A 574,041-nucleotide genomic window follows, 5' to 3' on the forward strand; every position below is an offset into this window, starting at 1 on the left:
CACACATAATCGGCATCAGAAACTGGCCAAACAGTGGAAGAAAAGCTCACCCTCTGTGTTCCCTGAACTGTAAAAAACGTGTCAGCGTTATAAGTTAATTAGCGGTTTGCGCTAAAACTGGTCCCATTCAATTACTATGAAAACAAATCCCAGAGAACGGTCAACTCTGTACATGTTGTATTAACCCCTAGGTTCATTTTGCGTCAGAATATTCCTTTAACAGTGTACATTTTTTCTCAATGAAGTACAAATTACTTGAATTGACCTGGTAATGCATTGAGTTAGTCAGTAATGTTCATCAACATAAATCCTCACTTTTAAAATATTGCAGCCGGCTGTTATAGCCTTCAAACACAAATTATTCATAAGTTACAGTAACCTGGTATATTCATAGAAAGTGTACGTAAAATTCAATTATTCTCATGCAAATAATTGTCAAATTCAGTCTCTCAGTTATCATTTTTCAAAACACTTACACACAGGGGTGACACTGAGTTTGACACACAGGAGGTACACCAGGTGTGTGTATACATGTTTGGTGTTACTGACTATTTCACGCTACTTCTAGGACAACAGTTCCAGTATAGAGGAGTTCAGCTGTGAGCTGGAGAATCCAGTCAGTCAGATGAGCAGCGACCCTATCGCCAACCCGTTCTTCGAAAGCGATGGTAAGTTAATTATGCTGAAAACATTTGAATTGTGAGGAACTGTCTCATCCAATTTCAATGCTAAATGTCCTCTGTGTGACCTACGCTGAAAAAGACCACTTATTGCTGCTTTTGTCACTGGACAGAACCTAAAAGAGAACCGAACATCCCCAAAGGGCTCGTAGTCTTCATGGTTCTGCTGTTTGTCGTGCTGCTGGTGGTTGGCATTCACAGATGTAAAGCAGGTGAAAACTCATGACACTGGATCTACTCGTTTTATTAAAATGCTTATCAATATTAGTAACACCAATACTAGCATCAAATTAATTAAATGTGTATGATTTGTCTGCGTTTGTGTATTTTATTCTGTCTAATAATTAGCAAAGTATGAAGTTTAAACGTGTGTGTGTGTGTGTGTGTGTGTGTGTGTGTGTGTGTGTGTGTGTGTGTGTGTGTGTGTGTGTGTGTGTGGTGTGTGTGGTGTGTGTGTGTGTGTGTGTGTGGGGTGTGTGTGTGTGTGTGTGTTGGTGTGTGTGGTGTGTGTGTGTGTGTGTGTGTGTGTGGTGTGTGGTGTGTGTGTGTGTGTGTGTGTGTGTGTGTGTGTGTGTGCCTCTAGGAATGTGGTTCTTCCAAAAAGGTAAGACATCTTTAAATTAATGAAAAGGTTAAAAAACAGTGTGTGTTTTAAGAAAGAGCAGTGCAAGTGTGGGAATTATTCTAATTGTTATTGTCTAAAAAAGGCCTTCTGGGAAATGTAGGACCTCGAAGCATGATGTTGAGTAGAATTTAGTGTATATCCTTCATGTCCAATCGGATTTTCTCTTGCCGACTATTTTTGCAGTGGCTCTGTGCAGTTTAGCACCGCCCATGACAATTCTGATTGGTTTAAAGAAATGCCTTTTAAGCACAACACGTTTTCCTCCCATCCCCAAGTGCTGTGCTCCACAGCCCGGTGAAGGAGGGTCTGGCAAAGTTAGACCAAGTAGACCTTGACATGGCTGTTTTGGAGAGAACTTATTGATTTCTTTTTTTAATCAAAAATGTGAATTGCAACATTTCATCAGAAGCAGACAGGGCAAACATTTACCTGATTGGATGAATATTTACTCCAAATGAGATTACTGGTAGTGAAGTTCTTTCCTGTTCATTTTGAGTAAAAAGAGGATAAATGCTGACTTTCTTGACATATTATCTGCTGTAATTCCCTGCAGCATCCATGCCATGGCAAGCAGGTCAGTAACTTCTGTTATTTATACCTAGTTATGCCTTAAAATTCAAACAGCCAGGACCTTTACATATATAACAACAGACTTCTTCTGTGCTGTATTTTCTGTTAATGCCGCCCTGTTGTCCTCCACTACAGACTTCTGGCAGAATCCCGGTAGAACATGTAAGTTTCAGCCACAGCCTGTCTTATGTATTTTCTTTCTTTTTATCATGATGAAAATGTTGACATCCATACGTCTGTATCGTTAAAACAGCGAGAGATGCCGTATCTAATGGCAGCGCTGCCCAAGAGAAGGGACAAAAAGACGGTAAGATACTGGAAAATAAAAGTAATAATTTACTCTATATGCACTTACATATGCACATATGCCAATCTCAAGCTGAAACCTTGTATCTCCATATTTTGTCATTTTGATTTTTTTTTTTCATAATTAAATGGAATTGGTCTCCGTTTAAGTCTGGGTTTAAAGGGAAATAGCTCAATCAAAAGTTTTCTAATTAGCCTCAACAACGGTTTTGGACATACAAGGTTTACAGCGGACAGCAACGATATATAACTAATACTGTGTAACCATTTTAGCAGTGGGTGACTCTTCTTCTTTTCTTTTTGTCACTTGGCAGAGGAAACACCAATGACGTAGGCGGCCAGACGTCAGTCCGAACATGTCAGGTGTGAAACGAGACGATCCACAGTCAAGTGCGCATGGGATTGGTCTATTCTCTGTTACCAACACTAGTGTTGTCAGCTCCAATGCCTCAAACCTAGAACTAATAATACAGCAAAGAAAAGAGTGAAAGTATCTTGAGGCTAATTTTCAAAAATATATTTTAGACACAAAACTGACCAAAAGTGGGTATGAAGGCACTGTTAAAGATGTATTATTTTTTTTTATTTTAGACTGGCGTTCTGCTGCTTGTTTTAAACAAAATATGTGAATTTAGCCCAGTAGCTGTTACCTGCTGGGATCTACATTAAGTCCCAACTGGGTGATTACTGGGACTTGGTTTATTATAAGACACTAAGAAGGGAAATATTTAAGTTATTAATCATGATATAAAAACGACTACAGTTGCAGTGCAGAACTTAATAGCCCAGAATGTAATAAATAAAAAATAAAAACTTTTAGACTTGATGCAGATCTTCCTGACAGTTCTAGATTTTCCAAAGAGGCAACGAGGGGCCTCACAGCTTAACACAGGAAATTGCTCTTTCCTGTGACAGGCGGGTCAGCATACCTGATATAACGACCTCTAGCTCATTAAAACAAGCAGGTTTGGTGTCTCACAGTGTTAAACAAGAGCTAGGGCAGCGTGGGGAGGAACTGGACTGAAAGCAAAGGGGGGGGAAAAGACGTCATTGTTAGGTCAACCAACAGGCAAGGCATTGTCGTTCTAGTCGTTTGCCACTGACTCCTCAGCGACAGCAATGTGTGTTGTAAAGAAAATACTGGAAGGTTTCAACTTTCAAACTTTGTGTCATGTTTATTATTCACTGCCAGATCTTATTTACTCCTCTACATATTTGATTGTTGGTATTTGAATGTTTATTCTACTTTAAATTGTGTGTGGTGTGTGTGTGTGTGTGTGTGTGTGTGTGTGTGTGTGTGTGTGTGTGTGTGTGTGTGTGTGTGTGTGTGTGTGTGTGTGTGTGTGTGTGTGTGTGTGTGTGTGTGTGTGTGTGTGTGTGTGTGTGTGTGTGTGTGTGTGTGTGTGTGTGTGTGTGTGTGTTGTTTTGCACTTCACTCTTTTTTTTGTAGTTTTAAATATGTTGCACTTCAATACAGCTAAAATCTTAGGCGTTTGTTTACAAAAAGCCCCACTTTTAATGGTCAAATTAGCCTTTGCAACATACTGACTGAGGACGCTCAGATGATTACAGTGATTTGGGAAACTCGTCTTTACTGTACACACAAAGCAGCACTGCGTAAGGGTGAGTTGTGACTCTGACATTTTTAAGTTGTAAAAAGTTCTAAACGCTCCACAGTTTCCACAGAAGGCACTCTGTTATTCATACCCTGTTGGCTTTTGTTTTAGGATAGAAATGATGTATGAACAAAGTGTTTTATATGGGCTGTACTCAATAAAAGCAACAAAACCCCAACGTCTTTTAACCTGTTTTTTTCTAATTTAGTCTTCTTTCCAAGAGGAAAATACAGCAGTAAATTAGATATTTATGTTGTAGCTAAAATTAATGTATAAATTAATACATTCATAATAATAAATTAATACAGATAGTCCAGAAGTTGAACCACTTGAGGGCAGCAAGTGGACCAATTTTCTTAATTATTGATAAAATAACCCATGTGTACTGTGGGTTAGATCACCATTTTAAAACTGCATGCAGGAAGAAGCAGCTGCGACCTTTCAGAGGAACAGTGACCCTGTCTTGCATATGATTATATAAATATATAACTGCAACAGGCAGGTGGAAGACATATACAGAGACCTAGCAACCATGTGTATGAACTAGTTGCATTGTGTCTGCACACATGAACCTGCTGTATAGTCCCATTCCCTTCAGTTTATGGCCCAGGTTTCCCTTTGCAAGCTTAGAGTACAGGCTGCTTAAATGTTCTTTTAAATAACGGAGCAGCATTTAGGGCTCAATTTCAAATTCAGTTGTGTTACTTCTTTAAATTAAGATTAAACAGGTTTTAAGGTGTATAGTGGAGCAGTTCTTTTCCTAAGTGGATTTACAATGTTTCCGCCCTCGGTGAAAGCATTCTAATGTAATAATGGCAGCCAATGGAATCACAGCCATACAAGAGGTCCACACCTATACAATGTACACTAAACATATTCAGCTTCAACACAAATACATAACGTGGTGCAAATGCAACACTGGATGAGGGATTATCTGGGTGTGCGGCTGAGTCACTGTGTACTCAAAAGGACGTCAGGGCTATAGGGCGACAGCAAATTTAGCAAACAGCCCGAAACAATTCTGACTCAGATTACTCTGCTCATCAGTCTGGTGCGTCGTTTCTTGATTTGGAGATATACAGTTAAAAACATAACTTCCAGAAGAAGAATCCAGGTTTTGTACATGTTGTCAGACTAGAACTAGATTTATTCCAGAGGGGTTCATCAAATCAGTGTCAAGATATATAAAAATAAATAATACTGACCTACTAAGAAACGCAGAAAAAACAAACAATCAGAGGGCGCTTGGTCTTCATGCTGTGAGCAGCAACTGCAGCTGATCAAACAACTCACTGTTAAATCTAATACTTCATAAAACTGGACACTGAACAGTAGGTTTTAACTGATAAAATCTATCTGGTTAGAAGGATTTCAGCTGCAAAAATCCCTGGAATCAATTTATCAACAGTTTAATACCAGGGAAAAGATTTATGTTAACCTATAATATACAAAATGTTTAAAAAAAAAAAGATCAAGGAGCTTTTAAATCCACCAAATACTATTTATTTGTGAATAAAAAAGTTAACATCTGATTGAAGTCAGTTTTTCTCTTTTTACAGCATTCAGACAGATTCAGTTACATTATTTTCGCAGCAATGATTACACTCAAGTTTAAAGATTATCTTCTTAATGTAAGTTCAATCCAACTCAAACCTCAGTCACTACTAGTGTCTATTGTAAGAAAGATCCCCTGCTTAAAGCAGATGGACATTTTATGTTTGCACTGGATCTTGTAACGCTGCATTTCTGTTCTCCACAGGACCATGACTAGTGCTTTCTGCTGTTTTTGATGATTGTAAATAAAAAATAAAAAAAAGTCATTCTTGGACTTAAAATACACAGTGAAAAATTAGAGGCATAGGCAGCAATACTGTTCACAGGTGCTTTGGCATCCTATCACCTGACTGATACGGCTTAAAATCAACACTAAAGAATATCACATTGGATAACCAACATCAGTGATGTGCATTTAAAACAATAGTCAATTAAGCATACATCTGTGTAAACTACTTCCACGTGTGATTTCTCCAAAGCAACACATTCTGCAGCATGTTTCAATGAATCATACAGGGATAACTCGAAAATATTCTGATGCTACTAAACCACAAAGAGCAACTTTAGCAGCATAAATTACATTACATAAAACACTGCATGACATCTGCAGTTCTCAGCTTCAAATAAACCAATATAATCTGATTGCCTTCCACGTCTGATTGACAATGAGATGTGAAATGTGATTATAATCAAAGCAGAAGGGAAAACCCTGTATCTAGCAATTTACACTAATTTGGTCTTGTTCTTTCTCAAAATGGCACAAACACATACTCATCAAACTGTAATATTAAAACAGGAGTGATGATTAAAAAAAAAAACTAAAATGTGTGATATCTGTAGTATTTAGTATGTAGAGTATCATAAAGTAATACTTAGAGGTCACACAGTATTCATGGATCACTGAAACAGGACAGTTCAGGATGGTATTACACTGAACTGTAATTTGACTACTATGTGAAGTCCTTGTTTGTTTTCTGTGCATAACACCAAGAAAAGGCAACGTTCTGGCCATTACATGAATGGTCCCTCTCTGTTTTAGTGGATTTGTCTCACTGTAAAAACCTAGTACTACTTAGAGTAGTGTGTTAAATACAAAAATAAAAAAGTATTTACTCTTCTCAGTTAGAGCGTCTGATCATCAACAACTAAAAACAACAACAACTCTTCCAAGACGTCGGACACAAGACGCCTTCCTGTTGCACAGGAGCTTCAGGTGTCCGAGGAGGCACTTCTGTAATTAAGGCTCAGCGGCTAACACTAAAACCACTCCATCACCATTAGAGCGTTAAAGGGATTGATCCCGTTGAGTCGGAAGAGCTTAGTGGCAAAACCTGGGATCTAGACAAGATACTGACAGAAACCGCTTTAAGGCGAGACACGTTTCTCGTCACTGTGCTTTGGCACTTCTGCCGTTGGATAAAGGTTCGGCCCCGGAATTCGCGGCCATGGGGCTGAGCTCCGTGGGCGCCGCCTGTTCCCTGGCCCCGCCTCCTCCCCAGGGCTGATTTCTGTAATGACGGATGATGACCACAGCAGCACAGACAAAGTAGACAACAGTGAGAATGATGAAGTAAACAAAGTAGACCAGGAACTGTAAGAAAAAGACAAAAAGAGACATCTTAAAAATTGGACTCAAGACAATTTCCAAAAACAATAATGGAGGATGACCAAAGCTCAGCCCCCAACACATAAAGTATATTCTTTAAATAACAGGTACCAAAACAGGTGTAAATAACAGAGCCAATTGCATTAAATAATATTAAAAAAACGTTTCATTTCACTTGTCTCGCAGTATCTGTTAAAGCAAATATTGTAGAAAAATTCCAGTTAAATGTTGAACAAGTTTTTACAAACACATGTGAAACTAATTACATCAACTCCATTCCAGCAATTACTGTTATTTGTTACACCTGTTTGACAAGTCAGAAAGTCCCCTGTGAGAAAAGAGCTATTCAACTTTCATTTTACTCCGCATTTTCCCCCCCTGATCATATGCCCTCTCTAAAAAGTCACTTCTGTATGTAAAGCACTCAGAGATATGAATAACTTGCCTTTCCCTAGAGCGTACGGCCATAATCAGGGCAGGTACCACGGCACACTATCTTCCCATTGGTTGTTCTGCATGGCTTCCTAATGCTGGGATTCCACTGTCGCAGACAAATTTCTCAATATTGGATTGAAATCCTGAGAGTCTTGCTAGAGTTGGGGGCGTGTAAGGTGGTCATAAAACGCAGTCCGAGTCAGTCTTCATCTTATCTGGATGTTCCGAAAAATTCAAACTTGTTTGATATTACCTTGAGGTTTAAGGTTAAATCATGTGAACATTGTCAACAACCAGTGGATGTGCTGCCTCCAGCCCCAGAGCCAGTGCTGGTTATGGTTTCTACAAGGCTAACCTAATGCTAAATAGGGAAAGTAGGCCTGGGCAATAATTCAGTTGATCAATATCAATATAAAACATTATTATATTTATATTATTATAGTTATAATATACACCAATAAGAGACGGGAGCACCAAATTTAGCAACTGGGTTTGTAAGACAGACGCGGGCCCGTTACTTATTTACAGTATTTGTGGGTTTTTCATTTTCATTGTGTTGACATTTGGGTTGATAGGTGAACAACAGTTGAATGTTATATTAAGTGTTTAACAGAAATCTTTAAATTCAGCATGCTTTTTCTTAGTATTTAAATTAGAAATTTAATCAATATCGATCAACATGATCAAGCAATATAGTGATCCATCTCTCATCCTAAGGGAATGTTGCCGATATCCATCCCTTCTGAAGTGTGTCATCCAACGGGAGTTTTACCGGCGGATAAATGCAGACCTCTGGGTACTGCTGCCATTCAGCTGCATGTTACCATCAGTTACCAGCTAACTAGCTAGCTTCCATTTTTCCAAAATGTCTAGTTGTAAAAACAATAATAAAAACAACAACAAATTTATAATAGCGCCTTTCATGAAACCCAAGGACACTTCCCAGAATTACTGTGGCTAAGCTATGGGAGGTTAAAGGCCGTGGTAAACAGGTGGTGTTTCAGTTGTTTTTTTTTTTAAAAGGGCCCGTACTTCCCCAATTAGTTGGGAAGGGAACACAGCCAATGCTTTAGGAGACAAGCTGCCAGGCGCGCTGGGTATTGTTCAAAAATATTATTATGGCACAAATGTCATTTATTTTTCAGCACCTACTATTAAGTCTCTGTGCCTAATGTAGAATTTTTCCTGTCTGCCTCTGCAACGTGTATGGTTAGACAGCCAATCACAAACATTAGATCTTGGTGGAAGCATGCGGCATGCTTATTGGCGCACTGACTGATGAGATTTACTCTTACAGTATTGAAATTGGATATTGAATGGCGAGGCATTTCCGATACTTTACAGGCAATTCAGTAGGTGCCTAAAAAGTATTGACTGCGGTACCCAAGACTGCTAAAATAACAGTGTGAGTGTTTTACCTGAGATTGCACGTCCAACGCCAGGCCTCTCTTGTCAGAAAATATCAGGTTGAGGATGCTCTTCAGTATGGTCCCCAAAAAGGTGTTGATTCCAAACACTAAGGCACAGAGCTCCTTGGTGAGTGACGAGGCTATCTGGAAACTATGGAGAGACGATACAATGATCACCACAGGCCAGACGGGTGAGAAACACGCTCCAGTTTAGGAAAATTAGAAATGTATCTGTTGCATTCACAGTCCCTGAGATGCATAGATGTAACTTCCTGCTGTACCCCAGTTTCAACTGAGGATTAAGAAGACGGTTTTGTATTTTCATTCCGAGATTAAATAAAACACATGTTATTTGACACTCACGTGGCAATAGGCACCAGAAACTGGTAGAAGCCTCTGAAGAGGACGTAGGCCCCGTAGCAGACCCAGATGTTGCCTGTGGTGCCCATGAGGAGCAGCAGGCCTGCCTGCAGTGCTGTGATGACACCGATGACCAGCTCGGACCAGACGTTCCACCGGATTTTCACATAGCCAGCCGTGAAGGAAGTCAACGCACCTGCAGAGAGATACAAAGCGATCAAAACTCTGTTCATCTGGGCCTGTATTTATCGAGCTTCTCAAAAGTGCCATTTAAGTCTGAGTGCTGGGGATTCATGAAATTTACTCCTACTTTCAAACTTAAGAAGAAACGCAAATCTACAAATGTCTTAAAGCTATTTAAGACAGCTCAAAAGGTCTCTCAAGTGGTCAGGAGACACCAAGTACGTTTACATGCACAGCAATATTTGTATTTACAATAATACCAATATTCCACTAATATTTGTATTTACAATAATACCAATATTCCACTAATACTTGGATTTACAATTTGATACGTGTCATGTAAACAGCATATTCCAGTTGGACATTATTTGGGTATTAGAGACATTCTTTGGACACGTATACAGCCATGTGGAATATGCGGGGGTTTTACCACAGTTTGCGGCCTCTTGCTTGTTTACGGTCCTCTGTGTGTTGCTATGGTTACTGTACACAAAACCAACGATTTGTAAGGCTGCAGACCAGATAAGGCGAAACACCGCTACTTTTAAACATTATCAACAACTTGGATATCATACAGCTGTATATACACGCAGGTCTATTAACAGCAGACCTGTTCAAATTAAATCATAGTAGAAAATGTGTTTCTTTTATTTCCAATGTGTATTTTATAATATATTCTCTTGAAAATTCTTTGTCAAATGTGTGTTAAATGTAAAGTTCTCTTAGGAATTTCACCATTCAATATGAATTGAACTGAAAATATTCTTCTATCCGTTGGATAGTCAAAACTTTTACTACTCGCACATTATGTCCAGCTTTTTTTTTTTTTTTCTACACAAACTGCCACCTTTGTGCTTAACTGCTGTTTAAAGGCCACTGAGTGATGACTGAACCTGATGTCCTGGTAATCATTAACAGAATAAGAGGTGGGCAATCAAAAAAAAAAAAGGACTCCGCCTCTTTAACAAACACAACAACTGACAGGAGTGTACAGTCAGGTTACATTCTTCACATTTTTTTATGTGCAAATGGGATGTTTTTTGGGGATTTTTGTGTCTGCCCCAATTTGGATATTTTGGTGCTCAATGTTAATACCATAAACTGGAAAGACAAAAAAGGTACATCTGCACTCAGTTTCAGTTAGGTGAATATGTCAATAGAGCTCCAACAGATCACAGAAACAATGTAATCGTGAAAAACTATTTTGCTCATTACGTTTAGCAAGTAAACTCTTATTTTGTATTAAGGGAAATTTCACAATTTGTGCTTTCACTGTTAGTTTGTGTGACGGTTACACTATTTTTGAGGTCAATGATTGCAACATCTTTACAAAAAGTCAATGAGTAATCGTGTTAATAACCTTGATTTCAATGTTGACCAAAAGAATCGTGATTATGATTTTTTGTGGAGCAGCCCTACTAACTGTATAATGCGCTCTACTTTTCCATCCATGTTTTAACATTTCAAAACACGTTTCTTTTCTTGAAAATTCTTTACAAAGATCCCTGGATTAGGAAATATTTGAGTTTTCAGATTAACTTTTTCTAGGAAAACTTTTGAGCTATTAACATTTTGTTGCTGTTAAGCAGAGGAGTTGTCCCCAATATTTGCATCTAAATGCCGATGGCAAGTTGGACTTGCATGCCAATGTGAATAAGAAGCATCCAGGACTGTGAAACTGAAACCTAAGTGCTGTATGAGGACTGAGCATTAGATGTTAAAAACTAAGTATTGTAGCTGCAGAAATGTCTCACTCAGCAGTGTAGAAGCTGCCTCCACTCCCCCGTTGTAAATGTTCTTGTTTTCTGCGTCCAGGGAGACTTTGTTCCACAGGATGTGAACGTAGAACAGCACCAGATAGTACCCTGTGGAGTTGAACACCCACCACAGGGACCAGAGCCTCAGGCTGGGCCTCGTAATCACGTTTCTCAACTCCAGCAGCATCTGAACAAAGACAGAGTCCCTCCAGCATGATGCGGGGCACAGGGGGGGCGCCGAGGACGAGACACTCTCTTGCTGGTTCATTCTGTCCAGTTCTGATTTGGTGGCTACTGCGGCCACGTCCTTTTGCTCCGGATTCCATGTTCGGTGGAAAAACAAGGAGCGTTTAGGCCAGGGCAGGAACAGCGTGAGAATCAGACCAAAGCTGACAAAACCCAAAGATATGGCGCTGAGGGTGTAGAAGCTGACATTTCCCAGGGATATGCACAGCTGACCCAGCACTGAGCTGGTGAACACCCCTAAGAGGACTGCGGAGCGAGAATATCCAGCCACACGCTGGTAGAGGGCCGGGCTGACCAGGGAGAAGATGTAGGAGGAGTAGGCTACGCGGCAGGCCATGGTGACGCCGTAGAAGACCTCCATCAACTGCATTTCAATGAGGGTGGAGCCCAGGAGCAGAAGGAGCCAGATGACCACCTGGCTGACGCCCTGGATAATGAGGATGGGCTTGTAGCGCATGAGATCTGTCAGCAGGAAGGCTGGCACCAGCACCATCATGTAGGAGTACGTCAGCACAGGAGTGATCTCATTGGTCACCTGGAAATTACAGTAAAGTCAATTAAAATATCAGAGAGGCAGAGGAATGCTCCAGTCTTAGTTCACAGTATGCGTCTCTGAAGGGAGGATACTTAGAGCGCACACACACACACACACACACCACACACACACACACACACACACACACACACACACAACACACACACACACACACACACACACACACACCACACACACACACACACACACACACACACACACACACACACACACACACACACACACACACACACACACACACACACACACACACACACACACACACACACACACACACACACACACATGAAGTATTACAGCTGAACATCTTAAATTTGCCAGTAAGAAACTGTGTCCTCTGGTGGCTATGTGCTACACAGGTTTCCTTGTTCATGGAGAGTTACCTGATTCTATGCTCTCTGTTGTGCTGGTACCACTTATTAAAGATAAAGTGGGGAAGCTGAATTGCTCAGATAATTACAGGCCAATAGCTCTGGCCAGTGTTATGTCCAAAGTACTGGAGACAGTTATATTGTGTAGACTTGAGAGGTATGTCCTGTCTATTGATAACCAATTTGGTTTTAAACGGAAGCATGGTACTGATCTTTGTATTTTTGCATTAAAAGAAATTTTAGATAAATATAATAGACAAAATTCCACAATGTTCTTATGCTTCATTGATGCTTCTAAAGCATTTGATCGTGTTAATCATGAGAAATTATTTTTAAAATTGTGTAAAAGTGGGGTCCCTGGTTTTATAACTAGAATCTTGGTGTATTGGTACTCGCATCAGACTATGAGAGTAAGATGGGGGAATGTAATGTCTGTTCCCTTCCAAGTGACCAATGGTGTTCGCCAGGGAGGAATTCTGTCTCCTTTTCTGTTTAATATGTATATGAATGAGTTGTCTTTGATTTTAAATGAATGTGGTACAGGCTGTAGGGTTGGTGACTTACTAATTAATCACCTTATGTATGCAGATGATTTGGTCATCTTCAGCCCATATAGTGCTGGTCTCCAACAGCTTCTAAGGGTATGCACACAGTATGGTGTGGATTTTGATATAAAATATAATGCTAAAAAGAGTAAGATTATGATTATCAGAAGTAGAGAAGACAGACAGGCAACCTTCCCTGACTTCTATCTGTCTGGCACTGTACTTATGGTGTGCACTGAGATTACATATTTGGGCCATGTTATTGCAAATGACCTGTCTGATGATAAGGACATCTATAGGCAGCGTCGGAAGCTGTATGCTCAAGCGAACATGCTGGGTCGTAAGTTTAGCATGTGCTCTGTACCTGTGAAAATCTCACTTTTTAGAGCGTATTGTACACCTTTGTATACGGCCTACTTGTGGTGTCGTTATAAGCAAGGCAGCATCAGAAAACTCACAGTGGCTTATAATGACAGCATGAGGCTGCTGCTTAATGCTCCAAGAAACTCCAGCGCAAGCCATATGTTTGTCAGCGTTGGGGTGCCTGCCTGCTCTGCTGTTTTACGTAACCTGATGTATAGATTTATGTGTAGGGTTCTGAGTCCGAAAATGACATAATCTCTGTTTTGGCAAACCCTGTACGTAGTTCTGTCAGATTCTCCTCCAGATTGTGGAACCATTGGCGAACATGTCTATATACTAGACACTGAACATTGTGGAAGGCTTTATTTTAATTTTATTATTTGTGTATTTTGTATTGTTGTGTTTGTATATGTTCTTATTTTGATATGGATCCCCCTGGGTCTGAAATAAGTTTACCACACACACACACACACACACACACAACACACACACCACACACACACACACACACACACACACACACACACACACACACACACACACACACACACACACACACACACACACACACACACACACACACACACACACACACACACACACACACACACACACACACACCACACACCTCAAAATACTGGAAAAGATAAACAGCAGGCTGGGATTTCCTCCACGCGGCTCCCACAGACAGTTCCCCAATACTTACGTTTGTTTTCACGGCAACGCGCACAACATGCACGCCAGGCCGGCTATCAAAAGCTCCAATTACATTTAACAGATGGAGTGCAACTTCATTGTCTGCTCAGCCCGCCATTACTCCACTATCTTTTTACTTATTAATGTTGTCATTGTTGAGTACAGCAATTTCCTCAAAAAATGGCTTGACAAATACTGTACAATTAATATTTAGGGCTTCTTAAGTGTTAGTCAAACAAAAAGACATTTGAAGATGTATCTGGATTATTTTCTGACCTTTTATTTATGACTCCGAGGAACATCAGAACAAACTCTTCACTTTTTTATTTTATTTTTAATCACATGCTTGCTTGGTAACATTATTTTGGACGTGTTTAGAGAAAGAAAACCATATGATAAGAACCATTGTTGCCCAGCACAACAATAATAACATTTAAATTCATTAAAATAAACTAGCTCAAATGGAACAAATCTCTCAGGCAGACACAGACAGTGCTTACTTTGTGTAACCAGGACTAGCTTCGGATTGATACGACTGCTGGGATAAACGTGATTATTACAGTTGATTAATAACTTAAGTCAGGGGGAGCTTATTCCTTGGAATCTGTTAAAGTCTTGATAGGATATGGAAGTGACATTGCTTTAGATGCAAACAGATATTAAGGTGAAATGTTTGTTCAACACAACAAATCTGTATGCAAGACATGAGGTCATGTTTTTTCCACAATTGTCCGATCTAGTTTAAGAGACAAATGCTGGAAATATTTAGCAGTTACTCCTCTCTGAAAGCCTTACTTTGACAAGGTATCAACTCTTAGGGTGAGATCATTGTCACACAAAAAGAAAAGCTAACAAAATCTACATCATTAGTCCAGCAATGATTTGGTAGATTTAATAAACCATTCACAAACTTATTACACTGACCCACTTGGAGGAATGTGAACTTTGACCACTTCGTTGGATCAGCAGACTCCCCACAGGACACGCATTCATTCTACTGTGTAATCAGTGCTAGACTGAATGAGTCTCACAGGTTAACTTTTGTGGACAGTCTCCTGTATATGAGCCCAGGGTGCAACTCCCCAAAACAATGACTTGAATGTCTATCTATCTTTCATTTTGGACTTTATACAGTATTTACCCTGTAATAATACATTCAAAATGATTTTTGCACTGGTGTCCACACAAAGACAAATATACCTGTAAGAAAACCCCCAGCACAGACAACACATTTCATCCTGAGGACACCACTAACCTGCTCTCTGGTGAAGTTCTTCTCAGGGCTGAGTAGATTCGGTGTAATGAAGGGCTCCCCGGGCTTTATCGATGCCATAAACCCAAAGAGGCACAAGAAAAATACGGCCCATTTCCACTTTCTGGGTTCTTCTGCTTCCTCTATGGGACCCGTGGAAGGAGACAGCCCCTCCGAAGCAATCATCTCTACGTCTCCATCTTCATGTCCTCCCCTGTCATAGGATGCAAGCGCCTTCAGGTCCATCTTTTTCTCCCCGTCTGATCCGTCCCCACTTTCTGCTGTGTAATCTGCTACCATTGTGTCAGCTGGAAGACTGATGCAGTGTGTAAGATTTTTTCTTATGGGTCAAATCACCATGTGAGGACTTTTTGGGACGTGAAATTATGCCAACTTCCTACTTGAAACGAGGAAATAAAAGTAAAAACCCAACTGTTTGGGTTTCAATCCACCTGCCTTTCCATGCTAGAGAATATGGAAATGGTTTAAAATTCACATTTTAACAAGGTGATAACAAGGTAGTTAAAATGCTACATGCCGTTGTCGGCATGTAAGAGAAAATGTTGACCTTTGCTCCATTCGACACTGACATTTTCTGACTGCAAGCTATCCAGCAGCTACGTCTGGTGTCATTGTTAACCTGAAAAGATAAAAAATGTTGTCAGTTTGACTATTTTGACACTGTGCAGAAAGCTGACATTTGAGCAGTGTGTTTTCTACAGTGACAGACTATAACTCCCTGCTTGAAATCAAAATAGGGCCACTATTAACTCTGCATTTTATTTCCCCCAATAAATTCAATTGTTTGGTGTATTACATATCAGAAATAGTGAAAGTGCCCATCACAAGTTTACATTTAGCTTGTTAGTTTGGCAGTCCAAAACCTAAAACTAGTCATAAAAAGACTATAAAGACAAGCAAATATTTACAGTTAATAAACTGGAACCAGTTAGGGTAATTATTCCCTATACCTCAAAACAAGTGAAATCATCTGCTGCATAAATCAGGGACATGCTCCAAATAATGCATTATCTGGCTCAGCAGTGGTACTTTCTAATTAATCATATACAAGTGAAAAACAGTGTGCTCCTGAGGAATGGAATGGAATATTAGCCCGAGTCACCGTTACGTGGCACAATTTTTATGGGCAATGCAAACAAGTTACCTAAGTCACTAGCTAATTGGCTAACAGCGTGTTAGCATTCCACTGCTTCACCGCCTGCGTTAGCTGCTAATGTGCTAGCTAAACCTGGCTGCGGTTCGGTCGTTTGGGTCACAACAATAAACAACAACAACAACGAAAATACAACAAATAAATACCTTTTAGCACAATGTTACACAGGTATGAAGTTATATTTAGCTAGCATGCTGGATAACGGTGTAAAAACAATACACTTATGTAACTTTTGTTGGCACAAAATTGAAATACACAATTTTTTAAAGCAAGTAACTGTCAGGCCGCGTACACAACAACAAGCTTGTTATGTGTACGTTCAGGGTGCACGAGAAGGTTACGTTACTTACCTCGTGAGCTCCATCGGGTTCTGAAGCTGCAGCGCTTGTCGCTCGCGCACTGCTCTTCTCTCATCGCATTGACAACTGGGAAATGTAGTTCTGCAGTTTCACTGCCAGCACAAGTTGATTGCACAATAAAGGCACAAACAAGTTACTAAACACTTAGCACATGTTTTGTTACTCTGCATTTTGCAAGTACTTGGCTCGCCATCTGTTGGACAGATAATAGTGTAATAGTATAATAGTTTGTAATACAAAAATCACAAATAATAATAATTCTAACGAGCCATAAAGGCAACATGCAAACATGTTGCAATACAGGCCTAATATTACATTTTTACTATAACATAAATGCAGCTATTATTAGCCTACCAGTAGATGTGATCTGAAAAAGTAGTTAGGCCAAGTAAATATTTGTTTTTGCTAAGAGTGCTGTTAAAATAATAATTGGACCATTTCTTGGGGAACACTGAAGGTTGCAGTGAAAATAGGACATTTCAATTATGTTCAACTAAAAAGTAAATGTTGATATTATTTTCTATTCGTAGAGGGGCTTTGGGCCTACTTGCTACTAGTACTGCTAGTTTGTTCCTCATGTGGTTTTTTCCAATTTTTCTGAGCACGTCTTTCTCGTCCATATTGGATCAGACATTGAGACGGAAATTCCCTTGGATTTTCACGTTCAGGTCACCCATTTCCAGGATCATTTATTGAGTTATCCCATGCAGGTTTGTTCCAAATGTCAGTACTTCATTAATTCATAAGCTCAATTGATTATTTCCACATCAGACAGATGAGTTGTTCATTATTTTATTCATCAGAAATTACCCCGTGTGGATATTAACTAACCACAAGTCTACAAGATTAAATCAGTCAATGGAAAGCTTGCACAGCCTTTTATTTGTAATGACGAGCTTGTCGGAACCTGAATACATTGAACCATGAAACCAGCAGGATTTACAGTTTATAAAACATTTTCAACATATACAGTATGGGCTATAAAAAAAAGGAAACATCAGATGGATTATAATAGCAGTGTCAGAGTGAAGGGTTGAATCGGGGGTACCTACTGTATAGACCTATTTAAAATACATGCACTCCAAGATTAATAAACACTCAAAAGCATTTACAGAATTATAATGCTGGCCTACTCCTGAGCATGGAAAATGGAAATAGTGAGAAAAAACGCATATAAATGTGATCAAATCAGAGGCTTTAACAGTGGATGTAGAGAACAGTAGATGGCAGCAGTGTACCATAAATCAAAATTCGAAACTGCATGAACGTGCTTAATATAAAATCTTCTAATCAAAGATTTTCCAAATTTCAGATGGAAATAACTTTTTTTCTGGTTTAAAGACAAAAAAGAGAAAATACACGATCATGAACATAATTTCTTTTTTTTGAATGTGAGTGAACACTGATCGATTTCAAAGAACAGTTCCGATGTTTTCTGAGGTCTGAGATGTTGACCTGCTGAACTTTGACCCCGACATCCTCTCCTGTCTGGCTCTCCACGGAAGAAGTCGAGTCATTTTGTTCCTGAACTTCACTCCCACGAAGGCGTAGAGGACGGGGTTGATGCAGCTGTGGGACAGAGCCAGGTTTTGAGTCATAGCCAAAGCCCTGTCCACTGATTTCCTCAAAGCACAGTTATAATTTATCAGTTTAGCCCTCAGGAGTGTTTCCACTATCAGGACAACGTGGTATGGCGTCCAGCACAGGAGAAACGCAATCACCACGGCTATGATCACCTTCATGGCCCTGTGCTTCTGGAAACCTCGGGTGCGCAGCAGCCTGGCGATGGTGACGCTGTAGCAGGCTAGCATGGCACCCAGAGGGAGCAAGAACCCAAAAACGTGGCGAAACCGGCGGGTGAAATTCCTCCACAAGGAGGCGTTGCCGATGTGAAAGGTTTCTTGGCACATCATCCCATCTGAGTTAGGTAGCTCGGAGGCTTCGTTGAAAAGCGCAGGCAGAGCGAGGGCCCCACCAAGGGCCCAAACGGCTGCACAGAGGATCCGGCTGCACATCTTCTGACGACTCCAGAGACTCTCCCTGGCGTGCACTATCACAAGATAACGGTCGACGCTGATGCAGGCCAGAAAGAGGATGCTGGTGTAGAAGTTTGCTTCTCTGACGAGGCTGAGGAGCTTGCACAGGAAGTCTCCAAAGACCCATCCTTCGATGGTTGCAGCGGCCCAGAACGGGAGGGTCAGGGCCATCAGACCATCTGCTATTGTCAAGTGAAACAGGTACACATCCGATGGAGTCAGCGTCTGTGTGCTGGTGCCGATCACCCATCCCACCAACAGGTTCCCAGGTATTGCCAGGAAAAAGATGGCAATGAGGATGACGCACAGGGTCACAGCTGCTGTGGGAGACAGAGCTTCTGTCCCGCATGCTAGATTCTCTAGATCCGGAATGTAGGTTGTGTTATTGTTGTAGATGGTTTCATTCAGTTCATAATCCTCAAAGGTATAGGAGAGCGACATGACTATGGATGGAAAACAGATAGATATTAGTACAATATCATAACAATACACAGACACTGACTCAGCTTCTGCCTTGTTTAAATGTTTGCAGAAAGAAAGTACAATTTGAAACCCTGCAGAGATGGGAAGCAACGAAGTACAAATACTTCGTTACTGTAGGCCTACTCAAGATATCAGTAAAATTCTGTTTATAATAATATTCATTTCCATATTTATTAACTTATGCACTTATGGAATCATTGTATATTCAAGATTCAAGATAACTTTATTGTCCCCTGAGGGAAATTTGTCTTGGGCATCAGTACTACATTATGCTGCTGTAAACATCATTAAACACAGAGACTTTACACACACATACAACATACAATCCACCCTACATTGCAGACAATGCACAAGTGTCACTGACCCTCCCCTGTCAATTGATTACCAAATCAATAAAACCTGAGTAATAAAAACAGATATTTTGTATAAATTGCACTAGAGCAGATCTGAAAGAAAACAATATGACAGAAACAAAATACAACCGCCACAATACTATAACAAAATCACATAAGATCAGATAGTAAAAATGGAACTAAACTAATTAGACCATGATTAAAAATAACTAAATAAAGTGCCGTAAGTGCTTCAAGCTATTTTGTTCCGAGCCGATTGTTTATTTAGGAGCGCTATGGAAGTTGGAACGAAGGACGGCCCATAGCGATTACTTTTCCATCTGCTAGCTCTAAGGCGTTTCCCCGAAGGTAAAACATTATATTCTGAGTGCAAAATATGTGAAGGGTCATTCAGGATCTTCTGAGCCTGGGTGACAACTGTTTTTTCAAAGATGGTCTGAAGGGAAGCATGCTCTTTCTTTCCCATAACCTTCATTGCTGTTTTTATTAGTTTCTCAATTTTTGATTTGCACTGGATAGTAAGGGTGCCAAACCAGGATGCCATACCATATCTGATCAGACTTTCCAGTACAGAATTGTAAAATAAAGTCATGATCTTGGTGCTGGTCCCGACCAGTCTCAATCCGCGAAGAAAATGCAGTCTTTGCGCCAATTTGGCACACAGATGGTCAACATGAATATTTCCTTTTAGTAGGTTATCTAATTGTATACCTAAGTACTTATAAGAAGTTACTTGCTCGATTTCTCTATCCCCGATGATTACATTGTCATGGACACGCACTGCTCTGGGATCAAATATCATCTCTTTTGTTTATCAAATATCATCTCTTTTGTTATATCCTGCACTTACTGCTATTGCACTTCATGTCAGACCCAAACTGCATTTCGGTGCCTTGTACCTGTTCATGTGTAATGACAATAAAGTTGAATCTAACCTAACCTAATATTTCAGATATTTTTACTTGACTTTACTAGTTATTTTTTTGGCGACTTTTGACTTTTACTCTTTACATTTTAACACGAAAATCTGTACTTTCTACTCCTTACATTTTACAAAATTGGCTCGTTCCTTTAGTGTTGTACATAAGCTCGTCTACCAGATGTGATTGTCCACTGTAGTTTCTCAGCGTCCTCTCTAGTAACATCTGTCTGGTCCAGGGAGCTTTGTCATTCGCAAGGCTACTTTTACTTTTATACCTTAAGTAAACTTCCAAGCCTCTATTTTTTTCCTTTTACTAGAGTAAAGAAGCTAAATCAGTACTTCTACTTTTACCAGAGTATTTTCGACACAATTATCTGTACTTCTTCTTGAGTACGGGAAGTGAGTACTTTTGCCATCTCTGAAACCCTGTATATTCTGCCTCGCCTGTTCACCTGCCTATTTGTAAATAACTATTGGACATGGACAATAGCCTATTATCCTTAAAAAGAGGGGTTAACAGCAAAAACAGGAACATGTTACTTTTTCAAACTTTAGTAGTAGTTCTCAACTACTACAATTATTATTATCATTATTTTACATTTCACCATTGCAATTCCTTAATTATGTTAAGTGTGTGAATAATGTATAATAACATTCCTTTATGTAAATACCGTACATAGCCACACTCCTTATATTTCTTTATTTCTTTATTTGTATCTCTACTCTGATATTTATAATATTTGTGCAACTGCAACACAGAGTTTCCCTTCGGGGATCAATAAAGTATTTCTGATTCGGATTCTGATTCTGATACAGCTATTTCCCACAATTTAGGGCTGCCAAATTTGAGTTTTGCCGCTTTAAATCAAGCCTAACAATTGAGAGTTTGGGGATAATCGTGAATAATAAAATGTTAACACAGCACAAGTAGAGAACGTTTATTAATTTGACATTTAATTTCTACCAAAATTGGTTTTTTTTATGCTATGTATAGTTACACAGTCTCCCTTTAATACGCACATATTTTCCATAGTTTCCACCCATAAGAATAATTTATATAAATAAATTTGGAGGCTCACCTTCTGGCTTGGGTGTAGCTTTCAAAGATGACAACAACTCTAAGACCAAATGTGTGCAACTATGATACAATGGGTTTTTTTTATGGGTAGTTGACCCAATGTCCTGTTTCCTTCCTCGATATGTTACTGCACATGACTGCGTCATGAAATCAGACGATCTCTATGAGATTCAGCTGCTCTGATGTTTCTACATTCAATGATACTTTCACATCTGAATTATTGCATCACTAGCTGGTCTATGTCAGGTACTACTACCAACCAGTTGAGCTTCTGTACAAGAAGGCTTAAGAAACCTCTCTCTTATCATCATTGCAATATCTTAGAGAAATATAACTTCTTGAGTTTTGATAATTATTGTAATTTTTCCTCATTGTGCTTAATTTATAAAGTACTACAAGGCCTGGCACCACCTCCACTGCTGGGGTTTATTAAATATAGACCCACTCGGATCACCAGAGCTGTGGTAAACAGGGACTGTGAGGTTCCTTTCACAAAAACCTCCTTCAGCCATAATGCCCTATCTATTAAAGGCAGTGCATTATGGGACATACTACCCCCGACTATAAGGGAGCGTCCCACTTTGGCCTCCTTTGAGAGCCAGGTAAAGCTGGGGCTTAGAGCTCACCGAACGTGTAACCACCGCTAACTTGTAGTTCCATTTTAATTTCTATTTTTTTTGTCCGTTTTTTTTTTCTTCTTTTCTTTGTATTTCTTCTTATTTTTACACACTAAACATTACTATCCTATGTCTTTTTTTTACTGTAACTCCAACCTGCCTATTGGACTGCAGATGGAAATTAGCCCTTGTGCTACAATCTGGCCCATTTACGTGTAGGCTACTGTTGTGCTTGTTCATTAATGTGCATTGTCCTGAATGAATAAAATACAATTTGAAAAAAATGAACTGTTTTTGTTGCAATCTAACTTTCCAATATAGGTCGGGCATCGATTTGAACGATTCTGATTCCAAATGCGAGTCTTCCTTCGGATTCTCGATTCTTTGAGGGGGGGGAGTTGAAATGGGTCACATGCTTATTTCACAAATAAGAGGAAAATGTTATTTTGACTCAGTGGTGGTTGCAGTTTTCCAGGGCTTTTTCAATGTAAAATAAATAAAGGCTATAGGAATCGGTTCTCGATGCCCAGCCCTACTTTCTAACAAATATTTTCTTACAGTAGGAAAAACACAGGTGTAAATAATTAAATTAAGAAGCTAGGTCGTTAGACTCATAGGAATACATGATTAGCCTATGTGCTCCTATCCAACCAATGTCAATTACAAATACCCATGGAATAAAACCAGAGACGAAACACTTCAGTATCAGGATCCTAAAGATTCAAATTGAACAAATAAAAAAATCTGCAGTTGAACTGGTCACATCTGCAGGTAGGGTCGCAAGTACACATTGCTTTGTTTTTAAGGGCCACGAGCCAAAAAGATTGGGAAGCCCTGCTTTACAGAGTCATAAATGATGATTTCAGCAACAAAAATATTGCCTTTTTTCAAAAGATCAAAATCTCTCAAGTCTCCCCAAATCCACCAATCAGCTAAAATAAACCCTTTGAAAAAAGAGACATCAGAATAAACAGTACAAAATAATGTACCCTGTTGCAACTTGCAGGTCATTGGGTAACGGGGTGTGTGTGGTAAGGTGTTTCCCAAATCAGCAGGACAGGATGTCAGCTGTGACACTTTCCGGAAATTCAATATTTTGTGGTCACTTTTGCTGTTGTAAATCCGGCATGATTCCCCTGTTTGGTTCCTGCCCCGGGAAAAGACAAAGCTGCTTTTAAAGACTGTTTTGGGGCATTTTTAGGCGATTATTGACAGGACAGCTGAAGAAATGTAAGAGGTGAGAAAGAGGTAATAACATGCAGCAAAGGGCGGCAGGTCGGAGTCGAACCCGTGCCCGCTGCGTTGAGGAAGTTGGGGTTTTTATTGCGTCAATATTGTTATTTCTGTGATTTTGTAGAACCGTCAGGCATCAGTGAAAAGAAGATAGCCATACATCAGTGATGACAGGGGGAGCATGCTGACAGAAGGACGTCATTGACACGCTCCTCCTCTCAAGCTTGAAGTGAAGCTAATAATGCATCTCCTCCACCTCCATCATTCAGGTTCTGAAAGCAACAATGCTCAAATATCCACATAGCAGCGTTTTTGCATCACTGTCGTCTTCCCCACAGCTGAGCTGTCACATGACTGAGACATAAAGGCTCCGCACCAAATGGTAGTAATGGTGTTGCCATGTTTCCAGGAATCAGGAATGACAGTGCCCCGACGAGATTGGCCCGTTTTAAGTCACTTTTGTAAACAGTACTAAGACAAGAACCTCAAGTCAGAATAAAGCATGAAAAAATAAAGTTGTTTTCATAGTTTTATGTCTCCTCATAGTTTTGTTCAGAGTTCAGGGTGAAAAAGCCATATATAATTTCTGATCAATTTAACAAAGCATTCAGGATTTATTGCTTAAAGGAAACAATTCCTCTAAATATACTACACATATATGCGTAGCCTGTATGCAACTATAAATACTGTTCTGATCTCACATCATGCTTACAAAAATATCAAAAAATCCTAAAACTAGGCTGCATGTGAAAGTTTAAAAAAATCTGATTAATGACAAAACTGTATCAGAAGTCAAAGTAAAAAAAACATCTATTTGGTACTTCCGATCTTGTTAATGTTGTTCACAAGCATCCAACTAAACTGTGATTAACCCAAACTGTTGGGACGTTGGCATATTGTGCCAACTGCATGACACCTGTACAATGATGGCAGACTGGACTTTGCGTTTCTTTTGTCAAAACGTGAACAATGGAGTGAAACTTGGCACTGACACGAGTCTTCTCGGCAAGACGAGATGCAATCGTCCCAACCGCTTCTCTACAAATGCCTGTTAAACATCAAGATCCTTTTTCACCCTGTTCCAGCGAAGTGGAAATCTCTTTTTTTTTCTCTTTGTCATCTGTAAACATTGCATGCAAATGTATCATCTCATCCACAAAAATTCCAAACCACGCTTGGTATTAAGTTGATGTTGCGAGCGTGGACTATCGGTGAGTCATTCTATAAGATAACAGTTTTTTACGAGGTTCCTTTATTTGACAAAGGACTGCCTTTTAGACATTACTTTGCTATCACCACCCTGATGTCCCGTCAGCTGTTTGTTTTCTGTAACAATTTGAGATATGTGTAATATTTTTTTCCATTTTTAGATTATATCATCCCCCAATAAGACTTTAGTTTGGAGTAACAACATGTGATCCTGTTATCCTTGGGGTCAATTTGAACCCAATCAATGCCTCTAGAAAAAAATGCTTGTCATCATTTTTTTGCTTCATATTGAATTACTTTTCCTCATTTAATCGGGACAACTAGGTAAACATGAATTACAACATGATGATATATTTTCAACGTCCTGTATGGATTTTTTTACGCATTGGTATTCCCTGGGATCAATTTGACCCGTGGCAGTTTTAGCTGTATAAAACCTTTGTTCAGGTTGTTTTGGTTAATATTGAGGTCGCTATCACATGCAATCTTATAATCTTTAGGGCCTCTCTCCGCTGAAAATGACCTCTTGTTTTGCCAATGAGGTTTTTATCACAGCTCTTTGTCAGGGACAGAGACACAGAGGACAGTGTGCCTGAGAGTGAGGAGAATGTTTGAGCAGGACCCTGATTATGAGGCGTCCTCCTCTGATGATCGGGTTTGACCCTCCTGTTGTCTCTCAGCCACCTGCAGATTCTGATCTCTCTTATTAGATTAGATTAGATTAGATTCAACTTTATTGTCATTACACATGTACAGGTACAAGGCAACGAAATGCAGTTTGGGTCTAACCAGAAGTGCAATAGCAGTAAGTGCAGGATATACAATGGTTCCCTAAGTGTAGGACATGGATATGTAATGAATAAATATAGAAAAGAATACTATTATAAACAGAGTTTTACAGATGGGTTTGTCCTATGAATACAAAATATAGATAACAGGTATTGTGAGCAAGATTTACAGCTATAGGAATTTGGTGGATATTACTATAATTGCAAATTTTTTACAGATATGTGCAAACAGCATAATATACTAATGAAATAAGGTAAAGTTTGGGCAGAAACTATCCGAATTAAAGTGCGGTGGAAAGTAATTGCATATTACAGTTAAAGTACGGTAGTGCGGATGTAAATGTAAACAATTGGTACTGTAAATAAATAAACAGTCAGCAGTGCAAATGAAATGTAAGTAGTGCAAAAAGGTAAGTAGTGCAAAAGATGCAGATGTAAACAGTCGTTACTATAGTAACAGTCAGCAGTGCAGATGAACATTATAATATTGCAGATAACAAAATGGAGGCAGGTGGAGGAGGGAGAGGAGAGTCTGTCAGTATATGAGGGGAGTGGGATCAATGAGGATTAGAGTTCAATAAAGAGACAGCTCTGGGGAAAAAAAAATGTTCTTTAGTCTGCTGGTCCTGGTCGGAGGACCCTGAAACGCCTGCCGGAGGGCAGGAGAGAAAACAGTCTGTGGGCTGGGTGAGAGGAGTCCTTCAGGATGCTGCGAGCTCGATGCAGACAGCGTTTCCTCTGGATGTGCTCTTATGCTCCAGTGGACATGTTACCCTCTCCCTACTTCAACTATGGGACAGTTGGATGGGACCCACTTACACATTGGATTGCTAATTTTGGCAGGAGCGTACAAGTCAAACATTGAGGCAACAGCCAGGGGGCGTCGGACTGGGGGGGAAAAAGGGGACTGAGTACCCAGGGCCCTCATGTGAGGAGGGCCCAAAAAGATAAGAGAATGAATGGCTGTGGATGTGGAGAGGCGCCCACAATGAAAAAAGCCTTTCTACATGGCCCACAATTTCGAGCTATGCCTCTTGCAACAGCAAAGGCAATATCAGACATTCCTTGTTTCCAACTGTGCCGTGACAAACTCTCAGCGAAACAGGATGTATGGGACAAACGGCTCCAGCAATTACCCTCTCTTTACATTCCAGGCCCCCATGTGACTGTAGATGAATGTCTGGTAGCATTTCGTTGGAACTGTCCCTTCAGACAATACATACCAAACAACCCTGACACATACGTTATCAAAACATGGGCAGCAGAAACATGTCAGCTATATGCTTAGAATATGCAGGTGTAAGCACCTGAAGAGAGAACCAGGGCATGTGCCATAGCAGAAGGACTGAATGATAGATAGATAGATATTTATTGATCCCCAAAAAATGGGAAATTATGGTATTGGTATTATGGTCATAGAATTACCAGTTTATTATCTTGATGTTCCTGTTTCCTCTGTGAGGAACTGCTAAAAAAGAAAGCTTACAATGGTGAGGACAGTAGATAAAACAAGCCAAAGCTTCTGTAAGAAAATATGAATTCACCATAAAAGAGCTTTTTTTAATAATGTTAGGTCAATCAGGGATTTTTATGGTAATTTGCATATTTGTTTGTAGTAAAGGGTATTCTGGATGTATAAGGAGGGTGTTGGTGGTTATGTTTTATCTAAAGGAGGATTTAGGAAGTCAACAAAGGGACATGAAGTATCTGACACACAAATTTGGATAATCATTTTGATTTCAATTACAATTTTCTGGAGTGTTAGTAAATTTGACGTTAACAGAAGGGGGGTTAAAATACAATTTTTTAAGTTAATTTAGTGAACGCTAGTTGTGTTTCTCGTTTATTTTAATACAGTAGTTCCTTTATTATGTTCTTGGACTTCTTCTTTTCTTCAGCTCAACTGAAGCGCTCAGAATGAACGATTGATGTGCTGTCATGCACGTCAGCATGTACAGCCATCACTGTCAATAATTGGACATAACTTGTAATTAGACTGGCGCCTGTTTAGTTATGTGTTTACAATGTTTTTATTTCCGGGTTTCACAACAAGAGAAGACTGAATTGTAAAATTAATTGTCAGCCCACATAAATACATTTTCAGATTTTTCCCCCTCTTTTGATATCGTAACAATTGCTGCATAGTTACTCTTAGAAAAAAGCAATAATATGACTTATTTGTCATCCTTTTAACCTTAAAACATAAAACATATATCTATGCATAAATCTTCTCTCTCTTCTCTTCTCTCTCTCTCTCTCTCTCTCTCTCTCTCTCTCTCTCTCTCATTATATATATATAATATATATATATATTATATATATAATATATATATGCATATATACATATATATATAGTTGTATTTTGTTAAGAAGCAACATATCTTCAACTCATAAGGTGGCAAGTTATGGGTATTGATTAATGGTGATTAATTATGTTTTTTAATGTTAATGATGTTTTTAATTAGAAGCAAGTATTCTTTTGTCTTTGTATATTTGGACATTGGTTTGTGTTTACCTTGTTCAGCTTTGTTGACCTTGTTTTTATCCGTATATCTATTTCTGTGTATGTAGAATATGTATGTACTGAGTTTGCAATGACTTATTTGGCCATTAAAGCTGTTTTCCGATATGTTGCTGCCATAGACCGTTAATATTAATATATACAGTAAATCGTGGCTGCGAATTCAGTACAGGCAACATTGCAGGTCTACTGATAATGGGTCCTGAGTGTAAAATACGCGGAAGCGACAGGCGGAAGAGCCTCGACGGAAGCGGTCAGGACTGTCAAAGGAGGAAAAAATTGCAGAATTTGACACAAAGAGGCTAATCCCACCAAATAGCACCGATCTTTCCCCCCTTTTCCTCGACACCGGCATCCGCTGCGATGATCCTGTTAGAAATCAATAACCGCATCATAGAAGAGACGCTGTCTTTGAAGTTTGACGGCGCATCCAACGGGTGAGAAATCATTGTTACACCTGGCTAGCATGGCTAACGTCAGCTAGCTTCCCCTTTTTTACTGAAGATGATAGCTTCATTTAACGAAGCAAGGGGGGTGGGGTATTTCGAATGCAGCTGATAAACATGTGTAGCTTTGCACAAGTCAGCTAAATAGTCGTATTTGTTGTCAAAGAAAAAGACTCTGAACGTCCTTGGTAATCGGCCGTGACTGTTTTGCCCAAAGCCGGGGTGTGTCTGCACGGTCAGTGTTGTGCCACAGTTTGTACCCCTAATGATTTCGAGCTTTCTTGGCGGTTTCCCCACAGTCCGTGGAGGTAAACTAACAACACATTTAAAATTACATTGCTGTATTTTGAAACGTTAAACGAGGCTGCATAGCCTTAATGGTTTCTCGCATTAACAAGGGGATTCAACCAGGATTTACGGCTAGTGGAACACATCTTCTAAGGGGTACAGTTTTTTTTGACACGTCAGGTCGGTCGGGAGAAGAAAAACTAACATCCGGTTAACCACAGACATGATATTATACTTTAGGTTGGTGTTTTCACTTAATGCAAGCCACTTATTTGCTTTCCACAGCACCCTAGAACCAGTATAGCGGCTACTTGTTAGCTCACCCTCGCCCATATACATCCAGCTTCCGCATTCCTTTAGTCAAGCTGCGTCAAGTCTGTGCAGCAGCTCCTGCACAGGATACAGGACTAACTGCAACATCCACCTCAGATGCATTCAGTTACTACTAACCCCGGTGTGGTCTTCATATTCTTGTTACACAGCCAATGTTCCCGGGTCTGGTGGACCCACCACATTATTAGGCTTTTAAATCAATACAGCCATAACGATTCATGAAAAAAAAAAATACTTCCTAGATGTTTACATTAGCCCAGTTACCAATGATTAATACATCATTTATGGTTCATAGTTGCCATTTACCCCTGTGAGGTCACATTTATGATCATACGATCATTTTCGGGTTTTGTGAGAAAACGAGGACATTAGAATAAAAGGTAAAAGAAAAAGAAGATTTTTGATAATTATTGGTGTTTATTTCTCAGAACTTAATCAGAACAAATGAAAGTGCTTGAAATGGAACAATTTTGTAAGTTAGTGTGGGAATAGCAGGTGCAGAAATACAACATAGTTTCATAGCACCTACATTAAAATAGACTCGGACACCTCATATGTATTAGTGTGTGTGTGTGTGGTGTTGTGGGGGGGGGGGGGTGTACCGTATGCAGTCACTGAAAATCTGAAAATAAGTTATTTTTTATCTTCTTCACAGAAAATGGGCCAATGAGTTTGAGTTAGAAGAAACAATAAATAGCATAATTTCATTTAGCAAAAATTGAAAATGGGTCCCACAGACACAAACACAACACAAGGGTAATTAGTTATTATTATTATTATTATTAATTAGTTGTCGTTGTTTGTTTACTCCCATACATTTTTGTTGCCGATGTTGCATCTAGGGCTGCAAACAACCATTTTCATAATCGACTAATTTGCAGATTATTTACTTGATTGACTGACTGACTAATTATATATCTTTATATTATGTTACATTTTCTTAACTTGCACTATTTTGTTTAGATTTGCATTTTGTTGTTAACTGCGTGATCTTCCATTTCTTTCTCATACACATTTTATCAGCATTGTTGAAGGAAGAGGATTTAACGATAACAATTATTGTGCCCTCGATAAATAAAGACCTTGACCTAGGCCTGCACGTTAAAAAATCGCGATCTTGATTCACCCATTTGGTTTGATTTCTTTTTTAAGGACTTTGATTCTCATTTAATTTTTACGAGCCGACTGCATTACAAGCACTACTACTTCCTTCTGTGAGTTTTAAACATAGACTGTATAAAATAGGTTTTAAAGCGCTCCCATATCTTCATGGGAGCCTCTATGGTTACAGGCAAAAAAAATCTATCAATTTGTTTTGTTTTGCCATAGTTCATGTGCGGAATAAACATTACACTTTGTGAGGAAAAAAAAAATCGTGGCAGAGAATCGTGATATCATTTAAATGTTTCTCTGCCATGATTTTTTTTCACAAATACTGCAAAACCCAATATATATTACATTATGTATTACTGGAACTGTTGGTATTTTTGCCCAAAAATGACTTTGGCTGCTCATAGGAAGAGGAGATTTGGTCAAATTTACCACAGGCTGAATATTATGTCATTTATATGTGGCTTAACAACTCAGGACTATTTTCTTAATGCATCTCTCTCATTTTCTTTTCTCCTTGCAGAACCAAGCCCGAGGCCGTCGATGTGACGTTTGCTGGTGAGTTTATTTGTCGTGCTATCTAACAGCTGGCTTTATACTGGACGCCGTTTCTTTGAATGTCTGTGTGTAAATCTTACCACACAATTGATTTAACCGCATGGTTATGGTTGGCTGTAATGACATTATCTCAAGTAAAACCAAACCATTACTACTAGCCTACGTTGGTAGAGTCAACCACTGTCCGTCTACCGAGTAATCACTTACTGTTTTTAGAACTATGAATATTATAAAGTTTCAACGCTACTGCTGGATGTGCTACAGATTTGTAGCTGTGCTTTTGCTGTTGTCGTCACACCAGTTATCTTCCTGTTGTGTAGTCAACCTGTTGCATATGCGTCAGCCCTGCCAGTAATTGCTGCTAGATGACACAAAGGCCGCATTTCCACCTGGTATTACCATTGGATCCGATATCCGATTACAAGTGGACAGCTCCAGAAACGTCCCACCTGGCAGTAGAATGTGACTCCAGATGCGTCCTAAGTGATCTCTTCTGATTAGATCTTAATAACAATCTTAAATTTTAGATTTATATTTGGTGCTGTGTGACTAATATTTTGCTGCTGTAACACTATAATTTCCCATTTTTTGGATCAAGAAATATCTATCTTACTTCTTTGCTCTATATGTAAAAAGAGAAGGAGTTTTTTAAAAAAAAATTCTTTTTTTCCCGCTTCACAATTAAAGCTTTTGAGTAACTAAATAACGGGACTTTTATTGTGAAGAATTCATACGAAATGAAATGACCACTCGGATGTGCCGGCTTCTAAATAGCGAAAGGAGAAGTTGCGACGTAAGACCTGGAATGAAGTCAGTAATGTCCCACATATTCATTATTTTTGGTGACAGTTATGAAACCAAAAATCAGGACGTCGTCTTCTGGCGGCTGCCTTTTCTAGGCAACCGCGGGATAGACAGCTCCAGACAGGAGGGGATATAAGAGCAGGCAGCATCGGAACAAAAACACCGACATAGATCCAATCCGCATAACAGTTGAGTAGGTGGTCCTTAAAGTAGCCAAGGACACATACACACTGCTAAAAGAATGTGATCATATGTTCCTAAACCACCTCCAAATGTAGTCTGAGTGAATGTATCTCAATGCATCCTCCGAGTACTTTGTGTACAAGTGTACAACTGTACTTGAAGCTTACATAGGATCACTTAGATGGGATTTTAATACCAGGTGGAAACGCAGCCATATTTAATTGATTGAAATAATCTAATATATCGGCGTGAATTGCGGTTAATATTTAAGATGGCACAATTGTCCCAATTAGAAAATGTGTCCGTGTGTCAAGTTGCCAGAAAGAAAGGGTTAGGAGGTTGCTTTATGGCCTGCAGGCTTTAATGTTTCATGTCCATCTCTGGTGCAGATTTCGATGGCGTCTTGTACCACATCTCCAACCCCAATGGGGACAAGACCAAAGTGATGGTCAGCATCTCCCTCAAGTTCTACAAGGAGCTGCAGGAGCACGGGGCTGACGAGGTAAGACAAGGGAGCAATGTAAATAAAGAACATGGACAATCAGTTCACAAACTGTCAACAAACCGGGGTGTCTGCAAGACCTGGGAAGTTTAATATTATTTATTGGGGCATTTTTAGGCCTTTATTGACAGGACAGCTGAAGAAATCAAATGGGAGATATATATATATATATGGGCATCCTAAAAGTCATTTTATAAGTGGGTTTTCCCACAAACTGTTCCTCTGGTGGGAAAATAAACCGATCATGCAGAGGCCAATTGCTTTCATGATATATCTCGATTTCATTGAGGATTTTTTGGTGAGCTGTTTAAACCTACAGTCACTGTGCAAACACGCACTGCTGCAACAATAAAACCATTGTCACTCACGCAAGAATGCTGATAAGTTTGATTTGTGTGGCATCAATCTTGAGCTGAGAGTGTGAAAATATATATATATATATATATATTATATATATATATATATATATTGTTTTTTTTTTAAAGCAGAGTGAGGTCATGATTGCTATCTACACACACACACCCACACACACACTCCCCCCTACCTGCCTCTACCACAAGAGCCCTGTTGCCATGTAAGGAAGAAAGCAGCTGCTGAGGCTTCTGGTAGAAACAGGAAGTGAGTTAGTGTGACTCACCCCAGGCGAGGAAGTGCTGACTGCGAGCAGCAGCAGCAGCAGCCACTGTGCATGAATGTCTTGGCTGCAGTCCAGCGACGTCCCTCCTTGTTCCCTAAAACTTGAGAGCAGAGGGATAAGTGAATGGTTCAGCAGTGTCCCATTCAGTTATTCAGCTGGTGAAAAGTCTATTTTAGAAAGCAGTCAGGGTGGAGGGAGGTCTTAAATAGTCTCATTCTTATCAAAGCCTTTTCTTTGACAGCTTTGCTCCTCAGACTAAATTTAGTAAGAATGTAGTATACTACACTCGGTCTTTTGTTGACCTTTGGTGGTACGTTTTCGGCATTTCTTTCTCAGCTTTTTATTGGTGTTGACATTTCAGCTAGTTTCTTGTCGTCTTTCGAACCACCTGCTTTGTCTCGGAGGATTCCGAGAGGATTCCCAAAGCTATAAAAAAATCATTGAAATGATAAGAACTTTATAGATAAAAGGCAATTGCTTTGAAAGTACCAGTTGTATTACAAGAGAGCAACTAATGGTCAATCTCCCTAACTCTAGGGACCCGTTCTCTATTCTATCATCCAAGTAGAAGCACCATTTTGCTTTTAAATTATAATAAATGAGGTAGTTTTGCTTTTTTTACATATTCTACTATTTCTGTATTTGGAAGTAAGATGCAAATTAAGGTCATATTTTTAATTGCAGCTGCTCAAGAGGGTCTATGGGAATTTCCTCGTTTCATCAGAGGCTGGTAAGTGCTAACACATTTACTGATTGCTTGTTAGACTGCTCACATCAGTTTTAGGATCGCTGCACCACATACCTTTTTGTTCCTCAATTCTACACATTTGTCTATATCTGTTAGTTTGTGGTAGCTCACTTCTTCCTTTTAATTGAAAACGGTGAAATCAAAAAGAAGTGTTTGACAGAGAGCCACTACTCGATACTTGATACTCGTAGATGTTGTACAACCGGTCGTTTGTGATCGTTTTTCCTCCCAGGCTACAACGTGTCCCTCCTCTACGACCTGGAGGCGCTACCAGCCAATAAAGACGAGGTTGTCCACCAGGCGGGGATGCTCAAGAGGAACTGCTTCGCCTCAGTGTTCGAAAAGTACTTCAAGTTCCAGGAAGAGGGAAAAGAGGGCGAGAAGAGGGCCGTGGTCCACTACAGAGACGACGAGTCCATGTACGTGGGGTGGGGGGTGGGGGGAACAGAAGGGAGGAGCTCGGTCTAATGTCTTTGTGTGGCTGGTGTCTGTAGAGTAACCTTTTAGAAATGCAAATTTCGGATATTTAACTGAGATCTGACTCATTTAGTGGGGGTTGTGGCTGTTTAAATAATTCACGGTCCTTGTTGGCTAATAAAATGGAAACAGGCTAATTATAGCCGCTACCTATGATGTTATACAGCTAAAACAAATATTTGCAGTCCTGTGAAGTGACACATTCTGTAGTTTCTGTTGTAGCTCTCATATGGGAAATACGTTGTAGTCCTCACAGAATTAAGCTCTAATTTCTTTTAACCTTTTCATCCATCTGACATCCTTCTCAGGTATCTGGAGGCCAAGAAGGACCGAGTGACCGTGGTGTTCAGCACAGTGTTCAAAGACGACGACGACGTCATCATCGGCAAAGTTTTCATGCAGGTGTGTGAGGCCACGCATGTACACAATATCCGCCATTGAGGAAATTCGGTGAGGTCATACTAGAACTACTCGCAGGTCATACTAGACTGAAGCAGGCCAGCCAACAAGCCAGAGGCAATATGGCTGCCAGTTACATTGAATTAAACCCCAGTATTAACTTGATTCACTTAAGTAAAAAGAAAATGTATATGTAGTTTTTCTTTTTAACAAAGTCTATGTGACCAAAAGGCTAACAAAGGGGGTAACCACCTTGAATAATGCGTGAACATTCCCAAGTTTTTCCGTTCTTTTGTTTGGCTGACATTGCATGAACGTGGCAATACTATGTTGTATGTAATGGAGAGCAAGAAGGTAGCTAATACGATGTAGCGTAGCGCTCTCACCGTTAGTTGAAAGCCTATTTATTTATGTACTAAATTATTTGTTAGCTACTTAGCCTAGCTAACCTTCTAAGATCATATTAGCTCTACCAGCCTGCCGCTAACTAAATAAGCTAGCTAGCTAGCTAACAAGCTAATCTTCATAGCTGACCAGACTTCCTTCTTTGCTGTTAAGCTAACATTTTTTTTACCCTTTTTTTAAAAAATTGTGTGTAATTGTATGACTAGTAGTTAAGTATTTGAGTATACTGTACCTGTTATGTTGTGTTTTACTATATAACTTAAAATTAATAACGCATACTGTACACTTGTTGTGTGTAGGAGTTCAAAGAGGGTCGGCGGGCCAGCCACACAGCCCCCCAGGTGCTGTTCAGCCACAGGGAGCCCCCGCTAGAGCTGAAGGACACAGACGCCGCCGTCGGGGACAACATTGGATACATCACTTTCGGTCAGTATCTGTTAAGCACTGGCTGAAGCTATACTACTGTAATTATCTAACCAACTTACCAAGTCGATACTCATGTGTAGCCGCCGTTTTGATGTTTTCAGTTTTGTTCCCACGTCACACCAATGCCAATGCCAGAGACAACACCATCAACCTCATCCACACCTTCAGGGACTACCTGCACTACCACATAAAGTGCTCCAAGGTCAGTTCCACCACAAATCTGAGACATGCTCCAGACGTTCTTGGAGTTTCCTTTTTAAGCATTTAAAAATGTACATTCTGTAAGGGCAGATCAATTTACTCTTGGAGACTCTTTGGAAAAATGTGCACAAAGATGTAGACGGATCAATATAGTTTTAGGTATCGCTCCTAATGAAGCTCTAAAGTAACAGCCCACTCTCTGATATTTCTATTAGGCCTTATAGATAATGAATGTAGTATTTTCTTGGCTTTATAATTGTGACGCAATTTCCCCCCAAAGTTTCAATGTGTTCTGGAGTTAAGTAAGAAATGCTTGTTATAGGAATATTTTTTTTAGTATTATCATTATTATTATTATTATTATTTTTGGACAGATAGTCAATTGTTGTGATATTTTAAGGCGTAAGGCTTTAAGAGTTTGAGACTCAACCGCAGCCAAATGAATATTCAGGATTAACATGGCTGAACATGTACATGACATGGATTTCTTTTCATTAAAACATTCTCTGGTGGTGTTTAAAAATACCTTTTTTCATACTTCCGTCATACGGTATGTAACATTCGTTAGTATTACTTTAAATCCATTTACTATTCTTTATAGTGCCATTGAAAAAGAGGTGACAATTGTGGTCCAAAATAACATTCATTACAGTTTGTCAGGAAATACTGTATGTACAAAAGAAATTCAGGACAAATAGGAAAAAAACCTGCTGCTAATTTCAGTGTCAGGATGGCACTGATTTAGAGCTTAAGTAACATTTCTTTATTATTTAACTGAGGAACATTGGAGGAGTGGACAAATGACTGACGCATGTCAACTCAACACAATAACACGTTCCATCAGCCATAGGTGAGATCAAACCAAGGCCTCAGCTGACGCCGTCTTGCAGTGAACATACAGGTTTTTAGGGGATGTGTGTGGGCGTTTGTGTACGCTTTACACTTTTTGGATGGCATTCATTGGTGGGGGGGGGGGGTTTCAGCTTGAGAAACAGGAGATCACACACTGTCAAAACAGCTGTTACGCCCTTGTCTCTGCCGCACGCTGTGTTAAGGATACCGACACAGAATGCGGACATCTTATTTCTCACAAAATAAACCTCTGCCCGTGTGTCTTTGTGTTTTGTTAAAGAAGCTTTTTTCGACACTTTGTTGTGCGATGACAATCTCCTCATACATAAGGTACTGTCTTCCGCAGGCCTACATTCACACACGCATGAGGGCCAAGACGTCAGAATTCCTCAAGGTGCTGAACCGCGCTCGACCCGACGCCGAGAAGAAAGAGATGAAGACCATCTCGTGAGTAGCCTCTGCTCTGTCGACACCCACCTCTCGTTTCTGCACCACAATGCTCCGATTTAGGGGTTCGCTCATCTAGTTGTCAAGACAAAATGCTGTGTGTGGGTGTGGCGTGTTTTCTGGATGCCATCAATCAATCAGATTTTAGGGTTTTCATCCGACTGTTTCACATACAAGCTTAATTTAACAGATTCATTTCATGGATCCTTAATCACAATGTTTTAAGCCTCCTCTATGGGGAGCTGCAGTGATGTTTTTGAATAATTTTTTCCTGAATGATTCTTGCAGTTGAAAGCAAAACACAACCAGATTCCGCTTTGAGATACACTATCTCTGCATTTTTGTCCTCTGTATCTTTGTGTGTTTTTGAGGTGCGGCTGTGTTTGCCCCCACTGTTTTTGCAGTGTTGAGTCAGAAATAAAAAATTTTTTTTACAGCTTTCTACTTAGCTAAAACCTCCAAAACGTTGCACAGACACTGTTTTTTTTAGCCTTGTATCTCTGAAATAATTGGTAAATATATACTGTGGAAGCACAGAGAGCCTTTGTTCTGTGGTTAACATGGAACTGCAATAAGGAGGGAACGGCCTCCTCAAGTCTCAAAGAGGGAGAAACGGTTCAAATGCAAAAAAAATACAAATAAAAGCTATGCAATAAGTAAGCTATGCAAGTCGCACAAATCTAGAACTGCGTCGATCACATATTGTTTCATTTGTTTGCATATTAAATCATACCACAAATATGCTGCAATTATCAGAATCACTATCAAGTGATTCTGATAATTCTCACTCTCATATCTCACTTATTATTTACTATTTACTCATCATTCCCATTCTCACATCTCACTCATTTATTCATCAATCTCATTTCCTATTTCAGAACTGTTCATACTGTTCATATTGTAATATAATACTATTTATCCCAGTATCCTTTGCACTATGCTCCACATTTAAATAATAATTATTTAAATCATTGCACTCATGCCTCTATGTTGTTTCTGTTTAGAGTATGTATATATTAGTGTCTATTTTTTGTTCTAGTTTGTTTTGAATGCGTAAGCGCATTGTGAGCAACGATGCTCCAAAGAAAAATTCCTCGTGTGTGTCCTCATACCTGGCAAATAAAGCAGATTCTGACCACAGATGACCTCTGGTACAATATGTTGCAACATCCAGTCTCTTAGCTGTTCAGCAACAACGGGACAGATGCATTGCTAGTTTCAAGCTTTTTAAAGGGATAGTGTATTCAAATGTGCTTATTTGATAAAATAAAGCAAATCAACCTTTTCCCCAAAGTGTATAATTATTCGTAGACGTAGTTTAAGAAGCTAACAAAGTGGACTGTCTGTTCTCATCAGGATTTAAAGTGTGTGGGTACTAGAGAAGAGGAGAACTTGTCGGGTGTCATGTTCTTTGTGTGGCGTCTAATGTTTCTATTGTCTATTGTTTGATTTTTCAGTGGAAAGACCTTCTCCCGCTGAGGCCCCCCCCCCCCCACAGAGAAATTGAAACCCCCGTGGATATGCCCAAACGCGCTTCTCGACGCCACGTTGGACAGGACTCCAGGGCGCCTCTAAATGCCCCCGCCCAGCCCCAAATACCAGTCCAGTCTTTTTCCTTTCCGTTTTTTTTTTTTTTTTTTTTTTTTTTTTCAAATTAATAATAATGTTGGCTACTTAGGGAAAGCCCAGGCTCAAGAAAAATGGAAAAAAGGGCATTCCTTGCTTTGCATAGTTAAAGAGAATTATTAGTCCTATACAAATATATATATATGAGAAAAGAAATTGAAATTTTTTGATACGATATCTTTTACTCCATTTGGTACTCTTGCTTGCCTCTCAACCCTCCCCATGTAAAATCCATTTATTGGATGATTTCAATCCCCCCCCCCCCCCCCCCCCCCCCTTCCTCCCTCTCTGTGCTTTCATGTCATCTGTACCATTGTCATTTAAAAATAAAAATAAAAATGAATCACTCTTACAAAAAAAAAGCATCTCTGGTTGCAATGTGTGCTGTTATGTGCTTTTGTGACTTTCTTACATTTGCTTATGTGTCCCAGAGTTTTGTCCAGAGAATATTTTAGTCCAAATTGATTCACTTCATGCTTATTTCCTTTGAACATTACAAGTTCTCCATCATTTTTGTCTTTATTGTAATTCATGCAAATGTTTCCCTGGTTAAGAATAACAGTAATTTGTGATTATTAGAGTAAGTTGTGTAAAGGCAAATTAGTAATTTTTTTTTTTTAATGGACACAAAATGTATGTATCAAAAGAGCGAGTAAATGAAACACAGCTGAGTGACTTTCTTTGAAAATCCAACATTTATTTGCTGAGAACCTCTTAGTAATTCAACAAGTTTGGCAGTGACAGTGGGAAACAGTTTGACATGAATCTTGGCTAAGTGATAGAAAAAAAAGCTATTTTAAGAACAGGATTTGGCCACTTCACCCTCTTTCTTGGGCTTTTCATCTTCATTCTTGGAAGAAGACGAGGAAGAAGAAGACCCTTCTTATTTTTGCACTTGGATCTTGGGGGGTTATCAGGTTTTCGACAGGTCAGCAACTTTCTCATCCTTCATGGCGTTTCCTGCATGCAGTTACAGGTTGCACCGTTATGGCAAGAGTTAAGTACAGTTTAGTGACATGATCGGCTTTAAAAAAAAGAGAAAAAAAAGGAATTTTTCTGACAGTTTGGGAAATGTGCTTATTTGCTCTCTGGCACAGGGTCAGATGAGAAGATATTAGAGGGTGGTATCGATCTTCTCATCCCACTTTTGGGCAAATAAGCATACTTCCTTTGAGAAAGCGATGTGAGGAATAGATTTCACGTTTAAAGGTGCACTCTGGGTTCCTGCATGGTTTCAGCGCAATTTCCTTTGGGTCTCAAATCGTAGGAATCTCTCCTTGATCCGCTAGCTGCCGGCCCCCTGAACACACCGTGAAAAAGCCCGGTCTGGAGAGACAACACAGGGGTCAGAAACGGCACGCAAACACTACAGGCACAGCCTGTGCACCAAAAATACAACAAACCACTCTAGCCAATCACCGACAAGATGGTTGGGGGACGGGGGTGGGGGTTAGTGACAGTTAGTTAGCCATGACAGTTACGGAAACATGGGGGGAGACTGCCCTGTTTCGTTTGAAATTTACATGGAATGTGACCAAGCAGGAACTCAAAGTGCAGCTTTAACTCTGATTTTTAAAGAATACAACTTTGGAATCAAGTCACAGCACAAACACGCTTTGACATTTTATTTTGTAAAGCTTGATCCAGAACTCACCGCTGCGCCACACGTCTTTTATAGAAAACTACAAGCTGTCGGGGAAGAGGAGGATACTGTAAGTAGGCCAAGAAGTACGAAACAGGTACACCATGCTTTTGTGTGTGTTTTTGCTTTTTCATTTCTTGTCATCTAACTTGCTTGAAAGCCAATAGGTTTCTGTTTCCCAAAATGCAAAACTATTTCTGTAAAAGGCTTTATGAACTAGATAAGAGCAGTCCATCCATACTAAATGACAGAAATGCTAGCTGAAGATGTGAGAAACTACATTTGAACTTTATTACCCTTGTTTTCTATCCCAAGTATTATTTGAGCTGTGTCTCCACCCGACAACATAAGTTCCTTTTAACCAATAGGATGCAACTTAAGCTCTCTGACATCACACAAAGATTATGAAGTATTTCTGAGCCGTCTCCGTCCTCACCTTTCGGGATCAGCGGTCATGTCTTGCATCAGTCGCTGGTAGTTATTGATTTCCGCCTCCAGCTTCATCTTCACACACAGCAGATCCTTGTTGTTTTCCACGTGGCGCTCCACCCGCGCCCTCACTTCCTTCAGCTCCGCCTGCAGGTTCAGTATCAGCTGGTTGAGGGGGGACAGACGCTGACCGTACTCCACTTTGGTGCTCCTCAGGGCCTCCTCCATACTGTGGATCTGAAAGAAAGACACACACAGGGATGTTTGACGTCTTGATTGAGTCTTACGCTCAAATGTCTTTTGTCTTTATGTATTTGACCAAAGAGATGAGACCTTAGAAGAACACATCGTGACCTTTTCATGTTCACTGTTTGTTTGGTTATGCAAGAGCAGATCCAGGTGGCAGTGAGACACTTTGTCTGTCCTAAAGTAGCAGACTCACAGTGTAATGACAGGGCAGTCAGGAATGCTTTTGAAAAAGACAAGTAAATGCATGCATTTGTTTTGAAAAATAATTCCTCCTGACCAGTGGTGAAATGTAACTATGTACACTTTTACTCAATTACTGTACTTAAGTAAAAATGTGAGGTACTTTACTGAAGTCTTTTCATGCCAGTTTCTCCTTCTACTACGCTTAATTTTACATCATCTACTGCATTAACTTGACAGATATGGTTTCAAGTAAACTTTAGTTAGAAAATACGATGTTTTATGATGAATCAAACTACCCGACAACATAACAGCCTACAAGTAGATAAGTAAGTAACTAGCACCGTTCACAGACAAGAGTTAAACAGTTAAACAAATAAAAACATAAAATACTAAGCCAAAGGGCTAATTAAATGCTTGTCTAAAAAGATGTGTCTTTAGGTGTTTCCACAGAATCCAAGGCTCTCAAGGCTAAACGGTGAGAGTTCCAGAGCCTTGGAGCCACCACAGAAAAGGCACTATCACCCCTGGTTTTAATACGTGTTCTGGGAACAGTTAAAAGGTCTTGGTCTGAAGACCTCAGAGAGCGACCAGAAGAGTGTGTGTGCAATAGATCCTGGATGTTAGATGGAGCTTGACCACGCAAGGCTCTGTAAGTAATGATTCAAATTTTTAAGTGCACTCTAAAACCAATCGGTAGCCGGTGAAGCACAGGAGTAAGTCCAGCTGAAAGGATTAGACCATCAAAACCAGAACTGTTTGAGGACTTTTTGCATTGAGTACTTTAAGTACCATTTTCCTGATGATGCATTATTTACTCAAGAAACATTTTCAATGCAGGACATTTACTTGTAACAAAGTATTTTTACAGTGTGGTATTTGTACTATCACTGTTCCTGACATGAAGAACGAAACATTTTAGTATTTTGCTGTATACTTGTATTGTATGGCAGTGGGACATAGGTGTGTGTGTGTGTGTGTTGTTACCTTGCTGTGGTAACTCTGGATCTTAATATCCAGGGACTGGGCCTGTTTCTGCAGATCCTTGAGCTCTGACTTTCCAGTGTGCAGGTCTTCATTGTTTTGGGCCTGCACCACCTTGATGTCTCTAAACTGGAGAGGGGGGGGGAATGGGATGGAGTTGGTGTGATGGACTGGAGAGAGAAAGAAAAGAAGAAAACAATGTTCCTGACTTTAGGAGCCAGCAGGTCACGCACCTTGCCCTGGTACCACTCCTCGGTGTCCTTCAGGTTCTTCATGGCGATGGTATCGTACTGGAAGCGGATCTTGTCGAGAACCTCAGCCAGGTTAGAGTCCTGAGACTCAATCTCCACGTTCACCTCAGAGTTCTTGATCTTCTCACGCAGGACATCCACCTCCTAAAAGAGTGTGGTTACAAAGTTGGCCTCCAATTTCACACAGTGCCATTGTATTAATTGATCTTGAAGTGTGCGTTTGTGTCTCCAGTCTCACCTTTTTGTGCTCCTGCTCGAGGCGAGCGAGCTCCTCCTTCACCAGATCCATCTCTTTCTGTGTCTGCATGCGGTTCAGCTTGGAATCCTTAGCGGTCTTCTTCAGATCCTCCAGGTCTTTTTCTACTTCCTTCCGTGCCTTTTTCTCATCGTCCAGTCTGAGCACAGGGGGAGGAACACCAGACTCTTAGTTTCATTTTGCTCTAAATTGTGATCTAATGATTCACCTTTGATTTCCTGAGCCCCCTCCCCTTTTCTTTTCTTTCTCATTTTGTTTAAAAAAGAAAAGAAAAAAAGATTGCACAAAACTTAGGCCTACTTGTTCTTAAAGTCATCATTAGCTAGTTTGGTGTTGTCAATCTGGAGCAGCAGCTTGGCGTTGTCCTTGGTGATGTCTTTGATCTTTGGAAATGAATGCATGATTTTACCAGTAATTTCGTCATTTGGAAACACAATATAATACAAAAAACAAGTTATTTAATTTCATATTTTTCTTCTCAAAAATAAAAGTAAGAAATAAAGGTAATGACTAACCTTCTGCTTGAGGTTCTGCAGGGGTTTTTCCACCTCATCCCAGGCGCGCCCCTCGGGTGTTCTCCTCTTGGCCAAAATGTCATCAATCTGTTTCTCCATGTCGTCGTTTTCCTTTTGCAGCTGTTTCACCCGGCCCACGTAGCCCGACAGCCGGCCGTTCAGACCCCGAAGTGCCTGCTTGTCGTCCGCTGGGGCAGCAGGCGCGGCCGTAGCGGTAGCCGCAGGTGTCGCTGGAGCGGTGGGAGCGGCATCTCTGTCCGTCTCGTTGCGCAGCACGTTACGCAGCCCCTCCAGGCTCGCCACGGACACCCTAGAACCCCTTCCCCCTGCTCCACCAAACATGCTGGCAGCGGTGTTTGACGGCATGATTGAATGAGAGAGAGTTGACAGCGACAGAGAGCGTTTTAGGCTAAAGAGTCACTTAGATTTAAAGGATTCAGGTAGGTTTTATACCTGTTTTTACGCACGATGAATCCGCCCCCCAGCGGTGCCATTGGCTCCAGGTGCCCAGCACCACTCCTGGACAAACAGGTTCATACTCAAATTCAAGTATTTAAAGTACATACTTTTGTATTTTTCCCTGTAATTGTGTACTTGTCCTCTCTTGATTGGACGCATGCACTTTTGGGGAGGTGATGCGTGGTCCTTGTCCACCTTAAAAGCTGGTGATCTGCAGGGGTGCAGGTACCTTCGTTGCTCATCTGTTCAGTCCTTGGGTTTCCCCCTTGCTGTTCCAAACTGCACCATGTCTAAACCGAGAGACTACAGCAGCCAGTCGTACTCCCCGGGCAGCACGGCACCGCTCAAAAGCCACCCGGGCCAGAACGGGATGGACCCGTCGGGTAAATCCAGGGAGAGGGACGACATGGTTGGACTCAATGACAAGTTTGTCAGGTTGATTGACAAGGTGTGTACATTTGCACTTTACGCATTCGTTTTTGAGTTTATAATAGCCTAAATAATTACTAATTTATGTATTTATCTGTAAATTAATAAACAGCGTGCTTAAAACGTAAAAAAGAAAAAAAAATCATAATAACAGTGTTGTATTTTATATATTGTAATTTATTTATATTGTATTTTGCCTATTAGCGGAATATTATTCTAAAAATATATATATTACAAATTATTTATTTAATTCAATAGGCCTATATTTCAGTTATTTTCATTGTTTTTAAAGTATTTGTAATTTATTTATTCGTATTTGTATCGGCTATTAATTTACTCCTTTTTTTTGCAAAGTTTAGTAGGCTATGGTAACAAATTATTCAAAGTAAAAACAAGAACATAGTGTAGTGAAGGATATCCTAATTGTAAAAGCCTTTTTGGTTACCCTGGAGCATTGCAAATTCCAATTTCTGCTGTAATTAATTCTTTGGCATGAGGCCATGAAAGGTGTCTCCTTCTGCCAGCTTCACTTCATGTAGACAATGTTGGAGGTACAAAGGACGCCACCTTGTGGATAAGTCTGGTCCGTCAACATGACCTAGAGTAGGAAACGTATGGACCATAGACTGTGTGTATATAACGGTCTATATGGACTCAATGGACCCTTTTCACAGTAGATATTTTAGAATTGTCATAGCTGGATAAGCACAGCTGAAATCGATAACCTTAACGAAGGCTCAATTCCATTAAGTGTCCCAGAAAGCTATTTCAGTGAGTCGGCATGCACAATACCATGGTCTCTCCTAAATGGAACGCAGCCATTATTAATGGTTTTGAATACGCCTGTGCTTTCGCTAATATGTCTGCCGTGAAAAAGGTCTATGTAGGCCTACGGTGTTGTTTTTGGGGTAAATTGGATGAAACTAATACACAGCGTTTTTAAGTGGAAGATAAAGGGTGGGGCAACATCTACTGTGCACAGATATAAAACCAGAAAACACTATTTAACATAATATGCGCTATTTACCCCGGTGATAATTGGACTGCGCACACAGCCTACCTGTTCTCCTCAATTAGCTAATTTGGTTAGCTAGTATCTGCACCACTGCTTTCATGTCGGGTAATCCTCTCAGAAAAATGCTTGACATCCTGAAAGTCTGTTCTTGACCAGGTAGGCTACCGTCCCTTCGAATTTAAACAAACACGGGAAGTTCAAACCAAGCAGGAGTGTGTGCAATATAAATACTACAGAAAAGGTGTCTTCTCCGACAAGCTAACACTAGCAGTTTGCTCCCCCGCCCCGAAGAACCACTCCACGTCAAATGGGATTATTTTAACATAGGTTTGGGTTTATAAAAAATATCTCGCAGCTGGTGGGTATTACATGTTTCTTCTCAAGTTTTTTTTATTTTTTATAAAATGTGTATAAAATGTGTTCTGTAGAAGATAACCCACATCGTTCACGGTGACCGCATTTACGCTCTTGAAATGCTAACGGCTGCCGCCTTCCAAATGGAAGCTAATGACAACAGTATTTGGCAAACAGCCAATCAAATTGCAGCAGGGCAGTTAGCTTTGGGCATGCGCATTGTAATTCTCCCAAACTAGGAGCACTTTACAGGGCATCTGGAGCCAAGTACACAGTAAAACAGTAAGATATTTTAAGATTGGAATGTAAAACTAATATATTCTGCGACATTAAACTGTATAAAAAAAAAAGAAAAATAACTTGTTTTTTTAATGTCATAAATGAATCCAGAATTATATTCATTTATAAATTACTCAGTAGCCTACCACTTAAACCACGTTTTATTCTGTTGCCAGCAGGTGGGGCTACACATACATATTTGGATTGTGCAAAACCTGGTAAATAGCTAAAGTATATATTTAGACATGGCATTCCTCACATTTATTCTACACCATCACGTAACATCGTGGGACTTTATTTTTCATATTATTATTTTATTTTAGCATGCCTCATTGTTTTGCAGTTACTTTACTGCAAAATGTAGCATATGTTTTGTTGCTGCTGTTTATGTTTTTTTCCCTCTGGAATTTCTGTTCTGTCTCGGACTTAGATGAAACACCTGGAGGATGAGAACAAAAAGCTCGACACAAAGCTGAAGATCCTCAGGGAGCATGAGGACTACGAGGGGAAAATCGCCGACATCGTCAAGCAGCTGGAGAACGAGATGGAGCAGCAGATCGAGACCTTGCTCCACGACCGAGAAAAACTGCACGCTGCACTGCTCAAGAACCAGGAGGAGGTGGAGGACACCAAGAAGAGGTCAGTGGGTCCATGTTTAGAGACAGAAACCTCCATCAACTATCAATACGTCCATTGGTCCGGCCTGCACTCTAGTCTTGTATAAAGTACAGTACTTGAAATCAAAACTTGAGTAAAAGTACAAGTAGCTTACCAGAAAAAGACTTTGGTAGAAGTTAGTCACCTTCCCCATTACTTGAGAAAAAGTCTTTAAAGTATCTGATATTTATTGTAGCCTACTTAAGTATCACAAGTCATTTTCTGATGTTAAATGTAATTCCATTATTAGAAGTAAAAGTAAATACAAACTCTTCAGCTTCCTCATAGTAAAGCATAAAATTCATTGTTTCCATGTTCTTCTTGAATATCAAATTCAAACAACAGAATTTTAATTTTAAAATGTTTTTCCGCCAAAATGCAAAAACATTCTTTGCAAGTAACAAAGAGGCTTAGGGGAAATGTAGTGGAGTAAAAATTTCCACAAATATAAATAACAAAGTAAAGTACAGATAAGTGAAACTTAAGTACAGTAACAAAGTATTTGCACTTTGTTACAGTACGACACGGCTGCACTGTGTCTTTAAATGAGGGGAAAAGGACACATTCAATTTCCTGATTTGGGTAATATTATGTTACATGAAGGGAAGACATTTCTAATCCCTGATCCCAAATTTGGAAATTTCATATATAATATCAATGTGAACCCAGAGGACTCAGAACCATGTCATTATCGGCACAGATCCATTTCTCACTCTTTATTTTCTGTATTCTTCAGGTATGAGGAGGAATTTCAGAAAAAATCTGAACTGGAGAATGAGTTTATTGTCAAGAAAAAGGTAGTTTCTGCTTCTTGTGCTGCTTATAAATACACACATTTAAAAAACATAGTAAACACTCTGATTTACTAATTCCCGACATTTTAAATACATGAGGGTAACAGTATTTTGTGTTATATTGCATACTATTTTAACTGTGCATTGAAGCTGTGGCAATATGATATTTTGGGAGCCATTTCAGCATTGTATGTCACATGAGCGTCCTTATACCTATGCATGTGTTTAATATGCATATGTTTGTGACAGGAGGTAGATGTAGGTCACTTGGAGGCAGTAGATCTGGTTCTGGACCTGGAGGACCTGATTGGAAAACTGGACTTCCTCAGGGCTGGCTATGATGAGGTATTGATGGGGTTTCTTTTACTTTTTATTGTTCTCGACCTCTGCTCTGTGAAAGCTACAATCTGTTTGGCCTGAAGGAGAAGAAGTCATTTACACTAGCTCGGGTGTGCCCGTGTCTCTGCCCCCGGCAGGAGATCAAGGAGCTGGAGTCGCACGTCCAGAATGTGACGGTGGTCTTACGGGACAACAGCAAACGGTCTCTGGACATGGACGAAATCATCGAGGGGGTCAAGAATCAGTATGCCCACATGGCTCCGCCCGCACCAGGAACGAAGCCGAGCAGTGGAACCAGAAAAAGGTGGGGGGGGATTATACCCAAAGAAGAAGACATAGTACTCAGTAGTACATTTTACTAGTACTTAGCAGTACATTTTACTGTTGTTACATTTTACAGCTTTTCTTAAACCAGCTCTCTAGTGTCCAAGAGATCTGATGAAATGTGCCATCTTTTCCCCTCAGATGGATGACATGGTCTTAAATGCAGGACAGCGTGATCAGGAAGTGCGTGAATTAAGGAGGGAGATCTCAGACCTGGTGCGCCACATCCAGAGGCTCAACGGGGAACTGGAAGCTCTCACAAGGAAGGTGTGTGCTTCACAGTCAAACACTCCCAGAGTTCAGGTGTATAAGTACACACCTTTGTCCATCCAACCAGCCTCTGATTTTCTCTTTTGACTGGGTTTTTATATGTTAGGAAGAGTCCCTGAGGAAGGACATCAGTGACATAAGGACAGAAGGCGAAGACAACCTGCTGAAGGCTCGGGACGACGTTTCCCAGCTGGAGGAGGCCTTGAGGCGGGCCAAGCAGGACTTGGCTGGACAGGTCCGTGAACACCAAGAGCTGATGAACCTCAAGTTGGCGCTGGACATCGAGATCGCCACCTACCGCAAGCTGCTGGAGGGCGAGGAGCAGAGGTATGGGAGATGATGTTGCTGTTTGTTGTAGAATACATCCTAACGCATTAAGGCTTGCGCTAACAACTGTGTCTTTCTCTCTGTCTCTGATCCATCTCTAATCCATCTCTGTGAAGAATGAACTACCATATGCGCCCCGCAGGTGAGAACCACGTTGTTACATTGTCCGATTTGGTTGCTCTGTGTAGATTTTTAACTTTTTTCTACTGATACTGGAGCATTGAGAAACTGTGGCTTGATAGCAGACATTTTTTTGAAAGAGCTAAAAACTGTGGCTCCAAATTTGTTTTGGCTTGTACCCTCTCATTATTCAAATGTCTAGAGTTGAAATTGTCCCGTAATTTTCAAGAAAAAAAGCAAAGTTCGGAAGGAAGTCTGGTTTTCTGTCCTGCTAATTATTTGGCGACCCCCTTGGACTTCTCTTGGGACCCCTTGTGGGGATCCGGACGTCCAGGTTGGAAAACCACAAATAAAACATTGATACGTGTCTTTCAATTTGTACATCAGTGAAGCCCTCAATACATACCTGAGTGCAATGCCGCAAATATAACCAAGTAGCATCTTGGTACTTTTGAAGTAAAGCAACTGGCTCAAATCTTCCATCAGGATGTTGCTCAAAAGAGTTCCGGTAAAGGTAAAGGTTGAGAGGAACACAAAACTAAACGTTATATAAATTAATTGGACATGGTAAAAAAAAAAAAACCTGCATCTATTTCATACATATCAACCTTTTCATGATTGATTTCATGTTTTGTGTCCCACTAAAATTAAACCTCCTCTTTTGCTCAGATTTCTAAAAACCAATCAACCAATCCAAGTCCTTACTTGCACGCAGACGTTGACCTGCCAGAGAAACACCACCTGCCAGAGAAGCACCACTTGCCCGAGAAGCACCACCCACCAGTGAAGCCACAAGCCCCAGCACCCCCCGCTGTCCCGGCAGATACAGCTGTCCCAGCAGTGTACCCCGCCTTCAAGAAACGGCTGCTGATCCGGGTGGAGGTGGAGGCGGGCAGAGTCGTGTCCGAACGCTCCCTGTATACTGAAGATTGACCGGCACTGTCCATTATCACACCTCTGCCTCCAGCATTAAAGTATGTCCGCAAAATGTGAATTACATTTTTTTGAATTAAGTTAACTTTCAAGGATCATCATGAAAATGTCTTTAACTGCAATAGTCATGTTCGTAATGAATTTTGTTTGTGTGCTTTCTGCAGTCTAACAGTAGCTTCTTGGCAAGTAGAACGTCTTTCCTATGACTCGTGCTTGAAATTGGGGACTTTTTGTTTATGTCAAGCAGTGATTTTAAAAAGGTTTTCTTATCTTTCTTTGCCTTGGCAAATACTTGTGTTCCTGGAACCGTCAGTGTATTTCTTTCATATTTCTTGTAGTTGTTTGGCTCATACCTTTTTGAGCTTAATAAGATTTGTAGAAACAGAAAACCCACCCAGCTAATGAAGTGAAAAATAAAACAAGGAACTTGTGGCATCGAGCAGGTGGTTAAAAGGAGTGTTCCCGTTCTGTTGCTCAGCATCTTAATACACAAGGTCACATTAACGGGAGGTAAACCTTTATTTGGGGTAGAAATGTATGCTTGAAATGGTTTTTCATACTGCTTTGGATTTGTTCTATTTCTCTCACATGTATCTGCACCTAATTACCTCAATAGGCTGTATCAAACGTAATCACAATGAAGACATTACATTTTACTGTTAGGATAAGTGTATGTTTTTGTTAACCTTTTGTGCAGTCAAAAGCAATAAATTAATAAAAGCATCATGAACAATATGTCTGCTCTCTTTTTCTTTCTCATGAACGCACAAGAGTATAGTCACTTAAAGAATGCCATTTTGGGAAATACATTTTCTATCTTACCTAAGAGTTAGATGATAGGAAGATTTTAATCCAATGTCTAGTAAATACACACATGACTGGAGCCAGTAGATATTTACTTAGCTTAGCATAAAGCCTGGAAAGAGGGAGGGAGACAGCTTTCTTGAGATACTCTATAACAGGGGTCTTCAACAGGAGGTCGGGGGCCCCTAGGGATTTTTTAATTCTGAGATTAAAGTCAGAATTCTGAGAATAAGTCAGAATTCTGAGAAAAAAGTCAGAACTCACATATATTTTTCACCAGTGGCCCTAATCCTCTTCCTTACATTTGGACCCCGCTAGTTGCCCTCCGTCTTCAGGCTACGCCAAGGTGACGTAGAGACATGAGAGTGATACCAATCTTGTCATTTCACCCTCAAAAAGAAAGCGAATGTAAATGTAAAGAATGCAGACCCGGTTTAGACACAGTGTGTTTGTTTGTCAGACGCTTTCCACATGACAAAGGTAGCAGTCGGTCATTAGGAGCTGGAGTTCGACAGTCTCATCCTGTCTTCATTTTTTCTTTCCTCCTCCTCCTCCTCCTCCTCTCCTGATTCTCCTCGGTCTTATGGACACACACGTATGCAATGTTCCAATGTGGGACACATGCTGGAACATGACTCAGCAAAGCAACAATTACAAAGGACTACAGACGCACCCAGTGTACCCTGACCCCATGGTGATATCTCATCGCTCCTAATGCCCCACAACAGTTCAAACCTTGTTTGCTCTTTAATTTAATTGACTGCTTCTCCAGACAAATAGTATTTCTGACATTATTACAGCCTCACTGCTGCTACTTCTGTTCCCACTGTACCACTCCCATAGCATTTGTTGTAGTAACATCTTCTTAACCTACTTTTACTTTACTTCTTCTCTTATTTCTTGCATGTTAGCTATGTTACTTCATACACTTTTTTTTTTTACCTTAAATCTGACTGTGATCAACTGCGAACTTCCCAATTTCCCTGAGGGGGGGATCAATCAAATATTCTGTTTTCTGATAACACATATACTGTGTTTAATCAAGTCTCAAATGAAAATCTCATTTCCCTTGAGTGGAAGTTTACAACAAATATAACTTTGAGTCTCCAAATCCAATTATTTGGAAGCAGCAGATGTTTCTCTGAAGCCTGCTTTTATAGTATTTAACCTTCCGGTAACAGAGTATCTAAATATGGAAGAAACTAACATGCACGCATGGTTTTCACGTCACGGTTCTTTCCTGCATGTTGCTGCACGGTGAGGGAAGTGGGAGTAACCATTTGAGGGGGGGGGGGGTGACAGATGGGAGGCAATCTAAGACATCCAGAGCAGCCAGCGCAAAGAGAAGTGAGGATATACTGTAAGTCTTTGAATCAGAATCAGAATCAGCTATATTTGAGCTGAATTGAGCTATATTTACAGTGATGTACAGTGATGTTCTCAAAATGACAATTACCATTATAGGTATTGTTATACAAGTGAAAAATCAGCATGTCAGCATTGTGATCAAGTTAGCACACTGACATTAGGACAAAAGATGCTTGTTTGAGACAATGGTTGGTTTTAATGTTGTCCTGACCAAAACACTTACTGACTTTCATTAATTTTTCAATTACATCTCCTTATCTCCTGATACAGTAATATTGTTAAATGGGAAGCTACATACAGAGAGGATCGTTGCAAACCCAGTGTAAAACAATACGTGAATGTTTTTAAGTAACATTGATAAATAAATTGTGAAAGCATCAATGCAATGGCCTTGATCAATATAATGTGGGCATCAAACTCAGCAAGTCGATTTCTTCCAGATTAACCTTCATATACATTCGTCAGTGTTTTTCTCAGACTGCCACCTCCTCTGATCCCTGCGTCCTTCGCCTCCATCTGTCTCTGAGTTTCTGGAGAAGTTTGAACGCCGGTTCCGTGTACTGCCTGTTAGCCAGGCCGAGCACCAGCGGCACCACCGCCATGCTTCCGATACCGGTGCACGACAGCACAATGTGAGTAGTGGAGCTCCTCTTGGTGTCGCTGATCAAGAAGGCTATGCAGGCGTGCATGTAAATGAGGTAGGGTACCCAGCACGCGAGAAAGGTTAGCGACACCGCCACCAGGCAGCGAGTGTACCGCATGTTGAGCCTCTGCTCTCGTTCCGAGGCCTGACTTCCCCGCTCCACTGAACGATGAAGGCGACAAATGTCTTTCAGCTGGCCACGGGTAATCCACAAAACGTGGCCCACCATGCCGGCGATGGTGAGAATAGCAGGTAAGACGAGCCCGTACACCTCCAAGTAGATGAAAGCGTTGGGGAACACTCGCCTGTACGAGCAGCACATGGTTTTGTTTGTCGAACAGTTTGGAAGAAGCGTTATGTCCGGGCTACTTGCACAACATCCGTTCCAATCGGGCCCCGTCCAGTTATTCCAACCAAAAGCAGGTAGGGATGCGTACAGGAGTGGTGGAGCCCAAACCACGAGCAACGCCAGAGGAAAGCTGCGATGCATCCACAGGTTGTTGTAACACAGGGGGTCGACGATGCAAATGTAGCGCTCATAGTGGACCATCACCAGGTTGAAAAGGAACGCCAGGAAGAGGAAGTTTGGGAAAACGTGAGCCACCAGGCAGGAACTGGAACTCAACGCCCGGTTCAGGCCCATTAATGGTATGAAAGGCAGCGCCACGCCGGTGCACATGTCTGCCACCAACAGGCTGAGGAAGAAGTAGTTGGTTGTGTTGTGGAGCTGGCGGTTCCAGGCGATGCCCAAGATGATGACCAGGTTGGCCAAGATGATGGAGGTCGACAGCGGTATGGTGATGGCAAAGATGAGCTGCTCCCCAGAGAGCAGAGCATGTGAGTCGTTCCAGTCCATCATATGTGTAGTCTGCAGACCTCCTCCCCTCTGCAGCCCGGCTCCACTCCCATCAAGGTACAGCCACCCTACAGGGAAGGAGAAGCCTTGTTAAAGTGGCGGCCGTGGCCACAAAAGCTGAACTGTGTGTGAGTAATGGTTAGGGTTAGATTCATGAGCTTGAGCTTTTTGTTAACCTTTCGTGTAAACATCTAGTTTGTTGTCATTACTCAACAAGCATAAACAGGCTTGGAGAAGCTTGCAGAGGGAATGCAATTTGAGCGGAGATGAAAAATTGGATTTATTAGAAAATGCAGCAGGCGGTTAAGCAAAGTGGATTTTCAGAGATGGATTGTAGCACCAAACCAGAAAGAGAGGAGAACGATAACACTGGGAGGCTTTGACCGGGTATACTCTGGATATCAGGAAGATACAGTTATAGAAACCTCTCTTACAGCTTAACATCATTGTTTTACTTAACTTTCATTAGGAATTAAAAAGCAGGAACCCTCCTTATTGAAATAAAGGGAGGATGTTTGTATTTTTACCCACTTCTACCACACATCACCTTACTTAACCCTTTGTTAGAGGGCATACAAATGGACGTAAGGGTGCTGAAATTCAATTATTCATCAACGAGGATTCTGGAGTTACACTCTGCTTTGTACTGCAATGTACTACTCATTCATGGTTTTACATGTCTATATGCGTTTATGATCACACTTTATGTCCATTAGTAGTGTTTGCAATGTGCAATAATCCTTTATGTGCAAAAGCCAACACTGTATGTGATGTTGATCTTACATATACACATTGCAACATGCCAGTAATTCCAATGACAATTTACTCAACATAGGGAATTTCATAGTAGCAAAGTCCTGTTGCAGTTTTAACAAATACTGCCTTTAAAGGGTTTTTACAAGATGAATACTCAGGCACAAATTGTTTTTTTCAACATTACTGCTTTAATGCAGGTCGGTTGCATTGTATGTCCTGCAACCCATGTATTGTAGATGTAATTTAGTAGAAATTATGCGACTTTTAAACAGACAAACACACATCAACTTTTTAAAACATTAAAACAACAATGCATTTACCTTTTAGGGACAATCCATCCAATCATGGATGCTTTAGATTCGATAACTTGGAGCCTGTTCCCCTGCATGTCACATCCATAGGCACCATAAATAACAGGATTGTCTTCTCTATCCTTTAAAATCCTTTCAGTCCAGTCAGCCACAGCAGCCTCACCACACACGGCAAGGGAGACAGAGCGAGCAGCCAGGACTGTTCATACTTTAAAGGGGAAATGCACACTGAAGGAGGAGAAGGGAGGAGGCGGTGGCAGTTGTCTGTGTACATCTGTGTTTTCCTGATGGGGGTCGCAGGTCACGCTGAAGATGAAACGGTAGTGTCCACTTACACTTCACCTACTGACTTGTTTTTTGGACCCTCTTTCATCCACCAGCTTTTGTCCACCACAGCCCAGGTCTGCCCATGAATGGAGGGTGGAGAGCTGTTATCACTGCAGCCTCAAAATGATAAGAACATGCCCGGGTAACATCAGCAGGCTTTGGTTTGGTTTCACACCCTCCATTAAGGCCCCCTACAGACACGCCTGTAACAGATACTTAGGATCTTTAACTAAACCTTAGTTAGAGAATCAAGGGATGGACATATGAAGTGGAAATACATCCAACTGTTTATATTTTCTCCTTTGTTACACATTTACAAGCCAGGAGAATGATTGAAAGTCTCTCCATCCTCCAAGAAGTTTACTTTTTAGCCTTTTTTTTTTTTTTTTTTTTAGCTGTCTCGGGAACATTTAGAAGCTGTACAAACACTACTTTCTTCAGACATGTGGACCGGAATCAGAGTTTTTAGAAAGTGGGAGGATCTAATTTTTTAATTTGTGTTTATTTCAGCATCAGTGAAATGATTTTGGGCCCAAAAGTGACACGGGAAACAGATTATAACAAACCATAAATAAATAAATAAATAAAAGGTCACGATATATGAATGTATACCAGTAGAAATAAATGAGAAATTACTGCAATACAATACCATTTAATCACATACAGTACATACACACATGCCCTTGAATATATATGTATATTTGGCAATTTGTTTAAAGGTCCCATGACATGGTGCTCTTTGGATGCTTTTATATAAATCTTAGTAGTCCCCTAATACTGTATCTGAAGTCTCCTTTATATAGATCTTAGTAGTCCCCTAATACTATATCTGAAGTCTCTTTTATATAGACCTTAATGGTCCCCTAATACTGTATCTGAAGTCCTTTTATATAGACCTTAGTAGTCCCCTAATACTATATCTGAAGTTTCTTTTATATAGACCTTAGTGGTCCCCTAATACTGTATCTGAAGTCTCTTTTATATAGACCTTAGTGGTCCCCTAATACTGTATCTGAAGTCTCTTTTATATAGACCTTAGTGGTCCCCTAATACTGTATCTGAAGTCTCTTTTATATAGACCTTAGTGGTCCCCTAATACTGTATCTGAAGTCTCTTTTATATAGACCTTAGTGGTCCCCTAATACTGGATCTGAAGTCTCTTTTATATAGACCTTAGTGGTCCCCTAATACTGTATCTGAAGTCTCTTTTATATAGACCTTAGTGGTCCCCTAATACTGTATCTGAAGTATCTTTTATATAGACCTTAGTGGTCCCCTAATACTGGATCTGAAGTCTCTTTTATATAGACCTTAGTGGTCCCCTAATACTGTATCTGAAGTATCTTTTATATAGACCTTAGTGGTCCCCTAATACTGTATCTGAAGTATCTTTTATATAGACCTTAGTGGTCCCCTAATAATGGATCTGAAGTCTCTTATATTTAGACCTTAGTGGTCCCCTAATACTGGATCTGAAGTCTCTTTTATATAGACCTTAGTGGTCCTCTAATACTGTATCTGAAGTCTCTTTCCCAAAATTCAGCCTCGGTGCAGAATTACAGGGGGGGGGGCAAGGTGGAGGCTGGGGGTGTGGCCTTGACCAACTGCCACTTTGCTCGTTTGAAAGCCATGATGTCTCTCTCTCATGGGTGGGCCCAATTCTCTGGGCGGGCAAAGCAGAGAAAGGGGAGGTAACCTTCCCCTTATGACCTCATAAGGGGCAATAGCAATAGTGATAATAGTAGCACAGTAAAATGTATGCTAGCTAGCTAATTGGAGCCCGGCGGCAGTTGGCTTAGCTAAGACTGGACGCACAAAGAAACAGCTAGCCTGTTTGTCCACAGCTAAATATAGCCGCTAATGCTCATTAATTAACACGTTTGATCTTATTTGTTTAATTCATATACAAACAGAAATGTAGAACCAACAAAGTGGGTTTTTTGAGTTGTTGTTGTTAGACTAGCAGTAAGCTAACATTAACTCTCTCAGAAAGAAAAAGAATAAGCATACCCATTTCTCCAAACTATTTGATTAATAATACCTGGTGGTTTTAGATATACCATAAGCGCATTAATGCATTTTTTATTTCACACAATTGTTCTTCCTTCTTCCGTTTTAGAAGCACTCATTCTGTCGAGGTAGCCGACGTGTTGTGTAAAGCTGTCAGTTACAGCCATAACATGAGTAGGTTCAAACAAATGCTCGGATGTATTTGCTTCATTTCTTTTTTTGGGGGGGGCCCTGGACTGACCCAAACATTTACACACAACAGTGTGTATGTCTGACATTAAAACAGATGTCACGCAAATCTCATATTTAAACACAGCGTTGGACGGAAAGCCAAAACAGGGCGGACTCCTTCCCAGATATCTGGAGCAGACCCGGTGTTGGTCGAGATGGACGATAATGATTTTAAACAGAAATGTTCCAGAGCCTGGGAGCGTCTGGGAGGACACTACGCAGGGAGGACAAGGTGGACATGAAACCACAACATCCTCCTGTTGCAAAGGAGAAGATGGAGCATCTCGGCTTTCCAAGAACACCAGGTTCTTTTTCACAGTATGTTAGCGATCTAATCTTTATTTATTCATACACAGTTGGAAAATGGAATGTGATGTGATTAGTTTAAGGTCCCCAGTCGGCAGAGGAGATCAAAGTCGCGCTTGCTCATTTTAGCCAAATGGCACCACTTCCTTGCTCCAGAAGACACAGGAGGTGTCCTGGAACTCAAAAAAGGTGGCATTTCTTTTCTTTTTTCTTTTTCTTTTTAGGAATTTGCTTAAAATGATACACAAATCTGCTTTCAATGCTTACACTGTCTTATTCCTAACTTCGTCCAGGTTTTCCATTTCAACAGACATTTCAGTTTTACTGGTTACTCCTAAATTGACACTTCAATGTTATTCTTTTTTTTTTTCAGAAAATGTAGCGTTTTGCAGCTTTATGTGAGCTAAAAGACACAATACAAACATACATTAACAATATGTCACTTATAGGACCACCTGAATCTCTTATTGACCTGGGGAGTAGTGTTAGGAATCGGAAGGTCGCCGGTTCTAGTCCCCACACAGACCAAAGTATGGTGGTGGACTGGTAGCTGGAGAGGTTCCTGGGCGCTGCCAAGGTGCTCTTGAGCCAGGCCGAACCCCCAAACTACTTGCGGTGCCTTTCCATGGGCAGCCCCCCCTCACTCTGACATCACTCCATTTAGTGCATGTATAGGTATTGAGTACTGTATGTGTGTGTATTTCAGGTTTTCAGAGTGAAAACACTGTAATTATTATTAACAATATGTCACTTATAGGACCACCTGAATCCCTCATTAACAATGTTTTTTAATCAGTTATTGTCCTGATCTCAGCAAATGCTACAACGTTTTTTTTTTCCTGAGTCAGTTTTTGGGAAACAGATTAGTTTTTAATGGCTTCGTCATGTTTACTTTGTTTATCTCTCTCTGCGTACTAGATTTGTTTGGCATCGGCACAGAAGCCCTCGGAGAACATGAGCTGCGATTTAGTGGATGAAGCTTCGGCCAAGTCGAGGTCCACAGGTGATAGTCCTTTGTCTTTACGCGGGCTGACCTTTGAGGCCAAACACACGGCTGTGACAGATGAGAAAAATATCCTGCTGCCAGTGAATGCCACACTTGACAGGTGTGATTTCCCCCTGATTGCTGGTTGAGCTCCATCCCAGCTGTATATACAGTACAATACTGCAAAAACACAGCTGGGTGAGATTTGTACAACACATTTATATATAAAGCAGAATGACATGACAAAAAAACAGTGTTATTAATTAGGAAATAAACACGCCGCTCGTTTATTTTGTGCTTCAACGACTGACAACAGCACAGATTTAAATGAAGCACACAAACATGCTTGTGCGTGCCAGCGTTTTACCGCCTGCCTGTCCGGGTGACTTATGCACGGACACACGTGCACATGGGGACACACATACGATGACGGCTGAAGATCCAGGTACAAGGAAGAAGCACTTGTGCACAGGATACCGACTGCCGGTTGTTTTTCCTCATTGTGACCGACAGCCGAGAGAGGAGGGGAGAAAAATAACAAGAGAACAATAGAGTTAGAGGAACGGAGCAGGTTTTGGCCTTGGAACAAGACTTTTGCGAGTGTAGGAGTGAAGCATTGGTGTTCGGAAGCTATTAGAAGGTTCCTTTCTGTTCAGTCTGGTCTTTATCAGGGTGTGGGTAACCAGTCAAAGCCCTGACTACTCCTGAAGTATACAGCGTATCCATTCATTCAAGGGAGTGCAAAATAGGTCGCAGCGACCACTGCTGAGATGTTTTGCGTGGAACTAAAGTGCAATAATGTTGTGACCTTTTCATTTAACTGGCTCATATACTGATGCGAGAAGCGGCTCGGCCTTTGTTATAGTATTGACATAGCAACAAGTGGGGCGGTAGCTGGGTAGCTAATGTCTTTCCTGATTGTGGGACATTCAGATCGGGGCAATAAAGTGTCAGGATTGCTCTGTTTTGCATTCACATCTACATCTTGTCTCATAAAAAGCGCAATTGCTTTTTTGTCTTGGCGCATATTTAATCATTTAATCAATCAATGTTTTACTGATGGTTTTTCGGAGCTCCATATATTCATACACATACATGACATCTTGTTTTTTTTATGTTTAATACCATGACGGAAGTAAATCGCATGTACCATGGAGTCTGACTGCACACCACAGATCAAATTGTTTTCTTAACATGACCTTCTAAAAGTATGTTCCCGTTTTTTTTAATTTTTTTTTAATATATTTTCTGGTTTTTCCTTTCCATTTTTATTAGATAGTTTAGATAGAGAGAAAGGGGATGATGTGCAGCAAATGGGCACACCTTGGATTGGAACCCCGGCCGCTGCCAAAGATTCAGCCTACATGGGGGGGGGGTGCACGCCCTACTGTGTGAGCGTGAGGGTCGCCCCCATGTTTCTGGTTGGTTGAGTCCCAAGGGTCTATTTGGTGACAGTCAGACCTTCTTTTGTTTCAAGAATCGGTCTATTTTAAAAGCTCATCATGTGGAGTACAGACCACTGCAGTGGGAAGACAGGAGAATACACTCTATGTGGTACTGACTTAGTAAAACTCTTGATAGGACCTGCGTGGTACTTCAATTCAATTTTCAATTCAGTTATATTTATATAGCGCTAAATCACAACAACACTGATCTCATTGCGCTTTCCATAAAGAGCAGGTCTCTGTGATGTTATTTACAGAAACCCAACAGTTCCCACCAAGAGCAAGCACCAGGCCACAGAGGCAAGGAAAAATGTCCTTTAAGAGGCAAAAACCTTGAACAGAACCATGGCTCAGGGTGGGGGGGGGAGGGGGGCATCTGCCTCGACCGGTTGGGGGTGAGAGAGAGAGAGACAGACATAGACATGGAGAATTGTAGCAGAGGGTGTGGAGCAGGAACATGGAGGCAGCAGGTGACTCCAACCACAGATCCAGAGCCAGAACCACCTGCAGGAAGCGGTGGGAGGAGAGAGGGGAGGGGCGAGAGAGCACAAGAACTGGCCCTAATGGGCTTTACTATGACCCCATCTATTAAATGATACAAATCTAAATTTGGTATCAAAGGCAAGATTTTAAGCCTTTGAGCTTTTTTAATTTAAAGTCAGCCATTAGGACTGTACTCTCCACCTTAACATACACGATGTGCTATCTCTCATATCTCGGCTGTGGTTTTTTGGGAAAATTCCTTAAAGGTCAGAGTACCACAACTCCTTTCACTCACATCTCGTAAAAAACTTTATTAAACCATCGTCTAAACAAGGACCGAGTCCACTTGAATTCAGATTTTTTTTCTCAGCCCTCTACGTCACTGACCACAAAAAGACCACAGTCGTCCTCCAGTATGAACTCACTGCCTCTTCATCTTATCCAAAGGGACACATAAAAAAAATCAGATGTAGTATAAATAAGTATAAACTTATTTTCTCAGATGCTTTAAGAGATGATGTATTAGTCACAAATGACAAAGTCCTAAGTCAAAAACAAACTTTAATGGTTACCCGGAAGAAAGTATATTATTTATTATTTTGTATTTACACTTGAGTTCACATCAAAAACATGCAAGATGATTCCTGACTAAACAATGTGTGAGAGCTGAAGACCACCCACCCCCACCCCCACCCACCCACACAAGGGGGGGGGGGCGGTAAACTAGGACCTTCAGCAAATGAAAGAAACTCCAATTATGGAACGAAATTGTAATTTAGTCTCAAAGAAATGAATCTATGTTGTCTTGTGTTTGTATCTCTAAATACATTTCTGACAGAATGTTAAAAAGGGATGTCGAAGGCAAAGGACACTGTAATTCATCACACTTTGACTCTTTTCCTAACTGTTTAGTCTCGGATTCTGGAACAAGCAAGAGAGTGATGACCAGATGTTTTTTTAAAGCATCAGATTTAAAACTCCTGTGTGGACGAGACCAAAACTCATGTTCGCGCTCAGTGGTTGAATTATCTTCTGAAACATCTGCCAATTAAGCACAACTGAAGTGCTGATGGTAAGAGAAAGAAGTCATCATTTGGATGCTACATTTCTACTAACGCGGGTCAGACACGATGGCGAGACCACACGTTCTAAAGTCCTGAAGAGAAGGGACACATGTTCCCGGGTATTAGAGATCAAAATGTCTGAGCATGAAACGTCGCCGCTATTTCTCCTGAATTATTTCCTCCACTCTTCTTCCCATCTCCTTTCGTCCTGCTCTCTTTACCGATCGGGTCTTTGGAGGCAGAAGACTTTGGCCTGGTTGTCTCCTGAAGCGGTCACCGCGAGAGACGCTTCCCTGGAGGACGGATGGACAAAGACGAGAGAGAAACATCATTTAGTGATTGAGGAAACAGGCTAAAAACGATCACAATAATGCACCAAATACCTCAATGTACAGTATACAGCGGCTTGAAAAAGTTCACACACCCACGCTAAAGTTGATTAAAAAGAGGAATAAAAAAAACATCTTTTGGAAATTTATCTTAATGCCTTAATTTAAAAAAAGTTAAGAAAATCCAACCTTTTAAGGACACCAATTTTCTTTGTGAATGAGTAATGTATTGTAAATAAATAAATGTTCTTATTTAAAATACAGGGGGCAAAAGTATACACCCCCCTATGTTAAATTCCCATAGAGGCAGGCACATTTTTACTATTAAAGGCCAGTTACTTCATTTCATATTTATACTATGCATCCTGATAAAGTCCCCTGGTCTTTAGAATTAAAATAGCCCCCCCCCCATACATACATACATACATACATAGAGATATAGGCATGGGAAACTTTCCATAAGATCAACTCTCAGTGCAAATCAAACCAGCTATTAAGCTAACTGAAATAACACCATGCCAATCTCTGGGTATGGTGAAGGGTATGTGATGATATCGGGGGGGACTTTATCAGGATGCATAGTATCCTGATCCATGTAATAACTGGCCTTTAATAATAAAAATGTGCCTGCCTCTATTAGAATTTAACATAGTGGTGTGTATACTTATGCCCCCTGTATTTTAAGGAAGAACATTTATTTATTTACAATACATTATTCATTCACAGAGTAAATTGGTGTCCTTAAAAGGATGGATTTTCATTTTTTTTTTTTCATTAAAGCTGCAGTAGGGAGTTCTGAGAAAACGTGGACTTAGCCTAAAAATTTGAACAAGCACACCTTACAGGTCCCTCCCCCTTGCTCTCTGCTGCGCCACAGCTCCTCCCCCACAGCGGGGCCTGCCGTGAACGCGCAGGCTAGTAAGCAGTGCCACCGATGCTTTCCACATCCTCATGGACAATACAGGGGATTTAATCTGAGGAGGGTATAGCTTATGTAAACAATTTGCTTATATAAATTATTTATATTTTGTAAATTTTTTCAATAAAAGGGTTTAAAATGATTTTTCATGTAATCGCTCATTTGTGAGAACAAAAGTAGCACGTTACACAGTACATTACTGAATTACCTTTTGGATCAATTTAAAACCGTAAACTTCAGTAGGAATGATGAATGACTGAGGAAGCTCAATGAGCCAAGGAATAATAACATCTTAGAAATATGTAGGTTTTATTAGAATATGGGTAAATAAATCAGCTTTTTTTGCAAAGTACTCCTGCACAAGGAAATACTGAACATTTTGATTTGGACTGAAAGACGATTCCTTCACGTGCCTGTGTCCGGGGCCATGTCTGACCTGTTGAAGGAGCACAAAGAATTTGTGTCAGACATTTGATTTACAAATTACACCCTGAGGGAAAGAAAACATGTTTAAAATAATCAAAAGTGAAGTCTGCCTTGCCAAACGTTGACAGGGACAGCGCACAATTAAAGTAGTTTAACCATAGCTACATTTATTGTGATCGACAAAAACACCTTTTGGCTTGCTAAATGTAGGCATCGAAATAATATTACTTATACTGAGGGTGGAGGAGTTAGCAGGTAAAGTTAATCTTCACCTGCTACAACATTTCTGCCGTGCCACAAGCTACGGAGTAAACTGAGATTTGCGCTATCACCAGTGTACTGAAAGTGTACTGTAACCATCGATATCTTAGTTGTGTAGTTCTTAAAAAATGAAACAAATCCAGCAGGGATACTTACATGTCAAGCAGAAATGTGGCTAACGCTAGCTCAGAATCCGTGTTGAATCCTTCCAGTAGGCGTAGCTCCCTCCACCTCTGAAAAGCCGCTTCGATGTTGACCCTCGTTTTATTTCGGGCTCGGTTTAATTCTTTCTTTTTAGCTCGCTTTTCGTCATCGGTCTTCTTCTGTTAGCCCGTCTTTGTTTTCCGAGCAGGTGTCACTCGAGAAATTGGCAGTTTTCCTGAAAAGTTGTTTCTCCGCGATTAGCACAGCTGCAGTGCACTAGCAATCTTGAGCTCGAACGGCGGTACGCGCTGTGCGGGGGAGGGGTATGAGCAGCGCGTACACGAGAGTGATTGACACTGCTAAGACAGTCCTCCTCGCTCTGATTGGCTGTTTCTGACCGGGAGCGGTGTATTTCTGCAAGTGGCAGCAGGAGCACAGGGAGGAGCAGCAGGAGCTTGATTTTTTCACAGATTATCTGTCTCATGTTCTGCTGTCAGGACATAGTGACAGTTTTAACAAATATGTAAAAAAATACATTTTTACAAAAGTTACCTACTGAAGCTTTAAGGCATTTGCGTTAAGATCAATTTCCAAAAGATGTTTTTTTTTTTTTTTAATTCCTCTTTTTAATCAACTTTAGCCTGGGTGAGTAAACTTAACCAAGCCACTGTGTTTACACCCAGCGCCAATATCTCCCGTGGAGATAATGACCCAGCAAAGCGCTACCTGTTGATGGTGAAGTTGAGGATCTCTGCGGTGTGGCCTCGGTACTCGCACACCAGGCCGCCGGAGCGAGCGTCCCATAACCGCAGCGCTCCGTCTAAGCAGCAGGTGGACACCACCGAAGAAGACTCCTCCCATTGCAGGTGAACGAGGCCAGCCTGGTGGGGCACAGAGAGGAACTTCAGGTGACGACAGTGGCTGTTAAAAGTTGTCATTTCTGACTTTAAAACCCCTTTAACACTGGTTAGGCAGCTCCTTTTTCACTCTAGGCGTCTCTGGATGTATATGTGGAGACATTATCCGCACACGAGAAGTCAAATTTCCACGACGTTACACTTCGGGGATTGCTCCGGACATTCCGCCGGATGTCACCGTCACGGCTATTTTGTGCGCTGGAATTTTAAACTCGGGTCGGTTTCCGGACAGCTAGCTAGACTATCTGTCCAATCGGAGCTTCCTGCTGCACGATAAAAACTACTTTTGAACGTACCCACGTTCCTTCCCGAGGCTCCCGTTTGGCTCGGACGTCCCGCCTTAGAGACCGCTTTTACACTCAGGCAATGAGACTAATGCACAGCGGCACTTAGCGATGTAAATGGGCTGTATTTATATAGCGCTTAACAACAACTCAAAGTGCTTTTACATAGTACAGGAACCATTCACATTTACATAGTACAGGAACCATTCACATTTACATAGTACAGGAACCATTCACATTTACATAGTACAGGAACCATTCACATTTACATAGTACAGGAACCATTCACATTTACATAGTACAGGAACCATTCACACACACATTCATACACTGAGCCACCTGCTCAGTCACACACACAGTTCACACACATTCACACTCCGATGGCGCAGCATCGGGGGGGGCAACTCGGAGTTCAGTGTTCAGTTTCCTGCCCATGGACACTTCGACATGAGCCTGCAGGGTCAGGGATCAAACCACCAACCTTCCGATTAGCAGGCAACCGCTCTACCACTGAGCCACAGCCGCCCCTGATTTAGTGGCTGTGGATTTATCCAATTTTATTTTATAACGTTTTCTCTATTTTCTGTGGTGGCAGAAATAGTTTTTAGGCTGCTACAACAGATTAGAGATTGAAATACTTATTTATGAAATGTTCTATTTTATTTAAAAAATATTTAGAGATTTTGTGAGAACGGAGGGCCATGTCATTGCTTTCTCTCTGTACTTTGTACATGACAATACACTTGAAACATGGGATCGGTTTAAAGAAATGCCGATAAACCAGAGCACGTTTTTTCCCCATCCCAGAATGCTGTTTGGACCAGCCGGACCCTCCTCGGCAGCGCTGTGGAGGAGGGTCCGGTAAAGCGAGACAAGCAGACAAGAGACCTAGGGAGGAGTTAGAGTAAACAGAGACATGGCGTCATGGGGACGGCATGGGGAATGGCTTGTTACCTCATGTTGGCACCTGTGCCTCAGGACCTGTGTGGAGAGGTCGTATACGGCCAGAGTCCCGTCCAGATACGCCAGAGCTACGAGCGGCAGGCTGGAAAGGACAAGAAAGATTAAAACTCTTTCAGAAACTGCAGGAGAGCTATAAAAAAACAACACCCAAAAAGCTGCCGGTGTGGACACTTGGGGGATTTTCTGCAGTTGAATGTCAACTTTATCTCCAGTCATGGACATGGGCGGTCTCATTATGTATTTAAGTTCTAAACATTTGAGCTTTTTTAATTTAAAGTCAGCCACTAGGACTGTACTCTCCTCCTTAACATACACGATGTGCTATCTCTCATATCTCGGCTGTGGTTTTTGGAAAAAATTCCTTAAAGGTCGAGTCGTCTCCAGAGTGCCTCGACTCCTTTTACTTACATCTCGAAGAAAAACAAAAAAACTGTATTAAACGATCGTCTAAACAAGGAAAGGGTCCACTTGAATTCAGATTTTCGTTCTCAGCCCTTCACGTCACTGTGGCCCATAAAAGGACCACGGTCGTCCTCGAGTGTGAACCCACTGCTTCTTCATCTTATCCAAACTCACAGACACAAAAATGAGATGCAAGTATAAACTTTTTTTTTCCAGACGCAGATGCTTAAATGCTTTACAACTCACATGTTGCAGAATCCCACAGACTCCACAGAGTTGGACTCTTCCTTGTCCGGTGACCCTTTGGCTTTGCCGTCCTCCACGGAGAACACTCCGACCACCTGCACACACGGACAGAAACCCCAACGCAGAGATTGGGAGCGGATGAAGAACACAACAGGATCAGGTTTCTGAGTTGTCATTGTGCTGTATTAGCAATGGAAACGTTCTTCTCCATCTTAACTCGGTGTCGTTAACCCTAACCCTAATCCTGACACCCACCTTGCCTGTGGCCGTGTTGATGAGCTTGGCACAGCCGTCCACCGAGCCGGTCAGCACCAGGGAGCCGTCCTTGTTACAGGCGAGGCAGGTCAGCGCCCCCTTGTGTCCGTCCTGACCTGTTGAATGAGACGAGACCCAGCTTTTTGATTATTATTTTAACATCAGTGCTCATGACTGTGATTCCCCCAACAAAGGACAGACGGAGTCTTATACACCTAGTTTGCACGGAGTTTGTGTTTACTGCTCGTGTCTGTTTGATTAGGCTATAACTCCATTTGATTATTAATGCCTGATCCTTTTATAGTTTCTCTTACTTATTAAAACTTTTATATCATATACTTATAATTATGATGTTCTACAATCCCATTTGGCCGGAGCAGCAGAGTCACATTAATTGTTCCTCTTATACACTTGAAAATAAACATCTCCTGAATGTCTCTCCTCAATTCTTCTACACGTCTTGTGTGATCTTTCACCAAGCTCCTATTGATACGGTTGTTAATGTATGCGCATTATAAGCCGCCAAAATATGAACGTTAACAGCATGATGGAGCTACATCTGAGAGCTGCTGGACTCACCTTTAATGACGTGGATGGCGTTTCCCTGCTTCAAATCCCACACGCGTACCGTGCCGTCCTCATAACCCACCACGGCCCGTTTCCCTGGACAAAAATGAAGGAAAAAAAAAAACACGATTCGGGTTTTTTTTTTTTTCACTTAGACTTTTAAGGACTCAGTCTCCAAACTTTTTTTTGTGTGCGTGACATTGTGTCTCGTTTCCCCGTCACTCACCATCGGGGAGGACTTTGCCGCTGGTGGCCTGGCATGCCGAACTCTGGAAGGTTTTACAGTCTCCTGAAGGGATCTTCCACATCCACACGTTGCCGTCGTCTGTTCCCGCCAGCAGCACCGGAGCGCAGGGATGCCACTCCAACCACTGAGGGAGGAAGCGGGGCAGACGACCACAGGTTAACGGCTGCTTCACCACGCAGATTATTTCCCTCTAATTCCCACTGCCGTTTTTCGACTGGCGGCCAATGAGCAGATCTTGTGATTATCATGGGCTGCGTGCCTTGTAAAAGAGCAACTCAGCAGTCGCGGTCGAGGGAGGGGGGAGAATGTCTTGATCCTTCACTTCCTCCGCAAGACCACAAATTCTCAGCCTGAGCGGTCATCCCGTCTTACTTCCTCGTAAATTCCTCCAGCCCCAGTAAAGACGTTGCACAAGTGCTTACAGATGCACACGCTAAACAGACGCACGTCCAGGCGGATGCAGTATTTCTGGAGGACACTCGGAAGCCCTTTAGTCTAGTAGCCAGCCCATAGAGCCCCATTGTGAACCCGGAAATGTTGAGTACACCAAAGTTTTATTGCATAAGTGTGAAGTATGGGTTCCCAGTATACGGAAAATGTTGGATGCTAATTTGCATATGTTGAGCAATTTGCATAATTAGCATTATTAGCTTAATCGTCCAGTTTGACCACATCTTTTGCACTGTATGGCCAATTTCTACAATATGTGAGTGGTTTTAGAGGTTTTAGAGGATGCTGATTTCTTTTCTGGCATTTTCAGATTTCAAAGAGGTAATTTTAGTACTTATTGTGATTTATTTTGGTAAGTTCCAATTACTTTCAGGCATAATTATAGGTTATTTTATGGTAAACCCAATCTTACCGAATCATGAGTGCTCTTGTGAATGTTGATGCATTGTTTTCAGGGTGTAGTTAAGATAAATCCCCTCCTGACACTTTTGAATATCCAATGCTTTAGGATAAATGATGGATCTTTGTTAATTAGTAAAATTAGCATAATTAGCAGAATCGGCCAGATTGACAATAGATTTTGCACAGTGCAATCAGTTTCTACAATATTGGAGTAGTTTAATAGGTTTTAGAGGATGCTGAATTCTATTCTGGCACTTTCAGACTTCAAAATGGTAATTCTACAACAAATTTGGATTAATTTAAACACATTTTTTATTAACTTGGGACAAACGTTTAGGTTATTTTCATGTTAAACACTATAATCTCACATTTCAACTCTTGCTCTTTGATGTGAATGTTGATAACCTAAGTTTGTTGACATTTTTTGAGGTCCGGTCATGTTTTCATGCAAATAAAATGTGGCAGCTAGCTGTTGAAGTTGTAATAAGTATGTTGTAAAGCAAGGGAGCATAGTCTAGTTTTAAAGTAGTTGAAACATTTAAAAATGTATGGAAAACTTAATCATTAAAAGGAAGTAGTTTCACCAAATAGCATGTCTTTTTAAACAGAACGCCGGCGTTATTAACTCATAGCCAAATCGAACAAGCTAATCACAAACCACCAAAACTTAAGGAACGATAATTTTGGTACAACATAATTTAAGTTGCGTGTTCTGCAATAGAGCTTGTCGGTACATGATCTGCCCTGCGCATGTGCAAGTTTGTTAACGCACGCGCAGATGATATCATGAGGGAAACGCATATTTATGACCTTTACGATATGAACAATCTGTCCGTAGATAGTTAAAGAAAGTCTTCACCGAATGGAAAAAGCTAACTTTATTTTAGTGACAGCTAATTCAGCTAACAACCAGCTGAGACAGCATGTAAAAGACCCTCAAAACCCTAACTGTTGAAATATATAACAGCGTTAGTCAGTTAACTTTACTTGTGCATTTAAAATCCAATCACTCAATATTTGTCTTTTTTATTACTGTAAAGTCTTAATTAGCGGAGCTGTTTTTCCCAAATGTTTATTTTGGAATAAGTTTTTTAGGCTGAATCAAACTGCGGTTAGCAATAAAAGCTGTTAGCAAATTGCATAATTTTACCGGTGGGGGGCTAACCGGTTCTTAGCTAATTCATGGTTCAGTCGCCATCCCAGCCACCAGATGCTGTCTTTGCGTCCGCTCATTATGTGGTTTGGCCATCGTCTAGGACAGTGGCAGATCTTGCCCAGCATGGGAGTGGCTTAATTGTTACGACCCCCCAAACTTTTGTCATTTTTGACATATATTGCAGGTGTCTGCAAAGGCCCATGAGGAACATAGAAGAGAGGAAAGAGCTCCACAGAGTAAAGCTCTCATTGATAACCTCTACCTAGCGAGACAAAGTTTTAAAAAAAAGCACAAAAAACAAAGGTGAGAAAAACTCCTGTGTATTTTCAATGTGGGAAGTAATATCATGATGGTCAGTGAAGCTGCAGCATTGCCACTTATGATGGGCGGATATATCACTATAACTTACATGTTGTCAGACAGGGGGCTTAAAACTGTTCACATTTCAGTGAGGACACAGATGTCTTGTGTTTTATGGTTTAATGGTGTTGAAGGCTGGATCAAAATAACCTACAGATGGAATGGCACAGTTCCAGCATAAATGCAATTCAGAGATCTGAGTGATCAATGTGGTTCCACTCGGGCCCATGCATGCTATTTGGGATGTGATTCCACCTATATCCTGTTGGGAAGGGGAAGGTGTCTGCACTCAAGGCCATAAGAGTTGTTCCCGGTAAGCTTCTCCCCTGCATTGGGAGGCAGAAACCCAAACGTTTCAGATCACAAAAGCAACAAGGGCTTTCTTTTTGGCTCTGTACAATCAGAGGAAAATTTGTAACCTGAATGCAACCAGGTATGGAATTACCCAAAAGCGCCAAAGGCCCCCAGCACCGAAGTCACTCGCTTGCCTTCATGGAAGACGTTTTCCCCCTTCAGGCACTGCTATGGAAAGCAGCAGACCAGCCCGATCCACCAGTGGTGGATATCACCTTTTTTTGGGGTGGGACAATAATATGGGTCTAAATGAAGGAGAGGAAATGATTGTGGCCCCCCCAGGATTAAAACCCCTTGGTTAGCCTTAAGTCTGGTGGGGTGACTCGGGTTTGGGGCCAGACCGGCGGAGTTTAACTGGGTCCTGTTGGATTTGCGACGTGGGGACCAACATGGGCAGCCATTGGACGTTGCCCTAGCAAATTACAGGGTCTGTTGGTATGGCTATAAAGTGTATATTTTTACATAGTTTGTTTATCACACAGAGGAGGGGCTTAGGTGATGTCATGTCATTGGGTGTTTAAATAGCTCCCCCCTAATATGGATGTACAGTTGCAAGATAGAAGAAGTTTTTTCAAATACTGCGCTTTTTTCCCAGAAATGATAACATTCAGCCAAACAAAGACCCCTCTCATCAAAGCATTGGATATCAAAGTGTCAGGGGGGGATTTATCTTAACACACCTGAAAACAATGCACACATTCACAAGAACACTCATGGTTTACTGTAATGTAAGTTGTGTTTACCATAAAATAAATATAATTATGCCTGAAGTAATCGGAAACTTACCAAAAAACCCCCAAAAAGACTAAAATAGGCTCTTTGAAATCTGAAAATGCCAGAAAAAACGAATCCTCTAAAACCCCCCTCTTAAAACCACTCCCATATTGTAGAATTGGCCAACGGCAAAGATGTGGTCAAACTGGCGATTAAGTAAAAGCTAATTATTTTAATTTTGCAAATGGGTTTTAACATATGCAAATTAGACCGCAGTTCTGTATATAGGGAACCATACTTCACACTTATGCAATAAAATTTGGTTGTACTCAACATTTCGGGTCACCTAGTTGGCACTAGACTACTTTCCTCCAGATCTCCCACTCGAAGGAAGATTTCTTTGGGTTTTACTTCCAACTTTAATCATGCACGCCCCATGTGCCCGTTAGCTACCATGGAGGAGTCATGGCTGAACAAAGCGCACGTCACGGAGTCTTTGTGACCTGTGGAAACAGAAGGGAATTAATTGCTTTTGTAGATGCAGTTCAGATGTAGTCTTCTGTCATCTGTCACCACTACAGAGGTGCAACCACCAAACATGGAAAAAACAAAAGGATTCAAACATGCTCGGTGTGAACGCAGCCCTTTTTTAAAAAGTTGTTAAACACACGTATACTCTCTTTAAAGCCACCAGACTCCTTTGACAAAAACAGTATTTCTACCTCACGGAACACGGGAGTTGCTGGTGTACCGGTGCCTCGATCGGTTCATTTGTTTGTGTAATTTTATGACTTTCATGAATCCGAACTAACCCTCTAAAACACAAAAGTAACACAACGACACAAACAAACTAACCGATCGACCAGCAACTCCTGTGTTCTGTGACGTAGAAATACTGTTTTTGTCAAAAGGATCTGGTGGCTTCGAAGAGAGCATAGATGTATTTTCAGTGCCCCCGTCAAAAAAGGACTGAAAATATTCATACACAGAAATATTGATTCATTTAATGAGTCATTTAATTTGTTTTTTGCCCGTTTATAGCAGTACATCGCTTAGCTTCGGCCTGCTTCTCTAAACTGGGGACGTGCTGACTGACATCTACTATACCGTAATACACTGACTATGGTTGAGTCGTTCATGCAACCCAAAGACCATTAAAAAATCTGAACTATCCCTTCAACTCTCACCTGTGCACTCCAACAGAACTTCTCCATCGCTCACCCTCCAAACGTAGGCCTTGTCATCCTCTCCTCCTGTTACAGCCATGCTGTTTGTTGCAGGATCCAGATTCACGCAAAACACCGAGCCTGGACAGGAGAAGGGATTAGAGACTGAATTAGAGACTGAATCGGCCTGATAACGAGAGCATGAACCCGAGGCGAGGTGTAACCTGTGTGTTTGGAGAAGGTGAGCTCGCTGTCGTCTTGCTCCGCTTCCATCTCGTCCTCGGTCTCCCAGCCCTCGTCATCATCTGCGTTTCCAGCGTCTTCAAAGTCAACGTCCTCCATGTCATCGGCCAAATCATCTTAGAGAGAGAAAGAAAGTTAAGACGGGAGGTGATGACTAGAGGAGGGGGGCCATCAGCTGGAAAACGCCACATCATCTCCGGAGCTGGGCCTCTAAACATCTGTCAGAAAGTGTCATTTGCTGTTCAATTTGGTTGATCTTTTAGAAGAAGGAAAGAAATCTAGCGCTGTACAGCAAATGTATAATTCATGTACTGAAAGTATGTTAGTCATTAAGTTAAGAATTGGTTATGTCTAAAACACAATTTTAGATTTGTGAAAGCTTTATTGTCTTTATGAGAATGCAATAAAGTGAGATTTTTACAGATTCTTTTCCACATGATGACAACTCTTAACATGGTCCACTGTACCTAGACTTATCAAATCTGGACTAAATGATCCCAAAGAGGCAGAAGAGTCTTAAAAACACAGTTTCAGATTTGTGAAAGCTTTATTCTACTCATGAAAATGCAATAAAAGGGAGATTTCACTATTTTTCTCTTCAAATTTAGACCACAATTGGACCAGGTCCAGATCCAAAACCATAGACCTAGAATTGTGAAATCTGGACTAAATGATCCCAGAGAGGCTAACGATTCTTAAAAACCCACTTGAAGTTTTCCTTAAATGTCCCAAAATTGGAAGCCAACTTCAGCGTTGTAATGTGCATGAAGTTCTTAATATGTATTATTTCTCATTTTTAATGGTGTGTTTGTTGTGGTATGTACTGCCGGCTTTAAACCGAATTGCCGTCCGGGGATAATAAAGATAACTGGAACCTAGGGCTGGGCGATATGGAGAAAATCAAATATCACAATATGTTTGACTATTGGTGCTTTGACAAAATATTTACAGAATGAGATTTTTGATAAATAATCATCGATAATGTGGACATAATGACTAAGTGGGTAGAGGCAAACAATAGAACAGTTACAACAGTCTGGTAAGTTCAGAAAATGACATCACTTTACGGTAATGCAGCCTTTAAAACCAGGAAAAGCATCTCTCCATTAGTGCATGTATAGGACCTGAGCATGTGTGTGTAAATCAGGCCTGTGTGTAATGTGTGTAATAACAACAGAGTGTACAAATTGTAATTTCCCCTTGTAGCAGGTAGTTAAAAAAAGACACCACTTATGCCATGTAACGATCTCCAAATCTAAGACGATATCTAGTCTCACGATATCACGATATCGATATATTGCCCAGCTTTACTGGAACATTGAACCACATAGCAGCAGCATCCGGAGAGCAACTTGAGGTTCAGTGTTTTGGTCAGAAACACTTTGACATGCACCTTCTTTAAGACTAATTACAGTGACCAAACAAATACCGAGTCTGACACATGGATGTCAAAAGAAAACGTTGCCAAATGTGACTAGTTGAAGAAGCACAGTTGTAGACAGTTATCAACCAACCGGGACCAGGCTCCATCTCGTTGAGGTCGATGACTTCAACAATTTCCTCATCTTCGTGGAGCTCAATCGCATTTCCCTGCGTGTTGTCCATGCTGTTAGTGTTAGCGGGCTAAAGGCTAGTAAAACAACCGAAAAGCATGGGTGCGAGTTAAGCTCGCTAAGCTCTGACTTTAGGCTAACGTTACCTCACTTCGAGCCCTAACCCAGTTAAAACCCCCATTTTCGCTCGCTCCCAAACGTCGCCTCGCGCTGGGGAACTGAAAAAAAACCTATTTAGATTCAACAAACGCGTTTCCCATGTTTTTAATGCACGGTAACGGGGAACGCAAAATATGACTCGACGTCTTTACCTTTTGGGGCCCCATCCGGTGCTGCCAAAAAAAATAAAGGCACTATCCCATAGACTTATATTTTGGGTTACTGTCATGACTCTTATCTATGGTTACTGCAAGATTTAACTAGGTTACTGTCTAGACTTTTTTTTTATCTATGGTTCGTCATAGACGTTTCTGGTTTACGTCATAGACTTTTTATCTATTTTTCCTTTTATAATTTAAATTTTTGGTTACTGCATGACTTATATCATGGTTAGTCATAGACTGAATTCTAGGGTTACTGTCTAGACTCTTTATTAGGTTACGGGCCAGCTGTAAATTATGTTCGTTAGTTTTATCTAGGGTTCTGTCATGACGTTATCTAGGGTTTTACTGTAAAGGGCTTTTATTATGGTTACTGTCATAGACGTATTTTTGGGTTATGTCATAGATTTTTTTTCTATGGTTACTGTTTAGGACTGTAATATGGTTACTGTCATAGACTGTTTTCATGGTTACTGTCATAGACTGTAATCTAGGCCTTCTAGATGTATATTATGGTTACTGTCAAGACTGTATATCTAGGTCCTGTCATAGACTTATCTATTTTTACTGCCATAACGTATTCTATTTTTATGCCAAGACTGTATTTTTGGGTTACTTCATGACTGTATTCTGGGGTTACTCCCAAGACGATTCAGGGCCCCTGTCATGACTGTTATCGTTACGTCATGACTGTATTTATGGTTACGTCAAAAAGGGTATATTTTGGTTATGCCTAGTGTATGCAGGGTCTGTATAGACTGTATACGGTTTACCCCATAGACTGTAGTTTATGGTTGCTGTCATAGACTTTTCTTGGTCACTTCATAGACGTATCCAAGGTCATGCCATAGATCTTTTCATGGTAACTGTATTTATGTTCCTGTATGACTGTAATCTGGTTATGTCATAGATTATATTTGGGTTAGGGCCATAACTTATATCTAGGGGTTCCAAAACTGTTATCTGGTTCGTCTCTGTATTTTTGGTTATGCCATGACTGTTATCTTGGTCCTGTCAAGACTGTATTTTTGGGTTACTGTCATGACTGATATCATGGTCACTGTCAAAACTGTTTTCTAGGTTTACTGCCTGACGTATATCTATGGTCATCCATGACTGTATGTCTATTTTCGTCATAGACGATTATGGTCGGCCATAGATGTATGTCTAGGTTTCGTCATAGACTGTTTCTAGGGTCCTGTTAACTTAACTATGGTCCCCCAAAACTCTTTACTATGTAGTGTTATTGGTACTGCCAAAACGTATGTCTTGGTCATGTCAAGCTGATATCTATGGTTACTGTTATAGACTGGTATCTAGGGTTTTATGCCATAGCTGATTTTATGGTTCTGCCTAGACTGTATTCTATGGTTACTGCATAGACTGTATATTTGGTTATCCCATAGTGTATATCTATGGCCCTTTATAGACTTATATTAGGTTACTGTCTAGATGAAACAGGGTTACTGCCATAGACTGAAATTCTAGGGTTCTGTCTTGACTTTTTCTAGGGTTACTCCATGACTGAATGTCTATGGTTTGTCAAAATGAAAATTTATGGTTCCCAAACGTAGTCTAGGTTGCTGTCATAGACTGTATATCTATGGTCACTGTAAGACTGATATCTAGGTTACGTCATAGACCTCTTTATCAGGGTAATGTATCTATGGTTATGCCTAGACGTATGTCTATGGTCACTGTCACGACTGTATATCTATGGTTCTGTTATAGACTGTGATCTATGGTTACTGTCTAGACTGTATTCTTGGTCCGGTCTAGACTGATTCTATTGGGTACGTTATAGACTGTAATCTAGGTTAGGCTACTGTCATAGACTGTGTATCTATGGTTACTGTCATAGACTGTATATCTATGGTCACTGTCATAGACTGTATATCTATGGTTACTGCCATAGACTGTATATCTATGGTTACTGCCATAGACTGTATATCTATGGTTACTGTCATAGACTGTATATCTATGGTTACTGTCATAGACTGTATATCTATGGTTACTGTCATAGACTGTATATCTATGGTTACTGCCATAGACTGTATATCTATGGTTACTGCCATAGACTGTATATCTATGGTTACTGCCATAGACTGTATGTCTATGGTTACTGCCATAGACTGTATATCTATGGTTACTGCCATAGATTGTATATCTGGTTACTGCTCAGAAAATATTGCATAACCTGTTTAGATGATGTTTCAATGGCTGAAGTTGATTTATAAAAATCCTTCGACCCCTTAGTATGTTATTTCTATTCATAAACATTGTCATTAACACAAAATCTTTTTCTTTTGCATTATGTATCACACAGCATATTTATAGGCTACTAGAATGACGGCTACTGCTTAAACAGATTTAATTGTTTTTATAATTTATTTAGTTTTTAATGATACAATAAGCCAATTCCATTAAAGAGATATTAACCTGACAGGATATCAAGAGAGAGCGACAAATGTATTAAATCGTAGTTCATAGTCAAAGTACTGTTAAATTAGAAAAAAAATATTCTATTAAAAATACTAATACTCAAATTTCCTAAAAGTGAAAAAAAAAATCTGTTTTATTTATTCATTTGCTTGTCATTTTCTTCATTGATGCCCCTGCTGATTTCAATCAACTACTTTATTTAGTTTTTTTATTGGTATTTTTGTCTTTGTAACTGTCCATCCACATTCTCATGGTGCTATTGTGAAATAAAGGTAAACGTTTAATACATTTTCTTTTCTTTTTTTTTTTTACATAGTTCCTATTTTTGTGCTGAGCATTTTCTCCAGAAGCAGCCCAGGAAGCAATATTCCTTGCATGTGCAATTATTCACTCTTAAAATATCAGTGCGAAGTGTTCCTCATTGTGTGGCTGTAATGTGTCCTATTCAGGCTGACGGTCTGATCGCAATTCCCTTCTCTTACAATGTGTGAATGTTGTGTGAGAAAAGAAACGATTCCCTCTCAATCCCTCAGTGATTAACACTCAGTGGCCTTTGAGTACTACACCGAACGTTCAGACAAGTATGAATCATCCCGCTTCACCACGGGCAGTTGTAGTGTCACAAAACTGTAATTTACATGTCTGGTGTTACCAGAGCAAAGGTGAAGCATTTAGCATAGCATTGTGGGATTTTTTTCAACTCAAAATCCCACAACGCGATGATGAAGTTGGCTCTTGTGCTTTGGATATCAAAATATTAGAAAGACCGTGTAGATTGCTGCGTTAATAATGCAATAACGTCAGCTTTAGCTTTCTTAATAGGGACTTTATGGTAAATGATGTGACAGTATCAAGCGTAACCTTTGCAGCTAGATAGTCAGATGGCACTGGTCAGAGAGACTTTAGGGAGTAAATCTATTTGGAACTGTTGGGGGACGAAAGGAGGCCTCGGGAAGACCCAGGACTAACCTCCAACCTGGGCTGGGAAGGCCTCGGGATCCCCCCAGTCGGAGCTGGTTAATGTGGTTCGGGAAAGGGAAGTTTGGGGTCCCCTGCTGGAGCTGCTGCCCCCGCGACCTGATACTGGATAAGATGGACGGATGGATGGATGCATAGGGGACGAAAGTCCAATTTTGAAAAGTGTGAGTGACGTGTCCCCAAGATCGCCTCTGTCCAATCAATCCAGTAGAGAGCCAATTTTCAATTTCTCAGGTTTTAGTTTCCCAGCAGCTTGAATCCTGACCTCCATGCTCGAATAATGAGGTGACAAACTTTTGTTTCTAAGTTGACATTCAGACATTTCTGCAGTAAACCACAGGAATGACAGTAGAAGCAAACTGCATTTTAAAAGGGCCCCTTCTCTCCAATCAAAGGTTCCCTGGCCTGAGATATTTCATGAACACTTAACACCGTTTGTCTACTTCAGGTTTTTGGGGTTTTTATGTCTCTTGCTATACGCTGCTGGAAAAGCTTGCGCACTGCATGCCCAAAGCCGTTTTACTGGCTGCAAAGGCCCTCTATTGCGAGCCTTCCCTGGAAAAATGCAACCATCTCACAATGTGGTGAGATGTGGAAACATCAGGGTGTACATTATTCAGACGTTTTAAATCTGCAGGGAGCTGTGAGAGATTTATAAACTCCCCGTTCAGTTATGAGAAAGAGGCCGTTGAACTTTCCCTTCTGGAAAGTTAGATGACATAAGTGACGACACTGGTTAAAGCTGCTTCATTTTGTCAATCTGTGTGGGCAGTTGTTCAGCTCTTGTTCACATTGAGCCTTTAACATTGTCGGATTCATTTGGGAATATTAAACACGTTTTTGGACATTTGTACCACACTGTGCATAGCAGCTGATGTTGAAGGATCATCCAAATGCTGATCCAGGAACTGATGTTTTCCCATATAATAACATTGAACTCATTTTCATGCCAAAACATGGCAAGTAGTCACTCTTTTACCAAGAAAAAGCATTCGAAACAGACCATTATGAGACACTAAAGTCTCCAATAAAACCCAGACCAATCAAATTGTTTTAGGCTCAGCAGCTCTTTGAGGCACGAATAACATTCTGAAAATATCCACACACAAAAAACTTGGATTGGTCACATTTAAGATTGACGACATGACTGTATAACGGATGGGAAGGTGAATATTAATCCTAGTCAGGAATAAAGACTGTGTAGACAGTCTCTAGTCAGGAGGAACAAGAAATTCCACTTATGCAACAGAGATGTTTTTGCTTTGTTAGGATCTCTTGTGAGGTCATGGTACATATTGCCCATTATTTTACCCACAGGTTGTAATTTTTCTGATTATACTTGTATACTGTACACTCACCTACGACTGTAGTATTTTTTACATTGTTGTATCGGTAGGCTACTTTAGTAAAAGATCAGAGTACTTCTCCCGATTCTGAACGTCAGCCACATTTAGATGGATTAAAAATTCTGACAACATAGACTTGATTCGTCTGTGATAGACATGATGCCTTCGGGTGTAAGAGCAAATTGTTCAGCGGTTGTGGATTTTTTTTGTTTTTTGTTGTTGCTCTGAGTGTTTTCCACTTTGTCTTTTGAATTGACCTATTTTTACCCCAGACACTATGGAACAGCACATTGGGTGGGCTTCTCTCTGCCGTCATCGGGACAGCAGAGACCAGGAGCGACCGGTCATAAAAACATTTCTCGGTTTATCACTCAGGCAAGCTGGTTTATGTCTGAAAAACAGGACACTCTGGGGTGCTGTTACTTCACAGGCACACACACATGGAAACACACTGCCTGACCAGGACGTGGAGGCATATTCATCTACTTTGTGTGTGTATACGTGTGCGTGCGTGCTTGTGGGTGTGCGTGCACATTCACGCACACGCATATGCACACATGCACGCACACACACACAGTACAGTAATAAGGCCTTGGAGCTGGAGCTGTGTGAGAGGTAATTACTCCATGCAGCGCAGCAAGGCTTTGATGGAAAGTTTTAGACTAACTGGCTCGACTGTAAGAAGCCTTGACTCCGCTTCTTTTTAACAAGAACTCTTTATGGCTCCTTTTTGCTCTTTTCTCTCTTAAACGCTCCAGTTTCATGGCATCCTGGAAAGGTTTCATGTCTCAGTTTTTAAATATAACATACAAGAAAAGGGTTTTTGATTCACCCAGTACAATGGATGGATTGCAAGGGCAGTGATGGGACTGTTGTTGTAACGTCCCATCACATGCTGTCAAAAGCAAAAGCAACATTTAGAAGTGTTTTCTCTCTCGCTGGCAAAGCAAAGCGTCTTTATGACACTGAGGTCAGCCCGCTTTGTCTGCACGCTGCGTCTGAGTCATGTGGGACCGCGTTGGGTGAGACGACGGCTTCCCTTCTCAAACCACTAAAAGCCAGTTGTGTGTGTCGCAAGTGGTCTGGTCCGCAGCCTGTGTGTGATGTGTCTGCTGTGGTAGCAGAGCGGTGGGGTGCGCAGGCCGTGCGCGCTCGCCTGTTGACTTTCCAGTCTGATTGCTGCTCCTTTTTCAGCCACTGGCCAAAAACATAAAGTATTTTTGGAACATCATTACTCAGGATCTGTGTTTTATGCCAGAGCCATGTAAGGTACTTTGGTACACATGCTTTTTTAAGGCATCATGCTCCAAACAAGAGAACTCATCACCGTCACCTCCTTCCATTTTAGTTTTGAATCTACTATTGGTACCAACACCTTTCCATTTCAGGTTTGTGTCTAGTATGGGTAGCTCTACAGATACCACATACAAACCTACAAACCTGGATGTAAAACCTGTTAAACTAACACAATCAGTGATTTGGTAACCCGAGTTTGATGTTCACTGAATTACAAATGTGCTGCTGTGGGCAATATAAACCAATCTAATCCCTGCTTTGACATCACTGCTCTGGACACACTCACACATACACACACGCGCAAATATACACACACACACACACACACGACAGATGTCCAAGACAGATTTGTGTGCTCTCCTGACAGAAAAGTATAAACATGTCTTTCAGAATATGGTGAGAGGATTGTGTAAGTTTGCAACTTATCTGAATAGAATCACATGACACAAGTCTTCACATTAATACCTATTTTTAAGCATTTTATTATTGGTTTTACGGGTGGTTTAACATGTGTGTGTGTGTGTGTGTGTGTGTGTGTGTGTGTGTGTGTGTGTGTAATGGATGGATTATCCAATTATATGTATTGAATTGATTATAATTTCATCACTGATTGATTTTGATTAGATTTTGATGGTAAATCCCCCCAGAAGCTGTTAAATCTCAGCAGGTTAGCATTGTTATAGTGAGCATGTTAGCATGTCATTAGCATGCATCTAAATTCAACCTCACAAAGCTACTAGCGTGGTTGGAGACTCATGGTATTTATCAGCTTATGTATGACTAATTTCATTCCACATCTGATCTTTTCAGTGCAGCTTTGGTCATTTTCATGAAGTTACCATTTGGTTGCAGCTATTGTTTTAAGTATTTTAGAGAAAGGCAGGGTTTTTAAAGGCAGAAATTCATTATACGTTTTCTTTTTGCATTAATTAAACTATATTCAACACTGGTAATAAGTGGCTGAAAGTGAATGTGAAAGTGAATGTGATGCCCAGCATATAAACGGAAGGATTATCATGCTCTCTCATATGTATATATATATATATATATATATATATATATATATATATATATATATATATATATATAATTATGCAGAGAGGGGTCTGCATCCATACAGGGTGTGTTCCTAATGAGCTTACTCAAGCACAAAAACATCAGAGATGCCTCCAAGACCGACCGCCTTACATAACCGATGCTCCGTAGCTCTTATCCACAGAAAACCTAATCCTCTGTTGCCATAGATACGGCTGTCCCAACGGGCCTCCCCTGTACTCCAAAAAAGGAGCGACCTCGATTAATAAATGCTAATACCAAGCTGGGACCATGCTTAAAATAACAATCTTTTTTTCAGAAAGGTCTTTTCACGGTAATAAAAGGAGTGAAGTAGCCTAGGGAAGTCCAGCGCTCATGTAAGTATGCACCTGGCCCGCTGAAGTCCTGGAACTGCTGGTGGACCCTGGACTCTGATCTCCCTAGAGGAGGAGGTTAAGTGAAAATATGACCCTATTCCCACCAATGTTAGCATGCATATGCAGGTTTTAAATACATCTAAAAACACTAGATATGACATGTCTATCTGGACATTTCACTTCAGCGCAAATCTTGGCAGTGATTAAGTTAAATCATGTTTCAACCAATTCTACTCTTTGGTGGGTTGACCTGGTCCAGTCAGGCCCAGAATCTAATCCACATTGTCCCTGTGAACTTTACTGAGTCAAAGGAGCCTGGAGGTATGAGAGCTGTGTAGTCTACACCTTTCCTGCATGCAGATGTAACCTATATAGAGACTGGTTAGCATATGATGGTAATCAAGTCAGCTAAACCAGGCAGTGGTGTTGCAGTTTGGCTTGTGGGTGGCTGCTGAGATGCAAAATCAAATATAGAGTAATGAAAATAAAAGCGTATTGGATTAGAGAAGGCAGTGGGGAAGGCGTTTCCTGTTGCAATGAGCAAGAATTGGATAAAAATGTTCATTTTGCCAGTCCTGGTTATGGAAAGTGTTGAATAATAGAAGGGAGTTTAGTAATGTTGCAATACATCTCAGGCAGCTAAATGCTTTCTATAACTGGCAATTGCAACACAAATGTTGCAATAACACAATATGAAACGGGTTTTCAAAAAATCCACAATCCTTTATGAACAGTTACTGCATAGCAAACAGTGGTAGCCTACATTTTGCAGGGATATTACTACAGACAAATCACAGCAGAACTACAACAGAATCACATAAGCACATCGTAAGAGCATTGCTCATAACGCAGAAGATAAAAACATATATGCATTTATGTTGAAATTGCTTCAAAGATGTGATGTTCAAGGAATATTCAAGCAATCAGGTTAAGGTATAGAAACACACCACTGAGCTAGACAACTGTAAGAGACAGCCTATTATGATTTTGATAAAGCATATTAAAGTTATAATGATCACAATGCTATTTTAATGTTACTGTAAATTAACCTCTGTGTAGCATAGACACACTAAGTATTAGTGTAAGTATAGTTTATGGATGTTATTATTGATTTAAAAAAGGCTTTAAGTTGGTATGAAGTAGGGCACCACAATACTTAATTCAAAAGGGTTTGACAGATACTTTGCCTTCAGCAAATAGTGCACCCCCTCTGATTTGGATATTGCACTAGTTCATATTGCGATTTCGTAAAAATTGCAATGAATTATGCTGCCCTAGGATGTTGTTATGATGAATAATGAATAATGAATGAGTATTTTTATACTTTTTACAGATAAAATACAACAAATTCTGCTGAAGGTGTCACAAAGTCACTATAGAGTGGCACAGAATCACTAAGAGACTTTAACAATATTCGGGATTGTAATAATAATGCCATGGTCAATAAAAAGGCCACAGAGCAGGAACATGTCATTCATTCCTACATGTAGGCTATGTTATAGAGCCGTTCCATGCGATGTAAAGCATAACAAAGTAGGATAAAGTTATTCAAAACAAAGTAATGACTACTTTAGTACTGCATTTTTGGAACATAACAGTGCCAGTTCTTATAGTAGGCCTATAGGACACGCCCAGACTTTTCCCTTATTAATGAGCATAACATCACGCTGTAGCCTACTAGAGCCCGCCCCTGGTGAAAGCAGGGGCGCTCCATGTGACACTGGGGCTGTTACAAAAAATCCAGTATGGCGGAATCTGTCAGGAGATGAATTTTCTTGTCCCCCCCCCACACACCTCCCCCCCACCACCCCCCGCCCCTCCGCTCCTCTCGCTCCTCCGCCCCCTTCAACCCAACCTGCGCTGAGAAAGCCCCCAGAGTCTAACATGGGAGAGACATAAAAGCCCTGCGGGACACATGTTGGGACGACTGGCTTCCTCCTGGCCCGTGTAGGTGAGCTTGTTGGTGTGTTTTTGCCCCCCCCCCCCCGCTCTCCTCTCCCCTGCCCGCCTCCCCCCTACGGGGTGAGTGTGTAGAGCTGAGCTGCGCCGCTTTGATGTTGATATTCAGGCAGGATGCGATGCACAGACAGCGTTCATCAAAACAATGTCCGGCTGAAGTTTCCACTCGGCTCCGCTTCGCTGTCGGCTTCCCGGTTAAATTTCTACGACTGCTCGCGAGCCCGAATAGTATCTGTTTCTGGTAGGAATGGTTTCATATCTTTAAACCGTTTAGCTAAAACATTCCAGACGGTTTGTTGCAATGTAGCGGGCGGGAAGTGTGAAGGCAGTAAGGGGGGGGCAGGGGGGGGGGAGGACAGGCGATGTTTATTATGCTGATTGTTGCTGAGCTATTTTTAGTACACGGCCGAGCCCTAGGTATTAATGCAACATACATATTTGCCGACGCCTCTATCGCTCTATACTTGTGTTATTGTCGAGAAGAAATTCGTAAAAAATGAAGGTACGGGCCTGCGTAAGTGTGTGTTCGAGTGTGTGTGAATGGTTCGGGATGGGCGGTGGTAATTCTCTGCATGCGTCAATCTTTTTTTTTTTTTGTGAATGGGGGCTTACGGGTTTGTTGGAGCTGTTAAAGCGACGTGAAAGCAACACATTACGGCTAGTTTACAGGCTCGTTAAGCTAACTAAACGGTTTGTTGCACGAACTATTAGTCAGACATGGTGAATTCTGTCGTTAGAAAGGTGACGGAGTTTGAGTTTGGACTGGAGTGCAGCGTTAGTAGCCCACCCACCTTTTTGTGACATGCATTTAAAACAGCTAGTGTCTTAATTAAGTTACATGCTTAATGAATGTTTTTTTGTTTTTTGGAGAAACAAGCAATTTACTTGCTATTATTTGTATCATTTTCCATCATAACTGTGGTTTTAACCCATCTTCCAGATCTGTGTTTTTATCATTTCATCATTTTGGGCTTCAGGGCTTGTCTCCCCAGATATGTCACCCTGCATCAAGCAAGCTCTTTCAGGGACAATGGCCTAGGATGCACACACACGAATACCCCTCTCGAGACAGATGAGATGCCCTGGGAGAATGGTGTTACATGAAGCCCCCCCCCCCCCCCCATGGGGTGTCAGCTCCTCCCTGAGACACACAAGTTGCCCCCCTCCTCGCTCCACCCCTCCTTGCTTTTCCATCACAAAGCGCAAGTGTGTGCACTGACCGACTTTTTTGGGGGCAATTTGTCCTGCGGCTGCACTGTCTGGCCCTCTTGTCTTGAGACCCACCCCCCTCTAAATGGACGCACACACACACACACGCACATGCATCCATCCATCCTGCTTTAGAGGACCTCTGAGACCTCTGCCAACACACACACACACACAAGGACAGGAACATGCACGCTAACCCCATGCCATCACCCTTCACCCACCTCGCCCTGGGGCAGTTTTACCCCGTGATTCAGGCTACTCTCTGAAAACAAAGAAAAGAATGATTATTTATTTCCAGAAACGGCAAAAAAATGTAATCTAGTTACATCCAAAAACCAACAAAAGATCACCCAAAACAAATACAAAAATCAAAGGTTTCTGCGCTGTAAAATTCAAATGTTCATAAGACTAAAAGGGCTGTTCTATTCATTTCTACTGTACACCGAAAGTAATACATCATACTTCCATTTTGGTTTTTTTTGATTTTGGAGCACCATAATCAAAAAGAAAGTATTTCTGTAACAAGCAATTTATTGCTTGGTTGGTTTACAGCTTCTTGCAGCATAAGCACGAGACCCAACTTGAGATTGGAATGAGTTTTTGATGGCGGTCTTGGATCTGCAATGCAACAGTATTTTACCTTAAAAAAACTTTCAAGGAGCAGGATTTAAGAATTGGCTTAATAAACAAGAAATAAAGATGTTGTAATAAGTTGTAAGTGATACTTTTTTACATTCACGGCGGACAACTTTTGAAGTCTTGTTGCTTATTCAGCATTTCAACCCTTATAATCCTTAGATGCAGGCCTACAGTAGTTATATAATTGCGTTGATGGACATAAAACTGTCAGAGTTCTTTTAACAATTATAGATGTCCAAGCCATCAGGGATATACTATAAGTGGACAACAGTTGCCATTTCCAATTAGTGTCACTGAAAGATCGATAGTGATATTAGAAAGGAGCTGTGTGTGTGAGACATTAATAGAGCTATGCAGCTTTTTTATCTCTTGATACCTGTTCTCTCAACTCATATCAGTGCTCTACGTTTTCCAAATTTAAAATCTGTATCCCTCATGGTCCTTTTTATCCTCTCTCATAGGTTGGTACCGGGTCTAGACAGCAAGCTGCCTCTGTGGTTGGAGTAGCCAAATCAAAAGCTTCATGGGGATTGGCTGTTGCTGCTGGAAGTTTACTTCCTGTTTCCAGCCTTGAAGGAATTATTGACGGACTGTCCTGAGTGTTAAATCAGCCTGAACACACACACACACACACACACACACACACACACACACACACACACACACACACACACACACACACACACACACACACACAGTTTTGGCAGGATAATAGCCTCCTGATTGCCACCCTGTAATCACATCTGCACTCGGGCACACACACATCTGTTCTGCAATACACACACCAAGCCGGGCACTCATCTGCCGTATCGCGTGGACACGCACCGGACCCACCTGTCAGTGATGACATCACACAGCCACCAAGGTAAGATCTATGTCAATAAATTATACTTGTAGTTTCCTTGTCAGTCAGTTGGAAAATACTCACGTTTCTTGTGCTTATAACACATGTAGGTTAAAGTCTCAACATCACAATTTGACTCAACCATATTTTTTTCTCCTGTGGTAATTTCAAGTCTTATGTCACCACAGATAGCAAAAGTAAATCCATGCATCCAAATTATAATCCCCCGTTAAAATACATTTTGCTGGACATTTTTTGACTCTCTGCATCTGTTCATTCATGTTTTTGGAAATTCCTAATTTAAAAGCGTAATGCATCGGCTGGATGGGGGGAGTCGGTCACCCTGGTTGAAGGATCAGCTAACGCTCCTTAAATGTAATCAGTCTGACATAAAGTGAAGCTTTTTTTTGCATCCTAGGGCTTTTTTAAGTGTGGGCGGAACTTTAAATGCTTATATGTTGACACAAAAGGTGCACAAATACCAGTGTGGGATAGTGATAAAATATGCAAGATTAAGATAAAATAAAATAAAATAATTAACTCTCGTTTTGTAAGTGAGAGAAGTGAATGCAGATGCCATTTTTGGAGCATCTTCTCTTCCTATGCACTGTCTGTCATGTGTGCAGTAATGAGAATTAAGCTCCTCGATGCAGTCCCATTAAGGGGGCAATCTCTCCGCAGCTACATCTGTCATATGGGCATTTTGATTTTGAGCACAGACAGATCGCAGCTCGCTGAAAAGCAATAAAACATTTTAATCTGGTTTTATGACTGTTAATTGGCTTGATTCAATATGAATGAGCTCCAGCGGGTGAGAGAAAAAGTCCATAACAAGGGCTCATTAGGAGAGTCTACTTTCCTCTTTGACACCCAATCAAGCTCAGTTTAGAAGCTTGTGTTTTAGCGAGCTGATAAATTATTCGGTATGCAGCTGGCAGATGAAGCTCCCTGCCCTGGTTGGAGTGGTACCTGACAGTGTTGACTGTGTTTACTTTGTACACCTAGGAGTGTGTGCAATATAAATACCACAGCCGAGGTAACCACCGGGGCCACGAGGGATACGAACGAGCTGCAGCCTCATCCCTCCAACGTCTCCATCTCACCACACACGGGAGTGGGGATATTCAGCACTCTGGGGCACATGTGTATGCTATTGAAGTTGCATGCGTGCCTTCCAGAGAAGACACTTTGTCCGCGGACATCTCGCCATGGTGTTGGTTGTCCAGTCGTTTTGGTTCCATTTCTGATTCTTCCTTATCGTCTCTCAGTTCTACTGAGAGGTGGAGTTGAAACGGGTCACATGCTTATTTCACAGATGAGAGGACAGCTTTTTATTTTGATTCATTGGTGATTTACAGTTGTACCGGGCTTTTTCAACATAAAATAGAGCCACACTTTACTGTGCCTGAAAGAATTGTGAAATCCAAACTTGCGTGTGTTCAATTTGTAACGGAAACGACTCCATTGGAATTGGAATTTTTGAAATGATTCCAAGCTGGAACAGGTTCTTGATGCCCTATCCTAGAGTTGACTCACTTTCCCTGTCCCCAAGTAAGGGCAAATCACATTTTATTGTCAGATTAACCTCAGATTAATGAACCTCAACAGTTGTCATTAGACAGCCCATTCCTATTCCTTCACACGTCCACTCATCTCCTCTTCAATCAGGCTAAGCCTAAGAAATGATTTTGACACTGATATCGGCTGACATATGCATGTAATGTGATGATAACTGCCATATAAAATGGTCTGAGTTGTGTTCATCACCTTAAAATAAATTCTAATATACATTTAAGTAGGAGGACATATTCAAATGATAATCAGTCATTTTTTTCCAGGTGCGTTTTAACTATCATATTTTGTGTTTTCATGATGAAGTCAGAGGCAACATTTTGTATACCGCTATGATTGTTTCTGAGTTGGCTTTATTACCGTAATATAAATAAAGAAGCTTTTTTTGCATCCCAGGGCTAAAACAAAATTGTGTTTTATACCATTAAGTTTTAGAAATGTCTTAAAGGGGTAGTACCCCACTAATTGCACTTCCGTAAAGGGGACAAGAGATATAGATCTAAAAGAAATTCATAATGAAAGCAGCAGGGACTGAGACATTCTAGCAGTTTGTACCTATGGTATGGGTCAAGCTCCAAAAACACTATCCTACATTTCCCATAATGCAACGCAATAGCGTCTAGAACTGGGCGATGTGGAGAAAATCACACATCACAATATTTTTGACCTAATACCTCGATATCGGTACCGGAACAATATTGTAGTGTTGACTATTGGTGCTTTCACAAAATATTTACATAATTACATTTTAGATACATATTCATCAATAATGTGGATATAATGACTAAGTGGGTAAAGGCAAATAATAGAACAGTTATACAACAGTCTGGTAAGTTCAGAAAATGACATCACTTTACTGTAATGCAGCCTTTAAAACCAGGAAAACACACCACATATGCCATATTACGATGTTAGGATATCCAAAATCTAAGACGATATCTAGTCTCATATCATGATATTGATATAATATTGATATATTGCCCAGCTCTAATAGCATCTAAGTCTCGAAATCCTCGATGAGTACATTGAACTTCATTGGTGAAATCTTCAAAAAGCCACTTTAACTATGAAATCAGTCAAATAGACTCCAGACTCTTGCAGATCAAAAATTGCTTTTATCCTCGAAACATTTTGTTTGAAATGATACCTTTTTAATATTATTTGATCACAATTACAATTCTGTTGGAAGGAGGCAAATGGTTAAATATGAATCGATGCCCAGATCTGAATCCAGCCAAGGCAGGGAACTTCACTCTGGCCAGGGGCTGCAGGAGCTGATAGAGCAGATAAACTAACCAGCTCCTGTCAAAATCTAATAAGATGGAGCTGTTTTTAATTTCCCACGCTGCCCTCCTCTGACTCCCATCATCTCCACAGTTTGCTTCCCACTAGAGGGCCGAACGGGGCCACCCAGAATACGCCTGTCACCCGGGTTAACTCACCTCTCACCTCCCACCACAACACCAAAATAGCTGGGATCTTTTGTGTGTCCCGGAGAGACAATTCATACCAGCAGCTGCTGCTTCTCACTGTCTTGTTTGCCTTCTGACAAGCCGCCAGAGGAGACGATCTCGGCCCTCAGAGTGCTGCCAAGTGTGGGCGTCAATTCAAGGTGTTGCTTCTCTTGTTTGAATGACAGTTTAGAGACACTTGTTGGATGTCAGTGCACAGAGAGAGAGACGGAAAGAGGCAGCCGAGAGACATTAAAAAATATGAAATGTGAAAAAAAGTGCAACGCTATGGCCTTGTGGCGCTTGTCAGACTTTTGTTTTTTTTCACTGAAATATTTATGTCAGTGATATTTACAGAAATGAGAATGTTGCATGATAAGGAATCGGTTTTAAGAGGTGCATGATTCCCATTTCTCTGTTTGTTCTTTTTGAGAAGTAGATGCAAGGAAATTGATCCTGTGGCTTCAGGTTGCATCCGGGCTGTCTGCAGCTGTTAAGTTGAATTTGTTTGACAGTTTTTTTTTTTTACAATCACTTTGGCACTAATTTGACAACTTTGGTGTCATTTTTCAAAACTCTAGACCCAGAACTCACAACCAATGATCAAAATGCACATTTTTTTCCCAAAACTCTGACTTGTTTCAATTGCTTGGATACAACACACATAAACATAAGATCATTTGTTCATTTAACAAAAATCACCAGTTTAGTATGACAACTTAACATCAAAGTACTTTAAAATTCACACATTACATTTTAAATGATTGTCTATACATTTCATTAAAGCGATCTAACTCAAAATGAGAAGTAACTGTTGCATTACTCTTAATGCCAGATCCACATGACAGAGTAGATGAAGAGTTGATACATTCCAGATTTTGTTCCATGATGCCACTGTGTCTGTAGTGTTCTCTCTACTACTGCAGTGCTTTTACAGGGATGTATTTTCATCTATTACCATGATGAAACATGTATCACCTATTTTGTACTACAATATTTAATGACTGTACAAACAATAACACAGTCAAACTATGTGTGGGTGATCTAAAGTAACGTTTCAATGGTATTTCACAATAAATTAGTTTTTTGAACCAACGATTGTGCAAGTGCAAGATGTCTTTAAAGATATGAATGCGCAATGCAATGTTTTGAGCATTGGACAGCGTGTGTTAACAAGTGATCACCGTTTGGTGTCTAGAGTTTTGAAAAATGACATCAATGTTCTGAAATTAGTAGCAAAGGAACTGTAAAAAACTGTATGTCGAGGGCAATTGAACAACATTGGCTTTGTTGTCATGGTGAACAATGAGACTTCCAGATCCACGCCTTTTGTTGTACTCATGTATTTGTATTGCGATCCAAAGCTGTCAACCTTTTCCCGAGCTCGCTGTGCACTTATTTCCAATCATGTACCAGCCCTCTAAGTAAAGCCACGTGTGTGTCTGTGTGTTTATGTATGTATGTGTGTGTGTGTGTTTGCACGTGCACGCAGTCCATGCAGCAGCTCTGGCGGGTATTTGTGAGCGTGCGTGCCTGCCTGCCCGCTTGCGTTCCATTTTTGTAATCTGTAAATGAGCTTACTAGCACACACGTTTTGGATCCAGGACTTACTCATTTTCTTTATTACAGCAGCAGCGGGATTTTTAGATTAAATATAATTTACCATAAATCTCTTCCTAGAAAAGTGAAGCGCTTTGTTGGGTTTATATTTCCCGGAACAAAAAGGGGTCAGGCCAACGCGCCCCTTGACATCCGTCTTTTTTGCGGCCATATCAGCAAACGGGCTGGAGTGTTTTTTCGCTGGAGGGATCACTCCGTGTGCCCGGAGCTTGAGCACATTAGCCGGCGACATTTGTTTTACACTTGTGCTTAGCAATGAGCTAACATGTTGGCCATGTTTGGTTGAATGGAGCGGTCTCTGTGAATGTCACGCTCAGGATGTATTGTTAATAGCAGTGAGGCTGAATTAAATTCAATTTGCCCACTGAGCGAACCGAGAAACAATTTTTCAAATATCTTCGCATAACATATGCGCAACAAATGCCTTTTTTTTATTTTTAGAGCTCAAATGTTAGCAAGTAAGTTTCTGAATAGCTGATCTTTTCTACGCTCAGGGTTACCGCCCTGACAAACTTCCAGCGAAAATTATTTAAAGTATGTTTAGTCTCTTTTGTGATTCAGTGACCCCTCAAATGGGTATTTTTGCTGAATATGATCCTTTACTCAAAAATGTCCAATCTCAGGGTTTGCCATGATTCTCTGGGGCCCCTCTGGGGTTGTGGTCACTTGCCATTAGCACCCCGTATCAGCTCCTGGTGACGGTCTGGCTTTGCCCCATGTCCAGATAAAGAGGGAGACCACAAAAAACAAATTCTGGGGCCAAAGGAAAGACAAACAAGGGTAGTATTTTCTTTGAAATCAACATACAATGTACAGATGGGTGAAAAAGTCATCATTAATAACATAGGACAGCTGCAACATGCAGTACACACCCAGAACAATAAATATTAGAGATGCACCATTATGGAATTATAGGGCAGATAACACAGACATTAACCAATAGGATTAAACTTACATATGCAATAAAGGCTATATTTTATCAATGGAATAAAGAATTTGTTTGATATTGTAGAGAAACCTTTTAAATCCAGATGATAGTATTTAAATCATTTTATCTTTACTGCCATTACCTCCTCATTTTTCATGGAAGGACTGGATGCATCACTCATGTCGGTCTTTTACCACCATTACAAGGCAAGCTGCTAGATATCGGGTGCCTCATGGTGAAATTGATGCAGGCAGAATGAAATGTAAGTGGAAATGAAGACAGAAGTTTAAAAAAAAAAAGAGGCAGGCAGCCTCCTCAAGTTGTTACAGGGTCTTATTAAAGAGAGAAAGGTGATGCCACGAGCTGGCAACAATTTGTTTTTGCCTTAGTCAGAAGTGCAGCGGCTTTCCAGGAAAGTCTGCAGTTTACCACTGGAGCAATAGCTGGGACTGCACTGATCACACACATCACACCACACACACACACACACCACACACACCACACACACACCACAACACACACACACACACACACCACACACCACACCACACACACACTGAGGCCAGTACGTGGTTGGTAAGTAAGTACCAGGCACTGCAAGTGATTATTTGTGAATGAGAGGTTTGAACTTTACATTGTTTCATGCAAAGAATGTCAAATTAACACATTCCACAAACCACGTCTGCAGCAGGATCCAAACTGTTCAGATTTGATTTTTGTTTACAGCTTTATTTTGCAGAGTCTGTGTGGGCGTGAGTGCCTTTTATGGTTGTGAACCGGTGAACTTGATACAGTGCTCCTTTCCTCGAAGGCTCGGTGGTATCTAGGTTACAAGCCCAACCGATTCGAGCTCTGTAAAACCTTGAAACACGACAAAAACAGCAAGGAAAATAAAGTTCAGTACAGTCAGGTTTTGGATTAGTCTCTTCAGGCCTCAGGCGCTGGTAGATCTGCAGCTTGCCATACACAGATTTATGTCGTGTACGGACTAGTCAACTTGTGTTGACGTTAGTCAAGATTGATTTATGGATACTGGTTAGAGGGAAAGGCTTTGTTATTGAAACTGTCTGCTGACAGTAAAGCTTGTTGGGCCACATGTGTAATTCCTGGTTGTGACTTTTCATTTCTTTCTGAGGGTGTCAGACGATTGACAGTAATGTGACGTAACACACTCAACACTCAACTCCTGCCAAGTGTTTGAAAAGCAGGGAGCAACAAAGAAAGTTGATCATCTCAGTTTAAAAAAGCAAATAAGCCTATTTCTCAAAATGTGGAACTGCCCCTTTAAGTATCGTCATCTGATTTCTTTTTTCTTTTTCTGAATCCCAATATGAAACTAGATCTGCAGCAGATTTACTATCTGGTCTTTAGTTTAGGCAGAAGGGCCGAGGGACTGCTGCTGACGTAAAATAGTACTACAGACAAGGTAGTACACGCGTATGTACCCTGATGTAGGGTATACAGTATACAGGGAAACATTGACACATGGGACACAGAACGCTATAACACGCTGTACAGTAAATGCACATGTTCTCACAAATGCGTTTTTCACTGACGCCACCTTCAAAGAATGAGATTAGAGACGTTTGATACCCATAGCAGTATTGGTATTGCTATGATACTGCCTAAAACTCTGGTATCAGTATCGGGAAGTACTGGAGTTTATGCACCGATACCACGTAATAAAGCCCTAAAGAAAATCTATGTTAAAGTAGCTTATTTATGTTCTTTTTCAGTTATGACTGGATGATAAATGAAAGTTCTCTGGCGTTCATTGTTTGAGAGTTTAACCTGAGCCAGGCCGACAACAAAGATAGGAATCATATCACATCCATACAGGGATAGTAGTGTACAGCTGTTGTAAAATATATGACCCACTGGTATGGGATCTCTCAATGGGATGGAAGCAGTTAAACACACACACACACCCTCTTGGATCGACTAGCCCTGCCTCCTGGTTCCTCATACTATAATAACTGTTGTCAAGGCCAAAAAACTAATCTGGTAGGTTGATTAGGGAAGGCTCTAACACATCTCCCGCACATTCACCTTCACCTTCACCCTGCTGCTCACAGCCTTGTATTTTGTGTTATCGTACACAGCAGGGACAGAAAGAAGGTTTTACACTACCATTCATTTTTTTTCTTAGAAGTTCATGTTTTTTGCCTTGTCAGTTTTGACAACCAGCACCTTTTGGGGGGAAGGGGGGGGGGGGCGATTTCTTCAGAGTGATTTGACTACCCATCTTTGGGTCTCACCCCTGTCTTTGATAAACACTGCACTACAGTACGCTCACAGATCTCTGGGTGACTCTTTCTATCAGGAGAGACTTCGTTGCAGACACGCAAAGATTTATTGTACATAAGCATAGTATGAAATGTACAGAGTCTTTGGGGATTAGACTCCATTGTCAAAAATATTTTAAAGGGGTAGAGAAGCCAGACATGTCCCCCCTGATGGAGCCGTCAGGGACTCAGGTCGCCGTGGTTGATGGCGACCAGAGGTGGAAGAGGGAGGAGGAGGGTTGCAAGTTTGCCTAAAAAGACAGCTGATAGCAACAGAGGTGATTTGATCATTAATTTCGTGGCCAATTTTGGTTGGTTTACTGAAAAGAGAACGCCTCTTAACAGCTGAATAGTTTTAGGAAGCAATAGTGGTGATTGAAGTGATGTAGAAGTCTTCCTGAAAGAATTTCTGCTGAGCTCCATAAGTCTATATGTGAGGGATTTGCTTTCTATCACAACTGTCAGATACTATGAAGGGGGCATCAGTGGCATAGAGATTTCAGGAACAAAGATTTGGGACAGGGAGGTTCCTCGCTTGTACTGGTAAATGGGGAAAAAGTGAGTGAGAAACACTTCCCCACGTGAGAGAAAGTGAGGGAACCTGAGGCGCCCTTGAGAAAGACACATCATTCCTAACTGGTCCAGTAGAGCCCAGATTTCCCTGGGCATATGTCAGATAAAAACAAAATAAGTGTGAAAAAATAAAATCCTTTAAAATAAAGTAAAAGTAAAAGCTCTACTGCAGTGGTGGACTACAGATCTATGAATACGAGGCCAAAGTGTATGATGGTTTATGCATTTAATTTACATTTATCTCATCCTTCACTCCATTCAGCGACCCCCTTACATCCTCTTATCCAAACGCACGCAATCACACATCCACGCTTAAATCCTGGGGTGAAGGGGTTAACATTTTTTTTCCGCTGCAATAAAGAGGGCCCGGCTTATCCCTGAGTCTATTTTTAGAAGCACACACACAAGATATGCGCACGGCGAACAAACAATCATTATATGTGCTCTCCCGTGTTGATTCTACTCTCCACGATTGAGCGGTTTGTTGCCGTGTGTCGTGCTGCTACAAAAGGGGAGCGGGACGAGTGCATGCGTCACACAACCTGCCTCTTTTGTGAGGCGGTCAGCGTGATACAAGCATGAGCCTCATCGAGGGTAATTTCAAGCCCTGATGTCATGTTTGTCTGCCATCCACTTGCGCTGACATGTCGTCTCTCTCTCTCCGACAAAACCAAAGTTACGAAATTGTAGATGAGGGCAAAGAAAACCGTTCCCACCCTTGGTGAACAGAGCTCAGGTCCCTGCCAGCCAGCCAGTTCGTTAGTTCTGTCCTCCAATGGGCCATCAACTTGGCTGAACATGACAAACAGTCCATCCCAGAACAAACCCAGAGAGGGTCAAGTGAACCGCCTGTAAGAACAAGCTCTGCTTTGTCCTCCCCGTGCAAATGGAGCGCGGCACCCAGTCCTGTCCTGCCACACCCACCCCCCTCAAAAAACAAACACCTAGAGTATTCATGGCCTTCATATGTGTCCGGGTACGTTAGAAAAGCTCAGTTTTTAATTGGTATTAGGACAGAGACAGCGGAGAGGGAACATGAGTTAATGAGAGGAACGGGACACATCTTTTGTCCCCGTGTCTTTTGTCTCGTCCCAGCCGAGAAACAGGATACACTGTGTTCTGCCAACGAGCTGTCAGCGGCAATTACGGTTTACACTGCCTCCCCTGAGCCCTATCCTTGTGCCTTTTGACATGATGCTCCACAGGGCTTGATACAGAGCATGGATGTCTGGCCTCGGCATCAAGGAAGGACGACCGTCGGGCAAGTGGATCAGATTATGATTATTGCTGGGACTTGAAAAAGTCAAGACAAATATAGCAAATACTAAATGGTGCCCATGTTGCTCTGTATGCATAGTAGCTGCAGAGCATCTCACATTTTGTGGGTGTTTGTTGTTATGTTGTTATTAGGCCCAGCTACCCATGCTTTACGAATCTCCTAGCAACCATGTGTGGCACTATCATGCGCGCCCGTCGAGATTCAACTGTGTGCAAATAATCACTAAATGTATGAAAACTATTCTGAGCAGTGTATGTGACCATGTGTGTCTACAGGTCAGTTCAATAATTTATCTATTTCTTATACCAATAATGATTGCTGCGCTGGGTCACTGCAGGGGGCTGCAGTCTATCCCAGAATGCACAGGGCAAAAAATCAGAGAAACCCCTTTTTTTCAAGGATATCCAGGAGCGTCGGACCTCCAATATGGGGATTTGTTACGACACCCTCTATGTAGTGTCGTGGCATTGTTTAATCATGTCGCATAGTCACTGCCGGCATGCATGTTATTGAACCACAGCATCTTCAAATCTTGTGAAAAAAAATCACACATAAAAAGCCATTTCTTCATCAGTCTTAGATGCAGGAAACACGCCGGTCAGATATCCGATTGTCAACGTTGTATTCCAGTTTAGCGAATTTGGTTTCACATGGATGAAATACCGAATACTCAATCAGGAAGAAAATAAATCAAACCAGAGTTGTCAGCTTCTCTGCAAGTTTTCTCCACCACCAGCTTACTTTGACCATTCATTCTTAATCAAGATGTACCTTATTCCCCAACATGTGCTGCCTTTTGAATAGTAGTTCAAAACTCCCACTCCTTAAATTATAAATGAGCTAATAAATCTAATACCAATCCTTATCCAACAGCCGCTGTTACATTACATTCATAAATCGAACCTGTAGACACTGAAAATCCAACTCTGAGTCTGAGGATTACTCCTATGCATATTTTTGTGTCTCATTGGTGTGTTTCTAGCTCCCACATCTCTGCAGCTTTAGTTTTGGATCTTTTCATTGGCCTTAGTGTGTTTTGGACAGTCAAATTACCGATTCCCAACTAATATGTGATTTTGTATCAATTGACGCCATTCACAGAAAAGCACAAAGAAGCACTTAGACATCTTGCCAAATTGCATTACCGCTGTGTTTTTTCAGACTCTCCTAGCATGAAATGAGGGTCACATGGTTGTCTCCGACTGTTCACGGGACGCAAGACTGTTGGCGGCTCACACAGGGGTCACCCATTCTCTTTTATCAGTCGCCATGACGTCAGCCGGTGCCCTCGGGAAGCAAATGTGCGACCCAGAGGAAAAGGCTCTTCAAGGAGAGGCGTGTTTGATTAATCGTATTGTTCCTGTCTGGTTCACCTTGCTCACTGGAGTCACCCTGGACGAAGCAGCCAGAACGGAAGTGCACTGAATGTAATGAGGCTGGAGCGTCCTTCCTCTCTTTCTCTCTGTCACCGTCTCTCTTTGTAAACGCCACAGTGGCACAGACAGACATCTCATTTCTCCCACGTAACAAAGGCCTCTGTCAACATACAGCATGCAGTCTGGGGTCAACCTCGCCTCTCTCTCTCTCTCTCTTTCTCTCTGCGCTGTCACATAACTACATCGAGCAATGCAGCAGACGGAGCTCTCCACCATTTACCTCATTACTCCCTCGTCCCTCCCCATTCACAGCGCAGATCATAACATGCATGTTTTTAGCGAGCGGTAGCTGCATTAGCTCGAGCTGACTGACTCTCTGCCTGAGGCTAGCCGAGGCTATTTATAGCTCCCTGTCTCCCGATGCTTGCCCATTGGGACCGAGAAGAGAGGAGGATAGAGAGCAAGAAAGAGAAGGAGGGAGGGAGGAAGCTGAAGGGAGGAGGGGGCTCCTGGGTAACTAGGCTACATTCAAGATTGATGGACCCTTTTGCCAAGGTATAGGGCTCTTCTCCGCAGGTGTGTGGCGGTGTACGTGGTTTGCTTCTCGTTGTTGGTCTCCGGCCTCTTACGGATGTGTGTGTTTGTACACACCTGTGCTCCCTCCACGTGCGTCTCAGGTATCCACTGTGCGGTTTGGTCTGAAAGTGTATACGCTTTGTCTAACTAACCGCAGCCAAAGACGTCTGTCCCCCTAATTCCCCACACTGAAGTCGGAGATGTAAAGCCACTAACAGCAATTTGCGCAGAAGCCGGCGTAGAATTACTCCAAGCCACAGGTGTCATCACACACCTCATTTCCATTGCAAAATCCGTGTGTGTCATTTGAATAGGCTTGTCTAGAGCTCTCACCTATCATTCATGTGGTTCTGTTTGTTTTGGAAAAGGCAGGAGAAGTGCGAGGCGGCAGGACCATCTGTCCTCACAATATTTCCTCACCTTTTACATAAAGTCTGACAGTGTGCATGTATATGAGACCACAGATTTGTCCTGCGCAACGTGTCAAGCTAAAGTCTGAATTTGAATACCACCTGTTTCGAGGTTGTTGCCTTTGTTATCATGGTACATCAGGCAGCCATATCCGTCAGCTACTGGTGAGAGGATTTAGTAAATTACATTAACACGTGTGTTGAGGTCGATTTGAACAGGACCAGGCGCGAGGAAGTCCACACCCAAGTCCTCACAGGGATTGGTGTATCATGGGTGCAGCAATTCATGCATGGTGGTGTATGCAAGGTGGTGTGAGATGAATACACACATGTAATCAGCACCCCCTAGCTTCATGGATAATTGTGTGTGTGTGTGTGGTGTGTGTGTGTGTGTGTGTGTGTGTGCGTGCGCACGCCAGTCTGGTCCAGAGAGAATTCCAGAAATAGATCATGCACAGTGAGACGCTCGCCTGTTTTCCTCTCTTTTATTCCTCCAAAGGGAATTAACATGGCTTTTCATCTACCATCCAAAGGAATAATTGCATGTCTGTGTGCCTCAGATGTCTTTGCGCTTTGTGCTCAGAGTATATATATATGGATCAGGTGCTTATGATTGCTAAAAATACATGCATACATATTGAAAATGTGTGTGTCAGTATTCACAGATCTGTGCTGTTGCAATGCACGTCAGTTCCATCCTCTACTCTCTCTCCTCCCTTTTTGCGCCTTTTTGTTGTTTTTCTTCCATCGCCTCATCCTCCTCGCCTCCCTCTCCTCACTACCCTCGATACCTCTATTCACCCCCCCCCCCCCCCAATGCGTCCTCCTCCTCCTTCTCCATCTCCTCCTCCTCCTCCTCCTCCTCCACCACCCCACTCTGTCGCTCTGCTTTTTATAGCCATGTCTTCCCAGGGCTCGGCAGCTACAAAAGCCTTTTCATGTTGCCACTATAATTACAGCCTATACACTTGAACACACACACCCACGGACACAGATTTATACACACACACACACACACACACACACACACACAAACGCCCGAGACGAGCGCAGCAACAGTGCTGTGTCTTTGTGTCTGCATGTGAATGTGTGTGTGTATATGTGTGTTGTGTGTGCATTCTCCACATGTGCTGTTATACACAAAAGGGTGAGCTATTTTTACCTCTCTCCCTCCCTCTCCTCCTCTCCAACCCACCCCCCCACCCACCCCCCTCATCCCTCTCTGCTGCTGCTGCCAGCCACATTTGCTATGCTGAGCACAGGCAGTATCAGTCGAGCCCCAACATCCCTCCTCTCGCACACTGAACTCGCACACAAGCACACAGGAGCGGATGAAAGCTGCTCCCTCGGTATCCCTCAGATTCCAAGCTTATTTTAGAGCACCCCTGCAGCCAAGCATCTCTGCAAATTAAAAGCTCGCTCCCTTTCGCTGGCCATGGATCGGGCAGTTGCTCAGGTTGCGGTAGCCGTGCCGCGGCATGTGCTCGCATCTTCGCAGATGACCTGAAGCCCGCTCGCTTGGACTGTGGTCTTAACTGCCTAATTAGCAGGTTTGCTGCTGGAATCTTGTCTCAATGTTGCGGACCATATTTGAAGCGGAGTGTGCTCTCTCTCCCACAGAGGGGATCCTGGGAAAGGAGCAGCCGCTGGAGCTTCTGAAGACATCAGCCCTCAACCACATCCCAACAGGTTGGACACTGTGTGTGTGTGTGTGTGTGTGTGTGTGTGTGTGTGTGTGTGTGTGGTGTGTGTGTGTGTGAGCTTCTGTAAACCAAAGCCTGTGTGTGTGTGTGTGTGCACCTACGTGATTTCACTATTAACTACATCCTGTGCGACTTTGCATGTATAGGTGTCGTTCCCAGGATGTGTCCGGTTGTTGTGACTGTTTCAGTCAGTTTTATAAGTCCTAAGAAGACTCCATGCTTACTCCTGTATGTTGAAATTTATGCGGTGCCATTTTGTTGAATGGAAATACAGCCGCCCGAATGTAGGCGCTCTGTTTGTGAGCTTTTGTGAAATTGTTGTTGGGTGTCTCGAGAGGAATGGCTGCCAAAAAAATACATAGCAAAACAAGCAGTTGTGCATATATTGGTGATGGGTTTGCTGCAAGCTGCTGAGGCAGGAGCTGAGATAGTCCCAAAACAAATCAGAGCTACCCTTTTGGAGCAACCTCTTGCGGACTGAAAATATGAAATAAATTGGTTTCTCTCACCAAATGCCTATCTGCTACAAGCATTCTGTCTCCTTTGCTGGGACAAAATATCACTTAGTGTTGTGCTGTATTTAATTTCCTCTACTTCCAGTCCATTCAAATCACAGTAGTGAGGAAGAGGAAGGAGCAGGGATGAAGCAGTGTAGGGGGAGGCGAGAGTACAGAAACGAATGGGGTACAGATGGAGATGAGGTAATCTGAAGGAGAAATGAGTCTGAGGTAATATATGCATAATGCATTATGTAATTCCATAATGAGGAAGCTTAAACTATTTTGTGCATTTCATATTTCACCACAGAAAACAAATTTTGGATCCCCCCCCCCCTCCTAAAAAATTATGGAAATAGTAAGAGAGTGATTCATAATTCACTCTCCATGCTGCTGTCTGTTTCTATGATGCCACAGAGAAGCAGGAAGCAGCAAGGTGCTGTTAAACTCTCTGCCAGCCTGTTGCTTTGGAAGAAGAAAATAAAGAACTTCTTCCTTTACTTTGACCCAATGTATCTTTTCTCTTGTCCCAAACCCTACTGAAGCCTCACATGTGCACTCATGTTGTTGTTGGGGTTATGTTTTGCGTGCCTCCGGCTAGGCTGATAAAATATTGAAATTCACTGGAGTGACTTCATCAGATATTCTCAAAATCTGTTGTCTTGGATACAGAGCTGCCGGGGCGTCCACCTTAGTAGCGTGTGTGTTGTGTGTGGTGTGTGTGTGTGTGTGTGTGTGTGTGTGTGTGTGTGTGTGTGTGTGTGTGGGTGTGTGTGTGTGACTGGGACTGTTTGGATGTGCACCTTGCAGGAGAGTGCACCTGTCTAAGAGCATTCACACTTCACACTGTAGCATCCCTGGCACTAAAGCCTGGAGCAGCCCCCTCCATAGAAAATGCAAAATGCAATTGTATCATTAATCAGAGCCTGGTGGATGCATTTGAGCACAGAACATTCAGTGCTCTCTTTTGGGATGCAAAGCGGTGGTAGCTGCACCTGCAGGGAGCTTCATGACTCAAAGGCAACACTTAAGTTTGATTTCGCAATCAAGAGAAAATTGGGTCAGCTATCAAGAAATGCAAAACTTTCACTGGATCTAGCTTCTTGGATCTTAAGATTCTTCTCTGATGAAAATGCGATATTTTGGGTTTGGCTGTTGGTTGGACAAAACAACCAATTAGAAGGTGTCGCCACTGGGATTGCTTTCCGACATTTCATTGACTCAGAAGTGTAGAGCTACAGTAGATTAATTTATCAGTTGGTCGGCAGAGGATGATCTTGACTCATCCATTGATCTTTTGGGCTATATCTATCTTTCTTGAGCATGTGAGCTTTGTAGTAAATCAATAAAATGTCCGTCCCTCTCTACGGCTCACGTGTTACGTCTCTGCCTCGCATGCACCCCCGTCTCCTTCCTCTTACGGTGTGGCAGTCCGTTGCATGATGTCATAGAGACAGCGACAAGCCGGAGCATGCTTTTGGCAAAACAAGACTTGCTGCACCTCTACACCGCCCTCCGTCACACCCTCACTGTTCTTTTCTCTATCCTTACAGAGTTTTTTTTAAAGAGGTCACAGTGATGACAATCGGACTCTGCTGTGAGCTTATAACCATGATCATGTCTGAGAGTTGGCTTTGAGGAAACGCTCTAATTCGCAGCAGCTGAGAGAGTCGGCGGGAGAAAGTAACGTAGGTGGATGTTCACGCAACCCACCCTCAGAGACCAATCAGTAAGCCGACCACAGCTTTTTTCCACCATCAACAGATGTGCTACTTGTTGCCTCTCATCTCAGCCTGCTGCTAAATGCACACCGAAACCCTGTGCAAATCATCTCCTCTACTTTGTCATCTCTTTGCATGCTGTAAAAACAAAAAAAAGGGGTCTCAGCCACATTTTACTGAGGCCGCTCTAAACAGCTCGTCTCAGCTAATCTATTAAGTCTAAGGAGTGTGGAGCTCCGGCAGTCGGACCGTGCGATATACACTCAGCAAGCCGAGTTTCAAATCAGAGACGCCAGCCCTTTGCGTTTTATGGTATAAATAGATCTGCAATTGGAGCCAAAAGAGTTGAGGAGCGCGCCCGAGGGGCTGTAAACAGATTGTGATTTGTTGCGGGGAGATGGAGGGAAGAAAGGTGGGAGGAAGCCACCGAACGGAGAAGGATGCAGAGCAGGGCCGGAGGATAGGGCAAGAAGAAGGAGGAGGGTAGAGGGTAGTGGGTAGTGAGAAGAGGAACCTGCTGAGAGGGACGGTGAGGAAGGAGTAAAAATTCAGCTTGATGGATGAAAAAGCATCCAAAAAGCAAAATAACCTGTAGTAATGTCCTAAATACACAGAGATGGAGAGATGTTCATGTTGTGACTTATGTGAAAACTTAACAAAGATGGTTCACTGCTGGCTACAAGTTAGCTTCAAACACAACAAAGGCTGTCAGTTGGATGGTGTTTTGAGCTACCGTTAGCACTCAAACAACCATATATAGCTAAAACCTTTTTGAAATGACTGCTAGCTTAGCTACAAGCTAGCAATCAAACACAACAAAAGCTGTCAGTTGGATGGCGTTTTGAGCTAACGTTAGCAATCAAACAACCATAGATAGCTACAACGTTTTTGAAATGATTCCCGTCTTCTGTTTTTGTTTGTAACCATAAAAGTTTATTATTTCATGGATTTCACAAATTTCAGTCTGACATGTTATGCCGTAAACCTTTTACATCTGAGCATGCGTGACTCAAATCTGCACTTGACTCCCATTGGGCAGTGACACCGCTGTTTGCCAGCAGCAGCCATCTTTTACAGCCCACCGACTCTACACACGATGCGATTGGCCAGACCAGAATTGATTTTTTTCCAGCTCACAAGCCAACAGAGAGTTGCTAGACAGACCCTGGCAGCTGCCGCTAGAGTGCGTCTAGATTTCTAGGCTAAGAGAACATACTTTCAGGTTGAGAAATTGGAATTGGACTGAGGTCCCTGCTGTTGTTAACTCGTGTTGACCCAGGTGAGGTTGTCCGTTGTGTAAGACTCCGGGTAGCTCCTTCACGCTCCCTCGAGACGTTTGTTTTGGTTTTCTCTGAGTGCCCCTATATTGTCTTCTATCTGGCACACATCAGTACACTAAGGTACGTGTTGGATGTCACTGCCCCGTACACAGACGTGCTGATATCAGAGGTTATCTATGTTTGTGTTGTGTGTGTGTTTTTACCTCTGAGGGAATCTATACAGCAGCTGTAGTGCATTTCAATCACATTGGCCTCTTGGTAGGTTTGCAGTCAATAAAGATATCCTATGACTGATCAATTGATTAATATCGTCATTATCTTCTCGATTAATTGATTAATTGTTTGGTCCAAAAATGGTGAAAAAAGCATATTCAAATTTTGAATGTGTCTAGCTAACAATGCAAACCCCAAATACACTTGTGTATAATCCAGGCAAGAAAAATCAGCAAACTCTTACACATTTTTTGCATTCATGTCTGAATGTGATGTGACAAGAGAGAGGTCAATGATAATTAAGTTGCATGTTAAGTAATAAATAAAATATGATTTAGCACAGAAAAGACATAAGAAGAAACACACAATTTTACCAAATAAGCACACAGCAATCAGACACACACACACACACACACACACACACACACACAATCAAACAAAACCTTTATGAGTTACAAAATGTCAAAATAAGAGCCCTATACAATAATGGCATACAAGACTACAGTAGCAAAGGCCGAGATGGCAATGAATCATTCATCAACCAATCATAATTAGGTTTAAAAAGAAACAACGAAAAACAATTATCTAATATTTGTTAGTATTTAAATATCTGAGGAGTCTCAGTGCGGGGAAAGTCCTTACTCATCTTTACCTGAAACCATCTTGTGGTTTTATTTGTTTGGGAAATGCAGGCAAATTCCAGTCTAGGAATTTGAGCACACGGTATTTAACCACATGAGAGAGAAAGACAGAGAGGGGGGGGCAAAGGAGACACAGAGCTAAAGGGGGGTGCCTGCATTTGAGTGGAAGAAGTAGCCAGAGATATTCAATGCACTACAACCGGCGTGGAGGGTTTTCCTTGGCCTTAGAAACGAGGAAAGCAGGTCGAGTGGGGAAAAGAGCCGAGAGGTAGAGGAGAGAGAGAGACAGTGTGTATGTGTGTGTGTGTGTGTGTGTGGGTGTGGGTGTTTGTGTGTGTGTGTGTGTGACGTTGGTTCCTGGAAAAGCAGAGGGCTGCAGAATAAACAGGCTGCATGCCTGAGACTGCCCTGTGATATCACCACTGGGCAAACGAGGGGGGAGAGAGAGACAGAGAGAGGAGAGAGAGAGGAGAGAGACGCCCACCATGTTAAACAGGAGAGGGGCTGAGCGAAGAGCAAGAAGTGACGGAGGTGATGAGCAAGAGAAGAAGTCAGATGAAGGGAGCGTACTGTCATTCCCCGTAAGAGACTGAAGGGAAAGGGAGGAGGAGGTGCAGTGATAAGGAGAAGAGGAGGCTGCTGAAAGGAGGAGGAGGAGGAGGAGGAGGAGGAGAGCACTGATGGGTACGTTTAACGACACCACCAATTCCCACCTCTCTCTGTCTTTCTCTCTGCATCTCCCTGCATTTGTGTGGCGAGCAATTAGCGCTGCCGGGGTGATGGAGATGCCATATGAGGTTTGTTTGTGCATATGCGTCACTATCAATAGGTAGAGGCTGTTTGTGTTGTGGCAGGGACTCAATATCTGTAGAAGAACACTCTGTACGGGTGGAGTGTTGGTGCACGCGTTTGTTTGTATGAGTTATGGATTTGCATTAGCCGCAACGCTTTGACAAGTGCAGTTTCCTTTCACATCTCCCCTGTGCTGTCTTTCTTCCCTTTTCTAAAACCTCTGACGTAAAATTATTGGCTTGTGCTTAAACTAATATTAGATAAGAAAAAAGGACAAATAAGTGAAAATGTCGGTGTTTTTTTTCAGCCAGAGGTGACATTGACTCAGGGTCTCAAACTGTAAAGTGACTCATACTGTACAGATCCAGGTAGCAGTAGAAGTTAGTGAGTAAAGCAACTTAAAACAAATAAATGTCACTGTAAACGAGAAGTTTTCTATAATTTAGAACATTTTCAGAAACTCCCTTTTTCGTGTTTTTTTGGATGCAAATGCAAACTTTCTCCACAGAATGATTCACCGTTGTAGGACTCGGTCTTTACTAACAAGCACCCTCTCTCCCTTTCCTTCTCGCCTCTTCAACTGCCAATCTGTAACCGTCGCTGCCCGGCCGCTACACTGGCCAAGGGCCGGAGAACAGCCAAAAAACTCACTGCATTGACTTAAATATTGGGTACCTTGTTAGTCCGATTCACAAATGGCAATACGCTTCTGGCTCTTTTTCATAGAAGGAAATTAATAGAAGGAAAGGAAATAAAAAGGAGATTGAAGGGAAAGGGAATGAAAGAAGGCCTCTTATGACGGGTGTCAAACCTCATGTCCTCCGGGTTGAAACAAATAGACTAATTTTCACTTTGTGCGCATTGTAAACAGATAAGACTGGGCCTGACAAGTGACTCACCAGTTGTTGTCATCCCCCACATGACGGCAGCCCTCAGGGACCTATTGCATGTTGTTGCTCTGTTTTTTCCGATGGCACGGATGATAATAGGCACGGGGCTGCGTTTCACCTGCCGCAGTGGAGTTTTTAAAGGCGACACGCACAGTTCCAGTTCATCATGATGTTCAGAAGTAAGTAGTGAAAAGGCTGTTTACGTTTCAAAGATCTTTTATGTACGCCTTTATCTTTCAAATGTAGCGCGTCACAGTGAATTATGTGTCATAGATCAATTTGACGGCCCAACAGATGCAGGTTATTTGGTCCCGTCTCTAGACTTGAAGTGGAAAAGGTATCAGCGCTTTTCTAATACAAATGCTTCTGGCAAGAGAGATGTGTTTTTTTTTTTGTGTGTGTGTTTTTTTTTTTAGAATTCTCTCAAATTAGTTTGTCACAGCGGGCCTGAGTGGTTATTTGACAAGTGTATTTATGATCATTGAAGCTTTCTTAAAGGCACTTTCACACTTCAAATTGTGTGATTTTGTCCAAAGGATTGAGTGCAAGTGTGACATCCTAAAAATAATTTTGAGAAATCTCTCCAAGTTTTAGGCATACATGCTTCAAAGTGTGAATGTGCCACTGGATAATCGCTGTGTATTTATTAAGTGACTGTATAAGTGTGTGTGTGTGTGTGTGTGTGTGTGTGTGTGTGTGTGGTGTGTGTGTGTGTGTGTGTGTGTGTGTGTGTGTGTCTGTGGGCATGCTTGTGGCTCTGGACCATGCCATTAAGTGTGCCATTGATGGCGTGTTTGCCTCTTTATTAACACAATGTTCCAGGCAAGTATCTCTGGCTCTCGCCGCTCTCTCTGTAAACATGTAGGTAAATAATCAGCCAATCGACTCCTATTTATTCAGATTTAATGGGGAGGAAGCCGGGTGATTGGAAGGCTTCCTGTGCAGTGATTTGTGGGTGGCCGGCCCCGGCTCTAGGTCTGCACCTCGCTTCAGGTCAATGCAATCTTTGTCAGATGTCGCCAGGCTTCATGTGTAACTGTAGCATCAGTCCCGGGTGGTGTGTATGTATAGAAAAAGGCCTTAATGTCACTTTTTCATTGCTAGATGGGAAGCTATATTGACTCCCGTAAGAAGTTTCTGTCATCACCTCTTTCAAAAATAAAGGTCAGGGGTAGCTATTGAAAAACACTATGATTTCAAACATGGAAGATGGTCACCACCATGGGGACTTGAAGCTGCTGTGAGCACCACACCACCAGCTCGCACTGTATGTGTATATCGGTGCCGGGCTGATACATTGTACAGATCGATTACTTTTGACAGATGCTAAATATTTAGACCTTTTACTTGGGATCGCTGGTACAAATCACAGTCGATTCTTCTCAATTACAGACATCTGTTATGTTGCCCATGACTATAAAGGTGTTTTATTAGGGGGTGAAACTCTGCTAATTTGATTTATCACTCTAATGTCACTGTTTGTGTGTCTAAGTGAGCGGATTGGCTACAGTTTGAGAGCAATTTTTTTACCCCTTATACAGCCAATTGAAGCTTATTTTAATATCCAATCACACACCATAGTGTTTGTACAGCTCTGTATTTCTTTCACCGAAGTTGCAGAAAAGCTGGTCAAAGTTAGAGAACGTGTTAATTAACCCTTTTGATCAGAATTGATGCTAAAACCGGTGCCCGATTGGTGCCAACAGGTCTCTTTTTAACTCTTCAACACTTTACAGCGGCACAATGTCTCCCCTTGCAGTTTTACCAACTACCTACGTAAATACCAAGGTGCCTTGTAGAATCATGTTACAGGGATTTTTAGCTTTACAGTATGTTTTGGTCCTGTCCCCTCTGCAGTTTTCTGAATCAAAACACTAAGGTTGGGGAAGAAAATCAAATATTGTGTGTATCGTGATTTTTGTTGTTAAATTAATTTTTACCAATGATTCACCTATATATATATATATTTTCTGTTTATACAGTAACGCTGACATATCCGTTTCCAACAAAAAAGAGAAAAAGCAGAAGATGCAGAAAATACATTTACTTTTTTTTGTTTAACAAATGATGTGCATTCTTCTTAGAAAACCAGAAGTAGTAGTAGTTTTATGAAATTTTGCATGATGTATTGCCTCTAGAAGTGTATTATTCGTCATCTGCTCGTGTTAAAGAAGGAAAAGTAAATTGCAATGCTCAAAACTGTTGAATCGCAATACCTATATTATAAAATTAACTTGGAAAAAATGGGCAATACAAATCGAATCGGCACCCTTGTATCGTGAAAGAATCGAATCGGGACAAAAGCATAACGTCCCGGCACTACTTAACAACCCAGCATTTAATATGCAGTCAGAGGGTTGACCCAACATGCAAGAACCTACAGGTTGCACTGTGTGTTTGGACCTCTGTTCCAACTTCTCTATGTCTCCCTTCGTCCCTTCAGTGGACATCAACTCGGCGCTGCCCCTGCGTCTCCCTCCAGCCGCCATTCCCATGGACCTGCGCGTGGACCATCACCAGCACCAGCAACAGCAGCAGCAGGTGTCCTCGCTCTCCCCGTCCGGCCAGCAGTCGTCCGGCCTGGCCGGCGGCGTGGTGGGGGCCTCGGTGCGCGAGCAGCAGCTGCAGCAGGAGCTGCTGACCCTGAAGCAGAAGCAGCAGATCCAGAGACAGATCCTCATCGCGGAGTTCCAGCGGCAGCACGAGCAGCTGTCCCGCCAGCACGAGGCCCAGCTCCAGGAACACATTAAGGTACACTGTTTACATTTCTGAAGGGTTAGTTTATATGAACAGGGGTGGAATGGAATTTAAGTGCATTTACTCAGGCCCTGTATCATTTTGGAAGTATTTGTACATGTACTTTCCATTTGAATTTCTTTTTGTACAGTACATTTACAAGGCAAATACTGTACTTTACATACTGTTAGCCACTGTATTTATTTGACAGCTTTTGTTACTTTACAGATTTAAGAATCAACCAATAAAACGTGATGTATTATTGTAGATTTAGCTGCCCAACCCAAATTAGCCTTAGATGCATCATTAGTGATGTTTACAAATGAATGCATCCACGATTATAATTACATAATATATGTCATTTTTAAATGACATAAGTGTGCCATTCTACACATTGAGTACTTTAAGTATATTTTTGCATGTTACCACTGTTACATAAGTTAAAAAAAATTCTTTAACTTTGTCTTAGGCAGGTGTGAAATGCTTTAAACTAAGAATGCTTTCAAAAATATAAAATAATGATTGTTTATTTTTATTAATTTACAAAATGCAAAGTAAGCGAACAAAAAAACCCAACTAAATCACATCAATATTTCGGGTTACTACGATTTGCCTTCAAACCAGCATTGATCCTTATAGGCACGCTTGCAAATAGTCGGGCAACCTTGGGGGTCGTAGACACAGTGGTCGGCCATGGAAACTCAGCGCAGCAGATGAAAACACATCGAGCTTATTTCCCTTTGAAATGTCCAGCAACAACATCAGCTCAGAACTGGCAGAAACCAGTAGGACCCAGGTACACCATCTACAGTCTGGAGAAGTATGGCCAGAAGAAAGGGTTGCAGCCAAAAAGCCATACCTCCGACATGGAAACAAGGCCAAGTGACTCAACAATGCACGGAAACATAAGAACCGGGGGTGTGGAAAAATGGCAGCAGGTGCTCTGGACTGATGGGTCAATATTTGAAGTACTTGGCTGTAGTAGAAGGCAATTTGTTCACCAAAGGGTTGGAGAGCGCTACAATAATGAGTGTGTGCAGGCAACAGTGAAGCATGGTGGAGGTTCCTTGCGAGTTTGGGGCTGCATTTCTGCACATGGAGTTGGAGATTTGGTCAGGATTAATGGTGTCCTCAATGCTGAGAAATACAGGCAGATACTTATCCATCATGCAATTCCATCAGGGAGGCCCCAAATTTAAGTTTAAAGCCATTAAGAACTATCTTCAGTGTAAAGAAGAACAAGAAGCTTGGAAGTGATGGCGTGGCCCCCACAGAGCCCTGATCCCAACATCACGGAGGGTGTCTGGGATTAGAGACAGAAGGATTTGAGAAATCCTACACCCACAGAAGATCTGGGGTTAGTTCTCCAAGATGTCTGGAGCAACCTACCAGCCGAGTTCCTTCAGAAACTGGGTGCAAGTGTACCAAGAAGAAGTGATGCTGTGTTGAAGGCAAAGGGTGGTCACACCAAATATTGATTTGATTTAGATTCCCCTTCTATTCATTCGCTGCATTTTGTTAATTGATGACAATAAACTTCCATTTTTGAAATCTTTTTTTTTAGTTTACAGCATTTTTTCATACCTGCCTAAAACTTGTGCACAGTACTGTATTTCCTTCATTTTGACTGAAATGATTACTATGGACATGTAACAGCCTTCTCAAAGATGGAGTACACTGAGTAAATGTGGCCTTGTTCTTCAAAGAAAAACAACATCATTAATCATTAAAGCTGTAGACCAACAACAACCAACGATGTACATAAAGCAATGCGATTAAAGTAGCACAAAAGATCAAGAGTGCGATTTTATTTAACTCCAAGAGGCAGCAATCCAAAATAACAGCAACAGGCTTGCAGCCCAATCCTATTTGGAACTTTACTAAACAAAGCAGAGGCAGCTCTTGATTTAGTCTGCCACAAGGTTCTTCATTAACACACTCAGCGCAGGCAGAGAGCATGTCAGCTGTAAATCCTTTTGCTCTGCGTACAGAGGGAGCCGAGAACAAGGAGAAACTCCAGCGATAGATAACAGCAATATAAGGGTGTGTTTAGATCCACATGATATGTGAAAGACAGACTTTGTTTTAGCGCTGACGGTGTGTTACATTACTAAACCCTTATGCACCAGTCCTGTTGCAGCCTTACGTTTACCCTCCTGTGGCCTTCGGGTCAAATTTGACCCCTTTCCAAAAAGTTTCTACATCAGAAATTTGGGTTTCTTTCGAACAAATTGTCCAAAAAAGTAACGTGGATGCTTCCCAACAACGCTCCTCACGAGTTAAATAAATAATCAGTTGACTACTTTCATTGAATTTGTCAATTTTTTAGCATTTGGAGAAAAAACAATTGGTAAAAGAGCTTTAAAAAAAAAGTGTAAAAAAAGAGAGAAGAAGGTGACAAAAATGGGAAAAGATGTGGAAAAAAGTGACAAATGTTAAAAAAAAAAAAAAAAAAGTTTTAAAAATGTGCGGAAAACCCCACAAAAATGTCAAAAGGCTCAAAAAAGGTCGACACAAAAGAGCCGAAAAAGACAACCGAGACCTTGGTAAAAAAGGCTGGCGTGAGGACAACACGAGGGTTAAATATCCAGTAACATACTCTATGTTCAGAAGGAGTGCATGCTAACATGAAAGGCAAGTGTTTGCCTCTTCCAATGCGCTTTGAGTCAGACGTGCCATACAGCAGATGAAGCTGGGATCTCACGCCCATATCGTAGTGACCTGGAAATACAAAGTGAATCTAGATCAGCACGCCCACACTCTGAAGCTCTAATCCGTCAGGGCCCCCGAGAGCACCACAGAGCTCCTGTGGGGCCCAAGTGTCATATTAAAATATTCTAGTGTTTGTTCTTTTTTAGAACATTACCGCTGCAATGTGAATTGTAACACACGCAGATTTAGCTGAACTACTTTTTCAGGACTTGGAAGAAATTGTCTAAAAATGGATTGCGGGGGCAGGAGAAGAAGAAATTGAGCGTAATGATTTCACTTCCTCCTGTGCAAACTTGATTCATACTGGACTGGTCGTACTTTTCTTCTTTTTATTCTATGTACTCTCTTTCTTTTCCTCCAGTCTTTCTTCTTTCCTCTCTTCCTTCCATGCTGTCTTTCTGTCTGTCTTCTTCTCCTTTCCTTCCTGTGTTCCTTCTTTCTTCACTTACTTCTTTGGTTCCTTCCTCTCCTGCTCTTTTCTCTCTTCCTGTCTTCTTTCTTCTCCTCCACCCCCATTTTTTTGCGCTTCTTCGTTACTTCCTGTCTTCTTTCTTGCCTTGTTTTTTTTCTTACTGGCTTTCTGTCTTTCTTCTCTCCTCCCTTCCTTTCTTTTTCCCTGTCTCCTTTCTAGAACTGCAACTAACGATTCATTTCAATGCCGATTTATCTGGCAAATATTTTCTCAGTTGATTGATTACTTGTTTGGTCTATAAAATGTCCAAAAATGTCAATCAGTGTTTCCCCAAGACCAAGATGACGTCCTCAAAAGTCTTGTTTCATCCACAACTCAAAATATTCTGTTTACTGTCATGAAGAAGTGAAGAAAATAGAAAAATTCACATTTAATAGTTGACAACTGATCGATTATGTGATAAATCTTTGCAACTCTACTCCTTTCTCTCGTATCTTCCATTCCATCCTATTCCCTCATTTTTCTGTCCCCGTCTTTCTTTCTGTCATCTTGTCTCCTTTCTTTTCTCTCTTCCTTCCTTGCTTTGCTTTCCTGTTTCTTTCCTCTATTTCTTCTTTCCCTACTATCCTCTTGTCCTTGCCACACTTTCTACTTTCCGCTCACCCTTCCTTTCGGTCTCTTTAGTTGCTCTCTTCTTGTCCTTTCCTTTTCTCTCCTCAATATTTTGTAATGTCCTTCCTCTCTTCCTTCTTTTCTTCTACTCTCTTTTTCCACTACTTGTCTCCATTCATTTTTCCCTTTCTTTTCTTCTTCTGCTTTTTGCAGATGCTTCGTGCACATTTCATTAGTATTTGTGGACTGTATTATCTGCTGTGCTTTTCCTCTTGTGGGACAGTCTTGTCCCCTCTGCCGGGTTGTCTTGGGCTGCTGATGGATGAGTGATGCTGAATGGGGGCCGTCTGGCCTGTGGTGGGGCTGCAGGACCACTCAGGTGTAGGCCAGTGACGCACAGCCAGAGCAGGGAGGCCCGGCCTCAATCAGCCCCATTCACAGCCCCTGTGGACACACACACACACACACACACTCACAGGCATACAGGCATACAGGCATTAAAACATCCTCTCAAATGTCAGCAAACACACAGTCACACGCATGCCCAGTTTGCTTCCACATTAGGGGCAGCCACACACACTTGCACAGACACACACTCACTCAAATGTGAGAGCTATCATGAAGCTCCCCACAGTATTAGTCAAAAGGGAAATTCTGTGTGTACATCTCTGGTTTATTGAGCCACAAGGGTTTGGGTGTGTGTGTTCGTGTGTGTATGTGGGTGGGGAGGTTACTTTGAGCCTTCCCACCTACTCAACCGCCTATCCCCAACGTTGATTGAAAGGCAAAAAAAAATAAAAAATAAAAAGGATGACTTGCGCTACCTCACCTTCCTCTCACGTTCAGATGCTAATGTATTCACAGACTTGTCGCAAACATTTGATTTGCCCTCACGGTAAACAGAGGAGCACGTCCCGGCCACTGAGCCTCTATTTACTGTGTGATGAGAAGTTGATTACATGCAGTTACAGTAAACGGATCAAATATTGCCGTTTGGTGTGTGGTGATAATAGGAAGACGAGGGCAGAGTGTCATTTCCTTGGCACGTCAGAAATAGGTGATTATTGAGCTGGCTGAGTGCAAGCACAGGCAGCTTGCCTATTTATTGTATATTATAGAGACATTAAAGAAAAATTAGGACTTGCTTTGGTACCTTATGTCACAGGAATGTATTAGGGCTCTGAAGAAAGCAGCTTTCAGTGTGCATTTGTAGCATTTAATTGCTCTTATCCACTGTGACTCACTGTGAGTTCTGAGTCCCTTTAAAGGACGGCTGGAGTAGAGCGGTTGCCTGCCAATTGGAAGGTTGGTGGTTCGATCCCTAACCCTGCAGTCTCATGTCAAAGTGTCCTTGGGCAAGACTTGACAAGTGGCCCCAGATGCGGTGTAATTGTGTGTAAATGTGTATCTGATGAGCAGGTGGCACCTTGTACGACATCCTTGGTGAAATGTTCCTGTACAATGGAAAAGTGATAGAGTCGTTAAGACTAGCAATGCACTATATAAAATCCCATTTACATTCAATGAGATAAATAGGTATTTTGTGAGCATATTTTGGCTTGTATGCCAATTTTACTTTTGACCTTTTTGGTCGTGGGACAAACTGTCAAGCCACAGTCGGTTTTGCCCCTTTTTGGTACAAAGGCCTGAGGAAGTCAGGTTTTCGCATTGAGAGCATTGAACAGATGCTCTTGTTGCTCCGTTCTGGCATGATAAGACAGTGAGCAGATTGGTTGATGTGTCTTGCTATAGCCTAATCCTCAGTTATACTGTTTATATGCATTCAAAGGCTCACGCTTGTGGCCTGAGGTTTTCTTTTCTTTTTTTGAATTGCAAAGGTTTTAATTGTATTGCTTCAAACAGCTGTCAGACTTGATGATGTCCGATGGCAACTTAAGCAGACGCGGAATGTAAATCGATGTTTTAAGACCAGAAAGTAATGAACGAATGACATTTAGATCAGAAAACGAGTTAACTTGATGGAAGTGGTTTTACATTGCAGCTAAGACAGCATAAGAAGTGTCTCCTGATATACAGGGTTTGCAAAATAAATAAATAAATACATGGCTGGGTGTTGGAGTTTTTTTGCTGACATGATTCGGATGTTTCCTCCTACAGCAGCAGCAGGAGCTTCTGGCGTTGAAGCACCAGCAGGAGCTGCTGGAGCACCAGAGGAAGATGGAGAACCACCGTCTGGAGCAGGAGCTGGAGAAACAGCAGAGGGAGCAGAAACTGCTGCTGCTGAAGAACAAGGAGAGGGGACAGGAGAGTAAGTTACATCACTGAAACAAGATGGTATATTACAGAAGCACTGAATCCAAAAGCTAAGTTTCTCCACCAGACACGCTTTGGTACAGAAACACACTTAAACCTGTTTTTTAGTTAGATAGCAAGGTTTTTTTGTTGTTGTCTTCGCCCCTGTGAGAGAAACGAGAGAATAGCAGAAAAATACTGTTAAAATGTTCACTCCTCTTGTTGGGAAAGACATCTGTAAAACAGTCTAAATTACAAACCACTCCAATGTCACCGTTAAACATGACATTTTAAACCTGAAACTGCCTGCTGTTTGACTATATTAGTAAATAATTTTGGCCCCCTCAGACCAAGGGTGTAACTTTTCCTGCATTTCTCCATACATTAGGGACCAAGATGATCCAAAATCCAGGACATAATTAGGTGGATCATAATTATAAATTCTTTCAAATAGAATATCTCTAAACTATGTATAAGGAAAAGATGTCTTTCTTCCTTTATTGTTTGAAATAGGAGCCTATCACAGAGACTTGTAAATAAAATAATATCAAAGTTTGTGGTGTGTGTGTGTGTGTGTGTGTGTGTGTGTGTGTGTGTGTGTGTGTGTGTGTGTGTGTGTGTGTGTGTGGGCGGGTGAGCTCAAACGGGATTTTGAAAAGTGGGGGGGATATGTCCCCCTGCCCCAGACACTGCTGATTATAGACAAATGGTTGTGTTCCTCACCTGTTTGGTGGCATCAGATAGGCAAAAAACCTCTTTAATTCTAAAATGCTTGAAAGGACCATTGAGATCAGTATTTACAGTGTGTGTGTTTGCATGTCTGTGTAGTTCCATTTTACTTGGAGAACCTGTGTATTTACTGTGGTAAATGAGCTGTATTAGCCAGTGGCCTTGGTGCAGGCTAAGCCAAGTTATTACCGCTGCCTGCTGGATGTCTCTCAACAGTTCATTGAAAGCGAGTGGACATGAGTCCTTGAGAGCAGTTTACACATGTGGAAAGTGGTTACAGATCGAGGCTGCATCCATGCGAGTCGAGTGTGTGTGTGTGTGTGTGGGGGGTAAGCTCTATGTGTTTGTTGTGTTTGTGCTAGACACCAAAGAATTAATATATAATTATATTAAAGAGTACGAATTATTTTTACACTGGAGTAGCTGAATCCCAGATAATGTTTTGTGTATTTGATTAGTTGACTAATCAACTATTCGTGTACACACAACTGATACTGTAGTGTAGTGTCCACCATGTAATAAAGGCAAAAGTGCCCCCCTCCCCCTCAAAATTTAAAAACTGTCCACACTGCTGTCATTAAAAAACCTTAAAGCTTACAAAGTCTTTTTGTAAGCCAACTTTTCCTTTTTTGGTTTTTATGTATTTCAACCTGAAGGGAAATAAAAAGGATGTTGAGTTAAAAAAAACAAAAACTTGTCGATTAGTGAGTAATAGTATGGTGAGACATTTGAATCCTAGCTGCAGACTACAAGACAGCATGTGCGAACTGCCCATGATAACATGTCAATCAGTCAGCTCTGAGGATTTACGTGTCCTAGAACATTTGTGGGGTTTTATTTTTCTGCCAGTTGGCGTGTATCTCAATTCTTTCTCCACCCTCACTCCTTAGGTGCCGTGGCGAGTACTGAGGTGAAGATGCGGCTCCAGGAGTTTGTCCTGAACAAGAAGAAGGCCCTGGCCCAGCGGAGCCTCAACCAAGGGGGCCTCCACAATGACGCTCCCTTCTGGTACCGGTGAGGGACAGTTATTGCTTGATAGAAAAGAAAAGCAGAGATTTATAGCTGCATTTAGATTTAACTCCAGCTATCACCTGTCTCACACTGAGAAGTCACTATAAATCCTGTCAGTTGGAATGTCATGGCATTCTGTCACAATTCTTTGTAATGATTTAAAGCAGATATGCAGTTAAAAGCTTGCATCCCCCAACATTGCAACAATAATAATAGAAAATAGAAAAGAAACTATGTAAAAAAAGACAAATAAAACAACTTTTAAAAATATAAATTAGTTAACCAAAGTCCAATGGTAGCTATGAAGCTATGTAGTGGCAGTGTGCATAAAAATAAAAATAATAATTATAAGTTTAGATGGTATCTGCAGCTGAATTATGTATTGATTGTGTCGTAATGTATCAGTGAGCTTTCTCTCTACCTCATCTGCCACACTGTGTGAGCCTGACTGAGAGATGGGTTGAGCAAGGTTATAAAACAGAGATGGGAATACACATGCACACACACACACACATACACATAGACATACACCTACACACACACACGCACATACACACACACACACACACACACACACACACACACACACACACACACATACACATACACATACACATACACATACACATACACACAAGAGCAGGATATTGAAACCTGATGATAGAGGCGCCTACACTTAAGGCTCGGCCTTGAATGTTTTTGTAGCCTCTCTGGAACCCTTTGCAGGTGTGTACACTTGCCATTTCCCCCTTTGTTTGCTCTTGTAGTCGCCTGTCATGTGCTTTCATTGTCTGAATTACATGGAAACCAGGTTATAAAAGCCAACTGATAGTGGTCATGTCCTACATTTTGCAGTAGAATGTGACAAATACTCCATTACAATTTAGCATTATGTTTTAGAAGTTGATCATCACGTATTGCATGAAAAATAATTTCTAATAGCTGTCAGATCAGTGTAGTGGAGTAAAAAAGTACAATTTTGGATATGTATTAAAAATTTTAATCTAAAATGTAAGCATCGCCTGACACAACCTCATAGTAGAGCAGCGGGCATCATTTACAAAGGATGTTCTCCATGATTATTTATATTTCATTTAGCACAATAAAAGCACTAAAATCGTAACACGCAAATAGATAACCAAAGAAATCAAATAACGTTGCATAATCTTGGTGTGTGACCCAGTGAAACACCCACACGTGTTGACTTTTAACAACTCAAAGTGATGCAAACTTTTTCTTTCTATATCTGCCTGTCTCTTCTTTTCTATGCCTTTCTCTCATTGGACTCATCTACCCCCTCAGTTTTGGAAGAGATAAGTGTGTACATCCGCTGCTCTGGAACATGCATTTGGTCCGAATCCAACTCGGCTTAACTTTGCCTACAAACACCACCCTATTCTGTAGGCAGTGAACAGATGGCAGCACATGTCTATAGCTTTGCCAAAGGATTTGCATGATGCATTAATCAGACAGATCTTTGACAGCCATAAAGTTAGTTACGTTGTTTGGATTTGGTCACGTGTCCACTAAGTTATGAGTGGCCACATCATTTTGTGATCTTGGCCGCATCTTTAATACTGTGTTTTTGTTCTATAGAAAAACCCAGCACAGCTCCCTGGACCAGAGCTCGCCTCCACAGACTGGTGTGTCCACCTACAACCACCCTGTGCTGGGTGTATACAACCCCCGGGATGACTTCCCGCTGCGAAAGACTGGTACATAACACACACACACACACACACACACACACACACACACACACACACACACACACACACACACCACACACACACACACTTACACATTTAGTTATTTAGTTTTTGGCAGTGCAGAGCTGTCTATTTTCTCCTGTGCAGGCTCACATTCAGAAAGGATCACACACAAACTCTTGCAACTGAAACATCCAGTAGCTGCTATGCAGGCTCACGTCTAGCATAATTTAGATGGCATCAGAGCTCTGCACCATTAATCACATGCACATTAGGCTGTCAGGGTCTCCCAGCATACCCCACATGAGAGTGGTAGAGAGCATCGAAGCGTAGGTGGTTCAAGAGTTAATTTGACTGAGACAGTTTTTTTAAACATTTTAGCACCTGACGTTCTGTTAGGTTTTAATAGTTCCTGATCCTCAGGGGCTCTTTTGAACTCAACTCTTGTTCAGCAACATCCTAAGAAACTTACTTTTACCACTGACAGTGTTATTATTAGATATCTATATCAAAAGAATTTAGAGAGAGCAGTGTATAAATTGAACTCAGATCCTATCCGATTTGAGGCATTCAGCAGCACTCTGTTGCTTGCTGTTGTACTCTTTTGTGTTGCTGGATATTTCTGCTGCCTTTAATTTGTTTGATGATTGCATATTAAAACTAAATGCCTCTGACTATCCTATTTGAGGGCTGTGTCAGTTGGAGACATCTCCTTTTGCAGTGCAACAATTACTTTCAGGGGTCCCCCAGGGCTCTATTATTGGCCCTTCATTGTTTTCAATCTGCATGATACCTCTGGGTCAGGGAATTCACAAAGCAATATTTCTTTTCACTATTATGCTGATGATACACACACAGTAAAGCCATCTGACTTCTCCTCGGTTTTCTTACTGTCTTAGAGATGTCAAATCTTGCACGTGCAATATTTATTTTTTATAGTAAATGCTGATAAAACCTTATAGGCCGAAAACAACTATATAAAATGTTAGTTTGGATCTGCTATTAATGTGTTAGTGCTACAAGAAGGACATATGTTGGTGGTTTTTCGTGACACAACTCTAATAGCTTGTTAAAAACGCAGCCAACATATTTCAACCAACAGGATGCCATAAATCCTTGGATGGTTTTTGAGTCCGATTTAAATTTAATTTGCTGTTTTTTCCAAGAAATTAATTGTCCACCACCAATGTCCGCTTCAAAAAAACAGCAGGCGGCTAATTACAACATCTGATTTTAAACTGGCTTTTAATTTGTTTCTCTTTCAATATTACTGTTATCTTATTGTCCTTTATCTGTTACGAACTTATCTGTTCCACTTTATTTATTCTTAGAAAAGGAAATCTAGTGTGCAGCAGGATATCTAAAAAAAACACGTACACAGAAAAAAGCACCACCAGATGCCAACAACATTGTGAACACAACACAGGACACACCAACAACACATGAATGGAGACACTCCTTCCCTCTCCTTGTAATGTTGTGCTATATATACAGTAAATAAAGGTAATAAACAGAGTGCACTTGAACCCCAAAACACAGCTGCTTGAAGCAGTAACTGTATCACCTCACAGAGCACCATGGCTTCCTTTTAAATTGGTAACAGATCTTGTCAAAAGTTATTAGAGCTGCTCCATCACTACAAAATGCACCACACTGGCATCAAGTTTTTTCTGGCCTACAATGCGTGCGTAAAGTGCGAGTGGTGTGTGTGGTGGTGTGGCTGTGAAGCAGCGGTCGTCTTACAGTGCAATAATTCACTTAACGCGGCGGCAGGCGGCTACAGCCAGCGCTCGAGTCCTGTTGACTCTGAGCACTACAACAGCAGAAAGACCACAGTCGACATTGGCCCACACAGTTACATTCCACCCTGGGAGAGGAGAAGAAGACGGAGAGGGGGAGGAAGAAAGGAGAAAGTGAGGAGTGAAAAGTACAGATGATAGAGAATAAGGCCGATGGAGAGAGGAAGATGAAAAGTGGAAAAAGCTTTTGGCGGCTTCATTGACCATTAAAAAGACCTTGAGACACATGAAAACCTCAAAACATTTGAAGCGGTGGACGAAAGGATTTCAATTTAAGCCAGCAAGTGGCACAATGATGCCACACTCCCGAAAACTAGCTTCATGTATAGAAAAAACAAAAAAGAATGTCTCTGGGGTGTGAGTTTGTCCCTTGATTTCTATAAGGCTGGGGATTGTGTTCGTCTGCCTGAGAGAGGAGAGGACCTGTGCCACCCTGATATTTGCCCTCAGCGATGACGTGCCTTGCGGGGTTTACTTATGGTAATGCCAGCTTGGGAGAGGTTAGAGGCTCTTTCATATCACCACCTGGCCACAAAGTAGCTCCCAGCAACGGTCAAAGGAAGCAACAGCGCTGTTTTGTGCATCTCCCATCTCGTCTTTTACATTTTAGAAATGTTGTGTAGCCAATACTCTATACCCACAGCACAATGAGAACAGTGGGAAAAAGAGTTGCGTGACAAGTGGACTTTTTGGAGTCTAATGGACGCCTTCAACACCATGAACTCTTCGTGCACAGTGGGTGAGGGGTTAGGGGTGAGTGCATCACATGAACATACAATGCGCTTTGTCTGGTGCATGTTTTCACACACACATGATTGCCTCCGAAAGATGTAGACAGGCTGGGAAAGTTGGATGCGCTTTGACTTGCTGTCCTTTTTGATAGAGGCAGAGCAAGACTTACTGTTCCGGTCTTTTCACTGATTATGTGTTTTTTTGTAGTCTAACTGGGGCAGCCAGTCCTGTACATGGACACAATAGCACATAGGCAGACTGGTACTGGATAGTACATGGCGTCGGTTAATAACCAGACTGAGCTGTTCAACCGTGAATACAAAGCAAGATGTGGCTGTCAGAATACAGGATGTCACTTACATTAGCATGCCCACAATGCACCATCTGTGCATTGATATCATGTGATTGTATGTGCTCATGCATCCATAATAGCTTTTGTGTTGCAGTATAAAGGTTATGACATTTTCATGTTCAGCAATGACCATGGCCAGAGATGTTTAACAAAGTATCTTCTTTAGAAAGTTAGATGCTTTATGAAAATTGAGATAAACTAACATCTTCTTGGACGTAGCTTCAGCTTTGATTCTCTGTGCAGAGTGAACTTTAATTTTAGATTTTACTAAATCAGACAGCAGTAATTATGGAAACAATGAAGTTTAGAAAGAGGGTTTGAAGTTTATATGCTGCTTAGCTCAAAGTGTGTGACATAAGTTATAAAACTTTAATTCTATACTCTTTAGGATGAATATCCCCCAAAAGGAAAAATGAGTGTATGTCAGATAACAGCAGATACTGTACTCGATGTTGTAAAACTAAAAGTAGCAGGACTTGTTTATAACTGTTACTTTTTCTCTATTATAGTAACATTTAGCTACTGCCTTATTAATGTGGTATCAAAAAATAGAATTAGATGTCAGCACGTCAAAATTGATATTTTTCAATCGCAGAAAATGGGTTGAAAAAATTTGGGAAGTTATCTTTATGGAAGTCTAGCTGTGGAGTGCTTCTTTTGTAGTGCCCATAAATTGTACATGTTGTTTTTATGGAAAATGGCACATTTTATGGCATGTTAATTTTAATATGGTAAAACAGATGTTAAAAAGCAAACAGATTCTGGTCTTAACTGAATTTGGGCAAGATATTGAGTTATTAAGTGTTATTACGCTTTGTTGGGGGTGACTGTCCTAGATTTTAAAGGCCCTTATAATTTTCTTTTGCACAATATTTCCATCTTGTTTTCATAGACTTGAAAATCTGACTCAGGGACAGGGGGCCTCAGAAATACTCATTTGTGGCGAGTCTCGCCACCAACATTAATTGGTTTGACTCCATCTGGACTGATCGCTCCCTCCCACTTTGTGTTACTGTACTGTACATTCACACTTCCTAGTTCACACTTCACTCTTTTCCACACATTTATTTTTATGTGACACTGTGAAAGTGCACAAGTGTTTCATTTTTTCAGAGTTTGGTCTAGGTAGCGCTTCAGTATTTGTACCCTTGGCTTAAAATGTAGTGGCGCATTAATCTGGCTTATGTCATAATCAGGGTTAGTGATGTATGACATTTGAATTTAGCCCTCCTTTGATGATTAAAAATTGGATAATGAATAATTGCAATTAGCCAAGGCTGCTGATTGGCAGGGCAGAGTAAACAGAGCATTAGCCTCCATAGCTGGAGCCAAGGTGACATGCCGTTCCCTTCTCCCTGTCTCCATTCACAACTCTGTGACAGCGTTCACAAAAGACCGACAGGCCTTTAGGCAGTTACACATGGCTCCCAAATTGGAGGTAATTGCTTTTTAGCCGCAATGCTGTAAGGGAAGAATCAGAATTTGGCATTTTTCAGAAAAGAGGGAGGAATCGAACGATAAGTGAGTGGCGGCATGTAACAGTTTGTCCACCAAACAGGTTTCATAACAGAGCGGCTCTGTGGAACGCGCTCCACCAGCCTGGGAGACGGTAGCTCAGGTGACTCTAGCACCCTCTTGATTGATTCGTCCTGAGCTGCACTCATCTGCTAAACCTCAAGGAGGCTCGACAGGAGTGCTGGCGTCTGAGTTGGAGTTGGCGGGAATAAAATAAATAAATACATAAATAAAATAAAACGTCACCTAGTTATCAGAGGCGATAGAAGTAGATGACAATGTTGTAATTTCATAGTCGAAATGGCACACTTCAGTTCGAAGTGCTGTGCATGAGAGGGTTGTCTAAAACTACCAAATTAAGTTTCTACAGAGAGACATTTATGTATTAATGACTCACTGTCAGGCTGCAACAAGAACGAGTCACACCGTTATAAGTATAATCAGACACAGGTGTGGCTCTTAATTAACAATCATTAGTTGAGACTACATTTAGCCTGGTTGGAGGCACTTCAAACTCATCCTTTCCATTTAGGAAATCCCACGAACGAGAACAAATATTAAAAATGGTGCTCTGTTGACATGGTTAAAAGTTGCTGCATCCATGGAAGTTGTGTAATAAGTTATGATGAATAAAAAAATGAATGAATTTATTGGTTGTAACCAAAGGCCAGGGTCAGAAGCTTCAGCTTATATCAACCCCCCGCTTCTAACAATTACCAAGTACTCACAAGTAACAAACACATTGTCAAGGAAAAAAATTAACAAGACAAGAAAGATAAAATAAATTATACAAAAAAACTAAAGAACATATGCACAGATAACGTTCTACATACATGCATACATACAGTGTTTTTGCATATGCATGCATACACTTGCCTACTGATATACATACAGTACATACATACATGCCTAGGTATACCCATTTGGGGTCAGTACTTGTATACATCCAGTACATTACATTGGCAGGTATCTGAAATGACAGGATGTTCCAAAGAATGTGCACAAATAAGAAGTAGGAGTTGTTGCTTAGCTACATTCCTCAGCTGTATCTCCATGATGACATAACTCAAAAATGCCACCCCCCACCCCCCTTTTCCAGTGGTGGAATGTAACCAAGTGCATTTGTACTGTACTTAAGTTCAAATTTCAAGGTACTTGTGCTTCCTGAGTCTTTTCTTTTCATGCCACTTTCTACTTCTACTCCACTACATCTGAGAGAGAAATGTTCATCTGACAGCTTTAGTTACTACCATAGTTACTTTAAAAAATGAAGAATTTTGCACACGAAACACATAGTACGATGTTTTATTATAAATTACTAGTACAGATGACATGATAAGCGGATTAAACACAGAACTGTTTTGATCATTTCCAGTTTCTAAAATGTGAGGATTTTTCTGCATTTAGTACTTTTTCTTTCAATACTTTAAGTACATTTTCCTGTTGATACTTGCTTACTTCTACTAAAGTAACATTTTCAATGCAGGACTTTCATTTGTAATGTTTACAGCGGGGTATTAGCACTTTTACTTAAGTAAAGGATCTGAATACTTCTTCCTCTGAATACTTCTGCCTCTTTTCTGTTGAATCCACCATGAACTGTAGCAGTTTCTTTGACAAACTAATGAATGAATCAGTGAAAATGTTTTCGGGTCGTCTCTCTCCGTTATTCCCTCAGCCTCGGAGCCCAACCTGAAGCTGCGCTCCAGGCTGAAGCAGAAAGTAAGCGAGCGGAGGAGCAGTCCGCTGCTGCGTCGTCGAGACAGCCCCATCGCCACGGCCAAGAAACGCTCGCTCGACATGGCAGGTTAGGGACACACAGGCACAGCTGGTGTTCAAAAAGTTTTTTTTATTTTTTTTTATTTTGGCTGCTGTATTTTCTTGTCACTGTATTTGATTTGCTTTGTGTGTGTGTGTGTGTGTGTGTGTGTGTGTGTGTGTGTGTGTGTGTGTGTGTGTGTGTTTCAGACTCTGCATGTAGCAGCGCCCCCGGCTCAGGCCCAAGCTCCCCAAATAACAGCTCCAACAACATCCCCAATGAGAACGGCATCACTGTGTCAGTCTCCAACAATATGGAGGTAATGCACTCACACACACACACACACACACACACACACACACTCAACAAGTAACTTGTTGTAACCAGAAACCCTAGGTTTAGATTGATATGTACATTTGCTGATTTATGAAGCTGTTTTTCATAGTCACGCAAACATTATGCGAACCCAGCAGTTTTTGTATAAATGATACAGTTTATTCTTACAATCTTGGTTTGATTCTGTATTTAAAGTCCCTTCTATTACCCTCTAATCCCGAGTAGCATCCTGGGAGCTGCTGCTAATTAAGACTTGCAATTTCAAGCTTTTGTGAAGGCCAAGATGCTGATTAATTTCTCCCCTGCTGCAAATAAATTAGTTGGGAAACACAACACAGCTTTTAAAGGTTATGTATCATGGCACAAAACATGAGCTACAGTATAGACAGGCTCGGTTTTTGAGTCTTTGAGTGGCTTTGCTCTTTTGTGTGGGCGCTGGGCTACAGGTGCTTGTCATTAGCCTGTAGACCTAGCAGCAGTGAGGGATGCTCTGAGGATGTGTCTGCAGAGGAGGAAGACAGCCGAGGAGCTGGCTAGATGCTATTTGTGGTAGCCATTAGGGGCACTCAGGCAGTGTGGAGGAGGCTGATGTCAGTGGCAATTTCATATCGCCAGTAGGGCACAAACATAGCTCTTTCCCCACGTGTGGGAATCTACTGCTGCGATGTTTGCCCCCATGTGCTGTTCTTTTTTCATGATTCAAACCCAGATAAATCATTTAAATGTGCTTCCCAGACGTCTCTGGCCCAGAGGCTGTGCGGTGGTGCTGAGCGTGGCTCCATTAACCAGCTGTCCCTCTACACTTCACCATCTTTACCCAACATCACCCTGGGGCTGCCCGCCACTGCCACGTCCACTGCTGCTTCCAATGTAAGCAGGGAACTACTGCCAAGCTGGCGAAATTACTTGCAGACTGTTTATCTGTGAATTTGTTTATCTGGAGTGTACTGTCTGTGACCATTTATTGAAAGTCAGCCCTCACCCTCCCTGCTCCCTCCCTGCTCTCTCTCTCTCTCTCTTTTCAAGGTGACATCGGCCCAGCAGGATGGAGGTCTGCAGCCGGCCCTCTCCCTCAGCCCTCCCTTCCTCTCCGGCGGCCACTTGACCCCCTACCTGGCTGAGGCCGGAGCGGGAACAGGCGGGCACGGCGCGCACAGTCCACTGCTTCAACACATGGTGCTCATGGACCAGAGCCCGGCACAGAGCCCCCTGGTGACAGGTCCGTGTAGTATATGGATGTTTTAGTAAAGCCAGTGACTTAAAGTCATAAAAGTGACAATGGAAGCTCTATTAGTGGTGGTAGCTTTGGTAAAATTGATGGTAATGAGATCAAATCACAAAACACAACACTGACTAAAAGTTATAGTAATCAGTTTGGAGATGTGTGCCCGTGGTGCAATGTGTGCCCCCTCACACTGACAGACGTCCATTCACTAGCTCAAACTAATGAGCTCCTTTCATATGTCAGCGTATGTTATGAGAGTGTGACATAGTTGCATTGTGCACCCTTTTCCCATCAGCTCATTCATTACTACCACTTTGCTGCAGTGAATGGGAAATGACGCACACACATGGACGCATGCATGTGTGTAATCCACGCACAATGACGTACAGACAAGGTTGTGTGCACACCCACACATAGGCCAGAACCAGTTGCCGAGTTCTCAGCTCAGACGAGAAGTCATGTTTTCAGCCACCAAAGAAGCCTCTCTGTATTCAAGCGCCACTCTTCATATCAGCTCCTGCCTGCTTTTAACTCTTCCTAGCTCTTTGCCAATGCGGAAGCGATGCATCAGCAAGCTTTTGCAGAAATGATTTGAAAACGTGATTGATATTCGCACAGTAATCAAGCCTCTCAGATCATGTCCCAGACTCTGTTTTTCTCGCTCTCTTCACCCAGATGATGGACTGTAAATTGACTAATCAGTTCACTTTTCCCTGCTAGTATCATCACAATAGAAGTATTGCAGTATGGCAGCACAGATGGCAGTTTTTATGTGGTTCACAAATACATCTGCTGACTAATCTTAAATCCAACACCCATAAGAGGGAAATTAGAAAGCCATTTATTGATGTCAACAACGTCATCTATTTATCTTGCATTTTAGGAATTCAGCTGGCATCAATGCAGCTTACATGAAAAGGTCAGAGGTTTTCCTCCTTGTCCTCTGACCACTCAAGACTCGAAAAGACAATGTAAACCTCTCCTGACTGGAAAAGCATGCGAAACATCCACCTTTGTTTCCAATTTTCAACTGGAGAAAGGTGGCAGCTGTTCTAAAAATGTCACTTCTTCAAAGTAGTCGCCAAAATAAACCTTGCAGACAGAGGCCCATGCATCATTCTGACACCTAGTCTAAATACTTCATAATGTTCTGGGTTTTTTGGAGCGGCGGCAAGTCAGGTCATCATCAAAACACTGAGCACTGTAGCTCTCCTACATGGCTTGGGCTCAAGGTTTAGCAAGATCTAGCTTCTCCAAACTGAAACACTTCATTCAGACAACATCTTAAAGTTCAAATGAAGCTGAATTATTGGGGTCACTGAAATGGCGTGAGTCAAATGAGATTGACCTTGACTTCTTTGTAGCCACGTATTTAAAGTGTGAGTAGATATTTTTTTATTATTTTTTTGCAGGTTTACAGTCAAAAGCAGTCCTTGTTGTTGTGTCCTTTATGATGCAACAGTCAAAGTACAATGTCATAACAAAAGTCCAAAGAATGGAAAATTGAATGAAATATCCTGTAAGTATACTTGCTAACGAAGGCACTGAAAACGTATAAAGAAGGATGGAGGATATCAGACAAAGTGCAGAAATTGAAAGCACAGAGCCCATGTTAGATGGAAACAATGCAGTCTCTGTTCTTGTTTTCTTGAGAAATGAGCTGTCTCCCAGACAACTCTCCTAATGGATACGAGTTTACACTCTGTGGTCTTGGCTTTCACCTCGTCTCGTAACTAAAGTCCACCTGCTTTGTGTCCCAAGGTGTGAGCGGCCTGTCCATGTCGCCAGCAGCATCCATGGCCAAGCTGCAGCGGCAGCACCGGCCACTGGGGCGGACCCAGTCGGCCCCTCTGCCCCAAGGGAGCGCCGCGCAGGCTCACGCCCAAGCCCTGGCCCTGCAGCAGCTGGTGGTGCAACAGCAGCACCAGCAGTTCCTGGAGAAGCACAAGCAGCAGTTTCAGCAGCAGCAGCTCCACCTCAACAAGGTGGGTGCTGGAGAATCTATCTTTGATTTCCCTTCTCCTCTACTTTCTGCTGCCACGTTCAAGGTTCTTTATTTGTCATGTGGACAACGATAACAAGTACAGAAGTGTTTGTTGGCAATATAAATCTTCGGCCTCAGGCCTCTCCAACAATGCTCATTAAATAACAAAAAAAGACACAAAACAAACAAGTAAAAGCAAAATCTGTACTAAGAAGAAAAAATATGCTAGTTAAGATATAGGGATAAAATACAGGCAAAAGATCTATGAAGTAATACAATTATATAATGCATTAGTGTACTTTGAAGAAGTGAAAAATCACCCAAAACAAGTTCAGGGCTATTTTAATGTGCACAGTGCCATGGACACGCATTGCTAAGCCTCTATCCTGATTGACAAGTCGGCGTGTAGCCCCGCCCCTAAGCCTCCCCTGCTTTATAGTCAAGTTTAACATAAATAGGACCATAATTTACAAAATGAACATCATGCTGTAGCTGAAGCTGCAGCTGAAGAAGACTTGAATGTACCGATTGAGACCGTAAACTCATTACGAAAATGTGCTTTGAGGTAATAAATCAAGTGAGAAGTAGGGTCATTTTCCCAAAGACTTCTATAGAAACTGACTTCTTTTTGCAACCAGTGGAGTCGCCCCCTGCTGGAATTGTAATAGAAAATCAAACATTGTATGGCCTGTTAGATGAAGCTGGAGAGTGGGGGGAATGCGTCTCTGATAATCTGTCTTGCTTTCTTCATGCACCGTTGGGTGTAAAGGTCCCCCATGCATGGCAGCTCCGTCCTGGTGACCTGCTGAGCAGTTTTTACCCCCCTATGTAGAGCCTTACTAGGTGAGGATGCAGCATCCTGGAGTCCAGCCATGTTGCTGTTGTTAATACATCAAAATGTCAGAAAACAGGAAGGTTTTTCTGTATCTGGGCATCATGAAACTGTCCGGGTACAAATAACAAATCCTAAACTAGAACATGAAGCCTCCAGTGTACATTTTCTCTACTCCCATATGTATAATAGTTCAGTTAAAATGCAAATGATGCTGACGATACTAATGGGGGCCGGTGATGGAAGGGCCCGCAGATCTGACATCACATTTGAAAAGGTTGATAATTAATTAGGGCTATAAGCCACCGTGGGCCAGCACAGCAGCTGTAGTGTAGTTGTTTGTGTAGGCGGCAGCCAGTACCACAGCCAATAACGTGTTGGCTGTGGACGTCCGTGAAGTCCTTTATTTTATTCTACTGTTCCCCTCTGTAGTATTTTTGTTTTGCGAGTAGGCGGAGGCAGGTATGGGTTAACATGTAAAGCAGTGTGTGTGTGTGTGTGTGTGCGCGCGCGTGCGTGCGTGCGTGCGTGCGAATATTTGCATCCAAGTCTCTGTGACTGTGGCCGAGACTGTTGCCACGGGCTGCGATGGTAACCGTCCGTTGCCATGGCAACAGAGTGGAAGCCTCTGCCTTATATGGTCAGGGAGGAAGCGAGCAGCCACTGCTCTGTGGACTGGCTTTACCAATTCGAGCAGAGTACTCGCTGGAGGAGAGGTGGGTGAATGAAACAAGGGATTTCCTCTCCTCCGCCTCCGCCTCCCCTGCTCTGCTCTGCCCTTCTCTTCTCTTCTCTCACTCCCTCCATATGTCTCAGAGCTCTCCAGTGGCTGTCTTTCACACAAACATCTCTATAACAGCCTCTGGCACGCCAAGCATGGATTCGGCAAGAGTTTTTTAAGGATAAAAAGGAAAATCTCCACTTCAAACATTCTTTTATTCTGATAAATTAATCAGAATACAAGGTTTTTGAATATAATGTAAGTTGTGGTTTTAGCCCTTTATATATGAAAGTCATTGTAATTTAAATTGAATTGAATATTTGCCACTCTTTTTTAAGATTATTTTTTAGGCCTTTGTTTGACAGGACTGATGAAGATGTGAAAGGGGAGAGAGAGGGCAAATGACACGCAGCAAAGAGCCCCAGGCCAGAGTCAAACCCCGGACCGTATCTGGGCACCCAAATATTTGACTTTCTTGAATCAGATTCTTTTGAACGAGAGCTGGTGAACGCTCGGACGTCAATGCTGCACTAGTCTACATCCATGACTAATGCTGCACTAGTCTACATCCATGACTAATGCTGCACTAGTCTACATCCATGACTAATGCTGCACTAGTCTACATCCATGACTAATGCTGCACTAGTCTATATCCATGACTAATGCTGCACTAGCTCTGTGCCAGGGGACCCAGAAGCTTACAGCTCTGGGAAACACACACCTGTGTCTGAAACCCACTCCCAAAACTACTACTACTACTAAAATACTCTTTGTCTTCACATCATAAACACTCACACACTATGGTGACAAGTACTCCTCAGCCCTAAATGGCTCGTGTCAGTGAAAGTGAATGAATAACTGAATCACTACTGGGTTTAACAGCAACCCCCAGAATAAGTGGATGCAAGACAACATAACAGGGAGTGTGGAACGTCTCTGAGTAGTACTGACGGCAGAGGGACCACTCACATTCAATTAGAACAGACAGGTTTGAAATGACGAAATCTGACTGAGCAATCCAAAAAACAAGAATGCTCCAGAGAAAGGAGTGAATTGCCGGGAATTGAATTCAGAAAAAAAGAGTGTGTCTGTTGTTTCTAAATGCAGCCTCGTACGTCGGAGGGGGTTTGTCAGATCCTGCTGCTGGATTGTGAAATAAACTTGGCATCATCTTTCCTTTCTCACCCCCCCCCCCCCCCCCCGTGTCTTGCAGATGATGACCAAGCCCAGCGAGTCACCCGTGGGCCGTCAGCACCAGAGCCACCCGGAGGAGACAGAGGAGGAGCTGAGGGAGCACCAGGACGGCGGAACTCTGCCGCCGGGGGTCACCATCAAGCAGGAGCCCCCCGACCCGCAGGAGCTGCAGGAGGAGGCGCTGCAGCAGCACATGGAGCGGGATAGGCAGGTGGAGCAGGAGCTGCTCTTCAGACAGGTAGAGGATGGGGGAGATGGGAAAGAGAGACGTCTGCTCTGGTACATGTTGTCTTGTGTTCTGAATAAATAGGAGAAAAAAGGGACATTCTACAGTTTTAGGTATTTTCACTGTAGATTAGTTTTTCATTTTCAATAATTGCAACATCTTTTCAAAAGTCAATGAGTAATCGCGTTAAGTAATCGTTATTTCAACAATGACTAAAACCATGGTGCTTATTATTTTTTCCATAATCGAGCAGCCCTAGTTGTAGGTGTTCCTGGGTAAGTCCTGGAGAGGTAGGAAGAAGAAGAAAAAAAAGAAACATAAATGCATTAAGGGCTGTGGAAATGTTACCCTTTGTCCAATGCCATGTCTGTGATTAAATGCTGAGGGGGAAATCCAAGCTGTATCATTTGTTATGGCTGCCATCTTTTGGCCATAAGTTGTACTTGCAGTTTAGAATAGATTGAAGTAATTCTTCTTCCCCCGTAGTCCCCTGATGCATTTACATTTTAGGCGTTTCACTCAACAGCTCACCGTGACTAACTGTAGAATTCATCTCATGTGTCTGTGTTCTCTCGGTGTGTATGAGCAGCAGGCCCTGCTGTTGGAGCAGCAGCGGATTCATCAGCTGAGAAACTATCAGGCCTCCATGGAGGCTGCCGGCCTGCCCATCTCCTTCCCAGGACACCGGCCCCTGTCCAGGGCCCAGTCGTCTCCAGCCTCAGCCTCCTCCTTCCCAATCAGCGTCCCGGCCCCCGATCCTCCCGTCAAACCCCGCTTCACCACAGGTCGGCGTCAACCACCCTCTTTCTTTGAACTCGTTCAACTTTCCCTTTCAAACAAACCGTTTAACTGCTGTCAATTTGTTAAAGTAGCCTCCCCCTGGTCTGCATAAAACATTCATTAAAGACACTTTGGGATTTGAATTTCACTGCCTTTCTTAACGCACTGGGAACGGAAAAGAAACATTTCCTTCCATAAAAAAACAGATGAATTGGCCAAAAAGTGGTATAATGGCTCCCGCCTCCATCTGGTAGCAGTAATAATAGAGCAAGAGGGGCTTATCTTGCCAAAACCGTTTCTCTCATTACTTTTTCTTCCTCTCAGAGATTTGACTCTTTAAACCAGGGATCTTCAACAGGAAGGGGGTCCTCAGGGACAGTGTAGTGTATTATTCATTTTTAACATGAATCCAACATATTATTATTAGCAAACATAAATCCCCACCGCTAACTGTCCCGTAGGTGAGGTAGTCACTATGGCGCTATTTGTATTATACTAATGTTATGGCAATGATGATGCCACATACTGTGGCAGTTTGTGTGTTCATGCTGATACTTTTTATAACAGTTTGGCCTACTTTTGCTCCCACTAAGTTTCAAACTGCATAGAAAATTTAGGAGTTTCAGTAGCTGTGTCATATTAATGTGTATTCACACAATATGAGAGCACACACTAAGATTAGACAGGAAGGAAAGCTGACTATCAGATGTCTGTAGCCTGGGAAGTGAAATAGAAAATAAACCTGTATTTTCACAAATAGCGCTAAGAATGGGCATCCCATGTTTTCTGAAAATATTAGGAAAATAAAAATAATTACATTATGTAATAACATGGTATGCCACACATATACATAAACATTACGTTTTAAACACTACTAAAGTATATTAAATAATCTCACAAGACAAACCTAAAAACAATTGTCAGTGATGTAAATCATTAAAAGAATACAGGGTACTTCTTTTTCTTGACAAATATCCTTTTTTTGTCTCTAAAATTTCAGAAAATAGCGAAAATTTCAAAAGGTTATGGTAGATAGTTTACTAAAACCGGCAATTTAAAGAGCGCCCTAAACCACCCAAATACACTCAATTTACACGGACATAAAACAAAAGAAAGTGCTTTATTCCCAGTCTAGGAGCTGGAACTTGGTAACATTGTTTATGTTTGCTCGTGAAAAGTAATACAAAAAATAGTAAGTGATTCATTTTAGTGTCGATGACTTATTGATGAATCACTTATGAAATGAGTGTATGTTTCTCTCTGTGTGCTGCCTCAGGCCTGGTGTACGACTCTCTGATGCAGAAGCACCAGTGTATGTGTGGAAACACCAACAGTCACCCGGAGCACGCAGGCCGGATTCAAAGCATTTGGTCTCGGCTGCAGGAGACCGGACTCCGAGCGCAGTGTGAGGTGTGCAAGAGCAAAACACACTACAGCTACCATCACACTGAGTGTAGAAAACTGCATATGAGAATTATCCTTCTTTATCTGTGTGTTTGTGTGTATGTGTAGTGTATTCGTGGGAGGAAGGCCACTCTGGAAGAGCTGCAGACGGTTCACTCTGAAGCCCACGTCCTGCTGTACGGAACCAACCCTCTCCGACAGAAACTTGATTGTAAGCGCACACACGCACACACACACACACACACACACAACTCAACTCAACTACTATTATCCAGTCCCTATTTTAATTTTTATTTTCTGGTTCACCAGGTTCAGTCACTCCCATGTTCGTACGACTACCGTGCGGAGGGTTGGGGGTAAGTAACACTCACATTCAGAAAGTGAAATAAAACTCTCAGGTGATGCCGTCTACATAATATTAATTGCATTTTTTGTAATACAGTCATATTTCAAATGATGAAACGTACAGAAGTAATTGAAAGGGACAGTATAGAGAGACAGGGTATTGCACCTTTTACACATAAGGTAGTCTCACATTGCCAGACCTTCCTCCACAGCGCTGCGGAGGAGGGTCTGGCTAGTCCACACAGCATTAATTAACTAAAAAATACTGTTCCAGTACACTAATAAGTTGCTTTAAATTTAATGTAGGAAATAAAAGTTAATTAGAAAAGAAATGACTAGAAATCTTCTAGCCTTAGGAGGACGGAAAAATGTGTGTGTGTGTTGATTGGTTCTGGTCATTGAGGACTTAGCACGTGTGTGAGAGTAACACAGGTCTCGTGGTTCTAGGTGGACAGTGACACCATTTGGAACGAGGTCCACTCCTCCAGTGCGGCTCGACTCGCTGTGGGCTCTGTGGTGGAGCTGGTTTTCAAAGTGGCTACTGGAGAGCTGAAGGTAACCGGGACGACACTCGTGTTGTTGCTCTCTTTCTCACATCGTCACATCCTCTTTATCATCTTAAAGACATTATGGGGTTCCCTCAAGCTTTGGAAATGTGTTATGTAATAGTCGTGCTCTTAGTGCTAAAAGTGCTTTTTTTATTAGATTGTAAGAATTCCATTATAGCCAGCCCCCTTTTATGTATTTTGTCTAAATTACAGTGTTAATACTGAGTTAAATGAAGAGGCATTGAGTGGTGATCAGTGCCACTGTGGCTAACAGACTCCTGTCACTCCTGTCTGTCTTTGCAGAATGGTTTTGCTGTGGTCCGCCCTCCTGGACACCACGCAGAGGAAAGCACTCCCATGTAAGGCCACAGCCGTCACCACACTCAGTTGGAGACGCTTAATCAATGCATCTATTTCCACATAAAGAGCATAATGCCTTTATTCTGCCAGCTCATTCGAGACTTTATTAATTCATCACATCCTTCTCAGAACATGTTTAAAATGCTCCATAAAAAAACACGATAATGGAGCAGGAAAGTGCTTTGGCACAGCTTCATTTCATTCTAAGATGGATGACTCAGCCCCTCCCTCTCTTTGCTGCTGTTTCAGGGGTTTCTGCTACTTCAACTCCGTGGCCATCGCAGCCAAACTGCTGCAGCAGAGACTCAACGTCAGCAAGATCCTCATCGTGGACTGGGTCAGTCCCTTAGTGGGAACGGGATGTAGTTAGTTAGCATTAAAGAGGACACTCCTCTATACACTATATACCTTTAAAAGGCACACTGCATGGCAAAGTTTGTGATCGTATCATGTGTGTACCATCCAACCGCAGGACGTTCACCATGGCAACGGCACCCAGCAAGCGTTCTATGATGACCCCAATGTCCTTTACCTGTCTATTCATCGCTATGACGACGGCAACTTCTTCCCTGGAAGTGGAGCACCCGAGGAGGTGTGTGTGTGTGTGTGTGAGAGACCATAACCTTAGTAACTGTCGTCAGACCTGTGTTTTCCGGTGCATTGTGGGAAACATGTTGCACAGGATCCAGTTTCCACCACTGATTGAATCATTGTATTATTGATTGAAATAGATTTATTCTGCTAAGTAGAGGATTTGATAAACAAATAACAATGAAATGAAAACAATGAAACTGTGATAAGGGGCCAGTTAATTTGCTGTTCTCCTAAAGCTCCTTCATTTAAAAAAATTTTTTTTTAGCAATCTAGGGATGTTCCATGGCTTGACGTTAATATGGAGTGGTATTGAAAAACAAAGGCAATTTGCAGTTTGCGTGTGCTTCTCTCTGCAGGTGGGCAGTGGGCCCGGGGTCGGGTTCAACGTTAACGTCGCTTTCACTGGAGGCCTGGATCCACCCATGGGAGATGTCGAGTACCTGGCTGCCTTCAGGTATCACATAACAATATCATCCAATCACACAAAAAGAAACCAGATGGTGGTTAAGCCAGTTTGTCTTTACAGCTCTGGTCCTAATTCTGCTTCCAATGCTTTTTAATACCAACACCACAGGCATCACGCAAGTGTGGACGGTGTGTTAAATTAGCTAGATACATTAAATAACATTGGTGCAAAAAGATAAGAAAATTCAAGAGTAAATGTTCAGAAATAGAAGCTACTTCATGTACAGTAACTGTAGAAACACTGTGCAGAGGAGGCAATTGTTGCTGTACTGTGAAAACTGTTTCCCTCCACAATATCCACTTTCCACGACCTAAATAAAAACAGGTCTGCGTTTTCAGACGATCCAATGGATGGTTTATTTAACTTAAGGAACTTATTAAGAAACACTTAATTCTTCAGTATAAAATATTCAAAGTTACCAAATTTGGAGATAGATGGGTTTAATTGGACAGCGATGTTAGTTTGATCTCTGCTAGTAGATGATAGTTTTATTATTAGGACTGTAAAACTAATGGTTATATTATTGTTTTGCATTGACTGATGAATCAGATGGTCTGTAAAATGTCAGACAATTGTGAAAAATGCCAACCTACATTTCCTAAAGCCGTATATTCACGTTAGTATATTATACAAATAAAAGCGGCAAGTGTATTTTTGCTTGAAAAATGAGATGTCATCAAAATACTTGCTTGGCGAACAACTTGAGGAAATGTTTTTATGGCGATAAAATGAATAATTTGTGCTTGTGTGAGTACTGTGTCTTCTACATTCACAGTGAAGTGTTGGCTGTTAATCTTTGCACCCCACCCTGTCCACTCTCAGGTCAGTGGTGATGCCCATAGCCAATGAGTTTGCCCCGGACATCGTGCTGGTCTCCTCTGGCTTCGACGCCGTGGAGGGACACCCCCCACCCCTGGGCGGCTACACTCTGACGTCCAAATGTGAGTACGAGCTTATCTCAAGTGTGTTTTTCTTATCCCGCGCTGCAGCAGTCAACAGCACCAGAAACACAGAGTCGGATGCTGATAAAGGATGTCAAACTGTGCTCCTGGAGCTGACACACTGAAAATGTGAAATTAAATTCAACTGCTGTCGCACACCGTACATTCATTTGCATCCATTCACATGCTGTCTGTAACCTTTTCCTCAGGTTTTGGTTATCTGACCAGGCAGCTGATGACCCTGGCTGGAGGCCGGGTGGTCCTGGCTCTGGAGGGGGGTCACGACCTCACCGCCATCTGCGACGCCTCGGAGGCCTGCGTGGCCGCCCTGCTAGGCCAAGAGGTAAGGAGGCCACTCTGACTACACTCAGGATCTGAATCCTAATTAATGGCCCTTGTGTTTGTCTGGACGTCAGCCAGCCGCTTTCCTTTTCCAGTATTGAATCCGGCTCACACATCCTGTACTTTTGCTTCTACCTGTGAATGTGAAGTCATTTTAATCCTGTATTTTTGTCTTTTTTTTACAATTTTTTAGAGGGGCTTTAATTGCTTTTAATGATAGGACCGTTATAGGGCCCTGTTTTAACGATCTAAGCGCACGGCGAGAAGCGCAGGTGCGTCTGGGGCGTGTCCAAATCCACTTTTGCTAGTTTAACAGCGGGAAAAAGGGTCCATGCCATGGTTATGTCCATGGTTAATTTAATTTAATTTTTAATTTGTTTATTAATCCCTAGTGGGGAAATTACAATTTACACTCTGTGTCCACACTTTGTTACTAATCACACACAGGCCTGAAATAAACACACATGCTCAGGACCTATACATGCACTAATGGAGAGATGTCAGAGTGAGTGGGCTGCCAGCTGAACCAGAGCCCTGAGCGGTTGGGGGGGGTACGGTGCCTTGCTCAACAGCACCTGGCAGTGCCCAGGAGGTGAAGTAGCATCTCTCCAGCCACCAATCCACACTCCACACCTTTTGGTCCATGTGGGGACTTGAACCAGTGACCCTCCGGTTCCCAACCCAACTGGATCCTTTTTTGGACATATCATGCAATTAACCAATCAGAGCGTCATCTCCCATTTCTTTTAAAAGCCAGCCGTGTTTGTTCCTTGGCGGATTTGCGCCGTCCTATTTTTTTTCTGTAATCTTTTGCATGTTTGTGTGCTGCTGTGCTTCCCTGTGTGTGTAACAAGCTTAGTGTGTGCACGCTGTGCACGAGCCACGGCGCATTTTACTAATTAGTTAAAATAATAATGAAATGCTGCGTTATCAACTTTAGACCAGGTTTTTTTTGGTCAATGCCACGATCACTTCTCGCTGCCTCAACAACGTAATATGCCAAGAATTCACCTGAACACACCTCCCTGTAAGACCAGCACGCCCATGGGTGCACAGATGGGCGCAGGTGCATTTGCTATGTAAAGGACATGGGCACTGGACAGGAAATTGACAACTGTGTCGGTTTTTAACTAGCAAAGACATGTTAGGCTTTGCGCTGTGCCAATTTATTAGGCATTAATAAGGTTTTATGTTGCCATGTCACCCATTTTGTGTTGGAATGTGGAATGGGAGTGGGATGAACTGATGTTACGTGGTGCATTATTTCCAGGTCAACTGGAAAGTAGTGTAAACGCAGCCTGTTCCAAACTTGTGTTAACATTTGTTCTGTGTGTTGGTTTTGGTCCCGTGCAGCTGGATCCGCTGCCAAAGGCCATCCTGGAGCAGAGGCCCAACGCCAACGCTGTTCGCTCTCTGGAGAAAGTCTTGGAGACTCATAGTGAGGCCACCCTCTAACACAAACTCACAACACTGAGACACACAGACAGACACATTTAGGGAATAAGAAGTCTGTAGAAAGAGAGTCATTGTGTCATTTTCTTGAAATTTGGTAACACTTATCTAATAATGCACTTTAAATACCAATTAGGCAAGTACTGGTGCTCGGTGCATCGCTACTCACCGCTGCTGGGACTTTCCCTGCTGGAGGCCAAGCGAGGAGACTCGGAGGAGGCTGAAGCTGTCAGTGCCATGGCCTCGCTGTCCGTGGCCAACACCAACGCCATGGATCAGAGGTAAAGGATCCAAAACTCACTGCTTAGCTCACTGCTGGGAGGATGATCTTTCTCAGTTGGGAGACTGAGAAAGAGACTGTTAGCATCTATATATTTATAAGCTCTACCTTTTAATTCTCTCAAACCTGTGCTCCTCAATAGTCACCTACTGCTCACTATTAATGTGTGAGGACGTCAGATAAATGAATATTCATCATCAGTTTGGGATTAGTTAATTTATTACAAAGCAACGACATTGGGGCATGACAGAATTAACCTTGGCCTGTGAGTTTTATTTTAACTAAAATCAATTGGCCAATCATTTTACAAATATGTCTTATACTTCTGTACTTACACCCACATTTAGCGAGGCTCTTCTCAAAATCCCAAATAAATGATCTCCCCAAAAATGTTTGAAAGGTGAAGAAGAGGAGAATATGTACTGTAGTTGCTCTCCAAACAGTGGCATGCTGCGTCCCAAGTCCACGAACCTACAAATGTAAATAGCTGCAGTGCAAGATGTCAGTTTGCAGGGGGTTTAGAGGTAACATGACGGGCCGCGTGGGGTGTAATATCTGTTCTTGTGTGTCTCTGTGTCTCACCAGGACCGAGGAGGAACCCATGGAAGAGGAGGAACCACTGTAACGGAGGCAAACGTGAGGGCGTCACGCTGTTGATCATTGACCTCTCCGGAGAAGAGTCTCGACTGATCCCTTCTTTTAGCCCCCCTAACCCCACTCACCGCGTCAGTCACCTTGATTGGCAGCCCCTTGGTCAAAACGAGGGAGAGGGGGTGGGCTCAGCCTCAGTGTAGGGAGCCAATCAGGAGACAGAGGACTGAAATGGGGGAAAAAAAATTAAACATAACAGCGCTGCTTGGCGGCACTCGCTCAGAGACACTCATTTTTTTTTCTTTCAGTCTTCACGCACCCCGACTTTAGCCCACAGCGGCTAACCAAGTGACCACGGCAGCGGGGAGTGGGCGAGTGGATGTGGAGATGGGTGGGGGTGGGGGGGGGGGCGTGATCAGGTCTCGTCATAGAAAGGTGTGATGAACTGGGGAAACATACGGTGCTTTACACAGCTGACCACAAGAATACCAGGGACAGCAGACCTTCCTGGCTGTTTAAACACAGCTCAGGAGTTTTCCTCTCCTCTTTTTCTCATCTATTTTTCCCGACAAAAACAAAAGGGCATCGTGGCAACTGAGATAATGTTTCACAAGATGCGTTCACTGTGGACTTTGGTTGGCCGAAGTTTGAGTAGGCTCTTACAAAGATTTGATAACAAGACTGTGGCCTCGCCGGACCAGCCTGTCGTTGAAGGTTGACGAGTGAGAGGAGTGCCTTGGTGAGGGTCCGCTGGATTTCAGGATTGTTCAGGAAAAGATTGCCTTAAGATTTCTTTTCTCGCCAAGGAATCGGTGCGAGGGAAGGAGACGGGAGAGTTTCCGGTCCTATTTCAATGGGGCGAGAATGACAAAAATAAAGCAAACAATCTTTCAGCATGTTTACTCGGAACGTGATGAAGACACCATTTACGTCTCTCACAGCCTCTCTTAAAGAGTTACTTTACTTTTGGATGGATCTATTTTTGTGTAAAAAAGGAAAAAGCGCTTTGTAAAGGTAGTTGCCAGCTTCAGTAGAAAACCATGCAAACATGGAGACCTTCAAACAAGTAAATTAGATTGAAAACTGTCAAAAAATTAAAAAAAAAAAAAAAAGAAGGTTTTAGCCTTTGATGTAGCTTCCCTTTAACTGAAGTCAGTGCTTTGGAAACACAATAAAGCATGCATTTGAGCAGAGAGATCAGACATTTTTGCAAGATTTTTGAATGTTATCCAAAAGAGAAAGCCAAGCAAGAAAAGCCAAAGCATGAGTTTGCATATACAGTAGTACTTTCACTCCACTTAGCTGGCAAGTCGACAAACATTTCTCGCATTGGTCTTTTCGGAACAGGCTCCCAGGACACAGTTCAATGTTTACTAGTTTATTCTTCACACATCAAGTGAGCATTTCTTTCCACGTGCCGATCGGCCTCCCATGTTCTGCCGGTTGGCAACTACCTTGGTTGCTAGTGTGAGCTGAACATTAGTCTTGTACATTGAATTGAATACATTTTGAGAGGCAGTCATCGAGGATTGCCCGTTTGTATCTACATGTTTGATTTCCACATCGAGTTGTCAATTTATAATATCAAATATGTGTTTGGTAAACGTGTCTACTTTTTTTTTTTTCTTTTTTTATTGTGTAAGTTTATTTTTCTAACTTTTTTCATCCATAGATTTGGTTCCGTGTTTTTATCCGTTTTCTGGATAGTTATAGGGCTGCCAATCACATATACAGTGTCACTTCTTCAACACTTTATTTCTCGTATTTATCAAGCATAAGGAGCAACACTTGCTTTCTTTCTTTCTTTCTTTCTTCTTTCTTTCTTTCTTTCTTTCTTTCTTTCTTTCTTTCTTTCTTTCTTTCTTTCTTTCTTTCTACGGCGCTCTTGGCCTTTCTGCATTTTCATCAATTGTGTATTTTTAACATGTACTGTTTATAGGAGATTTGTATATGGAAAATGTATAAATGTACTCTAACTAATGACAGCTATGATATTGTGAGCGAAAAATCAGTACGGCGTATGATATCACTGCGTCCACTTTTAGAAAAAGCAGCATATTTAACTCATCATCGACTGCACTGTTTTCAAGTTGCCCCTTAAGTGAAACGTGCTACACACCGCAGCACCGCAACGGACACCTTCAGAGTAAAACGTTTAATCACTTTGTTGCCTAATTGATACATTTCCCTCCTGTGCGTGGGCGATAATGCACTTCCCCTTCGACTGTGACAACACCACGCATCCAGAAAGACGTTGAGAGGCCGTTTTATGTAGCTAGCTGAGTTCTGCTTGGCGGGTAAAGGAAAGGAGGGGACACGGAAAAGGGGAAGAAGTGACTAGTTTTCGAACATCAGCCGATAATTAAAAAATGTCTTTCTGAGCATGTATTACCCTATCACGTTTGACTGTCCATAACATCAGTGTCTCCTTCTTCCCGTCACCTGATCTGAAACCAGTAGCTGATCACACTACGTTCAAATTATCCTCCATCTGTCAACTGCTCTGTTCCACCGGATTCAAGCCAACTGCCATGTTTCTTTTAAGTTAATATCATTTGATAAACTTGTAAAAATGGAGATTAAGTTGATATTATTACATGTCTAACAAACATTCCACTTGTTACTCGTTGAATTCGGCTTAATTTTTTTTTAAAGTTTTTTTGTGGAAACTTTAAGACTGCTCTTTTTTTGCCATCTGCTCGCGCCAACTTAAACTCTTTGCATGGTTTGTGAGTCCGCATGCCTGCTTGTCTATGTTACAAAAATGTATTTGCACAATAGAAGAAGAACACTGGAGGACTTTAAATTATAACAAAAAAAAAAAAAAAACTCCCCTGGCACCTCCCAAGAGCACCAGGCAGGACGTTTTCTTCCTCTCTGGTGTGCAAACAATTCAAAAGACTTTGTCCGAATAACTCCACTGCGGAACATTTGATATTGTTCTTATTGAATATGATTTCCAATAAGTGATTTTAACATGACTCAGCACTTACAACATGTATGGACTTTGTTAAAGAGAAACATGCTCTGCCAAACCTCTGCTACATCCACACCTTAAAAAGACTCCCAAAGAATGTTCTTCTTTCAAAGATTTTGGAGCGGGCACTAATATGGTAGAGAAAAGGCAGATATCAGTTATGAAAGGTTTGTGGGAAAAAAAAAAAAGGGCATCGTCGTTTTGATTGTCACACCCACCTCGGCCAGTTCTATAACCACTGTGGCTCAAGAGCAATTCTTCGTTTACATGTATAAATGGATAAAAAAAAAACGTTATTTTTTTGTTGTTTGTCTCTATTGATGAAAAATGTTACCTTTCTTTGGGACCTACGCTTTAGACATTTCATCTCTGACATCTATAAAATATATTTCTGAAAAATACATCAACGTGTAGTTGTGTTTTTTTTCTTTTTTCATGTAAAAAAAAAAAAGGTCAGATTTTGTTGTGCTTTTTCAGGAACGGTTCACATCAATAACAAAATCAACTCAACAGATATACTCACAATTAACAGATTCTCTTATCACTTGTAAAGACTTTTAAAGTGGTATCTCTCCTTAATTCCTGACAGATTATCCAACTGATGTTGCAAAATCTGATTATCAGACCGACACATACCTAAGCAGTTTTGACATATTTGGCTTCTGTCACTTCAGTGAAATGATTACTCAAAGTCCATGTTAGCACAATGCAAGCATAAATCAGTAGTGCTGGTTGTGGTTGAATTCTTTTTAGAAAGACAGGGCAGCTGCTTAACCCTTATCTCATCTGGAAAAAAAAACCCTCCTTGTTTTCACAGGATATCTCCAATACAATTCCTCCTCTTTCTGACCCGAGCTGGATCTGAAGAACAGTAAATTTGCTTCCTAGCGGCACATGACAGCGATGATGGTAGAAAGTATGTCCCCACTGAAAGGAAAAAGACATGCTGCATGTAAGAGGGCCATCAAGTATCAGCTGACTTTTGGAAAATCTAATAAACTCCAAACCAGACCCAATATCACAAATGTCCAACGCATCAGCTGTCAGGTGACCTCCTCACTAAAATGCCACTGATTAAAAAAAAAAAAGAAATCACGTTATTATTTCCAAAAGCACAAGCTGAAACATTCAAACAACTTTTTTTTTTTTCTACCAGCTGTCCAAAAACCAATAAAACTAAGAAAAACTTAATAATAATAATAATAATAAAATGCATAAAAGAAAATACAAACAAATTAGTTTTGGACTACATACAAGCACTGCTTTTGTTCTCCAACAAAATAATAATTACAAGCACATCCTGGACATCTTTAAAATAAGGTTCCAAATTGCTTTAGAAAAACAGGATGTTAAAAACATCTACCATAAAATAAGATAAGTTAGTGATAAAAAAAAACGCATAGAACAACGCATAAAAACATGTTTTAAGAACGAGGGTTTTAAATAGTTAAGTAGCATTTGTTAATCTTACAAATATGCATTTGTATGTCTTATTAATAATACAGCAGCGTCATAAGTGTACGTGTGTCTGAAGGCAGCATCCTCCACTGACCAATGGGAGGAGGGCACTTCCTTTTACTATGCAAATACTGGCATGAAGTTCCCTCTCTGCCGAGTCTACTCACTACCCCAGTGCAATGCTAAGACTGCAACGTTAGCACGCTATTTTTTCTATTTCCATAACCCTTGAGTGGGTCTACCTGTCGTATTTTTTTTACTTTCCTTTCTTTTCCTTTCTTAAGCAAACTGCAGCGGCTTTACGGACATGCCTAACATCGTGCTTTTTAGCGGGAGCTCCCACCACGACCTGTCCCAAAAAGTGGCTGATCGGCTGGGACTAGAGCTGGGGAAAGTGATACGAAAAAATTCAGCAATCAGGAGACGTGGTGAGTCACATTTTAATTTGTAGGCGACGGATATTATTCTCTTGACTTTTGACCTTAGCACGAGAAGCATGTTTTGTGTTGCTATAGCAAATGGCTTCTCATGTTGCTCCAGCCTTGGTACCACATGTGGGTAGGTTAGCCTGAAGCTAACAATAGTTTACTATTCAGGTGGAAAAGCTGTAACGTCTACTCTAGCCGCGTGTAAACCATGATGTAAACACACCAGGCTAGCAAGTGAGCGTATGTGCGTCCTTTATCGGACAGCTTTAGAGTTAACTTTAACATTTAATAATAGTTGTTGAGTTTTTAATCACCAGATCTGCCTTTTCATTTGTTCAAATACAGCAGACTGACAGAACCAGAGAAGTTTGAAAATTACGTAATACATCACGCAAATGTTACGTAGCTATGTTTCCCGTGTTATGGGTGATGATTACCGTTATGGAGAAGGGAAAAAGTATCAGGCCACAGTGTGTATGTATTGTAAAGTCGTCCCCCAAGCACCTAATTTATGTCTTGCTAAACGTTGTGGAAAAGCCCCTTTTTATATGAGGGCAGATAGCTTTCTGCTTGTTTAATTACCCCGTTAAAATGTTAAGTCTAGCTTGCTAGCATAGCTAGCTAGCTAAGCATTTAAAGCACAGACGAGACACCTGGAAAGTCTTCTCCTAGCTAGCTAACGTTAACCTAGATGAATACTGTTAGCTAACGTTAGCTAGCTGTAGCCCCGAAACGTGTTGATGTGGTTAAAAATGGACACAGGCGATGAGACACCTATTTAAACGCGGTGGTTAAAGGTTAGGCACCAATGTTGCCCAATGTATGCCGAAAAGAAGCATAGTAAGCGGGCTCGCTTTCTGTCATTTAACATGGATTTATTTTACATGGCTTACTACAGACAACAACGTGGCTCACTGCAGTTATAAGCATATGTTATAAGCAACGTTATTAATGGTAACTTACACCAAGGTATTACATTTAAAATATTTGCTCTAAACTAAGAGGACAACTTGCAGTTAATTAAGAATAAAGATACAGGTAGTTCTCATTACTGCCTGTTTTCACAAGGGGAGTTTAGTCACATGCAGTTCTGGCTCATTTTCAAAGCAGCCAAGCTAACTATTAGCTACAGTAGCTAGTTGAATTACAGACTTCACGCAAGCAGTTAGCCTCGTTTAATATCAACTAGCATAGCATATTAGTACACGTATTAATTGTACTGCCTGGCCGTGAGCATAGTAATTTATAACCTCATGTAGCTTGTTTTTAACCTCTGTAGGATGACCTTTTTTAGCAAATGGCGTGTTTGCTGAACTTTCTTGACCTGAACTCATCACAACGCAGTTTGTTCGAAGCTGCAGCTAATTTAATGTATTTTTGTTGCTCTAACCATCTCCTAAGTAAATGTTGATGCTCTTTGATTCAGTAATAAGAAACCAAGCACTGCAGTAGTTTTTGTTGTTGTTTTTAACCAGTTACTTTTCTGCCGTGGCCACTCACTTACTGTATTGCAATGCACTCTGGATTTTTGTTTTGTAATCTTTTATTTGCATGGAACTAAAGAGTGCTAAACACTGCTTTTCTGTTATAGAGGTCTTGTATAGGTTTCTTGACTTTTGTTTTTTTTATCCCCTCCCTGCTGGTTATGTTTCCACCCACAACTTCAAAAATCCAGGGAAAACTCTGATTATCCGAGCTCAGGGTTCTCTCTAGGGAACGCAGCTGTTTGGGCGACATGCAAAACAAAGATTATTTTCTCATCCTCACAGAGTAACAGAGAGAGAGAGGTGAGAACGATACGCTAACAACATCTCTTCTCACAGCTCCAATATGTTTCGCCAGGTGATTCTCAGAGGTCAAGGACCCAGCCGGAGGGGGTGGATTCCCTGGAAGGACGTGCTGCTTGTTTGCACAGGGAGACATGTCCAAAGAAAGATTGTATTGTTGTTTTGCTCTGGTGCTCTTTGTATATAAACTGATAAATGCAGTACATCCAGGAAGATTTAGAATATCAAAAAGAGAGAGCCCACATTGGTAATGTTTCCCACATGTGGCTATTCTTTTTTTTGGCTTTCTATGTAATGAAGGCATCACTTATTGTTTTCTGTTTTGTTCCCACGTTGTGCCACCTTGACTGCTGTTAATTTTAGCGTCTATACGGCAGAAAATGTGTTTCTCAAGGTGGCCGTTCGTCCTGAATGCTTCACACACAGTTTGAACATTTAAATGATTAATTTTTCCCCGTTCACGTCTAGAATAGAATATTAGCTTTGCTTAGGGCTAGGTATTGAACCATAATACTTTGCACTGACCAAAATGTGTTCCTAGCACAGAGATTACGTTTTTTTTTAACAGATACTCTGATTTAGAGAATCATTTTAAAGGATTTTAATGTCTTGTGCAGCAACTTAAACATTTGACTAAATGGAAAAAGGGCTTTTTGCAAAATAAAATGTGTTGTTGTTACCAAAACTTAAGATGGCCCTATAGCTGATGGTTTAGATGGAGCTTAAACAGCAGATGGTCAGTTAGTTTATTGACTGGAAAGAAATTGGCCAAAATGTGCAACGCTGCTTATCAGATCTTAGGAGGATTTGCTCCCTTTGTTGCTTATGTGATCAATATGGGCTTTGGACTGGTGGTCGGAGATGTCCCCTTGGACTCTGTCATTGGAACTGTCATTGACATTTTTCACTTTTATTAATGGACTTATTGAATAATTCCTTTAATAAAAAAAGATTCATAGATAAGGAAAATTGTGAATCGTTAAATCAGTGCATTCCCGGTGGCGTCCAAATGGTTTCCTAATTGTCCAAATTGTTACTGTTGGTTGCGTGTATGGCTTTGGTAGTCAGTGAGTTTGAACAATGCGAGTGGCAGGTTTATCTGCAGAGGTTTACTACCTTCTGTAAGGGCTGACCTCTCTTTAAAAAGAAAAACTGACCCTTGTGACTACAAAGACTCTTCACAACAGTACACATCAAGTGATTACATGACCAGGGTCTGGTCATCCCCCCACAGAGGAATGCTTCACACACGTGCTGTGGGTTGCAGCGCAGTTTTAAGTTTGAAGTTTTTTCTTCAAACCTACTCAGATGAGCAGAGGGACTCGGCCCAAACTTGTTTCTTAACCTTTAAGGCAGATGTGTCATACATAACTTCACCGTGGGTGAACACTTATCACTCAGATGTCTCATTGGCTCTTACACTAAACTGAATGATAATTTGGAAAGGCTTAATCCTGCTGTCTAGAGATGGTTTAATGTTTAAATGGCCAACGGCTTGTCATTACTTGTTCATAAAGATGTGCTGAAGTCGTAGACTCTGTTTTCATTTAAACGCAACGCTTCCTCTCACATCAGCCTGAGATCTTTGCTCTTTCATACGAAACTAAAGCTGGCGCGTTTCCCTATTTGTCGTTCAAACAGTGTGGAGATCGGGGAAAGCGTGCGCGGCGAGGACGTGTACATCGTGCAGAGCGGTTGTGGCGAAATCAACGACAACCTGATGGAGCTGCTCATTATGATTAACGCCTGCAAGATTGCCTCCTCGTCCCGCGTGACCGCAGTCATCCCCTGCTTCCCCTACGCCCGGCAGGACAAAAAGGACAAGGTAGACACGCACACACACATTTCATAACTCCAAAACAAATCATTTCCCTTTTGACCAGCCTTTCAAATTGACTTCATGACCATTGAAGTCAGTGCCAGTGGTCTGAGGTCATTTAGCACCTCAGGGTGCTGCTCCAGAGACATCCTAAATATATTACTGAACACCTCACAAAGTTGTTCTAAACCGTGCTTAAGTAATCTTCCTGTAATAGAAGACTAGGGCTGCACAATTAATCAAATTTTAATCCTGATCACGATTTTGGCTCCCCGCGATCAAATTTGCGTAATCGTGGGATATTTTAAATGCGTCATTCCGTTCATAGAAGGCTCCGAGTTTTTTGCAAAGCCAGTCTACCGCTCCGTGAACCCCTGTCTGATCGTGTGCCAGTCAGCTGTTCCCTGCACCTACATGTGTTGCAGCTGTATGTATGCATGTGCAACATACAACTTCAACATGAGAGGAATGTAGCACAATGTGGATGTGAAAGCAGTTATGATGTGTTCTGTGACTATAAAATTTGTTTTTGTTAAAATCAACCAATAATCGTGATAATTAATCGGGATCACAGTATTGATCAGAATAATCGTGATGATCATTTTGGCCATGATCGTGCAGCCCTAAGGAAGACTCTGCATATTTCTCTAAGTTGCTCTGTGAAGTCACGAGCATCAAATCTTTAAAAAAAAGGAGTTGAGAGCTTCAGCTCGGTCTTTGTTGCTATCATAGCTTGCTGATTTGTTTTCAGTATTATCACCGTCTGCTGGCCCGTTATTTTCCTCATTCCGTGCCATGCCGCCTTCAAACTGTTGCTGCTTAAAGTTTCCTCTAGCTTATATTATATTGTAACTTGGCCCTCTTAATTTGCAGTGTGACCTCTCTCCTTGCTCCATGGATGGGTAACACCTTACTTAAACCTCATCTATCTTAGCGCCTAATACATTATTCATAACACTATACTTTACTCCTAGAGTAAAACATAGTTGGAGTAATATCAAATGTCTTCACTGAAGGTTTAATTGCTGACATGTGCTGTACTTAAAAACAGCAATTCAATTAAAATTGTATGAATAGTGTCAAATCATACCATCTTAGGACACTTTAGAGTAGGTCTAGACCACACTCTATAATTTACAGCAACCCAACAATTCCCTAGAACTAAGACTAGTAATGATGGTAGCAACTTTGAAAAACGTCCTTACATCTGCATCCACAGTTTGTTATGAAAATGTTTATATGATGTGTATAAATGCTAAATGATAGTTTGTATTTCCTCTGTAGCGCCACAGATTGAAATATTACTTAATGTTGCGGTGGTGTATTCATGGGAAAACTTGCATGTACACAATGTACAGTGAACGCGGTTTTGTTCCAGCGCCCAGATTTGGAATTGTAGCCGCGCTCTGCTCGGAACGTCTGAAATTGACACATCAGGCATCCCAGCGGATCTGAGAAACTGGTTCACACAACCTGCTTCTCTTGTGAATTATTATCATAAGATGCCTCGGTTGTTTATGTAACTACAAAAGCAAATCAGGTCCGTATGAAGCAACAAGAGAGAGCTCCACTAGTTGGCACCTCTGCCTGCAGACAAGCTTACCCACATGAGGGTGGACCGCGCGAGGGTCAAAGCCCTGCAAGCACGTTGGTGTACTCCATCCACGTGGTGCCTTGGGGGTACCGGAAAGATCTACAGGCTTCCTGCAGGACTGTTTTTATTCCCTGTTTGTTCACATGGCATTATCCAATCGTTGTTTAGTCAATTAAAAAAATGGAATTTCTTATCACTGATGCTTCAGGTTCAGTTTAGTTCACCTAGTCAGCCCGACTCTCCAAACTGCTGGACCGATTACAAGCTCGGCCACCATGACCGCGTAGTCGAGTGTTTTGTCAACAAGCCCTGAAGCCTGGCGCCTGACGTGTACATGTATTTGTTGGCTTGCTTTCTTTCTCTTTTTTTTAAAATTTTTGGCTGTAATGGAAAGGTCATAGGTAAAGTCCTGACAAAGCATCTTCCAGTAAGACAGAGCTCTCTGAGAAAGCTCACAGCAGGGTGCTTTAAAAAAAACAAAAAAAACTTTAAGCAGCAAGCAGAGGCTGTCCCGTAAGACTTAGATAGATAAGTCTTAGATAGATAATTGGGAGTTGAAAAAAGTAGTAGGAAACTACTAGAACTGTTGGGTCCTTGTAAATTCTGGAGTGTGGTCTAGACCTACTCTATCTGTAAAGTATCTTGAGATAACTCTTGTTATGAATTGATACTATAAATAAAATTGAATGGAAATTGAATTGAAAATCAATTTTGAAGTCCACATAAAATTTTATTTTGACCATGATTTGCATAGAAAAGGAAACCCTTCCAGTATTTTTTGAAGTTCCGATTATTTTTTTCCTACTTACTTACCTCAAGCGAATGTGTCTTGATGCTTGTCCCAGAGCCGAGCACCCATATCAGCCAAGCTGGTGGCAAACATGCTGTCCGTGGCCGGCGCCGACCACATCATCACCATGGACCTCCACGCCTCACAGATCCAGGTTAGTGCACGGCTTCCCTGTGTGTTTCATGTCGGTTGTGTATTGAAAGCTTGTGCAACAAACTACTGCTAGGTGTTATTTTTAACAATGGCACCAAAGAACTTGGGACGTTTTCACACATGAAAGCTCGAACCAAGGTCCTGACCACATTTGATCCGGTTTCACACTGCAATTATGCAAGCGCACTATAGATCTAAATGTGACCACACTACATCCTGCTGTCATTCCATACGTGAGCTGCATCTCCCGATACTTTTAATTGAATTGGTTTGTAGCCGGGCTTCCCCGTCCTCTCGTATCCTCTCTCTATGTCTGAGTTTTTCCCAGTGACTGCTGCTCTCCCCTACTGCCACGGCTCTTTTTGGTTTGTTGAGAAGCGAGACACAGGGAACTTTCCTTCTGGAGCATTCATTCAGAGACAAACCGGAACCCACACTGTACATTTACTAACCACCTGACAAATGAACGGCTGACGTATTCTCTGCTGTGATAGCAGACCGCTGTCCGCTCTGGGCACATTCACCGTCCCTCACTCTCTCACGCAGCCTAGACACTAAGCACCACCGGGCTATTCCTTAAAGGAGCTTTCCAGCTGCCAGAGCTTCTTGTATTTGATTGGACCCGTCCAAAAAAACGCGTTCACACTATAAACGAACCGGACCACCTCTTTTTATCGGGCCATGGTTTGGTCTTTTGATCCGGACCCTGGTCCGGGGAAAGTTTCACACCTGTAATTTTGGTTCGGGTCGAATTGAAAAGTCCGAACCAAATGAGGTATGTGTGAAAATGGCAAAAGTTTGTATGAATTATTTTGTGTTATCCCACCTTCACTGGTGGCCTAAATGGAGGTTAAGAGCCATTGGAAGTGCTAGCTTAGCTTAGCTTAGCTTAGCGAGGCTTCAGCAGAGGCAGTGAAGACAGAGTAGTGGGTATGAATGAGTGGAAAGGAGGAGAATGTAAATTTGAATGTAAACCCCAACTACTAGCACTTAGTAATTGTTGTAATAGAATTAGTATTTCTACTACTACTCTCATTCTCAGGCTCTCCACACTGATGTTCGAAATGTCTGTATTTTATGACGTGGCCTCGTGGTTCAGGGGCAGAGAATCCCAGGAAACGGCATAGATATTTAACAATTTTTGGGGTCTAGAGGAAGAAAGGTAGCCTCTGTTGTAATGGCCAGTACAGACGGGGACCAGGTAACGCAATAAAGAGACCGTACACATGATTTTGAAGTGCTCTTTAAATTGCTGCTGTGTTTGCTTTTAAAACAGGGGATGGTGGTCTAATGTTTTCATTTTATTAAAAGTGGATTTGTGCCACAGGCACTGCATATTCCTGGACGGACTGTTTAACCCTAAAATGTTTTTAGAAGGAACTTCACGCTGTTGTCTTTCTTTACAGGGCTTTTTCGACATCGCTGTAGACAACCTTTACGCAGAGCCCGCTGTCCTGCAGTGGATCAGAGAAAATATCCCAGAGTGGAAAAATTGTATCATAGTGTCCCCGGATGCCGGCGGAGCCAAACGGTAAGATACAGCGAGATTTCAGGGACACTATGATGTCATTCATAATAGTGGTGTTGTTATTCGGAGATGCCTGCAAAACCTTGTTACTGTGCAGACGCTTCTTTAGATCACTGCTTGGTTTCACCATTTTGAAGGCGAGCTCCAGTTTGTTGCCGCCACAAGGTCAAATCGAGAGTCAGCAAGTCCCCTTGTTGGACGAGCGGTTCCAGGCATCTAATGATCCTCTCTTCCTGTTCCCGTGTCCAGTGTGACGTCCATCGCAGACCGTCTGAACGTGGACTTTGCTCTCATCCACAAAGAGAGGAAGAAGGCCAACGAAGTGGACCGCATGGTGCTGGTGGGTGACGTCAAGGACCGCGTGGCCATCATGGTGGACGACATGGCCGACACCTGTGGCACCATCTGCCACGCCGCCGACAAGTCAGTATCATTTCAACCCTTGTTTCATTTTTGTCCGTGAAGTGTGCTGGACACGGCTGAGCTTTATTATGAATTAGAGCCCGACCAATATTAGGCATTTCCTGACGGTCGGGCTCCAATCTGAATTTCAATTGGATCACAGTCTTGAGTGTTGAACACAGTGTGCAGACCTGACTCTTGGCTAGGCTGTGGCGGCTGATACGGTGCTCTTTATCAATTGAGGTGTTGCGCCTTTGGTCCATTAACCCTTTGAACTCTGCAATAGAAACGGTCCGCCAGTGCCTACATTGGTATGCTTGCCTATTGTGATTCCATTTCTTGGAGTATCTCAAAATGCTTCATATCCCTAAAAGGTTATGTAAGTCGATAAACTGTAATAATTAAAAGTATTTAAATTGTCATGAATAAATGATGGAAAGAAAATCCGCCATGTGGTTTCATCCCTTCGTAGAAAGCTTTAACATAAAAGAAGAAAAGATGGTTTTAGAATGGCATGTACATCAAGTAGAATAAACAGCATTTTCTCTTTTCTTTTTTTGCCCACCGCCACCCCCCTCTTCGCAAGACAACTTTATTTTTAAAAAAGCAATATATTTTTAAGACACAAAATTACATTCAGGTTTAGATTTACATTTTTCAGTGCATTTACTGTTGTCATACTGTAACCATTCACCATGTTCTAGTGAGACCCTGGATCTATAAAAGGGTAGGGGGGGATTAAAACAGCACGTACAGAGTGTAACACATAACATAAAATGTAACAGAGGGACAACAGAGGGACGTGAGACAGCACAATATGAGCAATTACGAGACTGGACAATTGACAAACACAAGTACGTATTATTAGTGACTAGGTAGACTGATCTGTAATTCACATTGAGATAGTTGGCAAACGTGTAATGCACAGGTGTGGAGAGTGTGCGCCTAATGTGTATGAATAAAGTGACAACTGGAAGGGCAAAAAAGGGGGAGGGTGGGGTGTTGCAGAAGGAAGGAGGGAGGTATGTGCCTGGTAATGTAGTCATGTTTTTATTGAATTTAGAAACTTTAGCAATAGGGAGCAGGTGTCTCCGAAAGATGACATTTGCTTCCCTCTGAGCATTTTTCCTTAATACGCTGTAACTGCTTTAATTTCTCCTTTAGGCTGATTGATGCTGGCGCAGTAAAGGTTTACGCCATCCTCACACACGGCATCTTCTCCGGTCCCGCCATCTCTCGCATTAACAGCGCCCCGTTCGAGGCTGTAGTGGTGACCAACACCATCCCGCAGGAAGAGAAGATGAAGGCGTGCCCCAAAATACAGGTACACATCCACTCAAAGTTCCTGAATATGGGCCACGTGGTGCTTTTCATGGCTGCACCAACACCTGACCAACTGCCTTGTTATGTGTTACAAGAATGACTTGATGGTTGGACTGTTGTGCAATTTAATTTCACACTCCTAGACACTTAAATACTTCAAAATGTACTCCACGGAAAGTTTTAGTGGAGGGGCAGGGACAGAGGATGGAACGGTTAGGCATTCAATAATAATGGGATGTGCAGAAAGACAGAAAGAAAAACTGTAAAATATTTAGGAACAAGGTGTGGCCAGGTTGACTTTGGTGGTACGTTTATGCCTCGACGCAGAGGGCCAGGGTTCAAGTCCGACCTGTGACACTGTCCTGCATATTAAAGGCAGAAAAGCCCCCCCCCCCCCCCCAAAAAAAAATGTTTACAATATAAACCGTTTTATTTTCCTCATGTTTTGACTTGTTTCGCCCAGGTCATCGACATCTCCATGATCCTGGCGGAGGCGATCAGGAGAACCCACAACGGCGAGTCAGTGTCCTACCTTTTCAGCCACGTTCCCTTGTAAAGAAGAAGAGAAGGTGGCCCCCGGCCTTCCTCCCCCCCCCCCCCCATGGTTTTTGGCCAACCTCAATATGACTGTTTAAATGTCACGGTCACACATTGGTTGACATTTTCACCCAGGAGACAGAGCGACATATCATTTCCTTCTCTGAAGACCATGTTTGTATTTATGGATATGTATCTTTTTTTTTTTCTTTTCCAGTTTAGTCTTGCCGACCTTGATCACCCAAGGCCTGGCCCCTTCATTTCAACCAAAGGCTCCATTATGTAACGATGATTTATTTGTACCTCATATTGAACTCTGATTAAACGAAGCATTCCACTGTCATGTGATGAGAAATATTTTGGCCCATTCTGCTTCATAAAGTCATAAAAAATAGTAAAGTATGTGGTATAATGTTTGCTTTACAGCTGCTACTAACCCCTAATGCTATTTTGATTGTAAAAGTTTATGCTCAGTGCTATCATCAGGCCACGGTGTAAAGCTGCACCGCAAGTGGAAATGTGTTGATCTGACCACAGACGCAAACAGGAGTAGAATTAAAGAACACGCTTAACTTAATCACTTTTATTTTTTTATTGTTTTTTTTTATTTTTTAGTGAGTAACATGAAGGTACTGATGCTCCTTCCCTCTGCACTGTCATTTCTCCCACAATAAGCTGCTGTCACCCATTGGTGGCTCATCTGTATGACAACCTTTTTCTTTAGAAATTGCTTAAAATAACTAAATGTATTGACAAGGTCTGTTGTTGATTAAAGGTGTATTATACAAGGCGTAGTTTTTTTTTTTACCCGTGTTCCAAAAGGTCATGAAATCGAGTTGAGCCCTAAGCTTGTTCTAGTGTTATGATTTCTACCGTAATATGTCTTAAGATGGTGATAAGTGACCGTCACAGCTGTAATGGGTCACTTCTGTTTGAATGAGACAGGGTTTACTGTTTGCCTGTAAGTTTTTGGTGGGAAAGCGGAATTCCATTTTTTTTTTTTTTTTTTTTTATGTTAACCCTTGAGACCGGTTTCTTGGATAATAAAGCTTTGACAATGGCTTACACATGCTTCTCTGTGCTTTCCTTTTTTTAAATCATTAAATTGAATGGAACATTACAGCAATTTAGTTGGGGACAGATTTAATTGAAAGTGTTAGATCGCAGCAGTAGAAACTTAGACACCCTGACTAAAATGATGCATACTACACTTCCCAGAATGCAACTCGATAATGTCCCTCTTTAGCAAATGCCCAAAACGTTTTATTAGAAATATGACGAATAAGATGATACCATTTGAACTCCTTTTGATTGCTTTAAGGCTTTGAGTTATCGCATGGGGATGAGTTAGATCCTGAGGGCTAACCAAAGAAAATACCAGAACATTGGTTGACCATGTAAAATATAAAATATATGATTTTTTTAAGTCATTTGAAATTCTACTAACTGTTGGAATTATTTGTTTGGATCAATTGCAGTGTACCTTTTAATCAAGTACTGTGCTTAAATAACATGTTCAGGTATTGTACTTAAGTATTCCCATTTTCTGCTGCTTTACGCGTTTCCCACTATATTTATCTGACAGGATTTTACATCATATGGCTCAAAAAGGGTCAAACTAGAGTTTGAATGCAGGATTCTCGCTGGCAATAGAGTATACATTAATTGCCATCTGAATACTTATTCCGCTAATGAATTTTCAGTAATTATTTTGATCAACAGCTCAATATTGATACACAAAGACCTTTTGACTTGTCATTTGATGCCCGTTAGGGCAGATTCTTTTACATTTACAATTCTTTACACAGAAAGATCAAATGTATTTGTTTCTATTAACACACACTGGGCTGCCTTCACGTGCTGAGGCATGTTCTGATGAGGACGAGCGTCCCATCGCCACCAGGGGGCGCGCGCGCTGTGTAGGAATGTGCAGCCAGGGCAGCTGCAGACAGATCCCTGAAATGAGGAGAAATAAGGTGCCATGGAAGTCAACTAGAGACATTTTCACATCATGTGCAGTTTAACTCATAGTACATTTGAAGTAAAACAGCTCTAAAGATGGTAATCTGAAGTGTAAGGCTGCCATGTATGATATAAAACAGTGAAACCATTAAAGGTGGACTGGGTCATTTTTGGCCACTGCAGAGCAAAGAAACGCAATTTTATTCCATTTCTTACCTATGGGAGATAATATGAGGCTCTTTTCTTTAGTGTATGGTTACAGCATGAGGATGGAGGGTTCGTTTCTCTCCAGCAGGGGGACACGGAGGATGGGAACTGGTGATGTCAGATGTCATTAGCATATTTCTGACTATATCTAACGCTTGCGCAAAGACGCGCCACTACTGCTGCAACGCACTGACCAGAGACCATCCAGCCATCAGCCAACACTTCGGTAAGCTCCATTCAACGCATCATCGCTATTGTTTGAGCTTTTTTTCTTTGATTGCCTGCAGCTAGAAGGGATCCGGATTCATGTGGTGAATGGGATCCAGGTGCTGGGGAAACGATAATGCGCCAATTGGCTGAACCAGGGACAGAATAGAAGACAATGCGAGTTTTAAGCGAAAGCAGCTTGTTGTTTTTGGGCGTTGATTAGCTAATAAGAGTGAAATGTGACAGCAGGGCAGGCACGTGTTGGCATGTCTTTGTCTCACGCACGCACACATTTCCTTTGTTGCAGTTTGTGGTCGCGCAATATGGTTCCAGATTATTAACCCGATGTGATGTTACGCGTTTTATTTGACCATAAACGCGTCCGGTGGGTATTTTTTTTGAGGCTATATTGGAAGCTGATGAGTTAAACTTTGGATTTCCAGACTAACGTGACTGTGCAAAAAAAAAACGCCAATCTGGGCGGTGGTTCCATCAGATTGCACCCAAAGGAGCGATTTACGTGACAAGTGGATTGCGGATGGTGCACAGTTTCCATGTGAAAAGCCCCGAGTAGACACTCATAAATCAATATTTTACCTTCTAGATTAGGTCAGTTTTATTAAATATATATATATATTTTAAATTTATTTAAGATATTTGCACATGAGCATGCGGTCTCTTGTTTTTTTTTTTTTTTTGTCTCCTCTCCGTCAGCCCAGCATTAGAACTCCTGTTATGTAAATGTCGGCTTCGGACTGGCTGCATTGTCTAGGGCAGCCTGTCTGTCCTCTGTGTGTCCGTTGGATAACGGGGACGGATGGCAGGCAAATCACGCTGGGTAGACCCGCAGGGAACAAGGGAGGCGGACGCACATTAGAAGAGAAAGTATCTGCGGTTACGCATGTAGTTTAACTACACAAATGGGTTTTTTTTTTGGGGGGGGGGGGGGGGGCAGTGAGAGTTTAGGCAACGCCCTAAGACTGATCAAGAGTCAGATCAAACCACGTTCTCTTGATTTTTGCTTGTACATTGTACAACCTCATCAACATACATCATATAAATATATGTTGAAGTAACCGGTTGGCCTGGCTGACCTGCAGTTTCAGCATTGGTACCGGTCCGTGCTCTCTGTTAAAGGGCTTTTTTTTTTTTTCTTTCCCCCCCCCCCCCCCCCCCCCCCCCCCCCGACCTTATAGACTACCTGCAAACATGTGACAGCCTGACATCTCAGGTGACCAACTTCGACAAGACCAAGCTGAAGAAGACGGAGACGCAGGAGAAGAATCCCCTGCCTACAAAAGAAAGTAAGGCTCAAATGGTTAAAGGGGGATTGCATCACTTTTTAGATTCAATTCTCTTGACTTGGTGTTTGCTGACATAAGCGTTGAATATGGAGCTGGGTGCAGTATGGTCTTTAATATTAAGAATCTCACGTCTCCTTCCCTTCCACAGCCATCGAACAGGAGAAGGCGGAGACGTCGTGAAGACCCTTCGTCCCGTCATGCACTGTACACACTCCCCATCCCCTCCCCCCCCACTCCACTGCCCCCCCACCCCTCTTCCCGCATTGCCTTGTTTTCAGTCACTTCTTCTTAGCTGTATAACTTTGTAACCGAAATTTATGAAACGACGACGATAACCAAGCTGCGCAGCTTGTGGAGGGATGATGCTTTCGTCAGGACGGTCGGCCCCGTCCCTTCAAACGCCACCTTGACCAGTCCTCATCTTTCTGATGAGGATTTGGAAGAAGAGGGGGAGGGGGGAACAACAGGTGCACATCTCTTAAACACCACCTCGGCATGCAGCGGAAAGGCCCAAGGGACGGGGCGTGGCCTGCATCCCAGCAAGCCAATCACTGTCTCTCACACGTCACCTAACTTCCTGTGTGGCTTCATATTGCGCCCAAGCTAAGGCGTCAAGCTTTTTTTTTTTTTTCTTTCTAATTTTCGGGAAATGCACAACTTTGTTTGTACGCTGGCCAAAATGTAAATGCCCCAAAAGTTGAAACTGTTTGTCACAATGCTTTTTTTTTTTTTCTTTTTTTTTCTTTTATATGTGCACAAGGATTAAAAAAAAATGTAATGGATTCCATCTAGATCTGGGAGAAGCCCAAATGGACCTTATTTATGGTAAAAATGTAACACCCTTTTGTCAGTGATTGGGGATAGCTTTTGTGTTGCAACCTGTCTCAAACGAGGAAAAAAAAAAATATACCGGCGATTGATTCCATTTGTTTGCAACAGTAGGAGTTCCAGTAGTCGTGCAACGCTGCCACAAATCATTACCAGAAATGGGAAACCGTGAAATGTTGTAATAAAAAAGAATTTGTTACTAAAGATATTGGAGGCTGAGTGCTTTTTACACACAATCAATCCTCACTTTTTTTGTTGTTTAAAACACATTGCTGTATATCTCACCCCAGTCGTCCTACTCTCTTTAGCTCACAGTACAGTTTTAGTTTTGCAAACCTGATATAGTAGCTTCCAGTTCTGCTGCTCATCTTGGTCTAACACACCTTTCACACTGACGCTGCAGATGCTTAACAACCCTTCGGCATTGCTGTAGGGCTGAGGCTGTGCACTATTAAAAGGCCTCAGTGGCTCAAGCCCTGCAGAGATTTACCAGCACGGGAGATTCGCTTTGAGTGTGAAGGTAGAGAGGAGGCACTAAAATGAAAGCAACTTGTGTTTTTTTTCCTTCAGCGGTTGTGGTCTGCACACCGCTTGTCTTAAAGTGACTATTGCAGAGAAACACTTCCTACAATCCAGGAAGTAGACTCCTCCTGTGAACCTTTAACCCCAGAATTGGTAAAGAGAATTTACTAGCTATATTTTTTATAAACTTATCAAAAGCATTAAGGGGAATAAAGGTGACTCATTAACATTGCGCATGCATCTGTTATCTGGTGGGATTCATTGGTGAGTGGCTTATGGGACAGCGTGCCTTAAACGCCAGTACAGCATTAGCAGGATAGGATTTACTCAACCCTTTGTCCTAAATTAGCCACCACCTACAAAGCCTTAATGTCATTAGCATGACATATCCTGCAAATGGCATGCATTGATACCAATATGTAATGGTAAACCTACTTTCTTGTTCCCCCCCAGGTTTAGTCTGCATGATTGTAGCATTTTGAATACTGAACCTGTCAGCAGGGATCGTGATCACGTGGGGCATGAATTGACATTTTTGAGCACGTCAGGTGCATCTTCGTTGCAGTGTTTAACTCTTGTAGGTGTGTTTCCTAATCATCATCGAGGTTCCTCAGCTATGTCGTCCAAGGCCAATGTTAAGATCCATCTCAGGCCTCGTTATAGTCTGCTTGTAAGTGGATTGGTGTTAAATCAGTTGCTCTTAATAAGGCGTTAATCTGCGTCGATGAGGAGGAGGGGGGGAGATGTGGAGGTTAGTGGGCTAGTGCATGGAGCCGAGGCCAGAGCCTTCGCAGGTCCTCCCTCAGATGGGATTAACACGTCCCTCGGCGTCCCTCTGCATGCTGCATGGCTCCACGCAGGCCTGCATGGCAGCTTCCAGAGAATAAGGGACAGAGGATTTAAGGTGGAGCGGCAGATTGGGTGGAGTCACCGTGCACTGCCTGGTAACCCGTGGCAACAGCTGCTGCTGAGTCACTTTCTGGGGTGGGGCGGTTGGATGCTTGTTATCCACATGGAGGCTGTTTCTCCTCTGGGAAAGCACTCATCATTAAACCTTTCCTGCTGGCATTTGTTGAATAGTTGAGAGAATATGAACGCAGCCCATTCGGCTCTGTTGTCTCTCTTTAGACATATTTGACCAGCTGTCTCCTGCAGCCTGTTGTCTTTGCAACTGTCCTGATTAACCAAAGGGATTAATTGATTAATGTGTAGAGAATGCACGTGTCCCAGTGAAAGCTCCATTAGCCGGCAGAATGGGCTCACATCAAATAAACGAACAGCCACATAACAGCGAAGTTCATTGGCCAAGTGTGCTCCTGTTATCCGAGCTAAATATTATCTGCAGGTTGCTTTTCCTCAGAGCCGGCCCACTGAGTCAATTATCTTCCTATCCCTTGCTGGCAGAGACAAACACCGGGTCTGCTGTCGATTTCCATGGCAACTACACACCCAGGAGCTACATTTGGCATTGCTAGTGAAGAGGGATGTGTCACATGTTAACACCTGAACATTAGCTCTAAAACGCCGCAGTGGCTTTGGCTGCAGAGATACAAACAGAGAGTAGGGACTGAACAGCAAAACCATGTTTAACCCTCCTGTTGTCCTCCTGTTGTCCTCCTGTTGTCCTCCTGTTGTCCTTTCAAAATGTCCATATCTGAAATATGGGTGTCTTTTTAACCAAATTACCACAAAAAATGATAAGATTCCATTTAACGCTCTTTGCAAATTGAGAATTTTCATTCCTGACAAAACTCATCTGTATGTTCGTCTGATCTTAACTTTTAGTCAAAATAATTCATAATTTCTGCTTTTTTAACTCAAATATTAGGTATAATTCTATGCAAATGAGGCTTAGTGGCCATGAATTCCAAAACGTACTGTAAAACTAGTGGTAGTAAGGTCTGAAAAAGTCTGAAAAGTCACGAAAATGTCAAGTTTTTGTCCGTTTTTGACTCGGGAAGACAACATAAGAGTTAAAGAAGCATCTTTGTGTCATTATTGTGGTTTCCTGTCCGAACCAGAGTGGTGTCATTGTTGAGCTCCGGCTAGCTCAGCTGTCAGCAGACGACATAAAATCAGCTGCACCCTGCAAACATGCAACATTTGTTCCTTCTCTGCAGCCGTGTCAAAGGTTATCGAGTACAATCACATGGCAACGACAAGCATGCATGGCACGAGCAGCCTTGTGTTAGGGGTCCGAGGGCCGAGTGTATTTTAAGCCCATAGGATGTGACTTCAGAGTGTAATTAAATACAGCTATCAAAGCGCTCGGGGACCCCCACGTCGGCTTAACCCTAAACCAAGCAAAGGACTGAGTTCTAGGGGGATTTTCTGATCAAGCTCATAACACAATAGCATACCATGATGTATTCATACATACAAGGCAATGCTGTTTTCTTAAATGGTAGTAGGTGTCAGTCCTATGAAAACCATCTGTCTCCAGGTCAGACCTGTCTTTAGTTGGGCGATAATGCATTTTGTTCCTCAATATATTGTTTTCCCCCCCCTACATGGTTTTCTATACCCATAAAGGAACACCTAATTCTCTAGTTTATCTAGAAAATTCATTAGTATTTCTGAATTCATGTATTTCACTGGACAGCGTCAATGATCTACATTAACTTAAAATATTAATATTATCTATTAGTCTCGGAGGACGGTTTCCTGTTTTCTTTATACTTGTCTAATGTAGACCTGTCAGTTATGATTAAGGGCAAAGTATCAGTGATATTAGAAAACAGAACAGAGGAGTAGTCAACAAAGTTCACTGGTTCAATTCATTGGAACGTTGTTCATGTTCTCACTACTTTTTAAATACTGGATCGGTTAATGTTGATGGCACATGCTAAGTAGACACATTGATATGTTTTTTTTTTATGCAACTGAGACCTCAACATTTTTCATCATTCACGTCCTCTTTGCACAATGTGTTTACAGATAAGTGCTGTTCTGCATCCGGAGTTAGCCGGGAAGCAGGAACTAACTTTTAATAGCACTTTTCTGAAACAAAGACACAGTCCTGTGAAATAGAGGAGAGCAAAACACACACACACACACGAGCCAACGCTTTGTGTAAGACAGAGCAGACGTGCACTGTTAGCTACAGGAAGCACAGAAACCGCTCAAAACCACCTACATGTCAGGGCTGGCTCTCTTGTTGCATAAATGATCATTACGGCACAACAGGAGGATTGGTTAAAGTCGGTTAAACAGTTGTACGACCGCTAATTGCACCATCAAACCGGTGCATAAAAAGTACAGCTGGCTTGTTAAGAATCAGTGGGGCAGAGCGTGGGGGGTGTGGTCCTACATTACAGCGGCAGGCTGAGCTGGCTGCCTATAGCTTGTGTTGATTATCCCAGACGTGGTCTATTAGTCTGGCCCCAGATGAGCCCCGATCAATGCTCTCTAAATGGTGTTTCACATTGCTTATAAATGCATCAGTCAAAGCATTGCACAGAATCGATCCATGTGTACAGCAGAGCATGAGCACATCACTGTGTGTCCAATCGACTCATTGTGACTTGATGAGGTGGGCCTGAAAGCATCCGCCCTGAGTTGGGCGAGAGTGTGAACAAAGGAGACTTGAGTGGGACTTCTGCAGCTCGCAGCTGCGCATGCATGACCACACATGATCCCATGAACAGATGCATGTGCGAGTCGGCCTTCACGCGTGTGTGAGTCACCCCGGTGCGTCCATGAGGGGCGAACACAGAGAAGCTCTCAGCGGCTGCTGTCCCGTGGGTTTACACAGAGCGACAGCCTTGACATTTTCTACTGAGTGGAGACGAGGCGCTCCCTCCCTCGCCTCAGGCACTCTCTCTGCATCTCCTCTTCCTCCTCCTCACAGGCGATATCGCTGCTGCAGATAAGGGCCTAGCACAAAATCCTGGGCCCTGTAGGAAGACATGTTCTATGGGCCCCTCCCCGCATCCACTGCTATTCATTCTAGCATCTTTTTGGGCCCTCCTCACATGAGGGCCCTGGGTACTCAGTCCCCTTTCCCCCCCTAGTCGGACGTCCCTGGCTGCAGACACCTGGCACTAATGGTTTCTCTTTTACAAAATAAGAGTTCCATTGATGGCAACAAATGTGGTGCTTTCCATGTTGTAGTTTGATTTTTTTAATAAACTGGGAGATTTGCAGTCCATTTAGAAATACATTTTAAAATTGCAAGTAATGCATATAAAATCCAAACGACTCATTTCCTGAACCGTAAAACATCATTTTTTATCTGTACTTTGCTGTGCAATCACAAAAAAAATGCAAACTTCCTTTTTCACATCTCTCAAAATATAAGCTTGAGACACACACGGCTTTGGACGGACTAAAAGGACCAGACATTTATTTTTTGGTGAGTTTAAAAAAGAAGCTCAGCAAAAGTAAATCAAGTTTTTCTGCTTCATGAAATTTGAACCTGAGAAGAGTGTGCGGCGCCCAAAAAGTCTCCAAGGCCCAGTAGCTCGCTGGGAGAATGCTGATCATGAGCCTTAATTACCCTGGTAGTCCCAGTAGGGAGCTGCTTAATTACTGCCCCCCTGCTAATAACAGGCTTAGTCGTATCATGTCCTTATCTGAGTGTTCTTCATCACCATCAGGGCAAAGGTTGGAAAACCACCTTCCACAATTAATCCACCAATCCGTCAATTTTATTTCAAAATGTGTCACATGAAATCATATAACCAGTGATATGTAATCCCATCAGCTCCTTCAACTGTGTGTATGAATGTGTATGTGGTGTGTTGCCATACCTGGATAAGTGGTGAAAAACTGATGGATGGATGGATGGATGGATGGATGGATTTCAACACATGCTTCAACCTATGAACCTCAGCTTGCAGTATCTATAGATCCAACTGATTCATTATTATGTTCTTCTCTATGATGTTCTTGACACTCCAGCCCTGCACATGCAGGTGAAATACCCAAGGACGCCTTTAAAAACCCACAGTGTTGGTGTTCCCACACAAACGTTGATTGATGGTTCTGTTTTGGACATTGTCCTGACTTGTAGGCGATTGCAAGTGCATGATAAAGTTACTCTTTAATCATGCTGTAATTTAGAGAAGTCGCTGGCTGTTTGCCTCATGCTGATGCTTGCAAAATAAAACCAGGAATGAATGGTGTCTCTCAGTGGACGTTCGCGGCTGTATCATAATGCAGAGTTGCACTGTGTCACAACTTCTCTGTTTTTCTCTTCACATGGCCTTAAGGATGTGAAGCGCATGTCATATGTGCTTGTTGCCCATCTATCTGCTCATTGTCTTTGTTTTGAGCGCCCTGCGGTTAATGACATGCTCAGATAGCATTCGAGACCGCCTAGCATGCTGCTCCATTTTCTCTCTTCAGGGCTTCAGCGAAGCATCCTCATGGTGTAACATCATATGGCTTATGTGACATGAGTCTTGCTCAAACAATGTTGCTCTAAGGCTTTATTGTGCAACACGTCGCTGGGGTCTGAAATGTGCACAATCACCGTTAGCTTTGGCGAGTTATGTGGTGCGAGTTGCACATGCACACACTCAGAGAGTTGCATTTCTGTAAATATTGCTTTTATCTCACACGCCGTTTAGTCGACACCCCACCCATGATCCACTTAAACTCACGTCTCATAGTTGTTTGACACAGTGTTTATTTTCTATTTCCCGTTGGCGAGATAGCGCCCGCCGGCATGGCAGTGAGTCACAGTGGGCCGATGTCTGCTCCAAGCTGTGTCAACAACAGCAAAGCAGCACACTTGCACACACAGGGCAAGGTAAGACTACAAGGAAGGATGGACATGGACTCCTGGAACCCATTAGAGAAAATATAAAGATGGGGAAACAATTGCAAAACATATGTGACACACTAAGCTAATGATAAGTGATATAGTGAAAATATTGTGAAAACAACATTGGCTGTGCTAATCTGTGGTATACAAGATAACATCTACCACTTAAATCCTTGTTTAAGTGGGAGATATTATCTTAAATGGCATTTGTTTAATCATATAAAAAAATGGCAAGAGCCATGCTAGCTGTTTCTCCTTTTCAAATCTTTATGTAAGGCTAAGCTAACTGTCTCCGGGGTCAACCCGATGGTCCCCCAGCCCAATGGTCCCACAGCCCCATGGTCCCACAGACCTATGGTCCCACAGCCTAATAGTCCCACAGCCTAATCGTCCCACAGCCCTATGGTCCTACAACCCTATGGTCCCACAGCCTAATAGTCCCCCAGCTCAATGGTCCTCCAGTCCGATGGTCCCCCAGCCCGATGGTCCCACAGCCCTATGGTCCCACAGCCTAATAGTCCCCCAGCTCAATGGTCCTCCAGTCCGATGGTCCCCCAGCCCGATGGTCCCACAGCCCTATGGTCCCACAGACCAATGCTCCCACAGCCCAATGGTCCTACAGCCTAATGGTCCCACAGCCCTATGGTCCCACAGCCCAATGGTCCCAGATTTCTAGGACATTTTCAAAATTAGGTCTTGTGTTCCTACATTTCCCTTGCATTTAAGCCCTATCCTCCAACAAGATTTTTTGGGGCTAGGGTTAGGAGGGACAGATATTACAGTTATTTGGGTTCAAAGATGGACTGAAATGTGGCCTATGTGAGCTGAATGCCCAATGAACCCTTAACCATGTACAGTATGTCGGGAAAAAGAAAGGCAACCCTGTGGTGTGCTGTGCTGAGAATAATTATACAACATAAAGCATCCCACACACATACATACACCTGCATTCTGGTCCCATACGCTCATGAATGCCAAGAGATTTTAAAACACCAGAGAGCAGATTTTCCCCTTGTTAGCGGAATGTTTCGTCTCATCCTGAGATTCATTAACAATCTGAGAACAGGACGCTGGGGGTGTGCGCAAGGAAATATAACGAACAAATTGATCTGGTGGCTTATATTGCCACTGCAACGTCTGCAGGTTGGATGTCCATGAGGGCAATGTTTTTGGAAGCAAAACCCCCCCCAAAAAAGTGGCACTTTTTGTCTTGTCAAACAATAGCCGAGCTGGAATTCCTGGTCTGTATTTTGATGAGCTCGAGGTCAGCTGCAGCCTTTTGCTGTCAACAATCCAGCCCACAGTCAAGGGCATTAACACAGACGTACCCAACACAAAACCTCAACCTACCCGTCTCTGCAGACATCCCAGGAATTCTGGACCGCATGTTGTTTTGTCTGAAGGAAGTGACTACTCTCATTGAGAACTTTTATTTTGGAAAAACACAAATGTTATTGCAATGACAAGGGATGTTGGATGACCCATTGCCCACCCCCACCCCCCAACAACAACATAACTGTATTTTTGAAAGAGATGTCCATTCCTTCAGCCCTCTGTGAGGAAGCTGCAGGTTGGATTGCTGAGCCTGACCTTTGACCTTACTGAGGTTGGCAGTAATTGAATCCAATTTCCCAACAGGGATCAGCTGACTGAGAGTTGTTATCATCGCAGTGTTTTGCTAAATTGATTTGGAGTCTCAGTGCACGGTCTGTCAGATTTGTTTTTTATCCAGTTTGATGCTGCCAAAGGTCGCGAGTTGAATCCAAACCCGCAACACTGCAAGTAAATTCTTCCACCCCACGTAGAGGAATGAGCCTCCGTCGCCGCCAAAATCTGCTTGGCTTAGTCGGCCTCCTGAATGTCCCAGCATGCCTTTCCAGCTTTTTAGAAAGACTAAAAATGAATAAGGCCTTTTGTGTGCTTGCTCTATCCAAAAAAAGGGAAGTCTGGCTGCATTTTACTTCCTCTCACTGTATCAGTAATTACTGTAGTTGCTGCTTTTGTTGGAAACGTTTCAGAATTAGTTTGTATGATATAAAAAAAAAGAGTTTCACCTCCATTTTATTTAAAAATGCCAACAGTACAATCTTTCACAGTACATTCCGCTAAGGATGCTTGTTTTCCAGTCACTTAATACAATTATTAAGTGTTCCATAATGAGTGGCTCAAGTCTGAATGGTCCATACAGTGTCTCCATGGCAACAGACATGCAACCTCACCATGCATACACGGCTGAAAATGGTGGCTGTTTGATATTCGCTGCTAAACAATAGAAATATCCAGAAGAAAAAAAGGGATGGCTGTGGAAACTTTCAGTTTGTATTTAAACTGTTAAGTCTAAATTAGCAGTGGGAAAGTGTTGTTGTGCCATGGTGCATGTTGTAGTGCTATTTATTAATTTATCACATTGCAATAGAGATGACTTGACTGTCACCAATGATTGAAAAGCAAACAAACTTCCCAGACTGTGACTCACCGATTGTTTGAGCAATTGAGGTCAACACCCAGTCGATAAAGACATCAAGACCTAAATAACAGTCAGTGACTATTGTCAAGGGGCATTGTGTACGTGAGTCAGCAGATTGATATGTCTCAATAAGAAATCAACTTTAGTTTCTAATGTTGGAAGACAGTTGTGTAAAGATACCAGCTCTAAAGGCCTCTGTCCTCAAAAATGGGACCCGCTGGAGTCATTATTCTGTTGGGGATGCCCAAGGAAGCCAGGGAGCTGATTGCTCTTCCTGTTTTTGGGTGCAAGACTTTGGCTCAGCTGCGCTCCGTTCTGCCAAGTTTCCTCCATCTGAGTATCAAAGGTGAAGCCAAGTTGTTATGAGGTCTGGATTAATGAATTATGGAGGTTTGTGGGCAGCATATTTGTTTATAACAGTAGATAGTTCCCATGAAAACAAGCCAAAAGGACAAAATGTGAAGAGGTTACACACGAAGAGAGGAGCCATGCGTTTGCACACAGACGCTGATGTGTGAAGAACACGCGCTAACGCTGCATGTACTGCAAATCAGCAAATAGGACTTCCAGGAAGCTGCTATAATTCCCCCCAAAACGCTCAGTTTCAGGATTTGAGCCGTTGCTGGGTGAATAGAATCCCAGATGCCTGCGTGCCGCTCAGTCTTTGCAGGGGAAAACAGCCGGTCCCTGTGTCTTTTTTGTCCTGTGAGGCCCCCTTCTCTACATAAAGGCTTTAGTCAGACGTGTGCCTACATTCCCTCGCCCCCCCCCCCCCCCCACCTCCACAATCCCAATCCAAGTTGGACTGGACTCCTGCCCAGATGAGCACCGACTCACCCTCTTTGTCTGCAGATCTGGCACATGACCTGCTCTCACAACTGGCACCGTGGGCCGAGCTCCAAACGCCACCCACGCCCCCATTGTTCCCCGTGCCCCATTTTGGCCCCTAAAAAACTCACTGCACCCCAGCGTAGGCACGCCGCCAAGACGGACACAACAATAATGGCGTCATGTGTTTTGGGTGTCCAGCAACTGCTTTTTGGAGCAGGCCTCGGTGGGCACGCTTTGGCTTTGTTGTTGTTTGGATTATCTCCCAATTTTTGTTGTTGAAATAATTAGAATATCTTGACAGCAGCAAGGCCCACAATCAAATACTCACCATGTCTTTATTACTTTTCTTTTTATGTGCTAAAGTACGGCATGTGTACTGTATATCTACATGAAAGCATGTTTTTAAGAGCAGAGATCTGCAGTTTGGTAAATACAAAACGGGGCACCACATAACCAAAACCAAAACCTCTTGATCCAAAAAAAAACCTAAATCTCCCACCATCCATCCACCTACCAACCACATTTTACTGTAAAACAAACAACACAACCTGTATCCTCAGGCTGAAATGTCTTAAATGGTGCAACAGCATGACAGAAGCTTGTTTTGTCTCACCAGCAACAGCTGATTTGGGTCAATATAGGCAGTAAGTGTTCAGTAAAACTGCTAGACCACATCAGAGAAGAAGTGAAAACCCCACACACAGGCCTCATCTTCAGACGTTGCTCTCTCATGAGAATGTAAATGTTTAGATTGGCACGGGGAGAGGTTTTATCCCATCTGTTACACAATAGGTATGCATTCCGACGTAGTTTGGACCACGCTGGATGTGGGTGGGAATAAATGATGCAAGAGAGGAGGGAATGTCAGCCAACCCGGAAAACTAAATCTATGAACAAGATGGTTCAGTGATATTTCCCTAAGGCCTCCGGAAAAAAAAAAGAAATTCTCCAGTTTATAAAACATTTCTTTAATAAAAAGTTCACTCTTATGAAAGCAGCTGAATGAAGCCTAAAGTGCTGTGAGTATGAGGACGTGTAAAATGAAACTCCTGCAGCCAAAATATTCACCAGCGAGGGCAAACAGAGTAAATCCCTCCTCAATCTCGCTGTGGTTTTTATTTGATTAAGGAGTACTTGTCCACGCTGCGGCTTGTTATGGACATTATCTGGCCCTCAGCTCCTATGAGAAACTTGAGACTACAGAAGGACATCAGGAGGAACGTAACCCTTCTCTCCTGCTTCATCCACCCTCCCCCAGCTTCTAAGTCTCAGAGAGGGGCTACTTCCCAGAAACAGGCCCACCCTCGATCTCTCTCTCTTTCCATAACAAATATTCCCAAACATAAGAGCACTCAAAGCCCAAGGAGCCATGAAACTCCTGCAGCTACAGACTGGGGCGTCGGCCTGGGGGGAAAAGGGGACTAAGTATAAAGGGGGGGAGGGCCCAAAAAGATGCTGGAATGACTAGCTGTGGATGCAGGGCGGGGGCCATAGAGAATGCCTTTGTAAAAGGGTCCCGAATTTTGTGCTACACCCCTAGCCGCAGACTGTTGACAGTGTATTTGAGGAGTGATATGTGTCATCTCACGGCTGTTTTAAATCTGCGTCTCGCTAAGTGCGTTGGCATTGGTATGGTAACTGAAGACAAACACTAGAGTTCATCTCAAAAGGTAAAACAGCGTCTTTAAGCAGTGGAATACAACCATTTTAACATCACCCCATCATCTACATTCCACCGAGCTAACTTGGGTGATGAGATCAGATAGTGGTCAAGTCAAACCTCATGTTCCCCCGCAATGTGGTGTCTATCAGCTCTTTAGCATCTGATATGGAAACAATAGGCTAACGTTAGCGACTGGCAGCCTCTCACATTCCTGCAGCCACCAGACAGATCAGCTTGTGCACAACCTGAAGCCATTAGAAGCTAATCAATTAGCACAGTGACGGTAAGAGCGCTGCTAAATTGATTCTGTCTTTTGCACATCTATGTCATGTCAGGGCTCGGCACAGGGAGCGCCCGGCTGCCAGAGGGGTGAAATGTTTTAGGCGGATGGTAAGGCCAGGCTCGGTGCCATAAATAGGACAACTGGTGCTTCTAGCTACAGTAAGACTGCATGTCGGGAAGCACTCTGCAAAGCGATGGCTTACTTTTTTTTCTCATTGCTTTCAATAGAAAGGACATGCTGATGTGAGTTCCAGACAGCAGCAAGAGCTTAGGATGCTTTTATGGCTAAGGAGATTTTAACGGTTAGCTTAAGAGCATAATGTTCAAATGATTTTATGTAAACTGACTCATTGGCAGCTGAACACTACTTTAAAGCTACGTATTGCGTCTCATTGCAATCCAGAATGTGTTTTTAATAGTATTGCCGACTGCTTGGCCTCTGGTACTGCTGATTGCAGCTTTCTCCAGAACCGCTCATCCAAACAACACATACACTCCAAGTACTGTACTTTAAGTACACATTAGAGGTACTTTTTACTCCACTACATTGATCTGACATCTTTAGTTACCAGTTACTTTACAAATTAAGATTTTTGCACACAAAACACATGTAGTTTATAAAATACAACATTTTATTATAAATGAAACTACCCAACAAGATATAGGCCTAGAAGTCTGAAGGCTGAACTATTTTGATTGTTTGTAATCTGAGGATTTTTCTGCATTGAGTATTTTTACTTTTAATACCTTAAGTACATTTTCCTGATGATACTTACATACTTTTGCTTAAGTAACATTAAGGACTTTTACTTGTAAGAGAGTATTTTTACAGTGTGGTATTAGTACTTTTACTTAAGTAAAGGATCTGAATGCTTCTTCCAACACTGCACTCGAGGGTCCTGAGCCACACACCTACCATGGTTGGGTTCCCTACCAATGCAACAGTATACGCGTAATTTGCTAACAGCTTTTGGGACCAGGCTATATCTGGGAACAAAAGTGTTCATTTCAAAAATGACATGGCTGATGCTTGAAATGTTTTCTACAATGTAACTTCCCCCGCTCTCTCTTTCATCATGTGTTCTTTGAATGTACTGTAGCAAGCGAGACTCCTTCCATTTTAGTAAGACAAACCCAGTGTTTTTGTGTTGGTTGTGCTGAGTTTTGTCAGGTGATACCTGGCGTACGTTACCTGCCACCTGAACCTTAACAAGAATAGCCATGTGTCTTGATTGGCAGTGATATCAGCACCCACACGACTGTCAAAGAAAATACACAGACGCACTAACCCACCCTGACGGTGAAGATTCTGATCAGATAGAGGAGAGTGTTGCCAGATACTTCAGATTAGTCTACTGTATATCCCTGGCATTCCACTTCTGGGATTGCTCCGTTGCCGTCGGAGGAGGGCCTGGCAAAGCGAGACTACTTCCAATAGACGTCACATGGTCCTGTCTAACTCATTTAGTGTGTATGTGTGTGTGAGTCTTTGGGTTGGATCTCTTATAACGTCTGAGAGACAGAGACAAACAGTCACAAAGATGCTGTTTGAGATACGTCGGGGCTGTACCGAATCTACGTTCCTGTTCTTGTCACAGCTGTCCCCCCCACTGAAATGCATGCTGAGTTAGCAGGCCACATTTTTTAGTTTTGACTCAAGCGGAGCTGCTGTGAGCTTGCTGCGATTTTGCAAAAGTAGAAGTAAAATTATTGAAGTTAAGATTTACTTAACATTAAATTCATTTTGGGAAATACGCCAATGAGACGGTTAATACCACGCACGTTTTTACACTACGTATGAAGCTACAGCCAGGGGACGTTATCTTAGCTTAGCATATAGTGACTGGAAGCAGGGGGAAACGGCTAGCCTGGTTGTGCTAAGCTAATGAAATAAGTTTACCAGCAACTCTAAAGCTACAGTTCGTTTAATCATACAAAAACAAAGTGTTAAAAAACAAGGCCCGGGCTAGCAAGTTCCACCTGTTCCCCCGGTTTCCACCAACCTTTATGCTAAGCTAACATGTCAAACCCACTCTAAACTACAAGTAGACTAGTAACTGTCACTTCATCTGTGGAGCCGAAGTCTTTGCATGTCCCTATTCCTGTTTTAAATGCACAGTATGCAATTAACAACAATAAAAAAAGTGTATTGACTCTGATATCTTACAGCTTAACATACCATTTAAAAACCTGTCACAAAGCAAATTTTCCATCTTAACACAAACGGGTCAGATGATAGGGATTCAACACCTTACAAATACAGGACCTTCACTGTGATACTTTCATAAGATCTCATTTAGCAGGGGCAGCACTATTAAATGTGACTGAAGGTTGCAATCTGTACTTGAAGCAGCCACACATGAGTGGGAGTGGACGAAGCCCCGAGGAATTGAAAACGTGTGGTTAAAGTGTAAGAAATAAAGGTCACATGAAAGAGGATCTCATCGCAGACAAAAAGAGAGCAACCTGTTTTCATGGGAACTGAAGCACCGGTGGGGATGTTGTGTTTTCTTTGCTGGGCCTAGGTGGGGGGGGGGGGGGGGGGGGCATTGTCTAAACCACTATGTAAACTTCCTCTAAATCTTAAAAGGCAATGTGATCTGGTTGTATTCCTCAAAGCTCCTTTCAAACCTGGCAAAAATATCATTTCTAAAAGAAAACAACATCTATGCTGTCCAGTGACAAGTTTTTTTTTTTTTTTTTCATGCCTAAAAGAAATATGTGTTTATGTTCCCAACAACAGCGAGATCCCCTCTGTTATGAAAATGTTGATCCAGGATTACAGCTCATCTCTGTCAGGCCGTATCAGCGGCCAGCGGCCGTCATTTTTAATAATCATGCAAAGGAAGCAGCGGAGAATTAACTTCACCACATGAACAGATTGCAGACTTAAATAAGACTCTCCTCCATTTATCAACACCGTGTTGTCATGGAAATGCTCGCCGGGCCCAAAAAGGGAGCAGATGGCTTGAAAATTGATGGTGATGGAGATGGCGACTCAAACATGCTGATTCGCTTCAGACCCAGGGGAGAGTGCTAGGACTCGCTATGTCAGGTTGTGTTTCACTGGTCTTGTGTGTGTGTGTGTGTGTGTGTGTGTGTGTGTGTGTGTGTGTGTGTGTGTGTGTGTGTGTGTGTGTGTGTGTGTGTGTGGGGTGTGTGAGATGGGGAAAAACCCGCGCTGACCTGCCACCATCACCCACGTACCCAGTGCAAAGGGCGTAACGTCTTTTGGCTCCAACAAGTCAGAAATTCTGACAAGTCCAAAATTCCTATTAATTAAAGAGGGTCTGTTCCAGGTGAAACTTTCTGAGCAGTTTTAAGATGAAATTTGAACAAAAAATTAAAGATCACATTAGGAATCAGTACATGTATTTTGAAAACTCACTACTAAATAAGCTTACTAAATAGACATTTCAATTGTATTTGTAATATTGCTTTAATTCCAAAGGCAGTTAACCAAGCTTAGACACTGTTTCTGAAAATATGAGCAAATGTTGTTTTATTCTTTTTTGAAAATATGAAAATTATGCACAATAGCTGCAATAGCGTTGTTTAATATATTTAATTCCAGTTTGACTTTAATGTTAAAGATTCAATAAGAATATCTGAACTTCTGGTGACCTGGAAATGGAAATCAAGCAAGCAAATCAACTATCTTCTTCTGAAATTTTTTATTTTTTTAATAGAATTTTTACATCTGTGGTTTTATACAATCTTATATAATCTCTCAACTTGATCACTAATACTGTCATCATCAATCACTCATATTTTCCTCAAAAATCTACTGCACAAATAAAGATGAATTTTTTTTCTTTGTTTATTGTATTAATATCAATAGTGCTGACTGACAGCAGTCTGCCCTATAATCCAACTTTCCAATATTACCCATAATCCACCAGGATCCAGTCCGTTGTCTTGCATAGAAGCAGCCAAGCAGAACTCGCCTTATGTAATCCCTGCATTCGTCTAGCAGCACAGGGAAGGCAGATAAATAGTGGAGGAGTGGTTTGCATGTAGGCACACACACACACGCACACACACACACACACACACACACACACACACACACACCACACACGCACACACACACACACACACACACACACACACACACACAAAGAGACAAACAACCATCAATTTATTTTTGAAGCGATCTTGAACTAGATTGCCATTGTCCCTTTTTCTCTTTCTTTGTCCGTTGGCCTTTCAGTACTTTTACTCTCTCTCTCTCTCTCATCTCCTCTCTCTCTCTCTCTCTCTCTCTCTCACACACACACACACACGCACACACACACAGTCCACTAAGACCATCCATAATTGCAAACATTCCTCCTCCCCAAGCCAACATCTCATGTTGTGCATTCCTCAGACATTAGACCGAGCCGTAGCAGCAGATAGGGATTACTGTTACCATTCCTGTTTCCATCACAAAAATAGTATGTGAATAAAAAGTGACGTATAAACATCTGGATGTTTGGGATGATGTGTTGTTTTATGTTACCTCTGTGAGGCACTAGGCACGTGCACTATGATGTCCACAACACATAGGTGGAAAGTAACACCTTTATTCATCAGGCAGCAGGGGGCTTATGGCAGTAAAATAGTTTAATAGTTTTTCAGAATGCTACTAATCTCTGAATATGTTTAAATGCTATTAGCAGAGGGGCTTTTTTTTCCTACCTCTAAATGCCATTTGACAGCAGAAAATAAAGTTGTGTGTGTCCATTCTTTCACATTCAACTTAACTCTGGAACTGAACCAAGTCCTGATGAAACCACAGCAGGAAGTAGCCTTTAAAGCTACGATGCGCAACATTTTATCTTGAGCTAGGAAGGGGAATTCTATTGACAATGCTCCCCAACAGTCTTATACATATTCTGGGTAACGCTAGTAACAGTAACTGGAGAGGTGATGGGGCAGCTGAAGTGACTCACCCCTCCCCAAACCATCACCCACTTCCCCTCCTACTCCCCCCTCAGCTCCTTTCTGCCCGTTGTGCTTTTCTCTCTCTCTGTACAGTATTAACAGGCCTGTGGCGGGAAAAGCCAGCCGTGCCATTGTTAGATTGGTGGGCGCCGTTGGCTGCGGACAACAGCCGACCAATGAGAGGGACCCCCTACTGCGACAGCTGTCGTGCTGTTTCACTGATCTGTGGGCATTCCTTCTCATTAGCAGCCTTTGTTGTTCACCATGTGTGTGTGTGTGTGTGCGTGCGTGTGCACATACATGGGTGATGAATTGACTGTGGCAGGTAAAGAGGAAGAGAATGAATATGCATGAGACTGCAAGAAAATATGTGTGAGTGCATCTTTGTGAGCAAAAACAAGACGGCTGTTTGTGCACAGCAGGTACAGCGAGCTTAAAGTTATCAACGCTTTTCCCTGTTTAAAGTGTCCCGGCTTTGAGACGCAAGCGTCTCTCCTCTCTTGTTTTCATGGCACGGGCATCCAAAAATGAGCTTTTTTTCCTTCTGGGATGTCCACACGGAACACACACGCAGGCTCAAATCTGTCATTCTTACCTCATTTTCAGCTCCTTGCCAAGTGCCAGCATGCAACCATATTTGGACACAAGTTAGCATGCTCCTATTTTCTGTGCTGGAATTTCCCAATCGGACCCCTTATCTCTGGTAAATTGAAGCTATGGTAACAGTAAAAGTATTTTTTTAAGAGAAAGAGGAAAAGAAAGTGAGAAATACATGTTTCTGTTTCAAATAGCTCCCAGAAACTCCAAGCAGTGTTAAATATGTAGTTATCTTCCCCACTGTTTGCAAAAAACGCGGAACTCTCATTGTCATCCGTCACACACTTTTAATGGGAAATTGTGGGCAAGGAAAAGAAACAACGGGCAAATATTAGAGATACTATGTCATATTCAACATCAATCTCAGCTGTTTTTTTGTTTTTTAGGTCAGTTATAACGGCGTTTAAGCATGATGTCAGCTCTGAGGAATGTGGGCCGTCCCTTCCTCCGTTACACTGAAACCAGTCAGAAAACCTACCCATTACAAGGACAACATGTTACCATATCTAGAGGTTTTACTCCACCGCACGTCCCTGAGCTGCAGAATCAGTGTTTTTGGTACAGAGAGCATCCATTGTTTCAGGAATGTGGGAGGGAAGTTGGGTCCATTAAGGCGAGGACAGCAGTCACTCAGCACCATCTCAATTTGTGTTTTTATAAAGGTGGCATACCAAAACAGGGATTTCTTTTCTCCATATATATGTATGCAGGCCTCAATCACTAGATACATCCATTATATCACTGTGCATATACCCACTTTATATCACATATCATAAAAAGAAAGAAAAGGGGAAAGATATACCTTCAAATGTGTGCTGTTTTTACACTAACAACACTATTTGTTGTGACTGTTTCGGCGCATTAACATTCCAGGTAGTTTCAATGCTTCTGGGTTTTTGCAGGGAATCTTAAAAAGCTAAACCTGCTTGATACCAAGACCAGTTGGTATACTGTACACTACTGTATAACTGATGCAAGTGCAAGAGTTGTGCAATAAGTGTAGCAGGTGGCTATTTAAAGCCACTAAGAACTATTTGTATTCCACATTTGATGCTGGTCAGGCAAAGACTTCAAGTCCAATCATACATCATATGAGGGATGAAGACTCAAGTAGTTAATAACTAATAAGTAGTTTGCACGACGTGTGTGAATGCAAAAACTAGAGTCGGGCGCGTCATGGGAGTTGCATGTGTTGTAGTCTTTCTGTGCACCCTGCTTCCTTCAACCTGCCTCATCTTTCTTCTACTGTACTTGGTGACTTCCTGCTCTTCTTTGCTCAGAAGGCACCGTTCCTTTTATCGTATCTGCACCGCATTCTGAATTATTGACTGCAGAAAGAAGTTGTTCTGCCGGCACCGAAACCCAAATGCTACAGCAGATGTTTTGTGCATGTTACATTTTGCTATAAAACATTGCGGCAGCCTTGCAAAGGTTATAATTGATGCTTTGCCGTTCCTCTGTGTGACCCACATAGTAAACTATATCTTTGGTTCACGATAGAACAAACTGGATGTATTCTGCTTAAGAGGATCGGAGTAATATTATTTTTGTATGTAAAAATGGATGTATAAGTGCAGCCTTGTATGTGTGAACGCTGATAAAAGGGAGGAAGAGGACGACGAAGAGGTTCAGACAGAGAACTGAGAGCGACTTTTTCTCCGACCTAAACCATCTCCACTTCTGCATTCTTCTGCGCCAAGGAGGAAGTGGGAGCGCTGACTTCCTGCTGCCTGCAGAGGTGAACATAGAAAAGGGGGGGGGCGGGTGCTCGTGTACCTCCAGTCCTTTCCCAGAATCCCTTGCGTGAATTCAAGCAGCAGAAAGACAGGAAGTGTGAGCCAGGCTTGATAACAGCGGGGGCGGCTATTTCTGACACCAGCGAGCAGAGAGCAGACAAGAAAGTGTCTGTTCTGCTTCCTGTTGGTTGTGCTGTCAGATGTGAGCGGCTGAATGTGGCTCTATGTGTCAAAATGAACTGTTTGTGCTCTGAGGTCGCCACGCCGAATCAGCGACAGACAAGGGAACTCTACAATCTACATGAGCGCCGACATTAGATTGGATGTGTGTTTGTCATCACACAGGAGAGCTCCAAATCATTACTTATGCAACATCAAGCTATTAAAGACCAGCAATGTGCTATTGTATCCTTGAAAGACAGACTTCAAGCCTCAAAATGGCTGAACCGATAGCCCCCTGTTATTTTAATTCAGCACTACAGTAGACAAGCATGCTTTAAAGGGCTGCTGTTGCTGACTTCACATCAGTCTCGGTTTAATGCAAACCTGATGTTGAATTTTGGTCCTCGTCTCCTTCCTTCTGTTTTTCTTCCTTTGGAGGCCAAATAAGGCCAGATTGCCACATGTGCGGAAATTTGAGGTCATCGCCGTCGCTCAGCTTCTCGGCTTCTGACTAAAAAAAAAAAAAAATAGAGAAAAAAAGTGTGATGTTTGTCTGTGAATTTACTATGAAATGACATCATCTAGTTTATCCCCCTCCTCCCCCTTTTCTCTCTCTCTCTCTCCTCTACCTTTACCCTCTTTTATGCTTTCACATGTGCACTGTTACGTAACCGTGTGGAGGCAGTCAGGGAGAGATTGTGAACTTTTGCACCGGCGTTGAGAAAACGTTTCCCCTTTTCCAACCCTGGCAACAGCTGCTGTGTTTCACTGACTGTCGGTATCCCAGTACAGTTAACCCCAGAGTCTCTGCACATCTCTCAGTATGTTCAGATAAAGAAACATAAGGGCCTAAAATGATGATTTGATCATTCTAAACTGCTGATGTAGCTGCTGCTTCAATATGTCTTTGCTTTGAAGCTTGGTAGGAAGATGTGTGCACAAGAAGTAACTGACGCTCACAGGGAGGCTCAATGTTTGTAAAATTAACAACGTTTTGTTGCTTTTATAGATTAATGTGAAAAATTGGTGAACTTATTCTTATGACTGACTCTTATTTCAAGGTAAAAATCAAAATCAGTGTATCCAAACATACATTTTTAGTATGCACCATTGCAGTCACTTTCTCTTTAAGGCCCTGACACACCAACTCGACGGCCGACAGTCAGCAGAAATCAGTCAGCCTCCCTGAGTTGGTCAAAAAAGGGCCTCAGAACACACCGAAACAACGCCGACTTGCGCGTACTTTTAGTCCAACTTCCTGCCTTCCATTTCAACATGTCAAATCGGCAGAAATTAAAGCCGACGGCTCCTTCAACTGATGACGGCACAGAACACACCACACAGGCTCGAGTCACCGACCTCGCCAGACTGTCAGTAACATCAACATTACATTTATTACATATAACATATTTAACATTTAAACACTGATGTTAGACAACACCATGGCTCAACAACTTCCTGTTAAGTGTTACTTCCTCTGTGAAGCAGCACAGCACGTGTGTGTGTGTGTGTGTGTGTGTGTGTGTGTGTGTGTGTGTGTGTGTGTGTGGTGTGTGTGTGTGTGTGTGTGTGTGTGTGTGTGTGTTTTTAACTCAAAGTTCCCCCTTTTGGACTGAGACAAATGCTCCACGCTGGCTGAAAGCGAGGACGTGGTTTACCTTCAGATCAGCCGAGTCACAAAGGCTTTCAGTTCAAAGCCAAGGGCAATGAAAAGAGCATGGCCTGCACTCTGTCTTCAGATGTCCCCACTTTTGGGTGGGTTCATGTGTTTCATCATACCCACCTCAGCTTTAGTCCTCTCAATAGAGTTTTGGCTGCAAAAAGGACAGAAGATCAGTGACAAGCACCTCCGTCTGTTACAGATTCCACACGTTCAGCAGTTCATTCAGAGGTTAACTTTTAGCAGAAGTACCAGGACTGGAGGAGAACAACGGCTTTCAGACAGCCTGTCATCAAATGTGCGTGATGTCCAGAGCTGGAGGAGTCCTGATTTTAGGGTGTGTGTTCATACCGAGCATGTTTGGAGAGGTTGAGGCTTGACCTTTGCACTGCAGCCGTTTCGCTCCTTTAATTAAAATGAATGATGCACTGGATCAGCTAGAGTATTTATTGATATATTCTGTACTCTTAGAAGATAAAGTTACAGAAAATCAAGCTGAAGGATCTTTCTTAAGTTAAATGGATTGTTTTGCCTCTTTTAAAGAGTACTGAGAATTGAAGAGCCATTCTAGCAGACATCTGTAAAGCTGTAGACCTCCTAGGCACAGTTTGCTATGAGCTAAATGCTAACATCAACATGCTAAAATGCGCACAATGACAATGCTAACATGCGATGTTTAGCAGGTATATGTTTACCATAGTCACCATCTTAGTTAAGCATGCTAACACCCCCAGCATAGCTAAAAATATGCTACTTTTCAGTCCTTAAGGCGAACTGCATGAAATCCACTAAACAGCAACCACCGTGGCTACAAGTGCTAATTGCAAAGCTAACAATACATTTAATGTGCCTTCATTTCCCAAGATTTATTTAAGATGTAATGATTTATCTTTGACATGCTAAAATACTTCTTCTTTTTTAAAATTAGTCATTAAGTCAGCAAATTAACCTATTATGGTCAGTTCCACAGCATCTATTTTAAGTATGCTAACATTAGCTGACATAAGCTACTGGTTATACCAGACCAAGTTAGGCTGTTGCGGCAAAAAGCATGAGCGAGGGTGTGTTTTATTACTTATAAGTTTAACTTTTCATCTGTGAGAGGGAGATTGAGTTATTTTTAAAAGTAATAATCTCACTTTGAACCCTGCTTTGCTTATGTGTTGCCAGTAAAAAGCGGATGGAATGTAATGCAAAAATGCAAAGACCGAGGGACCGTAGGTGTGATTGCACCCTTTGTAACACCTAATCTGTTCACAGTTCTCATCTCATGGCTCAAACTAAACGGTGTGTTTGTGTAAAACGTGTGTGTGGGTGTGTGTGTGTCTTTATTGATTACTTAGGAGTGAAAGAGAGAGAGGTGCTGACTCCTTCTCTCAGTTGGCTGTTAATATCTTTGCCACATGACACAAGCAGGAATTTGTGGAAGCGTGCACATGGACGCATGCATACAGTTGAATGCGTGTGTGTGTGTGTGTGTGTGCATTTCCATGGCTTGTGTCTGGAAACACACCTCTTCCCACACCTTTTTGCCTACTTTTTCATACCTTCAACTCTCTCTTTTCATGCAGTTTATCAGCCCTACTCGGAGCTCCTATAACTGTGCATCCATCAGACGGCCGAAAGTAGAAGACAGGCGCCGAGAGGAGAAATGGAGGATGTCGGAGGGTGGGGAGGAATGTAGGAGGAGGAGAAAGAGACGAGTGGAAGGTGAAGAGCAGGAAATGAAGGAGAAAGAAAAGATGGAAAAGAGAAGAGGTTAAGTAGAATGAAAGGTGGAAGATGTAAAGAAGTGTCCTGTCCTCAAACACTCCAGGCCCATGAATCTTAACTGTGGGCTATCAGGAATTCAGACCCGATCCCCCAACGGAAATTACCAGAGAAGTGAGGGGGCGAGAAGGGGGGAGATTGCAGGCTAAAAATGTAATGCACTTCCTCTGTCTTTTCTTTTTTTGGAAAAAGCCACAAGTTTGGTCGGTGTATCGTACAGTAACAAATCCTCTTAGTCCTGATTCTCACACCTCAAAATTAAAAATGCAAAAAAAGAGATGAATCTTTAACCCATGCAGGGAGACATTCTCATTCTGAAGAGCAACACAATCATCTCAGACATCATGTTTCAGAGGACGTTCATCCAAAAGGTGTGGTATCTCAGAGAGAGAGAATGATGTTGATAAGAGGACACAGTGGACAAAAGCCTTCTACTACGGCGGCCATTTTCACACAAGGCGCCGCCCCTCAAGACAAAAGCACTTTCAGTTCTTATCTTCAATGCGCTTGAACACACCTGTTTGAACCTCGCCATACAGGTAGATGTTTATCTGTGTGTGTGTGATAGCACTTTATGAGGTAGGAGCGAAGTTGTGGTGGAATTTATACGAGCTGCACACATGATGATTTACTTTCTGTGCATATGTGGATTGTATCAGAGTCATAGGTAGAAGAAATGCAGTGATTGGTCCAACAAGGTTGGGGTTTTAGGCTTCAGATTCAAAATTTTTGGTTAACTTTAGAAACAAAGGTTAGGTTATAATGCCTGGGCATTCTTTTTTATTTGTATGCAACATTTTTCATCATCACCATATGTTATCGTGAATCAATTGGAAAAAACATTACAGAACATTACAAAAAACAAACACATTGTTAATATTGTCAATACCTTCACAACTGAAGGAACAGCAACCAATCCACGTTGTTTGTAGAAGTAAGGTGGAATAAAAGGCAATAAATCATAAATACGGGCAAATGGTAACATTTACAGGGTAAAAAAGGACATTAAACTCAAAACCAGTGAAAACTGATGTAAAATAACATAACTGGTCTCAAAAGACGACCAAAGTATAGGACTCAGTAAACAAATAAAAATAAAAGTATGACATATTTGAACATGTTAACTGTCTTTTTTAAGCTTGACAATTTAAGAAAAAAGAGATAACACAATTGTTCTCTTAAAATGTAAAATTCATAAGCAGTAAAATGCCCATTTGCTCAATTTGGTACACTTATTTGGAATTGCTATACCCATTAGCTTATTGGGGCTAATGTTAGCACATGTTATGGATTAATTCATTAATTTGTGTAATGCATTTGCTTGACTTGACTTTTTCCAAACATAACTATCTATTTTTACCCATAAATCCTTGGATCATGGGATCAGAAATGGTCACTTTGAAGGACTCTCGGAGTTATTTGGTGCCTCTTGATTGCCCCACACACCTGTGCACAGTTTGCACTCGGGGCCTCGCCCCTCCACTGTGATCACATTACAAATGTTTGTCCAGTAGATGCTGCACAACTGCGAGCAGCGTGGGAGGATGTAACCCGGGTGGCGGATTTCCCATAAGGCCAAAGTGTGTGTGTGTGTGTGTGTGTGTGTGTGCGTGGATGAGGGGGTTTCATGGGAAAAACAAATGTGGTGAATCAATGCGGATAAAAGTGTATTTATGGGAGGGAACACATGGCTGTAACCACAGAGGATTGGTACGTCACATCCTTCAGAGCAAAGTCATTAAAGTGGGTGTTAAAAAAAAATCAATACTCTATTTTCTTTTTAGTTCGTTTCAGGTCACTGCTTTTGGTATCGTGGGTTAACAGAGATTAAGTTGAGAATGGACTCACAGCCGGAGGATGCAACTATCCTTTAAACTATTGCAAAGAAAAGTGTTGCATCACATTATAAGAAGTGTTATGAAACGCCAGATGCAACATAAATGTGTGACTTGTCATTCTGTTTTGACTCATTCTCCCCCTGTGGAGCAGATCACTGACAGGCTGGTATCAGTTGGACTTCCTTGTTGTTTCTGGCTTTGACGATAGTTTGAGCAGAAAAGGACAATATTATGATGAACCAGAGAAGACATAACAGTCAGAGAGGGTTTTTTTATTGGTTGCATGTTGGGGGAGTCTCATTTCCTGCCTGAGGCGGTGCACGGCTGTTAATAAGAACAAGCTAAACGCAGTGGCACTTGGTCTGGTTTGGAACCCCCGAAATAGAAACAGAAACCTTTCAGTGGCAGTCACAACAGAATGGACCCTGTGTTAGAACCAGCGAGCAAGGGAGCACAAAGATGAGAGAAAAACATCCACCCCAGTCATGTGTTATCATCCTCAAGGTCATGATGGGTGGGTGTGAAAGGTAAGGGGCAGCCCCCCACCCCCGGTCACACATTAACTCACTCGAGCACACACACCCTGTCAAGAGCATTAGGCACAGATTCAAATCAAGAGGTCAATTTTGCTCTCTAAAAGACAGCCTTCAATAGTCTCACGCATGTGATTTTTGCAACGACATATACAGAAACCTCAGTATCATCATGTCTAATAGCATCCAACCGGAAACTACTGGGGTGGGCAGGGGGCGTTACATTTTTGTTTATTCATATTTAATTCGGACCCACCCTTGATTTTGTTAAATACAACCCCCTCCACCCAGTAAGTCAAAATAATACAACAGTAATGTTTAATTAGTACAACTTGGTAAAAAAAACGTACAATACAATTTCATCTGTGCAACTTGTTCCACCACTAATAAGGGCAACACATGAAGAACTTACTATGGTTGAATCTAATTAAAATCTTACTATATTTATGCATTGACATGCAACAACAAAAGGCCAACTTTTACTTTTTGTTCTCCAAAATAAGTGAAGGAGGAAATAGAGAAATAACATTTTGTGCAACGACAAAATGTTCTATTCTACCCTTCCCTCAGCAAAAAGAAAAAATACCCAACACAACACTCCCCCTTTTCAAGACTCAAACCCCCCCCCCCCCCACCCTGATAAGTTGTCCCTCAGTAGGTTGAATTTTGCACTGAGAATGAGACGATGTCATGAATGTCTGACCATGAAGAAAATGATCACTTTAACAAGAAAGGCCCTCCTCCTCCTCCTCCTCAGGATTTATCAAGCTTGTGTGTGTGTGTGTGTGAGTGTGCGTGTGCGTGTGCGTGTGCGGCCTGTGTGCTCAAGCGTACCGAGAGGCGGAGACAACAAGAGCAGGATGTGATACAGCAGGACTCCACTTCTTCTCCAAATCAGCACAAGAGCGGAGAGCGCCGCCTGTTGACGGACGGCCGTCGCAGTGGCGGCGTGCTGGTAAAATTCCATTCCCACAGATGAGGAGCACACAAGTGCAGCAAAGGCTGCTGCTGTGACATTACTTGATAAGATCCGAGGCTGTGTGTGTGTTTTTATGTCCGGTAATTTCAGTCATGTGTGGCTGGAGAAACAAAAAGCCAGGGAGCCGGCAGCGTGTCCACCACTGAAGGGGGGATTCTTCTTTCTTTTCTGTCTCTTTCCTGAAGGCCCTGCCGGACCGCACCCATCTCAAAACACACACACACACAACACACACACACACACCACACACACACACACACACACACACACACACACACACACACACCACACACACACACACACACACACAAACACACTCGGTTGGGGGGCCCCTAAACCCAGAAAATCCACTTCCCAACAACCAGAAAAGACAACAACACAAACAAAAACTTGAATGTCCGACATTGCACATCGCAGGGTTCACAGAAAGAAAACTCCTTAAACCAGCACACTTGCCTTAAGAAAAGTCAAAAGTTAAACATTAACGCTGCTAAAAGCCTCCTGGAAACATCCACTTCCATTTGGGGGTTTTAAAAGCTGCAGTTTGAAGACTTGAGAGCCAGAAGCTATTATGCGGAGAGACACCGTATCCATTTTCCCTCCGGGCCTCCATCCGCTACGGGCCCCAGCTGCATCAATCTTGAAAGCAAATGTTTAATATGAGATTAAAAGGGTGATGTCATACCTCAGGTTACTAATGGCACCCTGCTCATCTATTTATATGCCATGGAGCTATTTGTGTGCAAATAATATAATTTGACAGGGCAGTACTTTGAATCATATGATGCTAATAAATGTGAATAATAAAGGTCATTTTAGTCCAGTTTATGTGTGATGCTAATGCATCTTATAAAGGCAGAAGAATTCCATTAAAGTATCTTTTAGAGTCCACTCCTTCCTAAGGGACTGTGCAACAGTGTTTGGGGCAGGTGGAGGGGTCAGAAAAAGAGGAGAGGGTATATTTTCTGTTTGCTCAAGGGAGGAGAGAAGAGGTAAAACAATTAGTGGATTAATCTATCACTCAACTACAGTAAATAAATTGGCAGCCATTTTTGTAGCTGATTAATCACTCTATTGCTTCTTTTTTTTCAAGTAGAGATGAAGTGATTCCAACTTCCCGATGGGAATATTTGTACTTTTATTTTGTTATTTTGTATAAGATAAGAAATTCAACATATTTGGGTTTTAAACTGTTGGTCAGACAAAACATGACATTGGAAGACGCCAAGTTGCATGTTGGGAAAACGTTGTGGACATTGCTATTTTCTGATATTTGTACAGACCAGACAAATGAACAACTAACTGAGAAAACAGACTCATCAATCATGATATGAATTAGCAGGAGATGGTCTTATGTTTTCTGACCCTAGATTCAAATTTAATTTCAGCCTTCCCTTGCCAGATGTACTATAAAAAAAAAAAAAAAAAAATAGCATCAAGCATTTAATCATTACAAACGATTACGGAGGAGGGTCTCACATTTTTGAAAAGTCAAACATTAACCCCTCATTTCAACTTCCCCCCCCCCCCCCCACTCCAATACTTTTCAAACAGTCCCTATATTGCACTCAGTTTTGCTGCCACATTCAATAACATAATGTTAAATCAATATATGTGTAACTTTTCAACCAGCCAGAGTTTCTGTATTTCCATTCACTTATGTCATTCTTAAGTGTGTCTCATTGGCTCTGAATAGTAACATACTAACAACTACCTGCTCACTAAGTCTGTGTAAGTGTGTGGTTTTGATGCACTGAAGCAATTCTTGTCTTAGCTCCACAACCATGAATTATCCTATACAACTCATTCATCTTCTTCCTTCATTACCTATAATTGCACAACAGCTTCTTGTCTTGTGGCTGTTTTGTATGTAAGGACTGCGTGTTTCTGCACGCTATATCCGAGCTCGTGCAAATCCTCCATCAGCATCCGTCGTTAACTGAGTATCTGACATAGGCGTTAACCCAGCTTTGTTGTTATTGTCAGTGTGTGTAGAAAAGAGTTGTGATAAATGCACAGAAATCTGACGTGGTTTCTGATTGGAGGAAAATGACCCCGGAAAGCCAAATGCACACACCTAAATCCTAAAGATTTAATCCATTTCAGACAAACCACAGCAATACTGCAAGGCCTGATAAAAGCCATTATTGTGCTACAATAACAAATTCAACTTGTCACAAAGTAGTGCAAGGAGCGTCAAAGAATTCAAAAATCCTTTCGCTGAAAAATTGCAATAACCTCCATTCTGGAGGAAAGTGATGTCTAGACCAAAACATCTTTAAAATTGAAGGTGCCATACATGCTCAGCTTACAGTACACATTAGAAATGTAAAACTAACCCTGACCCTTCTTGAGTTTCTAATTCCGTGAGGCTACGGCACCATCTAGAGGTGAATTCAGGCAACTTCCTGTTTGAAAGACATTTCCAACATGGCTGCTCCCTTGTAGACGTTTTCAGGCGAACTGCTCGTGTGAAGTGGCTGCAAACCATGAGGAAGATCAGGTAAACCAACTCAAACACACAGCAAGTCATATTTCAACATGTTGAATGGTCATACTGCAAAGGCCTGTGTATGAAGTTATGTATCGTTATTGGCACTTTTAGCTGTTATTTCACTACTCCTCCCTCTCTGTGCAGCCACCATGGATGCAAAAGAAGTAGTCCACTGTGCTGTGCAGATAGAGAGATCCCTTGCAGACAGAAGCTACAGGGACATCTTGACCCTCCTTGGTGACGTTGATAAGTTGCGCGTCACAGCAGAGCAGCTGGAAACAACCGACATTGTTAGAGTACTCTACAGGCTCCTGAAGAGCTGCTCTGATGTCAGCGTGAAGAAGACAGCGAAGAGCTTGTTGTCTAAGTGGAAGAGGCAGTACAGCAAAGATACACAAGGTGTGAAATGCACGGGAGATCCCGAGCTGTCTCGCAGGGTTCCTCTTCCAGATGAGGCAGGCGATGGAGGAGTTTCCAAGCATGGGGATTTCCACATTGGTTCTGCACACACCCGTGGCAGTAAGGTGGAGTGTGCGGAGCAGGAAGCCTCATCCTCCAAGACAAACGATGGCCTTTCTTTCACTGCAGAGAGTACACCCGCATGCTGTAGTTTCTCATCCGTACGATCTAAATGTGTCCAGCTCCTTCTTGCTGCCCTCTGCCCTGAACTTCCTGATCAAGACAAGGCTGCAGAGCTGGCTACAGATATTGAGCAGCACGTCCACGAGCTCCACAAATCCTACCAGGGCAAATACAAAGCATGCGTGAGGAGCAAGGTGGCCAACTTGAGAAATTCTAAAAACAGGCATCTACGCCAGGGCCTCCTGAGCGGCTCGCTGTCGCCTGAGGCCTTCGCCCGGATGTCTCCGGAGGAGATGGCCAGCGCAGAGCTCCGGAAGCTTAGAGAGGAGTACTCGTCCCGGGGTGTGAGCGAAAGGCAGCTTCCTCAAGGGATAGAAGGCACGCAGACACAGAAGATAAGGTGCAAACGATGCGGCGGGTCGGACTGTCGGGTGACGCAGGTGTCCAGGGGTGCCCTCTTCCTGCCTGCGTGGGTGAGGCAGAGCGGCCTGGATGAAGACGCGATGACCTTTGTGACCTGCAGCGTGTGTGGGCAGCAGTGGTACCACAGCAGCTGGGTCTGCCTCTGATAACAAGGATCAGATTAATCATTCAGTCTGAAAACAACAATGACGATGAATGAAAGAATAACAAGAATGTACTTGTTTGTATATGAATATATGAATGTATTTTTTTTGTTTTATGATTGTTAACAAAGTACCTTTGGGTTGTGGAGTGTAAGATAGATAGATAGATAGATAGATAGATAGATAGATAGATAGATAGATAGATAGAGAGAGAGATAAATAATTTATTTCCCAATAAAATGGGAAATGACAGTGCAGCAGCAAAAGCGGTCACACAGCACAGAATATAAATAAATGAAATCAGATTCAGAATCAGCTTTATTTGCCAGGTATGAGGACACATATGAGGAATTTTACTACTACGAATACTAGGAATAGTATTGCTAATACTAGGATACAATATACATACATACAATATACATGAAATAATAGAAATAAAATACAGAACAAATATTTCAATATATATATGTTGAGCATACAAAAATGTGCAACTGCTTAAATAGTATGATAAAATGTTAATAGACCAATCTTAGTACTAGAGTTGGACAAAACAAGATGATGTTGGACATTGTGTTTTCAGTACTACCTGAGATTTTTTTTGGTGCAAACATAGGTGCATGATTAATTAAGAAAATGATCAGCAGATGACTTGGTCATTAAAATACTTGTTAGTTAAGCCCTAGATGGTCTCGCATTGCCAGACCATTTCTTAGAGCCCAAGTTTACAAAGTTCTGTTGGCCAATCCACACCGAATCTTTGAGGAGCTGAAATGTTATTACTTGATAAAATGTCCAACTGCTATTGATTTTATCCCATCAGCTCTACTGTCATTGCGTGAAGCCGCCCTCATGTTGGTTTTCCTGTTTTCACCTCATTTGATCATGATTCTGTATGGATTGAGAAACTTTGATAACTTTTCATACCAAGTTGGAACGAGTTGAAAACGCCGTGTTTGAGGCGTTTTGGTTCCTTTTTGTCTTGTCTCTTGAAAAGCTGAAAGATTTACCAAATGCGAAAACACCAAAATGTGACGTAACATTATCCCTGCATTCGTTAAATGCCTCAAGATTTTTGAAATGGAAGGAATGGTCAGAGGAATGCAGAGTTGAAACAATGGATGGAGAGCATTCTTGCGAGATAGAGCGCATACTCGTGGTTTGAACAAGATATTTTGTGAACTGTGAAATTATACCTTTCTACTACAGGCTAAGAAAGCGGAGCCTGTTACAGACTGAAACCACAACTTTTAAAGAAGTAGCTGTCGTCATCTTCTTTCCGCTGAATCCGTTCATGTCTCCTCCAGTTAATCTGTGCTTCCAGTAACTCATTTAACTAGTTTTCCTGGCTCCTGTTTACCTTTGACCTCATTAATGTCATTTTCTTTGATAAAAAGTGTGTTCTGTTGCACATATTGTAAGTCACACTTGGTTTGAATGCTCAAAAGGAGAAGAGGAACACGTGTCCCCATAGCTTCCTGCAATTTCCCATTCAGCTAGATTGTGCATGAGACATGTGAGCATGGTGAGCATGTGAGTCCGTAATCTGCCCTCCCGATCAGCCTCAGGCGTGGATATCCCATGGTCCTTCACTCAGTCAAAGTGGCACAATGACTCATTTACACATTATCGTGACATCACATCCACAGGCCTTTACTGTACCGGCTGAAGGCTTCCGAAAACTATAATCCTCTTTTGTTTTTATTAAAACCCTTTAAACGTGTGACCCAAAAGTGAGTGAGATGTACATTTCCTGTCTCAACACGACCTGTCTGTTCTTTGCCGCAGGCTCACTTGGTTTCAAAAGGAACAAATTGGGGATGTCCAAAGATAAAAATGCCTCTTTTTTATGGTTCTCGTTAGATATCATATACTATATGGTGCTGCAATATCTTGTCAGGCAGATACAGAAGGAGTGTGGCTGTTTCTCTGTGCTGTGTCTCCTTTCAGAGGCTCCCTATCTTTTGAGTTTTATTGGGTGACCGATTGTCATCACCCAATAGTCGTGGGTGGGCCAGTAGCCATTTATAAGTTCTCCTTGTCACACACACATGCAGATGCAAACTGACACTGCAGACAGGGGGGAGACCTGTTTGGCTTTCTTTTGGAAATCGCAACCAACTGTAAAACGGCTTGCAAACCAGCAGAAATGCATAAATCCTGATATTTGCTCATTTAAGTGGGCAGTGGGTGTGACAGTATGCAGCAGGTTATATGTCCTAGGTTGCAGCAGGCTGTCAGCTCCAACATTTTTGTCCCAGTTGTTACTCCTTAAACACATTTGTGTGTCTAAAGTGGGGAAAGTAGGTCATCCTGTGCTTTTAGAAAAAATATAAATCACCATAATGCAGTAATATGTCTTTCTTAAAACTTTAATCATCTTGGGACCCTTCATATTTATTTATGGACACTTAGGAGGGTTATAATGGGTAGGAATCCAAGGAACTTCCTCATGTAGGTTTAAGTATTTTTCATGTTATGTTACAGAACAACAGAAGTCACAAATGAGATAAAGGACAGACAAAAGGTTAGAAAGAAAGGCCTACAATGAAAAGTGGATACATTGACACCCAGAGGGAGCGCATGACGCGGAGGCGTGACGCTCCCGGGTCATGTGAGCGTCATCTGCGGCTCCAGCCAGGGCCAGGGCCAGGGAGCAGCGGGGACATTCAGCGCCATGTCACCGGCTGACAGCAGCACCCTGCCGGGATGGAGGAGGGTGGCTTGAACGCAGAGGAAGCCGGGCTGTGACCTACACACCGACAGGTAGCCCACAGATACTGGAATGTCAAAACTTGAAATTGTAGTTTGAAAAAAATAAAGTCGGTAAAGTCGTGAGTGTGAAACTGCGGACCGCTAGCTAACGTTGCGGTTTCTGGTAAAGCTTCCATTATCGGACAGATATTTGCTTCTCCCTTCTATGAGTTTCTCGAAATATTGACGACGGACAAACACAAGTAATGACTGCGAGATGAAGTTTCGTGAAGCATTGGAGCTTTCCAAGCTAATTTATTTGCAAAATGGTTAATATTTCTAAGCTGCTTGTGTACACAAACCAACTATAGTTGCCTGAAACCTGTTGGCCAAAGAGTGTTAAATTCTACCTGTTTTAGTAGCTGTAGCTATAGCTACTAAAAAAAGGCAGATATTAGCCTACTGATTTGACCCATATATTATTTAGGCATACTGTATTGTATAAAGGGGGGTGGGGATTAATTAGCCTTAGTGTCTTTTTTCTGATATGGCCTATGGTTGTGTAACACAACATAACATAAATTGTGTGAGTAATAGCCTACATGGAATGTGTTTAATCAGTCCTTTAGGTAAATGATGGTTGCAGGCTAATGGCAGGAGGGGCTATGTCTAAAACCGGAAAGTGGCAGCGTTTAGCAGTTGGAGGACAGTGAATGTGCATCTAACTAGCGAGGGAAATGATGTAGAAACTATCATTTCTCAACTGTGTTAGGGCTCATCAGTGACGTCATGTCTTAAACAATACAAAACGGCTCGACAACATAAAAAGCTCGATACACGCTTCATCACGGAAACACACACTCCGAAGCCTCGGCACAGCCACGTAGCTAGCATCCCTGGAAGTAACCAGTTTCCAATACTCTATAGTCGTTCAACTGTATGTTTTGGACTGGAATCGGCGAGGCGAATCTTCCGGTTTTGTAAGTCCATCAATTATTATTTAATCATTTATTGTTTAGTGTGTTTACATGTTCTCATCAGTGTAAGTTTGCAGAGTTCACTGTGGACTGTAAAATGCTGTTTTCGACTACGATGGTGCTGTAAATCTTCTTTATTGATAGTAAATATGGAATTGGCTCACACCCAGCTGCTCTCCTGGCAGGTCTCCGAATGAATGGGCAAAGTATGGTTGAGCATATTGGCTCTGGAAATGAAATGAAAACAAAAAAGAATTTGAATTTGAAGTTTGAATTAAATCATGTGGCGGGTTGCCTGGAGGAAATATCAGTACTCGGAAATAATCGTGACTTTATTGGAAATAATCCAAAGAGCAGCCTTCATTTTGAATAGTAACATTCTGCTGAATGAAGCACATGACTCGTGTGTGTGTGTGTGTGTGTGACTGTGTTTGACTGTGTCCATTCATTCCTGCTCTATAGCATTGCTGCTTTTAAAAGAAAGGGAAAAAAACATCTTTTTATAAAATAATAATGTTTCTCCAATAGAAATAACAGGAGCAGCACTGCAGTCTGTGTTAAACGTCCCAAGAGAAATACATTATTTACCCAGTTATGGCTACTGGGCTGAACGTGCTTATTGCTGCCAGTTCATGTGCAATGCAGCCCATAACGTTTATCTCCTGGCTTTATTCATGTCTTTAAACTCTGCAAAGTAGGCTAACTTTCCCCAACTAGCAGGGGATCTGTTGTAATTGGCTGCAGGCTGCATGTCCACTCCTGTTGGATGTTGCAACAGTAGTATTGGTAATACTGTAGATATTGTATTATAGACTTGTATTACATTATATTAGCAAATTAATTGCCTACTATTTTGATTGTCCAATGATTGTTAGGTTCATTGATGAGTTAGTTCTTAAGCTAACGTGCAAAATGTCTGGTTTCAACATCTCAAATGGGACAATTTTGTGAATTTCTTTGTCAATAAATGGGATATCTTAGGTTTGGAACTGTTTTCGAAAAGAAAAGTAATTTACTTGAGCTGCGGGAAATTGTAATGGGAAGGTTTCTGGACAAATTATTTAAGTCCAACCACATCTAAGGGATTTTACACTCACTAGATAGATATTTGGTATTGAAGTATTCATTTTAAAGGCTTTGTCTTTGCTGTAAAGTTGACAGAACATAAATACTATTGTGATGAAAGTGATTTGTCATGCTGATACTAACAAGTACTCAAACCCACTTGTTGATAGTGTGACAGCCAGCCAGCGGTGGATCAGTGCTCAGTCTTAACTGTGATGGAGAGACAAAAGCTCCTTCTCGCTCCCATTTCAACCTGCTCCTGCTGAGATTTCCCACTTTAATCTCACAGATTTGTCCTGGTATGTGGGTGGAATGATTGCAATTTAGCTTAAACTGTGTGTATGTTGAGCATGCCAGTGTGTGGTAGGCGATTTAGATGTGTGCTTAAACCCTTTTTAAGTCACTTCTCTCTACAGTCAAGCCTGTGAAAACGCCTTTGGCCACTTGGGGATCTGTTAAGTAGTAGTACTCTTTCTTACCGATTGTTGAATAACATGCATTTGTGCTGATGTAAAAGTGAATTTTAAACTTGTATTCCGGTTGTTGATTCCCATGTTGATGACTCAGTGGTCCTTTGATCAGTGTCCATGTGATTAACAGCTTGGATCATTTAATGCATAACATGTTACAGTGCAGGAAGTTTATTACTCTCGTAGTGTGATGAGTGGACCTTTTTTAATAGGATTAGCTAGTCGATTGGCTTTAATCAGTTCTCCTCTGTGAGGGAGCGTGTACTTCCTCACAGGGTTTGTGTGTGTGATTAAGTGAAAGCTGATTAAGGAGCAGTTTGTTCTTATCTCAAGCACAACTTTATCTGTGGCCAAAGGTAGAAATCAAGGAAGTTTTTCCTGAAGGAATACCAACACTGAATGATTTAAGCCTGTCATGGCAGGCAGTCAGATTGTTTATTAAAATGATCTAGGTTTGTGTGGTGTGACAATGGTGGGGCTGCAACTAACTGTTATTTTCATAATCAATTATTTTTTCCATTCTTCGACTCAACATTTGGTCTATAACGGGTCAGAAAATAGTTGTTGTATATTGTTCACAGCTTACTGCAGCCCTACTACAGTACTGGGCCTCAGTATTATGGGCTAGATGTGTAAGTCTGCAGAACGTGATAGCGGTGTGGACACAGCTACTCTAAGGTGTGACTGTTGTTATGCGCTCTGCTTTCTAAGTTAAGATAATGTTTTTGTGCTACTCAGGTGGAACTGCTTTTTCTATCGTTGGGTGTCTCCAAACCTCCCGTGCGGTCGCTCGCCGAGGACTTGTGAGACCAAGATTGTCCTGAGCCGTCTCTCTGCAGCCATGACATCCAAGACAGCCCTGCTGAAGGTGATCCTTCTGGGTGACGGCGGTGTCGGCAAATCATCCCTCATGAACCGCTACGTCACCAACAAGTTTGACTCTCACCTATTCCACACTATAGGCGTGGAGTTCCTCAACAAAGAGCTGGATGTGGACGGCCACCACGCCACTCTGCAGATCTGGGACACGGCGGGTCAGGAGCGTTTCCGCAGCCTCCGCACGCCTTTCTACCGCGGCTCCGACTGCTGCCTGCTCACCTTCAGCGTGGACGACGGGCAGAGCTTCCGAAACCTGGCCAACTGGAAGAAGGAGTTCACTTATTACGCTGACGTAAAGGACCCTGACAACTTCCCGTTTGTGGTGCTGGGCAATAAACTGGATGTGCCCGAGCGGCAGGTGTCTGGTGAGGATGCGCGGAAGTGGTGCCGCGAGAACGGCGGCCACCCGTACTTTGAGACAAGCGCTAAGGATGCTACAAACGTAGCATCGGCCTTTGAGGAGGCGGTACGTCGCATCCTGGCGTTGGACGACAGAGCTGATCACCTGATTCACACCAACACAGTGGACCTGCAGAGGAAGAGTCACCCTGACCCCAGCTGTTGCTGAGCGGAGGGTGCTGAATGTGACTCCCAGCAGGACGCCGTGTGACTCTGCACAAAGAGGAACTGGTGGTTTGCTCAGTAGCTGTTGTATTACATACCCTCAGATAAACCCGGGACCAGGATCTGCATTTGTAAGCAAATACTGAGACTCTTTTGGACCAAAAACTGAACATTTTGTGCCAATATTCAGCATTTCCACCTACACAAGAGACAAAAACTCTCCACCCAACTCTGACAATAACATATCATTTCTGATACATGTTTTATAGATTTATTTGTGGTCAGTGATGAACCTCAATTGTGTCAGAGGTGGACATAACTGGCTCATACCTGAATTTTAAGGGGCCTTTATGGAGTGATTGTAACTTGAGCTGGGTTTCTGTGATAAAAGCTGAACTACATCACCTCTAAAGTACAAGCAGTTCTCTAAACTTAAAAAAAAAAAAAATGTTTTCACGTGACTGTTGGAGCTGTGGCTACAAGTTTTAGCCCACAAAAAGAGAAGTCCAGAGATTAGCGTCTGCCTCTAGAAGCAGATACAACCACATTTACAGCTAAAATATAATGCAACATAATCCTGATTGTTCTGAAACGGCTCAGTAACCTATACTCCCAAAATGATTTTCAGGTCTTTTGATAAACAAGCTACCACTAGAAAACATAACACATGACTAAAACATGTCATATCTGCAGTTATAAACCAACATTCAAATTTTCCATCTCCAACTCAAACTCTTGATCTACAGCATGGAAAGTAATTAATGTGGTTAATCAAATTACAGACAGAAACTGCTGTCTTTAACAGATTGTTATAGAGGAAATCACATGTTGAGATTAAATAGTTGATTTAATCATCTTTTCCAGATCAGATGTTTGCTGTTCTGTTGGGATGATATTACCAGTGATGCTATGATGGAGTGTAGTGTTCCCCTGAGGAAGAGCTAATGGTAGTTGTTGCTGGAGTTATAATAATCTGTATTTAAGTATGTATTGATGACACTATCTCTCCTCTCACTATGAAAAGTCGAGCACACTGTTGAAACTTAAAATGTTAGATAAGATTAAAATGACTCTCTGTAACACTGCGGCCTATGTAATCTTTATCAGCAATGCCTTCTTCAGGGCCAATGACTCCCATCATTATTATTTTTTTACACTGGAAATAAAACAACAGCCAGCAATTAAACTGGAGAAAAATCTGTCTTTTGTGTGCATCATTTGTGTCTTTTCTTTTAATTTTAAGAACAGTACCTCCTTTGCCCACAAGGTGGTGCCCATGGATCAGAAGTATGTGGTGTCACAGTAACATTGGTGAGCTGTTATCTCCATCTTAAAAGTGCAGCAGAGACACCAGCATGGCAATAGTGGCAGAGGTGTTTTCACCTATTGTTCAGGTTCAAGTTGGGCAGAGCTTTCTTTAATTTTTTTTTTTCTCAAATAATTTGGGCATACTAAATCATATTTTTAACAAAACATGTTTGTTTGTTTTTCAGTACAATTGATAGGTTAATGAGGGGGATATGAAGGGGATTTCAATCAAATAAACACGTCTTAGCAGAGGTCCAATCAGGCCACATAAGTGAAATCACCTGTGTAGGTCTTGCGTTGTGTTGAGGCAGTTAAGTTAATTATCTTCACCTGGTGCAGGAGTTCCTTCTTGATTACAGCACACAGATGCTTCCAGCCTTACAAAGGTAAGATTGCTCTTGCTTTTTTTATTACGTTGTTGTTACAATAAAAACATTTAACAACTAGTTTATCTTGTAGTATAATTACAAATAAGGTTTAAATACATTCACGCATTTGGCAAAATATTTAACCCTTGTGTTGTCCTCAACAAATCAACGCTTTTATCGATGGTTTTTTTTTTCAATGTTTGTAACTTTTTCTTATGTTTTTGTCCCTTTTTCAACACTTTTTTCAATGTTTAACTTTTTTTTAAGTCAATAACTTTATTTTACAGTTATTTTTTGGAATTTATGGTCAATAAACCTCATTTATAGGAAATTATACCTAATGTTTGAGTTAGAAAAGCAGAAATTCGGAATTATTTAGACAAAAATTAAAGGAATGTATATTGATGGATAATCACAGACTAGAATATGTCAACTTTTACTCAATACTATTTCAAAACCACTTCAATAAAACACCCCAAAATTAATGAAAGTAGAGACGTGTTCTTGCCAAAGAGCATTGTGTGGAATTAATCATGTTATTTTGGGTAATTGTAAAGAACATTGACATAGGAAAATGGGTCATTTTGACCCAAGGACAACATGAGCGTTAATTTGCAAATATTTTGAGAATTGATCAAGAGTTTGTCAGTTTTGTAAAAAGTCCCCTCTTTCATTGGTATTTATCACTATTTTTAAGATGTTTTTATAGACCGAACAATGCACCAAATATGGGTTTGTTACCATAAACAGGAAGTACAAAAATTAGACCAAAAACAGAAGAACGAGACGGGAGACAACGGTGTCACGATAATAAAAAATATCGGTTTTACTAGAGAAGGTTACAAAAATCATCACTATATAGGAGCCATAGAACTATTTCCAACTTAAAAAATAAAACCATAATGAAACACCTACGGGGACTACAATGCCATCAAAGTACAATGGAGTTTTCTTTAGAAAAGAGTGGGTGGAAGTAGGGGGAGTTGTGGAAAAGGGGGGGCAAACACCGCCTACCATAGTTGTCAGTACAATTGAATACACATCACCTGAAAAACTGCGAAGACACAGTCATGTCTCCTTCATGCAAATAACGAGGAAACAACAACACCCTGACACGCATCGTCTTATAGGAAATTGAAGTTTGCCTTTACATCAACCTGGTGGCAAAGCACGTATATTTATCAAACATAACACACATGGCAATATAGTCCTTTTTTATACAGAATAGACAGCTGCACACATGGACAATACTGACATGCTTCATCTCATCAAAGTTCAATTATTTGTCTTCTTCAGTGTTTTTTTTTTTTTTTATAGGATAAACTAACCAGTGATGACTGATGTAGAATATAGTTTATGATTAGTTAAACATTTTCCGATTTATAAAATGAATGTATGAAAATTCCTGACTTGTTCTAATTCAGTGTAAACATCCAAAACAGTCTTTGTGGCTCATCTGAGAGGCATGACGTTAAAAAAGAAAAAGAAAAGAACGAGTGACTTTGTTTTTTGAATCAACTCACATGTTGATGAGTCACTCATTTGGCTGGCCATCAGGGGAAGGGGGAAAAAAAATAAATAAGCACAAACAAGTTCCATAAAATCATTATTACTGAATCACAAGTAGAACTCAGCTGCCTTAAACTGATAAAACATTTAAAAAAAATCAATTTCCATATTTTTTTTCTTCACATTTTAAAATGTATACGTCACGAGCACCTCAATCCATCATATCATAACTGCACTGTATCCCTCTCACGACATATCATTTAAGATGTTAAATTACAATTATTATTATATCAAATGCAGAACTAGTATTTGAGTGCTAAACACGGATCTCAAAGGGTACATTTACATATATGTGTGGAAAACATTAATAAAAGAGCATGGCAAAACGCTGATTGTGTTCTCCCTGTTTCCAGAGAGGTGTAAATCGAGCTCTTTTAGGGTGGTCCGGCTATTTACAGGTGAACTTCATTCACAAAAGGAGGAATTTTAGAAAATGAATGACCAGTTTTTCCCTGTATAATTCACACAGGAGAGCGTACCAATCGGGTTAGGGTTAGGTTTTAAATGGTGAAGCTTTGGAAAAGAACACGACTGGCCAAAATCGATTTGGTATGATACCTGAGGTGTGTGTCTTTTTTTGTGTTAAAAGACCCAGATGGATTTATCTGTGATTTCAGCTGCCGCTAGTGAGTGTAGCAAACCCGTGAAGGTCTGAAAACGCTTATTTGCTTTGTTGCCGAGAGTTAGATAGGAACTTTCAGGTTCGTATGGTAAGTATCAAGCTAACGCTAGCAGCCGGGTTAGCTTCCAGTCGTTTAGCTTAAACAGCTAGAAACAGCTCTGGCTTTGTCGTGAGAGAAACACAATCAGCTTACCAAGCTCATTAATTAACACGGTGTATCTTGTTTGTTTAATTCACACAAAAACCAAAGTGTAAAAACGACAAGTTGTGGTTTTACGTGGTGGTTATGGAGCCTCTACGAAGTCGCTGCACCAGCCAAAGAGGGATTAGTCTGGCGTCGTAAAACCACAACTTGTTGTTTTAACACTTTTTTTGTGAGAATGAACACAACCCTGAGATAGACCATGTTAATTTGTGAGCTTTAGAAGTGCTGGGAGGCAGATTTAGTTGCCTCTGAACGGAGCAAGGCTACAGTCTCTATGCTAGCTTGAGCTAGCCGGCTGTTAGCTAGCCTCAATCTTCTCATCTAACCCTTGTCAAGAAATAAGCGTTTTCCCCGAAACTATTCCTTCAGTAAAACTTTGCTACACCTCTGGTCTTAAATACCTTGGCAGCTAAATAAGCGATGCTCATGTAAATGCAAAACAATCCTTGAGATACCTTATAATTCGACTCTTTCAGGTGTTTCTATGAAAGAGGGGGGCTGGGATGCTTTGTGTGTTTTTACGGGATTCTCATTCCCCCTTATTTTCTTTTTTGTTTCGTAATAGTGCAACAACGTATCGAGCATTAGCAATAAAAAGTCTAAAATGGAGAAGAAAGTAAAGGAGAAAAAACCTAATGAGCGCAAAAAACATAAAGAAGAAGAAAGATCGTAATAGTACCTGGCATACTGTTCAGAGAGTATTAAAAAAAACACCAACATTCGTACACATTCGCACAATATATTCATATTCATATATATTTATATATATGCATATAAAACACCAAAAAACAGAGGAAGTTGGTCGCTGCCTGGCTTCCCTGTGGCTGAAGCAGACAGTGAGCAATGTTTTTTTTAGGCTGTTAGGAACTGTGTTGAGAGGCTGTGGTGGCTCAGGGCGCGAGGCCATCACAGCCGGGCCACGTTCACGAGCTGCCGCCCACAAGCAGGGGGGAGGAGACGCTTCTGAACTGATGTAACGTAGCCTACCTGAGCTCGAACCCGGCGGGCGAGCTCTCCCGTTCTGAAGCATCTGCCTCCATCCGGGCCTGCCGCTCCTCCTGATCCTCTATTCTCTTCCCTCCCGGTGGGAGCTCACGACTCTTAATAAACGTCACGGACAGGAAGAGGATGGAGAATCAGGAGGTTGGGGGGCTATCAAACATGATCGAGGTGGTTTGTTTTAACGGACGGAGGGATGGGTGGGCGCTGGGTGTTACAGGGTCGGGGGTGGAGAGGAGATGGTTGGCGGCGGAAGAGGATCACTTGTCCTTATGAGTAGGAGGAGTTCTGGCCCTCCTTGGAGCGCGCCTCGGCCTCCACATCCTGGTCGTCCTTGGTCTTGATGTCCTGGTACTCGTGCGTGGAGACGGCGCTCCTCAGGTAGGCCCAGTTGGCTCCCAGAATCATCAGGTAATGGATCTAAAGAGAAGCAGACATGTTTTCTTCATTTACTTAAAGGACATGAAATGATTGGTACCCTGTCCCTAGTCCAGTATGTGTAGTATACGGTTTAGCTCCTCAGTACATCTGACCTGCCCACTGATCACAACCCTATCAGGCCTCTAAGGTCATCAGGTTTGAGATCTTCTAGTACGCAAAATGAAGTGTGACCTATGGTTCTGAGAGCAAAGAGCAAAATACACTACAGTTAACATCGCACTGTGATCGCAGTGTAGGAAACTGCATACGAAAATGATCCTTCTTTATCTGTCTGTGTGTGTGGTCGCATTTGTATGTTGTATGTTCAGTTTTTTTGTTGATTATCCTGTTGTGTTTATAGCATTCTTATTTCTATTCTTGCTTTGTTTTAATGTGTAAGGTGTTTTTAATGTAAAGTACTTTGGGTTTAATTGAAATGGAAGGTGCTAAATAAATCAAATTGACACTGACATACTCATATTAGGCATGTTTCGAGTATGCATTCTCAAAAACAGTATTTATACTTGGAAAAATACTTGACTCTTTTGTTTATGCTGTTGCTGGATCTGTTCTCCCACAATGCAATGCACATAGAAAACGGTAAGGCTGTCTGTGGATGGTAGTGTAACAGCAACAGTAACAGAAACAAAAAATATCTGCAGCTGTGGGAATTGTGGGTCAACATAATGTTGAGACTTTTTCCAATGAGAAGAAAAAGGTTGAAATAAATGTTTAATGGTACAACATTGTCTGACTGACTGAGCGTCCAGATTTTATGTACAGTTAAAAGACAACAGGTGATTTCAGTAAGTGGTAGTTGAAAATACGACTTTAGCAAAATAGTAATCAAACACAAAGAAAATAATCTTAAAAAGTTTAAATAGCCTACACATTTAATGGTACTCCTGGCACTTTTTTGCACACATGCTTTTTTCTTGTCTTTTTTTAATATTTTGTATCCCTTCCATACCTCCACAAAAAGGTTGGCTGGAAAACAATGCAGAGAGGGCTTTCAGAGGAACATTTTTTTTTTTTAGTATCTCCATTTCCCTGGACGTGAAACAAAGCAGCCTGCCTCCGCAGCCGAGTGAAACACTGACCCCCCCGTCTACACACACTCACGCAGCAGAGGCAGGCAGAGGGGTTGGATTCCAACCGACAGGATGACACACTGACAAAACGTGTGAGAGGGAGGGTTGCTATGGCAACAGCTAGGCACGCCATGGCAACGTGCATATTCTGAGAGGCACATTATCAATGGGATTGTGGACGGCTTACCAACGCGATGACGGTGGCACCGGCCCCGGCGAACGCAACAATGTAGAGGTGGTAGGACAGGTAGAACTGTGGATGGAGAGAGAGAGAGAGTTAGAGTAGAGGAAAGATAAAATAGAAAAGAAAGGCCGGGTCAGTGTCCGCTCACCTCGCTGGTGTTACAGATGTCTCCCAGTGTGGCTCCACAAGCTTTTCCAGGGGTGGCGTTCCAGGGAATGATACCTGCAGGATCAGAGAGATAAAACATCACAGGACTGCCGCTTTCTCATCTGAGACAAGAAGCTTTCTCTCCCCCCCCCACCCCCACCCCGTGATTCAAGGCATTATAAATCAGGCTCGGATAAAGATTAAAGGAAACACGGCTGATGCTGTCCGGAAGCCTCTCCTCCAGGAATAACATGGGTCATTTATTCCACTTACTTCTTTAGTTCTGAATACTGGGTTTTATATTTTATATTCTTCCTTTACTTTGAGTTGTTTTCATTAACACTATCATTATGAATAAGACAAAACACGAGCTTCATCAAAAACCTGTAACTCCGATGATAATTTGATGACTGACAGTAATTGGGTTAAATATTTCATACGTTGTAAAGTACGACCAGCATGTGTGATCCTCATCCTACTCTGCAAGCGGGCCAGCTGTCCTTCAAATGTGGGTCACATGCTGTACGTTGGGCCATTACACAGATATGCAATCATAAGAGAGCGCTACTGGGCTGTAATTCTGCAGGAGGGTGGATTTTCATAGAGATGCAATCAGGCTCTCAATAATCTAAATGTATTTTTGACGTCTTCTTATATAGAAAAATGACCTTTTAAAGCGAAGCGGACCAGGAGATAAATATGTGGTGTGTATAGTGTCGCGGCAGACAGCAGAGTAAAGCCTTTTGGATTAGTTTGAGACCTGTTTCTATATTTTGCTATCCAGGAGGTAAAGCCTGGGCTGCGTGTGTGTGATATTCTCTCATGTGCAAAGTTAAAAGCTCTTCCTGCCGAGGCTAGCCGGCACGTTCTGAGCTCACTTGCTTTGAACGGGGGAATTTCTCTTGAAGTTTGAAGACATGTTATACAGCATGCAATCTGATCTGTTTTACTTTTTTTTTCTAAATCAAAATACCTAGGGTGATTGCTTCTATGATTAGGTTTTGGCAGACAATTTCAAAAATAATTAGCTAGTGTGAAAGGTGTTTGTGTCCCACTTTAGGACTCAAACAATGATTTAAATTACACAGTTTGAGACAGGAAATTCTCTTTAGTTGACCTGCTAATGATTCATAAACATTTAATTGATCTAAATAGGCTAAAAATCTTCTCAACTGACCAATGACATTTAAAACATTGTGCGGATACGTGTAGCACATTTAGCTTCTTATAAAACACACCACGTTTCCCATAAACCCTGTTGCTGGCATATACTTGGTACCATCTTAGTTCTAAGAATAATATATAATATAATATGTACTGTATTTAAACTGACGATATCGAGATTAAAACTGGTTTCATAAACCCAGTTATCCATGCCCACCTGTCCTGCAAGCTCCTCTCCTGCACACCTGATCCAATTAAACTGTAATGCCAATGTGCCATCCCTAATTAGATCAGGTGTGCAGAAACCGAGCATGAGCAGAAATATAAAGGGCAGGCTGGCCCGGATGACTCGAGGATGAGCTGAGAAGCGCAGCTTAGAGGCTGTTTTATTCATTTTGTTTGGTTTTGTTAATTTCACACGTCATCGTTGGACCGTTAAACCCAATTTCAGAGCTACAATGATCACATGTAGGCCACGTGAAATGGGAAATCCCAAATGAGCTTATGAAAGCTTTTCGAAGGGGGCACGATAACAACAAACATACAACAGATAATGTACAAACCAAAAACTCAATTTACCATAGACACAAAATAGACAAATCCAGAAAAATCCAGGAAAAAAAATAAATCGTCCCTATCTTGTGGTATTTATTAGAATAAAATGGCACTGAGGGGAAAATCCACCCTCTAATACTTCATCATTGTTTCAGAAACGAGCTCCTGAACCTGACAATGATAATTGTCAACTTTTTGTATCAGGAAGCAGATAGATTAAATCCACCTGCTGACATAAGCCACAACTGATGTTTTTTGTCAAGCGTTACCCTGGAAGTCACTAACTAAATTCAATGAGACAGGGTGAGGAAACAAGTCATGGAAGCATGCCCTAAAAGCCACAAACCACATCAGGTACTGTAGTGGGATGAAGGTGGGACAGCTCACCGTACTGCCTCACGTCCACACAGATGGAGTCAGGTGAGGTGATGTTGGCGTCAGGAGCCTTCATGGCAGCGCAGGTATTCCACATATTAAAAAAGAGGAAAACGGGTATCGCCGTGAAGCCGAAGATGGCGAGGAAGGCCAGAGCGAGGATGTAGGTCAGGAACATGAACTAAGGAGAGGAGAAAAGAAAGGAGAGATTGTTTTTTTTTTTTTTTTCCAGTATGTTTGCATTAGGAGAACTGGGTTAATATTATTCCCTGGACACCTCCACCCACCCACACACACATTCATAGTGTCAGTGTTTAAGCTAATGTTACTGGACATCTGCAGAGTAATCAGGCTAGAGAGGACAAACTGTGCCAGAGTTACCCTCAAGTGAGAGAGAGAGTGTATGTGTGTGTGTGTGTGTGTGTGTGTGTGTGTGTGTGTGTGTGTGTGTGTGTGTGTGTGTGTGTGTGTGTGTGTGTGTTGTGGGTGTGTGTCACACAAAATTAATGATCGTTTTGTGTTCCTTTTTATAAGCCTGCTACACTATTTATTAATATATAAGAACACAAGATACACATCAGAGGAATTCAATCTTATTTAGAGGCTTTTTTGAGTGTATCTGGGTCAGTGGGGTGTGATGATTTGCAGCACCTGGTGTGTGTGTGTGTGTGTGTGTGTGTGTGTGTGTGTGTGTGTGTGTGTGTGTGTACTATGTTTAACTACATTTGTGGGGACCAAAAACTGGGAATACAGTATACTTATGGGGTCCTGACAGCTTTGTGGGGACAAAATGCTGGTCTGTTTGAGGACTAAGACTTGGTTTTAGGATCAGGGTTAGAATTAGGTTAGGGTTGGGGTGAGGGTTAAGGTTAGGCATTTAGGTTTGATGGTTAAGGTTAGGGTAAGGGGCTAGGGAATGCGTTATGTCAATGACTGGTCCCCACAAAGATAGTGAGACACACGTGTGTGTGTGTGTGTGTGTGTGTGTGTGTTGACGTACAAAGGCAGTGATGCAGCGTCCACAGACGGTGGTCTTGAAGTCGCTCTGCAGCTCCTTCTTCACGGCGCTGGTGGTGTAAAAGCCCTCAGCCAGCAGGACGATGGCGTAGACGAAGAAGAAGGAGGCGATGCCGTAGATGATGTACTGAAAGATCTGGATCCTGAACACACACAAACAGGAATTGCGTGTTTAGGTCGATATAATAGGTGTAATTTGAAATGAATCAAAGCAAGACTTGTTCTGGTATGGTCAGTACTGTGTTCTATGTTAGCCATGTTTATAGATATGATACATTGCTTATGGTAGGGTATGCAGTAGAATGGCACAATCATTTTTGAGATTGGTGCTGGAAACATCGCCAGAGAGAAGAAGCTGTTTAGCCTTTCACTAAAAAGGTAGAAAATCGAAAACTACCAGAAGGCAATGCGCCGCACCAGACCAATAAATGCTCCCACTGATGGGTGATGTAACAGAAGCTTGTTGGGCTTGTTTGTATTAGTCTGGATCACAGACAGTTCATTTCCTGGATAATCGCCGGAACAGAAGAAAATGTGGACCATGCAATAAGGCGGGCCTGCTTGGCTCTTTGGGTGAATGACTGTAAAGATTTACGGCGTTTAGTATCTGACTGGGACATTTTGGGCAACCTGATCTTACAGAATTCCGTGAAATGAACCTGTGGCAGTTTCCCGGAATCGCAAAAAATTCTGTGATGGGCCCACGGACGACTTCCGTGAAATGAACACGACCCTTAAGTAAAGGAAAAGGTTGTGGGTGGGCTTACGTTCCGTGACACGCAGGAAGAATGGAACCATTAGGTTTAGGAAAAAACTCGCTATCCAATCCCCTCTCCCGTTAATTTTGCACCAATTTCTTAAATACTGCTATCACCTTGCACATTGTTTCCGTGTGGCACACTTGATTTCCACACCGATTCCCACGCCACCACCACGTAATGCGGCGTTAACAGTTTGTGATCATTTCACGGAATTCTGTGAGACCAGGCTGTTTCGGGACCAGTTGGCGGGATTTGTTATGGACAAAATACACACAGCATTACACTGGTAAGAGCACATGACCAATTATGATTATCCAGCTAATTTATATAGCTGACGTTACTGTAATGTGTGAACATTTAATTTAATATTGTATATGCCGTTTTCTCTCCGGTGGATTTCTACGGACTCTGGTTAACTGCTCCTCAGATCTGTGAGGGTAAATCCGGACAGCTAGCTAGACTAATCTAATCTAAAGACTAATGTCCAATCTGAGTTTTCTGTTGCACGACTAAGACAACCTTTGAACGTACACAAAACAAGATCCTTCCTGTGGCTATTTTGCAGAAACACCGTCATTGTGTCCGGGTCTTAGCACCGCCCGTAACGACTGTGATTGGTTTAAGGAAATGCCAATAAACCCCGAATGCTGTGTGGACCAGACCCTCCTTTGCAGCGCTGTGGAGGAAGGTCTGAAAATGCGAGACTAGTTTGTATTGACACACACTAGTACCAGTAGCCTATAGTCACTGTTGTTTCAAGGCTTTCTACTGAAACCATTAATGGTGCCAAGAGCTCATCAATGATTTATCATGCTCATTTAGTCTTCATGAGAACTGAGTGTGAAGCCTGTTAGCAGAACACCGTATTCCAGTATGTGTATAGTGCTATAGTGCTTGATTTCACGGCTGATGAGGGATTACGGATAGCGTAGTGGCAGCTGTTGTGCGCCAACTGAACCACACTGAGGACTTACACCAACGCGAGGGTGGCGTGGTCCGTGGTGACCCTGGAGAAGTGGTTCTCCAGCATGGTCAGGGTGCCGGTCAGAGCCACGTGGCCACAGCCGCAGAACAGAGCCACGCCCGAGAAGCAGAGGATGGTGGCCACTAGGGAGGCGTAGGGCACCCCGCCCAGACACTTGATGCAGCACTCGAAACATCCTGCAGAGGGACAAAGCGAGAGCAGGGTTAATGCATTGATACAAAGCTTTCTTGTTGAAGTTAGCTGTTAGAAAATTGCCTCGGAGGCTTGAAAAATGCTTTTTTTGCCCTCCCCTGACGGATTTAAAAGTGCAAAACTAAACCAGTGCTTCAACAGAGTAAGCTGCTGCAACACAACACTTCATCCAGTGGCTCGATCGGCTCAGGTGATGACACTCACTGCAACACTCGACGCACTATTGCCCACTGGTTTTTAGACATTACTCATGTGCAGGGACCTACGTGGACGTTCATACTGTTGAAGAGCAAACCCCACCACCTGTAAGGCACGTAGCGCGGCTAATCATAGCATCTTTCACAGCTAGTCCACTTAGAGCTCGGCTGGGAGAGCTGAATGTTACATGCAAGCTGTGCTGCATGCTCACATCCTACACTGCTCAAAAAACGACTTCATCTCCCTTGTCTTTAAAGAAACATTTCAAACTACTTTTTATCCTTCTTTCTTAGGCATGAATAACTCATGAAGTGGCACGTTTCATACAGTGGCTTGCATAAGTTTACACACCCCTGCTAAAGTTGTTTTAAAAAGAGGAATTAAAAAAAACATCTTTTAGAAATTGGTTTTAATGCCTTAATTCAAATCATTTAGGATAATCCAACCTTTCGAGGACACATATTTTCTTTGTGAATGAATATTGTATTGTAAATAAATAAATGCTCTTTCTTAAAATACAGGGGGCATAAGTATACACATGCCTATGTTAAATTTCCAAAAAGGCAGGCAGATTTTTGTCATTTTTAAAGGCCAGCTATTTCATGGATCTCTGCACTATGCATTCTGATGCCTGCATTCATCCTGATCCATACTGGTCTTTAAAAATAAAAAATCTGCCTGTCTCTATGGGAATTTAACATAGGGGTTTGTATACTTATGCCCCCTCTATTTTTTTTTTTTTTTAATCAAGACATTAAGATCAATTTCCAAAAAGTGTTTTTTATTCCACTTTTTAATCAACTTTAGCATGGGTGTGTAAAGTTATCCAAGCCACTGTACCTCAAAAATACTAAAAGTGTCTTTGCTTTCAGATGGTGTTACTCTTGCAGAGGAAAGTGAGAATAAGGCGGATGTTTTGCTTCCATTTACTTTTGGTTTAAATGCAGTTACAAATCCAATGCAAACCACGACTATGACATAAAAAACCTGAAAGACGCTGAAACTGGCCCGCACACCTTGCATATATTTAGATTTTTCTTCAGCATTTTTCTCATTTTTCACAACTCCAAAATGATGATGAATGATGGACAATTATCCCTTGTGCTCAAGCACTTTCTACAGAATGATGATGATGATGATGATGATAAATTAGTACACTTGTTCTTCATTAACCGTAGCGGCGCGGGAAGCTCATAACTCACTCGGGAGATACAGGTACGGGGAATGCGGTGCTTTCTGCTCCCATCACAGTCGAGAAGATGAAGAGGAATAAGAAGAAGGGAAAATAACACATCGCATTGAGCACAAGAGTTCCATCTTATATAACACCCGTTTAAAAATAGCTCTTCCAGCAAAGCAGGAAGTTACTCTGAGGGAAAAAAGAGAGACAAAATGAACTGTCTTGTGTGTGCCACTTTGCTGTTTCCATGACAACCTGCTCCAATTGACAATTCTGAAGCATGATTATTTTATGTTCAGGAGTTTGTTGAATCCAAACATTTCTGTTTGTAAAGCCTTAAATCTAGGATTGCATATCAGTGAAACTGCACTAAACACACAGTACTTCATTCAGGCCAGCTAGTGTTACGAGTCGTTATTGATTAGCTTAAAGGGACAGATTGATTTCAGCCCCACTGAGACAAAGGGTCAGCGACAGCATCACTGCTGGGAAAAGTTGGTTGACTCTCCATTCCAGAATGCAACGTCTCAAAAACTATTAAATGGATTATCCTAAATATTGGTAAAGATCATGGTTTCCAGAGGATGAATCCTAATGACTGTGGTGATTTCCTAACCCTAAGCCTAGTGCTATCATCCAATCCAAATTCACTTTGTGCAATACTTTGGCGGTAGCGGCATTCCTATCAGACTTAGCTGTGCATTGGGTTCAGTGCCAATTGGCAAATGTTAGCATGGTAACTATTACACCTGCTGATCAGCATCATGTAAGCATGGTGCCTGAAGTCCAGTCTCACAGAGCTGTAGTTTCTTGGTTCTTGTGCTACAAAGGAAACTGTAAGTGGATTTGGGAAAACCTTTCTGCTAAATTGGACAATTTTGCAAAATTTCATAAAATGGAAAAAATAAGATCAAATATAATGACACTACTCTGTAATTTCTGAATTTGTTTTCACAAGATTAGATTGTTTTAGCAACTTCACAAACTAGCGTTTGTAATTTAACACGTAGAACCAGTCACCAGATTAACCGTTTTATGATTACCAAACGGCTGGTAATTTACATCAACTTCAATACATTATTTGTGAAGCTAATCTGTTTCCATTTGGTACTATGATACTTTTGCATCAGTCTTAATACAGAAAGTTTCTCTCTGATAATTTACTCGAGGCTCCGCCCTCTGCTGAGGCTCGTTTCCGACCTTAGTGTGCAGGGTTGTGTGCCGTCACATATTGAAAACCCCTCCACTCCATGTCTTAATGAATGAAAAAACCCAAGCCATGAATCTAAGATGCAACGGCTCCCCTCCAAAGTGTGCTGCTGCCGCTGAAGACTGTGTGTTACGTAACGAAGCGGAGCCTCGTTGCATAATAGATCCAAATCCTATTAATGTTAATGAAGGAAGCGGAGAGGGGTGGAGAGGTGGAGCTGATAAGGCTGGATGGCTCTAAAATCCTGAGCCAACAAACAGGCCAGGCCTCGGGGGGGGGGGGGGGGGGGGACTGGGGGGCCTGCAATGGACTCACTGGTCGATTCAATGAGGACCCGGAGGCTGTTTAAAATGTTAGTCCTGTCTTTTTTTATTTTGAGAAGCAAATAAAACCTGCCAGTGAGACGTGATAATCCTGCATTTTTCAAGTGCAAATGAACAATTTCCATGTGTTGTTATCTTGATATTCAGGGACTATACCTCCATTCAAGGTTGGGAAAGGATCCAATTTGCAGATTTTTGTCTTTCTTTACATTTGAGAGTACGTGACCGGTATTTCAGGCTCATGTAATTCCTGCTGTTAACTCTATCTTCTCCCTGCCTTCATACAACTTCATGGGTGGATTCACAGGTTTCTTTTAAACACTGAGCGGGCTCCTCATCCGGTCCGCCTGTGGCTACGACTGTTTGTCAGCCTCAGTTTTAAAGTGCGCTAATGGGAAACAGACAGGCGAGAGTGGTCAGCTCCAGCCACCCCTAATGGAAATCAATGGGCTATTCATTAGAGCAGAATTTAGGTGACACACCGAGGCCGGCTCATTGCTCTCATTTTCTACCTCGCTGCATCTCGCTACCTCTCGTCTCTGCCCTGCTTGTCTTCTTCTCTGCTCTCTGTCTCTGAAATATGGCCGCATGCCCACGCTGTACTTACAGTGAGCCAGCTGGAGTTAATCGCTTAGACAATACGTTACACTCCTGCATACGAGGCTGTATCATATATCACCTCAACAATCTGAGACCGAGGGCGATGCATCAGTTTGCGGGAACATTTTACAGGGTGCCAGTGAAGGCGCCTGGCTCGCCATTATGAAAGAACGTGAGATTTGGAAATCACTGTTCATTTTGTCGAGCGACAGAACAGCAAATAATTTAACAGATTAGAGCGGCAATAAGGGATAACACCCCCCTGCTGTTGAATCTTGTTCCTCCTCTGCTGCAGCCTGCAGGACAAAACTAGAAACTGTTCCCGTACTTAAAGTACAACTTTACATTTGAAGCCTAGATGGATGGATGGATGGATGGATGGATGGATGGATGGATGGATGGATGGATGGATGCTCACTCTTTCTTTGTATTTTCCAAACACAAAGGGAAGCAATAAGAGGAGATACAGAAAAAAATGAGAAGCAATGATGGTATATGCAAGGAGTATGCAAGGGAGAAAAGGAAAGCAGAGGTGAATGGAGAAGAAGAGCGAGTGAGAGATCGATAGAGAGCGAGCAGAGTAACAAAGGGAAGAGGAAAAAGACGAGGTGAAGAAAGAGGCAGAGCGAGCAAAGAAGAACCGAGAAAGAAACAGAGAGAGAGAAAGTGTAAGCGAAAAAAAAAAAAGCAGTTCTAGGCCCTTGGGCTGGCAAATAGCAGTTGCCATAGCAACGTGTTACCCACGACCCAGTTCAGCGGTAGCGTAGTCCTTCGCAGCCGCTCCACACATGCACCGATGTAGAGTGATGTAACCTCAATAAAAAAATGAAAATTCAAATCGGTGCTAAATAGCGACAACAGTGTAGACAACAAACAGCAAGGGATGTTAAAGCAACTGAACAAGATAAATGGAAGGAGGGAAATGCAAAATATCTTCTTCAGTGATTTGCTGGTTAGATTTTGGGAAATAGGTCAACTTATTGTAGTGTTTGACATGAAAGAGAGAGATGGGGAGAGAAAAGACAGCTCTGCATGTACTTAAAGAATGACTACAATACAACAAACCATCGATACGCAATAATAGAATTTCATCATGCTTGAATGCTGTGTGAAAGGTAAAACTAATTTGCTGTGTCAATTTCAATTTTATTTATGTATAGTATCAATTCATAGCAAGAGCTATCACGAGACATTTTACAGATAGAGTAGGTCTAGACCACATTCTAGAATTTCCAAGGACCCAACAGTTCTAGTAGTTCCCTCCAGAGCAAGCAACAGTGCCACAGTGGAGAGGAAAAACTCCCTTTTAGGAAGAAACCCGGGACAGACCCAGGCTCCTGGTAGGCGGTGTCTGACGGTTGGGGGTGTGATGAAGAGCGGCAATAAGAGTCACAGTAAAAGAAGACCTGCATTCATTGATTGTCTTTGTCCACTTGGGGGTGTCAGAAACAAGCTACAACACCGACATCCTTAACATAGCAAAATTAGCATTTGAGTTGTGTTTATGTGCACCCAGTGAATGCAAATCACTCTGTTTTTAGCTTTGTTTTGGTCTCTACCAACTCCCGAGTGAAAATGCTGGTTCTTGATCTTTAAATGGTCTACTGTGTGAGGTGAGAGTGAACCAGAGTCTATGATCTCTTTCACATTAGTCATTTCATCCCTTGTTAATATAAAAATAGTATTTATAGCAGCTTTAAGTTTAGGATAAAATCCCCAAGACACACTTGCTTCTTTCGGTTTCAATCTTTTTTTACTCGATGCATTTTTTATGTGATTATGCAACTGCAGTGAAATTATGCCACATTACACAACTGCAGGCAGTTAACAAATGGTCCAGTCTTTATTCCTGGTTTCTGTACAAATTAATTAGTGTCATCTACAAAAAAACGTCTTATGCAGCAGTCGATAATCTACACAGTCAGCACAAAACCTTCATCTGGTTTTGCCCTTCTTCACATTCCTATTCCGAGTCTTCTCAGTAGACGAGAAGGTTTCAGGCTCTTTGGTTGGATGGACGAGGCGTGGCACAGAGTGGACGTGGTTGGAGACGCAACTTGTCACCGACTGCTGATGTTCTTTGTTATTATGCTCCACTAACTGTCAATCACCTGACACCCACGACCTGAAAAGTGAAATAATCCCTCAAGTACATTATCACTGGGTCTGAATTCCCCCTTAGAAGCTGCTTTCATCTGCCCTCTGCAGATAATATCGCCTGAACTGATGTGCTGTATTTCTCTGGCAACATTGTGTTTTGCTGCCATGACAATGAAGCAGATTTAAATATAAACTCAGAGCAGATTATGTCCACAGTCCTAATAATTTGCCATAAACTGGACAAACCAGTGGCGCTGCACGATTATCGCCAACTGTTAGTACGCGCAGTGCATCTGCCACGAATAACAGCGTTAATAAAGCTTTGTGAATATTTCAGCGGCCGGTCTGGTCCCTGCCCGAGGCTGTACTCCAATTTAAAAGTGCTGTATTCATTATGGGGCATTATTCTCTCACAGTGCTTTATGGGTAAATTCCCACAAGATAGGAGAAGGACCTCAGAGAGAGAGAGAGAGAGAGAGAGAAAGAGAGAAAGGGCAGAGAGAGCGAGAGAGAGCTATGTGGGAAAGTAAAGCTGTCTCCTCTGGTTGAGATGAAAAAGATCCCCATCTGTTTGATGACAGCAGACTTCAGCCACAACACACACACACACACACACACACACACACACACCACAAACTTATACCTCATATATTCTGTCTTTCCACTCGAGTTGAAGACTTAAACCATGAGAAAACATCAAAACTGCATCATCATGGAGGCAAAAAACCACGCTAAGCTCCTAATTACACTTGATTACCTTATTCCTCTTGTTTTTGTCATTGATTCGATCGGTTGAGACACCAAAGTAATCGCTTAAACATCTCAAGACGTTGAGATAACGTAAGAAGTTAATATAAGGTACTCTTTTCATGATCATGTCATGTTAATTGGTTAACTGTTTTGTCTACAAAAGTTCAGAAAATAGCGAACAAATTGGCATTTTGAAATTGCTTGTTTTATCAGAATTATAACTTGGCTGCAGGAAGTGTAGCACATAAGCAGGGCAGCAGCATCAGTGTGTACGCAGAAAATCCCCCAAATTTAGATTCTGAAAAAAATCTGACCACTAATCTATGATCAAAACAGTGGCAGATTAATTTTCTGTCAATCGATTGGTCAACTAGTTGTTAGCAATCCACTTAGTGATTACCAATAGGATCAAAACTAAGTTGAGATCAAATTTAAAATGCCATTTAAAAAGAATTATCTTCCAAAAGCTAGCAGTCGTTGCATGTGAATATTCACCTTTTGCAGGCTGTAATGTATGTTCAGAAAGTCCAAAAAAAACAACAGAATATGCAAATTGTTTGATTCGCTGTTTAAAAGAAAAAAATCATCTCCTATTCATCTGATTACCAACACAATGTCAATGCCAATGTTTTCAGTAATGTGCTTGTGCTGTGAGCCAGGTAGAGTGAGAGGAGGATGCCAGCTGCCATCACCATTCCCAACCTTAACTAACTGACCCTAATATTCTGTCCTTCTTCTGCCAGCATTATGAATGCCATGAGGTCAACATCTGGCCGGGTGTAATTGAGCATGATGGACTCTCAAATCCTGTTGTCGGCGCTCTTACTGCGTGTGATCAATACCTGTACCCCGCTGATCTGCTGGGTGTTAGGGCCCTTGTACTTCTCTCTTTCTGGGGCCAATCTGGGCTACATGACTGCTGGGCGAAGGACTCAACTCCCATGACACACAACACATCTCCCTTGTTGAATATACAAAACACAATATATATCCTGTGTGTGTATATATACTGTACACAAAGTCATACACAGATGGGGGCACACAAACTCTTCATCTGGTCCAGCAGCTTGTTTGAACTAGCATGTTTAGCACTGACACTGACACCATGCATGTCAAAACCAAAATGCACAGGTAGGTAAATATAAGAAAAACACAGGGATTAATCACACGTTAAAGCCCACCAGAAGAGAGTTAACCTCACATGTACTACATCATGCTTGCACGCTCTGAAACATCCAATATTCATCGGCTCTCTGGGTCAGTTAAGGTGCTTAAGAAGTCTGCCCCTTGCGTGTGAACTGCCTGCCTTCCCACTCATGTTTCCTCCCGATACGTACTGTGAAAGTGTTTTTTTTTTAATGTATAATCCAGTTGCTTCCACCACTAAGACCTGGGTCAAATATCTTTTAGTGGGGTAGTATTTTTTTTTTAACTGTTTTTCTGTGGCAATTTTAAGGCAAGAAGAGAAAAACGAGGGACAAAATCGGAACAAACAGAGGCTCAGAAAGCACCGGGGTGACCAAAATGAAGTGAAAAGCCTGCTATGTTTAGTGAGATATGAAAAAATAGGACAAAAATCTAGCCACGATAAAATAAAAATCATCATGCTAGGTCAAGATATCGACTACATGCCAGTTAAAACGATGGAGCAGTGAGTCAAACTTTTGACTTTCTTTTCTTTAATAATGAGACAATCAAAATGATTATGTAATAAACCCAAAATTGACTTACTAGATCAAAATAATGAGAAAGTGATTACAAATTAATAATTCACATTTATTATGATCATTATTATATATTATGTTTGTCTTTTTTTTGGTGCAAATCAGTTTTCCATAGGCCTATATGAGGAAGTTATGAAGAAAGTTCAGGAATCCTGCTTTATCTTCAGGCGAGCTCATAATTTGGAATGTATTATCACACAATATGCAAGAAAGCTGGACTTGTTTCCTTGGGGGCTATTTTGTAAAATGAGGCAAGTACAATTAAAAGCAGATCATTATGAGGGTTTATTAAAAGTGCCTGGCTGCAGGGTGCAGTGGCAGTAGGACCTGAACAGAGATGGCAGATAGACCACTGACCGCCTACACTATGCGAAAACTCTCCCAACAGCTCTCTCTCTCTCTCTCTCTCTCTCTCTCTCTCTCTCTCTCCCTCTCTCTCTCTCTTGTCTCTAATCTTCTGAATAACAGAAGCAGGATTACCTGTCCCGAGCTGCCGTGAAGGCTCAGCCGAGCGCTGAGCTCTATTATTTTATGTCTTGTTCCACTAAAATGTAAAATGGCCCCTCTGGCCAGAAGTGCCGTGCCATCGCACTGAATGGCTAAGCGGTTATGCAACCAACTTGGCTAATGTCACTTTCCCTGAGATGTCAAAGAAATCAGTGGCCCTCCCCTGGCCCCTTTGCCTCAACTTTGCAGAAGGGCCTAATTTAGCATGTACTCTCAAATATAAATTACTGAATCTCATTAACTGGATTCTTGCATTGCCAGACCTTCCTCCACAGCTCTGCGAAGGAGGGTCTGGCTAGTCCACACAGCATTCCGGCATGGGAGAAAAACATGCTCTGGTTTATTGGCATTTCTTTAAACCAATCACAAAGGTCTTGGGTGGTGCAAAGCTCCAGACACAATGACACTGCCTCTGCAAAATAGCTTTGGGAAGGATCTTGTTTTGGTGGTACGTGTGTACGTTCAGAGTTTGTTTTGGTCGTGCAAGAGAAAACTCCGATTGGACAGATAGTCTAGCTAGCTGTCTGGATTTACCCTGCAGAGATCTGAGGAGCAGGTAACCATAGTCCTCAGAAATCCACCGGAGTTTAACATGCCAACACAAAGAAAGTGGACATCCAGCCTAAAAAAAAAGGGACATCCAACAGAATTTCCCAGAACACTATCTGTGAATGCAGATGACACATAGTTATCATGAAAATTAAGACAAAAGAGACCAGCGTCTAAGTGAAAGTGCCTGGTGCTGAAAGTACATCATTCGGCACTTAAAGCAGGGCCACAGACAACAGGCCACAGACCATGTCCTGAAACTGAGACCCAGAAGGCCCTGCACATCATACAGGCCCTGTCACTCATCAATGTCGGTCATGGCGAACCATGACGGGTGCTTAAGCGGCATCAGGCATGAGAGGAGCAGATTGGGCTTCAGTGGGTGATGGAGGAAAGCCAGAGGAGGTTGGCATCACTCAGGAACAAGGCATGCTGTGCCAACCTGCCACTCGCTGCTATTCATATCCCCACTACAGACCGGGGTTCAAACATAGATGTAGTGGGTTAGAGAGCGATCGGGTTTTAGCTTGTGCATTTTTTTTCAAATTCTTGTAATCTTTTGCTCCTTTCTAAAAAAAAAAAAAATGTGCTGTATTTATATAGCGCTTTTCCAGTCTTAACAACTGCTCAAAGCGCTTTTACATCTACAGGGAACATTCACCATTCACACACATTCATACACTGTGGCCAGGGCTGCCGTACAAGGTGCCACCTGCTCATCAGATAAACATTCATACACATTCACACTCCGAAGGCAGGCAACCGCTCTACCACTGAGCCACAGCCCGGCACTTTCACTTCTAGGGCTCCACACTTATGTTCAGTATATTTTTTTTAAAACTTTTTAATCATTTAGTCTATAAATCATCAGATACTAGAGCAACATGCATATTGTAATAATTCCCAGAAGCCCAAGGTGACGTCTTCAAATGTCTTGTTTTTTTATTCCTACCAACAGAAGAATACCCAAAGTTATTAAATTTACAATCATGTGTAACACAGAAAAGCAGCAAATCCTCACATTTGAGAAGCCGAAACTAGTTCATGTTGAGGCATTTTTGCTTTAGTGACTTTAAGTGAAACTATATGAATTGGCACATTCATCTTTTGACATATGAACACATTGCATTCATAAGCAATAAAACAATCCCCTCGCTCAATTGCCCACACTCAGGGGTTTTGCTGCTACAGCCTTAATTGGTATTAATTAGCAACCTTTAGATATGGTATATGTTGGCTAATGTTAGCCAAGGTTAGATAACTAAATATTGTGTATTACCGACATTACTGAGCCAATTTATGGGCTTTACAGCTCTTCTTTATGGTTGTATTTGCTAACGTTCTGGCATTTATGATTTTTCTGTAAATGTGACGCTGGCCAGCAAAAGGCACAAAGACTCACTCTAAATGATAAACTGTCTGTCAACCAGTCAACTTCTTTCAGCTCTGATTTTTCATAGTTATCAAAATGTTATTCCTTATTGCTTGATATACAATAGGCAGCAGCTTTTTTAGATACAAAAAAACACAAAAGAGTACTTTTAAGGTATTTCCCTCAACTCTACAGGCATTCGTATTCAGAAAATAAATACACATCCATACTAAATATTGTATGTTTTATGAACATGCAAGTAAGAAAGTACACTTACATATAAATGGGACCACAGTGTGGGGATTGAGGCTTACCGCACATCTTGCCAACATATGTGCACACTAAAATAGAGCTTTTCCTTTAGCTGCACTAACACCGACACAGACATTCCCCTGAACCACTCATGGTCATTGACACGTAAACAAATACAAGCACACACACTGACACACACACACACACGCACACTGACACACATATACACACACACACACGCACATATCCAGATGGAGGCTGACAGCATGCTTTGGGCAAATGGCTTCAAATGAGGAACACATGAGCCTCTTCCTGTGTGACGGCTCTCACATGCTTCACAAGCTCACACACCTACAGGGCAAGAGGGAATAGGTGAACTGTGTGTGTGTGTGTGTGTGTGTGTGTGTGTGTGTCTTGTTGAACTATATTCGTAGGGTGCAAAACCCAGGAATACAGTATACTTGTGGGGTCCCGACCGCTTTGTGGGGCCAAAATGCTGGACCCCACAACTTTAAAGGGCTGTTTGAGGGTTAGGATCAGGGTTAGAATTAGGTTATGGTTAGGGTGAGGGTAAGGGTTAAGGTTGGGCATTTAGTTGTGATGGTTAAAGGGGTACTTCACCGATTAGCATTAGGCTTTGTATCAGTAGAAACCCGGTAGTATGGTAGTAGCTGGACTGGTGCAGAAATGGGGGGGGGCATTCATCCAAGTACTGCTAACCACTGGTGGAGTTTGTGACTCTTAAATGCCGACCATTCTACATTCCACGCAAATTCACGGCTGTGTTTACATCACTCCAGCTAATGCTACCATTGCATTAGCTTAACTTTATGGAGCCTATATGTGTGCACTAAATGTAGCTTGTTTTGTATGTCGTTTTTATATAATGTTAATTTTACATATTTTAAATGCGTAACACCACTTGAGCCACAGTGAAACTTTGTTTTGTGTTTATTGTTGAAATGACAATGAAACGCACTAGAGTTGAATGCCTCACTGCTCTCTATGTACGCGTGGCTTGGGAGTAGCTTCTGAGCAGCCAAGCAAGTGCATTCTGGGATTTAGTGTCTTTCATCCACATGAGCCAAAAACACATTTTATGGCTTTTCTCAGCCTTGAAGGCACCAATTTTGAATTTTTTTTTTTTTCACATTTCTACAACATAAGAGACCAAATTTAAAGATACAGTCATCTTTCCAACTGGGAAATATCCCTTTAAGGTTAAGGTAAGGGGCTAGGGAATGCATGATGTCAATGACGGGTCCCCACAAGGATAGTTCCATGCAGTGTGTGTGTGTGGGAGAGAGAGATAAGCTGGAGAATCAGGACATAACAGGGAGGAGAAGAGGGCGAGATAAGAGAACAGAGGAGACTAAAAGGAGCATTGTGGTGGTTTATTTGTAACAAATCTATCTGTCTGCAGGCAGAGGAAGATGTGTGATTGATTTGAGAGCAAGCAAGGATCATGAGTGTAATCATTGTTTAAAGAGGTGTATGTCTCACCAAACATTTCCACTTTAGCAGTTTGGATACCTTGCATGCAAACCCAAGCTGAAAGCACAGCAAAACCCTTGGTTTTGACCTGGAGTTGTCATTCTCTTAGACCCAGACAGCTCAAAATGTGTCCCCTTTTCTGTTAGTCTGGGACTAAAGATGTGACCATAAGAGCAAGAAAAAGTGCTGCTGAAACCTGTGAGCCACAATTCTTATAATAACATTTGTCCTTAAAGTGTTCAGAATCAGAATAATAATAAAGTATGTTTCTCTGTGTGGTTACATTTGAAATTGCTCCTACTTGTTTTGTCCTCACTTAATATGGGTTTCAATGCAAAACTAATTCAGGCACTTGATTCCACCTGGGATTCACACCTGAGTTTAATCAGGTGAAGTCTATTCATGGACCTTCTTGATGAAGACACAATGTTGAAATGTCGTAGTTGTACAAGCATCAATGGAGTGTGTGGAAGCTTTTTCTCTTCTTGATATTGTCATTGAAAAACTGCCATAAAGAGATTTTAAAAAACAACAACTGGAGAGCTTAAGTGAGAGGTGGTTGTGTGTAACAAGGACAAGTAGGAGACGGATGCCGATAACAGCAAAAGCACACATTAGAGTGTATGTGGGTGTGTGTGTGTGTGTGTGAGAGATGCAGCAGCAAAATGATAGTTGTGGATAGTAGTCAAACGTGCATTGGCATGCAGAATGGCAAATAGTGACCAGGTAAACCACCTGGTGGCTGATACTAGGGCTGCACGATATGAGGAAAATATGCGCTATGCAATAAGGTTGTTGAATATCGCGATAATGATATTACTCGCGATAAATAAACAGATATTGAAGTGTACTCAGTTCTGATGCTTTTAGTATTCTGCTAAAATACAACAAATTGCTTGTTGAATTAAAAACAAATACTATTTTCCAGCATTATTTTATTGAACAAACTTACTGTAACGTTCTACTGATAGTTTCTTTCAACTAACACAAAAAAAATCTCTGTCTATCGCGATATGTCGCAGCCTTTCGCGATGTGTATATTGCAGCATTTTATATTGCGATAATGATAAAATAAATAATAATATTGTACAGCCCTATAGCTGACACTTTACTTAGTTGAACTTTTTTTTTTTACATTTTACATTTTAGGCATCAAGTCAAGTTGTCAACTATATCCCAAATGATGCTCGTGCGTGGCCCAAACAAGCCATGTGGTTATAAAAGACACAGAAGATCATGTAAGTATCAATATATCGACTTTTATCATGAGTCAAATCTACTTCTCACATCACATCAGCATCAGCCATACCAAATGTGTGTAGGCTCACTATTATTTTTACCTATTTTATGCCCTAAAATTATCACACCAACTTGCTGCACACTCTCTCTCCTTAGAAAATGTGTGAAGAAGAAGAAGCTTCTTAGGATTTGTGTGTGTGTGTGGTGTGTGGTGTGTGTGTGTGTGTGTGTGTGTGTGTGTGTGTGTGTGTGTGTGTGTGTGTGGTGTGTGCAGCAGTGATTTGCCTCGGCCAGTTAAATAGATTACAAGGCATAATAACGCAGGCAACAACCTAATATTTAATGTACACTTTCATCAAATTTAAACATCTGACAATTTGTCACAACAGCGGCAATGATCCATGAAGGATTCAAATGTTTTGCGTCACATAAAACAAGTGTTTGGTCTAGTGTGAGGTCAAGAACGCAGGGTTGGGAACCTGTTTAATATTTACCGGCAACACAAAACTAAATGTCAGCAGCAGCAGGAAGGGCAGTCCAGCTCCTTCCAGACTCCCCATCAACAAACAGGGGTTGGCCTTTAGATTCAGGATTCAGACCCAACCTGGGCTCAGCTGGCGGGGAGGTTTTTTTTTCCTCAAATGGCCGTATCAGAAAGCTCCCCTGGTTTATTTTTTTTATCTTTTAACATCATTGTCACTCATCGAAAATGTCAGAAAAAAAAACAAAAAAAAAACACGGTTTCACCTTAGGTTTTTTTTTATTTTATCTGACAGCAGATATATAGAAGGCTAAGTAATATGCACATTTTCACATTTGACGCGCTGGCTCCAGAGAATTATTCAGGCATTTTTGCTGAGAAAAATCTTGCTCCTGTCAATGTCAATGGTTCCCAACATTTTTAGCTTGGCTTATTTTGTTATGGATCATTTCATTTGAAGGATTGTTAGAGACCTTAAGAAGTAAATGTATCCAGTATTTCATTAAAAAAAAGAGCAACAATTTGAAAAAAATGGCTGTGTGATATCAGTTTTTATTTCATTTCTTACACATTTCACCATCTTGACCCTCCAGATTTGGAGCTTGGGTGTTATTGGATTAATCCATTAATCAACTAATTGTTTCAGCTCTATGTTAGTTATGGCAATAAAACCAATCAAATAACTAAGAAACCCAGTCATTACGCCGTCTCGATCTACCAATCACTGCTGTGATGTGAACATGATATTAAGTAATGCAATCTAGCGCCATTTTAGTCATATGGCATTTTTTCATTAATAGTACCTGCTTGACTCTATTATTAGTATAGACTCCATTATTATATATATTAGTACCGCCTCATGTGTGAGGCATGCGTGGCTGGTCGTCATAGCAGCAAACTGCCATGACCTAACACACATGTAGAACGTCGTAGGTGTGTTGCCTTTGATTCTTGGCAGCCAGAAGACAAATTAGTTCCCCCCCGTCTGTTGCTAGCAATGACTCAGTGAATAGTGTCAATACTCTCTGACCAATCAGCAGTCTGCAGGTTTTCACGCCACCTTTTGGCATCGCCTCAGCTCACTTGGAATCTCGACTGAGGTGGTACTAAAAACAGTACCTGTTAGCAGGTACCAGGGACTTTTTTTCATAATGTAAAACCAATCAAGACGAGTGGAGTCGAGGAGAGTTGACGAGGTACCATACAGTGGAAAAAAACGCCAATACGCTTGTTTAAATGGTAAGCGGTAGGTGACCAGTTTGGCAGAGTTAGATAAGATAGAAGATTGATATCACATATCACATGTCTGTATGTTAAAGATGACAACCAGCAGCCGGTTAGCTTAGCTTAGCATAAAGGCTGGAAACAGGGGGAAACAGTTAGCCTGGCTCAGTCCAAATGTAACAAAATCCACCTACCAGCTAGGGGTGGGGGGGAAAAATCGATACAGCATAGTAACACAATATTTTCAGTGGTAATACTGTATTGACACACAGGCGCCAAGTAACGATCTTTTATTATATTATTTATGTATATTATGTGTTGATCAGTTTGTCGGCTTGACGATCAGACATTGCAGCAATGAAATTGAAGTGGTAGGAACAAACAGAGAAATGTGTCTTTTTAATGAAATCAGATGTTGACTAAGTTTCCTTTTGGGGACGTCTGTTAAAATTGGGAAAAATTAGAAGTTGGAAAAAAAGATTGTAAATTGCCATATATCGCAGAATATTGCAATACGTTTAAAATCGCAACAACATCGTATCGTGGCGTAAGTATCGTGATGATGTCGTATCGGGAGGCGTGTGGTGATTCCCACCCCTACCACCAGCACCTCCAAAGTTAATTAACACCTTATTTCTTGTCTGTTTAATCCGTACAAAAGCTGAAGCGTAAAAAAGGACAATTTGTTATTTCATGGTTGGGTTTCTTGCTTGGTAACCGGGGCCAACCTTCTCATCTCACTCCTGGCAAGAAAGAAAAAATGTGTATCCCTAATGACGTCTAACTATTCCTTCAAACATTTCAATATCCTCTACCGGACTTTAAACCAGTCTGAAAACATCTTGCATTAGCTCTCCAACTCAGAATCTTAATGTCCTCCCCTGTTCGGGTCAAACATCCCAGATTTGTGAACTTGAAAGGCTGATTAAAAGGAGCTGTCTTTGTGCTTTCAGATGCTGCATCAAAGCTCTGCCCTTCCATGCAGAAAATTTAACAAAACCTGCACCCCTCCAGACGATGATGTAATCTCTTTTGGTTCTGATCTGAACATCATAACCAAAGGCGGTGAGCCAGTGTCGCGTTACGCAAGAGCAGACACACACACACACACACACACACACGCACACACACACACACACACACACACACACACACACACACACACACACACACACACACACACACACAAAACACACACACACAAACACACAGGAAGGAAGCAAGGTGTGTGAACAGGCCAATCATTTGCAACAAAGGGGAGGACGGACATACGAGGAGGATCTTGAATCGCACTCAGAACCCCTTTGGAAGCCGCTATAGGAGCCACATTAAATACAAATACGGGAGCTGCTTTCTCTAATCCACCTGTCTCATACTAATGAAATCTGACATAATAGTACCTCAGAGAGCATGGTTGATGTCTCATTATCCGAGTCCTGAGCACAGTGTATGCGCACAGACATACAGATTAGAGATTATAGGGCGCAATCAAGTAAAAAGATCAATGCATGAGCACAAACACCGCCACGGATTATAAACCTTGCCTGGGTTCTGTGTTTATTTGCAATTACTCTCAGCTCAATATCGTGTATCGACACAATGGTTGTGCGATCCGGAACATGGACTGTCACAGCTAATAAACATGCTCTTTGCAACTGTGTTCATAGCACCTGTGAAGACAGTTACTCTAAAATTAGTCATATGTGGTTTAAATTTGACTTAGGTTTCCATTTTTTATACTATCCAATACATTTTAGACAAATTATTGTGCTACTAATTGTGGCTTGCACGGTAATGTAACGTGAAAGCTAGCTGTTTCAAGTCTTTGTGCTAAGCTAAGCTTCATAGAAACTAAAATAGTGTAATAACTCTACCTTTAATGTAGCATTATTACAATATTGCCTGACGCATACAAGGATTTTAACACCTAAAATAATAATAACTTATCAGTGCTCTTTGGTGGACATATTGTGGAATGAAGCCAGTGTTTCTACATAAACTCAAATATCTTTTAGCCACTTTTTTTCCTGAATCGTCTAGTTATTTATTGGCCTAAACCTTTGTTGATTGTGGAGATTTATCCGATTTGCTAACAATGGACAATGTATTGGGACGGACCATTGATTAGTTAACGATAGCTTACATAAGTGGTTTGAGGAGGGGGCTTAAGTCCCAGTTTTTTTTTACCAACATTTGAAACTGAAATGAACAAGATATTATTTTTTGGTTAGATGTGAAACCAATACACTGATTGCTTGATTGGTTTTGGACCTTTATATACTCAGGAGGTTCAGATGTCGCAGGACATCCGAGATGATTCTCCAGTGGATCTTTTCACACGAAACGTTTGATTGTCGCGCCATGCATCTGGGAGTTTTGTAAAATATAAGTATTACAACTTCCTACATCTGCTGTCCACATTATCAACGTGTTGCGCCGAAACGGAAGAGGCAGCGCTGGCGCACACGAACACAAGCTCCTTACATGGCGGCTCTCGCCTTCTTGCCCCAAACTGTAAATCTTCAGCTTCTTAACGGATGCTTTAAGCTTATGGTAACATTCCAGATGTCAAAGGCAAATGATTACACCAACAAATAGGCCATCCTCCAATCCAGTCTATTTTTGGTTAGATGGTGTGGGTGGACTCAATTGCGCAACACAACCACACCTGGAGCACAACGGTCCAGGCTGGTGAACTGGGCGCTTGTTCCCCCCCGCCCCCCGCTTCCACTGACAATGGTGATTAAGGAATTCAGAGGGTTAATTGCAATCCATAAATATGGCCACCCCTTCTGCTCAACTCTCCTCAGGGTCTTTTAACAGACTCGCCCACTCTGTCAACTGAAGTGGCACGGCTCTCATTGGACACTGGCTTGTGCGTAGTAGCATGCCTCGGGAGAGGATGATGTGATGTCTATTTTTTTTTTTTTTTTTTTTTTTAAACATCACTGTTGAGGGACATCTCACTCTTCTGCACCTTATGTCATTGAGAGGGACTGTGACCCAGCAATATTTCTGTGACAGGGTCCCAGAAGTGCTGCAGGCAGGAACTACAGATATTGTATTTTCAAGTGACAAAAAAAGTCATTTCCAGAACTCTAAATCACGATAGTAAGTAGATCTGGTATGGTAAAGTTAAAAATCTGAATATGTGCTTTCAAATTAGCAACACTTGATGCTATTTTGTAATGCTAGGGCAAGTGATTTTAATATTTAACTACAAAATAGTAACGTGTAATACTGACATTTTGACTCCAAGAAAGGAACCTTTTAACGCGGATGCTAAAATCTGAATATTGGCTTAGATAATAGTGAAAATTGGTTCCATTTTAAAGTGAAATCACTTCAAAAATGTTTTTAAAACACAAGCCCTTCCTTTTGCATCTGCACACATGAAAGCGGAGATAACCTGCAGCACAAGAGGGAATAAAACAGGGGAAGCACTGAACGTTGCTGTGTGGCGAGTGTGTGTAAAACCCCCTCAGGCCGACGCGATCTGACTTGGTATCGGCTAACCTGCTCCCTAACAGCCAACAGGGCAGAGTGGCATCATGCTGCAGCACTGACTGCACTGATTTGTAAATAAAAAGCTCATCATTAATGTTTCCATCCTCCTTATTTACATGTCAGACAAACCTGTGGGTAATCTGTATAGTCCTATTCAAGATGGCCTGTTGTGTCATCACAAACAACAACGGCTGTCTCCAAACTGAAGGACGTGATTTTTCCACCAAGCCACAATGAAAACAAATCAGTCACTCGCTCTGTAGGGCATTGAGTCCTCCAGTGCCCAAAGATAAGCCTACACTATTACTACAACACTATAAAATAGTAATAGCATCAGTTTGGTTGGACAAAATCCCCTAATTTATGGCTGAACTTTGGTGTACATGTAATACACAATATATTAGCCTAAGATTTACATCTGGATTTCTTTTGCATGCAAATTGCAAAGAATCTCAGCATTATGGGTTTAAAGATCTTATTTGTTGTTGTTGCTAATGATCTAGTAAGGTGCTTGTTGCAGAGTCACATAGAGCATCTTTTATAGAGCCAGAACTGAAGGTCTGCACTTGAATTCAATTCAATCAATGGTGCGCCAAGTGCACCGCTGTTTCTTGTGCATCCTCCAGCTCTGCCTCTACCCAAAGAACCGAGTACTGCGGACTACACACAACACACTCCTCATCCGTTGCAGCGCCGTCGACTAATCACACTGCTGCTGACAGATCAGACACCGACCCTCTGTGGGGGAAATCGCAGATAATGATCGAGGCTGCTGCTCCACACCTGACGGGAGACAATGCAGCCGTGCACGGAGCGCAGCGCACCGCCTCCACAGCCTCTTCATCAGCCGCTCATTGGGCACAAATAAGAGCATAATAGTGCAGCAATGTAAAAGCAAATTGGCATTAATACATGCATCATAAAACCCGACTGTGCGCCTTTCACAACCCATCAACTCGCCCATCCCTCTTATTCTCCTCCATCTGCCACCAAATCTCTTCGAAAGGCGCCAAATGACACAGAATAACGTCAAATTGCGTCGGGGTTGTGGGAATAATCTCGGTCATCGGCAGCAGAGAGACCGTTATTGCTTTCCAAATCTCGCTCAAATAAATAGGTGAGAGGCCAAAGAAGAAGAAAAAAAAGCATCGCTATTGTCTCGCGCACAAACGAGAAGCCATTGCAAGTAGGTTAAACCGCTCTGGCTGGCGCAGACGCAAATGTCTCCAGAGAAAATACACAAAAAACGCGCAAATGTCAGCGGCTGATTGGGCGTACCTTTGCTCTCTTGTCCCTCGTCCTGAGTCTCCTCCGCGTTGGACTCCATGGCCGGCTTTGTCCCATCCATTATTTTAGAGGAATAGAGTCTCCTTGTGACACTTGTGCCTAACAGTCTGTGGCTGGTGGAGCCTATCCGGGTGACTTGATGCTCTCTCTCTCTCTCTCTCTCTCTCTCTCTCTTCGTACACCCCTACTCCTCTCTCCCTCTCTCTCCTCTCTCTCTCTCCTTCCTCTCTCCTCTCTCTCTCTCTCTCTCTCTCTTCTCTCCTCCTCTCCCCTGTTAAAGCATAGCACTGTCTCTATGTAGGCTATATTAACAATCCAGTCTCAAGATGCAAAGGCGCTGTCAGATTGGATTCATCTCACACATGCGGATTAGCAGCCCCCAAAATGATGCCAGATAACGCGTTTGGCCCATAAACCCCCTCTCCACTGTGGATAAAATCATCTTCATTCACTTTATTTTTTTCAATAAATGTCATTTTGTTTCATCAATGGTTTCCTCAATCTTATGGTCTGCAGGTGAAACTGACTGAGATATATATATATATATATATATATATATATATATATATATATATATATATATATATATATATATATATACATACATATATATATGCTTTGCTTCAGTGAAGCAGAGGAGGATTTACGGACAACATGTACAGGAGATATAAATATGCAAACTCATGAGTAACCATGCATGCATGAGTACACACACACACACACACACACACACACCAACACACACACACACACACACACACACACACACACACACACTAACCACCCCCTCTCCATCTGGTAAGTTGAGAAAGAAACCGAGTCAGGCGGTAGGAAGGAGAGGAAGAGAAGATGGGAGGGAAACAAGAAGATCTAGTGTACTATCAAAGTGAGAGGCGGGGAAAGGACTGATTGTGGTTTTAGGTTTCTCTCACACATCCAAATGGCCTTTGCAACACCCATCATAGATCATTTAACACTTTTGGGGTGTTTCTTAAGCATGCAATAAGCACAGAGGACAAATGTGGTTGTGTGTGATGACGTTTAAGTCCCAACAAGCCAGCAAGACCCAACGCTGTCATGATGTCATTCCCACAAAACACAGTCAGAGAAGGATCAGTTTCCTACTTTAACATTATGTGTGTGACTTCAGTACACTTTCCTTGGTCTCCCAGTGAAAAACAGCTAGATTAGAAACGGATTCAACTTTGATTGGATCACCTTTGACCAATCAGAGCTTTTTGACTGCTAAACAGCCAGTGTATGGCTTCATTAGAGGGGGCCCTTTGTTTGCCTCCGAGGATTCTGATTGGCTAAGTGTAAGAAGCCACAATCCAATAAAAAAAACTAGCAAGGTGAGTCCCCAAATCCCTGCGTACATGTGGGTGGGCTGTATTTATTCAGAAAAGGTGTGTGTGTGTGTGTGTGTGTGTGTGTGTGTGTGTGTGTGTGTGGAGGGGGCTGTTTCCATCATTTACCCCATTTTCTTATAATATCCTGAAACAATAGGACGCCATCTGTCCTGAATCCTCTTAAACAGGATTTTAATTCTGGCCCACGTGGCCCTGTTTTAGACAAAGCTCAGTCCAAACAAAAGTCCGGGAACCACCCCCACCCTCACACACACACACACACTGCAGTCAAAGGTGACCCCCACCAACCCTAATGTTGTCATCCAACAAAACACGGAGACACCAGAACAGCTAACATGACACATGTGACATTTAGTGAATCCATGTACCCTGAGGGCTGAAATTAACACCCAGTCTGCACCGTATGCTTGGTCATCCATCACACTGAATTTTTGACATATGAATAGTTTTGTGATATTGAGACATGAGGAACCCTGATCAGCTGCATAACGTAATGTTTAAAGTCTGCTTCTATGAAACAGGTGTGAACCCGACAGCAAATTCACAGAAAGGACATATAAAGAGTTTAAAAAGGACAGCAAACAGGGCTATAAGGTTAGCGTTAGCTGCTTCCATGTACAACAAACTGGTGTTTTATCATGTTATCGTAGGCATTAGGACGGCAACTAATTATTACTTTAATTATCGGTTAAACTGCCAGTTTTTTCTCATTAGACTGATTAATTGTATGGTCCATAAAATGTAAAAAGAAAATGTGAAAGATGGCCGTGGTCATGATATCAGTTTGCATGTTTTGTTCGACCAACACGTTGAGACTAAAGGTATTAAATTTGATATCACATAAGACAGAAAATGTAAGCTTAATTAATCAATTATCAAATTAGCTGCATGAGTGGTGCCACTGCAATGAAAGCCCACACAATGAGAACATTTCCTTGTAGAGGAAGAGGAATAAGGCAGGTGTGAATGGCTTAATTCTGGATCTGCAGGAAGAAATATAAGAAGGAATTACACACGCACATAAACACACACAAACACTCTTGGGCTTGAAGGGTGAGTGTCAAGTACTGTTTTTTCTCCTAGAACCCCCATAATCCCTTGCTGGGTCACACAGATTAAGGACTTGTCCAGAAGATGAGATACAGTGCTCCCTGGCACTCTTTTCCATCACCCTGTCACACACACACACACACACACACACACAACCACACACACACCTACTCATCCAATAGTTGCGAAATCTCAATCAAAACCATTCAAACCAAATGTTGACCCCATGTAGGCGCTAGAGGAACAATCTGTGAGTCATATGGAAACATCGTCTGGACCGTCTCCAAACATTTGCGGCAATCCATCCAACCGTTGTTGAGATATTTCGGTCTGGACAAAGGCGGTGGCCTAACCGCGCCCCGTTGTAAATCATTACACACACACTGTTATTGTGGCTAAACAATTCTGCATCGTTTCATAATTAAATGGATGGATGGAGCAATTGGTGGGAGAGAATGATTTAGTTTTGTGCAGCTCCTCAAATCAATTATGAGTGTGTTTAAGGGTCGGGAGTCAGGATTCATGAATAATCCCATGTAGGAAAAAATAAAGCAAGATCTAAAGGGCAGTTCCCCAAAGATACATCCACGTTATCATCATGCAGTTTCAGTCTAAACAGTTTGTGTGAGCGTGTGTGTGTGTGTGTTTGTAAATGTCAGATTTGAAGCCTTATGTTCAGCGTTGACCCATGCGTCCTCTGACTTTGCTGAATCATGTATCGTCTTGAGCTGTTTTATCCGCCTGCTGGACTTCAGAGAGCGCTCCAGACTTTCTTATCTGCCCCCACAACTCTTGGCGTCCATTAAAAGGAAGGCTGGCCATGAGTGCCTGTCACAAGCCTGTCTTCCCTCATTACAACGAAACACACAAGATGAAAAGTGGAGCGCCAAATTGTAATGAGGACCACGCAGCTCCTTCATGTTATCAGATGTGGAGCCAATGGGAGAGAAGAAAAAGAAGAAGAAGAAGAAGAAGAAGAAGAAGAAGAAGAAGAAGAAGAAGAAGAAAAGGAGGACACGCTAGTCTCGGGACACCTCTGCCAAGATTGATTTTCAAAAAAAGTTTGAAAGATTTCCACAACAAGCACTCGTGGTGGTCACATCCTCAACATTAGAGATCGTCAGAGTGATACTGGCTCTGCTGTTGCCATGGAGACGTCCGACACCATCCGTAGGCTGCACTATCTCAGATCTTTTAGCGATGCTATCAGTTCCTGAACTTCTCATGTGGCCTCGTAACAGCTCGAGGCAGAAACCAAAAAAAACCACATTTATGAGATAGCAGAGAGAGGAGCGAGTGAAAGAAACGTGTTATCAGTAAAATGATTTCTACTCCTACGACCAGCTCAGCTGAGGGCTAGAGTTGACACACAGCCAATGTGTTTAAAGCTTTCTTTTTTTTCCCCCTGCCTGAGAGCATCAGAGGGAGAATCATCTTGTGGACAGTTTAAGTCGGGTGTGAATAAAAAGTTGTACCCTGTGAAAAGGAGCAGTCAGCAACAAGATCCATCCTGTCTGCTGATCAGCCAGCGTCAAGCAGCATAATTTCTTTCTGAAATACCATAACTGTTGGATGGGTTGCCATGACATTTTCTGCACATATTCACAGTTCCCAGAGGATGAATCCTACAGAGTTGAAGCAGATGTTAGCATGCTACCATGCTGAGCTGAGACGGGGAACACGATAAATATCATACTGTACACCAGAGGTCCCTAATAGGCGGACCGCGGTCCGGATCCGGACCCAGCCACAGTACTGTCCGGACCCGGATCAAAACCAATACATTATTGAGAATTATTGACTTTTGACGGAGCGTTTCTATTTTAACCTGCGCAGCCTTTCTTGCATTTATGGTACTGGTCTAGCACTCTGGCACGGCCCAGGAAACTCACAGACCAATAGCATGCGTTGCAAATCATGTCATGTGGTGCTAATAAGCCTATCAAATCTGTGCATTTCAATAACCACTGCAACTCGAGCGAGAGTGAGACACACACATTTTTTGAAATGTAGCACTTTATTTTGAGATGCACATTTTCTCTGTGGTGTTTTATGTATTTGTAATACATTTTTAAAAGCAGCCTTTATTTTATTTAAATTGATAATTTATTAATAGAGTACGTATTATTTATGATCCCTAAAGTTCAATGTATAAACTAACAATTAATATTGTTGAAATATTATTGAATTGTACTTTTATTTTGTTTGTATTAATGTTTGTTGACTAGGATACTTGCATATTTTCATGCAACTATTAGGCTGTGGTACTGAATGATAACGCAAGTCAGTCATTGTGATGTTGCGGACCATTGCTTGACGAAATCTTCTTTAACTGGACCTCTGGAATTTTAATTGAATACCCCTGCTGTACACCATTAGCATGTTAGCACTGTCAATGTACAGTAAGCTTGTTAGCCCTCGATGTTAGCATTTAGCTCAAAGCACAGAGACGCTAAATGGAAGATCCCAACATGCCTCTACAGTTTACATAGTGGTGTCTTAGATTACCTCTGGTTTGACCATCGTATCTTAAAATTATAGCAAATAATCATCAAATCTCAAGTCTATATTGACAACGTTTCATTTACGGTATTGTTCTGGTGCTGCCAGATGTTAAGCCAGATGTTCTTTGTTTTTTAGCCGGATGTCCATCACCTTCTGCATTCTTTGTGTTGGCATTCTAAACTCCGGTGGATCACGATTGTGATTGGTTTAAAGAAATGCCATGTAAACCAGAGCATGTGTCTCTTCCATGCATGGTCTCCAAAAGGTGAAACGCTCACAAAGTACAAATACTTCTATAGATACACGTCTGCTTCGTGTCCTGTGTGATGCCCAGCCTCGCTGCAGGCCTCGCATTAACCATTAAACCGTCCTACTGACACACTGCCCGAGACTGCCATGCATCTTATTTGTCGGGCGCGGACACTGACTGTCAGGCGTTGAGCTCTGATTCCAGAGGTTGACCTCGCCATGAACTACAGTATCTGTTTGTCCCAAGCCTCGGGAAATCACCGCTGCCCGCCCGGAGCTACGTCCGTCTGATACAAGGTTGTAGGTTGAGAAGGCGATGAAAGTGCTTCAGAGTCATGGGACTTGGAGTGTTGCAGCCATTAAATTATGACATGAAGCCTAGAATATGTAGCCTTGAAATACAAAAGTAGCCAAAAGCTCTTGTCTGTGTAATTTGTACCTTTTATTATTATCACTGGAGTCACTGAACGATTAGAACGGTCTCTTCATGCAACCGTTTATCTGATCATGCTTGTCTCACCCGGTCTGTTTGCTTCACCTCTTATCAGTAAAGCTGGAAACAGGGCACCACTTAAACAAAGATGCAAAGATGCCAGTACACACACACACACACACACACACACACACACACACCACACTCACACACACACACTCACACACAGAAACAGGCAGAGTCTTAACGACAGCTTTGTGAGCCTCCCGCTGTCGTTTAATGGGCTTTCGGTCTCCCTTTAAAAGGGAAACCTTTGGCAGTGAGCCAGAACCAAGCGTTGCACCTTGCATTGTCTTGTCCCTCACCTTGGACGTTGTTCTAATGTCTCTGCAGAGACACTGTTTTTGTATTAAGTGTCTATGTGTGTGTTTCTTTGGTGTATATGTGTGCGCTCAGATCCGGGCCCTTAATCTGTGGTGGTGATGATGACCCACTTTCGCCCCCCTTCTACCCCACCCTCAGCCGTCGGTCGCCAAGGAGACGCTTCCCTCTCATCCCCGAACGGAACCGTGAGATGCTGACAGAGGTTAGTCCATCTCGGACGCACACCTACGCTCACTCACTCACACTTGTGTTGAACATGTGGTACTTCCCATTGGGATTTGGAGTTTTAAAGGAATGTTCCTAACTAAATGCACCATTTGATTCCGTCATGCTTCTTCGTCGTCCTGCGCTGCCTCCAACACCTGCACTTCTGTGTGCACTGATTTTCTATGCGGTTGCAAAGTTTTGCTTTAATGTGTAACGATTTTGGCCATCCCTTTGCACCCACACACACACACACACGTACGCACGCGCACACACACACAAACACACACTAACGTCTCATCGAAAGCCCACTCTCTACTGGAACCACCCACATAAATAAAAAGTAAGAGAGGATCTCTCATATATCTCACCTTATTTACAATATCTGACTCCTGTCACTACGGATAGCTTAACCTCCACTCACCTCCACACACACTCACACACGCCCACACACCCATCCCCCCACCGCCCCCTCCGCCCAGCAATTTATCCGACGAGCCGCTAATCCCGCTGGCCCAGATTTGGTCCACAGTCTGCTCCACATGATGTTGCGTTGTTGTCATCATCCCAGCAACTGCAACCCCCACCCCCCACCCCCCACTCCATATGAATGTATCTCACCCCACCCCACTCCTCCACCTGTAACCTACTGTACTGAACTGCAGCAAATGCCAGCAGTAATGTGGGATAAGAGCAGCTTCCATCTACAGTACGCAAGCACACCGTGAGTCACTGTGTGGAGGAAATGCAAAGCAGGGTGGGTTCATCATCTTCATCATCGTCATCATCACTCCAGGGGGTGGCAGCGCGGCAGGGGGGAGGCGAGGGAGAAGGGCATTCCTCTTCTGTCTGTCTGTGTATATGTTCGCATTGGATCTATTTTGTTGCCCGTGTGGGCCTCGTGTGATCAGATGTGTGCCTGTTCACATGTGCCGGAATTTGAAACAACGCCCGTCTCCGAGCTTTGTGCATTGCCATGGCAACAGACCCTCTCAACGACGACTGATTGTGACACATCAGAGTAGCCGTTGGGCTGAGCTTAAAATGCTCACATGCCTGACAAGGGAAAGACAAGCGGACTAAACGTGATTAGGGTTGGGAGCTGGATGCACTGTATTCAAGACAAGAAGACATGTATGAAATATTAAAACAGAATTATGTGTTGGCTCTTCCACAGCTTCTAGTCAGGGCTAAGTCAAAGTATGTGGTACTAAAACTAAAGAACGTCTTTTAAAAAAAACTGCACACAAAGAGCAAAAGACAAAAAATCAATACCAAAATCAATAAGACATATAGAAGAAAGGCAACTAAGACAAAAACAAATCGTTTTAGAGTAATAGTAAACTCTATGGCCATCAGGTTGTAGGTTTCTGTTGACCAATAGCCGTTATATACGTATATACTGTAGTATTGCTGTAGTACCGCTTCTCCCTGTGTCTTTGGTGCTCAGTCAGAATCATAAAACACTTAGCAGCCAATTCTAATTTTTCCAAATGTCGGTCTTAATTTGACTCTCAGGGTGTAGATCGACAGTTCTGCCAGTGCTGATGTAGGGACACAGCTATCAGAGTTACTGTAACACTTTAAGATAGTTGTGAAAGTCAAATGCACTGTGTGAGTGAACAAACAACTCGTCAACTCCTAATAATCAACACTGAAAAATCAACACCTGTTAATGGTAGAAAACTAGCTTTTGACTTTGATACATCATTTCCCCTGGGTTGGTTCCTCCATTTTCATGTATTTGGTATTTAGGCTTGAGGCCTAGTAATGCCACCATCTAGCACCTCTCCCTCAGGGAGGCTCCCCCCTCTGCCTCTCCATTGACAGACCCACACCTGGAGACCATTGCCTCATTAAGAGGTTATATATAGGAGCACTCAGGCTCTCTGTAAGCATTAGTGGTCCAGTGTGGGGAGCAGGGTTTTCTCCTGGAAAGACTGCGTCAAGGCCGACTCTGTTTGAACACTTTTTAAATACTGTTGAATGATCTGGCGATGTTTGTGTCTGACCTGTCCTAACATTGATTTAGTTCGCAGTTTGTTAAACGTCCTGCGGTTGCATGAGGCGAAGCCAGATCTGGGTTGACCACATATGGCATTGTTTTTGTTGATCACTCACATTTGTTATTGCCTCTTACAGAAACCGAGACAAGAACAGTGCTCTCGCTACGCAAAAACAGGAGATGACAAATGAGCAGGAAAAACTAAAAAAAACTAAAAAATAAGGTAAATATTGGTCTAACTCCTCTCCATATCTTTCACATATCATCACACCAGTTGCACAAATGATTATTCTACTAATATGGATAAACTTTTAAACTGAGCGATTTGGGGTTTTGCTTTTATGTGGAAGTACTAGACATGGCTTCAGTTGGATGGGTGTTGTAAATATTTGTGTCAACTGCTATTGGGTATTGTGAGCTGATTTTTTTTTTTAATTTTTGGGGTGATATGTTTTACCTCAGCCTTCTGAGCCTTTTCCCTTTTTTGTCTTTGACAGGGTTGTGGACTGTGGGCATCCCTCTCCCTTTCACTGCATGTTGGGGTGTGGGTGGATGTGGGGTTCATTAAAGGCTGAGATGTTTTAACAATTTTCGCCTTTGTCCTTTCCTCAAAGTCTTGCAAAAGTCTCTATTTTATCATTTGTGGTGACATATGGTAATATTTTGACTAGTAATTGATGGATTTGAGCCTCCACCATTTTCCTCGGTTACATAACTTTAGACACCCTTGTATGTTCATTCATACTGCTCTATCCATTAGAAAATAGAATGTATATGAAATATAAGATTTAACAAAGTACTGCTAGTTCAAAATGTGGTCTCAGTCTAAAAATGTCAGCTTTCAGAAACTTGCAACTCAATATGTAGATGAAAACCACAGTGTGGTTTGTTTTCGGCTATCCCCAGACCATTTAATATGACACCATTGCTGCAGTTGAAAATATACTGTGTTTTTTTTTTTTTATTCCAATCAAGGTCAGCGGATCGTTCCACTTCCAGCTGAGTGATCATTTATTCCTTCAGAATAAAACGATCCTTTAAAATCTGCGGTCTCGGATGTCGGTCTGCCTTTGACGGCTGTTCCGTTCAGCATCCCTCCTGCACATCAGCGCGTAGCGAATCCACAGGAGAGGATGCAAGAGGATGTGAGTTTGCACATATCCAGAGACGAAAAAACTGCAGCGAGCACAAAGAGCGAATTCACGGAGGAGGACGAGAGGGGAGGGGGAGGAAAGGAAAGAAGATGAGGGGAATGGAAAGGATAATAACGAAGACAATGAGAGCAGGCAGAGACAGATGAAAGAGCCGGGATGATGATGATGCTGATGATGATGAGACCAAAGCAGCAGTTTGGGGAAATAAAAAGAAAACGGGGGGGGAGCCGAAAGAAGAGAAGTTTACGATGGCTTCCTGCTGAAAAACTTGCTCTGGTTCTCCATCGCAGTAAATTTATATCACTTGGCTACATCCTGTCTGTTCTCAACTTCTCACTGGCCTGGAGGTGATAAACAGCCCGGCTGCCTCATTGGAAACAGATGTGATGAATGGGAGAGACACACAAGGAGAGAGAGAGAGAGAGAGAGAGAGAGAGAGAGAGAGAAGAGTGGAGGGAGAGACTTGCTTGGAAACGTTGGCTTGTGTTGGATCAGCGGCCTAATGAGATCAAGCTGAATGCTACTGGTTTCAATGCTGGAATGTCTGCCATGACACTGTGGTCTCATCTGCTCTTCCAAAACAAATTGAAAGCAGCGATCTGTTTTTCTGTGATCTCAACTCCTGTTTTGCAGAGATTCCCCTCGCGCTGCTATTTTGGTATGTTCCGCTTGGCTTTTCATGCACACAGAGCTGGTGTTATAATCAAAATCTACCTGTGCTTAACACTGTCTGACTCAAACCTTGAGGTTTGGCTTCCTTTCCCGCCCTGGATCAAGCGTTTTTTGGAAGACAACCTTCTACATGTTATCCGGTGCGATCCAGGTTCAAACTGCGTTGCTCCGAAGTGAAATTAAAGGTCACTCTGTTTTAGAAAAGGCCTCAACAATTTTGGATTTAAATCATTTAACCCTTGTGTTGTCTTCTTGTTAACCATGAACTTGTCCTTCCAGATCAAAATTGAAATTTTTTTTTTTTTTTTTTGTGCTTTTCCAATGTTTTTGTCGCTTATTCTGATTTATGTGTCACTTTTTTGTCAGCTTTTGGTGTTTTTTTTTTTTTTTTTTAAACCTGAGCAGGTTTACTAATTTTACACTTATTCTTGGAATTCATGGTCAACAAACCTCATTTATATCAAACTATACATACGTTTTTAGTTAAAAAGGCAGAAATGATGAATTATTTTGACTAATAGTTAAGATCAGAGGATGTTGAGTGGATCTCAGAGGGGTAGATGGCAAAGTTTAGTCCGGATTCAGATTTGAAACCATTAAAAAAATAATTCAAATGCTGTAGGATTAAATAAAAACACCCAAAAATTCAATAAACGTGATCATTCATTTTACCTGAAGAACATTGTATGGAATCATCTATGTTATTTTTGGGGAATTTGGTTGAAAGAAATCCATATTTCTGACATAAAAAACACTTTGAAACGGGTCAATATGACCCAAGGACAACACAAGAGTTAATACATGCACACAGTTAAGAGGTGATATTGTGTGTACTTTGCTTCTACTATGTGTATTTGAGTGCAGGGAGTTTTAATGATCTGTGTGTTAAAGCACTTTTGCTCCAGTAACGATGCACTCTGAAGATATCCTGTACTCTCATGGTGCTCATTCCACCTTAAAACATCACTAATTCTGCACTGGAGACGCCCAGTCTGTCATAAATGGACATTAAAAGTTAAAAGAAACTCCTAAGTTTTAGATGTATGATTCCGATGCTGTTTGTAAAGTATATATGTGCTTGGGTCTGATCTCGAAGTCAGTGAGAACTAATTAAAGAAAGCTTATTTTAAAGAAATGTGCTCAACCCTGCACTTCCTGCAGCACGCATCCAAGTCCTCTGTGTTTCCACCTTGCCTGTTTAATCCACAGTAAGAGAGCGGATCAATTCCTCTTAATCCAATCAACCTCAACTCTCAGGAGGAGTTGTGGGAAGGACACAGTCAGGCCAGCTCCCATAGAACTGGCAAGAGAAGTACTTTGTCTGAGAATGTCCGAAAAAAAAAAAACACTAAGACTGAATTTCTGTAAATTTACAGTTAAACCTCCTATAAAAATGTATAACACCTTAGGAAAAGTCTGGGAAATGTATGCAGTATTGGAATAATCTAGATAGAAATGACTGAATATTGAAATTTTCGCACACACATATCACACACGCACACACACAACGGATGGGGTGCACGAGAGCATAATGGCGCAAAAGTAAGCCCCGTGTAAAACTTCAAACTGGTTAGCACACGTACAAATATCAAACACGGTGCGCCATGCGTAAAAGTTTGCGTAAAAGAAAGAAGCGAAGACCCAGATCTATAAGTGACCCAATGTTTGGCACTGCTGTCGCAACGAAAGGAAGCAACAATGTAGAGAATAGTTCACCTACCCATTTTTCCGCTTCCCCGGAGACTGGCCTGAGACACACAATAAGAAAAAACGGGCCAAAGCTCCCAGATGATGTCCACAGGTTGGTTAGGAGGGAGGGGGGGGGACGTCCCGTTTGGAAAGAGGGGATGGAGGGGGAGCTCGTGTGACGTCACGGCTGGAGCTAGAAATGGATCAGGCTCATCAGTCCACTCCGAGTGTCCTTGCTGGTTTCCCAAGTGTTATTTCATAAAACGCAGTATTATAATGCTAAAAAAACTATTTAATTTTCAAGGCATTCCTTTGTGACAATGTATTTTCCTGCACTGTGTGCATTGGAATACCAGCAATAGGCCACACTGAATTAATACCTAATTAGTATTAACTATTGTTTTACTATAACTAACTTTATTAAACTTGTTCTATAAAAAAAAATAACCTAACAGAACTAAGTCCTTACATGCAGTTGTGGAAAGTAACTAAGTACAATTGAGGTACTGTAACTTTTTTAAATTACATTTATATTTATTGGCGGCCATTTACTGATCAGTATTTATATATAATTTTTTTTTTAGAAATAGTAGTTAAAGAGGACTTTTACTGAAGTAAAGGATTTAAGTACTGCTTCCTTCACACTTCCTTTCTCAAGTGCAACATTGCAGTGATACAATTAAGAGCCCTACGCCCATTACGAAGAAGTGAATAAGAATCACCACAGACAGCAGGTCTAATCCACACAGGGAACACTTTATTAAACAATCATTAAAATACACATCCTTCAGTCTAAAAAAGGGGGGTGCTGGGTGGTGCAAGCACAAGATAAAAGAATAGTCAACGTCCCTCCTGAGAAAGCACATGAACCCGATGACACGTCCTAACCAGAGAGGCACAGTTTAGAAACAAAAACAAAATCACTCTTTGTGTATGTTGAAATGTGCAATTTCAGACGCAGAGGAAAGGCGGTTGAAAATGGTTTTGCGGTTCGACCAAGTTGATAAGCGTAAGAGGAGCTCCTGCAGCATGCATCATCACCAAGCTGGAGGGTACACACAAACAGATTAGGAGGTAACACGCAGACACACATGTCTGAATACATTTACCTACAGGAGCAGTTTTACTGTACCTCTGAACATCAGCCAACACATTTTTTTATTCTTGGTGCTTTTCAGTTTCTGTCCAAAACAACATTGGAAGGACCATGAGCATGGTTATGCAGTCTCTTGGAAAAATGCTAGTGTTGCTTGCTTGATCCGGAGTTAAAACTAACCTCTGTAAACATGTAAAGCAACAAAGAAATCCAACGTTGTGTGTAGCATTAAAAATCATACCTTTTCTTATGGAGCAGCCGCTGACAGGTCAGTAACATTCCCGTCTGTCTAAGCAGAAGCTCAGCTAACTTATGCAACTTTTGTGCTTAAAGTTGTTACCCTCAGCTAAGCAAACACCATTAGTTCTCCATCAGCAGCCACAATCCATTAGACGACAAAGCTGCCGTGTCACCAAGAGATCAGAGAAGGGATTTCCCCCGAATCGAAGCATTCACAGCCCACGGCCGTCACAGTTTCAGTGGAATAACAGGCCAGTACTTTGGCTGTTTGAGGTCACAGTTTCTGTCGAAACTGAGCTGCATTGCCGCCTCCATGGCCAGGATCTTGGCGGCGTCCCTGCCGTACAGCTTCTTCATCTCGGCCCCGCGTCTTTCGCCGGGTCGCTCCAAGGGAGGGGCCTTGCTACTTCGCCAGGAGACGCCGCGCATGTCCTGGTCGGCCGGCACGTAGCTGTCGTGCTCCTCGGCCTCCAACTGCTGCTGCTTCTCTGCGAGGACAAGAAAACAGACACTGATATATGATGGGAAATGTGCATCCCTAAGAAAAGCTGATGTACTGATAAGGCCACGGAGTCCTCTTACTCAGGTCCTCTCTGTGTTTCTCTGTCTGGGCGAAGTACTGCCGAAGCTCCTCGCTGATCTCCATGTTGCTGACGTCGCACTCGATCTCGCTGTCCGAGCCGCTCTCCTCGTCCTCTCCGTCTTCTTCCTCTCCCGCGTTCCAGTCCGCGTAGCGCCGCTGGTGGCTGCTGGGATACCGCTCCTGGCTGTAGCCGTAGGCAGCCTCCAAGGCCTTTCGGTAGGCTCGCCTGTGTCTCTGGTGCCAGGCCATAGCCTGCTGGTAGTGCTGCCAGTAGCGGCTGTACACTGGGCTGGAAAACCAGGACATCACGGAGCTTACGTCCTCCTGCTAATGAGAAAGATCACACCAGTTTTAGTACTTTGTTTTTAATGGTACTCAGTCTTTGACAAAAATAAGCAAGGTATACTTGGCCCTTTGATGCACACTGATGTCTCAGTAAAAAGAAATCATTTAATGTGATGTCACTAAATTGCACATGGCGTACTCGTGTGGAACGTGTCACTTCCTGTGGACATAACACCTGAGTTTCCTGCGGGCAGCTGGTCCTTAAAGGGCTCAGTAAACGGGGATGTGCTGCTCTCTCTGTCCCGGACTATTGTTGCAGTCATTTCGGATAATAATAGGAGTGTGTTACTAGAGCACCATGCCCGGTACACCTTTAAGGGGCAATAGGCAAGCTAAAAACGGTAAGATATCGTCTTCTCGACCTTACCATGATGGAAGATGCATGCAGGTGAGGGAGTCTTCCTGGTACCTTTATTCCGCCCGCCAACCTGCTAATTCTGGAAGATAAAGAAAAACTAATAATAATAACTCTCGTTAGTCAATAAGGAGTAAGTTAAACCTTGTCTGTAGCTAGTTAAAAAGCGACTGTGATACAACAGTTAGCGTTAAGCTAACGGCAAGCTAACGTTAACTTAAAGAGTTCAGGAGTGAAAGCAACACGCTGTTGGAAACAAAAATGGACGCCAAACCACCAAAAACGCCTATCGACTAAATATACAGCTAATACCTGTAACATATAACGTGTTTTTACATGCTGAATGCCTCTCACGAGGCGACATTTACCTGTGTGATGGAAACTTATTTAGTAGCTCATGCTGCTTCCTGAAAGACAAATTTCCCAGCAGCCTTTGAGCCAGTGCAAAATAAGTTGTGGCTACGTGGCGCCACCTAGTGGACACGGGCCACACGTGCAAGACCTTCAACTACATCTGGACATGGGAACTGAAATTAAATGGGAGCAGGAGATTTATACCCTGGCTTTCAGTAATTGTCTTTTTCTTTTTTAATCAAGGTTCATTTTATTTATTTTCTGTTATGAACAACAGAGTTTGTGCAACAATCAACGCTGGCTTCCCCCCCGAGCAGCAGGCGGTTTAAAGTAATATGAATTACCAAGGGTTACACACATCAGCAACAAAAAGAGAATAAGAATAGGAAAAATAAATAAAAAACAGAATAAATAGGCCTTTTAAATAGTCATTGTTTTAATTTTAGTTTTATGGTGTTTTATTATTGCTTGTAAATTGTTATTGTACTCTGGAAATTGTTTTTAACTCCCTATTAATTGTAGCCCTTTGAGATTTCCTTTTGAAATGTAAAGGGCATTATAAATAAAATGTATTATTATTATTAAATAAAAAGGATAAAAATATATATTGCTTATAAAGATAATGGTTAGAGAGGAAAAAATAACAGGATGTAGGAGGGTCACCTGAAGTCAGATTGAATGTTGATCCCTTTTATAGTTAGAATAACTGGGCATCTTACTCCTCTAAAAAGTGTTAGAAGGGCCCCCAAATCAAGTTAAATGTTGAGGTAGATTCTCTCATGGTGTAACAGATCTTTTCCACTCTCAGTGACTGTAAAACCTCCCAAACCCAGTGTGCAAAGACAGGTGGGGAAGCCTCCTTCCACTTGAACAGTATTAGTCTCCTGTCTACAGAGTGGAGTAGGCCACTAGATTTGCCTGGGAGGCCTTTAAAGGGGCGCTATGCAGTTTGAAATTGCCGATTTATTGTTGCTGTTTCCTCGCTTTTTGCTCGCAGGTTTCTCTATAGAGCTCTGTAGAGCTCCCGTATTTGTGTCTGACTCCTCCACGGTTAATCTGCTGTTTCCTCTTTCTCTCCATCGCTGCCTTGTTATCCGGTTCCTGAATGGGCGCATGTGTGCAGTGCCGTGAAGCAATTTAAAAAGCAAGTAAAAAGTTACGTCGCGAGACCTGATATCACGCGACACTTCCTGATGCTGGGTCCGGCATCACGCCGGCCCAAAGGTTGCGCGGGTGGTTTTTAGCGAGACGACCGCCATTCAACTCAAAAAAGTCATATAACCATTCCAATGAGTCCAAAGTGGTTCAGTTAAGGTAAATTGAGTAACAAAAAACCCTGGCATAGTTCCCCTTTAAGTGTGCAGTAATTGTCTTTTTCAATGTAAGTTAATTTTAATTGTGCAGCTGTGGTTCAGTGGTAGAGCGGTTGCCTGCCAATCGGAAGGTTGAGGGTTCGATCCCTGGCCCTGCAGTTCCATGTTGAAGTGTCCTTGGGCAAGACACTGAACCCTGAGTTTCCCCCGGTGCTGCGTCATTGGAGTGTGAATGTGTGTGAGTGTTTACCTGATGAGCGGGTGGCACCTTGTAGGGCAGCCTCGGCCACAGTGTGTGAAATGTTCCTGTACGATGTAAAAGCGCTTTGAGTAGTTGTTAAGACTAGAAAAGCGCTATATAAATACAGCCCATTTAAATTTAATTGTGAGGTTTAAATATCTTGCATTCGATCATTTTAAGACTTTTGTAAAGTCATGGTGTCTAATAAGGATAGGCCGTGCTTTCTTCCTTCATATTTTTAGCTTACAGTAGCCTACTGTTCGTAATAAGTGCCTACCGCTGATGCACAAAATGAACTGAGTCTTATTTTTTCTGTATATTTAGGGTGAAGCTGCTAAGGACGTGGACATGGATGTGTGTGACATGCCACAAGGGTCAAAGGTCAAGTTCAATCTTTTCATCTCAATCTCTAAATGTGTCTAAATTTAGTTCAGTTTCCTATGCAGTTTGACTTAACAGTACCTCTTGTTTTCAGAGTAAAGTTGAGATGTGAAAAGGGTTTCTAACAATCTCATTTTTAGTGCCTTGCGTGTTGTTCAAAATTCCAGTAGACAAAAGTTCTTGATTGCTGTGGCTGAACATTTGCAAAACCCATAACCACCAGTTCAGGATGTGGGGGGGGGGGGGGGGGGGTGTAGGAAGATTAGTTCGGCAGAGTGTTTGAGTGCTGTGAGACGTGTTTGACTGTATATCTGGGTCATGCTTTGGCTTGAGGCTGCAAAGCTTTCAGAGGAAATGCAAAAAGACAGATGTGCCTTTTCAATTAACATTTCCTCCTTTTTGATGTTTGAATGGATGAGATAACACAATAAGTATTTTTTTTCTCTTTTCCAGAACATGCATTTTCTGAAATATATATAATGTATTACTTCCTTGATTAAGGAATTGCTCAAATTGCTGTGTGAGTAGTAGTCCATGTCCAAATGTTACCCAGTGAGTGGATAATGCATGCTATATTTTAATATTTCATTACGCATTTTACGACTTTCCAGGTATACAATAATACATTCAAATCAGTTTTATTTACAGTATCAAATCATAACAAGTTATCTCGAGACACTTTACAGATAGAGTAGGTCTAGACCACACTCTATGTGTAATTCTAGTAATTTCCCCAAGAGCAAGCATAGTGCAACAGTGGCGAGGAAAATCTCTCTTTTAGGAAGAAACCTGGGACAGACCAGGCTCTTGGTAGGCGGTGTCGGGGGTGGGGGGGGGGGGGCGGTTGGGGGTGTGATGCACAGTGGCAATAACGGTCACAATAAAGATAATGGTCCTGTGACTAGAAATGGTAGTCGTAGTAGCTCATGTCATAGCAGGGCGCTGCTATACATTTGATTTTGTCCCACATCTGTATTACATTTGATTTGACTCTTTGCTTTCTAATAGTTTAGCTCAAAAAGTAAAATCCTTTTTTAAAATATTTGACACTGTTGTCACAAGCATTACAAGCAAGCAAGTGTAAAAGCCACTGAACCCAGGCCAGATATCAAAATAAGAGTTGTTATTTACACTTTGGTTTCTGTTATGTCCTTTCCTTTCCTTCCTTTTTCTTGCCAGAATAGTTAAGTTTTACATAGGTCCAACTTCTCACCTCCCCATTTTTACTTCTCTGTGCCAGGTGGTGAGGACAAAGTTGGTGGACAGTGTCTTCCAGCTGCACACTTTAGAATGAATAAGTGGTTAAAGGTGTTCGTCAGTCGGAGCTGACCACAAAGGTAAAACTATCACCTGTACCGTCAATGATTCTGCTTCACACACACACGTTCGTGCTTTGTGTCGTGGCTGGGGCGTAGGAACGCTTGACCTTTCACCCTTCACTCACTTCAATGTGTTGCAGCATTTAAAACCGCTGTCCGGAAACTCTCCCCATCTCCTACAGAGAGAACAAGTCAGTGTTGGTCTGCATCTTTGACAACCTCTTTCACCTGGTTCCATATTACTGTAAACCTACATCACTTTAAATCTGTCTGTCTGCCTGTGTGTCTCTGTTTGTGTACGCGGCTCTATCTCAGTCTGTGTCCAGTCCACCTATAACACACTTGCAGTTAACGTTTTTAGTGTTCCGGTAGACATTTATTAGTATATGCAACAAAAAGCACCCATTTGTATTACTTACGGGCCCAAATGTGGGAGACTCAAAACACATTATGAGTTTGCACGCTTTATTGGTGAAGCATTCATATCCAGAAATAACACATTAAGGTAAGCACAACAAGGTGTGTGTGTGTGTGTGTGTGTGTGTGTGTGTGTGTGTGTGTGTGTGTGTGTGTGTGTGGTGTGGTGTGTGTGTGTGTTTTGTGTGTGTGTGTGTGTGTGGGGTGGTGTGTGTGTGTGTGTGTGTGTGTGTGTGTGGTGGTGTGTGTGGTGTGTGTGTGTGTGTTTTGTGTGTTGTTGTGTGTGTGTGTGTGTGTGTTGTGTTGTGTGTGTGTGTGTGTGTGTGGTGTGTGTGTGGTGTGTGTGTGTGTGTGTGTGTGTGTGTGTGTGTGTGTGGTGTGTGTGTGGTGTGTTGTGTGGGGCCGTATAAGACATTATCATTCTTGTACTCTCACATACATACATTCTCCTTTTACATACATATATGTTCACTCTCACACATACGTATATTCTCCTTCACATACATATATTTTCACTCTCAACATACATCCATTCTACTTTCACATACATGTATTTTCACTCTCACATACATATATTTTCTTTTCACATCCATATATTTTACTCTCATATTTCTATTTTAACTCACCACTAAAAAAAAATTCCTCTCATTTTTATTATTTACTACATATTCAACTTTTTTTTCCATGCATATGCAGTCAATTTTTAAAAATAATACAGGGATTAAAAAAAAATTATGCATGTGTGAAAAAATTTATGTGAGAGAAGATGTGTGATGTGTGAAAGTATGTGGAAAACGGAAGGGATATAGGGGAAACGGAGGGCAAAAATTTTTATCGCGCTGTGTTGGCTGCAACCTCACCTGGTTGGGAAAACTCCAGCGGGTCATCTTAGTCCGATAAAGGGGAGGGAGAACAAACGCTTTGCGAAGCCTTGGGTTTTTTAAGGCTTTTTAACACCCTGTACTTTTATCCATGGAGGGGCAAATGACCCCCATCTGCACCGAACGGTCCCCCCCAAAAAAAGTGTGAACCTTTTTCCGCCGGTGAAAACTCAAAAAGACCCGCACGGCTGCCCTCAAGCAACCCAAGGAAAAACCCGGGAGGATCACGGCAGCCCTTTACGTTTTCAACCCGAAACATTTGGAAATTGGGGCCTTGCCCGAGGAACCGGAAAAAATAACTCTTTTTTGCGGGTGCTTTTATTTAACCGATTTGATTGTTATGGTAAGCACCCGCCCCGTCTAGATCCCCGGGGAAATTATTGTGTCCGACCCCAGCCCCACTGCCGACTTTTTAAAAGGTTAAAAACCCAATTTTTGTCCGGTTTTTCCTCACCTTAAGTTGTAAATTATTTACGTAAATAGACGGACAAAACTACAGCCTTGCGACCGTGTCAAATTTTTATGTTGGAATTCAACATAAACACCGTCCTCCGGGGACCTTCTGCTTCTGCCGAAAAAACCTAGGTTTAAAACTAAACAAGACGTCGATAAAGAATATTTTTTAAATTTCCCAATTTTAAAAACCTCTTCCCGCGGTCCCCAGTGCTGTTTTTCCCTTTCCTTTCATGAAAGAACCGTCCGCCATATTGCGTAAATAAGGAGTTTTTTGTTTTTCACAAAACTTATTTTTTCCTGTTTTATTGAACTGGCATAGAACATGATAAAATTTAAAAAATAAAGGCAAAAATTTTTAAAAAATAATTATGGATTTTTTCCACACCCCCTTTACCGGCAATTTTATGTTTTTTAAAAAACCTTTTTCCTGAAAAGACTCTATAGACCTTGGAAAGATTAAATTCCTAAACCCTTTTAAGAGGTTTAGAATTAAACTCCTTGTGATTCAAAAAACAAACTACAAAAATCTCACTTTTTTCAGCAAAGTGTTATAGCTTTCGAACCAAATTTTTTACGGGGGCCAGTTTTTAATAAAAGGGGCAAATATTTGGGGAAAACCTTTTTTGTTGGGGTTTTGCTGTTTCATTAGCTTAATTTTAAGCGAAAAAATGGTTAATGTGGGTAGTTACACTGTCCCATTTTAGTAAAGTTAAAGGTTTAAATCATTAAATGAAGCGAACTTTAAGTTTTTGAAATACCCTATTATGTCCCAGTTTTTAAAAAAGGTAATGAAACAAATGTCGTTTTGTTTTAGGGCCAAAATTAAAAATCACAAAAGGGGTTTTATCCTTTTTCGAAGCCATCAAGCATTTGGTCAACAGCACACAAACATTACTAAACCATGACAATATTAAATGGTTAATTCCAAATTTTTGGGACCAAAGCTGTCACTGAAAAATAGGGAAACCTTTAGAAAAAAACTGGGCTAAGTGGGGAAAGCCTTTTAGTTTTTTGGCTATCATGTCCAACATCACTTAATGTGTGTTGTAAATTTTGCCTTTGATAAAAAAAGAAGTTGCCCCGCAGCTTTTTCTTTTTTTTTTAAAAAAACCTTTTTTTACTTTTTTTTTTCACCCTTTGTTTTTCAAAAGGGCTGTGGAAAAGGTTTGATTTCCCCCCAACTGGTGGGGACGGAAGGGAAAGCAAATCTCATCCACAAAGTTATAATCGAAAGAAAATTACCCAGACCATAAAACCCAAATTTGGTAAGCTTATCTTTTAATTAAACTCAGATACTCTTGAAAATAACCAAAATTTGGGTGCTACACATGCTAAAAGGGGAAAATTTTGTATTTAGCTGACCCTGAATGTTCTTTTTAAAAACTTTTTTCGTTTAGTAACTAAAAACATTTGTAAAACTGTACAAGTAATTTTGAATGTTTAGTTAAATCTAGACCCAAAAATTGACTTAATTTGGACCTTTTTGTTGAGTAAATAAGCCTCTTCCGACCAATTATTTACGGGAAACATTATAGGAACATAGAAACAATTTTTGGGCCCACTCAAACATTTACTACTCCCTTTTCCCCCCAAAACGGTTTTGCCATTTGCATGGCCAAGTGGCAATGGGAGTTTACATTTTGTTATTAAACACGCCATCTAATTCCCACATGCAGAAAAGGAAGGCCCCCCCTAAGACGGCTGAAGTTACGAACTCGTTCAAGGAATTTAAATGTCCCCAAATTGGCCCTTTTCGGAACCCGAAAAAGGGGTTTGGGGAACTGAAAAAAAAACCCCCGGTCGGAAAGGGGGGCTTTTGTTTTAAATTAGGGGGGGAAAAGGGGTACTCTTTGGGAGATGTTTTTTTAAAGAGGGTTTTTTTTAAAGTAACCCCAGAAAAAAAAGGCAATTTTGATGTTTCCAGGTAGGATGATGATCCTTTTAAGGTATAGCACGATGAGAAAATTGAGTTCAACCCCAAATGCGGCCTCATTTCTAACAAAGCGACCCCCCAAAACGCCCCCCCCACCCAACTGTCTCTGCAGTTCACTTTGGGTCCCCCTTTGGACGGGTTTTATCCAGTCAACTCCAAAAGCCTAAAAAGAAAAATATTCACCAACCCACCATTTCAGCAGCGGTTCTTCAAACCTCTCCAATTTCCTTCCCCGCCCTTTTCCCCCTACCATTTGGAGGAAAAACTTCATTTGTCCAACATGGTCCTGACTAACCAACAGTTAAAAGTTTCCCAAAAGGTTTTTTTGGTGCAAAATAACTTTGTTTATTTTTCTTTAAAGAAGGTTTGTTGTCAGATTCAAAGAAGTTAAAAAAATATTTGCGAAACTATGTGGAGAACTTAAAAATTTTGGGAATAGGGTGGTTTTGTGGCCCGGATTATCTTTCCGTAAATTTTTAAAATGCTTTTTTTTCAGGGGAATTAGCTGCATCAATTTAATTTAAGTTTTTATAAATGTTGCTCTAAACATCTGGCTTGATTGCATTTCTGCCCTAGATTTATTTCATGGCCTTAAAACAAAAATTTTTTGCTATTTTTTCCCTTTAAAAGTTCAAAAACTTTTGTTGGGGTGCGGGGGAAAAGTTACAAACTCCAAGGGGCACCTGCTGACCTGACTATGGGCTAAACATTAAAAATTGATAGATTTACCCGGGAAGGATTGTTTTTCCAAACTGATTACACCTGGGATTACTTTGACAATTGTAATTTGGCTTTTTATTTCAAAAAAAATTAGTTTTGCTTTACTTTTTTTACTCTTTTTTTAGTCGTTTTTACTATAAAATTTTTTTCCTTTATTTCCTTTTTTTGCAATTTTTTATTATTGGAGATTTGGTTTTTCCTGTTCAAAAAAGGGGGTATTTAAAACACTTTTTATTTTCCTTTTTGGTGTAAGATCCAAAAACATGAAAAAAATTTTGGGTTTCACAGTGTTTCAGTTTCACCTTTTTCAGTAACATTATGAACATAAACTGAACAATTATACCTGACCTTAAACTAAAAGTACTTTAAATAAAATTTCGCACATACCTGAAGGATTTTGCTTTGATTTCCAAAAATAGTAAGAAAAATTTGTTTTTTCCATTGTGTAAACATAATCTTTTTCAAGTTTGCTGTAGCTTCTGGGTGGTTGGTTTTTCCCTTTTAAAACGCACTGTTCTTTTCTGGAGGAACACAAGAAATGTTGGGGCCTTAATTTTGGAGTGGGGGGTAGACCTCTTTTTCTGTAAGGTTTTTGAGAATCTTGTTATGAATTGTACTTAAAAAAATGAATTGAATTCGTCCATATTGAAGCCCCCCACAAAAAACCAAGTTGCAATATAAATCATAAAATGACTTTCCCTCATTTCAAATGGCTCAAAAGGTCTGTGAAATATTTCCCTTGTTGGTTTTCGAAGTAAGTTCAGATGGAAAAACAAATGTAACGTGAGTGGTCTGTCTCAATAGCAAAATCAGGGTCTTGTCTAAACACCATTCTTTTTGGTTATGATTCCAAAATTTTCACTAGTCTTTTCCCAGTGAAGTGGAGTTTTTCCCCCCTTGGTTGAGAGACCATGGGTTTTGAAAATTTAGCGCGCCCTTTTAATTTGTGCAAATAAAAAAATAAGACAAAATAAAGGGTTTTATTAAGGAAACTAATACTTATTGTTCCATAAAATTGAAAAGTTAACAAATGAAAGACATACTCAAATTTTGCTTTTTCCCATTCTCTTTTTTTTTTGATATGGGTGATCTGCAGTGATAAAACTGTCGGGTTTTTAAACCTTCTCTTGTTAAGCATGAAAGGGGGAAAAACCCCCGTTTTGCCCTTCCATGGGCACATCTCACCCCGATGGGATCCAAATTCTGAAAACCAGAAAAAAAAGGACAAAACACTAAAGCCCCTTTTTTTTTAGACAAGCAATAAATGATATTCCCAAAACCTCACCAGCCGGAACCCCATCCTCCATTCCAAATTTGTGTTTTCCTCAATTTGGCCCAGGAATTAGGAAAAGGGGGGGAAAAATATTTTAAACAGCATAAAAATTTTTAAAAAAAGTTAAAATTTTTTTTTTCTTTGGGATACTCAATTTTGCAGTAGTATTCCCCGAATTCAAATTTGATTACAAATTTAAGGACCCCCCAAAGTCCTATCCAAATTTTAGTTTTTTTCTGGTCTACCATTGGGAACTTTAATCAATTTCTTGCTTTTCGGGGTAGGGTTTAAATTTTTTATAAATCCCAAGAAATTCCCCGTTTTTTTTTTGCCTAAAATCATCACTGAGATTTGACAAAAGACTCACCCAATAGAATTAAAAGAATTTTATAAATTAGTTTTACTTTTGTTTGAGAGTGACTTCCTGTTTAGGGAAGTAATGAATACCAAAAAGATGAGCGTCAAGAACATACACATGCTAAAGTGACATTATAATTATGTGGCTGAGATACTAAGTATATGTATGTGAGAAAAGGTATATGTAATAAATAGAATGTATGTACGTAAGAGTAAAGAGTATATGTGCATGAAGGTGCAAATGTATGTATGTGAGAGTGAAAATGCATGTATGTGTTGAAAGTAAAATGTATAAATGTGAGAGTGAAAATTATGTATGTGAAAATAGAATGTATGTGAGAGTGAAATGTATGTATGTATGTGAAAGGAGATGTATGTCTGTGAGAGTGAAAATATATGTATGTGAAAGGAGAATGTATGTATGTGAGAGGAGAATGTATGTAATGAGAGTGAAAATATATGTATGTGAAAGCAGAATGTATGTATGGTGAGAGTGAAAATATATGTTATCAAAGGAGAATGTATATATGTGAAAGGAGAATGTATGTATGTGAGAGTACAAGAATGAATAATGTCTTAAACGGCCCTCTATGTGTGTGTGGTGTGTGTGTGTGTGTGTGGTGTTGTGGTGTGTGTGTGTGTGTGTGTGTGTGTGTGTGTGTGTGTGTGTGGTGTGTGTGTGTGTGTGTGTGGTGTGTGTGTGGTAATAATATTGAAATTATTAAAAAAATGCTAAATGCAAAAAGACAATGCATAAATAAAGGAAAAGCAACAATATTTACCTTAATTGAAAGATTAAAAACATAATACTCAAACAAAGTTTTAAAGATGTGTGAATGGAAGAATGACTTTAAATGAAATAGTGATTGCACTCATGCCTCTATATTGTTTCTGTTTAGACTATGTATATATTGTGTATATATTAGTGTGTGTGTGTGTATATTTAGTTTTGGTTGTTTTGTATGTGTAAGCACAGCGTGAGTAACGATGCTCCAAAGACAAATTTCTCGTATGTGTCCTCATACTTGGCGAATAAAGCTGATTCTGATTCTGATAATGATATTGGACATGTAGTAGATTAGATGATGGTTTACACAGGCATGAGAAAAAAAACGTGTTGTGGGTGGGGTACTGCTTGATTAAATTATTTAACACAATGATGTAGGAGAGAGACTTCAGAGGAAATCTAATCTGATTCCTCTGTTTTCCTGTAACAAAGTCCGTTTGTGTGTTTGTGTGTGTGTGTGTGTGGTGGGGGGGGGGGGGGGGGGTCCTCAGGTGAGAGCCTCAGCTTCAGAGTCATACGAAGTGCTGGCAACAGCAGCTGGGAGCTCCGTGGAAACCACTGTGTCCCTGTGTGAAGGTAGGTCTGGACCATGCTCTCACTCAGTCGTGCCCAGCAACATTCACCTAGAATTTGTTGATACTCCTTTCATTTTGAGTGCTCATAATTAATATGTGCGTTGTTAATTAAAAGCCGTTAAGTCGTCTGCTGAAATGGAGCCCAGGACCACTGATGGCAGCCAGGACCTGGCCCTGTTCTGGGAGGAGGTCACCCCAGTGCAAAGGTCAGACTCATGATAAAATGTTTAACACAGCCCAATATTAGCTTGTGTTTATAATATCCATTGTGCATGTGTTCTGTGTGTGAAAATGTGTTTAGTCCTGCCTAACAAAGACACAATCTTGAAAATACCAGTAATGTTTATAAGCATTTTTGTTTTTGTGAACAATGAATCTCCTAAACTGTGGAACGATCTGCCTCTGCCCATTAGTCAGACCTCTGTTTTTAAATCTCTTCTTAAAACCCACCTCTTCTTCTCTGGCTCTGACACCAGATGTTGACATTTGGATTTTATTGTTGTTGTTGTATAACTGTCTTCTTTTTGCTCTTAATTTAGTTTTAGTTTTTAATTGTATGCCTTTGTGAGTTATGTATTCTATGTCTTAATTTATTCTTCTGTGCAGCATTTTGGTTGTTTTTAAAGTGCTCTGTGAGTAAAGATGATTGATCTTCTTTCTTTTTTTCTTTTCAGACTCGAGTGTCAGGTCCTGCAGGATGTGAAGCCCGTCCTCAGACCGCCGGCCAGCAGCTACCACACCCCAGCAGCCAGCAGCTACCACACCCCAGCAGCCAGCAGCTACCACACCCCAGCAGCCAGCAGCTACCACACCCCAGCAGCCAACAGCTACCACACCCCAGCAGCCAACAGCTACCACACCCCAGCAGCCAACAGCTACCCCACCCCAGCAGCCAACAGCTACCACACCCCAGCAGCCAGCAGCTACCACACCCCAGCAGCCAACAGCTACCCCACCCCAGCAGCCAACAGCTACACCCACCCCAGCAGCCAGCAGCTACCACACCCCAGCAGCCAACAGCTACCCCACCCCAGCAGCCAACAGCTACCACCCCAGCAGCCAGCAGCTACCACACCCCAGCAGCCAACAGCTACCCCACCCCAGCAGCCAACAGCTACCACACCCCAGCAGCCAGCAGCTACCACACCCCAGCAGCCAACAGCTACCACACCCCAGCAGCCAGCAGCTACCACACCCCAGCAGCCAGCAGCGATCATCAAAGGATTCACGCAACGGTTAGTGCTCGGCACCGACTTTATTTATCTGGGTGTACATAGCAACAGCCCAATTCCGGCCAACTCTCATGTTAAGCTTGATCGCTATGAATATGGGAGCACTTTCAATTGTAAAAACCCCCACCTGAATCTGTGCAGGCAACACTGAGTAGCTGCAACTACGTTTACAAGCTTCCACTGAGCTAAAACGGCATGTAACGTGGCGAGTTTTAGAGTGCCTGTGTGCCTCATAACAAACACAGAATGCAATTAATATGTCTGTACAACATGAACAGGGCCCTTACGCAATATCAAAATGCGTTTTCAAGTCAGACAATGTTTTAATTCACCTACCCTGTCTTGTTCTTGCTGGTGGTTAGCTCGCTGGCCTGGTTAGCTGCTAGCTAGCTGTTAGCTGCCAGTTCTGATCATATTTTGCTTTTCCCACCTTTACTTTATTGTATAATATATATCTTTTTGTGCACGTTTTAAAAGGTGAAAAAGCCAGAACACCCCCCCCCCCCACCCAAATGGGACTTCCCATCTCCAACAGAAAACACTGTTCTCAAACTGCTCCAAACAGCTCTGCTGTAGTCCGGCCTTTACATCCGTGACAAACGTGCGTCACCTTGTAACACGCCTAGCTGCTAGCATAGCACGCCCTCATACTCTGCTTCTGACTGGCTAGTAGTCCTTACCTAGGTACTGTGCATGTGCGACTCCCGACAAAGAGGGAACAGAAGTGAGATGTCTCACTCTGTAGCTAAAACAGAGAGCTCAACACACAGGGTGAAAAAAGGAGCTGCTGCAATGTGCAGTACAATAAATATTTTCTTCTTTTAAATTAAACCATGGAAACCTATTCTGATTAATCCTCTAATGACCTTCAATACATTTTGAACTTGAAAATGAGCATAATGCGAGCACTTTAAATAACTTCTCTATGACTGTACCCCTAAAGCTTTATTTAACTTCTCTATGACTGTACCCCTAAAGCTTTAAATAACTTCTCTATGACTGTACCCCTAAAGCTTTATAGAACTTCTCTATGACTGTACCCCTAAAGCTTTATAGAACTTCTCTATGACTGTACCCCTAAAGCTTTAAATAACTTCTCTATGACTGTACCCCTAAAGCTTTAAATATCTTCTCTCTGACTGTACCCCTAAAGCTTTATAGAACTTCTCTATGACTGTACCCCTAAAGCTTTATAGAACTTCTCTATGACTGTCCCCCTAAAGCTTTATAGAACTTCTCTATGACTGTACCCCTAAAGCTTTAAAGAACTTCTCTATGACTGTCCCCCTAAAGCTTTATAGAACTTCTCTATGACTGTACCCCTAAAGCTTTAAAGAACTTCTCTATGACTGTACCCCTAAAGCTTTATAGAACTTCTCTATGACTGTACCCCTAAAGCTTTATAGAACTTCTCTATGACTGTACCCCTAAAGCTTTAAATAACTTCTCTATGACTGTACCCCTAAAGCTTTAAATAACTTCTCTATGACTGTACCCCTAAAGCTTTATAGAACTTCTCTATGACTGTACCCCTAAAGCTTTATAGAACTTCTCTATGACTGTACCCTAAAGCTTTATAGAACTTCTCTATGACTGTACCCCTAAAGCTTTAAAGAACTTCTCTATGACTGTACCCCTAAAGCTTTATAGAACTTCTCTATGACTGTACCCTTAAAGCTTTATAAACTTCTCTATGACTGTACCCCTAAAGCTTTATAGAACTTCTCTATGACTGTACCCCTAAAGCTTTATAGAACTTCTCTATGACTGTACCCCTAAAGCTTTATAGAACTCTCTATGACTGTACCCCTAAAGCTTTATAGAACTTCTCTATGACTGTACCCCTAAAGCTTTATAGAACTCTCTATGACTGTACCCCTAAAGCTTTATAGAACTTCTCTATGACTGTACCCCTAAAGCTTTATAGAACTTCTCTATGACTGTACCCCTAAAGCTTTATAGAACTTCTCTATGACTGTACCCCTAAAGCTTTAAATAACTTCTCTATGACTGTACCCCTAAAGCTTTAAATAACTTCTCTATGACTGTACCCCTAAAGTTTTAAATAACTTCTCTATGACTGTACCCCTAAAGCTTTAAATAACTTCTCTATGACTGTACCCCTAAAGCTTCTGTTGACTTAAATCCAGGTGTTGTCTGCCGCCCTCAGCTCCTGCAGGTGATGGCCAGCAGCAGTCGCCTGGAGCAGAAGTTGGAGCGCTGCCTTTGGACCCTGAAGGTGGTTATGGTCCTGGTCCTGCTCATGGTCTTGACAGCTTTGTGGGGCTTCACACTGTACATCCACTATTCAGCTGGCAATTTGAACCGTTGGACCACGGCTAAAAACTGAGTGTGTGTGTGTGTGTGTGTGTGTGTGTGTGTGTGTGTGTGTGTGTGTGTGGTGTGTGTGTGTGTGTGTGTGTGGGTGTGTGGGTGGGTGGGTGGGTGGGGGTGGCTAGCTAGCTAGCTATACTCCGGAGGCATGGATAATGCATTCACTCTGTGGAAACTAATGTCCCTCCTGGGGACAATAAAGCCTTTCTCATCTATCCATCTCGTTCATAAATTCCATAACCCGGGAAGATGACTTCTGGACATTGCATCGCTGTCTGGTCGCATATCGCATGTAATATTTATGTGTTGAAGTCTTCCTTCAAACCAATTTGAATTCATTGGTCGTCCTCAAACGAGTTCTGGAAAGACATTGAAGTGCTTAAATTTCACTTTGGACCCCTGCGCCAAGGGGTTGTCTTCCCGTCAAAATTAAAAATCAAGACTTTTGTTGACGCTTTTTATTGATGTTTTTTTTTAAACTTTTTATGTTTTTGTCCCATTTTTCACCACATTTTTTTTCAACGTTTGTTACTTTTTTTTGACGTTTTCAACACTAACTTATTAACTAGTTTTACAGTTATTTTTGGAATTTATGGTCAAAAGGAAATTATACCTAATGTTTGAGTTAGAAAAGCAGAAATTAGGAATTATTTAGACTAAAATTAAAGGAAAGTATGTTGATGGATAATCACGTTGAATAAGACACCCCAAAATGAATGAAAGTAGAGATTTGTACTTGCCAAAGAGCGTTGTGTGGAATCGATCGTGTTATTTTGGGTAGTTTAAAAGAACATTGATATAGGAAAACGGGTTAATTTGACCCGAGGACAACCTGAGGGTTAAGGACACGTCACCATCACCTCGTATAATTGCAGTGACTTGCGTGTCTTGTGAAAAAATAAATAATAAATCGGGCGAGAAAACCAGATGGCACTCCGATAACACTGAGTCCCATCATGCTTCTAGTGTGTAAGATGAGAACAGAGATGAGCGGGGGAGGGGAGTGCCGTCCGCTGTATCTTATGGAGAGGACCTGGTGCATGAATGAATGTGAATGTGACTCCAGATTCCCACTTATGTATTTCTCCACCTGTCCAAATCAAGCCCTGATTTACCCAAACATTAGTACAAACTTAAAAAGCCAATGGCATCACATTTAAAATGTACCGATGGTTTTTCTTCAGACTGGAGGACATTCCTCCAACAACAGGTCTTCCTTCTGAACAGCCACTGTTGACAAATGAGTCATATACATATTGTTGAGCTTAAATGTGTGCTCAATTCAACTTGAAGCCCCTGCTTTTAAAGAAAAGCTGAGAATTGAAAACATCAGCCTGGGGGTTGTCTCTCCACATAATAAATATATATAATATATAGCGGCTTTCAGTGAAAAGAAAGAAATTAATGATTCACCCACAGAGAGTCTTAATGTGAAAGTAGAGAAAGTGTTGGTAACTTCCTTTTAGAGACATGTCATTATTAACCCATGAGCTTATGAGGCATTTCTAAAGGTCTAAAGGGAGGCTTGCTGTGTCTTCCTGTCTTCAGTATAGATTTCTGACAGCGTTCTGGGATAATGGATCAATGGAAACTCTTAGCTTGTTCCTCTTCTCCCACTGTGTTTGTCTTTTGACATCGAAGGTACAGTACAGGAGCTTTTCATTACATGTCAGTTTGTGTTTGTCTATATCTTTCTATTCTATTATATTCTAATCCATATATTCCAGTGCAGTCAAAGAAAACAAAAACTAAGTCGTTTTAAATCGCTCCCCTATTGTTGGCAGTGACTTTTGTGACAACCACAGGGACAGATCCACATGTGGCTCCGCTATGCACCATCGACTCCTGGCGTAGCAGCACACTTATTCTTTGGAAGATCAGCAGAGAACGGAGAAGGGGAGAAGCCACCGGGTGGAGAGGACTTTCTGCTTACAACATGTGACTCTAGGTTCCCTTTAATGATGGTCAATCAGACTGTATTTCTCCACCTGACCAGTTTAACACCAGTGGATAGTGGGAACTTCACCTGTGGGTGTCCAAATCCTATAGAAAAAGGTATTCTCCGTCTCAATATCTCTTATTTTCTTGCTTTTCTTTCAAACTGAATGCGTTTCTGTCCTGATCAGAGTGGAGTGAAGGAGTTCAGTAAGGCATTATCAACTTCAAAGTTTTAAATTTTGGTAAAAAATCTAAAAAATGGGCCTTTTTTTTGGGGGAAATTAAACAAAAAATTTGGTCCAGTTTTCCTGTGGAAGGTAAACGTGTTTCTTTTGTTTTTTAAAGGACAATACTTTTTTTTTTTTTTTTTTTGTTTTTCAATCTTTTTTGAAGGGGAAAGCCCGGGATACTTCCCGCCACTGGGTTTGGGTTTAAGGGGGGGGGGGGGGGGGGGGGGGGGGGGGGGCGCACGTTAAAAAACCCTTGCAGGTGTTTTTTTTTTTTTTTTTTTTTTTTCTGTTGAAGTTTTAAATCTTGTAAAGTAATGTATTTTTTTAATTAATAAAGATTTTTTAATTTGGACTTTTTTCACAGCAAAAATGTGTTTGGTGTTGGGTTGTTTTTTTTTCACTTCAAATTGACGTTTTTTCCCAATTTGAAAGATACAAACAAGGTCAGGGCCCCTTGTCGGGAAAACCCCCCTCATTTTTGGGGGACCCAAATATACACGTACTTTAAATAGCTTTTTTTATGTTTTATTCATATACATGTACCTTAACATTTGGGTGTTTTGCGGGGGATTTTTTAATTTTATAGAAAAAAAAAAAGGTTTCACGCAAAACAGAAATGAAAATGAAAAAAATGCCCAAATGTTGTCTCACACTTTGGGGTTTGCGGGTGGGTTAACCCACAAGGCCACCAAAAATCCAGGGGTGATGTAAAGTTAAGGGAAAGGTGTGGGTTTTGGTTTTAAACCAAAATTGGGGAAACATCGAATAAAAATTCCCCAACATGCTTTTGGGAAAAATTCTCTTTTTAAAAAGATATATATTGCTGCAAAAAAACATTCAAACATGCTTTTAAGAAATCAAAAAATTTTGTTAAATGATTTTTGGGGGAAAGGCCCAAATAAAAAAGGCTGTAGGGAATGCCAAGTCACATGGTGTTTTTTTTCCTCTTGTGGGACTCTGAAATGAGTAAGATTAACACGCTTTTGTTCCAAAAATAAATTTACAAAACCCTCAACGAAAATTTGGGGACCTTTTTTTAATTCTCAAAATTTTTTCCCTATAGTACCCTTTTTGGGATTAAAAGATAAGGGTTTCCCAAATTGGAAGGTTTTTTAAAAGGGTCAGGGTTAAAACTGGTTTACTTTAAGGGAAAAAAATCTTATTGTAAATTTTCATTTTTTAAATCTTTTAAAAAAAAACCCCCAAAAAAATCTTTTGCTCAAAACCTTTCCTAATTAATAGGGTAAAATGTCAACCCCTGTGTTTTTTATGAATGTGATCTTTTTGGGGTAAATGCTATTGTGGAAGTTAATTACACATGGTATATTTTTTTAGAAAAAGGGGTCCAAAGCTAAATACAGGGCTTAACTTAAAAGTTGAAGTTCTTTTTTCCCTTCACAGCTTTTTACTTTCGTAAAGGGATTTTGGTATTTGGGCGTGTTGTCTCGCCCCCCCCCCCCTCCCCCCTTCGTATTTCCCCAAACTGCAACACTCTCAACCTCTCTCATCAGGGGTCGTCGCCTGTGTTTTATGTTCTGCTCCTAACTTAGATTTTAGATTTGATTCTCTTTTTGTCCTTTGGGAGACTCCCCCCAAGGGAAATTGAAATTCCACACCTTTTAGCAAAAAAAAACAATTAAAAATGTTAAAAAAGAAAAAAAAACGTAAAAACAAAAATAACATAATGATAATAATAACAACATAAACTTTTTCAAAAAAAAACCAAAAAAAAGACCAAAAATTTTTTTTAAAGTGTCGGGTTTTTTCCAGTTTTGGGTTTAAAAGTGAAAAGTATAGTGTGGTTATGTTTATGTTTTTACTTTGTTTTTTAGATTACGTTTTCGTTTATGCATTTATTATAATTATTTTAAATTTATATATTAGTAGTATGTTTTTTAGTCCTATGCCCCTTTCCTCCCCCCCAGGGGATTTTTTAGGCTGTCATTGGGGACAAAGTTCCTGATTTTTGGTCCCATTTGGGAAGGCGCCTTCCCCTTTAAACCGGCTCCTCGGGTGCTAACGGTGTGCGGGGGGGGCGCATTTTCAAAAGCCCAGTTTGCCCAATTCCTCCCTCTGCCACCGTCCCCAGGAGTCCAGTTATGCGACCCCAACCGGCCCCCTGATCATTGTCCACCCGTGGGGGGGCCTTCTTTGATATGCTGCCCCCCCCACACCCACAGTGTAAAAGGGCCTGGACCACAATGGTAAAACCCCAACGTTTGCTGCAGATTTTAAAGGGGGGCGCGCCCCTCAGGAAGTAAGCCCGGGTCTGTTCTTCCTTACAGGGGGCTGCTGTTTGTTGCCGTCCGTTTTTTTGTCCGCCACAGCCCCCGGGGATTGTTTTTGGACGCCTCCACCTAATCCTCCACAGGGGGGGTTGCGGGTTTTTGGGCTGGACCTCCCAAAATCAACGCCCGTCCTTTGTTTAGAGTGTTTTGCTTAGCGTTATGCGCACCAGAGAGAAAGTCCCCCCCCCAACTCCCATACTCCTCCCCTGTCCCCCCCCGATCACCCACCCGGGGTTGCATCGGACTTCTGAGGACACAGCTCCCATTTTTACAAAGTCCGGGGTGTAAGGGGGAAAAAAGGGGGCCCACTGGCCCTGGGGGTCCCGTGCTGCTGACACGTGTCACATTTCCTTCACCTGACTTTCTGTTCCTGGAGGTATTCTTGACCGTTAACCCCTAGGGGGCCACTCCCCCTGTCATTTTGTCCTGGAGAAGGGGGCCGGGTGGTATTAAAGGGGGAGGGCCAAAAAAGGACCCTCATTGCCCCCCCCCCTTTTCCGATGGATGGCCCGGGGTAACAGGGAAGGATGGGTCCTCCACCCCAACATCTCTGGTACGCAAACTGCAGGAGGGCCCTGGGGTCGTACCTTGGGTCTGAATGAGGAAAGCCGCTCCAACCTTCATAGGGGTGAAGTGAGCCACCGGGCGGAAATCTTTAGCTCGCTGGGGCCTTTTTTTTGGGAAATGAACGATCAGGATGTCTTCCAAAAGGGTGGGCACCTCCCCGCTGCAGGGGTAAGGTTGAAGATCCTTGGGCGGCTCCCCCCGTTCTGCTGCGCAGGTCTTAGCGTCTCGGACACCTTTTTCCGGCCTCTGCTTTTCCCGGGCCGGGTTCCTCAGCGCTCCGACCTGGTCCTGGTGATGTGGGGGGGATTTTATTTAGGAGGAGGGGGGGGTATTGTGCTGGGGGGGGGTTGTGATGGATTGGGGTGTAGGGGGGGGTTGTTTGGGGGAAGGGAAAATTTCTGGGGTGGGGTGGGGGGAGGGGGGGCAAGGGTGGTAAACCCGTTTTTAAAAAATTATTTAGCTCCTTCCCCCCCCATTTTCCCCCTGTTGTTTTTGGGCTTTTTGTTGTGACCTTGGGTCCCACACCTTCCCCCAAACCCCCCTATGTTTTTCCTCGCTTCTGCTCCACCTTCCCCTGTACGTCCCTTTCTTCCCCACCAATGTTTTTACCTCCCCCTGGCGCCTTCTGGGTTCCCCGTCCCGCCCTAAAAGGAGCCTTCTTCCCGTTTAGGGCAGCCTTGACCCCGTTACCCTGGCTTGTTGTTGGGAAAACAAACCATGTGGCCCTCCCTGGTCGGGTTTTTACCTGAAGAGTCAGGAGATTTAATACAAGCACCATACATCCTTTTTACAGTTTTTAGAATTGTTACCCGTAAAAAAGTTTTTTAACTTTTTTTTTTTTTGCAGTGAATCGGTAATCCATCGGGGGAGAACCCGTTTTCCCCGATATCCCCCACACAAAAACCCGCGTCCCTCACACTCGGTGTAAATCGATCAAGGGAAAGGGGGGGAAAATTCGTTTCTGTATCATATGGGCGAACTTTTACAAAAAATAGCCCAATTTAAGTGGGGGAACCCCTGTGTTTCTCCACCTGACCATCAAACCCAGGGATAGTGGGACCCCCCCTGGAGTTACACACCTGGGGCAACTACATTCTCCATTGAAAACACGTGGAAAGGTAAACAGATTATTTTTCATCATACTTTGGCTACATTTAATAAAAGCATACATTACTATCCATATTAAGGGCAAATCAGTGTCATTTTTTCTGACAAAGACCTTTTTCTTTACCATGTTTTAGAGGATGGAGATGCCGACAGTTCAACACAAATGCTGATTCTGAGCTCCATGATGGGTGTAACTGTAGTCATCACTATAACTGCAGTTATCTTCAGCTGTATCTACAGACGTGTACGACATGGGTGAGAGACTACTGCAATGTTCATCAATGTTTTTAGGACTGCTTTATAACCTCATGGCGTTGGACGCTCTAAAACAATATACTAATATCAATTGTGATGAACATATGTTAGTTGATTTCCACGCAGCATCAAGCTTTCTTGGCTTTCCGTTTCATGTGAAGTAACAGAGGGAGATACTGCCTTTCATTTCCTGTCTTATCTATGAAAATACTCCAAAACTTTATGTTTAATCACTAACGGATTGTTGTTCGACCCGACAGAAGACAACCACAACCAGTGAGCAGTCATCTGAACACGGTAATGAAACATCTTACATCTTAAAGCTAGATTGAGCCACATGTGTATTGTATTTGGATATACAGTTTGTTTAAAATGAAAACAATACCCAAAAACTCAGGAAGATGTATTATTTTAAGATTAAATTTGCAATTTGATTTCCCATGTTCCCATGAGGAGACAATGCCTTGAACCACTTCATGAAGAGCTTTCAGTAAATGTAATGACACTCAGGAGTGAAATAATGAAGCCAGACTGTAAAAACAAAATGCATCAAGATTTATTTCTTTATTTAATATAGGATGAAGATGACCCGGACGACCCTTACACAAGCCTCCAGCAACCAGCGAGTGATCTCTACCAAACTATCTCACACTGCAGGCAAGGCAAGATAGCGACGGTCCGCTTGGATAACCAGGAATTAGACGGGGAAGAGACTGATTCATGTTGCGAAATCTATGAAAACATTGAAATCAAAGAGTCCTTATAGAGAAACTTGTAATTAATGGATGGTCACGACTTACTGAGTAACAGAATACCGTGCATAGTTGGCCTTCAGTTCTTTGAAATATTCAATATAATATATTATACTTTTTTTTTTATTGCCTTTTAATACACAATTACAAGCAATTAACATCACAAAAAGAAAATAATATTACAGCACTATCTGCAAACCATATTACAGATTACAGGTACTTACTAATACCAATTCATCTTGAGAAAATAAAGGAAATAGTGGGAATTACACTGCAGCCAGTATATTACTGTAAAGTCAAATAATACAGTAAGAAACTGTCTATTTACAGTAAAGTACCTTCAAATCTAAAACCTGTATGCTTACTGTAAATAAACAGGAGTTTAACCCTTGTGTTGTCTTCCTGTTAACATTGAAAAATCAACACTTTTGATGCTTTTTATCGATGTTTTTAACTTTTTCTTAACTTTTTGTCCATTTTGTTCAACACTTTTGACGCTTTTTTTTTCAACGTTTGTCACTTTTTTTGACGTTTTCAACACTACTACTAACTTCTTAACTTTAGTTTTACAGTTATCTTTGGAATTTATGGTCAATAAACGTCATTTATAGGAAATTATTCCAAATGTTTGAGTTACAAAAGCAGAAATTAGCAATCATTTAGACTAAAATTAAAGGAATGGATGTTGATGGATAATCACAGACTGGAATATGTCAACTTTTACTCAACATTATGTCAATAACACTTCAGTTTTTTTGTCAAATAAATATTAAATGGAATAAGACGCCCCAAAAATTAATGAAAGTAGAGATTTGTACTTGCCAAAGAGCGTTGTGTGGAATCAATCATGTTATTTTGGGGAGTTAAAAAGAACATGGATATAGGAAAACGGGTCAGTTTGACCCGAGGACAACATGAGGGTTAATAGTGAGCTGCTGCCAGCATATTACTGTAAATTTACAATGAAAAGTTTTACACTGCACACCTACCGTTAAATACAGTTATATATTGGTGTCACTGTAAGGTTTTTGTGAAGGGTTGGTAATGAATAGATAGAATAATGTTGATACTGGTAAATGAAAAACATATGAGGTTTTACAGGTACTGGCATCACAACCAAGACTATGAGGACCTGGTGCCCACCTTCTGGTAAAGATAGGTCGTTTTAGGCCCTGGTTACACGACAACGCTCGCAGGTGAAAACGCCAAAATATTTGATCAGATGTGCCTTTTGTTCAGATAGCGACAGCATTTTTGGGGATTAAAAATGCAAAAAAAAGTGAAACCCCCCTCCAGAGTGGAAACGCTCCACCGTCACGGTCCCGTCTAAAGGGTAAAAACACAAAAGTCTGTGTGTCGGTCACTTCTGGCGTTTCAACACCAGCCTCTATGGTTGTGGTGGCTGGCGCCCCACCCCATAATTCGTTACATAAATCAAAATATAGAGTTATTTCTCGCCACGGCCACTTTGCTGTTGTGTATCCACAGCCTGCCTATACTTGGATACTACAGGATACTGCTGAAGAAATCCAGTCCATATGTCCATATATTGTGACTGGCAGGACTCCAGTTAGGCATCGTCTAGTTAATAGTGATCCTTTTTCTTGCAACCATCAATAAAACCTGATCTGTGGTCGACAGGTGGTTAGGAAGCACATCTAATAAAAAAGGTCCTTTGCCATTAATACCTTGTTATGTGAAGATGTTATGCTATAGTTTGACGGTGTCTTGTTTACTAAAAGAGAATCATTTTCTCGTCACATTCTTTAAGATGCTGGATCATTAACGCATGCATCACCCATCAAAAGAATAGGTTTTTTTTCTGAAATTTTTAATCCTCAACACCCCTAGTTATTTTAAGTTGTTGCTGGTCGCTTGAAAAGTGTTTATAAATGTTCTGTGTAAAACTAGTGCAGTGGTCATCAAGTCAATGCAATCAAGTTTTCTAAATATAACTCCTCTTGTAGGACTATTTTATTGCTTTGAGTTGAGGACTTTCACATTATCACAATTACGTCAAAACCACATCCTTAAAACTACAGAGAAAGGTGTGAGACCCTTTAACCCTACTTAAATAATGTTTATACTGTAATTAAAAAAAAAAAACAGTCATAACTGCATAAGTAGATGAAATATCCTCATACATTATAATACTTACAGTCACATAAACTAGATAACAGGTTGTCGTTTCTTGATTTCACTCGCATGAAGTAAGTTTCTGTCACTTCCAGTTGTGCTGTATGACGACGACGCGTGAGAGAGGCCAGAAACAAACGAGCTGCTGAGACCCTGCAGCTTTCTATTCTCAGCTCAAGCTCAGGGATCTATAAATGTGATAACCACAACAAGTAAGTTTTTGCACGTTGTGTGACGTACAACTCTCACTAACCGTACAAATTGTAAGACCAATGTTCAAGTTCAAGACCTTTCTTTGTCCCCGAGGGGCGGTTAGTTAGCAAAGAAGTTGACACACAGTACATGACAACAAAGGCAACAACATCAATTAAAAATACAGCATCAGACCAAATGGGGAAATGAATACACCAACATTAAAAGTTGAAGTTCAAGTGTGCCTTATGTGCAGACGTTACCTATTCTTTACAGAGTCAAGCAGAGAGATAGCAGAGGGTACGAAGGAGTGTTTAAATCCAATTTGTTTTGGCAATGTACGGGATACTTCTAATTTAAAATTGGTTGGGTCCAGCTCAAACTGGCTGAGGCTTGATCATGTTACATCTTATTATGGACAGGCACATTACAGTTTTTTTAAGAGTCTCTAAAACTGAATGCAGGAGCTCCTGCAGCACTTCCTTTGTAAGAGAGTTCACACCAGCTCGTACCTGTGTGAGAGTCTGAGGTTTAGGTAGCAGGAGTGTGTCCTCCTCCCTTCAGTACAGGACGCTATCCACTGCCAGCAGCAGGTACTTCTTGACCAGAATGGCAAAATGGAGACCATGCTTTTTCCTGCTTTTGCCACTGACTGTGTGTATTGACAGCGAAGGTAATGTACGATAGTTAGTTTACATAATGTAAAGTGTATGCAAGTTGCTGTTCCCTATTTTTTAACCGGCTTTGGTTTAAAAAAAAAAAAAGAGAACTAAAAATGTTCTGTAGTTCTGTGATTTAATATTCACAAAATGCAAAACTTTCACTAACTCAGGCAGTTGTTTGCAGTGACTCTGGTGAAATCCATCGGGAGAGAACCAGATGTTACTCCGATATGCACCAATACAACACTGAGTCCCGTCACACTCGTAGTGTGTAAGATCAGAACAGAGGTGAGCGGGGGGGAAGAGTGTCGTCTGCTGTATCGATATGGACGAGACTTTGAGAACAACTGCAGCTCCAGATTCACACTGATGAGGGGGAACCAGACTGTGTTTCTCCACCTGACCTGTTTAACAGCAGGGGATAGTGGGACCCACACCTGTGAGTGTACACTTCCTGGTGCAACATACATTCTCCATCTGAATATCACGGTGGAAGGTAAGCAGACATATTTTTCCCTCATACTTTGGTTAAATTTGACAAAAGCATACAATTACTAGTCATATTAAGGGCAAATATCAGTGTCATTTTTCTGACAAAGACTTTTTTTCTTTACAATGTTTTAGAGGATGGAGATGCCGACAGTTCAACACAAATGCTGATTCTGAGCTCCATGATGGGTGTAACTGTAGTCATCTCTATAACTGCAGTTATCTTCAGCTGTATCTACAGACGTGTACGACATGGGTGAGAGACTACTGCAATGTTCATCAAGGACTGCTTTATAACCTCATGGCGTTAAAACAATAGAACTACATCAATTGTGATGTGATAGAGACAACAAATGTTAGTTGATTCACATGCAGCATCGAGCTTTCTTGGCTTTCCGTTTCATGTGAAGTAACAAAGGAAGAGACTGCCTTTCATTTCCTGTCCCATCTATAAAAATACTCCAAAACTTTATGATTACTCACTAACGGATTGTTGTTCGACCCGACAGAAGACAACCACAACCAGTGAGCAGTCATCTGAACACGGTAATGAAACATCTTGCATCTTCATTTACGTGGTTCATTTAACTTTAATACGTGTGTCTTCCTGCAGGAGCCAGGAGACATCGAGCCATACAGCACCTTCATGCAGAGAGAGAGTGGACTTTACTCAACAGTCAGATTAAATGTCTGTTAATGCCACTGATAATACAGACATGTCAACCACAAAGGACACATGCAGGGGATTTTTGATTCAACTACACTGTCTTAAGTGAAAGAAGACCTCTTGCCCACCAGGTGGCACTCTTGTGCAGGTTAAAAGCTTTATATTGGTATTTTATTGTTAAGTAATAATTATAAGAATCAACAAATGATCTTATGAACAAACTGTTAAAACCAAGTTGTTGTTCTCTTCTTTATTCTTCTCTTAGATGCAACAAAGTGCACTTTTCATATTAAGGCTTTGTCGTCAATGTGGCTACTTTTTCAGTTAGAATAATCCAGATCACTCCTTCTAATGCAGGGTTAGTCAGTTAGTTAGTTTTAGTTAGTCCTTGTAGCATGGGAGGGATGCTTTTATTGTAAACCTTTGTCAATAACCATACACCTGTTTTTTTTTGTGTTCTGCATTTTTTTTTGCCAATGCAGGCAAGATGGTTATGATTGTTACGGTTAAGTAATTATTGTAGTGAAATCGAAATGTTTTCTTTAAAAAAACTCCACACAGCTACAGTACATGAAATAAAGAAATGATATCAAGGATTCTGACCGTTACCATCTGTTATTTATACCATTGTTAAGATATTGTTTAAATCATAGGAAATCGTGTCCGTAAATATGTTTCATAAATCAAAGATGGACCTTATTAACTCTATTCAAGCAATTCTATTTATACACAATTAAATCCTAAAACTCTGGTGATCCCCTGTCATTTTGTTTTAATTTTGTTTTTTACAGAGGAAGTGTGACTAGTTTTCAGCCTTTTTTCTTTGGTTGTTGGCTCGAATCCCAGTTTGAGACAGGCTTAAGGGTCAAGATTATAGATTTCCTCAGCACTATTAAGGGAAATGAATCAGCTGTCCTGATTGGAAAAGCAAATTCATCATCCATGCTCTGAGTGAAATGAACTGAAGAAGACAGAGCAATAATGACTCAGCTTAAATTAAGGGAATTTAGCATTTTCTCAGGCACAGAGCTTGACTTTTGCATCAAGGATTCAATCAGCAAAAAAGCGGACTGTTCTCATGAAACGGCATATGTAGGACACACCCATATGCCATTATTGGCGTGTCATCAAGAAGCATTTCTCGCTTTTCAGCGCGTTTATCAACGCCATTTGGCCTCCATTGACTTTCATTACCTTGCTAACCCTAACCCTTAAGGCCGTAGCGAGGGTTAGTTCTTCATTTCCTAAGCCCAACCAGTGTGTCACGTTTCCTAAACTTAACCCTCGCTTTCTTCTTGCGATAACACACGTGGTGATAACACGGCACGTGGCGTGTATGTTTAAGTCCGCTGTATTACAGGACAGCTCAAGGTGTGTGCAGGTAACACGCCACTTGGCTTAAGAAAGTTGCCGTGTATGTTTACGCAAAGTCATGATGTCATGTTGAAAAAAAGACGGTCACTTTGTAATTTGCTGTACATGTCTGATAAACCACATGATGCAGATTTAAAAGCATAGTTTTGTAGTTTGAACTGTGTTTAATTATCTCTCAGAAAGATGGAACAAAGTAACTGAGTACATTTAATTAAGTACAGTATTCTGGTAAATTGTTGTGCTTGTACTACTTTATACTTCTATTGCAACATCTTCTATTGTACTTTTTGCTCCATTACATTTATCTGACAGCTTCAGATACTACTTCTTTTGCAGACTAAGGCACAAACGTGAGTTTTTAACACTGTCAAGGATTACACAAGCCTACAGTATAGGAATTCCCCTGCTTACATGTTATCAGTAATAATATTCAGATAATATGATGCATGATACTGCAACATGACGCTGACAGGGCCAGGGCCTTTTGATACTTGATACTACATTTCGTTCCTATTACTTTTGTACTTTGTAACTAAAGATTTGAATCCAAGAACTTGACTTGTAACTAAGTGCGTCTGTGTCTGTGTCAGTGTGGGTCTGTTACTTTCACTCGATCTGAATACTTCTTTAACCACTGCTGCTCAGAAGGAATACAGCAGGGTGCTTTTAGACGATCACTTAATAATTTATAATCTTTTATCAATGTTTATGTCTGTGCTTTGCAATGCACCACAGTTCTCTGGAGAGCACAATTTGAATGCGCTCAACTAGTTACTCTGGCATTGAGTAATGCTGCTTGTTATCTATACCCTTGTAGCCGAGCTGCACCAATCACATCGCTGTATCTGAAATAGGCGGGCCAGAGGTGAGCTGCACCAATCACATCGCTGTATCTGATATAGGCGGGCCAGAGGTGAGCTAAAGTTACAGTTTAATCTACCAGTTAGCTCTGCTGGTAGCTAAGCATATTGGGCTCTGGATACGTCACCACATGTGCTGTTGTGATTGGTTGTAGTGTTATCCAATTGCATGCAGTAAGATTTTCCAATGCACGCTTGGTACCGCCCCTCGAGATGGGCAACTTTCATCACTTGATGCCAGACCCTTAATCTTTTGGATTTGGGTCTGGATTTCCAGGCTAGCAGGATGTGGCAACAGGCTAGTATGTTATTCGTTGGCTGACAGGAGTTTCTCAGTTGCTGTTGGCAACCTCGGCTTCTCTTCTAAAAAAATCTACTTTGTGGTGTTCCCCAAGGTTAAGCCCTTCTAATTCTGTTTGCCTTGTACAGGCTTCCTTTCATTGCCACGCTGACGATAATCAACAAGACTTTAATTTTTGCCTCAAAGTGTGTCAGTTTTACTCATTCTATGGGTTTTTAATCTTAGTTGCTTTATTTATTTTGTGACTCACTTTATGACTGTACCAACATGCTTTAAATGTACTTCCATTGTGCCAGTTCCAAAACACTCCAGCCCGAAGTGCCTTAACGACTACCGCCCTGTAGCACTCACACCCATCGTAATGAAGTGCTTTGAGCGGCTGGTCCTGGCACACCTAAAAGACTCGCTACCATTTACATTGGACTCACACCAGTTTGCCTACCATAACAATAGGAGCACAGAGGATGCAGTTTCCATAGCACTGCACTCTGTGCTCACACATCTGGACAATAAGAACACTTATGCACGCTTGCTGTTTGTTGACTTCAGCTCAGCATTTAACACTGTCATCCCGGCTAAATTAATAGCCTAACTTGGAGACCTGGGCATCAACACCTCCATGTGCAACTGAATTTTGGACTTTTTGACCATTGAACCATTGTTTATCCTGCACTTACTGCTATTGCACTTCTGGTTAGACCCAAACTGCATTTCGTTGCCTTGTACCTGTACCTGTGTAATGACAAGAAAGTTGAATCTAATCTAATGACGTTCTGCTCTTGACAGGTGCTTCACAAATATTTGCTTACTTCTTGGTAGATTAGCTCGCAAGACAAAGGTACACACCCCCCCCCCCCTCCCTGTTTGTTAATCGTCCTTGGGTTTGTGAAAGGCGCTATATGAGTCAAAGTTAATATTATTATTATTACATATAGCTTTGCATGGAAGGTTGTTTTATTGCGAGTTATTGGGAAGGGGGCCCACCGGATGACTGTAGTCTTGTGTAGACTCACACTGATATCCTGTAAAGGGATATGACTCGTGAAAGGAAACCTTTTGGGAGAAATTAGATAAACCGTGACTGGACTACTCAGGCATTCAGATGCCTATCAAACCAGGAAACCTTGAAGGTACTCGTGAGGCCGGGTCATCTGCTGAGATTCTGCTCTCTGATTGGGTGAGAGATTAAATGCAGTTCAACTTGACATCATATTTTATCATCAAACATGAATACTTGGCTTCCATAGCAATGCTCTCCTAACTTTAGGTGCATTTTATTGTGTATTAAGTGAGAAATCCAGGGGCAAGGCTAGAAGGGAGAGCATGGCGTGGCGCCGGGCCCTCTTGAAATATGAAATATGATTCCCCCTTCCGTTTTCCAAGAAAGCTGAAGTTATTCTGCTGGCTCGCAGGGTGTGACAATCTGACTGCTGCACACAATATGTTTCAAAATCAGAGAAGTGGAACTTGTGACAATAATAATGGACAATTTCAGGTCAAATCTAGATCATAGGGCTGGGGCTTTTAATATTGGCACATGGTAATGTTGATGTGGTAAATCACAAGCCGCTGTCAATGCTTTGGCGTCGCATCCTTGTTTCATATTACAGGTGTCGGCTTCCAGGTAGCGCAGGTACTTCCCAGGTGTCATTAATAATTTGGAATCTACGTACGCCTATGTGTTAAATTTCCAAAGTACAATCGCTTGCCACACGGGAAACTTTTGATTGCAATTGCTGAATCACATCATGTATTACATAATACAGTCCATTATTAACACACCTTTATAGGTGAAAAATGAACATCATGAACAATCAAACAGAAACTTTGCATAGGAAATGTGGGGTTGTGTAATCTCAATGACTTTACAGGCACAGCATGGCATAAATAAATGTAAAAATGAAAATGATTGATGATTGAGGAGAATTCATTGGACAGTTAATTGCTGATTAAATGCAGATTTTTTTTTCTTTCTACCCCGGCTGTGGGTTCACACTGTGGCATACTGTACATGTACACAGAGCTGTTAGGTTCTTTCCAGGAACGTGTAAACACTTCAAACGAATTGCGCAGTAACTTCCTCTCTGTGTTTTCTTGTAAACAAGATTTTTCAAGAGATTAATTGTGGCAAAATCAACAACAGATGCGTCATAAGAGTTGGTGCATACAACAACTTCAAAGGTTCACTCACACACTCCTTCAGGCCTCACTGTGGCTATTGTCAGGAATGTTATAGCAATTTATGAGGATGACTGAACATGCCATCATAAAATGATATGGAATAAGATTCTGTCATTTACCAAAAAAAATGAAATAAAACATGTTGACAAAGAACTGAATCCACACTATACATAGAACATGATTGTATTTGTTGTAATCCCACAATAAAATACGCTGGACAAAATAGATGTTTTTCACATAGGGAACATTTGCAATTATAGGCCGTAAAGTACTCTCTCAACCCAATGTGGTATAACTGAGGATGGGCAAAGTGGTTGGTTTAGCATTGGAAATGGTAATAGAGCCATTATGGGAAATGAACTTAATCATTTCAAGATCTGTTATGAATTTGAAAGAATGATGCAGTAAAGTACTTCTTCTTAATCTATTTTAGAGAGATTTTATAAGTGTTGTCCTCTCGTTACACAGAAGTACAGTGCTGCTTTTGGCTTGATGGGGGGGGGGGGTTCCCTTAATGTAATTAAGATTCCCCTTAATGTAATTAAGGGAAATCTTAAAAGTCTTAAATGTCAAGCATCACATGTTTGTCATCATGCATACTAGTATGACAACTTGAACATGATTACATACAGTACTTCAAAGGGAAATGGCGTTAACAATTTGTGGGGGGGAACTTCTACTTCTGCTCTGGGATTTTTTTGACCACTTGGGGTTAGTGGAGTTGTTGTAAAGCTGTTCAGTAAGTACACAATTTACTGGACTTAACAATGAGAGAAAAGCAATGTGAGTTTCATAATGAGATTGAAACGAGTCCAACTTTTATTTGACCTCGCCCTTTAATAACACTTATAAAACCTGAAGTGTTATTGATTTTATTAATAGAATATTTGCTATCTTGTGAATATTCAAAGTGTTTTACCTTCTTAGTCCAGCATCATGAATGTAGTTTTTATATAAATGTTAGGATCTGCAGTACTTTGTCTAGTACCCCTTGTTCTACTGTTTGTTTTCCCCTTGTGTGTGTGTGTGTGTGTGTGTGTGTCTGTTTGTGTGCTACCTGTTTTAAGCCGGTCCTTTCTCTCCAACCTTCGCCAATTTGTTATGTAACCTCCCGTGGCAACAACTTGGTCTCTAGTCAAAAAGTCCTGTCCAGCCACGTCCAGCCTCACCAGTCATGTCTGTTGGATCACCTGCACTTAAGTCCTTGAATCTGGTCATTCAACCTCCTCGTGTTCACGTGTCTGCATTGTGGGTCCAGTTAAAAGCTAATGCTCAACCTAACAATATAGTAATTAACCCCAACCACGTGCACTGTAATTAGATCTGGTTTTGTTGATAATTACTTCAAAGCATTTTTAAATTAATTCCCCTAATCCCCTGATTATTAAAAAAAGCCCCTGCTTTCTCTCTTTCAGTTTCATTTCAAGGGCTTTAAAAGCCAACTCATTGGCTAAACTGAAAGTGTTCTCTGTACAGCTGTAGATAAACATGTTGCATCTCCTCTTACTGGCTGGTTTACTATTTAAAGGTAAGTGACACTAACAGGACAAGGACAAGCTCTTCTATACTGTATATACTGTAGTAGTTTTGTCATATTACAAAATACAATCCAGCCTTTCTTGTAGTCGGATATTATCATGTGCCCATGTATTGAGTCTACAGTGTATTTATATTCTGTACATGCATAGTCAAATTTTATTCAACAAGGTATTTTTTCATCACAACAAATGGATATTTTACCATAGGTCTGCTGTTGTTTTTTTTTCAGCCTGCACGTCGCAGATTACCGGTTATGGAAATACAACAGCTGTCTATGGCAGTAATGCACAATACAGGTGTGCAGTAGCCAACCCTACAGGTACAATCTTTTTATTATTTTATATAATTTTTTTAAATGCCACTTTTATAGTGAAGATGTGACCATTGGTGGAGGGTGAAGTTTTCCAAACCTCTTAAAAGTCACCACATAAAAGTCCTGCAATGAAAATGTTACTTAAATGAAAATAGGCTATATGAAATATTCAGAAAAATGTAGCCTACTTAAAGTATTAAAAGTAAATTGTTCAAGGCAGAAAAATTCCACCCTATTACTAATGGTATATATATATATATATATATATATATATATATGTGTGTGTATGCTTTTAAAGATTTGCCAATTATCTGCCAATTGACTAATCAATTAACTAATAATTTCAGATGTGCTTGTATGTATTAAGACGTAGCTAAATACATATAACAAGTCAAATCTTAATTTGTAAATTAAAGCTTTCCAATTATTGTGTTGTAAAAAGTGCAATATTTTACCTTTTGAAATTTAGCTGCATATTTCATATAAGTACACGTATCTTAAATGTTGTACTTTGGCACTTGAGTAAATGTACTGGTTGGACCTTTCCCAACAGGTGTGCTCCAGGTTACATGGCAGAGGCTTTTCAAAGACGAGTCCATTGAGAATTTGGCGACCTACAGCAAGCGCTTTGGACAGCAAGTAAATGAGCCTTACAGAAAGAAAGTGATCTTCACAGAGGCGTCGCTCAGCTCGACATCAATCACGCTGGCCAATGTCACGTGGGGGGATGAAAGCTGTTATATTTGCTCTTTCAACGTGTATCCCGATGGGTCCCAAAGAAAGCAGACTTGCCTCACTGTGCAAGGTAAATTGATGCAAATTCACGCAAGAATTCTGTGGAAAAAGTCCTGAAACTAAATTGTAATTCTGGGAATACATTAAAATCAAAAAAAATAAGTAATACCAGCATTGTTTTTTTCTGGTTGAAGCCCAAAACTTAGACTTTTTCTGAAGAGTTCTGTTCATTTTCTAACTTGTCCTAATTCTGTAATTCTTTGTCAGCTCTCAAAATGACCTTTTAATTATCTATTTGTAGGGATATCCATGTTTAAAACAGAAGTGCAAGATCCCAGCCGTGAAGAGGACAAAGAATACTTGAAGGTTGTGTTCAGGTGCTCTGCCACAGGTAAACCAGCTCCAACCATTCAGTGGGACTTCTCACCTAGTGCCGCCCCTGCAGACCAACCACAGACCACTACAGTAACAAACAGTGACCACACCTTTACCAGCAGCAGCAACATCACCCTGCAAGTACCCCCCAACTGGAAAGGAAATGTGTTTTGTCTCCTAAACACTGGGTTGACGGGACAGAGGCGGGAGAGGATTCCCTTTTCTTTACCTGAGAAGAATGAGAAAGAAGGTAGGCATGTTGAATAGACCTTGTATATAGCAACATAGTATGTTGCCCTTAGAAAGGGAACTGTATTTCTATTTTATTTACAGTATTAAATCATAAGAGTTATCTCAAGACACTTTACAGATAGAGGAAGTCTAAACCACACTGTGATTTACAAAGACAATTTCCCACGAGCAAGCATTTGGTGCGACAGTGGCGGGAAAACTTCCGTTTAAGCAGAAGCCTTGAGGGGTGAGGAAAAACTTCCTTTTAGGGAGAAACCTTGAGAGGAAAAACTTCCTTTTAGGGAGAAACCGTGGACAGACTCAGGGCGCCATCCGTCGCATGTGTCACCGGTTTGGACACAGACACTGATACAGATGTAGAGAAATAGGATTAATAAGAATAATAGCAGTTGGAATGATGAGCAGTATGAGTTATAGTAATAAAGATAGTGGAACTATGACTAGAAATAGAAGTTTTAGCAGTTCAGGGCATAGCAGGGCGATGCATAGCGGGGTAAGGCAAGGCAAGGCAGCTTTATTTGTAGAGCACATTTCAGCAACAGGGCAATTCAAAGTGCTTTACTCAAAATCAATCAACAAAAAAACAGATAAAAACACAAGCATAAACAGTTAAAAATAAAAATATTAAGCAACAAAATTCATTCTATAAGCTTGAGACTACCTTCACACTAAGTAGTCTATTTTAGTGCTGCCTTTCGTGATCACCCTCAGCGTCACTACCCTTCACGACTCTATTTTTAGAGACGTTACCTCTCGTCTCCTTGGACTCTTCTTCACACTAATTAAGCCGATCCAGCGTTGCCTTTCACGTCTACTTAACGACCTTCTTTGCGCAATTTTCAGATCTTTCGACACCACACATTCACACTTTTTCTTTAAAGTGCTGCCGTCCGAGTCTGTCTTTCTCTGTCTTTCTCTGTATTACACAACCTTTATACGTACAGGGCGATGCTTAGCGGGGCGATGCTTGGCAGGGCGATGCGTAGCGAGGCATAGCGGGGCGATATGTGGCGGGGGCTACCCCAATCCAAGTAAACCCGCAAAGCGAGAAAACACATGAACTCCTGGGGATAAGCTCCCTGAAGATAAGTTAGTAACAAGCATTCCTGGAACGTGAATGCACCCGGATGGAAAGAGAGAGAGGACACCAGTGTGTCAAAAGAAGACCTGCCAAGAAAGACAAACCTGCTCTAGTTTACTAGAAGGAAAGCTTACACTTCCCAGCCGTCTGCTTGATCATTCTGAATGACTGGAAGATAACCACACCGTCCTCTCACTCTGTGACATATCAGGATCATACATTTGGTTTTGTTGTGCCAGTAAGCCACTAATTATGCAACAGCATTTTCATTACAGTTCACTTTGTAGTCTCCCGGGAAATATACTGTTGTGACATCATTATTACGATGTGCCTAGTTGTGTCCCAGTTCTATGACGCTTCCGTGTCCAATTTCTCGCTTGAACCAGGAACTCAATAGTCAGTGAGGAAGTGCATCAAATGCATTTCCTTGCGTAGTCTTTTGCTGTGTATGACACCATTGACTGTAACACAGTCAGCTGTGCAGTGACTCATTGAATTACCAACATATTAGTTTCACTTCCTAAGCTTTCATTTTGAAGGAAACCCTGCCTGCCCCGGTAAATGAGTCATGACATTGGCTTTGCCATGCGGATGTCATCTGACAGATCAGGGAAGTTCATTCTTGGCAGCAAAAGTACAAGTGTTGCCCTGAGAATTCCCCACCTTCTTCCTCATGGGAGATGGAGTTTACCTTAGTACTGTGCAGACTAACCCTGTGCTGTTTGTTCCCAGGGAAAGGACCATCTTCACTATGGATTGCCCTTGCAATTACTGCTGTCATGTGTATTTTTGCAATTGCTGTTGCTGTTGCAATTAAGCGAAAAAGGTGACATATTTGACACAATGCAAGACAATGTACTGTATTTGTAAATGTAGTATACGTCTCCTCGTGGGCAAAGTATAAATAACGTTTCTCTTTTCCTGGCAGGTTAAAGAGCAGCAGAAGAGATGAAAATGTTTAATCAGCACTTTCACACAGCTGTCATTTAAGCACACAATCCTGAAAAGCATCTGCATTTTACTGTGAGTTAAGTTAAAAAGCTGCTTTTGCACAATCCATTTTCCACTGATGGTTTTCAAAAATACCATTTCTCTTGAATTTCCTAACTTAGCACTTTAACATAGTTAATGGAGCGACAAGCCAAGCAGTTGTTCTGACTTTGTAGAATGTAAAAAAGGACCAATGTTTTGGTCTGGAGTATTACAGTGTATGACAAATGTGAGCTGATAGTGAGCAGACAAGGAGTCTACAGTTGAGCTTAATTTAGTATATGCAGAACTTTCTTATCAGGGTTACAATGATTGCAACTTAGTGCACTGGTGCAGTCAAGGTTTGCTTCAAGGCATTGGTCTTCAACAGGGGCTTTGGGACTGCAAGGGGGGGCACAAAAGGATTGTTCATTTTTGAAAGTTTTTTCAAAAATGAAAAGGGTTTAACATGAATCCAACATATTATGTGCAAATATAAATCAAGTTATTGGTAGAAAAAAACAACCCATTATGCATATGCTTACTGGCCTGTAGGTAAGGTAGTCACTAAGGTAGCCATCCCCAGATAAAGTTCATCCTAAAGGTTTCACCATTCTACATGTACATGATTCATAATATTACTATTTTAATAGCTTAGTATTCTATTAACTAAAAAGGTATGTATAAAGGCTTTAGGCCGCTTTATTGTAGGCCCGGTTTAATACGCAACTCAATTTTCTACTAATACATGTTGAGGGGGAACCTGCTCCGTCTCGATTTGAGTAAAGTGGTCCATGACTTCAAAAAAACGTTAAAGAGCCCTGGTTCAAGGTAATCCAACAGGCACGTCACAGCATTACCAACCAGTGTTTTGGTAAAAACAAGAAAAATGTCCTCTGGCTCTACAGTGACATCTAGTGTGGCAAAAAGAGAAAGGAGGAAGAAGAAGCCGATCACAACAAGAATGTAAAGATTTCAATAGCCTAGATTCATTTTTTGCACAGCTAATTTATTTATTTGTTGGAATTCTCTATAAAGTTTACGTATATGTGTATCAAATTTAAATGAGAGATAATATATTGAATAATAGACATAATATATACGTTTCCTGGTCATTTTGCACTTTTATCCATTGTGTACTAATGTTATTTATTTCTCATATGCACACTCTGTATAGTTGTTATTGTGATGGAGATCTAGATAAAGACAAATTTCTAACAATCTAACCTTCAAGTTGACGTGTTTTGTCATTCCATATATTCTTTTGTATTTTGTCTGGTCGATGAAACCATTATGTTTTATGATTTCACTTGTGTGTATTCTGTTTTGTTAAATTAAAAAATGAGAGTCCTCACAACAATAGAATCGGACTAGATTTATTGAAATTTATTCCATTCATATTTGGAAGTGAGGTGTTGTTTGTCCAGTGATGTATGTCTCTGGATATTTGAAAATGAGAGAGTAGGCTACAAAACCTTTTTATCTTCCTCTTTACACTGCTCCAACCTGTCAGAAAAGACTTAGGTGATATAATTGAATTACATTGTAACGTTGTATAATCCCTTCACTAGATTAATTATATAAAGGTATACGTGAATAAACAGTAGTTGTACGAGTCATTCTATTTTTGACTTATCTTGGCGTTATTTACTTCACTGATGTTTTAAAGTGTTGTTGTTGGTCTCCCTGTGATTCACTTGGGTTGTAGTCATTTTTACACTTGTTATTTATGTATTTGACATCGACCCTGTTCAGCACTTTGGTCAACTGTTGTTTTTAAATGTGCTATACAAATAAAAATTGACGTTGACATTCACTTTTAATTGTAGTGCTATTATGTATGATGATGTGTGGTACCAGCACCCTGAGGCAGCAGAAATAGCAGATTTCTTGATCACAGAACTAGTGGTTGCAAATGTGGGCAACCGGCCCCCTCTAAACTGTGGTCCCCTTGTTGTCCGGGGCAACCGTTACTGTCAAGATTGTGAGTGAAGTCATTTTTCTATATTTTCATTTTATACACTTAACACATGTCAACAAAACGTTCAATTCTTGGTCTTTATGTTCTGTTTTGCCGCAATGAATAATGCAGTCATTGCCAGTCGGTAAATGGGGACAAATGCATGCAGAATTCTGTAGAATTTCTTTTTTTATTTCCAGTGTTCCTTCAGTAAGACAGCAGCGGGTTTAGGTGATTCTGAACGGGGTGGGCCAGGTGGACTCAACCAAGGGTGAAGCTAAGCATGGTGACCTACGCTTTTAGCTGAATGCTAATGACAGCATGCTAAACGTGCAGCAGAGTTGGCCTTTTGTTAGTGTAATGTGGCTAAGGTGACATGGTTTTCTTGATGAAATGTACTTGCTTGTTTGCCTGCATCTAATATAACTTTGTATTTTGGAAGTAGCCAATGAGATTTTAGGGTAGGCCTTGGAGAGAAGAAGAAGGAGAATTTGAAGTCAGTCACACACCAACAACAATTGAATTGAATTGAAGTTGAATTTTTTTTAGTCTTTTTCTGCAGCAGGTCCAGGATTGGTTTTTTGGTCTAATTAATTGGATGAGGGGACAACTCTTGAGGCGATCCAGCCTTCCCCGACATCATGAAGATGGCTCTCCTACATCATCACCTGATAAAGAATTTAAAAAATATAAATTGTAGTATAAGTTAAGAAATGTAAAACGTGACTGAATCTACTGACAAACCACTACAATTAAGAGACAATTCCAGAGAACTTGCTAAATGGCTGATTATATTTTTTACCATTTTGGTCAGCTGGTTGATTATTTGTCGTCCCCACACCCAGCTTCTGTCGGAGAGAATCCAGTGTCTGACACGGGATCTGGCTTGCGTTGGACTCCAGGTACTTCAGCACATAGTGGTCAGCATCGGTCAACACAAAGCGGCGGCTGAAAACTACAAAACAGACACGAGAGAGAGAGGAGAAAGAGCTGAGATTTTAGGTTATCTATTGAACACCTATTGGAAATTGAATTCTAACTTAATTACAATTCGGCTTAATGTATCTAGTAGGACATGCATACAGCAGCAACTTGAGTCATATATTGCTGATTTTTCCATGGAGAAAAGATTACCTTTCTAAATAACAGAAATTCCTTTTGAAAACTGAGACATAATAACAGAAGAAATACAGGCTGTATAACTGAGAATGTTACCCTCCACAGTGGCTCCAATAGCAAAGTCTGCAGGTGAGTAGAAATCGGGATCGTCCAGTGTAGAGCCCGGCTTGGGGACGCGGGTCTTTTCCAGGAACAGGCCACCAATGATACCGGAATTGCGACTGGGCTTTTCATAAATACTGATCATGTCATTGGACAGGAAGTAGGACAGTATGAAACGTCGGCCCTCATCTACGGGATTCGGGGAGTCCTGAAATGTCAGTAACACACGGCAGCTGAAGTACGGAGAGAAAATATCTGGTTTGTTATTAATGGCTCTGAATTTCGCTGAATGCAGTTTGGTAACTTGTAACTCTGTACATATATTCATATATTAAGAAGGTTTAGTCAATGAAGCAGCACAGACACATTCTCACACACGTTGGACTCACCAGCCTGGCACAGTAGCGCAACACTTTGTGGTCGTTTTCCTGCATCTTCAGCACATTTTTTTTGGGGGGCTCAGGAATTAAATACAAACAATTCTGGAGGGAGTCTTCAAGTGAACCAAAACCATTATAGGGAGGAACCTCCTGGAAACATGGACAGGAGAGGGTAATGAATCTATAACAACATTAAGTCACATACCCTCAGGCGATACTGATGATATAGTTTTGTAAACGACAACAAAAGAGATGAGTATCAGTTTCTCACCTTCTTCTTCTTCTTCTGAAGCAGGTCAATCTTTTTTGGTATCTTTGAGGGATTCATCTTCATGTCAGGGTGGTTCTTCTGGTAATACTCTTTAGTGAAGCCATCACAGTCATAAAGCAGGATATGACGGCCCAGCAGGGTAATCCTCTGACCCACCTGGAAGTCTTTGGGGGAGTAGTACTCATCTACTTCTGCTGTTGAAACCTCCAGCACACAGCCGGGAAAGGTCTCTGGATAAGAATAAGAGTATTTTTATGAGTGTAAATTTGTCTTTGAATCTATTTCATGTTGTTTAAAACAATTCAGATTGTTATGTAGTACAGAAATAGTACAATATAAACAATGGTCAATTACAGTGGGATATTCTATACATTGTGTTGTTGATGTCATGATGTAAAATTGGACACACTTTCACATTTGACTGTACATGACTGGATGCAAAGAGACACCTGACCAAAGCACTTTATTAGATATAATGCAGTTATAGGAACAGGTAAAAGTGACACAGCATTGCATCTCACCCAAATCTGGTTTGATTTTCTTGGGCAGCTTCTGTCTGCGCATCAGCACAGGGAAGGGATCGCGGCCACTGTTGGGTTTGTGGATTTCTCTGATCTCCACCGTGTCGTCCACTAGGTAATACTGGATGGTTACAAGCCGGGTCTCCCCGAACGGCGAGTCGGCATCGTCCCACAGGGCAAAGAAACGCAGCACCTGACCAAGAAGAGGTTAAAAGCGTTAAACTAGAATGGGTATGCCAAATGCAAATCTCAAATTTAAAACACGCAATTACCTTTGCAGGGTCACTTATTTGAAATATTTCAGTGGTTTGGAACGTCACTTTGTTTTAGCTTCCATAAAGGTGTCAATTAATCTATGAAATTGGCTTCACGTGTAACTGTTGCTATAGGCTCAACATTAAAATTGAAAACACAGGAGATTCACCGAAAATTCAATAAGAAGGTTTTAGTTAGACTAGGTGACCTATACTGAATAGGAGAAGTTACTGTGGTCCTTCTTCTTTGTTAATAGCTGTGGATTAGGGTTCGTAAAAATGATCCAGTGAGTTTTTGAATGGTTGGAATTTCCTTTTACCTTACAATCCATGGTGAGAAACTGCTGCTTGTTGTCAAATTTGGACGGTGTTGTGTAGGAAGGCCGCGTTTTTTTGTCGCGATTTACGCAAGGCATTGGCTCTGGGTCGTTAAGAACAATGCCCTCACTCTCCAGGAATTCCTGTATGTGGTGAATGAGAGACGGACACAGACACAGAGTGTATTTACAACAACAGATCTATACCTTTTGTCAGACACCAACAGAACATAATACTGCGAGAGCGTTCATACAGCCAGGTAAGTGCTGTACCTTTGTAAAAGCATCGCACTGTGTGATGTGGTACTTGACCCCGTACACCTCCAGGTCCATGCCAATATTCAGGTCTTTCCACTGGTAATGATCTCCACGTTCGTTCTTGGGCAGACACTGGCGTTTGATCCGTTTCCCCTGCGGCATCCCAGAATTCTCTACCACGGGCTCAATGATGGACATGCTGTCATCCTCAAGGTAGTAGTAAATGACCACAGGGCGTGTGTGGCACTCCTCTTCAGGAGAAAACAGGACATTTTCCTGAAAATATGCATAGTAGCGTAGCACCTACTAGACAAGAGGGGGGTGAAGAAAAGATAAAGAAAAGGAATTTATCAGGCAGTTAATTGGACAGAAACAACAATCTTCAAATGCTGGTCTTCTACACCTTAATCTACCTTCTTGTCGAGGGCCACATAAGCTGGGATGAAGTCTTCTACTACACTCTGGTCAAAGGAGCCATAAGTAATGTCTGGTGTCTCAGAAGACAGTTTACTGATCTCCTGCTGGATTAACTGCTCTGAGAAAAGAGGATCCTGTCCAATGCCCACAGTGGGGCGACGGGGCAGAGCATAGCCATTCTTGTAGTTCATTGTCTGGGGACGATGGAAGGCTGACTTCTGCAGGGACAGATCATTCAGGGGGATACATTAGCTCTGGTAGATACACAATACAAACCACAATGGTGCCAAGCCAGCTGTCACAATAAAATGTAGGCTATATAGCTTGAACATATAAGATACAGTGACTACAGGCTTAATAGTGTGTTTACAATGAGAAACTATAAAACAGAGGCTCTATGGAAGCTAACACTAGAGCCACTCTATTGCTCAAGGGGCTAAGTGGAGAAGAGCAAGAACTTACTAAAAAAGAGATGATTGTACACAAACCCGTATTAATATGAGACTTAAAGTAGGCTAATTAAGTTCAATGGACGCATACAACAGTCCTAGGCGGTTACAATCATTTTGGGCTTAATTGGACTACTAGCCTATTGGAGATCTTGAATTGCCCTGGGCAAACGGATCATACCACTTAAAGAGAGGGGTGGCCGGTAAACAACAACCCTAGAAGAAACACTTTGTATCGCTAATGTTAATATTAAATTTTAGAAACTCTGAATGCATTTGCATGACATATAGAACAGAACAGCAATTTGCTTGCGAATAAATTAAGTGACTAACGTAAAACGTTAGAGCCTGTGAGCTAACCAACGTTCTTACCGTAACATCAGAAAAAGAGTATCCTGGTAAAAATGGTAGTCCGTTATTCCAGTTTCCAGACATTGTCGCTCTTGAGGTATTTTTTTTTATTTCCTCACCTGCACAAGATGTTTAACCGAGTACTTTTCGTAATTGGTGGAATAAGTTAGCCTAGCTAGCTACGTTTCGTTAAACTACACAGCTCCGTCGTGGTAAGTTTGTGGTATCCATGGAAACGGTAAGACAGCAACCACTTCTAGAACATTTCAAAAAAGTACAACAATTATTTATGAAAACTAGGCAACTAAAATGCATTCAGAGTTTAAACCAAGGGCAATAAATCAATGTCCAGAATGATAAGAAATTGAAATGAACAAACTTTTAATAATAGTAAATATCAACTTGTTTTTATTTAGAAATGTTCAGTGGCGAATATCTTACAGTAGCCTAGCATTACGTGGTAGGCCTATAGCCTAATAATTGAAAAAGAAATAACTTTTATTTAGAAAAAACCTTTAGCTAAAATGTCATGACTTCATAACTTCATAAATGGGAGACTTTATGTAGTTAAACTGAAGAGCTCTAACTCCACCACCAGGGGGCGAGCAATACCAAATCTCACTGATAGAAATGGACAGAAGAACAGGTCATCCACCATACTGTATGTAGCCTGCCCATTTCCATCCACCAAAGGGACCCACTGTGGCTTTTTACACATGGACAGCCCCCCCCCTGAAATCCATATAGAGGGCCTTTTGCAGTTCAACCCATAGGGGGAAATGACTTTATTATAACCTTTGTTTATCCCCGTGAGATCATTGGGAGCCAACCCTTATTTTCAGTGTCATTGAGTCAGAACAACAACACAGAAAGTACAATCATAAGAAATATAGAAATAGGCCTACAATAAAACATTCAGAATAGGAAAATATTTGATTAATACTTCTGGATAATAGGAATGCCAAAGTAGGCCTAAATACAATTGTGTAAAGCAGTTACATATATAGCCTATATCTATGATCAGTAGCCTATCTCTTAATGAAGAATTGTAATGGCTAGAAAAGGCAATGCAGGCGACTGTGAATTACTGTATAAAAAATAACACATCAAAAATTAATAAAAACCAAACCTCCTTAATGCGCTTTATATCATTTTTGTATACTTTTCTTTAAATGCTGAGTTGTGGTCCCCTTCTTGGGAAGCAAATACATTCAGACGTGTTTGTGCGCCCACGTGCATGTACTTTGTGCACTGTATGGCCTCACGTGGGCCCTTAATATTTACAGTCAATATGCTTGGGCCACAGCCAAGAAGGTGGAGTCGCCTCAGACCCACTAACTTTCACTTTGACATATTTGAGCGGTAGATTCAAATGAGACATGATGGCGCTCCGTGCAGTCTTACAGTCCCTTTGGGTGTTGGGAGTCTTTTATAAAGGTGAGAAAGAGATGATAGGAGCCATAATTGTATATATAATGTTGCCTATTGTTCTAGCCAACCGCCCACGGGCGCCTGCTCTACCTACTGGGCTTTCCGGGCGTCCCGTTCGCATGGTTTAATGCTAAAAATCACATTTGTTATCATGTTTTGCAAAGAAACAAATGCCTACACAAATGAGACTTCACCTGGACGCCAAGTAACCACAACATGCGCACGGGGGCTGACCTGGATACACGGGTTGCACATTTCATTTATACTGTTTTATTCATCGTGTTATTAAAGCTGCGTAATGTTCCAGATGGATGACTGTCCTGGCACACACAGCACCTGTCAGTAGGCTACTTTCTCTGCGCAGACCGTGTGTTTTTATCTCCTTACTGCGCAGGTTGAGAAAGGGTCAGTTGCTGCTCTGAGCGCACCAGAGGTCACAGGCATTCCAAATGTGAAAACACTGGATTTACGCAGCGTAATACAAGTGTAAATTCAGCACATAGGATCAGTCTCACGACTTTTTTCATATATCCTAGTGTAGTTGCTTTTGGATTATTTGAAGAAATATGCCTCTAATACTGTCATCTCCTGCAGGTCTAACCTCTGTGATAGAAAGCCAGCAGACTGTGATGGCAGCAGTGGGAGAAGAGGCTCTGTTAAACTGTCAGCTGGTGCAATCTAAAGATGTGCTGCAGGTCACGTGGCAGAGACTGTTACCTGAGGGGGAAGAGAATCTAGCTACTTACAACAAATACTTTGGTCAAAGACTGAATGCTGGTTTTGAAGAGAAAGTGGAGTTTCAATGTGCTGGACTGCAGAACAGCTCCATAGTGATCAGGCAGGTGACGGAGCAGGATGAAGGATGCTACCGCTGTTTGTTTAACACCTACCCCGATGGTGCTCTCACTGCTACAACCTGCCTCCAACTCTACGGTAAGAACCTAATCGCATTAATAGAGACATTTACGTGATCATTCATATTTTTCAACCCTTGTGTTGTCTTCCCTTTCTTTTTTTACTTATGTTTTTGTCCCTTTGTTCAACACTTTTGACGCTTTTTTTAAAAATGTTTGCCACTTTTTTTGACATTTTCAACACTATGTAACACTAACTCATCAACTTTAGTTTTACAGTTATTTTTGGGATTTATGGTCAATAAATACCTGATGTGTGAGTTATAAAAGCAGAAATTAGGACAATGGGAGATGGGGCATTTTGTGCTGTAGCACTTTACCTGTAGCACTTTGAGATTTATTGATGAAAAGTGCATTATAAATAAAATGTATTCTTATTAGGAAGTATTCAGACTAAAATTAAAGGAATGGATGTTGATGGATAAACACAGACTGGAATATGTCAACTTTTACCCAATACTATTTCAAAACCACTTCAATCTTTTGTTTTCAAATGCTATAAAATTGAATAAGACGCCCCAAAATGAATGAAAGTAGAGATTTATACTTGCCAAAGAGCGTGGTGTGGAATCAATCATGTTATTTTGGGTTATTAAAACAATGATATAGGAAAACGGGTCAATTTGAGCCGAGGACAACATGAGGGTTAATATATATAGGCATTTATTTAATATATATAATTTATTCACTGTGTCTTCTATTGTATCTGTTTCATTTCATTTTATTTTTTGTGCTTTTTACTGTAAAGTACTTTGGTATATAAATAAATATGACGTTGACATTGACATATATGGTGTTTGCAGAGCTGCATGGAGCCGTCCTCCATGTTGGAGACTCAAACTCTCCTGGAGAGGCGGTGGTGTCCTGCTCGGCCACAGGTCGGCCTGCTCCCACGGTTACGCTGACCGTCCCTCGCCGCAACTCCTCCAGTGTCCCCAACCCCAACGGCACGGTCACTGTCACCACCACGGCTGTGCTGCCTCGTCTCCGTGACGACCGCACGCAGGTTGGATGTGCGGTGCGAGTGCTCTCTGGTCCTCAGTTCGAGGTGTTTGCCACGATTCCTGCGCTCAGACAGCCGTCCGCTGATGGTGAGAAACTCTTCTAAAGATACAGGTTTATGGATTGATACATACTTTATTGCTCATGTCTTTTTCTTTTGGGCTTTTTAGGTTTTTAGTTTTCAGGTTTTGATGAGAAATCTAGGTTTGATAACAATAATTTACTCATCATTCCCATTCTCATTTTTCACTTATTATTTGTTATTTATTCATCAATCTCATTTCCTATTTCAGAACTGTTCATACTGTTCATATTGTAATATAATAACATAATACTATTTATCCCAGTATCCTTTGCACTATGCTCCACATTTAAATATTTTTTTATTGAACTCTTCATTGCACTCATGCCTCTATATTGTTTCTGTTTAGAGTATGTATATGTTGTGTATACAGTATATTAGTGTGTATATATTGTTTTGGTTGTTTTGTCTGTGTGAGCGCATTGTGAGCAACGATGCTCCAAAGAAAAATTCCTTGTATGTGTCCTCATACCTGGCAAATAAATCTGATTCTCAACGTTAACCTTAGGTAGCCTCAAGTCATTTGATATGAAGTTGCTTTATGAATGTTGAGTCTTAATATTTTAATTCTCTTCTCTCACAGATTTCACTTTGATCGTTGTGTTGTCCGTGGTGATGGCCGGTGTTTGTGTTGCTGCAATCATCACCGTCTGGCTCATAAGAAAATATCACTACTGGTAATTTCAAACATGTAACTCAACATCTGTCTAGTGGTAATACATGTGTTTTAGAGTTAATTTGGTAACAATTGTTTGAGATATTTTCAGATGAAAGCCATAAATGAATATTTGTTGCTTCAGTCTGTCACACAGGGACTCTGAGGAGAACAAGACACCACAGAAAACAACTAAAGATGCTCATGAGTAAGTCTATGATTTGAATTTTCCACTTGTATTGGCATCTTTACCTCCATAACTAATGTGTTATTAATTCATGAAACCAAAAGTGATGCCCTCGACTCATGGACTAGTGTGTATTCATTGTAAGCATATTTGTCCGCATCACTGTTGTTCAGACTAATTTGGCAGCTGACTAATGTCTTGTTTTTATCTGAAGGCCCCAAACCCCTTTAATGAGTAAAGTGAATGAGTTATGGCAACGGACGTCTACTGGGAGAAAAAAACATCGCATCCACCCTGAAGTATCACCTCCAGCAGTAAGGGTCAAGCTATTTAGTGACACAGAACACCCCCCAAGGCCGGAGTCCTGAAAGGAAGACAGTTGGACTGGAACAAACCTGCCTTGAAGCATGAAAACATGTTTAAGATCAATTTCCCAATACGCCACAGAGGATCTGTCCCAGTTCATAATGATGATTCCAGCAGATCAAAGAGAGTCATATACATATATATATATATATATATATATATATATATATATATATATACATAGATTTGTTGTTCATGTTTTTATACTTAATTTTTTTTACCACTATCTTTAAAGCATTCTGACCTACGTTTTTATGTAAGCAATTTGTAACATCTGTACTGTAAGTGATTTGATAGTTTTACACTAATTTACTTCTGTGTAAATATACATTCACTACTGCTTCTTTTGGTTTTGGTTTTCATGTCAACTGAAATATGGCTAATATGCGGAATATGAAGATAGAATGTGTATGAATCTTGTGTCAAAGAGCATTCAACAAAATAAAAAATGTGTCAAATCAAAATGAATGTTTGTGTCATTTAATACGCACAAATGTGTCTCGTAGATGCTTTTGTGGGCACTTACATATGTACATGTACATAATTACTTTCTTAAAGGGACATTTCACAAAATTAGGGTTTCATGGCAAGGCAAGTCTTACTTTTTGGAAGCTCCACAAGATGATCAAAAGAATATACTGCACCTCCAATAAAGCATAAACACCAAATAGAATAATAATCCCTAGACAACAATAGAATATTAACATCTAGACAACATGGACTTGCAGAAGGAAACTTTTAATTTTTGGGGAAAAAAAATTGTATTTAATAAAATGTTTTTTTCAGGTTCAGATTGGTAGCAGTAGGTGCACAACATGGCCACTAGAGGTCCTGTTTTCCCATTAAACGTAGCCGAAGAAGAGTCGACGCTTTTAAGAGATCATGGAGCAGGAAACCCAACGCGGTCCAGCCAGTCCTGGTCTGATCTCTGGAGCGTGGATTCTTCTGCTCCTGTTCCCCATTACCTGTAGGACAGGGACACCTCAAGTACTGCTGGGAGCTCCCTTTGTCTTCTGTGGACTCTCATCTGTCAGCTGGTAAGTTTCATTGTCTTTTATTACGAAAGCAGTTGCAGCCAAATGGATGTCAATGAATCCCTTGAAATGTCCCCATTGTAGTTTTTGAAGAATGTCAACTCACCTAAATGAGTTCTTCTATCGTCATGGTGATGTTTTTAAATCGATAAAGATGACTTAAAACGAATATTGTTATTTTATTATTATTATTGCAAATACCTTTTCTTTAGAAGTTGTTTTGGTGCCTTTTTATAATGAGCTCCCTTCAATCATTGATATATACATATACACTAGAACATAACCAAATTACTTAACTGTCATTAAATCAATACAGGTTGCCCTTTTTTTGATTTCTAAATCAGTTGATAGTTTTTCTAAGTAATCCTGGCTGTAGAAATCCATTTTCATGTAATGTGTGACTTGTCTGTATTGCATCAATCTATGATGATTATCATGTGGTACACCTGTCAAGTCACGAGACCGATTTACATCCACAAAATTGGTTTGATTATGTCAAGAATTTTTTTTTCTAATGTGGTTTCCAGGTTTTTTCTTAGCAGCCAGTTCAATAAATCTCACATAACAATTGTCCTCTGGGACTGACACAGCTGTGCAATAATGCCAAGTGCACATCTGGATGTAGGGCAAGTTTTGCAGTTGGCCAGCCTGTCTCAGCCCCCATCTTGGTGGGCATTAAGTATTCAGCTGTCCTGAATAGGAAACTTCCTACTTTCCTTGGGCTTTATCTGCTAGTTTCACATTAAAAGCCTAGATGTCAATCTGATATGTTACCAAAGCCCACAGGGGCCATCATGGTTTTTCTTTCTGAGTTTGAAAAGTATTTAAATGTTTCCCAACGAGCAGGGTGCAGTTAACCAGATGGGTTTTGGGCCCGTAAAAGACACACCCCCGCCCTAAACTCTGAGGCGCCCCGTGGGTTTTTTTTTTTTTTTCTTTTTTTTTTTTTAAAGCGGTTGGTTTTTAGCGTCAAAGGCCATTTATGCACCCCTCTTCCCACCTTTCTATCCAGGGGGTGGAAAGTTCTGAGAGAGACTTCTCCATCACGAAGTCCATTTTCTTTTTAAAAAAGTGTATGTTCTTTTTTACAGCCCCAATGGCGGCTTGCTGGGGTTGCACCCCCAAAACCCCTTTTTTCGTACCCCCTCATGTTTGCACCTTACTGCAAAACCCCGCCCCATCATGCTTCATCATCGTCCGACCGCTGTAATTTCCGGTGAGGATTTCAGGTTTTGATTTTGAAATCTGGAGGTGGCCTATGTCTAGACATCCGCGTGTGGCAGCTTTTTTTTTGCTGCCGGTGTTTGGGGGTTTACGGGACGGGGTTGCATCTTCAGGATACATGAAAAAACCCCCCCTTTACACCCCAGTTTTTCATGGTCAGCATCGTTGTTGTTTACGTTTTACACGTGGTTCCCTGGGGCAACAAATTGCCAAAAGCGAAAAAAAAAAAGTTGTTCACCCTCTTATTAAATTGTTTTTAAGTAGGGCTGGGTTAAAATAATCAGTTAAAATCTTTTAATGTCTTTCCGATGACTACAATGTTAAATTAAAAAGTACCTTAAACCAACTTTTGTTAGGTTCTTAATGCAAACATTATTCTGGTGCATTAGAAAACATATTTGAGGGTTGCTTCTTGTTGCAGAAGTTCTGTGAGAATCTCTTTTCTAGCCAAGCTAAACTGGTTTTGTGCCTGAAATGTCCCTAACCTAAAGCTACTTTCACACTCTGCATAACTACTTGGTATCCTGGCAGCACCGTGGATAACAGGAAGGCCCTACAACGCATAACACAATTATCATAGACAGCTCCCATCACTGGAGGAAAGTCACAGAACCCGCTGTAGCAAGAAGGCCCTAAGCATTTGCAAGGACCCAACCCATCCCTGCAGCTGCCTTTTTACCCTACAGAGCACTCTGCGCCCGCACCCGTAGGCTAAAGAACCGTTTTTATCCACATGCAGTTCCCCTGATGAACACACTCTACCTCCTCTTCCCCCAACCACCCCAACCTGTGTGCTAGCGTTAACACATTAGTCACTGCAATCTATTTTTATGGGTACAAGTGCAATTTGCATATCATATGTGACTATCTATTTAACTTATTATTTGTATTTCAGTCTTTTCTAGTTCTGGGCATCTCAGGTTTGTTCCAATGTTTCGGTGTATCTGTGGACAATGACCAAGTGGGTGGCAGTAGCTCAGTCCGTAGGGGGTCGGGCTGGGAACCGGAGGGGGTTCAAGTCCCTGTACGGACCAAAGTATGGTGGTGGACTGGTAGCTGGAGATGTTCCAGTTCACCTCCTGGGCACTGCCAAGGTGCTCTTGAGCAAGGCACCAAACCCCCAACTGCTCTGGGCGCCTTTCCATGGGCAGCCCCCCCCCCACTCTGACATCTCTCCATTTTAGTGCATGTACAGGTCTTGAGCATGTGTGTGTGTGTGTGTATAACGACAGAGTGTAAAGTGTAGTTTCCCCTTGTGGGATTAATAAAGTAGGCTATAATAAAAAAAAAAAAAAAAAGAAGGAAATATCTTATCTAATTGATATTGAATCAGAAATGTTATTGAATTGAAATAATTCGGGAAATCATTGACAATACCCAGCCCTGTGTTTTCAGTAAGTAAAGGGTGTGATCTCTCATGATGCTGAGACGATGCTGTCACTGCTAATGTCATCCTCTGGCTTCATGTTTCCCATTACAGCAGACCGTGTGTCAGTAGGATGCAGCTACAACCGTCCTGACCAACAGCAGCTCAACAAGTCCCAACAGTGAACAGCTGACTGGGGTACATCTGCATCACAGCCTCTTCCTTCACACCACTCGTTTCTGTTAATAATGTTGTAATTGTGTGTAGCCTCCAAACTAGTTGTCGGTTAAGGTTGTGGTTTTCAGCTCTCTGACGGTGTTTGTGTATGCAGCTGCAGCCTGGATGTGTTACTGGCTCAGCGTGAGATGACAACCCAGCCTCGGTGTGCAATGTGTGGATCCGCCTCGCCCCTGTGTCTGCTGCTCTGGATCGTAGCAACGGCTGTCTCCAGGACGCGAGGTACGTTCTGCATTCAGTTACTGCTTTTTGATACTGAGTGCATTTTGGCAGTGAAATGAACTTGGTTCAAATCTATTAAGTAAAGAACAATGGCTGCATTTTACACTTAATTCTACTGTGTACCTCTACTTAACTATATTGTCCTTTTTTACCCTTACACATTTTTCATTTGACAAGAATTTTACATAAACAAAACACATGGCAAGTAAAGTAAAAAATATATATTTAGATGTTTGAGGCTCAAAGAGATAAAATTATTGAATAAAGCATAGAGATTAGAAAAATGAACACACAGTTGTGTATCAGATTGTTTTGGTTCTTATTTCCTTTCTCATTAATCATCTCACATCCTCTCAAATGTATCTTTAACCTATAGAGGGTGGAGAGTATTAATTATACAATATAGCAATAAATCAATCCTGGGTAATACTTGTAATGAACACATTGTTTTATTGGCACCTTTTACATACTTTAGGCTGCATGAAAGTGAAATGTAACATGGTCTCTGACCTCAGGTCAGGTTCTAACTCCTGCCAGTCTGAGCGCGGAGGTCGGCCACTCCCTGTTGCTTAGCTGCAACGTCACCACGGAAGCGGGCGACACCGTCCGGCAAGTGCGCTGGCTCAACCGGCACAGGAAGGTCCTCCTGGCGTACGAGCAGAGTGTTCCGATCCGCGTCAGCCACCAAGAGCCCAACGTGCAGCTCACCGCCTCGCACAACGACGCCAGCTACGTCACCCTCCAGAGGGTGGGGCCCGAGGACGAGGGCTGCTACCGCTGCGTCTTTGATGTTTACCCCCGGGGCCCGCTAGAAGGCACCACGTGCATCAGCGTTACCGGTCAGTTTTTCCCTCCCTAGCTCCTGTTATCTTAAAGAACAAGTTATCTTCAATAAGTTATGGAAATTCTTTTATCAGGAATAATCCCTTGAGATGTGACATCTCGTTTTCGAGGGGGTCCTTTTAAAGGCAAAAAAAATACATACAGGGCATTCACATTTAGACAAAACAATTAACAAAACAGCTTGAGGGGACTTAATAATAAAAAGAAAAACATAAACCCCGAACATACACACATACTGACAAACAAAAACAAAAGCTCTCCATCACACCAAAATCACCCATATCCTTCCCATTCCAACCAATAAATATTAAACAATAAAACGGTTAGAATTATTGATATAGACAGTTTAAGAAAGATTAATTAATAAAATAATATACATATAGTATATACATATACATACATACATACATGCGCACTTACATATACACAGTTACTTACACAGATAAGTATTTTCCAGTGCTGTGGCTCACACCTAACATCTGAACTTTTGTTCTGTTTTCAGACAAATGAGGGTCACACATAGTGTTTGTTGTCACTAGACCCCTTACAGTATAAGACAGGAAGTAGTAGGCTGTGGTTTGAACTCGCAGACCTGCAGGGAAGACAGCCCACCCACACAGCAAGCCTTGGCACTTCCTGTTGTTACTATTACTCGTGCACATACATTTTTTTATTACACCCAGACTCCTCTTTACCCTCGTTACCCTGGCTCCTGCACCCAAGCAGCAGTCCTGTACATTTTTCATTGCACATTTTGATGCCAGGAGAAATAAATTCACACAGAGCCGACGTCCAAATCACTGTCTTGATATTAATAACTAGAGCGTTTCCTACTGTCCCAGGTAAAGTGCGCCTGGAGGGCAACAAGACGGCGGTGAGCGGGAAGCCGGCCACCCTGTCCTGCTGGTACAGCCTCCCCGAGAGGGTGCACCAGGTGCTGTGGAGGAAGACGGCCGAGCAGGGCGACACCACCACCGTGGCCTCCTACGCCAAGCGTGGGCACCGGATGGTGGAGGAGCAGTACAAGGATCGGTTTAGCTTGAGCCGAACTCTGGGCGACACCCGACTTACCATCGAGGCGGTCAGGACGGAGGACGAGGCCTGCTACACCTGTGAGTTCCACACGTACCCGGACGGAACCAGACGGGACACGGCCTGCCTCTCTGTTCATGGTGAGTACCCGTGTACCATCTCTGTCAATTCAATAACCTTTCATTTATAGTATCAATTCATAACAAGAGTTATCTCAATACACTTTACAGATAGGTAGGTCTAGAACACACTCAATATAATTTACAAGGACCCAACAGTTCTAGTACTTCCCCCAAGAAACTAGTGCAACAGTAACAAGGAAAAACCCCTATTTAGGAAGAAACCTGGGACAGACCCAGGCTCTTGAAAGTCAAAGTCTGCTTTATTGTCAATTTCTTCACATGTCAAAACATACAAAGAGATCGAAATTACGTTGCCCTCTATCCCACGGTGTAGACAAGACATTTTTAACCAATTAGGTCCACAGACAAACATAACATTACACAAAAATAAGAAGATGTATACAATGAGGAAAATAAGAGCAGCAACATTTGAGTTAAAAAATGTGCAATTATGCATACAGTCGACAGTCAATGTAATAGTGCAAAAGTCAGGCGGTAGCATAGTAGTGCCAGTTATGTGGAGCAGCAGAAATGTGTTCCGAAGTGTTTTCAGGACAACAACAACAAGTGTGCAAGTGTGTCTGAAGTGCCGGTTGGGGGTGTGATGAATAGTGGCAATAACAGTCACAGTAAAAGATAATGGAACAGTGACTAGAAATAGCAGATTTGTAGTAGTTCATGGCCTAGCAGGGCACTGAAGGGCGTAGTATGATGTAACAGGGCGTTCCAGGACGTGTAGCAGGACCACAGAAACAGCTGCAACTGTGATTTTGTAGCTTACCTGATCCAAGGAAACATCGGGGGGGGGGGGGGGGGGGAGGAACATAAGGACTCTGGGGTATAAATCCCCAGAGCATTTCTGGGACATGGATGCACACAAATGGAAAGACAGAGGAGCTCATGACTCCCTGTCCTCATGGGAAATCACACTGCATATGAGCCTTCCTCCTGTTGTTCTCGGGTCAAATCTGACCCATTTTCAAAAAGTTTCTATATCATATATGCGGGTTTCTTTCAAGCTAATTTTAAAGCAAAATGACGTGGATGGTTCCATTCAACGCTCTGCACAAGTTAAATGAACGATCGGTTCACTACTTTCGTTGAATTTGGGTGTTTTTGTTCAATTTTATAGCATGAAAAGAAAAATTGATAAAAGAACATTGAAAAACTTTCGGGCAAAAATTACAAAAACATCAAAAAAGTGACAAAAACCTGGAAAAAAAACATCAAGCGCAGAAATATTATGACAGAAAAAAAGTGTCAAGAAGACCAAAACGTTGGATTTCTTTTTTGGTTGAAGACAGCACAAGGGTTAAATCTGAACATGATGGTGTGTGCAGGGTAAGTGCTTAGAGAAGTATTTAAAGGAGATCTGGATCCTTAATGTAGATCCTGGAGTTGGTGCCCCATTTATCTTTGTTGTGTGATGCCATCGCAAATGGATTATCACGTTTTTAATAAAGCTATTTTGGAACTTATGACTAATGTTTCCCGACATCGTTCCAAAAAAGTCGATAAAGCAACACCGAGACGTTTTTTTCCGTTCGTTCAACAGCTCCTTTCTGTCGTTTTTTTTTTTTGGGGGGGGGGGGGGGGGGGCTTGACAACAGTCAGCCAGAAAATACATTCAGACCTGCACAAAAATCAATATTACATTGTATGAGATTAATACATTTGTATTTATTTATAGGGAGCTTTTAAAGCACACACTGCACAGTCCTGGCTCAATACAAAGACCGTACACCTTAGGGATTATTTTCCAAATGTTCTTGACACTTATTGTACTGGAGATGCACTGTAGGCCAAGAGGAAGTGTGTGTGTGTGTGTGTGTGGATGTGTGTGTGTGTCCCAGTCCCAGTCATAGCTCAGGAAAGGGAAGAGAAGCGCTGTGTGTAAACAAACCTGAGGTGAGAGTTTCTCAAGTGGGTCATGAAACTACTGTTTTGGTGACAGCGCGTTGAGTCCCTCGCCACCATTTAACCCCGTTTTCTCTCCGTGTGCACACGCAGAGGGAGGGGGTGATTTAATTTGGGAGAAAGCCCAGGGGAGATGAGTGGCTTACTGTTTCCCTAGATACAAGGCCTGTTTGTGTGTGTGTGTGTGGGGGGTGTGTGTGTTGGTGTGTGGGTGTGTGTACGTCCTTCTTCTTGCTCTGCTAAACAAGCTTTGTCTCAACTGACAGAAGACCCAGACACACAACCACCCAGAGTTAGTAAAAGCTGCTTTGCCTCTGTTTTCTGGCGGCCCTTCGGAGGACAACTTGTGTCATTGTGTCCTCTGGGGGGGGGGGAAAGAGATTGACAGGTGATGTGGTCTGTCTCTCCATTATAAGGGCAGAGGACCAAATCTCTGCATTGTCACAAAGGAAAAAAAACTATAAATGCTAATTTTACCCCAACAAGTAATATAAGAATACTGTCAGGTTCATAACACTTTAACTTACTAAATAATGACGGTCAAGCAAGAAACGAGACTCAGACGGCAAATGAGCAGTTAATTGACAGTTGCAAAAGGGAAGCTACCACGAGAGCAGCCTTTCCGCAGCGCAGCTCTAGTGGGAACTTCAACCATTCCTCTGCAGCTCTGTCCCTTTATTCAAACACACACACAGAAGATTCACAGGTGTTGATGTAAGGAGGGGTCTAATGCCTACGCCAGAAACCCTGGCTGGCATGTACTCTAACTGACCTCGGATCTAAGGCTCTTGTTATCTCTGTGATATGCAACGTGGGACATTTATTGCCTTTGTTTAGGCAGCAGCGACTGAAGAAACACAGACACGGCTTGAAAGAAACATAGTATTGTAAATGTGCATATAATAATAATAAGCATGAAAGTTATACTAATTAGGAAAGTTATACTAATTAAGAAACAGCTACAAAGAATAAGCAAAAAGACTTTATAAAAATGAATTCTCTATCATTTCCCTCGTGTTACATTTAACAAACATCAGTAATTATCTCTCCAGTTGGCTTTCATTAATCACATCATCACATGTACTCACAGGAAGGTTGTATACCCATCATGGAGAAGGCGAAAACCTTCTTTGAAAGGAAAAATTCCTTCTCGACCTCTCTTAGGAGCGGCCGCCTTTTGGCCAAGATAAGTTCAAAAGTATTGTTTACAGGTGGTTTAATACATCATCGTGTGGGCTTGGGACACATTTGTTATGATTGATCAGATTTAGCAGAGAGCTGCTGGTATTGAACATGTGCATAGTTGGTCAATGCTTGAGACATTAGTACGTTGTATCAGAGTATGAACACAAGGCATACACATCCTAGCACTATAAAAATTATTACCAGTACTGTTACAAGGGGAGTAACAATTTTAAGCAATAATCCATACCATGGTCCTGAAGTCAACCAGGAGAGGAAATCTCCTTTAACACCTTATCTGCCTCAGCAGCATCTCTAAGAGCAGTCAAATTGAGGATGGCTTGCTGAATGATTCCAGATCTTTGTCCTTATCTGGGATAAAAGTGCAACACGGTTAGTACCAATATCGTGCACACACCGCCTTGTGACGCCGTCAACTGGTCCAGCACTAGCCTATCATATCTGTTTAAAAATGCACCCCACAACCACAGACAGGAAACAGAAAACAAGAATTACATTGTCTCATACACCATGTCTTTCCCTTCCTGTTGTTCTTCAATCGTCACAGCGAGTGCTGTGCCTGCAGGAAAGTGCTGTGTGCGGTGTGGGGCTGGGCGATGCAGTACGGGCTGTGGTTACAGGCGTCTTGCCTATGGTGTTGTGGATTTCTTCTGGTGTAGAGGTTCGTCCACTAGCACGTCACACAACCGTCGGAGTCAGTCTTTACCACTGCCTCATTTGAGGTTTTGGTTGTGTTGCAACGTTGGTGACCAGAACGTCCATGTCGATTTCCGGGGCTTTCTGGCGGGCCTGGCTTGCCCTATGGTCTTGAAACCTCTTGCAGTGTGATGCGTAGACCCACGTTGCCCTCTCAGCACCTTCACTGTTTGTGGGTGACAGAAAAACTGGAAGGGACCTTGCCAGTGTTCGATGTCAGTTTCCTCTCCTGAAGGTTTCTTACGATCACAAAATCCCCTGGCTGCCAGCGTGTGGAGCGGTCCTTTGCTGGGTGGGGCAGGGCAGCAGAAAACCTGGATTCTATGTCAGAAAGACAGTTGTACACCCTACTCTAACACTTCATGCTCACACAGAGCGGGGAGGGAAGGAGGCTCTAGAAGCTTCAAACCCCCCACACTGGGTGGTCTGCCAAAAAGGATCTCACACGGAGGTTTCTGTGCGTCCTTTCCCTCATTCGCACGTACGTAGTTTTGTTCTTAACATGCTGTCATCGCTTGGGCAAACCGACTTGATTCCCCTTGGATTGCTTTCTGCATTAGATTATTGATAACACTGAAGAAGTTTTTTGAGTGGAACACCCCAACAACGCTTTTTTCCCTTGCCGTGTGAGATCAAACCAATTTCATAATGTTCAAAAAGTTTGAAGACCATTTGTCGTTAACAATATAGCACTGCCCCTTATTATTACCATTTAGACACACATTCCCCCGTGGAATGTCGCAACGATAATGAACCCCAAAAAATGTGGTAATAATAATTAAACCTTTTAAAAGGGGTGAAACACACAACGCGACATATTCCCCCCATGGCATGGCTCCTTTATGGCCAAACACAGCCCATATGATACATTTCTGTTAAGCGGTTGCAGCTCTCTGATGGATTGGATCTGTGTTTTCCTGAACCGCTAAGGTTTGAACTTACAGCCTCTCGAACCCCTGCAAAAGTGGGAAAAATGGCGGAAGGCAAGGTTTTTAACTGGCCCTGCAGACACCTTATTAAGGTGCACCCTGCAACTGTCCCTGAACTTGCAGCTACTGAAGCTGGAAGTGAAAAAATCGTCGATGCACTGGGTGTGTGATAAGATCTCTCCTGTTTTTAGTAAAGGCAACTAATAGCATATGTGGATAAAACAACAATAGGAAACCTTCTAAATGCATATTTGTGCGGTTTTGGGAGGAAGTATCTCCAATTGAGATGAGGACATTTTCCCTGAGTGAATGTCACACCAAAAAATGCATTCTTTTTCACAATTGGTGTTAACTGCTTTGTGCCCCTGCTGCCAGGTGACACCAAATGCATAGTAATAGTTAGACTCTCAGCTTTCTCAGATCGTTGTACGGTTGGGCTGTCACAATCTTTTCTAAACTTTTGAAAGTGTATGCCTTACCACCAACAGGTATTCCCAAACCCCCAATGTTTCTGTCTTTGTCCAGGAACGCTAAACAAACAAAAGTTAGACCAACAACAACAGAAAAATGGCCCCCTGGATTCTTGAGAACAAGACGGTTTGGTACGGTGGTGCCGGTGCGTGGAGCTTTCATACTGCTTGAGGTCCTGAACAAAACACCATTTGCGGTTTTCCCCCATCTATAATTTTCCTTCTTCTAAACCCGTTTTAGCCTTAAATTTCCTAACTTTAAAAAACCATTTATAGGGGAAACCTGTTTGGGTTACATAAACCAAACTTTAAAAAAAACCCGCGGACCATGGTTTGTCTTCATTCCATCCAATACCGGCGCTGAAGAACATGTGATTTTGTGTGCTCTTGTTATCCATTTCCAAAAAATAGTCAACAAGCAGCCGAAGTACTTATTTTACGTATAATCGTCACTATACGGCCTAGTTTAGTTCTCGGTAAACTTTGCGTGAAAACCTGCAAACAGCTGTAACTTCATTTAAGCAACAATGACTGTTTATCTGTGATAGATTTATTTTTGATGAAAATCCTGATAAGCAGCCCTGATGACTGTTTATCTGTATGATTTTGGAAATCTATTCGTCACCCCGTTCTAGTCCGTACTGGATGAAATGATGTTAATTTAGCTCTTTTTATCTGTCATACCAAAATTTCCCAAAACAAAGGATAGACTTTCACCGAATACCCTCAGTGGAACCACGGTCAGCATCTGTCTCACAGTGTCTCAATATCCAATTCAAATTATGTGAAACTTCAACTGAAATGAAACTTCAACTTTGTTTGAAATTGCTCCCTTTTTGTTTGGATTTCAGAGTGGGATCAGCAAGCCCTCCGTGGTTCCTGAGCCTTTTTTAATTCAAGACCTTCTGTTCTCTTACCCCCTTCTCTCCCACGGTCTCTGCCAAATGGTTTAGATCAAAAGACAATTAACATATAGACACCGTTTGCTCCAAAAGAAAGAAGAAACTTCCTGTCTCCCACTACCTGGTGTCTCAGACTGAGATAAGACACTGGAATGCTGATTCACTGTATTCTGTTAGACTTTCTCACTAACATGATAATTACCTTTTGATCTGTGTGTGAAAACAACCCCAAATGGGAGAGAGCATATTCCCAATTTGGACCCAAACTTAACACAAACAAATAGCAAATGGTCACAAACAACACAACAACCCGCTATGAATCAACGCACATAGCGTAATAACAAAAACACAAAACAGTAACCCGCTATGAATCAACGCACATAGCGTACACAAGACAGTAACTTCAACAAGACAAAAGATAGCGCTATCAATAAAGCATGTGATCACCCCTGCCGAACTTCTGAATATTCAGAATGGCTTCACGACATTTAACCAGTTTCCCCGCTCGGGGAAAAATGTCGCTTTGGAAATATCAACTGATATTTCCCTGTTATCACCTCAGCTGTGTCCCAGACCGAAAATAAACACCAACGTTACACCTACTTCAAGCTTTATATCTGGCCCCAGGCAACAGAATATATTACTCAATATAGTCCCAGACAGTAAGAATAAACATCAATGATACTTTCACCTAGCGAGCAATAACGGGACCCCAGGCCCCCTGTGCACCTTTCCTGCAGCGGAACGTGTGTCCACTCAGAAGCATAAAACTGCATCACTCACCCCTGTCTGTTCGCTGCTTGACCGTGGGACTCGTCACCGAGAGGTGCCAGGGCAGCACCGGATCAACCTATGGCCCCGTCCCGCAAGGGTGGACGGCTGTATACAGATTTTTCGGCCTTGATCTGGAGCGGTCCTGGACCTTCTCAGCTGTTGAGTCCCGGGTTTCGGCACCAGAAAATGTCAGGTTCATAACACTTTAACTTACTAAATAATGACGGTCAAGCAAGAAAACGAGACTCAGACGGCAAATGAGCAGTTAATTGACAGTTGCAAAAGGGAAGCTACCACGAGAGCAGCCTTTCCGCAGCGCAGCTCTAGTGGGAACTTCAACCATTCCTCTGCAGCTCTGTCCCTTTATTCAAACACACACACAGAAGATTCACAGGTGTTGATGTAAGGAGGGGTCTAATGCCTACGCCAGAAACCCTGGGCTGGCATGTACTCTAACTGACCTCGGATCTAAGGCTCTTGTTATCTTCTGTGATATGCAACAGTGGGACATTTATTGCCTTTTGTTTAGGCAGCAGCGACTGAAGAAACACAGACACGGCTTGAAAGAAACATAGTATTGTTAAATGTGCATATAATAATAATAAGCATGAAAGTTATACTAATTAGGAAAGTTATACTAATTAAGAAACAGCTACAAAGAAATAAGCAATAAAAGACTTTATAAAAATGAATTCTCTATCAAATACTATTTCCAAGCAGCCACTGAACACAATCTTTCTTTCACCAGTTTTACCCAAACCAGAGGTGAGTTATGTGACCTCGTCGTCGGGACTCACTGAGGCCAACTGCACGGCCCAGTCCCGCCCCGCAGCAGAGATCACTTGGAACGTCAGCGGGGACAACCGAACGCTCGGACCGCCCGTTTCATCCGCCTCCGACCAGGGCGACGGCACGACGGTAGTCACGAGCACGCTGCTCTTCCAGTCGGCGCTACTCAGTGACCTGTCCGTCAAGTGCATCGTGCACCACCCGGGTTTGGACAAACCCCTGACGGTGTCCCTCAACACAAACGGTGAGGAGCTCGTAAACCCTGTTCCAGTGGGGTTTTATCACATTACATTTCAGGGTTTCATGATTGACCAATTATTCTATTCTGGGATGTTTCACATCTCCTCATATTACTGCAGTTAGAAGTCTGATCCAATAATCTGATTTACAATTAAGATGAACTCGCAACAACCTTATTGTAAAGGGCCGGTACACAATTGTGTTCACCCTGAACAACCATGTGAAAAGACTTCCCAGATGGGTCAATTTCAACACATATAAAAAGTAAGGGCTCTGTTAAACGCATGTGCAATGCTCAAATAAATGCGCTAAGTGGGACATATTTGTGAGTACTTGCACTCAAGTACTTCTTTTACCACTGCAAGTAGCCTGCTGAATAATATATACATGTACATTTTTTTTAAACATATCAAAGAACCAACAATCCAGAGGAGCTGCTAGTGCCAGCGTTTTTGTTCTTTATGCCATTAAGTGCATGTATTTTTCGCACATATTTAACATAACTAAATGCTCTCACTTTGCATTCCACCGCTCCCCTAATTTTCTCTTTCACAGAGTTATTACGCACGGTCCGGCGAAACGTGGAAACGCCTGTGCACCACGGCGGTGTAGGGCCGTTAGATTTGATATTACTTACAGTACAACAAATTTTAAAACAGTAAATGGGTTCAAATGTAGAGATATTGGCTTCTGACAAAAGCAAGCAAAATAGATTTTGATTGATCCCAAAATGGGGAATTACAGTGGTACAGCAGCAAAATATCAGACACACGTACAGAATATACGTGAAATAGTAAATTGAAATTGAACAAATATTCAAAAAAATAGGATTAAAAAAATTAAAGTGGAGAATGTACATACATACATACTTACAAGTTGGGAATAAAAATGAACTACTTAAATAGTAGATTATAAAGAAGTAAGCAAAACCTATGTTTGTGCAACTTTCACTTAGTGCAGTATTGTGATGTATATGAGTCTTCATGTAAAACACTCAGGGATGAAGTGTTGAAAAGTATTTTAGGATGTTTAAACTTTGTAGTGATTTGGTTGTGATTTAGATGTTACAGCAGCACAAGAAAGAAGCCAGAATTCAAATATATATCTGTACTGTTTCAAAACTATGTAGAAACCAGTTATATTTCCCATTCTTGGGTGCTGAGGTGAAGCAGAAAGCGGCTCTTTTGTTTTCAACATGTGTGTATTCTCAACTATTCTAGTCCTGGGTAATTATGGCTACTTTGATGGGCTCCTGGATCCTGTAATGTTGCAGCATATGTGACGGATTATTTTTCTCCTAAGGAAGTCGTTATTTTGGTACCGCATAACCTAACATGTTTAGTCCAGATGTCATCAAACATAAACACTGCTTGCTTCAAACTTAAGTGTGTGGTGTGTGTGTGTGTGTGTGTTGCAGTGGGTCCTGCCATGGTCATCCTCCTCTCAGTGTGCGGTGTGGCAGCGGTCCTCCTCCTGTGTCTCTGTGTGTGTCTCTGCAAGTGCTTCATCTGTACTGACGGTGAGTCCCGACTCTTAAATGACTTGGCAAAATGTATTTATATATTCTGTCTACATTTAGTTTACGATTTCATTGAATCCACCTAAAACGGGAAAAAAACACTGGTGAGGAACCAGTGTTTGCAGCAGTTGTGTGCAACAGGGTTCTCTAGTGGTTTTCCAAAGGCATTCTGGGAAGTGTAACCAACCTACCGTTACTCCTGTAATGAGACTATGTGAAGGTAGATGTTTTCTTTTGAAGCTGCCAGCAGTTCAGGAAAGTGTGGGTGGAGAAAGTGAAAAGAGCCTTGAGTCAGCAGAAGCTGCGTAACTGTAAAAATTAAAAACAGCAGAGATCTGGATAGTCTTTCTGTGGATTCAACTTAACGGATCTAGAGAGAAAAACACGCCATATGCAGCTGTTTGTTGTGACTACTGGCATGCCAAGTTTTGAGACCTTTGTCTTGTGCGATTTGTAATCTGTACTGGATTCTCGTACATAATTGGAAAAAATCAAACCTCAGGATAGAGCCATTGACTTAACAGTTAAATGAAACACAGTTTGAGTGCCATAGGATGCACATTTTCATGTCAGATAATTGTAATTTAAGGTTGTTCCAGATGGTTACATAATAATCATTTGGTCTATACTGACACATGCTGCAATACCCTTTCACCACGTGGTTGGTCTAACTGTTTAGTAAAGTGAGAAAATCTCACTGGTTTGAGCCACAAAGGAGACATCTCACGGTTTCGCATAGAGACATTCATGGTTTTCCCAGAGTAGGACATTATCATTTGTTTAGCCACAGCGCGAGACATCCCTGGTTTAGCCTACGAGTTTGGAATCTCTGTTTTAGCTACAGAGTGAGACATCTCACTGGTTTTAGCACAGAGTGAGACATCTCACTGGTTTTAGCACAGAGGAGACATCTCACTGGTTTTAGCCAAAGAGTGAGACATCTCATTGTTTTAGCACAGAGCGAGACATCTCACTGGTTTTAGCTACAGAGCGAGACATCTCACTGGTTTTAGCTACAGAGTGAGACATCTCACTGGTTTTAGCCAAGAGCGAGACATCTCACTGGTTTTAGCCACAAAGTGAGACATCTCACTGGTTTTAGCCACAGAGGAGACATCTCACTGGTTTTAGCCAAAGAGTGAGACATCTCACTTGTTTTAGCCACAGAGCGAGACATCTCACTGGTTTTAGCTACAGAGTGAGACATCTCACTGGTTTTAGCTACAGAGTGAGACATCTCACTGGTTTTAGCTACAGAGTGAGACATCTCACTGGTTTTAGCTACAGAGTGAGACATCTCACTGGTTTTAGCCAAGAGCGAGACATCTCACTTGTTTTAGCTACAGAGCGAGACATCTCACTGGTTTTAGCTACAGAGCGAGACATCTCACTGGTTTTAGCTACAGAGTGAGACATCTCACTGGTTTTAGCCAAAGAGCGAGACATCTCACTGGTTTTAGCTACAGAGTGAGACATCTCACTGGTTTTAGCCACAGAGCGAGACATCTCACTGGTTTTAGCCACAGAGTGAGACATCTCACTTGTTTTAGCCACAGAGCGAGACATCTCACTGGTTTTAGCTACAGAGTGAGACATCTCACTGGTTTTAGCTACAGAGTGAGACATCTCACTGGTTTTAGCTACAGAGCGAGACATCTCACTGGTTTTAGCTACAGAGCGAGACATCTCACTGGTTTTAGCTACAGAGTGAGACATCTCACTGGTTTTAGCCACAGAGTGAGACATCTCATGTGTTTTAAGACGAGAACCACAGGTTTTAGACAGAGGAGACATCTCACTGGTTTTAGCTACAGAGGAGACATCTCACTGGTTTTAGCTACAGAGGAGACATCTCACTGGTTTTAGCCACAGAGTGAGACATCTCACTGGTTTTAGCTACAGAGCGAGACATCTCACTGGTTTTAGCTACAGAGCGAGACATCTCACTGGTTTTAGCTACAGAGCGAGACATCTCACTGGTTTTAGCCACAGAGCAAGACATCTCACTTCTATACTATCTTTGTTGGGAGTCACACATGCTGGTAAACATGGAGCAGTAAGTAGCTGAAGATGCAGATATTTCCCTCAGGAGTTGGTAGAGACCAAAGAAAGAGCAAAAATAGAATGAATATTGGATTAACGTTCATTAATTGGACACAGACACAACTCCAAATGAGTGCTAAAATCTGCTGGATGTAAACGTGTGCAGTTGGTCAATGCTTCAATAAGGCCTTTCAAAAAACAAACCAAAAAAAAGAATATTCTGTTATAACTAATTTTTATTCTGGAGAAATATGGAAAATTCAGCTGTTTGAACTGTTTGTAATGTGTGAAAGAAATCTCAGGAGGTTAATATAGAGCAGTTGCATGTTGGTCAAGTGACCGAGAGCGTCATCAAACCATGAAATACTTGTCATTTTTCTGATAACGCACAGTCAGAAGGTCAGTTTGCAGGGCTCACAGTGACTTTCCACACAGAGGTGACACGCCTACTGAAGTGTCATCAACACTCCCTTGACTCCTGTTAACACCTCTCCAACAATCCTCGCGGGGTGTCACGGAAACGGTGTGGCGCCAACGTAATGTGGCGTGTGGACCGCTGCCCATTTCCTCCTTTCTTGTTTTTCTTTTTTTTTTTCTGCACACCAAGGAGAGGCAGGAAAACCAAAGTTATCGCATCAATGACAGAAGCTTTGGCTGACGTCGGTGCTTCTGCCGGCCAACAAAAGTCGTAAAGGAAGAAAAACATAAGTCGCCGCTGACGGGTCAGGACGGTCTCACGGCCACTCTCGATTTGGCAATGCACAATTTAGCTTTGTAACGCATGAGCCAACCAGAGTCGCACGCTAATAAATACAGATTATATTTGATATCTTTGTCATAGCTGCATGGACCCTTACAAAGTTTCTAAATTCTTCCAGCTCTGTGCAAAGCATTTCCTCAATAGCATTTGAGTTTCCCTTCAGCTTCTCCTTGTCTTTGTTTTCTCGTGCGATAAGAAAGCAGACGCCACATACGTGCATTTTCCTTTTTTAAAGATTGAAACCCAATGACACATCTTTTTAATTCCTACTTTAATAGTCACCAGCGCCAAAACCAACATTCGCCCACATGGGTTGCACACAACAATGCCTCAATCACGCTGTTAATTTAAGAGTGTTTGTGTTTTTCTTAAACTCAGGACAGTCGGGGACGCTCTTAAACACTGTAATTGCACGTGATTGATGGCGTGGTGTCGGAACCAGAACTTCTGTGGGATATCTTGAATACATGGCAGCTGGGTCACTGCAAAAATAGATTTTCCTCTGGAGAGATAGGGGGGGGAAAAAGCTCCCGTTAGCTTGAGACATTCCACATTGCTTGAAGGTCTTTCTTGATGTGCATCCTGAGCAGAATAACAAGTGGTTGGGCTTATTGTTGCGAGGTAGCAGCCTGAAGAAAAGACCCCCCCCCCCCCCTTTTCTCTGTCTAATCCTTCACTGTTAGTAAGACATTGGAGGCCTGGAGGAGGGAGCAGTGACAGGGAGGAACAGAGGCCAAAGTTGAGAGCCTGCCCAGCTGACAACAACACTCGACTGTACGGACACACACACACACAGACATACTGTATTTCCCAGTCTTGGCTGAGATGTGCCAGGAATACAGGCTTTTACTGTGATGTGATTCAGATTGCAGTTTAAGGGAAGAGAGCTGTGATGCATTTGTCCTTATTTGGAGCTGGCCTCGTTCATTTTGTCATATCTTTTTAAAGCTTTTTTTAATTCCATCATGCACAGAGAGCATTTTGTGAATGTTAGCCACACACTCTACTACAATGGGGTTTCACACCTCCGATCCCACAGGATTTGACAGATCTAGTTTGTATCTACATTACATGTCATTTAGCTGACACTTCTAGGGGTCCACTTCTATACATTGGTTGATATATCGCAGTGGGAATCAAACCCTGATCTCCAACACCAAAGGCATGTGTCATATCCGCTGCACCAGCACCACCTCAACATCAATGTTGGCATCAAATTTAACACTAATGCAAGGACCACACACAATTAATAAAGGGTAGATCCAATTAATGGATCGGTTTACCTGAGCTACAAAAATACACATTCTCTCACTTCCTCCGTTTAGTTGATAGTAATGCAGATCGTTTTGGTTTCATTTGCCTTTCTTCAAAATAACCGTCTCCAAGAATTGATTGGAAAAAGTACACGTGAAACAATGTATTCTATTATCTATACCTACCAAGAATAGTGCAACTATTTCATATATGTATATAGTTTCTCTCAGGGCTGCACCAGGTTCCCCCCCACCTTTTTTTCTGCAATACCTATATTTTAATATTTTGTGAAGGGGTTGCTTCAATCTCATTGCACAGGTACTGCACTTGTGTATAATGACAATAAAGGTGTTTTATTCTATTTTTGGGAAATATTTATGAGCTTTTCTTTACCAAAGAATTATTCCTATTAAACTCTTTTATAGCCCCTGAAAACTAAACACTGAAATTATTTTTCTATTGTGTTTTTATAACAATCAAGAGTCAAAAATGTTTTTACGTGTCTGACCTGTAAGACGAGCAGAGGAAAAACTCAAATGCATACATTTCTCATGCGAAATACCTAAACTAATCTACAAATTTTAGACACCACAATACTGCACTAAGGGCATCCTGCACAATTGGTTCATTTACATTTTAGCATACATTTAGGATATTATTTAAGCAGTGCACATTTAAATATTTGTTCTTACATTTTATTCCTAGTATCTCATTTATATTTTATTCTGTGTGTGTGCTAATGTAACACCGTAATTTCCCATTTTTTGGGATCAATAAATATCTATCTATCTATCTGAATACCACAGCTAAATATCTCAAAACTGGCGCAAATACTGTAAAACTACGTGCATTGCTTGCAGTGGATACCACTAGAGGTAAGAGGGAACATGTTTTTATTTTTTTTGTTAGTAAGTAAGTAATGAACTGTCCCATTTCTGGAGGGATGCAGAGCATTTAAAGTGTCCGAGAAAGCCACTGTGGACGGCATGAAAAGTTGTGATGTCTGCGGCTGAAGTTGTACCGCGAGCCGGCCACAAATGGTCTTTTGTGGTTCCCTCCGGATCAGTGGGCGTTACCCGGCCTTCAATCACAGCTGGGAAGCAGGGCCAACGACTGAGGTTCTTCCCGTAAAAGGCTGTTGGCTATTTGTGTCTGTATTTCCATGTTGTTGTGTTTTTTTTGGTGTGAGCGGCTGGAAATGTACAGACTATACGGTGCAGTGGTGGCACAGCTACGAGGACAGGGAGTTCACCTCAGATAAGAGCCATTTATTCACTAAAGCCAATGTTTTCAGTGGCAGCTTTTAATCTGTACTACAACAGGAAGTACAGGGGAGCGACCACATCCGGTCATGAGGGCACGACTGAGGGTAGCGGATTGTTCCTTGGAGATTAGAGGTAGCAAAATATGATATAGCAGCACTCCAGACATGCTTCTCATTGCCTCCTTGACTCCTCCACTTGCCTCCCTTCCCTCGCGTCTTAGTCCCTCCCACTGAGGGGGCACGGGGGGGGACATCATCGGCGCAGAGAGGAAACGAGGAAATGTGTTATTGTTTTTTTTTAGAGGGATGAGACGTCCTTTCCTCTGAAACGTCGCATGAATCCGTCAGCTGTTCGGGAGGAGTTAGCAACTCCTTCAGCCTCGAGGCTTCTGGGAAGGCTGCTCTCATCTATCCTCGACTGTAGCTCCTCAACGCTCGCTCCTCGGGGCAGAAATAAGAGCTTTGAGACGGTCTCTTAATGGGCTGGCACCATCATATGTATCTGAGATGCTGATTTTGCACACTCCAGTCAGAGCACTTAGATCTGCTGACCAGTTGCTTTTAGACTGTCCCAGAGCCAGACTGAAAACCAGAGGGGACCGAGCTTTCTCAGTAGCAGGTCCTAAGCTCTGGAACTCTCTCCCTCTCAACATTAGAGCAGCTTCCTCTATTAATAGTTTTAAATCACTTTTAAAAACTCATCTTTTTGCACTGGCTTTTTATCACAAGCTGAGCTGTGACATTTTATTCTTATTGATTTGAGCAAAGTTTTTAGCTGTTAACCGTCTTTTTTTGTTGTTTTTGGCTTATTCTGTTTTAGATGTGTTTTTCCGGTTATTTATTATGCTTTTATTTTGTTATCTATATTTGTACAGCACTTTGGGGCAGTAGCGACTGTTTGTAAAATGTGCTATAGAAATAAACTTTGACCTTGGCCTTCTCCGAGAAGCAACAACTTCCGGGTCAGCCGAGTTCTTCAGATGATAAAAGTGACACCAGCTGCCATCTTTTTCAGAAACATCTGGCCTCTTCTCTGTTTGATTTTCCAAGCTCTATGCCACACACTAAACTTGTCACTCTCTCTCTACTGGGTTTTTAGGCTACATGTGTATATTCAGCTTTAGCGCTATCAAGCTAACCCTAAATAACTCCCGTTGCTGCCACATGCACATTGAGGCGTGGCAGTCACTTGCTCACGGCGAAGGAATTCCTGCAATGTTTCATTATTTTTGTGCATGCGGTCTTTTTGGATGTGAGTGGGTGTTTTGGGGTTACACGCGTGTGTGTGCTTGCTGTGTTTACTTTTGCATTCCTGGGTTGGGATTTATATCAAGTAAATGATACCTCTGCCTGTGATGTTATGGTGTTTTTTTAACTTGGGGAAACTCATCAACACTGGAGAAACAGTTGCCTTATTGCCATCCTTTTTTTTTTTTTTTTTTATTATTATTATTAATCCCACAAGGGGAAATTACACTTTACACTCTGTTATTACACACAGGCCTGAATCAATCAATCAAGTTTATTTGTATAGCCCTTTACAATAGCCGAAAGGTACCCAAAGTGCTTTACAACAAAGCCATAAAACAATACACAACACATACAAAACATACAGATACAATTAAAAGTGCTGTAGTGGTGCAGCGCTGCAGGACATTAAAAGCCTTCCAGAAATGCATAGAAAGGCGCAGACAGAAGGAGGACACCTAAGAGACAGTATTGCCCTAGTCAGAATTAAATGCTAATTTAAAAAAGTGGGTCTTAAGCTTCGTTTTAAAAAGGCTGAGGTCAGTAGTGGTGCGGATGTCAGGGGGTAGATTGTTCCAGTCTCAGTATGCTCAGTGTATACACTAATGGAGAGATGTCAGAGTGAAGGGGCTGCATCCCGAGCAGTTGGGGGTTCGGGCCTTGCTGAGTGCCCATACTTTGGTCCGTCTGGGGACTTGAACCAGCGACCCTCCTACGGACTGAGCTACTGCCACCATTAAGATCTTGTTGGGGCTGTAGTCTTCATAGAAAATGATTTGATGTCAACATGTGGAGAGCCAGTCCTGTTAGCATTTAGCTCCAGTTTAAAATAAAGAGCATGATTGTAGACTCAAGTTTCATTATAAAGAATTGGACAGTATCATGTACTTTCTTTTTCCTATTTTATAATAAATGAAACTTTGTGCTTTTCAACCACATAGTTTGACTTTAGTTTTAGCGGTGGCGTATTTTCTAAAACTCACGTTGCTTGTCTTTAAGGATAAATCCCTGATGTCCCCCTAAAAACTCCTAGTGCGCAACCTTTTCACAGATGAAATCAGGCGCCCTGTGGGAAAATGGTGGACAGGATTTGGTTTGAGCAATGAGAAATAAAATGTTGTGGAAAGTTTCTTGGGACAAAGCTGACCCAACTAACTCTCCCTCTCTCTCTCCCTCTCTTTCTCTCCCTCTCTCTCTGTCCAGACTGATTTGGATGCCGCCTGCTTTGATGCGGGTCCAGTGGAGCTCTGAGCCTGACCTAGCTGCTCAGCACCGTGCCCTCCAGCTCGGCGTGCGGAAGAAGGGAACAGAGCTTTTACAGAACTGAACCCACGCTGCTGGTTCTGCTCCCACGGGTCGGGAAGATCCCGCTCGTGCACACACACATTTCTCATGTCCTTTACTTCAACGTAAACCGCACTAAAACCACATTATTCAATGCTAGATATTTACACTTACACTAGAATTGTTGCTTTGATGATTGATGAGATCCTTGTAATATGAATGAGAGGGTTTTGGATCAGCTCATCTCATGGCTTCATGGGGGTCCGGTGGTGTTGCAGTGTATGAGGTTGTAATAATGTGTGTATGTATATATTTTTTTTTAAGTTATGGTTGATGTGTCAAGCTTGAGTATAGTTCTCTCAATTGGTTTGAAATGTTTTTTGACTTTGTTGCTTAGCTTATCCAAATAATCAACTAATGTAATCTAAATTGAAATACATTAATACATCATTTATCACCGGGAAATTGATTAGGTTCCATTCGTCACCTGGAAACCATGTATTTGTGGTTGTCAATGACACAATCCATTTTTGTCAACTAGAAAAGAAAGACGCAGGGGGATGGAGGTTAAAATGGGACTTCTAGTGCAGGGGTTCCCAAAACTTTCAGCCCATGACCCCCAAAGTAACGGTGCAAGTGAGTTGCGACCCCCCCCCCACTTTGGAAATCACTGCTCTAGTGAACCGGCCCTGGTGTGACTCAGACTGAACGGATGGGTCTGAGTTGGAAAGAATGAAAGGTGTGTTATTTATAGCTGCTGCGTTGTGCGGGGCGGAGAAGGGTGGTCGACCTGTGACCTTCATGCGCTGGGTGGTTAACGCCGCCCAAACCATTCCTGTGTGGATCAACCCCGCAGCTGTGAATCACTGCGTGTGTGTGAGATGTGACGGTGTGTGTACGTGTGTGTGAAAAGCCATTTAGCGCGTGTCCTCCATATACAGTATGTGTGTGTTGCATTGTTGTTCAATATTTCAGCCCACCAGTGTTAGAATATAACTTTTTTTTTTTATTTGGGAATATATGAATATAGGCCCATGGGCTGAGCACAGTGTAGCTAATTGTAGAAAATGTCATTTATACCTCCATTTATCAGGAAATATACATATTTTTTTCTATTAACAAATAAACCCAGCTACTAAATTGTCTGTATATAAGGTTTAAATGTTAATAAATGCCTTTTATTGAAGTTTTAAAAAGCGTAGCTATGTTGACAACCTTTTGTTTTTGTTTTTATTTCAGCTGAATAATGTCTTATTTTTACCTTTTTAGTATCCGTATGAGTTGATAATTAGTTTCTTGTACAGGTGCCGCGAGGAATCGGAAGTTAAAAGTGGAAATAAAACCGGAGACTTTAGCTGCTTTTGTTTAGATTTTTTTTTATTATCTGTGTTTCAAGATATTGAGTAAGAATATCACATCGATAGATAGACACACACACCCCACACACACACACACACACACACACACACACACACCTCACATTTGTCACTGAACCCTCCGAACCGACTTGACTTGTTCAGAGGTTGTTGGGTGAGCGTGTGACGCTGTGGGTGGTGCAGAAACCTCACCCTAACGTTACAATAGGAAACTGATTTCCTCCGCAGCCCACTCCGGTGACTTCACTATTTCTCTCTCAGACCTCGTGAGTGACATACTGTGTTTCATGCCTTTTTTTTTTTTTTTTTTTTTTTTAAATCTATGATGCACAATGCAAATATTTAAGCTTAAAATAGCCTCAAATTAACACACATCCCACACAGCAGTTGTTTTAGGTGTTACTTGAGTGAGTCATGGACACGTTTTAGTTTCATGGCAAAATAACTATTTGAAAAAAAAAAGAAATAATTGTTGCCATGAAATTAAAAAAAAGGCCGTGAGTTCAACAAAGTCCACAGGATGCAATTGCTTTTATTGTTCCTCAAAATGATATTAGAAAGCCGTTAGTCTCAGGGTGGGATTCCCAACCTACTACGTACAGTACTTCTGCTGTAGCCAAGTGGAAAGATTAAGTAATTACAAAAAAGAATAGCCACATAATTGTTTAGCTGCATGAAAATCTTAGAACATTTAGCTAAAGTATGGGCAAAACAATTAAAATATCTAGCTGAAAGCAATAGGAAAACCTTTTAATAGAATAAATTGGGAAAACACTTGGAAATGGTAAAAGGTAATGGGGAAAATACTTAGTTTGAAGTAATGGGAATACACTTGTAATAAGTTAAAAGTAACACTTAAACACTTAAAATAGTTATAATTACATAGGCCTATACTTTTAGAATGGTAGCAACACAAGTAATGGACAAATGGTTGAATTAACAGTTTTAGGTAAAGGGTAAAATAAGGCTTGGGTAAATCGGTTTATCTGGGCGAAAACGTTGGCTAGTCTTGAGTATAGAATGTAAAAAATAAGTCTTGAGTAGACTTTAATTGTTTATGAACTTAATTACCGAGCACGGCAGCTGGATATTTGCGATGTCACGATGTCTCGCGAGAATTGCGAAATCACGTATCACACGAGGCGCGTCGGGTAGTCACGCTCGGTGCCCGGTCCTCGACGCAGCGGTCAGGGTTCGAGGGTTTCCCAAACATCTTTCAAAAAAATACATTTGTTTTTATTCCAGTTTCCACCATCCCTCACAAAGACAGGAAAGGGTAAGTAGCTCCTTTGTGACTTGAGGCATTTGACATATTTTCTTTTTGATCGTTAACAGTGATGTTATTAAAGCAAAAATTAATGAAAACATGGAGGCTTATCTGGAGGAAACTGTGCTGAGCTCGAGTGGACTTAACAATAAAAAAATCCCTTTGTTTTGGTGAGTACCTTTAATATTTATGGAGTCACACTGTTAGGAAATTCAACATTTGGCCAGCTCCCTTTAAGTTCAGAATGCAGAATTTTGCTTTGACACCACTAGATGGTAGCCATCACACACACACACACACACACACACCTTCTAAAGTTGTTGGCATGTACTGTAAATAACACCTGGAAACAGCCACATGCACAAAGGTTGTGTACTTCCTCGTTTGTAACTCGAAAGCATAGGGGCATGAAGCATAGTTTATGTTCCACATGGGTGTTAGGTGGGGTCTTTTTTTTTTTTTAAAGATTATATTTTGGGGCTTTTTTGGGGGGGCTTTTCCCTTTGTTATGAAGTGACAGTGGATAGATATGAAAGGGGGGGGGGGAGAGAGAGAGATTCAAACCCGGGCCACTGCAGGACTCAGCCGACATGGGGGCGAACGCTCTTACTGGGGGAGTTAGAGCCCGCCCCGTTAGGTGGGGTCTTTGACAAAAGTGTGTGTGTGTGTAACAGCTTTTAGCACTTTCAAAACCACAGAGGTCGCACATCCCACAGGCCACGCTGCTTGCGGCGCGTCGTGCAGCCCTGAGCTGTGAGACCCACTCCCTGCCACTCACTTTTGAATGGGGACTGTTGCTGTGGCCGTTTCACCTGCTGCAAACTGCTCTCCTCCACAGAACGTCTGTTAATTAGAAAAGGCTACAAACCGTTACCAGACAGTCGATGTGGTCACAGCTTTGCATCACGAAATCACAACTTTACACTCTAAAATGAAGTTGCTGCTAAGGCAGTGTTATTCACGAATACGAATGTTATGCCAATGCATGCTAAATGTCAAGTTTTTTACATATGGAAGATAAAACATTAAATCCACTCTTTTATAAATGTCTTATGTTTTGAGATACTCACCAATCCCCATTATTGCCAGCTTTGTTCTTTTAAAATTACATTTTAGTTACCACTCCACCATCTTTAGATATACAACAATTGATGTTTTCTCTTTTTTTTTTTTTTTTTTGTCGTAGAAATGACCTTTCCAATGGAACACATGGGCAGGCCTGTGGAGACTTTTGGTTCAGTTTTTTTACGAACGCTGTAACTGGTTTCAGTCTGAAGTGAAATGTTTCATTTCCTGGATTCAGGGTGGAGAGAGTTAATCTGGTGACGAGCTGAAGAAGAACAAGGTTTTCCCCTTCTCTGTAGGCCTGCCCGCTCCAAACACGTTGCTTTAAAAGTGACTTCTGCTGAAATGAGCACGTCGGATGGTAGCTTCGGTGTAAAAATCAAAGGAAATGTTCAGGTGACGCAACACCATCAGCATTAAACAAATATGTTAACTTCCCAGCTGTGATTAAAGAATGTAGTGATTGCACTAGCCTCCCCTTGTTATGCATTTTCATTTTTTAAACTGCTAATTCTGGGCTTTGGCTTTTGTGCTTTGGCTAAAAAGCTCTAATACCACCATTTTTTTGTTATTTTTTCTGCTGATACGCAACACATCCCTAAATCAATATTAAAGATGATTTAAAGACTTATTTTAAAAACTTAACTCCAAATGTAGGCCAACATTCTAGAATAAAGTTTTTTAGCCATGCTAGTGTGGCAGTTAAGGTTGGTCGGTCCACCACTTTGGTACAGACTAAAATATCCTCTATTTTTATATTTCATTCATTCATATTTATAATTTTGTATCTTTCGGACGTTAGTGATCCTCTGGGATTTCCTCTACTCCTGTAGCAGTTCAAATTTCACTTCCATTTCTTTATTTTATGACCAAATACCTGCAGACCTAATGCCATTTCCATCATCCTCATCCCTTTAATTAGCATATGTTAGCAACATCCAGCCTTTTATTGGTTTTACATATTCATGTGATGTGTGATGTAATTCTGCTTCCTATTTGCCAGTTAACAGTCTGTCGGCTCACCAAAAGCACAACAGGTAGTGTACCAAAGAAGTACTTTGATTGATCAAAAGAGAGCGTAAAGAACAGAGGTACTCTCACACACACACACACACACACACACACACACGAGTACACAATCACATTTAAAAAGTGTATCTGCACAGGACGTGTGAACACAAGAGTGTTGCCTGTACAGGAAACAAAACTATTTACCCTTGAATGTGTTCCATTCTGCACACACACATTGGTATATCTCAACAATAGCGGTTTCTCATGTGAGAAATTTCACTTCTGTGTGATCACAGCTTGATTTACAGGAATACAAAAGCACAACATCAATTTTCAACGTTATTCACAACCTATTAAACACATTTCTATGAGAGAATGTACCCTAAAAGAGCATTCGTTTTATTTGAAGGCCATTAAAACCAAATTAATAATTCACAAAGCAGACGTGAAAATACAAGAAAGTAACAACAAAGCCGAGCGGTGACAAACACAAATTGATAAAGAATTGAATAAGTCAAATACAAGTTGCAGGTTACCAAATCTTAAACTGAATACTATGACATGTTTTGTTATGTAACTGAGCAGATTGACATCAAGGCACGGACATGGGGACTACTTAACATTTTCATAGATAGTGATGGTAGTCAGTGCATCATGGGAGGGCTGGCGGCTCAGATCCGGTGTGTCCCTGGCTTCTCCTGCATGGTTGGCTTGAGAACAGGAGAGATTAGTTCTCAGAATGATTTTAACCAGTAGGTCCTGTATAACATATTTAATCATATTGTTTTGTGGCATTTTTCACGTTTTCTTATTCTGTTTTTCAGATTGCACCCTCATTGGGACGTCTGCGGAGTGCCTCTGCTGCAAAACCATCGCTGTATGTATAAATAAGAAATTCTCACCTTTACACACACATTTTGAAGCAACCCATGCAGATAGCACGATGACGACAACCCCCATGATTCCAACAACGCAGTACACACTTGGCCAGGAAGTCTCTTCTTTGTCTCTTTTTTCTTCTACCAGATAAAAGAGTGGATTCAGCATCAAAGGAGCATGTATGAAAAGTTGATTCATGAAAAGATCTTGATTGTTGGGGCTTTTTGACCCGTACAGTGCATGTGCCACAGCAATATCAGTGTAAGAGAGGAGTTATGTTTCTTACCTGGTTCCAAAGTCGTCCATGTAACAGTGGTGAGCCGGACCTCACCTGAGAAGCATTCAGATTGTTTATTTACCACAGAAATATCAAGTTCAATGTGATTATTTGGGAAATAATACAGGTTTTTGCATCTGTACAGTTCAGTTTAGGTGTAATGCTGCTGTGTAGAAAGCCTCACTCACCATGGACAGAAATGTTTGAAAGAACAGGATTCAGATTAATATTAAGATTCGGAAAGAATGACCTTCTGTGTAACATTACGCTCACCGTCAACACACTACAGGTCGGCTAGCTTACGTCTTAATAATGATACAAAGATGAACATTTTAGTCACTTTTTATTCAGCAGCAGTTAGAAATGGGAGCTGTGCAATGTGTGCACAGGTTTCTTGGGTCAGTTAAGTCCAGTATAGATGTATTAAACTACTGAAAAGGTCACACTCACCATGGACAGAGATGTTGACGTTATGACTCACACTGCCTCCAGCTCGACACTGATACTCACCCGAGTCGTTTCTCAGTATTTTTTGGAAGATCAAATACGATATCCCTTCTAACGGCTTTGAAAGAGTCCACTCCGTTTTAATATGACTGCTACTGCTGACATCGACAGGGACAGGGACATATTTAGTTGTCTCATATTTAAACCAGGAGACTGTCGGTGGGGAATTGTTGCAGAAGTAACTGGGCAGTCAATCCGAAGGTCTTCCCCAAGGGAGCTTCATAAACTTGGCCGTGGTGTACTCTAATTTGTGATTCACAAGTTGAATCCTTACCTGCAAAAGGAAAATGACAAAAAACACGCAGATTAGGAAGATTGGACCATTTATCCATGCTTGATGGAAAGTCTAAAACCAGCTGATGATGACATAATCAAAAATCAGCTAAATGTTATCTACATTTTCAAAAGGATTGCGACAGAAAGTAACGAGATCACGGATGAAGTTTTTAATGCTGCAGCTGCTGCCGTCAAACAGAAGTTTAGGTCAGAAGTCATTCGTGGTATCTTTGTGGTGAAAGCACTTTTCTCGATCAGAGCGACCTCGTCCAAATTAAAAAAGTTTGTCAATAAATGATGTAATTATGAATGCATTTATGTGAGAAACTATTTTTCATCAACCATCTATGCATGCTTTATAAAGATCCTGTCAAGGTGCACACAGGGAACTACAATCCGCATTATAGCAGAAGACACATTTTACAACTTCTATTTTACAAAGACAGTTATGTCGTTTTTTTCTTATTTTTTTACACAATTAAGCATTTATGACGACATGGTTGCTCGTGTCTTTTACTTTTTCCTACATAGGAATTAAATTCTACTTCCGTGTCGAGTTCTAATGCTGCGCCATTGAGTCTTCGGGTGTGTCCGTACGCCTGCTCTGGATTTTTTGAAAGGTATAATAAGTGTATTTGAAACCTTTTCACTCTCTATAACCTTTAACATGCAAAACAATATATATAATTTCTATTTGGAAATGCGTCACTTAACAAAAGAGAAAAAAGACCTGCTCAGATGGAGAGTGAGCGATGTACAATAGATAGAATAACAAAAACTTACTATCAGCATCCAAAGTGAGGAGGAGCGCCGCTAAGACGGACACATGAAGGATGGTCGGGTAGTAGTCAGGTCTCATGGTGGAAACACCCAAAAACCAGCTTGTGTGTCCACTTGTGTAGAACAGCTATCACTGTCTGCTCTAGAAACTGCACTGGTGTACTTTACTTCCTGCTTTCAGTGGTCTTTGGTGCATGCATACCCCCGTTACACTTAATAGTCTTCACAACACATTTTCAAAAAATGTATCAATTAAGAATTTAATCTGGTCAATGCAAAAATGGATGTGTCCATTTTAAGGCCGTGAGAACCAAGTTGATCATTCACAAAGCATGTTACATAAAAACACAAAGCACAACAGCAAACCCAAGCATTGATAAACAAGTGTCAGTAATAATGTGAATAAATGAGAAAGGAGCAGGTTACACAATCTTGAAACGAACACTAGGAAATGTTTTGATATGAAGCATTTTAGCAGAGCATATTGATTTCAAGGCACAGAAATGGAGACTACAGCTTGTTTTCATAGATATGCATGGGAGGCGATGCATCGTTTTCATAGATGTGCATGGGAGGCGTTGCATCATGGGAGGGCTGGCGGCTCAGATCTGGTGTGTCCCTGGATTTTTCTGCTATGATTGGATTGAGAACAGGAGAGATTAGTTACTGTTCTCAGAATGATTATAGATAGTAATCTTTATAGCATATGTCCTGTATTTTATGTTGGTTCTTGTTCTTTTGTGGCTTTTTTTCCAGTTTTTTTTTTTAGGTTAGACCTTCATGAGGACGTCTGCAGAGGGCCTCTGCTGCTGAACCATCACTGTATGTAAAGATCAAAACTCCTTACCTTTGCACCTGCATCTTGATGCAACACATAAACATAGCATTATGAGGACAAACACCGTGAGTCCGACAGCACGGTACACAAATGGCCAGAAAGTGTCTTCTGGGCTCTCTGCGAGATAGAAGGACATTTGACTCAGCATCAATAGAATCAAGAATGTAAGCCATATAATGCGTGTGAAAGTGGCGATATCACTGAGGGAGTGAATTCAGCATCTGTACAGTTCGGTGTAGTCATGATGTTCAGAAGGATCACTTACCATGGACAGAGACGCTGCTCTCATTACTCATTCTGCCTCCCATTTTACACTGACACACACCTGAGTCACTTGTGTGTATTTGTTCAAAAACCAAAAACAATATCCATTCTGAATGCTTTACAGGTTTACACTCGGTTTCAAGTTGACAGCAGACTGTGACTTTCAGTGGTGAATTGTTGCATAAAGCAACTGTGCAGTTAATCCGAAGGTCTTCTCCAAGGAAAGCTTCAAAATCTGTGCTGCGTACTTTAATTTCAACTTTACAATTTGAAACTTCCCCTGCATGAGAAAAATGACAAAAGATTAGAAATGACTGGGGCAACGGGGTACCAGCTGATATAAAAGCAGTGAAAAGTTATGTAACATTTTCAAAGAGTAGAAAAGAAAAGAATTAGAGCATAGAAAAAAGTTTGAAATGTTGCAGCTGTAGCCATCAAACTTCAAATTCAGGTCAGCAAATCATGGGTGGTATTTCTGTGGTTAAAGCACTTTTTTTTACATTGGTTTTCTGTGCGACCACAAATCTTCTAAATTAAATATGTTTACGTTTACACTACTTAATGTTAGAGTTTGGGCTGTTGAAGCCATGGTTGGGATCAGGGTCTGCCAATCTTAATGGCGGAGAGGAACCTTGTGAGAAAGGCATGCCAAGTATGAAGCTACAAAAGTGACCAAGAGACTTAATTTCAAAGCAAAAGACCTGCCTCCAATGTCTTTGATGGGGATTCTACCTGATTACAATGCAATATCTAGCCTGCTTTTTACTTGTAATCGTTATTCTCAGATTAAAAAGGACGCAGGTGCTCCAAGAAAAAGCTAAATCTTTGTCATTTTTACTTGCTGGAATGGTTGTATGATAAGAATGGCTAATATTTCCCATCAACATCTAAAGATACCCCATGAAGATCCTCCTTAGGGGCAAACAATCAGCTAAAGTTGCTTACATCAAAGACCCAATTTCTTCGGATTTTGACGTTTTAAATAGGAATTCATTTGTTTTCTTTAGTTTTTTTCACATAGTAAAATCTTGTCTTTAACCGGTTTTCTTTTATAGGAATCAAAACCAAAAACATCCATATTCGATCTTGCTTTTAGGTTCTAAGTTTTTAAAGCTGTGCCGTTGAGTCTTTGAGTGTCTGTACGTCTGCGCTGGATTTTACGTGTGAGGTATAATACATGTATATAAAACCTTTGCAGTCTTGATAATCTTTAACATGCAAAACATTGTTTAACTCGTTCCTATTCTTGAATATGTTAATCAATCAAAGAGAAACAAAGACAGGGAGCGGTGTTCAATAGATAAAATAACGAAAACTTACTCTCAGCATCCGAAGTGAGGAGGAGCGCCGCTAAGACGGACACATGAAGGATGGTCGGGTAGTATTTAAGTCTCATGGTGGAAACCAGCTACTGTACCCACTTGTGTTGAGCAGCTGTCACTGTAGGACTGCTCTAATGATCACAGTGGTGTACTTTACTTCCTGCTTTTGATTACCCTGGTCTTCGGCATGTGCATGCCCCCATTACACTCAACATACATATCAAAGCCCAAAAAGGGCATTTTAGACACACACACACACACACAAAACTTTTTTTTAACCTCATTACATCTGAAACTCGGGGGGGTTTCTTCTCAACATTTTTGCTACCTTCGTATTAGGTTGTTTTATAGGAAAAACAGTACAAAAGCAATTCAGCAGTGATGGCGTCATATAATCTTAATTCAAATCAAACAGTTGTGGTTACATACTCTGTGATTACACATTATGTTATTTCATTGCACATAAGTTAAATGTAACCATTATAAAAAGGCTTTGAAAAGTAAAACTACAGAAGCATCATTCGTCATTCACATAGTCAGAAAGTGGGTCAATAGTTGATGTGGTATATACAGTCTGTGATCTCATAAAACCAATACTGTTATCAGATGTGATGTCAAGTCTCGGAGGTGCAGCGGCACCAGGCCACGGTTTGAACCGTCAGTGAGTGCATGCCACAAAACATTCAAACCAAGGTCACAAACAAATTCTCCTTATAAAACGCATTCGGTGAGAGATGGTGAGGCGTTTAGCCTCTACTGTTGGAGAATTCCAGATAGAGGACTTCTCAGCCTGGTGACAGCCCTATTCCAGTTGCGTGTTAGAGGATAAGGCTGGTGTAATTCTATGGCTTTCTTATAGTCAACAGATCCAATGAAATACCAAAATCCAACACATTAGTTTATACTTTAATACTGTCTGACTCCCCATCCTGTCTGTGGCACTTGACCCCAAGCTCATTGGTTCTTAAGGAGACAAAACATTAAGAATGAAGCACAAATATGTAGTTTAAATTTTGAAAAGTAATTTCCTAAAACAGCTGGGCACTGCAGGTTTTAACAGACATTACACAGGAGTAAAAAGGGTGATTTGTTTATTTTTTTAGACTATTTTCAATTGCGGATTAATACACACTTGGTGTTCTGGTGAGTATATGTGGGAGTCAAAATAAAATAGTGTATGGTAAAAAGTCACCTAGTGCAACAGTGAGGTTCATCAATGTGTTTTTAGAAGTTCACATAAGTTATATACACAAGTTCTACCAGGTTTTGGATACTGAGACAGTATGTGTTTGTTTGTTTTTTAAATTATGGGATTCATTGTAAAATAATAAAAACCCAGAGTATCCCCAGCCTTAACTTGTCTGTTTATGATCAGCGCGAGTGTTGGATCAGCTTGTCACTCCCCAATGTGAGTCGAGTGCAGATTTGAGTCACGCATGCTCAGATTTAAACGCTTTACGGCATAACATGTCATACGGAAATTTGTGAAATGACATCATAAACTTTTCTCATTACAAACAATAACAGAAGATGGGAATTATTTCAAAAACGTTGCAGCTATCTATGATTGTTTAATTGCTAACGTTAGCTCAAAACGCCGTTCAACTGACAGCCTTTGTTGTGTTTGATTGCTAGCTTGTAGCTAAGCTAGCAGTCATTATAAAAACATTTTAGCTATCTATAGTTGTTTGATTGATAACATTAGCTCAAAACGCCATTCAAGTGACAGCCTTTGTTGTGTTTGAATGCTAGCTTGTAGCTAAGCTAGCAGTCATTATAAAAACATTTTAGCTATCTATAGTTGTTTGATGCTAAAGTTAGCTCAAAACGCCATTCAACTGACAGCCTTTGTGTTTGATGCTAACTTGTAGCCAGCAGTGAACCAACTTCGTTAAGTAGGTCCATTTTTACTGTATTGACATTACAGAAGTCTCTCGTTAGCATCTTGTATGCTACTTGTTGTACTTAGATTGGGGAGTGACACAGCTCATCTGCAGTCACAGACTTGTATCTTTATAGAAATCCTGCAACATGTCTCCAGCGGGATAATGTCCGTAACATTTCCACGAAACAAAAAATGAAAAGGTTTTATCGTTTGATGATGCAAACAAGGCAACGTTATAGCAAAACAGCATGGGTACCTTGTTTGGTCCTCTGGCTGAATTGAAATGGAGTGGAGACCACTTGGTTACATTCCATTTTAATTTGGCATGTCGAGGGCGTACCCATTCGTATTGGTACATGATGACCTCACAAATTCCCAGCACAGATCTGCTCAGAGGTCTAGGTCTATTTGGAGAATATATTAGCAAAGGGTGGATGTCTAGAGTCTCAGGTAGATGTTTGTGCTGTATTTCCTGCATGTTCGTAATAAGAGAGCAGTTTTTGTTACAAAAACGCAAATGGAAAAAAAACTGTCCAGGGCGAGTTTTCTGTATCTCCTTTAATCACTCTGCTGAGCTCCTCTGGGATGCACCAGTATCAAACATGGTCCTGGCCCCATTTACTCTCTCCAACATCACATTACTCCGGCTAATGCGAACTGTCGTCCACTCAGAAGTAATTTATACTGGGTGATGGGTCTTGAACACGGATAGCCGCGTACTCTGAAGTCTCCTGCTGTCGTCTCCGTGGCGGCCGAGCAGCAGCCCCCGCTGGAAGCTGGTGGTTGAGAGCAGCATACACAACAGAACTCCCCTCTTCCTCGTTGTCTCTTGGTGTTGGCAGCTCATGGGGTTGTGAGGGCGGTGTAGTCTTCCGGGTGGACCTCCGAGATGGCGGCGCAGAGGGGGTTCCTCTTGGCGAGGGCTGGGGGCTGGCGTGTGGGAAGGGTTGCTCCACCATGGGTATCGCCATGTACTGAAAACATCCCAAATAAGCATTTTGCATTAAAGTGTTGAAGATGGGGCAAATGGGATGGACAGGAAGTTTGAAATATATCCTCATCTTACCTGATTTTCAGTTTGCAACTCTTTCTTTGGCTTCCCTGCATGATGGCATTTTGATGAAATTAGTTCATGTTTTTGAAGTCACAGTCATGTGGCATATGGCATATTTATACATGATCTCACCTTTACACCCTCGCATTGACAAAACGGATAAAATGATCACTATGATGACAAATGGCACAATCCCAGCTGCAAAGTACATGTACACCCATAGATTTTCTCCGTGTCCAGGATATAAAGTCTTTGTTTCTGTAATAAAAAGAAGTTGGACTCAATTAAAATCAAGGATCACAATCAAATTAAGACCTGGGAAGCATGTGGACTAGCAACACAGCACTATGTATAAGATTTTCTTACTTGGGTCATTCCGTGTACCATTACTCTCACCATCACCTATAAAATATTACAGAATTAGGTTTTAATGATACAAAGATAGAAATTTTGTTATTGGCAGTTAGAAATATGAGCTGTACAGTGTGAACACAGGTTTCTCAGGTCACTTTAGTATAGACTAGAATTTAGATGTTGTTATCTTCCCGTCGACCATGCAATTTTTGTTTTTCTTGGTCAAAATTAAAAATGTAAACCGTTTTTTCAACGTTTGGTCATCTTTTTCGATACTCTTGTTACGTGTTTGTCACTTTTTCCAATGTTTATCTGTGTTTTCTTGACCTTTTCTTTAACGTTCTTCTATTCATTTTTTTCTCAAATGCTGTAAAATTGAATAAAACACCAAAATTCAATTAAAGTAGTGAACTGTTTATGTATTTTACTTGTGAGGAATGTTGTGGGGAACCATCCACGTTATTTTTTGGACAATTTATTTGAAAGAATCCCAAATATATTTGAAATAGAACTTTTTGAAAATGTGTCAAATTTGAGCCGAGGACAACAGGAGGGTTAAATTAGTGAAAAAGGTCACACTCACCATGGACAGAGATGTTGACGTTATGACTCACACTGCCTCCAGCTCGACACTGATACTCACCTGAGTCGTTTCTGAGTATTTTTTGGAAGATCAAATACGACATCCCTTCTAACGGCTTTGAAAGAGTCCACTCCGTTTTAATATGACTGCTACTGCTGACATCGAAAGGGACAGGGACAATTTAGTTGTCTCATATTTAAACCAGGAGACTGTCGGTGGGGAATTGTTGCAGAAAGTAACTGGGCAGTCAATCCGAAGGTCTTCCCCAAGGAGAGCTTCATAAACCTTGCCGTGGTGTACTCTAATTTCTAATTCACAAGTTGAATCCTTACCTGCAAAAGGAAAATGACAAAAAACGCGCAGATTAGGAAAGATTGGACCATTTATCCATGCTTGCCGGAAAGTCTAAAACCAGTTGGCGATGACATAATCAGAAAGCAGCTAAATGATGTCCACCATTTTCAAAATCAGTCTAGGATCTAGACAGAAAGTAACGAGATCACGGATGAAGTTTTTAATGCTGCAGCTGCTGTTGAATTCTTACCTGCAAACGGAAAATGACACAAAGCACATACAGCATGGGTCAATTCATCTTTAGTTTACAGTTTATTATAATGGAGCAATTAAATCTGATACCAGCTAATGATGAAAGAATATGACATTAGACACCGAAAACAGTGTAGCACTATATATTGTACAATAAAATGTTTTTTTTTTAATCATGGTTTCTGCAGATTACCAAGTTAAAGGCCTTTTCAATACCACATAAGATACAATTTCATACCTGTTTGGGACAAACCGGCCAAAATAACTCATTTATATCCCATTTCTTTTAGTACTTTTCAGCAGCGAATGACAATAATTCCCAATGATATAATCAATTATATTCACACAACCTGGACCCAGATAAGCAGAGGAAAATGGATGGGTTATCCAATGAAAAATTAATGAATTAAGTTAAATCATTTTTTGCCAGGAATCATCATTTGCGACTAATGGGTGGATGAGTGGATGTAGCTGTAGCTAACAGCATCACCAACTAGCATTACTGTCCACTGCAGGCAAGAGAAAAAATGTAAGACTTTTGAATAAATTTGATATATAGACATATATATGTATATGTAAATATAGATATATAGATAGTTAAGACTTTGCAAGACCTGAAGCGAACAGTCTAGGGGAGTTGTTACACTGGCTAAAGGACACCAAACATTTAAAATACCTATAATTAGCCTTTAAGATGGTGAAAAGAAGGAAAAAAGTACCATCATACGTGATAATACGAAATAAGTCAATGTGATGCAAAAATTGAAACTTGAAGTGGAAACACAATTTGCATGAGAAGGAACTGAGAGTGACCCCCACCTAAAGCACAGCGTCTCGAGGGAAACTTTAAACCCACATGTCGGAATTTCACCCTGATAACCCCCAATTTATTTTGCATAAATCCCTGAAAACTGCAACACAACATGTTCCACTGCTCACGGACGTTGAGCTCGAGTTCAATCTTAACTTTTGAAACAGCAGTCGACAAAACAGTCAATCAGTTCAGTTCAACCTCTGTTCTGGACCTTTCACACATCCCAGTATTAAAACGCTCAGAAATATCTCAACATCTATACCTCCATGACAACTGGGTTTGTCGCTAGGAAAAATATGCATCTGCAAAACAGAAACAGCCCTGTTCTTGACTTTGTTTTGTAAAGAAATGGAGTTTTTCAAGGCTTTTTGGGGCGTTTTTAAGAAGTTAACCATACTGTTGCATGGTGGTAACACTATGTGGATCACTAGGATTTTTCCATAAAGAAAGTCCATTTTTAAATGTTGGTTGCTCACTGCCACTAACATGAGTCACTATTAAATAATATTGTACGTCCTCTGGCCCCAAACCACATAGAAACATTAAAGGCAGGAAACCACACCATACCCTTGTAGACAAATATGTGAATGACACTGTGGTCGGTGGCAGTAAATGAAGTAATTCACACAGCCATATAGCTTTTTACAATAAGAAATCACGCCACTCCTATTGCCAGCTGAAATGGATCAAAACAAGGAAAATGAAGTGGGTAGACGACTGATGAAGCTAATGAGTAAGCTCTAGAAAAATAGTTTTTTTTTGTCGTTCCATGTTTTTGAAAAACACATTTTTGTGTGAAAACTCTTAAATGTTTCCATCAAGCTCCCACACGCGCAAAAAACATCCTCCTTTTAACCGAAAGTGTTTTAACACCTGAAACCGACATTTTGAAATGCGTTTTACATGTCAGTTGAACAAGGTATATATGACATACTTTCAAAGAAAATTATATAATAAGATCATTATGTGGCTTGTTCAAAGAAGAATAGCCTAATATTGGTTACAACTTTCACAACAAACTGAGTCACTTGTTGGCTCTGGGAGATGACTGTATACATCGACTTTGTCCTTTTAAAACTAAGCTGCCTGCATACTTAGCAGTTGTATTTTAAATCTAAATCCTGAGTAGACATGTACACAGCACTTTAGAATTCATGACCTATACAGAAATCAGGCCTCCAACCTTTACCAGCGTGTTTGGATAATGGTCACCAAGCTGGTTTTTTTTAAAGTCCAAAGTCCTGATTTAACACATAACAGACCTGCAGAGGAAGGAAAGGTAACGCTAACGCAAACACTGAGACAGGACAACATGCAAACACAATAATAACCTACTGTCAGCGTTTAAGGTGAGAAGCAGCCCTGCCAAGATGGACGCATGCAGGACGGTCCAGCAGGGGTAAGGCCTCATGATGGGAACACTCAGAAAACCTCCAGTCATCTCGCAGTCACAGCCAATCCAAGTGAGAAATGTCCCTCCGAGCACATCGTTTTATGGCTAAACAAAACCGAGAAGTGCTGAAGCCAAGGCAGGATTTAGTTAGCAACATGCTGCTTCCTCTTTCTACTCTCTGCTCGCTCCCTTCTACCTCTTTTCCTTTTACAGGAGGGGCTGTGAGCGCACTGGAGGGGAGTGAAGGTCGTGGGTGGTCTTGCTTCTCCAAATGTTTCAGGTCCAATGCAGTAAAACATCTCAGCTCAGGGGTCCCCCCCCCCCAGTTTTAGGCGCTGAACCCGGCTACAACCCTGCAATAGCAAAGATCTAATGCTCCACTGCAATCTTTCTCTCTCCCGTCACCTCTCTTTTCATTTCTGAGTCTTGTTTCAGTCTGTGCACCTTGACAGTGACATCATCATTTCTTGGCAGTGTCTGTGGTTCACCCTCTTCAAGCTGACTTCCTCTCCTCTCTCCCTTTCTTTCAACTTCACCGTCTGCCAGTCTTGCAAACGTGTGCGGCCTTCTGCACAGCAGTGCGGTTTCAGAGGATGCACAGTGCGCTGAAGGGGAGATGGGGATGATGTGGCCTCTTTAATGTCCACTCTGTTTGCATGTGTGTGTGTGTGCCTGTGTGCGTGTGTGCGTGTGTGCGTGTGTGTGCGGTTGCTAACATGGCAACATAATCAGCGTAGGGATTGCTTATCTGTCAATGAGTCAGCCTCATTCATGTTTTAAATAGATAAGATTGATTTGCATGATGGGAAAAGCAGGATCCACTGTGTTGGGGGCTTAAATGATAACTATTCTTTTTATCTATTTTGTGTAAGTCCCTCAACTTGTGTCCCTTTAAAACTCTGGGAAAAATAATATGCATAGTGAAGGTTATGTATGTAAGTATCCAAATCTGAAGTCCTGTTTCTACACAGATAGAAGTGGGCTAAAGAAGCAGTTGTAAAATGATGGTCCACCTTTACCAAGTTGTCATATGATAGGTGGCTTATCAATCAACCAAAATGTATTTATATAGCACTTTACAGCAACCAGCAGGTATTCAAACATCAGAAACCAAGAGTAAAAAACACATATCATACAATAGAAAGAGTGAACATAGAAAACAGTAAAATCATAAAAGGTTACAAAGAAACAGAAGAATGAAGTTGTCACACCAACTTAGTCTATATACACGACGTTCCACTCCGGGATTGCTCCGGTGACGCTGGAAAAGCTGTTGAATGTCTCTCATTTAGGCAGAATGTCCATCACCTTGGAATCCGTTGGATTTATGAGGACTATGGTTTTCTATTGCACTACTTAAACAACCTTGGAGCGTTCACGTTGCACAAAAACAAGCTTCCTCCCGAGGCTCTTTTGCAGAGGCGCCGTTGCTCCCTATGATTGTGAGTGGTTTAAAGAAATGCCAATAAACCAGAGCGTGTTTTTCTCCCATCCCATAATGCTGTGTGGACTAGCCAGACCCTCCTCCACAGCGCTGTGGAGCTAGTTCTGGCAATGCGAGAGGTGACCTAACCCTAACAATGGATTTTATGAGCACTTTATTTCCATATAAAAACATATTCCAGCTGTCAGATAACCCCAGTGGAATGAAAGTACAAGATGTGTTCAGATACTTAAGTAAAAGTAACAATACCTCACATAAATATACTCCCTTACAAAAATATGCCACATTCAAAATGTTGACGCAGAAGTATAGAATTTCTATCAGCAATATGTACCCAATCAAAAGTAAAAGTAGGCTACTCAGTGGGTGATTTCATGGTGTTGTGGTATTCTGCATAGGCCTTCATAACGTGGGATTATTATCACTGATGCATTGAGCTAATCTTAACAAGCCTTTATACACAGGGTAGTTTCATAACACAATAACACTGAATCATATTTTATAAGCAGAAGAAGAATACAAAAAATACCAGTACTACGACAAGTTAAACAAGTAGTAGTACATAGGCCTATGTCACATATGTAGGCTATTTTACTGTCCTGCTTAATGTAATGTTAATTTTCCATTAGTCCTTCTGGAATAGGCTTCTCAGTTGTTGTTGTGCACAACTCAGGGAAGAAAATGTAAAATTACAAGTAAAACTGAATAACTTAAGGACGAGCAATGAGACAAGTAGGTTTGTTTGAGCTAATGAAATCATCATTGTTGACAACTAAATATTTATTTTCTAGGACAGCAGCGCAGATGTGTGGCGTTCAGGGTCATTGCAAGTCGGGATTCCACAATCACCGTCCCTTTACGTAATGACGTCAGTCCCTACGTCTCCGACGAGCCGAAAATGGCGGAGTACCTGGCATCCATTTTCGGTACAGAGAAAGACAAGTAAGTTTTATTCAATATCTATTGTACTAGTCGCCCAAACGATAAGTGTTATGCAAAGTATGTTCGCAGCGGCTCTTTTTCATCTTCCCCGGGGCTCGCTATGTTTCCGCAGCCCTGTTGAATGGCCTAGTCAATCTTACATTAGCAACAGGAAGCTAACGCTCGGCTAACACATTGAATGAAACTCAGGAAGGCACCTCAGCTAACCTGCAGCTGCTGTGTGCTGTTGGTTTGCGCCAAAATATGTCATTTTACAAAGTGTTCACTAGTTTATTGCTAACGTTACACACGTCAATATTGAAGCATACTCTACAGGTCATTAGAAAGCTGGGTAACGTGTAGCTTGCTTAATTATTGAGCTTGTTAGCAGAGTTGCTGACTTTCTCAGGCGGATTGTTTTGTTCCGTTCGCCAGTGGAGTGCAGCAAACTGCATCCTACACACCGTACACTGTTTGCATTCAGCAGAGCTGAATATCGCGATATGTTCGTTCTAAATGTACGTGACGATTGATGCCGTTCGTACAAGGCAACGCGACTTTAATGATTTAGCCGTTTCAGCAACACATCATTTTAACCTGCTTTGACGTTACAACTATGAAATATAAGCATACAAGTTACAGTGCTGTGTAAAAAATGAACAATTACTTGATTTAATGAAAATCAGCGTCAAACAGTCGTCCAAAGCCTTGTTTTAAACGAGTAATTCCTAAACAATATCTAGTTATAATACGGATTAGGTAGGTAGTACAGAGAAGTACCATGAAAAGAACAGAATCAACATTGATCTGACGCGATATATATATATATATACATACATACATACATTAATACATTTTAATACATACATTACAGGCCAAAGTTTGGACTCTCTTTCTCATTCAATGCATTTCCTTCATTTTCATGACTATTTACATTGTAGATTATCACTGAAGGCATCAAAACTATGAACGAACACGTGGAATTATGTACAAAAAAGTGCAAAATAAGTGAAAACATGTCTTATATTCTAGTTTCTTCATATATTAAGTTGCCTTGGTGCCCCATATACTCATTTATGTCAACATCTGTTTTTATCTAAAAAGATAAATTTCTCTGTTTGTTCATCTCACTTCAATGTCATTGCTGGAAAAATGGGATCCAACACGTATATGATAATAGATCAATACTTGCCGTCTGTGTATTGATACAGTATTGCCGCGGAAAATATTGTGATACTATGCTAAATCAGTTAGTGCACAAACTCTGCGGCTTAACCCTTGTGTTGTCTTCCCTTCCACCATCAAAAAAAAGTCATTTTTGTCACTTTTTCAGTGTTGTGGGTGCTTTTTTGGATGTTTTTTCCAAAGTTATTTGATATTTCTAATGTTGACATTTTCAGCTTATTTTGAAGGCCCATTTTTTTGTGATGAAAAAACTGAAAATGGGACAAATTTGACCCGAGGACAACACAAGGGTTAAAGTAGTCCCCAATAAATACACGGCTAATTTCTGTTTTAGCACTGCTTTGCGCAGCTTTTTTTTTTTTCTTAATTACTGAAACTTTTCAAGAAATTTGTATATATTTTTTTACAGCTAGAAAGTCTTGAGAAACGCATTGTTTTTTTGGATTTTGGTGACAGTAACAAAGGTTTTTTGAGGCCCATGTCCTTACTGATTCAATTGGAACAAAGTGAACTAAAGGTTTAACGCCCTTCCTTCTTTTCCAGGGTCAATTGTTCCTTTTATTTTAAAATTGGCGCTTGCAGACATGGAGACCGCTGCTCGAGATTGCACAACAAACCAACGTTCAGCCAGGTGAGGATCACACCAAAGTGTTTCTTCTACAACAATGGCTTCATTGTGAGATTCCCATGTCACTGTTAATAGTAAATCGCCTGCTATAGCGCTGTTCTAACAGGCAGGGTGCTTTCTAATTTGCCTCTCATTCAGCCATTCACACACATACTCATACGCTGGTGTCGGCAGGGCTGCCATGCAAAGTGCTGGCCATCTGAAGCAACTTGAGGCTCAGTGTCTTGCTCAAGGACACATCGACATGTGGACAGCAGCCAGGGATTAAACCTCTAACCCTGCGTGCGATGAATGGACGAACGACCTGCTGTACCTCCTGAGCCACAGCCGTTGAAATGTTTAGTCCTTTGACTCCTCAAGGCCCAGGGCCATATCACAAGCCGTGTAGCCGATTCCACAGTGGATATTTTGTGAACACTTTATAACTCCTGAAGCTGATCTGTCTGGAAAAATATATTGAAATTCATCTAATAGGTGAAAATGGGCCAAGTCATTTTTTGAGTATCTATTTAATCTCAGACGAGGCCTGTTTGTTTGGCATTAGACCTGAGAGTCAAAAGTCTTCAAATGCAGTGAGGGTCAGCTCCTTTTGACAAAGTTTGTATTGCTTTTAAATGTTAAGTATTTCCATGTGTTTTTGTTGTTGTTATTGTTTTTTTTGGATAATGTGTCTGCAATTACTTACAGAAAGAACCTGTACTGTCAGTCATTTCCTATTCCCAGCAGTTGTATTTCAGAGCTCATTTTTGGAACAAAAGTTCATAATTGCAAGTTTGTTCTTTTACTATGAAGTTCATACGTTTTAACCAGTCTTTGTAGGTGTGGCAGAGGTGATTTACAGATGTTATTTTGAAAAAGAATAAAATGTGTACAAGTGGGGGGGGGGGGAAAGAGGCACACAAATGCAGACTTTCTTTCCAGTTTCAAAGGAACCGCCTGCATGAGTATCATAAAGATGTAAGGCGGTTTCAGTAGAGGTTGATGGCGTCAGAAATAGATCAAAACTAGACATTTATCAATGAGTCCCATCTGATCACATGCTTTTTGTTCTTTCCCCTGCAGACCATCTTGATTCAGAACATCTACCGTAATCCCCAGAACAGCGCACAGACGGCCGACGCTTCTCGCTGTAAGTTAAACATTTGTAAGCAACTTTCCTTTGTGTTTCCTAAAAGTGGCGCTCCCATATAACCGATGTGAGGTACTGCTTTGGCCCTGTTAGTTGGCGACCCGGTTGCTGTGACCCCATTATCTCCCAAGTACGCCAAACCAGATATTTAGTCATTTGTTGGCCATAACCTATGGCCAACAAAAAGCAACTATCTGTTACTCAACCTTGTGTAGCTGAGGCTTCACAAAAACACAAACAGCCCCGCTGATTATGTAAGTACAGTTTATTTACATAGCTCTTATCACAGGCGGAGTCACAAAATGCTTCCTAGGCCAAATCATAAAAAGCCCAATAAATTACAGTAAGTCATAGTGCAACACAAAAGAATAAAACACACACACTCAACAATATTGTTAAACGAACGCCTGACTGAAAAGATGCGTTTTTTTCTGCGTTTTACAAATGTCAGCAGAGGTAGCCATTCTTAAAGCAAGAGGCAATATGGTTGAATACCTAAAACTGTGTAGTGGGTGTGTGCAGTTAATATGTTGAACCCATACATTACCCATACGTGCTATTTAGGGTGAATTTCTTAGAACGGTATGGTTGTAGGTGGGTGCAGTAAGACCAGACTAGTAGAGCTGAAGCAGTATCTCTCATACAGGTAAGTGTGTAATGGGCAGGAAAGCCTTAGAAATGACTTGTGTGTTGTTCCTTTGGGCCTCGTATTTTGCATTATGCATCCAATATATTTAAAAGCATCGCATTCACTCTGCCATCGATACATAGACATTATTTACTTCAGCATCACGTGTGACTGTGGATCATTTGAAATGTCCTTTATCGACCCCCCTGTTTAGACAACAGGCTTGATCAAAATGACCTCCTTTTTAGGTTTGATTGTGAAATATAATCTGTATCTGTGGGGTTGACTGTTGGACAAGTTTTATTGGTGTTATTTTAACTCATTTGTTGCAAATGGGGCCGCATGCATGTGCTACAATTCAGGATCATCTGGAATCTTGAAAGTTTTTGGAGACCGCTTCAGGTCATTCTCATTGTTTCAGCTCAAGCAAATCTAATTTACCAACCATCAAAGTGATCCATAATTGTGAATAAGTAGCTAGCGCTTGCATCAGTGCAGTAAAGTCTGGGTACAACATGTCAGCATTAATACAAGCATGACATGTCGTTGTAAGCATGCCATACAAACAATGACCTGGATCATTATGTGTTGTGTTATGTTTTACACCTCCCCAAAGTAAAACTTTCAATCAACTAAAATTCTTTGTGGACTACTTTCTGTAGATCCCAACCTTTTTAATGTATACCAAACCAATATATAGTCTGTACAATAAATGTGAAGTTAAATCTAGTATACATACTTAAATCTTAAAATTGTAACCCATTTTCTGACAGTTACCCATAATATATATAAATATACAGTATGTATATAAACACCCCCCCACGCCCAATAAAGAAAATAAGTGAATATCTCAAACCATAAACTCTTTTGAAATACTCTACAGAAGTCTAAATCAGTGAGGGGTGCGGGCAGTGTGCTTCACTTCTCATTTCTGAGATTTTGAAGGCGTCCTATAATGAGCGGGAACTTGCGAGATGTAATAACCAAGGACCACAATTTACTGATAGAAAATTTTCTAATCACATTTTTTTTCTTCCTCAGCTCTTTATTTTTGGTTGATTTATGTCACAGACGTTTACGTTTTGTATTTCAGACCATTTCCCTCTTGAACATTTCCCTTCATAACCTTCCAAACTCTGCCCAGTCGGCTGATGGTTTACACTGTAAGTTCTCCCTTCCTCTGCAGGACCCTCCAGCACTGACCGCACTTAATTTACTGTATCACACCTCCCCACGTAAATTTGGCTTAGTGTAGGAACATGTCCTCCAGAGACGTCTTAACGCATCGCATCCCTTCCCGGGGTTAGAGGAACCGGCCACATGCCGTTCTGCATGTGTTCCCGGCCTCTCTCAAACTACCCGAGTCTGTCGTGCAATAACGCTCACACATTTGCCGAGGAACTGATGTGTTAGACTTAAAAGCGATAAATAGCTTTCTGTGTTCTTTGCTTTACACCTAACACTGTCACACTTTTTCTTGTTTTGTTGCTTCTGATTCATTAAAGCAGGTTTCTACTAGGGCCGTCCTCAACTTAGAAAATCCCCTTTTTATATGCTGTCATAGCCAGGGGTCGCAGGAAGTAGTTGAATAGTTAACGAATACGTTGTGTGGTATTACATCCTGGCCCGTCTGCACATGATGTACACAAACAGTCTTGTAAAGGAGGGAAAGCATTGGCAAATCCTTTCAAAGTAAAACCCCCGCTAACCAAGAGGATGGTCAGCTGTAGTTTTTTTTTTTTTTACCCTGCTCCGGTGTAATAGGTTGGGAGAGAGTAGACTGTTTTTCTGGCAACAAATACACACTCTTTACCCTTAAAAGCTACACGGCCCATTTTGAAGACAACAGACAAACTCTTTTGCCAACAGCGTGCGTCTAGCATTGGCTTGACTGTCCCTTGTTGACATTCCCTAGGTGCCGTCAGCGATGTGGAAATGCAGGAGCACTACGACGAGTTCTTTGAGGTGAGTGACCTGTTGTGCCGCCATCTCGTCTTCACTCCACACGTAGCACACTGCGTGACGTCTCGGCCGTGCTATCTGTTGTTGGGTCGCACATTGTAACCAAAAGGAGCAACATGGCATGGCAGCAACAATCCTTACATAACACAGAATCATATTTACACAGCAGGAACATGCAACATGATGCTTTTACTTATGGAAAATGTGTAATTACCTATTTGTGACCTGAATACGTGGCTTAAATCATTCATGATAATCTTTGGATTCAAATCGGAAACTCTACACATTCATGTTAAAATACGATATGGCACAGGGTTGTCATGTCTAACCCAGCATCTAATAACACTCAATGTTTTAACAAGACGTTGTTAAATGATCTTGACACAGAATTATTTGTTAGCTTCTATACCCAACGTCTAAACCAGGGGTGCATAAAATGCTAAGATATTGAAATAATTGTTGGAATGGTTTTATAAATAATATTTTAGTGTATCCTTTGGGATTAACTGGATGTGTGGGTGGCTGCCCTCTCATCTATAAGCCTATGCCTATTTTTCATTTTTATTTTGTCATAAATTAGATGATTTGCATTTGCTAAATATATGTTGGATTCATGGTAATACATTAGAGCCCAACTGATATATACTGGCAGGCCAATATTATAGTTATACAATCATTTATCACTTTAATATATTAGTGTCCTATATTATCATATTATTTTAGCAAGAACTCATAATAACTACAAATAACTAATGTAGGAAATCTGTTAATATTTTGTGATGCGTTTCTGGAATATATAGTTTTGTGTGTGATGTGTTTGTGTTGGTGTGGTGTGTTGTTTTAGTGTGTGTGTGTGTGTGTGTGTGTGGTTGTATATATATTATATTATAAAATGGCATATGGATTTAAATAACATTTTGATCTGTATCGCTATAAATCCTTATGTCGCTTATAACTATATAAATATTGAAAATATTTATTGCAGAGAACTACTGACGTCATTTTGATGACGTGGTTCTAACATACCAATCATTGTGTGCAATCTGTAATGCCGCTAAAATATTCTATCAATTTATTCGGATGGGCTCTTATCAGCAACAGAGCAATTGGATCACACCTATTAATTTGCTGACATATTTTATTATTTGCAGTAAATTTGTTCAATTTCTGTATAGGCGACAAGACTTTTGTCTTGCCAAAATTTGACCTTTCTGTCTTGTTTAAATGATAAATCTTGTTTCAGTGGAACTAATGTATTTCAGTGCATTGAACATCATTGGTAGGGTTTTAGCTTTTCATACGAGCTATTTCTTACACCAATTGATTAATTAAAAGTCAGGTCAATAGCAGGTGTTTCTACAAAATAGACAAGCGACAAGACTTTTGTCAGGGACTGTAGTACCCAAATGTCGTCTACTATAAAATGAATTTTTCTCTGCAGAGTTAGACAGTGTGCAGGAGTTTTTGACACTCTGTCTTATCCCCCTCCGACGCACCTGTCTCACATTGTAGGTATAACAATAGCTCCTGTCTAAACATCTACAGGGTGTCTCCCCCCTCCCCCCTCGGAAATTGGTTGGCCGAGGTGTTAAACTTGTAAACAGGTGCACATTTCAACATAAAGTAACAGCTAAGAGATAAGACCGCTGACAGCTGTTCCCTAACTCACCCTCGGCAGCCGCCCCCCCCCCCCCCCCCCCCCCCCATACAAAATAGATTGGTTCAGTTTTTTTCCCGTTCGGTTTGACTTTGAGAAATGAACCTTGACAAAAGCTGTTGAAGAGGTTCATTGTTTTCTCACTCTTATTTCCGATACAGGAGGTGTTCACGGAGATGGAGGAGAAGTATGGAGAGGTGGAGGAGATGAATGTGTGCGACAACTTGGGCGACCACCTGGTCGGCAATGTTTATGTTAAGGTTGGTGAAAAATCCAAATGTGTTCATGAGAGAGGCAGAGCTGATATGCAAATGAGATTCATATGAATAGTAAAGATCAAAAAGACTGAATTGTTCTGAGTTGACTGAATGTCATAAAGACTTTGAATTTTATGGCAAGTCATTCACTTCCAGTGCAAATTCAGTGTCATTGAGTCAAATGTATTTATTTTGCTCACACTAGTTGCCGCTGGATGTCGGCTATCCTTAGTCACTCTAAGTGTGTGTGTCTCTGTGTGCAGTTTCGTCGTGAGGAGGACGCAGAGAAGGCCGTCATGGACCTGAACAATCGGTGGTTCAACGCCCAACCCATCCACGCAGAGCTCTCCCCCGTCACTGACTTCAGGGAAGCCTGCTGCCGCCAGTATGAAATGGGGTGAGTGTAGTAAATCCTTTGAAAGACAACGAATTCTTTGAAAATGCATGACAATGTTGTCTGACCAGCAAAATAGCAAACAAGAAAAGCAGCATATCTTCTTGTCTCTGTGACCTGCAAATGGACTTAGAACCTAGACTTAGACCACAAATCATTGCTGCTGCCACTGCTGCACGGGTCCAGCTAAAGGTACAACATTTTTATTTATTTTATTGGATAAGCTACTATACATAGGGACATCAAGTAAAGTCACAAAAAGACATGTGGTGTTGGCAGCAGGTTGGTGAAGCGGGGAGAAATCCTCCAGCCCCCACCCCCAGAGCTAGATGATCGAAGATAAAGCTCCACCGTTGCCCCTGCAGCTCAAGCTGGATTACTACCTGGGTTAAAAGGACTAGTATTTGAGGGGCTAGGAAATCCCCAGGTTTAATTAACTGGAAGCTTCTTTGGTTGTAGGTGCCATTGGAGCAGAATATCATCAGACCTGATAACAGCCTACAGATGTGTAGGGCGGTTGCTTCATTGCCTAATCTTAACAGAGTTGCGCTCCTCAAGCTTTGTGGTTTAATGTTGGCTATTCCTGAATTACTGCGTTTAATCATATTAACACTCGGCAAACCTAAGGCCAGCGTTCCTGCCTGTGGCCATTCAAACTTTATAACTCCTCCCTCTAAGTGTCTGACACACACACTTAGAGAGGTTAAAACTGGACAATATTGATATATTTATAATAATATATTGGTTTTGTGCAATAACACTGGCTTGAAATGTGTGCAATACTCAACTGCTACTATTATTATTATTATTATTATTAGTAGTAGTAGTAGTAGTAGTAGTAGTAGTAGTAGTAGTAGTAGTAGTAGTAGTAGTAGTTGTATTATTATTACTTTTCACCATTACAACTCCTTAATTATGTAAACACTGTATCATAATATTCCTTTAACTATATAAATACCATACATATCCACACTCCTTATATCTCTTTATTTATATTTCTACTCTGGTATTTATACTATTTGTGCAACTGCAACACAGAGTTTCCCTTCGGGGATCAATAAAGTATTTCTGATTCAGATTCATTAAAAAAACTCTACACCCCGTCCACAGAGTGAACTGAACATGGGCTAAATAGGGGTCCCAGAAGCTTATTTCTATCCCAGAGACCCCCCCAGCAGGGGAATCAGGCCCTGGCAGCAGCTAGTACGCACGTACCCTTTAGTACTGAAAACATTGCATGAGCACTGTGTGAGATATTACATTTTCTTAAAGGCGAAGATAAACTTTGTCCTTGCACAGTGGGAGGAAACTCCTCTCCTTTGAGTCATTCAGGGTTTTTCCATTGGCTTGGGTGTTGTTTGCTTTTAGTTTGGGGGGGGGGGGAGAGATAAAGATCAGATTCTACTGGCATGCTCTTCAGCATGTAGAACTAAGAGCCAACTTTTCTCTCCTATCCCTGCTCCACCAAATGCAAGCCAGGAAAGTTTTAACCCCTCGTGTGCTGTTTTCCTCCAGAGAGTGTACCCGAGGTGGCTTCTGCAACTTCATGCACTTGAAACCCATATCGCGGGAACTTCGGAGGGAGCTGTACGGCCGCCGCAGGAAAGGGGGAAGGTATAGAAATCTTGGAAGATGAAACATTTATACATAAGGATCAATCAGAATTTGCTAAATCTTTTTTTTTTTTTTGTTCTCTCCGATCAGGCCGCGCTCTCAGTCGCGTTCGCGTGAGCGCCGCTCCCGCTCCAGGGACCGACGGCGGGACCGCGAGAGGCCGAGAAGGTCGAGGGACCGAGAGCGCTCCGGAAGATTCTGAAAGAAGCCAAGACCGACCCAATGTCCTACCAAATCTTTCCCTCTTTACCCCAGCAGTGATGACAAAGTTATTTTCTTTTTTTTTTTTTTGGTGAATTGTTGGAAGTGTTTTTCTTTTATTCCCTTTTTTTAAGACAAGCTTGTGTCGCTTTCTCAATAAAACAGATTTGTAATTCTGCACTGGCACCACTTGCTTACGTGAACATCCAACTTATATCTCACGTAGAGACCTTTTTCTACAAGGAAGGGGCTGATTATTAGTAGACTGCATTCGTGTGACGTGATAAAAAAATGGGGTTACTTTGGTGAGGCCTTAGAAGCTGCAAGAGCAAGAAGTTGCACAGAACTAATATAGGTTTAACCGATTAACCGTAGGTCTCCAAACCTAAGGATTTAAGGGCATCTCATTATTTGAGTGTGAAGTAGGTTGATATCCAATGTCTAATGCCAAACTTTAGATCGGTCAGGATGAATATCAATTTGTCTGATCCTGTTCTTGAAATGTATGCTACTTTATTACACTGATGATGGCCATTTGAGTTATTTTTTGGATAGTCAATAACCCAACTTTTTTTTCATTCTTGTCCCATTTCTCCTTCTTGCTACTCCAACTTAGTATAATAGTTAAACCGGAACAGGGAAAATGTGAAACATTGCTAACTATCATGCTTACTCATTTGGATTTTTTTTCATTGCATTGTGAATGATGCAATATTAACTAAAGCTTGATCAGCCAATCGTCAGTGCCCTTCCCCTTCTACCAGTTCTCTGTTTAGAAGGGGGGGAGGGGAGGGGGGGGGGGGATATTAATAAATTGTTCCATGACAATATAATCACATACTCTGAAATAGAAAATAGAAAAAAAAGTATTTGGCTACAAGAGCCATTCAAACCAAAACCCAACACATGGCAACCTTTGCCAAAAATTGCATCAAACATAGCATTTATATTACATTTATATAATTCATGTTTTGGGAGTCCAGCCCCCCCCAGCGCGAGGCGTTGAGTCGTACGTGCAGTGTGTGTTGGTCAATAAAAGGTAAACACACGGCTTCAACTCAGCGTTTTCCCGAACCCTTATGGAGAAATACTGACTCTGATTGGTCGAGCAGAGAATGCAAACGCCCTCGCAGCAGCCAATCGGAGGGCAGACTAAAACTTAGCCCACGTCCTCGGACTCGGTCTACATCCATTTGTCCTACTGGTCGGGTCCACGTGTTTCGTCACGGAAAAAACGCAGTCTTTGTCGGAAGTTGCTCACTCCGCATCGTAGTCGTGATTGCGGGTGTACATCGGGGCTGTCTGGGATTTTTTTCTTCTTCTTCTTCTTTTGCGGGTTTCTGTGGACATTTACATCATAAGGTGAGTGAAAATTAACCTCTACGGTTGATGTAAAAAAAAAAATAAAAAAAATGGATGCATTAAAACACGTGGTAATTGTTTTGTGACTGAGCCTGTTCTGATGCATCTGATGCAACATCGTAACTGCGCAATTCACTTTTTTTTGTTGCGTCATTTGTCACCTAATTTGATGGATTTCAGGTTTCTGCCTATTTGCCGCTCACATTCGATAACGCATCACAAGTAATGTCATTCTTCCGGTTACGTTTACATTTTGACAATTTACTCAATCAGTGCTGAATGGTGTCACTGTTCCCTTCATTTAATCTCTCAAGTTGTTTAATTTTTTGAATTGGCTGCCTTTTAGTTCTAGATTTTTCTGTTAGGTTTCCAGCGGATGTTATGTGTAGTTGTGTGTAGTACAGGTCTGCACCGTGGAGATTGGGCTGCAACTAACTAAATGTGAAGAAATAAGGGGCTTTATCATAGACCGTTAATATGAATCAATGATATACAGTCAATGGGCTTTATCGATTAGCTGTAAGCGGGACAGCCAACAGTGACACGTTCTAATTCCTTGCCTGCTTGGTATATCCAATATATAGTTTGCTGTTAAAACAAGACAAATTAATGAAAACCAGCAATAGACTTTAAAGCACTTGGCTGACTTATTCTTTGTAATGATCAGTTAGGTTTAGGCAACAAAACCTGGTGCAAATAGCATTGACTCCTGTCACATGGGGCTGATGATAGCAGCTACAATAATCAACTTTCTATACTGACTCCTGACATCTGTGGCACCGCAGAGTGGCTCTAGACACCGTGGCTCTCCTGTGGCAGCCCGGCGAAATCAACGAAGCATCGGTGGAAGTAATCCACTAAAAGGAATAAGAAAACTCAAAAGTAGAGCTCTACAGAAATCATAAAACCGACTTTCGACCGCTGACCTGTCGTGGACAATTCCCAGGGAATTTGCCAGCAGATTGCCACTGTGATGCCGCTCATCTCGGCAGATCCTTCGCTGGTGCCACTGCCAAAAGACGCTCTCCTGCCACAGACCTGAAACTTGCCACTGTCCTGAAACCTGCCACGCCAGAAACTGCACGCCTGAACCTGCACAGACCACTGCCACAGACCAGAAACCTGCCAGATCGCACTGTCCCTGAACCTGCCCTGTCCTGAAACCTGCCACTGTCCTGAAACCTGCCACAGACCAGAAACCTGCCAGACTCTGAACCACTGTCCTGTAACCTGCCCTGTCCTGAAACCTGCCACTGTCCTGAAACTGCCACAGACTTACCACTGTCCTGAAACCTGCCACGTACCTGCCCACGTCCTGAAACTTGCCCAGACTTACCACTGTCCTGAAACCTGGCCACAAACCTGCCACGCCTGAAACTTGGCCCGCTTACGCACTGTCCTGAAACCTGCCGACCCGACCTGCCACTGCCCTCCTGTAACTTGCCCCAGTCCTAAGCCACTGTCTGAAACCTGCCACGACTGCGACTGCCTGACCTTCCATTCCTACTGCATGCCATGTCCTGAACTGCCAGCCTGAACTGCCGACTTGCCACGTCCTGAAACTGCCACTGCTAATGCCAACCTACTGCCAGACCCTTGTCCCTACTGCACGTCCTGAACCTGCCACATGACCTAACTTGCCAGATCTGTTAAGTCCTGTTACACTTGCCACTTCCTGTGCACAGACTACCACTGTCCTGAACTGCACAGACTGAACCTTGCTCACAGACTAACTCGACTGTTACATGTCGTAATCCAATGTCCTACTTGCACAGACTTACCACGTGAAACATCCTCAGACTTGCACTGTTCTGAAATTGTACAGACTTACATGTCCTAAACTGCCACAGACTGCATGCAGTGTCATTCTTTGCATGCTGACACCAGTGATGTGACACTCCGTGCACTATAGCCTAGCATGTCTGTGACATTAGTGCGATCTATCAACTGTGTCACTATGCGCCTGTTCACTATCCACCTATGCACCTGTTCACTATGCCAGCCCTGTGTCACATGCCACTGTATATGCAGCTTATGCAGTGTTGTCACTATGCCAGCTGGTCTCTATCCAGTGTGTACTATGCAGCTGTCCTATGCAGCCTATGCTCCTACTGGTCACATTCCAGCCCTGTGTCACATTGCCAACCTGTGCCAGTGCCATCAGGGAGTGCTTATCATAGTTAGTCTTTGGTTGACATGGTGACATCAAATCATTCTGTCTAACAAATAGTACAAATTGCAGTATATGTAGTTGATTATTGTACAAACGCAATTTTTAAAAGCGATACAAAGAGACATACTTTGGCACTGGAACCAGGGAATGAACAACTCTAAATTAGGATTATGTTCTGTGAATGTAGGGCGGTCTCTAAAAATTCGACTAATGATTTCAGCTTCATCAGTGGTCACTCTTCTTCTGACAGCTACACATTTAACCACAGTAAAAATAGCTTTGATTGCATGTTGGCTCCTGACCATGTGGTGGGGGGTTTTAATGTGTACTACATGCTGTTTTACATTGTTTTTCTACTGCCAGCATTCCTGCTGTTCACATTTGGCCTAGCGTTTGTTATGGCTGAGTGATTATCTATAGTCTGCTCTTCTTGTGCTGGTGACCAGCTGTTGCTGGCAGAGCAGTTTTCAGGTGAATTTAATCTAACACTTGCGCCATTTTTAAATAGCCTAAATGCACTATGCATGCACAGTGGACATGATACATAATTAGGAATCATTTAGGGAGCACTGAACATACCAAGGGAGATTAAAAAGTTAAGCAGATAAACAAGTGTGATAAGGTAAGAATATTACAGGGATTGATGATCAGTGATACGTGCATAGGATTTCTTCAGCCTGGTAGGTAATTGAGGATTTGATTCTTGGCTCAAGTGGCTTATTAAAAAAAAAAAAATTAAGTTTCCACTTGTGAATCATGAGTCTTTTTTGCCAAGCAGCCTGGGCTCAGTGTGTTCTCACGGAGGATCACATTGCCCCCGTTAAACCCGGCAATGCCACCAGACACCATCTACCCCTTTTTAGGTACTCACCACAGCAGTTGTGGGACCTTAATTAGCAGCGGAGCTTCTAGTGGCTGCTGGGATCTGATATCAAGTGTTGACGTGAGATGTGGGGAGGAAAGGACAGCTAACACCTAGGATTGGTTTCTGTATATTTTTCATTTTGTGGATAGATAGTAATTAGGGCGGTTGCCACTAAAAATCTGTACCTAATGAAAGGTAAGCAAGGGAAAGGGTTTGCGGTCCCATGCACAGCTGTTTGCATAAGAAGATGTTGTTGTTGGACATCGTTTGAAGTCTTGGTGCAGCCAAAGAGGGGTTTTAAGAGCTGGCCTCAGTGTGTGCACTGCTTATTAGTGAAGGTTCATCTGCTGCCATTTCTGCCAGACAGTGTTGAAAACCCTAATGCATGCATGGATGAGCTGAGAAAACATCTGTGTCTATATCGAATGTATAGGGGCTTGATGATTGGGAGGCATGTGATACTTTGTGTTTTCTACTTTAAGATGTTGTAAAGTAGTCTCTTTCATTATATTGTCATCTCTATTGCTGCAACTAACAACCATTTTAATTAGCGAATTAAACGTGGTCCTTAAAGCTTCAGTGCGGAACTTTTTTATAATAATGAACGTCCGTTGCACTCAAGCAATCACCGAAGGAGTTGCTGCAAGGCTAATTAAGATTACCAGCTCCGCACAACTCTCTCTCTGTGTTTGTCTGTACGGCTTTGTTCATAAGATTGTGGTGTCCGGTGACTTTCCCTCGCAGAAGCTTGAGTAAAGATAATTGCCTCTTCTGAAGAGTCCATCATGTTTTTTTAATCCTCCTTGGCTACTAGCAACTGCATGGAGGGACGTGCTGACAGCGTTGTTGTTGTTGTTGTTATTACTCAGAATTCTGCATGGAGGCGGCGCACAAATACAAATATGCACAATAGCTTTAAAATGCCAGAATCTGGTGAAAAGTGTCCATCACTATTTACCAAAGTTCAGGGCGATTTCAGCAAAAATTCACATTTGTGAAGCATTAAAAACAGGCCCTCGTTGCCTGCCAAACCTGGTCTACTCAGACATGTAATACGTATCACCCTGTAGTACTTACAATAATGTTAAAATTCAAATATATATGAGTGACTTTTACAACACACATAAATTCACAAAGATAATCTGAGGTGGATGCATGCAAGTACATGTCTGCACATTTCTCATAAGCGGTAATAAGCATCTAATTAACTTGGCATTGGGTTTTTTTTTTCTACAGTGAATGAATGATGCGATATTAGCACTATCAGCCACAGCAAACGATATAAAGCAGTGAATCGTTACACAACTGTACCAGTGTTGGGAAAGCAAAGGGTGGGGAGGAGGCTGCCAAAGTTCCTGTTCAAGCATGACAAAGCTTTATTTGCCAGTGCTGGTGCGACTCAGCAATAGTGGAAGTAAGGAGTGGTATGGTGTTTGTTTTCCACTTGCCGCTGCTTACATGTGGGGACCTGTCAATGTAGGGAGAAATACATCGAATGTACACTTTGAGCTGGCTAGTGACAAATTCACCGGTTTTAAGACTTGTTCAGCAAGCAAACCAGATTCTAACATAAAGCTATTTCCTCGGTTTTGCCCAGGGTGAGCCATGCCGTCAGTTCCTTCAACCAAGGAGGCCACCGCCAAGGGCCCCGTGTGCCCCCACGCTGCCAAGCTGCTCAGCCACGCCAACGGGGACGGCAAACTGCGGGAGGGTTCGCTACCACTGAACGGTGTTGACAAGCTGCCGGCGGTGGACACTGAAGACGTAAACAGAACCATTCAGATCAACACAAAGACCGTTGCCGCGGAGAGGAAATGGATCCGGCCCGACCTTCCCAGCCGCTGCACATGGAGCCTGGGGGCCTCGAAAGACAACTCTCCTCATACGCAAGTTCCAAGGTTGGTGTGATGCTCCGAATGTCCCCCGCTCTTGCCCGTGAAACAATTGAATATGCAGTTAAGTCACCTAAGGACACTTAAAGCTTTAGTGCGTGAGTTTTTAAAATGAAAGGACAATTCTGAACCTAGGGGTTAATAAAGCATGGGCACAGAGTCGAGCGTTTTCTAGGATATGTTTTCATGCTAATCGAATGTGACCAGTTTTAGCACAAACCCCCACTTAGCTTATAATGCTAGTCGCTATTTCTATACCGCTAACAAGGCTCAAAATAGCACCACACTTCCACGGTAGCATAATGAGGGTCCATACATGTAAACTGAAGCATTGAGAACTTTGTAGGTGTACAGACTGTTTATTAAAAAGATAGTTTATAAAGACTGTACCGTTCATGTATACAGGCAGGCGCCATCTTTGGAAAACAGTCATGACCAGTCAAACAACGAGCTATGTTACTGGTTATAGTAGCCAGTTAAATCTTTTCAATAAACTGTCCGTACAAAGTTCTCAATGCTTCAGTTGACATGTATGGACCCTCATTATGCTACTGAGGAAGTGTGGTGTTATTTTGAGCCTCGTTAGTGGTATAGAAATAGGGATTTCTTTTAACTTTCGCGTGCCCCAACGACTAGCGTTATAAGCTAATTAGCGGTTTGCGCTAAATCTAGTCACGTTCAATTAGCATGAAAACATGTCCCAGAGAGCGGTCGCCTCGCTACCCGTGTGTTATTAACCCCTAGGCTCATTTTGGCTGAAATGATCCTTTAATGAACGTCTGTTACATTCAAGCCGTTGCCAAATGAGTTGATGCAAAGCTAATTAAGACTCTTAGCTCCACAAAACACTCCTGTCATGTGGATGCAACAACAGTGGTGTTGTCATTAGATTATATTACTTTGTTTGTGTAAACCGTTGAAAACTAGTTTCACCAAACTCGTGGGACGTGCCACTTTTCAAACAAACACGTCAAACCAGAAACGCGTGTTGATCTTACCCTTGTAGTACCAGGAAAAAACAGCTTGTGTTAGATGTTGAGCTCTATTGTCTTTGCAGTGAATCTCTACACACAGACGCAGTGTCACTAACTGTATTTCTCGTCACTGAAACATCGTTTTCTCCTCCCCAGGACACTTGCTCCAACCATTCTCCCAAACATCCTGCACAGGATCGGTGACACCCCCTTGGTTCGCATCAACAAGATCCCCAAAATGTTTGGACTCAAATGTGAAATGTGTGAGTCGCCCACATCAGACAGATCGGACAGAACGTGTGACTAGTGATCACTCATTGAGTAAACACACCAGAGGTGTGGCGAGACGTTTTATTTTGAGATAATGAGATTAGATTAGATTCAACTTTATTGTCATTACAGTTTGGGTCTAACCAGAAGTGCAATAGCAGTAAGTGCAGGATATACAATGGTTCCCTAAGTGTAGGACATGGATATGTACTGAATAAATACAGAAATGAATACTATTATAAACAGAATTTTACAGATGGGTTTGTCCTATGAATATAAAATATAGATATAGAGTAAATAATATAGAGTATTGTGAGCAAGATTTACAGCTGGATATATACTGAATATAATATACAGGTGGATATTACTATGAATGTAACAACGATTCAGGGTCGATTGCATTATTTCGGCCGAATCATCTCTTACCAGAAATGGCTATTAATGGAACAAATCTTTCCGTTGTGTGTTCGTAGTGGGCAAGTGTGAGTACTTCAATGCTGGCGGGAGTGTCAAGGACAGGATCAGCCTGCGGATGGTGGAGGACGCTGAGAGAGCTGGGCTGCTCAAGCCTGGAGACACTATCATAGAGCCCACCTCTGGAAACACTGGTAATTAACTGCATGTGTTACCATTGGGGCGGGGTGCTGATGAGTTGAAAGCAGCAATGTTGTAAAGTGTGTGTGTGTGTGTGTGTGTGTGTGTGTGTGTAGGTGTGTGTATGTGGGTTGGTTGGCTGCAGCTGTGAAAGGCTACCGCTGCATCATCGTCATGCCTGAGAAGATGAGCATGGAGAAGGTGAGTTGTGTTATATTGAAACTGTCACTCTGTCCCACTTAAGTCCTCACTACTTCTGCAGACTTGAGATGCCCCGGGTCAGCACAATGTCATTGATTACTAGACTAAGACTTCGACTTCTCTTTATTGATCCTTTTGGGATGACTTACCCGCAAGGAAATTGAAAAGTTCCAAGATACAGCTTTTTAAGCAAGTAAAAAAAAGAAGACAATAAATTAGATAAATAAAGTGAGCAGTTACAAAAAATACAGAAATTAAGTAACACAATGCTACTTAACAATGCAGACATGTCTGTCATAAACCAAAGAAAAGACGCTAATTAGTCATGTCGTCTCGTGTTTGAGTCCAGTGTTAAGTGTAAAGTGCCAGGAGGGAATTTCTAGTCCAGTGTGCTGCTGCATGTCATTCGCCTGTCTGCCTGTCTGCCTGTCTCCTGTCTGCTGTCTGTCCTGTCTGTCTGTCTGTTCTGCCTGCTGTCTGTCTGTCTGTCTGTGCTGGTCTGCTGCCTGCTGTCTTGTCTGCTGTTCTGTCATTCTGCCTGTCTGTCACGTCTGCTGTTTTGTCGTCTGCGTCTGTCGTCTGTCTGTCTGGGTCTGTCTGTCTGTCTGCTGTCTGTCTTGTCCTCTACTATTGGCTATAATAAGATAATTGATGGTTAGCAACCTCTTACCCCAAATTATGGCAAAGGCTGGTATTTGAGTGGTAAAATCTTTTAAAAGTCACTCGAGTCTGAGTCATTTTGTGACATTTTGTACTTTCGTTTAATGAAGGGACAAAGCTGCTAAGACTCTTTCAAATCTGTATGTCCTGATGAAAGATCCATAGTGAAACATGTCAGTTTTTCTACGCAATTTTATAGCAAACCATAAAAGAAATGGATGTAGATGATATTAAACCATTCTTATCTTAATTGAATTAGCTTAATTAAAATGGGGTGCTACTATACTTATCATGCTACTGCAGTACTCATAACATATCCTTATTCAACCGTGTTTTGCATTCGCATGCAGAGCAAAATATACACATCATCCATTTTCTCTAAAATGTATATTATACAGTATTAGTAAGCACTTGATCCGCTATATCTTCTTATTTTTTCCTGAACAGGTGGATGTTTTGAGAGCTCTTGGAGCCGAGATCGTCCGCACGCCCACCAGCGCTCGCTTCGATTCGCCAGAGTCTCACGTGGGCGTAGCCTGGCGCCTTAAAAACGAGATCCCCAACTCTCACATCCTGGACCAGTACCGCAACCCGAGCAACCCTCTGGCTCACTACGACACCACAGCTGAGGAGATCCTGGAGCAGTGTGACGGTACAAAGATCTTTTACGCACAGCCCTGTCATAATCATGAAATGAAAAAAAGAAAATCCTCAGATGTTAGATTTCTGCTATTGTACATAAAAGTAAGTCAAAAAATACAGGACATAAACAACCATGTATATTTACCTCAAGAATGCCAATTTTTACAGTTTGGGTTTTGTTGTCTCTGTCCTGGTACATTTCTGTGAGTGGAGTAAACGTGAACTCGTCCCCTCCTGACAGGTAAAGTGGACATGCTGGTGGCCGGAGCCGGCACCGGGGGGACAATCACAGGCATCGCCCGCAAACTCAAAGAACGATGCCCCAACATCAAGGTAAGCTGTCTCGGCCCAGAAGTCATTCTTTTCTGAGATCAGAGCTCATAAACATACAACATACAACTCGCAACATGAAGAAAAGGTGACACACTCGCTACAATATTCAAGACAATTCAGCAAAATAGTAACAAAATAGACAATAAACCCAATGACATCACCACAAGCCCATCGTACACGTCTCTCCCCAGCATAAAGCTTCTAAGAGCCCTTGAGAAAGTTCAGGTATATTCCCCATTTTCTAGTACAAACATCCAATCTGGCCGTTTTTTTTTTGTTTTTTTTTATAAAAACACCGCCACCCTAGCCCTCACACAAGCCCACTCCCAGATTGACGGCACCCCTTCATTCGTCCATCCTTTGGCTATCATTAAGCTAGCATGGACCCGGCTTCTTACGTGCCCATCTATCCCGCTGAGGGTTGACCCATCTCCCAGAACAAATAGTCTCGGGCTGATGATTAATCGTCCTTTCATTTCCAAAAATTCAGTGTGTCTGAAATTCTAAATTTCAATTCTAAACAATCTGGAGGGAACCCAATAGAAGCGATGCATGATCTTGAACTGAATGAGGCGCAAAAATTCCCAGTAACAGATGGCAAAATTGCAAATATCTAAAAGATTGAGCATAGGGATTCCAAATTGCTATACCACATTCTCAAAGGATTTCAATATGCCACCGAGATACAGATCCCCCCACCCCCCCCCCCCCCCCCAGTGTGACAATTCCCTTTTCTAACCAATCTCTCCAAAAAAGGGAAGATCCGAATTAATACCTAATTTTGGATTTTGCATTTAGATATGGATCCAGTTCAAACAACCGGGCCACTTTGGTCCAAACACGTTCAAGTGAGGAATTATCGGATGTGTTTTTGCCTCTCCATACAGTTAAACAAGCAATTGCCAGGGCGATAATGGGTGGGGGGGGGGAAACTTTTGCTCAAGGTGGGGGTTTGAGATCCTATTTCCTATGTGTGCAGATTGTCGGTGTTGACCCAGAAGGATCGATCCTGGCTGAGCCCGAGGAGCTTAACAAGACGGATAAGACCCAGTACGAGGTGGAGGGCATCGGCTACGACTTCATCCCCACCGTGCTCGACAGATCAGTGAGTTCCACGTGCCTGTTTTTTTTCTTCTCCATACATTCTTTTTTTCCTCATGCGTACCTGACTCACAACCACTTGATGTAGTAATACGTCTTTTTTTTCTTCTCCAGGTAATTGATACCTGGTACAAGTCAGACGACGAGGAGTCCTTCAACATGTCTCGCATGCTGATCCGAGAGGAGGGCCTGCTGTGCGGTAAGTGCCCGACCGCCAGACGTCCCGGCGAGGTTATGCAGTCGGCTCACGTTTAGCTCTGTTCTGTAACAGGAGGCAGCTCCGGGACGGCCATGGCGGCGGCAGTACATGTCGCCAAAGAGCTGAAGGAGGGTCAACGCTGTGTGGTGATCCTGCCGGACTCCATCCGCAACTACATGTGAGAATCCCCACCTGTCCAACAACCACACCGTCCATTTCTGTACTGTCAAAGACTGCAGCACCAATTAGTTTCTTTGGACAATTAGGGGACAGAATGACCTAAACAAACTCAAAACTGGTCTTGATGTACTATTTCAGCATATTATATCCTTTTGGCTTACACATTATAACATAATTATTTACCTAAAGTACACATCTAGTAGAAGCAGAGCAACATGGGCGTCCTGTGGTTGCCTCCTTCTTCAGAGAAAATACTTTTCTGTAAGTTTTCTTTTCCAATTGATGTCAGTGTGTTGGAAAAATAATTGTGCGAAAAACCCCTATCAGAATTTAAATTGTGGAAAATGTTTAAGACTTCCAAAATCTAGTGCTGTTTCTTTTTATAAAGAATAGATGTCGGGGCATTGTTTCTTGTTTGTTAGTTTTAAGTTTATTTTTAGCCATGCCCAGCATCCCCATGTGGAAAATCAAGGTAATTTAATTGGCATAATATAGTAAAAGTGTGGTGTGTGTGTGTGTGTGTGTGTGTGTGGGTGTGGGGTGTGTGTGTGGGTGTGTGTGGTGTGGGTGTGTGTGTGTGTGTGTGTGTGTGTGTGGGTGGGGTGTGTTTTGTGTGTGTGGTGTGTGTGTGTGTGTGGTGTGTGTGTGTGTGTGTGTGTGTGTGTGTGGGGTGTGTGGTGTGTGTGTGTGTGGGGGTGTGTGTGTGTTGGTGTGTGTGTGTGGGGTGGGGGGTGTGTGTGTGTAGGGTGTCCGCGGGGTTTTTTAAAAAGTATTAAAAAAGTGAAAAAATCAAAAATTGTCAAATTAAGGCCATTAAAGTGTTAAATTTTAGTCTCAGAGGTATTATTTTTTTAAATTTGGTATATTTTTTCGACTATCAGGTGTCTATTCTGATGGGAAATTCTATTTCCCGGTTAGTCCGTTTAAATATGGGCTTTGGGTGTTGGGACATAATCAAAGATCTTTCGTCTCCGTCTAGTTTGATGCTGAGTCATATTCAGTGGTCGTTCGACAATCTCAGAAAAACTGCGCGCTCAGCAGAAGTGGCCTGCTTACGTTTTATTTAGACTTGCTTCAAGCCATATCTTACACGACTGGAACAACCATGGGTGCTTTTAATGGGCAAATGCAAGTTTTCAAGAGCGCTCCCTGTCTGCGGAATTTCAAATTGTCGCAAACTGAGAATTTTTTTTACGAGCTGTATGAGCTCTGAGTATCACAGACCGTCCGTCGCTTCGTGTCCACTCTCTGTAAAAATAGAGGTGAGCAGCGCGGCTGGGGACCCGCTCTGCTGGGGGCAGTGCCGCGTTGCATCCGTGCGTAGGACCTCGATAATGAGCAGCGTACACCCTCCTCGTAACTGTGTTTGTCAAATGGGCCTCTGTGTCTGTCAACGGTCTGAGTGAGATCCACCCTATAAAACGGAGCAATGACATGCACAGCAGACTATATTACAACTCTCCAAATCTCGGACAACAGAGATGGGAGGAGTTGATTTTGAATGTGCACAAAGTTGTAAACATGAGCAAAAATCTGATGATCTCTAAATATCTAAATGTAACTGTAAATAATTCATTCAATGTTTCATAAAATGAACAAAAAGTATTTATTTTCCCAAAAAAGTAAATACAGTAAGTGCTGCACAGAGGATGAGGGCCAAACATTTCTGGCCTTGGCACAAAGGCTAAAGGATTAGAAATTATGTAAATCAGTGGTTCTCATTCTTTAGAAATTCAGTGGTCTTAGTTGATCCCTCAACATTAATTTAACTTTGGGTCCCTGGTCCCTACACCAGGGACCCCTGGACCTGTTCACCACAGACCCAAATTTCTAGCTGTTGCTGACATATATACTGTCTCTTCAGTGGTTCATTATGTTGGGCACATTGTCTGGGTCAGTCTTATATCATGAAAAGTTAATAATGTAAATGCTGAATGCCCTAATACCTGTTGATATCTACAACAATGCAAAGGCCTTAACCCTACAGTTTTGCACATATTATGCAAGACTTAAATTCTAAATTTTTTTGCACAAAACTCCCCCAGAAAGGGGCCTTTAAAGGGTTTAATTTTAAAAAAAAAAAAAAAAAACGGGGGGGCATCCCCCCCGGGCCCCTCCCTTTTTGGTTTCCGGGGTTTAAAAAACACCCATTCTCTTCTTTGCCCCCTTTATGTAGTTTTTTTTTACTTTTATTTACTAAGGAAATAAAAATGGTCCCAAGATTTTTGTTAATGTTAGGGTTGTCTCTAAATCTTTTCTTTCGGGTTGTTAAAAAGGTAAAAAATCTTTTGTAAAAAATTGAAAGGTCGTGTTTAAAAAATTGAAATTCATTGTCGGAGGGTTTTAAAAAAAATTCTGAAGGTAGAAAAAAAGGTAAAAAAAGTAGTTTTTTAAACAAAAGGGTTTGCTGTCCCCCCTGGTGTGTGTGTGGGGTGTGTTGTGTGTTTTGTGTGTGTGGGGGGTTAGTAAAATCAACACACACGGGTTCTCAAAAAAAAGAAAGAAATGAGAAAACAGAAATACTATTTTGGGAGGCCACGGGAGTTTTAGGGGGCCCTTCAGTTTGGGGTTTTGTTTAAAGGAAAAATCTTGATTTTTTTTTTCCTAAAGGGCCCAAGTTCGAGGGCAGGTGGAGGTCCAAAAGGGGCTTTAAAGTGGGGAGGCCCTTTGGTGAAAAACCCATGGAATGGTAATATAGGGGCATTCTCCTTTTCTGAAAGGTTCTCCCCATTTTTGGGTTTGAAAGGGGCTCTCTTTTCCTCTCTTTTTTTTTTCCCAGGTGGTGGAACCGGAGGGGGAGGGGTTAAATGTCCCCCCCCCTTTAACCCGCCCTCCCAAAAACCGCCTTTGTCAGGGGGACCATCAAAACCTCAAAAAAAAGGGCTTTGACCAGGCGCCGGGGTTTGGACGGGGGCCGGGGAGTGTTTTGTCGGCTGAAATATTTGAACCCCTGGACCCTTTTTTGGGTGCATTGTGTTTGATTGCAATGTCACTTGGTGTCGAAACGGGTTTAACCCGGGCATGGTGCCCTTGGGGAAATATTTTGGGCCCGGTATTTTGGCGGGGAAGATAAAGGGTGCGGCCCCGGGTCAGCAAAGTGCTTACAAGCATTTCAAACAGGTCAGCCGCAATTTCAAACCCTTTTGGGGGCTTTTTTTTTAAAGGAAATCTAAAAATTTGTGGGAAAAGTGATGAAAAGGGAAAGGGTTTTTTTTAATAACTTAGGCTGTAATTGAAGACTAAATTGTTAATTCTGATTGGCTGACAGCAGCAGCCAATCAAACAAACCAGTTCAGGAAGGGTCTCCAGGTGAAAAGGCTTTAAACCTGCTCGTCTCAACGGATTTCAGCAAATCGAGTCCAGTTGTGTGTTTTGGATTTGGTCCAAAATGGATTGTAAAACCAGGTGGTGATAGTTAAATTCAGCCAAACAACTGTAATTACAAATTAGGCAGTGAGAGGAAACAGTTTTAAGTCTTTGAACTTAAAAAAATCCACAATAGTGATCTGATACATTGATTGCTCTGTCACTTGTGCATTGGTTGCTTTCATTTTCATTCTTTATTCTTAAGTCATTGTCTTTTTTGCCCTTCTTAGGTCCGTCTGACTGATAACTTGGGAAAGTTATCTCGCATTCTCGAGACGGACCACTTTGCCCTGGTGGTGCATGAACAGATCCAATGTAAGTACATTTTTCACACTTCCTTCATTCATGTGCTCTCATTCGCCTGAGCTACTAGAGCATCTTTGCACAAGTGCAACAAAATGTGATGAACTAAACTAACTTTGGCTCCTCCCGGTGGTAGTGTGGAAAAACACACCATGGCAAAAAAGCAATGCACAGCGTGCAATAGTGCTGCTAATTCATGAATAAAATCTGTATCATTAAATATCTGTATCATTCGAAATGCTCAAATTCATGGCATTTGGTCATTTTTTTGGGGGGGGGGGGGGGGGGGGGGTTGGCTCACGTTCATCAGGGTCTGTATCCCAACCAACGTAGACTGAGTTTGTACGTGAAGAGTCATTGGGCCTTATTCAGCGAACAAATTTGTTCTTAAACCCCACTTTTAAGATTCTGGCATTCACCAATGTTTTCTAGTTTGGGATTTGTTCTTTGGTAAGAACAGAATCCATGCACACTCAAGAGTACTCTTACGCACAACTGAGAACCGACATATATGCCCAGAATAAGCAGTTATACCGTTTGTGTCCGTTCTAATTTAACATTTCTGTCCTCACTAATTTTGTTACTTATTATTTTCATTATTTTACACGTAATTATACGTTTGTTTGTTTGAACAAATACACACTGCACTTACACTTCTGCTCCTTTTGCAAAGACCTTTGAATTGCCGTTGTGTATGAATTGTGCTAGGCCTATGTACTTCATCAGTTCGGCAACCTTATCCAGATACAGCGTTCCCTGCATGAGTAATTGCATTCCATGCTTTGGTTTTATTAAATATGGTGTCTCGTTTTTCGCTAACTTCTCGCAGCAGTAGCTCCACTTCGGAATTACTAAAGTTTTTTTCTTCCTTTTGGAGTCGAGGCCTCCACCGTCTTTACCACGTCTCTTTGACATTTATCTCCGGGTGCACGCGGCCCTGCCGTCCCATGCCCTTTTTATGGGAATTAACGGGGCGTTTACCTATGCGGACACGAGCTGTCAATTTACCAAGACACTGGGATTCATCATTCTAAGAACGCACCTGCGAACAATTTGGCTGTTTAAGAGCACGTCAGAAATCAGACGTAGACTTTTCTTAGGAACTTTCTTAAGACAAATTGAAGAAAAAACTTGAATGAAAACGTGAATAAGGGTCTTTCTCAAGGTAACAGTATTGACTGCAGGCCCTGCAGCTCAAATGTGCACCCAGGACACTTCCACACCTACATACTTTTTTTTAAATATATATTTTTTTTTTTTTGTGTGTGGGCATTTTAGGCCTTTATTTTGAAAGGACAGCTGAAGACATGGAATGGGAGAGGGGGGAATGACAGGCATCTAATAAATAATAAATAATAAAGGGTCCCAGGGTGGGTGTCGCCCGCTGCGATAGGAGTAAACCTCTATATATGGGCGCCTAATCTACCAACTGAGCCATCCGGGCGCCCCGCACCTACATTTTTATGATAACGTTGATCTCTCAGTGGGTCGACTTGTCACTGATCATTCCTCTCTGATACATGGGTGTCAAAGTTTAGCTGCAGAGCCAGCATCCCAAGGGTTTTGGACAAGCATGCCCTTTTTAAAGTGGTCTGGATGCGGTGAGAATTTGGCAACAAAAAGGCACACTACTGAATTTTTGTGAATTTTGTCTAGTGTCATACCCCCATTCAAGGTCCTGTGTACATGAGTATAAAGAGAGAAACATATTTACAATAGGTTGTTGCGTTTGGTTTTCATTGATTGTAGGTGTCCAGTAGGAAGTAAGCAAACGTATTCTTTGGATCTGAACATGCAGTACAACCTGACTTCACCACGCTGAGTTTACGGTATTCATCCTCAATCTGCAAGACTGATAAGCATTTCCTCCTCTCTTCAGCAGTTCTGTTCTAATAACCCCTGTTGTGGTGTACCTGAATTTGTGGTTTCACTTTTTAAAAAAGCTGCAGAAAGCTTTTTGGAAATGGAAACAGTCATGTAGGGTCACAACTCCTGAAGCAAGGTAATCATTCTCAGTCCTTCTCACCCCATTAATCTCTCTCTTCCCTTCGGTTCTTCCACCAGACTTGACGGACGGCTCCCCTAGCCTGAAGCAGATGGTCTTTGGCGTGGTGACGGCCGTTGACCTGCTCAACTTTGTCACGAGCCGGGAAAGGAGAGAGCGGTCCCTGTCGGAGTCCACCGACGAGATGAACTAAACTGAACTGATACGCTTGTACATTTCTTCCACTGGAGCAACAAACGCAACGACGGGTTGGGTAGACGTGTCTCAGAGATGGCAACAAAAATATACTTTGTGAAGTTTTTGATTTAGGGTTTGCTCTTTAATTCATTTTTGTATTTTTTTGAACTTGAGTCTTAAGGTATAATAAGCCAAATATGTCAGGCTAGTGTCAACTTGTGATAGAGTTGCATATAATTTAAAGCAGATGATTATTTCTTATTATATTTGCTTGTAGTTCTCAAAGCAAATCTTTTCTAAGTTTGTAACTTTTAGAAAGCTTTTTATTTTGTGTCAGTCTTGAATAGACCCCCTCTGTGTTGCTGTTGTTTTTGTCTGAAAAGTATAAGATTGTTGAAGACATAGTAAAGTAGAAAAGCCCCATCTCTTTTGTCAAGATTGCTGTATATAAGCACCTTATGTGCTGCCTTTTAATAATAAAAAGACATACATGCGGAGTATAATCAACTTTCTTGATTTCTTGAAATAATATGTCAGTGTTTTTTTTCCCCTTTCCTTTTTCAACACCGTGCTTGGGATCGAACTGTAAAGTTGTCTTGACTTTTTAATCTGCTGTGTCTTAGAGAAAGCTTTTATATTGCATTAATTAATTTTGCCTTAATGAATGTGTATGATTAAATAAAGTTTTTTTAAAGAAAGTCTGTGACTGCTTGTATACAGTCAATTAGGTTTAGAGTGCATTTATTGTTGTGTATTTACATTAAATCGGCTCCAGAGTACTTTTTTATGTGTTAGTATGTTGGGAATACAAAATTAATAAATGCAAATATATATAGGGATATAGCTTTAAACGTAATTTCCACGTTACACATTTAAAAACATCTCAACAATACTTGTTGTTTTAAACCTGGTCAAATCTAAGGATTTTATATATGTATGTAGACTGTATAGCTTTTGTTAGTTTTTGTTTTTATCCAAATGAAACTATATAATATAGATATCTACACGATGTACTCGTTTACATAGTGTTTCTATTATGTAAATATATTTGATAATTCTATTTGTGTATGTAAATGTATAAACATGATTCAAACACGAGTAGAAGTCCTAATATGTATGTGTTGTAAGGTTTTTATCAGCAGAATGACAATCCTTGATAGAATTTCTCAAGTTTATACAATGGGACGTGAAAGCAAATATGAAGTCATTAACGAGCTGTGTTTGTGTCTGCCATGTGGTTTATGGCGCATAATATTTTACTTTTGGTGGCGGCGGTTCTTTATCGGAGGGCGATCTGATTTAATTGTGGAGCTTGGACTCCGCTGAACTCTTCTGGTGTGCATGCTGGATTAATAACCAAGCCCCTTAACGCTGCCAGTATCCAATCAGCGCTGTCAATGCAAGTGGTTGACCGTGGCGATGCTGCTACGAGCAAGGCTAGACAGGCAGTATGGCGGAGGAGGGCAGTGTGTACGAGTTAGAGGGGTTCGAAAAACAATTACAGAGTTTGTCGACCCGCTACTCAAGTGATGAATTGCGAGCCAATAGTAAACTGTTCTGCTCTGACTTTTGTAAGGTAAGGAGCCGTAGCTGACGCGGGTGACGAGCTTGTTGTCGAAGATACTAGCTTATAACGTTATGTTAGCCGACTCCCCTCCCCCAGAACTGGCCGCTACACGGCTAGCATTAGCAGGTAGGCTCGTTAGCATCTAGCTAGCAATTTAACGAGTCCGAGTCGCTTTAAAAACAAATGCCGTAACGCCTTTCAAACGTTAACGTTATGTCTGATAACCCAACCTCACATTCAGGCGACTTTATTGAAGCGTCCGAGGCAGTAAACATAGCAAACAGTCATATTTTGACATGATTGTTCAGTGTACAGCTAGCAAGCTAACTGGGCTAATTGTTGGAGCCAGCTAGCCCAACATTTGTCCGCAAGTTAGCTTAGTTAGTACGCTGCATGTTTACCAAACTACCGAGTGGACATCTTTTTGCAAGTTTGCAACGCGCTTTGTAATCATTTCACTAGTAATGAATTTAGCTAACCTTTCAGGTAAGGTTGTTATGCAATTAGTATCCTGCATTATTAAGCATTCACTTAGCTATAAAGTCCAACTTCGAATTTAGCATAACGTTAATTATGTGTCTTAAGCTGCCGCAAAAGGACATGTAGTTGAAAGTGTACCTTTTATTGTAATACGTCACATAATTCCTTGTATCACAAGATGTCCTCCATACCCTGACGTTTTCATAATGCTATAACGTTACAGGAATACAACCAGTAAATATAATTTAAAAAAGTGCATGCAAATGGAAGTTGTCTGAGATTGTTTGTCTGATGCAGTTATAAACCGGGTTATAGCCTAATTACTAGAAGTGGGAAGTAGTTCAGTCTACGGTTTCCTGTTGACAAAACCAAGACAATTATGTTTACTACTAAGCTATTGGCATGCCATTTAAACTTTAAATGTAAGAGTTTGCTCTATCTGAAAACACCGTTTGAACACTAGTGAAGGTGGATTAATGAAGCGCAATGCCTTTTATCTGCGTTTTGAATCAACTAATCTGAGCTTCAAAACTTCCTGCATTTTAATAGTGGCGAAGTAGTTGTAGTAATGGGACAAAGGCCTGAGAACAACATTGTTGACAGTTAACATTCGCAGGATTCCAGCGGTGCACAAGAGTGATCTTCACCATTAGAGGGCAATATAAGCACATTATATTTTAGGGACTTGACAGGAAGTATTGTGTGGAGGAGCACTAAATGTCCCGTTTTGGTTGCACACTGTAATAAATGTGTGTGTGTGTGTTAAAGAAGAAATCTGCAGACATAGGCTCAACTGTTACAGTCAGTATTTTGATTTGAGCAATATAATAAAAGATATGATTCAGCCATGCTGATTAATTCCATATGTTTGTTACTGTAGGGGTAGTTAATAAGTAGTTAAGACAAACTGTTTTTAATGTCCTATCTACCAACAGATATTGGTAGGGCTCCAATATTTAAAAATGTCTTTTGTCTGACCCACAGTCCAAATTTAAGATAGTACGTTGACCATGTTATAAAACAGAGAAAAGACATCTTAATGTCTGAAAGGCTGAAAATGCCGAAAAAAAAGCTACTTGGCTTAGTCTTGTTCCTTTTGCATCACCAATGTACTTACAGCTGCAGTTAAAACATCTAACATCTAATGTACAGACTTAAACAAGCTAAATGGCTGAAACTTAGATTGTCCTTGTAATATTTTCTTTGTTTTGTCTTTTCTCCGTGCAGCTGGTGGAGGAGTATGCCTCTCGCTGGCAGGTGCCGCTGCCTCAGCTCAGGATCCTTGAGATATCTCTGTGCTATTTTGCTCGAGCCTGCACCTTCTTTCCATCCAACTGTGATCATGTGCTCCACACGCTCAGTAGTCTGGCTTTGTAAGTATATAGACCCCTCCCTAAAGACTATTTTAACCCTAACCCTGATTGCCACAGATTTTACTTGCCGTTTTTTAAAACAATGCAATGACAAATAAATCAAAAGAAATCAATGCCACTTAAGTGCTGTGATTTAACAGTTTCCGAAGAGAGATCTCATACTGTACTTGAGGAGTCTCAATTGTGTTCCAAGTAGTTGGACAGCATACGTCATTTTGGTCACTCCTACTCAGTGTAGGAGTCAGGTGAAAGCCTGTGGGTTTTGGTCACAGACTTTGCAGTACCAGCCATGATCATGTAACGTGTGATGGGAATACTCTTAGGATAAATAGCTGAATTTGCTGTAGGTGATAGCAGCACAATGTGCTTATGACCGAGCTACAACACCAATGACAGGCTTTTTTATGAGGCAACTCCTTCTCCGTACCATCTCTTAATCTAATTACTTGTAAAGTCCAGAACGAAGCCAGAAATACCGTCTATGCAAGCAGAGTTTAGATGTTTGTTGAGGTAATATCACTTCTTCTGAACCACATTTACTGTGAATGTTTCTGTGCAAACCTGAATGATGGTGGCCGCATTTAGCTACCACTAGTCTTGATGCCAGTTCGGTGATGTCTGTGAGAGCTTAAGTGTAGTTCCCAGTTTTACCATTGAGGAATGTCAAGTGGTGTTTGCAACACACTTTCTATTTCACCGGAATCTGAATGAATGAATGAAACCCTTTTTTGCCCCTTAGGGAACTGGCCTAGCACAGTGTGTCCTTGGAAAAGCACACATATTACATCAAACATCACAACCTCTTTGGGAAAAACAGACATTGATTAAACAAGGCATTAACTCTATAAACATGTGTTATGAAATAATCAGGGTAAAATCACTTGTATTGACTTGCCATTGTCATACGCAGAGAGAAAACCTTTCAGATCAATTGCACACAGAACACAACAAGAACAGTCAAATAGGCAATAGGAAATGTTTGTCAACCCTCTCCTAAGTAATCTTGTATAGTTGGGGACGGTTAGTGGCAAAATTAATGGAATTGAATGTTGATTGTGTTCCTTGGCTTAAGACACTCATTTTGTGATCCAGAAAAAAACCCTGGCATGCTGCCTGCGTTTGCCCTTACTCCATAAATGAATCCGTCATCCCGTCTTCCCCAGGGTTTCCCTTAGCTTCCCAATTAAGTGCATTCCTCTGCCTCTCTATCACAGTTAGTATTTTTTACATCAACACAAATACTGTAATTCCTGTGAATACTCAGACCCGAGTTATAAAGTACATAACAAATGTTGTAGATAGAAGCCAAACAGTGTTGCTCTCCTCACAGGAGTCTTTTTGAGTTGCTGCTGTTCTTTGACCAGAAGGACTTCCATCAGGAACCACTGAAACAGTTCACCCTTACATTCCAGGTGAGCATGAAGTGTAGATCATCTTCTCAACAGGACAATGTTGTTAATTGTGCGCTATACCTATCAAAACAGTTTATTGTTTTGAACATTATTGCAATACAGGATGATGTTGCTCTTAATATATCAATTAAAATACTAGCACTTTAAGAAGTCCCTTTTTGTACTTGTCCTCTTTCAGGAATGTCACCAGTTGGCCCTTGGGAGGCTTCAGAATGTTCACTTACTTCAGGTGGAGCGTTTGGTTCGGGGCGGCGGGCCCTGGGCTGTCCCAGCCTTACAGGCAATCCTCAGTGAGTCCAATTTACCTCAGAGTGAAGGTAGGTAACAGGGTTAACATCTGTCCTGTGATAAACACTAATGTCATTACCTCTCTTAACGACTGATTATATCAAATTAGTTGGCAGAATATATCTTTTTGTCTCATGTTGAGGCATAAACAAACAGATTTATTTAAATACCTTAAATACTTAAAAATTGTTTTGTTCTCAGTGGTTGTTTTCTTGCTAATCTCTGAAGCAGTATCAAGTAAACTGCAACCATAATCTATCTTCTTCTCTTCTGGCTTCTTGACTATTCCACAGTGGATGGGTGCATCAGCTCAGAGATGCCGGTGTTCTTTGAACTCCGGGTGCACTACCTCTTATCCTGTGAGCGGGTCAGTGAGGCTATGGCCCTGGCTAAGTGTTGTGCTCGGAATCCCACAGCAGGACAACACTTGTTCTTCCTCCAGGTCTACCTCACGTGGCTTTTCAAAACTTCACAGCATGACCGCCTACAGAAAGAGGTGGGTGGAGTGACTGTTTTATGCAGAAGACTGGCGTGTTTTTCAGTCAAATGGCGAGAAATGTCACTTCAGTCTGTTGTAACTGTTGCTTAGCTACCACACAATTATACCAAAATCTCATGTGTGAAAACTATCTTTGTCCTAAAAGCTATTCCTTTTGATTGTCCATTCAGGTGGCTGAAATAAATGGTAAAGATGCAATTCACATCATCTGCAGTTTGGAGTGTGAGGAAAAGGACGAGCTGCTACTCGCCCTCAGTAGAGCCTTCCTCTCCCAGCAGCTTCGCACGGGAGACATGTACTATTTGTGGTAAGTAAATTTCAGTGTGATGCAAATGTAATGAGAAGTCAGTAAGTCAACACTTACTGAGGCCTTCCCATTTAAGTATTATTAAGAACAAGTTTTAACTCTGTTCTTTGCAGTGATCTTGTCTTCATATGGAGTAAACTTCATAGTCGGTTGAATACATCCAAGAACGCTCTACTTGGGGAGAGTCGTCAGCTGATGCTGTCTGCGACCAATGTCAACTCAATCTTCCCATTCATCAGAGCCATACTGAAAGAGGTAAGACAGATGTTTGAACTGCAGTTTTTTTTGTAGTTTATATTTATAAATGTTAGAAGATTTGTTAGGATTTCTATATTTATTGAATTGATATTAAACCTTTTGTTTGTATCTTACAAGCTGGGTGAAGATGGTATCCAGTTCTGCGTGGAGCTTTGTGCCAATGCTCTGGGGTCTTGCCTTCCCTGCGATGTCATCACAAAGTCCCTAATCTACAAAACAATAGCCGGCCTGCTACCCAATGACCTGGAGGTTTGCCGGGCATGTGCTCTTCTCGTCTTCTTCCTCGAACGCACTGTTGAGGCCTACAAGATGGTGTATCTTCTTTACATGCATCCTGATCAAGAGTACCACGTGGAGTACAGCCCCATTAGAAATCACATTCGCTTTGAAACCCTGCAGGTATAGCACCTTTTTAACAAATCATGACGGAGAGAAGGCATTGTTTCATATTCTCAGTCAATTCAGACACAAATGGTTGCTTGTTATTATTCCATAATGTAACACCAGCCCAATTTCTTCTCTCTCTTTCCTCAGGTCTTGAAGAAGGACTTGTATTTTGACCCAGAGTTTTGGAACCTCATTGCTTTGCGGACCAATTGCTTGAAGCTGATGAGTGAGAAGGTGGTTAGTGGTGCCCTAGAAGAAATCATGGAGGACAAATGGATCCTGAGCTACTGCACCAAAGAAGCTGCTTCCCAATTAAGCAAGCCAGTATGTCAGAAAGGAAGTAAGGGGACAGCAGCTAAAAAGCGGCACAATAAAGAGGACAGACATCATAAAGCGGATACTGACACTGCTTCCAAGAGATTAAAGGTGGGTCCAGGCAAAACACGGCCTAATGTTGACCACACTGTAAAGAAGAAAAGCAACCGAGGGTCATCATCAGCTGAACCTTTGAGGCGTTCATTTTGGCAGCTAGACAGGCTACAGGACAATGTAGCCGCTAGGCATGGGGAACTTAAACGCACCACAAGACTCTCGGAGAAGAACCCACCAAAACGGAGGATTAGAAAACCCAAGTGGCTTCTGGAAGACTCAGGAAATCTTGGTGAGAATAATGTTCTTCCGAAGATCAAAAAGCATGGGATGAAACATCCAAAGCACCATGGATCCTCTGTCGTAAAAAGGTCGGAAGCGGGTGAGCTTAAGAACAATGCAAAACACAAACCTTCAGTAAACTCTCATTTAACGGCAAGGAAAAACAACCGCAAGCACCAAGGGTTTTCGCTGGGCTCTCTAAAACCAGCTGCCCCGCCACAAGTAATTCTTGAGCTCTCCCTACCAGACAATGAACTGATGGGAACGTTTACTGAGGACGCTTTGAACAGACAGAGAGGTTTACCTCAAGTGCTTCTTTACAGACCTACGGTGAAGGTTCCTGTTTCATCAGAACCTGTGAAGACTGTGCAGCACAAAGAGGTGGTTCTTCGAGCGCGGGATGAAGCTATGTTTGTACAACATTTGCACTGTTATGCTCGGCGGCAGAAAGGAAAAGGTAATAGGCTGAACATTCAAGGCTCAGTATCAACAATCACACGCTCCTCTGTGCAAGGAAGTCCTCCAAAAGATCCACACAGAAAGCTCTGTAAAAAGCCTGCCGCTGAGATGAAAGGTGGAATTACGTCTCAGACACCGGCAGCTGAAGTTACACAATCCCCAGCTTTAGAAACAGTTCTTCAAGTTCAAACTAAAAAAACAGTCTCACGAAAGACATTTTCAGGCAGAGAGCTGTCCAAAAAGTCTGCCGCAGAGACGGAAGCTACCAGTGCGTCAAAGACATTAGCAGCAACTGAAGCTTCAGCAAAAACACTCTGTGAAGAGTCAGCCGTTGAGATGAAAGTCACTATTGCCTCAAAAGCAGCTAAAGTGACTCAATCCCCAGGTTTAGATAACGTCTCCAAAGTTCAAACTGTTAAAGACGCTTCAAAAACCACAGCTTCAACTGAGGACAACAGTCAGGTGGTAGTTACTGATAACATCCCTCCAGTTTCATTGATGACCAACATTTCAAACATTAGATCTTTTGGCCCCACATCTACACAGTCTCATGATGTTCTTAGAGATAGAAAACAAGATCTGAAGTTACTCTCATCTCAGGCTGAAACAGGCAGAAATCTTGTAGCCCAACAAAAAGCAGAGATCCCAGAAGTGCTCCCCACTGTGGGCAACAACATTTCTGAGGTGGATTGCACAGATGTTTTCCAAAAACTCTCAAAAGGATATATGCCTTGTGAAAATGACACAAGCGGAAGAACAATGGTCACTGCTAATACACCTACAGATCAGGAGAGTATAAATAACATATCTGCTCTGACATTAGTAACAGAAATGGTTGCTGAACATGCACCTGCTGCAGTTGATCTGGAGAACCACAACCGGCAGGCTCCAGAAGACAGTTCCTCCAAGGAGTCCTTGCAAGTTCCTCAAAAATTGCTCACTGGCTCCAGCTGCTCTGTAGTTGCTGACGTGCAAGTGAAGGAAGAGGGAAATCAAGATATTGGTCCAGAAACACTTGAGAACAGTAAACTATTAGAAACCAAGGAATCAAAGTTGGAGTACTGCTGTACATTCTGTAACAAGGTCTTTAAGGGAAGTCGGGTTGTAGCACATGCTATGTTCCATTATCGTAAAGATGAGTGCATGTTCTGTAGGACAATGTTCAAAGATGACCTCTTGGCCATGATGCACCTTTCTGACCATATTGAGAAGCTAAAGAGGAGCAAAGAGTCAGCTGGTAATACCCAAGAAAACTGGGTTTCTGAGACCAAAGATATCGCCACACCTAAGACCTCTGCCAAAGCTAAGGCCACAAACGTGGCTTCTGGGTGTTGTAGTAGTGGGAGAACAAGGCAGTCTACTGCTTGTCTTAAATTAATAAGCCTTCCAGATTCAACACCATCTGGCTCCAGAAAGTTAAGATCCAATGACAAGCCAGTGGATCATCCATCTTTACATGAAAATAAACTAAACGTGTCAAAGCAACTTAATGATAAAACTCCTGTTCACAAGGTAAATGGGCATTTTGGCAAGAAGAAAGGGCTTGGCAGACCGAAAAAGGACACATTGAACTCAGAAGCTAAGCAGCCACTTAAACAGGAGGAGCTCTCTCAAGTAAGATCAAAAGATGAAGCTGAGTATCCCAAGTTGCAACAAAAACAAGATACAGAGATGGAATCCTCTGCAACATCAGTACAGGTAGACAACAAGTTTGGCTGTTTCACCGAAGATAAAACGGAGACAAAATCTCTGCAGGTTCTGAAGACGGCCACAAAACACAGTGGGAAAGTTGTCAATGAGAAAAATGCGGAGCCACAAGAGAGAATCTGCTGTCCTGTGGAGGGTTGCGCTTGGATTACAGACCTGTCAAAAAACCGTGTTGCACTCCTGTACCATGCTCTTGAAGATCACTACGGTGAAGTCAAACCTTTAGAACTGGCGTTCCGTGTGGGAAACAGCAAATGTAGTAGTTGCATGAGGGTTATGTGGAGTTTTGATCATTTTCAACACCACGTTGAAAGACACAGACTCACCCCACGGCATCCGTGCCTTCATCAGGGTTGTACTGCTCGGTTCAAAACTGGAATGGAAATGAGACGCCACGCCAGGAGGCACAGTCCGCTGCAGGCAGAGTGCTGCCGCCCTGGTTGTTGTAAACTATTTATTTGTCTCTGGGCACTGAACCTTCATGAAAGAGAGCACTATGCTTCCCAACCCACTAAAGCAGACAAGAACACAAATCAGCAAACGGATGACAACAACACGCCGGATGGTACGAAACAACCAGATTGTAGGCCGCAAGATGTAACTACTGCCACTACTGTAAATAAGACTGTAAGTGTAAAGGCTGCGCATAAATTAAGAGGAGAAGTGTTGCATAACTCGTCCACTGGGAAACCTGTTCCGGCTTCATCTCCCACCACTGTCGGATCACCTCTGTCGAAAGAGAGAAATGTGACCAAGGATTCACACGTCTTAAAGAATCTTTCTAACAAGGACACATCCACACAGCCCACAGGCCCAAATCTGAGATTAAGGCAAACGTTAAGAAAAGATAAAGTAACAAATACAACCGAAAGTCACAAAGTCATCTCATCGTCATTGTTAAAACACAATATCAAAGTAAGACATAAGTTGAAGAAAAAGCAGGTCAAAGTAAACACAAAAGGTCCTAAGAGAAGAGGGCGTCCTCCTAAGTCAAAGGAAGCTGTGCACGATGAAAACACTACTACTGGTCAAAGCACTCCAGGTGTCATAGCAAACACGGCTCCGCTTGCAACCCCCACTAAAGCAGCAGAGACCTCGGATGGGCGCGACGAGTCAAAAGAAGAAAAGAGTCAGCAGGTCCAAGATGTAGTCAACAGTACGGAAACATCAATCAATGACTCAAAGTCGAAGACATCAATGATCAATCAGATGAAGATTTTTTTTAAACGAAAGGGCATTTCTCATACCTCCACAGCTATTGTGACCGCTAACAGTTTAAAACAATCAATCAGTACCACCTCAGCAGACCACACACACAAGTTGACAGCTGACAAAATGAAGAAACTGCATAAAGTGAAAAAACGCTCCGCTCCTAAAGAGGACAATAGTCAAACTGCTTGTTCAGAGTCCAGCAAGTCAAAAAAGCACAAGGTTGCAAGTGGCAAAGCCAACACAAAGAGTGGTAAGAAAAAACGTCCCCTCAAAGAACCAGAGTCTGTCCGGAAAAAGCCTGCCAAGTCCATATCTGATGTCCAGCAAGACGAGGCCAAAGCATCAGCAGGACCGGAAAGTTGTGCTGATGAGGACGGAAAAGCAAAGACAGAAAACACAGACTCAACACAAAGCCGCTCTGGTAAATCTGTGTCTGCTGTGCCGGCTAACAGTTTCAGTGTGCCACCACGCACCACCTCAGAGAAAACACAGAGCGTAACAAAAGAAGAAACCTCTAAGAAATCACATGTAAAAAAACAGGGAAAGAAAGAAAGCAGTAGTCATAGTGCTTCTTCAGACTCAGGCAAGACTAATAAGAACAAATGTATTGACAAAAAAGGGGACATGAAAACGCTCAAGGAAAGACGGCCGTGCAAAGATGCAAGCAAAACCTCTGCCCTGAAAAAGAAAGCCAAGTCTAAATCGGTAGACCAACAGGTTGAGGCTAAAGCAGCCGCAATAGAAAGCTCACCTGATGTGGAAGGAAAAGCAAAAGAAGGAACAACGGATACAACACACGACAGCTCTGGCGCCAAATCCAAGAAACCTCACGTCGCGAGAGATTCAGACCCTAGCAAGGCGAATAGGAAGCGCAAGAATGTTCATAAAGGGGGTGACACAAAGATTGACAGGAAGAAATGCAAAGACCAGGGTGCTTCATCGGCATCTAGCAAGCCTGCAACGTCCGAAACGAAAATCCAACCGCTCGCTGAGGGGAAAACCGAGGTAGCGGGGAGCGCTGTAGGTGAGAAGGGAGAAACTTTAGTGGAAACACCACAACCTACAATTAGCCGGGCTGGTTACTCTGTAATGACGAACGGACAAGTAACCAGAGAAGATGTCGAATCTACAGTTCTTAAGAACGCTCTGGAAGGGTATAGTAAGAGGCCATTTATGCGCCTGCCCCCTACAGCGTACTTGGACGAGAAGTACATTACCATGCCAAAACGAAGGAAGGAGCTGTCGTTTTTCCAGTCGTCTCCAAGAAGCCTCCCCATGCCTCAGCAGACCTACGTTACAGCGGCTCTGCAGAGACAACGGTGTGCCAACTGTTTTGTCACTTTCAACAGTGCCGAGGATCTGCAGAGTCATCTCCAACTGCAGAAGTGCTCAAACATCTTTGGATTTGACTCGGATGACGAGGGTGAGTCATTTTATTTATTTATTTAAAAGCAGATGTAAGCATGCTCGGATATTAAGAATACTGTATTGGCCCGAGTACAAGACAACCCTTATTATAAGACAGTTCAAAACATTAGAGATCTTGTCCTGTACTAGGTTCAATATGGCAATAAATAATGCAAAAACAGAAGTTAAATTTGTTAAGGTGTGTCATTATTCTCTTTTTTTCTGTTTCAGGCAACAGTTGAACATGTCTAATAAAGTCTGAGTGAATTGACGTTTTGGATGCATAATATACTGACCTGCGTGGAGCCCACCAGAGCAGTCCTAACTCAACTGATCAATGCTCTCTGGGTGACTTGTTCGTTGCAGTGGGCAACGACTCGGGCATCTGGAACCTGGGAACTGACCGGAATACCTGACTTTCACTGCAGCGCGTGCCTGTAGGAGCAGTCAGAACACATGAGACAGCCGATCGACAAAAGACAACTGAACTGAATCCCAGTCAGACCGCTGAACAGCTAGTACTGAAGTGCCTGCGCTGGAACCGCCGTGCTGTTTCCAGCTGCTTCACCTGGTATGGAGATTAAGAATTGTGGCTTAAAGACTGAACTCTTGAAAGCTGTGAAAAAAAAAACAACAACACTCGCGCCAGACGACAAGGCTGCTCCTGCTATCACTAGGATACATATTTTTCACATCAGTAAGCCATACAATGCCATTATTTGCTTTTTGCACTCTTCTCATACAATTTCTCAATTTTCTTCTCCTTAAACTCTCAACGTGATGGAGATTGTGAAATGAATGAAGCATCTTACACGTCATGCTATTTTAACATCCTGAGGTTGCATATAATTTTCTTACATTTGCAAAGTTGTATCAGAGTCTTCTTTGGGAAAATGTTATGTATAACTCTTGTTTAAATACTAATTGTATTTCTTATATCCCTATGGGGTTGATTATGTATGTGCTTGTCCTCACCATAAATAACCAGTAGGGGGCAGTTTAGGTTAACGGATTCTTTTTATTTTTTTGTATTCTTTTCCCCCCTCTTGCAAAACATAAGTTTTGTAATATGTTTTGCAACAGAAGGATTTCTACATAAAAAGCTGCTCCACTGTATTTTATCACTGGATGGACTAAAGAAATGGCTTCACGTCCTGCTACCAACAACAAAATGTGCCAGTATCCCGCTGACATTTGGCTCGGTTCTGTCACGCTGAACACGTTCTGTTAATTATTTGCTCTCAGTGGAGCAGCTGACATTCTTGCTTCCTATATTTTCTCACTTAAACATAGATTTTATCTACTGAACTGTCCAAGACCACAGAAACATTGTGATTTCTCTTTTAGGTTGAATGTTCTTTCCTTCAAAGAGAGAGTCATAAACAGCCAGTTTCTAAGTGTTACCCGGAGACGTCATCAGTCTTTTATGAGCAGCGGCAGGTTATATTTATTTACTTAAGATTTTTTTTTCTTTTCTTTTTTTTTTTTTTTAATCTTTTTGTAAATATATTAAGAGTTTCAGTGACTTATTATAAAAAGGGGATGTCAGAGCTGGGTTTATATTTTGTTCTTGTAAAAATAAAACTTATTTCGAATGGCATCTATTCAGTTTGCCGTTAAAATGACCAATGATCCAATACACCAGAAAAGTGCGTGTTTTCATCAGAGGAGGAATATTTATTTCCAAAAGTAGAAAGTAAGTTATTCAGTCCACTGGCAACAGATAAGACACAGCAATATTGGAGAAGAAGTACATTGACTTATGTAGACTGATCACTCAGAAGATAAAACCTCACTTTTTGCCAGCCTGTGGCTCGTGTTATACAAGAGTTAGATATTCAACAGATGAAACTGCTTAAAAGCTAAAACTAAAAAGGGGAATTGAATTGCCAATTGTGACTAACCTAGCAATAAAAGGTTCAAAGTTTTAAGCCTTTTATATTGATATATCTTTTGCATTTTCCTGATTGGAAAAGGAGCTGAACCTCCTCCAGCTGTAGCCTCGGCCTCAGACCCTCACTACCTGAAACTTCCTAGACATTTCAGGGTAAATTGCCGACATGAGCACATTTTCTAGCATTACTATGACATTAGTTTTGTATCTGCCAGTGGACGTTAACCTTGCAGAGTATAATGTATTGATTTGGCACAGTCCATGTTCCCAAATACTGTACAAAAAGCAGTCGAGATTAAATACGTTTCAGATTGCTGAGGCTACAGCTTATCAATTAATCAGTGTAATCAGCTAATGATGCAGACAGATCAGACGGTCAACTAACGAGGCAGACGGTCACACAGGCCAGAAAGAAAGGCGATCTCTTTGTTTTCCCTCTGAGTCAATATTGTTTATTGTGGTAGACGCAGACAGAGGGAGAGAGGGACTGCCGAAGAGGAGGGAGAAGAAGAAACGGGAAACCATAGGAAGCGTCAAGTTCCCACCCAGAGGTGTGTGTATGTGTATATATGTGTGTGTGTGTGTGTGTCTGTGGGGTGGAGGTATTTTACTCAAGACCGTCATTAGAAACATGAACAATGTAACTGGCATTTCTTATTCTCTAGTTGCCAGAGAACTTACATGCAATAGTTTCTTTTTTTTAAAGGAGCAGTGACAAATTTCTCATTTTATGTGTGATTATTATATTAAATGTTTTATATCACCGGAAAACATGCAGAGTAGTTACATTCTACAATAACAGATATTGCTTGTAAATTATGGGTTTTGACAACATTGGACAGTTTTGATGTAAAAAAACAACAAAAACTTAAACAAATGAAATTAGGTGTGCACCAGAATTCACATACCACTGTCAGTGTAACACCAAAAAAAAAAAAATGCAACATTAAAAAAACAGGGAAACAAACATTGTCTGACAAGGCTTTTAATCAATACTTCAAAACTACTTTAAATATTTAATAGTAGCAGGTTTTCCGTTTTTCTCTACATCCATATATAAACACTACAATTCTGCAATAAATCATCCTAACATTTAATGTATTTAGTGTGTCCTAAAATCATTGTTTTTCTTAAAGCTGTATGGTATAGCCCGAAAATAATCTTGCAGTGCAGGCAAAATGGACAATTACAAACAAAATTCAGCTTCCCGTAATAATTACAGAGTACAAAGGCATGTTAATTGTTTTAATGCAAAACAATAGTTATGATTGTGACTTAAATACAGTATTTTACAACTACACATGATTCTGTCTTCAAAATATCAGTTTTAAATATGACAAAAGATTTAAATATTTACAAATAATATTACTTGGAGTGTGTAAAAGTTAAATAAGCAGAAGATCCAGAGACCCAAGTGTTACCATCAATTGTGATCAGTTTCAGCCACAAATGAGTGAAACCTTCAGAGAGCAGCGCTACAGTAGAGGCAAGTAGAGACTGGAGGATATAATAGCTCTTTGGGAGTGTTAGCGTTCAATCAAACAGGGTCTGGCATTAAACCTCCTTTTTGTAAAACATGAGACGAAGATGAAACTAGAGCTTCGCTCCATCCCTTTCAGTATAGTCAGTATCTGATTAGACCACCAAAACCCGTCGTCACCATTTCCGCCTCTGCTAAAAGAAATGAAGGGAATAAAAAGGCCCCGGCTACATCACATTACATGATTTCTGCAATATAAATCCTTCAACCTCTCAAACATCTCACGACTCAAGACTGCCAAAGTGCCTACAGCTTAATTCATCTAAAAAAAAAAAAAAAAAGTCTGGTCTGTTATTATAAATTCCACTTTCCATTTCACACAGTGATGAGTGGTGTCTCTGCAGCAGGCCGCTGGTTGAATATCTTGCTCAAACACGTTGTGGCGGGGATGAATGCTGGTTCAGAGTCTGATTGGTCCATCCCGCCTTGCTGTCATGCTTGTAGGCAGGTGTGATTGGAGTTATTAGAGCCCCAGAAAGTCAAATATCTCTCTTTGGCTGAACTTACTCAATTTGTATGAGTTTTGTTGCATATGGGATGGCTGTTTTGGCCTTTTTATTTCAGCACTCCCATCCCCTTGCAGACAGTATTAGCGCACAGACAGAACTAATAAAACTCCTCCATGTGCTGTTGTTGTAATCCAGTACATGTAAATGTGTAGTTCCACCTTCCTGTCCTCCTGTCAAGACGCACGTCCTTCTCATTGTCCCTTTGTTTTCAGGCCATTAGTGGCTTCACCTGCGGTCTTTCTCCTCCTGTCTCTGATTGGTTAATTCCACTCAGGCCTCATGTAGTTGGGAATGCACTGGCAGACTTGGTGGCTGTAGTAAAAACCAGCCTGGCACACACGTCTGGGCTTTCTGCAAGGCAACCTGTAACAACTGGGCAGAGGGAGAAGGAGGAACATCAAGAGGAAGATGGGAAGTGGAAAGAAATGCAGAGAGAAAAGGTAGTGAGAGGAGAAAGTGAAAGTTTTTAAAGTAAGGGTGAAGGGAAAGAAAGGTTGAGAGGAACAGAGAAGAAAGACACGGGAGTTTAGACTCTTCTCTTGGCTTGAACACTATCAACTATTCAGATCTTCACATCCCTTTTGGATGAATCCCTGATCCAAGTTTAGTTCTTTCGCGTGCATCAAACGATTCTGTGCGTGAGAAAAAGAGGGAGTATTCCTCCAGAGAGGGAAGGAATATGGCCAAATTCTGGGAACTCATCTTCAAAATCACAGTAGGTGTATTGTAGTCAGTGCACCACCGCCTGTGACCAGATGTTGAATCAAAAAACAAGGACAAAACAATGAAAATGATGGAAAAAGGACATGTGTTGTGCATACTTGAATACTAACGTCCCATACTGTATTAAAGAGCTGGATTGGGTTGCACCAGCCATTCAAAACTCTATACTGAATTAGTGGTTACTTAATTCTTACGAGATAGTTTCAACCTAGTGATTTATTAAGCTTGTTTGCTTGTAAAGACTTATGTGGTTGCTAGAAAATGTTTGTTTGTTTTTTCTTTCCAAATGAAGTAACTGTAGCACCACAAGCTGATATAACGCATCATTTCCAAAGAGGCTAAGATTGAAAAGAATTTGGAACTTTAAGTTGTAAAATATTTGAATTTTACTTAAAAAAGCATGATTACAGAAGTCTAACTGAAATTGAATTTGATGTTTGAGTAAAGATCTTATTCATTTCAGCCCTCTTAAGCTGAGAAAGTTGTAGAAACTCTGCCAAAGGTAATGTATGTGTGTGTGTGTGTGTGTATGTATGTCTGTGAACTTTCCCACACGTGTAAAGCCACGATTAGATATCGCTCATATCAAAGCTCATGTCTGCCCGTGTTTTTCCTTGTCGCTCAATTTGTCTCCGAGCCTGTCCTATTGCTGCTCTGCTCACTGTCATCAAGTTCACCCAGTCTCCCCGTCTGTCTCTGCAGGCCTCTTGGGTCAGAGGGAGGTTGATCTCTTGCATGCCGGCTGTGGGAACCCCAACACGCATGCAACACACAAGCACACACAGCTGAGACCCGCTGTTGGATGTTTTGGATCCCCCGTGTCCATAAAAGGCCATATGGGAACATGTGAACGAAAGAAAATGGAAGAAGAACGCGTTTCTTTCTTGAGTTCGGAATGTATGACATGTCCATTGAGAGTTTGCTTGCCTCCCCCCCCCCCTCTCTTTAACTGCCTGTCCCTTTAAAGCTCTGGTTCTCACTCTTTCCTTGCCCCTTTTCTATGCAGATTCCCAGGATGAAGACTAGTGAAGACACCCCAAGGGCTGACCAGCTGAGCACAGCAGACAGGACCAGTGTACTCCGTGTAAGTCAAGGGTTCAGGTAACTCATGATAAATCGACATGCACAAATGCTGCATTTGAATTTGGAAAAAATGGCAAATAGTTGTATCTAAATGGAAGTTATTGTAATGCAGGATCTGACTTGTCCTTAGCTACATCTGCAAAACACCGAGTAAGAGTGAAGTAATATGTGGAACGTGACACAGTAACCAGACTGTGGTCTGCCAGGTAACAATCAGGTATTTCAAAACAAACAAATATCCAAATTATCATTGAAGACAGTATACCTTTAAGTAAAAACCTGCTCCTAAATCAGTTGTTCTTAAGCCACCATGTACTAGAATTATTTACTGTCCCTTGAGCCCATGTTATATCACCTGCTCCATAGCCGCTAACATATTTCATGCTCTATTAAAACTCTTTTTTTGTCTTAGGACAGAGGGGGTTCTAAGAGCTGAGGGTGGAGTTGGCAGAGACCCAGAGTGTGGATACTTGGGATAATTTCATCCCCCAAAGGAGACATTCTCTGTTTGCTTGCCCCTTTCCACATGGGAGAAAAGACCGCAGAGCTGAGAACTTCAGGGTTTTGCTCAAGGAGGAACTTAGGGTTGAAACCAGGACGAGGACAGACTTGTGTGCCTACCTGCAGGAGGTGGGGTTGAACCTTTTGCCCTGCCGCAGACACGACTTTGCACTCTCTCTGCACTCACACAGGCAGGTGTCGGGGTTCAGGGGCTGATTCCCGGGACACTCTGCAGCACACACGCAGCCACACAGCTCCTCATCCCACCGCTGGCCGGTGGGGCACCACTTCCCCTCACCTTGGCCTTCACACTGGCATTCACCTGAGAGAAGGAAGAGTTGAATTTAATGAATTAAAACTAAACTTGATCAGGTATTGGATTGTGCACCTTTTTGTTGCTGAATATTTGGTGGTCAGGTTCATACTTGTTAGACAGTTGCATAAAGGCCTACTTCCCATCAACGTCCCTCTATCTGTGTTTATCCCCTCTGGCTCCATCTTGCCTGGCACCTTTCAGAATGACAGCCCTTTTCTTAGCGATTTGGTTTATTTACAGTAAATTGATAGGTCGTTTTTTTTTATACCACTTTCTCACACAAAAGAGCACTTTGGCATCCCTATTCAGGCATTAGAACCTATTATGTGAATGGCATGTTACACTTTGGAGAAGGACAATGTTAAGGCTCTCTCTGGTATCCACTCATATTCATTTGTTTCTTTACATTTTCTGAAAAACAAATCATTCAATTAGATTTTGGGGTTTTAATTAGTGGTATGGTGTTGACTATAGTTCAGTAACTGTAACCCTCCTTACAGGTGTTGTGGTCCAGTTTCCAGCCTGGATCGCAGCTGTCCTCGGTGAGTCCATTCCGACAAACGCACTCGCAGGTGGGCTCATGCAGAATCCTGTTGGGCCCACAGAGAGCCAGCAGACCAGAGTCCAGTGCCTCTGGAAGCCACACGGAAAGAAGGTAAAAATTGGCATTAAATAGTTTTTCCAGCTTTGTTTTGTCTTTTTGCAGAATGCACAGTTCCCCATCGGTATCTATTTTCTGTTTATTATGGATTATGTTAAGCAAGGTTTTCAAGTTTTTTTTTATTAGAGAGAAAAAAAAAAAAGACATTACTGGAGATGGAAGGCATTGTAGTTCACTACATGATTGTACAAGTACCGTAACATGCCACAAAGACATTTTTGCTTCTCATGTTACAATTGAATAAACATTCCCTCGGGGGGGAAAGTCGCTTCAGATCAATTAATTTGCCGCCCTAGCATCAACATCGGCAGTTTTTTTTTTTTTTTAAACTAAATCTGGCTCATATCTCTAAACCTGCTCAGTGGGGGTTTAGGTGTAGCCATGTTTTGGCGGATTTAGCATTCTCTCTCAGAACTTTGCAGTTGTCAGTTATGTTTCCCTGTTATAAGGCGAAAGTGGAACAACACACACTTTTAGAAATAAAAGCACATTTCCTTAATATTATAATGTGGGGGAATTATTTGTGCTTGGGGGGGGGGGGGGGGGGGAGAAGGATTACACTGTGCAGGTTTTAGGCTCCTGCCAAACTACAGCAGGTGATTCCCATTCATCAGTGAAAACACCTGTGTTGTATCAGGTGTCCCAATCTGAACCTGCTGCTCTGTCATCACACCTTTCAGACTCACAGATGAGGTAAATTCTGTTTTTTGTAATCCGACATACCGCGTAGAATTTGCTTGTTTCACATCCTGGTCTCAACCCTTAATTGAGGATGTAACGTTACATTTGCTATAATTTATGCTTTTGATTTGCCAAAATCCTCCCTGCTTTTTTTTGTTGTTTTGTTGTTTTTTTTTTTAGTTTTTTGTGTTAAATTAGCAGATAAGGACCTGAAATAGAGTCAGCCTGAAATATTTACTGCTCTCTACACCACTTTTTGGCTAGTAAAATCTTTATCTCATGACTCATTTGATAGATTTTGTTAGAGCCCAAAAATGCTAAAGGTACCCAATATTTCACAGAAAACCAGCAACGGAAAAGTGTAATCATTTTATATCAAACCCCTTACGGGTCATCTCAACTGAATAATTTGACTTTAACATGACTCATGCACGCTCACCTGTTTCTCTCCCAGAGTAGTTTAAGGTGTCTGTAGAGACACACACACAGTTCATTGGATCCCATAATGACCCGGAGGTACAGGAAACTTCGGGTGGGGAACACCTGCACAGATGCACACATTCTAAATGCATGGATACCGGACAAATGACTCAAAAGTTTGTAAACGCACACACATCACTCCTCACTCACAGGTGATCTGATGCAGCTCGTCTTATGATGGAGTGGAGAGGCCGCTTGGAGAGGCATTCGCACGAAGTGTGGTTGACGAAGGATACCATGACAACTGAGCGATCCATCCTGGGCGGGGACAGTTCCATCAACTGGCAGGAAGAAAGGTGAGGGGGAGAGAGAGAGAGAAAAGACATTTTATTTCCCTCTGTTTTCTTCTCCTTCCAGTCCCGCTTTCATTACAATATTGCTGGTTGTGACTGGGCAGAGGTTGATGGAATGATTGTGCAACTGTGCGTGTGTATTGACTTGATGGCCAGTTGTAGCCAAAAGGTGTCCCCCTGCAGTAGGGCGGACTGCGATACAGATGAAGTTGTTACACAATTGGATAGATTCCCATTGTCCTCTTTCCTGAGGCAGTTCGAAGTGTGAGAGCAGAAAGTGCTAAGTGTCTGACATGAGCGTAAACGGGGCAGATACAAGAAAAGAATCCAGCTGTGCCACTTACCGTCTTGTTGACGAACGTGTGACTTGTGTTCGTGCAGTAAAAGGCCTCGTTGGTGCAGCACCCTCCGCACCGATGCAGCGCCACACAGCGAGGGAGGTAGAACTGACTGGTGGATTCTGGGTATTCTTTGGCGACCTCAACACACACCTCTCTTGGCTGGCAAGAGGTCCGCTGGATCTCCTCTAAGATGACTGAAAACAAATGTGATGTAGTAACTGAATCAAAATACAAGAGAGCTTTTAGGTCTGTTGTTAGAGGTTTTGAGGTGATGGCAGGAAATCATCAACCAATGTATCTAATTCTCATTTTCCAGTCTTCTATCCAACTTGTTTTTTTTTTTATATTGCATTTACCACCTATTTTTGTCTGTCTCCAGTGCAAAGAAATCTGTCTGGGAAGTCCACTCTAGGGTTTAAAGCAAGGCTGCCCAGTTTGGGGCCCGCGGGCCAAGTTTGGCCCGTGCTTCCTTTGTATTTGCCCGCCAAGGCATTTGACATGCTCACGCTTATTCTATTATTTTTAAGAGCGCTGGTAAATCCTAACTTTATTGACTATGAAACCTAAATTTTGTGCAGCTAAAAAGTACTTGATCTGAGTTTTACAGCAATGTAAAGCACAGGGTTGTTTAACAGTGCTATTAAACTTCCTTATTAAACCTGACGTAAGTTTTATCCACGAAGAATTACAAGATTTAGGGTAGTCTCCCTCATGTGTTGTGAGCCGTGTTCACTTCACTGGGTGTGAGTCAGCCAAAATTTAGAGATTTAGAATGTTCATTTTGTATCAAATGTAATACATTTTTACGTAACATCATCGTTTATTTGCGCATGGCCTTTCATCCAGATACATCTTTGGCCCTTCATATGAAAGAATTTGAGTACCCATAATAGGCTATAATTAAAAAGTTGGGATTTTTTTCATATTGCCTTGAGTTTTTGGAAGGGATCTGGTACTACGTACAGTCTATATAATTTCACAAATTAAATTAATAATTGTCTTATCTCAGAAACGACTAGTTTGCTTTTCATCTAAATTCAAGCACTGTCTGGCAACTAAATTCACTGTACAGTACTGGTTTGTGAAGCATCTAAATGTTTACCTTCCAAAGTCCTGTCCATTTTGAAAAGAGCCTCCTCCCTCGGCTGACCCCACAGGTCCTCATCTTTAGAGTGGACTAAAGGATTTGCTGAGGAGGTAGAAAAAGAGGGGGAAGAGGAGGCGTGCCAGGATTTCTTCGTCAGGCAGTGCTGAAGCAAAGTGTATTCGGGGTATAGAAGCTGTAACAGCTGATCCACACTCGTCACTGACTCCAAACTGGCCTGGTCATTTGACAATACTGGAGCCTGGAAGACAGGAAAGAATCATATAGACAATTGGGACTTTAATGACACAATATTTCTTTAGCTAAAATACACTTTTAGTTCTTCACGTGTTGACAGAATGCGGTGTATTTGTAGATAATGTCCCTAAGAGGGGGGGGAACAAAACATAAGGAGTCTTGGCATTTGGCACATAAGTCACAAATTTCAGACCCAATATACTGTTTTTGGTTATTAAATATAATGGACATAAAAAATGCAATACCCTTATATTTTAAAATGTTAAAGGGTAGGTGATTTAGTGAGTCAGGAAAACTATTACTGTTGAGTTAACAGTGTAAGCTTTGCTGGTTTGAGCTGGATAAACAGTGAATACCTCAGCTACCAATGTGTTGTAACATGTTGCTGTTGGCTACTGTTGGTTATTATGGGTACGTGTGTCCTCTCCTCACCCACACACACACACACACACGCACACATTGTTGCATTTGAGTTCTCAAGGAAGCTGCAAAATCTGTTTTCTTTATGCCTTAGTATTGCTATTCTTGTTGTTTCTGGTAGTTCCCTTTTATAGTTTTCAGACTGCTATTAACTTTAAACGAAATCACCTAAGGCAATGTGATACAATTTGAAAATACCTGCCCCGCAGTGCCCTTGAGCAAGATGCTGTAATCTGAGCAAGTTTACCAATGAGGTTACATTTTTGTACTGCATCTGAAAGTCATTATCAATCAACCAGCATTTATTTATGTAGCACATTACAGTAACCAGCAGGTGTCTAGACTGCTTCACATCAGAAACCAAGAATAAAACAACATCACACACAAATTAATGAAACATAGAAAACAGTAAAATCAAAAGATTACGTAGAAACAGCAGAGGGAAATTGTCACACCACTACTAGGTATTACAAGCCATTCTAACCAAACAAGTTTGAACCTAAAAAAAAAACTACATTTGTAATATCCGGGGGTAACTTGTTCCACAGTCTCGCGGCAGCAACCACAAAAGCCTGATCACCCCACCATTTATACCTGGACCTTAGGACTTCGAAGACCAGTTGACTAAAGACCGCAAAGACCAGTTGTGCTCACGCAGGGTTCAAATCTTGGACAAGTACTGGGGCTAGGCCATTTAATAAAATCTTGAAATCGATTCTAAAACGCACCGGGAGCTAATGTAGGGTGTAGAGAACGGGAGTGATGTGTGCACATCTAGATGTATTTTTCAAAAAACAAGCAACAGCATTGTTGAAGACGTGAGAGGGTTTGATTCAGACCAACATAAAGAGCATTACAGTAATCCAAACTTGAACTAATAAAAGCATGAACTGCCTTTTCTAGATCCTGCCTGTTAAGGAAATCAATTTCTTTCTGCTACCCTTCCTTAATGTGCCCTCCATGACAAGTTAAACTAGCAACTTTGAGTTTCCTACGTAAGCGCTTCTGTGGAGTCCTTGAATGCAGCATTAGCCCTGCTTAAATCCCATCCATGGTTTAAATGGACCAGACAGGATATTGTCAGTTCAACCAAGACCCACATTATTTTTTATTATGTGTTGTACAGAGATGGCTTTATGTGGTTGATCAGGTCTATGAAGGAAGTCTCAGTTTACTGTAGAGCTATAAAACATTCCTGCTGTGAGTCATCGCCATAATGATTTTTCTGCCGTCATGATAGATGACTCTGTTCCACCCCGTAGAGATCAAGTAGATGAAAGGGGGGGGAAAAAGGTAAATTGTCTGACTGGCTGCTGTATCATCTGTGGGGATAAGATGTCAGCTGTGAGTGTCACACATTAATTCTTCCTCCGGGGAGTGAGCGTGGTTGTTTAGGTTCCCAGACTGAGAGGGAACAGACTGGTACAGCTGGCATTACCTAAACAGAAACCAGATCTCCGATGTTATCAGTCTTTCCATTTCTCTCTCGGTCTACCTCCCCTGTCTCTTTAGCCATCTCATATGTCTCAACATATGTGTAACCTATGGCTTAAAATATTATTTTACAATTCTTTTTTTAAACATAATATTGACTACAAGACTAAGAGGCTACAGCCATGCTCTGAGGCTTTACAGTGGTGCTTCAAAGGGATAGTTTTTTTTTGAAGTAGGGTTGTATGAGGTACTTATCCATATTCAGTGTATTATATACAGTATATGGCGGGAGGACAGGCACAGAAGCTAAGCAATGTACTGCTGTGGATGGGGGCAACAGCAAAATGGATTTTAGACACCTTAAAAAAAAAAAGGCCCACCTAAAATAAATCTTAGTTAAAGCGTACACTATATTTAAAATATTTTCACAGCTTTACCTTGCCTTCAAACGGCCTTGTAGTGTACAAACGGGGAACTGAAGCTGTTATCTAAACTCTCATCAAAGCCACCAGACTCCATCGCAGAACACGGGTTGCTGGCCTACCACTGCCTCGATTGGTTAATTTTTGTTAGCTCCTAATCCTTTTTATAACCCTAAAGTCACACAATAGAACATACAAACTAACTGATCTAAGCAGCGGTAGACCAGCAACTCTGGTGTTGTTTTTGTCGATTGAGTCAGGTGACTTCACAAGAGCATAGAGAACGGCTTCAGTTCCCCGTCGGAAAAAGCTGTCTGCTAGCAAGGTTGAGACATTGATTTTTATTTTTAAGGTGGGCCTTTTTTAGGATTAAAAATAATATAAATCAAATATATTCAGCTGCTGCCCCCATCCACAGCAGTTCATTGCTTAGCTTTTGTGCTGGGACTCCTGCCTGCCTGCTTCTCCAAACTGAGGGCGTGCAGACCGCCTTCTACTTTATGTAATAAACTGACTATGAAAATGTTATTAGTATCTCATACAACCACACTTTAAAATATCCTAAGCTACAAGCAAACATCAGCATGCTTACAATGACAATGCTAACGTTTAGCAGGTATAATGTTTACCATGCTCGCCATCTTAGTTTAGCATGTTCGCATGCTAAAATGTGCAGCTGAGGCTGATGGAGATGCCATTACCCTTAGAGTAAAGTCGAGGCTACCATTGCCAATTTGTTTTCTTATAGCATTACTGATTTACACGCATGATTTCTGCAGGTGTATCTTTTTTTTCTTTTTTTTTTTTTTGGCCAGGTTTTAGTATTTAAGCTCAGACAATTTAACACTGAAACCTCCATAACAATCTCCCGATAATGTTGATGGACAGTTGTAATTAATAATTTGAGAATGGATTATTTTCTCTTAGGCTTTTCTTTCAAGGTCTTTCCAGATTTCCTCTTTCTCTTTTTCTTTTGGTTTCGCGCTCTCTCTCCCTCTCGGGTTGTTAAGTGATTACATGACATGAGGTCATTGCTGTGGGACTATGATGTCATAATGGACGAATGACCAATGCTCTTGGGTTCAGAATGAGATACTGCTGGCACAGAGACGCACTCGTTAGTCACTTTTTCCTCCAGTATAAACTGTGTTGCGTCTGAAGCTAACATTATGTTCACACACACAATTTTCCTTTTTTTTTTTTTTTTTTGATTGATAACTTGCTAGTTACATCAAAATGTTTTGGGATTCCTTCATTCAATTCCACAAGGATTGTATTGCTTAAGATCTCTTCCAGTGCATTTGGATGACAATCTCTAGTAGTAAACTATTTTAACATCAATAAATGACGGAGAGCGAATCATAAATAACTGCTATTAAAGACATTTTTGACAAGGAAGAAGCTTTTCCCTCAGCCCCAGGAACACTTCCACAGAAGAACGCCAAACAGTTTCCTGGTTGGCGGGTAAACAGCATTTACAGTAAAGGAGACATTTGAAACCAAAGCAGTTGATGTGTTTTCCACAGTATTATGTAATGTAGTATTGTCTGAAATGACATCCCAGAAACCAGCTTTGGAAACTAGCTTTGGAAACATGTTTGGCACTATGTAAAGAAATTGATGTTTCATGTGAAGGAAGTTGTTTTTCTAAGCTGGGACTTAAATTGGACTCCCTTTAGTCTCTTTAGGGGTAAAGCCAATTGTTTGCATGAAAGCCTTTTGGATATTTACTACTACTAGGAGTTGTAATTTGCCAAGAAATTGAGTTCATTTTAACAATGATAATATACATTATTAAAACAAATGTTTAGGGAATAGCCAACATAAAGCGCCTTAGAGATGATGAATGAACACATTACACAATTAACATTAAGACCTGCACGCTTTCTAAGTCTGTCCAAGGCTTTTGATCATAATAAGCCAAATAAGCTACTTTTTTAATTGGTTTTGAAGATTCAAAACATATCTTTCTGGTTTGGGCTGTTGATGCCGATCAAATCAAGTCCCTAAATTGTTGTTAAAGCTGTTTCAAAAGGATGAGTGTATTGTTTAGACTGAACATTGCAATGTCCATTTTTATGCTGACAATACCATCTTGTCCGCGATCAGCTCAATGGCAATCATCTCCACACCTCTTTTAACAATCAGAGCTTGTTCTTAACTCCAGAAAGACAAAATGTTTGCATTTCACAAGCACAAAGCTTGGATATTCCTTCCCCCGATGCGTACTCTTGTAAATCTGATAGACATTACAGCGATATAAAAACACCTTGCTTAAAAGCTAAAAACTTGAATTAGATTCTTGTACCGGAAACAAAAGAAACCCATCCTAAAATAGTCTTCTCTACACTGGGTTATAGTTTTATACACATGTTGTGTTTGTCAGGTCGCTCTGTTTAAAGAGCTCTTGATCTTAATCTAACCCCCAATAATGAGACTTCCAGAGTAGACCAAGCTTTACTAAAAGCATTATTCCAATTCTCTCATTTGGTGTTTGTATGATGGTAGAGAGCACGGTCTATTACCCACTGCTCTAAAATCTCCCATAAGTGTTCAAATTGTTTGGTATTTAGTAAAGGCCAAAGTGTATGATTGAAATCATTTTCTTAAAGCAGCATTTGCTACCTTTCTCCACCCATTCATTCAGACTACCACTACTACTACTACTAGATTGTAAAGAAATGTAATGTCTCACCTCGGTGCCCATGGCTCCAGTTTGGTAATAGTCCGTATAGTCTTGTCCTGAGCATAAATTGCTGATATTAAGAATCCATAGGAGCAAAGCTGGTATCCACATAGTGATACCAGGGGTATCATCCAGAGGTGGAGAGGAACGGAGATATCAGGGCAGAGGAGGAGGAAGTTGGTGAATCTAAAGCTGGATGTAAAGTGAAAGAAAGGGAGGAGCAGGAGGGTATCACAGACTCGGCAGGTATCTCTTTGCTCCTCTCTTCATTCTATCCTGGGACAAAGTTGCTCTTCCGGCGCAGGTTGTTTGAATTTGGGAAACCAGCTGAATAAAACATGATGAGGGAATCGTCTCCTCTTCGTTGCGTCAGACACAGCTCCTGTTTTCTTCCTCCTTTGACTTCAGAGGAAGTCTTTCCTCCTGTCTCGCTGCGTTTCCATTCTCACTGCTTTTATTTGATGTCAGGTGACTGTTTGCCTTACGTCTCCAACCCGATTAATTTATTTGCTGACACTCTTTTTCTTTCCAGCCTTGGTTGTGTTGTCAGTCTCTTCTCCTTCGCCCTTCACACTTGTGCACCTTCTCACTTTCTTTTATCTGTATTTTCTCCTCGCACAACAGCTGCACTCTTCCCTCCCCCTCCCTCCCTCTCTCAGATTATCTCTGCCTCTTTATCTGTCTCGTTTCTTCCTCAGGAACCTTCGGGGCAAAGCTCTGTCTGTCTCCCTCTTTTTTTTTCTTTTTTTTTTTGCCGTTTTCTAAATCTGTCACAACTTTTTCTTTCAGGCTGCCTGATCCTTGGAAAAGCATCAAAGACAGAGGGGGGGGAAAAAAGAAGGAAGAGCTTATTCCAAATCCTTTTTCCAAATGGAGGTTTTTTGTTTTTTTCTTTTTAAAGAAAAGAAAGTAGGTTTAAAAGTGTCCAGCTTTTGGTATTAAGTTCTTGTCCAAACAGAATGTGCATCCTGCTCATAGACATCCTGGTGGAGTGAATGAGAGAAAATACAAGAATGGAAGGATTGTATCTTGTGGGCGGAGTGAAGGATTTTGAGAGAGATGATTCGCGCGCTATAGCTGATTGAACTGGCACTTATTCCTCCCCCCCCCCCCCCCCCAGAAATTGCAGGCCTCAGTCTGCATAAGCAGGCAGTGCCTTGACACTGATACATTTCCCCTAACACATGCCATCATTTTTATGTGATTTAATTTTAAACTGGAAAGGCTATTTTTTTCTTTCTTTTAATACATATAGCTTTTCAAAAAGACATTCTCTCAGGCACAAAAGAGGTTCAACAAAATCAGATAATCCTCACGTGTTCCTTATCACTCTTCCCTTTCTCACCGATTCGTTATCTTGAAGTCTTTGTCCTTCCATCTTTGTAATTTCTCGTAACGGGAGCAGCTGCCGCTGAGACTTTAGAAATGTGTGTCTGCAGTAGCAGCCAGTGGTGATGAATATGTGAGTTGCTGAGCTGCAGCTCTAAGTGCCTTTTTATGAGCTGCTAATACCTTTTGCTGTCTCTCTCTCTCTGGTGTTTCTGCTTCATGTCAGCTGTCGCCAATTCCTATTGGTTTCTCTTCACCTCAGGAAGCACTATTTCGATGTCAAGACTGGTCTCTGTGCGAGAGAGAGGGACAGAAATAAAGCCACTAAATGGGGTCTCACACCTGCAGCTCCAAACACCTTTTCCACCCCAGTCGCTCACACTTTCTCCCTCCCCCTCTCACCTCTTCTCTTGTTCTTTCTCCCTCTGGTTTTGCTGTTCAAGGTCCTAAAAATGAAACTTTACATACCTCCTTAACTATACTGCCCCCAAGGCTGTGGGCATGTGTGTCTGCGTGTGTGTCTTGAAGGATGAGGAGGAGAAGGGGAGGGCAAGGAGAGGTGAGCAGCAGAAGCTTTGTCTGAATTATATCTTTTTTTTTTTTCCTTCCTCTCTAAGGGCGAAGCAGTTACAGACAACTGTAACATTATGGGGAAGATGGACAGACGGGAAAAGGAGATGAGACAGGAGGCTGACGACAAGGAGAAAGAGGTGTGTCTGGGAAACGCTTGAATGAGAAAACATCCGATTTTTGGGCCAGTCACTGCCAGCCTTTTCAAGGATTAAAGACGCACACCCCTGCGTGCACACACACACACGCACACACACGCACACACGGTGGCAAGTGTCTGCTTGCAGTACGCTTTATGTGTTGAAATCTGTCGACCAAATTCCACATTCCAGTCATTGCTTTCCCCACTTAAACATGTGAGTTTGGAGCAAAGATTTCGAGACAATGAGAGAGCGAGAGAGATTATCAGATTGTCATTTTGGGATTTCTCCTGTTTAATAGAAGTCTGTGGCACCAACAAAGGCTTGCTGATATTCTCCAGGGTCTAATTTTCATGTTTTTTTAAAAAGGAAACATTATCACCTGCTTCAAAGTGCACTTTAAATATGTATGAGATGACATTCTCTTTGTCTGTCTACGAGGAAAGGATTAACTGTTTCCATGGGGAGCAAAGGGTAAGGTAAATTTAAACCTCTGATAAAATATTGAATGCCCACGATGCTCCCCAGAGACTGACAATAAACCAAATGCAACTAGAAAAGTCACGTCAAGTGAAAAAGGATTGGAGGGTTGGGGGGGGGGGGGGGATACTTCCCATTACATTGCTTATCTTGCATCATCGTGGGTGGTCCTCACTCTCAGGCCTACAGAGCGTTTCTTCTTAGTGATTCTATCACGTACAACTGCTTCTCATACAGGTGCACATCTTAGAAAATGTGGGCCTTTATGTTTTTATGTGTTTCATTGCGGTCCTATTACAATGCTGAGACAAACTGAACGTCTACTCAAACGTTTTTAACCGTGATAACTGCTTTACGTCCCAGGAATGAGTTTGGTTTGTGAAATAGCTGCCATGCTGTGCCACAGATGAACTTTGTGAACCTGCTCAAAAACAAACTGATCTGAGAGGGGCTGCAGTTAGTTTAAATATATGAATTTTAGTTTTTTTAAGTTTATATATTATAACATTATGAAGGCTCATATCGGGAGAAGTCAGTTATAGAAAGGTTTGTGTTGAATCGTCTCAAGATAGGGGAAACTATGAAGGTGCACTAATTATAGGTGCATTTAAGACAACCAGGAACTTTGAAACTGTTTCTGAATAGTAAATGCATTGGAACTACACACAAACACCAAATTACCGTATGTCTTAAGGAGAAAGTGAGAACTTCTCTCTGAGCTCCAGGTGCCGTGTAGATCTGAGATGTTCTACCAATACAACCGGAGAAACCATACTGCTGCGATATCAACACTATTATTGCTTTTATTTTTTATATTTCTGAGTGCCCAAATTTGCCTTATCCAGTCATTATACCAACATCAACAGCCGAATGAAATTTTATTTTATACTGTGTCATCCTAAAAGTACAGGCTCTGAAGGTGCTTAACCAAGAGTTTTCAGGTTTTGAACTATATCCCAAAAAACACTTTTTTAAGAACCAACTGCTTTTGAAAATCTATTCAATTATATTTGAAACAAATAATATCACAGCCAGAAAACGTCCATTTAAAGGCGATGTGGCAAACACAAACACAAGTAATATCATCATATTATTTGTGGCTCAGTTTCCCAGCCGTCCTTGCTCGGCTTCGTCTCGGTTTATCCAGTGCCGTTCCTCCGTCATGACATCCAGTGCCCTGCGGTAGATAGAGTGCCCTTTGCACCAGACACTGAGGGAGTCCACAAAGCAGTGCCATTGTTATCCACAATTGTGGAAAAACCTCTCCCTCAGAGTTTTATTTTTTTCTTCTTCTTCCTGTCAGCCACAGTTTAGAGCAGTCATGGCATCCACGGCTATTGAGCTGCTGTTGACTGGACTGGAGGCTCTTCACTTGGTTCATCAGTCTTGGTCTTCATTCTCTCAACCTTTGGCCTCTGTTTGGCCAGCGTGCTGTAAATGGTCATGGCCTGAGGGTAGAACAGCATGGTAAGTGTTACCAACATATTATGAATAGCTTAAACATACCAAACAACAATAATATGCATCATATCAGTTTCCAGCTAAACGGAGCGAAAGCGGAAAATGCATGTTATGTTCTTCTTTACAAATGAAAGGTCGGACTGACTGACATGGGATGTGCATTCATTTTAGAAAAAAAAATTAGTTTTTAGAAATGTCTCGTATCTCACGTAGGTGGTGATGGCGCAATGGATATGACTCATGCCTTTTGGTGTGGGAGATCCGGGTGTAATTGTAAGACACTTAACCCCTAGTTGCTCCAGGAGCGTGGGGCCTCTTACATATATAAGGTATTTATAAGCTGCTTTGGACAAAAGCAACAGCTAAATGGCATGTAATGATGTACAGAAGATTATTATTCAACTTTTATTTTTGTTAAAGAAAGAAAATTTGCAATACTCAATACTGTCCAATCCCAATACTTGTAGAATCACTCAACAAAATAAAAATTCGTAATACAAATTGAATCAGCACCCATGCATCGTGAAATAATCAAATCTAGACAAAAGCATATCCCGGGCCTACAAAGACTATAATGCCAAGATTCGTTACACATTTTGTGGACAAATTCCTATTCAGAGTAAATCCCAAAGTCTATTCGTGGGCAGAAACCAGCATACCTGTGTGACCATTCCACTAATGTCACCAGTGTTGGAGGGCAGAAGCACAGTGTTGGACTCTTTGGCGAGGTTGGAGAAAGCAGAGACGTACTGTTCAGCAACACTCAGCGAGGCCGCAGCATTCCCGTTCTGTCAGGAACACAACCGACAATTCAGGTCACTGGGAAATACTCTGTGGGATGACTTTTTTTGGGTCTTTTCAAATTACCCGGGATCATCTGTGATCCTGTTTAATGACAAATGAAGCCGTGAAATCTACTTTGTACCTGTTCAGCCAGGGCATCTGACAGCAGACGAATAGCCTTGGATTTGGCTTCAGCTTTGGCTAACACAGCTTGGGCCTCACCTAGAGACAACACAGCAAAGTATCAACAAAAGTCGATTTGTTTTGGATTACAGTATATTGTGGGCCATAAACCTACCTTTTCCACATTCGCCTTAAATCACTTCTAGTCAAATGTGCTTGCATGTTCGCTTTGTTTAAAGTCTGAGTGGGGAGAACGTTGTGTAGTGTTGTAACACAGTCTGCGGGCACGTAATTAAACGCTTTGTGGATTTACTGTAATGACGGCCTAAGTCCTACGTTAACAAGACCTTCAATTACATACGTGATTGCATGATTCATGCTTGTAACCGAGTCAATGGAAAATCCGAGTTGAAAAAGTTTCTTTAGGTCAAGACAAATGCACGGACGCCCGGGTAGCTCAGTTGGTTTAAAGCGCGCCTACGTGTAGAGCTTTATTTCTTGATGCAGGGGCCCGAGGTTTGAGTCCAACCTGCAGCGATGTCCAGCATTTCTTCCCCTCTCGTTCATATTCACACTGTCCTAGTGATTAAAGGCGGAAATGCTCAAAACGTTATCCAAAAAAAAAGGTCAAGTGCACCAACCGGTTGCTTTGTTGATCAGCTCAGCCTTCTCTCCCTCTGAAGCGAGGATTTGGGCTTGCTTGTGACCCTCTGCGATGTTGATGCCTGCTTCCCGTGTCCCCTCAGACTCCAGCACTGTGGCCCTCTTCCTGCGCTCAGCCTCCACCTACACAGGAAACGATCAAACAGAAGGATGCCAAATACTTCTCCTCCAACAAAACAAAATAATCCTTATATCACCCTGAGCCAATTTTCCTAACCTCGAGGAACTACCAAATGTAGTAGCAGAGATGGTACTGCAGAGTATTGCTAAATGCAGTACCCCAGAATTATAGGGATGTCATGATTATGTGTCTTACCTGCATCTGCATTGACTCTTTAACACGAGGTGGAACCTGTATGTCTTTGATTTCATAACGCAGGCAGCGGATTCCCCACTCGTCTGACGCCTGGTTGATGGAGTGGACGATGTTGGAATTAAGAGACTCCCTTTCCTTGGAAACCAGAGAGGCAGCAGGTTTACGGTACATAGCTGTATTATTGCGTTGCGTTCCAAGCATTGCAGATGTTTCTTACCCTGAATACTTTATCCAGCGTGAGTTTGCCCAGTTCTGAACGCATGGTGGTTTGTGCAAGCTGAGTCACAGCATATTCTGGGTCCTCTACACCATAACTAGCCTACAGAGACATGGATCATTTTATGTATACGTATAATCCAACAAACAGGCGCCACCTGCTGGCAAAACAGTGTCTTCATTACTACAAACCAGTGTTCATTTAACAGATTTTTAGCATCAATTTAACAATCAATTTATAGTAGTGTAAAATAAGTACGTGTGAGGGTCTGACAGCAGTTTTGATGCATTTGTGTACATTGCAACAGTAAATATAACTTTACCTACTATATAAAGTGCAAGTAATTTAAATAAATGATTTGTTTTAAACCTAGTTGCAAACATAGTAGTTTCTTAGTGTTTAATAGACCCCCCCCCCCCCCATCTATTAAACACTAAAAAAATACTATGTTTGCAACTATGTTTAGTGCAGTGAGTTATTAATAAGAATAATAAATCGGCTAAATCAAAGGTTATGCACAGCCCACTATATGTTATCCCCTACATAACCAACCAGGCACTAGTAGTAACAGAATGTTGGCTTGTACTTTTGAATACTCATTTTTACCAGCATACCTTAAAAGGATCTAAGATTCTCAAAAAAAGCACTCCGTCGATTTGCAGGGTCACGTTATCTGTGGAAAGACGGAACATATCGGCTCATTCAGCCATGAAGATGGTTAATTCAACCATTACTATGCACAGTTGTTTGTCATTTGTTGCCTTCACTTTTTCCAAAAAGGAAAAGAAGAAGAAAAAACACTTACCTAGAGAAACAGCTGACTGTTCAGGAACATCAATAACAATCTCTTTAAGGCTTTGCACATAACGAATTTGGTCAAGCAGGGGAATGAGGACGTTGAGTCCCTATAAGAAAGGACAAAGAGTGGAATAAATGTTAAATAGTTCTCTACTAGGGCTGCACTATTTATTGGGTTATTGTCATTGTGATATCAATTGGCGCGATAAACACGATTTGAAAAAGCTACAATGTCACAAAAGACATTTAGATTTTGTGTTGACAGAAAATATCAGAAAAATAAAATTTAAAATGTAATTTTAGTTTTTATTTGTGGTGCCCTCCATATTTAATTAAATGTTTAATTTGATACATAAAAGAATGCTGGGAATGATTTCATTTGTTTTGTGTTCAACAGGCAATGAGTTATATTTAACAGAATACTAAAAGGGGCGGAACTTGGTACACTTTAATATCAGTTTTTATTTATTTATCGCAAGTAATGTTGCTTATTTCCCTCATATCGTGGCGCCCTATACTTTATTAATATATACACAGATGATTTGTGGTCACAGAGCGATAAAGTAGCGTCCTTGTATACAAACAAGCTGGTTGAAACTAAAATAATTACTGGCTCTAAGATCCGGTGAAAGCGACCCATCCTCTCGACCACCCAGGCCTCCTGCTGGGGCACAAACAGGACTACAGTGTTCATGGGTAGGCGGGAGGCCCATCGTTGTTGCGCTGGAGTCACCCACAGCCTGGGCACAGTCTGCTGAGAGTTCTGCAGAGACAGGAGACACATAGTGACGTACATATTGGGTAGTCTGTCACAATAATACCCACACTGTTACTATCGCCGAGTAGTAGTGCTTGTGAAGACTGCAACAGTGTTGCCAGATGTACCATAGTTATTGTATTTGTATGATCATGTTGGCCTCTGAACGAAAACAATGCCAAAAGGGCCTTAATGTACGATAATAGGCGGAGACTATGAGATGGCGCTTGAACCTTCTCCCTGAGGTAGCATACGTTGTGGTCAAACGGAGTTGGTTTAAATGCACCACTTAGCCGACTTATTTAATTAACTAATGGCCTTCATGCAGAATATAAACGGTCTTCCAGTCGTGCTGTCTTGTACTTTAGTTTTTAATGGCAGGCGATTACAAACGTTGTCAGACTGATAGACTGATGGACTTATGGACATATACCCCCTTCCATGCTGCATGCCAGTTTGCTTAAAAAAAACAATTAGTTAGATTTGTATGCGTGTCAGAAAAGTCGTTTCTAACACTTATTTTGTAAAATTACACATTATGCCTATTTGTTGACTAGGTCCTGACTCACGTACGATCCTTTTCTTTCAAATAAAACAATGTTAAGCCTCTGTCACCATAGTGTAACATCTCCCATCTGGCAACGCTGAAACCAATGACTGAAACTGAACGGTTGTGGGGAACACATCTGGCTGATGACGCCATCACGTCATTCACGTAAATGCGTACCTCTTCGTGCTGGAGCTCCAATGTTATTTCCTTCTGTACTAATAGTAGTGCAGTACGAAAACAACACAAACGGTTCAAATACAACACTATTTAGAATAGAACCCTAAATAATATCTGTAAAAACTGTCACAGCTGTTCAGACGCTGATTACGAGGTACGTATGGGCCAAAAGCACGCACTGCAACCAGGCAACGTTGTCTGCTTAGCTATGCTATGGAGAAAGCTTTGCGTTTACTGATTAAAATGCTCACACAGGAAGCTTAAATGGCAGGTACTACCAGTTGAAATAACTGGCTTATATTATGTAACGTTAACTTCAATTTATTAAATTAGCATGCAGCTAGCTAGGTAGCTAACCTGTTTGTCAACTATAACCACAGAAAGACTGTTGGTGCATGCTAAACGGCTAAACTTACCTTAAAAACAGCCCCGCCGGCCCGACACAATGTCCGTAACATGTTTGAATAAAAGTAGGTCAATTTGAGAGAAAGTCAGAGAAATGTGAAGGTGCATGTGTTAAAGCCAAGGGCTCAGAGACATGTAATTTTCTAGACAGGCGGTCTCCATTGCTTTCTGCGTCAGCCATTAAATGTTAGTGCCCCCTGCTGCTCCGGATGCTGCACTGCAGCCGAGTGTCCCAGTCATGCATGGAAATACAAATAAATAGTTAAAAAATCATACATTGGGATTTCTGGATTATTTTTTTGTGATTATGTCTCTCACAGTGGACATGCACCTACGATGACCATTTCAGACCCCTCCGTGATTTCTAAGTGTGAGAACTTGCAAAATAGCAGGGTGTTCAAATACTTATTTTCCTCACTGTAAATGTAGGTCCCAGTGCCCTCAGCCAATTTTATTTTATGACATAATCCCAGAAACTACCTTTTATGTTTTTAAGGGACTGTATCAAACTTAGCCTGACACTTGAGAATAAGCGTTCCAAGCATTGCTATCATAGTAAACATGCCAAAGATGTATGTAGATCTTCTTCTATTCATATTTTGCCATTTCAAATGCCATTTATTAATCATTTTCTCATCCACTATGATTTACAGCCTGTCTTTGTATAGACACGTGAGAAAACCTGCCTTAAATGTAAGTCTATGAAATAATGATTCACAAAAGTATAGTGAGTGTTTGTTATAAATTTGTTTAGTGAATTTGTTTTTATTTTGTATGGCATCATGTCATTTAAATTTTTAACAGAATTGCAACATGACAGAGTATAAATTGCAGGATTAGTTTTTTTTTTTCCATTTGGCAGCAGTGTTAATGCTACAGGAATCATTGTGGGTTTTTAAATACAGTCAATCTTTTTTTATTTGACCTCATGCTTAATATAAAACACACTGAGATATTGTGTATACATTTATCACACTGTATCACAGCTAGTTAGCATGCATTATTCATAAAGCCTTGATACATCTTGCCATTGGGCAGTAAACCCATGCAGTATTACCACTGTGCTATATCCAAAGGGTAATTGTTCATTTCTACATTAGTAGTGTGGCAAAGTATTTAAATGTGAAGCTTCAACTAATGATCCATTATACAACAGACCATGTACAGAAGAGTTTTTTTTTTTTTAAGTCATGCTAAAACATAGTCAAAAAATGCATCTTTATCTTTAATGCATGTGTCGTGTCTCTGCAGGACAGACGAACTGATCCAGAAAACCACACGGGACAAGTTCAGGGAATGCACCGTACTCACCATCGCTCATTGTCTCAACGCCGTCAGAGACAGAATACTGGTGAGTTGTCTTTCTACTAGAGTGTTTTTTTTCTTCTTCAAATGTTAAAGCATGGGATTTAAACTCAACACGTGTACAACTGTTAATCCCTAGTGGAAAAATTCTATTGTTGCAGCAGTATCAATGTATTCCTGTATATAGGATTCTGTCAATGGTTTTGGGGGAAGGAGTGTCTCCATTGATGTGTGTCCTATGTTGTGTTCACAATGTTGTTGGCATCTGGTGTTTTTTTTCTGTATGTGTTCTTTCAGATGTCCTGCTGCACACCAAGTTTGTCTTTCTAAGGATAAATAAAGTAGAACTTGAATAACAGAAATAAATCCAGACAGAAAAGCAATAGCTGCTTCCAGATTGATACCTCTCATGATCGTACATTAAGTATGGACCTAGAGCTGCGAGTCACTTTAGTTTAGCATAAAGACTGAAAGCAGGGGGAAAGTTCTCAAACAAAGCAAATTTTTCCTAATCGCTGAAAGATGTTTGTGTCTCTAGGTTCTAGATGCAGGGAAAATCCATGGCATGCCTATGACCAGCTTTATACCCTGCTTCAAGATCCAGATGGCATCTTTTTATAAAATGCCTCTACTAGAGGCAGCTAAACAGGCCAGTTTGACTCTCTTACTTTCTTCAGATGCATTTTAAAATGTGAAAAAGTCTTATCCTAAGTGAATCTAACTTTGCAAAACATGTTTCTGCAGGTTTACAAGCCATCCTAGCGTGGCAAACGGACACGCCGTAACAGCAGACGGTAACTCTGTCATCTTTGAGCCAGCTCAGCGAGGCTCTGACTTTCTAACCAGACTTGAGAAAGTGCCTGGGCTCGTACTGCACCCCTCCATCCTCTGGTGACAGCACACAGGGGCCGATGGAAGGGCCTCATCCACCCCAGCTGCTGGGGAAATGGGACCTGAAGAGGCGGGATCACTGCTGGAAAACCTGAAAGAAATCACCGTTTATTTTCAATGCTTCCCATTTATCTTATGTTAGTTGCTGCTCAGGATACTGATGCCTTGGAGAAACTGCATACTCCTGGTTTGTGTCTGTTATGTTTATACACGCTAACTGAAATAATTTTAGTGGGTAAATTTATCCAAAGTTGTCTTTTCTTTTAATACAGGAAACTGCACATGATTTGGTACCAGATCTAAGGAATCACCTAGCAGCATGCGGATTTCTGTCATCTCAACCAATGTGCTGTTTCAGCCTGTAGATTCTTCCTAGAACCGTTCCTACTCGGTTTACAGGGAGCCAATCTGGCATTGAACTTTGGTTAAAATGATTTGTTTTGATGGTTCTTTCCATTGAAATTGCATCATGACTGACATGTTAATACTATCTGTTTCAACTGCTGCATAAACACCTTCTTACTTAGGAGATTTCTTTGGGGTCAACATATACATTTTAACCACTGATATATTTACACGGAGGAGGAGAGTTGTCATTTTGTATGGCATTTGTTTTATTTACTTAAAATGTTATCGGTACATCAGAAGCACCTTAGTGCTATCAATTTTGTGAAGAAAAGTGTATTTGCTCTGCAGAGCTTTGATAAGTTATTCTGAAAGAATCTGCAGTCAGTCAAAGATATGTGAAAACTTTCATTAGTTCCTGTAATCCTTCCAGCAGATTTCTTAAGTGAGCGTTCCATGTTCGTTAGCTCCACTGGAAGCGCAGGATGGCCAGCCTCTCATTTCCAAGCATGACTCGCCCCTCAAACCACATGGTTTTGCTGTGCGCTGTGTTGCTGCATGATTCACATAAGTGCAACTGAAAGAGAAACACTTGGTTGTATTAAGAATCTTAAAAGTAATAAAGTTGTTTTTTCAACCTACAAGTAAGTTTTATTGGCTAGGTTTGATTATGGTCTTTTCATTAAACTGGCAGATAAAGAGCTGAAGGTCCAACTCTGAGAGACACACACACACACACACACACACACACACACACACACACACACACACACACACACACACACACACACACACACACACACACACACACACACACACACACACACACACACACACACACACACACACACACTCTACAAACAGCAGAGCAAATTTAAACAGAAGTTATTGACCAGGTGAACTAAAGGAAATCTATGACCCAATCAGGAAAACCACGTGAGCTTTAGCTGACGTCATCAGCTGCAACCTGTCAGCGTCTTTCTCCAGGGCGTCAACCAATAGGAAGGAGTCCTTCGTCGGTATGGCAGTAAACTGGTGGGTGGGGGGGAACTTGCAGACATGTTGTCTTCAGGTAGCCGCCTCGCTAACCGCCCCCACGTGCTCCTGGCCCACCATTCAGTAAGTAACGTAACGAGTTGCGTGTAGTTGGTAACGTTAGACTTTTACACGGTGCTGCTGCTTAAACGCTGAGTCACGTTAACTCAAAGAGCCGCTAACATGGTGCATACAAGCTGTACATTAAAGCTATGTAGCTAGCAGGATGTGTTAGCCACATAGCCAGCCCAATCACAATCCACTTCCTTGCATACAGTCTACGTCACGATGACGTACCTTCACCTATTCATGTATGTATAGTCTTTACACCATAGACTGCATTAATAATAACGGTCTATGGTTTACACATGAGTCTCCTCAAACCAAACTAAATACTTTTATAAAGGCAGATTGTTCAAATATATTATATATATTATAAAGTATACATTAATAGTTTGAATATACTAACTTAATTGAAGGCCATTTATGTTAATTTATTATATATATTTTTTCTTATTTGTTTTATTTTAACAATAACAACATGGAAAAACACATCAGTTTCCTCTGCTGTTGAAAAAAAGATGCTTAATAAAAATAAGTTATACATATTTGGCTCCATAGTGAAGTAAAGACTAAAACCAGCGGTGGAGGAAGTATTCAGACCCTATACTTAGCAAAACTATAATACCGTACTGTAGAAATGCTACTACAGATGAAGGTCCCGCTTTGGAGATATTACCTATATAAAAGTATGTACAATCAGGACAAGGTATTTGACATATTCAAAGTACTAAATGCAGAGAAATGTAAATTAATTGAATCAATGAAACTGATATAAGAAGCAGGAACCATACAAATATTCACTCAAACAATTTACTTACAATTTTCTGACTTGTGGATAATTATTCACATTGTAGAGAAAAAGAAGCAAAACCAGAGGCATGTATTAAAGTATGTTAGTTAGTAGAAGGTATTTTCAGCAACGTGTACTTAAAGTATCAAACGTAAAAGTACTGATTATGCAGACCGTCCACATCAGTCATTTCATTATATATTATTAGATTACAATAACTAGTAGTAACTATAATAGTCTATGCATAATCTAAACATTTTATTTGACTGCTTTTAAGAAGTTTTCTCTGCTGCTAAATGTACAGGAAGTATCTAAAGTAAAAGTAGTCATGCAGGCAAAATGTGTATGTTTATTGTACCATATATATTTATAAGAGCACTTATAAAGCAGCACAGCAGCCTTCTTCCACCCCTGGTTGCTAATATTAATATGTATCACCACATGTCATTTTGTACACACTTTGTCTTTGTGTCCCTGGTCTTTTATTCCTCCTTAAGAAAAATACATTTACTGAACCAGAATAATCCAATGAAGTCTCTTTTTCTCCCCAGATGAGTGCAATTATTTTATGTCATGATTCTTTTTGAATAATAAAGTAAGTATGCCTTATAGTGGTAGTATTCAGTTGTATAATACATCTGCAATGCTAACATACTGTACATCCATTTCTAATGTTTAATCTAGAATGGCCTGGGAGAGAGGTCGTCAGGTGGTCCCCAACCTTCTCCGGGTGTTTGTACCCTGAACCACAACACCCTCCAGTTGGCGGGTCAGCAGTGACAGGCCAGGTCCCCGCCCCTCTCTTCCAGGTTTCCAGCTTGTGTCCTCTCTCTTGTTCCAGAGCCAACAGGAGGCTCTCTGTGACGTTCTCCCAGACTACGAACAGCTGCTTAACTCAGGTGGCCTCTCAGTCCAACCTTTGTCAATAGACTCCACCCAGATTGAGCTGGGAACCAGATAAGTCAGCATGATAAATACCCCACGACCTGATCAAATTCCAAATTTGTGACAGCTTCATGACAGCTTTTCAACTTCTCTCCTCTGAAATGTCAATGATACAACTTCTTTAGAGTATCAGACCAGATAGCTCAGTGTTATGGAACGCTGGTTAGAGGACTCATAGGTCATGGGTTCAATCACCCTCATAGGCTGGTTCAAAGTCAACATTTCACAGAAAATTTATTTCTTTCCTTAACACACCCCCCCCCCCCCCCAAAAAAAGTCTGTGTTAAATGCGTGCTGTAACTGCTGGAGGTGGCGGCAGAGGTGGCGGCGGAGTCGAATTGCATCGGCCCTTCACCCAGGGAAGCGGGGTTCACATCCGGTTGTAGACTACGTTGGTGTTGTAGAGTATACTGTTGTTGAAGGTAGGCGGGGTGGTGCCAGCAACCCACATGCCGCCCCGGTAAGACACTTGGCCAAACCACATGCCGCCCCGAAGGGGCGGCATGTGGTTTGGCAAGTGTCATCCCCTATGCCGCCCCGAAGGGGCGGCGTAGGGGTATACCTACTTTACCTTTTGCTACCTGGAACAATAAATTTATTCTCTAAGTGTCATAAGTACAACTCAGGATTTTTACCCAGAAGACAAGTGTCCATGTCTCACATATGTTTCAGTACTAAATGTTTTCCTAATCCCAAATGTACTCAGCTATTACAGATACTCAGACAGTTGGGCTTTGACACGCACTAATCCCCAGGTGCATGACACTAACTCCACCTCCCAGGTTATAAACCCCCACCTTCCAGGTGCAGATTACTAACCCCACCTCCCAGGACACTAACCCCATGTTCAGCCTCATCATAATGTCTACACCTTATGAGTTTTGAACTCACAACCACTGGGTTCTCTAACCAGCGTTCCACCACACTGAGCTATTGATCTGATATCCTAAGCTGGTTGGAAGTTGTATTTACTGTTCACATTTCAGAGGAGAAAAGCTGTCAAGACAAATGTAGGATTTGCTCTTTCAACCTCATTGTTAGCAGCTTACCTCAGTGAACTGTCCCTCAAACTGACATTTCATCTTTTTGTTTTATAATTTATAGTTCACACACCTCTAAACAAATAGTCTGTCAGGAGGAATGTGAGTATTGAACTAACGACCATTGTATTCCGTCACACTGAGCTGAGTCATTTGTTACTCTTATATGGTTGGAAGCTGTTGGAAGTTACTGACCAGTACTGGCACTGCCTCCTGCTGGGTAAAAAACTGATTAAAGTATTTTATTATGATTAATCGCATTAATGTCATAGTTGACTTGCAATTAAAACCCATAGTTTTACCTATTCTAAATGTCCCTTGAATTCTTTTTCTCATTTTAATGCCCTTAAAATGGAAAAGTGGATCAGCTCGCTTTGTGCAAATGTTTTTTAGTGAATGTTCATGTTCAATTTCACACTAACATTCTCCCCTGGAGAAAATAATCTCTCACACTGTGTAACACTGGCCATAAATTAAAGGGTGAAAAAAATACTTTGACGGGGGTGGGGGGGGGATGGGCATCAGCTGTGTGCTTGGCCACCAAGTGGAGTTTGAGACTGGAACGCGCTGCGATGATTGGTCGTTGTGAACTGACCTATCACACACCACTTTGGTCTGGTCAATGGAACATTTGGCAACTTTTAAAAAGTCAACTTTCCATTCAGAATCTTATTGGCGTTCATTTCGTTGTCTCGCCATCCACTCAAAACGTAACGTTACTACTCTTTGGCCGGCTTGCAAGCCCTAAAGGGGCGTGTGCGGCGTGCCTGTTTTGTTTCCGGTCTATCTAGATCCGGTGGGCATTGTAGTTTTCTTGTCATTGGAAAAAACTACAAAGGTTTCTAGGCCAAAAAAAGAACGTTAATCTTGCGATAATTTTTTGTTCAACGTACTATATTATGGCTTTTTATAATTCGTCTACCCACAGGTCTTACCTTACCCGAGAATCTTTTGATATCCATTTTGTCGACAAACTATAGTATGTTTCTTTCACTTTTTTCAACATACTATGGCTTTTTCCTAAATCATTTGACATACTATACTATCTTTTTTTTTTTAACCTTGCTTGACATACTATACTGTGGCTTGGAAATGAGAGGCTGTCCGTTCTGTGCTTCCATTGGAGCTAACAAACATGGAACGGTCACTTAGAAATCTGCTGGAAGGATTACAGGAAGAGAGGACATTTGTTTTGCAGGATATCATTTTGGGACTGATGGGACAAATAAACTTCCCCCTGCACGGGACTGGTGAGAGACCATGCTCCTGATGTACTGGTAAAAGTTTAAGTAAATGAACCAAATGATCTAGCAAAGTACGAGTGCCTCAAATTTGTACTGAAGTGCAGTACCTGAGTAAATTTACTTAATTCCGTTCCCGCCCTGCTGATCAGCAGCCTTAGAGTCCAGATCCAGGTGCTGGAAGCATTTACATGTCTTAAAATTGATCTACATGTGAGGCAAAATAAAAGAGTAAAATAGTTTATTGTATCAGTAAAGATAACAGAAGGCACACGTACAGTATCTGAGGGCACACATCACACCAGTGTCTGTATCCATTCTCCAGCCTCCACATACACCACCCTCCTCCACTTAAACCAACCATGTGATCATAGAGCAAAATATACCATTACTTTCCAGCCATTTCTCTCTGCAGGACCCAGAGGATGGAAGTCTTCCATCGGGGAGAGAATGGAGTTGATGCAATACATTAGCGGGATAAGCTCAACTCTGCAGCTCATAGTACAACGTCAAGCAAATGCAGCCTTTTGCAAAAATATATTCATATATAATTATACACATTTTCTAGACATTGAAGCAAATCAACTATACAAAATGCAGAAAACTCTCAGTACAATAACTGGGGAGACTGTTTCAAGAAAATCCATGCTTATATTATTTATTATTATTATTATTAGCATTGTAGTGGCAGTATTACAGAAAAAGAGTAGCAGTACCTTTATAAAAACAGTTTAGGAAAAAATTACAAGTCAGTATAATGCCAAAAATATTAGCTTTGAAGACAAGAAAAAGTACACAAAGACATTTCAATATACATGTTTATAGGAGGACTATAACATCTGGAAAATACAAGTGTGTCCCTTTCAAGCAGTATAAGGATTACCCACAATCCCAATCAGAAGGAAATCAGTTAAGGAGTGCCCATGTTTTGGAGATGCTTTTTGGTTGAAATAAAGATCCCAGAGTTCACATACGCTACGCCATGCTACAAAACTCCAACCGAGCAGGTTGGAGGGTCCCTGCGACGAGGAGAAAAATTAAATCTTGAGAAAAATGTGAGTGTAAAACCGTGATTTAAAGCTGTAATATTTGGAGAATACAGCCGCAATTTTTATGAGAAAAAAATTGGAAGTGTAAAATGCTTTAGACATTGATCTTGTGTGTCACGTTTTCCTGAAAAACCATTAGTTACAAGTTACTGTATGACTCTTTACCCCATTAAAAAAAAAGAAAAAAGAATGTTTCTTCAAAATATTACAACTTTATTCTGGAACTCTCCACATTCTTCTGTGGTTTTCTTTTTTGGCCCTAGGCCATTGAAACTAACCAAATCAGAACTCCAGTTGTTGCATTCTAGCTTCAGGCTGAATCATCACTCTGCAACCAAAGCTTTTTTGACAACAGAGACAATTTCTTCTTGATGAAAGATTCTCTGATGAATCCAAATTTTCCTGTGGCAAACACAACGTGGGTATACATGTTGAAAACCTCAAACCCTGCTCAGTTATTCAGGTTCCTCCTGTAAAATACCTCCTGTTCCCTCCAGCGGCGGAGTTTAGAACGGGTAGTTGTCAGGGAAAGCCAGACCCTGGTCCGCTCCGTCGGCCAGGTACGGCCCCTCGTCCTCGTAGCTCGGCGGGGGGGCGCCGTCCTCCTCGCAGGGAGCCAGGATGGCGTCCGGGTCGGCCTTCAGACTCGGCCTGTGGTTGTCTGGGAAGGCCATGGAGAAAAGCGCCTCGGGGTTGCACACAAACTTGTAGACGTACCTTTCTCCAGCCACCTGCAGGACCAGCCAATCAGAGGTGGGACAAGTTAAAGCTGTTCACTGGGGAATTGAAGATGATCCTTTTTATAAATACAAATTCCAATTATTTGGTAATTTTATTTACATGAACCTGGAATTCATTGTGTAACATGACAATGTTCCGAGAAAAAAGAAATAAAAAAATGCAACTTTTGGTTCACAATAACTGTGCTAGCATAAGAGTTGTGGATGAGAGGCGTGACGCCGGCCTTTACCTTCTGCATGATGCCCTTCTCGTAGTAGTACCTCAGGGAGCGGCTCAGCTTGTCGTAGTTCATGGCCGGCCGGTTCTTTTGGAGCCCCCAGAGCCGAGCCACCTGACAACACCAGACGCGGGGGACAAAACAAGCAATAAGATAAATGATCTGATGATGAATCAATCTTTTAAATGATCCAGTCCCATTAAATGGAATTTAAGGCCATGTTAAAATGCCGTGTAATTCAAAAATGCAACTGCCACATGAGACCTCTTCCTTTCCTCTATGCTGTATTTCTGGTTAAATTGTAACTGGTGTGCCGTCTTGGCCAGGTCTCCCTCAAAAAAGAGATGTCAATCTCAAGGGACTTCCTGGTTAAATAAAAGGGTTTAAAAAAAAAAAAGAAAAAACTTTATATGTCCCACTGTGGGGAAATTGGGGTTTGCAACACCAAAGACAAGACCAAGATAGGAGAGTGTACAGAGATAGATAAATGTACAAAATATAGCCGTATTAACAGTATTATACAATAAATCACACATGAATTATTAAGTGGCACTTTGAAATTTGCCCAAATGAAAAATTATGCACAGATGTAATGATAATAAATGGCATACGGATAATAATGGCCCATGGGATGCAGGATATAGTGCACATGGTTTGTTACAAAACCATCCGGCTGAATAATATTCAAGCCTTTCCAACAGTACGCCTCTTAACAAAAGCCCCGTGTGGTGGTGACAACAACTGACCTCCTCAGGGTCGATGAGCTTAAACTCCATGTTGCGGCCCGTCCAGACGATCAGGTGCCCGTTGGCCGTGTTGTCCAGCAGCGTGAGCAGGAACTGCCAGAGCTGCAGGGAGCCGCGCCGCTGGTACGGCAGACCCTCCTGCTTCACTTTACCTGCGCACAGAGTCCAACAGGAAACAATAAGTACACCGCTCGCTATTTCGGGCGGCAAAATAGTCATAAGTAGGTCTATTCCTCCCAGATTATCAGCAGCAGTAATTACAAATACCTAGACTATACTTATGCACTTGAAGCTCAAATTGGGTCTTACCTTCCGGTCTGTCTGGCACAACACAAGTGTCATCATAGCCCAGCCGGGGCTCTCTGTCAGCACCAAACCCTGCGGGGCGGAAACATGTAATATTAGGACAATTTACACTTGTTCCACTGAGAAACAACTTATTTTTTATTGTCATTTAAGTTTCATTGAAAATCATACAGAACCATATGTAGGCAAAATTACAAATAAGTATAAGCTTTGAATGGACCCAGCATGTAGTTAAATAAGAATTTCTTACATATATGGATGTGTATAATGACAAAATGTAAACATGAATTGTAGAATATTAATACAATAAAGAAAAAGAAAAAATCAACTAAGTGACATGTGAGCTTTCTCCCTTATTTGTAATGCAACAAGAAACGAGTTATTTTAAAGCCAGCGCACACACTTACCAATGTTGTTGTTCTGGTATAAGACTGAAGACTTCCCAAATGACGACTGGCAGGTTTGAACTTCTGGAAGACAAAGCATGCTTCCTGGTCTCTGAATCACTACTAACATACTGGGCCATTTAAAAAGGCCCTGGTCAGATCTGTGGTAAATATCTCTTGCACATTCAAAAATGTAGCAATTTCGCGTAGACGTAGCAGATGACACTCTCACCTGAGTCAAAGCCAAAGTCCCTTGGCTCTTGTTTGATGGAGACATGGTTGAAGGCAGCCTGGGACGGCCCCAGACCTGGACCGGCGGCCCCGGCTCTGGGTATCGTGGATCCACCAGCTCCTGTTTGAAACCTCTGGGCCCGTGGGGAACCAGGGGCTCTGAAAGGTGGCGCTGATACAGCGGGCGCCCGTCACGGCTCGGGCGTTGGTACGGCGTGTTGACCGCTTTCTCCGGAGGGAGGAAGGACAAGCAGGGCTCCGACTGCTGCCGCTGGAACCTGCAGCGGGAAAGAACACCAGAGGAGGTTTCAGGGGCTGAACTCGCTTCATTTCCAGCTTAAAATGCCAACAAACCATGTATCTTTGAATAAAAATTGATTATTCACTCTCAATTAAGCCTCACATTCAGCAAGTGATGAAAATAATTTATGTTGAAATTGGACTTTGTTTTAGAAACTTGCTTTTCCAGCCGAGGCCAAAGAGAGACTGGTTGCTGCCCCCTTTCTGTCTGTGCTGGACTACGGACACTGGACGCGGTCTACCATGGAGCACTGAGATTTACCACAAATCTCAAATCCCTGACTCACCATTGTTTATTATATGCTTGGCCTTGTATGTGTAGACTTATCCATTGGCATGTTATATGTAAGGCTGTTGGACTGTTTCATTCTTACATTCTGGTGTACATCCTACAACAAACTATGGGAAGTTCTTCCATCAAAACGGTCCCTAATGTCTGTACTGAACTGAGAAAAAGGGCGTCTCAGTATGGTGCTCCCTCGGCTTGGAATCAGTTATAAAACCTCATAAATACTTCGGGACTGGTTTCACAGCGATTCTAATGTGACTTGGAATCCAGCACATCTGGCTGTAGACATCTTTCTAATTTCAGTTTTTTGTCTCCATTTGAAAGTGTTATACATTTGTCTTATGTCTGATACCATATTATTTGTGCTGCTGCATGGCTTTTATTCCTGGTTAAATAAAAAAGGTAAAACCTAAAAGATTAAACTTGTTAACTCACCTTGGTTCTGTGCTAAAAGACGCACCGGGGCAGCTGAGATGAGGCAGAGCAAACTGCTGGCTTTGGTTGGGCTGTGGGAGGCTGCGGTGGTGGGAGGGGCTCGGGGCAGGAGCGTGGATCCGGGGGCAGTTATCGGTCAGCTGGGGGGAAGACGGGTGCAACTGCCTCTGTACGGGTGGAGGTCCTGCCGGATGGGTGGAGCCACACTGTACGGGTGTGGAGGCTGGAGTCGGAGCTTTGAGCACAGCTGGCTTGTTGCCACAGGCACTGAGGAGAGAAAACAGGAAGCAGCTGTAATCATAAACGTCTGCATGATGTGTATGGATTTATGATAAAAATCATACAATGCACTGGCCTGGTCATTCTGTACCTGTAACTATAAAGGCACATGTCAGCGTGAGGCGTTCTGCAGGGAGACGGGCTGGGCTCTCTCTTCACTTTGCTGATGGGCGGTCCATGAAACATCACTGCACACACACACACGAATAATAATTGATACTGTTTTGAAGATGAAATGGAATTAGTCCCCCCTCTCTCCTCCTCAAAAGCTACAGACTCAAATGGCACATCCTGAGGAAGGCTCATTGTGGGACTGCTCTAGTGGCTGCACCAAGGCTCTATAAAAGAGACTTCAGATCCAGTATTAGGGGACCACTAAGGTCTATATAAAGAGACTTCAGATCCAGTATTAGGGACCACTAAGGTCTATATAAAAGACTTCAGATCCAGTATTAGGGACCACTAAGGTCTATATAAAAGAGACTTCAGATCCAGTATTAGGGGACCACTAAGGTCTATATAAAAGAGACTTCAGATCCAGTATTAGGGGACCACTAAGGTCTATATAAAAGAGACTTCAGATCCAGTATTAGGGACCACTAAGGTTTATATAAAAGAGACTTCAGATACAGTATTAGGGACCACTAAGGTCTATATAAAAGAGACTTCAGGTACAGTATTAGGGACCACTAAGGTCTATATAAAAGAGCTTCAGTACAGTATTAGGGACATAAGGTCTATATAAGCACTCAGATACAGTAGGACCACTAAGGTCATAAAGAGAACTTCAGATACAGTATTAGGGGACCACTAAGGTCTATATAAGAGACTTCAGATACAGTATTAGGGGACCACTAAGGTCTCTAAGGACCTTTAAACAAAGCACAAATGTGAACAGTTGAATAAGCCTGGTTGTTACAGAATACCTAAGAGGACCTACCATCTGAAAAGTATACTTAATGACATGAATGGAAAAAGATAACGAGCCTCTGACAGTTTCTTGGTAACAAACATTTTCAAGCGACACAGGCAACGTCTTCGGTGTCGTATGTTTAGGGATGTAAACCACCGTGGCTCCCATGTGGGTTTTACGTTTGAGCAGAAGTAAGAAAGTGTCCCATGTGATCCCAGCCTTCCTGGAACCTGCAGCCATGTTTCCATCCACAACGCAAACCCTGTCAGATTTATTGTCCGGACCGGGGAGTCGGTCGGTTGAGGCAGCTATCAAGCAGCAATAAATACATGTAGTACGTGTTTGGCAGGGGTACTAAATGTTCCATTTCCCCTGGTCTTATCTGTGACATCATTGTTTTAAAAGGTACCATTTCCTGCACCACATGACTACCATCATCTAATTGGCACAGATCCACTGCTGGCTGGTGTGAGGGTCATAAACTGTAAACAAAATAAAAACTTTATTTAAACCACTGGCCCTGGAGAGTACATGGACTGTATTCATTCACACACGCTGCAAGAAACACTGTACAAAGCCTCAATGCTGCACAATGTGGAGGTACTTTGAGTACTTCCATTTTATGCTACTATATATTGTTACTACAACAGAAAGGGAATCTTGTACTTTACTACATTTATCTGAAAACTATAGTTACTATACAGATTATACCTCCTAACATAACATTTGTGTAGTATTGCTACTTTGTTTATCGATTAGTCTGGTGCAATGGAAGTACATTGCAAGTACAGTGTCAGGCTGTGCCCTTCCACATCTGCTATTTGTGTGTTGCTGTTCTTAAAATCCAGTCGCTACGGAAACCAAGACAACCACTGATGCTGAAAATGGTAAGTTTTGATGATTGAATTGTGCAATAAGGCAAGCCTGCTTTGTTCTTTCTTCACACGCTACTGTGTTGTGTAAACAGTGAACGTCATTTAATATTTTCATGTGGCTTTTTCCATTGTGGGGGTGCAAACGTTCCGCCAAAACAAGTTCCTTGCTGGGACTATTTGCAGAGCTGCGTCTGGTCCTGAGCTCTGTCCAAGACGATTGGGATTGGTTAAAGAAATGCAAACAAGCCAGAGTGTTTTCTTTCTCCTTTTGCCAAATGGATGTGTTGATGTAGTCTCGCTTGGCCAGACGTCCCTACACCGCGGCGCTCCGGAGGAGGGTCTGGAGAGTCCCCACAGAATTCCGGGATGGGAGAAAAACATGCTCTGGTTTATTGGCATTTCTCTAAACTAATCACAATCGTCTTGGGTGGCGCTAACCGCTCTATGGAGCCGCGGCGCCTCTGCAAAATCGCCCCGGGAAGGAACTCGTTTTGGTGGAACATGTGTGCGTTAAAATGTAGCTTTAGTCGAGCAACAGGAAACTCAGATTGGACAGATAGTCTAGCTAGCTGTCTGGGTTTACCCTGCAGAGATCTGAGGACCAGGTAACCGTAGTCCTCAGATATTGACTGGAGTTTAAAATGCCAACACACAAGGAAGCTCAAGGCCACGGATATCCGGCCTAACTGAGGGAAATCTGGCGGAATACCCAGCGGCAACGGAGAAATCCTGGAAGTGGAACCTTGAGGATATAGGCTGTGTGGGGTACCAAGATCTGACAATGCGAGACTACTTATTGATAAAGCCGCCATTGTTGTAGTTTATTTACTGTCAACGCCATCTGTGGCCCAAGCCCACTGGCTTCTACTGAAGACTTAATTTTTTTTATTTTAAGTTTAAATGTATAGTGTCAACTTTTAGTCTTAGTAATTTCCATAATCAGCCTGGTGGTGTAGTTTTCAGGAAAAAGTCACTCAAACAGGTCTAAGTAGAGCAAATGTTTGGGGCTATTTCACATGACGATGCATTAATAAAGTATGTGTTCTTCTACAAAATGATTGCTCGTGGTTTTACATCTCTGAGCCCCCTCTATAAATATTAGAGGAGGAACAGCTACTCACAGTTATTGGACTGGAAATCTGGGACAAACTGCTCATCATCAGGAACCTGAGCTGTCAGAGGGGAAAAGACAGGATATTAAAAGACGCTTCTGATCACATTTACTAATTCTTCACACAATATTAATACAGTATCGAGGGCTTCATGTGTTTTTCTGTATTTCCTCAATTTCCCCCCAATACTCTCTTTGGAAGGGCGTGAGCGCACAGCTTTAAAATCAGAGAAGTGTATAAAGTGTACATTTGTGCATGTGTGTCATGACGCATGCAGGTCTCACCTTCTGCGATCCATATTTCCTGGAGCTGGATCAGATCTTGAAAGAGCTCTGAAAGACAGTGATGAATTATATATCATATATTAAAATAGACCTAACAATATGCATAGTCAATATTACTTTCCTTAGTGAAATAACTTCATAGAGTGAAAAGGATCGTCTCTCCCAGACAACCATTTCACTCTTTCAGGTAACCATACCAACACAGTAAACCCTTTTCCATGTGGACCTGGCGCCATGATGAGCCTACCTTCTGTGTCCTGAGCCAGCTCTGTGTCCATGAACTTCCTTTTCCGGTCGCTGAGACATCTCTCTGCTCCCTCCGCGTGACATTTCTACGGGTTTGCCAACAAATGTGTTTAGTGAACATAAATAGGAAACCCTAAATGCAACCAGATGTAGATCAGCTTTCTGCACAGGGTGGAAAAACTCACACTCTCTGGGACCACGAAAGGGACCTGCTGGTCATAAAAGCCGTCCATGTTGCAGGAGTCTTCACCCTGCAATAAGGAGGGGCTGGAGGACAGATGAGCACAATATGTTAGATGCACAATGCATTGGCTACTACTACTACTACTACTACTACTACCTCCATTGAACTAAAATCTTTTTCATGTATCTTTTGCTGACATACTGACCCCCACAGCGAGGTTTACAGTGACTGTAAAAGCTTTATCACCAACGACAGAGTTATGCAACCTCCTGTAACTTCAATCTGACATGAATACAAGCTGCAGGAGGAAGCTGCCAGTTGAGATAAACAGAAAGCAGCGGTATAGTCCATGAGTCAATTAACCAAAATGTTAACCGCCATTACAATTTTGTCTCCTAATGATCTCAAAAACAAAATAAATCAAGAGGGAAAAAAGGGTTATTTCGCTGTGACTGCCCTGAGCCTATACATGTATCCTGGGGTCTGTCTTGTGAGCTTGCAGATTTGTGGCTGAGGTGCTAACGAGATGACTGGGAGCACCTGGCCTGTCCTCCCAGGATAATTAACCCCACCTGCCCCGGGACCAGTGTGCAGCATTCCCTTCACCAACACCGTCAGGACCCCATTCTGTTTAGTTATTTCCTCCGTTAGCTACTTAGCATTTCCCATTCCTGCATCCATTCACTCTCATACAACCACACCTCATCCCCTTCCTGTTTGCATTATTATTTCATAAATGTCCCTTCATTATTGTTAAGTTGACTGTGCATCTTCCTATTTTGTTGTGGCCTTTGAGCCTGTTTTTTGCCTTGTGTTCTAAATGAAAAACAATGATGGGTAATCTAAAAGTTCTAGGTGTTTTCACTGTTAATCTGTTTAACTTTTTCCCTGTTTTTTTTTTTTTACTTCAATAAATTTAACATATTTCCAAAAGTGAATGAGGAGTTGTGTTAAATATGTCAATTCAATTCTATTTATAGAGCACCAAATCACAACCACAGTTATCTCATTGCGCTTTTCATAACAGAGCAGGTCTAGACCGTACTCTGGTATTTACAGAAACCCAACAATAATCGTGATTTCAATATTTTTTTTCCATATTGAAGCGATTTTCCATCAGTCTGGCAGCACTGTTACTCATTAATGTAGATTGGATAAATCTTTGTCTTAATGTCACAAAAACTTTCTCTTTTCTTTTTTTAAACGTGGTGTTAAAAAAAAAAAAGTTGTATCAAGTGGTCAAACATGGCATAGCCTAAAGAGTTCCAGTCTGCTGAAGAATAGGGTGGCTGTAACAGATTTATAGGAAGGCAATTAAAGGAATAGTGCCCCATTTTGAGAAATTTCCTGAACATGACTACACAACTGGCTTTAAAATGATAAAACATGTTTAAGAATATAATCATTGTTTTGTGTGACAACATAATCTCAACTCAAAAATCATCTTTTGACCACATCTCACAGTTTTCACGGCTGAATGGAGCTGGCTCAGGTGTCAACACACCAGTAAAGTGGGGCTTTCAGTCCAGATTGTCACACATACAGCTCCAACGGTCAAGAATTAACTTTAGGGTTAAATTATTGTTTCGATTTTTGTTAACAAATTGTATCAGAAATCATGTAGGCTATGCTTTACAACGTTACTCCAATAAAGTGGCTTTTATATAGGTTAGTAACTTTATAAGACTTCCATTAGCATAGGTAATAGTAAAAAAAAAAAAAAAAAAAAAAAGTTTCAAATTTCAAAGTCCCTCAACAGGCTCAATTAAAACCCATTCAAACGCACATATTAGTTCCTGCGTCATAAATGCAGTAGCCTACAATTTAGAATACTAAAAAATAAATTGGCTCATACTTGTTAGATGATAATTACAACATACGAAAGTCACAAATGTTTCACAAAGTCTTTTTTCCATGGACATTATGTATATAAATATCAATATTAACGGTCTATGCTTTTTCCCCCATTTGATGATAAAGCAGTGGGCTTCAGTAAGTAAACACCCCCCCCTCGCTACAACTGATTTTGTCGAAGAACAACACCCGTTCATTTCAAGCAAAACGTGGTTTTAGATGTCTGGTTAATTTGCTTAAACGACACCGACACAAAAGAAAATGATAGGACTCGTCCTCGGTGTGTTTTCACCCCGCTAAGTTGACTATAAAACAGAACAAAAACTAAAATGAACGATTTGTGAATGGAGTTTGGCGTGACGCACGGCAGAGGCCAACACGTATCGTGGGACCTTGTTTTTTTTCTCAATGAGGTGAAACTTGATTCACGCGGCGGGGGGGGGGGGGGGGAAGAGAAGAGAAAGAAACACCAGCTCACCATTGAGAAATTTACCCCAGAGAAGAGAAAGATTCCCGCCGCTGCTGGAGCTAACTACCCGGCCGTAAATACCGCGTTGTCAGAGCTAACAGATGCGGGCAAATGGACGCAATGTTGCCTTTGATTTTCAGAAAATGGCGTTCGCCTCTTAACCCATATCTGCTCACAGCTAGCAAAAAAAAACACGACGACGCGGTCGCTGTAAGACAACAAAGCAAAAACAAGCCCACATATGCACGCTAGTTTTTTCTTTTTTTTTTAATAAAGTGATATGATAACAATGCAGGACTCACTTGATACGTGAAGTTTCTTGTCAGTGTGAAAATAAGCGCAGACTTCCTCCCCTACATCCCCTGCAGCTCCTCGTATCAAAACTCGGCTGGGAATTTTACTGAATGAAGAGCTCTGACCGCTGGATCTAAAAGCCCGAGCCCTATGCTGCCCTCCCATTGGCTAGAACACAAAGTCAGTCAAAGAGCGAGCCAATCGTCTTCAAGACTGCTCTGACGCCCGTCCCTTGTGTTTTTTATGAATGGCCGCGTTTCATTCATGGCTCCAGAGCTCTCTTAAAGAGCCAGAGCATCAATTCCATTTAATAAGTTGGTAAATAATTAATTCTGAACGAAATTCTCTATATATATTGATATATATTGATTGATTGATATATCAAATAAAACAATCGTAAAAATAGCAATAAATAAACAGAATTACTTTATTACTATTACTACCACAAAGGCTACTATTAGGTAACAATTATTACATAACTCACATATCAAATAATACAGTTTATTCTATTTATATTAATGCAATTTAGTAAGGAAAACATATTTATTTTATTTGTCGTAGTTCACCAAATGTACTGGTCAATATAATTTGGCATAATAGGATAAACAGAGTGTAAATTGTAATTTCCCCACTGGGGATCAATAAAGTATAAATTATGATAAAAAAATTATTAATATTTTTTATAATAATGAACACAGTGGCATTAGTAATTGACAATTAAGGGGGCACTGCCATGCAACATTCATTTTTATCTACATGTAGAGTTAAGATGCCTAAAACAACATATTGTGCCATTATGATTGTGAGGATGAGGAAACAGTTACTACTACTACTACTAATACTCCTACTAAGACTACTACTACTACTACGGATAACACCATTCTTTATTATGATACAAACTCATAATATGAGTACTGCTTAAATAATTTGTTGTTAAATAAACAAGTCGTTGTAATAATCATTTGAACATGAATCCTCAACTATTTTGATAATTAGTTAATAGTTTAAGTCATTTATCAAGCAAAATGCCAAACATTCCCAGTTTTCCAGCTTCTCAAATGTGATGTTACTATTTTCTGGCATGTAATATGTTTAACAATTAATCGATTGAGCACTAATGGATTGTCAAAATGATCCTCAGTAACAGCCCTTATTAAGACAAATTTACAATACTTCACATAAAGTGGGATTGAAAAGAAGATGGGCCCAAGAAGCTGCGTCATCCTTCCACGTTTCATCAGTTCATCATGGAGTTCATCAAGTCATGTTGTGGGCCTAGTGATAAGCCAATGACTGCACCTTACCCTCCTATGAAAGCTATGCCCGACATCTTACGAGGATGCTTTTGTTGAGGTGTAGAAATGCTGTACTTCCTTTCCTTTTCCAAGCCATCCCAAGCCACCGGAGCAAACAGGCAGTTGTGTAGCTGCTGCATGTTTGACGTATTTAATCCAGCATCCCACATGACTGCTTCAAAGCCCAGTCATCTCAGCAGGTGGTAGAACAGTTTCTCCACTTTTAATTCCACTTTGATCTCTTTTCACTTCATCACCATTTGCGGCAGAGAGACCTCGCCACCTGATTATGTATTAAGTCTGGCATTTACTGTTTTCAGAGAACCGGCATTGAAGTTTTGGCACGGCGCCTCTTTGTGATGGTTCTTGAAAATCTGAGACAAAAGAAGAGTATAAATCCCTGCAGTTATAATGACTTATGAACCGTTAGGGACAGTCAGTCAGTGGAAGGCTGCTCCTTCCCAAGTGTCGGACCAACAGACTCAAGGACACCTTTGTCCCTCATGCCATCAGACTCTACAACGTCTCACTCAGGGGGAGGAGGAAATAGGGCAGAGAGGACAAAACATACAATACACACATACATACAAACATACATATAGACATACATACATACAGTACATATACATACATACATACATACATACACACCTGGACTTACATCAATACCCGATCACTTTAACACTGGACTCAACACTGACACTTAATAATTTATGGTCTTTTATATCTTTATTTGACAAATGTTCTTATTGTTACTATTATTATCATTATTACTGTTATTTTGTTGTCTTTATACTGTCCTTTTTTATCTATTTTTTTATTTTTATTTTTTTTTTGTTGCTAAAACTGCTGCTGGAATTTTCAATTTCCTCGCTCGGAGTCATCCCAAAAGGATCAATAAAGAGAAGTCTAAGTCTAAATGTAACAAAAGGTTGAAAGGTCAGCAGCAGCAGAACGCCCAGTGCAATGCAATGCTCCCCTTCTGAAGGCTGTAACTGAAGAGCGTGATCTATTGTGATGCACACACACAACCCGTGGTCCAGTTATTGTAGATCTGTATTGTCTTGAGAAAGCTGTGGAGACAGCAACACCCGCTAAATACAGATTCAACCAGCATTTAAGTCTTTTGTATGTTCTTTTTAAGTATATGCACCAAAAATGATGCTTTTATTAACTTTTGACTGTTCCATACACACAAGTTAAAGAATGTTCTTTCACAGTAGACATAAAAGTCCCATTTGATGACTTCAGACTCAGTGACCTGTTCGGGTGCACGTTTTTTTTCCTTTTTCAGTTCTTAGAAATAGCTCAATCAGCAAAAGGCGATGCCAGAGTAGATCTGCGTGTGATAAAAGTTCCCGTTCAAACATCAGCTGCAGAGCTCAGCAGCTCTGTTACTGATTTGCAGCGTCTCCTGTTTACTCGGCCATCACACGTGTAATACCGCGTACGCATCACATCTTTATGATTTTTATTCATCCGTTCTGGCAGATCAACGAGCACGATATAATCTATCACATCCTGCGTCAGGAAATGACACACTGCAGTCTTGGAGTTTCTTATCAAATGTGTCTGCAGGTTGTTTACGATGTTCCTTTCCTCTGTTTCTTGCCAAATGTCTATTAAAATATTCTCTTAGTGTCTTTTGGTGGGATCTTTTTACTTGCTGACTTTTTTTTAAATTGTAATTCTAAATAACAAGATATCATCTTTTCTGTCTTTCGGAAATACATACTTTTTCAATTCATTAGGGTTTCACACAGCAATACAATACACGTCAACATGACGTATGCAGAGCGCACACAGGAAGTGGCGCACAATTTGAAATATGTCTTTTTCAGCACTTTGCACCATATGGAGGGAATTACTCTATAAGTCTTACTCTTGCATGCGGTGTCCAATGGTCATGGAAACACACGGCCATGTGGGCTGGGAGCTGCTGGCACCCCCGACATGCACATTATCTCTTTTGTCTTCTGGCAATCCATAGTATATCAATTCATTAAGGTTTTAGACAGCAATGACGCAAAGTTACCAAATGGTGCCAACAAGTGCTGAGAGAGAAGAAGAAAACCCAAATGGGATATGGTGATGCTATAATATTTTACAGCTTTGAGTCCTACTTATAAGTTAGTATCTCTTAAATAGTTCTCTTAACTAGTTTTTGACTAGAGGTAAATATCAGAACTTATTAGAACTGATTTGACGACTTAAGTAATACAAGCTATGATTGATTAAAGTTACATAGGTACTGTTAAATTATATCATATCATGACATTGACTTGCTACGGTAAAGCTTTTTTGTTTCATCCCTGACTTTACATATATTTATTTATTTCCATAATGAGCTTCCATACAGGGTCCACATTGTCCTGAGAGCTCTGTCCTGTGTCATGAAGCTCTAGCACCGCTGGGTGGCTCTTACTGTACGCCTGCTCCTCCTGGACTCATTAACTCACATGTTTATGAAGCTGTAATATTAACCCAATAAAGAAGATAAGATAGACTTTATTAATCCCACACTGGGGAAATTCCTGTGCTACAACAGCTCGAAAGATGTGTATTTTTACACAAATCCGATTAACACAAATACACATTAAGTAGACTTGGTGGAAAAAGTGTGTGTAAAGTATAAGAAATATAAAGAAAATAGAACCACTATAGAAATAATAGTAATAATACAAACACATTTACACAGTAAGCACCTTCATGTAAACAGACAGTATGTAAACAGAGATGTAAATAGTGATGAACAATATAATATTCAACACTCATACAGACCATTTTTCTGATTATGAGGTAATTCACTCTTGATATTATAAACATTGTTTGCTAATGTCAATGCAGGGCTTTAAACTTTTTTTCCCCCCCAATTTTTATAATGCAGTACTTCTACTTTTACTTAAAATGATCTGAATAAGTCTCCCACCCCTGTCACTTCTTACTAAGCCATCAAGTCTTCAGTTATGATTGATAAGTATTAATGTAGGTGTTTCTCACATTATGATAAGCCAACAGCAAAAGTTAGTTTCTACAATCAAACATGTTAACACATTAATAAAGACGTTCTTTCTACAGCAACACATCAAGTCTTGAATTGTAAATGTCAATGAGTTTTGAAATGGAGTTAAGTCCAGATGCCCTGCAGGACTTTTACAAAATAAAGGTCAAACAATCAAATGCAGAAGTTATCTAAGAATAGCTAAAAAGACAAAGCAAGTGCAGCAGGTGGCACTATCTGTCCAAAAGTGGCTTGTGTCCAACCCACTGTATCTTTTTGTTGTTGTTGTGTCTGTGCACCAGCTGGCTGATGGGTTTCTGCTGTATTGTTCCCTGGCACAGGCTGCTATCTACAGAACAATGGCTGCTTGCATACCACGGGTCCCTGTTGGTGAATACTCTTGAATCACCAGTGTGGGCTTTTTGCAGGCGGGTGGCTCATTAGCCACCAGATGTTAGCACCCACTGCTCAGCTAATAGCACTACGGGCATCCGACTCGCAGCCAGTCTAACGCAAATGATGCAATAATGATAATTTCCATGACTAATGGAGGAAATATTCATGTCCCCCAGAAGATGGATCCCATTGTTTTTGGTTAGTCTCTAATCTTCCGTCCATAACACCCAAAGCAGGCCAAGTTTCTACTGTAAATCGAGGGATTTGTAATGTCATGCTCCCCAGAGGATGGACTCTAGTTATGGACGCTGTTACGCGCATGTTCAAAAATGTATTGTAAAATGTAACTTGTTCTTTCTCTGTGCAGTTTTCTTTTCACCTACGTTTTTATTGTGTAATCACAACAACACAAAAAATCACTCCCATCTGTTCTGCTGCAGTTTGTGTGCTTTTATTTGCAGGTGGAGTTCAGGGTAATGGGTGGAGGAAGGTGAGAAACAGGAAGGTTTATGTGTCCACGACACGTCTAATGGAGCCCACGGATGGATGCTGGGCCCCCCAGTCTGGGTGCCGTCTGTATTCGCCCTTCTCCAGCAGGTACTGGCGCCCCCTGTAGTTGGGATGCTCGTAGAAGACCCAGCTGCCGTCCTGGACGTGGGCCGAGCGAATGTCACGATGGCGCCAGTGGTCCAGCAGGTTGGGCAGGTCCTCGCTCAACTCGAACATCTGGCCGTTGAAGTCTGCATGCTCGTAGATGCGGATCTTGTGCACGCTAGAAAGCTTGAACATTAAACAAGCAAAAACATAACGTGCTAATTAGTGAGCTTCAGATGTCCTGGTGGACAGGTTTTTGACCTTTGGACAGTGACTGGCTAAGTTAAGCTAACCATCTCATGGCTGTAGCTTCAAATTTAACCCCCACGTTGTCCTCAGGTCAAACTGACCCGTTTTCCTATATAAATGTTTCTTTTTATTTCCCCAAAATAACATGATTGATTTCACACAACGCTCTTTGGCAAGTTCAAATCTCTACTTTCATTTATTTTGGGGCGTCTTATTCAATTTTATAGCATTTGAAAAAAAAATGGAAGTGGTTTTGAAATAGTAATGAGTAAAAGTTGACATATTCCAGTCTGTGATTATCCATCAACAAACATTCCTTTAATTTTAGTCTAAATAATTCCTAATTTCTGCTTTTCTAACTCAAACATTAGGTTTAGTTTCCTTTAAATGAGGTTCATTGACCATAAAATCCAGAAATAACTGTATAACTAAAGTTAATAAGTTAATGTTACATAGTGTTGAAAACGTTAAAAAAAGTGACAAACATAGAAATAAAAACCGTCAAAAGTGTGGAAAAATGGGACAAAAACGTTTACAGACAGATATGAGAGTTATTAATCTTGTACCTAACTCTCAGTAAGAGAGAGAGCATATGAGTTTATTTTCCTGCATGTTGAACTATTTCTTTAAGTTTCCATGGGTCTTTAGTAAAAATGTATTTTATATTCCTACAGACAGCCTACTGTAGTAAAATGCACATTTTGCAATATCCTTGTACCATTAATTCAGGGTTTTTTCCTACCATAATAAGGCTTATGCATGGAACCCCCCCCCCCCCCCCCCAAGCCCATTGAATTAAAAATCAACTTGAGCATCAAAACTAACTAAATTACTGTTGTCAGATCAAAAGATTGTAGTTGGCCTACAGCGGACTTCTTTAGCAAGTTTTGTCTTTAGGCTTTTTGAGTTTTATTTATTTAGTTATTATCTGCTCTAGTTTTTTTAGAGATACAAGACACTAGTGAAAACACTGCAAGCCGAAAATCCAAATTCACTGAAAAACCAACTACTGGGATGTTTTGTTACAGTGTAGGATAAGATAAAAACAGCACCATATTATGTAATTATTATGGTAAGTTGCATTGCTATTAATGGGTGAAACAAGAACATAATTGGTACCAGGACACCCAGAATAGCAGCCTGTTGGATATAAAGAAACTGATGGTCTGAAAAAACTGTTTATATTCAACTATCTTGTAGGTTCATAAGTGGTACAAACATTTCTAACCTGGGCTCCAAAGCAGTTTTCCATAACTTACGTGTCTGATGAGCCGACAGGAGCGGATGGTGTCGTTGAAGCCGTTCCAGCTCTGGTAGTTGGGGTACTCCCCTCTGTTGAGGACGTACTGGTAGCCCTTGTATTGGGGTCTCTCATAGATGACCCAAGCCCCGCTCTCCACCCGGATGGAGTTACATCGCTGGAAGTGGGTGCTGAGCTCATGGCAGTCCCCGCTGCATTCATAGTGATGACCCTTGAAGTTCTTTTCCTCATAAAAGAAAATCTGCACAGCAGGATTCTGTGTTAGAGCATCCACTCGTAGAAATAACACTAAAGCTAAGCTCTTTGAATGACATGTGCTACCATTTAGCAATTAGCATGAGGTGCATCATGTAGTATTGTTACAGTCCAGTTACAGTACTCACCTTCCCCGTGTGCTCCATAGTCACCTTATGTCTCTCCTCACCCTATCAAATCAAAGCCCCTCATTCACACTGCATTACTGATGCTCCACGTTCATATAAAGGCTGATGAAATGCACTGCCAGGAGAAGCATTGTCATTCAAATGAGCTCCCCTTATTAACATGGGCACATTAGCTGATGCTGCAATTGTTTTAAAGTACATGGCGTCTGTTTGATTGCTCCTGTGGCGATGCAGAATGCTGTCACGGTGTTTTACTATTTCATGCTATAATATTGTTTTGTATAGTAAATATGTGTTTATGTTCACTCATATTGCATGGTTCATATTGCATATACTTCACTCACTGACAATTAGCATTTCCTATCACCAGTCTACAACACATACAGGATATGAGCAGCAAGGAGCAAAGACATGAATTGACATGAATATATTGCATTTTAAAAATACAATATATGTTTGTTTCTACTGTATTTTATGGCCATTAAACCAGTCATGGCTTCATTTTGAAACCTTTGTTAACCTTAATAATATGTATTTTTATACATTTTCAAATATGCTTAGCTTCAAACGAGCTGACTTTACTGTGAAATCACCGCAGCTTATCAAACATCAATTTAAAGTTGTACAGTAAAATAAATGAAACATTCAAGTTAGCACTATGTAAATATGCCCATATTTGAGTGGCAAAATAAATAATTGTGTGCTTGAAGAATGAAATATGACTTCAAACACTGTTGCATACAACATCAAACATTTTCATGTCATTTTCAATATCTCCAGACCAATACAGTGTAGATCATTTTTTGCTTTTTAGAAGCAGAGAGATATCAGTCATGTGTCATATGTGACATCACACACTCTATGTTTACACATTTCGAGCACATAAGATGAAGCTGGGAAATAAATGATAAGCAACAGTGTATCATTTTGTAGCATGACTTTTTTTTCAAAATGTACTTTCAGCCTTTTAACCCTTTTAAAAGAATTGGCGTTGCTAGTTTTCCTTAACCTGGCGGATGGATCCCCCCCCACTCATTGTACCGTCTGTACTCGCCCTTCTCCAGCAGGTACTGGTCCACCTGTAGTTGGGACGCTCATAGATCCAGGCGCGTTTCAACACCTTGCAGGAGGTGTTCAAACACGTCTTGGCTGTGCCAGCGCTCGTGGAAGACAGGCATGTTGTCCGCCCCCTCCATCAGCTGGCCTTCTCCCAAACCTTCAGCCTCCACCAGTCCCCCACCTGGAAGAAAGAAATCAAGGACCCTGAACATTTGCAAGAACCAAAACTTGTAGAAAGAAAAGTGCAAAGTGATGAGAAGCTCTCTAGGCTTCCCCTAAATGGAGAAAACCTGATAAAGTGAAGTCCGGAGCCGGTGCCCCACCAAATGCAGCTGGCCCCTGCCCTCAGACAGTCTGAATCCCCCAGCTGTTATCACGTGACCGAAGTTCCATGCTTAACGTTACATGATGAAAACTAAAGGCCTCTAGGATAATTGAGCAGATGTCACACCCGTAGAGTTTAGGCAGACGCAGGGTGTTTAAAGATTTACTTTTTAATCTGATTTAAAAAATTGATAACGATCTATCCATTGGTAACTTTTCTCTTGGACATTTGGACGTTGGAGAAACTGAGGAAAGCAGTGCAACAGTTTATTTAGGCTACACTGTGCCAATGGATGATCTTGTCCATTTGTATTGGCTTTATATACCACATGAGAAATAAAATTAAATGTGGGAATCTATCATTAAAACTGTCATTGACCAACTGTCACTTTGCTCAATTGAAAGCCATGATGTCTCTCTCTCTCATGGGTGGCCCAAATTCTCTAGGTGGGAAAGCAGAGAAAGGGGAGGTAACCTTGCTCCCTTATGACCTCATAAGGGGCAAGATTCCAAATCGGCCCATCTGACCTTTCACTTTCAAAAAAAGCAGAGCAGGATACCCAGGGCTCGGTTTACACCTATCCCCATTTCTAGCCACTGGGGGTCCATAAGCAGGCTGGGGGAACTCATATTAATGTTAAAAAAATCAAGTGAAATTTTTATGCCATGTGACCTTTAAGGCTGTCAAGTGGCTTTTATATAGGTTTTTGTGTTATGTTTAGTTATTTGTCTTTAAAACTAATGTCTATGTTGATCTACATTCAATATCTGGCACTAAATATGTGAAATGTACCTTCACAATAGTTAATTGGTGTGCTATGTAAAACAAAGCAACCACCTCCAGTATTCTCTTTATACAGAACAAGAACAATAAAACCAAGCACATGGTTTGCTTTGTGTGAACTGGATTATTCAATCAGCGATTCAAATATTGATCCAGGCTCATCACATTGTTCTGAAGCAGTGAATCCTGTTTGCCTAAACAATGCAAACGCAGAGCGCAAAGCATCCCAAAGCCACTGGATGCAGCAACGCGGGCTGACAAAAACAAGGGCGCTGCTGTACACCTGGTTTGATATGAAACGCTTTGAGCTGAGTCAGTGGCACGGCGGGAAGGCTCCAGAGACTCAACAGGAGATACCGAGTTGAATAATTGAAGTGTTGTTATTGAGCATTAACAGTATAACAGTAAATTTACATTATGGAAACAAATTGGCACTCAGTATTAAAACGATCTTTCCATTTATAAGTATCATTGCAACATTTAACTCAGATATGTTTAGTCCCCCAGAAGATGAATCCTAAATTATGAAGTGAGCCACCTGACCTTTCCTCTCGTGAAAAAGGAAAATCTCAAGGCGGAGTTCATTTGGCACCACCCTCAGATGAAAGTTAACATTTTTGTAGTGGTAATTATGCAAGAATACTGTGGGTAAATCAACACTTGAACACTGAACGATGCAGCTGAAGTTAAAAGTTAAAGCATTGAAATGTGGTGCAGTAGTGTTTGGAATGAAAACACTTGGTCATATTTAAACATATTTTATCTTGACTGCTTTATTATTGCATTGTCTGAAATTATCAAACCTTTACCTCATTGTCACAATTTACTGCCATCATCTTTGTTAGGCCTACGTTTACTTCTCTATCCCATTTTTTAGTTTTACGTTCTGTTGTTATTTTTTTAACAAGATAGAGAGGAATGCATTAATGATGAAATGGATTAACAATGGACTGGAGATGATGAGACATTTAAAAGGGTCCACCACTTCAAGTTGTTGATGTCAATTTACTAGTTTGAGTTGAGAGACTGCATATTTACAACAGGAAAGCGTGTGTTACAATCTGGTGACATGGAGTTTAAAAAGGCGTACCAAGCAGGGAAGGTCTAAATAAAGAAGCTGCTGAGTTGCATTATGGGAGGACTAAAAGCCAGGATGCCTATTTTTAAGTCACTTGCAAGTCCGCCTAAATCCGTGTAGTAACCCGTCAAGTTGTGATTATGAGAAGACAATGTTTCAGCATGTCCTTTCTCAAATGATGAGATCATTTATGTACATTATTGCAAACTAGTGGTCTTACATGGGATATTTTGTTTTACAAAAACCTCCATAAGAACAGTCAGTGTTTTGATTTCTCATTTATTGATGGTGTTGTGTGAGTACGGCCATTTGGAAAAGTCTGGATCCCTTTCCTGGTCAAGGCTGAAGCTGAGGTAGGGTTAAAACTCTGTGATCCTGCGGAAGGAGCCGACACCAGGCAATGCTGCCCCCCAGTCGCCGTGCTGCCGGTACTCGCCTCGCTCCAGGAGGTATTGGTGCCCCCTGTAGTTTGGGAGGTCGTAGAACACCCAGGCGCCGTCGGTCACCACACAGGAGTAAGCCTCGCGCATCTTGTAGGTGTCGTACACCGAAGGACAGTCATCGGAGCAGTCCACCACCTGCCCTCCGAAGTCTGGCCTCTTGTACAGCCTCAGCTTCCACGCGCTGCCATACGCCTGAAAACACAAGACAAAATAAGAGGAACTGAGGTTTGATCCCCAGCCCTGTCACTGGTCTAACGAGATGATCCATTTGTTCTGGGAAACACCCAGTAATATCGAGTAAAAGGCTACATTCAGCTCAAGACTGATTGCCAAATATGTCACTAAACCCACAAAAACATTGATCTTAAAGCGGAATTAATACATTTATTCTGTATCTTTTTAATTGTTTAGCTAACATATTTGTTATCCACATGTAAGCCTCATTTTCTTTAGAATTATTAAAAGATGGCATGAGAGTTTACAGTTATTATAAGTCTCTTTAAAGCTGTATTAACTCTACAACAAGTCCCACAGGTTTCGTGTTGTGGTTGATGTGTTAGCGAATGATTGCTAGTTTTCACAACCAGCAGACATTTGGAGTTGTGTTTCCGGCCTTTGGGTAAATTTAAGTTCAATATTCACTCTCCTTTTTAGCTTAGTTTGGTCTCCAGCAGCTCCTGAGCAAAAAAGACCTTTAGATGTTAAATGCCCCGCCATTAGCAGCTAGTTGCTGTGTCTGTCTATCTTGGGTGCGATGCAGGTAGCAGCTCATCTGGACGCTGAGACTGAGCCAAAATACTTACGACATGGTCTCTAAAATCAGAGACAATTGGCAGAGACACTAGTGTTAAGGTGAACTGCAGTTATCTATGGGGAGAGATGAGACACCCCTTTGACATTAGTCACTTGGCCCATTGTAAATATAAAAGTATTAGTGTAGCGTGGACATTTAGTTTTTCAGCTTGTATTCCCCTTCAACATCTTTTTTTGCCAACTTATGCTGCCAAATACTTTTGCTATTGTCTGCCCATGTAGTCTGTTGTGTTCCCAGAGCTCAGTCCTGCTCTGTTGACCGCCCAAACACTATGTCAAACCTAAAATCCTCTGTTGTATTTGCCCTGAATGAGGACTCTTACGTTCTTTATGGGACGGCAGGAATTGACGTTTTCGCTGAAGGCCATCCATTGCTGGCTGTCTGCGTACTCCCCAGGGCTGAGGATGTACTGGAAACCCTTGTAGTTGGGTCTCTCATAGATCACCCACACGCCGCTCTCCACCCTGATGGAGTTGCAGAGGCTGAAGTACGTGTGCAGGTCGGGACAGTCGCTGCTGCAGTTGTAGCAGCGGCCCTGGAATTTCTTCTCCTCAAAAAATGTGATCTGTTGCAGAAGAGGAAAAACTTTTACTTATAGGGAGTATTTACTGAACATAAATATCTTTTAAAAAGCACATGAGCTGTTGGTATTATCTTACCTTCCCCATCTGGATGCACTGTAAACCTCCTTCTCTGCTGCAGCCCCATCAAAGTATTTATTGATTAACAAAATGTGCAGAGTGCGGCAAGTCTTTGATACCCAAATGAGGTAGATTTACATATCAGCAAAATGGCTTGGTGCTGTTTGATTTGGCTTTTGTTCCAGTCTGATGGGGACTCTGTATCAAACGCATGCTGGAACAGTGAAAGCAGCGGGTCAGTGCAGCACAGTGACTCGGCTACGGTAAATTATCTCCTGGATGTTCATGACAGCTGCAAAAGAAAACATTACAATAAGCACGCAGCAAAAATCAGACGATTAATGGCACGCAGACCGCGTAAGAGTTGAACGTTGGCCAGTTAAAAGGAAGCAGGAGGAGATTTTTGTTTAGAGAATATTCATGTTTTGTGGTCATAATGGCTGATACTGGGGCAGGATCAGCAAAGAGAGAAAAAAAAGAATTGACCGAAAAACCTAAATAAAAGCTAAAAAGGGACAGCACGGGTAAAAACACGAGTCAAACTTGGCCGGGCATTCAACAGATTGAGATTGGAACTCTTCCTCTTAGACAGGTATGTACAACGTCTGTTTCATTCATGAAATACGTTTTGAGACGCGATCAAATACCTCACCATCGCCATATTACAGTTTTTAATCTTGCATAGCCACAAATAGAGACATTACCCCATCACCATGCATCCTGCACGTGCTAGCCAGATCAAGGTCCATGTAGTTCCTGTAAACAATATCTACAATCTTTGCCAGACCCTCCTCCACAGCGCTGTGGAGGAGGGTAGATATAGATAGATATAGACTACAACCATAAATTGTTTCTCTGTTGTCAGGCTGTCAAGGTGAGTTGGCATGAAATCACGCAGTTTTAAATGTTGACATTCACTGGATTATGGAATTACTTCTTGTCAACGTTAAAGGAGATTTTCTTAAAGATGCAAAAATGTCTGCATTTCTTTCAGGATGAGAAAAAAAACTACCTTCAAATTCAGTTGATACACATCAACCTATAGTACAATATATGAGACAGGTTGAAAGCAACAGGTAAACGGGGAGTTTTCTATCAAACCATGTATGATTCCAAACACAGCTTTTTCCACCAATTAGGGTTTTAAACTAAATTAATAAAGATATTAAAGGTGCTCTAAGCGATGTTGGGTGACGTTACCTCTTGTTAACGTTCAAAGTATTTCCATTCTGTGCTTCCGCGCACTAACGTTTGTTTTGCATAAAGCCTACAGAATGCCTTGGATTGTTTTTTAAGGAGATAAGAATTTTTACATTTTTTTGAATTGAGACCCGTTCCAATGAGCCCATCACAGGATGAAATAAACTGAACGTTTCCACAAACACACCAGCAAGGAAGAATTTCAGAAAACATGAAGTGAACGTAACCGGCCAGTCGGAGTCACTATTTATTTTTGAAAACAATTGTCATTTTGCATTAAATAACAGGCCAAGCACAAGAAACATTGGATTTCAGCATGTTTTATTTTTCCTCCCAGTACATGTGGAGTTAACAGGAGTCCATGATGCGCCGGATGGAGCTGAACCTCGTCATGTTGCTCATCGCCATCTCCCTGAGGTTCCTGTACTCTCCTGGCCTCAGGTACAGCATCTTGCCTCTGTAGTTGGGCTGCTCGAACATCAGCCAGTGGCCGTCTATCACGTTGCAGGACTGGCAGTCAGACATCCGGAAACGATCCATCATGTTGTCACAGTCGTCCGTCAGCTCGTGCATCTGGCCTCCGAAGTTCTCCTTTTCATAGATCCTCATTCGGAAGGGTCCCCTGTGCTGCAGGTGAAGAAAAACCAGGACTTCTGAACTTCAAATAAACCCAACCTTTAGATATACACATTAGTGGTTTTACACTGGTGTGATACGACTGGTGAGGGAAGCGGATGACCGTGGTTCCCTTGGGATCTCGAGATTGATCTCATACAATATTCATTTGGTAAAACTAGACCATGTGTAAAACTGTCCTGGGCACAATAATATTCCCATCACCCACAAAGGGGGTTTGCAAATACCAATGATGACAAACTCTAGGCAGAATCACTGTATCATTGGGATCTGAACAAACTGAGAAAATAGTATTCACTCAAGGTCCAATTACTTGCATTTCCAGGAGCTTTTAGCCGAATGTCTCAGCCTTGTAACCTGCTCAGGAGTATCACGTAGTCAAAGATCGGCACTTTGCTGATTACGTGATTACACCTGTGCAGGTTCCATTTGTTGAAGAAGGCTGTGAGACAGCGTTGAATGTTAGTAAGTGGACCTTGAGTTGGGAATATTTTATGTGTTGTCCTAACAAATTTGTTCTGAGGGCCAATAGAAAAGCAACTTTTAAGTGTCCTCTCAGCTCAGTCATTTTACAGAATCCTCTATGGCAGATTATTTACTGCATGGTTTGCAAGGCTTTTTTAGTTGCAACAATGTAAAGGAATCTCTCTTGTAATTTGAGGTGCGACTGGGCTCTAACGCAGTTAAGCGTGGTAAACCTACCATGGGGATCATGCGACTGGACCTGATGCAGTCACTCATACTCATTCCCATCAGGCGCTGGTTGTCTGGGTATTCGCCCCTCCTCACCAGCATCTGATGGCCCATGAAATTGGGCTTCTCGTAGACCATGAAGAGGCCACTCTCCACCCTGCAGGAGTTACACCTGCTCAGGTAGGAGGTGAGCTCGGGGCAGTCACTGCTGGTCTCGTAGGAGCGACCCTGGAAGTTCCGGTCCTCATAGAATATGATCTGCAAAAAATGTGATTGATTAGCATTTTGTCTGTACGTTTTTTTTTACTGTTATTGTGTCACAGATGTTTCACTTACCCTCCCCATGGCCATGATCTTTGTGAGCTAATTTCAGATGCACTGCTTCAACATCGACCCTTTTCCCTTTTTATACATCGCACAGCCGTAGTATTTCCACATGGCTTGTGCTGAAAGCTTTGACTCATCACTCTATATTGTGGCAGAGTGCAGCACTATAGGGTGGCAGACTTCACTGTATGTCAGAATCTGCAATAGTTAGTTATATTGAATATTTGGTTTTATACGTGCTTCCAGAAACTATGCAATTCAGATCTTGTCTGTAGAAATCCATGTGGTGTGATTGGATATCAGATCTGAAGAAGAGTCTAAACTTTATGGTTACAATAAAAGGCAATCAACAAATGCCACAAAACAAAGCTTTGGCTTTTTAGCATTTGAAAAGTAAAAATGCTATCAATAATACATCATTTCTTTTTGCTTCTGTTATGACCTGAATTGCCTACCAAAACTACATTCAACATACAATAACAACTATTGATGTGTGTGTGCAGGCCCATGTGCACCTCGTGATGAGTCATGATGTTTCACACAAAGCTGTGCAAGGTGGTCTGCAGCTGATCTGAGTCTATATAAAAGTGGTGCTGGGTTGGCATCATTTGAAAAAACTAAAAGTGTCACCATGGCCAGGGTAATATTTATCATATGTTTGTATCATGTAGGAAAATCTAATGTATGTACAATGTGTGTGTGGTTCAAACAGTTATGCAAGGTAAGGCAATGATAAAGTTTCCTGTCTGTCTTAATGCTGCAGATTATTTTCCATGAGGACAGGAACTTCCAGGGTCAGTCCTATGAGTGCAGCAGCGACTGCTCCGACATCCACGTGCACCCGAAGCGCTGACGGGTGCTTCATGGTGTACGACCGCCCCAACTTCATGGGTAATCAGGTCTTCTTGAAGAGAGGGGAGTATTCTGATTTTCAGCGCATGGGGAGTATGATGGGCCTGATGGGCATAGCGAGGATGGACACTGTCCGCTCCTGTAGCATCATCCCCATGATAAGACATTTTGTTGTGGTTTCCAACCACAGTTCAAACACATGCATGTTAGGTCAACTTAACCCTGCTTCCAGAACAGGCTCTTGAGCCAGAAAGGTCGTCTAACCGATGGACTGATATCATGTTTTGTCTTCCTCCAACGGCACAGGGGGCAGTTCAGGATGAAGATCTACGAAAGGGAGAACTACGGAGGCCAGATGCACGAGCCGATGGACGAGGGCGAGTCTCTCCAGGATCGTTACTTAATGTCTGACTGCCAGTCCTGCAATGTGATGGACGGCCACTGGCTTATGTTCGAGCAGCCCAACTACAGAGGCTGCGTGATATTCGTAAGGCCAGGAGAGTACAGGAACCTCCAAGACTCGGGAGCGAGCAACACAAGGAAAATCAGCTCAGTCAGGCGCATCATAGATATGTGCTGATTGTCAGTCATTTAAAGGAACTGTGGATGAAACATTAAAATCATACTTTGAAGTATTTCTCTGCTGTTTAGTACTTTTCTTTATATGGGGTAAGACTACATGCTTGGCAATGTAGCAGTGGTGCAAGGGGTTCTTCCCCCTAGAGGTCAGAGGCAACATCGACATTTTGAATAAAGATTTATCTCATGTGCATTGGTATGCTGCTACATTCAGTAAAAAAAGTTACAATTTTGCAAGTAAACAGCCGAGTAAAGTTGTTTTATGCTAATATTGCTATGTAGAACTATGTGTATGTCATGTATGCTGCACATTCCTCAACAGTCAACGCATCACACCTCCATTTTGCATGTTTTCGGGGGTTCACTTTTTACCGGACTTGATAAATTTGCAAAGATCCCCCCCCCCCCTCCACAAATTTTGCAACTGCTCCTCAAGATATTACGTACATTGTCTATTGTAAACATCCATTTCCTTACATTATTGCAGAACAACGTCCTGGTTCAACTTTGACTACACCACCTATGGCCAGTTTGTGTACCTAGTTTTAAAGTGGGGAAAAAAAACAATTTATAAATAATGTCATAATAGCAATGGATATTTTGTACGTATTTCACCTTCACCAAAACTAAAACTGAAATGTATCCAATGGCATTTTTCTTTACGATTCATTGTAATTACATTTGAATGGCAGTGGGTGAATATTATAATATTAACAGTGGGGGTTTGTTTCAATTTCCAGTACTGATACATAATGCCAGTGCACTTACTAGCACTATATAGCATATATACTTATAGCACTTACAGCAACTTAATAACAACAAAGTTGTTTTTGGAGTCTTGCCATGCAAAGTCTATCCTGACTGTGGTTATTAAAGCTAGGGTAGGTAGCTTTCTGGAAAAGGAAAACGCCAGAATTTGAAAATACAGCCCTCCTTGTATAGCTCTCCTCTCAGATGCACACGCTGACAGTAACCTGTACATTCATTTTAATCATTCCAAATGGGATTGTGAATCCCAAGGCTGTTATTTAGCAGCAATCTATTACAATTACCATCCTGTTTTATTTGCAAGCTTGGGTGCCCGTAAAGCCCTTTGAGATGACATAGTGGGATTCAAGGCTTCCTAGTTACAGATACATGTACTTGAATTAGCCGCAGCCGTGAGCCTAGAAGGATAAACTGAGCAACATCTTTTCTACATCTCCAAAATGCTTTGTGTAGGCAAAACAACTTTTTCTGCAGGATTTTCCACCACTGAGGCTTTCAGCTTTCATCTTAAGGGACATGCAGGTGTATCTGCACTTGTCCAACAACCAATAGGAAAGCCCTCTCTCTGAAATGACCTACGTCTGGTCTCCCGTCATAGACTACATTTTCCAAAGACTGAAAACAAAACCAAAAAGACATGCGGAAGTGTAGTTTTCTCTGAGTGCACTTAAATTACAATATGATTCAAGGTTCTTATAGAATCTTTGACCAACGGAGCCAAAAGAAAAAAACCTGCCTTAAATTTGGAAGGTACTTTGGAATGTCCTAGCTCAATTTCATGGAAATCTACATTTTATATTTTGAGACATCTTGTGTTCAAAGCTGTCCTAAGGGGGGTGCTAAAGGGACACCAATGGACTGTCCATAATAGGAAGGTTTAATCCTCTGAGGAGAATGAATGTGTTCAGAAAATATTATAGTGATCTGCTTATTACATTTTGCACAAGTGGACATTTTGGCCTCATAATGACACACAAGGAAGGATAAGTAGGACACAAAAGTTATTGGGATTCTTCTTTTGGGCAACAAGATGTTTCGCATACAGAGATTATGTCAATTTGGAGGTAATCACAACATAATAGAACAAATATATGTCTCCTAGTGAGGAACGCTGTTTACTTCTTGTGTTACTTTTACTTAACAAGGCCATTTAAAAGTTAATTTTAACATAATGAGACATGTTAAAGGTATGGAAATGATGACCTTGAATGTTAAACAGCATTATCTACCATAATCAAAAGTTTAAGCTACGGGTTATACCAGACCAAGTTAGGCTGTAGCAGTATTAAACTGAGTTGTATGTATTTATTCATTTGTAAAAGGAGAATTGTGATAGGTCTGATTTCAAAAGTTGCATATTTTAGCTTTTAATCAAAGCATTTAATTTAATCTTGCATCTATCTGCATGTCAATCTATTGTATAACGTTATCTAAACAAATGTGTCTAATAATGAAAATGCACAAGAAAACAAAAGTAATGCAATAACCAGAGTTTGCTTTGTCACTGGGAAATCTGCACCAATACTGTTTAATCTGTTCCAGCGTTGATGCATATAATACAGTAGGGACTTCCATGTCGATGGGCTGACTCAGTTATTTTGCACAATTGAGGGGCAGATTCTTTTGATGTCACATGATGCATAAAAGGCAGCGCGCCAGTGGGAGGAACAACAGAAATCGAATAGCGCGACCATGAGCGGAAAGGTATGAAGGGTACAGATCTCTGTACATACTGCATCAGGCTCCTTCATGGCTCTATACTGCATATGTCCCAAAATACTGTAGCATGTAACTTCTGCAATGCATCAGTGTGATTTGGGTTAGTTTATGACACTCCCACTTGAACATTTAGCTCTGGAGGTTTTCCTAATGCTGTGGCTTTCTCTCTAGATCGTCTTCTTCGAGGGGAGAAACTTCCAGGGCCGCTCGTATGAGTGCATCAGCGACTGCTCGGAAATCACCTCCCACCTGAGCCGATGCAGCTCCTGCAAGGTGGAGAGCGGGACGTTCATGGTCTACGACCAGCCCAACTACACGGGCCAGCAGTACCTCCTGACCAGGGGAGAGTACCCCGAGTATCAGAATACCATCGGCTTCAATGACTGCATTCAGTCCTGCCGCATCGTCCCTGTGGTAAATATGAGCACAATATTACCATAACATGGGCATGAGAAATATGTTGGGTTGCTGTCTTACCCAATTACATATGAGAATATTGGGATCGGTTTCTACAGGACTGTTTGGGGGGGACTTGAGGACCTTATACTAGGTTTTCTCTCATCTATTAAGTGTTTTTCACAGATTTGATATTTCCATGACAATTGTGCAAACTCCATCTGCTGAATAACCCTCATGTTGTCCTCGGGTCAAATTGACCTGTTTTCCTATACCCATGTTGTTTTAACTACCCAAAATAACATGATTGATTCCACACAACGCTCTTTGGCAAGTCTTATTCAATTTTATAGTATTTGAAAAAACATTGAAGGGGTTTTGAAATAGTATTGAGTAAAAGTTGACATATTCCAGACTGTTATGTTATCCATCAACATACATTCCTGTAATTTTAGTCTAGATAATTCCTAATTTCTGCTTTTCTAACTCAAACATTAGGTATAATTTCCTATAAATGAGGTTTATTGACCTTAAATTCCAAAAATAACTGTAAAACTAAAGTTAAAAAGTTAGTGTTACGTAGTGTTGAAAACGTCAAAAAAAGGTGACAAACATTGAAAAAAAAGTGTCAAAAGTGTTGAAAAATGGGACAAAAACGTAAGAAAAAGGTAAAAAACATCGATAAAATGAGTCAACAAAAGTGTTGATTTTCAATTTTGACTGGAAGACAACACAAGGGTTAAGAAAATGGGATGTGGTTGTAAGCTCTGGGAAAAAAGGGGACATTGGGTTAAGATACGTTTTTCTTCTGTCTTGTAGCTAGTGGGCTATCCTTGTAGCCAATGCTGCATTTTTATTCATATATTTCCCAACAGGACGACTTTTAAGATCTTTAAACGGATATTTAGCTTCTCATTTGGCATGGCAATCAAGTTGATTTCTCATTAGAGTTGGTTCCTATTTCCTAGAATGATCTTTAGCTGTTTTTGGTAACATCTAAGCAGCTAGGTGAAACTCTAAACAGCACCCACACACCATGACTCATGCATGTAGTGCATTTGACATTTTGTATGTTAACAGCACAAGGGGCCCTTTAAGATGAGGATCTACGAGAGGGCGAACTTCGAGGGGCAGATGCACGAACTGACTGATGACTGCGACTCCATCCAGGATCACTATCACATGTCGGACATGCAGTCCTGCAACGTGATGGAGGGCTACTGGTTGATGTTCGAGCAGCCCAACTACGAAGGCAAGATGTTTTATCTGAAACCAGGAAAGTACAGGAACCTCAAAGAGATCAGCAGCGACGACACGAGGTTCAACTCCATCAGACGCATCACCGAATCTTAACTGTCTAATCGCTCACATTTAGCTAATGGGTTTTGCAGATGCTTTTTGTTTTTATTAACATTAACGAGATGTCGAAGAGGGAGGCAATACGAAGGAGCCTTGTTTTTATCCTGAAACTGTGATTTGTGCATTGTTTGCATGTAGTTCCAGTTGTACTGTGCAATCCAGCCACAATGAATTTACCTCTATAACTGTGTGATGCACACAATAAAAATGATTTGCTGCATATTTTGTGGGATTTTTTGCCCTGAACACAATTTTTGATAAGTGGCCAGTCACTGGTATTTCATATATTTACATACAGTTAATGTCTGTTTTACAATCAACTAATATGAAATGCTAAAACAAAAAGTTATTTTCCAAAGATTGACTAAAACAGAAAGTGCAAACTTGGTGGTGAAAGCATGTACAGCAAATGTACAGCAATGTGAATATATAACATCTCAAATGTGAGTATACAGCACAGCAACAGACTATATTTTGGTAACAAATCCCTGCTTTATATTTGTTGTGGGTGTACGTATATGCAATCTATGTTAATGAATGATGCTATTGAGATATGAAGTTATTGTCATAGACTGTAGATATAGTGGACATAGTATCAGTGACATCACTCATTGGTTTGTGGACCGCAGTTTTGAAGCCTCGAGTTAATACAGTCATGGATGTATAAAAAACACACACACACACACACACACACACACTCCTGGATAAAGCGAGAGAGTTGCTCAGTGGTGCATGAAGCCAAAAAAGTTCAACTTCCTCATATTAAATTACCCCGATGATGGGTGCTGCTTCTGCACTATGGGGCCCACAGACTACACTAGAGACCTCCGCCGGCCGAGCGGGCTACTTCCGGTTTAGGGCTCCACTAACTTGAACGGATGTTAAATGATTTAATTGTGCGTCTATTTTAAACTTTCTAAATGTTATGGACCAAATGGATCAAATTCTGATTGTGAAATGAGTCATTTTGTGGGGTTGTGACGCTCAAAAAAAATAGTCCACTGATTTGAAGAAGTCTCTTTTTGGGCCCCTTTTCATGACGGACTTAGTTGTAATTCCACTGTTTAGGCACCATGGCACACTTCCTGGGGGCGAATTTGCGATTCCATGAATGGCGAAAGGCATGTCCCGCCCCAATCTGCCTCTCATTAGTTTACCCTGAAATTCTATGTTTATGTCTGAACTTTACCAAGAAGAAGAACTTTACCAAATTAGATAGAATGCAGATTTAAGGCAATTCAACAGTGGCTTCGGTTTTTAAACATGGAAGCGTCGTCCATTTATTTATTTATTTTTGTACACAGTCTATGGTTATAGTGGAGGATATTTGTGCAGGTCTACAAATACAGTAACTTATAAAAAACTTTCAATTTCAATGCTTAATTGATTTGATCCTATTTACATGCGGACCAAAAATGTGACTGTTGCTCACAACATCAGCAAAGGGAAAAGGAAAAGGACTGGCAGATATCAGACCAATCAAATAAAAAAGAGACAAAGTCATACAACATTGTAAAACCAAATCTATGCATATTGCATTGACTAATTAACAGATTATACATGGCTTTAGAGTGTAGAAGGACAACAGGAAACACTAATCGACTTGTGCTTTATACACCTCCTAGGCCAACAGGGCACCCCAAAATTTATAAATTAGTCAATTTGTATTTTTGCATAATACAGTGCATCGACACTATAAGAAATATGGGATTTCTAATACAATCTAAATTATTTTTAGGCAGCTTAATTTGATATTAAGAATTTAGAATCTCAATAAACCTTTGACAGTTTACTTAAAGCTGCAGTAGGGAGTTCTGAGAAAACGTGGACTTAGCCTAAAAATTTGAACAAGCACACCTTACAGGTCCCTCCCCCTTGCTCTCTGCTGCGCCACAGCTCCTCCCCCACAGCGGGGCCTGCCGTGAACGCGCAGGCTAGTAAGCAGTGCCACCGATGCTTTCCACATCCTCATGGACAATACAGGGGATTTAATCTGAGGAGGGTATAGCTTATGTAAACAATTTGCTTATATAAATTATTTATATTTTGTAAATTTTTTTCAATAAAAGGGTTTAAAATGATTTTTCATGTAATCGCTCATTTGTGAGAACAAAAGTAGCACGTTACACAGTACATTACTGAATTACCTTTTGGATCAATTTAAAACCGTAAACTTTCAGTAGGAATGATGAATGACTGAGGAAGCTCAATGAGCCAAGGAATAATAACATCTTAGAAATATGTAGGTTTTATTAGAATATGGGTAAAATAAATCAGCTTTTTTTGCAAAGTACTCCTGCACAAGGAAATACTGAACATTTTGAGTTGGACTGAAAGACGATTCCTTCACGTGCCTGTGTCCGGGGCCATGTCTGACCTGTTGAAGGAGCACAAAGAATTTGTGTCAGACATTTGATTTACAAATTACACCCTGAGGGGAAAGAAAACATGTTTAAAAATAATCAAAAGTAGAAGTCTGCCTTGCCAAACGTTGACAGGGACAGCGCACAATTAAAGTAGTTTAACCATAGCTACATTTATTGTGATCGACAAAAACACCTTTTGGCTTGCTAAATGTAGGCATCGAAATAATATTACTTATACTGAGGGTGGAGGAGTTAGCAGGTAAAGTTAATCTTCACCTGCTACAACATTTCTGCCGTGCCACAAGCTACGGAGTAAACTGAGATTTGCGCTATCACCAGTGTACTGAAAGTGTACTGTAACCATCGATATCTTAGTTGTGTAGTTCTTAAAAAATGAAACAAATCCAGCAGGGATACTTACATGTCAAGCAGAAATGTGGCTAACGCTAGCTCAGAATCCGTGTTGAATCCTTCCAGTAGGCGTAGCTCCCTCCACCTTTGAAAAGCCGCTTCGATGTTGACCCTCGTTTTATTTCGGGCTCGGTTTAATTCTTTCTTTTTAGCTCGCTTTTCGTCATCGGTCTTCTTCTGTTAGCCCGTCTTTGTTTTCCGAGCAGGTGTCACTCGAGAAATTGGCAGTTTTCCTGAAAAGTTGTTTCTCCGCGATTAGCACAGCTGCAGTGCACTAGCAATCTTGAGCTCGAACGGCGGTACGCGCTGTGCGGGGGAGGGGTATGAGCAGCGCGTACACGAGAGTGATTGACACTGCTAAGACAGTCCTCCTCGCTCTGATTGGCTGTTTCTGACCGGGAGCGGTGTATTTCTGCAAGTGGCAGCAGGAGCACAGGGAGGAGCAGCAGGAGCTTGATTTTTTCACAGATTATCTGTCTCATGTTCTGCTGTCAGGACATAGTGACAGTTTTAACAAATATGTAAAAAATACATTTTTACAAAAGTTACCTACTGAAGCTTTAAAGTGTACACTGACGTGTATGGGTTTATATGTGAATGCATTTAAGTAACTTTTATATTTCTGATGTACTTCAGAACAGATATTTTAAATTGAATATTTGATACATGTGAGTTTAAGTACTGTTTACACTTTGATGTTGTCGCTGCTCTTAGTTGAGCAGCTCTGTAAAAAAATCAGTTATATGCACACTGTACTGAAATGGCTTTCTAGAGCTTAGTCCATAGATGATATCACAATATGGGGGGGGGGATTGAAGGCAAACAAAAGATAAACTAGAAGTTCTAGTGACTGCGTAGAACAAGTGGTTACGCTGACGTGACGAGAATGAATGACGGTTTCTGATTTGTAAATCATGTAAAAGTTGCGGCTGAAAAGCAAGGCAGTGGTTGTGTTCACTTCACAGGGTGTTAAAATCCCTCCGGCATCTAGAAAGTTAAATCAAAGGATCTATAAACGGACACGATCACTGCAGCCTCCTCACAGGGTATAGTATGTACAGTACCATATTTATCTGCATTAACAGGGATACTTTGGATTGTACATGTAAATAGTGTACAGTTAAAAGTATGTAAAATATGTGCTTTCCCATGAGTTTGACTTTCATATAAAAAGGCCTTTTCAATACATATGTACGTTTGGAGATTTACTTCTGGTTTATTTGTAGATTTTATATCATCGACCATTCAAAGGGAAGCCTCTGCTCAAAACAGCTGATTGCTCAGTTGACCACACAGGACAAAATAGGGTCCCGTAAAGTGCTGACGAGCCTTCTCATTGTTGTGAATCACAATGACCCAGGTCATCCGTGGGTTATAAAGGCAGGGAGGAGCCCAAGGCTGTTGAAAAAAAGGCTAGCCGACACAATGGGCAAGGTAAGGCTGCTTGTTTTGCTCTGCGCCTTCTGCGCTTCTTTATACCTGCACGGGTTATACAGCCGAAAACGGTGAACCGGAAGCATTCTTTTCATGTGGTATAGTATACACACTTATAAATACATTTTTGAAAATCCCTCTACTGATCTTTTCAGATCATCTTCTACGAGGACAGGAACTTCCAGGGCCGCTCCTATGAGTGCAGCAGCGAATGCAGTGACTTGCATTCCCACTTTAGCCGCTGCAACTCCATTAGAGTGGACAGCGCTAGCTGGATGGTCTATGAGAGACCCAACTACATGGGCTACCAGTACTTCCTGAAGAAGGGCGACTATTCAGACTACCAGCGCTGGATGGGATTCAATGACTGTGTGCGATCCTGCCGAATGATCCCTATGGTAGGCATTCTTTCAAGTGCTTCCAGTTTACAATAAGATGTCTTGTGGTGGCCCTTAACTGAATAAATCTTGCTTCTGCAGCACAAAAGCGCTCACAAAATTATGATCTACGAGCGCCCAGAGTTCGGAGGCCAGATGAAGGAGCTGACAGACGACTGCCCCTCCCTGTCCGAAAACTTCCACTTTAACGACATCTCCTCCTGCAACGTGAAGGACGGATCCTGGATCTTCTACGAGCACCCCAATTACAGGGGGCGCCAGTTCCTGGTACGCCCCGGTGAATACAGGAGGTTTAATGAGTGGGGAAGCATGAGTTCTAGGGTGGGATCCATCAGACGCATCACTGTGTGAGAAGCTGATGTAACTCTGTTTATGTTAAGTACTGTCAATAAATAAATCTACCACATTACCACTATTCTGTCAACTGATTTAGTTTTTTTTGGGCCGGTCGATAAGGGGGTTGTTTTTAGTTGGCAAATTAGTCCTCATTGCTGAATGTGTTTGAGAGGACAAAGCGGTGTGCAAGTTTTCAGACCAATGGGGCAAAAGAATATATCCCAAGCCATACTATTATTTCATGAGTAGATCAAATATTACAAGAGAGGGACAAGAACACAAGCTAAACACAGAGACGCACAAACACACCCAGTTTAAGTCCAGCATGTTTATTGAGAACAGAGAGCGGAAGAGGGTCCAGAAGACTTCTAGTTTAAGTCAGTGATCCGCCTGAGCGAGCCGATCCTTGGACTGGCGGCGCCCCAGTCGCTGTACCTGCGGTATTCGCCGGGTCTAAGGTAGTAGGGCCTTCCCCTGTAGTTGGGCTGGTCATACATGAGCCAGTGGCCGTCGACCACATTACACGAGTTAATGTCAGACATACGCAGGCGGTCCTGGATGTTGGGGCAATCGTCGCTCACCTCCTGCATTTGGCCGCCCATGTCTGGACGCTCATACAATTTTATTTTGTAGGAACCCCGGTGCTGCAGGAAGAACATTTATGAGTCACACATGTGCTGTACAGTAGTACTTTTTGGTGATTGTGAACATAAAAACAGTCCGGGGATAGTTCTAAAGTGTTATTCCCCACCTATCTAATCCTATTTGCAGGTTAAGTTACACAGTTACACCAAGAATGGTTTGCAAAAGCAGTGTGACCCAGAAGTTCGTCTTTATTTAGTTTCTTTTAAGCTACATGAAGTTACCAGATATCATTATGTGATAAATCTTAGCTATCCTCTAACAACTCTGAAGGATGTTTTTGCATTAGGCAATATCTATCTAACACAAAGGATTATATTCCTAACAAAGTCCTTCCAACTAGTCTACCTTAGGCAAAGCCATTTTCACCTATGGTTATTGTACTGCATTTCAGATTTGAGGGACATTCTTTTCACAAACTTCAATTTTGCTACGGACAGATGAGTCCAAATCTATTTCCTTTCCTTGTACATTTTTAGCATATTTTTCTCAAGCTGGGCATTGACCTACAAGCAGCATAAAGATAAAGTAATAACAATTTGTCTTATTGCTTTTGACCTAGTTTCTTCTGTTATACCCTTTGGGGTTATTCAGTTTGAAGCAAGTACTATAGGTTTTCTTTCCTTGATCTATTGCTTTTCGCACAACACAACAAATCAGTGCGCACACGTGAATCAATAACAATAACGGTCTCCTAATTAATTGCCTAGATGCCTCTTCTATAGTAAGTTAGGCTTACCACGGGAATCATGCGACAGGAGCGGATGCAGTCATTGATGCCAATCATGCGCTGGTTGTCGGAATACTCCCCCCTGCGGAGGAAGTACTGGTGGCCCAGGTACTGGGGTCTCTCGTACACCATGAAGCAGCCGCTCTCCACCCGTATGGAGTTGCAGCGGTTGAAGTAGGGGTGCAGGTCAGCACAGTCGCTCATGCACTCATGATGCCGACCCTGGAAATTTCTGTCCTCGTAGAATATGATCTGCAAACGTTTGTCAAAAGCACTGATTCCTTATCAACTCACCACTGTTGCAACATCTAAAAAGATAAACGGGTTTTAATTCTGTATTTTCAGTAACAACACATAATGAGCTTACCTTTCCCATTGTTACATTAGTGGGGGCCAGACTGGCGCTCAACAGACGCTCTCCGTGCCGCTCTCCTTTTATATAAAGTAGCGGTGTGATGGCACAGCATAAAGTATTGTCATCCAAATAGGTTTTATAACACAAATCTGGTTATGTATAGCGACGCACCACAGGGTGATGAGTTATTGTTGTCCACTTTTCACATGTTCATCAAAACACCACAGAGTGCTAGAGACCCGGGGGGACACCACTCACAGTATCAGCAAAACAAGCATTATTTCTGTCATTTTCATTCAAAAAGGTTCCTAAACGTCTTTGCCAGAGATGGGTCAAGCCTTTTTCGGTCCCTAAGCACAACCCCCACCCAACCACTCCACCCCTCCTAAGAGTATTTTGACTGTTCACAATAACTTAAGGAGCCACACATTGTTTTATCCTTTCCGATAACCCCACAATAATCATAAGTTTAATCAAATATTGTTGCGTGAAATGTCCCCATCTGGGGACACCTGGTGGCTAGTTATGCTTTGGTGCACTTTTCTCAATATTTTCTACAATAAACTGATGAATTCTTGGTCCCCTGACAATGAAGTCTATCATCTAGCACCATCATCAGGTCAAAATGTTATTTTTCAATACTGTGGTTTTATGACCAAATACCAGCAGCCTCAGATATACTTTGTGGCTAGTGCTGCCATGCTAACACACCGCACTAAGCTAAGACGGTGAACATGCTTTACATTATACATGCTTTAACAATAACATCGGCAGGTTATGAGTAGAAGCGTGTTAGCTCAAAGCACTGCAGTGCCCAATTACAGCCTCAAAGAGCTGCTAGCCTAGCGTTGTTAGCTGAAGTTCAAGCTGTCACTCACAGAAACAGGCCAGTAGAGCTCAACAGGGACTGCCCAATGTTTTGAACGGGTTCGGTACTGGAAATGAATTTCCCATTCATTCATTCATTCATTCATTCATTCATTCATTCATTCATTCAATTGACGTTTTGTAAAAGCCAAAAACCCTGAATTCTGAATATGAATGCGATTTTCCCTTTCGGAACCTCACTGCTGAGCTCTATTTGTCTATTAATTTATTTGTCCTCTACTAATTTATGATGTGTATTTGTAGGCAGACATATAAACAGAGTTAAGTGCCTTATACCACGGTATTTACTGTATAAATGTGTAACTGAATGTGATCAGGGTGTTGCTGCAAAAGACAGACTTCCTCTCAGTGAACCTTCCCTGAATAAAGAAATATAATAAACAAGATAAAAACACATTACCTGTTTGGCACTAAAGCTACTAAAAGCCTGGATTTTCTGCGCTGTAGTTGACACGTTTCCTAGGACAGAATCAAAAGATTCTGTAGATCAATAAATTATAAAATCAGTATAATGTGTGTGCGCATTTAGCATGTTACATATAGAATAGTTTGCTCTATCAGACATCAAATTTCCATTCAAAATAGATATAGTATTTGTAATAATTTGTAATTTATATTATATTTGGCTTGTTTGGTTTGTTACAGTATGATACAATACACACTAACCAGCAAATGTACTGTAGATGGACCCGTCACCTCAAACTTGAGTTGAAGTTTTTTTATTTACTAGCAAGTTGATAAGTTGAAGTGCAGCAGGTGACTTCCCCTGCACTAAACCTGCCGAGTTGGCCCATGAACATGACATTATTTGATGTTTCTATGCCCCAAGTGAGGTGTTTTTATAAGCCCCGGAATCTACTGACAAGACAAGAAATGTAGGTTTTGTACAAAAATCTGCATTTCTGAGATCTGCCTAAACACACTTTCAAACTAAAACAGCGGCTTATTTGAAATATTTAGTTTTTTTAAGTAGACTTTTGATGTAAAGGAGGCTTTTGGAATATGACACACATCTGAAAGGTTATTCAAACTTTAACACTTCTTTTGCAGTAAACCCCATTTTGGAACCAGTCTAAAGCTCATGTACAGACGGTGGACCCAGACACACAGCTGTTTTATAAATAAACCTCCGAGGTCACGTGACTCAATCTTTTGTTGTTCTAATGAGCAGGCGTTCGGTGCTTTTGCCACCCTGCCAAGGTCTCGATCCCATTCATACAGATAAAAACCCTGATTCATCAATGCCCTTGGCCTAGAGACTGGCTCATTATTATAGGGTGCCCACATAAATACATTGGCGTTGGTAATGTTTAGTGTTTTAAATGCAGCTGACCACTTCAACTCATTGACAGAAGGGTTAAACAATAGCCAATAAACAAATGTATATCTATATCACAAGGTGGTCAACAATGGTAGAACATGGTGATGTTATAATACCGCAGTCAATATTTGGCTTGATTGCAGCATTCAGAAATACTATCAAGTTGCAGTGTGGGAATTGTAATATTAAGCATTTCTGTAACACAAGCCATAACATTGGGTATATGTCGGTCTCTGCTGGTATGATTGACTTTTTATTTTTTTATTTTTTTATCTGTCTCTTGTGAGCCCCATCCTTATGGAAATTCCATAAATCAGTCGAGTAGTCCTTTCTTAAAAAGTTGAATCACCTAATTAGATGTTGCATATCCTCGGTTTTGCCCATTTTTGCCCATTTACTTTCAATCACATGTAATAGTTTTAGATTGGTAATTGTATCTTCATTTTTTCCAGCCAACCACTGGTCTCCATTCACCAACATAAAATCAACTAATCACTCATGCAGAATTGTTGCATATGAATGCGAAACACAGCTGCTACACCAAGGGAAGCATTTATTTCCATTCAAGAACTGGAAACACACTGAACTTAAAATGATGTTGTTAAAACAACAGAGTTAAATAAGTACTGCACATATCTCTTTTAAACAATGTAAAGAAATCACAAAATTAGGTTAGATGTGGTTATTCTGGTTATACAGTTTCACCTTTAAACAGCAGACAAAACCCAAGTTTGATCCAAGACAAAATATAATGAGTTAAAAAAATACAATAACTGAAATAGCAATGGCATGAAAAGCACACTGAAAAATGTACATCTACATTTTTACCTAAATTAAAAGCAAAAATATATCAAACCGAACAGGAAATGGAATAAAATGGATAAAAAGTATTTAAATGTAATACAAGCTATAATATTTGGAAACCCGCTAACTCAACAACATAACTTGCAAATCTAGAACAATCTAGAACTTTAATAAAACTAGAAAAGAAACTAATTTACACTGAAAAATGACAACACACCTTTGAGAGAATCTCCCAATCACTTACTGTTACTGAAGTAAGTATTTCTATTATTACTTTATTATTAATAAAACTATTGAGCGAGGCCACTGAATTTGCTGATGTTACTTAGGAGGTGCAGTTTAACAGAATGACAAGTCAATTCCAGCTTTGAAAGCAGTTTGCAAGCAATACGCCAATCCTCTCGAGGCACACTGGTTCTTACATGTTCTGTGATATAAATGGGTCGCTGTGCGCATTAAAATGGTCATGTCGCTGTTACTTCTGTAATCTTTCAACAACACAGCCGCCTATTGCTGCTTCTAAATTATTAAACTAATTAGAGCTGGTTTAAAAACAATAGAAGACAAATCTCTTCACATCATACTGAAAAATAGTAGAAAATAATGTTTATGTGGATCAGAGGATGCCAAAAGGTCCCAACACTGATAAAGCTGAGCAGAGGTGACGCGTTGAGACGCAGCAGCTCACTCAGAGCATCCAAATATTGTAAAGATTGACTAAGTGACTCAAATTACTATACCAAAATAAAATCTGCGTTGCTTCTTCATATCCTGCTAAACAAATGATGCAGAGGATGTACAGCATTGCTTCTCTGCACATTAACGGTGAAAAGGGACACAGCAAGAAAATACATCTTTGATATGCTCAGCTACATCATGGTGTCTGTATGCATGTAGCTAGGAGACTTATGATGCTGCAACGACGCTAAAAAAGCAAAACAAAGTAGTTTTACAAAAGAAAAAGGGTTCAAGTTACGCTCAAGTCAATTTGGAAAGACACTAGATCTGGCCTTGAATGTACTGCTCACAGATTGTTAGCCGAGTTCTGGTTATGTTTGACAAAAAAATAAAATCAGGTTTTAAAACGCAATTGCTTAAACCGACTTTGTTCTCAATATTGTACATTTCAGAGGTTTTAAAACTAAACTTGAGTTGGATCAACAAAAAACAAAAGAATTCAAGCTTGGCATTTGATGGCAAAATGCATCGAGATGCTGTAGCCATCTCCTAACTATGTCACGGATCACAAAATCTGAAGAACTTAGACATTTGTTGTGGCCCGATAATCGGAAACCTGTAAATCTTGAGTCTCAAATTTTAAGATGGATTGTTTAGTCATCTTAGAGTTATTGTGTTCTCACAACTAGTAAAATAAATGATTTAGTGTACACTCATGAATCATTGCTAAGTTTATGTGTTAATTGAGGAGACATTAACCCCAGCCTCTGTAAATACTGTTATGTATTGTAAGCCACTGTAATGTAGTGAGTTAACCTCAATCACCCAACTGTATTAAACCATTAATACAGAAACTGATCTGAGTGCTGTGAGTCTTACAAGGTGAGAGCACTCCTTGAGTTGGTGGCAACAGACAATCTCTCAGCAAAGGGGCCATGAAAACACGTCATGAAACATACAGCATTATGTTGCAAAGCACAGGTCAAACAGTTGATAGCTTGTATGTCCGATGGATCCGAGGAGAAGGAAGAGAAGGAACTAAACTCACACGAGAGGTTGAGGTGCTGTGGGTGGGATTCGTCCCTTGCCCAGCAGTCAGTGGGTTTAGCCTACATGAGAGGCGTCTGGAGGCGCAGTGGCTTCCGGCAGGTAGTGGTGGTCCTTGTGATGGATGTAGCGGCGATACTTTGGCTTCAGATGGACCCGCGAGTGCAGAAACATTGGATTCTGTCGCAAAAAAAAAAAGTGACATTAGGACTCGGGGAAGGTTTGATTAAATGGAGATGAATACACAAATTGTGTCCTGTCCAAAATGTTTTGGTTCTATAAACAAGGCCCCCCTTTTCTTTACCTTTCCAGGGTTATGTTGCAGAAAAATTGGCGTCAATCCTTCAGTTCTCTGAGGATAAAATGGGTAAACCTGCTGCACCGTCGTCGGCTCTACAAACTGCAAAAGTATGAGAACACGTCAAAGTCGTAAGTTTAGTTCAAGTCCAGTTCAGAACAAGTTTACTAACACCAGCAGAATCACCACTAAACGTATACGTTTTCAAGTGCATTACAGCTCCGAAAAAGCATGAAGTTTGACAGCTAAAAAATGAAAGACATTTTCTTGCTTATAAAGTCATACCACTGCTACAACATTACATTTAAAAAATAACAATGTATGTCTCTGCACCAAACAAACCTCTGGTGTGGTGTCCTCCATGACAGGCAGAGGAGGCTGGAAAGGGGCTCCATCAGCAGGCTGGTACATATATTCTGACTGCTGGGGGTACATGACTGGACTGGAGGGCATCGGCGACTGAACAAAACCATTGACAGGTGAATGATTGGCCAAACTCTCTTGAACTAAAAAGGAAGAAATTGCTTTATTCTGCCTACCTGGACCACATTCCAATGATACTGGTTTGGGGCACACTAAGGAGAGGGAAAAGAAGAGAGAAAGCAGACTGTTAAATAAAGTGGTCGTGGACATGGGGAGAAATCCATGGATCCCTACAGGGCTGAGCTGACCTGGTGGTGGTGATAGGCTGGTTGCTGGTAGACAGGCGGAAGGGACTGAGGAAGCGTCACTGGAGGAGCAGGTTGCTAGAAAAAAAAACAAAAAAATTATTTAAAAAAACACACAAACACACAACATTTGAGTGTAGCAACCGTCCTTAGCCTGTAGTAAATGTTGCACCACACAAATTGATCCTTGCTTTCTACCAATGAATAAATTGTGAAGCAAATATTTACAAACCAGGACATAAACTTAAAGGTCCCCTAATACTGGATCTATAGTCTTTTTTATTTAGACCTTAGTGGTCCCTTAATACTGGATCTGAAGTCTCTTTTATATAGACCTAGGTGGTCCCTTAATACTGGATCTGAAGTCTCTTTTATATAGACCTAGGTGGTCCCTTAATACTGTATCTGAAGTCTTTCAATCTTCAGTCCCTAAATTCAGCCTTGGTGCAGAATTACAGTCACTAGAGCCAGTCCAACAATGAGATTTCCTTAGGATGTGTCATTTCTGTAGCTTTTGAGGAAAGGGGGAGCAAGGTGGAGGCTGGGGGTGTGGCCTTGACCAACTTTCATTGCGCTGGCTTTGAAAGCCATGATGTCTCTCTCTCATGGGTGGGCCAAATTCTCTGGGCGGGCAAAGCGGAGAAAGGGGAACTCATTAATGTTAAAAAACCTCATAAAGTGAAATGATCATGCCATGGGACCTTTAAGTTTGAATGACATGGTTTTAACAGTGCTATTTAAATCAAGTGTTAGGTGGGTGTGATATCAGTGACAACTGACAGGCCAGTGGTGGGCACGAGAGCTCATGTTGGGGCAGTGGAAGTAGGCCACTCCGTTGTGGTAGGTGTAGGGATAGCCTGCAGACGTGGTCAGGTGCAGGGCCCCACAGGACATTGGCACAGGTATGGCAGAGTCAGGCATGGTCACAAAAACACTCTTAGCTGGGAAAAGGAGGAAACCACAAAACAGTAAACTGGACATTTCAGAGCCATCAAAAACTAATTATGTCACCTCGTGGGCGAGAAACAGTTGAGAGAAGCCAGCATTTGGTGCCTTGGAACGCAAATGGGATTCAACTTAAGGTTCCTACTGTGGTCCTGATGTAAAACAGTTGTCCTTTACTCTTTTTTTCCAGTTAAAAAAAGGGACATTTGGCTTTTGAAATTGTGACAAAAATCACATTTACAATCACAAAAGGTAAGTGAATTTTGTTGTATAACTGGTGACCTACGGCTGCAATGCTGAGTGGAAGGTGATGAACCAGAGCATGGCAGTGCCACTGTGGGATCAGGGGAATGCCTAGTATCACACAAGGGAATTCAAACAGTCAACTTACTTTGTCCTGGACCTTGCTGCTTGCGGACAGCCTGACCAATGCTCAGCTTCTTATCGTTAAAACAGATGCCATTAGCCTTTAATATGAGAAGATGCCACATTAGATAATACATTTTGGTAGATGAACTACATTATTATATGCACCTTAAGTTTAGTTTGAGATACTGTCAGCCTGATTCACTTACATCATGAAGGACTTTCAGTGCATCGTCTTGAGTCTCAAATGTAACAAAGCCATATCTGTTGATGAAAGGGGCAGAATCAAGACCAATGATGTTTTTACCTGGCTGACTGTAAATGTGTGTCAGGACAGAAAGTCATGGCTGCACACATTACTATTCAGTCACCAACAGTACATGACAGGAATGATGATATTAACTCACCCCTTTGACATTCCTGAGCGATCCATCACAATCTTCACCTCTTTGACGGCACCATGTTGAGAGAAGACATGTCGCAGGTCGCTCTCATTAACCTTCATAGACACACACATTTGTCACTGTTAATTCAAAAGAAGGTATAGTGGTTGCTGATTTGTTGATTCATTTCCAGAATGTAACATTTCAGACCATTTAGCAGCAAATATTAGTCGGGTGCACCAAGAGATCTGTAAAACATCTGCATGAAAGTTGGTTGGAGCACGTGTAAATGCCATACTGGAATCTTCACCTTACAAGGATCGTTATATACAAGTGTTGTTTTTGTGGTACACTTCACAGCAGATTTTGGACTAAATGTACAGCCAATATTCAAATTAGAGGCAACAGGACAAAGTTAGGAAGGAATGTTATATAAAGCCAAAACATGGAAGGACACTTAATGATAAATGCAATGTGTAACTTTTGATGCAGAATTTAGAGGAACACTAACAATTGACATTTGATTGTTGACAAGGTTTTATAAAGCATGTTTTTTGCTTTTTTTAATGGCTGTATTAGCCAGTAGAGAACTGTTAGGAAAGAAGTTATTTCTGTTTATTATACAGTATTTATTCTCATCTCACAATCTTATTCTCTTCACCTTTGCTTATAATTACGTGCTTTGCTGTTGTCTAGTTTGTAATCTGTTACAAATAGGACACTTAAGATCAAAGATGCCAGTGTACGTTTGCAACTCTCACCCTGTAGTCAATTCCCCCAACAAAAATCCGATTGGGGATAACAGTGCCGTGGCGGGGGGTGTGGTGGGTCAGGCTCTCATCGTGGTTTTCTGAAGGTACCACATCCAGAGTGGAGGAACTGCTGCTGTTCTCAGACGGACAGCTGGATGTGAACTTAAAATGATTAAGGGCCAGTAAGGAACAACATAGCCGGAATCACCTTGCAGAACAGTATGAATTGACTTTACTCAGCTTGGATCTGGTGTGATTAAGTCGTTCCCTGCTAGGATGAAGTCAAGTACTTAGTTTTAAAAAGACAACGAGATTGAAAAGTGGCTGATGATCAGCCAATATAGTACATAGGCAAAGGTCGATCCCCTGGAATCATGGTGTGCCGGGGGAACAGTGAGCGGCCAGTGCCGGCAGGGCATTGGTTCATGTCGCTGTACCACAGTGGCATATGCCATCAGCCAATGGCAAATGCTGTTATAGTCAGCAACATGTGCCCCCAGGGGATTGGCTTGTGCTTATGTACCACAGTGGCTGACCATCAACCACTTCTCGATCTCTGCGCTACTACAGTTGTAGTACTTGAGAACTAAATCCAATTTTAATTACACAGGAAGAGTTAGTAAAATTTGTGTGAGTATTGTAATGAGGTCATGCTCTGGTATTACTCGATACCAGATCAAAAGAAAACCACCAGCATGATCCATTCTGACCAGACAACACTTACTGCCCACTATTTAATCATCACTCATTGAAGTCCAATAAATAAAATAAACAGGAGGTCCTTGAAGTCAGACTTAGCTGTTGCACCTGCAGTCACTTTCCTTACTGACAATTTTTGTACACTTTCACTTGAGATGTCCATTCATTCATCAATGCATTAATGCACCCCCGAGAAAAACAAACTTTTGTAGCTATAAGCAAGCTAGCTTTGACATAAACAATGATAAGGTAGGACAGAAAGCTCCAATGTTTAACTAGCGTTAAGTGTCACACTTTAGTTAGCTACGCTAGCTACTTTCCTAAAGTAAAATAGCATGGTGAACCTCAGGCCATGGTTACATTCACTTTCAAGCTTGGTCGATTTTAAGTAAAATGAGCTAAACGAAAAAAGTTCACAATGTGTGATAGACTAATCTGGTAATGAATATAAAAACGTTACCTTTGACACCGACTTAACGTTACTTATTAACCATAACATTGTTCTGCTAGCTAGATTTGCTCTAACGTTACAAGCGGGTAACAGTTAGCTAGCATTAAGGGCAGGCTTTGCAGTTCACTCACCCCGTTTTGGTTCTCCGCTTCCATAGCCACATTCATCTGGTTAACTTCTGCCTCCTAAAGACGTATGCTGGTTACAATCGCAAATTATTCATGACCTAATAATATCTCGCTGAAAATTTAGTTAACTACTTTGTGTCAAGAGCCGCCTGCCCCAAAACTTCCCCAGAGCCCGCTTGCTCCCGCGCCGCTAACTCCACGTATGACCTCATCACTCTGTACGTGATTCGGCCACGCGGCGTTCCCTTAAGTGGCGCAAAGCGTGGCTCCTTTTTTAGGACAAGACCAGACATTTGTGCTTGTTTTTATGATGTCTGCATTTTAGTAAAAAAATAAATAAATAGTAGATAGTATTACATTATACATCTTTATCTCAGCAACATTTCACATTTGGTTTAGTTATTGTTTTAAGACATTTTAAAAAGACCAGTGAAATTCACTTTAAATCATACAAAACATTTAGCTACCCATGTAACACAATTGTTTCCAAATTTGACATGATAAATACACTTTGTATTTATTTAATTATGAATTTGTCTTGCTTTGTTGCTGTAGTAGACTACATGTATCCAATATCCTGATAATATAGTTAGCTAATTCATCGCTTTTCGTGGCCAGTGTTAGCCAGTCGGCTAATTTTCAACCGTAGTCCTAGTTACCTAGCAACCTAGAACTGCCTTCTTATCTTTAAGGAGTATGACGCCGAGCTGTTTCATAATTGATGCTTTCTTCAAATGTGAGAATTTACACAATATTAAAGTTACTAAGAAGAAAATGAAGCATGGTTCCCCCCTCTTTCCAAAACCGTCAGCTAAAATAGTTTTTTTGTGTACCTGTTAACCGCAGGTTGTATCTTCACCGGTGTTTTTGTTGTCCCACAGATGTCTTCATTCCATCCGGAAGAATAGAATGTTTGCCCCGGGGGTTGTGGTGCAGTTTGGGGGAAACCAACGTTTCAGTTGCCGCTCAATTCTGCCTTCTTCCCTAATGAAACGTAGCCTACGTCGTTGCACATGTTGCGGCCTATGCTCGCGGTACAGTGGCTGGGGCAGTGCGAAGGTTACATAATTAGTTAAATTGAGATCACGTGTGTTCATGTACGACAATAAGACATGAAACCTTCAAGAGAAGGGGGGGGGGGGTACTTTCTATGCACTCTGTGTAGGCCTAAGAAGATATGAATCCTGCACATATGCAGCCATGGTTTCATCATATTGGGACATCAGTGGAAAACAATGGGTTCACTTTTAAAATTAAATTGTGGTAAACATTTGCACACTTTTATAAAAAGTATACAAGCAATGGAAAATACAATAAAGAGCAAAACATTCAAATCTATGACTGTCTTGTGAGTAGCCTACAGTCCAAGCCAGCTTGGTGCAGTTTAACATAATTCCCACACAGGGGCGACATTTCTCTGGGAATGAAAATGTCTTCACGCTGTCTTCAAAATGAAATGAAAAGTAATACCCTTGGAAATAATAGGGTCTCAGGCTATACAAACATCTCCAATTAATTTTGTTTTGATTAAACTGAGCATATCAATTCAGTTTGATTCCCCATTTAAATTCAAGAATGACAAACCTGTGATCGTATTTTACCCGTTTTTAAAGGATTGACCTACACCACTTTTACAAATCCTAACAACTTTGGTCCTTCGGGTAAATTTACAAGACTATGTTAAATGAGTTTTAATTCATTTTCCTTCAGATTACGAGCCCCTCATTGTCAACTTTATAGAGAAGCTCACATAAATGGCTGCTCACTCAGGGTGGTGATTAGGAATGATCATTTCTAATCACCACCCTGAGTGAGCAGTCATTTATTCAGAGCCTCAGGATCTAAATAAATGGATGCACAGAGAGTTTTCGCAGGCAGAAAAATCCTACCAAAAATCACGTAGATCCACGTAAAGCAGAACCTCAACGCGTCTACTTTTCCTCTCTCGGTCCTGAAGAAGCCAGTCTATGTTTGAGTTTAAGCCTCATGGAGATATGCTTTCTCCATGATTGGTGACAGTGCTCTGAAACACTGTCATTTGCATCTTATGCCCTCCACATCTACCTCCTCCCCTCTCAGACCACAACAAAAGAAAGTACAACGCCGACAAAGTGTCTCATACAGAGAAAAAACACGGTCAGTAGTGAATAAAAACAACATTAACAGAGACAACTTAAAATGTTCTTAGATTCTCCTAGAGCATATGCATAGGCTACTATTGCAGATATTTTTGCAACCCTCATTTAAAATCCCCCTTTGTCTCTTCAAAAAGCGCTTTCATTTTTCAGTGTGTAATTCCTGTTGCACATTTCCCATCACTGAAACCTCCTTTCTCCAGATTGTTTGTCCTCATCCTAGTACTGGGCCACACCATTACTTGTCATTTATTTCCAGTTTTTTCTAAATTGTTGGATGCATTTGCCCACGAGGTCTGTCTGACTGCAACATGAGAAGGACACGTTTGATAATTACAGCAATTTACCAGCTGAAAGTCCTTTTACACTCTGCAAAGATCATTTAACACAAGTGCTGTCAAGGCAACTCGCCTGGCTTCAGTTTGCACCGAAAACAAAAGAGCAGGGTGTTAGGGTGTCATTTATGAGCTGTGTTCGCTCTGCACGTTGTGTTGACGAGTTTCAAGCAGGATTTCCTGTTACATAGTGTTTTTTGTGTGATGACACACGTTAAGGCTCTGCTGTGTCCTTTGCATTACTTCAAAATGTAACTTAAATCAAACAATAATGAGCACAGGTGAGCAGGGCGTGACCCATTTTCCTCCCATTCATTTTCTTTCCGCTGGACACAAACTCCTGAGCTTTGCTTCACGTGTTGACACAACATTTTGTTTCCTGTCGTTCATTTCGTCGTCTGCCTTGTTTACCTGAAATGTCAGGAGGTGAGTAATGTGGCGCTGAAGTGAGCTGTGTGCTGCTGGAGGAAAAGGACCAGAGCAGGCCAGCCAGCCGTGCCAAACAGAGAGCCCCAGATTTCGGGTGGTAAATCCCAATCAGCACTCCAGCTTCTCCAGACGCGAGCAATGGTTAATGTCGGAACTGTTTGACGCAACTCTGTGACACTGATGGAAAAGCTAGGGTTACGGACTTGAAGAAAAGGTCTTTTTTTTTTCTTTCCATTGACAGAGCTAAGCTCTCAGGTTGCAGTCTTTGTGCTAAGCTAGGCTAAATATTAAACTAACGTGTGGATTCTGATCTGATCAACACCATTACAACGATGAAACTGCATCATCTTTTCACTTTAACTCTGGGTTTCACGATAAACCAGCGTATTTCTCAAACTGGTCCTTTAAAATCTTGGGAATCTTGAGTAAATCAAAGCACATATGGAAGAAACAGAGGTCAAATATCAGGTCAGACATGCATTTCCCATCGAAAATACAGCCATTTTACCTCAGTCGGTCAGTCAGTCAGACAGTCGTGGAGACAGAGGTTGATGAAAAATGAGCCATAACAGAAGGGTTTGACTCTGGCTCTGTAATTACTCTACAAATCTCTGATTTCCCCTCCTTCATCTCCTGACTATTTATAGCTGCTGCATTCCTCTTGGAGAATAAAATGATCTCTTTGAGACAGTACAATGCCAGAAATAACAGGTTTGGACAAACATTTGCTGAGGCGTGGTGGGCCTGGCTGACCATTACTGAGTTCCACTGCGGTTTCAGTCTACTGTTTTTCCCCCTCGTCCATTTATTCATCTGTTATTCTAAATGGCAGTGGGTTAGCTGGGGGGAGGTGGCGGGTAAGATGGTGATGGTTCAACAAAAGAGCTTGTATGAAACTGTGATGAAATCATTTTGTCTGGCAGAGAGCAACAAGGTCACCCGTTTTCTTACATGCAAAAGAAAACACACACTCATAAACACACACCTTGATGTCTGTGAGTACTCAGGTGACTACAGGGGCTCAGACCTCCCTCTTTGTGCTCCGTTTTGTTTATGTTACAATCATGGGACTTCGATGGCAAATATGATCGACTTAGACATGCGGCAGTATATGTGTATATGCAATCATGTGTGTGTGTTTGTCTTTGTTTAGGATATCAGAGCAGGAAGGCTTTCCTATAGACTGTGTTTCTTGTCAACTTTTGTTTATCAAGACGAAACGAAGATCATGCGTAGCCTGCGTAGCATCCAGGCTTTGTATCCAACAATTTCCCACCAGAATTCATACCATGTTGCACATATGTATGAGGGTCTGAGGGTTTCTTTAGAACAAGGTAAAAACCCTACACTCCAGGCCAGAATTTATTTTCACTTCCCAGGTGTAATAGAGTAAGGCGAAATGTCACAGTCGACATTTTGACTCAAAAGGAAAGTGTTCCTAATACAATTTGTGACGGCTTCTAAAAGAACATTTAGACCAACACGTGTTACTAAAACACCCTTATTGATTAATGCCGTGAAATATATGTGTCAATCACATTGTATTGCATCAATATAACTACAGTGCATTGTCCCTTCTCTGGCTTTCTCCACTTGTTGTTTGCTCTTTTGTGAAAATGCCTCACCACAATGGTGTTGCATTCCGCAGCGACACCCGATGATTTCTCTAAATGTAGACATATTATTTAGGGTTTTATGTGCCGGGGCCCTGGCTATAGTTAGTGGGTGTGCACACACTGACCTACAATAAAGCAAACACACTCAACAAGGCTCTGGCCAGTGAACTCAAAGCGAAGCCAAGTCTCCGTGATGTTTCTTTTTCACCTCACTTGATTCCTGTATCAGATGTAGCAGGTACAACATTGTTATCATCACGATTCTGGAAGAAGAACCCCCCCCATTCAAGTCTGGCTCCGTGACATGGAGTCAATCCAGCTGGAGCTCATTTTATAGTATCTGTGAGCTCCCACTATAATACAATATTTCATCTGTGAGCCTGACTGGTAATGGTTATTTTCAGGGTTGTGTCATTCGTGACATGATACACGTTGTTTTGTAAAACTGCAAAAAAGGTTATATATAAGTCAAAGCCACTTTCCTTTGGCTGAAATCAGGCCTCAGAGTCATGTGGGATTAAAAAGCCGGGAATTGCCAATTGTAGCTGTACTTATTTACTAGTTTCTGCTCCATGTGACATTTTGAATAAAACATGGTTCATGGGGGAGAGTGACAGAGACCGAGGGGATGACATGTCGAGTCATTCTGCGATCATTATGGATGCGGGATCATGAATTATTTGCCACGAAGATAACACAAATCTTTCATTAGATTCACGGCCCAGTGCGCCTACAGATTTTCACCCCCAACACACACGCATTTGTTGCAATGCCCCTCCTGACACCCTGTTGTTTGTGTACAGTGAATGTAGGTCAGAAATTTGTGTATGTGTGCATTTGTCTGTCTCTCTTGTGTGTGTGTGCGTGTGTGTGTGTGTGTGTGTGTGTGTGTGTGTGTGTGTGTGTGTGTGTGTGTGTGTGTGTGTGTGTGTGTTTACTGTGTGTGGCAGCAATGGACACACAGTGTGCTACAGAGGAGGTCTCTTGTCTCTTGACACAACTGAAAAAATTAATCAACACACATTCACATGTACGCACGCACACACACACACAAGCGTAATCCGTCGGTAGGTCAGTTTAATATTTCATTTGGCTGATGGACGGCGTCTGCTGCTCAGTGAGCCAAACATCATTACAACACTCTAAGTGACTTAACTCTAATTAGAGCTGAAAATCACATTAAGGCTGCTCTGTGATACAGGAAGTGAAGTAGCTTACCTTTCCCCCCTCACTGGTTTGGGTTTCTTTTGAAAATGCACCTTGCAGATACAGTATCAAACAAGTAACTGTAACACCTTTAAATAAATCATAATTAAAGCACAGCAGAAGTTGTGGGCAGTGTTGGGCAAACCAAATCCAGATATCACCTTATTTTATCATGATTCATCATCATTTAAATCTCATTTCTTCCGTTACATAACTCATTTGAATTTGCCTACTGATACACATTTGCTTTTTATTTAACTTCCACTATTGCTGCTTAATGTTATTTATTGTTTGCTATTATTTGGCACTGGCACAGCACAGGAATACAACAAAACCATAGCACTTTTACCAGTGCTCCCGTGCATCCTGTGTGTTTCAATGTGCATGTTTATGTGTGTAATTTATTAATGATAAGGGAGTAAACAGCTTCCACTTTGGTAACATACTTTTGCACTTTAAATACATGTGTGTGTGTGTTTGGGTGTAAGCGTGTGCAGTTCTGGTGTGAATGAATTAGCTGCCTGTTATATGTCTTCTGTTTCTTTGTTTCCTTTTTTTTCCTTTTCAAATGTGTTATCACATCGCCGCAAGGACCATTACAGCCCAACACAAGCCAATATCCGCCATTTTACTACTGATCTGTAACAACAGAAACACTGGAAAGTGCCCGTGGCGTCTCACAGGCATGTAGTCAACCCCGATACGCATTTACCAGGACGATTTCACTCAGAATGAGGTGAAATGAGCAGTGCAAAACAGAAAGGTGTAGCACAGGATATTGCAGCGCTTTGACGAATTGGAGACTCACTACAGGTGAAAACACACTGGGGCAGGAAACAAGAAAACTCACGGACTGTAATTCTGGCAGGGGAACGAACCACAAAACAACAAATTTGTCCGAGGCCCTGGGTGTAATTTTGGAGCAGAGAGCGGCTATTTTTTTTCTGAAGACAATTGAAATCCAAAGAAATGGACAGTTTTATGGACAGTCACAGGTCAGGGGTAGTTAACTTCCAGAAATGGAAATCTATAATTAATTTCCTTCACAGTGAAGGTCCTTCCTGATCTTTCTGAATAAAGGGCTGTAATCCGTAAATATAAGTGTTTTCTTCTTCTTAAACTAGCTACAGTCACTCTCTCCATCCGGATTAAACCTTGTTGGATTGCTACTTTAAGCACCCTTATTAAAGACATGAACTTGTAAAACCTCACCAACCCCCTTCTTCATCCCCCCCCCATCTATTCCCCTGCACAGCACCGTGCTTCACCCATCGCGGGAGTCAGAGATGTCCTTGTTTTCTCCTCCCTCCATCCCTTCATCCCTCGCTGTGTTTGCGCTGAACAGATGCCAGCGCTGGGTAAAGTCCTCTCCAGAGTGGCTGCCAGCGGCATATTGGTTTATAATTAATGGAATTAGGGCCGCTGTCTGCCGAGGAGGCTTCGGTCCCAGTGCAGGATGGACCGCTGCCTGCCAGGAAGACAGAGGACTGGAGAGATCGAAGAGGACAGACAGAGAGGGACAGATGTGGTTGGATCATTGTCGATCCACTGGAAGGCCTCGGCGGTTTACTCAACACATTCAGGATCTTCATCTTCTTTATCAGTTTGTCTTCTTCTGGTCCAGCCGGCGACACAGTTAGCTTTCTGTATTCTTAAAGGTACACTACGTAGTCTTCAAGCACACAATTGACACAAATTTCATACACGATATGACTTGGCTGCAGTGGATTCCGTTCTGACAGTGCCGACCTTTGAGGGAACAGCGAGTCCGAAAATGAAGAACGCTATCTGCAAATTTTTCGTAACTGGCTATCTGAGATGGAAAAGTCAACAAAACGTCACCTCCTAGACAAAGACACAATGGAAATAATCAATGTGAACACCCGCAACCAGCTAATGCTAGCCACTTCAATGCTATAGATGCCTCTGGAGATAGGGAGACCCCCTGAACCCGCCTGGCCAACATGGAGAGGGACTCATTTCCAAACGTCAAGATATTGCTTAACCTTCATGTTGTCCTCGGGTCAAATTGACCCATTTTCATTTAATTTTGTTTTTTTGTCACAAAAAATGTACCCTAACCCTAACCCTAACGTATCAAAAAACTTTGGAAAAAACACCAAAAGCATCAAAAAAAGCACCCGCAACGTTGAAAAAGTGACACTAATGTGGGAAAAAATGATAATAATGTTGAAAAAAATGTTTTTTTTCATGGTTGACGAGAAGACAACACAACGGTTAACCCCTCTGAAATCACATGTTCCATCCACGGCTGACAAAAAAAATGAATTGTTAATTGATAAAAACACGACTTTTATTCCCCATTTTTTTCCTTAATTAACAGCATGGAAAGTAATGTTATGTTGGTATACAAGAATACCCCATGGACTGATGAATAAAATGAAATTGTCATGCTATGCAAACACAGATGCGTTTTAAATATTGATACTTTAATTAATAATTTGGTACATTTTGAATTCAATATTTAACGTTGTTTTTGTGCAGATTACTTGACATTTATCAGCGGAAGTCCTGCACGCGCCGCTGTAACAATAACGGCCAGAGTCACCAGAGGAGATGTGAGAATAATAAAAGTTTAATTAATAAAAGAGGAATGTCGCAGCTCAGCCGCTGGCCTTTTTCGCAGCAGACATTTTGATCTGTCACAGGAGGAAAAGCACAGGTGTTACTAATCACATTAATATGGTTTTGTCCCAGTAAGTAACGACAGCGTGACAGTCAGCGAGCCAGCGTGCACGATGTGAGGACCCTGAAACTGAAGCAGCTTAATGGAACTCAGGAATCATTATTTATTGTTCACACCTGTGGTTTTCTTACTGTGGCGTGTCAAAATGTCTTCTGTGAAAAGCCCTTTTTCGGTTGTGTTCTCCAGAAATAAAGTTACAGAGGTGTATGTGTGTGTGTGTGTGTGTGTGTGTGTGTGTATGTGTGTGTGGGTGGGTGTTTTGGAGTTTCTGAAAGAGTAATGCACAGACAAAGCCAGTTTTGATCCGTGGGAGATGGTGGGTCATCACACACACACACACACACACACACACACACACACACACACACACACACACACACACACAACACACACACACCTATTGATGCCCACTTACCCTATTTTAGTCACTTGTGACTTCTCCTCCCTGTTAATCCAGTTAGAGCTCCTCAATTCAGCAACAGCCGTGAAGGCTTCTCCTGCTGTGCCCTGATGCAGCTAGCCGAACCTTCAATCCCCCCCCCATGTGACATGATACTGCGGCCACACTCGATACACACTCACCTGCACGAGCATTACACACTCATTTGACCTTTACCATGTTTTGTTTTTGTTTTCGCAAAGTTAAATCTCCATGAAAGCTGCTGTGGCTATTCTTCGTGGATGAATGTGACCATTTCTAGATATTCCCTGTGCAGTGAAATCATCATCCAAACATAATCATTTACACGTAAGCTTTTTCTAATGTGATAGGTCAAAATGTCTTCTGTTAAAAAAAACAAAAAAAACTACGGTGCAGTACGTTAGATATAACCTATGCCCATGCAACCAGACAACTCTCCACAGATCATTCTTAATTTTAACGTCACTTACACCGCAATATTGTTTCTCTTATCATGGCAACCACACTTTAAAATTCCTTTATTTGACGCCATTTTACTTACTCAGTCTACCATATTTTCATTGTCTATTGCTTGCCTGTATTTCTTGTGTGCTTACTTGTTTGTGTGTTATTGTTTTTTGCTGTTATTGAAAAATGCTGCTACTGTAACTACAAAATTTCCCCGTCGTGGGATGAATAAAGTATAATCTAATCTAATTCTGTTCAGTTGGTCTCACCTTTTTGGTTTGCCAGCTCTTCAGGTCCCACCTCTGCATAACTAATCTGTGCAACCCCTGATAAATATTTCAGAGGTGAGTAGTTGTACCAATGCAGGGAAAAGAAATGTAGGGCTTGCTGCAAAAGGTTTAATAAATGTGCAGACTTCCTCCGTTCTCCGGCTACATAACATACCCATTGCACCAACTCTCTCTTTTCTATAGTTTGGCGGCCACGTGACTTTCAGGCATCATGTTGATAATGCAGCTTGTTTGCCTCAAAACTTCACTGTTATGACATTTGTGTTCGATCACATTATAAACAGGCAGTGTGGCTGGCTGGCAATGCCGAACCACTAATTGTTATAATTGTTTGCAGGCTGCAAGTATGGGGCTGCCTGGTCTGAAGAGTGTGTGTATATGACTTTGTGTATGTGAACATGCTTATGTGTGTGTGTGTGTGTGTGTGTGTGTGTGTGTGTGTGTGCGCGTGGCTTTATGTGTTTCTTGAATATAGTATACACCTACAATGAGTGTGCCTCATGCATGTGGGTGTACATGTGTGTGTATGTATTGATTTGAGTGCATGGTGCTCTGAAGACCTCCTCTCTCTGTTTACATCCCAGTTAAGCTTCAAACACTCATGATTAGATATCGGAGAAACAGAAGAGAGGAAGGAAGGAAGGAAGGAAGAAGGAAATAATGAAAAAAGGAGGGGGGAGGCAAAGAGTAAGGAAAAGTAGGTGAGGGAAGAAGAGTCTGGCAACAACGATCTCTCTCCGTAACCACACCACTCCTATTGCAATGCACACAACTAAATTAAAAGATTTTGGTGAAATAAGTGTATTTGCTTTCGTGCCGAGAGTTAGATTAGATATGTGTTAAATCTGTATGTGTTAAATTTGAAGCAAGAGTGAGGTGGCAGTTAGCTTATCTTGGCTCTGGTCTGCAAACCGCTTGCACCCCTCACCAAAGAAACGTTACAAAAACTCACAGTGTACACATACTCGGCTGTGTCTTGTGGGAGGGAGACGGGGCACCGGTCGACAAGCAGCAAAGAGCGGGCCCGTGGCGGCGCTGTGGATAACAGCCGGTGTTAATCCAAGCCGGTAATGGTTCAGCAGGCTGCAGTGGGAACCAGTGAAGGAGGGAAGGAGCGTGAAATCCCAGACACCTGGTGGCTCTTTCTGCACAAGAGTGTGCAGCTGGTGTCGAGAGCCCACAGCCACCCGGCCAGCTGTGCTTCCTCGACGGCTGCACTGGCTCACGCTGGGGAGGTTACAGGGACGGATGTGATATTGACTTAAAGAGTTAAAGAGTTCCCCTGCTGGGGTCCAGTCAGATCCACCTTCTATGATATGGATGTGATGCATCTCGTTTGATTTATTGTTTATGCTTATTGCTTTCGGTGTTCTTAGTAGTGTCTGGCTCTGCTTCAAAAGCTTTTTTACTCCGACAAAAGAAAGTTTCATAAGAACACAAATAATTCTTGAATTCTGAACTTTTTTTGCCATTTGCTTTTATGTTTTTGAACTACTATGATCAAAACTATACTTAGCATAGCATGCTACTAGCTTGTAAATTATATTTTTGAGATTACCTTAATTTATGACTTTATAACTATTATAGAGCATACTATATGAAATTTCAAAACAATGGAATTATATCAGTATGACAAAAGTTGTTTGTGTTAGTGTGAAGTTATTACCTAACTGGGATTTTTCCATGATATGGTTTCATCAGTGTCTGTAAATTGATTCTGCGTTGGATTTCTATTGAAAGTCACCAAAGATGGAAGTGGTGGATATAGTGTGGAATCTAGGGTTGGTGAAGCGAACTCTCTGTGCAATGACACAATTATTTACAGAGCGTGAATTAAGCCACTGCTGCCTTATGTAATCACAGAATTAATAGCTCATTGACTCTCACTTCTGCTAGTCAGTAGGCCGGTGATGTGGTTAAAAGCTCAGCGAGGCATTAGGAGGTACGATGCTGCCGTTTATACAATCGCTTTAGTTTTACCAACATTGTCCATGAGCGATCCACATTTTACAAGACGCCAAACAGAAGTTTTAAATTGGGCTTATCTGCAAGACCGTGTCGCACCATTTAATTTCATAAAACCCGCTCTGTTGTATGAGAATCAATGCCATTATCGTTTTTCTCTTCATGTGCATTCTGCCATGAGAAATATTTAAGAAAACCTCTGTCTTTCTTTGTCTATTGTCTATTTCTTGCCTCTCTTTGTCTACTGTCACATGTAGCTGAAATGAGCTTCCTCCTCAAGGTGTTGACAGGGGACCCAAGACACTCCCCTGCGGGACTCCACATGACGATTTCCAAGAGAACTTAAGGATAAAATGAGTTTTTCTCATGATATCAGGCTTAACAAAACATTCATCAGTTGAGAAAACATCAATGCATCAAAAAGAATTTGCCCATTATTAAAGTTGTTCCAAGACAGAGACGGAGCACTCTAATTAAACTCCAAATTTACTTGCTGGCAAGTTTTTTTTATATTAACGAGCCTTGTACTACATGAAAAAAATGAACAGATTCCAGACTTTTAGAAGCCATATTAGTCTTTAATTGCTTTTCATTTTTCCTCCTAAAAGGAATTGCTTTGAAATGTCTTTTCGTGGGCGTAAAAATGTTACTGGCCCAATGTAACGCGATTTAGAGGCGCAGATCAAAACCTGCTGGTCGGCCACTGATGCACCAGAGCAGCCATAATGAAATGTTTGTTTTTTAAGGAGATGTGATGTGGTTGTTTTCTGACTCGTTTCATCTTTTGGTGTTTTAGGGGTGTTTTCACCATCTGTGTGTATGTGTGTGTGTGTGTGTGTGTGTGTGTGTGTCATGGACCAAAAGAGTGTTTTTTCTTGAATATTTTCAATGACAGCTAAGTTTGTAATTGGCTTAGCCTTTATTCCAACCTGTAACATTCTATTCACTACTTTCATTTCTGAGTCATGAAGTTTGTTGCATTGATGGACACGGTCCTAAAAAAGGAGCAACTTTAGGTTTACAATGCAAAACCTAAGTCAAGCAATCAGAAAACCAGAGGCGTTCTATAATGGCTTGGGTTTTATCTGAATCACTTCATAGTATGTATAAGTGAAAATAAAGGAGTATAACCAAATGCTTACAACAGACAGGGCAATACCTTTAACTTTAGATATTAACTTTTAAATTAATTAATTAAAATTGAAAAAACTTTCCCTAATTCCCTAATAAGACCTCACTGTACCCTTCTTGTTGCATACATGGCATTGCAACACACACACACAAACACAGAAGTCTTCAAACCATCACACATAGTGCCATGTGTTGGCTTCACTGACTTACCGTGTGTTGTGTTCAATGGTGTGTAAAGTGCCGCCGCTGCGAGTATTAGCCTGTTTATCAGAGTGTGTATTAACGTGCTGCAGCGCAGTGGGCTGGGGGCACAGTGTGTGTGTGTGTGTGTGTGTGTGTGTGTGTGTGTGTGTGTATTTGTGTGTGTATGAGCGTGCTAGCAGGGGATCACAGGTGTGTTTGCGAGCTCCACAGAGAGCCTTCCCCCCCATAACCCCTACGCCCCCACCCCTGAGCATCCTGGGTAATATCAGCGCACCGAGCACCTGCGTCCCTATCCCACACACACACACACACACACATACACACAAACACACACCTCTAATGGCCCTGTATCAGCTTGCCATACGGCTCTAATAGCCAGCTGTGTGAGCAGAATTCCAGTGGACCGTACCAACACTGTCACTGATGCAGTCGTAACATTAGACGTGAGTTAACTACGATGGACACACTAAAAAAGAACATCTTATGCTTTAGCTCTGACTAGTTTTAGGAACACATGGCTCATGTATATTTATTTTTTGAAGATGAAGAGTCCTTGTCAGGCTTCCCACCGGCATTGTTATGTAAAATTCAGTCACTGTACTTTTCCATGACTTTCCATAACAAAATCAACCATGTTTGGCATTCTGGCTTCCTCTCCAGTTGGGGGGAAAATCATCTTAAAAAACAAACAAACAAAAAAGTACCTTTGTTTGGATATCTACCTCTGCTTTAGTTATTTGGAGCGAGATCAAGTTAATTACTGAGATCAGAGAAGATATCACTAAAAAAAAGCGGAGGCAGTCAGACGATCAGGCAGGTTGTAAGTAAACCTCCAGGTTAGTCAAACTTTTTTGGAAGTGAAAACGATGAATGAATGAATGAATGGTAAAATAACTTCCTGGTTCAACTTTGATCATCTGTAATTAGTTTTCCCGTGCAATGAGGGATCTTTTCGTCTGTACCCACTTTCAATTTTACCTCCAAATAATAGGTAATCAGGGAAAATAGTTTACAACTTTGTTTGCCCCATCCAACTTAGTTGAAGGCTCTGTTTCCTGCCCTGACAAGCTCTGCTAATCTAATGCTTGAGGTCATAGATAAAGGTTAGATAGTAAAGGTCAGAGCCATGGTTGAGGGTAGGGGAGGGTCTAATCCTAGTGAAAGAGGCAGAATTCAACTGTAGCACTGAGAGCTGTTACTTGTAGTCTGTTCAGCAGTCATTCCACACACAAACATCACGTTTTCACTCAACGCCAAGCACTTAGTCGAGGAGAGGTTGACAGATGGCGATACAGACATTTGCTAGCGCGGCAGTTGCTTAATTGTTTCAAATTTTTATCAGGTGCCCTGGCAAGTAGACATGAAGCTGCACGGAGTTAGCTACAACTCGTAACTGAATCTGTTTCTAATGATTCTTACACCGACATAAGAGAAATCTGCATACAGCATGTACCCGTCGTATGTACATGATATGTACTGTATATGATATGTATATGAGGTACTGTTTGTTACATGGGCTCCAATAGTGTGATCACAGTGATAACACACACGGGGGCGGCTGTTGCTCAGTGGTGGAGCAGTTGCCTGCCAATCGGAAGGTTGGTGGTTCGATCGCTGGCCCTGCAGTCCCATGTCGAAGTGTCCTTGGGCAAGACACTGAACCCCCAGTTCCCCCAATCCATCGGAGTGTGAACGTGTGTGAGTGTTTATCTGATGAGCAAGTGGCACCTTGTACGGCAGCCTCGACTACAGTGTATGAATAGCTCCTGTATTATGTTGCGTTATATAGAAACAGTCCATTTATACACTCTACACTAATTTTATATTGCCTAAAATCTGAGTATTACTGTTGTAATTATTGTCCTCCGTCATGAGATGATGGATGACAGATGGTGGACTGCGGATGGGTCCGGTGCGGGTGTTGACCACATCCAGCATCACCTTTATCCCCATAGCGACAGCTGCTTCTGTACATTCCTTCATTTACATTTCTCATACAGTGCCCAAGATGTGTGTTGTATAGATTTAAAAACACTAGTCTGAGCCCCCCACCCTTCTAATTGCATTGTACATTTTATATTTTGCTTTTTACTGTTGCTGTTTTTACATTAACATGTCTGTGGGTTGGGGAGGACTTTGTATGTGCATTCAACAGCTGTTCCTCTTATAAAGTCTGTGGTTGAAGTTGAGGGCATAGGATCGGGAGTGGGATGACAGTTTTCTTGCCAACTTTTACATGACAGCATTGAGCCTCTCTTTTACATCTGTGCATCTAAAATCATTATCTTGTACGACTGTGTTACATGTAATGACTTTTTGGGACAATTGTGGGACATTTGGTGCATCTACACAGTCTGTGTCAAGCAGGAGCAGGTCTGACAAGTGATGATTACAACAGGAATGTCTGATTTTATCAGTCCATGGAAGCAGGGTGCAGTTTGAGACAATCTTTGGTGCATCAGGTTGCCGCTATTAGCTTTATCACAGAGCTACTGCACACTGGGATTGGCTTAGCTTAGCAAGAGGTTTTTCAAAAGACAAACAGGGCAAACTCTTCATACAGAGAATACTTTGGAAATGTTTTATCAGATTTTCCTGTCCTTCCCACAACAGAATCAAAGAGCAATGATAAAACATCAAAGTGGAACAAATCAGAAAGCTTGTGTGATTCCAGAACCGGCATGATTGTCAAACTGAAATACTAATAATGTGCATTCATACCCTGTTCCTTTGTGGCACAAATTACACACAAAAAAAAACAGTGTCAGTGACAGTGGTTGCCTCCCACACATGAGGACCGATTCATTTTGCAGGTGGCTTATCAACATTTACATCTTAATGTACTCCCACTCATGTTGTCTTCCAGTCAAACCGTAAATAAAGAATCAGTCTTTGAAACTGTGTAACACTGAGTTCATACTTTTCCAGATTTTGCTATTTTTAAAGTCACATTTACAAAGACATTTGTAGTCATATCAAAGAAAATTATAATACTCAGATTTTAGTCAATATAAAGTTAGTAATAAATATCAACTGGAGGGTGTTACGGTCAGTAAAGGCCAGAGGTTCACATAGATCTCTGTTAATCATGGGACCTCCTAAAGCATAATTATACATTTAAAAAAAGAATGTAAAGTAGGCTTCAGTTTGGGTGGAGGTGCTCATGTTATTGCCCTGCGAGTGCTTGTCTCATGACGTATACTGCCAATGTCAGTACAGTTTATTCTTGGTCCCAATATGAATGCATCTCACAGCAACAACAAGAGCCAAGAGCTCCCACCTCTGCTCAGATGACAGTTCTCTGACTGCAGCTGCTCAAATTGTTTTAATGCATTCATTGTTTTTATTTATTTCTAATATCTTAACCAGAAAAATGGGAGGATTTTACTCAAAAGCTTGAGTGTGGTGCGTTTGGAAGGTTGGCAGTAAACTCCAACTAAATCGGTTTGGCATGTTACATGTGGGCCATTCCAAGTCTGTTCATTTTACAGTATCCATGGAGAGTCACAGCAGTTCTTTAAAGTTAGCTTTCTACTATGTAAAGCACAACAAAAAGAAGCCAAACACTTCCCTTGCAGTATTTCTCCTCGCAAACTTATTTTTTTGCTGTGAGAACAAGTCAAATTCAATTACATTTGGACTTTACTGCCTGCCTAACGCCAACAGTGAAACCTCCCCCGCCCCATCTTAAGAGCCAAACTTTGGAGTGTTGAACACTTTACCCCCAAATATAATAAACAACGTGAGCTTAAAAGGTGGCTGAAGAGTCCCAACTCCTCCAATCACTCGTGCAGTTAAATCCACTTCTCCTCATTCTATGTGTATAATCTGTATCCATTCGCCATAATACTTGGATACTAAATACACAGCTTCTATGTTGCACTAGTGCACTTAGATGATGATTGTGAATGAAGCCGTGTACTTCATCATACTTTGACAGAACTGTAAAAGAAATGGATTGTGCTGCTGGAGTAGTTTAAGAACATTTTACAGTCACTTCTATAGCCTACAGAGGTGTTCTGAGATTTTTTTATTTGTTGTTTAATTTTTATTTTGAACCCAACTCAAGGAATTTGTTGTTTTTCAGCATTGTGCAGTGTTGATCTAATGCTGCTTAAAATGCATTTCTATCCCTTAGAAAAGAACAAAAAAAAAAAAACTAGGTGAAACACTGATTGTTTAGGAGGAAATGTTTCTTTACGTGCAGCATCAAACCAGAAATACTGGCAGTATTTGAACGTAGTGGTAGTACCGTCGGATCCCTTTTTAAGTCAAACCTTGCTTTAAATAAAGTTCTTCAGATATTAACGAGCTCTGATCATCAGCTCAGGTAAAGGGCATAAATGTGTGTGTGTGTGTGTGTGGTGTGTGTGTGGTGTGTGTGTGTGTGTGTGTGTGTGTGTGTGGTGTGTGTGTGTGTGTGTGTGTGTGTGTGTGTGTGTGTGTGTGTGTGTGTGTGTGTGTGTGTGTGTTTGTGTGTGTGTGTGTGTGTGTGTGTGTGTTTATTCACAGGTCATCTGTGTGTTGGCTTCACAGTTTGATGGTGTCCTTTGTGTTCATTGAATGTTTTCCTCAGTTCTGGCTTCGCTGCTGTTATCTCTGCTGCTCTGCGGAGGGGGGGCTGTCCAGGCTGCTGTAGGGCGACAGGGAGGAAGTCGCTGGCCCTGAGGCTTTCCCATCATCCCCATCTTCCTTCTCCATCTCCACATCTCTTTCTTCCCCTCCGTCTTCTCCCTTTGTTCTGAACCCCTTCGCTGATCCTCTCCCGTCCTCGCTCGACTCCTCAGACACAGAGAGGCCCTCCTCGTCCCCTCGACTCTCCCCCGCACAGACGCCCCCCTCACTGGGACTCGAGCTATCCCGGTCGTCCTCCCCGGGGACGGGCTCTCTGACCAGGCTGTGGTGCTTGACGTTGTAGCGCTGGTTCTGGAAGAACTTGACTATTGTGTGCTTGGGTAGATCCAGCTGGGCTGCCAGGGTGTGGATGGCCTCCTGGTCGGGGTAGAGCCCCACATCACCGATGAAGCTCTGCAGGATTCCAAGAGCCTCGAGGGAAATCCGCGTCCGTGAGCGGGCCTTCCTCGGTCCGCCTCCTCCGGGGGTGGGACTCATGCCACGCTCCTCTGAGCCATGCAAGACCAGCAGCGGGATGGGCTTTGGGTCTTCGTGAATGGGAGATGGAGTGGTCAGAGGGGGGGGAGGCTGTCTGTGGAGGACCTGTAAGGAAAAGAACATGAAGGAATGAAGAGTTTTTGTGTGTGTAAAGATGTTACTAAGTATTTTAAAGATTACCAATGGGTATGGAACTTAGACCTAAGGCCCCCCTCCCCCCCCACACCCATCCCTGTCAAACAATTTAATATGTCTCACTTTCCCCTGATGGTCTGAAGTTGCTTAATTTGTCCCTAGTCACCATTAAGTTGGCAACACTGGACGCACGTCAGAGGTTGGTGGAAGTTGTTCGTCTCCCTGGTAACGGTCTTGTTTGTCAGACATTTATTGGGATGTTTTAAAATGCATGTGGCATGGCCGACTTGATGAATAACAAGCTAAACGATCACTCGGGGCCGCCACAGGGACCTCAGATGAGTAGAAAATCTATTTTCTAATATTTTGTACTTGTTTGCACGATTTAAAACAGGAAATATAGCAAACAGATGCTGAACGTTTTAACATCTGCAGATAGCAAAGATCATTTTAAAACAGAGCTCAGAATCATTTTTCTTTATCTTTTTAGTAATGTTATAAAATGGTATTTGTGTAAATATTTCTTAGGTCGGCACTGTGTGAGTGCAAACACATTTATTGCTGCTAGGGCTTGGTACAAAAATGCTTTTTAAGCACTCTAAACTATTGGAAAAATGCCTTGCCATTTTACACCCAATTGAATGCCTAGGGAGTAAATCTCAGAGTCAGTGAGCCAATAAGCACGCAGCATGCTTCCACCTAGATCTGATGCTTGTGATTGGCTGTCTAATGTTACACGTCACAGAGAGAGACAGGAAAAAGTCTGTTACGCACAGAGACGGGGCTCACGTAGTAGGAGCTGAAAATTAAATAAAGCATTAGTGATGTAATGTGTACCGTTTCATAAAATTCGTATTGAAAAAAGTATTGTTTAGTAACCAGTAGAGAAGCCACATTATTGACATTGAACATTTTTGAACGATACCCAGCCCTGATTGCTGCAGAGTCATTCCACTGTACGGGTTGAAGGCAAAAGTATACATCACATCTACGTGAACATGCCTCGTGATGAAACTCCTTTAACTCCTTAGTCACCATAGTGATAAGTGAACCCCTCCGCTCCTCTCCCAGTTCTCATGCAGCTACGTTAAGGGAAATGTAGTACAAGGGGAAGTGTCACTGACCAGCTTCCATCACCCGCAAACATGCACGCTAAACTCCCAAATTCATCACACAAACAACCACTACTAGAGCTTGTTAACAGGGTGGGGTGGCCCGCACACCCAAACACAGGAATCCAGCCCCATAAATCTGTGGTCCATCAAAATTAAAGGACCTAAATAAAGATAATGGCAATTCCTTTTTCTCAGCATCAATAATTACAGGGAATGTTCTGAATAATATTGAGGTTAGGGCCAGACTGGAGAGCATTTTGGTTTTGGGGAGAGGGTGGGATGAAGGAGTGTTTAGCAGGAAATGTGTGGGCTGGTCATTTACCACTTCTATTTTCAATGACTTATGGGACACAAATATGACAAAGAGGAGGGCTGCTGAGAGGAGCAGGTGCTGGGAGCAGACAAACGGAGATAGACGGAGGAAACGTTTTGGAAACGGCACATCAAGAAATCACACGCTGGCGTGTACATTTTCTCGCTAGTAAAAACAATCTGTGTCTTCTGCTTGCACATGGCTGCAGCGTGGCTGAGAGGGGTTGTGTATTTTTTTTTATTAAAATCAGCTTTTCACACAGAATTTGCTCTTTTTTAAATCTTCAAAATGACCATAGATGAATTCCCTGATTGCTTTAAAAGAAATATGAACTAAAAATAATTGATTAACTACATCTGAAAATGTAGTGGGACAAAAAAAAGATTATAAATTATAGATTATAACCCTGGCTCCTGGCTGTCTGTACCTGCTGGTCTGGGATGTGCAGGACGGTGTGGAGCCGCTCGCTGTGCTGCTGCCTCGACTCTTCTTCGTAGACTTGATCTCTATCGGCCGGCGCCAACGCCAGGAACCTCCTGATGGTGCACAGGTTCTCCCACAGTGTGCGGTTCTCAGGGCTCGGGCTCTCTTTCCACCTGAGCAGCTCACACAGCCAGCCCTGGGGGAGATTTGGGCGTTATTCAATATATGCTGATTAAATGAAAAATGGCATTGTTGTTCCGAGCTCTTCTGGATTCTGGTTTTGTTTAAGGGAGCTTTTTCTGCGGCAGATTTTGTTTTTGTGCTTTTGTCCTGTAAGCAGGGAGTATTTGAAAAGCTCATGCTCGACTTGATGCATGTGATTGTTGTTTGTCCGGTGTATGTTTGGAGCAGACTGCCAGGCTGCGTGTGGTTTCCATCACTGCTGGGCATATGTCATTTTGCTGTGTTTGCTGACAATATGTTCTTCTAAAATCAGCAAAGTGTTGCACATGCTCACATATCTACTCAGCACATGTTTTGGTTCTGTTGATACAGCCTTCCATTTTTTTTTTAATCACTATATTTGGTTTAAAAAAAACAAACAGGGTATAAACATTGATCAGAGTTGTTTTTTCAGGATTAATGCTAATCCCTAAAATGATTTGAGTCGCAAGAGTCGACTCTTTAGGAGTATATATATTCAAATTCTAAATTTTATTGTGTTTGAATAGAACAGACGTTGTTCCCTGAGAGGACAGGAGGAAAAAGTCTGAGGGTAGGAATGAGAATCTGCAAGTGTGTGTGTGTGTGTGTGAAGATTAGATTATCTCTGCTAGGCTGACCCAGGATCTGCCACCAGCTGTTGTTTATGCGCAGCCTTCAGCCTGGAAATTAATGGTAATAATGCGATCATCCCTCCATCGTCTTGTCTCCCTTTTCCTCCGTCTTGCATCCTTCTGTTCCTCCTTCTCCACTGTGTTTCCTACCTCACCCCTCGTTCAGTTTCAGTCCATTTACTTCTTTTCAATCCGGACGTTTTAGCATCCCTCATACATCACTACACACTTGCTCTCAGACCCTGTCTGTCTGTCTGTGTAGGTCACAATTTGTAAAATGGAGTTTGGTAAAAAACAAATAAAGGAGAAGGCATTAAACCGTTTTTTTTAAACATGGTCTTCCACTCTTTGTCTCCTCCTCTCTCTCTCTCTCCAGTGCAGACTCAACTTTGATCTTGCCTTCCATTGCCCGCATTGTTTATCTGAGGACGGAGACATGATGGCTTGCCACAGGGTGTTATCAGATCCCCAACACACCCACACACACGCCCACACACACACACACACCTACATGTTAACCCTCATCAACTCCTTCAAACATCAACCCAGCTCGAAATCAAACGCTCATTCAGCATGTCAATAAGACCCTGAACAGTGGAACTTTGTGGACTTTTTTGGAAAGATGTGTTACATCCATTCTGAATAAAGGTTTAGGCTTTCTTGCTCCTATGAGGTCATAAGGGGCAAGGTTACCGCCCCTTTCTCTGCTTTTCCCACCCAGAGAATTGGGCCCACCCATGAGAGAGAGACATCCTGGCTTTCAAACGAGCAAAGTGGCAGTTGGTCAAGGTCACACCCCCAGCCTCCACCTTGCCCCCCCCGCCCCCCCAATAGCTACAGACTCAGAAATGGCACATAGAGAGCTCATTGTGGGACTGGCTCTAGTGGCTGGAATTCTGCACCAAGGCTGAATTTTGCGAAAAAGACTTCAGATACAGTATTAGGAGACCACTAAGGCCTATATAAAAGCATCCAAAGAGCACCATGTCATGAGAACTTTAAAGAAAATACTTGTTTCTTTAGGACTGACCTGACTTTTATTGGCAGCCACTTTGGCAAACAGAGCCTGGGAGACCTTCGCCCTCTTCATCTCCTGCTGGATCTCATCATAGATGCCTGACGAGATGTTCACCAGCGAGTCCAACTTCAACGGCAGCTCAGCAGCAGGCATGATGCACTTTGTCTGCTGCTGAGTAGGACACGGAAACTGAAATGAAACAGCGAGCATGACAAAACAAATCTAACAGTTTAGCCCAATTACACACAGTTCCATGGTCCCAGGTGTCAGGTCCCGTGAGTGTGTGCGTGTACCTGTGGGGTTCTGTGTGGGTTGCTGCTGGAGATATGGTTGGTGGGGAGATTGTGGTTGGAGTTAGTGCTCCGCTCTCTCTCCTCCTGGTAGATGCGGTCTCGCTCGCCCTCTGGCAGGTTGAGGAAGTTCTGCATGGCCTTCAGGTTGACGAGCAGCGACTGTGAGGCCGAGCGAGGATCTTCCTCCTTACGAAGGATCTCTGACAGCAGTCCCTACACACAGACACACACAGACAAACACAAGGGTGAGCTAACGTAAACGTTATTGCACCATCTCTAGTAAACAGTGACTTCATTTCAGTTTACCTGTGTGCGGTTGAAAGCCACACGGGCGAACACCGCCTGAGAAATGCTGGCCCTCTTCAGCTCGTTCCTGACTTGCTGGTAAATGGCGGAGGAGACTTCGGCCCCTGAACAGTTGAGGCCGTGCTCTGTAGCGGCCCCGGGGCCCTTGCAGGTCCGTGAGATGGGCGGGTGGTGGAGAAACTGCTGGCTGACTCCCTGTGGGTGCTGGTGTGCGAGCAGGCGGCTGACGGCCAGCTGCTGGTTGATGAGGTGGGCCATGGCGAGCTGCTGACGGACGAGCTGAGGGGACAGGAGCCCACCGTGGCCCAGCAGAGGTGGACCCTGGGGACGCAGCGGTGCACCGGGGTGGTGCTGGCTGGCGTGCTGAGGCAGACACTGAGGCTGGGTGGAGGTCTGAGAGTCCCCGAGGCCACCCTTGATGGACAGAGCTCCAGGGCTGCCTAGGTTGCCCATATGAGTGGGGGAGGGCAGGAGAGAGGGGGGACGCTGGTTGAGGACGCTCAAGTCCAAATCCCTCTCCACTGTGTGTACACACACACACACACACACACACACACACACACACACACTTTGTCTCCTAACCCAAATCTAAAATCATGAACCTCAACAAGCACTAAACCTAACTAATCTAGTCTGGTGCCATGGTACATGCTCATGCAAATTGGGCCACTAAGTTTTTAAATGCTGTTGCAGTCTACCAATTTCTATTTCTAATTTCTTTAGTCACTGAAGCCCCAATGGCCACCTCGAGGTGTATTTTGTCACTAGAAAGTAAAAAGAAATAAATCAATAAGAGATGAACATACCTTTAATATCTGATTTGTCCTGTGCTGACCACATCTTCTCAATGTATTCACCTGAGGGGAGACGGACACACACACAAAATTAGGACTGCGCCGTAGAAATCCTTTCTAATGATCTCTTTTTGTTTTACAGCACATGTTGGTCTAATGGTTCAGAGGACGATCTCAAAATCACAAAGTTTTTATTGTAGGACTCTGAAGTCCTACTCTCACTCACTTTCTCCACATTAGGATCAAGAGTGTTTCCTCTTTAGCACTGCACTGAACTTTTCCATTCTCCTGGATCTTAAGGGCCTCTCTGCTCGTCTCCACATAAATCTGCTTCTTATTAGGCTTCTGCTGGGTTTTGGTTTAGAGTCACATTTTAGGTTATTAAGGGAATAAAAGTTCTGTGAGTGAGGTTTGGCAGGGCTTCAGATTTTTACCTTCCCAGTGTGTGTGTGTGTGTGTGTGAGATGGAGAGAGAGAATAAGTGTTAGATGAACTCTTATGCCTGGGTTTCTGGTGAGGAGTGTGTGTGTGTGTGTGTGTGTGTGTGTGTGTGTGTGTGTGTGTGTCTGTGTGTTGGGGGTTGCTGCTGTTTTCCATTAGGAGTTAAGAGCATTTAAGTCTTGTCATGTGTATTAAGGGTGACATTAATGCAAACCATGTGTGACAGTTCCTTCCTATTGAGAGCTGTCAGTGACAGACGTCTCAAGCAGCAGATTAGAGACACGCGGGCTGACGCACACATACAGGGGGTGCACAGAAGAATGGGAAACCTTCATCAAAAAGCATCACATTTAAAGCAACTAACATCACAAAAACAAAAGGCTGCCAGGCAGGTGCGTCACATTAAGTGGCGTTATGATTAGCAGTGAGTGTCAGCTCTGACAGTCTCCACCTTTATGACTTCTCCAAAGCGACATGGGGCAAATAAAGCATAAACAGCTGAACAGTTGGTCATTGAAACTGTGTGAAACGTTTTTAACAAGGTGGGAGAACTTAATGGAGGACGAGTGCCAATAAAAGACAAAGATAGACAGACACTTAACAGGGGAGTTACTGAGAACATTAACCATCGAAGTGAAGCAACACCTGTGACAGACTGCAATTATATGCACACAAGGAGCCAGATTACTGTGAAAATTTGTTTGCATGCGCCACATTAGTCTGATTGCAATAGGACAGCACAGAGTTTTTCATCTATGCGTGTATGTGTTTGAATTTTATAGATTTCTGTTCAGCTGTGGTCACCAATTTATTAATTCTTTCACTTTGTGCCATAACGTACATTTCATACGAGGAAAATCAACGGCACTTTGTTTTCTTCATGTGTACACAGCTGCTTCAGGGCTCAGTGTTTGAAAGTAGATGAACGAGAGATGGAAGGGTTACCTTTGATGCGTTTGTACCTCTTGTACCAGCGACCAAACTCCTGGCATTTAGAGGTGGAGACGTTACTGTAGTAGGAAGTGTTCAGTATCGCTGAGATCATACTCTGACAGAAAAAGGGACGCAGAGAAATGGACAAAAACACCATTACTTAGACAAAAGTAGACAGGTAGCAGCAACAACAATCTGCGACACATATTCATTGATTATTCTTTGGATGGGACACACAATACATTTTTTTCTTCAAATGATTCACGAGGAAAAGCCTGTGTGAAGTGTTAGGATTTTTGTTTCAGAAATGAGAAATCTCAAGCAGCTGACTAACGGCAGATTTGTTCAAATTCTTCCTTCACTCCTTTCCCAGCATGCACTGGGGTCACGTCTACAGAGCAGTAGATGCACACGAGCCTACATGTGTAGCTCAACATGGGAAACACTAAGGATTAAAACTCACATGAGTCAGGCTGCAAACACACACCACCCACACACTTCCCCTAATCACTAATTACATCATGACTAAGTCCTGTGTATAAATCACAAGTCGAAATGACACGCTCTCAAGACTGCAGGGTGTGTGTGAGCAGGGTAATTGAGGTGTGCGTGTTTGCATATTTTCCCATGGGATGGTATCAATACGTGTGTGTGTGTGTTAGAGAGAGAGAGAGAGAGAGAGAGAGAGAGAGAGAGAGAGAGAGAGAGAGAGAGAGAGAGAGAGAGAGAGAGAGAGAGAGAGAGGAGAGAGAGGAGAGAGAGAGAGAGAGAGGAGAGAGAGAGAGAGAGAGGAAAGAGAGAGAGGAGAGAGAGAGGAGATTACACAGTGCACTAAGTGTGTGGTGAGTTGATGATGAAACCACCTTTTGAGAAAATACTTAGCAGCATTTCAGGGGTGTGTGTGTGTATATCTCACCCAGATAAACATTTATCTCTGGAAAAATTAATTTAAAACTAAAATCTCCTTACATGTGAGGTCAACCATTTTTTAAATTATGAATATAGACTTTATTCCACTGAACTCCACACTGGAGACTTTATTTACGGTAGCCGTGGTGCCGTTAGAACATACCTGGGAGAGAGGACAGTCCTTGGCCAGCGTGCTCTGGTTGGTCTCTCTGAGCAGCTCTCTGAGGGCGTTCCTCACCGTGGCGTGGGTCCACTGCTCTGACGGCAGCTCCTCCAGCCGGGCAAAGCTGCACACCAGTTGTTATACACCGAGTTAAACTTTCATTCACTTAAAGCAGAGGCTTTAACATTGGTCAACCTGCTGTACTCAGTACAATACAGTTTATTTATTTAATTGTATTTATAGTCTCAAACAAAACATAAACGTTATCTCAAGACACTTTACAGATAGAGTAGGTCTAGACCACAATCTATAATTTACAAAGACCAAACAATTCTAGAAAATCCCCCGAGAGCAAGCAAACAGTGGGACAGTGGAGGGGAAAAACTTCTTTTAGGAAGACACCTGGGCCAGACCAGGCTCTTGGTGGGCGGTGTCGGTCGGGGGTGTGATGAACAGTGCAATAACACACTGTCACTGTAAAGATAATGGAACAGTGACTACAAATGCTAGTCGTATAGTTCATGTCATACCAGGGCACTGCAGGGCGTTACAGGGTGTAGCGTGGCATAGCGGAGTATAGGTGGACGTAGCGGATATTGATATTTGATATTCAAAGAAGCAGTAAGTGATGTCTGTTATCAGTCACTTAGAAGTCTTTGGTCCCTGTTCAGAGCTTTTCATGTTGTAAAAGTCACCAGTTCTCATTGTTTGTTGCTCTTACTTTTTTCTCTTCTAATGCGATCCTTTCCTTTTGTGTCTGCCAGTTACCAAACTGACATTACAGCAAGCTGAACTTGCTGCATCAGACTTTCCTTCAGAATTGACACAGTTACACAACTTACACTTTAAAGTAACGTATTTTTATTATGCTGCTTGGTGGCCCTGTACAGATTTGTTGTTGGGTCTCTGTTAGTCTGGATCACCGGGGGTACATCTCCAGGACAAGGCCTGACCAGTCATCGTTAGGTTTGGCTCCTCACCGTCTGCTCTCGGTGGGTTGCCATTCTCAAAATCCCTTTGCCATGGGAAACAACAAATTTTAAGCTAGCAAGCTGCAAGCTGATAATGCCACAGAAAATTTAGGTTGTGCAACAAGACAGGACTGCTAGGACTGTTTTTTCTGGTGAATGATTGTGAAGATTGGCGGGATTGCTGTGGTCGAACACACACGGCTATAAACTGGTGAGAGCTAATTATGTTCAACCATGTGTCCAGCTAATTTAAATAGCTTATGTTGCTGTATTGTGTGAACAGCTAACTTCATTTAATATTTTATGTGGCTTTTTCTTTTGCAGGGTAAAAATGGTCCACCAAAACAAGTTCCTTCCCGAGAATATTTTGCAGATCCATCGTGTAGAGCAGAAGATTTGGATTGGTTTTCAAGGAATGCAAACAACCCAGAGTGTTTTTTTTCCTCCTTCTACTGCAGAATGTATCTGTGGTGCAGCCAGACCTTACTCCACGGCGCTGTGGGGATAGATCTGCCAATGCAAGACTAGGTCCCTGTAGACCCCCCCCCCCCCCCAACCTCCTGCCCTGTGTGCAGTGTATATACCCGGTCACCATCAAGTTCCATCACACATGGCAGCTTCATTACTGCAAAGTCATTAACAAATCTACACAAACAAACAAAACCAATGCTAAACCAAAACCAATGCTCATGCAAAAAAGCGGGAGCTTTTTCCAGCCTTGTCTAGTACACATTGTGATAGTTTTTCCAGATGAGATTAAAAGGGATACTTAACCATTTTGGGTGACTTTCTTTGACTTTTGACTCCCACATGATTTGAACCTAATGCATGTGTGATAAGCATGCTACACATGCTGACCTGTGCAGTATGATCCGCAGTGTAACCATGTGGTAAACGTCTAGCAGCATGTCCGCCACTGTTGCCTCCGGAGCGTCCGTTAGGTAGTGGATGGGCATCGGCTTCCAACGGCCCACTTTAATGATGCCTGCAGGACACAAACAAATGGAGGACAACGAATACAGAAATAAAGCATGTGTTCGTTGTCGGTTTAAACGTCTTGATTTAAAATAAGTATATTCCATTAGGCCGATAGACATCTAGTTTCCATGTATTTGCGTTTTTCTTATTGACGTAAATCAAACCGCTGTTTTGTGTTGTGTTGTGTTGTGTGTGTTGGGGAGCAGAGTTGAACAGATGACCCTCTTAGTCTTCAAGCATCATCCTGGGTTCAACATTCCCCTGGCTTTCTAACAACTGACTGGAAGTGCAAATCTAAACAGGCCTAATCGCGTTAAGATCTGCTAAATCAAACACAGACCCTGCCTGGCCTTAGCCTGGCAGTGGAGTGTGTGTGTGTGTGTGTGTGTGTGTGTGTGTGTGTGCGTGTGCGCGTCTCTTCATTGCATGAGGATGGTGGTGATGGGGGCAAAAGAACAAAGGCTGTTCTCTTGGGACTCCACAGTTGATTAATCAGAGGAGAAATGTAAAATCAGCTCAACATTAAAGACTGAAGCACGCTGTGAATGAGATGTTGATACACTGAATAAACACTGAGGTCATTGTTCTCCTGTCTTACAGCACAATATTTCTTCTCATAACTGGCAGTTATTATGTGTCCTGCCGCTGACTTTGCTTTAGAAATGATTAATACTTTGACATGTCATCAACCGGTTACTGATATGAGTTTACAGATCTACTTTTACATTTTAAAAACTCGTCCTGACCTCAGATATATTAGATTACAGGACTCAAAAATTATGTTGTCAGTGCAGATTAAATCTCATTTTACCCACCGACCCCCACTCCTATCTAGAAACCTGACAATATAGTAGATATTATTTGCGGATTTTAACTCAAAGACATATCAGTATCTATATACATGTTGGTCAAAGTAACAATATTTTGCAGTACAAAAATGCTAATATTACCCAAATATAGAAATGGTGCAAAAATGTACTAAATGAAATGTACTGAAACAAAAATAAATGTCAAAACAACATTGTGCCTCAGCATTGGAGCAAACTGCCCACGTCAGAGCAAGTAATGACTGAAACTAATAATTAACTTCACATGCTGTGTGTATTTTAAACATGTTCAAAATAATTTGGTTCAGAGAGAGATAGTTTCTTAAAATAATGTTTGGGTTGTTTCTGGGAACCTCTCGTGGTGTGCAAGCCTAAAAATACGGTAAATGGTTATTTGTAATTGAGTAATATCAGTGAATGCTTCCCAAAACATCGCCTGAAGTTAAAATTAGGGATTTTTTTTTTTTTTTGCTCAGCAATTCATCTAATCCCGTGTTAAATCCAGAACAGTAAACCCTAAACAAGACATAGCTGCTTTTTAATTAGCCATAATGTTCAAGTTAATTAAAGAAAAACCCCTGTGCCAGTTAAGAGTTTAAAAATACTTGTCCAGCCAAAGTTATGCAAGACGCAATTCAATGGCAGAAGAAAATAGAAGAGACTCTGTATAATTTTGGTTGTGACCACACTGGGGAAAATATGCATGACTCCAGCCAAAAATTATTTATTTGAAAAGAAAAGGCTGATTTCTCAGAACAAAACCTAGCCATTTGGTAGAGGCGAGGGGGGGTCGCAGGGCGTCGGCCACTTGGTTAGAGTGCCCTGTGTTTACGGGACACACCAGGAATCTCAAACTGTTCTCTCTCTCGCTCTGTGTGTGTGTGTGTGTGTGTGGGTGTGGGGGGGGTTGTTGTTTCATCGTTGACTGGATGTTGTCTGCCTTCTTGTTTTGATCTGGTGTGATGATTGGCGTGGCACATATACAGACTCAGTGTTTGGTTTGACCTCCATGCTGCCAGGTGAGTGAAGTGCATCCCATCAGGAGATAAGTGTTAGAGCAAGCAGACAGATTTATCTTTGGAATACCTTCTTGGTAAATACTTTTTCTGTGAGCGTCTGAACATTTCGGTACTGCGCGTTCACTCTTGTACTCATATGGCAAACCCCACCCATCTGGAAACCACTTATACGCTATTAAACAGCTGCTGGAAATAATTAATTTCTCATCAATTACCAAAGAAAGACTGAAGCAGGAGATGTTTCCCATTAGCAATGTAATAATGAAAAAGGTTTAGAATTCCTGCGTTTCCCAGATGTGATGTACAGAGGCTTCAAGTTTGTCAACAACTGAGATTAAAACACATTTTAGTTCTTTCCATTTCTAGTTGTCAGAACTGGGACCTGCACAAAAACAGCGATGCGACACCACTGAGGCTCAGATTTGGGTTCACTGCTCGCCCTGATCTTGGTGCCAGGAAATAGACATTTTGTCAAAGTGGTGGACGCCAGGGTGGAGCTAAGCAGGAAGTGGGAAACACCCTGGCTGTCAATCAAGCAATGTGCCTTTTAACACGTCCTTAATATCTTCTTATGGGAGCAATGATTTAAATCATTTCTAATCAAAGTTGCCATTAGCAGACAGATTTCTTTTGGGGAATAAAAGTTATTGATTTTACATTTTCAGACAAAGACTTTGCAATTTTCTTGAAATTCAAGAAGAGGAAGGGAGCCAAAGACACCACACCAACAAAATTACATCATTGGACAAACATGTTCACTAGCTGTGTTATGTTTTAAAAATGCACAATTGTCATATTTGACTTGTCGGACAGGGTTGCATTTTGACTGCTATTCATTGCCTTATGCTATCATTTCCAAACAGGATCTTCTTTTAAAACTAGTCCATGTCAGTATAAGTGCAGCCCATTCTTTTGCTATAGTATGGCTCACCATACTACATAACTTACCACTTGCCTGTACAGCTGAGCTGTGCGAGTATCCCAGAGCGACCAGTGCCGTCTCTACCAGCTGCGTGAAGAGGACATCCTTATGAACCAACACAAACTCAGCGTGACGGTCGCCGTGCCCCTCACAGTCACCAGCTACGCCCACGTCCGCATGCTCCACCACACAGTAGACTGGGATCATCAAACCTGGCAGACAGACAGAGAGACTGTCAACAGAGGAAAAGTTTGGACAGGCCGTGTGTCTGTGTGTGTGTGCGTGTAGACTGTTCTCTTTCCAGAAAGTGAAGGTGGCTTAAGTGTTTTACCCGGATGCATATGCTTCATACATGGGTTTTTTCCTCATCCAAAATAGACTTTGCACAGTTTTAGATAAATCGATGACAAGATTGCCCACTTTGGTCAAGCATTTCTAGGTGCAAACTGTATGAAATAAATCCCTCTAAATTCAACATGACATCTGGAAACGGTACACACAGATAGCTGTATTTACAGCAGTTCTTGAAAGCCGCATCATCATGATCTAGAAGTTGGATAGTCGAAGTAGTTGAACAAAAAAAGCAGAGGTTTCACATATAAAATAAGAGTTCAATAAATCCGCAAATTTGAAATCCAAAAATCAGTAAATTGTTCATATGAAGTGGGGATAACACAGTTATTCCATCCATGGCCTTTCTATGCCATGGTGGGGGTCTGCAGGTCAGAAACTAGCCTTGTGACTGGAAAGCTCCCCATTTACATCTCTGAATCAGTTTGGAAAGTGTGGCAGGATTCTTTTAATCATTTCACTGTTACCATGCTCATAAGCAAGGCACAGAATAACTACAGAGCATCTAAACTGTTTTGCAATGAATAAATATGTCCGCCTCTACATTTTCCCTCTGTGAATTTGTATTCAAATCTGGCTGGGAGGAACTTTTTTGGGGGGGGATTTTTCAGCTTCTTTTTGTCATCCATGTTTTAGCATTTTGAACATGATCTGTGGGAAAGGGATTCCTACAAATACCAAAGATGACAGCAACAGTTCAACAAATGTCTGCCTGCTGGGTGACATCATGCGTTGGTGTTTGCAGCAGTGTAGCTGTGTGGTGGTCTCAGAGGAGGACTGGTTGAACTGGCCAGCTGCCAGTGTGAATGTAAGTCTTTATTTAAGGCTTTATTCTTGTTTGCGCCACACATTGAATAAGTCTTGTTTCCAGAAGAGCTCTCAGAGCCTTGCTGGACATAATGCCTATATTATTTAGCACTCAAGAGTGATGCCGTAACTCCAGCGGTGGATCTGATTCCAGTGCGTTGGTCTAGACTCGTTATAGGGCAAGTCCAGAGAGCTCCTCCTGGAATCATTCACACCCATCCAGTCCACTGATCTGTCCCGCAGGAACTGCTAATTAACAAGCTATCAATCCAGACACATCAGCCGGAGCCAAACCAAGGCAGCATCAGGCACGCTATTGACCAATAAGCCAACCACTCAGTGGAAGGGTGGAGGGAGGCAACCGATTATGTGTGTGTGTGTGTGTGTGTGTGTGTGTGTGTGTGTGTGTGTGTGTGTGTGTGTGTGTGTGTGTGTGGCCAACCAACCCACAGACAGTAGACACCGACATCATCCACATGGATGGTAGACTTCATTCTTGGTGCCTTGGGCCAAAACTTCAGCATCAATACAATTACAGATCTTTATGCTAACATTGTAGCGCGCCCCCAACAAGCAAAAGAAGGCCAAAGCCCATCGGCCGTCAGAGGCATTTGCAGCGCTGCGCTCATTTGCGCATGTAAAAAGTGACAAAAGTAGTTGTGTTTGAAAGAGAAGTTCAAGTTCACACTTGGGTTGAAGCATACTAATCCAGACATATCATCTCAAAAGTATGGATTTGTTAGTGGCCTGCAGCGGCCGTGGGTTCGACTCGGACCTGTGGCCCTTTGGTGCATGTCATTCCCCCCTCTCAATGCCCTTTCATTTATGTATCTGTCCTATGAAAATAAAGGACTAAAAATGCCCCCCAAAAAAAAATTACAAAAAAAAAAAAAGTTATACAATGAACAACCGGTTGTTTCTGGCTGGGGACCTTTGTTGCATGTCCTCACTTTTCTCTTCCCAACAACAATTTCAACAGTCAAATTGTATGAGTCCCCAATCAAGCCAAAAAGCAAACATTTTGCGCCTCTGGCTTCTTAAAAGGAAGGATTTTCTTTGATTGCAGTATCTTTGGATTTTGTAAAGACAACCCCAGAAATGTAAAGACTCACCTTGGGCTCTGGGAAATTGTGATGGGTACATTTTCAAACAGAACAGATACAATTAAATGAATAGCAGACTGAAAGAGGCCTCTGTGATAAAGTGGGAAAGGAACACAGAGGAGTATTATTGAGTATATTACGTCAGCGTGGACTTAATCCAGGCCTTAAAGCGTGGAGGTTCCTCTCCCCCACTATTGGTACCTGCATTCTGCCTGTATCTCTGCTACATCAATCAAGTCAAATCTTGTGTGGTTAAGGGGAGACTTATTTTGAATAGTACAGGTCATCACTTCTATTATTGCTCCAATTCAAAGTGTTGCTAATATAGTTGAATGTAGAATTTGTATGCTTCCCTATGTAAAGTGATGTTTTGGGTTTCAACAGGAAGTATAGCACTTGTTTTATCTTATGAAGCAGTTGTTCTAACTACTTATTTTTGTACTGGACTTATTCCTAGGAATTTTAAGCAAGTGTAAAGTGAGTGCATCGTTTTAGGTGTTGGAGCTAAATGTTTTTATTTAAAATTAATTTCCATGCATAAATCGCTATTTCCACACCACTGTGTGTTTCAGGAGCTTCAGTCCGGATAAATGACTGAACACATGTATTTAAGCAAGCACGTGCATTTCTGTGTTAATGCTGCACCTCCTAGTCGCCTCAGCGGTGTGCCGTTGTGTCTGGTCCGCGGGGCTGCTGGGCTGCCGTTGACCTCCAGGAGGCTCAACTTGCACGGCGGGGGGCCACTGGAGGCAGGGCTCTCCCCTCCTCTCTCCTCTGGGCTGGTGCTGTCCCGAAGACTGGGGCTCTCCGTTCCCCCGCCTGCACCTCCACGCTGCTCCATCACCCGGAAAACTCCAGGAAAAGCACCCGGCACTGAGTGTGAAGCTGGGAGGAAACACAAGGACTTGGTTCAGTGCTCAACAAGAAATACAGTCAGGTCGCACGGAGCATAGGACAAGGTTTTTGGCGTGAACACAAAAAAAAAAAAAAAAAAGTTGTACATGTTCAAAAAGCCTTGGCTTCAATCCACATAATTTAGTATCCGTTAGGTTTTTGATGTCAGATCCTAATTGTGAGTATGGATGTGATTGTTTGACTAAGCCTACATAAAAGAAAACTGACTTCACTGACCATGATCCCATTGCGTTTGAGAGGGGTAAGGAGGATGAGTTATGCAGTTATTATCCAGTACCAGTTACTCTTTCCCAACTCTGATAAAACAAAAACAAGCTGAAATGGCCTTCATACACCTACACACTGGATATCAAGTACATCATCTTTTATACATGTTTACAGTGAAAAGCCATTATTACAGACTGCTTCATCAACAACTGGTCGCTTTGTTCAATTCCTCCCCGGCTGATTCGGCAAACACACTTCTTTGTTATTCACATTCAAGAGAGGCGGGGACGACCACAACAGACAGCGAGTCAGAGGCATCTGGGACGAATCACAGGTCAACAAGTGGCGTTCACTCAGACTAAATACAGACAAGTATATTATTCTCTGTTTACACACATCGGAGTAAATGATACGTTACAATGACAGCCGTGAGGGAGTGCAAGGAACACTGGGACAATGCACTCTGTATTATGTAGGTAAGAACATAGAGCTACACAAAACTAATGTAAAAAATATAATATTTACCATCAACGTACCTGATGATACAAGTGGTATTAACATTAACTATGTACTGTATGTTAAATCATACATATAGTTTATATTGTATGTTTTATGCAGAGCCATTTGACTTTGATGTGCTGATCTATGAGGCTTTAATATTCATAGTAAAGAAATAATGAGCTACCAAGATGACTTAAAGTGAGTAGACTATCTTAAAGAACAATGGATATGGGTTAAGCTTTGACTTTGAACAAAAGGAAAAGACAGAGTACATCATTAATACAGGTCACAATATTAACAATAATATTCCATGGCTCTTCAGATCACTCCATGAAGTGACGCAGCAGGACAGGACTGGACTCAGTCAGCAGAGACTACAGGAAGTCATTGGGCACTAGTTCTAACAAACAGCCACCGTCAATCCACAACTTTCCATTTTTACACTTAGGTTTTTGTACGGATTAAACAACATATCATTTGTTAGATAATTAATCTTATATGTGCTGGTAGGTGGATTATTCTGTGTCCCACTGGCAGACAGAGCCAGTCTATTTGTTTGCCCTGTTTCCAGTGTCTATGCTAAGCTAAGCGGTCTCCTGGCTTCATATTTAGCAAATGGATACAATATTGGTATCTATCTTCCCATCTAACTCTTTGCAAGAAAGTGAATAAGTCTATTTTCCAAGATGTCAAACTTTGCCTCTAAATGCTGACATTGTCACATGAGATCACAACAGATCCAAACATTTTTATAGGCGCTTTAACTGTAAATGACACAGCACTCATATACTGTAATCTGCTGAGGCTCGTAAACCAGAAGTGTAGGCATTAAACATTTAAAAACTGAAATGTTTACATCTCAGGTCTCCATGTGGTTTCTAAACTATAAAAAGGTTTCTAGGCACTGGTTTATTGACAGAAAACATGCAGAAGTCAGTAAAGCCTCAAAATATATATATTTGAACAGGATACCCAAAACCTGCAGCATCATGCATGGCTAAATAAACTCTGCACAGTATGTCTGCTCTCTCTGCTTTGTGTTTTTCCTTATACTGTGTGGTTTCCACTGGTGGGACCGGTTAAGCCAGCAGAAACACATAAATCTGAACCCAGAAGAGACACATGATTATAATAAAGCACACATGAAAAAAAAGCCCATCCAACACAAACAAGACAAAAAAAAAAAAAATGAAATCACAGCATAGAACGGTGCTCACCTTGTTAGAGAGAGAGAGAGAGAGAGGAGAGAGAGAGAGAGAGAGAGAGAGAGAGAGAGAGAGAGAGAGAATATGAAATACAGTGCATGCATTTCAAAATGTGCACTCAGACTCATATTTGTTAAGAGCAACTCGCATAGTGTTGATATCAGTCACAAAGATGGTGTACAACATAGTATGGTGGTGTGGATGGATATTGGAACGCAGGGACAGTCCCTGTGCGTCCTCTACCCTGTAGCTACCATGTTGGAGACCAATGGCAACTTCTCCTTTTTAGCAGTCCCAAGTGCAGCAACAAGGAGAAGGATTCCTTACACCACGAACGAGATACTTCATATGTGGGGCACCTGGGTGACTCGCCTATTGGAGCGTGCACCCCATGTGCAGAGGATCAGTCCTTGTTGCAGTGGCCGCGGGTCCACATCCATCCATCCATCCATCCATCCATCCATCCATCTATGAATGACACTTCATATGTGATTGTGTCCCGGGAAACGTTAAGCCGAGCAGGAACCCCAGAAACCCCAGCACTGAACTAAACCATGAGTTGAGCGCTAGGCTGCGGTTCACTGGACCAGTACTGTTGTAGGTAGTACTTTACCTATAACCTGACAATCAAATCCAAAACATCCCTTTACAAAACAGACCCATGACAGCCACTATGTGTTTCTACAATATACCGTTAAAAAGCCGGTTTTATTTCTCAAAGACCACCATGTCAGTACTGCTGCTGGTCTCTGTCCCTCTGGGTGCAGCTGTCCCTCCCACACTGCCTTCGCTGATTTACCCATTAATCCTTTTGATCATACAACAGATTTAATGATTGCTGAGCATTCTTCAGGCCACCAAAACCAAATTCATTTCCCCATGGTGGGACTCATTTTCACTCCAGGGACGAAAAACAACTAAATGCTCCATCAGTCATTTTCTCAAATCAACCCAAACAATGACTACGAAACTATGCTATAACTGAGCTCAACACAGGTCTAGCCTAGTTTAGCCCATAGACTATACAAAACTGGGTCTCTCTCGCTCTCTCTCCAACCGGTTTAAGTCATTAATGAGGAGACATAAAATGTGGAGGAAAAACTAAAAAGACGGTTGTGGTCAAATCAGGCATGTGTACGAGCAGTAGGCCTAAATACAGTAATAGAAAATGTGTGTTTGTCTCTCTATGGCAGCACATTGGATCTGAGCTTGATCACTTTCAGCCTTAAAGAGATTTATAGGACTTTCAGTTTCTCAACATAAGCACAGTACAGCATGACAATGATCCTAAATATATAGCCATGGAAGCCCAGGAGTTAAGGGCCGAACAGTGGATCATTCTGAAAAAAGAATGTGAAGGTGGCTGAGAAGATATCAAGTTAGTGCTGTTGAATGACAAGAGTTTATCCCGAATGTAATTTACACAAATGTAAATCAGTGTAATATTTTCCAGTTTTATTTTAGATCAAAATTAAATAATTCAGTATTAAAGGTTTTCTACAGTACATGATATACTGTAGATGGGCTCCTGTGTTTGTCCTCTTAACGTCACTCGCCACCACTTGTAGTTACTTTATCTAATGGTAAATTATTTAAACTGTCTGCCTAGCAAATTCACCATTGGACAGTCAAAAAAAAAACAATGCATTTTGGGGCAGTTGACTATATCCAGTAAGCTCACATCTGATACTCAGAAATTCTAACTCGTGTAGTATGCATTCACATATTTCTCACATACACAAAATCCTCCTTTTACTGTATGCAACTGGGACGCACTACATACTAAATTGTACATCATACTTATGAATGAATAATATGTTAGTATGTTGTATGTATGGGACTTCAAACAGACCCGGTGGCTGAATTCCAAATCTCATCCTTTTAGGATAGACAGCAGCTGCCCTTACAAAGTACACACTGCTGCATGCAATTTGAATACAATTGGGACTTCATAACATTGCGCCTTGAACTTTGACCATCTTGCTCAGATATGCTGCACAAAGGATTATGGGTCAGAATAGCCATAAAAGCACATACTGGAAAATGTGACCGGATGCAGTAGCACATCCTGGTATTTTTTGGTGTACTAAATAGTATAGTAGTATGGGTAATGGGTAATGTGACCGGATGCAGTAGGACACCCTGGTATTTTTTGGCATACTAAATAGGATAGTAGTATGGGTACTGGAACTTATGGAAGGGAAAATCACTCATTATTATTGTAATCATTTACACCTGCTTTCCTTACTGTGACATGACCCCCGTTAGAAAGTCCTACTGTATGCAGCCACGTTTCAAAAATGAGGACTCCTATAGAATCTGGTCCCCTAGAATTCTATCCATCTGCAAGAAGGTATGACAATAAAATGAGGGTTTCATTTGAAATCCAATGTGCTCAAGTACAGAGAAAAACATTAAAAGCACGTCATTGCACTCATTCTTCTGTACATATATTCATATTTGAAGAGGCTGCGGGTTTTAATTTGTAAAGTGAACCTATCCCTTGATCACAGTAAGTCTACGATTTTGCCGTTCATTTCTTTATTTTATCCCAGCATCATTTCTGTATGAATGAGATCCATTTAGCTACAGTCGTGAATCAAGGCAAGTTTGTACAGAATGCATATCCTTTTTTGTGGCTGGTGTGTAATAAAGGGCTAAATAAATGCACCTGAGCCCACTGTGGTTATGTCTCTTTTCTTTAGTGAATTAATTTATAATTTTCTAATTAGTTCTCTGGCTTTTATTCCTCAAACACTGTATTTCTTTGACTTCATACCTGGACTTTTGCCTTCATTTGAGCATTATGAAGGCGAGTTAAAATTTAACAATTTATTTTAATGCCATGCAGAAAATAGTTATTTACTAGGCTACTATAAATACTTTTAATATCATCAGTAGAATTTTAAAAAAAAGGCCTTGTTATGCTTTAAAAGTGTCTTTCGCTCACTCGTTCACACACATGAAACCACTTCAAGAGACACATTCAGACGGTGTACAGCCAAGAGACCACACACTCCCAACACACACTTTACTAGCACACATGGAGGCCAAATGTACAGTCACACTCAGTAGCCTCCAACTGACAAATCACACAGAAACACATCGAAAACCTCAGCTTGCTGCAGAATACTGGATTCATTTAGGCAGGTTCTAATTTAAGGGGTCTCTCGAGTGTCTTTAAGAGAGCTTCAAGGGCCTTTAACGGCATTTAAAGGTGTTCACTGTAATTCAATCAACTGTGAATTCTCCATGTAGGGACACTAAACCGGAGTCTGATGACACCGTAAGAGCCCTTGAGAGGGTTCACAAGGTCCTTGACGCAGGTTACAGTTACAATAGGACCGGCGGAATTTTACCAGAGTCTAATTGGGGTCTGGTGACACGTCATAAAAGCATGTAAAATAACAACAAGGAGGTCAAATCTCTGGGTCCTTGTTTTGTTTGTCTTGTGCACCGAAATCAGCTTTGTAAGTGTTTTATGAGGAGGAAAAATCGTTCATCACATGTGTTAGATCTCAAAAGATACACGCAGTGAGTTCTGGTGAGTAAGACGAGACGTAAACGGAACTTTTGTTTACAAGAAAACTCCACGAGGCACCTTTAAAGCCGCTCAATCCGCCTCCCAGTGAGCTCTTCCTACAGTCAAACTCCACATACTTGTGCTAAACTGCTTCGATTTGTAGCTGATTAACTCGTAACTCGTATGTACTAACTGCAAATGCAAAGTTACGCAATAAAAGCATATTTTATAGCAGAAGCGGAAGAAAACTTTGCTCACAATGCAGTCACCAGATCCTGCTCGGGCTCTCAGATCATGCAGGTACATTAAAACCAGCACATTAACTATCAATTATTCACCTGACCATAAACCTTATTCATCATGTGAAACCCTGGGGAAAGAAACTCTACTTTTGACAATAAAATACCACACATCTGTATTTGGGTCAAACGACAACATCATCATCAAAACTAATGTTTAATTTAATCACGGTTAATAAGAGATGAAATATTTGGTTACATTTAGGTTTTACATCAGGCCTTCACATACCTGAATGTGAATATAGAAGAAATATAAATTCACATTGTACATTATATATCAGGGACCTATCTAAAAAAAAGGTATTTATTAGTCTTTATTTTGAGACTTTGTTTTTTTGTTTTTACTGCTTGTATTAAGTAAAATATATACATTTTTGTGGGCTATGTATGAGACTGTGGGAATAATGTTAATTGTCAGTATCATCAGCATGTTTTTAATTTACTTGCAAGAGACCAGCCTTAACGTAATTAAATATAGCACATTCTTCGATAAGGCCTATAATATCATAGTAGGAAATCACATAACATTAATAAGTCAAATTCTGTTTCTAAAATGTGCATTTTTTTTTTATTATCTTAACGGCTCTGTGAGGTATCAACTTGTTTCAGTGACAAAGTCCCTACTTGGTCTAATGCGTATTTGCAACGAATTCCGTTCAAAAACCACTCAAAAAAGAATTTGTTCTTTATTTATTACTCATTACCAGCAAATAAACACCTATTGTTGTTGCTTACTAAATCTCTAGGACCTACTGATAAATTCGGCATGCATGTCAAATGATGACTTACTTTATTGTTGTTGGGTCTCAACTTTTAGAACCGTTAGCTAGGCTGCTTGACTGTCGCGCCCCCGGCAGCATTAACGGTACGGATGTATTAGCCGCTAGCTTCTCGCCTGACGTGTCACAGCAGGTAAACGCAGCTGCAGCTAATAAAATTAAGCTAATAATGGCGCCGTTCGATTCAGGTGTGCCAAATGAACCGCTATTGACCAATGTATGTCAATGAGCACTAACACAACAACAGCGCTGACAAAACAGTCTCTTATTGTTAATCCTCAATAGCACATTAGACGTTTTAGCTAGCCTATGTTAGGCTACTGCTAATTGTTAACTGCATTAGCTACAGCTGTGCAAAGGGACAGATAAACTGAAGGATATTTAAATAATTGATGATTGGTCGCTTGCCAAATGAACAATATGTCGTTTTAAAGAATGCACACTTCCAAGGAACTTTAAATTGAGTTTGGCTTGTGGTGTCGCGTGAGGATAACACACTTACAGGACTGTAACCAACTTCCCAACTTTAAAATGTTTTACTATCATTTACAGTCTATGCATTAGCATTAGGAAGTGTCTTTATGTTTTAATAGCTGTTTTTTAATTGAAATAAAAAATGTTAGTGATAGGGAAATCATTTAATTGATAGTGAATATATTTTCCCTCAACTCCAGTTAAAACAATAAATAGCCTAATGTTATTTAAAAAAAAAAACTTTTCATCAGTTCTTCTTATCTTTCAACTTTTTAAAAAAATATTTTTTCTACATCCTAGGCTACATGCAGTAACATATTGGGTCATTTCTCTATGTACCAGTTAGCAAACTCAACATTTTCCTCACAATGTGAAACTTGACAACATGCCATTTCTATTGCAACATGCCAAAGCTCTAAAAGTGCTGTATGAAAAACAAAAAACATGTGGCTAATGTTTTCAAGTTAACATGAAGCACAAGGAAAACATGTCATGGCATATTGTAGGCATATATATATATATATATATATATATATATATATATATATATATATATATATATATATATATATATATATATGTGTGTGTGTGTGTGTGTGTGTGTGTGTGTGTGTGTGTGTGTGCGCGCTCCACAGTGTTTTTCAGATATTTAAAAACCACATAAAAAATCTTTTAGTAAAGCAAAACAACAACACTTTAAAAGTTGCAATCTCAGTGCTTTAGGAGAATTAGAGAAATTCTATTTTATGAGAAAAAAAGGCCATCAGCTATTTTAATCTGTTAACAAGTTACGAAAATATAATCATCTTAAATTTGATGAAATAAAAAAGGAAGTAATCCAAAGCTTCTCATGTCTAAAGAAGCTTGACTTTAATGCTCCCCATTGAATGTACAGTATGTGTGCTAAATATTGGATAATGCAACAACTTGGGATTATTTTCACCATTATAAACACACATTAAAGCCATGGCTACATCTCACTAAAAGTGACAGCTCTGTCTTTGTAGTAAAACTATGAAAATCTATTTTTGTCACATAATGACAAAAGAATATTTGTATGGTCAGCGTCCCATGTGGTTATCTTAAAGGTAGGACTGAGTTATAATAAAACCAAATGCTTCCACCAACCAAGATCAACTGCTACTTTACATGTAGTGTTAAAGCATTACATGTAGTTACGTACAAATATGCATTTTGACATGACAAATTAGTCTCACGTTGCATGTGTAATGTCCCATACAACTTATATTACTTGAGGTCAGGCGTGTTTGCATCATCAACTGTTTTCCATCAGTTGTTACAGCGCGAAGAACTTTTCAGTAAATGCTCACTCACTTTTTAAGAAGTCACTGTGCTTGCAGGGGAATAAACTCCATCCATTGGTGTAGACGAGAGAATCCAGCCTGAGACAATAGGAGTTTCCCAACGTTTCCCTTTTGTGTCACAAACAGCCCACCGGCATAACGAGCAAAGGAGATATAAAGACAAGGAGGGATGAGGACAGACTGCTGCTGCCTACTGAGTAAAGAGCAGTAAAATGACACATGTAGAGGGAGAGAGGGAGAGGGAGAGAGAGAGGGAGGGAGGGAGGAAGGGAGGGAGGGAGGAGATGGGGTTAGGGAGGGAAACCCTGAAGACAGATTGACACGCATGAAACAATCGTGACATGTCTTTGCTGTCTTTAAATGATAATCTGTAATATTTAAAGCTCTCCCGCAGAAAACATGGAGTTTAAAAAGTAAAAAAAAAGGACAAAGCTGAGCAGAAGTTATGCAGCGCGTGGGTAAAAAAAAAAAAAGAAGAAAAAAAAAAGAGCTACCTCTTTATTCTAGAAAGCCGTGCACTAAATAAATAATGTGATCACAGATTTAGAAAGGATAATTCATTTCCCACATGTCGTGATGGAAGAGAACAGGAGGAGAATAAGTTGGGAGGGAGAAGATGTCAGAAGTTTATCATTGTAACCATGTCACACTTCTAACATAGATACACAAAAGAGACACACACGGGGCTTAAAAAGTTATAAATAATCAGAATAGATATAATAGAGAAGCTGATTGTCTGAGTCCTACTGGTGGAGAAGGTGAACATATTGTCCCTTAGAGAGGTTTCGGGGACACACGTTGTTATAAATGTCCATTCTTCCTTGGACTGCTGAGCTTAACCCTGGAGAAGACGCCACTGTTTGCTTGTTTTCTCTTTTCTTTAATAAATGTTGCACAATGTGTATTTAGAGTGATCCTTGTTGGTCTTTGTTTCCTTCTTTATATCAGATGGAATGTTGCAGGATTTATCCTTTTGCTATCCTTATCTATTCTATTCTGTATCTATTGTTCCATGCAAATGGACGCCGTGGAGAAGGCAGCTAACTGCGCTCGTCGAAGCCCCCTTTATAAATAAAGGTTGATTGAATGAATAAGACCAGATCAGTTGGATGGGCACTGTTACAAAGTCACAAAGAAGACTCAGGGATTGTGCGACAACCATTAAGATGGAAGACAAGTCATTTTTACGAACAAAAACGTTTTCTTTTGTCTGAAATCACTTATCCCTTACAAAATCAATGTGATATTTGTTTTTTACAATTCTGAATTTAGTCTAAAAATGTGATTCATTTATTCTCCTGATTCTGATTCATTTAACATTTCAGAGTCAAAACTTTACCAAAAGCTCACTGTACTCTTCGTTTGGGTGGTATTCAAGCTATAAATACCACTTCTTTAATGTCAGTGCACAGCGTGTTGTCCTTATAGTGAAAACTCACTTCTTTTTCAAAGATGAGAGATGAAGTGTGTACTATCCTGAGACATTATATTATTCCATATATTCTGTCCATTCATTTCTTAGTTGTTCGTAAGTCTTTCTGTCCAAATAGCAAGGCTGGTGGTCAACTTTCCTTGATTTATTCTAGATGGAAGAATAGTCACCCATCATTACTACTCAGGCTGTCTGCCTTCCTGTCGCTCCTCCTCTGCGGTGTGTGTATGTGTGTGTGTGTGTGTGTGTGAGAGAGTGAGTGTGTATGTAGACTTGTCTGTCCTACATCACCCTAAGTATCTTTGACAGCTCACCACAAGTTGCAAGAAGTGTGTGTGTGTGTGTGTGTGTGTGTGTGTGTGTGTGTGTGTGTGTGTGTGTGTGTGTGTGTGATGGCATGTGTGTGTGATGGCGTGTGTGGCAATTAAAGAGTGCGTTCACAAGGCTCAAGCCAGCTCGCCTTACCTGTAACAGCAAATATTGATGTTGTGGAGCTTTATATGTACTAACTAAAGCATTTGTGATTAACTGATACATCATATCATTATTATTATATGACCAAAGGCTGTATGTAAGCAGGGGAAATGATTATTCTATTTCTACACCAAATGTGTTCAAAATCATTTATACCCAAATTGACCATTAAACTAGCCAACATGCATATCAAATATATCAAATTAGCGTTTTATGTTTTTCTAAAACTGTTCTTTGTGCCACACATGTCGCACCAATCAGATTTAATTAAGCTGCCCCCCCCCCCCCCCCCCCACCCATCACTGTCTGATGATGAAAAACTTCCAGATAAATCAATCATCTTGAATGAAATAGGAAAAAATAAAGTTCCCAATTTCTTACTTGGAGCCTTGTGTGAATTCATTAAACGTCTTGTTTTGTACTGCCAACCAGTCCAGATATTCCGTTTTTATGCCTTTAGCTTTGACTTTTCACCGCAAACAATTAAAGAATACCTCTGAGGAAATGCTGCCCTGATGTGGGAGCTTTTGGTAATGACAGCTGACCTAAAGCACAGACCAGAGGTGTCCAAATTCTTTCATATGAAGGGCCAAAACGTATCTGGATGGGCCAAAACGTATCTGGATGGGCCAAAATGTATCTGGATGGGCCGAAAATAAATGTTGATGTTGTGGAATACTGTAATTCTTGCCATTCTCTGTAGGAAAAACACGCACATGCAATTTAAATGAGAAGTTTACCATCACTGTGCTTTACATTGCCGTTCAACTCAGACTATGTATTTTTTAACTGCACAAAGTGTGCGTTTCATAGTCCTTACTTTTCAAATAAGAGGAAAACAAGCATGCGCATGTCAAATCCATGGCGGCCCAAACAAAGAGAGCACGTGGGCCCCTAATTGGGCAGACACAGTTACATTATCACTATTTTCTAGAATACTAAACGCCATCTAAACGTTGGCCCGGTTATTTAAAAAAATGATGACACTTAGTTGTGCAGTTATTCCTTATTACTGCCCATAGTGAAGTTGTTTTATGTCATCTTTTCAAGACACTTGAAATGTCTTTGAGACAATGTCTTTGAGACATTTTAAGTGACATTAATAATGAATGTGTCTTGGAAAATGGGGGAAGAAGCAAAAAGTTTAAAAAAAACAAAAAAACAAAAAAAACAAGAAAACTTAATTTACCAGCAGTGTTCTTATAGCTGCAGTTGGTTTTGACTGATTTGTGGAAATCATACATATTGACATATTCTGTTTTTATAACAGAATAGAAGTGAATTGAATTGGGTCCAGGTCAAGTTAAGAGGAATATTGGGGAACATAAAATGTGAAACAACACTGACATCTAGTGGCCACCTGACGAGTATTGATTTCTATTATCATTATTATTATTTGTATTATTATTATTATTCCCACGGTGCATGAGAAGGAGAGTTGAACATTTAAACAATCATCAAATAGAGGTCTATATGTTGTATGTCAGTGTGCTTGTGCGTATCTGTGTGTGTGTATGCAGGATACACACACACACAGGTCCCAGCTTGCTGTAAAGAGTTGCTCAGCGGCTGAGGTCTTTATGCGGTGTAATCCCACGGCCTCTTTCTGGAAAACATGGCCAGCAATGGAAACACTGACTCAAATTTTGGATCTCATTCTCATGACAAAGCAGTTGTCTCGATTACAGAGGGCTCTGCAGGTATAAAAGAGAACCAGGTTCACATGTGAGAGAACACACTCACACACACACACACACACACAACACATACTTGCACACACGGGGGAGCGCAGCAGGTCGCAGGATGGGCAGGGTAAGTACAAGCTAAAGATGTGTGCATGAGTGAGTGCCTCTTGTATATTATTATTACAGTCACATCACTTTGCATCCAATTTTCCACGCAAATACATTCACTGCGCTCTTTGAAAAACCCACAAGGATTTTAAAGGTCCTTTCATTTTGTAAGCTTGTGAACTTAGTTTCTTGCTTGCAGCATTTAGAAGGTAGAGAAGTAGTGAGGATGTCCTGCTCTTTTTCTCTTGTGGATCTGCTGTTTCCTTTACAAAAACCTCACGGTTGTTAAGATCTGTGTCAAAAGTCTGTGAGTGGATACACATACCTGTTTACAGGCAGAAACCCAAATGTTCAGAGTGTTTAGAGTTTGCGTATTTAACCTTTATTGACCAGTTTACCAGTATTACAGGCCCAAGCTCCAATTCAAAGCATCTTTTGTTTTCCAATTATTACTTTTTCCTGATATCAGACTCACTCATACGCCTTCCCCCAGATCATATTCTACGAGGACAAGAACTACCAGGGTCGCAGGTACGAGTGCGACGGCGACTGCACCGACTTCCACTCCTACCTGAGTCGCTGCAATTCGGTTCGAGTGGAGAGCGGGACCTGGGTGATCTACGAAAGGCCGAACTACATGGGCTACCAGTACGTCCTTAGCAGAGGCGAGTACCCCGACTACAAGAGCTGGATCGGCCTCAACGATAGAGTCTGCTCCTGCAAGATGCTCCACATCGTAAGCCTCCGAGCCGGTTTTTAGTATGGGAAAATCGTACATGTCAAGATGCTGAATTATGTCACAACAAAACATTTCTGCACCACATCTCCTTCATTCTGTCTACCATTGAGTCATGAAAGCTAATTTTCATAAAAGTAGGGACAATGTGCCAATGCTTAGAGATTTTGTTGAAGTCTTGAAGGCTAAATATCAGACAGAATGATTTGGTTAAAAATATGCTTGATATTAGTTAAAACCTACCCTGTCCCTGCACTTCTCCATTGTGCCATCCACTTCTTAGTCCTCAGTCATTTTTTTTTACTCTTCCACCACACACACTCTTCATCACAGCCCCTTTCATCCATGTTTGCACCACATCTCTCCAAAAACCCTCCTTCATCTCTCTGTTTCCTCTTCTCGTCCTCGTCCAGGCCAGTGGAGATCCTTACAAGATCCAGCTCTATGTCAAAGGGGACTTTGCCGGTCGGGTGTTTGAGGCGACTGAGGACTGCCCCTCCGTGCTGGAGAACCTCCACTGGAGGGAGGTTCACTCCTGCAGGGTCCTGGGAGGCTGGTGGGTCTTCTACGAGCACCCTAACTACAAGGGCCGGCAGTACGTGCTGGAGAAAGGCGAGTACCGCAAGCCGGTGGACTGGGGCGCTTTCTGTCCCACTGTACAGTCTTTCAGAAGGCTAACTGAGTAGCTAATGTCCTTTTTTTTTTTTCGCCCTGCTGATTGGATCACGGTTGTCACCTGAGACACCAAAACGCACACAGCAGCCATGGCTTCAATTAAACTAAATGATGAGAAACGACTGTGTCTTCACTGTGTCTGAGTGTCTGGCAGGGCAAGTACAATACACTGTCCATAATGTACCTGAGGCTAAACACACATCCCAATAACATACATCTAAAAAGCATGCCTTGGAAATTGGTTAGCAGTAATGGAAGTAAGCACCGTTTCTAGTGAAGGAGCTAAACTTCTACACTCATGGGTCTTGTCCTTTAAGCTTCTTCTCACATTTGTGGGATGTCCCTGAAAAGCAATAACAGAGTGGTCCAATGGTTAGCACTGTGTCCTCACAGCAAGAAGGTACAGGGTTCAAACCCTGGTCCTCCTGGACCTTTCCCTGGGCAGTTTGCATGTTTTCTCTGGGTACTCTGGTTTTCCCCACCACTAAAAGTATATTCCCCTCCCTCTCTACCAAGCTGAGTGAGCGTCCCCGCTTGAAGCGCTTTGAGTGTCTACGATAAATGTAATTAATTATTATTATTAAGGAGATAAAGGAGAAATCGAGCTGAACTGAATAAACAGTTCATTTATATCATTAACTGTGGAAGCAGTTTATTACTGATCCTGTCGACCAAATCCAAATGAAACTGTAAAACCAACTATTTTATAATCGTATCTGCATACAGCTGTTGTTTATTGTCATAATAGTTTAAAGTCACTGTATTTACATCTTAACTCACATGCCAAAATATGGACACATGATTGTCATGCAGTAAGTTGTGCGGCATGCTGGTTAGTCCTGTCCGTCGAGTGTCTGGATCTTCCTCCAGTGTTCACATCGGGGGCTGTCCTTCATTAATGAAGCTGAGCTGGGTGGTGTGCTCCCCCCACTCCACCTCCTGCAGGTTCAGGACGGGCTCTCCAGGGTGTGGGGCCATGCTGGAGGGCTGGGGAAGAGGCTGGAGAAGAGACTGGGAAAGGGTATGGGGATAAGACGAAGACATGAACTGGGACTCGAGCAGGAGACGGGTTTGAGACGGCTGACTATCGGGTTCTGATAAGTCTACCAAAGGGGGGGTGATGGATGATGGATGGCTTGATGAAGAAAGAGAGGGGTTGGAGATGGAGGAGGGATGTGGCACAGGTGTGCGGTCATGGGGTGAGGTGTTGAGTGACGGGGGAGCCGAGCGATGGGACACTGGGGGGTAATGGGAGGGTAGGGTTTGGGAAGGGGGACACTGAATCGGATCCAACTCTCCTTGCAAAAGCTTTTTCATGCTGGGCTGTAGAGAGGACGGTTCAGGTACCAGGATGGAAGGAGTATTGAGATCGTCCGAGCAATCCACAGGTGCATGTTGGGTAAAAGGGGGTGGGGCCGGGGAGCAGCTGTGCGATGACACGCTGGGAGGCCGAGTCACGGTGCCGGCCATCAGCAGTGTGGAGGGGTTGTGGAAGAGCGGTTTGAGGAGATTGGTCATTTCTTGCAGCTCCTGACTGACCGAGGTCACCTGGCGGGAGAGGACGCTCATCTGGAGAGACGGGAGACAGGGGACAGGAGTCAGTACTGCTGCTGGGTTTGGGACAGTCCCTGTAATACAATTAAGTTCAATCTGGCCTTATAGCGCTGCATGGTTTGAGCTAAATCAATCCTTAAAGCTCCTTTTTTACTTTTATTTGGGATGCAAACTGCATCCCAGTCTTTCAATAGCTGAAGATATGGACTTCTTCGTCTTCTTTTTTTAATAACTACAGCTGTTTGAAAATGAAGAAACATTTATGTGAATAGTTTTGTGACAACTGACAAAAAATATGGGCTGTGCAGTCAAAGTGCAACAACAAACACTCATCATAACAAATAAAAACAATATAAGCAACAATTTACAATAATAGGACACTATGACTGACAGAAAAGGACTAGTACCACACTGTAAAAAAGGAAAAGTCCTGCATTGAAATGTTACTTAGGTAAAAATATGTAATATGTGTCAAAATCAGGAAAAAGTCAAAGTACTCAATGCAGAAAAATTCTCACGTTTTAAAAACTGGAAACGATCAAAATTGTTCAACAGTCAATCAACTAAGTGTTTAATTGGCTAATCATTTCATTTCAATTTGTAAAGTAACTTATAACTATTATAGTGGAGTAACGGAGTAGAAAGTAGAAAGTGGCATGAAAAGAAGTACTTGAGTCTTTAATTTTACTTTAAAGTACCTCAAATTTGTACTTGAGTACAGAACTTCAGAGTCAATGTACTTAGTTACATTCCACCACTGCTGACAAATAACTATGACATAGCATTTAATTTGGGGATCACACAAATTAGCATTTTTTTGTCATTTCTGATCAACAACGTTACAGTTTTTCTCTGTGAGACCAGCTTTACCTCATGCTTTAGCTTAGCGATAGCCTGCATGGTGTTGTCGTCATCATGGGCCCCTGTGGACAGACACAGAAATACACAAATGCATGTACACACGTATACATGTAAGTAAGGACTACAGCTGACTGATAATTAAGAATATATTAGTGATTTATTAAAAAAAAATGTATCTTTGCAGCTCTACAGGCCACCAAGTCTGTGTGCGTGTGTGTGTGTGTGTGCGTGTGCGTGCGTGCGTGCGTGCGTGCGTGTGTGTGTGTGCGTGTGCGTGTGTGTGTGCTAACCTGAGGCAGCTGAATCAGGGCTGGGAAGAAAACTCGGAGATGCAGTGGGAGAAAAGTGAAACCTTCGGTCATAAACACTTTGATTTTCTGCCTCGACCCCATCTACAAGCCTGGGGACAGACAAGAAGAGTGAGTCAATGTCTCGCACACAAAACAATAAGTTAAGAAAGTGAGGACATTCATTTTGAAAGGCTTTTCCTTGTTTAAGACAACACATAAGATCCCATATAATCTCTTTTGACTTTGCATGTACATAAACACAAACTGGAGATGGGCAGCAAAGCTAAAAGAACCCAACCATGCAAAAACCCTTTAGAGTCAGGGGTCTCCAGGACCCCAATTAAGATCATACAAACACAAATACATCTTCAATTCTCTGCTCATTGCTGATTGCATGATTTGTCCTTTAAAAAGAGAATTCAGTAATTCTTCCCGTGGACAGATTTGTCAAAGTAATCAAGATTTCTTTCCAACTGTGATGCAGCTTTTTCCCTTAAAGTGCTCATATTGTGCTAATTTTCCCGGTTCATAATTGTATTTAGAGGTTGTATCAAAATATGGGGTTCAATTAAAAAAAAACATCTTTGCTGTACTGCTCATTGCAGCTGCTCCTCTTTTCACCCTGTGTGTTGAGCTCTCTGTTTTAGCTACAGAGTGAGACATCTCACTTCTGTTCCACACTTTGTTGTGATTCGCACATGCTCAGTAGCAAGGTCAGCACTGCTAGCCAGTCAGAAGCAGAGTATGAGGGCGTGCTATGATAGCAGCTAGGCTTTCATTATAACGTGTTACAAAGTGATGACCATTTGTCACGGAAGTAAAGGCTGGACTACAGCAGAGCTGTTTGAGCAGTTTGTGGACAGTGTTTTCTGTTGGAGATGGGAAGTCTCTTTAGCACTCGCAGTATGAGCACTTCATTATTTTTTGGGAACTCCGACACAGTGACACAGTTTATGCTTGCGTGCACCCTCACACAGCTGTAGGCTACTACAGTGAAGGGATTCCTCCAGCCACCTCTCCAGGGACTCAAATTAGCCTGCAGATGGTGTGTGTTGTCGCGGGTCAAAGTCACACAGCGGGATGACCGAGGTAACACTAAGCCCCTAAACCAAAGACTGCTTCCTCACCGAGGGCTGAGGTCCGGCTGCAGGCAGCTGAAGCTCACCGCGGGGATCTGCAGGCTGGCGGGCCGGGTGCGATCGCTCGCCGGTCTGAAGGTTTTCGCCGGCAACGGTGGTGACCGCAGGCCTCTGCCCGGCCTGCTCGGGGGTGCCATCTTGGGCAGAGGGGAGTTCTCACCCTCGGACCCTGATCCCTCCTCGTCCTCCTTGATGGACGGAAGCTTCTTCATGATCCCTCCGTTGCTCTCGCAGCCGGCCTGGGGATTTAAAAAAGAGGGCAGAATACAACAAAGTGTAATCATTTTGTTTGAAACACAGAGAGCTGCTGCGATTCTTCTTATTTTTATTTTGTTATTGTGTAGCTGTGAGTACCACCTACATGTCCACAAGTTCTTTAGTATGCATGCATACTGACAGTGTTAATTCCAATGCTATTGTGCTTAGCATTAGTGTGTAGGTTTGAATTGGCACACAGCGCAAGAATTAATAGGTCAGGAATGTTGAAGTCAGTCTTTCACCAGGTGGGGGGGCTGCTGAGCCATTGAAAGCATCACTGAGTGAACAGTTGCCATTCACAATCTGCAATGGCGCCGACGTTCATTCAGTTTGTCAGCAGCACTGCAAAGGAGCGCTCTCATTCAAAACCAAGCAAGCATCGACGCCATTCACTCCCAAAGACATTGAAAGACTATAGAAGAAGATGTTTTGGATGTTTATGACTCATAAGAAGTCACATCCAAACAGATTGTTATTTTAAAGCCAAATCCCTGCAGTCAGCACGTTGTTACTGGTGGCTGATTTTCAGATTTTTACTTTTCTTGCACATCTTCTGTGGACTGTAATTTAAAGCTGATTAAAACACTGGCAAACAAATTCAGTTTTCTCTTTAACCCCCCCTCCCCTCCCCTCACCACCCTCACCCTCCCCTCACCCCCTCCCCTCCCCTCTGTTTGTTGTCTTCTCCATCATGTCTTTGGCCCACGTGCTCGACTGGTATTTTTAGATCACAGAGGTTTAATTTTAGCAGTGGCTTGCCTGAAGGGATCCGAGCGGAGAAGGGTCTGTTTGGCATTTCAGCAGCACGTGCCACCCTCGATGTGCAGCGTGCCACTATAAGGGCTCCATACAATTATGATGGCATAATTGTGGATGTAAAACAAGAGAAATATGTGTATGTTGCATGTGAGAGATGTTGAAATATGGTCACTCACTGTAACTGTAACATGTGTGAATGCATGTGAGATGTACTGGGCACGAGACAACATTTGACAACACAGTGTGTGTGTGTGTGTGTGTGTGTGTGTGTGTGTGTATGTAAATGATTCTGTATCTGCATGCACAAATATGCTGTGTAATGGTATGTTGGTACGTGAGAGCTGCATGTGTGTCGGCACGTGACTGCAAATATCAGCGAGGTTCTTCCTCTTCCTTTCCACTGCCTTTCATCCTGATGTTTTCTCGTCTCATCTCCATCTGGTTGTTGTTCTATATTTATCCAGCCAGGGATGACCCACTCCTCCTCCACCCTTCTGCTGGCGCTATTTTTAGTCCCACGCCCGAGCTCAGTGCTGCTGTCGCTCTAGGTGAATATGGGCACCCCAGAGTATGGGGTCAAGGGCATCCCCCCCCCCCTACACACTTTATGGCCCCAACCCCACTTTCTTTTCATGTCGGGGATTCCTGAACCCTGCAAATGCTACTTTATTGCAACAGGGTTAAAAGATGTCAGAAACGCTTTGTTACGCACGTTTACATATATGATTTCACTTTTATCTGAGCAGCTGTTTGCACGAGCTCGCCTCAGCTGTGTCTAACGGGCGACCTGAACTGGAGCATTTATTCATGCTTAAGTCTATTTTTCCGACAATACACGCAAAGGCGAGGTTGATGCTCAATAAAAAGGCACCGAATAATATATACAGTACATCCACGTTTTGCAACAGAGCGCTTGAAGAGCGGCTCAAGTGCTCCCTTTCCCCTAATGGGAAGATACAGATAGAGCATGAAGCACACCCAATTCACATATTATTTCTGTCACATTTAAACTGTTTAATGGGCTTGAAAGTGGAATAGAAACATTTAAAAAAAGGGCCAGTGAGGCCTGACAGCTGAGCAAATACAATAGCTGCAAATGTCTTGCTACATTTCTCTATCCATATGTGAACTGAATCCTTTCATGTACTTACACCTTCTCCCTCCCTCACTCGTTTTATAGAGATAAGCTGTTTATCATGAAAAAAAGGACTAAAACTAAGTGGACTTACAGCCAATCGGGGCGGATTAGTTGTCATAATCAAGCAAGAATCAACATGTTTCCAGAGTAGATGTGATATAGATGCCTCCTTCAGCAAAGAGTAAAGGATTTCCTGTATCCCATAGGCCCATATACTAAAGCTAGAAGCTCCACGATGTATAATTTAAATAGTTTTCATGTTGCTATACTGTCTGTCCCCTGATATTTCTCTTGGACTTGTGCTCTAGTTCGCAAGCTTACTCACTCACTCTCTGACTTTTAGCCTGGCTATTTCCCGTACATGCTGGTTATTCATGTGTACGCTACAGCTGAGATCCATCTGTATGTGACTGGCATCGGAATCGGCCATGTTTAGCTCATGTATTTATCTGTTGGCTGCATCTCAAGCAGAAGCCGTGGCTTCCTCTCCTCACTCCCAGTCCAGATGGCTAATCCTTTTTAAGTGCAAAGCCATCACTCCAGCATTGCATAAAATGTTGGGTGGAGGAGGTCACTGCACAGCTGAGTCTCACATAAAAACAGAAGGAGTCTTCTTTCTTTAAGGCATTTAGAATATGATATTACTTATCTGCAATACACTTTTATGTTAAGATTAATACTGATAGTGATCATGTCACATACCAGAAAGCTGGACAGAGAGACTGGCTGTTACACCTTACAGATTCTATAAAGGGTGATAATAGGGTAAGAGGATGATTGGGTATATGATCAGGATGCCTCAGATCATGTTTGACTGGGAGGAGATTCTCCAGAACCATGCCTGAGGGACTACACATCCCATCTGGCCTGACAACATCTTGAAAGAGCTGGAGGATGGCTGGGGGGAAGGATGTCCGGTCTACTTTTCTTAAACCTGCTGCCACTTCGATACAGATTCAGATAAGTGGCGGGAGATTGATGAATGGACAATGCGAAACCTTTCTGACACCTAATGTGTGTTCATTTTTCCCCAACCTGTTTCAGTTTCAAACTAAGATTTTCCCTGTGCGCAGAGTGATCGGCGATCAGAAAAGCGTGGGGCATTCACGTACCTCTGTGCTGTGTCCCTCCCGGAGGTTGTACGTCAGGTCGTGCTGGATCTCAGTGATGAACTTCTGGGCGTAGTCAGAATAGAGACAGAGCACCTCGCGGAGGCCCGTCAGGCCGATGTACTGCAGGTCACAGTAGGTCAGGGCCTTCACACAGGCGTTGGTCTTAATCACCTCCTCCTGGGTCAGACAGTCGGAGCCAATCAGGTCGCCCCGACCTGGAAAGCAGACATACATACATTGTGTGACGTACTCAACCTGGAAGCTGATATGTGAGCCATAAGAGGAGCCACGCACGATCAACAGTTGTGTTGTCATTACTTAGAATTCCACATGGGGCCACAGAAACTACGCACTATAGCTTCAACTGATTCCCATATTTTCAGAATTGGCCCAGCAATAACATGATTATAAAATTGGCTAACTCTCAAAAGAAGCCAACAGGAAACTCTAACCATTGCCATCTATGTTTATTTAACCAGTACTTTCACTTTTTTTAGGGGGTGGCAATAGCTCAGTCCGTAGGGAGTTGGGTTGGGAACCGGAGGTTCAAGTCCCCGTATGGACCATAAAAAGTACGGAGTGTGGATCGGTGGCTGGAGAGATGCCACTTCACCTCCTGGGCACTGCCAGGTGCTCTTGAGCAAGGCACCGTACCTGTCAGGGTGCTTGTTCAGCTGGCAGCCGGCTCACTCTGACATCTCTCCATTAGTGCGTGTACAGATCCTGAGCGCGTGTGTGTAGTTCAGAACTGTGTGTGATAACTAACAAAGTGTGGACACAGAGTGTAAATTGTAATTTCCCCATTGGGGATCAATAAACTTATTTAAATTATTATTAAATTTGTTACTTTACATACAGTACATAAGTACATTACTTAGGTACATAAGTACATTTTGCTTCTACCACTGGTGGCAGTCCACTGAAAGACTACAATGCAGGAAGTGTCCCAACATAAGGGATAGTCCACATCAATAAAACACAGCCAGTAATAAACATGCCGACCTATTTAAAAAGCACAATTCCCCAAAACGTGAATATGCATTTCTTTTATTGTAGTTTAATTACTGGCAAGTGGCCATGATAATATAATACTTCAAGTAATGTCAACCCAATGCGGTTATTAATAAAAACACATTCTAGAGCAAATAGGTTGAGTGTTTGGTTTGACCATTTCATATTTCTGTTACAGTATTCATTCACCATGGGATGCCGATGGATGGATACAGATAATTCTGTTTTTCTGCTTCCTCTCTCTACCTCACGGCCTTCTTCACAGCTGTAAATCCAAAGTGGCAATGCCAAAGAAAGTTGTGTGTGTGTGTGTGTGTGTGTGTGTGTGGTGTGTGTGTGTGTGTGTGTGTGTGTGTGTGTGTGTGTGTGTGTGTGTGTGTGTGTGTGTGCATAAAAAACAGCTACACAGGAGAGAAAAGAGGGGAATGTGTTAGTTTGTGCGCCTCACTATTCACACAAATGTGCATGTGTATACACAGCAGGTCCAATATGCTAATGTCTGTCTTCCATAGGCAGCAGTAACTTCATTATTTACACCAGTTAGATCATTAATATGAAAAAAGAGTGTTGCCAATTTGCTCCCTGAGCTTCATACCGTTCTGAACTCATTCCAGAGCTGTTTGTGTTTCTCTATTCTGTTTCATCGCTGTTATGCAGAATGAAAGTGGCGGTGTTGTTCTCGCTGTGCGAGGCTGCTAGATTCCTGTTCCTGTTTTGTTATCATGTCTACCTATTTGTGATGGGTTGCTGGTAATATTGGACTTATATTCATCGGGAGCACAGAAATATGATTGCATTGTATGAATCATTTTGTTGCTCTCCATGTCTGCTGGATGTATAACACCTTTGCCATGACAACTTTATAATGTGATTCTTTGTCAATGTCAATGTCAAATCAGTGAATGTTTTTTATGGATTTCCTGTTCAGGATCTTGCTGCTACCCAAACTGTTAGGGTTGCAGTCTTTGGGCAGTTTAATATGGGGATAATTGCAGTTTTTAATCATAATGTAGCACTAGGCTGCTCTCCTTCATCATGTTCCTCTTCATAAAAGCCGTCTGGATGGCTATTCGATTCTGGATGTCTAATATCTCCCTCAGAAATAAAAAGCCCTTTCTCATTTTCAACAACTCAGGTCTTGCTACAACGTATTTTGTGAATTGTACGCCCCTATACACACACTCTTGCTTTTTACTAAGGTGCCATTAAATCCCTGAGTCTCTGACATGTCTTTCATCATCTCAGATATGAGACATGAACTTTTCACAGTGAAAAAGCTTGCCGATCTCCATTATTTACTATGGGAATGGCCATGGCGGTGGTTAGGTTAGCTAACACACCGTCTTCTTTTTGCTTCACAGCGCTTCATGAGTCACTTTACTGCCGGAATCTAGCAAGGCTCCTATGGTTTGGAGTCCAAGACAGAGAAGCCCTTTAAGATTCCGGCAGCAAAATGACTCACTCAGACTGCAGGACAACAGAAGTTGGGCTGGGAACCGGAGGGTCGTCGGTTCAAGTCCCCGTACGGACCAAATTATGGTGGTGGACTGGTAGCTGGAGATGTTCCAGTTCACCTCCGGGGCGCTGCCATGGTGCTTTTGAGCAAGGCACTGAACCCCTAACTGCTCGGGGCGCCTTTCCATGGGAAGCCCCCCCACTCCGACATCTCTCCATTTAGTGCATGTATAGGTACTGAGCATGTGTGCGTAGTTCAGGCCTGTGTGTAATGTGTAATGTCTGTAATAACAATGTGTGTAACAACAGCAGAGTGAAACCATTGTAATTTCCCATTGCGGGATTAATAAAGTATACGTTATTATTATATAATAACATACCTACTTATTTAACCAAAAGAGGGCGTGTGGGAAATTGATGAATAGATGGAGCCAGTCCTCCCATAGCATCTCATTGTGGGTTTGGGTGCTCTCCATGGTGCTGAACCTCGGTGGTGTCGGCTATATGATAAAAAGTGTGTTTGGCATGTATTGCATTATATTTTCTTATGGTTTAATTATCTAATATGTGCATTTTGAATGTCAATACATCAGCACAAACTTAAATATATATCCTGATCATTGAATTTCCTTTCAACACCATGGGTGTTATGGCGGGGATTGATAGTGTGTCTGTTTTTACTAAAGCAGCTCATTTCCGTTTTTGGAACAAACTCTTTCAATTGTCAGTCCAAAAAATCTTAAAATTGTTATATTCCAAATTAAAATGAAGACAATAACATGAATACACATGCTGTTTTTTTTGTTCTTTACCCAGAATGGCCAGCACGGTGTTGTCCTTCAGTACTTCCATGGAGCCTGAACATACGAAGTAGATAGCCTGGAGGGCGTCCCCCTGTCGTATGAGGAACTCCCCGGGAGCGCAAAAGGAGGTCTTGATGATGAGGGAGAGGGAGCGCAGACACCCCCTGCTGGCCGATTCAAACAGCGGCAGCTGCAGCAGCTCATTATTCAGATGCATGGCGATGTCGGCCCTTAGCTCATCCGGGAAGTCCTTCAGCAGCTGTGGAGGGAATGGGAAGAACACACTGTATATCCCCTCTGCACTGAAACAAAGATACACAAAACACAATTCTAAAACTACGGATGCATCCCTATCTCTTTCGTAGTGGCTTCTTTCCCATGCGTGTCGTCATTTGAATGTGACTGCCAGTTCTTGGGAGTTTACTTTGTTTTCCTTGGATTAGGATGGCACCATGCTTGCTCTTGGGGGAATTGCTTCAACTGTTGGGTTTTTATGAATTAAAGAGTGTGGTCTAGACCTACTCTATCTGTAAAGTGTCTCGTGATAACTGTTGTTATGATTTAATACCATAAATAAATAAAATTGAATTGAAATTGAATTGAATTGAATTGGGAAAGTGGAGGTTAAATTAAAATGCAAAAGTAAACCTTTAACTTTCCCACATAGTCACAACTAACTGATACATACATGATAGTTTCTGATGAGCTTTTTTTTTCCATTTTGTACATTTATCCAAATATCATTCATTACAGCAAATGCAACAGCTCTCTATATACTTTACTATACCATATTATATAGTGAATTCCCACTGTATGTGCGGCTAGCAAAGCAAAAAGTTGTGGGTTAGTACCTTAGTATAAGCGTCTTTCCCCCATCATGCCATCTCTTTAAAAAGGATTATCTAGATTTAATGCCATGGTAAAACACATCAAGAATGAGTTTAGTGTCTATGAGGTCATTAATCCATGAAATTAGGCTAGCTGTCCCAGTTTATTGAACCCAAAACCCAAATCCTCTCATGACTTTGAACAGTTTCTTTAAGGAAAGTCACAGAATTTGCACTTTCAATTTGAGAAGCCAAGCAAAGTTGATCCCATTGTAACTGACAAGGTCAACCCAAGACACGTACCCATCTCCGAATGGTAAAGGAGGAGTCGGACATTCTCAGAAATATGCCATCTAGAGTAACATGATGCCATCGTGTGTTCACATTCTCTTGTGGCAAAGGCATTTAATCACTTATTCCCGACGCAGTGAGCCCCTCTTACCTCGCTGACGTCGATGCCGTTGTTGACGGACCAGGTCGTCTGGAAACATTCCATCATGCGTTGTTCAAGGGCTTTGGGCAGCCGGTGCACCCGGATGAAGTCCTTCAGGTCCTTGGTGCGGGTGTGGTAGAGGGAGCGCCGCGAGTACATCCTCTGGATGATGGCAGTCACATTACCAAACACTACAGCATGCATTAACGCTACAGACAAAGAGACAAAAGCACCAGAAAAGCTTAAAGGATTTCTGCCATAATTCAGTTTTAGGGTCACTGTACTATTTTGTTTACAAAATGGGCAGTTAAAGGCGTTGTGTAGAACAGCTTTTATTACTGTGTAAGTGGCTGCTCTGGTCAAAGGTAGAAAAATTAAATCTACACATGATCAGCGGTAGACAAAACAATGCCTGGGTCCACCTGAGGTGTTGTGCCTTGCTCAGATTTTGCGCCGAGATGCAGCAGATTCACACTGTTGGTTGGGGGGGGGGGGGGGGGGGGGGGGGGGGGGGGGACCTGTCAATGTGACTTTAAGAAGAACGAATTGACAGTGCCATCATCTAGCCTGATTTTTAGCCATGTTAGTGATGTGGTCAGCGTCTGCTCCGTCCACCACTTTGGTTCAGATTGAAATTTTCACAAGTGAATAGAAACTCCTATCAGTGACAAATTGTGGATTTCAAGTTTCCACAGACATCCAAGTATGACTGCTTTGCTGTTGTGTTATTCCTACCTCCAATCAGCATGGTGCAGATGGAGAAGATCTTCTCAGAGTCGGTGTTGGCCGAGACGTTGCCGAAGCCCACACTGGTCAGACTGCTCAGAGCAAAGTACAGCGAGGTCACGTAGGAGCTCCTGACGGACGGGCCGCCGCTCAGTGTGGTCCCCGAGCCGCCCCTCGCTCTGGTCCTGCTGCCATTCCATTGGCCTAAACCCAGCAAACCCGCCCCGGTCAGCGGCTCCAACCCCGAGCCGTTCCGCTGGCTGGAATTGGTCAGTCCTGCTGTCATGGTGCCTTGAGGTGAATCGGGGACTCCCAACAGGGAGGTCAGCGGTGCCAGGAAGTATGGCGTTCCCAAGCGTTTGGCCAGTTCATGAAGCCAGCCTGGAGGGAGGAGGGGCAGTCCACAAGAGTTAGTCAATTGAATGAGATCCGATATAAAATCTTACTAGAAGCAGTGGTACCAAGGCTGGAATGGCAGATTAACTATTTCAGTGTTGGTGTTGGTGTATGTGGAAGGAGTACAGGCTAGACACTGCACACTAGCTTATCATGTCAGTTTTCATTTGAATTCATGCACGTTGCCTTTTATCATATCTAAATTTGTCCTTCTGAGATATTTGTTCTGATTATATTCTTTATTGTTTAACCCTTTGGGACCCAGACCCCATTGTGATGGACATCTAATGTTTATGGTCTCAGCCAATATTTGCCCATAATGGTACTATTTTAAATTTTTAGACTCTAACTTACCAATACGTGCCACGTTTTGACATTTAATTTGTCAGAGGACAGAGTAGGGTATGACAAGACCAGCATGGCAGTCAGACAAAACAGGAAGTAGAGTAAGGAAAATGTTAGGTTTTTTTCTAATCTTTTATATTACCATTGGATGCTATATTGGATCAATAATGTAACCTCAAGAAGAAGGGAATGCTGTTGTAATGAATTTCCATCTGAGTAATAAAAACCTAATTCTGGTCGCTCTCTGAGGTCTTCAGGCCAAGACCTTTGAACTGTTCCCAGAAGACATTTTAAAACCAGAGGTGATAGTGCCTTTTCCTGTGGTGGCTCCAAGGCTCTGGAACTCTCTCCGTTTAGCCTTGAGAGCCTTGGATTCACATCTGGATGACACATCTTTTTAGACAAGCATTTAATTAGCCATATGGTTTAGTATTTGATGTGCTGTTGTACTGCAAAGCACTTGGTGACCCCTCTTGTCAATGAAAGGTGTTGTCAATAAAGTTTACTTACTTACTAATTGCATGGATATAGCACTTATAGTGCTTTTCAAGCTGAGAAAGACAAAGCCTAAAAAGCCTCTCATTCACCAATGGACACACTCTCATTAACAATAATGGAGCGCTGCCCTGCTCACTGGAAGCAATTTAGGGTTCAGTGTTTCGCTCAATTACCCCCCCTACAACTCACTGTTCCACCTGACCCACTGCCCCCCCCCCACGTCCATCTGTGTATCAGCGAAGGCTCTTTCTGTAAATCAATCCACCACTGTTACCCCTCTTCTCTCCTCCCGTCTCATTCCAAGTTGCTGATTTAAACAGGCCCAATCCCCAAAAGCACCTCACAGTATTGTTGGTGTTTGGTACTACTGAGCACAGTAGGAGGGGAGACAGATCCCCATAATTAGAAGTGTTTTCTCAGTAAAAAAAGGACACGGACCACACACTGAGTGTACACAAGCATGCCTCAAACTCTGGATCGGTTCAAATAATACAGATTGTATTGGTGTTGGTCTTTCCATCCATTAAACTCAATCCATGAAGTTGCAACACACAGGATTTTACGACACACAGACACAAACCTATGTCCCAGGAGGCGGGGCTATTACTTTCGATCTCGCTGCGGCCGATGAAGTACCAGACGCAGGCCATCCAGTGGCCCAGCAGTGCGAACGTGGACATGAGCAGGGTGAGGACCACGGCGCTGTACTGGGAGTAACGGTCCAGCTTCTGTAGGAGGCGCAAGAGGCGGAGGAGGCGCACCGTCTTTAGCAGGTGAACCCCGAAGTTCTGGGAGACAGGGGAGTCATACAGTCGAAGGTGTGAACACGGCTAACACAAGACCGCTCATTAGGATGGGATTAGTTAGCAAAATGATATTATGTGTTTAATTTTTAAAGTTTCCCTAATAATTAGAAATTGCCCATGCACGCTGAGAATTTCAATCAGGCATCTTGACAGTGGGCCGTTAGACTGGGGCAGGGGGAGAAAGTGTTTTCTCATAGAATGTTAAAAAGTATATGAATTTGACATTTTTAAAATCGTTTCGGAGAAAAAAAACTCTTACTTAAAATACATTTTTTAGAACTCTCAAATACATATTTTTAAAATGTGAAATTGTGAAAATATTTTCTCTCAAAACAAATGTGTTTCTTATGTGTTTTTTATGTTCTATAAGAAAATACTTGCTCTCAAATATTATTATTTTTAGCTGTTGGTATGAAAACTCTCATAAAAATTCTTTTTGCTTTCAGTGTGATAACTTTTTCTCTCAAACATTTTTTTCCCCCTCTCAGAACATATATTTTCTCGCATGTAATAAAGACAGAAATGGAACTCCACAGGACCTGGCCCATGATCTCACTCCCAGTGCAGAGAAACCCGTCTGTAGATTTTCTAAATCTAGTAGCTCAGATGGGATTAAAAATACTTTAAACATTTGTTAATTTGAGATTAATTTGCGTTTAAAAAGTCGCAGCTTTTACCAGAGAAGTAAAAATTACCTTATCGAACACTGTTCCTTTATTGAGTTCCTCCCTCACCTCTGTATTAACCGAGCTTGTAATTCCCTGCTTGTTTCAGTGCCCAATAAGTGGTGCGTTAAGCAGCTCTGGATCCAACACAGATTAATGACACCCCACTCAGATAGGATTTAATGAATCCAGATATCTAGATATGGATCCGTTCAGGCAAATGAATTCAGCTCAACCATTCACTCTGCCTCACAGACACAAACCTACTATTTCTGAGCAGATTCATTAGTCAAATCCAGTACACCAACCACTAGCTCGCATCAGTATCTACTGTACTGTATCTGTTAAACAGCCAGAAGGCTCAGCATAATGTTACTCCATGATAAGTTTTCTTGTTGAAGCTCGGATTCCCACTTTCCTTCCATCGAAGCCAGAAAATATGGAGATAAAAAACAATGTTTTGTTAAGTTTCATTTGCCTTATCTTTGTAGCATAACATTTGCATTGGTAGGAGATATTAAATGGATGTTGAGTCCTTGAGAATTGAACAGCAGGAGAGTGACATTGATGAATCAATGACGTCTGTTAGCACTGGCAGCACCCATAGAGTCTCTGTCTATACACTGCACGTAAATCACACCTAAAGACAAACAAAAGTGCAACCACAGTCAGGCATGTATGATTTATATGCACCCTCCCAACACCCTTATATGCACAAATATGCATATGCATGTGTGTGTGTGTGTGTGTGTGTGTGTGTGTGTGTGTGTGTGTGTGTGTGTGTGTGTATGAGAGACCCACCACACTGATATTGAAGGCGTAGAGCAGGTCAAAGGGCAAGGCGGCGATCAGATCCACAAACAGCCAGGATGTGACATAGTGAATGCAAATGCAGCGGGCGTCGTACACGACCTGACCCGACGTGCTCACGAAGGTGGTCCGGAAGTTCAGCACAATATCTGCCACGCAAAGACATGACATGACACGAGAACGGTGTACATCTTCTCAACTCTCTTTTGTCTCCAAAAAAAATCTAAACTTTAAAATGAAAAACACCACGACAGTAATCCAGGTTGTGCACAGATTTCCTTTAACAAGCCTTCCTCGAGGCAGGATCAGTGGACTGGGTTGCCAGAGGGGGGAGATGGCAGGGTGAGATACATGGTAGAGAAGAAGTGGAGATTGTTAAGGAGGTTCAATTAGCATACAGCTCCTGTGTGTTGGCAGGAGATGGAGGCACTTGCAAACTAAGGTGCAGCTAACTGGGTCAATTAAGAGAGACGGAGTGGTAGTTTCAGAGCTGCGTGATTTGATTATGTAAACCAGGAGGGGATTACTCCTTAAACTGATATTAGAAGAAAGTGGAAAGAAATAGGTAAGAGCAACATAGGATATATTGTTTCTTGTTATTTAATACAATGAATCAATAAAAAGACAACAAGCATTGCCTGTGTAGCTAAAGCCTATTATAGCTTTTTACTAAAACACCAAAGAAAATAATCCAGCAAACAGCAACATAAGCAAAGCATGTGAAAGAAGCCTTACCGATGATAAAAAGTATCTCCACCAAGATGTCGCTGACACTTGGAGGGTTGCGTGCTGCTGAGGCGCCGTCCTCTCGTATCTCCACAGCAGTGAAGCAGACATTATAGGGAACGGTGACGGCGACGTAGAACGTGGCCAACAAGATGAGCCAGTCCCAGCCGGCCTTGAACGCACCGTAGTGAAGGAGGAGGAAACGGGACTTCTGGATGTCCGCCACCTTGTACTCCGGGATTGGGTTGGCGTTGGCTCCAAGGACACTCTGGATGTGGAAACACACACGCACACACACAAACATTACTAATAAAGACATGTTTACCAATATTAGGGTTAGATTTCTTTTTTTCTTTTTTTAATGGATCAATGATTGCAGCAGTGACGTGTTGTTGTTTGAATTCTTCATAATTACATTAATTCAAAAGGAAAATTCAAACACATCAAACTTGGAAATGTAAACAGACAATTTTCAAAAATGAGGTGCCTTCAAAGTATTTGTCAGTCGTGTACAAATTAATGACAAAATACAAATGTGTCTCTGATAGGGAAAAACAATGCATTAAAAAAAGAAAAGTGCATCGGCCTTGTTTGACTGTTTTCTATTTATGTAGTAATTTTGATGTGTTTTTTTAATAAATCCAATTACGATTTTTAGTTTTTAGTTTTTGTTATTCACGATTAAATACAATATCAGTTTTTTTAGGGTGCACATTTGTTGTTTCGCACAGTTTATAGAAATAAAGGAATATTTTTCAGTCATTTGTCTGCAGCTCATTCTGTTAAAGAAATCCTGGGAAAATCGTATTGTAAACTTAAAATCATGAATTGCATAGAGTCGTGATTTGAGGGCATTGTTACATCCCTGGTCTCTGTTGGTTTAAAACTGAGCATCAACTTAACATGCTCCTCATGCAAATGATTAAACCTGTGTTAACCATGATACCTGATCAGCTCGCCCCACAATTATTCCAATGCCTTTATGCTAATTAATTTCTTCCCACTAAGGTTTTGGGTCATAAAGATCACACTGCAAGGGTATGTTTTGTCACACCCCAGTTGCTTTACTTTACAAATTGTCATCTTATTAATTTAGAAATGAATGCAAATCACGTTGTGTTGCAAATGAAGCCCTTGAAAACAGTACTTGTCAAGAAAGTTGTCTCTTTTAGAAAACGGAAGTTAGTAAGATGAATCTGCTGACCCTTCATTATTTGCCATGGGGTTATTGTAATCAAAATTATTATTGTCCAAAAATATCAAATAAAAAACGACACTAAGTCAAATGCTAACTATGACGGAAGGTATATGGGACAACATGTCTCACATTGTTGATCTTTAGCTTGCTCTTGGTTTTGTCCTGTTTCTGTAGGTGTCCAGACAGCTGGTAGAGGACGGCCCGACTGCGGCGGCGCTCCACGTTGAAGCCTGCAGGGCGGCTGACGGGACGGATCTCCAGGCCGGTTTCCTTATCTGAAGACAAGGACACAAAACTAAAGAGACATCGTGGCAGAAACTGCCATTCTTGCCAAAGTTGGATCTAGAAATTGTCATTTATTTTGGTAGTTACCAAGGCGTTATTTACTTGGTGACTACTCTCAAACCCCCTCTGTCATATCACGGATCATACGCCCTGCAGTGCCCTGCTACGTCCTGCTACGCCCTGCAGTGCCCTGCTACGTCCTGCTATGCCCTGCTATGCACTACAGTGCCCTGCTATGCCCTGATACACCCTTCTACGCCCTGCAGTGCCCTGCTACACCCTGCTACGTCCTGCTATGCCCTGCAATGCCCTGCTACACCCTGCTACGTCCTGCTATGCCCTGCAGTGCCCTGCTATGGCCTGCTACGTCCTGCTATGCCCTGCAGTGCCCTGCTACGTCCTGCTATGCCCTGCAGTGCCCTGCTATGTCCTGCTATGCACTACAGTGCCCTGCTATGCCCTGATACACCCTTCTACGCCCTGCAGTGCCCTGCTACACCCTGCCACGTCCTGCTATGCCCTGCAGTGCTCTGCTATGCCCTGCTACGTCCTGCTATGCCCTGCTGTGCATTGCAGTGCCCTGCTATGCCCTGATACACCCTTCTACGTCCTGCAGTGCCCTGCTACACCCTGCTACTCTCTGCTACGTCCTGCTATGCCCTGCAGTGCCCTGCTATGCCTTGCTCCACCCTGCTACATTCTCCAGTGCACTGCAACCCCATGAACTATTACTACTACTATTTCTAGCCATAGTTCCATTATCTTTATTGTGAGTAATATTGCCACTGTTCATCACACCCCCAACCGGCACCGTCAGACACCACCTACCAATGAATGTCTGTCCCAGGTTTCTCCCTAAAAAGAAGTAAAGTAAAAGGCCACTTTTTTTGCCACTGTCATATTAAATGCTTGCTCTTGGGGGAATTACTGGAATTTTTGGGTCTTTGTAAATTGTGGTGTGGTCTCTATCTGTACAGTGTCTTTTTTTAAGATTATTTTTTTGTGGCTTTTTCCCTTTATTAGATGGTAACAGTGGATAGACAGGAAAGGTGGGAGAGAGATGGGGGATGACACGCAGCAAAGGGCCGCAAGTTGGATTCGAATGCGGACAGCTGCAGGACTGTTTCGTGCTCTTACTGGGTGAGCTAGAGGTCGCCCCATCTGTACAGTCTCTTGAGATAACTTGTTATGATTTGATACTGCAAATAAAATTGAACCGAATTGAAAAAACGTCTGCTGATAGATTCGTGCCCCAGCTGCAACCCTCTATTGGATGATTTCATGTGAATTACAGTGGTAATTTTAAAATGCCTCACTTTGTTTTCCATGCTGTCTCTTACCAATGTCAGACTCATTGTCATGGTCCACGTCCTTATTTTCTGTGACATCCTTGTGTGAGACCAGGAACATAACCACTTCACTCTTCTCATTCTTTATGGGCACGATGTCCAGCAGACAACGGAATTTTGAGCCTGTTCAAAGAAAAGAAACTGGAATTTTACAGCCTCAATTAAAATATATTTTTGACTGACACTGCCAGTATCAAACTGACTGACAGTATTTAACTTGACAATATCCTCCAGCCATCCACTGGCTTACCACTCTTCTTGTACAGAATGATCTCAGTCTTGAACTCCCGTTGTTCATCTAGAGCTTTCTGCATCTGTGAGGTGATGGGCTCGCTGGTCTCGCTACCATACAGGAAGTGACACATGCAGCTCTTCTGCATCAGCTCCCCGCGGGCAAAGCCGGTCAGTTCACAGAAGCCATCGGAGCAGTAGACTATGGGATAGAGGGACTGGACTTGGGCGTTCCCCAGGACAAAGTTACTGTCTGGTTGGAGGAAACATGGGCAGGTAACAGGGACAACAAGAAGCAGGAAAGGGAACGGAGAAACAGAATGGGGATAAAGCACAATTAGGAAAGAGGGTGAGCAGTCTGTGCACAAGCATCCATCGCTTCAAACAAAGCGGGAGACATTTTGAATGGCGTCTCTTCTTCTGCTAAATTTAATGTCACTAGAGAGTAGCTCAAATCAACACCTAAAATCTTCTTCTAGGACCAAATGTTGGCTCACAAAGGCACAATTTGAACCTGTCATTTTTAGAACCTTCAAAGAAGGTAAAGTCTGCACAACAGCTTAATGCTATAACTTATTATACTATTATACTAACTTATAATACTTTAATAGTGCAAATTAAGGCACACACAACGTTTCAGCCCAGCCTTCCTGAGGAAGCTTACCTTTTTTGAACATTCACTTTTTTTGTCCTGCACCAGCAACTAGCTACATAGATGTGCTCAACATCGTCTTTTTTAACTTTTCAGAACCGTACAATATTTTTTCCAATTGTTTTAGGTCAGTTTACTCACTAAAAAACCCATAAACAATGTCCTCTTATAGACCAGCTGTTAGCCAATGGATGTTTGTGAAATGGAAGGTTTAATTTGGATTTCCAGGGTGTAGCCTCCCCCTTTCAATAACCTACTCATCTAGTACAACCACCTTAATCAATTACCAAAACACCACATGGCCCTATGTGCTGACCCATCACTGTGATTGGTGGGAGAAAAGCGATTTAGTCATAAATCTTAATATTTATAGTTTATATTTACATTATTAAGACAGCCGGGTGATTATATTGCAGTTGTGAGCTGACCCTTTCAAGACGGAAATCAGTTTTGTGGCACGTCCAATCACATTCACGCAGGTCATCTACCATTCCACTAAGATGTCATCCTAATTCAAGAAAATAAAATTAAAATGTCATGCACGGCTCCCCCCCCCCCCCCCCCCCCCCCCCCCCCCCCCCCCCCGCTGCGTTTATTCTCGCTTTATGTTCTCCTCTGCACATCGAAAGGCTTCGGAGTAATTCTGCTCACTTTGAAGAGCATCTCCTCGGGGAGCTTTTTACATTTCTCGCTGCTTACTTTTCAAGGATAGTCACTTCATTTCTCTTTCTCCATCGTCTGCGATTGTTCTCTTCAATTAATCTTTTCTTTCTCTATTGTTTGTCCCGTGTGTCTTCCCAACCTCTCTCTACCTCCATGCCCTCCAAAATGTTTCCATCTTCTATTAAACACGGCCTGCACAAATACATTTGACTTCACAATTCCGTAAAGCTCAATCATGCCAGATTGAGAAAGCAATTTGTGCATGTTCACAGCCTCGAGCAATAGTTAACATAGTTATGAGGAACTTTGCAAGACAGAAAGATTAAACGCAGTGGGAAATTGGGATCTTGCATATCACAATCAATATGACCCTCTCATGAGTTCTCATGTAACATATAATTGTGATATACAGTATCTGCCAAGTAACTCAAAGCACCAAACTGCCCTGTTTTCTTTTCCTACTTACTTTTTGAATGCGTTTTGTTAACTTAGCAGCCTGAGAGCACATAATCACTACATCACCCAGCTTCAGGACCACCCCTTTTTGTGACTGTACTTTTTCCTGATGACTGGAGTAAATACAAAAAACTACATTCTTTCTTATGATAGCTCAATGATAACTATATCCCCCCAATATAACGTGATGTTAAATGCTTCTTGTTGGTGAAGTTGGTCTGTGCAGCAGAAGTAAAAGCATACGTATAAGCCTTTTGTCTGTTAGATTGCCATAACGTGATATAAGCAGGAACTCTGACAAAGGGTTTGACCGTCTGAGTTACGGGGGACAATCTTGAATTATTCATGATTTTCTTTTTAATGAAACTGAATAAGGTATATGACAAGGGACTCACACAGCCAAGACATTCATTCCACTGAGATGATTGAAGTCCACACATAAATGAGTCTGTGAGACTGGAGCACTCGGTTTGGTGAATGGGAGCAATATAGGACGAGGGAGGGAAAACATGATTGAATGAGAGAAACAGACAGAGTGGAAGATGCATTAACTGAGACACAGAGAGAGGGAGATTGCATGCCGGTGAAGCAGGGAAAATGAATTGTTATAATTTATGTAATAATAAAGCGTGTTCGGTGTAAACGCTCCTGCCGAACCTCGTCAAAACACCAAGAAAAACAAACACGTTATGACTCACAGTAATACAACTGAAAGAATGATGACCTGCAACATACGTTGTGTTTAAAATGATCCATTTCCATTAAAGATGCATACACATTCAGATCGCAATTAAAGGCTACCTCTGAGGCAGAAGTAATCTCATTGGTCGAGGTTAACATCAGTGGGTGGAGCTTAACAGCCACAATTTGAAGCTCGAGTTAGCTAATTTGCACATTTGCAGAAATACTGCAGTTTTTGTGCTAAGCTAAGCTTCATATTTAACAGGCAGATATCTTAAAAAACACTATAGCTATTTTTTTTGCGTTATTTTGCTGGAGAAAAAAAGGCATTTTAAAGGATCATTGTGTGCCTCTATTAAAGTGTCACAGGTTCACAGTGAGATATCAGAATATTTTGCAGTTACTTTTTGCCGCTTATGAGAACAAGAACATCAACAGAGAACCGTGGGACTAGAGCTGCAACACGTGTTACTCATACATACAGCCAGATGGATTTGTGGTGACAACAGCAGCAGCGGTGTCGACTGTGTGTGGCAGCACGGGGGGGGGGATGGGGGAGAGGAAGGCTGCACAATTCTGAACATAAGAATAATGTAGCCGGCGATTCTGAAGAGTGTGACAGAATATAATAGGATTTCATGATTCCCTTCTCCCAGGAAAAAGGAAAAAAAGGCTTGCACTTTTGAGATGAATACCTGGTACAATGTAGAAATAAATTAATAATAAAGAGCAGCGAGCACATTGTGCATAGTTCATTAAGTCCCTCTTGCATTGAAGCTTTCAGAAGAAAAAGAACCAATCTCAGATGCCGTTGTTGAAGGTGTCATTCCAAGACCATGGGCATTAATATGCTGCCTTCATTCTTCAATGATAGCTTTCTGAAATATTTTGGAACCTTGTTTGCTTTCGACCAGCCGCGTGATTGTGTTGGATGGGGTTAGGGTCAGATCCCTGCTCAGGCCAGTGAAGTTCTTCCACATCGTTTCTTTATGGACTTAGCATTGTGCACAGGGACATTGTCATGTTCAAACAACACATGGCTGTTTCACTTCATTGTTCAGCATGACATTGTCTTTAATGTTAGCTGTCTATTTTGCAGTAACCACTCAATAGCCAGTGACTCATCTGTTTGTGAATGTCATTTCACTTGACACAGACAGAAGCTGCAGAATGAAATAATATTCTGATTTACAAAAACCTGTGCAATCTTCACCATGCATCCATTACTAGTTGTTGCCATCTTAGTGGCCATTTTTCTAGTGCTATTTTTCATGAACAGTATTTGGATATTTTGTGGTCTGTAAACCTGATTAGAATATAACTACACAATAAAGTGTGTTCTTATGACCACAGCACAGGATTACATCATTACTGCACTTAAAATATCATTAAAATATGAGGGATGCAGCACTGTGCACCTGGATGTTCATATATATACAGTATATATATGAACATCCAACACTACTGTATCTATATTAGTATGGAAAATAAGAACACTGTGTAAAGCAAGAGCATAGAAGGACAATTATAGAGCACAGGAACCGTTGCTCTAGGTCTTTGGGAGGGAAATGTTCATGTCATTACTATAAATTAATAGTGGGCATATATGTTGGTCAGCCCCACACTAACATGAACATTTCCCTCCCAGGCGTGATCTTGTTTAGAGAAACCGTTCCTGTGCTCCATACTTTTCCTTCCGTACTCGTGCTGTGTGCCGTGTGCTCATTTCCCTTACTTCTACTCATTTTCTGCACACTCCCCAGGCGCGAGGCAGGCCTGTCACATCCACGCTCCAATCTAGGTGTAATAAAATGTGAGCCGAAACTACAAAACCACTCAGACTCAGCCCCCTGAGTCGCTGAGGGAACTCCCATGTACCCCGGTGCTGACAACACTGACAGCGACGGCCCGCCACAATACTGTACATTCACCACCGTGCACACGATGTAAGCCAAACACACACACACACACACACACACACACGCCACACATGGTTGTCAATGGCACTAAAGACAGGGTTCAGAATATCAATATACTTTATATTGAAAACTGTTTGCACGGCAGAATTCTGCACTTGTAATGCATCAAGTCCTCTGGTGTATGTTAATGTCAGTATGCAAACAAGCTAAATATGTATTCAATGCTAGTCATCTATGATCCATTTATAACGTCACACAACGGAGGACGGTTGAGAAAAAACCTGACATTTCAAAGTGAGATGAAAGCAGATGAACACTGATGGCTGGAGGATTCCTGCGTGCGGGGTTATTTGTTAAACCAGCTCTCTTATGTGTTTCCTAAACCTGGACCAAAAACACATTTTCACTCTGCATTATCTTCAAAACTTATAGCCCACAGCTTTGTGCCAGAATTCTCCTGTCAAGACACACACAAATCTGTCATTTTGAAGTCACTCCTCTGTGTCCCTCACTTCTACAGACTTTTTTTCTAACTAGAGAAGATGTATGACCCAATCTAAACTACTGTACTAACAAATACTTACATATAGTGATATGTATTAAGCTGGCATTTATTAGTGCTCTTCTGTATCTGCATTTAAGCCCCTTAGTTGCAGCCATAGCTGGGCTTTCTCTTCTAGGGCCAACACTGCCATCCCGAAGTGCTTAATTAAAATCTCTTCCTATAAATATGTATGTTGTGCATTGAGATATCTCTGGGTTAACAATGATCTCTTACTTAAGCTTTATACAGCAATGTCAGGGAAAAAAAGGAAGAAAAAAAACTAGAGAGATTTCCCTGGAGTCTCCCTGGATATTGTGCTGCATTAATGTTGTATGGCAAAGATGGAAGATCCCAGCATCAGTCTTGAAAATCCCTTTTCTGCTCTGCTGGTTTTTTAGTACTCGCTTTCAGTCACAACGAACATGCTCAGTATCAGAATCCTGTTATTAAGTGTCCACAATGTTAAATCCAAAACAAAGAGTTGGTCACAGTGAGACTCAGAGTGCCGCCCTCGATGCTTCAGACTTGGCTTGGCTTCAGATTTCTCGACTTGCTATTGTTTTGAGTCATTAGTGTGATGATTTAATAGCCTCATAAAACGTTCCCAGTTCATTTTGCATGCTGTGTTTTAGTCTTTTTTTTATCTCATATCAACTAGCTACACTGTTATTTGGTTGGAAAAGCTCCTCATTAAAATTTCACCACTGGGTTTTTTCACCACAAGAGTGTGATCATGAATGAAAAGCTCAACATGAGCATCCAGACCTTATTTTCTCACACCAAGCACGAGGAGGTGTCATTTATCTCTCCATAACCAGCTAAAGTTACATCCATTCACCGTCTTTTGGTTCAGATTAAGTTATCCTTTCAGACAAACAGACATGAGTATTTTACAGTATGATAGTGGCCTTTGATGGAGAGCTGCAGGAAAGGAGGAGTCGACTGATTCTCAAATCTTACATTCAGCAGGGGCAGTGTGTGTTGGGAAACGGTGGGCCAGCTCTTTTCTTACGCTTGCAAGGACACACACCGGAGGGCCTGTGGGAGTTATCCATGTGGGATTTACCCAGGAATATAGAGTGTGGGGGCTGCTCCTCTGTGACATCTGATCCTAGCGTGACCAGCCATTCTCTGTAGAAAGTCAAGTCGTGTTTGTGGATTTTCATGGACAGAATATGAAGGCAAAGCCAAGGAGCGGACAGTATTTTAAACGGTGTTAATCATTATTCTGAGGGCAGTTCTCAGGTGAGGGGACTATTACTTTTGGGAAGCAAAAGGAGAAAAAACTCCTCAAGTCTTCAATCCCTGCTCAACCAAGAGAGTCCTGTGTCTAATGGATCTCCTGCACACCGAAGCTGCCTGGCTCCAGATCAGAAACAGGGAAGTGCAATTCTGGTCCACTTTCAGATTAGAGCAGAGCTGATCACTGTAGACAACGAATAAAAAAAAAAATCTAATTGAATTAAAGCTATTGCACAAAACATTGTCTTCAGGGGACACACGGGACACATCAAATACCTGCAGAGGCCACTGTAGGTGAGAGAGCACGCAGCTCTGTTTCAGATCCCACTCTGATTCCTTGCATCTCCTTCATCCACACATTCTGTCTCTTGCTCAGTCCTGCCTGTTAGTTTGTGCCTTCGGGACTGTGTTATGCAACAGTGTTAAGCTATAATAACTTCCGTTTGCATATTGACTGACAGATTTCTGTGTAGGTTTTACATAGGCTCAATGCACAGACCAATGTGTAAGTTTTTGCAATGAATTGTGTGTGAAAACAGATGAACAATAATTACAGTATACAGGTAGGTTGGATAATCATAAATTTAAACCCCCCACCCCCCAGCCCCCCCTGCAGATTAATCAGGCCAAGACAAGAAGGTGCACCATTTGTATTGATTCCTCAGTTACAACTCAAACCAATGCCTTTGAATGGTAATTGATGCACTGACTCGCAGCATTAAATAGTATAGACCTGGAGGTTTCTTTTCCTTTTTTTTTTTTTTTTTTTACATTCAAATGGTTTAAAGATTGAAATGTTTAGATGAAGGGTAAATTATCACTAAATTTAATGTCAAATCAAATCAAATCCGTCTGACTTCCCACTATCTGCATTTTTGTCCACACTATTTTCTCTATAATTGTCTGCATCCCATCTCTAAGGACCCGCGATTAATTCATCTTGAACTGGCTGTTCGCATGGCGTTTGCTTCATAAAATGTTTAATATGTTAAACATTAGTCTGTGCTTTCATTCATCATAAATTAATGTACCAGTCAACATCAACACGAATTCACGTGTCCTTAATCCTCTTTAAGCACTTTGGAGGAGTTTGTATTTTAAACATTGTTCTGAGTGAATAATTCACATTAGAAAAAAAACCTGCTGCTGAAATCCATTGCGCTGCATGTCATTAATGGATCATTCAGAATTACTCACGGGTTCCATCAAAACGAGTGGCGATGGTATCCAAGAAGGTGTTCTGTGGCGCGATCAGACCCCTCATCACTGGCATCCGAGAGCGGGTCGAGCTCGAGCCGCGTCTCTCCCGCCGCTCGGAGCCTTGGCTCTCGCCGGCGGTGGCCACGAAACCCGGCAGGAACCTGGACGTTGTCCCCGGCGCTCCTCCTAACCCCTGGAGGAGGGCGCCGAGCCGAGACACCCGGGACTCCACGGTCCAAAACTGACCACCGACCACCGAGCAGGTGATCCCGGTAAGGAGGAGTAGAGAGAAGCCGCTGCAGGCTGGAGGCTGGAGGGGAGAGGACAGAGGGATGGAGGGACCGCGGCGAGGATGGTCACATTTACGCACGGGTCAACTGCGTTGCAATCTCCTTCTCCCCCTTCCCTCTCTCTTTTCTCTTTCCTCTACCAGTGCACCGAGCTCCCTCTCTCTCTCTCTCTCTCTCTCTCTCTCTCTCTATCTCTCTATCTATCTCCATCTCTCTCTCACCTCTCATCCTTTCATGTTTTCATGAATGCCGTTTCATATGAAAGTGGTTTATTGTCTCCAGCTCTGTGTGCCATGTTTCATTATCATAATGAATATTGGGATTAATTCATTCATACATTATATTTCACATGTGAAATAGCAAAAACACATGTGATAAACATGGGAAATGTGTTCACGTGCTCTTTTTCTTACAGCCCTCTGAAAGACTGGAGACCTGTCAGATGGAGCCGTCAATATGAGCTGGGAAGGCCGATTTAGATAATGGATGGATGGATGGATGGATGGATGGACGGATGATTGGACAGATGAATGGATGGACGGATCGATGGATGGGTAGACTTTAAAGAGAATGCACCCCCTCGGATCAATCGAGGCTCTGTGTCTAATTGCTCCTGTTTGCGGCATCTTGCATCAGGCTTATGAAGTCCTGATAGTGTTCATTCTCCCACACCTGTAAATCCAAACCAGTACCAGTTGTAAAAACCCATTGTTGTAAGGATGCTGTTGTGCTCTGTGATGCAGTGATGCTGAGCTCAAGATAAGTTTCCCTGAGGGGACAATTAAGTATATCTCATCTCATCGTATCTCAAAGCATCCCAGCATGCTGTTTGTAACAGGTAATCTGTTTAGGGCTTTTGTTCCCACTGTCATTACATTTAACACACACCGTTGTATCCTTTCATAACCCATAAAAGCTCCATGTGCACTCGGCAATTGGATCTGTTAGTTAACTCGTAGTAACCCCGTTGCTTCAAGCCTGCAGGAGTCATTCAAGCACAACAAATTGGATAGAAAAACACTTTATTTATCCTGAGCTACTTTTTTTTTTAGACATGTTTACACTTGGCTGCCAGTGGTGGAAAGTAAGTTGCATTTACCTTTTCTTTAATGTGTACTTTGTCCTCCACTATGTAAATGACAGTTGTGGCTCATAGTTACTTTGCAGAGACAACATGATCATCTAGTAAAAATATGATGAATTGTTATGTATTAAACTCCCCAAGACTATGGAAAGTTAAGTTGGTAGTTTACATAAGTATACATGTGAATATTTATCACTTTCTGTCAACAGCCCATGAAATTTCAGCCAGGGTGTATAAGTAAAAAAAGTGAGAAAACAAAGCAGTTGAGTCAACAATGAATTCAAGCTTGTCTTGTATCATATCACTGCGTCTAGCAAAGCATGGTCATTGTGGGAAGAATCAAAAACCCAGAGCTACCGTCTGCAAATAAAACTAAGTTAATTTAAGCCGTCCACACCTGGCAGTGCAGGTGAACTCCTCACTAAACCGTTGCAGCAGAATGGTGTCAATCAAATGAGGGGGTGCAAGAAGGAGGGAGGATTGGGTGGGTGGTGATGGGGGTCCTTATGCAGTGGCAGGGAGAAAAATGACAAGTAGCTAGTTTAAAAAAAAAAAAAAAAAAAAAAGGATTCTTGCCATTTGGTCATCATGTTAAAATAACAGGTGTAATGTCATCTGAGTAGTATTAGTGAGTAGATACTGTCCTCTACAGGACATGAAGATCAAGTGACGCAATATCCACAGTATTATAAAATGTCCCTTAGGGCCTACTAAAACATTTTCATGCTTTTTTCTTTTAAATAGTAACTATTTAAGTAAATTCATTATATTAATAATAACCTACTGTTAAGGGGATGTGACAGGAGGAGGACCCAAAAGCAGAGTCGAAGCAGGCGAGTGGCACTTCAACAAAAAGTCTTTATTGCAGTCCAAGAAAACACAAAGGCGGGCAAAGTCCAAAACATAGGTAATCCAAAAAAAACACAAAAAACTCCAAAACCAAAGGCAGAGCAGGGTAAGGCAATCACAAGGGGAAAGTCCAGGGGGAGTACTCACAGAGAACAAAACGGAGGAACGGGAAAACTCGTAGAAACATGTAGTACACTGGCTCGAGGAGGACAAAACTGATGATGCAGCACTAGACACTGGGAACACAGAGGTTAAATACAAGAGGTAACGAGGTCATGGGGAACAGGTGACACATCAGGTGAATCATATCAGGGCGGGGCAGGACAATCAGACAAACAAAGTGAAGTTAGACAGGACAAGACAAGACAGGAAGCTGACTAACAAAAACAGGAAGCAGAAAACACAGACACAGGGAACCATAAGACAGAACCTACAACACCAGACAACGGAGAAAACTGGGACAAAAACACAGGGAAGGCCAAACGGGAAAACAACCCCAAACAAAACCCCAAACCAGAACAACCTACATCAGTTTTAAGGTGTTTAGGTACATTAGAAATATTCGTCATGAATACAGTACTTGTCAGGCCATTTTTGTTAGATTCTTTTCAATTTTTTTTCTTCTTCTCATCAAGTCAAACTGCTTTCAGAACCAAAAGTGTTGTTAAGATTCGTAATGCCTTTATCAGTAGGGCCCGAATTCAACACTTTCAAGGCACCGATCGATTTGCCTTCCCCCAGCCGCCCCCTGAGGGAGACTCCATCCAGTCTGAGAATACGAGTTGTCGGGATTTATGGATTGTTATTTGTTGTCAAGCTTCATCCAGTTCGATGGCCTCATTGAAACGACAAGTGATATACGTATTTGTGGTCTGGGTTTGCTATCAAAATGCCTTTGGTCCATCTTCAACGAAACAATGCTGTTGGACTGTATTACCCAATATTGGTATGCATTACAGTATAATATTGTGATATTTTAGAACTGAAATGACGGGAATAATCAGAGGAATTTGGAAATAGGTCTTGGCTTGTGTGCAACGTTTCTTTCCTGCAAAGACACCTCGGTCAAAGCAACGCTCCTAATGTAATAAATAGTATTGGTATTATTGCCGGAGTAGTACATTCACTAAATACTCAGCAAATATCTTGGATATCTCAAACCCTCAACATGTAATACTGAAATGGGTGCATAGCACCACCAAAAAGTAAGAATATTATTATTTTTGGGATTTGGATGGACTATGCTTTTAAAAGCACTAAAGTGATTCAGTTTAGGCTGAATCCCATTTCTCCATCTTACTCCTACCTCTTACCCCTTACCCCTACCCCTTGGCCCTTAAAACCAAGGGGTAAGGGGTATATACCCCTATGAAATGGGACACCACTTGGTTACATCACCCTGCAAAATTGATCACAAACTTCTTAGATGCCGTCTCTGTCTGTCGATTGTGTGGGTTTGGACAACAGTGTCACATGCATTTATATATTTATATATTTTTATGTTCACTTTGGTGGTGCAGAGGCAGATGTTATCTGTGTAGTACTTAGGTCTGTTTGCAACACATATGTGTATACACACACACACACGGTGTGTTGTAAATCTGTTTCACTTATCACCGTCTTGAATGTCATTGATGTTCAGAAAAACATTTTGTTAAGAAAAATCTGTCTTTATTGCCCAATAAATTAAACATAACAGGCAAAAAAACATTACATTAAATTATGTTACAGAACCATTATCAACTATTAGAACCACAACTTACATGTCACACACATAAAAAGGCAATCAAATGTGTAAAATTAAAAAAAAAAACACACAAGACCACAAACAAACAAATGAACTACTTCTACGTTCTCTTATCTGGAATTATTTGAAAGTGTTGGCATCAGAAGCACAAGTATTTGAAACAGCGTCAGGCAAATGGACGGAAAGTCACACCCCAGGCTGTGGTCTGGGAACAGATCTAAAAGAAGGCGTTCTGCCGTTTGATCAAGGCACTCAACGTGATAGGCCGTGTGCTTCATTTAAGATAACATTGCACCTATAAGTGGATGTCTAGACCCAAATTTGGCACAAAGTGATTTAAAAGTAGATGGAGTTAATATTATAAAAGCAAAACTATCAGCCAGGAGACTCACAATGCAGCTCCAGGAGTAGTGATGTCATGTCAGGCCTTGTCTTTCATGCACATGCACACACACATACACAGCTGTGCTATCTGGTTTATGTCAAAGGCTTGAATTCACCTTAAAGCATTATTCAAGGGAGCGATTTCTTTGGATTAAAGTCAATCCTAATAACTGTTCAACGTTATTTTTGTGGGTTATCCACAGTATCTGGGACATTGTTATGATATAAATGATTGACTCTATCAACTAGTAACTTTTTTAAATGCTGTGAGTAGCTTAAACAAAACTCCAATCCCCTTCACCATATTGGAGCGGAGGCAGGACACTCATATATTTATTTAAATCAAACTGGTCTCAAGACATTGTCTCATAAACCAAAAACACCCATATAGAAGCAGGTAAGCAGGCGATTACTTCATTTTTGATGTCACTGAGTGGATGAACTGATCCTTTAACAATCATGTTGCAGTTCCTATATTCTACCAGCAGATGTCAGTGCAGGATAAGTCACTGCTTCAGCATCTCCAGCGTGATGTACAATGCAATATTCAAAAGGGTAAATAAACATACAATTACAGTTTTTAAGCCAAAGCTACATTTTCCTTTCATATACAGCAGCCTGTTTATTTGCAAGTTTCGGATTGCTACGAATTCAATTTCAGATTTTAATACATTAATTGCAGGCACTCGGAATGAGTGTAGGCTACTGATACAAAACAACTATAAGCTATTAGAACAGATTTAAAATTTAAAAAAAAGACATCTGTTGCTCAAAGTTTTGTTAATTTCTGTCTTACATTTCTCTTTCATTTGCATTTTTTGTGCAAAACTATATGTTGCAACATATTTAAAAAAAAAATTGAATGTAAAAAAAGAACGTTAGGGGAACGTTCTCTAAAGGTTGCAACGTTAGGGGAACGTTAGGGGAACGTTCTCTAAAGGTTGCAACGTTAGGGGAACGTTAGGGGAACGTTCTCTAAAGGTTGCTACGTTAGGGGAACGTTCTCTAAAGGTTGCAACGTTGGGGAACGTTCTGAGAACGTTCGCTGTAGCTAGAAACCAATGTTCCCAGAACGTTAAAAAAAAACTTTCTTATGCAACCAAAACACAACCAAAACCTAACTTTCAAGGAACGTTCCCGCAACCAAAAACGAACGTTCCCAGAACGTTCAGGGAACTAAAGATACCTGGGTCTCACCTTATCTCCCTTTTATAATAATACGTGCTTTTACATTGCAGTATAGTTTCAGGACTGCCATTTAAGACAATTAACTCAGACAATTTAAAAACAACAACAATAAAAATACCCAACAATGACAATAATACGAGATTAAACACAATATTTATATTTAAATAGATAAAACATGTCGGAAATAAAACCGTGTGCAAGCATCCGGCTTCATTCTTGTCACATTAGCTCACAATAACTCTACTATTTATCAAATTGTACAGCAGACAATAACTTTCAATGTTTTATCAGCTCTGTTTGTCCGAACTATTCTCCTATTTCCAACAGCTTTAAAGGTATCGCTGTGCACCTCGTGAGGCTAAAAGGTTGACAGCTCTTGGCTAGCTGTTATCCGTCTTTAATTAAACACTTTAACAGCCACAGATGAAGGAGTCATAGAAAGAGAAAGCAGCGTGTAGACAGTTAAAGAGAGGCTACAGCTATAGACAGTTAAAGAAAAGCTACAGCTATAGACAGTTAAAGAAAGGCTACAGCTATAGACAGTTAAAGAAAGGCTACAGCTATAGACAGTTAAAGAAAAGCTACAGCTATAGACAGTTAAAGAAAGGCTACAGCTATAGACAGTTAAAGAAAGGCTACAGCTATAGACAGTTAAAGAAAGGCTACAGCTATAGACAGTTAAAGAAAGGCTACAGCTATAGACAGCCAATTGAACCTGCCATTGGCTGAGCATCTGGCGCGCGTCTCCGCCTCTCTCATCACTCCGAGGGCTCGCGCCCGTTGCGGATGCGTGCGACGGGACGGTCTCGCGACCCGCTGTCCCTGCTCCCCTTCTTACTCCGTCGCTGAAACGGAAGATTAACTACAAACACAACGATGAGAGGATTTAACGCGTAGCAGCCACTGCTCCATTTTTTATTTAAGTTGAAAGCGTCGTGTTTGGGTTTATTTCCCCGTGAAAATGGCGACGGGTTCAGGTTGGCAGCCTCCGTACAACACCTCGACTAGCAGCACCAAATATACCCCCTCTCCAACGTCCAGCATGTTCTACGACGGGACTTTGTCGCTGGAATACACTCAAGACCTGCATTTGAAGATGAGCAAAAAGATAGCCCAACTGACCAAGGTGTGTAGGTGTGAATGCATGATGTAGGATGGAGTGGACAAGTCATTCCGACCCGGTCGGGATGTAGATGGAGTGGTGCTGTGGAGAGGACTATGCTGATGCTGGTGTGGGATGTCAGATGTAAACATAGTGGTGAGGTAGGATATGGGAGTATTTTTATGCTATTTTCAACATGTACTCTGGTGCAGGTCAGGAGGTTAGATGCTAATATCAGATGGGTTGGTATTTTGGAGCAGGTCTGATGATATTCCACTGCTCTGCATGCTTGCAGGGTTCATAGGTCACCATTGAATACTCAGGCAAGGTTTGTTTTTGATGCTAATAATATGTAGTGGTAGCTGTTTAGCAATTCTATGCTAGTCTTAGCCTACCTAGAAGTAATTTGTATTCTACAGTGATCTTACTACTCTGTGCAGGCTGGTAGGACACTGGAGCTGCACTGCATGTACTCTGCTTGTGAAAAAAACAGTGACCAGACTGTATTTCATGAGTGATTACACTGATGGCTGAGAGATTTCCAGATGTATTGCTGTATATTTTTTCACCTTCTAACAAACCACTGTTTAACCTGTGCATGTTTTTCTGCACTCACAGGGCTGCCATTGCCAAGGGCCGAGGGAAGTTATGTAATCTCGGAGCGATGCAGGGATTTGGCAGAGCTGCTTCTTTGTAGTCCACCTGAAACCAGTGTAGGATGCAGGGGACACTATTTTGCGCTGTAATGGAAGATATAAGGTGGCAGTGAAAGTTTACCACATAGGCTATAGTGGAAGGGTGGATAAAAATGTATATAAGACAGATTGTACGATTATGCTGTACAGGGGGAGACAAAAGCAGAGAGTAGAGGACAGAAGATTTTACATAAGAGGCATATTTATGCCAGTACAGAATTAGACACTGTGTACACTATTTAATGCAGCAGTTAATTAAAATGGTTTGTAGTTGTGGAGAGATTGGCGAGACAATGGCGGTGGAATTAAGGTCCACAAACAACAGATTTAACACTTTGAAGGCTGTCCAAGAATGAGTTTCGACCCAAATCAGTTCACTGGAACTTTGCTGTGTATAGTTAGTATGGTCCCATTGTGTTACTGATCTCTTGGATTTCCTGCTCCTTAAACCAATGCAGGTTAGGTGAACTCCAGGATCACTGTGATAGACCTGACACCCTTTCCAGGGTATTTCTTGCCCAGCGCGTGCCGGGAGAGCATGCATCCAAAACCCATGAGCCTGAACTGAATAAGCACATATAGAAATTGGATTGATGAATGGTTGGAAGCCACAATCATTGATTCAAATGAGAACAAAACATTCACCAGAACACTACAATTCACAAAGCCAGAATTGGGACCTGCTATCAACCTCACGTTTACTGACGTACCACAGAGACCACAGAGACCTGCTAGTCAAATTCAATATCCAATCTTTGGTGTTATGTTGTGATATTGTTACTGATATTTAATTATATTCTCAGCCCTGGGAGTCTATTTGTAGCTGTCTGTCTTCTGCATGCAGCTTAGTCTAGTACTACACTTTCAGTTATAATAATCAATGCAAACATGGCCCTCATGGTCAGAGGCAGACACAAGGGAAGAGCTTCCACTCTCCTGATTGTGTGTGCTTATGTTTCTGCTTAAGTTGCTCCAATAGCTGTGTCATATTGCTACGTGATGAGATTAGAATTGGTGGATGGTGTTGTAGTGTACATGCGTGCAGTTTGTCAGTAGGTTTGCAGATTCACATTTAAGAAGCTGGAATCAGAGAATGTTTCTTTTTTCTCATAACGTTTTTTCAAACTGATCAAAACAGAAGTGTGTGACCGCAGGTAATGAAAAAATAATAATAGCTGTGCTTAGAGGGGGAACAGGTAGAAACTAGGACATTTTCTAGTTTTAGAACATGTAGGATTTTTTCTTGCTTTGGACATGTTGAAAGGAAGCACACCGAAGGACATTTTACATTAACAGCAAAGAGATAAATTAAACTCAAAGCCCTCAAAAATGAAATGAATGGTGGACAGAAGCTCCTGTTTAAACAGAAAGTTTGCTGAAATGAATCAAGGATGCTTATAACCCAACACATCTAACTTATTCAAGACTGACTTGGTTTTTTGGATCCATTCATTCATTTTTATTTTCAAAACCAGCCAGCATTAGGTCATGCTTGTTTTGTCAGAACAGTCCAAACCACAAAGAGGTCCAGTGTCCAGTCACCTAAGACAAAAGACAAGCAGCACACCCTCACAATAGAGAAGTTTAAGCTATAGAAGGTTTTTTTTTTTTAAACTTATAATTAATCATAAGAAAGTAGGTTAATAATTGATTAATTAACTAATTGATCCAGGTTTACAACCAACTGGGCTCCCTAATACCATATCTGAAGTCTCTTTAATATAGACCTTAGTGGTCCCCTAATACTGTATCTGAAGTCTCTTTTATATAGACCTTAGTGTTCCCCTAATACTGTACCTGAAGTCCTTTTATATAGACCTTAGTGGTCCCTAATACTGTATCTGAAGTCTCTTTTATATAGACCTTAATGGTCCCCTAATACTGTACCTGAAGTCCCTTTTATATAGACCTTAGTGTTCCCCTAATACTGTACCTGAAGTCCTTTTATATAGACCTTAGTGGTCCCCTAATAGTGTACCTGAAGTCCTTTTATATAGACCTTAGTGGTCCCCTAATGCTGTATCTGAAGTCTCTTTTATATAGACCTTAGTGGTCCCCTAATACTGTATCTGAAGTCTCTTTTATATAGACCTTAGTGTTCCCCTAATACTGTACCTGAAGTCCTTTTATATAGACCTTAGTGGTCCCTAATACTGTATCTGAAGTCTCTTTTATATAGACCTTAATGGTCCCCTAATACTGTACCTGAAGTCCCTTTTATATAGACCTTAGTGTTCCCCTAATACTGTACCTGAAGTCCTTTTATATAGACCTTAGTGGTCCACTAATAGTGTACCTGAAGTCCTTTTATATAGACCTTAGTGGTCCCCTAATGCTGTATCTGAAGTCTCTTTTATATAGACCTTAGTGGTCCCCTAATACTGTATCTGAAGACTCTTTTATATAGACCTTAGTGTTCCCCTAATACTGTATCTGAAGTCTCTTTTATATAGACCTTAGTGGTCCCCTAATACTGTATCTGAAGTCTCTTTAATATAGACCTTAGTGGTCCCCTAATACTGTATCTGAAGTCTCTTTTATATAGACCTTAATGGTCCCCTAATACTGTACCTGAAGTCCCTTTTATATAGACCTTAGTGGTCCCCTAATACTGTATCTGAAGTCTCTTTTATATAGACCTTAGTGGTCCCCTAATAGTGTATCTGAAGTCTCTTTTATATAGACCTTAGTGGTCCCTAATACTGTATCTGAAGTCTCTTTTATATAGACCTTAGTGGTCCCTAATACTGTATCTGAAGTCTCTTTTATATAGACCTTAGTGGTCCCTAATACTGTATCTGAAGTCTCTTTTATATAGACCTTAGTGGTCCCTAATACTGTATCTGAAGTCTCTTTTATATAGACCTTAGTGGTCCCTAATACTGTATCTGAAGTCTCTTTTCTAAAATTCAGCCTCCATGGACATACTGTACATTGCGCCATATTCTTGATCCAAGCACCAACTGTAAGAGCTGGAGAACATTAAGCTCAGTGTTTTTTCCTCCAGCGTCGCCTTCCAGGCAGCTAACCCTAACCTTAACCCTAAACATAACCATTGCTGCCTGGAAGGCAATGTTGGGGGCAAATTTGCACATTTACAAGAAGGCTTTATTTTGTAATATTGACCACATATTTGATATTTTAACGTTGAAGCGACTGCTTAAATTTAGTGACACCCTAACATTTGTTGTACCGAAATGATAGCCGTTGTGCTCATACGCTGTAGCCTCCGCCTTCTCTAAAGGTTGATGAGAAATATTTGCTGGGATACTTGCTGGAAAGTCACAGCAGTCCCGCGACTTTCCCAAGTTCAGCTCCCAAAATAAGAACCCATATTGATGCCTACTGTACGGGTCTTGCTGTTGGATGCAATACGACGTCAGCATTTGTGCAGCTCCTAATTTTAGGCTTTATTGTTTACATTAAATGGCATGGAGATTATTGAATCTAATGGTTTTGTTTATAGAGCTGGATCAGAAGATGTTTGCTTCTCCATGTCTTAGTTTGTACCCTGCTCTTTTCTGAATATCACAGAAAACACTTTTGGTGTTTTCTCTATCAGAGAGAGTCAGTGTGCTCTTAGTTCTTGTCTGCTGTGTTTGCGAATGTGGTTGTGATGTGGTGTAGTGATGCTCAGGGAGGAACGCGAGGGTCCTTGGAGCGTCAGAGCAGCACAACAACAAAAAAGAAGGAACAGATGCAAAGTGCTTTTACACCATGACTGCAAGGACAAAGTAAATGCGCTGTGTGCTTCAGCTAATAAGTAACAGAGACTGTGTTGCCACTTCATGGAGTGTCTGGTGAAGTAAAACAGTAGACTAAATGCTCAAATGGTGAGGGATCCCTTTAAGACTACAGCACCTCTGAGAATACGACTTTCATTAATCCTTTAATTAGTGAATATGATGGTAATCCTCTGGAAATGATGAAGGCAGAGCAACAGGGTTTTGCCAGAGCCAAATGCTGCTGCAGTTTTACTCCAGACATCCATCAATGGCTTCTATTCTGTAGTTCAGTCAATAGTGATCGACTGTTCCAAATGTCCTCCAGCCACAGAAACATCCCTCCTGGGTGCCCTGTTGTCATTTTCACCATCGTCCCTTGGGCATCCTGCAAAAAGGTGCTTTATCATTGAAGTCTTGATGGTAAAAGGACTCAGGTTATAATTCCAGTTGTCAATAAGCCTTTTGATGACAATTTCAAGCAAGCCAAGTCAAGCCAATAGAGAGGGCAGAGGAGATTCACGATAAATGACTTACTGCTCACTGAATGACTGATTGGACCTGTAGTAGCTGCAGGCTATTGTGTTGCCTTCTGGCTTGGTTTCAATGGAGCGTCAGGCCGGAAAACTCTCCCGTGATGCCCCCAGTAGAGAAGAGAGGAAAAAGCTATTTGCTGTCACTCTCTTCATTTTCTTTTATTGTAAATGTTGTCATATCTAGGGATGAACATATGCATGCTCTGCTGCACATTCATGTGTATGCTCACTGGACAGGTGCTCAGTTGGTTGTTACAAATCTTCTGTATACAGTATAATGTTCTCATATCTGTGGGGGAGAATTGTTAAACAAAACTGCCACATTTATGATGGCTGGATGCTCCTCTGGATGCGGATGTTAATCAGCTTGTTATGGCTTGTGAGGTTGCACCAATCTGGTCGACAGATGCCAATTAAGAATGTCAAAACAGATCCAGCTCCCACGCGGTGGAAGCATCTTTTGCATTTTAAAACACTGAAATAGGGTGTTAAAGCCGTAGTGTCGCAATACACAACAGCTCCACCGTCTTGGCTGTAAAACGGTCGCTTCCGCGAAGGTGCCTAAAGTTATAGATTTGAGTTTTAAAGTTGACCATTTGCATGTCAAGAAGTTTTGACGACGTCTTCCAGAATGTCATTGTTGTCGGGGGGGGATAAGCCCCTGTAGAAGTATTAAACCACAGGATATTAAAACATCCCATCAAATTCCAGCTTTAGCATCAGTATCGGCTTATTATAAATATAATCAATCAAATGGTAGCATAGCTGTCATATCAGCTCTAGGCAACAATAATGAGTCTTTGACCACGCTACAACGCTTAAAGTTTCATGCAAGAACATTTTTCCAAAATCGGTTGATACAGTAAGAACATGGAGTTTTATTAATGCATGCGCCAACTAAATGCTAACCCAGAAAAACAAGTCTGTCACATTACATTTTTGCAAAAACTGTTTCACTGTTGTTTTAAAATTAAAAATTCAATAACCGCAACGTATTTCCAAAAGTCATTGAGTAATTGTGTAAAAGAACCGTGATTTTAGTATTGACCAAAATAATCGTGATTATGATTCCTTCCATAATCGAGCAGCCCTAACTTGAAGTGGACTTTATAGTGTGACTCTATCGAGGAATAGACAAAGTTCCAGTAACAAGCACAGTCTCCCTCTAATCTTTACTAAGCCGTAGTTACCATGCACAGATTATGTATGAATATTCCCACAATGGTGTCGGGAATTACTAATAAACAGAGACCACTCAGGTTTTTACTTTTTGTCTCCTTTCATACAACGTCTCCACCTAATTAGAATTTATTTTCGTTATTGATTAATTAATCTCCAAAACCGTGTTAGTACTGTTAACGTAACTTATCATAACAAGACTACATTGTTATTCAATCAACAAATGTGTTTTCATCCCTGGTTATAGTTGAAGAATCACTTTAAGAACCTGGGTAAAACTGCATTGTGAACAATTATTAATGGAAAGCTATCTTTAGTGTTTAAGTACACTAAAGATTGCCTCCCATTTCCCCTGCTGGTAGAGGAAGAAGAAACAGAATAGAAAGGGGGAGAGATAAGAGGATGAAAGCAAAAGGCAGAGGAGAGAGAGAGATGAAAGCAGCAGGCGCACCAGCATCATTAAAATAATCGTGTATAATTGAAGGAACGTTTCCGTGGTTGGCCTTCTGCTGAGAATCAAAGGCTCACACTGGAGAACAGAAGGCTAACACCTACCTTACTCTGACTTCTCTCACTGCCAGCTGACACGTACTGTCCAGGTAGCACCCCAGGGCCCGGGATGAAATGCTTTGGCACATGGGTGCCCATTCGATTTGTATCACGATTTGACAGTATTGAGTAGTGCTTTTTTCTTTCCCTTCTTTTAACAAAAACAAAAGTTGAATATTAAACTACTGTATCCTGTGGCTGGGTTAGCTCAGTTGGTTGAGCAGGTGCACATGTGTTGAGGTTTACTCCTCGATGCAGTGGTTGTGGGTTTGATTCCGGGCTGTGGTCTTTTGCTGCATGTCATTTCCCCTTTCATGTCTTCATCTGTCTCAATAGACTTGAAACTATACAGTCCATTTCAGGTTAGGGCTGCTTGGTTATGTAAAGAATCATAATCACGATCATTTTGGTCAATATTAAAATCATGATTATTTTACACGATTAGTCATTGACTTTTGGAAAGATGTTGCCGTTTTTGAATTTAAAAGCTCTAAAATGCCCAAATAAATAAATAAATAAACTTCTAGAGGCAGTACATTATGAGACATTTGTAATAGGGCTGCACAAAATGAGGGAAATATCTAATTGCAATTATTTTGACTGATATTGCAATTGCAATATGATTCACGATATTTGAGGGAGTGATCGTTTTTGTATCATTATTCTCATTTTCATTGAAAATGATTAACATTGAAAGGAATTATGATTATAGTGTGAGATATTTCTCTGTAGTCTGTAGATTTGTGGGCTGGGACATCTCTGCTGCGCTACAATACTTCATCAGGACGGTCAGACACATATTTTGCCATTAACAAATATTGCGCTCTTCTGCGATTTGGATGTTGCACTAGTCCATATTGCGATTTTGATCCAATAAATGATTCATTATGCAGCAGGTCACGGGCCAGATTCGAACCCTGGACCTCTGCATCAAGTCAAAAATCTTAAAGTACACGAGCGCCTCCTCTACCATTGAGCCAGCCTGGCCACTTCCTGCTTTCGTTCTGCTTTGCTCGAAACGGACATGATGAAGTCGATGAAGTGCCGTATAAACAGAAAATATGTAGGTGAATCATTGGTAAAAAAATTATAAATATTGATTCTATGTAAAAAACAAAAAATGATTTTAATCATCAGAAAACACATACTGTACGATTTTTTTTTTTTTTTTACCCCTACCCCTAAATGTAAACGTCCAGATAATCGGGGCAACACCCAGGGAGAATGAGCAAGCATCAGTTATGTTGTTACACTTACAGGTTAATGCTGATGGCATTTCTGTGTATTTCTGCGCTTCACTATTCCAGTCATGCAACAGTTAGCTGCAACGGTGCATGGACACACATTTAGTGGGATTTCAGTAACTGGGACTCATTTGTGATCATTCGGGTGGCTTCAGGGCCTCAGTATGCTTCAAACAAAGGGCTTGCCATCAAACAGCCTTCTTTCTGACGGCGGTGACAATCGTTTCCTTTTCGAAAAGCAGACAATCTGATAACCACAGAGGCAGGGTTTAATCTTCTCTTTCTTATGTGTTTTCATTCTTCTCGTGACTTCTTCTGTCATGTTGTGGGTGTTGTTGTGGGTATTCACTCAGTCCCACATGAAACCATGACACGACATGCTGTATGTCAGACAAACATGATCATTATGAGAATGAGAAAGGCAAGTGGTTAACCCGAAGCCTTGTTGACTAAGTCTAAAATGTACAAAGATTTAAAAAAAAAAAAGAAGAAAAAAAAAGTGTACGTCAGTACACTTTGGAGATCACTACAGTTAATTGATGAGGCACCTATACAGTGTGTAATAAATGGTTTTACCAAAAAAGGGATCAAACTTGAGTTTGAATCATCACGTACAATTTTATTAGTGCGTTAACCCATAGGTTTAAGGAGCAGCAGACCCCATCACAGGAAGAACTTGGGGTTCAGCATCCTACTCAGGGACACTTTGACATTGACATAGTGGATTGATCCACTAACCTTGTGGTTATGGGGCAACCATTTTACCTCCAGGACACACGCCAACGTCAGCAGTAGTTTTAGTATTTGCTGTATAGTGGAGCTTTCAATAAAATAGAGCATTCCCAGCCGTGATTATTACTTTGATGTTGATCTAAGTGGTGTTTAAAAGCCAGAAAATAATAATTACATGCCAGTGTCATTATGCCTTACAGAGGATAATTACCATGCATGTGTCCATTACGTGCTCTACGTATTTCCCCTCACCTTTAAGTGGAACAAAATGTGGAGCCTCTACCACAGCTGAATTACAGCTGACCATGACTGAATATTAGCGGCTCAAGGGGGCTTCAATTTGCTGAAGCTTAAGCTTTTTTCAAAGCTCCTCATGCATATCATTTACCTGCAGCACCTATAAAACCTACTTACACATCTGGGACAGTGAGTGCAAGCATGACCGACAAGATGTTTTTCACTTAGGCTTGTTTTGTAGAGAGCGCCACAGCCAGCAGACCTTCAGGGTACTGTATCTGAGAACCATAAGGGTTTACTGAGAAATGTAGAAAAGGTTCAAACATGTTCACTCCTTTGCACCAAATGTGTTTTCTAAGCTTTTTGCCTCATAGAACGCCGTCAGGGCTGGGATTTCACATGTTTGGCTATCACAGCTTTCTCTTTCTGTCTCCATCTTGTTTGTTGTGACTTGCTGTGTGTGACGATGGCTCATTTGGCTCTGTGTGTGGTGTAACCCAGGCTTACTGTGGGTCTACCCATGTCAAGCTTATTTCCAAAAAAGTCCAGCTTTTCTTGGCTATCGTTATGAAACACTCATTGGTAAAGAATGGTTTAGACACAAAACACTTTAAAAAAAAGTAGGTGAGTTTAATAAAGCAGCTGCTGTGAATCTGCCACTCTGTCTTTGGATAACGCTGTCTTTAATCAGTGTGCGAAACCTATTTTTCTCCTCTGCTGATGCTATTGCTATTGATTTTGTTGCACTCTGAATGCAGAACTAAGCTTCACTCTTCACTGTAGAACTATTGATCTGATATTGAAACAGTTAATAAGAGCTATGTATTCCATCCGTATTCTGTTGTCTACTTCTCTTCCTGTCTGCAGGTAATTTATGCTCTCAACACCAAGAACGACGAGCATGAGGAGGAAATTGAGTCTCTGAAAGAAGCCCATGAGGACGAGGTACGGACACAACAGAGCACCAAACATCTATATTTATTATATAGCGCACAGAAATGTGAATACGGTCACTACCCATCACGAACACAAACACTCTCACTATTCCAGAAAGGAGTAAAGTTGTCACGAGCTAGCGAGTATGTGTTGTATGTGTTGTTGTTATTTTATTATTTTCTTTGGAGAAATGTGGTGAAGTGACATTCTCTTGAGTGAGGAGCCTGTTCAGTATCTCAGTGACTGGCAGTGTGCTGCAGTGGGTGTGGAGGGGCAGGAGGCAATCCTGCCACACTGCAATTTTGGTGTCAAGACTGACCGTTCTGTATTTGAGCTGTCCGCGGGGAGCAGGTCAATGCTGCACTGTGCATGAAGCACCCTTGTTTTAGTCGTATTTGGGGGAAGTTGCTCCCACATAGACCATGGACCTCTGCAAAACGCACCAACCTAGTTTATACATGCTGCTTGTCTGTTTCACCTTTTATTTTATTAAGCTTAGGGTTCATGCAGGCCACGGAAGTCATACGCCCGCTAATTGATTTATCATTCCTATCAGACACATACTTTTTCAGCCATTCTCACATCAAGGCGGTCCTTTTAAATACGACTACCTCCTCACTGGTCCCTGCTACACTGACGCTGCTTCACTCACTGCTGCTGCGGGCAAGGTCCAGCATAGATTGACTCATGTCTAACAAGCATACCACATGTTCTTTCAACTAACTCAGAAAATCTCTGAGTATCTTTTGCGATATTTCACAGCCTTTCGCGATGTGTTTATTATTGATATTGCCATGACGATAAAAAAACAATATGTTGTGCAGCCCTACTGTAACAACAGGATTGGAATCACATCATGTTCATACTCCCCATGCCATATTTAGAAGCATCTCCTCTTATTAAAATTCACCAATCCTGCATTCAACTTTTTCGTTCAAAGGGATGGTTCGGAGTTATTTCACCCTAGGGTCCTTTGCACCTTGACCTCGAGCCAAACACCCCCCAGAAGCTTTTTTCCCTTGGTCAAACATTGGGCAAGTTAGCGCTATTAGCTCAATGGAAGCAAATGTGTATGTGTAAATTACCCCACTAATGATGCCCGGAATGGTACCACTTACAAACATTCCAATGCCTTGCTTTTATGGTTTATTTATTGTGAGTACAGAACCTATTTGTACTATTTTACTCCAAAACATCCCTTTAATTTATCACGAGTATGTATGTGCTCCGTCTACAGTCTATAATTTGAGTGATGCACATTATCCAAGTATGATCACTCATGTCATTTTGCAATCAGGTTTCAGCTGCTGCCAAAAAAGTGCTGTTTTTATTTCAGCATACAGTGGATATTCTGGACTGGTTTCATAGAAATAGAATAAGTCTGGCTCTAGATCAAAAACCAAAGACCAAAGCCAATATGAAACTGGTTTAAATGTTCATTTCATTCAGATTGCTTTCAGAGAGAAGCATTAGTGTCCCATAGTCCAAGTCAAACCTTTCTCTCCTGCCAGGAAACATTAGGAGATAGCAGTTGTTGCGCTTTTAGAATAATAATAATATTAATAATAATACATTTATTTTTTATAGTGCTTTTCTAAACACTCAAAGACGCTTTACAGTTGACAGACAAAAAAAGAACAGGAAGACACACAGGTGCATGGATAAGCACAGGTAAAGCAGGAGAGGTGGGCAAAGAAAAAGAGGGAAAAACTGGGAAAGTCTGTAAACAGGCAAAAGCAAGTTGGAAGAGGTGAATTTTGAGGGCCTGTTTGAAGGATTGTAGGGTGCTTGACTGTTTGATGTGTTCGGGGATGGCGTTCCAGAGAGTGGGTGCAGCAGCTGAGAAGGATCTGTCTCCCCAGGCCCGGTATCATTTTTCCACCCACTGTATTTGGATCTGTTGCAACGGAACATAATAGTTCAATGTCATACTGTGAGTTTTTTTAATCCCGCATTATGTCGTCAAACTGGCTGTATACATTCAGTCATTTATAAGACCCAACTGGGACTTGAATACTTGTGTTAAATTATTTCTGCAGCTTTCAAAATGTGTTTTTTCCCCCTGCTGCTCAGGTCCAGCACATTGTGACCGAAACCAGAGACAAGATCATGCAGTACAAGAGTAAGATGGTGGACGATGCGGACCTGAGGCGGCGGCTGGCCAGTCTGGAAGAATCTGTCGATCTCCACGAACACATGAAGAGACAGGTCATTCACTGCTGCTGGGTTTCATTAAGTGGACATTTTGTAGAGATTCATAAATACATAAATTATAGACAATTTATTCCCAATGGCATTATTTTCATGTCATGTTGTGTCATAGTTCTGTAGCCGCCTTTAAATAATGGAATTAATAAAACCGTAATTTAGCTGAATGACATCTAATAATCTTGTGATATAGTATTCAAATATTTGTTCTTTTTACTTTATTCGTATTATTATTTCATGTATATTGTATGTATGTATATTTTTCCAAGTATTTCATTTACACTTATATTTGTGCTTTGTGACTGATTTTTTGCTGCTGTTACACAGGAATTTCCCATTTTTCTTGGGATCAATAAACATCTATCTATCTATCTATCTATCTAGTATAGCAATGATTGCATGGAATTGCAGTCCATTTGCATGTTGTAGTGTATAGCAGATGCTAATGTGTAATAATGTAACACAGTTGTTGTAATGTTTTGTTACTGTCAGGCTTTAGCAGAGTTTGAGATGTACAGACAGAGAATGGAGGATTCACAGCTCTGCACTGAAGCCCAACACACACAGAGAGTGGTTTCTATGAGCAGAGAGGTAAGGCTTTGCACACACACACACACACACACACACACACACACTCACACTAACGCACACATGCACAAACGCACAGTCAACGTATAATTACACAGTCCGTTATGTTCTGCTGTTTTTGCACTGGGAGGAACAAGAGGCGTTGTGATTCACTGACCCTGTTTAATGCAGGTAAACATACATATTATCTACTATCGTTACTTAGTTTTGAGTTGTGCTGATTAGTACTAGTATCCAACACTGACAAGCTGTTTCATGCCTATCCTTAACTGGTATATGTCACTGCTGTTCCACTAATATACTCTATACCACTTTTTAGATGAACAAAAAAAAAAAGATATTTTATCTATGAATGGTCAAAAGCTTGACATTGACTGTTACGAGATCCAATCTTCTCTGTTAAGCATCAGCATCTTTGAGATGTATTAGCTATCCAATAATCCAATAAGCCATCCATCCATTTTCATCCGCTTATCCCGGGCTGGGTCGCGGGGACAGCAGGCTAATGTTTTCCAACTCTTTGTGGGGAACCTGAGACGATGCCAGGCCAGATGAGATATATTTAATCCAATAAGCATTAAGCAGAAATTACATATAATTACAATAAAACCATATAGAATGTATAAACATGTAGGACAACTAAATAGCAATCCAATATGATTAGATATATCATGTCATGTATCATATCACACCGTCATGACACATTGTACGTCTGCTTTTGTAGAGTCTGATGGCAGTGGGCAGAAATCAACTCCTGAAGTGCATTTAGACGTGCTGAGCTAGTGACTGATTGAGCTCAGTTCGTCTTCAGTTCATCTTTGTTGGGATTGGTGTATGTTAGCGTCGGTGTTGTCCCTCGTCTTCTTCTCTGCCACTGCCTTCACACTGTCCACCTCCAGCTTGACCACAGAGATGCCCTCTTGACCAACCTGAACGAGTCTGCTGTCATCACATCCCATCCCATATTACATTTTTGTATATTTTTCCACCTCATGTCTGTCAAATCTTTTCTTGGTACAGCAAGTGTTTTTTTTCAGAGAAGCTGCAAGAATTTGTTTTGGCACTGAGAGATATAACAAATAAGTATACTGACAGCATAAGGTAATAGAATTAAATATTTTTGCACTTTTCCAATTACCATTACAGAGGGATTTTCAAGAGATGCTGTGAGCATTTAGCTTGGCACAGGCTGAGACTCAGTTGGCAATTACCACATGAACGCTTCAAACAGAATAGAATATGTTTCGTGGTTTCAATAGGTGGAGGAGATGCGTCGGGATTTTGAGGAGAAGCTGCGAGCGTTCAGCCAGGCTCAGGCCCAGTTTGAGGCGGATAAACGGCGAGCGCTGGAGGAGCTGAGGGCCACCCACCGCCAGGAGGTGGAGGAACTCCTCAACAACCAGCAGAACCAGAGCGCCACCTCCACCGAGGACCAGGAGAAACTGGCCGAGCTCCATAGACAAGAGGTGGGCTGAGAGTGAGAGAAGAAGGAAGATAGGTAGTGTTTTGAAAGCCCAACATTTCTGGATGGAAGCATGGCATCTTGGGCTTTTGTGGAGAGTTTATACAGCAAGTTACTTGAAGGGGTAATTGCTGTTTTGGAGGCTTATTAGTAAGTGTTTTTGGCATTGAAAATTGAAAACAATAGGGTTGTTTTGTTAGTGCAGTTGGCTTATGAGTATTATATAAACCTGTGGTTATAATCCGGAAATGGACCTTTGTTGCATGTCATCCCCTTGTTTTATTCCCATTTTTCCTTTCCTCTCAACTGTTCCAATATAACAGATTTACCAAAGAATAATCTTCTAAAAAAAAAAAAATAGATAAGATGGTTAATGTACACGATATTTTTACAGTTTTTACGGCGTTTTCATGCCAATTATTTATGAATGTATTGTGGCAAAACACAAAGGCTTGCTCTCCATTTATGTGCCTCTCTGTGTAGGTGGAGGCATTGATGGAGAGGGTGGAGGAGATATCAAAGGACAAGGTCCGTCTGGTGGAGGAGTTTGAGGCCAAGCTGGGCAAGGCCCAGGAGTATTATGAGAGGGAGCTGGAGGCCATGAGGAGAACACACCAGCTCACCACTGAGAACCTGCTGGCCTGGAAAAGGACCGAGGTAAAACAACAACACAGACACATCCATACAAAACAAGAGTGTATTATTTATGAAAAACGATACAGTACACAAAAAATAAAAGTTGGCATTACAACAGATACAGGTCAAGTTAGATGGCCGTCAAGCTGCATTAATTTATTAGGATGGGTCAATCGGGGAAGCAGAACAACTGGTGACACGCATCCACTGAAAGCGGATCACCCTTAATTATACATAACTTTAAGCCTGAATATGATTTAAATGGGTAAGTTATTCAAAAATTCACCACCCCCCACAGTGTTCATGAATGGTGAACTACATTCATTTTAATTCTGCTGTAACATTGGGAATTTTAACATGGGGGTCTGTGAAGATTGACTCCCTTTTGGCTGAGCTAGCCTTATAATTACTATGTAAGTGGCCACTCAATAAACTGCAGTTTTTGGCACTTCTGCGTTGGCTTCATTTTTTCAACACCGGAGGTTGCTGCTTGGTAGCATCCAGTGGATTTACTGTATCAGAGCTTTTTCACAGCCAACTGCCCGGATGTCTTCCTCTCCCAGAGTGAATGATGTAAGTCTCTGCTCATGTGAAGGTTGAGCTTCGTAAGGAGTTCCAGGCTCAGGAAGCAGCGCTGCAGCGCTCTCTGTCCAAGCTGAGGAGTGAGCTTCAGAAAGCTCAGGAGGAGGCCAGAGAGAACCGAGACAAGACCAACAGACTGCAGACATCGCTGGCCAACGCAGAGGGAACTATCAAGGTGTGTGTGTGTGTGTGTGTGTGTGTGTGTGTGTGTGTGTGTGTGTGTGTGTGTGTACATGATACACTTCTTTTTTAGGTAAACCAAACACTGATTTGTTAAAAACCACATTTTAATAGTGCTAAGCCATGTTGACTACTGCTGCTCATACATACAAACCACCCATTTCTTCTTGTATTTACAGTATTCCTAACAAAGCACAAATAGTATGAGAGTCTCCTTTTGGTTAAATGTGGATAGGAAAGTGGACTAAATTGGATGAAAAACTGTTGCAGAAACCAAACACAAAGATGAAAGCCTCAGGGCGAAAAGGATTTTTAAGAATCTCAGTGTTGGTGGGAAATTTAATGTGGTGTGCACTGATGGCCCTGCAAGCAAATCTGCAGAGTCTGAATAACTGGATAGGTTTATGTGACTCTAGGCTGCAGAGGGAGAGATATGACTGGGTTTTAAAAGATGTTGTTGCATTGCTGTCGTGTATTGGTGAGTATGACTGTGTGTTTCTGTGTGTGCTGCAGAACCTGCACAAGCAGCTGGAAGAGGCCATCCAGGACGGAGAGATCTGGGTGATGCAGCTGAAGGACACGGAGTATGAACTGGACGGCAGCAGGGAACGAGTTCAACAGCAGGCAACTGAAATCCTCCATAAAGCCAGTAAGATGTTCCTCTACCTATTGTCATTGACTAATCAAGTATACAGATCTCTTAAAGGGAAATAGTTTTCAGCCTGGGGCTTATTCTCTCTCTGTGTTTTTTTCTATTACGACTATAGATGACATAATTGCATTTTATTTACCGCTTACTGTAGAGATTCTGATAACATAAAATCAGAAGTAGTCACCTGGACTGGAATGTGCTGTAGCTGTTGCAGTGAACTTCATGAGGTTGTCGATTTAGCATGTGTGCATTCTAGAGAAAGGTGTACTTTAGCAAATGTTTTCTACTTACCAATTTGCAAAAATGAGACGAAAAAGGCACACAGTGTACAGTTGCCCTGCAGGATAAGGGAACTCTGTGTACGTAGAGACAAATTTGAAAGCGATAACCACTGTCCACCTGGGGCCACTTAAAACTGTGTAGACTCACCCCTAAAAGGACTAAATGTCAGATTTATAGAGCCATACATGGTTCTGTTATATTGATCTCAGTCTGAGAAACTGTGCAAAAGCTCCAGTAGTTATTTATAAATAGATTTACACATTCCCCTAATTACCAATGATAATGATATTGCATATCAATGCTACAGTCTGCTCTAAGAGTCTTTAGATGAAGTGCAATTTCATAGACAGTAAGGACAAGGAAACTACTTATGCTAATTTATTATTAGATTTCCTCTCTCTACCTTATCATATCGCTCTAGAAATCCCTATGTATGCTGGTCTGACATATGTGTAAATTGCATCTGTTTATTTTTTATTTTTTAGTGCTGTCAGTTAAACGCGTTGTTAACGGCGTTAACACAAACCCATTTTTTCTTTCTTTTTGGCCCTAACAAACTTTGTAGTTTTTTCACATGATGTTGCAACAACTAGTAACGTTACAATGGCTGCCGGGGCATCCCCTACAGCTCCCAGAATGCCTCACCACTCACCCAGGTGTAGGTGTTTAAGCAGTCTAATTGAAGCAGGATTGAGGTTCACAGAAGTCATAACAAAGTGTACAGAACACATGGCTGGAAGGAGCTAGGGAAGTAGACTGTGAAAGGGCCACCAAAGGACAGCGAAGTACTGGGTACTAGATGTCGATCACTCTCTTTCGTTTTAAAGAATCGTTTGCTCCTACAGGAAGTTTTAAGTTATTGCTTGGAGTTTGATTTGGATTTTAAAGAAATTACCAGAGTTACCTTTTCAGAAACCTGCTGAACCTTCTGATTTTGCCTGTTCTTCTAGCTTTACTGCACCCTAGCCCTCCCTAGTTACCTCTCATGACATCACAACTCCTTCTGCCTCACTGCATCCTCATGGAGCATTTGCTACAAATTATCAGAATAAGAGCACCCTTAAAGAAAGCCTAATGGAAACTGGTTTGTTTGGGAAGAAGTTTGAAAGCTCTGGATTAAACCTTTTTATAATTCATTCAAAAAAGGATCATTTGTCATGTAAACACTCTTGTGACTACTTTCTCTTTTTGGAACATCTGCTCTCTTTCTGCCCACTCAATTTCAGTCAAAAATGTAGCGCACTACTTTACCGTCCCATTTACCAGTTTACTAGTTTCATGAGCAGTGTGTCTTTTCTTAAAGGAACTTGAATAGTGGACACTTTTTGTTCAACATTCCCAGTTTCAGTATATGTTGATGAAATTGTTGCTTAAGGCAAAGACTAACACAAAAGCTCAAATTTTAAAGGTTGCCTGTGGTGGAGATTGGATTCAGTGTGGTGAACAGATCCGAACTGTTCTTATTGCCTACTGTGGTGCCTCTTTGACACACTTGGGACTGTGGTTTGACTGTTCCCAGGTCAGATTGGCTCCCTGCAGGCCACCCAGATGTCCCATGAGGCGACCATCAGGAACCTGGACGTGGAGCAGAGCCGGCTGAAGGAGAAGCTCAGCCGGCTGGAGGAGGAGAGGGAGGCTCTGCTCAACCAGAGCCAGGCCTCTAATGAACAGCACAAACAGCAAGTGCTCAAACTAGAACAGGTGCCTTTAACCCTTCCTTAATCCCAGTGCAGATTGGGAGGGGGGGGACAGGCCATTTATTGTATAAAGACAAAACCTTTTTGTAGGGCTGCACAATATGAGGAAAATATTAAATTGATATTAAGAGGAATAATCATTTTTGTGTCATTATTCTCATTGAAAAATGAAGAAGATTCATAGTGTTATTTATTAGTTTTTTTGTTGGTAACTGTGTACCTGTATCTGTTGTTTTTAGTCTGTATGATACATTTTGTAGGCCAGCACGTCTCTGCAGCACCACAATACTTAATTCAGAATGGTTTGACACATTGTTTGCCTTTAACTAATATTGCACCCCCACCCTCCGCAACTTGCGATATTGCACTAGTCCAAATTGCGATTAATTGTACAGCCCTACTATTTTGACCTCGATTGCTTCTCCTCAGTCTCTGCGTGAGGAGCACCAGGGTTATGAGAAGGAGCTCTGCAGGCTGAGAGCCCACTACGAGGAGGAGATGCATCGCTTCAGGGAGGCGCAGGTCAGAGCACTGGAAGAGATGGAGGAGAAACACCAGGCCATGAGGGAGGAGGCCCAGCAGGAGAAAGAGGACGAGAAGAAAGTCCTCATGACAGTAAGTACCATGTTTCTAATTTTAATTCTGAAAAATAACAAAAACATCTCATTTGAGTTGTTTTGTAAGGATACAGGACTGAGTAAAAATGTACAACAGGACATTTTTGACACAGGGAAAATCCTCAAACCATGTACTACACAATATGGCAAGAATAATGGTAAAATGTTTTCCCCCTGTGCTTTGAGATGGTGTATACCTTAGGGGTGTTGAAATGAATCACTGTATCACGATGCGCACCTAGGCGATTCTGCATCGATGCAGTGACAGACCATAATCGATCATTTTCTACTGATGTTACTTGTTGATTTCCCAGTCACTGATTATTTTTCTGTGTTCAGACTTCACTACATTCAGGAAGTGCCTTTTAAAGAGCAGATACAATAAAAAGGAAAGTTCAATCTTGACTTGGTTGATGAAAACCATGTGTAGCAGTATATAATAATATTGAGGAGGTGATGCATTAGGTTCACACCCCTAGTATACATCTATGTATTGGTTCAAATAAATGCTGTAGGAGTGACAAGTAATTCATTCTTAAAGAAGGAAACACTAACGGCGGTGTTTCTCCTTAGCATATGGCTGAGTCTTCCATTTACACTCTGCTGTCAAACAACGCTGTCAGTGTCGCTGCAAATAAAATCACAAGCTCAGCGAGAGTTGTTCTCTCGTGGATTGACTATTTTAAGATATGTGGACTCATATAAACATGGTCAAAGAAAACAGTTTCTTAGATTGTTTGTCTTAAGTTTGTATTCCCTTTTATGAAAATAGACATCCTCATTAACCTTTTACAGTATATAGACACCCACGGTGGTAGGACATGCAAAAGGACGCAATTGAAGTTCCCAATTTTCATATAAAAACAATAATTGTATGTGTTGCTTGAGAGGATTTTGTATCTTTCTTTTTTGTGCAGCACCAACAGCAATTTAATGTCTTCCTCATAGTGAAATGGCCTCAGTCGTATAAGAAGTATGTATCCCTGAGAAATGAGCAGCTCCCTTAACTGACTGCACACATTTAATTAGGTCAACATGCAGACTAAGACGTGAAAACAACATCACTCTCTCCCTGTGTTTCCCTCTGCGGCTTTAATTCAGTTAGGTCTTTTTTCTTTCTTCCTCCACTCTTCTTTTTTCCCCCTCATTCTCTCTCCACTCTGAGTTCAAAGGAGCTGCATGAAGTGAATACAAATGACCTTCTTGCCAACAACAAATCAAATTACACAGTTTTACCTAGTGATTAATTTACTACAACAGCATTACATTAGCAACAACAAATGGTTGTAAGCGGCGAGGAGGACTGGACTGTTTCTTACTCATGATACCAGTACCCTTAAAGTAATACCAATACCAATAGAGTACTTCATTTGATATCTTTGTTTTTCGGCTCGCTGAACTGCCAACCTCACCACAGACAGGGTTGTAGCTGCTGCGGTAGTTGGCCAATTAAATGTCACATTTAACCAAAGAGCGCTTGCAGTGGCTGTGAGCAAACACACAAATATATATTTATTTCTAGATCTGGGTTAAAAAAGGATCAAATGCAGGCATCGTTTGACTACTTTGGTACTGGGTTATTTCGGTCGATGCCTTTTTTTAAGTGTATCGAATACCCAGGACTATGTACAAGCGATATATATTTGGTAACTATGTTAACACTTATGCCTGTCAGCCCTTAAGTGCGGGGAATTTCCTTTTTTAGTGACAGACAGCGGTGGAGTCTACGTGATACACAGGTATATGCTGTACACCCACTGGAAAATGTCAAGGATTTCTGTATACCCAGAAGAGGATAACCTTACACGAACCCAGTTGCGTGGCATTCATTCTCAGCGCAAATTTGAAAAGAACTAATATGAATCACCAAAGGAGATTTAAAGTGCTCATTTTATGCTCATTTTCGGTTCATAATTGAGGTTATATCAGTTTAAGTCTACATGGTGAAATTTAAAAACAAAAAAACCCTTTATGTTGTAATACACATTGCTGCAGCTCCTCTTGTCACCCTGTGTGTTGAGCTCTCTGTTTTACCTACAGAGTGAGGCATCTCACTTCTGTTCCATCTTTGTATGGAGTTGCGCAATAGCAAGGTGAGGACTACTAGCCAGTCAGAAGCAGAGTATGAGAGCATGCCACGCTAGCAGCTAGGTGAGCATTAGAGCAACACAAGTAACGCACATTCCTTACGGAGGTAAAGGCTGGACTACAACAGCTTGGAGCAGTTTATGAACAGTGTTTTCTCTGGAAGATGGTAAGTCCCTCTGGGGGGGTGGGGGGGTCTTCTGGCTTTTTCACTTTGTAAACCTATAACGTGCACAAAAAGATATATAGGAAAGGGGAAAAAGCAAAAAAGCATAATATGATCACTTTCGTCAGCCTGCCCCTGAAGCTTTACTGCCTCTTCGAATGACACTGCAGCAAACGTTACAGAAACTACAGAAAACGAGCCAGATGCTGAACATTACAACAACAACAAAAACATATAGGGTAGTCTCTCTGGGACGCGTCACTCTGAGACAGGCGAGTACAAAGCTGGGGGGGAAAAATCACAGCATACGCAATACAAAACACTAGACTACACCAGAGGATTTAAAGCGAAGGTGTGTTGTATAATTATACATGCATAAAAGAAGCCTCTCTTTCATCCTTTCTCTGTGTTCCTCATCATTGAAGACATATGAGGTCCAGTTTTATTCTGGACTAATAATGCTCATCTGTTATTTCTTGCTGAGCCCTTTTGTGATGCCATAAATACATAAACGAACACACATAAGGAGCAGTTAGGTGATGCATGACCTGCTGTCAGTCACCGGAATAACGATTTCCCCACGTCCATGTCCATGTCAGGCTGGCGATGCAGGATGACATCACCAGAATGGCACTAAGGGGTTGGCGTGATCTGATTGGTCAGCAATGTTAATTTCTCCACAAATGTTTAAAGGGGAGGAGTGCTTGTTTTTCTCCTGCCTGCAGCCCCGTACAGCACATTACACCCAATTTCTTCACGCTGGCATGGCTCCACCTGCATTTAGCTTTACCGTTAAGAATCCCATTCCTACTGGAGCTTGCTGACAAACACGGCAAGTGAATGAGCTCAGAGGCATCAAGGCAGCATGGTATATCGCTACCATAGGGGAACTCCCAACATTGTGTATTCCTTTGACAATACATCTTATTTTCTGCCTCTGAAATGATTACACACATTTAATTTTAAATAATTTTGAACTCAATGTTCCCCCTCTGTCTCTTCCTATATCTCTCCTCTTTCATAACATTTCTTTCTCTCCCTCCCCTTCCCCCCTCCCCTAAGCTCATGTTTCCAATGCTGTTTGAAACTAACTACTAATTGGTTGATTTTCATTGACATTAAATCCTGCCTTCAAGCCAACAGAGAGCGCTGTGTGTGAGCATGTGTGTGTGTATGTTTAGAGATTCCCTGAAAGAGAGCGATGGAGAGAGGGGCGAGAGAGAAATGATGAAAAAGGAAATATTATGTAAGCCAGTGCGGTGCTGCGCCTTGTCGTCTTTAGATTAATGTCAGCTTTTATTTAAAGCGAAATTAGAGCGGGTGTAGGAAGACGGGAAGGGTGAAACAAGGATGCAGACAGAGAAGACAGAACAGATAGTTTTTAAAAAGTCATCATCTTCATCGTTTTTTGACTTTCAACTTTTATGTCTGTCAGCAAGATATTAACGAGTTTCTAAAGTGAGGCAATAAAATGATTAATTCCACAAATTGCTTGTACTGTATTAATTCAGAATTCACCAGTCAGCCCAGATGAGATGGCTTTCCGCTCATATCTCTAATCCCCCGCCTGCTTACTGCTCTTCTGTGGATGTTAATTAATGAATTCATGTGGTGGGGTTGTTTCCAGATAAATGTAACTAAGACACAGTAAATTGTCTTTGTCTTTAGCTATTGTCTGGAGTCTGCCGGTGGTCGGATGTGGATGTAGACCAGTGTCAACAGCATGGATTGTCTTATTAAATGTTAAGACTAGGTCTGCAATAATGATAGTTTTATTGGCTGACTATTTCCCTGGTTCATTGTTTGGTTGTAGAAAACATAATCAGAAAGTAGGGAATCACAACGTCCTCGAACCCACGGTGATGTTGAGTGTCAAATGTCTTCATTTGACACTCAAACCCAAAGATTTCCAATTTACTAGAAACAAAGACAACTGCAAATTTCTTACATTTGAGAAGCTAGAGCCACCAAATGTTTGCACTGCAAACTATCAATTAATGATGAAAATAACTGCAAATTCATTTTCTGTCTTTCGACTATGAATCCTAGCCGTTTAATATGGTTATATTATAGCTATGAACCAATCAGATTGCTTTATTTGAGCTACCAGTTGTATGAGCTATTCTAGTTATCCCACAGGACACACACGCAATTTATTTCAATCCTAGTTTTGCACACTCTATTTTTTATTTCGAAATATCTGTGGTTTTCATTTGATGGGTGTTCTCAATGTTTTCATAATTGGCATTGGTTGATTGGTAATTTCCATGTTTTTATGAAAGGATAAATTGAACCTTGAGCCTTGTGAAAGTTAGACAGCCATGTGATAGAGGCACAGCGACTGTAAATAGGTTAAAGAAAGAGGATGTGGATTACTGGTTGGCTCCCATGTGGCTAAGATTAGCTCTATAGTTTCCTCACGTTGTACGGGACGGAAGGCAGAGGTAGAGGTTGGAGAGATTCAAATGGTTACAACTTGCCTTGTGAATGATTATTTGCACAGTGAACCAATGCATATCTAGTACGAAATGGCAATATGGATTAAACCACAAACTATCACGTGTATATGTGCAGCTTTATATAAAGATGTGCATGTATCGTGATGGAGCAGTTTCTGGATATAATCAATAATACTCAAGAAATTGTAGCCAAAATAACGAGGTGGGAATGTCACTTTTTGGCTCCTCCAATTAATAAATAATCTGATAAATCAAAGTGCATTGATGCCAACATCTTTTACATTCTTTTGCATCATCTGCAATGATCAAATACAACCAGATCCATTAAAGGGATGGCTACTAAAGTATTTTTTAATTATTCTTTTATTCAACCTTTATTTACGACCTATCACATTCACACAGTTACACATTCATACATGTGTAACTGGTATTAACAGTGTGGAAAATGTATAAAATCTAAGATTGCATAATTAACAGTTGGTCATGTTTTGCATTTACTAAATTATCATTATGTCAGCATATGGTCAGCATATAAGGGGAAACTTTTGAAATCAGTGAAATAGGGTAGGGAATAGGGTTTGACTAGAAATGTGTCTCAGAGGATACTATGGGGCTGTTCATCCAGCAGTACAGTATTAAACAACGCAATGCAAGCAAAACACAATGATAAAACATATCCATTATAAATATCAGTGCTAGTAATTAATAACTGAAACTAGGCAAACCAAGAAGTAGACAGAGGGGGGAATAAAGAGCATTTCATAAGAGAAATACAGAGCGGTGCAGAAAGGATTTGGTGATGTGGTTTGAAGGATTATAGAAACCGGTTGGCTGGTTGAATGAGATGGCCTTTAAAGTTTAAAAGACCACTCGCGTGTCCCTCCTTCATTCAGTAGCCATGCTTCACACTCAGCAACTGCCACAACTCCATATTATGGCCCAAATGGTATTTGCAATGGCTTCCTAACTCCCCTCCTTTTTTAAAGATTACATTTTCAGGATATTTCAGTAGGAATACTGCCGAAATGAAAAATAGCTGATAGGCCTTCATAGTAAATGTGCTGTATTTTATATAGCGCTTTTATTTTGAATATACAGGAACCATTCACACACTGTGGCCAAGGCTGCCGTACAAGGTTCCACCTGCTCATCAGATAAACACTCACACACATTCACAGCATCGGGGGCAACTCGGGGTTCAGTGTCTTGCCCAAGGACACTTCAATGTGGGACTGCAGGGCCAAGGATTGAACCACCAACCTTCTAATTGGCAGGCAACTGCTCTACCACTGAGCCACAGCTGCCCCAATATTATGATAATAGTAAACACATGCACTAATAATTTGTCTTTTCAAGGAATGAAGTTGTAGTTGCTTGTAGCTTTTGGTGATGGTATTTGAATATAAAGTTTTTAGACTAAATCTCTTTCTTCAATTTCTGATCGCTTTTTTTCTTCTTCTTCATTCTCCTCAAAAATCTCCAGAAAATGAGTCAGGAGTTTGAGATTAAGCGTCTGTCATTGGAGGAGCAGCGTGATCGCCTTCAGCAGCAACTCGACAACTTGAAAGAGGAGCTCTCGGCCAAGCTCAACATGGCCAATCAGGAGGTACCAAATGTCACGTCAACTCTACTCAGGGTCCTAAAACATTTTTTAAAAAACGGATGTTGGATTAACCCCTCTGTTAATCCCTTTAGGTGTCCCACTTCCAGGAGCAGGTGAGAGAGGGGGAGCAGAACATGAGTTCAGCCCAGGCGCAGATCAGCTGTCTGAGGGAAACTCAGGAGAAACTCAAGACAGAACTGGACGCTACTCGAGCCCGGGTCCGAGAGACCAGCAACCTGCTAACTGACCTACAGGTGAAGGAAATACTGAGGATGAAACTAAGAGGATAGAGAGTTTAGGAGTACCTTGATACAGGTTTTACTTCACAGGTTCATAAATTCCTGGTACGTTTTCTGGAAAGAACTTTGTCTTTTGTCACCAATTACAGGGAAAATGTGAATGCGCTTTTACCCCAAGGAAAGATTCATCCATTATTTACTTATTATTGGAAACTTTACTCTCAATATACTGTAGGTTAAATTGTATGCTTGCCAGTAGACGCATTTCACATGTTTAGCTGAATTAATCTAAATTAATTGGAAGAGTAACAATTGAACTGTACTTCTTATAAGTAGTAATAGATGGCAGTTTCCAGGAAATGTCTTGGATGTTGACCAATACAATAAAGTGTTAACATATGGTTATATTCGAAAATATATTTCCTGTAGCTTTCATGTGTTGGTGTTGGGTATATGGCTGTCAATGCATTGTTGCTTGTCTTTGACACATGGCACTGCTTTTAAAGACGGTGCCACTTAAAACCAAATGAAGGTGTCACAGGAGTATTTTCTCAGATGTTTGGATCTAGTGAAATCTGCAAAAGGTTACGTTTTAGTTGAGAAAACTCTAGGTGTAACTTTAATTCCTCTAATATGTGTAATTTTCTGGTTCCCTGCAAGTGTGATGAGCAAAGTGCAGGAGTCCAGCTGGTCAGTGTTGACCATGGTTATGACCCATCCCAATCCTGGTTTTCGTTTTATAGTATAGTAAAGAGTCTACTGTAGCCCTAAATATGAGTGTTCAAGAAGCTATTAACGTGCCGAGTCACTTACATTTCACATTGACACTCAAGCTGTCAGTCAGTAATTTGCTTCGTCACCTAGTTTGCACCACTGGCCGGGGACTACAGCTGGAAGTTAGCCGTAGAGGCTACAGCTGCTCCTTTTACTGTACAGGGAATTTAGGGGGACTGTCCACGTCAGTTGTTAGTCAGTGCAGCTAGTTCAACTAGTTCTTCGCAAGTTTCAGTAAAAGAGGGAGGGAGTTTGAAAGAAAAAGGAATAACGGATGGCGAGATGAGAGGGGGGGAAGAACATTTTGTAAGCGGGAAATGAGATTTAACTGGAGAAATAAGTGCGTTACTGAAGGCCAGCTGTGAAATAATGATGATGAGGCTATTTTGGGTAAAGTGGTCCTGTGTTTGAAAAGAGCCCTGCTGGTGTAGAGAGACAAGAAGATAGGAAGCATGTGGGGGAGTTAGAGAGAGACAGGGCAAGAGACTGTTATTTCTTTTTTTAATAAATATTTATTGAGGATAATATTGGGAAAATTTAATCAATGCAAAATAATTAACTGATAGAGCAAAAGTGGTTGAAATGTAAATAGGAAAGCACGTAAATTGAATGTAACGCTGTCTAGAACACAAACACGCACAAAGATGAAGTTAAAATGTAAGTGAGGGAAAAAGGTCGCAGCTGGTGGAAACTCTCACGTAAAATCTGTGAATACAAAAAGCCCAATAAAAGACAGAAAGAGGGATGAGAAAAGAGACGCAGAGACTGAATGGGGAGGGATAATTACATGAAATTGCAGAGTGCTGCTCCTTGCTTTCCCACCAGAGCTCGGCTTGTATACAAAGAGGATTTGGACTGTTAAAAAAAAAAAGGCCAGCCTCTCACAGGATTGCATCTTGTGTTCACACTGAGCTCGTTGCGGGAGACACACAAGCACTGAGACTGTAGATCAGCTGTTGTTTAGCAGGATGGAAACCCTTGAGTAGCTCAGTACCTTCATAAAAGGTCAGGAAAAGTTCAGTGAAACTTTTGTCCGATTTATTGTAAGATTATATTTTAGGCATTTATTTGACGGAATGACATGCAGCAAAGGGCCACAGGTCAGAGTTGAACCCTGGTCCACTTCATTTAGGAGTAAACTTCTATATATCGGCACCCAGTCTACCAACTGAGCTATCCAGGCACCCAACTTTGTATAAAAATTGTAAAAATGCACAGATTATTTTCCACAAAACATATTGTGACTATTTTTGTGCTAAAATAACCCAGTACTAATTGTAAGAAAAAGATATATTTGGTTGGCAAATTTAGGAAAATGGATACAAATAAATACAAGAAATGATGCAATATACATTATATGTTGAGCTTCACTAATGTCTTATTATTTACAGTATTTTTACTTTAGTATTCTTACTTTAAGTGGTGAGTAACTTGAGTACTGTACTGCCAAGTACAAATTAAAGGGACTTTTACTCAATTTAGAGGGAAATATTAATTGAAATATTGTACTTTTTTATCGTTCAAATTAAAAAGCAAAGATGTGAGAAATGTACAAAATATGAATGTAAATGTCTAGAGAGGAATTTTAGTTGTGCCTTCTCTCCGAATAAACATCTCACAACCCTTCAGATTTCTCTTTCGGAGGGGCCCAACCTTCAGGTGGGAAACTACTGGACTAAACCTTCCTAACAGTACACAAAGTAAAAGTAGTTCCACCTTGACCAGCTACAACTGTAAAATGTTCTTTTCTGCCTTCAAAAATAGGATTTATTCACACGTCTAAATCATGATACACGTCACAGTACAGTGTATTTAAAAGTATTAGGATCAAATTGCAGGGCTCAGTTACAATGAAATGGGACTCATCTCCACTGAGTGTTTGTGTTTTTTCTCTAATGACACCCTTAGTCACTTTCTCTTTTACAGAGTCCCAACGTAGACTTACTGGCTTACTGAAGCATCTCCATCACTATAAGCATCCAAACCCCCAGATAACCTGTGCAGGAGCCCTTAAACAAAATAAAAACAACAAAGAAAGGCAAGAAATAGGAATGTTAGCTCCATTCGTACCACAGACCCCCCAAAATTATTTGTGCCCGAGTGATGACCAATACCACACTGCAAATTATTTGGTTCTTACCAAGATGAAAAAACAACTTAGATTTCAAAGTGTTAGATCATTTATCTTGTTTTAAGAGTGAATTTCTTATTTTAGGTGTTCAACTTTACACTATAATCTTAAATCAAGCAAGCTTGTCAAGTGAAATCATCTCGCTGCATGAACATATCATTTCACTTGTTTCCCTCAGATTCAGTGTTTTTATATTGTTTTTAGACACCTCTTTTTGTAGTGCACAGAGATATTTAGGTTCATTGAAATGGAAAATGTCTTCTCAAAAACATAATTTCTGGGATCTAAGCATTTGAGTCTGGATTTAACCACTCCAGCACTTTACCCTGAAGCCGAGCAGAGAAGCTTTGAGGTCTTTTTAATGAACTCCTCAGCAGTAAAACCCCGGAGCCTCTTCAGCAGCAGGAAACGGCTGACCCGGGAAAGTTTACTTTCTGCCTCGGAACCAGCATTAGAAAATGCCCTGTAGCGGTGACATTATAAATAGATGTGGAGGTGGACGTTATGAGTCATCCAATGTTCAGCTATTGAAATGCTGCATCTGGTCAGAGAGAGCATTTTGTGAAGATTTATTCACTTTAACTTGCTTCTCATTGTTATTAATGATTCAGCACTCTTTCCCCAAGTGTCAATCACTTCAGCACTTCATTGGAACAGGGATTACAGCAGGCATTTCAAGTCCATACAGTATCACTCATTTTAACCTTAGGTCTTTATTCCAACTTAAATTGTTGCTTGAAATATAAAAAGTATTTAATAATGATTACCTTTTTATAAGCTCTTACATATTGGGGTATACTGGCTGACCTGTTTGTGTTTGAAGGAGGAGATTGAGACCCAGAGACAGCAGCATGATGCCAGAGTGATGTCCATCAGAACAGAGGAGAAGCAGAAGATGGACAAGATGGCCGATGAATTGGACCAGAAATGGAGAGAGGCACTGCGGTAAAAAACAACAACAACAACAAAAACCTTCCTCCATATGTGTTAGACTCTATGTCAGCCTGTCAATCTCAGTTTCTCGAGTTTTGCTTTCCCCATTTGTTTTCTCATTCATCTGTCATCTCTCGCCCCCTCTGTCTCACAGTCACACCAGTAATTACCATAACAAGTCCACTTGTTTTGCCAAAGTACTCATGGATATAATAAGAATTGGAAATGAACACAATTGGAAAGAAGCTTATAGAAGCAAACAATATTTACTGTACAGCAGGACAAAATAAGCTCAAATGCAAACTAAGGTCTGCCTGCCTCTCCGTAGGGAGGAGGTGCGTTTATTGAAGGAGGAGTTGACCGAGGAGTATGAAGCAGATAAACAGGCGGAGTTGACTCAGATCTCCCAGCAGAAAGAACTGGAGATGATGGCGGCAAGAGAGGGCTGGCAGAGGAAGGTGGAAGACCTGCTGGAACAGGTAAAACACATGCACAGCTCTGTATCCAGATAGCAAAAGCTGCAACATAGGGAGCACACGCACGTCATGCTGCGACCAGCGCAGCTTGCTGCATCACACGCCTAGCACTGGGCAGGTGCACAGTCTGATACGTGCACATACAGTATCTGCTTTCAGAGGCGTTACAGAGATCCTTTATCCGTGTTTTGCAGTGACAACAGTTGTCGTTGTGCATTTTATCTCATTTCCCCAGTGGTGGAAGAAGTATTCAGATCCTTTGCTGAAGTAAAAGTACTAATACCATACTGTGAAAAAGACCCGAACAAGTAAAAGTCCTTAGCATTGAAAATTTTACTTAAGTAAAAGTATCAAGTATCATCATGAAAATGTACTTAAAGTATTCAATGCAGAAAATCCTCACATTTTAGAAACTGGAAACAATGAAAACAGTTCCGCCAATCAAGTGTTTAATCATTTCAGCTGTACTTGGAGCCCTGTAACCTTGTATTTTATAAACTAACTGAGTTGTGTAGATCTGGAAAGTAATTAAAAATGTAAGATGTCAGATTATTGTAGTGGAGTAAAAGGACTCACATAAAGTAACTCAAATTTGAACTTAAGTACAGTATTTGAATAACTTACATTCCACCGCTGGTTTTTCCTTTGATAGAAATAGGGGACGCCCACGGCCCTGACCTTTACCCCTCAACACAGTTTTGGGGGTCTGATCCCACTCTGGGAGTTTGATTGACAGCTCCACTCGATGTTAAAGCCTGGAGCAAAGATTCTCCGTCTGAGGACAGATACAACTCCATCTCACACACACACACACACACACACACACACACACACACTCACACTCTCTCGCAGGCTTCGCTGCCCCTGACTGCCTGTGAAGGAGATTTACAGTGATGCCAAAAACAACCACTTCACCTGCTTAACAAATCACATAATTCCCACAATAACCATAAATCGGCCTGTAAAAAGCTAAAGGATTAAGCTTCTCTTCCTGTGCTATTTTGGTCTCAATTTCTCTGTTCTTCGCCTCGAGTGATGCAGAATTAAAAAAAAATTCTTGTGGTTTTTTTAATTACTTTTTCCTTAAAGCCCATATATCTTCTCATACACATGTATGCTGTATAAACACATACAGATTGTGTGTGTGTGTGTGTGTGTGTGTGTGTGTGTGTGTGTGTGTGTGTGTGTGTGTGTGTGTGTGTGTGTGTGTGTGAGTGTGTGTGTGTGTGTGTGTGTGGTCCTTATAGCTACAATTGCTGGAGATTTTTTGAATGGGAGTGTAAGTGGAAATATTCAGGCTGGAAATGAAAGGTCGGCAGCAACAGAGAAGCATTTGAGGCTGAGTTTCAAACTCCGACGCTTGTCTCTTTATTCTCATGTACCCATCCGTGCTGAGCATACTGCCTCTGGCTAATTCCGAGCGCAGCTGAGTCACAACTGAAACTTGAAAGAGGCTCGTCCTGATTTTGCCAAGACGTTGATGGGCTCAGATAAATATTTTCTGACAGGCTAGAGCCAGCGACCACCAATGCCAGCTTGGCAACATTTCGGACGCCCTCAACACCCCAGTAAGTAACAAAAGCGGCTTAGGGTGAAACACTATGATGTAAAAGGAACTGCCTGACTTTATGTGTAAAACGACCAAAAAAGAGGATTTCCCACAGTCACAAGAGAAACCTGTGTTTTGAGGGCAAAGCCCATGGATCTGTGTTAGCTGTGTGATGGACCAATGGTCTGGCCACGGTAGTGGATAGCGATAAAACCGCAGAACATTTTTAGAAAACAGAAAAATATTTCCCTCTATAGTTTTCAAATGTCATCAGTTCAAAACCCAAAAGTCATAGATTTGCAATCAAAAACAACAAGAAAATTCAGAAGGTTGTTTAAGCGCTAGCAATGACAATACGTTTTGAAGACTGGACAGGGAGGAGGCGGCTGGCCTATATTCAATTAAATTATTATTCAATTAAAGCTATTATGCGTAGTTTCTGTCTCCCCCATAAGGAATTAGTAGACAAGGCAAGTAGACAAGAAAACTGTCGGCGCGTCCACTTGATACAAGCCTTCCGTGATTGCGCACGTGCCTTCACCCCTCCTCCACACAGTTGCTAGTAGCCAAGGAGGACACGGAGGGTTAAAAAAACACGACGGACTCTTCAGAAGAGGTAATTATCTTATAATTCACCGGATGACGCAATCTTCTGAACACTGCCGTGCTGAGAAATCCAGAGAGAGTTGTGTGGAGCTGATAGTCTTAATTAAGTTTGTAGCAACTCATTTGGCAGTGGCTTGACTGATGTGTATTAGTATCAAAAAGTTACACACTAAGCTTTAAACTTGAAAAATAATTTCATAAAGGCTTCTATAGTGAGGCTATCTTAATCTGCTGCTTTAGTCTTGGTAACCGCATAAATGTGAATCACAGTACAAAGAGCTGCATTTCAAACTGATCATGCAGAGGGGCTGAAAATAAACATCAAACAATGTCACAGACCAAATACCTAAGGAGCTTACACCTGTGTGTGTGTGTGTGTGTGTGTGTGTGTGTGTGTGTGTGTGTGTGTGTGTGTGTGTGTTTCGTCTCATCAAAGGGCTTTTGGTGAATTTTCTGTGGTAATTTTAGCTACAAGAAGACACAGCCCTCTGTGTTCTAGAGAGAACTGGTAAATTAATTATTTTGTGTGTATGCAAAGGAGTATTCTGTACAACACACAATAGTCAACTAACACAAGAAAAAGAAATAGAAACTAATAAACCAAAATGTTGAACAATTCCTGTAAAGGCAATGATTGAAACTGCTATACAACAGATTTTCTGGTTTGATGGTATTTCTTTAAACCAATCACAATTGTAGCATCGAAGCAGCCCGATTGGTTGGTTTTAGGCTTTGACCTTGAGTAGTTAAGGTAAGGAAAGCCGACTGGTCAGGGGATAGAACCTGAGCAAATCGGGTTCGGTTACCTTGCGGTTCTTGCCTAGATATTGCGTACACATTTTTTACGGAAATGCTGTTTTCATTCACTAATTAATTCCAATGGCATCTAGTTTTTCTTCTTGGTTTTTCTCTACTGTACCTGATACGTCTCTCTTCATCTGTGATTTCCTTAAGGGTCAGCATTGACTACAAGAAGTGTTTGAACACCCAAATTAATCCAAATTATTTTAAAATTTTGAGATAAAGAAGCCAAGAATGAAGCATGCCTCATTGCAAAATAAGGACTCTCGTGTCTGTCGTTACCTGGTCAAACCAAGCATCAGCCTCGAGCATTTCGATTGACACAGCAAAAGAAACAATATTTACTGAATGCATCCCTAACTGAGTTTTGTTTGTGTGCATGTGTGTGGGTGGATGTGCCATCCTTATCTATAATGACTTATTTTTCATTACAATATTTTCATTACAGCTCCAGGCTGCTATTTGTGTGTTTAATTAAGACATCAAGGGTTAGACGAATGCATCTGCTGGTTATTAAGATATTTCCGCATCGGTAATCTTGGATGTCCTGGTATTTTTCTGTAAATGTAACAAAGTATCCTCTTTAACAGACACATAACGGACACAGGAAGGGAGGATAAACTGTACAGGTCATACTTCTGTCTTTTTAAAGCCATATCCAGTGTAGAACCACATAAACTTCATCCCAGCCTGGCTCCTCATCCTCTCATTTTAAATCCATCTTACCTTGCCGTCACCATGTAGTACTCCTACAGCAGAAGAAATCCTGCCAGGGATTTATGTGCCGGAGCTTGAGGAAGAGTGGCGTGTGGAGGGCCGGAGCCGTCAGTCTGGGCCCTAATAGTTCCAATATCTCCACCAAAACAAAACTGTTTAGTGTGCAGTGGTGGGGATTACGCTAGTTGGCTTTATGTTATTTGGTTCTGCGCGCTGTTGTCTGACAAGCTGTCAGCTCTTGAAGATGAGTGGCGAAATCTCCCGACTATAGCTCTGTGTTTGGCTCACATCCATGTGTCGATACCACCACCAGTGAATAATTGTCCAAACAATTTGCAGGAAATTATTTTCACATGAGGATTAAAGAATGAATGAGAAGGCGCAGGTGGAAACACAAAGAGAGCAAAAATGTACTTAATGTTGACCTAATTAAATGTGTGTATTTATTTATTATTTATTTTCTGAAGATACGTATTTCTTAAACGGATGAAGCTTTGCTCTTCTCTGCTCTAAAGAAGAAATTGTATGTGATGTTGCAGCACAGAAACAAAGCCAATAATGACTTCTTTTTTTTTTGTTTAGTGTGCACATTGACCTGTCCACATTTGCTTTGATTACCTATACGTCTTCACATACTTAGATTACTGTTTTGCCTTTCAGTATAAACATCTGTAACTACTGTACATCTGCTTTTCTTTCTTTCAGATCTCTCTATTGAAACAGTCCCTGGAGCTGCAGTTGTCCCAGTCCCAGTCAGCTCTCCAGCAGCTGCAGTCTCAGTTTAACCAGGAGAGGGAGCTGCTGAGCCAACAGCTGAAAGGTATGCTGGCCTATGCCGCGTTGAGCATGAACGTCTCCATGCAGGCTCATTGCGCTCACGCCATCTACAGAGTATAGCCAAAGATTTATACGTCTCATACACCAATAACGATGGTCGGACCAGGGCTATCTGACCCATGTTCAACCCTTCTTTTGTCAATTCAAACCAAGTTTGAATTAGGACCTGGGTCACAACCAGGGAAAGGTGCACACCAATTACCTCACCTCACCTGCTGGAAATGGACAGGGGCTTTACACGTCATATTCAGTGAACAGCTAACATCACACACTGCAGCTGTACACCACCAGAACAGATGTTTTGTTCTTGGCCGCCTTGGATATTCGCTCTCGATCTCGATCCGACCTACCTCTCGACCTGGGTCACGAGGCCAAGTTGATGGACGTGAGCCAACCCTTCCAAACACAAAGTCCACCCTGGTTGAGCTCTTGGTGTTAAGGGGTTTAAGGGGGAACTGCAACTCCAAGCGTGCAGCAACAGTCATTCTTCCCTTAAAGTTACATTCCTTAAGATATGGTCATTTGCAAGAGAGTAGTGGTTTAGGCGGACTCAGTGAGCTGTTAGATGAGGAGGTGCAGTCGACACGCTCTCATTGGGATTTGTGCGAATCAACGGGCGATGATACATTGGGATGTATTACAATGAGACAAAAATACAGGGTTAGTTGAAATAGAAATGCTTTGATTGTTTTGGTATTATGTGCTTTTACAACACATTTGAGCCATCCCAAAGTGCATGATACCTTGTCACATTCTGCTCAGCGACTGGAACAGATTGTCATGTCATCTGTCTTGTTAAACAGAACCGAAACACGTCTGTTTTTAAAGATACCGTGAGGTATCACAGTGTACATGTGTAGGGCTCTTTTTGTGCGTGTTTGCAGAGATGCAGAGAGAACATCAGAGGAGAGAGCATCGACTACAGGAGGCCCACTGCTGTGCCCTGAGCACCATGGAGGAGGCCAGACAACACCAGATAAGGGTAGGAGTTACAGACAGACACACACACACACACACACACACACACACACACACACACACACACACACACACACACAGACAGCTAGCATGTACAGAAGGTGTGCATTGTTTGGCTTTGGATATGTCACATACACTGCATTCCTAAATCTAAAATTGAATCAAAATCAGATACCAAAGTCAACATATGCACTCAGACAAGCACAGTGGAAGCACTGTTGCTGGGGATTAAATTGGCATTTTTGCAGTCGTTCACAGGGGCTTTTATCCCCCTGAGCTACTCAGGCACTGTCTTTAGTTCTGGCACCTTTTTAAAAAGATATTCTGCCGTTTTTAAATCCAGCTCTGTGTCACGACAGTGTGGGCAGTGTTTTTTTTAAATGAACAGTGTTTGGCTTCCATTCGTGGCGCTCCTCTGCTCTTCTGTGCACGCTATGAAGGGGAGCCAAACACCGTTCATCTTAACACACTGAACACACTGCCAGGACACCGAACTGGTTTAAAGGTATCCCTTGAGGTGGCTGGGTTGGGTCAGTGGGTAGAGCAGGCACACGTTTACAGGGAGGTTTATGCTCTACGCAGAGGTCTGGGGTTTGAATCTGACCTGTGAGGATTTCCTGCATGTCTTCCCCCTCTCTCTCACCTAGCTGTCCTATCAAATAAAGGCAGAAAAGCCCAAAAAAGAATCCCTTGAGTTCAAGCAGAATTATTTCAAAAATGCACTCATGTATGTGCCTGTTATGATAGTATACAAATGTGCTTTTCAGTATAGAAATGGGCTGCTGCTGTACTTATTTTTTACTGTGTTCTCACCTGCAGTCTATGGTCAGCAAAAGTCTGTAAAATAGTTTCTGGTGCAAGATGAGATCATCCGTATGAGGATTGTGAAATTAAGATTTTCTCTCACATGTAACGTGATTTGGTGTCATGGGATTCTCTACTCAAGACATTATCCTCAGGTCATTTCCTCAGGAAATTATAGCCTCATACAGTAGTCAATGTTGCAATTTGGACTTTTTTTTCCTAATTGAATCTGTGGCATATTTCTTGATGTGTAGAAGAAAGGTAAATATTGGTTGTGAGACTCTGAAACTACCAACACATTACACAGATTGACAGTCTACAGTAAGTGTAGGGGAAAGCGTTTTAGTTAGTAATATCGCCAGTTTTAATTTGACCATCCTTCCATTCCTGCTGCAGGGTAAATTGGAGGTAAAAGATTCATGAAGCAATTAAATCAGCTGCGAACACTGCAGCTATGTGAAACAATTCATTAGTTTCATCTACTTTAATTTCACCCATTTCCTTGTTAAATGATATTGAAAATGAGCCAGGGTGGTAATAGCTTATTGTTGACTTTATGGTTCAAGCCCGTCATATAATTATATTGCATCTCATATATTATATATTCTTTTTTACTGCCCCATTGAACAAAATAACTGTAGCACTGTGTCTATGATGGGGATGTGTCCGGTACATCTTTTAATGTTGGTTAAGGTCATGGATCACATAATGCACCTTATGGAAATGAGACTGCTCAGTCGGTGTGATTTCATGCATGCTAAATAAAACAAACTGGGCCAGGTTCTTGCTGTTTATTCTAAGTTGGCAACCAGGCCAATCTCCCCAAAACAGTTTGTGGATTCCTTTCAACAGGAAAAAGCATTAATAATGCTCCTCTGCAAAAATATTTTTTTTGTAATCTCAAACTGGAGATCATAGTTTGCACTTGTTTTCTCCAACATTACACCACCGATGATAAGGTATATTAAGGCTGCATAGTGCGCGTAGGGTTTAGCATGTATAATTTACATATGTTTTGCATATAATTCACATGACTCATGATGCCCTCTCCCTGCTGGTGCCATCCACGATTCTCAGACACCAGAGACTGTGTTGGCCACCAAACAAATTCACAGTATGCTTTTCACAATCCCGCTTCCATTCTTCAAACTGATTTTTCTGCAAGAAATCAATTTCCATTACCAATGTGAGTCGTCGTAAACAGCGGCTTTAGAGTGATACTGCCAAATAAACTTCACAAAGAGAAAGCTGAATATTGTTCCAATAATTGTATACATATTGCTTAGATCTTAATGGATTTTTTAATGTTTTGTAGCTGTGAGCAGCTCCTCTTGTTTCTTTTATGTCATGCATTGTGAGATAAATGGTGTCCAATAGCACACACAATAAACAAGCAGATGAAGTCTACATACTGATAGTTTTGACTATGATCAATGTTGTCATATTTGTCATTAATGAACACACTACATACCCATCGTGATGGGAATTAGTAAAGAATTGGGACACAGCTACAATGTTAATTTTTGCTTGTCATTTTGTCTTCTGGGTTTAAAGTTCCAACAACATCATCATCATAAATAAATGATTTCTTTCAACCAACTCTCAAATTCCATCCATGCCAAAGCATCCTTTGGATTCTCCACAACTGTGTCACCGCATGGAATAATGTATTTTTGATCTAGCATGTTCTATCATCTTGATCCTTTCCTCTTCTCTCCCCCCCCTCCTCTTCCTCTCCCTCCTCCTCCCCCTCCCTAACCCTGTGCCAGGCCCTGGAGGAGCGTCTGAAGCAGGAGCAGAGGGAGGAGGTCCACGCTTTGAAGGAGGCCCACAGGAGGACCTTGGACATCCTGAGACAGCAGTCGGACCAGGAGCTGCAGACGCTGCGATTTGAGCTGGAGGACGAAGGCAAAGCAAAGCTGGGTAAATGATCATACAAAAACTGAATTGCTGTAGTTTAAAAACAATGAAGCAATGACGTCTGAACTCTCAGCAAAGATGTTTCTACCTATGGTGATAAAGATTCTGCCCTACCTGCTGTGTTGAGGCTTATTCCCGAAATGATTATTAAAAAATCCTCCTCATTCCACCTTTTGAATATTAGAAGACTGGAAGGAAACCTAACCATCCATGGACAGAGACACCTCTGCAAGATGTTGCAATTCACCGGTTGAAATGTAAAAGACTCTTTGAGAAACTCTGTTATAATGGGACTAAATCAGCAAAATGCATTTAAGAAGAATAATAAGCGATAGGCTAATCACTTGGCATAAGAATGTCAACACTTTAGCCTGCTTTTTTTTTTGCAATATAAAAAGGCCTTCTGTGTTAAATAGTGTCAAGTTGTTAAAAGCTATCCTGGATTTTAATTGCACTGATAATCGAAGACCAACAGGTACATTACACAAGTAGTCAAAATTGAAATATCTGACTGAAATAGACAGCCTGCATTAAAACAAATTGCCTTTTGATGGTAAAATGAGATTGAGATTAAATCTCTCAAAATGTAAGAAGTTCAAAAAGAACTCTTCTTCCGTGATTTTCTGCCAAGATTCACAAGGAACAAAGAGGATCATTTATGATCCGCCCTCGGTGATAACTTTAGTACAAGGTCAGTTGGTTTTCATCAAACCGCCATATTTCTTCTCACAGTGCTATTCCTACCCATGATGCTGAGATGTTGCTTGTCACTTCTACACGATGTCAAGTCAAGTATATTTCTATAAAAATGGAAATTACAGTGCTCGTACCCGCCGTATTACCCATAAAAACTAGAGCATAAATACAATACAATAAACACACTATACAGTACAATACAATACATAGTCTAATGTGTAAATGTTCACTCCCTTTAACTCCGGTGTCTCTGTCTGCCAGCATCTCTTCGTGCAGAACTGAACCACATCCATGCTGCGTCAATAGAGCATCTAAAGCAGATCCACCTCAAAGAAAACACATCCGCCAAAAGAGATCTAGAAAAAGCTATGGAGCACAGCCGTCAGCAGGTAACTGCGTTTCTTTCTTTTCTCACTGTCTGTTTCCTTCTTTGTTCTTTTCTTGTGTTTGTGTTTGACCAGCATCTTCTAACTTACAACTTATTCTCCTTACTTGGCATCTGTACACTGTTAATGCATTTCTTCTAGGAACAAGAGCTCCTAGTTCGTATATCGGACCTGCAAGCAGAGCTGTGTTCCCGTAGCAACCGCATCACCGATCTGGACCATGAGATCCACTCTCTGAACGAGACCATCGACACTCTGACCAGAGAGCTGGAGATAAAGGGCAAAGAGGTGCTGCGGGTCCGCAGTGAAGCCAACCATCAGATAAGGTGCATAACATCAGAATGGTCCATACAGTTGGAAGTCAAACATCAAGTTCACAATGCACACTCTAAAATATGGGTTTTATAACGAAGGGGGCAGAACTAAAGTCTGACTCAACATTAACTGACCCAGTTTTGCAGACGACTAATCCTGCACTCATGTCATATGGGAATAACCATCTGAACAGTTTATGATTAAAAGCATTATGCTTCAAAAGTCATTTATGCCTCAATGTGTTTCTGATATATATATATATATATATATATATATATATATATATATATATATATATATATATATTACAGTAAATAATTTTATTTATTTATTTTTTCAAACACACATATATCATATAACTCTATCGTCAGCATTTTTAAACAACAGTAGGTACAGAACCTCTGACCTGTTATTTTGAGAGTTGGGCCAGGACCATTGTATTCCACCAAAAGATGTCGTATGGCAAGATACATCTTAAGTTGTGTAGTAGGAATGCATGCTCATACAGAAGTACACCGGCAATATACAGTATTATTGTACTTTCCTAAAGCTAGGGGACTTTACTTAAAGAGACAGAAGAAGAAAACTAAATTGAAGCAGCCGATATCCTGACTTTTTGTCCCTCGTATGAGCCAAGCCCCCAAAGGACCTGATCCTACACTTCCCATGATTTCATTCTGAAGTATATTGCATCTAGGTTTTAGGGTATTTAGAAAGGAGAGAGACCGGAACACTGACTAGGGCTGCACTACACAGTATATTGTTTTTTTTAATCATTATCGCGGTATCAACTTGTGCAATAAACACACACACACATCGCCAAAGGCTGTGACATATCGCGAAATATACTTTGTTTCTACAGTTGGTTGAAAGAGTATCGGTAAAAAACTATACTTTAAAATGTAACTGTCTTTTTTCAGTGGTGCATTTTATGTTCAATTCGGTGTACAATAAAAGAATATTGGAAAGGATTTTTTTTTGCGGGGGGGTTATGTAACAAGCAATTTATTTTTTAGCAGAATACTGAAAGCAGCAGAAAGCTTGAGTAAACCTTAATATCTAGCTGTAGTGGCGAATTGTCCTCCGATTGAATAAAACAAACTAAAAACTCAATTTACAACAGCCACTGAAGCACCGAAGGAGTGAATCTTACGCAGAGATAAAAACTTTGATTGTCCAGGCAGAGATGGCGTTCTGTCAGGTTTATTGATCCATTTTCTTGGCAAACAAACATTTCACGTGAATGATCAATGGCGTCTCTAGGCTCTGTAACTCTGTGTCTGTGTCTCTGTCTCTATCTCTGGTAAAAAACCATCAGCCCTCCCCCGGTGTCTAACTCCCACATACCTGTTCACCTATACTTGTAGACTACACCTGGTGGCTAAGGCTGCATGGCACCTTCAAAACAAAAGCACTAAAACTAACCCAAATAAAATACTAATGATAACCAAATGTATGTAGCTGCATAATTAAAGGAAAACTGAAATTAAACAAATCAAATAATTAGCTACTATATATATAACAAAATAATGAATAGCTCCAACACTAGCACTGACTAGTTGAATTTTACACTTGTAAAATGTCCCGCTTGGTAGGCATTTTGGTCACTTGGTCATGCAAGCTTTGCCATTGTTTCCTTAAAGCTATAATGTGCAACTATTTTATAATAAATGTCCGTTACAATCAAGTCGTTGGCAAATAAGTTGATACAAAGCCAGTTTAGCCCATCAGCTCCACAAAACTCTCTGTATTTCTCAGCATGGCTGTGTTTACAAAATGGTGTCGTCAGGTCACACACAGAAGCTCGAGTATTGCTTTTTACATCACTGCTGAGAAAGAACAGCAGCGTTCGGCTTTGGAGACAAAGAGGACGACCAACTTACAAGATAATTACGTCTTCTGAAGAGTCCATGTTTTTTTAATCCTCAGCGTCAGCAGCTGCTTGCCTCATTTGGCGGCTCCGACAGTGTTCCTCAACTCCTCATGAGGGCGGCAGAAGCTACGCACTGTAGCTTTAAAGTAAATGTCCCACATGTAAATGCAGCACCCTCTTCATGACTTCATTCCACAGTAACCATGGATACCATTTCTTTTTAGCATTACAATAGAGCCCACTTAGTAATTAAACTTTATGTGTTATTGCCCATGCATCCAACACACATTACATGACCTTCCTTCCTCGCGTTTTTTTGATGAGTTTTGTCTGTCTCTGTTGCAGGGCCCATGAACAAGACCTTTCAAAGAGACATGAGAGGGATCTGGGGGATATAAATATAATGCATCAAAGAGAAATACAAATCATGCTTGCAGACTTCAATAAGGCCCAGGAGGTCCTCAAAGACAAGATCACTGCACTACAAATACTGTAAGTCCCAGTAAAGTGTGATTACTTCTGTTGTGTTGCTCCTTTAGGCTGCCATGCTTCCAAGATTTTTAATAGTCTCATAGTTGTCTCTTTTTCTGTCTCTGCTTCCTCCTTGTAATGTTATCTACCTACCTTACTTTGCTTATGTGTGTCATGTCTGTTTCTCTAGGTTGGAGGGGACAGAGGACAAGTTAAGACACAGAGAGAGCCGGCCAGAAGACCTGCATGTCATTGCAGAGCTCCGAGAGATGGTCACCGAAAGAGAAGCTCTGGTGAAAAAGCTGGTGGTGAGTACACAGGGTGGCATCTGGGGTAGGGAGGGGCGACACTGTGGTATAGTTGGCATTGCAAGAAAAGCTGAAACAAATCTCAAAGCAAAAACGTGTACCGCAACATCCACAGAAGCCCAACTCCATCTTGCAGCATAATCCTTTTCTCTGCTGTCCACGTGTACTACTCAGATAGGACTTCTTATTTGGGAAACTGCAGTCACATATATCACCGACTGACACCGCAACAACTGTTGCTGGCAGATTTTATCACCTGGAGCCTACAAAGTATCACTTTAAAACGTCTCGTCTCCTTCTTAGGACGACAAGAAGTTCTACCAGCTAGAGTTGGTCAACCGAGAGACGGGATTCAACAAGGTCTTCAATTCCAGTGCCAATGTTGGTGTGATCAACCCCCTTATCAAGGTAAGTGGTCTCATACCCAGAAGCCCTTGTCAGTGTGATTGGCATGGCTGTCGGAGATCGTATGGGCGTTTATGACATCATCGGCCCCCTTTTTTTGAGGGGTGGTTGCATGAAGGCCACTCAGCTCAGACAGGTGAAATCACAAAATCCCCACACAACAAATAAAAGTCTGGTACGTACTGTAATCCTTGATTTTCTTTTTCTTATTCTGGTATGTTACATTGTTTTATTCTTACCTTAAATTAAGCCTATTGTTAGAGGACTATGAGAAGAACTGTACGAGAAATCATCCCATTCTTTCTGAAAAACCGCTGCGTGTGTGAACATTACTAACTACCTCATAAAGACTGATGGTTCTCTGCACAGAGCTGCTCATCATCCTTCTTGTGTGCACACAGCTGTCATACCTACTGTTTGATTCAGAAACAACGCTTGATTTCAGCATCATATCATCAGTCCTCTCCTCCTCCTTCCTCCGCCTCATGCCACTGTTGCTCACTGTGGGTTTTCAGGATTAGATAACATACACATCCTCGGTTCCCTCACTTGGATTTTAAAACTTTGGTGTGCAAGATTAGAACATTTCTGGCTTTGGCAACTCCAAGGGATAGTATCAAGAGAGTGTCAGCGTAGGCAGCAGTACACCTCTCTTCGCCCAACAAATCCACATTTTAGGCCCATTTGTGCCAACACAGATTTTCCTACCATTTTTATTTCTTGCGAGATGCTTTGTACTCTTCTAATTCAACCAATTTCATCCATTTTCACTAACTTTTTGATATATAACTTTTTGCTATATTGTGTTTTTCGATCAGTTGCAGTCCTCTCCCAGTTGTGCATTTGACTACACAATGACCCCGAAAAGCAATTGTCCAATCATAACTTACCAGCTGTAACTAGGCATGTCAAGCTTTGGCTTTCTCTACATGTGGAAGCGATGTGCATGTGGCTGTGGTGAGAGCGATACTTTAAAGTGTAAAGAGTTTGGATGGTGATATTTTGACTTTTTTAAAAGTGTAAGGACTGGAGGAAACTGAGTTTATCTTCATCTAAGCGTAACTTTAAGACCAGGGAGGGTGTCATTAGCTAACTGTGTGAGGGTTACAGGTTGCATTAGAAAAATCCCAGGTCAGGACTGGCACATATTGTACTCTATGTTGTATCCCCCCCACTGTCCTGGATGCTGCTATACCTGAATGTAGGCTAACGTTAGCAACTCTTTCCTGTTCTTTATTGGATTTGGGGAGGTTTTTGTTGCTCCAAACTAAATGCATTCCTCTAACACGGCATCACCTTCCCCGACCCTGCCTTTCTATGTGTGTCTGTAGTTAAAAACAGGCAGCCAGTCAGATCACCGCTTCACCAGCTTTTCTAGCCAGTCAGCTCTCCGATTGGTCGGCCCTCCCGCCATGAGTCATGAAGGAGAAGAAGAGGAGGGACGGGAGGTGGTGGAGGTAGGACCAGGTGGTGGCTTTGGGCCTCCTCACTCCCCCCTCCATAGCTCCCTCCCTAGTCCTCTTGGGAAAGCCCTGCCACTGTTCAGCCCTCTTTCTCCTTTTCCTCAGCATCATCTTCCACTTCCTCCTCCTTCTCCTCATCCTCCACATCATCCCATGCCAAGCCTTGCTCTTCCTCATGCTCCTCATCCTCAGGAAGCCCTGGTGCATCATCAGGGCCTACAAAGCTTTAGGAGGTGAGAACCAATCTGTCTTACTGGCACTGCTGCCCTCAGTTCACTTTCACTTCACCTAATTCAGGGAGTGAATTAAGTGATGTTTGCTGCCCGCACTGCAGTGTTGTAGTACTCAAGATCCTTCTTGGTCTTAAGACCACTTTGTGAAGGTCTCTGTCTCTGAATCGGCCGCATTTTGACTGAGTCTTGTCTCTGTCTCGGATAAAGAGGATTTTATTTCAAGACCGGTCAGGACCACAACTGCAGGAAAATCACTAAATTGCCTGTGCATTGTCTAATTGTATGTGTTAACATCATTACTGGGAGTGGATGTAAAACTTCCTGCTTCAGTTGCAACCAATAACTTCACTAATTTGAAATTGGTTACCCGCCCTCTTAATAAACACTCCCAAGAATGTGAATGCGGGAGACAGAGAAGCTCTGGCTGTCTGCTACTGGTCTTGGTCTTGGTCTTGACTCGGTCTCAAGCCCTCAAAGTCTGGGTCTTGACTTGGTCTCATTGATAACTTGGTCTCGGTTTAGGTGGTCTTGACTACAACACTGCCCCAATGTCTGTATCTCTCACCTCACTGCTTAGTTTGCCTCCCTACAATCCTCACGTACTACCCCCCCCCCCTCCCCCCTCCCCCTCCCAGGCTAATTTTCTGAAAAAGCAGATATTGGCCTTCTCTCAAAAATATAGTTACCCATTACCCATCTCTGTTATGACAGATGTTCATCTTTTTTTTATGCTCTTCAGAAATGAAAATCAGCATGTTGCAATCACTTACGAGGCCAGCCATCCATTACGTAGACATTTGTAGACAAAAGTTACATAGACACAATGGTGAAATTACACTTTTTGTCATCTTCATTTTTCCTCACCAGACGTCTGCCACCAAATGAAAAAGAAACAGTCTGGTGCAATTGTTACCAAAACATGTCTTTTTAGCAACTTTGGCCACCCTGTTAGATGTACAGTACCTCCTGAAATTTATTTAAATTATTTTGTGAGCTTTTTTTTGTCTGATGACACACAACGTGGTAGATCAAGTTTGGACTTTCAAACAGATGCCGTATCTGTTGTGTGCGTGGGGGTTTCATGGGAATCTTTTCATTTCACAGAGCACTGCGGTCTTACTCCATAAGTTCAGGGTCAATAGAGAAATATAATGAAGATTATAATCTCTTTTGATCCATTATGCTTTCACATCTCGTTTCCCCTTTTCGTACCACTGAACTATCACACAATCTCAGACAGAATCGTCTTTGAAATGTAGGCTCAATCCTCAATGGCTTCTAAAAAGGGAGCCAGCCATGAAACTTTGCAATTACAAGTCAGTCTCATTGGGACTTCAATCGCAAAGAAAGTGAGTGATTTAAAAGCACAGCGGTAAATTAGAAGTTGCAAATGTGGAACCTTTAAGACAATGCTTTGGTGCTATGTGTTCTCCCCGCAAACAGGCAGTAGACACACAGTATAAGAAGAGATGAAGGAGATGAAGGTGAAATCAGTGGGAGGTCTGCAAACCAGC

General features: G+C 41.5%; 37 protein-coding genes, 6 long non-coding RNA genes and 1 pseudogene across 66 annotated transcripts in view; 23 read left to right on the plus strand and 21 right to left on the minus strand.

Annotated features, from left to right (window-relative positions):
* The window catches only part of LOC116673798 (carcinoembryonic antigen-related cell adhesion molecule 7), a 7,038-nt gene extending 3,842 nt beyond the window's left edge, over positions 1-3,196 (plus strand). The window contains exons 5-11 of the mRNA XM_032506067.1: positions 569-668; positions 794-892; positions 1,264-1,284; positions 1,859-1,879; positions 2,011-2,037; positions 2,129-2,182; positions 2,496-3,196. Of these exons, the coding sequence (XP_032361958.1) occupies positions 569-668; positions 794-892; positions 1,264-1,284; positions 1,859-1,879; positions 2,011-2,037; positions 2,129-2,182; positions 2,496-2,515 (342 nt within the window). The 3' untranslated portion in view covers positions 2,516-3,196. The remainder of the gene's footprint in view (positions 1-568; positions 669-793; positions 893-1,263; positions 1,285-1,858; positions 1,880-2,010; positions 2,038-2,128; positions 2,183-2,495) is intronic.
* Positions 3,197-5,282: 2,086 nt separating this feature from the next.
* On the minus strand, positions 5,283-16,718 carry slc19a1 (solute carrier family 19 member 1). Its single transcript, XM_032506064.1, has 6 exons — positions 16,655-16,718; positions 15,134-15,770; positions 11,099-11,882; positions 9,165-9,357; positions 8,811-8,952; positions 5,283-6,942 (listed from the first exon to the last, which is right to left on the minus strand). The coding sequence occupies exons 2-6, from the start codon at positions 15,428-15,430 to the stop codon at positions 6,739-6,741; spliced, it is 1,620 nt and encodes a 539-aa protein (XP_032361955.1). The 5' UTR covers positions 15,431-15,770; positions 16,655-16,718; the 3' UTR covers positions 5,283-6,738.
* Positions 16,719-17,439: 721 nt separating this feature from the next.
* Positions 17,440-21,584, minus strand: LOC116673797 (C-X-C chemokine receptor type 2). Its single transcript, XM_032506066.1, has 2 exons — positions 21,537-21,584; positions 17,440-19,142 (listed from the first exon to the last, which is right to left on the minus strand). The coding sequence occupies exon 2, from the start codon at positions 19,138-19,140 to the stop codon at positions 18,076-18,078; it is 1,065 nt and encodes a 354-aa protein (XP_032361957.1). The 5' UTR covers positions 19,141-19,142; positions 21,537-21,584; the 3' UTR covers positions 17,440-18,075.
* A 3,911-nt stretch (positions 21,585-25,495) lies between these two features.
* On the minus strand, positions 25,496-45,674 carry LOC116674148 (uncharacterized). Its single transcript, XR_004327990.1, has 3 exons — positions 44,846-45,674; positions 32,672-32,675; positions 25,496-25,506 (listed from the first exon to the last, which is right to left on the minus strand). It is a non-coding gene; the product is annotated as an uncharacterized LOC116674148 (long non-coding RNA).
* arpc2 (actin related protein 2/3 complex, subunit 2) lies at positions 28,111-38,488 on the plus strand. The gene is made up of 10 exons (XM_032506653.1): positions 28,111-28,340; positions 30,604-30,638; positions 32,015-32,127; positions 33,449-33,494; positions 33,745-33,931; positions 34,298-34,391; positions 35,093-35,219; positions 35,321-35,421; positions 36,619-36,719; positions 38,177-38,488. Exons 1-10 carry the CDS (start codon positions 28,267-28,269, stop codon positions 38,196-38,198), a joined length of 900 nt encoding a protein of 299 aa, XP_032362544.1. The 5' UTR covers positions 28,111-28,266; the 3' UTR covers positions 38,199-38,488.
* On the minus strand, positions 39,031-43,278 carry LOC116674144 (keratin, type I cytoskeletal 18). 2 transcript variants are annotated; one of them, XM_032506649.1, is made up of 8 exons: positions 42,852-43,278; positions 42,637-42,719; positions 42,319-42,475; positions 42,063-42,224; positions 41,833-41,958; positions 40,424-40,653; positions 40,000-40,034; positions 39,031-39,305 (listed from the first exon to the last, which is right to left on the minus strand). In XM_032506649.1, the coding sequence occupies exons 1-7, from the start codon at positions 43,215-43,217 to the stop codon at positions 40,028-40,030; spliced, it is 1,131 nt and encodes a 376-aa protein (XP_032362540.1). In that variant the 5' UTR covers positions 43,218-43,278; the 3' UTR covers positions 39,031-39,305; positions 40,000-40,027. The 2 variants fall into 2 exon arrangements, with proteins under 2 accessions (XP_032362540.1, XP_032362539.1); XM_032506648.1 differs by lacking the exon at positions 40,000-40,034.
* LOC116674142 (keratin, type II cytoskeletal 8-like) lies at positions 43,444-49,386 on the plus strand. Its single transcript, XM_032506647.1, is given in 10 exon segments — positions 43,444-43,758; positions 45,818-46,026; positions 46,781-46,841; positions 47,088-47,183; positions 47,315-47,437; positions 47,440-47,481; positions 47,643-47,768; positions 47,878-48,098; positions 48,215-48,240; positions 48,888-49,386. Coding segments are annotated over 10 exon segments (1,203 nt in total). The 5' UTR covers positions 43,444-43,467; the 3' UTR covers positions 48,896-49,386.
* A 2,193-nt stretch (positions 49,387-51,579) lies between these two features.
* On the minus strand, positions 51,580-52,973 carry gpbar1 (G protein-coupled bile acid receptor 1). Its single transcript, XM_032506650.1, has one exon. The coding sequence runs from the start codon at positions 52,823-52,825 to the stop codon at positions 51,797-51,799; it is 1,029 nt and encodes a 342-aa protein (XP_032362541.1). The 5' UTR covers positions 52,826-52,973; the 3' UTR covers positions 51,580-51,796.
* Positions 52,974-60,254: 7,281 nt separating this feature from the next.
* aamp (angio-associated, migratory cell protein) lies at positions 60,255-73,382 on the minus strand. The gene is given in 11 exon segments (XM_032506646.1): positions 60,255-61,033; positions 63,546-63,700; positions 64,975-65,065; positions 65,632-65,726; positions 65,887-66,002; positions 66,466-66,549; positions 66,680-66,824; positions 70,506-70,639; positions 71,324-71,443; positions 71,527-71,661; positions 73,060-73,382. Coding segments are annotated over 11 exon segments (1,242 nt in total). The 5' UTR covers positions 73,151-73,382; the 3' UTR covers positions 60,255-60,957.
* Positions 73,383-82,731: 9,349 nt separating this feature from the next.
* LOC116674140 (histone deacetylase 4) lies at positions 82,732-141,363 on the plus strand. Of its 6 annotated transcripts, none has more exons than XM_032506642.1 (27): positions 82,732-82,843; positions 85,161-85,564; positions 99,234-99,302; positions 107,794-108,101; positions 113,941-114,091; positions 115,695-115,818; positions 117,412-117,530; positions 123,601-123,729; positions 123,891-124,000; positions 124,753-124,887; positions 125,044-125,236; positions 127,004-127,227; positions 129,993-130,211; positions 130,789-130,984; positions 132,256-132,389; positions 132,492-132,594; positions 132,693-132,739; positions 133,176-133,283; positions 133,580-133,635; positions 133,886-133,973; positions 134,109-134,228; positions 134,587-134,684; positions 135,519-135,637; positions 135,847-135,980; positions 137,333-137,417; positions 137,568-137,712; positions 138,294-141,363. In XM_032506642.1, exons 2-27 carry the CDS (start codon positions 85,543-85,545, stop codon positions 138,334-138,336), a joined length of 3,279 nt encoding a protein of 1,092 aa, XP_032362533.1. In that variant the 5' UTR covers positions 82,732-82,843; positions 85,161-85,542; the 3' UTR covers positions 138,337-141,363. The 6 variants fall into 6 exon arrangements, with proteins under 6 accessions (XP_032362533.1, XP_032362534.1, XP_032362535.1 ...); XM_032506643.1 differs by having other exon boundaries at positions 82,732-82,839; XM_032506644.1 differs by lacking the exon at positions 82,732-82,843 and adding an exon at positions 82,917-83,092.
* A 1,515-nt stretch (positions 141,364-142,878) lies between these two features.
* LOC116674146 (ribose-phosphate pyrophosphokinase 2) lies at positions 142,879-154,165 on the plus strand. The gene is given in 8 exon segments (XM_032506652.1): positions 142,879-143,132; positions 143,135-143,165; positions 146,594-146,777; positions 149,211-149,309; positions 150,715-150,839; positions 151,086-151,259; positions 152,403-152,562; positions 153,025-154,165. Coding segments are annotated over 8 exon segments (954 nt in total). The 5' UTR covers positions 142,879-143,044; the 3' UTR covers positions 153,118-154,165.
* A 7,152-nt stretch (positions 154,166-161,317) lies between these two features.
* LOC116674149 (uncharacterized) lies at positions 161,318-164,661 on the plus strand. Its single transcript, XR_004327991.1, has 3 exons — positions 161,318-161,332; positions 162,889-162,890; positions 164,553-164,661. It is a non-coding gene; the product is annotated as an uncharacterized LOC116674149 (long non-coding RNA).
* A 21,035-nt stretch (positions 164,662-185,696) lies between these two features.
* Positions 185,697-187,800, plus strand: tceanc (transcription elongation factor A N-terminal and central domain containing). Of its 2 annotated transcripts, none has more exons than XM_032506655.1 (2): positions 185,697-185,848; positions 185,984-187,800. In XM_032506655.1, exon 2 carries the CDS (start codon positions 185,989-185,991, stop codon positions 186,988-186,990), a length of 1,002 nt encoding a protein of 333 aa, XP_032362546.1. In that variant the 5' UTR covers positions 185,697-185,848; positions 185,984-185,988; the 3' UTR covers positions 186,991-187,800. The 2 variants fall into 2 exon arrangements, with proteins under 2 accessions (XP_032362546.1, XP_032362545.1); XM_032506654.1 differs by having other exon boundaries at positions 185,697-185,842; positions 185,977-187,800.
* Positions 187,801-189,535: 1,735 nt separating this feature from the next.
* LOC116674153 (ras-related protein Rab-9A) lies at positions 189,536-194,832 on the plus strand. 2 transcript variants are annotated; one of them, XM_032506658.1, is made up of 2 exons: positions 189,536-189,750; positions 192,929-194,832. In XM_032506658.1, the coding sequence occupies exon 2, from the start codon at positions 193,032-193,034 to the stop codon at positions 193,635-193,637; it is 606 nt and encodes a 201-aa protein (XP_032362549.1). In that variant the 5' UTR covers positions 189,536-189,750; positions 192,929-193,031; the 3' UTR covers positions 193,638-194,832. The 2 variants fall into 2 exon arrangements, with proteins under 2 accessions (XP_032362549.1, XP_032362548.1); XM_032506657.1 differs by lacking the exon at positions 189,536-189,750 and adding an exon at positions 190,298-190,658.
* A 1,279-nt stretch (positions 194,833-196,111) lies between these two features.
* Positions 196,112-225,865, minus strand: LOC116674151 (neuronal membrane glycoprotein M6-b). Its single transcript, XM_032506656.1, has 7 exons — positions 225,584-225,865; positions 205,393-205,579; positions 203,641-203,800; positions 202,653-202,821; positions 200,548-200,621; positions 200,403-200,468; positions 196,112-199,124 (listed from the first exon to the last, which is right to left on the minus strand). The coding sequence occupies exons 1-7, from the start codon at positions 225,651-225,653 to the stop codon at positions 198,975-198,977; spliced, it is 876 nt and encodes a 291-aa protein (XP_032362547.1). The 5' UTR covers positions 225,654-225,865; the 3' UTR covers positions 196,112-198,974.
* A 12,173-nt stretch (positions 225,866-238,038) lies between these two features.
* gemin8 (gem (nuclear organelle) associated protein 8) lies at positions 238,039-240,390 on the minus strand. 3 transcript variants are annotated; one of them, XM_032506703.1, is made up of 4 exons: positions 240,295-240,390; positions 239,939-240,008; positions 239,226-239,550; positions 238,039-239,131 (listed from the first exon to the last, which is right to left on the minus strand). In XM_032506703.1, exons 2-4 carry the CDS (start codon positions 239,939-239,941, stop codon positions 238,872-238,874), a joined length of 588 nt encoding a protein of 195 aa, XP_032362594.1. In that variant the 5' UTR covers positions 239,942-240,008; positions 240,295-240,390; the 3' UTR covers positions 238,039-238,871. The 3 variants fall into 3 exon arrangements, with proteins under 3 accessions (XP_032362594.1, XP_032362592.1, XP_032362593.1); XM_032506701.1 differs by having other exon boundaries at positions 239,226-239,553; XM_032506702.1 differs by lacking the exon at positions 240,295-240,390 and having other exon boundaries at positions 239,226-239,553; positions 239,939-240,012.
* Positions 240,391-252,111: 11,721 nt separating this feature from the next.
* Positions 252,112-254,716, plus strand: LOC116674171 (uncharacterized). The gene is made up of 2 exons (XR_004327998.1): positions 252,112-252,168; positions 254,336-254,716. It is a non-coding gene; the product is annotated as an uncharacterized LOC116674171 (long non-coding RNA).
* A 9,500-nt stretch (positions 254,717-264,216) lies between these two features.
* On the plus strand, positions 264,217-266,280 carry LOC116674169 (uncharacterized). Its single transcript, XM_032506699.1, has 5 exons — positions 264,217-264,637; positions 264,811-265,122; positions 265,251-265,371; positions 265,625-265,661; positions 265,729-266,280. Exons 1-5 carry the CDS (start codon positions 264,574-264,576, stop codon positions 265,810-265,812), a joined length of 618 nt encoding a protein of 205 aa, XP_032362590.1. The 5' UTR covers positions 264,217-264,573; the 3' UTR covers positions 265,813-266,280.
* A 5,653-nt stretch (positions 266,281-271,933) lies between these two features.
* LOC116674139 (uncharacterized) lies at positions 271,934-287,262 on the plus strand. 2 transcript variants are annotated; one of them, XM_032506637.1, is made up of 10 exons: positions 271,934-272,026; positions 272,267-272,356; positions 272,904-273,155; positions 273,387-273,710; positions 279,490-279,495; positions 284,187-284,525; positions 285,310-285,597; positions 286,174-286,267; positions 286,391-286,453; positions 286,647-287,262. In XM_032506637.1, the coding sequence occupies exons 1-10, from the start codon at positions 271,987-271,989 to the stop codon at positions 286,798-286,800; spliced, it is 1,650 nt and encodes a 549-aa protein (XP_032362528.1). In that variant the 5' UTR covers positions 271,934-271,986; the 3' UTR covers positions 286,801-287,262. The 2 variants fall into 2 exon arrangements, with proteins under 2 accessions (XP_032362528.1, XP_032362530.1); XM_032506639.1 differs by having other exon boundaries at positions 286,174-286,258; positions 286,382-286,453.
* On the minus strand, positions 278,294-282,404 carry LOC116674138 (EF-hand domain (C-terminal) containing 1). 3 transcript variants are annotated; one of them, XM_032506636.1, is made up of 11 exons: positions 282,183-282,404; positions 281,358-281,579; positions 280,960-281,247; positions 280,690-280,830; positions 280,116-280,308; positions 279,595-279,824; positions 279,333-279,473; positions 278,938-279,151; positions 278,637-278,677; positions 278,525-278,591; positions 278,294-278,390 (listed from the first exon to the last, which is right to left on the minus strand). In XM_032506636.1, the coding sequence occupies exons 1-11, from the start codon at positions 282,243-282,245 to the stop codon at positions 278,362-278,364; spliced, it is 1,629 nt and encodes a 542-aa protein (XP_032362527.1). In that variant the 5' UTR covers positions 282,246-282,404; the 3' UTR covers positions 278,294-278,361. The 3 variants fall into 3 exon arrangements, with proteins under 3 accessions (XP_032362527.1, XP_032362526.1, XP_032362525.1); XM_032506635.1 differs by having other exon boundaries at positions 278,525-278,677; positions 279,333-279,470; XM_032506634.1 differs by having other exon boundaries at positions 278,525-278,677.
* Positions 287,263-287,632: 370 nt separating the features above from the next.
* On the plus strand, positions 287,633-311,524 carry LOC116674168 (OX-2 membrane glycoprotein). Its single transcript, XM_032506698.1, has 8 exons — positions 287,633-287,835; positions 290,537-290,620; positions 290,754-290,881; positions 291,397-291,720; positions 292,567-292,896; positions 300,518-300,802; positions 302,216-302,317; positions 310,090-311,524. Exons 3-8 carry the CDS (start codon positions 290,788-290,790, stop codon positions 310,092-310,094), a joined length of 1,140 nt encoding a protein of 379 aa, XP_032362589.1. The 5' UTR covers positions 287,633-287,835; positions 290,537-290,620; positions 290,754-290,787; the 3' UTR covers positions 310,095-311,524.
* Positions 311,525-314,982: 3,458 nt separating this feature from the next.
* Positions 314,983-316,287, minus strand: LOC116674184 (uncharacterized). The gene is made up of 3 exons (XR_004328004.1): positions 316,055-316,287; positions 315,792-315,898; positions 314,983-315,587 (listed from the first exon to the last, which is right to left on the minus strand). It is a non-coding gene; the product is annotated as an uncharacterized LOC116674184 (long non-coding RNA).
* A 6,133-nt stretch (positions 316,288-322,420) lies between these two features.
* On the minus strand, positions 322,421-327,193 carry btla (B and T lymphocyte associated). Its single transcript, XM_032506712.1, is given in 7 exon segments — positions 322,421-322,891; positions 322,984-323,018; positions 323,104-323,229; positions 323,338-323,373; positions 323,909-324,080; positions 324,083-324,240; positions 326,604-327,193. Coding segments are annotated over 7 exon segments (939 nt in total). The 5' UTR covers positions 326,710-327,193; the 3' UTR covers positions 322,421-322,585.
* A 1,753-nt stretch (positions 327,194-328,946) lies between these two features.
* On the plus strand, positions 328,947-338,867 carry LOC116673736 (splicing factor U2AF 35 kDa subunit). The gene is made up of 8 exons (XM_032505968.1): positions 328,947-329,047; positions 330,755-330,842; positions 331,902-331,968; positions 334,512-334,561; positions 336,377-336,475; positions 336,736-336,869; positions 338,382-338,480; positions 338,571-338,867. The coding sequence occupies exons 1-8, from the start codon at positions 329,004-329,006 to the stop codon at positions 338,680-338,682; spliced, it is 693 nt and encodes a 230-aa protein (XP_032361859.1). The 5' UTR covers positions 328,947-329,003; the 3' UTR covers positions 338,683-338,867.
* Positions 338,868-339,798: 931 nt separating this feature from the next.
* On the plus strand, positions 339,799-356,002 carry LOC116673670 (cystathionine beta-synthase-like). Its single transcript, XM_032505887.1, is given in 14 exon segments — positions 339,799-340,043; positions 344,679-344,979; positions 346,104-346,210; positions 346,691-346,841; positions 346,928-347,012; positions 348,120-348,324; positions 348,556-348,647; positions 349,627-349,752; positions 349,863-349,947; positions 350,020-350,127; positions 352,741-352,816; positions 353,076-353,247; positions 353,724-353,808; positions 355,861-356,002. Coding segments are annotated over 13 exon segments (1,719 nt in total). The 5' UTR covers positions 339,799-340,043; positions 344,679-344,686; the 3' UTR covers positions 355,995-356,002.
* A 1,234-nt stretch (positions 356,003-357,236) lies between these two features.
* LOC116673673 (uncharacterized) lies at positions 357,237-369,585 on the plus strand. Its single transcript, XM_032505888.1, has 10 exons — positions 357,237-357,554; positions 359,253-359,398; positions 360,729-360,810; positions 360,989-361,127; positions 361,392-361,594; positions 361,768-361,904; positions 362,018-362,159; positions 362,280-362,561; positions 362,697-368,001; positions 368,217-369,585. Exons 1-10 carry the CDS (start codon positions 357,429-357,431, stop codon positions 368,225-368,227), a joined length of 6,573 nt encoding a protein of 2,190 aa, XP_032361779.1. The 5' UTR covers positions 357,237-357,428; the 3' UTR covers positions 368,228-369,585.
* Positions 369,586-370,573: 988 nt separating this feature from the next.
* LOC116673735 (vascular endothelial growth factor C) lies at positions 370,574-384,395 on the minus strand. The gene is made up of 8 exons (XM_032505967.1): positions 383,321-384,395; positions 378,110-378,353; positions 377,011-377,201; positions 376,524-376,654; positions 376,333-376,436; positions 375,050-375,184; positions 374,356-374,557; positions 370,574-372,300 (listed from the first exon to the last, which is right to left on the minus strand). Exons 1-8 carry the CDS (start codon positions 383,420-383,422, stop codon positions 372,189-372,191), a joined length of 1,221 nt encoding a protein of 406 aa, XP_032361858.1. The 5' UTR covers positions 383,423-384,395; the 3' UTR covers positions 370,574-372,188.
* LOC116673737 (uncharacterized) lies at positions 373,112-385,350 on the plus strand. The gene is made up of 7 exons (XR_004327873.1): positions 373,112-373,548; positions 373,658-373,735; positions 373,847-373,951; positions 374,147-374,607; positions 375,052-375,206; positions 376,526-376,669; positions 385,258-385,350. It is a non-coding gene; the product is annotated as an uncharacterized LOC116673737 (long non-coding RNA).
* Positions 385,351-387,127: 1,777 nt separating this feature from the next.
* On the minus strand, positions 387,128-392,276 carry LOC116673763 (stomatin-like protein 2, mitochondrial). The gene is made up of 10 exons (XM_032506022.1): positions 392,092-392,276; positions 390,802-390,954; positions 390,199-390,298; positions 390,008-390,066; positions 389,394-389,495; positions 389,177-389,311; positions 388,839-388,983; positions 388,217-388,296; positions 387,951-388,079; positions 387,128-387,278 (listed from the first exon to the last, which is right to left on the minus strand). The coding sequence occupies exons 1-10, from the start codon at positions 392,131-392,133 to the stop codon at positions 387,165-387,167; spliced, it is 1,059 nt and encodes a 352-aa protein (XP_032361913.1). The 5' UTR covers positions 392,134-392,276; the 3' UTR covers positions 387,128-387,164.
* A 50-nt stretch (positions 392,277-392,326) lies between these two features.
* On the plus strand, positions 392,327-395,262 carry LOC116673781 (multidrug resistance-associated protein 4). Of its 2 annotated transcripts, XM_032506048.1 has the most exons (4): positions 392,327-392,773; positions 393,332-393,431; positions 393,924-394,034; positions 394,130-395,262. In XM_032506048.1, coding segments are annotated over exons 1-4 (231 nt in total). In that variant the 5' UTR covers positions 392,327-392,771; the 3' UTR covers positions 394,148-395,262. The 2 variants fall into 2 exon arrangements, with proteins under 2 accessions (XP_032361939.1, XP_032361938.1); XM_032506047.1 differs by lacking the exon at positions 392,327-392,773 and having other exon boundaries at positions 392,824-393,431.
* Positions 395,263-395,520: 258 nt separating this feature from the next.
* LOC116673786 (uncharacterized) lies at positions 395,521-398,453 on the plus strand. The gene is made up of 3 exons (XR_004327878.1): positions 395,521-395,740; positions 397,061-397,104; positions 397,194-398,453. It is a non-coding gene; the product is annotated as an uncharacterized LOC116673786 (long non-coding RNA).
* Positions 398,454-399,959: 1,506 nt separating this feature from the next.
* Positions 399,960-411,078, minus strand: LOC116673757 (ETS translocation variant 5-like). Its single transcript, XM_032506012.1, is given in 14 exon segments — positions 399,960-401,515; positions 401,755-401,856; positions 402,489-402,640; positions 402,798-402,866; positions 403,202-403,264; positions 403,413-403,493; positions 403,496-403,689; positions 404,436-404,702; positions 404,806-404,902; positions 407,624-407,674; positions 407,899-407,946; positions 408,146-408,230; positions 408,330-408,411; positions 410,954-411,078. Coding segments are annotated over 13 exon segments (1,482 nt in total). The 5' UTR covers positions 408,378-408,411; positions 410,954-411,078; the 3' UTR covers positions 399,960-401,290.
* Positions 411,079-416,072: 4,994 nt separating this feature from the next.
* Positions 416,073-418,294, minus strand: LOC116673773 (gamma-crystallin M2). Its single transcript, XM_032506039.1, has 3 exons — positions 418,125-418,294; positions 417,740-417,982; positions 416,073-416,417 (listed from the first exon to the last, which is right to left on the minus strand). The coding sequence occupies exons 1-3, from the start codon at positions 418,140-418,142 to the stop codon at positions 416,145-416,147; spliced, it is 534 nt and encodes a 177-aa protein (XP_032361930.1). The 5' UTR covers positions 418,143-418,294; the 3' UTR covers positions 416,073-416,144.
* Positions 418,295-421,628: 3,334 nt separating this feature from the next.
* On the minus strand, positions 421,629-423,495 carry LOC116673775 (gamma-crystallin M2). Its single transcript, XM_032506041.1, has 3 exons — positions 423,286-423,495; positions 422,949-423,191; positions 421,629-422,004 (listed from the first exon to the last, which is right to left on the minus strand). The coding sequence occupies exons 1-3, from the start codon at positions 423,292-423,294 to the stop codon at positions 421,729-421,731; spliced, it is 528 nt and encodes a 175-aa protein (XP_032361932.1). The 5' UTR covers positions 423,295-423,495; the 3' UTR covers positions 421,629-421,728.
* Positions 423,496-424,771: 1,276 nt separating this feature from the next.
* On the minus strand, positions 424,772-426,313 carry LOC116673771 (gamma-crystallin M3). Its single transcript, XM_032506037.1, has 3 exons — positions 426,133-426,313; positions 425,806-426,054; positions 424,772-425,094 (listed from the first exon to the last, which is right to left on the minus strand). Exons 1-3 carry the CDS (start codon positions 426,145-426,147, stop codon positions 424,816-424,818), a joined length of 543 nt encoding a protein of 180 aa, XP_032361928.1. The 5' UTR covers positions 426,148-426,313; the 3' UTR covers positions 424,772-424,815.
* Positions 426,314-426,559: 246 nt separating this feature from the next.
* On the plus strand, positions 426,560-427,610 carry LOC116673772 (gamma-crystallin M3-like; annotated as a pseudogene).
* A 2,282-nt stretch (positions 427,611-429,892) lies between these two features.
* On the plus strand, positions 429,893-432,018 carry LOC116673774 (gamma-crystallin M3). Its single transcript, XM_032506040.1, has 3 exons — positions 429,893-430,026; positions 430,213-430,455; positions 431,518-432,018. The coding sequence occupies exons 1-3, from the start codon at positions 430,015-430,017 to the stop codon at positions 431,788-431,790; spliced, it is 528 nt and encodes a 175-aa protein (XP_032361931.1). The 5' UTR covers positions 429,893-430,014; the 3' UTR covers positions 431,791-432,018.
* A 3,588-nt stretch (positions 432,019-435,606) lies between these two features.
* On the plus strand, positions 435,607-436,812 carry LOC116673778 (gamma-crystallin S-1). The gene is made up of 4 exons (XM_032506044.1): positions 435,607-435,624; positions 435,800-436,007; positions 436,163-436,405; positions 436,487-436,812. The coding sequence occupies exons 2-4, from the start codon at positions 435,999-436,001 to the stop codon at positions 436,754-436,756; spliced, it is 522 nt and encodes a 173-aa protein (XP_032361935.1). The 5' UTR covers positions 435,607-435,624; positions 435,800-435,998; the 3' UTR covers positions 436,757-436,812.
* Positions 436,813-437,054: 242 nt separating this feature from the next.
* LOC116673776 (gamma-crystallin M2) lies at positions 437,055-438,664 on the minus strand. Its single transcript, XM_032506042.1, has 3 exons — positions 438,481-438,664; positions 438,123-438,365; positions 437,055-437,385 (listed from the first exon to the last, which is right to left on the minus strand). Exons 1-3 carry the CDS (start codon positions 438,487-438,489, stop codon positions 437,110-437,112), a joined length of 528 nt encoding a protein of 175 aa, XP_032361933.1. The 5' UTR covers positions 438,490-438,664; the 3' UTR covers positions 437,055-437,109.
* A 2,549-nt stretch (positions 438,665-441,213) lies between these two features.
* LOC116673767 (protein boule-like) lies at positions 441,214-448,131 on the minus strand. 5 transcript variants are annotated; one of them, XM_032506027.1, is made up of 11 exons: positions 447,900-448,131; positions 446,628-446,769; positions 445,891-445,982; positions 445,693-445,747; positions 445,509-445,584; positions 444,953-445,113; positions 444,176-444,250; positions 444,044-444,079; positions 443,847-443,963; positions 443,511-443,606; positions 441,214-443,386 (listed from the first exon to the last, which is right to left on the minus strand). In XM_032506027.1, the coding sequence occupies exons 1-11, from the start codon at positions 447,929-447,931 to the stop codon at positions 443,264-443,266; spliced, it is 1,005 nt and encodes a 334-aa protein (XP_032361918.1). In that variant the 5' UTR covers positions 447,932-448,131; the 3' UTR covers positions 441,214-443,263. The 5 variants fall into 5 exon arrangements, with proteins under 5 accessions (XP_032361918.1, XP_032361919.1, XP_032361917.1 ...); XM_032506028.1 differs by having other exon boundaries at positions 446,628-446,751; positions 447,900-448,107; XM_032506026.1 differs by having other exon boundaries at positions 446,628-446,780; positions 447,900-448,107.
* Positions 448,132-465,233: 17,102 nt separating this feature from the next.
* On the minus strand, positions 465,234-489,990 carry LOC116673748 (DNA-binding protein SATB2). 2 transcript variants are annotated; one of them, XM_032505991.1, is made up of 12 exons: positions 489,790-489,990; positions 481,197-481,436; positions 478,317-478,502; positions 475,403-475,529; positions 473,574-473,697; positions 472,514-472,616; positions 471,140-471,190; positions 470,334-470,854; positions 470,028-470,240; positions 469,747-469,923; positions 467,885-468,076; positions 465,234-465,999 (listed from the first exon to the last, which is right to left on the minus strand). In XM_032505991.1, the coding sequence occupies exons 2-12, from the start codon at positions 481,390-481,392 to the stop codon at positions 465,376-465,378; spliced, it is 2,514 nt and encodes an 837-aa protein (XP_032361882.1). In that variant the 5' UTR covers positions 481,393-481,436; positions 489,790-489,990; the 3' UTR covers positions 465,234-465,375. The 2 variants fall into 2 exon arrangements, with proteins under 2 accessions (XP_032361882.1, XP_032361883.1); XM_032505992.1 differs by having other exon boundaries at positions 465,235-465,999; positions 469,747-469,902.
* A 3,316-nt stretch (positions 489,991-493,306) lies between these two features.
* On the plus strand, positions 493,307-495,003 carry LOC116673777 (gamma-crystallin S). The gene is made up of 3 exons (XM_032506043.1): positions 493,307-493,497; positions 493,972-494,214; positions 494,628-495,003. The coding sequence occupies exons 1-3, from the start codon at positions 493,489-493,491 to the stop codon at positions 494,898-494,900; spliced, it is 525 nt and encodes a 174-aa protein (XP_032361934.1). The 5' UTR covers positions 493,307-493,488; the 3' UTR covers positions 494,901-495,003.
* Positions 495,004-495,574: 571 nt separating this feature from the next.
* Positions 495,575-522,340, minus strand: LOC116673741 (potassium voltage-gated channel subfamily H member 3). 2 transcript variants are annotated; one of them, XM_032505981.1, is made up of 15 exons: positions 521,919-522,340; positions 514,584-514,817; positions 514,325-514,456; positions 512,829-512,974; positions 511,511-511,769; positions 510,767-510,924; positions 509,075-509,282; positions 507,265-507,636; positions 506,539-506,738; positions 505,279-505,528; positions 502,001-502,215; positions 498,722-498,972; positions 497,595-497,704; positions 497,314-497,366; positions 495,575-496,458 (listed from the first exon to the last, which is right to left on the minus strand). In XM_032505981.1, exons 1-15 carry the CDS (start codon positions 521,992-521,994, stop codon positions 495,763-495,765), a joined length of 3,360 nt encoding a protein of 1,119 aa, XP_032361872.1. In that variant the 5' UTR covers positions 521,995-522,340; the 3' UTR covers positions 495,575-495,762. The 2 variants fall into 2 exon arrangements, with proteins under 2 accessions (XP_032361872.1, XP_032361873.1); XM_032505982.1 differs by lacking the exon at positions 497,314-497,366 and having other exon boundaries at positions 495,999-496,458.
* Positions 522,341-528,226: 5,886 nt separating this feature from the next.
* The window catches only part of LOC116673740 (protein FAM184A), a 50,997-nt gene continuing 5,182 nt past the window's right edge, over positions 528,227-574,041 (plus strand). Inside the window, exons 1-24 of one of the 4 annotated variants that reach the window (XM_032505980.1) lie at positions 528,227-528,589; positions 538,327-538,404; positions 540,469-540,603; positions 541,096-541,194; positions 542,451-542,657; positions 543,137-543,310; positions 543,885-544,046; positions 544,565-544,700; positions 546,505-546,686; positions 547,112-547,297; positions 553,493-553,615; positions 553,705-553,866; positions 557,580-557,701; positions 558,018-558,168; positions 562,544-562,658; positions 563,560-563,657; positions 566,227-566,380; positions 567,335-567,462; positions 567,601-567,785; positions 569,993-570,139; positions 570,309-570,426; positions 570,730-570,834; positions 572,163-572,288; positions 572,400-572,527. In XM_032505980.1, coding sequence (XP_032361871.1) covers positions 528,425-528,589; positions 538,327-538,404; positions 540,469-540,603; positions 541,096-541,194; positions 542,451-542,657; positions 543,137-543,310; positions 543,885-544,046; positions 544,565-544,700; positions 546,505-546,686; positions 547,112-547,297; positions 553,493-553,615; positions 553,705-553,866; positions 557,580-557,701; positions 558,018-558,168; positions 562,544-562,658; positions 563,560-563,657; positions 566,227-566,380; positions 567,335-567,462; positions 567,601-567,785; positions 569,993-570,139; positions 570,309-570,426; positions 570,730-570,834; positions 572,163-572,288; positions 572,400-572,527 — 3,386 coding nt within the window. In that variant the 5' untranslated portion in view covers positions 528,227-528,424. The remainder of the gene's footprint in view (positions 528,590-538,326; positions 538,405-540,468; positions 540,604-541,095; positions 541,195-542,450; positions 542,658-543,136; positions 543,311-543,884; positions 544,047-544,564; positions 544,701-546,504; positions 546,687-547,111; positions 547,298-553,492; positions 553,616-553,704; positions 553,867-557,579; positions 557,702-558,017; positions 558,169-562,543; positions 562,659-563,559; positions 563,658-566,226; positions 566,381-567,334; positions 567,463-567,600; positions 567,786-569,992; positions 570,140-570,308; positions 570,427-570,729; positions 570,835-572,162; positions 572,289-572,399; positions 572,528-574,041) is intronic. The other 3 variants (XM_032505976.1, XM_032505977.1, XM_032505979.1) reach the window with 3 other exon arrangements.

This window comes from Etheostoma spectabile, chromosome 24, assembly GCF_008692095.1.
Source record: "Etheostoma spectabile isolate EspeVRDwgs_2016 chromosome 24, UIUC_Espe_1.0, whole genome shotgun sequence".
Lineage (NCBI taxonomy): Eukaryota > Metazoa > Chordata > Actinopteri > Perciformes > Percidae > Etheostoma > Etheostoma spectabile.

Excerpts from the sequence above, each read along its gene's own strand:
- gemin8 (XM_032506701.1), bottom strand. Across the intron at positions 239,132-239,225 it reads GAAACACAGAGAGGACCTGA|AGAAGCAGCAGCAGTTGGAG; the intron begins GTAAGAGGACTC and ends TTGTCCTCGCAG.
- LOC116674151 (XM_032506656.1), bottom strand. The coding sequence starts at position 225,653 with ATGGATGGGACAAAGCCGGCCATGGAGTCCAACGCGGAGGAGACTCAG. Across the intron at positions 202,822-203,640 it reads GACGCTGCATCACTGCCTTT|TTCATGTTCCTGACCTACAT; the intron begins GTACGTCAACAC and ends TCCTCTCCTTAG. Across the intron at positions 200,469-200,547 it reads ACATCTGTAACACCAGCGAG|TTCTACCTGTCCTACCACCT; the intron begins GTGAGCGGACAC and ends CTCCATCCACAG.
- LOC116673735 (XM_032505967.1), bottom strand. The coding sequence starts at position 383,422 with ATGTGGATACCAGCTTTGCTCCTATGGATTCTTAATATCAGCAATTTA. Across the intron at positions 378,354-383,320 it reads CTGGAGCCATGGGCACCGAG|GCTCCAGTATTGTCAAATGA; the intron begins GTGAGACATTAC and ends CCTGTCTTCCAG. Across the intron at positions 374,558-375,049 it reads GAAACTGGACCACAACACCT|GTGAATGCCAGTGTGAAGGC; the intron begins GTAAGGAGGGTT and ends TCCTTCTCTCAG.
- LOC116673773 (XM_032506039.1), bottom strand. Across the intron at positions 416,418-417,739 it reads CCTGTCGGCTCATCAGACAC|CTTTCTAGCGTGCACAAGAT; the intron begins GTAAGTTATGGA and ends TTAATGTTCAAG.
- LOC116674140 (XM_032506640.1), top strand. The coding sequence starts at position 99,188 with ATGTTGCGGACCATATTTGAAGCGGAGTGTGCTCTCTCTCCCACAGAG. Across the intron at positions 123,730-123,890 it reads ACGCTCGCTCGACATGGCAG|ACTCTGCATGTAGCAGCGCC; the intron begins GTTAGGGACACA and ends TGTGTGTTTCAG. Across the intron at positions 125,237-127,003 it reads ACAGAGCCCCCTGGTGACAG|GTGTGAGCGGCCTGTCCATG; the intron begins GTCCGTGTAGTA and ends TTGTGTCCCAAG.
- tceanc (XM_032506655.1), top strand. The coding sequence starts at position 185,989 with ATGGATGCAAAAGAAGTAGTCCACTGTGCTGTGCAGATAGAGAGATCC.
- LOC116674144 (XM_032506648.1), bottom strand. The coding sequence starts at position 43,217 with ATGCCGTCAAACACCGCTGCCAGCATGTTTGGTGGAGCAGGGGGAAGG. Across the intron at positions 42,720-42,851 it reads TGCAGAACCTCAAGCAGAAG|ATCAAAGACATCACCAAGGA; the intron begins GTTAGTCATTAC and ends TCATTTCCAAAG. Across the intron at positions 42,476-42,636 it reads AATGATGACTTTAAGAACAA|ACTGGACGATGAGAAAAAGG; the intron begins GTAGGCCTAAGT and ends CCCTGTGCTCAG.
- arpc2 (XM_032506653.1), top strand. The coding sequence starts at position 28,267 with ATGATCCTGTTAGAAATCAATAACCGCATCATAGAAGAGACGCTGTCT. Across the intron at positions 32,128-33,448 it reads AGGAGCACGGGGCTGACGAG|CTGCTCAAGAGGGTCTATGG; the intron begins GTAAGACAAGGG and ends TTTTAATTGCAG. Across the intron at positions 35,422-36,618 it reads ACCACATAAAGTGCTCCAAG|GCCTACATTCACACACGCAT; the intron begins GTCAGTTCCACC and ends TGTCTTCCGCAG.
- LOC116673775 (XM_032506041.1), bottom strand. Across the intron at positions 422,005-422,948 it reads CCTGCCGTCCCATAAAGAAC|GCGTATGGCAGCGCGTGGAA; the intron begins GTAAGAGTCCTC and ends TTGTGTTTTCAG.
- LOC116673767 (XM_032506026.1), bottom strand. The coding sequence starts at position 447,935 with ATGAATGTGGCTATGGAAGCGGAGAACCAAAACGGG. Across the intron at positions 445,983-446,627 it reads TTGGGGGAATTGACTACAGG|GTTAATGAGAGCGACCTGCG; the intron begins GTGAGAGTTGCA and ends GTGTCTATGAAG. Across the intron at positions 443,387-443,510 it reads TGCAACATAACCCTGGAAAG|AATCCAATGTTTCTGCACTC; the intron begins GTAAAGAAAAGG and ends TTTTTGCGACAG.
- LOC116673736 (XM_032505968.1), top strand. The coding sequence starts at position 329,004 with ATGGCGGAGTACCTGGCATCCATTTTCGGTACAGAGAAAGACAA. Across the intron at positions 330,843-331,901 it reads ACAAACCAACGTTCAGCCAG|ACCATCTTGATTCAGAACAT; the intron begins GTGAGGATCACA and ends TTTCCCCTGCAG. Across the intron at positions 334,562-336,376 it reads ACTACGACGAGTTCTTTGAG|GAGGTGTTCACGGAGATGGA; the intron begins GTGAGTGACCTG and ends TTTCCGATACAG.
- gpbar1 (XM_032506650.1), bottom strand. The coding sequence starts at position 52,825 with ATGATGGACTGGAACGACTCACATGCTCTGCTCTCTGGGGAGCAGCTC.
- LOC116673673 (XM_032505888.1), top strand. The coding sequence starts at position 357,429 with ATGGCGGAGGAGGGCAGTGTGTACGAGTTAGAGGGGTTCGAAAAACAA. Across the intron at positions 361,128-361,391 it reads CAATTTACCTCAGAGTGAAG|TGGATGGGTGCATCAGCTCA; the intron begins GTAGGTAACAGG and ends ACTATTCCACAG. Across the intron at positions 362,562-362,696 it reads TTCGCTTTGAAACCCTGCAG|GTCTTGAAGAAGGACTTGTA; the intron begins GTATAGCACCTT and ends CTCTTTCCTCAG.
- LOC116674169 (XM_032506699.1), top strand. The coding sequence starts at position 264,574 with ATGGCAAAATGGAGACCATGCTTTTTCCTGCTTTTGCCACTGACTGTG. Across the intron at positions 264,638-264,810 it reads TGTGTGTATTGACAGCGAAG|TGACTCTGGTGAAATCCATC; the intron begins GTAATGTACGAT and ends AGTTGTTTGCAG. Across the intron at positions 265,662-265,728 it reads TGAGCAGTCATCTGAACACG|GAGCCAGGAGACATCGAGCC; the intron begins GTAATGAAACAT and ends GTCTTCCTGCAG.
- LOC116673748 (XM_032505991.1), bottom strand. The coding sequence starts at position 481,392 with ATGGAGCAGCGTGGAGGTGCAGGCGGGGGAACGGAGAGCCCCAGTCTT. Across the intron at positions 471,191-472,513 it reads GAGGTACAAACGCATCAAAG|GTGAATACATTGAGAAGATG; the intron begins GTAACCCTTCCA and ends GTCTCCCCTCAG. Across the intron at positions 468,077-469,746 it reads TGGCTGCCAATAAAAGTCAG|GGCTGGCTGTGTGAGCTGCT; the intron begins GTCAGTCCTAAA and ends AATCTCCCCCAG.
- slc19a1 (XM_032506064.1), bottom strand. The coding sequence starts at position 15,430 with ATGGTAGCAGATTACACAGCAGAAAGTGGGGACGGATCAGACGGGGAG. Across the intron at positions 11,883-15,133 it reads AGAACTTCACCAGAGAGCAG|GTGACCAATGAGATCACTCC; the intron begins GTTAGTGGTGTC and ends TGTAATTTCCAG. Across the intron at positions 9,358-11,098 it reads GGCAGCTTCTACACTGCTGA|GTGCGTTGACTTCCTTCACG; the intron begins GTGAGACATTTC and ends ATCTCTCTGCAG.
- LOC116673781 (XM_032506047.1), top strand. The coding sequence starts at position 393,309 with ATGCATGTGTCGTGTCTCTGCAGGACAGACGAACTGATCCAGAAAACC. Across the intron at positions 393,432-393,923 it reads CCGTCAGAGACAGAATACTG|GTTCTAGATGCAGGGAAAAT; the intron begins GTGAGTTGTCTT and ends TTGTGTCTCTAG.
- LOC116674153 (XM_032506657.1), top strand. The coding sequence starts at position 190,618 with ATGTTTTGGACTGGAATCGGCGAGGCGAATCTTCCGGTTTT. Across the intron at positions 190,659-192,928 it reads GAGGCGAATCTTCCGGTTTT|GTGGAACTGCTTTTTCTATC; the intron begins GTAAGTCCATCA and ends TGTGCTACTCAG.
- LOC116674139 (XM_032506637.1), top strand. The coding sequence starts at position 271,987 with ATGTTGCATCTCCTCTTACTGGCTGGTTTACTATTTAAAG. Across the intron at positions 272,357-272,903 it reads TGCAGTAGCCAACCCTACAG|GTGTGCTCCAGGTTACATGG; the intron begins GTACAATCTTTT and ends CTTTCCCAACAG. Across the intron at positions 284,526-285,309 it reads AACCTGCCTCCAACTCTACG|AGCTGCATGGAGCCGTCCTC; the intron begins GTAAGAACCTAA and ends TGGTGTTTGCAG.
- LOC116673778 (XM_032506044.1), top strand. Across the intron at positions 436,406-436,486 it reads CCTGCCGAATGATCCCTATG|CACAAAAGCGCTCACAAAAT; the intron begins GTAGGCATTCTT and ends TTGCTTCTGCAG.
- LOC116673797 (XM_032506066.1), bottom strand. The coding sequence starts at position 19,140 with ATGTCGCTCTCCTATACCTTTGAGGATTATGAACTGAATGAAACCATC.
- LOC116673777 (XM_032506043.1), top strand. Across the intron at positions 494,215-494,627 it reads CCTGCAAGATGCTCCACATC|GCCAGTGGAGATCCTTACAA; the intron begins GTAAGCCTCCGA and ends GTCCTCGTCCAG.
- LOC116674138 (XM_032506634.1), bottom strand. The coding sequence starts at position 282,245 with ATGTCTGGAAACTGGAATAACGGACTACCATTTTTACCAGGATACTCT. Across the intron at positions 280,831-280,959 it reads AGTGCGATGCTTTTACAAAG|GAATTCCTGGAGAGTGAGGG; the intron begins GTACAGCACTTA and ends CACCACATACAG. Across the intron at positions 279,152-279,332 it reads TGCGCTACTGTGCCAGGCTG|GACTCCCCGAATCCCGTAGA; the intron begins GTGAGTCCAACG and ends CTGACATTTCAG.
- LOC116673741 (XM_032505981.1), bottom strand. The coding sequence starts at position 521,994 with ATGCCAGTGATGAGGGGTCTGATCGCGCCACAGAACACCTTCTTGGAT. Across the intron at positions 510,925-511,510 it reads GGAGATACTTTTTATCATCG|ATATTGTGCTGAACTTCCGG; the intron begins GTAAGGCTTCTT and ends TTTGCGTGGCAG. Across the intron at positions 496,459-497,313 it reads TCGCTAAGCTAAAGCATGAG|ATGAGCGTCCTCTCCCGCCA; the intron begins GTAAAGCTGGTC and ends CCGTCTCTCCAG.
- LOC116673763 (XM_032506022.1), bottom strand. The coding sequence starts at position 392,133 with ATGTTACGGACATTGTGTCGGGCCGGCGGGGCTGTTTTTAAG. Across the intron at positions 390,067-390,198 it reads ACAGTCAGCTGTTTCTCTAG|ATAACGTGACCCTGCAAATC; the intron begins GTAAGTGTTTTT and ends GTCTTTCCACAG. Across the intron at positions 387,279-387,950 it reads TTAGTGGAATGGTCACACAG|GCCATGACCATTTACAGCAC; the intron begins GTATGCTGGTTT and ends TTCTACCCTCAG.
- LOC116673776 (XM_032506042.1), bottom strand. Across the intron at positions 437,386-438,122 it reads CCTGTCGCATGATTCCCGTG|CACCGGGGTTCCTACAAAAT; the intron begins GTAAGCCTAACT and ends TTCTTCCTGCAG.
- LOC116674168 (XM_032506698.1), top strand. The coding sequence starts at position 290,788 with ATGACAACCCAGCCTCGGTGTGCAATGTGTGGATCCGCCTCGCCCCTG. Across the intron at positions 290,882-291,396 it reads GGCTGTCTCCAGGACGCGAG|GTCAGGTTCTAACTCCTGCC; the intron begins GTACGTTCTGCA and ends CTCTGACCTCAG. Across the intron at positions 292,897-300,517 it reads GGCCTGCCTCTCTGTTCATG|TTTTACCCAAACCAGAGGTG; the intron begins GTGAGTACCCGT and ends TTCTTTCACCAG.
- LOC116673774 (XM_032506040.1), top strand. Across the intron at positions 430,456-431,517 it reads CCTGCCGCATCGTCCCTGTG|CACAAGGGGCCCTTTAAGAT; the intron begins GTAAATATGAGC and ends GTATGTTAACAG.
- LOC116673771 (XM_032506037.1), bottom strand. Across the intron at positions 425,095-425,805 it reads CCAGTCGCATGATCCCCATG|CACAGGGGACCCTTCCGAAT; the intron begins GTAGGTTTACCA and ends CTTCACCTGCAG.